Below are 494,696 nucleotides of genomic sequence, written 5' to 3' on the forward strand. Positions count from 1 at the left end.
CTCTGTTCAGTCATAAGATTTTGATTTGCGGTCATTTCTAATAATATTAGAATCTTTACACGGGCCATAAAAGGAAGGACTAAATTCTGCCTTCAGTTTCCTCACTATAAATTCATTAGCTTCAGTCACTGAGTTACTTTAGGAGGGCTTTTGGTAACAGAGCTGGCTTTGGGATCCAGAATGGATAATCTCCAGTTTGGTTTTTTTTTTTCTCCCTAAAGAATAGTAGGTTTCTAGCCTTAAAAATGTAAACTGACACAAACTGTTTGGTAGATTGGAAAGGAACAAACATCTGAATGCCACTACTGCAGCAGGAAGTAGGGAACAGCTAAAGATCTTACACATTTCAACGTACATGCCCATTGTGTTGCAGTTAGGGTTCTACACAAGGTGCCAGCATCCAAAACATATCTTAACCTGGGCAGCTGGACTGTGCTTACTGTATCTGAAATCCAAAAGTAAAACCTTTTATTTATAGTGCACATTGCAAACATAAAGCTTTATGTAAGTGCTAAGTGTTATTTAATTCCACCTGCAGCTGCAACAGAGTTCACATCTTTCCCTAAGCTGCCGTGTAGTGTTGCTGTGCACAGTTAAACAGTTGCCATGTTTCACCCAACGGTGACAGAGTGATACAGCATGAACAGTACCTAAAGCAGAGCTGTGGCACTGCCATGGAGCGTTTCATCCCCATGCCATAGTAAGCATAGCACAATAATTCTGTAGGAAGTTTTAATGGAAGCTATGGTGGCAGAGGACAGTGGTTAGGCAGTTGGCGTGCTATGACCACGGCTTATCATAGTGACCAGTACCCTCCTACTGTTACCTTGTGCTCCCCCATCTGTTTGTTGTATCTACCTGATGTCTCTCATCTTATACTTACATTGCAAGAGTTTTGGAGCAGGGACATTCTGATCTCTGTTTGCACAGCACCTAGCACAATGAGGCCCTGATCCCTACTTGGGGCCAGTAGATGCTATCACAATACAAATGATAAATATTAGAGTATACATACATTTGCAATACCAAATTTCCCAGTATAGGAGTCAGATCCTTGGCTGGTATACAGAAGCTGAGAACATGGCCCATTTACATTAAGTTAATCACTTTTGATACACCTTTAACACTAAAATTTTACATTGTTTTCTTCAGCCAAAATCAAACGCTGGTGCCTGCCCTTGATTCTTCAGTCAGTTTCAAACCTTTTCTCTTTCCAGTTCTGCATTGCTCACGTACACTGCTTCTAACACAAGGTTGACTTTATATAACAATAGAAAAAGGAAAACCACAAATCGTTATTGTCACAATTCAGGGCAACTGCACCTGTATTTCCCTTTGGTGATTCAGCAAGGGCACTTATTCTCAGCTTCCAGCTCCTCAGCCATTCCAGTTCTGGGAGGAGACCCCCATCACAATGAAGAGAGATGTGGATGTTCCCAGGATGCACAGGTTCCTGCCTTCACTGTGTATTTTCCAGCACAAACAGGTTGTCCAAAGACACCTTTGTGCTTTCTCTTGAGAGACAGATTAAGTGTGACAGTCAACAGTTCTGAGTTATCATGCAGCACTTCCTACGCAATCCTACTATTCTTAAGGTAAAAAACAAAAACAAAATAATATTACAGAGAACACATTAAAAACAACAAAAGAATCTCCACACATGCTAATAAGCTTATCAGAATTAACCCCAACCCTAACACGGATTCTGGCAGGCTCAATCTCTCCAACCCTACCCTAAGGACTGGGGACAGGGATCCTACCTGTTTCCTGGTTCAGAAGGAAGGCCATGAGCTAATTTAAAACTAAGCTATTTGTCCAAAAAAACATTTCTTGTATGCTGGTCCCTCAGTTTAAACTAGTATATGCATACCTTTCGGGGAAAGAGAATGGCTTCTGTGGAGGTGTTACAACCTGCTGTTCCCCTATTTATCCTTCCCGTAGAAATACGTACATTTCCACAATAACACACATATAATTGCAAGTTTAGTACAAAAAACTCCAAGTATGTTAAAACTAATTCAATAAGGTTTAACTTAATTCAGCAGAGTTCATTTCGGATATTGCAGGAAATTATCAGTCTTTCATAATCTTCAAAAACCTTCTCTAGAATTTCTCCATCCATCTTTGCATAAGATTGTTCTCTTGTTTTACAGAGGTAATTTGATATATAGTATAGTGTTAAATGTTTAATGACACATTTTGTCTTGAAGGTACTCATTTAAAGGCTGTGATGGATGGGGAATAAATACCGTGATTTGTCTAATGTTTTGACACTAAAACATCCATTAATAATAACACTTCTTGCTTTTTCTAGTCAAAGCATGGTTTATAAACTCCTCTTTTTTTCTATACTATCTACTCTAATCCACCATGACTAGTTAGAGAAATTTAAGGAAATTGTGAAGCCTCTGAAATTGTTTTGCAAATGCCCTTTGTATTTACAAATGAATTCCACTATGTGAAATATTAGTGGCTTAATTTTTTTACATTTTTGATGGGTTTTTAAGCTCCCATTTGTTATATCTCACCTGCTCTGAATTCCAATCGCAGTAGGCACTGTTTGTGTGTTCACCATTTTCTTACCCACAGAAGGATTCTGTTTGATATTGACATTGATCTACAGCCTTTAGCTTACCGTAAATAGCTTTACAGATGATGGGAAGTTCTCTACAAGTTCTTGTTTTCCGCAGATGAGAGATGGGCTTAGTGCTAGATCCGAGTGGTAGATTGTATTGTTACTTTATTTGGGGTAGAGGTGTGTGAATAAAGGATACTTTTGAACCAGAGCAGTGAGGTTCTCAGGTTTTGCTTTCAAAGACAGATCCTGGAAAAACCTTCAGCTGCTATAAATTAGCATAGATCAACTGAAGTTAATGGAGCTATGGCAATTTACACCAGCTGTCATCATCACAACACCTAAGTCCCTTTGTGGATACAGACCAAAGTCTCTACAGAACAGAGCACCACTCCAAGACCCCACAGAATCTTATAAACATACAAGAAGAAGGAAACACTTTTTATCTGATGAATGTCTTCTGAAATGTGAGTTCTTGTATTGGCTTATTTCTGTCTCTGTGGTTAAAATCAAAATATGCTCAGTTTAAAAGGCATGAAAGCAAATGGAAACTTAAGACAATGTTCAGAATGTGGTCACTGTGCTGCAATCTTATTTTACTGAGAAAGAGAATGTGTTGGGGGTGATCATACACCATACTGGATAAGGCAGGGAAGTGGTTAATCCCCTACAAAGAGAGAGAGATAGAGGGCCTGCTGTGCTAGCTAATTAAAGAAAGAGTTTACATCTGGGCTCAGAAAGCAGGTGAGACAGAATTAAACAGCTTTGGCTTTTGCTCGGGGAGGAACATAAATTGTCATGTTCCTTCTCTTTCTAGTTTGGAGAGACAACAGGTGTGAGCAGTTTCCTTTTCTGGGAGGCAACATAAGTCTGAATGCCCTACAGGAGGGTCTACTGCAATCCTAGTGTGGGGGAAGAACTGCTGAATCAAAATATACAGCAAAGTCTGTTGTTTTGCCTTTCCTTTGGTTTAACTGACCTTGGCTAAAAAAACCATGAGGGGAAAAATGAAATGGACATTTCAAGTAAATGGCCACTGCATCTCAGTAGTGCCTTTTGGAAAAGTGGGAACCCTGTAATCAAAGAGCAAAAGACTGTTTATGGATCCAATATGAGAAGATATTTCTATCTGGCCTGTTGTATGCTCTAGAGATTTGTTTCCCTAGAGGATTAAGTCATTCTACCAGCAGAGTCTGTGGACCAGTGAGGGGAAACTGAGGCATGGGTGCCCCTGCCAACAGAAAGGTAGGATGCCCTTTATATAAATAGAAACTATTTCTGTTCATATAGTGAGCTTAAGGTAAGGGTTCAGAAGCAATGACAAAGGTGACACAGGAAAGGGCTGGTGGAGAGAATCCTACTGTGTGACACTATTTTAGATCTAAGTGGTGTGTTCTCCTGGACAAGCTCAGATATGAGAACTCAAGACACTTCTAAATGTATTTTTCTTGAAGACTGATCTTTTTGCCTAACTGAAGATAACACTGATAGAGAGGATTACATGGTTCAAGTAAAAAGAAAAGGAGTACTTGTGGCACCTTAGAGACTAACCAATTTATTTGAGCATAAGCTTTTGTGAGCTACAGCTCATTTCATCGGATGCATACTGTGGAAAATACAGAAGATGTTTTTATACACACAAACCATGAAAAAATGGGTGTTTATCACTACAAAAGGTGATGTAAACTTTACATAAGCTATTACCAGCAGGAGAGTGGGGTGAGGGGAGAGAGAACCTTTTGTAGTATGCATCCGATGAAGTGAGCTGTAGCTCACGAAAGCTTATGCTCAAATAAATTGGTTAGTCTCTCAGGTACCACAAGTACTCCTTTTCTTTTTGCGAATACAGACTAACACGGCTGTTACTCTGAAACCTAATATTATACCTGATAACCAAATCAGAGCTTTGGTGGGCTGCTTTAGGGTACAAGTTCTGTAGATATGGGCCCTAAACTGATTTTGGAAAGTATTCCAGGGACTGGAAACAAGATCGTTTTCACAGGAGTGTATCTCATGTAGCCTGGTATATTATTTAGGACTTTAAAAGCGGCGAAGAGTCCTGTGGCACCTTATAGACTAACAGACGTATTGGAGCATAAACTTTTGTGGGTGAATACCCACTTCGTCAGATGCATGTACTGGAAATTTCCAGAGGCGGGTATAAATATGCAAGCAAGAATCAGGCTAGGGATAATGAGGTTAGCTCAATCAGGGAGGAGGAGGCCCTCTTCTAGCTGTTGAGGTGTGAACACCAAGGGAGGAGAAACTGCTTTTGTAGTTGGCTAGCCATTCACAGTCCTTGTTTAATCCTGAGCTGATGGTGTCAAATTTGCAAATGAACTGAAGCTCAGCAGTTTCTCTTTGAAGTCTGCTCCTGAAGTTTTTTTTTTTTGTTGTTGTTGTTGCAGGATGGCTACCTTTAAATCGGCTATTGTGTGTCCAGGGAGATTGAAGTGTTTTCCTGTAGGTTTTTGTATATTGCCATTCCTAATATCTGATGTGTGTCCATTTATCCTTTGACATAGGGACTGTCCAGTTTGGCCAATGTAAATAGCAGAGGGGCATTGCTGGCACATGATGGCATATATTATATTGATGGACATGCAGGTCAATGAACCGGTGATGGTGTGGCTGATCTGGTTAGGTCCTTTGATGGTGTCACTGGTGTAGATATGTGGGCAGAGTTGGCATCAAGGTTTTTGCGCGGATTGGTTCCTGAGTTAGTTACTATGGTGCAGTGTGTCATTGTTGGTGAGACTATTCTTCAGGTTGGCGGGTTGTCTGTGAATGAGGACAGACCTGCCTCCCAAGGTGTGTGAAAGTGAGGGATCATTGTCCAGGATGGGTTGTAGATCGCTGATGGTGCATTGGAGAGGTTTTAGCTGAGGACTGTATCTGATGGACAGTGGGGTTCTGTTGGTTTTTTTTCTTGGGCTTGTCTTGCAGCAGAAGGCTTCTGGGTACACGTCTGGTTCTGTTGATCTGTTTCCTTATTTTCTTGTGAGGGTACGTAGTTTTGAGAATGCTTGGTGAAGATCTTGTAGGTGTTGGTCTCTGTCTGAGGGGTTGGAACAAATGCGGTTGTACCTCAGCGCTTGGCTGTAGACAATGGATTGTGTGGGGTGCACAGGATGGAAGCTGGAGGCATGAAGGTAGGCATAGTGGTCGGTGGGTTTTCGGTATAGGGTGGTGTTAAAGTGACAATCACTTATTTGCATCGTGGTGTCTAGGACGTGGACCTCCTGTGTAGATTGGTCCAGGCTGAGGTTGATGATGGTGTGGAAGCTGGTGGAATTCTTCCAGGGTTTCCTTCCCATGGGTCCAGATGATGAAGATGTCATCAGTGAAGTGTAGAAAAGGGGAGTGAGTGGACGAGAGCTGAGGAAGCGTTGTTCTAGGTCAGCCCTAAAAATGTTGGCATATTGTGGGGCCATGTGGGTGCTCATAACTGTGCCACTGGTCTGGAGGTATATATTGTCACCAAATGAAATAACTGTGTGTGAGGATAAAGTCCCAGAGCTCAGCAACCAGTTATGCTGTGGCATCATCAGGGATACTGTTCCTGACAGCTTGTATTCAATCTGTGGGGGGGGGGGGATGTTTGTGTAGACAGCCTCTACATCCATGGTGGCTAGGATGGTGTTTTCTGGAAGATCACCAATGCATTGTAGTTTTCTCAGGAAATCAGTGGTGTCATGGGTCTGAGTAAAGAGTTCACATATCCAGACAGTCCTTCAGTGAGAGTGCCACTGCCCGAGATGATGGGGCATCCGGGTTTTCCAGGTTTGTGGATCTTGGGTAGTAGATAGAATAACCCCAGTCGGGGCTCTAAGGGTATGTTGATTTGTTCCTGTGTTAGTGTAGGGAGTGTCCTGAGTAGATGGTGTAGTTTCTTAGTATATTCCTCAGTGGGATCTGAGGAAAGTGGCCTGTAGAATTTGGTATTGGAGAGTTGTCTGGCAGTCTCCTTTTGGTAGTCAAACCTGTTCATGATGACAGCACCTCCTTTATCAGCCTCTTTGATTATAATGTCAGGGTTGTTTCTGAGGCTGTGGATGGCATTGCGTTCTGCACGACTTAGGTTATGAGGCAAAGGATGTTGTTTTTCCACTATTTCAGCCTGGGCACGTCAGCGGAAGCATTCTACGTATAGGTCCAGACTGTCTTTTTGACCCTCAGGAGAAGTCCATGTGGAGTTCTTCTTCTTGTGCTGTTGGTGGGAGGGTATCTGTGTAGCAGTGTGCTGTTCAATGTTATCTTGAAAGTATTCTTTGAGTCTGAGACAGCAAAAGTAGGTTTCCAGATCACTGCAGAACTGTATCATGTTTGTGGGGGTGGTGGGGCAAAAAGCAAGTCCCCAGGATAGGACAGACTCTTCTGCCAGCCTGAGTGTGTAGCTGGATAGATTGGGACTTTAAATAGCTTATAAAAAAGTCAAAATGTTGGTTATGTGGACTCAAACATGTAGCTAATGTGGAACACTGGTGTTATACTGTTACTCATGGTGGTCCATCCCATTCAGGAGATGCAGTCCCAATTGAAACATTGCTGCCAAACTTGCAGCTAAGGTGGGTCATATATATCCGTGCATTTTAATGCTGCTTGTAGAGCCATGTGGTGCCACAAACTGCTTCATGTTGGTTGAGAAGTTTGTGGGCATAATGTGTGAGCCCAGGATGATGATGTCGTCGTTGTCATCTCCTGGCTCTGGTTGGGGTGCATTACAGGTTTCCTTATCCTCTTGTATTATAGGAAACACTATTCCACAACCTCCTTCAACAAATACATGCATGGAACACCCCTTTTTCTTAATGTGAACACACAAGGTGTGTAAATACATTCAAAGTGAACTTGTTTAAAAATTTGAAAGGATATTTACAGAACTATTTTTGGTAGTACTTCCCGAGCTCTGTATGGCCTATTCTTCACTAAAAGTTTGTCAAAATTATACAGCAACTACTTTCTTGCTGTGTAACTTTCACTCTTCCCAGCTCAGATGAATGTGCCAGTTGTATGGCTAGTTCCAGAGCTGGCTCAGACACTAGCTGTGATCTATTTCTGAAAGTTCCTTGTGTAAAAATCTCAACTACTAGAATACCTTTGGAGTTCCTCCTTACATTACCAAAATCCTGATTCTTCACTTGTTTATATAGAACTCTCATAAAGGCTTTCAGAATTTCTCCACGTCTCTGAGTCATGTTAAGATGCTACTTGAAATGAATAAAAGATGACAAAATTGGGTCCATACAAAATGAGAGTGAGAACTTATTAGGAGAGAGGAACATTCTAGTCTGTCTCCCTGTCAGTGTAGTGTTGTCCCCTTCAATATATTTTCCAGTGTTTGGACCATCACATTACTGGATGGCATTTTCACCACTTCTATTGAATAGACCTCTTTTTTGGAAATCTTTTCTGATAGTTATCGGAAACTTTCCTTTGTGTAACTTTATCACATCACTTTTATTTATTCTTCCTTGTACCAATCTGAACAATTCAATACCTTACTTGATCTCTCTCTCTTCTAGGCTGCAGCTGGATGCTCATTCCCTTCAGCAAAAGAAATAAGCTATGTGCTGGTTTATAAACATCATATGTGACATGCTCTTAAGTAGCAAAATGTTTCAAGACTTTTTTACCTTCTCAAGGTTGTGCAATTTGAAAATTGCACGTTGCAATGCTGTTTTCAATGGCAAGAAGATAAATCCTATCAAACAAAGGCACTGAGTATTCCCTGTATGTTCAGTAAGCATACCATCCTATCTAAATTCTTTTCAGGGCAGTTGCCAGACTTGTTTCAATAACTCTAGACACATACTGTTTTCCTATTTCAAGCAACATTTAATAAGTGTTAAAAATTTCCAGCAGCCCTTCTGTGGGATAATGCTGACATCCTCAGACTAATTGATTATTACAGACCTATACACTTTGAAATATCCTTTGTATATTATCAGCAGTGATGCCAGATCTCTTGATCTGGCGAGATCTAAGCCTAAACTTCAAAGTGAGCTCATCAACAAACTTGTTACACTGTGATGGAATGTTGTGGTATCAGGAAAAAAATCATTTTTTACAGCATAATAGCATGTCAGGTAATACCAAATTTATTCAAGGGATTTATAATTTAACAACCAGTGGTCCTCACAAGGAAAATGCTTTACATATGTTGTGGCCAGACATAGTATTCCTCTTAAGGTGGTTTCTCTGTAGTCTATCTGGTTTGTGGGTTTTTGTTTTAAATCTTATCCCAGTCTGGAATGATTCTAATCTTTATCTGTGGTTTAAATCTCTGCATTCAGGTTTTTAATGAGTTTAAATACATTCCCATCCCCTCTCAAAAATGCATTTGAAATGTATCCAGCATGGTTGTTCAACACAGAGCTTTTTGAAATTTAAAATGAAAAGTCACTATAGTGCAACCTGTTGTTAGCTGGGGAAAGCATATGTAAGTGCCTTTTTTGGTAAGTATTTATGAAGCTTTTAGATATCGCCTCAGGTATCTGTAGATTTCAGCACGGAGTATGATATTGTTTGTTCAGAGTACATATTAGTGCTTTTTTTATGCTTCACTACTTTTTAGACATCTGGGAATTCTTTTGTCAAACTGGTTCTCTAAACCTGTTTCATTTTCTCTGCACCTAGGAAAAATTATTCTTTTTAATATAAATTCCCATCTCACTGCAACAAAGTGAAATCGTGCTGATGGCAGCTTCCCTAATTAACCAAGGATTACTCTTTCTGCTATGACAAGGAGGGTTGTATTATAATTCAAAGTTTAATAAGTATATTTGAATAACTGACCTTGCAGTAGAGGTGTCTATGCATCTTTTTTCAGACAGCACATAAGAGAAAATTCTTTGCCTCACCCATCTTGAAATAATAGACCCTGTAAATTCTTCATCAGCACTTACTCCTCCAAGAGCTGAATGTTCATTGCTTTTTAAAATTAGGTTCACAGGTAGCGTACAAATGGTTGAGTAGAGCTGGTTTACTCCCCCACCCCCCCCACCCCCCCAAAAAAATTAAATTTGACAAGAAAACTCTTGGTCAAAAATATTGTTCATTTTGGTTCCAAATAGATTTTTAAAAATGTTCTCTCGTGAAACTATTTGATTATAGTGGCTCTTTACCCCTGGATAGGGATAAAAAAATCAGGATTTGCATCCCATGAGAAATTCTGTTTTCCAGACAGCTCTAAGACTGAGACGCTATAGCTGAAGCAGAGTCCTGGGAGGGGAGTGAGGGAAGCCTCGATGACAGAAAAGACAGAGGAGAACTGGTGCTTGGCATACAGGGAGAGAGAGACTGGTTCATGAGTAGCACTGTCAAAAAATTAAGATCAAGTCCTAAATCACCTGATTTTTAAAACTATAAAGTGACTTAAAAATACATTGAGCCTGATTCTCATTTGCCTAAATACCCTTTTACAAAAGTGCCTTACACTCACATTAAGGCCATGTCTTCATTGCAGAGTTAATTTGATTACCTCTGCTTATGTTACTCCTCTCCAGCTGGTCTAGCTACCCTTTGTTCAACTAACCTAGTTCCCCTTTGTTCTTAATGCTGCAGTAAATGGAGCCATTCTATTAATTCTTTCCCAGTTAATTATAGGAGCTACAATTGTCCTTCCTGGGCACATGGGGAGAATTTGTGAGAAACCACTGGAGGACTAATGGCCTTAGTGTGGTGGCAGCCTACGTCCACTCGGTAGAGAGAAGATAGATTGTGCTCACTGGACTTTGTCTGTACCCCCTGATAGGCCCAGCTAATGTGAATTAAAGGCACCATCACACTTGAGTTTTAGTGCGGTTGCGATGACTAATTTTGCTGTGAAGATAAGCCGTTAATGAGAAGCTGTGCCTCAGTATAGTTCACTTCCCAATTAGCCCTGGACAGAGAGATCCTCTTGTATCAGTCCTTGAGCTGGCAAAATGGGAAAACAATCCATCCCATATGGGGTTTGATAAAGTATTAACTATCATTAATAAAACACATTACTGTCTTTTGAGGATATAAGACTTCAAAATGTTCTTTGGTCTTAATCCGTCAATTTCCTCTTTGTATCTGTATAACTATGATTTGTGCCCTGTTATTTTCAAAAGCCCATGTGTTACATTAATAGATGACCTGATTACCTAACTTAAAAAATATAGTTTAAAAACAAGTGTTAATCTACCAGAAAAATGTTATTCTATTGCACAACCATTTTGTCTCTCACTTGTTGAAATTACATTTCTGTTACTGTCCTGTATATGTTGTGACAGTGAACTGTAATGGTGGAGAGGGGAGGAAAAGACAGCAGACTCCAATTTATCACTCCTCTCAGAGGCAGCTAGGGAGTAGGAGGGGTCTGAGGTCTCTAAGCCAGATCCAGCTCATTCCAAGGGCAGAGAGATGGGAGAGCCAACACCCAAGAAGACTGCAATGATGAAGGAATGTGAAAGGGGGAAACAGTTCAAGAAAAGGGCAGGAAGAGAGAAAATCACCTGGTCAGGGGTGGGGAGGAGTTGGGCAAAGATTGGGACCTACTTATCTAGGAAATTTTGGATTTACCTTAGAGGTAAGAGAGTTTATGGGGCTGAAGACTTTAGGTGTAGATAATGATAATCAAAATATCCTTTTTCTAAGTACTCCTACATTCTTTCTGACATCTTTCCTCCGCAACCCCTGCCACACACAACTTTTGTTGGAGTCAGGTCATCTTGGCCCACCAGGCAATGGTAACATTTGCCATTGTGGAATTTGGGGCTTAGCCAGAAGGTAAAATCACATTGGTCTACCAAAGTCCCTGGGTGAGAATCTACTGGTTCACAAATGTCCTTAACACTTCGCATTTTCAAAATACCATAGAAACGTTACCTTCATTTTGAAGATTAAGAGTAGGTTATCTCCAGGGCCACAGTCCCTGGCACATCCAGAACCAGTTTTCTAGAGTTCTAGAGTCTGGTTCAGATGCTAACTTGCTGCACTAGACCAGTCTGTGCCTCCTAATGTGTAACTAACCATACATGCTAATCTGTGTGTGTGGTTTTTTTTGTTTTGTTTTTAAAGCCAGATACACCAGTACCAAAGTTACCTTTGAACTTGGGAGCTTCTTACACTGAAGCCTCTGTGTGTGATATTGTACTTAACTACAGAAATATATCATTTAGGAGCTATTAGTAAGCATATGGGCTTATGAGGACACAAGTTTTGTGTCAGGCTGCATTGGTTATACATGTGATTAACTTACTTATTGGATCTTTATGAATGTTAATAAGCAGCTCTGGTTTACTTTATGCTATCCACAAGTCTTCCAACCCTCTTGTGAAATGACCATTGACATTTTTCTATTTGTTTCATACAAAGGACACCTGTCACAATCACTTACATACAGCAAGAACTTACCTTTCTTGCTGCAAAAGGAGGTAGACACAACATGACAGGCTATAACATATGGGGATCATCTGACTGAATTGCTTATAAATTATTTGTTAGACTGGGCCTAAAAGCACTTGGCTAATCCCTTTATACATTGATTTTTAGAATCAGATTGTGCCTGGTTTGACATTCTTAAATACAGTGGAAACACTTAATTCTCAGAATAATTCATTTTCTCACAAGGGGCAAGAAAAGGCACAAGGAGACCACCCTCTTGTGTCCCTGTTAAAGGGCCAAACATAAACCCAATCCTTGCCCTCTATGAGCTCAAAGTCCTGGGGAAGAGAGGGAGGGGTGGGGTTATAAATCAGCCTAGAGCACAATTGCTGTGTCTGTGGAGGGGAGGCTAGGAAAGATGAATATTACCCCTTCCCTTTCCTCATCATAGGAGATGAAGTCCTGAAATAATTGTGCCTCTCCTAGACACGCTACCTGTAAGAGCTTCCTAGAGCAGTGCATCTCTCTGCCCAAACCTTTTGGGAGGTGTATGGCTAGCAGTTGCAATTGAGGCCTTAAATATGAAACTTTTTCTCCCACTCCTTAAGTAAGTTTTGCCTCTAAGATATTTTTGGAACAATTACTCTGCTGCTTTAGGAAATGACAGTGCTAGTTAGAGGATACCATGCTACAGTTAGCTCTTGACAAGCCATTAAATATATTTGTCCTATGTGCTTAACTTCAACCATAGATTAAGGGTTGCTGTTGAATGATGGATCACATTTTTCTGAGAACAGCAAAATCTGCAGAGCTGAAAAGCACAGGATGATTTTTATGACAATTATATATACAGTAGTTGGACTTGGGTCAGCCAAATTGATCATCATTGCTGCCGGGGAATGAGTGAGAAGTCATCTCTGGTGCCCCTTGGTTTAATTCTATTTGCTATGCATGGGTGCGATGATATGGGATACACTTTCTCCCCCACCCCCAAATGGAGTAAGATGAATAATATAAACTACTGTGCTTGAAAATGAAGAAGCAAGTCTCTTGAGAGCTGCTGAAATTGCTGATCAGGCTCTTCTAATGCTTGAATTCCTGTGGGGTTAGTTTTATACAGCTTTTCATGATTCCCAATGCTTTACATTAAACAGACATTGCACAGCTAGTGACTATAAAAAAAAGATAGTAATGCTCCAGCAAAGCACACCAGCTCTTAGTATTTTAAAGTTCCCTGTATTACTGTTAGATTAGATGATTCAGGCTCATAATACACATGGCCTTCATCTACCCATGACCATGGCAAAAATACCTGCTGCCAATAACGGGGCCGAACTTCATTGAGGGAAATGGTCAACGATGTCAGATGGTACATTGTTTGGGGGGATTGCGGGGGGGGGGGGGGGGGGAGAGGAGAAGGCATTTTGTCAGCACCCACAATTTGCACCCGGGAACCCTGCCTGTATAATTGCTTTCCGCAACCTGTTTTCCACAACCCACTTTCCTGCTCTTGAAACTCAAATGGTAGGAGTCCAAACCCTTCCTACTTTGGAGCTATGATCAAGTGATCTGATAGTAGTTCTTCAGCTGCTAAAACCCTTCTTTCTCCCTCCAAAACACTCAGTCTTTTGGGATCCTACAAATCTCAGCAGGGATATAACAATATTCAGATGGGCTCTCGGACAAAAATTCAGTATCGACTCCCTCCCTGCAGTCTTGATTGATTTCCCTCCTCCTGCCCTCCCCACCCCCACCAAAGTCCTTGATAGTTCTTTGTATTTCATTTCTCAAAGCTTCTAAGAGATCTACTCCTTTCCTCCTCTTCCCTCCCTTTCTCCACAAGTGTCTGGTATTTCTCTTCACACGCACTGATGTCTGCCCACTCCTGATGGTGATTGACAAAAGGGTCTATTCCTGTGGATAGTTGGGTCCCTTCTCACAAGTGCTGCTGCAGAGACCACTCTCTTGGAGTTTGGGGTCACTGAGCAGACCGATTTAATAATTCCTGTATAATTGCTTCTATATCAAAACAGTTTCATAAAGTACAAAACAGAATAATTATCCATCCTAAGACACACCCTTGAGAAATGAGGCAAAATGCAGTGTTGTCACATCAATGCTGAACAGTGTTTTTAGGGAGAACAACAAATTGCCCATAGAAAGTTTAGGAAAAGACCACCTATGCCAGGAGCAATCAGTGCTCCATTCTGACACTACAAATATTTCCCACTTGTTTGGTACCTCTGAGACTTGGATGATAGTTAGCCAGCTATCAAGGGAAAACAGTTTAAGAAGCAATCTAGAGTTGGTGCCTACATCTAAATTCCAATCCTTTGTGGAAATATGAAAAACTATATTCCTTTTTTTCTGTATAAAAGGAAAATAAGTCATCCAGTACAAAATGGATTTCCATTAACTTATGTAACCCATTATTGATTATAAGTTAGAGCAGTTGCTGACTGGAATTTCCATTAAACTGATTTATGGAGGTTTATTTCATAGCTCTCTTAAATGACATTGGGGCAAAACCTGGTATAGATGCAGTGAACCTAAACACATTGTTATACTGATGTTTGAAATTATCTATACCATTTTTGATCCTAGTGTCAGTGCTCCAAAATGTTTTTACACTTTTTTCTACATTGCTTGCTAAGATACAGGTAAAACCCAGAGGTATAAGTCCCCAGATTTTTGCAGGCCTTCACAAAAGCATCAAAAATGGCTGCCACCTTACTTATGAGTGTGTAATGTTTGTTGCCAGATCTCAAGCTTTGGGAAGACTAAAAAAAAAACTCTGCCCACATATCTACACCAGCAACACCATCAAAGGACCTAACCAGATCAGCCCCACCATCACCAGTTCATTCACCTTCATGTCCACCAATGTAATATATGCCATCATGTGCCAGCAATGCCCCTTTGGCCCACATCAGCCAAACTGGACAGTCCTTACATCAAAGGATAAATGGACACACATCAGATATTAGGAATGGCAATATACAAAAACCTACAGGAAAACACTTCAATCTCCCTGGACACACAATTGCCAATTTAAAGGTAGCCATCCTGCAACAAAAAAAACTTCAGGAGCAGACTTCAAAGAGAAACTGCTGAGCTTCAGTTCATTTGCAAATTTGACACCATCAGCTCAGGATTAAACAAGGACTGTGAATGGCTAGCCAACTACAAAAGCAGTTTCTCCTCCCTTGGTGTTCACACCTCACCAGCTAGAAGAGGGCCTCCTCCTCCCTGATTGAGCTAACCTCATTATCCCTAGCCTGATTCTTGCTTGCATATTTATACCTGCCTCTGGAAATTTCCAGTACATGCATCTGACGAAGTGGGTATTCACCCACAAAAGTTTATGCTCCAATACGTCTGTTAGTCTATAAGGTGCCACAGGACTCTTTCTTGCTTTTGTTAGAGGAAGTGCATTGCAGCATTTATTGTAAGGATTGTCTTCAAGGTGACATACTGAGTGGATAACTGCCAAATGACTGAACACATTCTCACCTGGATTGAACACAGGCAAAGATAATCTTAGTTAAATGAGTCTTAATTAGGGTGCGGTGTTACAGACCCCATACCTGAATTCAACAAGTGGTTTTTACTGTTTTTAAAACAGTAATTTACCATACAATTTAGCTATTGATTAGAATTAGAAAAGGTCCCACATTTGAAGTTATAGGATGGTGTTATATGTGTATGTTGTATGCAAAACTGATTTGTCATACTGTGCCCATTGCTACACCTGGTATAGATGTAGCCACTCTGGAGTTATTGATTTGAAGATAGACCCTTTTCCAGGTTACTATGGGTGACATGGTTACATTCACTAGCTTATAGTTGAGGGTTGCACTTTGACCTCGTAAGTCCCTTCACAATATGTCCCTTTTAGATATATATTGGTTTTTTTAGTGTGTGTGTGTGTATACACACACACACACGACACCAACAATATAGACAGTAAACTTAATATTGTCCATGTTCAGTCTTCCCCAAGTTTAGTATACTGTCCACTGAGAGTGATATTTTATTGACCCAAAGATGATACTAGTGCACAAAAGAGTGTCCTTGCACCAGTACACCAAAGGGCTCCAGACCACAACTACTGCAAAGTTAGAGTTCACCATTTGGAGGTTTATACCAAAGTCTGTTTTCTGAGCTTCTTTCACATGGTACAAACACTGGAACTAGGGATTCTGCATTTAATTAGCCAGGTGTCTCCTCAAAGCAACTGTTAGGACATCACGGCTGCTGCAGGGGAGGAACTATGCTGTCAGCTACCTGGTGCTGTGAGCTGGTTTTGGCTTGGGTCCCTTCTGAGGATTTTGTGGTGGTGCTGAGTACCTCTAAAGACCTGTCCCTTTCCTGGTACAGCATTGTGGGACTTGATGTCATGGTCTTTTACTATCTTTGAATTGATAACTTAATTCCTTAACTATTCCGAATCAAACCTCAGAATGATACAAGTTCTGCAAATTGAAAATCAAATAGTTAACAAGATTTTTTTGTTCCAGTATAGACACATTCACCCCCACTTTGTTAGGGGCATAATGTTGATGACGGCCATCTGAAAAAAATGGATTTATATGCCAGGCAACAATTACTACTAACAGTAGTGATCAGAATCCCTCAGAGCAGGGTGCAAACCTAATATTGCTCATGTTAGTGTCAAACCTCTAAGCCCACATTTTTCAGGTGGTTTGGAACTAAATAAAATGACTTCCCATCTGTAGAATAGTCTCTTGCTTCTATTTGGTATGCTGATGATGCTTGTGAATTGCCCGTTAGGATGCCTATGTCAGTGGCTTCTGCAACATTTCTGGGATTGCTTTAGGGCTGTGTCATTAATTCACTGTGTCTCGTTATCTATCCTCAGCCCACTATACTGATCTGTAAGATCAAATGTGCTTATTCCCACAGGTATAGACAACTTTAAATCTGCACTTTCAGTGCCACAGGGCAAGTGCACTAGTGATTCATTCTGAGGCAATATAAAATACACTTCAAACATGAAACAACTTTAGTGAAATGGACTTAGCATGGTTGTGGTGATTATAGTCCTTTTTTATCCCTTTTTTGGGTAGGGGGTCACAAATCCACTGACTTAAATCTTGCTGATTGAAATGTAAATAACTCATGAAGTGGTTGAAACAATTACAAACTGATGCTGGCAAAATAAAATGACAAGGGGATGGTGAATTGCCAAAATGCAGCAAAATCAGAATAAAATATTTTACAATGCTGTTGTCAGGCTAGCTCAGTTTTGGATTTGCAAAGCACTCGTTGCTGGCCTAATTAAACTACCGTTGAAATCCGGTGGGAACTCCCACTGACTTCAATAGAAGTAGACTTGAGCTGATGCTGAGTGCTTTTGAAAAGCCCACCCTAAGTATTTCTCATGAATCTCTCCACTCGTCCGATAAGAATGTTGCAAATCACTGAAGTTGTGATCAGCTGTTTGGCGCTTTAAATTTCTACAATTAAATCTATAACTAAATTCCAGGTGACCTCACTAGGAGCAGAATGAAGACTTTGAATAATCCTTTTATTGGATGTTGTCATGTTGCTACCTGGAGTTCACTTATAAGGCTTGAATAAAGAGGCTAGGATAGATGTTTCAGGGACATCCTTCAGAGGTTTCTTATCTGAGGGTTTTTTCACCTCTTCTGGCAAACATACCACTAACAGTTTTTATAAGATCTTTGTTGTAGGGGGCAGTTAAGGGAAAATGCCCATTGAACTCTTTCTTATTGTCTCCTTCCCGGATCCCCACACTCTGCTGTTTTTCACCACTGCTTTTTTCTTAGCAAACGGATTTATAACTTTGGGTTAGCCATGTATTGTCTAGCTTCAGTGACTACCAATTTTGAAATGCGCTTTGTCTTTTTATGGACTGCATCAGTTCACAAACAATATATTAGAATCTTTTCTCAACCACACCGGCTCCAAACTCAACATGCTTTTCTATAAGTAATGGTTGGTTGGCTTGTAGTAGTTGGAATATTTTATATGTAAAGTACTGTGAAAAGTCACCCTGCTTGTTTATCCAAGTCCTGGTGGAATATAGGCTGCCTTGCATGTTTTTGCAGTAAGCCTTAGTGAGTATGGAAAATGCTCCTATTTTTGTTGTTTGTTCAGTGCACATTAAGCTACTTGTAATATAGTACGTACATACATGCTATGCAATCATCACAAAGCTACAACTAAACACCAGTCCTTCATAATCAGAACAACCAAGGTACTATTTTGTCCTGCGCTACTGAGATGCAGCACTAGAAGTTGTTAGGGCAAAGCCTTTTCTCCTTAACCTAGGTATTTTTTTTTTTAAGTTTCTATTTTAAAAATATATATATATATATGGTAAGAGAAGAATCTCTTCAGAGTGAAAAGTAATTTAAGAGACTGCCAAGGAGTTGTATTGTCTTATTTATTTTTAAATTACTATCTCTTAGGCAGAGAATAAATTTCCTCCTTTACTGGTTAATGTCTTAAATGTAGATTATTTTCTAGTAATTCTACTGGAAGGTACATATGATGACTGTGTCCTTGAGCACTGTCATAGAGTCCTATACTGTGTCCAAAGTTCTTGCACAGAGACTGTAAACTCTTTTGGGCAGGAACTATGTCCCTGTGTCTTTTTACTGCACAATGTAGCCCCAGTAGTGACTGGAGACTTGGGACTCAGCGCTGCTAACGCTAAGTGTTGGAAATTCACCAGTCGGACCATAAAAAATCACGATTGGCTTAAAAATCAAGTTGTTTTTTTTAATTAATTTTGGTCTTGTCTTTGCACCAAGGAACTCTTCTAATGAAAGCTGAGATTCTCTAGCTGATGGGGCTTTAAGAAAAAAATCCAACATATTTATGGGCTTGTAATGAATAATGAGTTGGCCAAATTGGGGGGGGGAAGAGGAAACCTATCCCTCTGGCTGGTGGAAAAAGCACTATCTTCAGCCCTGAGTGCAAGGTTTTGCAGGGTGGTAACCTTGGGCAACTTTGGAGAATTAATCCATCCCCCACAAGACAGATGCACTGTGATGAGTTGGGGAATGAATCGGCATCAAGAGGTAGTGAGGAGGGTTCCCTGGGAAGAAGGCTGAGGGTGACATTCCTTGACAGGCAAAGTTTAGGGAAGAAAAAGGGGAGATGATATAATCTGTAGCTCACTCCTACTTTAGCTGAGGGAAGCTTTGCTGTACTCAGGTTAGGCCATAGTTTTCTTCGTTGTATAGGAAAATAAATACATTCCACAAAAGTGTTTTAGGCCCCACCTACAGGTCCAAACTTTTTTCTTTTTCCAAACACCTTGTCACATAGACTAATATTCATACCAGGGGATACTGTTTTTGTTTACCTGCTTCTCCACAGCCAACAGGAAAAGCAAAAAACTTCATTTGGTGGGAGAGAAGGTGGGATATATACACCTCTACCCCGATATAACGCGACCCAATAAAACATGAATTCAGATACAACTTGGTGAAGCAGCGCTCCGGGGGGCGGGTCTGTGTGCTCAGGCAGATGAGCATGCCTGGATCCAACACGCTGCTTTGAGCGATGTGTTCAGGGTCCCAGGATGGGGCCGAGGGGTTGGATAAGGGGCAGAGGGTCTCCGGGGGAGGGGGGAGTTGGATAGGGCGTGGGAGTCCCGGGGGGCCTGCCAGCGGGCAGGGGTGTGGATAGGGGTCAGGACAGGGAGTGGCGGGGTGGGTTCCAGGGGATGATTAGGGATGGGGGTCTCTGGAGGGGACAGGGGAGTTCGGAGGGGAGCAGTAGTCACAGAGGCATGGATAGGAGTTGAGCCGGTTAAAGGGCAGGGAATGGGGGTTGAATGGACGCAGGGGTCCGGGGAGGCAGTCAGGAAGGAGAGGAGGGTTGGATGGGGTGGTGGGAGGTGGACAGAGAGCGGGGGGGGGGGGGGTGGGCGGGTGGATGGGGCAGGGGTCCCGGTGGGGGGAAGCCAAGAAGGAGGGAGGGATTAGGGGAGGGGGTCTGGGAGCGGTCAGGGAGAAGGGGTGGTTGGATGGGGCAGTCATCCCAGGGGGGGCAGTCAGGAAGGAGGGGGTGGTTGAATGGGGTGGTTAGGGGCAGTCAGGGGACTGAGAGTAGGGGGGGGTGGAGGAGGCAAGGGTCTCCGGGGGGCCCATCAGGGAACAGGGTGGGTTGGATGGGGCAGGAGTCCCGGGGGGGGGGGGGGGAGAGGGTCGGTTATGGGGCGGGGATGGGCCATGCCTGGCTGTTTGGGGAGGCACAGCCTCCCCTCACCAGCCCTCCATACAATTTCAGAACTCTGATGTGGCCCTCAAGCCAAAAAGTTTGCCCGGCCCTGCTCTAGTCAGTGGCGTGAACCAAAAAGGAGAAGAGTTCAGTAGCCCTCACACCCATTGAATTCAATGTCTAGGTATCTCTTCCTGCTTGGCAAGCCGCTGAGGGCACTCCGCACCTTGCGGGAAATATCCTCAGAGTGTAGTCTTGCATCATTTAAGCTAATGAGAATTAAGACATGTTGCATTCTAGTTTAGTTGAGTCAGTGTATAGTAGACGTGGGGGATCATCTGTCGTGCAGAGGTGGAAATGAGAAAAATCTTCAGTCAGTTATCTTGTGCATAACTAGTTAACAATCCCTCTCCCCTATTCTTCAGATTCACAGGACATTGCCATTCTGTTGCCTTTCTGGCTGTGTTGTTAGCATTCCTCAACAGCAAGACTTGAGAATGAATGTGTGTACATATATTCTACTGAAGTTTTTGGCAAAGGACTAACTTTGTTTGGCTGAGTGAAATTTCAAAGGTTTCAGAGTAGCAGTCGTGTTAGTCTGTATTCACAAAAACAAAAGGAGTACTTGTGGCATGTTTAGAGACTAACACATTTATTTGAGCATAAGCTTTCGTGAGCTACAGCTCACTTCATCGGATGCATTCAGTGGAAAATACAGTGGGGAGATTTATATACACAGAGAACATGAAACAATGGGTGTTATCATACACACTGTAAGGAGAGTGATCACTTAAGATGAGCTAATACCAGCAGGAGAGCGGGGGGGGGGGGGCGGCGAGGGGGGAGAAAACCTTTTGTAGCGATAATCAAGGTGGGCCATTTCCAGCAGTTGACAAGAATGTCTGAGGAACAGTGGCGGGGGGGGGGGGTGAGGGGGGGATGGAATAAACATAGGGAAATAGTTTTACTTTGTGTAATGACCCATCCACTCCCAGTCTCTATTCAAGCCTAAGATAATTGTATCCAGTTTGCAAATTAATTCCAATTCAGCAGTCTCTCGTTGGAGTCTGTTTTTGAAGTCTTTTTGTTGTAATATTGAGACCTTTAGGTCTGAAATCGCGTGACCAGAGAGATTGAAGTGTTCTCCGACTGGTTTTTGAATGTTTCAAAGTTCAAAGAGCCCCCTACAGCATCTCACTGTATGTCCATGGAATCAAGAAAACAGTGGGTTCAGAAGTTCTTCCTTGAGCAAAGTTGAGCCAATAAGTAATTTTTACATTTTGATTCTAATTATTACATCTTTAAGTTGTATATTTAAATTTACTCTTGGTTGGAGCCAGGAAATGTGTTCTTGCGATGCTGAAAGGTGAAATTATCTGAAATCTGCACGCTAGGTTCAACAGCACAACTAAGCAGCGTTTGCTAATGCAGTAGTGCCCTACGCTAGTCAGTTGTTAATTCCTTTAATCACAAAAGCATGTAATGACAACAGATCAAAAGCCAAATGTCTCTATCTCCAGGAAATCAAACATCAGCCACCCAGAACAAATAGCCTATCATTACTGTTCTATTTACCATGGAACAAAATTTTGCTCTTGCTGCTTTAAAAAGGTCCCCTGGAGTAAACGCTTCTACAACATACATAAATCATATCCTCCATCAAGTAACCTAATGATGCTGAGGAGGTGGCATCATTAGGCTTCTAGACAATACTTTGCCTGACAGGGGATGAAAATGCTTCCTAATATAGGAGTTGAGTGACAAGGGTAAGTAAATAACACTAAATGAGGGTCTAATTTATCCTCGTATGGAAAAATGCACTGGTGCTTCCAGAACCTAATCCTGCTGCTATCCAGGTCAACAGGAGCATTGCTATTGATTTCAGTGGGAACACAATCGGGCCCTTATTGAGAAATAAACTCTGTTTTGGGTTTGCCATTCTTTCTGTATGGGACTGGTATTGCTGTTATTAAGGTTGCTCAACATTTTCTATTATAAGGCCCTTTAACTTGGACTAACTGTTCAAGCTGAAATTTTCCACATCCAGTTGGGATGTGTTCTCATAAATTTAGTGTCTAATAATGGGGGAGAATTCTTTTCGTATTTCGTATTTTATTTAGTGACTGTCCATAATTTTCCTCTGTACCTTTGAAAATCTCCCCAAACCTTTTTGTGTTACATTTCTAAATAGTGGTACTTCTTAATAACTCTATAATATAAATAAAAATTGCACCCAGAACACGATGCCTTGTTGGAAAATATTCATTATCAAAATGCTTCTTGGCTCTTACCTAGATTGAGGGGGGAAAAAAACTGCCTATTAGAACAAAGGATTACCAAATGGCATTAGACAGCATTAATATTTTGTGGTGTTAATGTTTCATACTCCCTTAAAATGTAAGAGGGTTTATTAAAGGAGTCAGAAGATGCTAATCTACATAAAATTATATATATATATATTTGAGATTACAAGGTATTCAGTAAACTACAGCATGACTGTACATCTGAGTAATAGAAAGTTCTGCAGCACAGTGGAATCTGTGATTTTTTTTCAGGAAGCCTCATTGAAACAAGAGGCCAAATCTTGTCCTCTGCCTAGCTAACAGGCATGCTGACCTTCCAAATTGATTAGTTTAGCACATGCTACAATGGTAAAGGGAACATTTCCCCTCTCCCATTCCCTTGTGGGAGGGAAGACACATGGATTTGAAGCTACAGTGGCATTTTCCAAGCAGCTCTAGTGCCCTATGAAAACCCTGAGGAAGGGGGATCCCATCTTCACAATGAAGCAAAAAGGGTCACTGCCTCTAACAAAACAACACTACACTGAAAGATGGTTGTAGTTCCAGGTCTTGTTGGAGGGAACATCTAGGATTAATCAATCAGTGGAAAATAGAACTGTCAGAACTGCGATGTTTGGATATTTTCTTTATATTCGCATTATTCCAAATTGAGTTTCATTTTGCCAATACTAGACCATATTTCTAACCCCTTCAAATATCCCTTGTTGACTTTTCTCTGTTCTCTTTGGTATATTACCACTTGTGAATTTAATTAATGTGCTCTCCAGTTCTCTAACAAAGTTTCTGGACCTAACCCCCATGGGTTAGGTCCCAACAGATTGGACATATCCCACCAATTCAATATATTTCTATGGTCCAGTTTCAATCCAGGTAAATAATTTTTAAGTGTGATTAAATGAGTTTCAAGAATGTCCATATATTTACATAGATGTCCCAAACCCATTAACTTTATAATTCTATCAAATTGTGTTTGTCAGGCATGACTTTTTTTTTCTTCAACACATCCTAACTACTTTTCATGATTTGTCGTCTCTAATCCAACAATACTAAAGATTTTTAGGTAATGTCAAGTTATTATAGTATGAAATTATATCTCCTTTTAAACCACATTGTCTTCTGGGTATTTTTATCTGCTTCCCAATAGTGTTTTATTTTTGTTTTTAAGACCTTTGGGTCTTAAAATACACATAATACACATATTAGGAAATTTCAGGACTACTTGAGACAAAATGTCTCTTTATGGTTGCAGTGCTATTCTATATTTCACAAGTATTAACACAACAAAGGTTTCTTATTTTGTCCTCAACCAATGATAGTTTACATCTGACACCTAGAGGACTTCTTCTGGACAAACTCCTTACATTTTTATGGCTCTATTTCTTTCTTTAGCCACTTTGTCAGATTTATTGAGTGAAGGAAAGAGACCTGAAGGAAATCACAAGTGCTCCCTGCTATAGAATACTTTCTTTACTGCCTAACACATTTGCTGAGGTCTCCTGCATGCTTCTGAATCACTGATCCTCCCTCCCTCCCTCCCTCCCAGAAATTAGGAAGGGTGAAGGAAGCAAACTTGAGAAGGGCAAGAGGCAGTAAGGGACCATATTCAGAGGCAATATGTAACTTACACCACTACTTTATTGGTTAAATTTGCAAGTTGGTGTAACTTGCTCTCATTTCGCTTTGCTGTTGTGACCCTGTGTGTAAAATAAAAAAGCAGATTGGTGCCTGCTACAATTTACACCTTGTTATGTTGGTCCCCCATACCTGCCATCTTTATTGGATTTTAGGCTATTTCTCACATTTTGCCTTTTTTCAGGCATTGCTTTTCAGCACCTTTTTGGCACAGGCAAAGATGCTAGGCACATGGGCAAAGAATGTACGTGTATAAAAAATAGGTCGTCATTTCTGCCCTAGGACTACTTAGTTTAACTGTCTTACTGGCTATGTTGTCAGGCTTCTCAGCACTTAATATAACCAGATGCTATTCTGGATTATTACTCAGCATCCAGTAATCAGTGATAGCATGTACAGTAAGTTCAGCACTTTTTTTCCCATTTGTAATAGAAAACTGACAGATATATGACCCATTTAAATGGAAATGGACTTGGGAAAAGAATCTTAAATTTGCAACAGATGTGATTTGTTACACATTAGCCTTAAGCTGTAGAAAGAGAATGAGCCCATAATGGAAGTAAAAGAAAGTTGACCTACTTGGCATCTCATCGTGTTACGAAAGTCCATTTGAGGAGAAAATGCTATGAAATAAATCCATGCTACACACTGAATATTTGTCTACCCTTTGAAAATAGTGAACTCAGGCTTTTCATCTTGAAGCTTTCAGCACTCCTCTCCTTTGAACACATTTATCTATATGTTAGTCTAGAGCAATTGTGGATTTTTTTTTTTAAAGTTAAGGATTGAATGGGCTTTGAAGTGTTGGTACCTCTAAATCTGGCAACAGGAGTGTGGTGTGTTGAAACAGTAAACAGTCACTCTAAGGATACATCTACCCAGCAGGGGGAGTGTGCTTTATAGCGTATGTAGACAGACATGTTAGCTCTGCTCGAACAAGTGGACTAAAATAGCATTGTTTTCTGGGACAGCAAGGGAAGCAACTTGGGGCTAGTCACCTGAGTACAAACCTGCCGAGAACCCCTGGTAATTAGCTCAAGTTGCTGCCTAACCTACCCCTGGCTACACAACTATTTTTATCATACTAGCTTGCACAGAGCTAGCATGTGTTTGTCTACTCGTGGCGGGAAGCATGCTCCCTGCTGCAGGGTAGTTTTAACCTAAATGCTAGGGGAATTTTCCTTGTAGGGAAAAGTGTGATCTGGACCTTGCAGAAGTCCATTACTTGCCAGACAGCCTATAATGAGGTGGGGTAAGTTGTACCTCTCTGTTTTTAGGGAGCAGGTAGGGGTGGGTGTGTGTGGTTTCTTGAATATTATCACTCTGAATTCTAAGCAATAATGTAATGTTACATTGCAGCCTTCCAGCAAGAATACCTTACGGTTTTGTCTAACTTCTCTGTTTGCATGCCATGAAACGTAGCAAGAAGACTGCTATTTTTGGTGACAATACCTGTCTATTGTCCACCAGGGACTAGACTGAAGCCATCCATCGGATTATAATGAATGATTATGCGTTTATTGGTTGCGAAATTGGTTTATTAAATGCTTAAGATTCTATATGTCCTTGCCAATCCCCTGAGCCATTTAGCTTCTCTATGCAAAAGAATTTAGCATGATAATATATCATGTTACTAACATGTGATACCTGTAATGAGACAAGCCATCTTTTACCTTTTTTAACTGACAAGATTCAAAAGCTCAACATCCTTCTTTGAACTTTCAGGTGAAGACAATAAACTTGAAGGGGCCTACTTGTTCAAATATTGGCAGGTAATCTAAATGGAAAACTTCTTGCCTTCTGGAATTTTACGTTTAATTGATTCACATAATTATGCTAATGTTAATACAGCACTTTGAAGATATAAAGCACTGTACAAGTGAATTAAAGCAGGTGTCAGTAACAAATTTTATAGTGAGGCTTTATACATATTAAGGTTGCATAGCAGTTTCCCTGTTCTACAACTCTGAAATTTTCACTATTCAGTCTGCAATCTTCAGTGCTTGTCCAAAGATGAAGGATTATTAATCACACATAGCTTTTCCCATAAGTAGATCTGCAAGTGTTTTACAAAGGAAGTGAGCACTGTTACCCACATTTTACATGTGGGGAAACTGAGGCACAGAAGGGCAGTGATTTGCCCTCTGGTCAAACAGCAGACGGTGGTTGAGCTGAGAATAGGACTTGGGTCTCCTGAGCCACAGTCTAGTGCTGTGTCCACTATGCCATAGGTTTGGGGTGAATTTTAACTTTGAGTTCAGCCATTTTTGAGTGACATGAGTAGCAAAAACTATATTTTCCCCATTACAAGACTATCCTTGCAATATTATTTTCAACATCTCTTCAGCCAAAATACTTAAAATCAAAAATAGAGACCGGAAAAAAGTTCCCAATGAGGAGCAGTGCCTATCCCTGTTCTAGAGAAGTTGGTTTGATTTCATAGTTACCTATATTTGAAAATCCATGAACTGAGCACGTGAAGTAGATAATGGGTTTTTTTTGTTTGTTTTTTTTTTTTAAGGAGGGGTGCTGATTCTGCATTTGACTCCACCTGTGCTCTCTGAGAAAGAACCATTGAATTCAAGGGGTCCTGCTACACAGTCAGTTGCAGGATCAGGACATATATGCTTATAAAGTGGTCTGAATGTATGACATAGCTAAGTGTATCATGGGTAGCTAAATTCCATAGTCCATTTAAATATACCAAACTGGCCAGCGCTGCTTTCCCAAGGCTTCAGGGAAACACAGGGTCTGTTAAAAAGCATCCTCCTGTTTCAGGATTCCCCATCATTTCGAGAGGATGAATGACCTGCTTAGGCAACACTGTAGTGCAATGTGTTAATCCTTGGCCTATAAGCTAGAAGACTGAACTCTTGGCTGTGTCCCTTATTTGTTTTTTGACCTTGGACATGTCCCCTGTCTTCCCATCTGTAAAATGAAGAAGTTAGCACATACCTCTCTTGCCCAGGAGGGCGCTAGGATTTAATTTTCAGTGTTTATACTTGAAAAGATATATAACATTGTGGCAGGGTGCCTTCTTTGCCTCGTTGGCCTCAGCATTTCTAGGCGGGGGGAGCCCTGGAGTTAAACCCTCTGATTAGTCTCATCACTCTGGTTTATTTTTCTCTGTTTACAAGCTGGGCCACAGGGTAGGCCAAAGAAGTTCTCTTAAGCAAAACAAACAAGAAAAAAACAACAAACTTTCAGTGCAAACAAATACTTTTCCCTTCCCCTTCTCTGGGGCATTGCTTTACTATGCTGGCTTCTAGTTGCCAGTCCTTCCCCAAGCAGTTATCAGACTACTTTGGCATAACTTGTGTCTGTGAATAATCCACATCCCTGGGCAATTTAAATTAGCTCCATCCACACCAGTGCATAGGTTGATATATGTCGACAGGACAGCTTCTCCTGCAGACATAGCTACCGCTTCTCATGGAGGCAGGAGTTAAGCCAATGGAAAAGCTCTATCCTGTCAGTTTAGACCAGTGGTGCACACACCCCTTGAAGGTGCGAGACATGCCAGATTTTTTTAGAAGGTAAATCATTGAAAACACAAATTAAGCACAGGCACCTAAGTACAACTACTTTGTTTCATCAAACCTATGTATTTATGCATTTTTTTAACAGTTACTGTAATATACAAACAAAATATATCTAGGTTTAAAGAACTGACCTACTTCAATGATTTTTGATAAGGGGTGCGAGAACATATTTTGGGAACCAAAGGGGTGCAGGCTGCAGTAAAGAACTACTGGTTTAGAGCATCTTCGCCAGAAGCACTACGGTGGAGCAGCTGCAGTGGTGCTGCTCTAGTATAGACAGAGCCTTAGTTCTTTCCGAATAGGAGGGAGAGAGGGCCTTCCACCTAGGGGAAGCCTTTCCTTCCTGCTGCAGCTTGGTCTGTGTCTCTTTTTCTTTCTCTCTCTCTCTCTCTCTCTCACCAGAAGAGTTTTTTAAAAGTCACTGGCAGCCTTTAACTGGCCTCAGATGTCTCTAGTTAACCTGAAAGAACCTATTTTCAACTCATAGTGAACAAGGCCTTCACCAATCTAGAGCTGATATATCTGCCCTCCAGCATACTTTTTATATCTGTCAACAGTGACTTTGTCACTCTGTGTGTGTGTGTGTATAGACTTGCAAGAATTCATCTTTGATATCTGTCAATTATATTTTTATCAGTTTAAATATTCATAGTGATGGGAGATTATCAGGAGGTGGTTAGACAATTATTTAGTCACAGTAGACTTTAAGTTTCAGTAACTTAAAACTTTATAAACTGTGACACAAATTGTCAACATGCTGAAATATACAGAGTAAATATCCTTAAATCAACAAATCATGCCTATTTTTTCTATCTATTTGCTAGCCCATTTGTAACAAGCCTAAATCAATCAATGGACATGGGATCTGACCAAGTTCTCAGGCAGCTTTTGGCTTCCTTTGCCTATCTCTATAAAATAGGATTCATTGATGGAAACAGTTTTTTCATCTGTTCGTGAAGTGAAATAGATGTTTACTGACATTTGCTGCTGATCTAATGTTTCCAAGCCTACATATGAAATACTTCTGTCTGCAACTGGGAGAAGCAAAGAACACTACATAGAACTGTGTGAATTTTAGGCCAATAAATAGTAAAGTTGCCAATTCATTTTTTTAAAGGCACCAAAACTGTTAGATTTTGGAGACTAGTTTTGGTCATAAATATTTCAGAAACATCAAAACATTTCCTTTAACATAAAGGAAATTGTTCAGTTTTCCATTTTGGCAAGAAACTGGAAAAAAAAAATCTGGTTTAGTCCAAATGAAACTTTTTTTTCCCCTTCAGATTTTTTTCAGTTTGCTGGGTCTACAAAACAGGGAATATGTTTATCTTTGACCTGCTGCCTTCTATGGGGATAGGAGATTCTCAAAATGTATGATTAAACAAGGGATTGTTTTGCTGGAGGGGAAGAGAATTGATTTGATGTTGTGAATCAGTTTGACAATTGATATGAGCTTGCCCTCCCACAGAATTTGCCTGTTCCTCAAAATGAGTCCTAGTGGCAAAATGAGTCCTAGTAGCATCTGTTCTACACTGAGTTTAACCCAGCCTGCTTTCATCCAGATCCCTGCATCTGTCAGACACAGGAAGGGACAAGCTAACAGCTTCATTTCTGTCAGATAAAGCAGAAATCTAGAGCTGAGGATCCTCTATGTAAATATAATATATTATATAGTCCATACTGCAAAAAGAAAAGGAGTACTAGTGAGAATAACACGGCTGCTACTCTGAAACCAGTCCATACTGCCTCAGTCTTCCACAACAGGTCTCTCAAATGTTGAACAGGAAAAGGGGTGCAATGTGGGACTCCACAGCTAAAATCCTTTAGGGAGTAAGAATGGTCACATATGGATGACATGTGGGAGAGATCTCTGGGAATGAATAGAGCCACTTGCGCTATGTTTCTCTCGCTGTGGCTACAGCATCTTGTCTCCTATAGGCATCATTAGAACTAGTTTAAGAAACTGCCTGCTGCTTTGGTTATTTGATTACATTATTAGATATCAGGAAAGAAATAGGGACACACAAGCTTGGACAAACCATGATTCTTCCCTATATCCATTACATTGAAAATTCTAAGGAGCCAGTCATGTGTTCCTTACTACATGAATAAAGACTAAGAAATGTAGGACTGGGCCCTAAATGAGAAAATTCCTGTCTCATCCTGGACATCAGTGTGCGCTTTTGGTTTTACTCCCAAAAAAAAAAAAAAAAAAAAAAAAGACAGTGTTCAGCATTTTGCTACAAGATATTTTATTAAGATTCAGAATACCTCTTGATGTGGAAGGATTTCTGATCTGTATGCTTGGAGGCATGAATGCTCAACCATCCCTCTCTTCAGGAATTGCAAAAGGCATAGCGAGAGATTCCTGCTAGTGACAGAAGTTCCCTCTTCAGAGGGAATAATTTCCTCAACACAGTCTCAAAGCAAATGAAGAAACTGTGGTAAAAAGGTCTGGTGTATGTTCTCTACACCCCTAAAAATCCCTGAACTGATGGCACCTCTCTTTAAAGGAGGAAAGATTTTTAGTTTTCAAATGCTATTGAAGAATTTTAATGAGTGACAGGAGGAACAAATTTTAAAGGGCCAACAAATGGCAACCATTCTGCAAACACAATTTAAAAGCAATTAATTATCATATTTGACAAACCGGTCACTCAAGCATCCTCATTTTGCTAATTTTAAACTGGTTTCTGGCAGCTGGCTTATGGCCAATACACTTATTTTATTGTATTGTTTGCTTTTCCTCTAGAAAAATATCTATTCGCCACTAATTGCATACAAAATTCCGAATGGACTTCAGTCATCATTCCTTGTCTCTTTCCAAAGCCACTGCGTGCTTGTTTAAAAAAAAAAGTAAAGTTTTTTAACTTTTTTTTTTTCATTCCACATTGTAACAAAAAACAAAACCCTTCAAATTCTTGCACCACCCACTTCCAAATAGCCAATAGTCTGGTGGTTCGGGCACATATCTGGCATGTGGGACATCCAGATTCAAGTCCCTGCTAGCTTGGTTGTTACTATGTCTAAAAGTCACATCTTGGTGCAGGCGATCAGAGATGAAGAAGTCTATTCTCTAGACTACGTGGCTGCTACTGGCTTATGGCCTGATTTTATGCAGTGATCTGAACCAGGGTCTCCAACATCCCAGGTGAATGCTCTAACCATTGGACTACTGGCTATCCTGAGGTTTGTGCTCTCACCAGAAATTGTATCCTGTACCTGAGAAATCATTTTGCTGCAACTTTTGTCACCTGGTAAATTCCTACAAATGTTTGAATTTTGGCAAATTGGCATTTTATGATCTGGGGGGGGAAACATTCATCAAAAAATTCCCAGACCTCTTGAACTGGTTCCCCTGCAGCTATAAGCCAGGAGCAGCCACGTTGTTCGGAGAGGAAGTAGTCTTATCACTGGGTTCATGAAGAACCTGCCCCAAGATGAGTCATTAGATGCAGTGACAACCAAGCTACGCTAGGTATTCCAGCCACCAGCTGTGCCGTCACATGAGCACGTACTGAATAAGTTCTTGAATTGTGTCCTGAAAAGATGGTACGTTCTATTTGCTTCTTGTCAGTGTTCTAGGGGTCTGGGATGGAGTATCCACCCCACTCAGTGCCTGAAGGGGTTCAGGAGGCTAGGTGGTTGGTCTAACCACCCACGCAGCACCTAGAGGAGGAGCCAGGGAGCAATGAGGATTAATTAAAGAGAAAACTCAGCTGGACAGGAACGGGAGGGGCCCATACAAAGACCAGGAGATGAGTAGAGCACCCTGTGACAGGATCACAGCTGTCTCTGTAGAATATCTGACATGAAGTTTTGTAAAGAGTAAGTTGGGTACCCTGGCAAAAGTGGATCAGTATTTGTTAGCCATGGGGGTGGGAATGGGTGTTGTTTCATTAATCTGCATGGAAATGTTTCTGCTACAAACTGTAACAGAAAATATTTGGTTTAAAATGTTTGTTATATGGGCCAATGGTCCTCATCCACCTTTATAATTTATCACTGAATATGATCCTCTTTTTAGTATGTGTGTTTGCTAATTCAGAGGCAACCAAGCAGAAAATGTAACTTTCTCCACTAGCAGCAAGGGAAAATACTGTTTCTGCAGTTGAGGGAGGCTGCTGCTGCAAGCTTAATCTATATTTAAATGCTACAAATGCAAAATGTATTATAGAGCTGGGTACAATTTTTCAGCTGGAACTCTTTTGCTGAAAAATGCATGTTCGGCAACACTTGTGAATTCATGTCAATTTGAGCAAATTTGCAGTTGCGAGAAATGAAGAAATCAATTGTTTCATTTTGACATTTTCAGAACAAAGCATTTCAGCTTTTTTTATTCTAAATGACTCAATTTTGAGTCATTTTTAATGACTCAATTTTCAATTTTTAAAATGTGTTTTTTGTTTAAAAAAAGAATCTCAGATGAAACAAAACATTTCATTTGGGGTTAAACAAAATGCTTGACCTAAAATGAATCATAAGAGAGAAATCAAACTGCCAGTGAACCAAAAATGTAGCAAGCACATGCTCAAGTGCTTTAAGCACCTACTTAAAATTCTATGCTGAATGGGGACCCAAATTCTGCAGAAGCTGAGCAGCACCAGAATTTTACGGGTGTGTCATACCTCTGAATACTAGCTCAGTTAATCTCCTGATTGTTAACTACTTCTATATATGGCAGGTATAGCTTGCGTATGTCTCTTCTTTAACAGTCATTTGCAACTAGGCCTGTTCAGGATATCCCAAGATTGATGTTGCGCTCCCCAACCTCAAAACCGAGGAAGTCATGATTTTGGTATAATAATCCTGTAATGCCCTCCTACCTGCTTTTATGTCAAAATTATCTGTTTAAATATTATGGTTGCACAATTTATATACAATACTAAGGAAAAAACTTCAAGCTCAAGAAGAGTAAACATTTGCATTTTAACACCATATATAGCACTTAAAACTAACATTTAGAATAGCATTGTCTTACAGAGATGTTCTGCTCTGTTTTTGAAGTCAAGGAAAGCTACTGTAGACCAGCTGTTCTGTGAATTACTAATTGTTAGATTCTCTGGGGTCTCAGAGTAGTAGTATTTTACTCATTGGCATTCCCATGTGAAATTTCATGATGCGTATTGTAGTAATTTACAAAGTAACCAGGGTCATCAGGGAAAATATTGGAACTTAATGTGAGAGAACTAAATTGGTAGTTTAGGACGTTCATTAGGAAAACAAAGACCTTAGCCAAATTCTGTGGTTATGTGAAGTCCTACTGATGTCATTGTGAATGCATGGGATTTACTCTGAGAACTGTAGTAACGCTCGTAATTATATAATAGCAGTGTGTAGTTAATGGAGTTTCCTGTGTTGTAACGGAAAGGGTTGGTGTTTTTCTTGTGTTTTTTTTAATACATGTATACAAATAACCCTTAACATTCAGAAAGGCATTACTGTGTATATTGTGATCTATGATGCAAAAATAGTATACTGCAAAGTTAAGTTCCTATGTAATTCAAAAGTGAATTTGGTGTATGTAGAATATGGGATATTTTTGAACTTGAATCTAAATCTTTAAACAAAGAGTTACTCTGCTTCACATTGACTCATAAATTTTAAAAGTGCCTGTCATCCTGAATCATGTACTTGTGTAGTCAATTTTGCTTATGCTCTAGAGTTGCATAGCACTCAGCTATCTCTTTATAGTATAAAAACTAGTTATAAATTAAATATGACTAAGAGTGAATCAGAACATACAAGGGAAATTGTCACTCTCAGCCCCTCAAGATGAGGGCCAAGTAGTATTTCAGGCTTTATTCCAATTCTGGTTTTAGTCTTAGTTTCCAGGCACTTCTCACTAAAGGCATTTCAGTTCCTGTTTCCAAAGCATGTGATCATTTAGCCTCTTGAATACTTACATTCTGCTTATGTTGCCTAATTGTTGACTGTGATCTGACCTATATCTTTTTCATGCTTCATGTATACCTAGACTGTGGTTTACAAAGGAGTCTAAGGGAGTTAGGTACTCAGCTCCTGTTGCTAGACTATGGAAAATCCGAATGCACACCAGAGCATGTCATTAACAAACAAATAAAAAAACCAAAACACCTCTGTCCTTTTCAGCGACATTAGTTGTTGCTAAATAAATGCTACTCCACTGGTTTTTGGGGCATCTAGTAAAATATCCTTAGAGTTTCTAATTACCATTCATTTTTTTCTGTTTAAATTCCTTCTCCCTGGTGATCTGGTTCAATTGTTCCCGGATTTGTTCCCAACAAGGGCATGTACTATTGGTGTGCACTTCATTCTATTTGCACACAGTAAATAGAATGAAGTCATGATCACTTGCACCTAACCAACCACTAACTTTTGGTTTTTTTTTTTTTTCCTTTTTATCCATCAAGGTGAGGTGTAGGAGAGAATTCTGTGTTGGATACAACACTTCCTGAGTTAAGAAATGTTCAGCTATATTTCTTCAGGAATTCAGAGGATACTGTGCTACTGGTAGCATGAGACCTTCAGTATATGTCACACAGACTAAAGACCCCTCTGATAACAGAGCTTCTTTTCCTACATAATATAGAGAGTAATTCTGTTCCCTAGTGTCCTTTTGGTAGTCTGTTGCAGCGGTAAATAGCAACCCATCTTGTACTTTCACTGTTTGAACAGTGCAAGATCCCTTATTTCCAGGTTGTCAGTGACTCAGAAACGGGTAATGTTTTTTGGTTTTTTTTTTTCTTTTTCTTCCACTGAGTGCCACTCCCCTGAGCATTCCAAGGCTGTAATGCTTAGCCAGCTGCTGAAACTCCAAAGCCAGGTTGCCTCTGTTTCCAGGCCTGTGGTGCGTGGTGCAAGCTTCTGCATGGGGAAAACACAGATCTCACCAAGAGAATGGGAATTCTGTTCACATAATACTCTGGAACATGGAGAATATATTGAGGCTTAGTTTGCAAGAAAGGGCAGTTACACCTTCCAGAACTCTATGGATTTGGGAGACCCAATAGCCTCCAGTATTTGTAATAAGGACAACTTAACCCTTGCTGTGCAAAGACAAACTTCTATTGAGGCTGCTAGACATGAGCTTTGATGGTAAACTACTCACTAGCAGAACGAACAACCAGTTCCTGATTCCCTGATGATATATGCAGACTGATGGGAGGCGAATATTTTCAGAGGCAACTTTATGTTTAAGATAGACCTGCTTCACCACTCTTGATTGGGGCTGAGTGGGTTTGAATATCTGCTATCAGCATGATACAGGGGGAATTTATAACTTTACATGTAATGCTATTACATACACTTCACCATATTATTGACCGGTCAGTTTTTATTTTTCAAATGATACCTCACAAGGCATATTTTTAACAAAGATTATTACAATAGCGTGTACTGTGCATTCAGTCACAGGAATGTATATTCATGAGAAAGCGAGAGAGAGTAACCCAGAATCTATTGGTCAACACCCTGGAACAGATGTAGGCATATTAAAGTCACCCAAGGGTGGCATGTAAGGTTTCTATTAAGAGCCAGTAGCCTACTGGTCATAATCACTATGAAATGTATGTACAGATAATATTTAAGGAGTTACATATGTATACTGGAAACTATGTTCTCAAAGCCTTGGGGCTAAGGCAGGTAACCGAGAAGTGATGTCTTAAACAGGTTCCTTTCAAGCAGTAGATAGCAGATGCTTATCTCTATCTGGTCATGTGTATATTGGGCATTACATGTCTCCAAATGCAGGCCTATTTGCATACTGAGCCTGATAGCAGTTGAAAAATTGCAAAATCTACAAGAGAAAATCTATAGGAAGAAATAAACAACAGGAGTGCCTCCTATTTACAAGTAAAGATTATGGGAGTAATATCTGGATGTGCAGTGGTACCCTCTGGATCTTTCACTTAAGAGACAACCTGGCAGTATGGTTTTCCTAATGGAAAAAGGGATCATGGCCTACAGGGCTGGAAAGCACTGGTGGGCAACGCTTTATTAGACATGAGTATCTAGGTAATGAATTCTGGGCTCTAGAATGTATGTTTTATGTTTTTGTTATATCTAAGCATTTGTTTTCAATACATCTACTTGCTATCAGTCAAATCTTTCTACTTCAGTAAATAAACTTACTTGTTTTCACTATGAACTTATCTAAGTGCTGTGTGTTAAGAGGAGAGGAGATGTGACTGGTTAGCTGGGGTGTATTTTTCATTTGGGAGCAGTGAACCTGTGCACACTGAGGGACCAGTGGTAAAGGGTTTGGATGCTCCAGGAAGAGGCTCCAGGGGTTGGAGTGTGCCTATCACTAACATGTAGAGAGAGTAGGCCTGCTCAGGCCTAAAGAGGAGTGCTTGTTTTGATTGGAGCTAGGGGTGATCGGGGGGCTAACAACTAGCAGGCATAGACAAGACTTCCTCATGTAAGAGTAGGTGGCTGTGAGGTTCCTCAAAACCCTGGATACCCCTGGGAAGCATCATATACAGTGGAGAACTCAGCCTAGGAACTGTCAGGATCTGATATAGCTTCAAGTAATCTCTTTTGCCCTCCCAGTCCTGGCTTTCTCTGGGACCTCTGGCATAATTTAAACGTCTAGGACTTACAGCAGCCTCCCTGGCCTGCCCTGTAAGCCCCAGCACTTGCAGTGTCGTGTGCTGCTGTCTACGCCAAGGAGACCTCTGAAGGCAGCTGTAGGACTGTCTTTGGCAGTGCTACCACCAGGGGAATACTCCCACAGCTGCAACTGGGGTTTTTAAGGTTCTTTCATGCTGCTCTGGCTCTTTTATATGTCATGGGGCTGGAGCAGGGGTGACTATCTCACCCATAGCGTTTAACACAGTGATTAGTTCCTTTAACTCTGTAGTGGCACGTTGTTTTGGAAAATCATCATGGTGATTTTGTGGCATAACATAAAAAGCTTACAATGTTCAGCAGAAACAGATCACGAGAATAAAGGAAAATGCAAAAGATCAATGAGGTATTGCATCTCTTGTTCTTGCCAGTTACTCAAACTATAAGAAACTGCAAATCTTATGAAAAGGCATTTTGTCTGAATAGGAGATCCTTTCTTCCAGCCCTTACCCAATGTACTCTTCACATAGGAACAAAGAACAAATTAATGGACTATAGTCTTAGAAGCACATTTCGGCCTAAAAATAAAACCTTAAAAAAATCACATTACTTAGTGGCAGATCTCTAAGCCTTGGAGAAATATCAACATTAAATCAGAAGTTTTAGGATGTAAACTTTCATTTATGATTCATGTACTAGGAATGCTTTACTTGTACCACTAAAAGAATTGTTTATTACTTTGCATGAAGTATGGTGAACCTTGATGATAGACTAAAACACAAAATGTTTAGTTTAATGACAGGATGCCACATTTCATTTTCCAGGTACTGTGAATTTGAAATCCCAGTACAGCACTTCTAGCTTTTACCCCGTTGTGCCTCAGTATTGAGCCCCATACTGTCCTATGTCAGAGAGTCACAGAATGCTAGGCAATGCTAGAATGATTATATAGTCCTCCTAGACTTATAGCTCTCCAGGGACATAGAAACAAATCTCCAAGATGTATATTTTGTTCTTAGCCAAGGGGTTATTCATACCAAAGAATGGAAATGAGGCCAGGGGGTATGATTCCCTCTGAGGAATGTGTGAATATTTCCCTATATTTCTTCAAAGTAGGCTAGTGTCCTATATGTCAAATGCCTATCTGTAATCGTATGGCCAAATTCCACAGCTTTTCTATCATCAGATTATCCGGTTTTATTTTGGTTTTATCACCTTTTTTATTTACTGTGGCATCCTTTTAAATGAATGTCCAATTATATAAGCAGAATTCTCCCTCATTCGCCGCACCACCTCCTCCCCCCGCAAGATTCACGGAACTTTTTCAGCCTCTACTATATTGAGTTGGAATATTCAGATGTGCAATCTTTTCCCCTCCTCCAATTTCCAAGAAAACGTGGAATGTAACAAGGGGGCAAATCGCACCAGAAGTTTTAAAACAGAAACTGTTTTACTCAAATCACTGATTTCAACTTTTCTCAAGGGGTAGATCTATACCCAGCACTGGAACCTCTTGAAATTATCTCACTTATAACTGATTTTGAAAAATAACTAGTTGCTATCCCCAGAACTGTACTGGGGAACTGCCAATAATGCCAGTGGGAAAGCAAGGTAAATAAGTTACATGTTAATAAATGATTACTGGTTTTAAAAAAGGACAAATTCAGTAGGGGGAGAACCTCTCGTTTTTCAGCTTAAGAACATAAGAACAGCCATACTAGGTCAGACAAGTGGACCATCTAGTCCAGTATCCTGTCTTCCAGCAATGGCTGATGTCAGATGCTTCAAAGGGAATGAACAGAGCAATTTAGCAAATGATCCATCTCCTGTTGTCCAGTCACGGTTTCTGGCAGCCAGAGGTTTAGGGACATCCCAGAGCATGGGTTTTCATCCCTGACCATCTTGGCTAATTGCCATTGAGGGACCTATCTTCCATTTTATACTTTTGGCCTTCACAACGTTCCCTGGCAATGAGTTCCACAGGTTCACTCTGCGTTGGGTGAAGAAGTACTTCTGTAGGTTTACTTTAAATATGCCACCTGTTAATTTCAGTGGGTGACTCCAGTTCTTGTGTTATGTGAAGGAGTAAATAACACTTTCTCCACGCCATTCATGATTTTATAGACCTCTGACATATCTTCCCTACCCTCTACCCTTAGTTGTCTCTCTTCTAAAATGAACAGTTCCAGTGTTGTTAATCTCTCCTGATACGTAAACTGTTCCATACCCCTAGTCATTTTTGTTGCCTATCTCTGTACTTATTCAAATTCTAATATCTTTTTGAGATGTCAGCTAGAACTGCACCCTGTATTCAAGGTGTGGGTGGATTTATAGAGTGGGATTATGTTTTCTTTCTCATTTTCTATTCCTTTCCTAATCATTCCTAACATTGTTAGCTTCTTTGACTGCCACTGCACATTGAGCAGATGTTTTCAGAGAACTATCCATGATGACTCCAAAATCTTTCCTGAGTGGTAATAGCTAATTTAAACCCCATCATTTGCTATGTATAGTTGGGATTATGTTTTCCAATACGCATTACTTTGCATTTATCAACATTGAATTTCATCTGCCACTTTCTTGCTCAGTCATCCAGTTTTGTGAGTTACTTTGTAACTCTTCACAGTCCACTTGAAGTTTGTTACCTTGAGTAGTATTTAGGGCTGTCATTTAATCGCAGTTAACTCATGTGATTAACTAAAAAAAATTAATCACAATTAATTACAGTTTTAATCTCACTGTTAAATAGACTATCAATTGAAATTTATTAAATATTGTGGATGGTTTTTCTACATTTTCCATTACAACACAGAATACAAAGTATACATTGCTCACTTTATATTATTTTATTGCAAATATTTGCACTGTAAAAATACTATTTTTTTCAATTCACCTCATATAAATACTGTAGTGCAATTTCTTTATCATGAAAGTGCAACTTACAAATGTAGTGTTTTTGTTTTTGGAGCTCAGTTATGTAACAATGTAAAACTTTAGCGCCTACAAGTCTACTCAGTCCTACTTCTTGTGCAGCCAATTGCTCAGAGAGTCGTGTTTGTTTATATTTGCAGGAGATAATGCTGCCCACTTCTTGTTCACAATGTTACCTGAAAGTGAGAACAGGCATTTGTATGGCAGTTTTGTAGCTGGCATTGCAAGATATATATGTGCCAGAGGTGCTAAAGATTCATATATCTGTTCATGCTTCAACCACAGTTCCAGAGGACATGGGTCCATGCTGATGATGGGTCCTGCTTGATAACGATCCAAAGCAGTGCAGATCAACACATGTTCATTTTCATCATCTGAGTCAGATGCCACCAGCAGGTTAATTTTCCTTTTTTGGTGGTTTGAGTTCTGTAATTTCTGCATCAGAGTGTTGCTCTTTTAAGACTTCTGAAAGCATGCTCCACACCTCGTCCCCCACAGATTTTTTGAAGGCACTTCAGGTTCTTAAATCTTGGGTCAAGCGTTGTAGCTATCTGTAGAAATCTCACATTAGTACCTTCTTTGCATTTTGTCAAATTTGCAGTGAAAGTGTTTTTAAAATGAACAACGTGAGCTGGGTCATCATCCGAGACTGCTATAACATGAAATATATTGCAGAATGCAGGAAAACAGAGCAGGAGACATACAAGTCTTCCCAAAGAAGTTCAATCACAAATTTAATAAACACATTCTTTTTTTAATGAGCATTCCCATGGAAGCATGTCCTCTGGAATGGTGGCCAAAGCATGAAGGAGCATATGAATCTTTAGTGCATCTGGCACATATATATCTTGCAAGGCTGGCTACAAAAGTGCCATGCAAATGTCTGTTCTCACTTTCAGGTGACATTGTAAATAAAAAGCAGGCAGTATAACCTCCTGTAAATATAAACAAAGTTGTTTGTCTGAGCAATTGGCTGCACAAGAAGTAGGACTGAGTGGACTTGTAGGCTCTAAAGTTTTTCATGTTAGAGGTTGCACTACAGTACTTGTATTAAGTGAATTGAAAAATATTTTTACAGTGCAAATATTTATAATAAATATAAAGTGAGCACTGTACACTTTGTATTCTGTTATAATTGAAATCAATATATTTGAAAATGTGGAAAGCATACAAAAATATTTATATAAATGGTATTCTATTATTGTTTGACAGGGCGATTAATTATGATTGGTTGCTTTTTTTTTTTACTTACTTGACAGCCCTAGTTTTGTATCATCTGAAAACTTTGCCACCTCACTGTTTTATCCCTTTTTCAGATCACTTATGACTCTGTCCTGGGAACAGTCCTTGCAGGACCTTGCTATTTACCTCTCTACACCGTGAAAACTGACCATTTATTCCAACCCTTTGTTTCCTGTGTTTTAACCAGTTATTGAGGCATGAAAGGACCTTCTCTTACCCCATGACTGCCTACTTTGCTTAAGAGCCTTTAGTGAGGGACCTTGTCAAAGGCTTTCTAAAAATCCAAGTACATTTATATCCACTGGATCACCCTTGTGTACATGGTTTTCCCCCCAAGAATTCTAATAGTGGTAAGGCATAAATTCCCTTTACAAAAGCCCAGTTGACTCTTCCCCTCCTCCCCCGCAACAAATCATGTTTACCTGTGTCTAATACTATTCTTTACAATAGTTTCAACTAATTTGCTTTTTACTGAAGTTAGATTAACTGGCTTGTAATTGCCAGAATGGCCTCTGGAGACTCTCCTTAAAAATCGGTGTTATATTAGCTATCCCCTAGTCATCTGGTACAGAGGCTAATTAAAGTGATAGGTTACATACCATAGTTAGAAGTCACCTACTACAGGACAGGCCCAACAAAGAAAATAACAGAACGCCACTAGCCATCACCTTCAGCCCCCAACTAAATCCTCTCCAATGCATCATCAAGGATCTACAACCTATCCTGAAGGACAACCCATCACTCTCTCACAAATCTTGGGAGACAGGCCAGTCCTTGCCCACAGACAGCCCCCCAACCTGAAGCAAATACTCACCAGCAACCACACAACAGAACCACTAACCCAGGAACATTGCAACAAAGCCCGTTGCCAACTGTCCACATATCTATTCAGGGTACATCACATCAGCCACACTATCAGAGGTTCATTCACCTGCACATCTACCAATGCGATATATGCCATCATGTGCCAGCAATGCCCCTCTGCAATGTACATTGGTCAAGCTGGACTGTCTCTACGTAAAAGAATAAATGGACACAAATCAGATGTCAAGAATTATAACATTCATAAACCAGTTAGAGAACACTTCAGTCTCTCTGGTCACTTGATCTCAGACCTAAAGGTTGCAATATTACAACAAAAAGACTTCAAAAACAGACTCCAACGAGAGATTGCTGAATTGGAATTAATTTGCAAACTGGATACAATTAACTTAGGCTTGAATAGAGACTGGGAGTGGATGGGTCATTACACAAAGTAAAACTATTTCCCTATGTTTATTCTCCCCCCCCCCCCCCCCCCCCCCCCCCCCGCCCGCCCGCTGTTCCTCAGACATTCTTGTCAACTGCTGGAAATGGCCCACCTTGATTATCGCTACAAAAGGTTTTCTCCCCCCCGCTCTCCAGCTGGTAATAGCTCATCTTAAGTGATCGCTCCCTTACAGTGTGTATGATAACACCCATTTTTTCATGTTCTGTGTGTATATAAATCTCCTCACTGTATTTTCCACTGAATGCATCCGATCAAGTGAGCTGTAGCTCACTAAAGCTTATGCTCAAATAAATTGGTTAGTCTCTAAGGTGCCACAAGTACTCCTTTTTCTTTTTGTAATTCTGAAGAAACTCAATATGACATTGAACAACTCTTGGTTGAATATCATCTGGTCCTGGTGACTTATTACTCTTCAGACCACCACTACTGAGAACTGAGTTTGGGACAGTTCCTCAGATTTGTCTTTTTGTTGCTAACTGTATCATTTACTCAGCTGAGGCATTGTTGCACTGTTTTGTTGGTTTCTCTTTCTTGGGGGGCAGGGGAGGGTGTGAACATATAATGTGAACCCCTATCGTGGTGTTTTTAAAAAGTTTCCATGCAGCTTGCAGGCATTTAACTCTTGTGAGTGTTTCTTTAAATTTTCCACTTAACTGGCATTGTTGTTTTTTGTTTTAGTTGTATGCTACTACTGTAGGATTCTCTAGTCATTCAGCCACTCTGATCTCAAGAGCCCAGATTCTGTCTGTGAGGGCCGTGAGCTGCCTGCACTGAATGCGCACACATGCCACCTGCCCACCTGGTGAATAATCATATATGCTTCATTCAGTTTAATAAACTGGATAACCCCCATTCCGCTGCTGAACTTCTGCCTGCATTATCTTCATTTTTTTTTTCAGGGTTTTGTGGGGGTGGGGGGCTGTGGCCTTTTTTTGGAGGGGGAGTTGAAAGTGCAGGCCTTTATTGGCTTCAGCTTAGAGAATGTTTGGTCCGTCCGTCTCATGTTCTGTCACAAAATTCCTCTATTCACAAGCTCCTCTAGTCACTTAGGGGCCTTAAAAGACAGCTCCTGTTCTCTTTGTCATGTTCTATTACAACTTACTGATGATATAGTACTGACAATATATTAGATGACTTTTTACAATAATTTGGGATTATAATAATTTGAAAACATTGTAGGTTTATCGTACACAATGGAAACTAGTAAGGAAATTAAACCTATACATTTACTTGACATTGCCCTTTACTTGGAGGTCTAAAGATCAATATCAAATTAGCTCAGTTGTTTTCAGTCACATGAGCATGATAATGATTTACACACAGGGTGAATTAGAATTACAGTAATTACTATGAAATTCAATTGTCTGTTACTCTTTTCTTTCTAAAGATATGATGCTGCACTGTTTTATGTCCATTCCTGTTCCTTTGAGTCCCTCTTTTCTGATACTTACATTTCTAAGAACTTAACAAGGATGAGCTTTTTTTCAGAGTGCATAATAAGTAAACATGCTCTCCTGCCTGTTGTGTGTTTCTGAACTGGAAGATGTTGACAGACAATGAACCTATAGGTACATAATGCTATTTTTAGAGAATGACACTTCTGAGTAGAATTGCACTATTTTGTTCTACTTTTTTCCACGTTACAGGTGAAACTAAGGTACCAGAACAGCTCTACTGGCTTCCCTAATTAAAGCTGCTTGGATTTTTTATATTTTACTGTTAACTTTCACAGGAAAAAATCCAAAGATCTGAAATATTTGCAAGTTGCTAAGACTGGCCTTTTAAATAGCGTGTTGCACTCTTTACTCTTCTATTTTATGGCTTCTACCCTATTGGCCATCCCAATCCTAGCACTGGTGGTTCAGTGTTTATGGCTTTTGCTAGCCACCAAGGGCCTGATTTTCCCCCTCCTGCTCCAACTCTATGGAATCCTAAGGATGTGCACAGGACTACGCATGTGACCAGCTGTTTGTAGGCCTGGCTCCAAATCCACACCTGTCCTGTAGCACCAGGAACACCACTCTGGATTTTGTGGAGACATTAAAAACATCACTTTGTCAGTATCGTTTAGCATGTGTCATTTGTTTTGCAAAATCTAATGCTCAGGGGGAAAGGCATGTATTTCCCTTTTATATTCCCATGATGTTGTATGCCAAGAGCTTCGCCAGCTCATTAGCACAAAATGTTTTCTACACTCTGTTCCCTGAATATAGAAAAGACAAAGAATATCAGTGGATTTGAAAAACTAACCTCTGCAGTTTTATGTAACCTATTAAGTCAGGTGCCTGGCTAGCGACAGCATTTCAAAATGAGAAAAATCAGCCCACCCCTTTCCAAGCTGTCAGCTCATTATTGTTATCTGAAGGTGGTGTCCACAGGCTTCAGTCAGGATAAAAGCCTTATGGAGCTAGGTGTTGTACAAACACTCCTGTTTGGATTAGATCATTACATTCACTTTCAGAAATGTTAGTTCACCATAGATCTGTCTTTCCGCAATTGTGACTCTATTTCTAAAGTAATATAACTTTCCGTGAAAATGTTACTTGACTTTTCCAATCAAGAAAGGGCCACTGTGGAACTGATTAACACTCAGGGAGCCCTTGAAATCAAACCTTGTGTTAATGAAGTCTGCATGCTCTCACAGCAGCAGGAAAATGTACAACAAGATTAAATAAACAAATCTATCTAATGCCTGGTCCAAAGCGCCCTGACATCAACCGGAGTCTTTCCTCAACTGCCTTTGGCTCAGTTTCAGGTGAATTATTTTACTGGCAACTGAAAGCAAATTTATCACCTTTTTAACCTGAGACTATTCCCTGGCAAGAAAGCTGCAATCTGTTTTTGAGGTACTGTTAATACAGGTTTAAAGATCTAGGCCCCAGTCCTTGGGTCTGGCTGAGCTGTGTGTTTTTAAAACACCTTTTATGCTCCTCCAGTCCTAAGGCTGGCTGACTTGGTTGCCTGGAACAACTTCAAGCATCCTTTTGTGGGCTCCACAATTACACTGGATATGTCACTTAGGGATTCCTTAGCACTGGGTGACTCCTCAGCTGGCCAGTTAACCGAGTTTTATGGCACCTTTATACTGGCGTAAAAGCACAAAAGGGACATAGCAGAGTTTGTATTTCACCCCTACAAACTAAATCTGGAACAAAGCCTAACATTTCTGTCAGATGTAGGTTATTAGATTTTACTGACTAAAATAGCTCTAATAAAGGTAGCAATATCATTGGCCAAATTGTCAAACTTGGGTGCCTAAAGATAGATTTAGATGTCTATGTTTAGGCATTGAGATGAGCTTCTTTTCCCCTTCTCCCTCTTTGTGCGCTGCTTCCCCCTCTCCCGAGTCTACCACCCACTTAGGCCTGGATCCAGCAAAGCTCTTAAGCATATGTGTAACTTTAAGCAAATGAGTGTGGAACTACTCACATGCTTAAGGGCTTTGCTAAATGTGGGTCTTAAGTGTCTTTAGCCATACAAATTTGAAAATTTTGGCCATAGTTCTCTGGCTGAACTCTAATTGAAGACAAAGGCCAAAAAAGGCCACAAATTATTTTCTCAGATGCATCTGTCTGATTCTAGAGTAACTCAGTTGCCAGAATGAGATTGATACGTGAAAGCGGAATTTGACCCAAAGACTATGGATTGCAGAAACAGGGCCTCAGTCTTAACCTATAGATATAGAAGTAGTTTAAATTAATCTCTTTAATTCCTAAATGTGTATATAAACAAATTAAGTATTATTTGATATGTACTTACTGACAGCAGGAATGTAATAATTCAAAATGAATTAAATAGATTGACCTAATTAAAACCTGAACAGATGAGTAAAACTCCAAGATAAGTCTTCAAAACTGAAAGGTAGTATCTGACATTCAAAATAACACAAGTCTGTCTCTGAAAGGCAGGGTGGGGGGGAAAAAAGGAAAGGAAAGCATTGAAGCAAGCCCATTTTCATTCTGAAGAAAATGTAATAGTGTATGTAGAAACAGAGTAAATGAGGGGAAAACCACTTGGAAGGAATAACCTATGCAAAACAAATACTTAGCCAACTGCAAAAAACACAAAAGGCTTTGGATATTTTTTCTTTTAATCCATTCTATCTTTGTTCTTATACGTTGCATTGTCCAAAAGAAATGTTGTCAACATAGATTACATGAATATATCTTGATCTGAGAAATGTAAAATTTGAGAAACGGCTTGCTTTTCACAATGTTGACTGTTGCTTGGAATCCGGCAGCCTTGACTCAGGATTCTGTGACTTCTCCATGAACACTTCTGGTATAAACAGACTTTGCAGCTAATATACAGTGAAGTAAGCAAATAATAAAAAATGAAAAAATTACATAAAATAGAAGATAATTTGTTGGAAGCTAGTAAATAGCAATCAAAGTACCTATTTTACTTCTGGGTGCCAAATAAATGCTAATCAGAGCTAATTATGTGTTTACACCTACTTCTGAAAAGTAGGTGTAATCATCAGAACTCATTTCATGCAACACACATACTTAACTGCTTCATAATTTTAAAGAAACACTGTAGACTAGAAGGGGAGAGAGGTTGGAAATTATGAGGTCAATGGGAATTCTACTGTCTTATGTAGAGGCAGTGGGAGATGAGAAACAAATTTCATGCTTCTGAATCAAACAATATAATTGTAAAGTGGGAGCAGGGGAGAAGTGTGTGATAAATTCTAAAGTGAGGGTCATGAGACAGATTCATTTACCAATTGGAGTCATTGAAAGAGGATATTTTTCTGATTTCCAAGGGACTGTTTTGAAGAGGATGTTATGTCTGCTTCAATTAAAAATGAATTTGGTGACAGAGGCTGCAAGAATAGAAGAAAAGTATAGCACAAGGATGATCTAAATATCTTTGGGAAGGCAGTATAGTCTACAAAATAGGAGACTTGGATTATAATCCTGTCTTTGCGAGTGACCTGCTGTTTGACTCTGGGCAGATAATTTCTTCCCCTTTTGCCTTTTTTTCTTTTATCTGTCTTATGTATTTAGGCTATAAGCTCTTTGGGGGCAGGAACTGTCTTACTAGGCATTTTGTACAGCACTGTGGGTCCTCCATCTCAACTGGAGACTTGAGTTGCTTCTGGAATATACATTAGATTAAACACAAAGTCAGAAGGGGAAGGGGGAGCTGAAAATAAGTGTTTCACATACCAGGCTGGATGAAAGTAGGAAAAAATCCTAAAAAGAAAAAGATGTCAAATACTAGAGTTTGAAAGACCTCTACAACTTAATGGGAAAACAATGCATCTAAAATCCTTACCAGGTTAAAATTAACAGAAAATCTTATTTAAAAACCAAGAAGAGTAGGTAGTGTTAATAGATACAGCATATAAGTACTCTGCAATTTTGTAGCACTCAATTTAGAAACCGTATGCTAGATTCTCAGTTGTCTGAAACACTTAACGCCATGGTGAGCTTTTGGTTCTCAAAGAGACATGGAGTGAAGAAATATTTCTTAATCTAAATATGACCTTTGTGTCTTCCTGTGTGACACTAAATAAACACTTCCTTGTTTTCAGACCTGTTATTTAAAAACAAAAATACCCCATGTGTTGCCAGTAGAACTTTTGATTAAATAACATTTTTGTTGGAAAATGCTGATTCAGTGACAACTTTTTTGGGGGGGAGGGAAGTGGATCTGACTTGATCAAACTTTCCTTTGGTCCAAAATGTATGAGGGACTGTCTTCCAACCACAAAATAGCTAACAGCCAAGTGATTAGGACATTCGCCTACAATGTGGGAGACTCAGGTTTAAGTCCCTGCTCTGTCTGAATTGGAATGCCCTAACCACTGGGCTATGGGCTATTCTGAAAAGTGGGGAGGTCTTTTTCTGTCTGTCTTTATATTTATATAGATATGTTACTCACTCACTCACTCACTCTTCTGTTCCAACATGAAAAATAGCAAATGTTGAAACCTTGATTTTTTTTGGTTTTTTTTCTGTCCAGCCTTAGTTACCAGTTATTTGCCTGAATATTGTGTTTTACTGTTTACCAGTATCTGAATATACAGAGGTCATTCAGGATCAGTTTCCATCTAGCAGCAGATATTATCTTAAGCTAAATATAATGAGACCCTTTACAAATCTCCTCACTCAGTTTTTACTATGGCAAAACTCTGATCAACTTCATGAGAGTTTTGTCAGGCTAAAGCTGCATAAGGACTTCAGGGTTTGACTATAGTTAGTTGATCTGAAACTCCAATCTTAGGGTGAGGAAGAATAAACAGTTTGCAAATACTAAATGTGTGATGCATTTTGGAAAAGCTTGTCATGGAAAACATTGACTCTCTCTCCTTGCTAGTCTTAAAGTGACTGATGAACAAGCTAAAGGAAGAACAGCTCCTTGATTCTGGGCTGTCTGGCTCAAGCATCTATTGGAGCAGCTATGGCGATTCCCTTGGCTATGATCAGAACCAGTCTCTCTTCCACCTTTCAGTATAAACTGATGCGGGATACCGATATTTTGATAAAACAATGGAATGTAAGGCAGGGGATGAAAGATAGGAGAAGCAAATGGTAACAGTTTTATTTTTGTCCAGGAAAATTACTTGAGTGACAAAAAAAGAAAAGGAGTACTTGTGGCACCTTAGAGACTAACCAGTTTATTTGAGCATGAGCTTTCATGAGCTACAGCTCACTTCATCGGATGCATAGCATATCGTGGAAACTGCAGAAGACATTATATACACACAGAGACCATGAAACAAAACTTCCTCCCACCCCACTCTCCTGCTGGTAACAGCTTATCTAAAGTGATCATCAAGTAGAGCCATTTCCAGCACAAATCCAGGTTTTCTCACCCTTCCCCCCCCCCCCCCCCCCCCCCCCCCCCCCCCATACAAACTCACTCTCCTGCTGGTAATAGCCCATCCCTCTTTGAAACCTCTCTTTATAATGCGCATGATAATCAAGGTGGGTCATTTCCAGCACTAATCCAGGTTTTCTCACCCCCCCCCTCCAAAAACCACACACACAAACTCACTCTCCTGCTGGCAATAGCTCATCTTACAATGTGCACAGCAATAATCCAAGTTTAACCAGAATGTCTTGGGGGGGGTTTGTAGGAAAAAAACAAGGGGAGATAGGCTACCTTGCATAATGACTTAGCCACTCCCAGTCTCTATTCAAGCCCAAATTAATAGTATCCAATTTGCAAATGAATTCCAATTCAGCAGTTTCTCGCTGGAGTCTGGACTTGAAGTTTTTTTGCTTTAAGATAGCGACCCTCATGTCTGTGATTGCGTGACCAGAGAGATTGAAGTGTTCTCCGACTGGTTTATGAATGTTATAATTCTTGACATCTGATTTGTGTCCATTTATTCTTTTACGTAGAGACTGTCCAGTTTGACCAATGTACATGGCAGAGGGGCATTGCTGGCACATGATGGCATATATCACATTGGTGGATGTGCAGGTGAACGAGCCTCTGATAGTGTGGCTGATGTTGTTAGGCCCTGTGATGGAGTCCCCTGAATAGATATGTGGGCACAGTTGGCAACGGGCTTTGTTGCAAGGATAGGTTCCTGGGTTAGTGGTTCTGTTGTGTGGTATGTGGTTATTGGTGAGTATTCGCTTCAGGTTGGGGGGCTGTCTGTAGGCAAGGACTGGCCTTTCTCCCAAGATTTGTGAGAGTGTTGGGTCATCCTTCAGGATAGGTTGTAGATCCTTAATAATGCGTTGGAGGGGTTTTAGTTGGGGGCTGAAGGTGACGGCTAGTGGCGTTCTGTTATTTTCTTTGTTAGGCCTGTCCTGTAGTAGGTGACTTCTGGGAACTCTTCTGGCTCTATCAATCTGTTTCTTCACTTCCGCAGGTGGGTATTGTAGTTGTAAGAATGCTTGATAGAGATCTTGTAGGTGTTTGTCTCTGTCTGAGGGGTTGGAGCAAATGCGGTTGTATCGCAGAGCTTGGCTGTAGACGATGGATCATGTGGTGTGGTCAGGGTGAAAGCTGGAGGCATGTAGGTAGGAATAGCGGTCAGTAGGTTTCCGGTATAGGGTGGTGTTGATGTGACCATCGTTTATTAGCACTGTAGTGTCCAGGAAGTGGATCTCTTGTGTGGACTGGACCAGGCTGAGGTTGATGGTGGGATGGAAATTGTTGAAATCATGGTGGAATTCCTCAAGGGCTTCTTTTCAATGGGTCCAGATGATGAAGATGTCATCAATATAGCGCAAGTAAAGTAGGGGCGTTAGGGGACGAGAGCTGAGGAAGCGTTGTTCTAAATCAGCCATAAAAATGTTGGCATACTGTGGGGCCATGCGGGTACCCATAGCAGTGCCGCTGATCTGAAGGTATACATTGTCCCCAAATGTAAAATAGTTATGGGTAAGGACAAAGTCACAAAGTTCAGCCACCAGGTTAGCCGTGACATTATCGGGGATAGTGTTCTTGATGGCTTGTAGTCCATCTTTGTGTGGAATGTTGGTGTAGAGGGCTTCTACATCCATTGAGTGACAAAGAGGTATGCGGTCCATTATTCACCTATTATCACTGAAAATGCATGAACAGTTGCTGATGCAGTTGTAGGGGTTTCCTTGGAAATGCAGTGAGAGTCTCTCCTTGTGATATACAAGGCAGACCTGTGCAAAAAGCTGATTTGTTTGTTTGTTTGTTTTTGCTTCACTGGAGAGGGGGGAGGCATTGGCCTGGGGAGGGGGGAGGCATTTCGGGTCAACCTGAAATGAAAAATGTTTGAATTTTTCTTGCAAACTGAAAAGTTAGAGTTTTTTTAATTGTTTAAATTGACCTGATGCAAAACATTGTTTTGTTTTCAAACTTTTAAGGTATTTTTTCTAATAAAATTTAAGTAAATTTCAAAATGAAAAGTCCATTTCAAATTGGGAGGAAAAAAAAACCTAAATCTTTTTTTTGTTTTTGTTTCAAAATTGATAAAGCAAAATGTTTAATTTAAAAAAAAAAACACAATTTTTCAAATTTAACATATATTTGCAAAAATGTTTTAGTTGACTCAGATCTGCATTTTGGGGTAGGGGAGATTAAACTAAATTAAAATTTTGGCTGAAAGATTTGCCCAACTCTAAACTCTATTTTACCACATTATTTTTTGAGACAAGTTTTCCTAGTCAGTATGGATATAAACTATTCAATAGATATGAGGCATAGGGGGAGGGGGGAAGCGAATGAGAGAGAGAGATCCTAATTGTGATAGTAAGAAGCTAGGAACTCATTTCACATCTTGGCAAGGTGCTGGCTTGCTTTGCCGTAGAGTGCTTTTTCTGCTTTATGGATAGAAATCCTGTACATGCTCTACAACTCCTGAAAAGCTCTTTAGTCATTCACATTGGCTGAAGTGATTGCTTGTAGAAGGACAGATTAAGTGCAAGCTGTCCTGCTGCTCTCAGCCAGCAAGGAGTGATTCATGGCTCCAATAGATGTTTCCTTTTTTAGGATTTGGGAGACTATAATTGGGCTTGAAAAATAGATTTGAGTTCCACTTAATTGTATCAATGCTTCATTCTTCGTACAATGAAGCTGGATCTCAAACTCCTCCCTGCCCCCTCCAACCCCCCCCCAACTATACATATTAGAATTTTATAAGGAAGGATTGTGCCTTCTCTCTTTTTCCATCCATTCATCCACATTCTTAGACCATGCCAATCACTGTGGTATCTGATCACCACCGTGAGCTCAGATATCAAACACAAACAGGAAAATGTATTTTCTCTTCTCATGTTGAGTGATAAAAAGAAAACTGCCTGACTAGGCTTGGGAGATTTCTCTAAGAATGTATCTGGATGAAGTTAAGCACTCTATTCTCTTGTTTTGTTTGTGAAGGCATAATTTATAACGTATGGTTTAATACATGAAAGTACTTGAAAGATGTATAAAAATATATACATTAAGAACACTTTCTAAAATATTACCAGATAATTGCATTATCTCAAACCTGAAAGTTAGAATAAAGTACTGTTCTTAAACTCCAAACAACCGTCTGTTCTGTCACATGTATTGTTTAATATTATTTGACTGAAATTTGTTTCTCTTAACCTAATAATAGGGAAGCTCCAGAGGTAAGGGTCAGATCCCACCTTCCCTTAAGGTACTAATACTAAAATTCTCTAACTTCAGCAGGAGCATGATCAAGCCTAGAGCTGTGTGGATAATTAGGTTTGGGTGTTTTTTTTCAGTTCACTGCCAACTTCGAAAAATCAGAAGGAAAAAAAGGTGGTGGTGTGGTTTTGGTTTTTTTGGTGTTTTTTTGTTGGACCCCAAAACAATTGTTGAGATTCTTGGCAAATTGAAAATATTTTAAAAAACATTTTGGGGCAAATGAAATCTTTTGTTTTGAGCATTTAAAAAATGAAATGAAATTACCTTTTTTTAAAATAATTGAAAGTCATTTTGAATTGAAAGTCTCAACATTGCCTTTAAAACATGTAAAAATAATTGACTTTCTCGATTGTAAGTGTCTTGATGAAGACAATTTTCCAGAAATTACACATATTCACAATGTTTTGTTTTTTGCATTTTTCACAGAGGATGTGGGGAAGGGCACAATTGTTCAAAGATTTTCCCAGGTCTAATAAGGTCCCCCTTTCTTCTCTCCGTACTCAAATAGTCCATGCGGTTAATCCTATGGAGTTTTGTATTTATGGAAATGCCTAAAAACCTCAACCAAGATTGAGGGCTGTGGCAGGTGGGGCTGCTTTGTAGGAACCCCTTCAGGGTCATGTGCAGTAGTGTAGGAGCTCCCTGCATTAGTCGGCAAGGTTTGACTGTCTGCTTGGGCCAGGGTGTCCAGTGTTATAAATTTGACATCAGTCTCCAAACAATCAAGTAACAAAATAGAAGCTCAGGATTTGGCTGTCTGTACCTTTAAACAAATAGGGGTGTGTGGGTTGGGCATGACCTTCATATGCAAGTACTAAGGGTAAGTCCCTGACCTGGGCCAGAGTTCTGTGTTAACCCTGAGGATCTCCTCCTAGTGTCACCTATCTCTGCCCCTGAGCAAAAGTGGGCATGCCTTCTTAGCAGGTCTGCTGGTTCTTGATTGGTCAGTATTTTCTCCCGGCTCTCCTAGGCCTCTGGAGGACTGAGTGGATTTTCCTTGGGTGGTGAGTGTCAAGGTGCTGATGCCTATTGTGCTAAGTACTGGGCTATGTTAGTGTTCTGATGGCTTCTGCAGCAGAAGTCTGGAATGCTGCCTAGAGGGTTCCCAAAACAGTTAGATATTACCCAAATCTTATGCACTACAGTCTCCTTTTACAAGCTGGGAATTCAGATATAGATTTCAGCCTTGATCCTGAAAGCTGCTGTATGTATACCTATTGACAGTATGGTGGTGCCTAGAAGCCAGAAACAAGATTAGGGTCCCATTATGCTAGGTGCTGTACATACATACAGTAAGAAGTCTCCCTTGCCTCAGAGACTGCAATTTAAATAGACATGACAGAGAACAGACGCACTGTCTCCAGGTTACAGATGAGAGGGAACTGAGGCACAGGAAGATTACTACCAAAGGTTGCACAGGAAGTAGAGCTGGAAATAGAACGTAGACTTCCACAGTTTCAATCCAGTGTCTTAACCATCCTTTCCCTTGTAAGGAAGATGAGCAGGATTTGACTGGAAGATACTAAGCCCTCTCTTCCTAGTCACATAAGTTTTGGAGGGAAAGGAGGTGTACATATTACCTCTTCACATCTCTGCTCAGGGAATGTTACATTGTAATTGGTGCTGAAGGACGTGGCAAAACTTAAGGTAACAGGACTAGATGTACATTTTTAAAAGGGAGAGGCAGTGCTGTCTGGAACGCAGCGGGGAGAACCATGGACCTAACATAGCCCAGAAATACCCCATCTAGGGCTGCAAGTGCCTAGCACCCGTTGCTTATACTTAAATACTTAAATTTGCATGTCAGATCAGGGCCTTACTCTGTATAATCCTGTGAAAATAAAATGTGGAATTAGTTAAAACTTCGGAGATATTAAAATAAACTAATCTCTTACATTCCATGCAGCTTCAAGCTGTCATCATCAAGCCTTGGAAAGCTGTATTGACAGAGCATGGAAAATCAACTTAATTTTAATCTTTTAACAGTGGCCTGGATTGGTCCTAAATAGCATTGAAATCATGTTGCCAAATGCAGATAGCTTCCAATTTTTCTTTTTTTAACCTCTTTGACTTTGAGGTGGTGATAAATTAGCATAAGTGGTAATAAATATATCTTACTAAAGTACTCTCAGCTTTAATTGGTCTATCTAGAGACCTGGGTTCTCTCAATAAATAAAAGCAGAAAGGCTTTATCTTATAGTCCTTGCTCACAGTAAGAATTCTATTAATTCAGTCCTGGGTTAGGTTCTGAACCAATATACTGAGCATAGTTGGCAATTTAGTGTGCCATATATTTTAGCTAGTGAATCATGGTCTTTCCTTTGTCTGCCTGTTAACTGATTGGCTAATGGTAATCACATGTAGACAAACTAGGTTTTATCCCTCAAGACAGATACAACCTCTTCCTCTTCCCTCCCATCCACACTTTATTCACAAGAAAAGTCAAAATATGTCAGCCTGACTAATTATAGATATGTATCTATGTTCAGTTAACTACACCTTCCAAATACTACTATTTAAATTAACAATGGATTTCTTCACAACTCTATTTTAACAGTTGTGGCTCCTATTAAGTTCCTTTGTTAGAAGAATCAATTACATCTATACTAGTAATGGGTTTCACAGTGAGAAGTCTTTTGTCCAACACCCTGAGGGTGAAGAAAAAAATCTAATGTATCTTCCTAAAACTGCTTGCTGAAAGGAGAAATACAGTGGCTGAGATAATGGGCTTGAGCTGAGGGGTTTGTGTTTCTAAATTAGTTATCAGACACTGTAGAATCAAATACTTAACTAAGACAGAGGGTGTATTTTTCTCAGTGGGAACAAGACTGGAAATATAACCTCTTTTTTAAAATTCTGTTTAGTAGCTGTCCTTTCACTTATTCCTAGGAGCGTGCGTGTGTGTGTGGTGGGTTGGATTTGGGGACGGGGAGAGGAAGGAGGTTAAGGTTCTGAATGATAGCTAAGTATTCTTACACAGCGGAATACATCTCCTCTGGTCTCGTATGGTGAGGCCCACTATTCTCATGATGCGCCCATGCATCTGTGTGTGGTAGTTTATATCAAGGACTTAGAGTAGAGTTAGGTAGACCTACCTCTTTGAAGCATGAGAATTGGCTAGCTAGAAAGGAGGACAGAAAAGGTGAGACTGCACCCTCAGCAAGTTTGTGGATGACACTAAGCTGGGGGGAGAGGTAGATATGCTGGAGGGTAGGGATAGGGTCCAGAGTCACCTAGACAAATCGGAGGATTGGGCCAAAAGAAATCTGATGAGGTTCAACAAGGACAAGTGCACAGTCCTGCACTTGGGATGGAAGAATTCCATGCACTGCTACAAGCTAAGCAGCAATTTCCCAGAAAAGGACCTGGGGATTACAGTGGACGAGAAGCTGGATATGAGTCAAAAGTCTGCACTTGTTGCCAAGAAGGCTAACGGCATATTGGGCTGCATTAATAGGAGCATTGCCAACAGATCGAGGGAAGTGATTATTCCCCTCTATTCAGCACTGGTGAGGCCACATCTGGAGTATGGTATTGTTTTGGGCATCCCACTAGAGAAAGGAAGTGCACAAATTTGGAAAGAGTCCAGTGGAGGGCAATGAAAATGATGAGGGGGCTGGGGCACATGACTTATGAGGAGAGGCTGAGGGAACCGGGTTTATTCAGTCTGCAGAAGAGAAGAGTGAGGGGGATTTGATAGCAGCCTTCAACTACCTGAAGGGGGTTTCCAAAGAGGATGGAGCTAGCTGTTTTCAGTGTGGCAGATGACCGAACAAGGAGCAATGGTCTCAAGTTGCAGTGGGGGAGGTCTAGGTTGGATATTAGGAAAAACTATTTCACTAGTAGGGTGGTGACACACTGGAATGGATTACCTAGAGAAGTGGTGGAATCTCCATCCTTAGAGGTTTTTAAGGCCCAGCTTGACACAGCCTTGGCTGGGATGATTTAGTTGGGGTTGGTCCTGCTTTGAACAGGGGATTGGACTAGATGACCTCCTGAGGTCTCCTCCAACCCTAGGCATCTATGATTCTGTGCTTGTTGCTACATGTAATGCAGATAGCAGTAAAGGAGTGGGGGATACCAAAATAAAACTACTTCTGATTTTTATACATAACAAAGTGTCTGTTCCTCCCTGTGGCCCTGATCCTGCAAATGCATCCATGCTTAACTGTATTACTATGAGTTGTCCTACTGATGTCCATGCAAACCTCAACACAACTTTCACCATGGATTTGCTACAATGTTCCTTTAGAAGGCTGGCTCGTTATTTTTTAATCTGACTCAAGAGGATTGGGGGAATGTATTAAAATCTATAAGTGTGAAACAAAATTCTTCTGAATTACAAATTTTAATTTTTTTGATTTGCTGAAAAGTCATGCTGATCTAGTTTCATAAACTAAATGTTTCATTACAAATTTCAATTTTCATTTGTTTTTTTTAAATGGCATTTTTTTTTGAAAGTTTTCTGTGGGTTTTTTAAACTTTTATCCCCTCTTCCCCCCTGCCTTCTTTGCCACTGGAAAACATGGGAATGGAAGAAATAGCTTTTCATTTTGGGGAATTCATTGAAAATGGACGTTTTGAAAATATGGGAACTTGGCATGAACATTTTATTTTCCAAAAGACATTTTTAGTACGTTCCTTGAAAAATTGCATCCAACTCTAGTCATATGTCTCATCAAATATTTATCCAGTTTTGTCTTCTGTAAATATTGACTGTTAGTCCTAATTTCTAGTTCTAATATCCATTACAATCATACTTTCAAATGTTAATAAACTCCCATAATTTCTTTATAGTGTCTGGCCCCCCGTTACTTGTAGCTTTAAAGATCACAGATAACAGTAGCTGGGACAAGGAACTATGAACAAATGGCACCGAAACCTAGTCAAAAGCTACCATGAAGACACTGCAGGCTTCTATGGTATCCCCAGCCACGTCAAAACAAGGCACTTAGGACTGCATTTTACAAACAAATTCAAAGATTTTCCAGGGACTCCTTGGATCTGCATAGGCTTCATCAGGATATAGTATCAAACCTGCCCCTTCTACTTTCTCGGGGGGGGGGGGAGAGGGGAATGGGGGGATGCAGCAGCATCATTTGGGCCACACCACCATGGGAATTACTGTGATTATTGCTGTAGCATTCCACGGGACCTGTAACACTAGGTTTCAGTCTTGCCCATATGTTTGACTGCTGTCTCGCTGTTTGTAAGCCTTAGTATAGCATCCAGAATAAATTGTAACTTTTGTAAATTGTCACCAACTGTAATAGACCAGCAATATTGTAAACTAGGGAGTCAATGCTGGCTTTCTGCTTAAAAATGAATGCAAGGAGTTCTTGTATTATATTTTTTTTTCTCACTTCGTAGAACAGATGTGTGCCCTAAAGAGAGCCTATTTATTCCATAAGAGTAAAGATTATAGGTGAATATGCTTCATCAGTAGCCAGTTTAAAAACTCTAATGTAATAATGCCAGGGAAGGCAGAAGTTGTATAACAAAACATCTGGAATGTGGCAGAGTTGCAAAATCAAAGATATTGCATGATTGACTTTTAAACAAATGAAATGCACAGATTCAGTCTTATAATCAGGGTTCGTTTTCTTGAAAGTGCAAATCTTGACAGTTGTGGCTGTGGTGATCTTTGTCCAGGATGGACTTTAGAAGGTTCTCCTAGCTAAAGGGCTATTTTTATAACTTTTAAACCCTTAAGCTCAAACTGGTTTTAAATTTAGGACTCTAATCTGCTTTAGTTGGGACCTGTTTACTAAGGACCTGAGCCACTGCAGGAAGTTTTACTATTGACTTCAATGGCACCAGTTTTGAGCCACAAACCCAGACCTCTGAGAAAAGCCCATTTTGTTATTTTATACTCTTTAACTCCAGTCAACTGTAGGATCAAAGAGCTGGGAGATTAACTTATTTCAATTATCATAAAAAGTGGAACTGGGTGCTTGGTGCCCCCCTCCCCCCCCAAAAAAAAAAAAAATTGGCTCAAATGCAGCACTATATAATAACTCACTAGACGGTTACCACCATCTTGGGTCCATGAGCTATTCTTACTGTAGATAGTTCTAGCTTCAAAAGTTGCATCTGAGTATCCAAATCCAGTAGGTACCCACAAAGTTGGTCCCAAACTTGATTCACCCTCTGACACTTAAATCTGAATCTGCAGCCTGAATCCAAACTTGTCTCCACCCACCCACACCCAAAAAGGAAAAAAAAAAAAAATCAAGAATATTCAGGTTAGGTGCTGGAACTAGGGGTGCTGCTCCACCCCCTGGCTTGAAGTAGTAATAACCCAAATACATAGTTTCCATCTTCAGCACCCCCACTATAAAAGTTGTTCTACCACCATAGTATTCAGGGAATATCTGGGAAAGTTCAGGCAACTTTGACAGTTTGAAATGTAAACTAATTTTATAAGCTACATTGTCATTAACTACATCAGTAACCTTACTAGGATCACTATCACTGAATGAATATATTTTGTTCCCACTTGTTTCTAATGAAATTTTAAAACCTTCATTATGTGGCAGTGTGATATTTGCCTCCACCCCTTGTTAGCTTGATGCATCTGTTTACTGCTTATGTGTAAATTGAAGTAAACAGATATTCCTTCATTTAGGATAGACCTGTTTAACAATTCCTTCAACATGTGGTCGACACATTTTAGTTACAAATCCAGCACATATTCATAACTCTTAATACCCATTGTGTGTATATATCACACAAAATATTAATGATTGGGGAGTTATTAGCTTTCAAATGATACCTCATGAGCTATATGTTGTACAAAGATTGTTGCAATAGTGTGTAGGGTATGAGTACGGGGTGCCCATTCATTAAGAATATTACACTTCTTCCTCAGTGTGACTAGCATTTATTATACTCAGCTATTCAAAGAAATGATCCCTCAGAGATTTCGGCAAATGAACATTATTTAAGCTATGCTCCAAAAAATTCCATTTAAAGATCTTAACTAAAGAGTGCCAAAAATATTTTTGTACAACTTATTCTTAACAAATTATACATCAAATGGTACTTAGTGTGATTTTTAAGTAGTTTACAAAATATCCTTAAATCTCCTTTTCCTGAGAGTGCTCTCTTGATCTGCCAGCTATACCCAGCATTTTAGTAAGTATCTGCATTTTCTGAATCTGTCACATGAGGAAAGGTCATCCATTTTTTATTTTATTTTCACCCAGCAGACAACCATATCGTATTCAGACTGGGTATGATACCAAAGCCGCCCCGGTATGTCGACAGCAAACCTCCAGTCTGGGTCAACAGACTTGGGTTAGCACTCTAAAAATAGCTGGGTAGAGTGTGCTGTGAAGTTGCAGCTAGGACTCTGAAGACTAGGGAGAGAATTGGGGTTCAAAGCCCAAGCTCCAGATGAGCTGCAGCTTCAAAGCAGTCTATACTGCTAGAGTTAGAGTGCAAGTGTGAGCTCTGCTAGTCAAGGCTGTTTGAACCAGGCTGGGAGGCTCGATGCCGTGGGCTGTGTAGATATACACCCAGTGTTTTTAAAAAAGAATTCCTGACTGAGGATTTTGCTTAAGTGTTACTGTTTAGGGCAGAAGAATAATATCCATTAGAGGCAGTGGAGGAATATCCATTAGAGGAATGTTGTCTTGCTGGACTGAGTGAAAGCAGATCAGGGCTCTGCTAGTGACTTACTGTGTGACCTAAGGCAAGTCACTTAATCTGCATGCCCCCCGCCCCCCCTCTTTTTGTCTATCTGTTAGACTATAAGCTTGTTAAGGTAGGGGTTGTCTGTCTCTCTCTCTCTCTCTCTCTCTCTCTCTCATGAGGAGAGATTACTGTTGGGGATTCTAGTTGCTACTGTAATATAAATAATTGTGTACATAAGTTCTATCATGTCACAAAAATGGAAATGAGCAGAAATCTGATTCAGAAAAGGGTGCTATCTGTGCCTCATACTACCTCCTGGGAATAGAGTCAGATCACACTGACAGTAATTTTCTATATCTGTTTGTCTATATCTAGCATTCGTTAAAATATCAACAAAAATGGTTTTGATAACAAAAGGTATTTAAAATATCTTGATTTTAATGTAATAGGAAGTCTAAATAAAAGTACAATACTTTTTAGATCAGCAACTGGAGTCCTTACACTCAAGTTTTCAATACTGATCCAGGGTTCGGGATTCCCTTAAGAATTCCACCTATGTTTCCTCAACACTTCTTTGGGATCTCAACCTGCATGATTTTTCTTGCATTCTCCTAGAATTCCTTGTATCCCTGATGTATTTTTGCCCTATTTCTTTCTTCGTTGTGACAGACCACAACTAGATTGGTGATGCTGGTGAACTTAATATAAAGTAGCCTAATCAGCTGAATTAGTTTGTACGTTCTTTCTGGCCTGTTCTCTTCTGTGTAAGCCTGGAGGGCTGATGCTATGCAGATTGGGTTCTGGTGGCCAGGCCTTAGGGCCTACATTGTCCCATGTTCCGGCTGTGTGCATCAGTGGTGCAATTCCCCTATTGGATGTGTGGAGGTAGAATGTGATGGGGATCTCTTGTGTATGCTTTTTGTTTGTACTAGAATCTGTAGTTTACACACTTTCCCACAGTTGTGCACTGCAGTATGGGTGGGGTTCAATGGGTCTTAGGTTCTTTGTAGGCAAAATTATTTTTCTGTACCTCTTTACAGCTTAAAAATGGAATCTCTGTCCATCTGAGAGACTTTATAGTCCCATAGCTCCTTTCACCTCACAGGATCCCAAAGCATCTTACAATATGGGTTAAATGGTGGACTAATGAGCACAGCAAAGGTTTAAGAAGGGGGGCCCTGTGCCAGTTTATCACACTGCAGGTAGCAGTTTGGGAGGAGAGCCATTCATGCAAGTGGATGGCAGAAGGGGCTGAAATAAGACTGAGACTGAGCAGAGCCTTGCTTCCACCTCCTAATGTTCCAGTGAGCTTATACCTTGGCAGGCGCAGACCTGGTGCAATTTACTCCCTCTCCAGAGCAGAAAGGAAACTGGGAAGGAAATTGTGGCATATCTTTATATAAATATATAGTGTTACCCGTTTTTTATTTGAGAGGTTAGCCAAAGTTCGGGGTCCTGTGGGTTGTTTCCATTAGGAGGAGAAATTGTTGATTTGAGGAAATCCTGTTTATTTGCAAGAATGTACAAAGTCCTGCTTCCCTAAACAAATGGGGAATTAAACAAGAGTTTATTTGCTCACTGTTCTGATAGTCTCTTAGCAACTATTCAGCCCAAAGTGCTCTCTTAGCTTTTTCTCAGGGCCATGTTATTGGTGTTTCTGTAGCTGTCTGGTGTTTCCTTGCTCCCTTCTCTCTCAGCTTCTCTGGTCTTTCTGACTCTTTCAAAGACACACAGACCTTCACACAACATTTTCCAGTGAAACCCTTTAGCCTGCATTTCTTTTGGATGGAGCCCTATGCCTGTTTCTTTGGTAGGGGCTGCTTTCGTTCCAGCTATGTGGTTCCAAAAGGAGCTCAATGGCTTCTTACAACTATTTTAAATGAATAGTGGCAGTTACAGACCCCAGGTTCAAAGAGGTTTAATGCAATCTGTAGCGTCTGTGCCTGTGTAATGAATTGCTTAACACACTGCTAAAATGCAGCCATCTATATGGTAAAATGCAGCTACTACTTTAATAACACACAGAAACATTGAACTACAGTTCAGAATGGAAAGGGAAGAAGAAAAAACTTGTATCCTGAAACTGCAGGAGATACGTCGTACAAGGGTTTCACTTGAAAATTTATTCCCAGAAAGACCTCTCTCTAGTACAGTATCTTCGGTAATTATGAATTGTCTATCAGCAGTTTCCATCAGATGGAAGAGGAGGAAAATGTTGCATGTTAAGATCTGCAGACACTAAAGCTTCGTGTATATATGGCTACAAGTCTGAGTACCAACTCTAGTCCTTCATTTAAAAAATTAAACTATTAGACTTTCTAATAATCCTCCATGTGAAACAAGGAATAATGAAACAATGTAGTGTTCCCTCTACAATTTGGTGCAGGCAAATAAAACATACTTAGCACTACGTGGTCTGTGACTATATAGTACAGGGGATTGTAAATTAGAGAAATTGTAGCTACAGTGAGTACAGTAGAGATGTTTTAAATCACCACTTTGATAGGTCCTTCCCAAGAACTGCACAAAATTTTGAAATGAGTTTCCAGAAAAGGGCAGGTGGGGTACCTCCATTGGCACCCATACTGACAGCAATATCATGAGAGGTGGAGCCTCCATGGCTGACCAGCCATGATTCCCAGCCCTGTGCAGTGCTGATCCCAGTGGCATCTGTAGGAAAAGAGGAGAGTGCAGCATCTTACAGAAATGTACCCTAGAACAACACTGAGACCGAGAACACTTAAGCAGACTCAACCACTTTGCAGTTGAAACATGACAGGCCTTTGCTCATTTGTTTACAAATGGGGCTATTATAACTATTGGAGATCTCGCTTTAGCAGAGTTAAAGTTATTCTAGATGAAATTGAGAAAATGGACTCTTTGGCACAAATTTTAGATCCTATCCGTTCCTTGCGTTCTTCAAGTTCCTTGGGGCAGGGACTGTCTAGAAAGTTTGTAACCAATCTCAGCAGCTACCATAAACAAATAATAAATACTGTGTGTATATGTCCCACTGTGATCTGCTAAATATATTAAGTTTTCAGCCATCAAAAATTCCTGCATAAGATATCTTTTTTTTTTAATGGAAAGAAACAAGTGGATCACTCACATGCTTTTCTTTCCCCAACAACACTGAATTCCTCAGGGAGAATCATAGCACTTAAGGAGATAAATACATCTAGGAAATTAGAAGACACCTCAACATCTTTTCCTTTTCTGTGTTGCAAAGGAAAGTTCATACTTGTCATATGTTAATTAAATGTGTACATCATACTTGGGCTCTTTCCTGACTGAGCGGGGAGTTAGACATAAAGATACTGACTGGTAGTTTAATAGACTTCATGAACTGCTGGCACCAAGGTTGACTTTTTCATATTTGTCTGTAATGCAAGTGTGTGCTGTGGGATCTATAGATTCAGCTAGCTAGAACTTCTTCCTCTCTTTTCCCTCATTCAAGTTTAATCATTTAATATATGAGTAGTATATCCATTGCTGGGAACATGTATCACTTATGTATCACTTATCTCCATAAACTTCATAATGATAGTTCTGTCTAGAGATCTAGTGGGTTGTGGTTTTTTGTTTTTATTTTTTACATTTTCGTTTTATGTGCATATTAAAGGCCAGACCCTCAGATGGTGTAAATCAGGGAGCTGTCAATTTATACCAGCTGAGGATTTAGCCCAAGGATATTAATCTTTGTTACATGATCTTTTTAATACATTACAATTAAACCAACCCCACCACACACACAATTAATTTAAAAAAAAAAACACTCCAGATAATTTCTGTAGAGAGCATATTACCTGTACTATCACAAACATACAATAGGTGACAGACAAGCACATAATGGTCTTTGTATTCTGTATTGTTGGTTATGTATTTGTTTTACTATACTGCACATTACTATACTGCAGTGCACTCCAGGCCCAGGACATTTCTAATCTATTACTGTTTCTGCCTGGCTCACTGAAGAACTATACTGACTGCATCTTGTGAGAAGCTTTTGATAATGCATAATGAATTAGCTAGAGAAAGGTGAACTAAACAGTATATATCAGCACATTTTTCCCCATTAAACACTAACTGCATGAATTGCCAAACTAGTTTTTCTTTTAGCGATAAGAATAGATTCATTAGGGTAATACTAAATGTTTTATCACCTTTAATGTACTTGAAAAGACAAGATTTTGCAATACAGCCTCAGACATAATTCCTAAATGAGCTCCTACCTTCATAAAATCACTCACTGATCTGTCTAGAAAAAGATACATGACTGTCAACTCAACATAAGCATCATCAGACCTGTTGTTTTATATGTAATAATATAATACAGTAGCCTGAACTGTGTGGATATAAACATTTAATGACAAAACTTTGGTTTGCTTCAGGAATTATAATTTTATCTTGTTTCATTTGGCAACCACAGGCCTTGAGTGTCCAGGGAGCTGAGTATATTTGTATTGTCACTGAAATCCGTGCCAGCTGAGCGCTCAGCACTCCCTTCCTAGATCACATCCAAAGTTTCTAATAGGACTGAAAAAACCAGGTTTATTTCTGCTCCATTACAGAGGTTGCAATGGATGTCTGTTAAGATCCTTTGAATCTGTGAAACACACTCAGCTCACAACATCAGATATAGCAAATGAGCTGCCCCTTTCACTGCATTTGTAAATGCCACTTGGACAGCAAGTGCTGTCCTGGCAATCAAGGAAAAATTCTCTCCTTACACCACTATGTGACAAACTCTGTGACTCTGTGATCATGTGACAAATCACCACCACTCTGAAGAAAAATAGTATCTTAAGTTTATCAAACCCTACTTAAGAATTACATGCCTAGAAGCGCTAAATATTGTTAGTAGCAGCACTGATAGTGAGATTGTCCTACATTAAAAATGCTTTACTCTTCTTCCAACCGTTAGCTTCCAGAGGACTTAGAGGGAAACTTGGGGGTATGAATCTCCAGTATATATTTGTCTGTTTTGACACTGTGTGTGGTGAATGTGTCCTCAATATTGGCTTGGGGGTAAAATGGAGTTCCTGGAACGTATATATTATGGCTATGTATTTAATTTTTTTTAAATGACAATTTTTACCATTAGTGACTTGCATGAAAATAAAACAGTATGAAAATGAACAGTAATTTATCAAAATAAATTGTTGCACTCATATATCTTAGAGAAATAAAATAACCTATTTTATTGTGGATGTTAACCATTAATATCTCTGATCAACCCTTCAAAGTCCCAAATCTGCCCTTGGAGAGGAAGGTCACACAGGAAATCTGTGACAGAGCAGCAAAATGAATCTGTCTCCCAAGCCCCAAGCTTACTACCCTAACCTTCTCTTACTAATATTTGTACATATTCCTCATTTGAGGCCTGACCAAAAACCCACTGAAGTTGATAGAAACGCTCCCATAAACTGCAGTGGGATTTTTGGGGTTCAGTGGATTTTGGATCATGCCCTTAATGAGTATTGCATACCAAATTTGTCTGATATGAAAAAAAAACAGTTTTAAATACATTGTTTTATTAACTCCAAAAAGAGACAGCCTTCTCCAGGTGTAGTAAAGTTTCTTGCATATATCTTTACATGACAACCTATTAATGGAAGCGCGACTCCTTCCTAAATCTGATTCTTCCTTCAAAATAAAGGGGGAAGAGGGCATGTTAAAAAGTTTGACAGAATATTTTCAAAATGAAAATTATTCATGGAAGATGCATGCTTTCCTTTATTTAAAAAAAAAAAAGGCTGAAAATGGAAAGATGTTTGGATCTCTGATGGGGAAAAAAATAAAGCTTTAATGGGGAAAAAGAAAAATCCACTTTTTGACTAGCTCTAGTGCATAGGACAGATAGGGTCTGAATCTAGTTTACAGTAAGAAGACCCCTTTACAGCACTCTGGGAGTTTAGAGGCCTACAAGTGGATGCAAATGTAACTGAAGACTTCTTTACAGTTCAGGGTGGTAGAAATGAGAATAAGGCCTGGAGTTTTTTGACCAACCAAAATATTAGTTTCAAATGAAGCAGAAAGAAAATCCAGTTTTGTTTTTGTCTGTTACTTATTTCTCTTCAATATTCAGTGCTTGTACTCTTTCTCCATCAACAAAACACCCATACACTTCCCCTATGCTTTCTGTTTGCATTCACCTAACTAACACACTGTTTAATTTGCAGATGTACAGTAGCTTTATTCTCAACCCCCTCAACTGTTGTTTTTACGCCTGTGCTGCTTCTTAACTGGTTGGCAATTTGAATAACAAGAGATTTTTATCTGAGGGAAATGAATTTCTTAGGATTGGATAATATACTGATTTATTAGCCTTTGCTTTTCAAGATGAACATATATTTATTCAAAACAGAGCAAAGAAGGAAAGATACCAGGTTAATAAAAACATTTCTTTACATAACTGGAGGAAAGAATTGTTCAGTTACTTGCTTTGGCATTTCTCTTCTAGGGAGCTCACAAACCAGCTTCTCTAATGTTGGCTGAGATAAAGGAGCACCTCTCAGCAATGCTGCCTTCTCTTCACCATCTCCCTTGTTGATATCAGCTGTGATGCCTGGAAGAGCTTTGAAGCTAGCACAGCATTCAAAAAAACAAACCATGTACCTCGTATGATCCTGCCAAGCCATAAGTGTTGCCAGATAATCATACAGCCCCATCAGTCTTCGGATGCTTGCTAGACATTGTATTACAGCAGAGATACATCTTACCTTCAATCATCTCCTTTAAGAGCTGTCAACCACACACAGACTCAGTAATTGTTGCTGGTGAAAAACTGCATCATGAAGACACAGGCAAAAAGTAACCACCTATTTTGGTGGAGTGGGTTGGGGGTGGGGTGCATCCTGCAGAAAGGACTAAACGATGTATGTCCAGATTATTACTGCTGATGAATACCTATGGTATCACCTGCTCTAAACTTGTTCAATCTTAACAAGAAGTGATGTCTGGAAGTATTAAGCTTTTGTAGGCAGGAGCAGTCCTGATGATGCCAGAGGGCTCTCACCAGTGCTACTTCTGCACCTTTTGAAAGGCTATATCGTGTAGTACTCCCAGCTCTTTCCAGGTTGTAAGGGTGGTAGCAGGACAGCAGATCTCTTGTCATCTCATAGATATTAAGGTCAGAAGAGACCATTATGATCATCTAGTCTGACTCTGGCACAATGCAGGCCACAGAATCTCACCCACCCACTCCTGCAATAAACCTCTCACCTATGTCTGAGCTATTGAAGTCCTCAAATCATAGTTTAAAGACTTCAGGGTGCAGAGAATCCTCCAGCACCATAATCCTCCATCTCCCCACCCACCCAGGTCAATGTTACTGACTGCAGATGGCATCACCTTCCTTGCACTCCATCAGGCTCAAGCAGCCAAATCAGGCTAATTCCTGCATGGGAACACTGGAGAGGAAAGCACTTGTGGAAGCTTTCCTGCCACACCCATGTACCCTCTCATAATTTGCTTCACAGTGTTCTTAATACACGGCAGATCAGATCACTTTAAAAAGACAGTCAAATGTAAACTAAGGGTAAAATGATTGAAAGGGATCAGATGACTCAGAAGCTCAGACAGAATAGAGTGCCCTCAATAGGTGAACGGGCAGTAGCAGTGCAAATGAAAGAGCAACTCCTAACTCTGGAGAATTACTAGGAAGGTCAAACTGGAAAAGCATTGGAAAGATTCTTGGCTGGAGTTAAGCTAAATCATAAAGTGTCTGGACCTTCAATGTCTATTGAGGACCAGGGAGCATTGCATGGGATAATAAGAATTTCCATGTGGAAAAGATAGTCTTCTCTAATCACCCAGGAAGAATTGCTCAGTCATGAGGGTGCTTCTTTGGGACTTGAGAGACAAGGTCACTTTGTGTATCTGCTTCAGTTTCCCGCATTAAAATGCGGACAATAATACTACCCTGTCTCACAGGGACGTAGAGGATAAATATGTAAGTCCAATGTTCAAAAGCTTCAGAGGGAAAGGAGCTCTCTACCTCCTCTATTGGTGAAAAGTACTACCACAGAGAGCTTTGTTTGCCTAGACTACCTACCAACAGGTTTTCCACTTACACCTGGAAAGTCGCCATAACTATACATGAAGTTGGATTTTGGGGGACTAGTGACAGCCCAGAGAGCTACAAAGAAGGAGGAGGCACTCGTTTCCCAGCAACTAGCAGACTGACAAAGGGTGATCCTGGCAGCCCTTCCATGAGGACTTTGTGGCAAGAGGTAATGCAGATGACAGTAGCAGAGCTGAGTGGACTCCACCTACCCAGCACCTTAATAAATCGGAGTCCCTAAACTGGGTTGGTCCTTGGGACTGGAGAAGGATTTGAAAAGAAACAGATGGTCTCACTGGTTCAAATCGTGAGTGGGGTTTGGGATATGTCTGAGTTGATGTGGTCAAGGGACTGTTATCTATGAGAGAGACAAAGTGCATGAGGTAACATCTTCTATTGGACCACCTTCTGCTGGTAAGAGAGACAAGCTTTTGAGCTACACAGAACTGGCTGTTCCCAGATCTGAAGAAGAGCTCTGTGTAACTTGAAAGCTTGTCTCTCTCACCAGCAGAAGTTGGTCCAGTAGAAGATGTTACCTCACACACACATTCTCTTTACCATCCTGGGACTGGCATGGCTACATCAACACTGTATATTACATATGAAACATTCTCATGGGCAGGTGGGAAGAAAGTTAGATGGACTACTGCCAGAATTCCTGGAAAGGGGGTGTTTTTAGTCTTTTGGTATAGATATTATGTTGCATAAATACTCCTTATTTAATACATATTCTCTTTTCGTTTCAGCATTTTATAACAAATCATTTCAATTTTTCACTTTGAGAAGCAATGTTTAATTTATAATGCATAATAAAAAGTCAAAACTGTTTTTGTTTGTGTTTTTTTGTGAAAACATAACATTTCAATTGACCTGAAATGAAATACTGGGTTTTGTTTTGATTCAGACCAAAGCTAAATGATAAAACGTTCTGTTACATGAAAGATATGTCCTCTGCACAGATTTAGATTTTAGAGAGAGGTTAACACACATTCTGGTAATGTCTGGAAGCAATAATAGATGCAAGAGCAGTGGGAGAGGGGAAAAAGTCTGGGACGAAAGATGACTTCATGATATGTGGAATAATGCAATAGATTTTTGCAACATGGCCAAACTCTATCACATTGCCTTTGTGTGTGTTGTGTGTGATAGTGCACTCTAGTGGCTGGCTTAAGGAAAAAATAGCTTCTTCTATCATCAACACAGAAAAATCTCCCGTAGCTAAAGGGGTTGAGGACTTTTTGAGTAGAATGTTAAGTGGTCCTTGTCTCCTCAGTTGTGTTTACTTGTGATCTATTGGATTGTGTCTGTCTGAAGCACCTGTAGCAAAGCACTTAAGCATGTGAGTAGACTCATTGCCTATAATGGGACTATTTGTGCTTACAGTTAAGTGTGCACTTGTATGGTTTGTTGAATCTGGGCCAATGAGAAAAGATGCAATCAGTGTGGATTTATTTAATAGAGAAGAGAGTAGAAAGACTTTAAAGATGCCATGTTGTATGTGGGTCAAAGGAGAATCATGAGATGAAGGGCCATATCCTCATTAGCTTTATGCATGTGCCTTATTCTGAAAGCAGCCCTAATGAAAGTAATTAGGCTAAAGTGCCACTCAATGTGAGTAAGAATCTGGCACTAAGATGCCATCTTAATCTTTCACCTTGTGCTCACTAGGTGTATAAAAAAAAATCTAACTTTGGGATTGGTGGAGAGAATAGGGAATGACAGGTGTCTTGATAGTCTCAGGTTTTATTTTTTATGTTAAAGAAGGAAAGCGTGAATGATTGCACTTTTATAGTGGAGGGAAAGAATGGCTGGAAGGGACAGGTGAACTGTGTCTAACATGAAGATTTTCTTCTCTGCTGTTGCTCTGGGAATGCTATTGTTTATATATTGAAGACATATCAGTATAAATTACTGCAAGAGAGATCCATGGAGGGCCATGAAATAGAAAACTGGACATTTTCATGAAAATATAACATGGTGTTTGTTCTATTTCCTACTCTTCCCACAATGACTGTTGTGAGAATGGATTTATAATTCTTCACTGTCTAGTCTTGTTAAAGTCTTTCACAAAAATGAGGTGGGGCGGGTCTTGGCTGTTAAACTGCACTCAGTATTGTATTCTTTCTCTCTCTTCTGTCCTTCCCTGCTCCCGACCCCTGGATACATTTGAAGAAATTATTCCTACTAATTTCATTGGATTAGGACATCCCTGTTTCTGTCTTCTAGTCTAAGTGTGGCATTGTCAGTCAATTAAAACCCAGGGAATACATATTCTATATACAATTATGTCTAAAGGATTTATAAAAAGTCCATTTTAAATTCAAGCACATCCATATATCTAAATTGAATTCCATTGCTCTGAGGTAGATGGACTTGATTTTGCTCTCACTTGCCCAGTGTAAATCTACAGTAACTCCTCTGAAGTAAGTGAAAAACTAATGTAAATGCAAGCAGAACTGGGACCTATTTTTTTGTCCCAATCCATCCCTGGGGGAATAAATCCTTAATTAACACAGTCCTTTTTCTTGGCCACTTTTGAGGCTTTCCTACTGATTAAAGAAAAGGAAAAAAATGGGAGAATGGATTAATCCATGTTACAACTTCTGTGACTGGATAGCTGAGTGGTTTAGTTCTCTAGTTCCTTTAGTCAATCATTTTGTCTTGAGTATCTCTTGAAGCTGAAGGAGCTTGTCTTGATATATATTTTACTTCTGTCCTATTTTTGAGAACACGGTGGTGATGGTCCTCCCTTCGCCATGGCAGGGCTCACTTTGGGAGTGAATGAGTTCTGTTTCAGTGGCACTCTGAGGTCTTGCCAAGTTAGAACCACAGGAGTGATCTCAGACTCCCCAGGGCAGATGCACCTGCTACAATTCTAAACTCATTTTGCATCCCAGCCTTCCAAATATTTAATGTTCTCTGCATCAGATATTCAGTCCTAGTTGTATTAAAGAAGCACCATGGATTCTGAGCTGCAGCTGAGGAGCACTTGGTGCAGGAAAGGTGAAGGGATGGAAAGGTGGCTTAATGACATCTTTGTGCTCCCTGATCTTGTGACCACCTGGACACTTATCCATGGGCCAGGATAAGGCAGAGCAGCCTGAAATCTTCTGTAAGTCACACCCAAAGGGCCATTCCACCATCAGGGGATAGCTCGAGCTCAAGAGCTCTCCAGCCAGGCCCACTTTTCGTTGGCCATGTTCCCTGCACCAGCAGCTAGGAGGAGGGTGGTACTGGAGCTGCTACAGCAAATTATTCCACCCAGGGGTTCCCTACTGACTGGCTTTAGGGCGGTCTTACATTGATGGAGCAACACAAAGTAGCTCAAATACATTGGACGTATGAAGCCCATTATTGCTTAAAAATAGCAACCAATTACTTTACAGCTAAAAATTAGAACTGGTCAAACTGTTTGATTCATTAATTATTGCATTGTTATTAATACATGTTCAAACTATTCAGTGAATCCTTGTAATATATTATTTACTTTGATTTCACGTGGTATGTAGTTGGTCACCGGAATCATATAGAATTGTTTCAGTAATCCAGACAGGAAGTAGAAACATTTTAAATAGAACAAATAGCTAATAACTGTGTGCCAGTGTGAATTTAAGTAATCATTCATGCTAATGAATGCCACGTTACATGAATTTTAACAATTTAATTCATACTCAGCGGCTTTCTAAATACTTAGATATGTGGAATCACAGTATTCTTTATCGTATAAAGAAATAAACTTGGTATTTTGGATGTAAGCAGAGTCAGGATGAGCTCTACCCTGACATCTGGTGGCGAGTCATGGTGGGTTGTGGAAAAGAACTTCAGGGGCTGATCTCATTTGCATAGGCACACCCACCCTGCCTAGATGGTCACTTTGGCTGTTGTAGGAGCCCCAGTTTCTCTGTTGTTGGGGCAGGAATAAACTGTTGTTATCCTGATTATGTGAATCAAGGACAGTGGAACTGTACTCGGCCTTTTGTTATGATGGAGGGACTCACCATCAACTAATCAGCACTCGCTAGGCAAGGGTCATAGGTTCCAAAACCCAGTGAATGGAGAGGGGCTGGGGACAGGTATTAATACTTGGTGGTGTGGGCCTTCTGGTGAGGGCCTTACATGCTAATTGCACTTCCTCCTCTCTCCACTGTGCAATATCAGAGCTAATTTTGATTCCATTAGGAGTCTAGTTACAGGCTGCTGAGCTGAATTCACTTTGGGCTAACGGTGCACCAGCACTGAGGCTCCCCTACTACAAGCTGAAATCACAAAAGAGCTAAACCTACTAAGAGCTGAAATTACTGAGTGTTGTTAAGTAGTGGGGGAGCCTGAAGATATATTGTGGAGCAGTTTGTGGGACGGCTGGAGCAGCTCATGGGGGTGGCTGGCAGAGCGGAGCCCCATGAAGAGGTGGGGCAATCAGCTTTGGACCACGTAAGGTGCCCCTTAACCCCCCCCCCCCCCCAGCTTCACCCAGGTTGGGAGGTAAAACTCTGCAGATAAACTTTCGAACTCTGGGGCTGCCCTGACCAAGGACAGAGACTTTTGGGTCATTGGACTTTTGGAACTTTGGGTGATTTTGGGTTGCTGGACTCAAGAACCAAAGGGAAAGGACACACCCCAGTTTGCTTGGGGTGGGTTTTTTGCTCATGGGTTGTGTTTTGAATCCTGTTGGTGGTGTTTTCCCCAACATAATGCCACATTGTTTCTCTCTGTTATTAAAAGGCTTTTTGCTACACTCAGACTATGTGCTTGCGAGAGGGGAAGTATTGCCTCTTGGAGGTGCCCAGCGGGGGTGGTATATATTTGTCCCAGGTCACTGGGTGGGGGCTCGAGCTGGTTTTGCATTGTGTTGTTGGAATGGAACCCCTAGATACTGAACCCGGCCCTTGTTGCTGCCAACTCTGACGGGAAGAAGGGTTACATGTATATACAAATTAGTTTTTGTACTAACCAAACTGCTCTGCTATTCAAACTGCTCAGCTTCTAATACAGAAAAAAATATATATGTTGGCACTTTAACAAGAAAGGCACAGAAAAAGATGTGTGAAGATCCCATGTATAATTTACAAAAACACAAAGGAGGAGATCTTCAAAGGAACAAATAGGACCTTGATTCTCAACTCTCACTAACTTTAAACGGGAATTGCATGCCTTGCTATCCTTTGTGTTTTTTGAAAATCTCCTCCCATATCTTTATACAATCTGTGAGGAACTGAAATGAGTTAAAATAAGTGACAAATTCTTTCTCGAAGACACTGAAGGAGAACAGTGATGAGCATCTTTCAGGCATGAATGTTGCTGGAAACAAATTATTGAGAAAGGGAATTGTGAAGCTCTATGTGCCTCAGATACTCAGTCCCAATGGATTATGACAGATCCAGCAAGTACTATTATGACATGCTAGTGTCACCTTTTCAGTGCAGTTGATGCATCTGACAAACACAGATGCCATGGTAGAAAATGCTCCTAGTCCCCAGACACTTAAAGTCTTTCAATTATCTTAATCTGGTATTCTGGGTTTCAGAACAGTTTTGATGAGTCAGAAAAACCAGTGGGATTTCTCATTTCCCTACAAATTGAACTAACAATTGCTATATTTCTTATCTGGTAAGATGACTTAGTGATTTAAACAATTGAGCTTCATTCTAAGTACTTTGGTTTAAGCAAGCTTGTAATATCAAAATAATTCAAATTGCTGACATTAACTCGGTCCTCAGATGACTGTGGTCCACCCCACAGTCATTTGTCAGCTGACAATGTTTCCAGGGAGGTGCAGGATGTGTGTACTAAGGAAACGAAATCAGCTTCATTTCCTTTAAGAAGTCAAAGCTGATAGCATCATTGTAGTAGTTTGGAGAAAGTCTAGACTATAGATTATAACCAGCCCTTATGATTTATTTTAATCACCATAATATCTGAACACCTAAATAGAAAGACATAAATAGCCTATAACTTCTGGGTGCCTCAATATTTGCACTCCAGAATTGAGACTTCTTCAAAGGCAACTGATTTTTAAGGAGTGCTGAGTGCCCATCCTCTAAAACCAGGTTTTCATGTGGGCACCGCACATCACTTGTCATTCTTGAAAATGTGTAGGCCAGGGTCCCTGCCCCAGCATCTTAAAATCAAAATTAAGGCTATACCTTCACTTGTGCACCTCTTGCAGCCACCTGTAGGGTATGTGTAGTTGCATGCTGCAGTGAAAAGCAGGCTGCATCCACACTGCCGTGTGTAGTTATGCTTGTCAATGAAAGGCTCTGGTGAGGGAAGGTTTCAGGGAAAGACTGTGGCTGTGGGAGCTCTTGGATCCTTTTCCTGCAGCTGGAGCCTTTTTCTGTGGTAGGGGAAAGTTCAGGCATTGGGGAAGCAGCTGCGAGACACTACGTTGTTTAAAAATAGGAATGTAGACAGGGGAGTAGAGAGAGTAAGGCATGTACCCAGGTAGGGTTTAGGCATGTCTTTACTCACCTAAGCTGTGTCTCATCATCTACAGTGCTATTTATAGATGTCCTATGTACTCTACGCTGCTCCAAAAAAAGTGTGCAGTATAGATGGAGCCTAAACCAAAAAGATAACAGATCACCTTTAACTGTTGTTGTAGCTATTTTGTACCACATATTTCAGACAAAAGGCAGCTGTAAGTGTTCACTGAAAACTGTCAAAGCCCCTAGGGATTATAATATTGCACAAAGTTTCCAGCAAAGCAGCTGCAGCCATTGTGCTCAGAAAACCACTCACTACATCACTGATGTGTTGCTGCTATTTAAAGAAGCAGCTTAATCTTCTGGTGTAGGATCTGATCTCATTGACTTCAATTGGACTACCAATGGGCTCAATGTGAGGAATGTTAAATGCTTTGCTGGATTGGGGCTTTGCAAGATCAAGACCCATAATGAGCACTTACCGTTGGGGGCGGGGATTGCTATGAATTCTGTTTGAAATCCTCTTGCCATGCCTTACCTAAATGAATTACCCAACCAGGCTCATTAGAAACCCTAACTAATTTATTCTGTATGACTTTATGCAGTAGATCTCAGTGTGAGGGAAAATTAACAGGACATAAAACTCGGGTCAAGGCCCTGACTTTGGTCAAGCTTGACTGCAGGCCATAAACTGAGATCCTGCTTGCTCATGTGTGTCAAGGGGTAGGAGAAGTCACAGTGGAAAGTCCCCAGAATGGAACAATGGTTTTCTGTGCATAACGGGCATGAAGGGGCAGGATGGAAAAGTCCCCAGACAGAACAAATTTGCAATAGTCAAGCTTATGAAATATATAACAACAACAGGTGTGTTAGAAAGGTCACTGACCGCAGAAGAACAGACCGTGAATAACAGGAGGGGCCTAGTGGGGGAGACGCTTGTTTTTGCTTTTGACCAGTGTTAATTTTGCAATGTATTCCAAATAAGGTAATTAATAAGGAAGTATGTGTAATACGGAAGTATGTGTGGTTTTAAGCTTTAAAAAGCTGTGTGTGCTTTGCATTGGGGGTCAGCTACTGAGAGCTGTTAGCCCCCTGCACTTGTAATCAATAAAGGAGCCTCAGGCTTGTTCTGATCCAAACACAACGTGTGGTTAATTTTTCCACGACATACGATACATAAAATCTTTATGAAAACTGATAAGCAGCCCTCTCTGAACCTCACCTCACAGGTGAACTTCAATTCATAACTGTTTGTAAGATGTTCTAGAGATCCTTTGGTGAAAGATGTTACATATATGCAAAGTAATATTATAGAAACTTTAAAACTTAACTAGTTTTTTAGATTACAAAATGTTTTCAAGTATTCTTCCTTATCAACTTTGACAGTGAGATTAATTTTAACAGCTTTTTCCTAATGAGTATTACAGAATAATCATGGGTGAAACCGAACAATCTGTAGAGACTTTGTGATGAATCTCATATGCTAGCTTTCACTGTCAATCTATACTGAATTGAGAAAATGCACATTACATGGACACAGCATTTATAATTCATCTGTATAAACATCAGTTGTTGTATTCCATTGCAGAACTGTGGGTTTGACTTGTAAAAACAGGCAACTCTCTAACTATAAGCTAGGGTTTCAGGAAAAATTTAGTCCTAGGGTACAATAATAGCTCCTGACATTGTAGCTTGCTCTGCATCAGTGCAGGAATCTGTACAAGTTGCTAGATTGGAGCCATGATTAGCAGGAAAAGTTGTGATTTTATTTCCTCCAAGTTTCAGCTGTTTGCAATAGGGTTGTTGCAAAAATATAGATATATGGATAAGTAGGAAATAGAAGACATATTGAGATGTCATTTTTTCCTAAGATGCATGTAGCACTGACCTTCCAAAACTCATGCTAAACTAGGGTAAAAAAATGAACAAAGACTGCAAGTGTTTCAAAGTGACAGTTGGAGTCCACACCTAACTTTGAGCCATAAGACCTGAATGGAGAGGGACCTTTAAGATACTTTTTTTCCCCATAGTTAGAGAAGCTTTTTGAAGAAATGTCTCTTTCTAGAATTCAGATGTGTGTCACAGCCATTAGCAGACTGCCATGAATGCTTCCAAAGTGTTGGCAAGCTTGAGCTTTGAGGCCTTTGGGGTTTGTTTGTTTGTTTTTTGCACCATTGTGTGCTACTCTACATTGGTTAGCATGAGGCTGCTGTTTTCTCACAATCTGAAAAATGACTTTTTTTCTCATCAACAGAATAAAAGTAGTCTTACATAGAAAGGTATGGGGTGTAATCCAGTTCTGAGGTTTGTGTGTGTTGGTGGATAGAAAAGGAAACTGAAAGGGCTCTAGATAAGTAGGGACACTAATTCAGTGGATAGCTTTTAATGGTTTCCTGTGTCCTGTCAAATACCTTAGGCTTCATCATAATACTGTACAACGGTTAAACACAGAGCTGATAAATCTACATTTTCCATGAGAAAAATGTGATTTTTACCTAAACCTTTAGATTTTTCTGTCAGGGGACAAACCTAAACAAAATATTTGGGGTTGGGTCAATTGAAATGTCAGTTTATTGAACCTAATTGACCTATTTCACTTGGGGGTCAATCTGACATTAATCTGTGTCTGTCTGAACTACCACAGTATTCATGAGAGTTGTAGTTCAAATACCTCTTATTCCCATTCTTCTCTGTGGTCCAGGCTGAACTAAAACTTATAAACTGAAAACATTCATCCACCTTGCAGAACCACGTGGATCAGCAGCACGGTTAGGAACTTCAGACGCACTCCACTTGAGCAAACAGAGTAACTGGTAGTACTAGAAGATTGTGAAATTCTATGGGGGCCAGCCACTAAATAGGGATGGAGATGCATTCTGCCAGTGGATTTTGCAGCTGTTTGCTAGACAACTAAGGAATGTTGAGGGTGGGGAATAATGAGTTCATTTCCAGGTTGTGTAGAGGAGTAAGGGCTACTGACTATAGACCCTTCTGCTCCTGTTTCTGATTAAGAAAGAGCTTTAAACTAGGAATCTGGGGGAGATGGTTGGGAGATATCCAGTTAATTTCCACGCTGGATTTTAGCATTGAGGGGGAAGAAAACAAAGTAAGAAAGGATACAGCTGTGGGTAGGAGAATGGACATAAGGAGGAAGGGCAGTGTGGATGCCAGTCTAATAGGTCATACTGGCTGTAGAATGTCCATGCCTAATTGGGTAAAGAATGTGAGTGAGGCCAAACAGCAAAAATTCATATGTTTTGTACACCAGTGCGAGAAGCCTAGGTAACAAAATGGAGGAACTAGAGCTACTGGTGCAGGAAGTGAAACCAGATATTATAGGGATAACAGAAACATGGTGGAATAGTAGTCATGACTGGACTACAGGTATTGAAGCGTATGTGCTGTTTAGGAAAGACAGAAATAAAGGTAAAGGTGGTGGAGTAGCATTGTATATCAATGATGAGGTAGAATGTAGAGAAATAAGAAGCGATGGAATGGATAAGATAGTCCGTCTAGGCAAAAACCACATTGGGGAAGAAAACTACTAGAGCCTCCCCTGTGATAGTGCTTGGGGTATGCTATGGACCGCCGGGATCTAATTTGGATATGGATAGAGCCCTCTTTAATGTTTTTAATGAAGTAAATACTAATGGAAACTGCGTGATCATGGGAGACTTTATCTTCCCAGATACAGACTGGAGGACAAGTGCTAGTAGTAATAATAGGGCTCAGATTTTCCTAGATGTGATAGCTGATGGATTCCTTCAGCAAGTAGTTGCTGAACCGACAAGAGGGGATGCCATTTTAGATTTGGTTTTGGTGAGTAGTGAGGACCTCATAGAAGAAATGGTTGTAGGGGACAATCTTGGCTCAAGTGATCATGAGCTAATTCAGTTCAAACTGAATGGAAGGATTAACAAAAATAAATCTGCGACTAGGGCTTTTGATTTCAAAAGGGCTGACTTTCAAAAAATTAAGGAAATTAGTTAGGAAAGTGGATTGGACTGAAGAAGTTATGGATCTAAAGGCAGAGGAGGCCTGGGATTACTTTAAGTCAAAGCTGCTGAAGCTATTGGAAGCCTGCATCCCAAGAAAGGGGAAAAAACTCATAGGCAGGAGTTGTACACCAAGCTGGATGAGTAAGCATCCCAGAGAGGTGATTAAGAAAAAGCAAAAAGCATACAGGGAGTGAAAGATGGGAGGGATCAGCAAGGAAAGCTACCTTACTGATGTCAGAACATGTAGGGATAAAGTGAGAGAGGCTAAAAGTCAAGTAGAGTTGGACCTTGCAAAGGGAATTAAAACCAATGGTAAAAGTTTCTATAGCCATATAAATAAGAAGAAAACAAAGAAAGAAGAAGTGGTACCGCTAAACACTAAGGATGGAGTGGAGGTTAATGATGATCTAGGCATGGCCCAATATCTAAACAAATACTTTGCTTCAGTCTTAAATGAGCCTAATGAGGATCTCAGGGATAATGGTAGCATGACAAATGGGAATGAGGATATGGAGGCAGATATTAGCATATCTGAGGTAGAAGCAAAACTCAAACAGCTTAATGGGACTAAATCGGGGGGCCCAGATAATCTTCATCCAAGAATATTAAAGGAATTGGCACATGAAATTGCAAGCCCATTAGCAAGAATTTTTAATGAATCTGTAAACTCAGGGGTTGTACGGTATGACTGGAGAATTGCTAACATAGTTCCTATTTTTAAGAAAGGGAAAAAAAGTGATCTGGGTAACTGCAGGCCTGTTAGTTTGACATCTGTAGTAGGCAAGGTCTTGGAAAAAAAAATTGAAGGAGAAAGTAGTTAAGGACATTGAGGTCAATGGTAAATGGGACAAAATACAACATGGTTTTACAAAAGGTAGATCGTGCCAAACCAACCTGATCTCCTTCTTTGAGAAAGTAACAGATTTTTTAGACAAAGGAAATGCAGTGGATCTAATTTACCTAGATTTCAGTAAGGTGTTTGGTACAGTTCCACATCCATGAGAGGATGGAGCATGCTCAGTGCAGATGGACTCTTCAGAGATTTAGATGCCAAGCCCTAACCTCTACTGAGGATATGGGAACTTATAACTCTGACCAGTCTGAGTGGTTTTTTTTCTGTTCTGGGTTGGAGGGGTCCAAGAAGAAGGGGAAGACTCATCCCTGGTGTGCAGAGCTAGCACCGATGAAATTTCCAGACCTCACACCAAACCATAGAGACACCTGAGCTTCTGAACAGAATGGTTAAAACATTGGTCAAAACAATGCATTGCCCCTACTTTATTCTGAGAAATGGCTGAACCATTTAAAATGTTTTAAAAAAACAACTTGCTAGAGGCAGCATTCAGCATAAAAAGTTTCAGCCCTAACGGTTTAAGTGTGCCAAAGTTTTCTAAACAAGTGAAAATAGTTTTCTAAGTGTCAGGCATTCAATGCAGGCATTGCTACCTGTGCTAGCTATGTCTTTTTTTTTTTTTTTTCCCCCATACTTAAAGAGCAACTCGCTAACCTTTCATTCAGAATGGCCTTTATTTTATATTAACAGAACAAGAATAAGGTCTCCATGACGGAGCCTGCAGTCTGTAACTCCTCCATTGCAGGCTGCATCTGAACAAAAACACCACTTGCTGCTACTTCACTTTTCTTTAATGTTATTCCACACGGAAAACAAGTCATGATAGTTATAAGCCACAAACACAGTAAAAGTTCCTTACATCTCCTCATAATCTCCCAGTTAGCTCTGCATTGCAGTCCCACAGAGAGTACAAGTCCCTTTTGCAACTTTTACTGCCACATAAACAGCCGTCCAAGCTTTATGAGTTGGCCAACTGGAAATACATAGCTGCTGAGAATATACGCCAGACTTACTGTACTGTAGCTCTCATACAAAATTATTATAACTGCTAAGCACAGAAAAACATCAATAAAATCTGAATCCTAACTGCTGACCTTAATACCAGATAATTTCTTTACTTTTGATTATGCTGGTAGCTGACTGCAAAGCCTGCTCCAAGCAACAAAGAAAACATCCATCTATAATGCGTGGCTAAGCAGGTCATTTGCAAAAATCACATCACAGGCAACAAGTAGGAAATAGAAAAAGCTTTGCTGGCTCTAGCTTGCAGACTAAATTGCTGCTAAAGCTATGACCTTTGAAGTCCTCAATTAGTTATTGGAACCTGAATTTTTACCTCTGAATTTTTTTACTGAGCTCCCTTAAGAACTCGTATCAATACCTCAGTTAAAGGTCACAGTGTTCTGCCATGTTACCTGGGTTTTCATTATTTCCTCATAAACTATGACATTTCTAAAATGTCAGCGTCTAAGGAAATCAGCACCCTATAGATATGGAGGGAGAATAAAACATGTTTATTCCAATATTTGTCTGAGTGGTGAGTGAAAGAACTAGACAGAATCACAGTGAGCACAGCATGGTCTATGCTAAGAAGTTAGGTCGGCTTAACTACATCGCTCAGGGGTGTGAGAATCCATGCTTTTGAGTAACATAGTTAGATTAGCTTAAGTTCCCATGTAGACCGTGCTAGATCGATGAAAGTATTCTTCCATTGACCTAGCTGCTGCCTTTCATGGATTGCCTATGCTGATGGGGTGTGGGCAGTCTCTATACTGAAGTGCTATGGTGTCACTCTAACGTTTTACATGTAGAGAAGAGCTATGTTTGGTGGTAGTATTTTCAGGTGTTAATGATTATTGGTGTGAATGGGTGTGCACGTAAAGGTGTTTTGGAGTAAAAATTGATATATAACACTTTATCCAGAGTCAGTGAGCCATCTTCAGGAACCACATCATGGTGAGAAATGCTGCTAAAAAGCACAAGGAAGAACTTGTAGAAGAGAGAGTTACTGACAGGAGGGTGCAAGTTTAAGCATGCTTGAGGACAGGCTATGATAACATGCTTTCTTCTGTCAGTTGCTTTTCTTGCTAGAACCCCATGCTTCTGCCCTTTCAGGCCTGCTCCTCCTCTGACCTGCTCCTGGTATACTCACTTACATCCACGTAAAGTGAATATACAATGCTACCTAGTCAGAATGTTTGTGTTTTATATTCATTTTGTACAGACATCAATGACAACAGAAAACAGAAGGCAGTGAAGAATCAGATAGTTGGGGCCAGATCCTCAGCTGCTATAATCAGTGAAGTTCCATTATTTTCAGAGGTTTTACACTGATTATAGCAGCTGAGGATCTGGCAGAATGAAATTTTCTGCAGCTTACTGACAATGTCACTTATATCACAACTTGCATCACCTCTGAGCTTGGTCCAATGAGTTTGTCATGCTTGATATAAAATTAATAAAATCAAAGGATTTACGGTGTGGGCAAAGTTAATCTAATAACTCTATGTTCTCTCCTCCCTCCCCCCCGTTCTTGTTTATAATCTTTCAGTATCTGCAGTATGCCATAGAATCATAGAATATCAGGGTTGGAAGGAACCTCAGGAGGTCATCTAGTCCAACCCCCTGCTCAAAGCAGGACCAATCCCCAATTTTTGCCCCGATCCCTAAGTGGCCCCCTCAAGGATTGAACTCAGAACCCTGGGTTCAGCAGGCCAACGCTCAAGCCACTGAGCTATCCCTCGCCAGTTCCATGGTTGGGAAAAGAAGGTATGTGCTTGCTATAGCAGGGGCCTTAAAGGTGGGTCTCTTGATTTTGATTTTGGATATGTTACTGACTGACTCCTTATGAGGTAACTGCTTCTCTGGTTAGGGCCCATGCCCGGACCTGAGCTAGATGAGTGGAAACTTATGCTGTGGAGGAAATATGGAGATTTCACTGCATTCTCTCTCTTCATTCAAACTTCTTCTGTCTTCCATAACTCTGCTGTAAAAGAGTAAGGCTGTCAGGGGTGCTGGGTGGCAGGGATGGCAGAAGATCCTGAAAGGCAGGGAACTGATGTGTAGGACTCTGACTGAAATCTTGGAGGAGGGTGTCATCATGCCTCAGGGGGTCACTGCTGACACCCACATTCAGGACAAACTGCTGAGAACTAGGGCAGACTCACCCCAAACTGGTGATGATTCTATCATTAGATTATACCAAGACAGTAACAAAAGTAAACTTCTGTCTCACCACACCGGTTAATAAGAGCAAAAATGCAGTCTCCTTAGGAATTCCGATCCTAGTCTCACCACCTAGACACTGGACTCTGATTGGTTACAGAAAAACAATTTAATCAAATATAGGGTCCTTCTAATCCGATGAGATCAGCCACTTAGTCAGGTACTACTCAGTAATCAAGCTGATTACAGTCCTTTAGTAACTAAAACTAAAGGTTTAATAATAAGAAAAAAGAGGAGAGTTAAAATGGTTAATCACGTACATACAAAATAATTAAAAAGTCCTTGTATCAGGTGTGTAGCAGTGATGGAATAAACTGTTGGTTTATAAAGTCTCTGCTGACTTCCAAAAGATTGGAATGTCCTCAGTCCATAGGTCAAAATGATCTTTTTTCGTTGTAAATCCACAGTCCAGAGAGTCAAGGTAGGAAAGAGCCAAAATGGTGACATCTCAGGAGTCTCTTGTATCCTTTGCCAAGTACCTGGAAATTTACTCTTTGTGGAAAGTTACTGGCCTAAAATGGAGTCCGGAGCACATGATCATATCACATGTCTTACATGGGTTGATGACCTCATAGGCGGTAGCCATTGCCAATATTCTTGCTGAGGTTTCCACAGGAAGAGCTATCTGGATGGGATGAGTTTCTTCTCCTTGATGGGCTATCAATATGTAGCTGTCTGGCCTTAATGTAAAGTTTTACCTGGTGGGTATTACCCAGGAATACATTACAGGTGCATGATGCCAATACATAGCCAGCATTCATAACTTCAGATACAAAAATAATATATGCATATAAACAGGATAATCATATTTAACATATAACTTTTCCATTGGCTACTTACATGACATACTTTATATAATTGCAACAAATCTTGTACCACAGTGGCAATATCAATTATATAAACAGTCCTATTCAATCATACAGCATCACAGAGGTGTAAGTATAATAAACTGTTGGAAAGCGAGCTGATGGGGTAGAATGTAGGGATAGGTTAGAGATCAGGAGGCTGAGTGAAGAGGTTATTGGACCAAAAGTTGGAGTGAGACCCGGTGCTTTGGATGAGGAGAAGACTTTTAATGTAGGCTTCACTGGATCCAGCTGGTCTAAGAATGACTATAATAAAGGGCACCATTCAGTAAAATGTAGGAATTATGGGAACTGAGTGGAATTTTAGACAAGTGTTCCATCTAGTCCAGAATCCTGTCTCACAAGAATCAATACCAGAGATTTAAGAAACTTTATAATGGCTGTAGAAAATAACTTGCCCATATGAGAAGTTTGTTCCTGTCACTGGGCATTTAGTGGACGATTTGATCCTGAAGCACAAGGGTTCAGATATCTCATATTTTTACTTGGTCTAACATAACTTATGTTCTTATAATGCATGTAAATAATTAATTCTGAATCTTACTAAGCTCTTTGCCACAATTATACTTTGTAGCAATGAGTTCCACAGGATGATTATTGCATTATTTCAACAATTCTCTTTTAATGGTTTTAATTTTCTACCTTTCATCTGAAATTATTCATTCATTAATAAAAAAGTAGATGAAAATTGTCAAATATTACCAAGGTATAGATAAGATAGACACTTATGGTGGATAAGAAAAGGGAGTGGGGGGATGGAAAGCAGTGGAGACATTTCAGAATTGAGTAGATGGGGGGGGGCGCACTCTGAATTTGTTTTTGATGCCTTTTGAATAGCATCACACCCCTGAAACAATGGGTTGGGACAGATGAGGCATTTGAGAATTAGGAGCAGAATCCACAGCCTCTCTACTGTAAATTTATTTATGGAATTGCATTTGAACATGGTCTGCAAAGCTGAAACACCATATTCTTGGAATTAATTTTATTTAACTTAATCACACCTTAAGTAGTGAACCAAGAACACCTAGGAATGTGGCTTAACAAGGACGGCTTAAGCCTGGTCTACGCACACACACTACGCACAAGTTTAATTAAAGGTGTCTCTTTATTTACACTAGTTCAAACACCTTTGTGGATGCTTACATTTGTTTGAACCTGTCTCTTTTTTTCCATTTAACTTGTCAGTGAATTTACAGGTCCATGCTAAACCAACATAACTGTTTTTAAATTCATTTAGAAGTGTAGGTAATATGCAGGGTTTTAAGTTAATGCAAATTAGAGCAACTTCTGTGTGTAGACAAGGTCTTGAAGTTTTTTCTTTTAAATGTTTCTCCTGTCACTTATCTTTTTTGAGAGATGTTCACCAACTTTTCCTCTGTCGCTCCATATTTTTGTGTACTTTATATAATGTGAAAGGACATTTCTTGTGTGAATAATAATATTCACCAGTCAAGTTTCTCCTTGGTTTTGAAATATGTGAACAAAAGCAACAACCATTCTCTTTTAAAGATGCTTTCCCTGTCACTGCATTTCCCATGGGGTCACTTAGTAGCTATAATTAGATTCTGTTAACGTGAAGGTTCAACATTAAGATGGTCTGATTTCATTTTAAACTTCAGCTAAGTGGAAAACAAGAATATTTTAAAAGGAGATGACTATATTGTGCTAAACGTCCTTCCCATTTTAGTCTGTGAACATACACACGTGTGTGGAGTTGAAGAAAGTTTTTCCTTTAAAGCTAAATAAGGGGGAAAATGTATTTTGAGACTCAATCATAGAATATCAGGGTTGGAAGGGACCTCAAGAGGTCATCTAGTCCAACCCCCTGCTCCCAACCAATCCCCAACTAAATCATCCCAGCCAGGGCTTTGTCAAGCCTGACCTTAAAAAACTTCTAAGGAAGGAGATTCCACCACCTCCCTAGGTAACACATTCCAGTGTTTCACCACCCTCCTAGTGAAATTTTTTCCTAATATCCAACCTAAACCTCCCCCATTGCAACTTGAGACCATTACTCCTTGTTCTGTCATCTGCTACCACTGAGAACAGTCTAGATCCATCCTCTTTGGAACCTCCTTTCAGGTAGTTGAAAGCAGCTATCAAATCCCCCCTCATTCTTCTCTTCCGCAGACTAAACAATCCCAGTTCCCTCAGCCTCTCCTCATAAGTCATGTGTTCCAGTCCCCTAATCATTTTTGTTGCCCTCCGCTGGACGTTTTCCAATTTTTCCACATCCTCCTTATAGCGTGGGGCCCAAAACTGGACACAGCACTCCAGATGAGGCCTCACCAATGTCGAATAGAGGGGAATGATCACGTCCCTCGATCTGCTGACAATGCCCCTACTTATACATCCCAAAATGCCATTGGCCTTCTTGGCAACAAGGGCATACTGTTGACTCATATCCAGCTTCTCATCCACTGTAACTCCTAGGTCCTTTTCTGCAGAACTGCTGCCTAGCCATTTGGTCCCTAGTCTGTAGCGGTGCATGGGATTCTGCCATCCTAAGTGCAGGACTCTGCACTTGTCCTTGTTGAACCTCATCAGATTTTTTTTGGCCCAATCCTCTAATTTGTCAAGGTCCCTTTGTATCCTATCCCTACCCTCCAGCGTATCTACCTCTCCTCCAAGTTTAGTGTCATCTGCAAACTTGCTGAGGGTGCAATCCGCACCATCTTCCAGATCATTAATGAAGATATTGAACAAAACCAGCCCCAGGACTGACCCTTGGGGCACTCCACTTGATACCGGCTGCCAACTAGACATGGAGCCATTGATAACTACCCATTGAGCCCGACAATCTAGCCAACTTTCTATCCACCTTATAGTCCATACATCCAGCCCATACTTCTTTAAGTTGCCGGCAAGAATACTGTGGGAGACCATGTCAAAAGCTTTGCTAAAGTCAAGGAACAACACGTCCACCGCTTTCTTCTCATCCACAGAGCCAGTTCTCTTGTCATAGAAGGCAATTAGATTAGTCAGGCATGACTTGCCCTTGGTGAATCCATGCTGACTGTTCCTGATCACTTTCCTCTCCTCTAAGTGCTTCAGAATTGATTCCTTGAGGACCTGCTCCATGATTTTTCCAGGGACTGAGCTGAGGCTGACTGGCCTGTAGATCCCAGGATCATCCTCCTTCCCTTTTCTAAAGATGGGCACTACATTAGCCGGGACTTCCCCCGCTCGCCATGAGTTTTCAAAGGTAATGGCCAACGGCTCTGCAATCACATCCGCCAACTCCTTTAGCACTCTCAGATGCAGCCGTCCAGCCCCATGGACTTGTGCTCATCCAGCTTTTCTAAATAGTCCCGAACCACTTCTTTCTCCACAGAGGGCTGGCCACCTACTCCCCATGCTGTGTTGCCCAGTGCAGCAGTCTGGGAGCTGACCTTGTTCGTGAAGACAGAGGCAAAAAAGCATTGAGTACATTAGGTTTTTCCACATCCTCTGTCACTAGGTTGCCTTCCTCATTCAGTAGGGGGCCCACACTTTCCTTGACTTTCTTCTTGTTGCTAACATACCTGAAGAAACCCTTCTTGTTACTCTTAACATCTCTTGCTAGCTGCAACTCCAGGTGTGATTTGGCCTTCCTGATTTTACTCCTGCATGCCCGAGCAATATTTTTATACTCTTCCCTGGTCATTTGTCCAATCTTCCACTTCTTGTAAGCTTCTTTTTTGTATTTAAGAGCAGCAAGGATTTCACTGTTAAGTCAAGCTGGTCGCCTGCCATATTTACTATTCTTTCTACACATCGGGTGGTTTGTCCCTGTAACCTCACTAAGGATTCTTTAAAATACAGCCAGCTCTCCTGGACTCCTTTCCCCCTCATTCTCCCAGGGGATCCTGCCCATCAGTTCCCTGAGGGAGTCAAAGTCTGCTTTTCTGAAGTCCTATCCTCTTTGTATTTAAGCACTGGCACTATATAACTGACAGGTATAACTAAGAGCAAGCTCACAAATTAATTAAATGATCACAATGCAAAGCAGACCTTAAACACAATGAAGGAGGGAAATGGGGACAAATAGGCAATCAGCCAGGTTAGGGTTGGAGACTGAAGATGTCTATAATTGAGTATAAAAGAACCACAGAAATACTTTACTGCACTGAGTAACTTTGGACCTAATTTTTGTTTTACTAGCAGTTACTTCACTTGTTGGAATGATACAGTGAGTAGAGCAAGAAAGCAAGAATTCTCTTTCAGAAACCTTGAAATATTTCATGTACCTGGTTTCATTTTGAAGTGGAATGAAACTGAAACCTTTCCAATTTTTTGAGGGCAAAAAAAACCAGACTGAGAGCATATCCCAAGTGGGAACCCTAACCATTGGTTTATTATATATTCTGGGCGCTCTCTCCTCCCCCCTTCCCTGAAATTCCATTCTCAGCAAATCAGCAATTTCAGTTGAAAGCCTATTTTGTCAAAAATTTCCTAACAAGCTCTAAGAGTGAGGTTGTGGTTGCTATCACAATCAGTGGTGGACTAGCATCTACAGCAGAAGTGGGCAAACTATGGCCTGTGAGTCACATCCAGCCCATGGGACCATCCTGCCCGGCCCTTGAGCTCCCGGCCAGGAAGGCTAGCCCCCGGCCCCTCCCCTGCTGTCTGCCCTCCCGCACAGCCTCAGCTCACCATGCCGCCAGCGCTTTGGCCTGCCGCTCCTTCCGGGCAGTGCAGCAGCGTGGCTGGCTCCAGCCAGGCAGCAAGGCTGAGAGCTCCTGCTGCTCTGAGCAGCATGGTAACGGGGTGGGGGTTGGATAAGGGGCAGGGAGTCCTGGGGGGCGGGCAGGGGATGAGGAGCAGGGGTGGTTGGATAGGCATGGGAGTCCCAGAGAGCCTGTCAGGGGACGGGGATGTGGATAGGGGGCGAGACAGTCAGGGGACAGGGAGCAGGGGTGACTCGGATGGGGGGTGGGATCCCAGGGGGCGGTCAGGAGACAAAGAGAAGGGGGGGTTGGATGGGTCAGGAGTTCTGAGGGAGGCAGTCAAGGGGCAGGAAGTGGGAGGGGGCGGATGGGGGCAGGGGCCAGGCTGTTTGGGGAGGCACCACCTTCCCTACCCGGCCCTCCATACAGTTTTGCAACACCGATGTGGCCCTCGGGCCAAAAAGTTTGCCTACCCCTGATCTACAGTCTTCTTCACCACCATCTTTGCTCCCATATAGGATATGGTCTTCTCACCAAACTAAGGGGGTGGGTGGGTGGGTGTGTGTCAGCAGAGGTAGGATCTAAAGGTTAGGAGTGGAAAGTTGCATCAGTGAACCCCTTTTCTTGCTGTGAATCTTATCTGCATGCCTAGTGCTGTCACAGCCAGCCGAATTCTGCTCCCAGAAGAAACTTCAGTGGAAATATGTGTGCACCTGGTACATCATTTGGCCTTTGGAGTCTGAAGAGCTTTTGTGAGAGATTGCTTATGTGGGTGTGAGCAAACATTGAGAGAAATTATTGTAGGGAAGGGAAAAATTGACAAGCATTGGAAAAAATGTCATCTTTGTGCAGAAGGTTTTTTTGCTTCCTTTTTTGTCTCCTAACTGGAAGAGCAATTAATGCCTTTTCCCACTTTATTTTACTTTATTACTGCATTTGAAGGTAGAAGCTGAAGCAGGTTACTGTGGATGAGAATCTGATCAAATTGGAGAAGGCAAAGAGGTCGCATGCAGAGGCATGTGTCCTCAAATGAATACAAAATGCTAGGGTCACTGCCAACTTCCCCAGAATGTTCTCTTTTTACTGGTGCTTCAAATAAAAAGCAAAATCCCTTCTAATCCAAGCAGAAAGTAGCACTAAATTCTGGTATTACTTCAGAGACAGATGTAGCTATTGTACCACCTATACAGGAGGCCAGGGTAGCAAAGGTAGGGATGGGCAGTTTAATTTCTAAAGAAGCTGTAAGGGTGTTGTATATTCTCAGACATAGCTTATGTTTCCCATTCTCCATTACTTGCTAGTTTGCAGCTTTTGTGGTCATCATGTAATACCACTCAAACCCATCATAACTGACCTTTAATTTAGACCTTTCTTACAGAGTGCATGATTCTGATCTTTCTTACGCCAGTGTAAATTGGGAGTAACTAAAGTCAAGAGTGACACCATTTTCACATTGATGTATGGGGAGGTCAGGTTTGGCCCACTAGGAACTGGATCAAACCACTTCTGTAAATCTCAATTCCAGTATCCATGCTATGTAATGCAAAAATGAATAGAGGCTTTGCTGCCATGGTGATGAGCATAATATAAATACTTTAGTTATTACTGAACCATCTTCTGCACCCATATTCTGACAAAAAATCACTGAATTGGGCCCTGAAACAAGGTTGGCACTGGAAGAATATAAATTCAGGATAGGGAGATAACTAAATTATTTTAGAAATTTTCAAATTAACCCTGGAATAGGAGGTGACAAATTTTCTTTAAGGATCTGATGGCATTTTGATCTTTTGTGAGAAATGTGGTAGGAAATATGGTTGATTGTTGCACGAGAGCACCTTAGCATTGTCACACTTACACCTGTGCATAATTTAAAATTGCACTGAAAGCAGTAGGCACAAGCTAAAGTGGAGCATTTCAAATCAATGCTTACCATTCTATTTTCTCCATTCTAACATCTCCGAGGTGGCTGTTTAATTCATCTTTCTTCCTCCATTATTCTTAGTTCTTATTCCCTTCTTTCTTTATTTTTTTTTATTGATTTTTGTTTTGCCCCCCAAAATGAGGGGAACATCGACAACAAGAGGACAAAAAAAAACTACAAAGTAAATGAATGGAAAAAGAAGAAAAGGGGAGGGAGGAAGGAGTGTCCTTTTTCGTTAGGAATTAATCAAAGATTTCTAAAGTCAGACAATTGTTTTATATTTGTCTGAGGTCCAAAATGTTACCTGCTCTTTAGCTGCTAGGTCAGCCAAATTACTGTGCCAAGTTTATTTCCCTGGATGTGATCTTATTCTAATTTTGTTTAAACCTAATTTCCTAGCCTGCTATATAATATTATTGACTGTTTTAATGTCTATTCTCTCCCCACCCCCTTCTCTTCCAACCCATTAGACTAACAGGTTGTACTTTTCTGCTATTTAATTACTAAGTTTGCTGCCTAGCTGAATCCCCTCTGCCTGCATTGTAATTGACTGACTGAATTTTATTCTAAACCTTAAAAGTAAAACATTTTGGTTTAAAGAGATGGACATGTCCGTGTTCCAAGCCTTGTACACCAATATCATCATATGCTCTATTTCTTCCAATTAGTCACATTTTGTCCATTTATTGATAGTGGAACACTGAGTTTAGAGGAAGAAGGTAAAATAAAGAAGTTTTCTTTCTTTCTTTGTGAACTGGAGATTGATATTGGTAGCACTGCACTAGAATGTTCATTTCTGGGAGGAAATAACCAGTTTTCAATGCAGGAATAATCAGAATTAGGAAGTGCTCTTCACAGCAGAACATGTCATTAGTAATACTGGAATATAAATACATATGAACGCAGGTTTTTCTGATTGTGGTTATTGAATCCTTTGTAACCTGATCCAGGTATTCATAGAGTGTTTGTTAATACGTATTCCTTAAATACTTTAGATGAAAAATCTCAAACTATAGCTTGTTTGAAGTGTTGACTTTGTTGTGTAATTAATCAGCTCAGGCATATGGTATTGTTACTGCTTTCTGCCTGGATGATTAAATCTTTTAAAATAGGAAGAGAACATCCCGTGAATTTTCAGAAAAATAAACATTCAAGCTGAACTTCATGGAGGTGTCAGCATTATGAGTGTTTTTGTGATTTCAGAGGAGTCGTCTAAATCCTCTAATGAGTGATATGACTGCATGAATGACAATGAAATGAACTCACTGGGTTAGATTATCAGCAGATGTAGACATAGCTGTTTTGACAGTTTACAGTGGCTGAAATCACCCACTAAAATCCTAAGAAACTCTGTCAAGGGAGTGCTAAAGGCAGGAATACTGACTCTGGAGGGCATTCTCTCCCCATTTTGCAGAGACCTGAAATTGTGACCGGGAAGGGAAGGGCTATGGCTTGTTGAGGTTCTCTATGTATCATCATTCAAACATTTGTATATACGGACAATAGTATGTACTACTGTAATAGCACTGTAATTAATAGTAGATTCAACCCCCCAGTTTAAACCCTGCAGCAGTTCCACACCGGATTTAATGCTGAATATATATCTGACTCTGTATCGACCTTGATTTGCCTCCCGCTTCATGACATGGACCTTCTACCTCTCACTTGAGGTCTCAGAGTATGGTACCAGAATGAATTCATGCTCTCTTGGACTCTCCAATATATGGACCAAAGATGTGATAAGGGAATTCTGAAAGCAACTCAGAGGTACAATGGCTCCACCCACACACATTTTACCAGGATTGTCCCAGTTTGGAGTGACAATGTGGTGTCCTGACTGTTTCTGTCCATGGACTGAACTGGGGGTGGGATAAGAAGGTGGTAGCAGTATTCCTCCAAGCTCTGCCCACAAAATAAGCTCAAACTCTCTTGAGATGCCACTCACAGGATGTTGTAAAAATATTTGCAGTGTGATGAGTACTGAGGGTGGGGAGGGGAAGGGGAAGGGGTAGCATTAATTGAGGGGAATTAGTCTGTGAGAAAAGAGGCAGCATTATGTCTTTTTTTGGGGGGGTGGCTGATATGAGAGAAGAAGGGAGCAGAATCTTTAATCCCCACTATGCAACTGATCCTGGTTTTTCATTGGGGAAATCTAGTCATGTTATTCCCAAAGCCCTAGCCTCCAGTGGATCTCTCAAAATCCATGGGTCTGCAATGTAGGTGTGGGGGTGGGTTCACTCTCTCCAATAGATCCTCAGAAAACTCTACAAGGGGAATGTGGTGGAATTTTATATCCTTGACCTGAGATTTTCCTGCAGAGAGGATGGAGGGGGCAAATATGGGCCTGATCCAAAGCTCATTGAAATCAGTGGAAAGATTCCAATTGCCCTCAGTGTATTTTGGATCAGGGTCTGCTTGCAGTGCTTGGAATCCAGAGAGATAGCTTGTCTTTTTCTTCCTTTTATATTAGAGTTTTTAATTTTAAAAATCATTTTCCTGCAATAAAAGGAAGGCAAACTTTTACATATTAATGATAAATGTTTTCTATTACTTTCCTCTATTTTCCTGGATTCTCCTATTTGTGATCCCATTGCTGCTCTAAGCCAGACAATCTCCCTGCCCCCCCTTTTCTGATTTTTCCCATTTTGCAGATACAATGTTCAAGATTTTCAAGAATGGGTGTCTGTAGTTGGACATCTAAATAAATTTTAACCTGATTTCCCAGAAAAACTGGGAGCTGAGAGTGTTCAGTCTTTTTGAAATTATGCATTTAAGTGTCACATCGCTAGGCACCTCTTTTTGACAGTCTTGGACAATATCTCTAATAACCAATAATAAAGGAAGTTGAAGTTGGCTTAATATGTTTGTTGTGGTAAGACTAGAGACACAAACAATCGAACTGTTGGCATAACTTGGAAAACAGTGATGACAAAATGCTACAAATATATTCTTTCAAGTGGTAAATTGAATTCACTTTGGGTTAATGTCCTGTTTGTGTTCACTTTCTATGAATATTCTAGCAGTTGAGTATATGCAAATACAAATATTCATGGAAAGCATCTTTTGAATTCAATGTCACAATATTTGCCCTGGTAATTTTGATTTTAAGAGTCACGCATTTATCCAAAGAACAAAGTAACCATATGTGCAATTTCACCATCTCAAATTTTGTTTGTAAGCAATTGAATCAAGTATTCAATCTACACATCAAAATTTATTTACAGAAATTATTTTGCAAATATTTTCACTAATATATACATCAGAGAAGATCAGATTTTGCAAAAACGTTGTGAACAGAAAAAAGCAAAAATTATAAAATTATTCATTACAAATTATTTTCCCAATTCGAATAGAGTTCCCCCAAACAGGTACATACTTGCATTGCTTTTGGTATGTAAGAATCTTTAGCTAAGGTTTGTAAGACTCTGCTTTGAAATAATCACTTGCAAATGTTGAACCAGATCTTGGGGGTGTAATTAAATAGATGAGATGCCCTTGACCTGCTTTTCACATGAGCATACCAGTAGTGTATATCTGGTTTGATTTCATTGCATACAGCTGCCATTGTTCTTTTTACCTTTTAATAATCAAGGTTAGCATTTAAATAAACTGGATGTCATTATGAAGTCTGCTAGAAACAAAGGGTTAAAATAAAGTGATAAATGAATTAATCATTTCTGCACCTCCAGCTGTATAGCCCCCTTCATTATGTGGGAAAGAAGTTGGTGTATCTACCATCTGTCAGCACTTTTTCCTGTATGTCCTATTCTTGCTCCTGCTGTTACACCTGTGAGCTGAATACTCATAAGAGTCTTCTAGTGTGACATTGTTATACCCTGCTACTACAGCAAAAGCTTTTTGAAATACATTTGACTATTTTAAATCATGTAACTTTTTTAATGGGCTACCATGAAGAATTCATGACGTCCCACTGAAATATTCCACCTTATTTCAATTTTGTTTGTAGTTGTGGAAGATATCCACTCTGGATAAATCATGGACCTGCAAAGGGCAACAAATTAAATTTAAGTAATAAGGAATAACTATGTTCCGGAGCATAAGTCCTCCATGGGCAGAAAGCTGCACCAAACTCCTTCCATAAGCAAGGAATAAAACTCACAAGGTACCAAAAGGAAAAAAAGCAAATCAATGAGACAAATAGCGTATTTTGAAGGCTGAGGGCAGATTCCTTTTTGTGACCTGACTCAATTAGTGTCAGGCTATTAGCTATTCAGCAGGTCCTATTGTTATGCTTATAAGAAGCACACAGGATCTTTTTCAGGGGAAAAGGCAATACGCCGTGTTTCTTGAAGATACAACAATTAGCATATGCATTCAATCACACACTCTCTCTCTCTCTCCTCCCCCCGCCCCCCCAGTTGATGTTATAGTTCCCAGTCCGGATCAATCTAGTGGCCAGATAGGTTGATCACGGGTAGGGAGGAGCCGGGTTCCGTCGGTCGAGATGATGCTCTGGGGAAGTCTTGGCAGGATGAACCCAAAGTTTCATGGCAAGGTACCCTGTTTATATAGTGATTTTTTGTTCATAGGGACCAATGAGTTTTGCACCGTTATGCTGTAATTAATTGTTTTGTTTTTTAATTTTTTTTTCATTTTTTATTTAGTTTTTTATTACGTTTTTTAGGGAGTTATTCCATGCTGGTTTTGATCAGAGCTATTTTGTCCCCATTGATAGGTGCCTGCCTCATTTTTAGAGTCCTCAATCTGCCCTCCTCTGACATTTCAATAAGGCGTGTTGCAGCCTACTAGCGACCTTGTGTCTGTCTCCGGTTCCTCCCTCGTACGTCTGATTCAGCAATGGCCTTTACATTTTGTCTCTTTACACACACATTCTTCATTCACACACAACAGAAATATTTTACACAGAACATTTTAAACAGGAACATCAAGTTGCAATGCACAAGAAAACAATCATGGCATTTTTTTTACTTATTTTAAAATGCTAAACCTACAATAAAGTAGTGATCTTAAAATGTTTGTTACTGCCTTGAAATCAGCCCAGACACAGATTCTGGCTGATGAATTCCTTTCTGCTATTCAAAAAGGGTGGCTGGTAGGAGATAATTTAATACATGCTATATCATTATCTCCTTTTTCTTTATCCTTCATTCTAAATTATACAAAATACAAACATTAAAATCCTACTACTATATTGTTCTTCAGAAATCATAGAAGCAGGGGAAATTCAGAATCTCTCCATCAAGGAGTTAAAATAAAACTGAAAAAGTAAAATGATTAATTTACATCATTTTAAAATATGGTCTTCTAAATACTTTATACAGTGTCTAAAAAATATAATTACTTGGAAAGAGGCAATTTCTAGAAATAATCTAGTGTAGGTTTCTTTGCGGGAATATTCAAAGCTGACCAGTATGGAAACTTAGAGAGAAAAATAAAGGGAATGAATAGAGGGGAGTGAAAGGATAGTAATCGAGTGAAAGATTACTAAAGCTCTACAGGTTTTTTTAAGTCAGGTGAAGGCCTGGAATTTAAAGGCATATGAAAATGAAGATGTCAGGCTAAACCTTCAGTTCCTTGTTCATCCAAATCTCCCATTGAACCTACCTCCCATGAAGGAATTTTGCTTGTGCGGTGGTGTGGCCTGGTACACAGGGGGTTGCAGCCTCACTCAAGTTTGATCCATCCACCCCAAGGGAGATGTAGAGGTGGATGGGCCAACCCTCAGTGGTACTGCAACTCCTGTATGTGCCAGGTCACAAGGCCCAGAACAGGGACAGAAACCGTCTCTGTGAGGTAAGAGAGGAACTGGCTCAGTCTCCAACCCTGCAGAGGCTAAGCAAGGCACCGATTCAGTGGGTGAGGTGCTGGGACTTCACCCAGCAACTGCAGCGGGGATATCTCCACAGAGTTCTAGGCAGTGGCACCTGGGATCTCCTCAGCTCTCATGGTATATGTGTGTACCATGGGAGAAATTTCTGTAATAAAGGCAGCATGGTTTATAAGTGACTTACAATTTGTTAAAATGTATTTGGTAGCACATGCCAACAAACAGACCACCTTAAATCCTAGTCTAGATGAGGCCTATGTGTATAGGGAAAGTTCCTTATGAAATCTTTTGTGAGTATTAGAGTAGGGACCTGTTTAAGGAAACCTGGACTTGGCAGATATTTGTACATGACTAGTTTCCTAAAGTCCAGGATAATGGGTTGATGTTGCATTGAAGTTTGTGCATAAACTGACACCTGAATGTAATCTGTGAAAAATAACTTTAAAATTACAGGCTTGCAGGGTCAGCTAATGCCCAGGACATCCCAGTAGCTGAAGCATGCACACCCCAGAGCTCCTCACTGCGGGGGGGGGTTACTCTGCTTTCTAGTTTTACCCCTTCATAGATGCAACATACTTGAAGAAAGGACACAGACTTTGGAAAAGGAATTCTAAACCAATCATACTTTTATTCATAGACTGTACAAGAGATATACAGAGAAGCAACAAAACCTGCATGCAACTCCCTGCCTCATTTTCCTCTCCAAGGGTCAAGTGGGGTTTGTTCAGTGTCTGCTCAGGGTATCCAGAATCTTCCTTCCTCCTATTCAGTCTTGACTTTCTTGTTCTCATTGAGAGAGAACGATTCAGTGCAGACTTTGTCCTTTTGTAATTTCCAGATCTCCCCCATCAGCCTCAAACCCCTGCCGTGTATCTGTTTCTTGTTTATAGGCTCACCTGTGAGATCGAGTGTCTCTGGTTGGTAGCCAATAAAGCTGAATGAAGTGTTCCATCCAAAACTTTTTTCAGTGAAAAATGCAGATTTGGGTCAACCAAAACATTTCACAAATTCAGATCCACCTCACCAAACTGTTTTTTTTTATCAAAATATTTTTTCAACATTTTTGAAATAGAATGTTTTGATTTCATTTTGAAATTACTTGGTTTAGATTTTTTTTCCTTTTTATTTTTTAAAAAAGTTAAAGCTCAAAAGTAAGTGGAAAGTTTTTGTAACTTTTCACCAGAAATGTGGAGGAAAAAATTAAGAACATAAGAATGGCCATACTGGGTCAGTCCAAAGGTCGTCTAGCCCATTATCCTGTCTACCGACAGTGGCCAATGCCAGATGCCTCAGAGGGAGTGAACCTAACAGGTAATGATCAAGTGATCTCTCTCCTGCCATCCATCTCCACCCTCTGACAAACAGAGGCTAGGGACACTGTTCCTTACCCACCCTGGCTAATAGCCATTAATGCACTTAACCTCCATGAATTTATCCAGTTCTCTTTATAAACCCTGTTATAGCCCTAGCCTCCTCTTTTCCAAGCTGAAAGGTCCTAGCCTCTTTAATCTCTCCTCATATGGGACCCATTCCAAACCCCTAATCATTTTAATTGCCCTTTTCTGAACCTTTTCTAATGCCAGTATATCTTTTTTGAGATGAGGGGACCACATCTGTACATATTATTCAAGCTGTGAGCGTAGCATGGATTTATATAAGGGCAATAAAATATTCTCAGTCTTATTCCTCGATCCCTTTTTTAATGATTCCTAATATCCTGTTTGCTTTTTAGACTGCCGCTGCACATTGCATGGACGTCTACAGAGAACTATCCACGATGACTCCAAGATCTTTCTGCTGATTAGTTGTAGCTAAATTAGCCCCCATCATATTGTATGGATAGTTGGGGTTATTCTTTCCGATGTTCATTACTTTACATTTATCCACATTAAATTTCATTTGCCATTCTGTTACCCAATCACTTAGTTTTGTGAGATCTTTTTGAAGTTCTTCACAGACTGCTTTGGTCTTAACTATCTTGAGCAGTTTAGTATCATCTGTAGACTTTGCCACCTCACTGTTTACCCCTTTCTCCAGATAATTTATGAATAAGTTGAATAGGATTGGTCCTAGGACTTACCCTTGGGGAACACCACGAGTTTCCCCTCTCCATTCTGAAAATTTACCGTTTATTCCTACCCTTTGTTCCCTGTCTTTTAACCAGTTCTCAATCCATGAAAGGATCTTCCCTCTTATCCCACGACAACTTAATTTACATAAGAGCCTTTGGCGAGGGACCTTGTCAAAGGCTTTCTGGAAATCTAAGTACACTATGTCTACTGGATCCCCTTTGTCCACATGTTTGTTGACCCCGTCAAAGAACTCTATTAGATTAGTAAGACATGATCTCCCTTTACAGAAACCATGTTGACTTTTGCACAACAATTTATGTTCTTCTGTGTGTCTGACAATTTTATTCTATACTATTGTTTCAACTAATTTGCCCGGTACTGATGTTAGACTTACCGGTCTTTAATTGCCAGGATCACCTCTAGAGCCCTTCTTAAATATTGGTGTTACATTAGCTATCTTCCAGTCATTCGGTATGGTAGCTGATTTAAAGGATAGGTTACAAACCATAGTTAATAGTTCTGCAATCTCACATTTGAGTTCTTTCAGAACTCTTGGGTGAATGCCATCTGGTCCCGGTGACTTGTTACAGTTAAGTTTCTCAATTAATTCCAAAACCTCCTCTAGTGACATTTCAGTCTGTGACAATTCCTCAGATTTCTTGTGGGTTTATCAAAAATTATTTATTTACAATGCCAGCAAACTGAAAAATCAGTTATTTGCACATATCAAGCAGACATCTTTGTCTAAGGGTGATTCCACATAAATGTAATGTTTTCCAGGTTTAACAACACTCCCTTGTTAGCCCTCTGCTAGATGCAAGAGTTACTCATGACACACCTTTTATGGAAACTATAGGGCCAAGGTGAAGCACCAGAACAGCTTTAAAATCCCAATGGCTTTCCACAAAACAAAATGGAGGTTGCCAATTGAAATACATAAATGCAGTATATGAATCCAGCATGCATAGCCAATATTTTGAAAGTTTGAAGCCTAAAACTGTACCTAAGTTGTTTTGATAAAGGGGATGATTTTCAAAGTTGCTAAGTACCTATGGCTTGCATGGCTTTCAATAGAAGCTGTGAGTGGTCAGCACCTTTTGAAAATCAGGCCTGGTTTATTTAGGGACCAAAGTATAAATCTAGGTGATTTGCTGTAGGCACTCTAGTTTTTGTGTGTGTGAACTCTCCTCCCCTGTCTCTGTTTTTAGCTCAATGGCTGTTTACACAGAGAGACCTGAACAAAAGTATATCCACCAACCATATAACTTGATAGTAATATGGAAATAAATTAAACTTGCGCATGCTAGTGAAAAATAAGCAAATAAAACATGCCTGTAACAAGAAGGATGTTTATAAATTAGGGTTCAGATGAGAACCACAAGAATGATTTAAGGATTAGAAAACATGATTTATAGTGCTAGGCTCCAGGAGCTCAACCTGTTTAGCTTAATAGACAGAAGGTTAAGGGGCAATTTGATTAGACTATAGATATCTACATGGGGAACAAATATTTAATAATCTTCAATCTAGTGGAGAAAGGCATAACACAATCCAATGGCTGGAATGTGAAGCCAGACAAATAAAACTTACATTTTTAATGGTGAGGGTAATTAACCACTGGAACAGTTTACCAAGGGTTGTGATGGATTCACCATCACTGACCATTTTTAAATCAGGATTGGATGGTTTGTTTTTCCCCCTAAAAGATCTCCTCTAGGAATTATGTTGGAAGTTCTGTGATAGGTGTTCTAAAGGAGGTCAGACTAGATGACAACAATTCCAATCTAGCTTTGGAATCTATAAATATATGAAAACTCTGTGAGCTTCTTCCAGGTGAAGGATATACTCCACAAGTTTGCACTTAATGTTTCCTTTGAATTCTTCCTTCCCGAGTGCCACTGGTTGTGAAAGGGAAACCAGTGCTCTTTTAAAGTTAACTTGCACAGTGAGGAGGTTTGGGAAGTAACCATTTCCATTAGAGAATGGGCACCTTAAATACCCATTCCTGACAACCTCTCCCACTTGCAGCATGAAACTTGATCCTCTCAGAGCTCCGATGGAAGGGTGTATGGGGGGGGGGGGGGGGGGTTAATGAAATGATGCCATGGAGGTGGCTGTTACATATGCACGAATACTACTTTTTACGTACAAATCTTGCAGCAATAGCACTTCCTCTTTCCACTTCTCTCTTTATAGACCCACCTCTTTTTCTCTTTCCTTCTGCCAACAGAAGTGGTTGGAACGATGTGGCTTTTGTAATGAGGTACAGGCTTAATGCAGTGGTTTAAAGGTTTCTATGTTCTGCTGAATCTCTGAGCTAAGACGACCACTGTACCTAATGTTATGCATTTCATGGAAAGGGCAATTTTATTTAATTAGTATAAATGGAACTTTTAATGTTAACTATCATGTAAAATACTGATTGTGCTAATAAACCAAATTGGGGCAAGAGAAAAGGTGTGTGCAGTGATGAGAATAATTGCCACTGACTGCTATTTTAAAAAAAAAATCTGAGTTTGTTGCTTACCGATACAGAAATACCTAGTGTTGCTACAACTTCTCTGCTGCACAGTCCATTTACAACAGCTGACATTTGCCATAGGAACAAACACTTTCTTGCACTGCCAGTGATTGATGGGAAGTCTGCTACACTGAGTTTTGTAAGAGGAAATCTGAAATATCCATGTTAGTAGGTTCTGCATTTGTGACATAATGAAGTACATATAAAAAGAAAAGCCCTAGAGATTCTTTCTTTAATGTTCAGACTTGGGCTTATTGTATAACAGTGCTCTCCAGGACAGTTCCCCATGGAATGCAATTTAACAGAGATAATGCAATAGCAAGCTCAGAATGCCAGAGCGTTCTCCTTAACTACAAGAAAAGTCTGACTAGCTGTAGCTGTACAGTGACTTGCTCTGTTCTCACTTGCCTTTCTATATCCCATCTTTCTAGGAACCAATACAACTTTAGGGGTGCTGGGAACACTAAGTTTTAAATTGAAAATATAATGAATGTGTGAACGAATAAAAGGGATTGGGCAATTTTGGTTCCTCTGTTTTGGGCATTTTTTCTTTTTCTGTGATTTAAGTAGCTGGAGAAAAGCTTTGTATTAAAACTTAAAGCTGTTCCTGTTCCCTGACTTCCAAATATAATATCTTATTTTCTGAAGACAAGATTATGAAGTGCATACTCAGTGTTCATTCAGGCCTTTCTCAGGAAACAACTTCCATTCAATTGAGCAGGAGTCTGAGTAAACTCTGAGTAATGGCCTCAGAAAGTGACCGAGCAAATAATGTGCTTTTTGTATATACCTGATAAGTCTGGGCAATTAAGTTCAGATAAAATAACTCTTAACCATCACCAAAAACATGAACTATACTTTATTATTAGTAATGCCCCCACCTATATATGCCACCAGAGCAGCTAAGTTAGTGTTGAAGGATGGGGTTAGTTACTTGCTTCTTCTCCAGAGCAAGGGAGGACTTGCTACTCAGAAGTATTTCATAGGGCCTCCTGGAGTGCTGCAGCTTACTCATCACCACTCATTCTGGCCTGTGCCTAATGGCATGTTCTTTCCCTGAAAGAACAAACATAAAGTATCCTTGAAGGAGCATGCAGTGTGTGTCTGTTCTGTGCTGTGCCCTGAGAACAAAATGGGGATCTGAAGAGAGTTGCAACTTAAAGAAAACACTTTCTATTTTTTGACCAGCTACGGAGCTGAACTTCATGCAGGGAGGGTGCTCAGCAATTTAAAGATACAGTGCACAGGAAACAGACCTAATGACTGTTTCAAAGGTACTTAACTAGTTTGGTTCAAATAATCATCCAAGTTTGTACAACTAGAGTGGAGTAAATACTGCAGAAACTTCTATGACTACTCTGGTGATTTTTTTAAATGTATCCACTTTATATATATATATAAATGAAATGGAGTAATCTACCAATGGGGATAAAGAAAGAGCCTAACTGGGAGGGGAATTCAAGGGATAATACAAAGGGAAAATCCACATTTTACTAAAATCCTTTACTGAGAACTTTTATAAAATCCCAAAAGATGGGGCAAGAGAAACCACCTGCAAGGATCATACTGCAGAGTTGGTTTCGTTCTTTCTGCTGTCCTATTACAAACAAACCAACCAGAAAACCTTATCTCAAGGGAATATTTGCTTATCAGTTTTCCTCTGTCTGCAGTGGAATCTAGTCACATTTGCTAAAGAACACCTCATTGGATCACAAGAGTGGGCTTGAGTGTGCTTGTAGATTTGCTTAGCAGCACGTAATTTCAGGAATGCAGAGTGGCTGCTTCCCACTGACACGAATGGGACAATTGCAAAGCAGTTTTTTGTGTTAGTTGGCTTTTACGGTCTTTGATTGTCATGGGTGGTAGATTTTGGAGGGCTCTTGGCTCCCCCTACTCAGGACATGAGGTGGCAAACTATATTTTATTAATTAAAATAAAAAGAGCCAAAACCTCCCACATGTAAACTATATGTGATAACCAGCATAGAAAATTAGAAGGGGCTGACTGACTGAAACAAGTTAGGTTAAACTAAGAGAACATAAAGCTGTCTTCCATCACCTAGCCATATCAATTCACACTAAATCTTCATTTAGGTAGATGCTTGGACCAAATTGAGCTCTTTAATAAAAATGGTTCTTCGGCAGGGACAGCAATAATCTAACTGGATGTTATCTGAACACTTATTAGCCAAATTTATTACTTTTATAGATTTTAATTTTAAAAAAATCTCTCTAGTTTTAAAACACAATTATTTGATTTATTTTTGCCTGTCTCCTCTTCAGTGAATGGAATGGGTCCATTACCCAGGATATTTATATTATAACTGTAGCGTGACAGCAGATGTCCATGCAAGTGAGTCACTAGCATGAATGCTTCTAGAAAGCAAATGTCAAGCTTTCATGCTTGCATGCCTGTGGCAAGCAAATTCTAAACTTACTTTTCACAAACATTTGAACCCAAAACCTAATTATAAGCTCATCCAGTCAAGGAAAGGAAAGAATACTAACTGTCTTATGAGGAGTACTTGTGGCACCTTAGAGACTAACCAATTTATTTGGTCATTTATTAACAAATGTATTTGTTAGTCTCTAAGGTGCCACAAGTACTCCTTGTTCTTTTTGGTGATAAAAATCTAACATGGCTGCTACTCTGATAAGTGTCTTATGTGGCCAATTAAAAGCAAGCAATGCAGTTTGAATTTTGGATTCTGAAGAGCAGCAATTTATCTAATTTCAGATCATAAATTTGAGAAAATCAACATCTCTCCACAGACATTTCCCAAAAAGCAGAAAAGGGAAGATTTGTTCAATAAATTATGTATTATTCAACCTGTTTTACTCGGAACTTTATGGAAATTATTTGAACCTCTTGCTTCTGCCAACAGGTTAGGAATGTTATGAGTGCTTCTCTAATGAACTAGATTTGCCATGGGTTCCTGTGCAGTGGTTGTGGGGCAGAATCCTTCCCAGGTGCTCACATCCAGGGTACTCCAATGGAGTCATTCAGTGATCATGACTACAGCCTAAGAATTAAAGCAGTGTTTGCAGCCCTTTTGTTGCTCCTTGGGAGGCATTTTTGGCAGCGGATTCACATAGTCATAGATGCACTGGCCATGTCGCACAACGCTCCTGCATTGTGGTATCAAGAAAGCTATTCTGGAACTTTAGAATTTCCCTGAATATCCCCTCTGTAGCTGGAACTCCATAAAAGTTCTGTTGCCTTTAAATCCCTCCACAGCCTGCTGTGGGATTTGGCCTTGAAAGTGAAAGAAGCTACATATCACTCCCCTCTCTCCACACCTGTAGGATAATGAATTCCTGGGTCTACCCAGAGTTCAAGTTAAGTTGTTTTACAGACCATCATGATCCAACTGTCCTTTATTCAGCAAGAGTTGCCTTTGATATACGGTGTGAATAAAATACTTTTTTCCATTAAGTTGCAATGTTTCTAACTTTCATGCATCGTTTGACAGAGAAAATGAGAATTTGTAGAAGTAATAGCTAATGTAAAGTATATGAGTCTGCAAGGCAGTTCAATGGGTAGGAAACTAAGTTTACATGTTGATGTTACGGAGTGATATGCAGATGATACAGGTGTCTTTTTGTGTGAATTTGTACTAAGAGTTAAATGCATAAATCTCTGGATTGCTTTTCCAAGTCAGGCTGTCTTTCTGTGTTTTATGGTAGAACATGAGCTATAAATGTCAAATGAATATTTGCATGCAGATGGTAGAGTTTAAATTTGGAAGAAGCAAAGTAGAAAGCTTGTAAGCAAAGTCAGTAGAAAATCTCTTACCAAGAGCTTTCTACTATAGAGTAAACTCTTTGGAGAAAAGACTGTGTTTGTACAGTCCCAAGCTCTGATCCCAATTTGGTGCTTTTTAGGCACTGCCTTAATATATAAATAATGTTTTGTTAAAAGTGTGAAATTTTTCAGTGTCATTTCAAGCACTCAGCCAAGCTTACCTTGTCTCCTTGCTGCTGGATTCTACCCTCACAAGAGGTGTTTGTTAATCATACAATTCTAATTAGAAAAAAAAGTTTGGCAAATGTCAAGAAATATATAGGAATTGAAACTTAATTGATGTTTCAATGCTTGAGAAAAGATTGGAAATAGTTTAAACAATTTGTTGCACCGTCAGCTGTGAAAGTGACTTATAGTGACAAAATATGTCACACCCCATTAAAAAATACCCAAGTTTTTGGGCATATCATGAGCAGTGAGGTAATAGATATTACATTTCTGTTGCACTTTAATGCATTTGTAACGTGATGACACTCAAACAATCATCTGAATTGCCTATCAAAGGAACCATTTATTATTATTTTACATAAAAGGACATAACTAACTTGATGTCACCATTTATGTAGTGAAATAAAGTGACTATGGCAACTTATGCAATGGAGCAAAGAATTTGCAATACTTGAAATCCAAACTTCTAACAATTCTGTGCATAATCACTTTGCTACTTGAAAGCCCACTTCGTGCCTCCCATACTTCAGGAAAGTAGTCTGGAGAAATACATGGTCCAAACCTGCAGTCCTTGGCTCAGTGACTTCAGTGTGAGTTTAGCCTACCCTAATTGTAGCAACAGGTCCTAGATACTTATACCTCACACATAAAATAGCAGAGTGTAGAATTAAGAAAGATGCCAGAGGACATCTTCCTTAACCTTCCTAATTTCAATTGATCACTACTGATTACTGTGAATTTAAAAAAGTATATGAATATGTTCTTTCTTCACCTGTTTCTCAGGAGTGACAAATGCTTTTGTCCATATCTTATGATGGCCAACTTCCCCATTCATCAAAAGACAGCTTTTAAGGTGGTGTTTCAATTTGATCTTGATCTTTTCCCCCCTAACTGTTCATACTATGAAATAGTAGACTTCAGAGAGAAATGACAGTTAAGCCTCAAGATGTCTATCATTTTTGCTCATGATACAAGAAAAATCCCTAGGTACTCACTAAGTTCTAGTTAGAGCTTTTTTGCATGTGTTTCTCTCTTTAGAAGTTCTGATAAAATAAGCATAGAAAATGCTAGAGAATTTTCCACCTGAAAACATTTTGTTTATGATAGAAACCCAGCAATAAAGTGCTATTTTAAAATCTATGGTATAAGGTAAAGTCTATACACAGTATTACTGAATCTTGATTTTCAAAACTTTTGACTCTTTTTACTACTACCAAATAAATACTACTACTGTCTTTTTGTGAGTAAAACTGGCATGACAGTTGAATGCTAGTTTATTTAAATGATTAATTTAGTTGAAGTAATATACTGAAGTGTGACACCTGAATTTTAAAGCTAAGAAAGCAACATCTGAATTCTAAAACCAGATAAAAGTGGTATCAGACATTGATGTACAGTAGCAGATGGAAGGTAATAATATGGTACCAGGGGAACTGAGTGAAAAATTACAGGCATGCCTAAGTGCTTTTATATACCCAACTTAAACAGGTGATTCTCCATTTAATAAGTGAAATATAGCTTTTTCAACTACTACATCACTTTTCATAGCTAAAATCTGTAAGAGAAACAGTGAGTCTAAGTGGAAAAGAATGCAAATGACCCAAATGAAAAATATTTTATCGCCTACTTTGTTTACTAATTTTATATAATGATACCAGTTTTGCTTCACTAGTTCAACTACAGACCTCAGCTGCATTGCAATAAGTAATATCTTACCTTACCAAACTGTCTCCTCTTTGCTAAATAATTCTGTAATAGCAATCACAAGATCTTTCTCAAAATAGTTATTAAAATGGAACTCAGTATTAGGGGAAATAGTTTTATCTTGACAAAGAAGTATTTGTTTCTTTGTAATGTTTTCTAATGGGTGAGTGTACCAGAAAAGTTGGCTTTATAATATTGTCTTCAAGACTAAATAGGTTGGGTCTTTTGGATATGACATTGCTACCGGGTTTTTTTTTTAATTGAACAGGTTCTTTCTATTGTGTCTGGCAGTAAACTGCACCTATTTTTCTCTTCAAGATTCTTTGTGACTATTTGATATTTGGTCAACTTCATACCATACAACAAGGATGTATAGTGGATTGCCTAGGACAGTTTGAGTTTTGGGAATATCACATGAAAATGTCAATACTCTGAGTTCTAGATGGAGTTAAAAGGGTTTCCACAACAATGTCATTGTTAGAGCTGAGCAAAGTATGGATTGAATTCCTTTCTTCTGAGTAGTGACTGAATTTGTATAGATTTGTTCACCTAAGTCATACAGCATTGTTTCTGCGCTACAGTTAGAAGATTCCAAAACACAGAAAGTGTGAACAAGATGGCTGTGTGAACATCTCCAGTGAAAACACCAACAAGGAATGCCCTGGAAATGTTGAATAATGTGTATTGCATCCAGTTATGATTGTATTATTCTAGATTCACATTAGTATAACTGAGAGTAGAGTTTAGGTTGTACAGGTAGTGACACCTATAGTTAATGTTGCCCAGCCTGTCCCAGTGTAGAATGTTATAAATCAGACGGACTTAAGCCACTGGAGATCAAGTTTTCCATGTCTGGAGTCAGTCTCAGGTTGATTTATTTTTTTAACGCATCAGCCAAAACAATTCAGCTATTTCTTAGAAATGAGGTTAGGGAAAAATTCATGATTTTGCCCATGTTTAAAAAAAACAAAGCAAAACAAAAAAACCTCCTCTTACAGCCATTTAGTTGAGAACCTCTGGTGTCTTAATGCTTTGGAACATAGTCTTGATTTTTTATTTATTTTTTGACGGTGTGTGTTGCCATGGTGGAAGGGATATGCCTCTTGCCATTCCTGTTTATGCTCACCCAAATTTGGCCAATTTAAGAGCCTCTGAATACTCTGTTGGCACATACTCATTAGAAACTTGCTAGAATTTTGGCAGGTAATTCCAAACATTGCATCTGTACTGATGCTCCACCCTAGGGCTATATGGTCTGAGTAGGACTTTCTTGCAATTGCTCCTGGCATCTGAGGGTCACTGCTGCGTGGGCATCTTTTACTTCTGCACTTTTCTAACTTTTGAATGCTTGGCTTTACCGCCCTAATGTTTTCTTAAGAGTGTTTTTGTATGTAATTTAAATTACACTACAATAATTTGTATATACATTTTCACAGTAGTTCTGAATGTTTTCTGTTCAAGCAGGGGAAGAGCTAAACCACAAAAGGTTGAGAGTTTCGGCTTGAATTAGAAACTATACTCATCAAAACTTGTGGATACTTAGCCAAAACTTATGTCACTAGTGTGTGGGGCTTCCTTGCTACATGTCCCTCCTGACACCAGTAGACCGAAGGTCTCCTTTTAAGTCTCTTGGTGGGGGAAAGACCAGTGGCTTTTTATTCTCTTCTGAGCATATTCAGGGCATGGCTGGGCATTTCATTTCCCTGTCTGGCTTTTCAGAATCCACTAGTCAGGCCCACATATTAGATTCTCTCTCCCAATGTCTTATGACTTGATAAACCACCTCCTTTTGCAAAGGGATCCTAAATAGTCCTTCTACTAGTCTTACAGCTGTAGCACACTTTTACATTAACACACATGCAATCTTGGATGCTCTAGTATAAAATGTAACATGTGACAATCTTCCTTCTCCAGTTAACCAGTTGGAAACCAGCAGGGGAAATTGACACTTCTAATTATCAATGCAAAGTTTTATTGTGGACGTCTCAGTACTTCAGAAACAGTTTAATACTTTTCCAGTTTGGGTTTTGGGCAGCAGCATATTTTACCTGAACTGGGACTCCCATTCCTCGAAATAGGTGGTAGAAACCAAGAAAAGCTGCTGCTTCTTTCATTTTTTGTGGGGGGCGGGGAAGTCTGATACAACTGTGTTGGGAATAGAGCTTGAATTTGTTAGAAAGCTCAATTCTATTATGAACAGCATGTTGCAGCTGTCTGGCCCTGATCCTGTAAACACACATCTGCTTGTCCTTCAAAGTTAATGAGACAACTCACTTACTTAGAGTTAAACAAGTGTGTAACTGTAAGATCAGGGCCTAAAAGTGAAGTGTATTTCACTATATTTTTATAATTACATAAATACCTTCAGAGTGCCAAAATAGGCATGTCCCAATGATTAAAAGAAACCAATGTATTGTAACCAGGGAAAAATCACAACTAAATGAACCCCAATATGCCTCTGTTTCCCTTTTACAGGTATAGGTTCTTGGTCTGGTTATCACCTGAGGAAGCAGCTCCTGTGCCCCACCCTCCCTCACAAGTGTGGTGTGGGAAAGAAGAGGAGAGACGAAAGCGGTGTTGAAACAGGTAAGTATTGCATTAAGGGTTCTTTACATAAAGGCATAAGGAAAAAACCATAAGAAAATGTATGAACTCAGTAAACAGGGAATTGCAACAAAGGAGCTTGAAGCTTAGACCTAATATACCCCTCCCTTGGCAACAAGAACAAAACAAATCCCCAGTAGAGCCTACTGCTGATCAGATGTCATCTATGGTCAGGTCAGATGGTAATGAGCGGTTGGTCCAGGACCTTCTACCCTCGGGCCAAATGCTGGCCTTTGGGGAGGAACGTTGGATTCTGGCTGCTGGATCGTGACAAGCCACTGGAACCGAAGCTGCTGACTGGTGGACCAAAGGACCCTGGAAGGCAGGTAAATTGATGGTTCACAGGATCCTTTACAGTTCTTGATCCGGAGACACGCGCAAACCTGACGGTACATGGCTGCCTACTGAATGGACAGTGCCATGGTGACATGGCACAGTTCCTTATAAGGAGTGAGTGGCGGGAAAGTTCTCAGGGGATGGCAGTTACAAGGCAGTTCCAACTGGTTTGAACCAGCCCTCGCACCACAGCTTTGGCACCTTAATTCTCCCGCCCCTGCTCCATTTTGAATAGTACCAAAGTCCATATTAATAAGGGGAAACCATATAAAAATTTAAAATATAAAAAATATCCTAAACCTTTTAAATTACTTATTATATAAAGTCACCAACAGTATCTAACATTATACGGGTTTGTGTCAAAACCCTGTATGTTTAAGGGCTCTAAAAGCTCTGTACTGCACATTAATAAGGGTAATCTAGGTGTATTAGTCTGGCTTAATGACTAGAAAACTTTTTAAAGTTGTTTGAAACAGCTTTACAAAGTGAGCCTGAAACTTAAACCTCTAAAATCCAGTCGTACCTTGTACATAATCAAAATGCACCAATCACATCACTTCAGTTCAATTAGCATGCTTGTTGTTAGCTATCGTTTGTTATACCAAAGCCATAAATATTTAATTGGCATAACTTATATATAAAATTACTTAGGAACTGATCAGCTTATTTGCTAAATAGGCTAAGCACTGAGGGAAAACACAATCTTTGATATAATAATCTACCCAAAAAAAAGCTTTCCTAATGGATAAAAAACCTGCCTCTGTTACTAGAAAGTACAAAGGTGTCTCCTGGACTTCCAAACAAATTATGAGGAATTCATTGCTTAGCAATAACACAGTGAGATAATGGTTTTAAAATGCCAATTATTCACATTCATTTAATAAAATAGGTTTATAATGCGTAAACGTCAGATACTTCACTCTTTACTAAAATGAACCATTATGGGATGCAAATTACTCTTAACTTGATGCATAGAAATGATAAAACTGTTAATTTTCAGAACCTGTGCAGCAAAGTGTAAAATGTGCTGTGTGTGTTCTTTACAGCTCTAAATCAGGACAGTTTTTAAAGGTGTAATCCATGACATTTACATGCTATATTCCATTCAGTTCTTTCTTATCTATTTTATATCCCATTAAAGGGTACCAATCTCATCATTAAAAAGGCTATATGTCACGGACAAAACTTCAGAATGGATAGAGGACTGAAAGTACAAGAGTGCAGCTCAGTAGCTTTGTGTCTCTTTTCACCTCTTTGCTAATAATATGACCATGAATCTAAATGCAAAGCTCTGTACATCTTGTACTATTACCCATTGCTTTTCACTGCACTGAAACTACATCTATCCCTAGCTGCTTTACAATGACAGAAAACTTACTTTTTTTTTTTTCAAATGAACTACAACGTTCGGCATTTATTAAAAAATAGAGGGCTTTAATGAAAAATTTATGAGCCTTGAGGATAGGACAAGAAGCAATGGGCTTAAATTGCAGCAAGGGAGGTTTAGGTTGGACATTAGGAAAAACTTCGTAACTGTCAGAGTGGTTAAGCACTGAAATAAATTGCCTATGGAGGTTGTGGAATCTCCGTCACTGGAGATTTTTAAGAGCAAGTTAGACAAACACCTGTCAGGGATGGTCTAGATGATACTTAGTCCTGCCATGAGTGCAGGGGACTGGGCTAAATGACCTTTCGAGGTCCCTTCCAGTCCTATGATTCCATGATATGAAGCAGGAACTTCGTTACAAGAGCAGTCCCACTGAGTTCAGTTGAATAGCAGCTTATTCCAGAAGAGGTCCCATTGATTTCAATGAGTTGTCTCATGGAGTAAGATACTATTCAGCATGAGTAAGTGGTATAAGAATCTGTTCCTCAATTCTGACCCTTTCCAGAAGTCCTGCTGAAATCAGTGGGGCACCTTGTGGTGTAAGGTACTACTTAGCAGTAGGGAGTGTGGAGGAATCTGACCTAGTGTGATTAGATGTATAAACTTTCAATGCTATGTAATTTTTCAAAGTGGACTTTGAAAATTTTAAAAGGATAATCTGCTTATTATTTATAAAACAATATTATTTGAAAAGATGAAGGTCAATTTTCATTGAATGCTTAAGTTTTCTCTCCATTCAGAATGCCCTGCCAGCCACAGATTTAAATCTAAGGGACATCAGTCTTCCCAAAGGACTTCAACTATCCTGGTGATTCAGAGAGAGAGATGGGTGCCCAGATAGCCAGGACCCAATCCTGCTGACAAAGCAGAGTCAAACCTTTGGCCTTGTATTCATATGTAGGTGTCATTCAATGGCGTGATTGAGGCTTTATTGTAACAATGTTTACCTAAACTAGCACTAACTAACAGATGGGCAACCATATTCTGTAGCTGATGTAATTTACAAGAAGTCTCCATGTGTGTCACCAATTAGAATGCATTGTAGTAACAGTGTAGAAGTGGTGGCATCCATTACTGTTGAGGCCCACTTCTGAAAGGCCACACGTGTCTACGTGGACACTAATAAAAAGGAGCTTTTGGCTAATGACCTCTGGGATTCAAGAAGCAATCAAGGATCCAGCAACATTGCCAGTTTTGACCGTTTTGTGCTCAGGTTTCACAAGATATGGCAAAAATCTCTCACAACGTACACTCATGGTTTATTTCCCAGCCTGTTGGCATCACCTCTTTCTCCTCCAGCCGATTGGCTACCATTCAGGTACCATTCTTGGCTTCAGTATTCAAAGTATCATCAGTGTTTGAGAGCGCAATACCTTTGGTGCTAACCCTATCAGCATCCAAACCAGCATTCTCCTTCCCTCCCACCTACGCCTGGCACCCCCTCCACCATTTTCCAGCCCAGGAACCTCACCCAGTCCAGCATCCACCAGTAGCCTTACCTCTCCCATCCTGGCCCACTTTCAATAGCTTTGGGCAGGATAGCCCAGTAGTACTCACTTCCATTTCCTCCTTTCCTCCCCCAGGTACTCTGGGGGGGATGAGAGGAGTGAAAATATTTGCTTTCTCCCTACACCCTGAACTTGATCGGACATTTCTCTACTCCAGAATACCTACCTTGTTCCCTTTCTGTATAGTCTTCTACAAAGACAGGTTAATGGACAGCAGCAAGTAGCACAGTCTGGGCTCTGCCATAGCCAGTGCAGATGTAAAGGGACTTAAACCCCATGTATGGTTACTCTGACTTCTGGGGCCAGTAGATGTAAGCGTGTAGCATGTGCTGCTTTTTGCTGCCTATGGCAAGGTGTTGTCTGACCCTACCATCCCCTAAGAAGACTATGTGAGGAAAACACAGACTGACTGATCAGGTAGTGCCAGAAATCTGTGTTTTAAGCAAAACCTTACAGCATGATAAAGGAGCACTAATTTAACAACAATGGTTTTATTCAACATTTTGAACTATTGTTGATTTTTCCATCCCTCAATATTTTATATCTTTGATATTATAGATGGATTTGTAGAATGTACAGCCATGTACTGAATAGACAGGAATAGCTTTAAAACAGGCCATGAGCTGGCCTAAATGGCAATTGCCACAAATGATAAGTTCGTCTTTCTAAAAATTGAAACTTTCGATCATTGATTATTTTTGGTATTCATTTCTTCTCATCATCCCTCTTCAGTGCCTTTCTAGCCTCATGTGTGTGACTTCTTTGAATGTTTTTTTTTTTATTAGCCTACCTACAGGGGAATTTCTGAAACCATATAAACTCAGTCATCTGGAAATATCCTTCTGCTCAAGGCAGTTTGCTCTATTCAAAGGCAAGTTCAACCTGACAAAGAAGCTCAGTAAGAGATAAAAGAAATGTTAATTGTGAAAAGTTGCAGGAACAAGGATGAGGAGGAGAGCTCAGGCAAACTTGAGTTTAGCCCACAAGGCTGTCTCCTATTTCACTTTACAGGTGACCTGCCAGTGAGGGAGGCTTAGCTTACTATGGTTGCTGGTGAATATATGTATATCTATTGATGGAATGGATAAGCAGCCTGTTAAGATACTGTGAAAATTATTGTGTATGAACACCCAGAGCATGGATTGGTGCTTAATTGTTTATACATCTTAATAGATACATTTTAAAAAATGCTTTGTATCTTTTGTGTGTACCAGCAGTTCAGGTTTACGCTATTGAATCACTCATTGGTTTAGGTATGGAAATGTCAGATCAGTCATTCTATGTCTGACAGAAACAGTACGATTGGATACTACATTTAGGACCCAAATGTTTGGATTTGAAATAAATGGGGTTCCACACAGGTGCCACAGTCTTCCCGCGTGGATCACAATACAGGATCATGGTCTAAATTTGCAAATGCCCATGAAAATGTTCACAAGGAATGGTAGTTTTGACTCAGTCTAAATCAGCATGGATCAGTGTTCAATTCGCACTTCCTGTCACTACCTGTCCTGGGATGGGGAAGCTAATGATCCAACCAGTGGACCAAATTTGGTGATGAATCCTGGTCACGTGCCACCTAAGGCACATTGTGCATACACTAAGAAGCACATTTAGATGCCAACACTCTGAAAAACTAAGACTGCAAAAGTATTTTTGTGAAGAAAGACTGAGAGAAAGCTTTGTCATGGCAACAAGAAGAAGCTGGAGATTTAAACTATCTTTTCCTATCAGCGACCTATCCAGTTAGCCTGCTATGTTAGCACCTTCCTGCTATCAGGAAATAAATCTAGTATAGCATTGTCAATGACCGTGAGGGATCCAAAACTGTATTCCTTAACTAAGCATGTTAAATCCCAGCTGTCCATCTGAGGGAATAAACCAATATATTCTTAAAACATGAACAATTATATTAGTCTAGACCTGAAAACTGAAACAGCAGATTTGCAGCACATTTTTACTTCATGTCGAAAAGCACAATTTCTTTTTAATATGTGTAAATGTGTTAAATTGTAATGCACATGAAACAACACACACAATGAGGATTCCCCTCTAATCTGAAAAAAATTGACAGTTTCCCATCAGACAAATGTTCTGTGGGAATGGGTCAATTTTGATAAAACTTTCTAAGAGAAATACTGGAGTTGAAATGTTTCATTTTGACAATATCAACACATTTCATTGTGAGTTTTATAGTCTATCACAATATTAAAAGTAATATATTTAATATTTTACAATATAAAATTCAAATTTGTTTTGATTAATTTTAGATTGACATGTTTCATCTCCATTTTTGAATGTTTGTTTCATGGGAAAGTATGGAATTTGTGTCTTGTTCCAATTCTAAACATTTTTTGAAAAATCGGAATTTCCTATAGAATGGAAATTGCTGTACCCAAAAGCTCTACATGCAACACTTTTGAAACCCATTTTAATCCAACAGAACCATGGAAATTTGTTTTATGTAGCGAACTATTTACTTTAGCAGTCTTTTAAAAATAAATATGGTGCTTCTGGAAGGTGTCAGGTTGAAAGTACAATTTTCTTTTTTTTCCTCAGAAGGTATATGGTAAAGGCAGCATTAGTGAAAATTTTTCAGACTACTTCAGCATTGTGCTTAAACCATGACTTGTGCTGGGATGGAAGTTGAGTTTCCAGGTCAATAAGAATAAAAATTGTGATAGTGGAATCTGTGATGTGGACACTTGTCCATTAACCACTGGACGAATTTCATAGAGGTTGACAGCACACTTGTTTTGTTTTTTGTTTTTGTTCTTTGTGGGGTGTTTTTTGTTTTGTTTTGGGTTTTTTTGATTTTTTGGTGGTTACTACTATTTGGAGCTGAATTTTGTCTGGTAACGTGAGCGTGGAAACTTTCACTCTTCTGAGCCATCAGTAGTAGTAGTAGTATAGTAACATGTAGAGGCTCCAATCACGACCAAGGTCCCATTATGCTAGATACTGCAAATATTATATACATCAGTGCCACAGTCCTTTTATTAACCTGACCTACCACACACACAACCTGAAAACCTGAATCTAACTTTACATATCTAACCACAACTGAACAAAGGTTTATTCTCAGAAGTGAGAGAGGTTTGCAGGTATATACAACATAAACATTGTTGCCCAGTAGGGTTGCCATAATGTAATTCTGAATACATTCTGTTTAATGGATATGCCTAAAGTGCTTTGCTTTTTTTTTATACATGGTGATTAAATTATTACAAACTTCTCTATGCAGAGTGTCTAGAGGATTGCATATTCTCTTAGTTGTGGTTGGAATTGGTGGATGCAATCCCAGTAGTATATATTTTTCACTTCATATATTTGTTGGATTTGATTGTTTAGATTTTAGACTTTTAAATGGAAAATTTTAAGAGATCCTTATCTAAGAGAAAATTTTCCTTTCCCTTTAAATTGCAAACCTTTGAAGAACTAGAGAGTAAGTGACTTCCCTGGCATTTTTTTGAAAACTGGATCCTGAGTTGGGAATTTCTACTAAGGGTGAGTAGAACAGATTACTGGTCGTGATCACAACCGTGTGTGCATCCTAGCACCATGTTCCTTTATGATGTGACCCTTTAAGACTAGAAGTTGCTGGGAATTATCTCCAGACTGGGTGTGCTGGAGGATAGACAACTGACTAAGCATCATGTGACTGCCTGCAGACTATATAAAGGCGTGTTCCTGGTTTAATCTGAGGATCTGGCAGGAGGACTATGTGATAGCCAGGAAGGGCTGCCTCGTGGGGAACTGCATGCCCTCTTCCCCACCTGCGCGGGGAAGTGGGATAGGCCTCAGTTACTCTTTGTTTGTATTATTTTGACTTTTTTCTGCATCTTTTCTTCATAAAACTAGTCCTCAGTTTAAATGGTTTGTGGAGCTTTATTATACTTACTGTACTTCAGTGGACAAACTCAGTGGCTAGGGTAAGCTGCTTGATGTTACTGGCCAAATTACAGGGCTGGCAGCAGTCAGTCCACTTACCCTGATTTTTCTGGCTCCATCCTACATTCACAGTAAAGTGACCTGCATCTCAGTGGAATACACTGAGGAGTTATCTATTAAATTCTGTTGGATGCTTTAAAAACAAAACAAACACTCAAACAAAACACGCCACCACAGGAAGGATATATTATTTTAAATTCTGTAGAAATTTTCCTATAGAATAAAAATAAATGTATCCTGGTCTGAACAATCGTGTGCCCAGATCAAATTGTTTGAAGACCCATATAGTCCTTGGAACATCCCACCCCATTCCTTCCCATTAAGTTATCTCTTTGGCCCCAATCCTCCAATGAACCCTGTGTGGGCAGATGCTTCACTGGTTTCAAAGGGGGTGGGTGCAGGGATTATACCATGTGTTGATCCCAATGCATGACTGGGAACTTTGTGTTCATGCCTCTGGAGAATGGTGAAAACTTTGATATAAATCAAGATATGTGTAGCTGAAATAAATGATGCACATTTATGATGACATTAATAAAAAGGGGAGAGAGAGAGGCAGAATGATCAGTAGCATCTGGAATCCTGCTGCTTTTACAGGAATCCACATAATAAGGCTTTCTGAGAGACTAATTCAAAAGACTAGTTATTTATGAACTACCCACATATCAAGACCTGTAATTACATTTATGTTAATTTTTGTAGCACTTGATCTGAATAACACAGTTTTGGGAGGACTTTTAATTAAAAAATATAAATGAATCAGATATTCTCTAATATAAATTGCAGAACAAAAGACCCCTTTCTTCTTAACAGCTATGAATTAGGTTTTCATTCAAGAATATCAATTAGGGGAAGAATTCATGCAAAAAAAAATCCTTCCTTTTATTTTGAATACTCCAAATGAAGCTGCTGTTACAGAATAAACAATTATTTCATCCTCATAATTACTTGCCTACATTAAAATCAAGAAACAGATATACTTTTGGATATTACTAAGGGATTTCCTGTTCAAAAATAAGGTTTTATAAGCATCATGAATCTTATTATTTGGATTTTCCCTTTTCTTTGTTTTGAATTTCATCAGTTAAAAATGAATGCAGATTTGACTTGTGTAGTCATGATATCATAGACTCCTGGTGTACAGGGAGATTTTGGCAAGCCAGTAAAGTGACTGAAACCACTATTGCGTATTGCTACAAGGAGTCAAGTTAGCAGGCCGTAAATTGGTCATGCAGTGGTCTTAGCATAACCAAGGCAGGAGGGGAGGGGATTTGGGGTGCCATAGACAGGGCAGCTTGACCCCTCGTCCTTCTTGCTAAGAATGTTGAAATTACTGATATATGTATTTTAGAAAAACAGGACGCTTGTCGATAATGTATCCTGAGGAATGTGTTTGTCAGGGTTCCAAGGCGTGGATGCTGTGGGGGAAAAAATATATATATATATGGTTAATTGATGACCATAAGAATACCTCTTGCTTGATCTTTAAAAACTGCTTGCCTAGCAAGTTTTCTTTAAGTGATATGTCATTGTATTACTAATGTATAAATAAGGGGGAAAAGTTTGAGGTAACTGGGGAAAAGTTTGAGGTAACTGGACTTCTCAGAACGGGCTCTTCAGGGACTCTCCCTCTGGATGCATCTTGTGTTCCTCACCAGCAGATGGGCTGCCGTTGTGCCACTCAGGAGCCACACTCAGCTTTGGGAATTATCGAGGGTTAGGGGTGTTTCACTAACCGTTTGCGTTTGTATGTAAGTGCTTGAGATTAAGTAAAGTTTAGCTTTAAGTGAAAGCACTCTTGTGTTGTCCTGTTTGTGCCAGCCATCTATCGGTCGGACGGCCGTGTTTCCCCTGATTATTTCCTGACACTACCTTGCACAGAGTAAAAGTTATCAAGAGCTTTGGGTTGAAAGAACCCCTGTAACAATGTATAGTGTGTGTGATTTTTTTTAAAAAAACCCTTTAAGATCATATGGTAATGATGATTCTCAGCTATTACCTGTGAATAAACTTAAAGCTTAGCACAGCAGAAAAAAACATTACAAACTTGGTCTGCTGTATAAGAAGGAAAACTGAAGTACACCACCTCATGAATTTAATAACTAAACAGTGGGATAATTCAACCTAAACCCTTAAAAGGTAAAGCCATTAAAAATACTGGGAAATAAACGTGGGGAATTAGTTATAATTCTTGATGTCTGATTTGTGTCCATTTATTCTTTTACTGTCCGGTTTGGCCAATGTACATGGCAGAGGGGCATTGCTGGCACATGATGGCATATATTACATTGGTAGATGTGCAGGTGAATGAGCCTCTGATAGTGTGGCTGATGTGATTAGGCCCTATGATGGTGTCCCCTGAATAGATATAGGGCCTAATCACATCAGCCACACTGTCAGAGGCTCGTTCACCTGCACATCTACCAATGTGATATATGCCATCATGTGCCAGCAATGCCCCTCTGCCATGTACATTGGCCAAACTGGACAGTCTCTATGTAAAAGAATAGATGGACACAAATCAGACATTAAGAATTATAACTATTTTCCCATTCTTATTTTCCCCTTCACTGTTCCTCACACGTTTTTGTCAACTGCTGGAAATGGCCCACCTTGATTATCACTACAAAAGGTTGTTTTTTTTCCCCTCTCCTGCTGGTAATAGCTCACCTTACCTGATCACTCTCGTTACAGTGTATATGGTAACACCCATTGTTTCATGTTCTCTGTGTATATAAAATCTCCCCACTGTATTTTCCACAACATGCATCCGATGAAGTGAGCTACAGCTCACGAAAGCTTATGCTCAAAAAATTTGCTAGTCTCTAAGGTGCCACAAGTACTCCTTTTCTTTTTGCCGATACAGACTAACACAGCTGCGACTCTGAAACCTGTCATTATACTTTGTTCTATTGTAAAACCTGTGCCCATTGGAATTAATTTAACTGCTTTACAAACATTGCTTGTACACCCTGATTTACAGAACCAGCTATATACTGCAAAACAGGAAGGGTGCAGAGTCATGATTACCGTGACTTATAACGCCAATGAAATTGAATGGGTTTTTGCAAGAATTGGCCAGGACCTGTCACACCACTGGTGGGAAGTGTTATTGGGATGGTCCCCCACTGGCACAGGCATCCTGAATTTGGCCCTACACCCCATCATAGTAATCTTGGGGTGCCAAATAATAGTTATTGTTACCAGCCTAATGACATGCTGGACATGGCGCAAAATCCGGCAATTGCAAGTCCCAAGACGGATGAGTCAGTGGTTACTGCCACTGGCACTTATACCCCCGGGAGAGGAACATATCAAACTTGTTGCCCTTCCCTTAAATGGGAAAGAAGGATACAATGATCTCTTGTCAATTGCTATGCTGGTGTACTGAGTATGGAATGCCAACAAGAAGATCATTTGCTCGGTCTTGGCTGAAAGCCTTGAACTTTCATTGGATCTCAACTCAAGTGCATCCAGAAAAGGTGTAACACCAATCATGTAAAGGCCCCTTGTGTGAAAGGAGACCTTTAAGGAGGGGAACTGTACAGGGAAATTTTGGCAAACCAGTAAAGTGCCTGAAACCATTATTGCTTATTGCTACATGTAGTCAAGTCAGCAGATCATAAATTGGTCATGCAGTGGCCTTAGCATAACCAAGGCAGGACGGGAAGGGGTTTTGGGTGCCACAGACAGGGCAGCTTGACCCCACAGCCTTCTTGCTAAGAAAGTTGAAATTGCTAATATATGTATTTTAGAAAAACAGGAAGCTTGTCTATAATGTACCCTGAGGAATGTGTCTGTCAGGGTCCCAAGACATGGAGACTCTGGGGGGAAAAAACATATCTGGTTAATTGATGACCATAAAGAAACATCTTGCTTGATCTTTAAAAACTGCTTGCTTAGCAAGTTTTCTTTAAGTGATATGTCATTGTATTACTAATGTATAAATAAGGGTGAAAAGTTTGAGGTAACTGGACTTCTCAGAAGGGGCTCTTCAGGGACTCTCCCTCTGGATGTATCTTGTGTTCCCCACCAGCAGAGGGGCTGCCACTGTGCTATTCGAGAGCCACACTCAGCTTTGGGAATTATCAAGGGCTGGTGTTTTACTAACCTGTTGTGGATGTGTGTAAGTGCTTGAAACTAAGTAAAGTTTAGCTTTAAGTGAAAGCTCTCTCGTGTTGTCCTGTTTGTGCCAGCCATCTATCGGTCTGTGTCTCCCCTGATTTATTTCCTGACGCCACCTCGCACAGAGTAAAAGTTGTCAAGATCTTTGGGTTGAAAGAACCGCTGGTAACACTGGGCTCTCAAGAATGTAACCACCGAGATTAGGAACATCTACACAGAGACCCAGCTCCCTTAGCTCTCCTTTGCCTTATAAGAGCATGGCTTCCTCAAGAGTCCCAGGACTATAACAGCATATGGGGAGTTACCACTGCTGTGATCTGCAGAAACTTGTAGCTGGATTTCCACTGGAAATATTATCGCATCTGGGGCATGCCAGCCACACACTGTTTGTGGCAACACCTCCCATCCCTGAATATTGCCCCATGAAACCCTGACCCGGTGAAAGAAATTCCATGTAGGATAGGGGATCAAAACTGCTCTTCTCCTTTGTCAGTGTCTCCCCACTCCCACCCCACCCGCAATGTTTTTCATGTTAATGGGATTAATATTCTGGAACAGGGATTGGCAATGTTTGGCACGCGGCCCGCCAGGGTAAGCCCCCTGGCGGGCAGGGCCGGTTTGTCTCCTGCTGTTCACCGCTCCAGGCCAATGGGGGCCGCATGCCAAACGTTGCTGATCCCTATTCTGGAATAACACAAGTTTTATAATTTAAAGCAGGGTGTTACTTTCCGTTTGACCACAAGATGGAGCCATTACAAAACTATTAATTTCAGGTGCCTGCAAACCAGAGTGATATTTTTGTATTTACCAGTGTTTGTTATACAGACATCTGCGCAGATTTTATGGTTTTAAGGTGAACATCTCTGCTTTCCCCTAAACTACTATTAAAAGTGATTAATGTCTATTTTATCTTTAAAGGGTGAAATGTTTGTTGAGATACATTCCACAGTATATGTCAGATGGAAATAATCACTTTGGCCTTGCAAGGAAGTTTATTGCTTTGTCTATAGTTGCACTGCCTTCTGCTGAAGCGTGACCATATGTTCTGTTTTGGCCTAGACAGTCCCTTTTTTAAGCCCTCTCCCAGTGGTCCTGACTTTTTTGACAGCCTTGTTGGGGGGCGGGGGGAATGCCAGCCTTGCGTGGGGGGCAGGCAGGCTGAGCTGTGATGCCAGCCCCAGCCTTGCATGGAGGTGTGGGGGTAGGCCGGGTGAGTAGCAACACCAGTCCCAGCCTTGTGTGGAGGTGGGAGACAGGCAGGGTGAGCGGTAAGCCCCACAAGGTGTCCCATTTTCCCTTTGGGAAATATGGTCACCCTTTTTCTGCTGTCATTACTCCACTCTCATGAGCTAAGCAGTGCAGGGCCTGATCAGTATTTTCACTGGAGTCTGCCAAGGAAACTGAGATTGGAAAATATTTTTTGGAGAAAGATGTACAACCAAGGCCATGATCACATATGACCATTAAAGATCCCATGGTGCTTTTCATAATAATAGGTTCATGGGGAAGGCTAAGGAGGAAAGATGATATAAGGTTTTTGTTTGCTTTTTTTTTTTTGCTGTTGGTAAAGTGATACACCATTGTCACTACACTAACTCGGGCAATTAGCAATACACCTCTGGTTCTGATTTTTGTGGGGACACTGCAGTATGCTGTGAATTAGGTTGTATTGTCTGTCTAAATCCACTGGCCTTTACAGGTATACCTATTGTCCCTTCTCTCAGAGGAGAATTCTGTGAGAACAAATGGGTTGGATAGATGTGTATGGTTTTGCACCTCTGCTCCTTTTGATGGGAAGACTGAGTGTTTTGTTCACTTTTTTCCCAGGAAGTGAGCGCGCCAACGAGGAGGTATAGATTGGCTGGAAGGTACCACCCAAGAATCACCTCTGTGATTGGCATTGATTTGTTATGTGTTTCTTTGCAAGCATCAGCCATATACTTTCAGTCTGAATGACCTTTATTATATTAAGGGAAGAAAATAATAAGACAGACGTAAGGTCTTAGACACATGAGGGCACAAAATGGAAGCTTCTTGTTCCCATTTAAGAAGGTAACCGCCCCCGACCCAAAAAAAAAAAAAAAAGTTGTAACACAGACTGGTACCTGATCAGTGTTAATGGATTTTTATCTATCATCTCTGGCTGTTGTGAAAGGAGTAATGGGGTGTTCATTGCTCCTTTCCTGGCAGTGGCTGATTCATGGCAAGGAAATGGAATATGCTGTGTGGGTGTGAATTGTTCCACCCATTTCCTATGGCCTTGGCAAAACCATTCCACTGCAGGAGGTAAGAGCTCTGGGCAAAGGAGTGGGGATTGGTTTTCTCATGGGGTTTGGGGATTGATTTTGTTTACTGTTTCTAGCCTTTGAGAGATGGTTCTTTTGGTCTGGGTGAGTTCTGAAGTGCAGAGAGGATTGCAGGTGGAGGTGGGGGACATGCTGTGGATTGGCTTGGGTGAGTTGTTTCTTTGAAGGTTTGTATTCCAGTTCTTAGTTGTGGTGGTTGGATCATTTCAGTGCTCAATTGTGGATATCTGAGAGGATGGAACAATGCTGTCTGCTGGGACTCATGTTGCTTTGAAGTTTGGTTTTAAGTCTAGGTGTATGACAGAAGCTACACTAGTGATGTCGGTTTGCTCTCCTCCTGGATGAAGATCAAGCTGTCCATCCTAACGCTTTTTGTTTAGACAGAGGTTTAAGATATTAATGACAAGTGCAGGAGAGAGTGATCAGAGGTCATCTATGGACAATACTGTTTTCTTATCGCATAGTGAAGTTTCTAACTCAGAATTACAAGAATGGAACTCTTCCTGTGATTCTTTACAGCTTGCACAGGATAGTATATACTTTCATTAGGCAAGAAGGCTGCATCATTTTTCATTTGGATGCATCCTCACCGTGCTTATCCATGACATTTTGATCTCATGATGCTCTCTCCACAGGGGTATGTATTCACAGCATTTAGAAATCACAGCCAGTTAAGAATACAGCAGTCTGCTTCTTAAGATGACAGCATGTTATTCCTGTGATCTCTATCGGCTGCCAGTTGGTTTCTGGGGCCAAAGTCCTTTCAGGGTGTCATTTATAAAAGGACATAACACTTTCTGGGAGTCTTAAAGGAGCAGCAGCAGAAGAGAGCCGCATAGGTGGAGGAGTCGTAGCAAGAGAGGTCCCCGCTCTGACCTGAACTTCCCACTGGGGATAGCCTATGAGAGGAATGAGGCCCAAACCCAATGGGTTTGTCATTTAGCATGTTTCTAGCTGTTAGACATAGGGCTTGATCCTGAAGAACCACAATATCAGAAATTGCTAACATCATGTCTCTACTGATTGGAAGGGCAGCTGCTTTGTGACTCAGTTTCATAATGTCGGATTCTGCATATATGTGCTGCCAGTGAAAAGTAAATTAATGTGTATTTGTGAAAAACCGATAAAGCATTAGAGTGGTAAACTAGATTTTTTGCCCTCTTCATGCTGAGGCTTGGTAATTACTATTCCACTGTTTTTCAATATTTCTTTCAGGCTTCTGCCTTCTCAATGAATAGCTCAAGCTATAGCTAGGATGACTATGTATGTGATTTTTTCCCCTTGATCTGGAGAACAAATACCCATATAATGATACTTGCTGCTTTTGAAGATTACAGGCACTGGCATGCATATGTGGACAGTAAATCATTATTTATGAGCATCACCCCGTACTCCGATTTTGTTCTTATTTTCCATATCCTTTCAGTAAACATTGCAAAGGGCAGTGTATTCACGTGAGCAATATATGTTGTGTAGTAGGTAGATCTGAGTTTTGTTGTGCTGGATCTTAACATGAGCTCATTCACACCTCTCTAGGTCAGGAGTGACTGCTTGTATGAAAGTAGTGTGAGAAGAGAACTGGCCCCTTTGCATCCTCTATTGTTTATCAGGCTTTCAGGAAAATAAGTTTATAGGTGAATGAGGGCCTTCAAGTGTCGTCATACCTGGACCAAAAGATCAGGCACTGGACTTCCAAGGCATTTGTCTATCAAATGATGAACACTGACGGAAGTGTTGTTTTAAAGACAGGCCCCTTGCCCTATCTTCGTTAACCACATTTAACAGTTACATTTTGATTTCATTAAAATCTAGGGTGGATCCCTCTGGGAGATCAAAAGTAGTATCCTTCTCAAGTCATATAGACTGGAGAATGAAGCACAGAGAAGTCCTGTGGGTGGAGCCTGTGAGCATCTGTACAGATGTAGGGTAGGGAGAGGCTTAGTTTAGTGGTCCTACCCGTCTTCCCTAATCTTGCAGCTCCCAGTCCCAGTAATGCCAGCAGATTGAACTTTAAATTGCAAAGTCTGGACATCTTTCTTTGTTTCTTTTTGTTTTTTTCCCCCTCAAGCTTCTCCCATCCATCTCCCTCACAGCCCCTGGGCTGCTTACCTTACTCTCCGTGATTCTCTCCTTACTTCGTGTCCCCTCCTTTCCTTCCAGTATCCTCCTTATACTTCCACTCTGTTCATGCTATCTTGCTCCTATTATCTCACCCTTTCCTGTTGTTCCCCCTTATCCCATCTCTGACCCATAATAATAAAATATAACGAAGATGACATTGCCCCCAATCGCTTTGCTTGTGTGTTCGCCTCTCCATCTGATTCTTCTTTAGACCAAAAGCTCACTGATGCAGGGTCTGTTAGGAAATCATGTGGTATATTTTGGGCACTGCTGCTATATCAATAACCAATAAAAACACCTAATATTATGGCAGCAAAAGTGTTTTTTCTGGTTCTCAGAAACAAGGAAACAATGAAGTAAATAGGTTATCATAGGCACCAACTCTGTGGGTGCTCTGGGGCTCAAGCTACCACCAAAAAAAAAACCCTGGGGTGTTCAGCACCCACAAGCTACCAGTAAGTGGTAGCAGCATGTACCTAGCACACAGTGATATTGGAAGGAGGAAAGCACCTAGCAGCAAAAACATAAGTCAACACCTGTGCAGACTATGTCGTGTATCTGGCATTGGGTTTGCATACCTACTTATTGTATCATCTCTCTGGAGAAAGAAGTACAAATAAATGAAATCATGGTTTATTAGGCTACACTTAAGAGTCACATCTCCATATTGAAAAGAGCATGTATTAGCAAGTTCCATTAAAATAATGTATCCATTTAAATGGTGCATTGTAATTCATAAAACGCTATGCAGTTGAGGCAGGTTTGAGTCACCCATCCATCAAAGAAATTTTGTGAACTGCTGCTGTTTTCTCATTTATAGTCCTCTTTTATCTACAGTTCCTGGGCTAAACGTTCCTAAGCATGTCCTAGAGAGACCCTGTTTTGCTGGTGCATGAAGGTGTTCTGGCAAAAGCAGCTCTTCAGATTGCTGGGTAATTAGGCTTTTAAAGTTGGTTTAATAGAATAGAAACATGAAAAATCTAACTGTTTTTGATTTTTATTTGCTGCTAAAGTAATTTAAACAATTGGGCCTCATTTTCAGAAAACGCATTGTTAAAATTGTCAGTTGAAGTTGTGGATACTCAGTACTTCTGAAAATCAGGCCCTCTTTTTCCCCTAGGATTTGTACCATTTAACACTTCCTACCCACCCACCTCCCGAACTGCGAATCAGAATAAGTCAAAATTTTGAAATTTCTCACAGAATGAAATTTTTTTTGAAATATTAAAAGACCCTTATCAAAGTGTTTCATTTTGATGAAGTTGAAGTGCTTCATTTCAATTTTTTTGACATTTATATTATGCTATTAATATTTAAAATATTGCACTATATTGTAAAAGTCAGATAATAACTAAAACCTACTAATAAATCAGAAAATGTCTAGAAAGACACAATGAGGTTTATTTCTGTTTATTTTTTATTGGCTTGTGGACTCCTCTGTACTAACCCCAAATGGTTTTTGTTTTGCTTGTAACATTTAGGCTGGACCTCAAGAAGGTTAGTCTTGATGTTTAATTTTTGTAAGTGATATTTTTTTTTTTTATTAAGAACAAAAAGAATACACATCTGGAACTTAGGCTTCTGCTAGATTTAAAAAAAAAAAAGAACACGATTGGAGTGCCCTAAGAGGTTTGTGCATATGTTGTTTAATTAGCTGGGGGCAACAGGTAATTTCCTTTGTTTTCTTTCTCAACTTCCCCAGATGGGGGGGTGAAAGGGCTTGAGGGTACCCCATAGGAAGGAATTCCCAAGTGCACCTTCCTAGGTTCCAGGGGGTTTTGCATTTGGGTGGTGGCAGCATCTATCCATCCAAGGTCAGAGAGAGGCTGTAACCTTGGGAGTTTAATACAAGCCTGGAATGGCCAGAATCCTTAAAGACCGACACCTTCTGCGCTCGAAGTGCCAGTGTAGGGAATCAGCCTTGACAATCCCATTTCTGATTTTCTCATAAGTGTAATAAAAATAAACCTTTATCATCCACAGTTTCTGGTGAGGTTGGTTCAAGTTAAAGATATGAGAGAAATTATGGATATGTATTTTGTCATGATTACAGGACTAACTGCCCCCCTGTTCCCTTTGAGGACTCTGAGTGTACCCCCTTAGCTGTTAGGCCTTGTTCCCTTTCCTGTCTTGGGAAGTAACTTTGAGATTCTTCCACTTTTAGACCAAGATTTGAGTGCATCACCTCATCCATTTCAACAGATTGTTACCATGGAGGTCTGAATGGACACTTGGATGTCTTCCCTTCTGGAGCCTGTGACCAGTAATATAGTGAACAACAACCTTTAAACAAGTAGGGCTAATAGCAAACAGAACAAAGCATCAGAGAAATTAATTCAAAAGAACAAACAGTGTACATGCATATTTAGACTCATCTAATCTTTTGCCTTATTACAAGGTAAGTTAGATGGGGATTCCCTCCTGAGTTACAGGACAAGGGACAGAACTTACATTGTTTTAGGAAGCCCAGGAGCTCTTGAGACCTAATCTGTCTTCTGAAGAATCTCCCAAACTGCTCTCCTGTTTAGAAAAAAAAACTCTTTTCTCAAATTCTTATCTTTCCTGTGCGTGCCTTAGTCTATTTCCCATATTGTTCAACTGACTTCATTACAGAGCCTAGGCATGAAGTCTTCCCTTTTCTCTCAGACTAGTTTTTTCCTAGTCAGTCAGCCAGGCCATCTAAGGGTATGTCTACACTACGAAATTAGGTCGATCTTATAGAAGTCAATTTTTAGAAATAGATTTTATACAGTCGATTGCATATGTCCACACTAAGCACATTAAGTCGGTGGAGTGCATCCACAGTATCATGACTAGCGTCAACTTTTGGAGCGTTGCACTGTGGGTAGCTATCCCACAGTTCCTGCAGTCTCCACTGCCCATTGGGATTTTGGGTTGAGTTCCCAATGCCAGATGGGGCAAAAACATTGTCGCAGGTGGTTTTGTGTACATGTAGTCAGTCACCCCTCCCTCCGTGAAAGCAATGGCAGACAATCATTTCGCACCTTTTTTCCATACAGACACAATACTGCTGTCAACAGACAGTGCAGTAGTCCTCATCCACAACTTCCACTGCAACTCTGATCTGCTGCTCTTGTCCCAGTAGAGAATTTCTCCATGTTGTCTGTTATGTGCTCCCGGGAACTTGTGTTCTTTCTTGGGAAATGTGCACTGTGCTAACCGTCATCCTCCACCGCTTCTGCTGCAACTCTGCTCTCCTGCAGATGCCATACCACGGCAAGCATGGTGCTTGCTCAGTTCACCGTTGCTGTTGTGAGCATTGCAAACACCTCGCGCGTTATCCTGCAGTATGTGCAGAACCTGCAAAAGCAGGCGAGGAGGCAACGACAGCGCAATCACGATAATGATGAAGACTTGGACACAGACTTCTCTCAAAGGATGGGCCCTGGCAATTTGGACATCATGATGGTAATCATGGTTCATGCCGTGGAACGCAGATTCTGGGCCCAGGAAACAAGCACAGACTGGTGGGACCGCACAGCGTTGCAGGTCTGGGATGATTCCCAGTGGCTGTGAAACTTTCACATGCATAAGGGCTTTTTCATGGAACTTTGTGACTTGCTTTCCCCTGCCCTGAAGTGCAAGAATACCAAGATGAGAGCAGCCCTCACAGTTGAGAAGTGAGTGCTGATAGCCCTCTGGAAGCTTGTAATGCCACACAGCTACCGGTCAGTCAGGAATCAATTTGGACTGGGTAAATCTACTGTGGGGGCAGCTGTGATCCAATTAGCCAACACAACCACTGAGCTGCTGCTATCAAGGGTAGTAACTCTGGGAAATGTGCAGGTCATAGTGGATGGCTTTGCTGCAGTGGGGTTCCTTAACTGTGGTGGGGTGATAGATGGAATGCACATCCCTGTCTTGGGACCGGACCACCTTGGCAGCCAGTACATAAACCGCAAGGGGTACTTTTCAATGGTGCTGTAAGCACTGGTGGATCACAAGGGACGTTTCACCAACATCAACATGGGATGGCCGGGAAAGGAGCATGACGCTCGCATCTTCAGGAACTCTGGTCTGTTTGAACAGCTGCAGGAAGGAACTTACTTCCCAGACCAGAAAATTACCACTGGGGATGTTGAAATGCCTATAGTTGTCCTTGGGGACCCAGTCTACCCCTTAATGCTATGGCTCATGAAGCCATCTGCAGGCACGCTGGACGATAGTAAAGAGCAGTTCAACTATAAGCTGAGCAAGTGCAGAACGGTGGTAGAATGTGCATTTGGATGTTTAAAAGCTCGCTGGCACAGTTTACTGACTCAGTTAGACCTCCACGAAATCAATATTCCCATTGTTATTGCTGCTTGCTGTGTGCTCCACAATATCTGTGAGTGTAAAGGGGAGATGTTTATGGTGGGGTGGGAGGTTGAGGCAAATCACCTGGAGGTCGATTATGCTCAGCCAGACACCAGGGCAATTAGAAGAGCAGAGCTGAGTGCCCTGTGCATCAGAGAAGCTTTGAAAACCAGTTTCATGACTGACCAGGCTATGGTATGACAGTTCTGTTTGTTTCTCCTTGATGAAAACCCACCCCCTTGATTGACTCTACTTCCCTGTAAGCCAACCGACCTCCCCTCTTTGATCACTGCTTTCAGAGGCAATAAAATCATTGTTTCAAAAGCATGCATTCTTTATTAATTCATCACACAAATAGGGGGAAAATTTGCAAGGTAGCCCAGGAGGGGTGGGTGAGGAGGGAAGCACCGGGTGGGGTGGTGGATGAGGGGAGGAGGGAAGGACAAGGCCACACTACAGTTCAAAACTTATTGAATGCCAGCCTTCTATTGCTTGGGCAATCCTCTGGGGTTGAGTGGCTAGCTGCCCGTAGCCGCCTCCCCCTCCACCCCCAGTTTTCTTGGGCATCTGGGTGAGGAGGATATGGAACTTGGGGAGGCGGGCTGGTGGTTATACAGGGGCTGCAGCGGCAGTCTGTGCTCCTGCTGCCTTTCCTGTACCTCCACCAGACGCCTGAACAAGTCAGTTTGCTCCCCCATTAGACTCAGCATTGCATCCTGCCTCCGTTCATTGTGCTCCTCCCTCCTCTCATCGCGTTCATTTAACGCTTTCCTGGTCTCTGCCATTGTTTGTCTCCACGCATTCTGCTGAGCTCTTTCAGTGCGGGAGGACTGCATGAGCTCTGAGAACATTTCATCGTGAGTGTGGTTTTTTTCGCCTTCTAATCTGAGCTAGCCTCTGGGATGGAGATGATAGGGGGAGCATAGAAACATTTGCAGATGTGGGAGGGAAAAAAGGGAGAGTAGTATTTTAAAAGATACATTTTAGAGAACAAAGGGAATACTATTTCACACTGAATCAAGCAATTCACATTACATAGCACATGTGCTTTTGGTACAAGGTCGCATTTTGCTTCTTATATTGAGTGCCTGCTGGTTTGGTGTGAGACATCACACACGCTTGGCTGGGCAACAGAATTCAGCTTGCAGGCAGCCATGGTAAGGCAAAGGGTTTCTTCAACCTTCATAACATGTGGGAATGGTTTCAAACAGCAGTGCCCTCCTTTCCCATAGCAAGCAAAGCCCGTTGGGCTGGCCATTTAAAAGGAGGGGCTGCAGTTTTAGGGTGAATGTGCAGGACAACCCAACCCTCCCCCCCCACCCAATTCTCTGCGATGATTGCTTCACCCCACCACCACCACCGCGTGGCTAGTATCAGGGAAGATCCCTGTCAGCCAAGCGCAAACAGCTCAGCATGAACGGGACTCCCGCCACCGCGTGGCTAACAGTGGGGATGATTTCTTTTCAACCAAAGGCAAACAGCCCAGCAGGAACAGGCACCACTGAATGTCCCCTTCAACAAATTTCCCATATTTGAACAAGGTGACCATGAATGATATCACTGTCCTGAGGCTAGCACAAAGAGATAAAGAATGGATGTTGCTTGAATGACACCAATGCCCGGGCCAATTCGCTGCAATGCTTAGTTCTGCAGTGATTTCAGACTATTTGCTACTGGCTTGGCGTGGTAAGTGTCCTACCACGGAGGATGGAATAAGGCTGACCTCCCCAGAAATCTTCTGCAAAGGCTTTTAGAATATCTCCAGGATAGCTTCATGGAGATGGCTCTGGAAGCTTTCCGCTTCATCCCCAGACATGTTAACAGACTTTTCCAGTAGCTATACTGGCCGAGAATGCATCCCAAGTCTTCAGGGCAAATTAATCATCAAACACACTTGCTTTTAAACCCTGTATTATATTTACAAAGGTACACTCACCAGAGGTGCCTTCTTCGGCTTCGTGGTCCGGGAGCCCGCCTTGGGAGGGTTGGGAGGGTATTGGCTCCAAGGTGATAAACAGTTCCTGGCCACAAGGGAGAAGGGATTCTCCACTTGCCTGCTGTGCACTATCCTCAACCACCACCTCCTCATCTTCCTCATCCACAAAATCCTCATCCCTGTGGCGTGAGACTCCCCCCTTGCAGGTGTCCATGGACAGTGGTGGTGTAGTGGTAGGGGCTCTCTCTAGAATTGTGAGCAGCTCATCATAGAAGCGGCATGTATGGGGCTCTGACCTGGAGTGACTGTTTGCATCCTTTGTTTTTTCGGTAGGCTTGCCTCAGCTCCTTAACATTCATACGGCACTGCTGTGTGTCCCTGTTGTAGCCTCTGTCCATCATGCCCTTGGAGATATTGGCATTTCATCTTTTGGAACAGAGTTCTGCCTGCATGGATTCTTCTCCCCATACAGCGATCAGATCCAGTGTCTCCCGTTCGGTCCATGCTGGAGCTCTTTTGCAATTCGGGGGGGACTGCATGGTCACCTCTGCTGATCAGCTCACCACACTGGCCAAACAGGAAATGAAATTCAAAAGTTCCCGGGGCTTTTTCTGTCTACCTGGCCACTGCATCCGAGTTCAGAGTGCTGTGCAGAGCGGTCACAATGGAGCTCTCTCGGATAGCTCCTGGAGGCCAATACCATCAAATTGAGTCCACGCTACCCCAAATTCAACCTAGTGCAGTCAATTTTAGTGCTACTTCCCTCGCCAGGGAGGAGTACAGAAATCGTTAAGAGCCCTTTAAGTTGACAAACCAGGCTTGGTCATGTAGATGGGTGCAGGGTTATATCGACCTAACGCTGCTAAATTCTACCTAAACTCGTAGTGTAGAACAGGGCTAAGAACGTGGCCCTGTGAGAGTTGCTCCGTTGTTTGGCAGTTAGATCCATTCAGCCTTAATGACTTGCAATCACAGGCCTCAGGTCTGCATCTCAGGAATCCAATATATGAAACACAGTTTTGGGTCCAAATCAATATTCATTATCAATCACCACAACTTTCATCACATGTTTATAAGAAGATGATAGTCTCACTAGAATACTTATTGTTCTGTCTTTTTAATTGTGCTCAGATATTGCCATCTGCGTGAGGTATAATGTTGTTCATCTAATTAAGTCCTCTTTACTTCTGCAAAATGGAGTTAGGTTTTTTATGTATGTCTGGGGTAAGTGAGCATTGTTCATGGTATTTAAACAACGTAGAAAAATATAAATAATCCTGTGGAAATGTTGGTTCATCAGAGTGATAGACTGGTGTAACATATAAATACTCAACTGGGGCAAGCCCTATCAGCTGCAGAGAAGTCATGGATCAGAAATGCTGTGGTTCAACTGCATGGGTCAGCCATGCCATAGGGATATCATACAAACAGCCTTCTGCATGCCACAGAGTCCAAGGAATGGATAGGACTGTGACCAGTAGGATCCACTCACCCAGAACCATGCACGTAAGGAGGCATGTGGAGAACCAGGGTAGTAGGCCCTGGCTGCAGCTATGGACAGTGGAAATAGTATTAGTAACAGATATGGGGATGTTATATTTTTTCCCTCCCTCAGCACGCACACTGCTCATCTTGTGCAAAGTTCATTGACTAGATCTTTTCTTAGGAAGTGACAGTGTCACTCTTAGATTATTATTTTTAATTGCATGGTAACAATTGCTTTTCATTCTCCTTTAAAAACTCTTTTCCAGTCAGTGTTGTACTTGTTAAATTACTCGGAGATAGCCATGAAGGCTGAAGTCCTCTGTGTGCTTTGTTTCCATTTAAAAGGAACAGTAGGAAAAGAAATGCACTACAATATTGTGAATGTAAATAAGTAACATTTCATCAGGTTAAACAACTCAGGATAGACCAATTTTAAATGGAAAAAAGAACAAATCCCCAAAGTTTATTAACTATAATACAATTTTTATAACTTTAGAAAATAAATACTTTCAAAGGCTGTTAAATCTATTCCATATTTCCATTAAGTGCTATTAAGTGTAATTAACAAAGTTTTGCAGTGGTATCTTAAAAGTGCTTAATTCCCTTTGCTTATAATAGAGCCATTTGTTATTCAAATTGCTGCAGTCATTATAAGCAAAAGAATGCCAAGTCATTAATGCAAATTATAAACTTAGTCCAAAGTTTTAGAAATAAATTTATGCAAATCTTTCCAACAATATTTACCATAAAATGAAAAATAATCATTATATGTGTTGTGCTAAGATTGTGCAGTATGTGTGCTGCATTACTTTATCAAGGGAATATGAGATTAAACTAATGGCTGTGACTGGAGCATTTGGAGTTAATATTCCAAAGGGCTGAAACAGCATCATGGTGATTGGGATCAAGTGTCCACCTATAGGGGATCTGATCCCTCTCAAAGCCCTATATAGTTCATGGCAAAACAGCCAGACAGACAAAGAATGAGAGGACTGCTATTTCAGAGGGTACTGTAGATGGTTACAGTCTCTGCTATACAAGAAATGTTTGAAGCTGCTCCTTTTGATATTAGCCATTATAGGGGAAGATGGTATACCCTGAAAGACGTGAAATCACAAAAACATCATGGTAATTTCTGCATTTCCTAGGGGGTAACTAATTTCTCTTCTCATCCTATTGCTGTCATGCCATGAGTCCACAGAAATAATAGCATTGTGTTATGTCTAAGGACCTATCCTCCTGGAAACAGGACAAAGCATCAACACTACAGTTGTCAGTTTGAAGGATGTGCTAAAACAAGCAGTTAAATGGGTTTACAAGATTAGGCACCCTAGGAAAAATACACACTCCAGCAACATAAACCTAGAAGACCACCCCAACTGACTGCTGATAATCTGAATCACGGTTTGATTTTCAAACCAGACACGAACCTGCTGATTCCTAAATCTTTCATCCCACATGAGAATTGCCACTAGAGTGAAAAAAAGATTGCTTAGAAGACCCTTCACCCCCAAATTCCTTGTGGAGGGCCAGTTATCCTGTGACAATTTTCACACAAAAATACACCAAATGTATCAAAGTGAATCTGCCCCCAAAATAGATTCTGACTACCAGCATGAGACACTGAGATATCCTTTTAAAAATTGCTGCCAGACCCATAGGCTGTCCTTCAACTGCCTTGTAACTAGAATAAAAATATTGAGGCCTAGGACCCTAGGCCGGTTTCCTGAACCTGACATGGACGTTGGTAATATCTGCTCTGTTAGGGTAGTCTATCACCAGCACGTCAGTATTTCCATTTTAATCAAGGTTGGGGGATTTTCATGCAGCAATAAAGCTCTCTCCATCCCTATCAACAGTAGGCTTGGTGTTCCCTTGACTGAAAAAATCCACAATCCTCAGAGATAAGCACAGCCCATGTGATCTCTTTCAGAACCACCCCTTTTGCAATAGGGAACAATTATGAGGTTATTGGGAGGACTTGGTGAATGGGAAGTGGTGAAAGCTTTCTCAACTGTAACAAAAAGTGATGGGAAGAGACAAATCGCTAGCCCCTGATCCAGGAAAAATGTTTGGCCTCCCCCGCAGAGACAGTTCTCCACTGTCAAGGGAGGAGAGTGTATTAGTGGGGCCTCCTGCAGAGCTGGGAAGTGTCTCACTCCCATTTCCCCTCCTACCTTAAGTGGCAAGTAAAGGGAGCTGCACAAAGGAAACCACCCAATCCAGCACTAGTATTGTGAATGCCTTTTTGACCCTGCCAGGACAGTTACATCTGTCCCTTGGAGTAAAAGAGGTAGGTGACGAGCCCCTGGCAAGCTCTCCACTAACACCATCCTAAGATTGGAACAAGAGGGTTGGGTTAGAAGTCAGCCCCTTTCCCTCTCCTGATAGACCTGCCTCTTTTTAGGTGAGGCAAGGTATTGAAACAAAGGCACTAATAATGAGCAAGTTACTTCCTCCATACTGCAGGTGTCCTGTGTGTGTTTAATCAGTAAGCCTGAAATTTTTGGGTTGAAATATTTTTGGATTAAAAATTACCAAGAAAAAAAATTGGAACAAAAGGAGAGAGCACGGTGTCACTGATGATTGAGGCCTCTGCAATATCAGGGAATTGATTAGCTAAGAGAAAGAGGAAAGTGAAAAACCCTCAAGGTTCCTGCCTATCTGACCTGGAGAAAAATTCCTTCCCAATGCCCATTCTGAGTTTATGAGCAAGATACATCAGCCAGCCATCTAGAAAGGATTCTCTGTACCACCTCAGAGTATTAGTCTCTCTCACCTGGGGTTCCATCTCCAGTCAATCTTGAATGCTTCAGACGAAGATGGAGGTAAGGGGGAACACAGCATACATCTGGCCAATTGTGCATTGGTGGAAAGAAATCCTTCCCGACCTTTCAGGTAACCAGCTGAAGCCTGAACGCATGCAATTGGATTACAGTCTCTATCTTAATGCAGAGCTGCAAATGTTATGAGCATGCTGAGGACAACGCAGAGCTTCCTGTTCTTCCCATAGCCCATGAAGGAAGGAGTTGGGCAGGGGGAACCATTAATTCACAGACTCCCAGACCAGAAGGTACCACCACAACCATCCAGCCTGACTGCCTGTGCATACAGACTGCAGAATTTCTCCCTGACTCCGGATTAAAGAACATCTTTTAAAAATAGATCTAATCTCTTCCTAAAGACACCAAGTGATGGTGAAGCCGCCACCACCTCTCCAGTTTACCCTCCCAGCGAGAAAATAGCATCTTATTTCAAGCCTGAATTTGCCTAACTTCAATTCCTAGCCATTGGAGCTTATTTTTCTTGATAAAGTTGAAAAGTCCCCTACTGTTGGATATCTTTTATTCCATATGTAAGTACCTGTACACAGTGATCAAGTCACTTCTCAACAGTCTCTTTGGTAAGCTGAGTAAGTTGAACTCTTTAAGTCTCACATCCATAAGCCTTGTTTTCCATCTCCTGGATCATTTTTTTTCATAGATATTTAGGTCAGAAGGGACCCTTATGATCATCTAGTCTGACCTCCTGCACAACGCAGGCCACAGAATTTCACCCACCACTCCTGCAAAAAACCTCACACCTATATCTGTGCTATTGAAGTCCTCAAATCGTAGTTTAAAGACTTCAAGGAGCAGAGAATCCTCCAGCAAGTGACCCATGCCCCATGCTACAGAGGAAGGCGAAAAACCTCCAGAGCCTCTTCCAATCTGCCCTGGAGGAAAATTCCTTCCTGATCCCAAATATGGTGATCAGCTAAGCCCTGAGCATATGGGCAAGATTCATAAGCCAGATACTACAGAAAATTCTTTCCTGGGTAACTCGGATCCCACCCCATCTAATATCCCATCACAGACCATTGGGCCTATTTACCATGAATATTTAATTACCAAAACCATGTTATCCCATCATACCATCTCCTCCATAAACTTATCGAGTTTAATCTTAAAGCCAGATAGATCTTTTGCCCCCACTGCTTCCCTTGGAAGGCTATTCCAAAACTTCAGTCCTCTGATGGTTAGAAACCTTCGTCTAATTTCTAGTCTAAATTTCCTGGTGGCCAGTTTATATCCATTTGTTCTTGTGTCCACATTGGTACTGAGTTTAAATAATTCCTCTCCCTCTCCGGTATTTATCCTTCTGATATATTTATAGAGAGTAATTGTATCTCCCCTCAACCTTCTTTTAGTTAGGCTAAACAAGCCAAGCTCCTTGAGTCTCCTTTCATAAGACAAGTTTTCCATTCCTCGGATCATCCTCCCTTCTCTGTACTTGTTCCAGTTTGAATTCATCCTTCTTAAACATGGGAGACCAGAACTGCACACAGTATTCCAGGTGAGGTCTCACCAGTGCCTTGTATAACGGTACTAAAACCTCCTTATCCCTACTGGAAATACCTCTCCTGATGCATCCCAAGGCCGCATTCGCTTTTTTCCCGGCCATATCACATTGGCGGCTCATAGTCATTCTATGATCAACCAATACTCCAAGGTCCTTTTCCTCCTCCGTTACTTCTAATTGATGCGTCCCCATCTTATAACTAAAATTCTTGTTATTAATCCCTAAATGCATGACCTTACAATTCTCACTATTAAATTTCATCCTATTACTATTACTCCAGTTTACAAGATCATCCAGATCTTCCTGTATGATATCCTGGTCCTTCTCTAAATTGGCAATACCTCCCAGCTTTGTATCATCCGCAGACTTTATTAGCCCACTCCCACTTTTTGTGCTGAGGTCAGTAATAAAAAGATTAAATAAGACTGGTCCCAAAATTTGCTGGCCCTCCTTCTCAAATCTTTCCAGTATATGCACAGACATACATAAAACCATGTGTTAAAATCAAGCCAGAGCCACATTTTAGGTAGCCAACATGATTCCAAACCACCTCTAACTCTGAAACTGTGTTTGCAAGCAAACACGGGCAACTTTTTAAACTATTATGATTAGATTCGTAATCAAAGTATGGCATGCAAAATTCATCAAGAGTAAGTTTTTAGATAAGTTCATTCTAATAAATTGTATTAGAAATCAATATACCCAGTGAAATTTCTATTAATATGCAACAGGCAACTAAGTGCAAAGAGAATAAATTGTGATATCTACTATTTTTAAAAATATTTTCCGAGCTTTAATTTGATATATTCTCATTTTAAATGAATGTCCTAAATACCTTCATAGTCACTGTCTGTTACCCTCTTTAAGTTGTTAATTGTATAATACAAATTACTTAACTCCAAAAGCTTGAAAACAATATGCTGCAGTCTTAACAATGTTATGTTCTTTTGAATTAAATTAATTTGTTTTAAGACTTCTGAGATAGCTGGGTTAGACCACGGTTGATTTTAACTTATCTTTGAATGAAATGGATGTCAGGCAGCCTGAATGCTTGTAGTCTGCAACTATACCAATCCCTTGAGCAATTCTGATTGAGTTAGACCAATTTAGCATGGCTTTTATTAACTATTTTCTTTTAAAGTCTGCTTTTCCTAACTGTGAATCGACAATCCATGTAAAATCATAAAGGACAAAGTTAGTCTTCTTTTTTGTGTTTTCTTGGCCCACTGCAATAAGATGGGCTTGGAGAATAGATCAGTACAGTTTTTCTGCATTTCATACTGGTCCAGCTCTATAAATTGCAGAGGCATTAGGATTTATTTTTTAATATCACATACATTTTAAATATTTCATTCTGGGTTCTGCATGTATTTAGATACCTTCTGTGTAATTTTGTAGTATGTAAAAATTTTATTAAAATGTTTAAAAAAAAACGGTACAGAGTTTAAGCATAGAAGTTTCTGGTTATCAGGGAATAACGTACAGATTATCAAAGGGTGCAAAGTTCGGTTTAAGATCGGATGGCGTAAGGAATACATAATCTGCAATATCCCTGATTGGGGGTAAAAGGTTAACAGGTCCAAGTACAGACACTGCTATATGAGGGTATGTTGTTCATATGATGACTATGTTCAGGTATGGAATATGAGTGGATACGATGATGAGGATGGACCAGGAAGGTGTTCAGGGCACTTATCTTCTGCCACAGTGCCAGCAAGGAGGCGTCGATCTTGGCGGCATCCTGCAATATCTCCTGGATGGTGTCCTTGGGCATCTGCCGGACATGGAAACCCATCGACCTGCCAAGGTGCTGGTATGCCTGCCCCTCTGCCAGATGGATGATGACCTCGCCCTGGATCCTGAACCCCATTGCCTGCACCAAGTCCCTTTTGCTGCCATCAGTGTGGAGAGTTGCGCAATTCTTTGCATTGAAGCGGAGCCCCATCTAGTCAGCACCTTGACTGGTGGCATCTAGCATACCTTGGAGGCTTTCTGGGTCGTCCGCAGTCAGGACCAGGTAGTCTGCGTAAGACAGGACACTCGCCCTCTCATGGTGGAGGTAGAAGCCATCTGTGCCTTTGGAGATCACTCGCATCAACGGCTCCATGCTGAGGTTAAAGATGATGGGGCTGAGGGGACAGCTCTGCTTTATTCTGCTCCGGATCGGGATCTAGGCGGTCTTCCCGTCGACTGAGCGGATGGTGGTGCTGCATCCCTCGTACAGCTCTCGGATCACACGAAAGGAAGTTTTCTGGCATCCCAAACTCCTGGAGTATGGCAAAGATGTGGTGGTGGGGCATGGACCCAAAGGCATTAGTCAGGTAGAGCCACGCTACCGCGCACTGCCTCCGCACCCTTCTGGCTGTTTGGATGGTGGTTTGGAGGACGAAGTTCTGTGTGTAGCAGCCTCACAGGACATGAAACCTTTCTGGACGGAGCTGATGGCTCCCCCACTCACCGACCACTCCATGATCCTCGACGCCAGGCAGCTAGCATACAGCTTGTACATCGTGGAGCACAGGGAGATGGGCCTCCAGTTGCTGGGGTCATCCCGCTCACCCATCTTGTTCACCAGCACCGCCATGGCCTTATTCCAGGAGCTGGGAGTCCGGCAGAACCGCTTGCACTGGTTGAAGAGCATGGAGAGGACCAGGCAGCTGGGGTCTCGCTTTTTCAGGAGTCTGTAGGGGATGCCGTCTTTCCCAGGATCTGTGTGTTTTGTTTTTGAGAGTCTGGCCATCACTTCCTTGGGCATAAAGTCAGTAACCAGGACACCTGCATTGTCAACATGGGGCAGGGGGCGGAGGCACTCTGGGCAGTGCGCATTGTTCCAGGCTATGAGGTTGAATACATCATTGAAGTAGCTGTAGAGACACTCAGACGGGATCATGCAGTAGGATGAGGACCCATCTAAGATCTCCCTTATGGCCTTGGAACGGTTCACCTGGTACAGCTTTTGAATCCTGGAAGCCACTGCTGGATCGTAGCTGGCATTTCTACTTCTGGCTCCCTGGTGATGGTGGTGTGGTTCGGAACAGGCATTCTGTGGGCAGGCAGGGCATTCTCCTCCTGGTTCAAACTCCTTCTGGGAGCGATTTCTGCAGACAGCTCTTGGGTAGACAGCCTGTCTACGAGGAGGTTGAAGTACTCAAAGGAAGCTGCTGCTTGTAGCTTCTCAGTCCAGGCGGTCTGCCACGGCGTGGCAGCCCTCACCATTAGCCGCTGGCCCTCAGGGTCCTCTACCTTGTCTGGTGCAGGCTTTGAGTCTGCTGCGTGGTTGGCCTGCCATCTCTCTTGTAGGTCAGGATTCCCTTCGATTGGGTTCTGGGGTGGAATCTCTGGTTGGAGAGACACGGTCTGGTTCGCGGGTTGCTGGGGCGCCGCCTGTCCTTCTACGAGTGGCTGCTGCCTGGGCGGTTGCTGCTGCAGTATGAGTTCTCCCATAGGCAGTGTCCCGCAGGATGGACTTTGGGGCTGTGCTGGTCCGTCTGGCGATGAAGGCCTGGTTCTTTGGTGTGGTGGCGGGGCTGGTTCCTCCAGTGGTGGGGGGGCTGGTTCCTCCAGTGGCTGGAGCTCACAGGGAGGTCTGAGGCATGGCGCTGGGTCCTCTGGCATTTGGAATTTGGAGGGCAGTCTGAGGGGCAGTGTTGGCCCTTCCAGTGGCAGGATCTCGAGCAGCTATGCACGGTGGAGCGCTGATCCTTCTGGAGACAGGGATGTGCTGGACAGGTGGCAAGGCAGCACTGAGTCATCTCAGCATAGAGATCTTCTTGGTGATATGCGAGGGTGAGATGGGCCTCCTGCTGGCGAGGACCTGGGTGATGTTCCCTGATGCAGCAGGCACCTTCCTGATAGCATCATCCCGTTTCACTGGCCTGGTGATGGGGTCAGGCTTCTTGATGGCAGCTTACGAGGTCGGCTTTCTTCGTTGAGGCTCAGGAGCAGTGGGCCGGTGTGCAGCAGGCGTGCTGGTAGGAGACTGTGTTGTTCCCTTGAGGCTTTTCTTGCAAGCAACTTGGTGTGTCTTGCCTTGCTTCTGCATCTTGAAGGCTGCAGAAGGCACAAGTATTTAGATACCTTCTGTGTAATTTTGTAGTATGTAAAAATACTACACTTCATGTACTCTCTTAAAACACACTGTATTCCTTACATAACAGTCCCTGTACTAATCCCCCTCCCTACTGACTCTGATTTTTAGATCTAGGGTATTGTTATTAGCAGATATTGTTACAGCTTTTCCACTTTTTTCCTCTTGTATCCATCCCTATTTCCTATCTTTCACCTCATTAGTAACAAACACATAGCTCATTAAAACTAGACCCCAAACAACTGGTTAACTATAACTTTCTCCTTCCTCTTTGCATGCAAGTAGGGAAGCTTAGAGGCTGTAATAAGGTATATAAAGAGTAATGTGTCTTCCTCTTGGTGGATCAACTTATAAAGGTAGCATATTTATGCACAGTGCGTCAGCAAGGGTTTCATAGCATCCTATCAGGCTTTCTTATCCAGGCTTAATTAAATTCTATATCTCTTCCCTTCTTCCCCACCCCCAGCCTCAGGTTCCCACTTGCCCTCTGCCTATCTATATATTCATTCACTATTTTCCAGCAAATTTCTTTAAACCTAACTATTACCCATGCCCTTAACATTTAAATAACCTGTTTTGGCCAACAACCATTTTGGGGGAAAACAAACAAAAACTAATGTAAAAACAGAAAATATAAAGTAGATAACATTATGGTTATGTCATAGGAATATTGATCAACCCAGATAACTAGCTCTAGCTGCTAGCTTTACCACACTGGTTTAGGCCATAGAGCCACAGTTAAAATGGAGAAGGGGAAAGGTGGGTGGGAATTCCCTGTACTGAAGCCATTGTATCATTAGCCCCGTAGGGCAGATGACCTTCTATCAGTGTTTCAAGGTCAGTTCCTTTTCTTGTAATACTTTGGCTGATAAATCTGTCTTGTCCTGTCATCTTCACTCACAAGGTCTGTCAGTCTCTTTTTCTACCTTTTTCTTTTATTCCAGTAGTTGGTCTATACTGAGACTGGGATCCTAGCCATATTCCTGATGATCTTTGTATAGGCCTGCTTTCTCTGTACTAAAATCAAGTAATAAGTGGGATCTTCTTGGCCCATAGATATAAATTAAGTGAGGAGTTATTTAATGTCCCCTTAAATAGTTAGTGTTTTTTAGCTTTCCTGAAAACTATTACTTATGGAAATAGACCTCACCCAATAAGTCACCTCACTGAAACTATGCACATGAATAAGGATTTCACACATGCACAAGACTACTTTGCAGGAGTATTAGTAATGGATTCAAGGACTGGACACCATGTTGCCATCTGCCAGACCACTTTCATTTACAGCAGGGGTGTTCTGGATTCTTTTAAAAGAAACTGTTCTTCAGAATCTGCTGATTAGACTCAATTGAGAGTCATTGTTTCTGGTAGGTGATTCCTGGAGCTAATGCCACTGCTGACTTGGTCTAGGGACTAACTCTTAAACCTTTTGTGAGGACGGTGTTGCAGTGAAAGACCACAGAAACTACACTGGGCATGAGGTTCTCCACTACCTGCTAAAATCATTAACAACTGGGTTAAGTGATGGAACCTCACAATGTGACTTCACAAAGGGCAGTGAGGAAGTGGTCAGTGGAAGTAGAGTGACAGCAGCAGCTGTGATCCAGTTGCAGAAGCAGCAGCGGCAGAAGCATTGCTCAATGCTGCCCCCAGGGAAATGAACCACTGTGAATGCATCATTAACCTTTGGGTCTTTGCTAACCGAGGACAGCCAACTGTGAGTTGGGTACAGCAGAGAGAGAAGGGAGCAATATGCAAAGTGACGTTTCACATTGCAAGAAACTGAGGCAAAGGACACTGCCCAACACACTGTGGAGTGGTTGTTTGTCTATGGTCACACACTTGTGAACTGTGGTTGTGATGTTCTCCCAAATTAACATTGGGTACCCTTTCCCCCTTTATTAAAAATTCTCTTTTGTTATACACAGACTCAGTAGGAAACTACTGCCACTTAGAGGTGCCCAGGGTAGTGCTAAATGTTCCCAGATTACGAGTGAGGGGCTTGAGCCAGATCTATTTTGTATTGTTAAGGTGAACACCTAGATATTGAATCCAACCCTGGTTGCTGCCAACTGCACCTGGCAGAAGGGTTACATAATCATGCACCCAGTGAAACTAAGAGCAAAACTCTCTTCAATGGAAGTGAGATACAGATCAGCTCCTAAAGCACAGATAGAGACACATAAATAGGATTCATTGAAAATTTTCTGTGAAAACTTTTTTCAGTGAAAAATTGGGTTTTTGTCAAAAGCGTGTGTGTGTGTGTGTGTAAAATGTTTGCTTTCCACAAAATCATCAATTTTTTGGTCAGAAAACTTAAAAATATAGGGTGGTTTTTTGAAGTTTTTAGTTTTTTGATGGAAAATTTAAATTTATTGCTAAAAATTAACTAAAATGAAGAAGAAGAAAAATTGTCATCAATTTTCCACAAAGATTTTTCCCACTACTAAGTCTAGCTACAAACAAGACATAAATTTGCACAGATGTGGCCATTAGGACTTGGGGACTTCACGATAACTTCCAGGCAAGGGCAGGTTGGGAAAGTTTATTGCAAGCACAGGATTCAGTGTGCGAAAGGAACAGAGATGGGTGGTTGATAAGAAAACACAGAGGGCTGTGAGGCGTCAAGTTTGGTGCAATTTACGGAGCAGAAGGGGGTGAAAGAGACAAGGGAAGAACATGCAGGCAAATCTTTTAAAGCATAGGCTGCTGCTGAACATTGTGGTAAGTGAAACTGGGAGTTGTTGAAGCTACCCTGGTTTATACCAGACGAGGAGCTGGACCTTAGTTCTGGTTGTTACACAGTTGGGGAGTTGTGCCTCATGATGGAGTGTTTACTTAGGATAAGCACCCAAAAGTTCAAATGCTGATTCAAGCCTTGTGCTCTGGAGACCTAGAGAGCCAGGAGCTCACTACTGACACCGGTCAGTCTTTGTTTTTTGTACAATGGACTCAACGCTTGTCAGGGGGAGGTATTGCTCTGATAAGGGCATGTGGAGAATAGGGTTCCCAACTTTATATTTAAAAAATAAGGGACAGATTTCCACCCACACCCACCTGAAGAGGTAGTGATTTCAGGCCCCACCCTCAGAGATGGTGACCTTTGCAACTTGATGTGTGGGGAGCCTACTAATAATAATTATATAATTAATAAGCTGTACTCACCTATGTTTGCCGGGAGTATTTCTTGCTGCTTTTTGCGGCAACTCCTGAGCCTGTTGTATGGAGATGAAGAAATCTTTTGAAGATAACTGGAAGTTTATGCAAATTTTGATTTTGCTTTTAATTAAATCTATGCTGCATTAATTAAATCTATGCTATCTGTTCCATTGTCAGATCATTTATTCCACAATAAGAACAAAAATCCTCTCTACAAATGCATTTCATTCTGGTACAGTAAATAGAAAGCACACAGTTTGAAACAAGTTTTTCAGAATTTCATATCCACGCTTCTGAAACACATCCATCCACTTTTCACTGACATACATCAAGAACTGAAATTTTAAGTATCAATGGCATCTCATCTGGTGTACATTCCTCATAGAGGTGATCAATGTTTGATTTCCTTAATTTTGAGTGCTAGTTACATTCTCAAGGTCTGAGAAACTAAGCTTCCCAGAGTCTGATGGGTTTCAGCTTCATCATTATATTGTGAAGAGAAATCAATCCAATTGTCAAAAGCTTAGTCATAAAACTTAATAAAGCCTTGTTTTACCTTCACTTTTTGTTGTGGAAATAGCTTTTCCATCAGTTTGCCTTGGAATTAAAAAATCATCTTTCTGGTTCAGTATGTTCATCTTAAAAAGGTACATCTCTGCTTGCACACAAGTAATTCATAGCTAGGATTCCTCCAACTTCTTCACAAGTTTGTTGAAGAAACTGCATTGTGTTTTTTCCACATGTAAATGTCCACAATGCCAGTATAGATACTATTTCTGGTGCAAATCTTCTTTAAAGTTGCTGGGCAAGACTCCCTTAGTTATTTGAAGTAGGCTCTAATCTCTGGCCACTTTCTCAAAAGTTGGTCAATTGCCATGTACTCACATTTTACTGTACTACTTTCCATTCAGTTTGAACAAACTCAAAAAACCCCTCCACTTCTGACCTGTGTGAACACACACAAATGGTTGTAAATTTTTAACACAATCATTTGTGTCAACTGACAGGTGATCACTTGCATGTTTGTAAGTATTGTGGATTATGTATGTCAGGCAGTTGGCCTTCAGAATGTGGTCATTTTTGGTACATAACAGAAATATTGAATTGTGTTTGCCAATGTTCATATTTGCCTTTGAGTATGAGGTAATACAATTAATGTTATCTGGTGTTTCTCTAGGCAGTTCTTTATAGCATGATGTATGCCACTTGCAGATTCATCATAGTCGTCATAAGTCAAGCAACTAGTACTGGATGCCATCTGATTTGTACATTGATTTGTACATTTGTACACCAAGTACATTGATTTGTAATTGATTTACATTTTTTGAGGCATTAATTGATACAAAGAAATACATGGGTTCTTCTGGTGGTGATGTTACTTAATTCTGTAAACAATCCCTCACAGATTTTGGGGGCAAAACAGTGGTGCCTAATAGCTCTTGCTCTGTTCTTGCACAAGGCAATGTGTTAGCAATGTTTGAATTGTGAACCATTTCACTAACAAGCTTAGCTACAGCAGCATGGAGTGTGCCAATAATGCGGTGGCTAACTATGTGATAAATGGTTGCAATTTCACATGCTGCAATTTTGTCACTTTCAATGTTTGAAGAGACAAAGAACTTGTTAATATTTCAGACCTTTGACCTGTGCTTTTTTTCTTGTATCCATCATTTGCTGCATGCTGCCTTAAGTCAGTTTTGCCTCCATGGCCAAGAATGAATTCCCATTGACCCAAAGTACAAAAGGCTTTACCAGGATCGCCACAAATAGGCATTATCCAGGTGTATTTTTCTTTGACATTTTATATCTACCCAGAATTCTTTTTTCTATTTAGACCCAGAACTTTATGAAGTTCCCACTGTTTCTGGTATTACTAGGCAGATGGGCTGCTGCATGTGGACCCACTGGAGATTTCTCCAGACAGGTGTCTGTGTTCATCCCATTGTCCTGGCCAAATTCCAGTGTGGAGAATTACATTCAGTACTCCTAAATTATCCCTCCCACATACACTCCTCCTATTGGATAACAAAATTCCTGTTCACATCCTGTACTAAATTGCTAAAGTAAAGTGCTGTTACTGCTGATCAGGTGCCACATCTCACCCCAGAGCTGGTTGCATTTCATAGGTGAACAAAGTGCATCCTGGGACAAACCAGAATGCCCCTTTTCAGGAGAAACTTCCATCATGGCCACTGAAAGTACTGGTTGAGTGGAAGACGCAGAAATTGGCTTGGAGTTTGGAAAGAACTTTGGGATCATCTGGAATGACAGGCATACATGGAGCTTATAAAAGAAAAAGCACGGACCAAGACACTTGGGTGTGTAGAGAAGAGATAGGGCTCGGCTGTTGTGAATATAAAGCAGATTCTATATTGGGGCTGCTGGACACAGATAAATTCTATAGTTCCCTCCGCCTATCTAGGTCCCAGGAGCTCTATAGCTCTGGCTCCTAGCCTGTGCCCCCTAATATCCCCTCACTGAGGTTCCTTAAGTTGTGGCCTGTCTGGACTGATCAGTGATTTAAGGGTCTTAGGACTGCAGCTGCCCTGCACTGCGCATGTGTAAGAGCCACCCACATGGTTCCTGGTGTAGGACCTGGCTCTTGTGGTTTTGCTGTGGTGAGGGAGTGACTGTGAGAAGCATTTCCCTGAGCAAATGAGGAGGAGGAAGGATCTCTAGCCTTACCTTAGCTGAAGATGATGACCCAATAGGGAATCTTGGTCTCTAGGTGGGAGCAATTCCAGTGCTGGTCCCGGAACTGGTGCTGGTGTAACACTGGCAGATGGGATCGAACCTGGGGCCTTTGGAGCTTAGTGCATGAGCCTCTATCACATGAGCTAAAAGCCAACTGCCTGTTAGCTAAAGCTGTAGAGCAGACTCATTTTCTCTCTCTCCTTAAGTGTCTCAGTGCCAATAGATGGGACAGAACACCACAGGAGGTGTGTGGGTTACACTGGCACTCATGGATGGTGGTCTGGATGAATTGCATGTTTGATGACATCATTTCAAGTTATGCATGGACACCTCCAGCTACCCAATCACAATGCCTTTCAAATTTGTCTTGGCCATCCCTCAGTCATGCCAGAACAGATATTCAATTCAGCCTGCAGGTCCAACATGTACTGTGGACAGGGTGCTTGGCTCCAGGGAGCAGCACAGGCCAGTACCCAGTTTCCGTGCACCACATATCTAGGTGATAACTGAGTCTGGAGGCCACATTGGGCTCCACATATGATAGTCCTTGTCCACCTGAGCAGTGGAATGTACAAGAGAGGATGATGCACAATGCAATGAGCTCTTGCTAGACCAGGCATGAGGATGGCTGGATTCTCCTTAACTCAGCCATTGACTCACTATAAAACTGGTCAAGTTGCTGCTCGCCTCAGCAAGATGAGGCACCTGTGCAGCAGTGATGCACCCCATCTACAGCAGCTTCATCCACATGAAACAACTTGAAGTACATCACTGCTCTGGCCAAAAAACCTGCTGCTTCCAAAATAGGAAACAGAAAAATACTGCATGAGAGGGAATGACTGACATCTGCAATGAACAGGAGTAGGTACAGTGGGAGAAACTATAAAGCGAGACAGCACTGAAGTGGCCAGGGCTTGGACTGAAGAAAAAATGTGTGTGTGTGTGTGTGTGTGTGTGTGGTGGGGAAGGGGGACAGTTCCTCTTGTTAAAAGGTACAGGTCCCCAAAATATCTCTGCTACCTGCTCGCTATTGCAGTCCTGCTGGACATGGGAAAGGTTAAAGCTGTAGTCACTTTAAAAAGTGAGGAGAAAACCTGCTCCCCATGAAAAACTTCTTGTCTTGTCCCTCCACTCCTTGGGGGAGATTTTGCTGGAACCATAGTCTGTCCTAATTGAAATTCAAAAACTGCTTTTTGAAATCACTTTCAATAGACTTTCATTTCATAGAATTCTGGGGGGGAATCCCAGCAATATTGAAACATCACAGTTTGACATTTTTGTAACAAAAGATTTTGATTTTTTCATTTTGATTTTTTAAAATTTATTATATTATCTGTTATAATGTAATGCAACATTTAAGCAGTCTAAATAGAAGCAAAGCATTTTGATCAGTCGGAAACTTTTTTTTTCCAGAATTTCTCTTCATGGAGAGGTTATAAAATGTCTGCTTTCATGCCTATTCAGAGCAAAGCCAAATTGTGACACTTCAAAATCCTTCACAAAATGGAACTTCCATCCTTTGCACAGCTTTAGGCTTGGGTCATTCCTATTTCTCCCAAACACATTCCTAGCATTCATGCTGTATTGAGTGCTAGAGATAAATACAAAGCAGAGCTGTGGATCTGAATTATGAAGAAATGTGAATTCAGATCTAGATTTAACTTGAGGGTGTCCTCTTATCTAACAAGTTTATGCAGACGAAGTATTGATTTTTTTTCCAATCATCTACAAGTTCCTATGTCTATATTGTAGGTCAAAAGCTAATAATGGAGTAGTTGCCCACAAGTGTAGTGTGGAGAAAAGAATGACTATCCTGAACTTTTAAGAATCTAATTTTAATGGAATCAATCAGAATTTGAATTACTGAACTGATTTGTGTGTGTGGTTGGTTGGCTGGTTGAGTGGTGACTTTACCTAGAAATTGGGTATATTTGTTTTTCATATTTTGTAACATAATTCCATGACTATAGTGTGTTTTGTGTTTTAAAAGCTTTAAATAAAATTAAACTTTTTTGTTATATGATTTAATGCCATATAATTCTATTCATTGTATGTATTTGCAATTCATGCTGTGTTTTTTCATTACATTAGTCACAAATTATCATTTCTGTTTAATGTTTGGATGACCTAGGTACTATAACTAATTGACATTGCATGACCTGCCAATTTTACAACTGACTACACAATTAGAAATCAACTTCTGATGAATATTCAAGCTTAACCTTTACTTTTCATAGTATTTATGCTTGTAAAGATCAAGTACTGTAAGGTCGATGTAAAGCAAATGCCAAAGGGTCACATCTATAATAAAATCAAAATTCTGTATTTGAATTTGCAGAATGCTTTTCTGCTAGTAACTCAGCTCTACTCAAATATTACAGTATCCTCCATTACCCCTGTATTCAGCCATTTTAGTTGTATGATATTCAAAGGAACATAAAAAGGAAATTCAATTCACTTTTCTGGCTTCTAGATCTCACTCCTGATAAAAACTTACCTTAGAAAGGGACAGAAATTGTTCTCCGCAATTCTGAAATCTAGTTGACAACTCTTCAGTATGGCATGTATCCTATATCTGATCTTTCCCACTACATCTTTAATATTCTGTCATCTCATGTATTACACTGTAAGTCTACACTCTGATCCCCAACTGATTGTAATGAACTCAATGGGAGCAGGAGCGTGTCCTTGCGCAGTTTCCTGGGAAAAAACCCACAAAGCAGCTCCTACAATTGTATATTAAAGCCCTAATACAAATAAACAGGAAGCAGTTTCTTAACTACAAGTATGTGAATATTCCCACTGAAGTTAAACATGAATTTAAGTACCCTACTGGATCTTGGGTTCAATTTCTGTTCTAATTTCACTGATTGTTACATTGACATCACAGTGAAAGCAATCTTAAATTTTCCAGCTTCGATTTAAAAAAAAAAAAAAACAACCTGAAAATTTAGCAGTGTGAAAAATTCTAAATTCCACAGAAAACCAGCTCTACAATTTTTTAGTATCAACCATAACAGAACAAAGATAACGTTAAGGAAGTACAGATTCCTTAGATAAGCGAGATTCAACTAAACTTTAACTTCTCTCTTATTTCAGGCATTGAACAAACAAGGAAACAAAGCGTTATCAAAATGGAATATAAGTTTCTTTAACTTGTAGGTCACACCCACTCGTGAAAAAAAATCAACTTTGATAGATTAAAAAAAAAAACACTCCCATATCTCTTTTGCTAGTTTAGATTATCATTAACTAGTGCTCTAAGGAATTGGGAGTTTAAGTCCTCATTCAGAAGAGTAAACTTGCATGAGCTCTAAATCGGCTTAAGCTACCATGTGAATCTACATAAATAAGAAAGTTTCTTGTTTTCAAAATGCATTTTAGTTGTGTTCTTTCTGTGAAGGATTTTAATAGACAGAGCTGGTGCTGAGTCTATCTGCCTGACATGTTAAGAGTCAAAAGTGCAAAGTGTAAAGTACAGTGAATATTTGCAAATATGAATACAGCCTTGCTCAGCAGCATGAATGCTGTATCCAATCATGTAATTATTTATCATACTGTGAAATGTGAATGTTCTAAGCTGCTTTAAGGAATGTGTTCTAGGTATTTGCCATTGCCTCTTCAGTAGGCCCAGGCTTTCATCCAAAAAAGTTAGTGGTATAAAAACAAGGTAAGCAAAAGACAATTATACCGAGCAGGTTCAGCGTGATCAGGAAGAGCACAAAGAAAAAAATATCCATTGTCAACTCACATAACTAAAGCAATTTACTAATAGAAAAATTGCAATCATATTTTGAGGTGATAATTTATATACATATAAGGAGTATAACATGCAGTTTGCTATATGGTTTTGCTGTTATCTTAATATACTTGCATGTAAAAATAGGCAAATAATGATGAAAATTATTCATGAACTGTTTCACAAACTAAGTACCAAGTTTTGGTTCACCATGCTTGTGAACCCTTCATTAATTTTGCTTTTGGACATTCATATGAATTCTTTGTAGGAATATCCACAGACAACAAGAATTTAATCTCAAAAAATCTGAAATGTAGTTACTTAGTACTTTTGTTTTGGCAGAGAAACACAAATTCAGTCATAAATTGTATAGTGCTAGTAAGAAATAAGCAAACATACATACAAACAAAAAAAATAAAATACTGCGAACAAACCAATAGGCTGAAATTCTTCAAACTGGTGGAATTACAAAAATAAAAAATAATAAAAAAAAAATCCTAGCTCTTTTAATACATATCAGAGTTGTTTGGGGGTTTTTTACTTGAAAATTTTCTAATTGAAAAATGGCCAACTTTTGCCAAACTGTTTTGTAACAAACATTTCATCTAGATTTCTTTGCATGCTATTTTCCCTCATACTGTGACCTTTTCTGATCACACAGGAAAATAATATTTGACTGGATCAGTAGTTGGGTGGGAAATCTTTTGGGAGGGCAGAAGGTATGAATCTTCTAATTCCAGAATTCTAACAATGCCCTTAGTTTAGGTGGTACTTTTGCATTTTCTACTTTAATATCAAACTACAGTAAGGTGATGCTTTTTTGTTTTTGTTTTTAATCTCTCATTTGGAGACTTTGTGGTACACCATGTCATGCTCAGATTTGTTGTCTTCTACAATATTAGTGAAACATTTGGAAATACTGGGGGGAAAACATCTTTCCCCGTTTGCTTCCATCATATTGTTCACTCTGTTTGGGTGTAATTACCCATCCCCTCAACCTGTTTTTGTTTTGTCTATTTAGATTCCAAGTTCTTCAGGGCAAGGATTGTTTGTAGAACTGGCCTGAAAATGGAACGTATGTCCTGTGGAAAATGTTGCGGGGGGGGAATTGCCCTGCTTCAAAATGAAAAGTAAAAACCTCAATTATTATTATTTTTGCCAATCAGAAATTCTGAAAAAAACCAGGAGAACCAAAGTGGAATTTCTCAGCATGTCAGGTGTCCTCTTGCAAGCTCTTTATCAATTTCACCTTTTGTACGCAGCCAGGAAGCCACCATTTCATTTTTTCTGACAAAAAATAAAAAAATGTTCTGAAAATTTGAAATTTTCCCACTGAAAATTTCATTTTTTTCAAAAAGGAAAAGGCTTTTTCCATCAGAAATTCATGTAGAGAAAATTCCCTATGAGCCCTGTGCGCTACTCTGTGCATGTATGTTGCCCAACACAATGGATCTGTTTAGATAAGATGATGATAGTAATGTTCTCTGGTGAAGAATATGAGTTACTCTAAGAAGAATACCTGCAAATTGAATTAGTTTTGTTTTCCTCCTGTCATTCAGATATATGGCTCAATGCTTGCTTTTTTCATTAATTTAGTGGGAATAAATTGGCACTTTTGGTATTACAGTTGCTCTGTATTTGTAATTTAATATTTCAGTCAGTCATAATCACCAGTTTTCAGAGGGTCTCACTACACTATATTAAGAAAAGATGCAATATTTTCATCAGGCTCTGTAATGTGTAATAAAGTGGAGGAAGCTATAAGGTAAGTGAAGCATTGGAAGAAACAGGAAAAAGAAAGAACAAAGGGTGTCATATTGGTGTAAAAAATAATTGTTGAAAATGAAACCATCCAGTAAAGCATAAAAGTTAGCTTGCAAAGCTATTATACTAAAAAATGCTTTCAGTACTATCTGTATGATTGGTTTCAGAGTAACAGCTGTGTTAGTCTGTATTCGTAAAAAGAAAAGGAGTACTTGTGGCACCTTAGAGACTAACCAGTTTATTTGAGCATGAGCTTTCGTGAGCTACAGCTCACTTCATCGGATGCATAGCATATCGTGGAAACTGATATGCTATGCATCCGATGAAGTGAGCTGTAGCTCACGAAAGCTCATGCTCAAATAAACTGGTTAGTCTCTAAGGTGCCACAAGTACTCCTTATCTGTATGATTGTTAGCTTGTTTATTATCCTTGGTTATATTTTCTTCTTGCAGTTGCTATCTACACTGTCATACAACAGCTAATGTTAAAGATCCTGCTTCTGGTAGCAATGATCCCCTATACAAATTACATACAGAGATACACTACCAACGAAATCTTCCTAATTTTTAGTTATATTCATCTTCTTTTGTGTTAAAACCAGTGATTTCTTTCAGTTCACTTACAAATACCCAGTCATAGAACATTCAGATTAATACAATTACATGCTAGCTGAATTATTTTAAGTACACATTTCAACACAATGTACATGTGATTAATCTAAAGAAAACATAATGTATGTTTACTGTTCAGAAACTGTTATTTTCCCCTTAATTTGCTCACTAAAGTGCAACAGGCAATTCCAAGAGACATCTCTTCCCACCACCACCCGCAAAAAACAACAAAAAACTCCAATGAAATACAACACTAAAATATAACATACTAACAATCTACATAACTGGCAACCTTTAATTACTTGTCTGTTCCCACTGAGACTTTTAGGAACATGGTGAATGACAAAAGCAAAGCTCAAAAAGTGTTGGTAACCGGTGGAACCCTTGGAATTGTAGCCCTGTGACAGTGTCACCGCTTATTGCTATTTTCCACACAAGATCTGAAAGTCGTCTTGATATCTGACCACTCTCACGCTGCCTGAGTCCTTCTCCATTTTGTGACCTTCCTGCCTTTTGTGTCACAGCCATTTCTTTTTCATGTGCCACCAGCAGTGATGAGTTAACTTCAAAACAAAATATTTGGAGGAACGGATGAAGATTCAAAGCTTTGGGTCAGATTTCAGCCAAATGTCCTCACGTTTGGAGGTTCCCTCATGTTGCCTCATGTTCTTGTTGCTTGCTCCAGCTTCCTATAATTTTGTATCACTCCATTTAGCAGTTCTTGTTAGGTGAAGCATGGCTATAGTCAAGAAACTTTTTTTTTTTTTTGGTTCTGTAACTGGGTGAGAACTGAAATATACATGATATGAGAACTTTTTAAAATTTTGTGCCAGCATTCACAACTTTAAACTTTCATCTTAGAATCCCCTGTTAAACTTGTGCACATAATGATATTTTACCTAGAGATTTCAAATCTGTTCACTTACCTCTGAATCAGCTTCTATTGTAAAACATAAATCAGATGGATAAGGGCAACGTGGATGAATGCATTATGGACACAGCCATTCCTTCATCCCACCAGTTCTATTTATGCTGGGCACGCCTGTGGCTTACAGGCAGTGCTCCTGAGACCATGTATTTTTCAAACATAAGCTGTCTTAAAATATTTCCAGTCTTGTTCACGGCGTGGACATACTGTTTTTTATATTCCAAACAAAAATCCTTGAAATCTGTCCAACCTGCAGTGCTTAGAAGGGCTTGATGTTTGAAATAACACTTGTATGAAAACTGTCAGTGATTCTGTGACTTCAAAACCATTTCTCCACTATGGCATCCTTGCCTGTATAGCAAAATGTATAAAGTTCCATTCTATAGCCAGGTCAATAATGAAACTATAACTATCCATTCTTATGATATTTATTAATAATCACATACTTACACTATTTATGAATTTTTCACAGATTCTTTTACAAAGTGAGCTACACAGAAATTTCTCCCATGGAACACTTCTTTCATTATGAGTTTGGCGTGATTTGTGAATCAAATAGATATATTCAATTATACCTGTATATAAAAACCATACGGTTCCACTAATTATTATAATAGCAGAGCACCAAAAAAATAAATTCAGCTAAATCTTTAAGCCAATAAGGTGGTATTGCATATTTAAAGCACTGAGAAGGAAAAAAGAGAAGAATACAAAATTAATAGAACACCTCAAAAGGCCATGGATCCATTTGAGACCAGTTCAGGAACCCAAGAGCACCCAAAAAATAGGGACCTGGGTTGAGGATTTTATGTCCCATGTTTATGTAACATGTCAGATACAAAACCATATTTCGCCAGTGACCATAACAAGATTAAGACCTGCCTATTACCCAGAGGCGGCATTCCATGTCTCCATGAGCATGCCTATAATTATTAATTATTCATAATCTGTCACATCGTAATAATTCCTATAAGTGACTGCAGTCTAACTGTCTAATTACTGTCTAGTAACAAGATTGCTAAAGCCTCCCCCACAAACACCCTTTTTTTCAGAATTCTGTGTTGTACTGTACCTTTTGCGGTCACTTCTTCTGTGTCTTCTCAGGATGGGAGAGCAGAATTTGACTTGGGCTAATCTTTTTGGGCTTGCAATTTTTAGTCATTGTTGTGCTTTGGGGATTTTTGATTTGGATCATAAATGTTTCTGTAAATGTGAGCACCAGTGTAGTTTATGCACATAAACAACCCTCCGAGAGGACTGTGTGAAATTATTTGGTATAAAAAATAGAAAGACTGGTGGCAAATGAGATGAACTTGATTTTTCAAAAATTAGGAAATCGGGTTGTCAGATAGAAACAACTTAGATGCTTGTACACTGATGTGAGGAGCCTAAACAGCAAAATGGAAGAACTAGAACTACTGGTGAAGAAAGATACTATAGGGATAACCAAACCTTAGTGGAATTGCAATCATGACTGAAACACAGGTACTGAAAGTTATGTGCTTTTCAGGAGACAGAGAAATAAAGATAAAGCTGGTGGGTAGAGTTGTACATCAATAATGCAGTAGACTATAAAGAAATAAATGATGCAAAGGATAAAACAGAACTGGTTTAGGTCAAAATCGTTTTGGAGAAGGATTGTAAAAGGGGTTCTATCTGTCTAGTGACAGAAGCAGGGCCCCTATGCAGCAAGAATAGGGAAGAGATTAACGATGAACTATCTATGGCCCAAAAACTAAATTAATATTATTCCTCAGTTTTCAATAAGGATGACAGTGCAGAACATGGGAGCAAAGGCAGGATGGCTAATGGGAATGATTGTATAGACATGGAAATTATCACATCCCAGGTGGAAGCAAAACTCATAGGGTTTAATATGCTCAAATTAAGAGGACTAGATAATCTCAGTCCCAGAATATCAAAAGATCTGGCACATGAGATTGCAAATCCGGTAGCAAAGGTTTTTAATATATCAATCTACCATATGATCCCCTTCCCATATTCAGCACTGAGAAAAATGGCCTAGTGCATTTTACAAAGGAATTCAACTTCCTCTGAAGTATTAGATATTAACTACTTGCCCAAGATCATACAGCAGGTCAGAGCCAGGAATCGAGTCTAGGTGTCCTTTTTTCCACTTCAGTGGCCTATCAGCTGACCCATGGTGCCTTGTTCCATGGTTCATCATGTTGAAAATGGATCTTGTGTACTTAACTAGATGAGACCACCCATACGTCTATCCAATAATTTCTGCCCTTCAAATTATTTATACAGTAATTTCCTTGGTAGTAAGCACCACTTATTTAAAATATTGAAGGACAGACAAGTGCAACTGTGTATCTATTTAGGTGTGTAATTACTGTCTTTCATATGTACAACACAAGTGTATTTTTTATAAAATAACCGTAAAGCCTTTCAACTCTGGGTGCCTCAATTTAGGCTCCTAAATCCATATTTTGGGCTCTATATAAAAGTGGTCTGACTTTTCAAAGGGTACTGCTGCTGAAAAAGAGAGGGTACATGGTTGAAAATTAGACCATTTGAATTGAAAGTCTTAAATATGGATTTTGGAGCCTAAGTTTAACAGAGTTGTCAACTTTTGCAACTTTACCATGTTAAAATCTAACAATATCTGGTGTGTTCTTCTTAAGTGCCTCAGCCTTGGAATCATGGGAACACAGCAGAATCTCAGCTTCCATTTTTTTAAAATGTTTGTTTATTTTATTATATTTTATTTAAGCAAGTTTCTTCTACCCCTCTTTCCATGGTTGTGGGAAAATGCTGGAAAATGTGAACCCTGAAGGAGCAAAAGTCAGATGTCAAATAAAAAAGAACTCCACAAGTATTATTTTTTTATCTCATGACTATTGGAAACCTAACTCATGCTTTTTGAATATGAGCTTTGTAATATTGCTTCAGGCACCTAGTCTTGGAAACATTGCTCTAAAATTGTATGTTGTTGTTGGGGTTTTTTTATTCTAAAAGAGCTGCTAGGATTCCTTATTTGCTCAGAGGAAACTTAAGTTATTTTATTTAAAAAAATCTCCTTTTAAGCAAATCTCTGACAAGATGCTTTACAATGAATAAATAAGATGGCAAAGTGGAAACTTGATAGGGTTTTGGTAAGAAATCCAAAATGGTGAGAACTGTGTGGATTTTTATTCTGTACTTGTTCTATACTTTAGCCAATAAGAAACAAGCACTATCCTAAAATTTTAACTTCTTCTGTATCATTGATGGCTGACCAGCTGCCAGTTTTTAAATTATTTTTTGGATCTTTATAAAATAAGATGATGTCTGATTTATTTTATTTTTTAAAAGTTTTATTTGGGGTTTTTTTTTGTTTTGTTTTTGCTTTGTTTTTTGTTTTTTCCCCAGGAAAAAATGGTCAACTCTCCAGAAGGATGACTTTTGGCAGAACCTTCATTTGGTATCATTGTTTTTCTTTCTGATGCTCTGGGTTTTGCCATTAGAAAAAGAAGAATTTCATTTTCTGTTTGTTTGTTTTTTTCTGAATAAGGTAAGGGGCAATATAAAATCCATGGTTCCTCTTTGATGGCTTTCAGCGTGAAATGATTTGGTGTTGACAATTCCTAATGAATTAATGTTAAAGCAAATGGTTGGGAGCTGAAGCTGAAACTAGCTTAACCATTGGAACAATTTACATAGGGATATAAATAATTCTCTATCACTTAAAGTTGTAAAATCACAACTGGATATATTGCTGGAAGATGCTTTAGCTCAAATAGAAATTATGGGCTTGATGCAGGAATTATTGGATAAGGTTCTATGGCCTGTTATGCAGGAGATCACACTAGATGCTCATAATAGTCCCTTCTGGACTTAAAAATCTGTGAATGAAGTCATAGCATAAAAAAGCAACCGTCAAAACTGTTAAACTTGATAGAGGTCTCAGCAGAGAGTTAGGATCACATGCTTCTAGAAGGAGAGGCAGAATTCTTTACTATGATGGGAATAATAAAAATACAAAGTACATGCATTCTGAGCTAAAAACAGGGGTAATTTGGTCTATTGTCAATGGGATAGGATTTACCCCCTTACTTCATTCTGGATTATTCTGAACCAGGCTTCCTGATGATTGTGGCACACTAGACTGAGTTCGGCTACTCCTTCTGGCCAGTCCTGGGGGATCCCATTGTAGGGACCCAGTCTGTCTCCTTTACTGAACCTTTGCTGGCACCAGTGCTGACTTTCATTATGCATCTCCTCTCTACATAGCCTGACTTTCTGTGAGGAGAACATACAACCTGAGCACTAATTTATTTCAACAAAATTAATCTCGTGCAGCCCACAGGCTTTCTGCCCTTTCAGTTTGTGAAAGGCAGTTCAATACAGGTAATATGCCTAGCTTTCCCCCATGCCACATCCTTTGCTGTAATAATTTTCCAGTGCACTGCAAACTGTGTATCTACAAAGCTTTTTGATTCTAGAGATATGTTTTTGTATCCTTTGGGGCAGGGGAAGAAACTGGAGTTTGACCCCTACATACTGCAGAATGGACACAGAATTATGCTCAAGCCTTAGAGGCTGTCCATCTGGAATTAAGGCGTAGAGAGGCGATAGAATCTGCACTGCCCATGATCTCCAGGGCCTGTGGATAGAGGACTTCTATCTGACTACCTAAGTCATTTACGTAGCTCTAGTCCTTTCAGTATTTAGCACCTTTCATGATCTCAAAATTCACATAAAAGCAGAACTGAGAGAGTAGCCAATTTTTCAATTTGGTGGCTTGAACCAAAAAAGAAGAGAGAATACTGTTTGGGTCAATACAACACAAAATTATTTTTTTTCATTCTTCCCAACTAAATTAAAGACTTAAAAAAAGTTTCAGGTCAAAGGAAACATTTTGTTCAACCCAAAATGAAATATTTAATTTGTGCTGTTTTTAACCTCCTTTTATATGTGGTTTTTAATACAATTCAGTGAAATTCTGAAAAGAAAAAGCTTACTGAAAAGAACAGTCAAAACATTTTGTTTCAGAAGTGCCAAAGCAAACTTTTTCCAGGTTTTTTATTCATCCAAAACAATTAACCAAAGTAGACCTGACCCTTGTATGACCCAACTTGTTTTGGTGAGCAAATTATTCAAATGCAAAACTTCACCCAGCTTTACTTAAAAATACAACAACATAAAAAAAATATAAACACTTACAAATTATAACTAAAATTGAAGGTACAGTTGTTTTCACCTGCAGGGTGGTGATGAGCTTGAGTACGTATCAGATTGACGTATGATTGATACAGATAGATAAAACATCTGTACGTCAAGATGTTGTTGTTACTGCAAATATGGTTCATTTTAGCATGTTTCATAAACATACATAATTAAAATAGAATGTGCTCTGTATTCTTCATAAATATTTGCTTGTTATGGGTCTCTTCTCTCAGTATAAAAGAATAATTCCATTAATGTTAAAGTCACACTTTTAATGGAAAGACACATAGGATATGGAAAATATTTGGAGTTAAATTTTAGATATAACTGAAATTGCATTGCAGCAATTTGTTTTTCATATTATAAAAGTTGACCAGTTTTGTAAAGTTTGGGATAAATTGCATTGGGCAATAAGTGTTTTGTTTATAATTTTGTATTTGTATTATCCTCATAAAGAAAAGTTGAAAAATGAAGGCATCAGTAAAGTCCAAACATAGGATACCAGTTCTTTTGACAAGAAAATGACCAATCTACATTACATCTGGATGTAAATTAGGGGACATTTTTAATTAAAAGAACCCTAAAGAATCAATATTATGGAAGTGATTTGGTCATCTGACCTTGTCATGGAGGAAACCAATCAGCTGCAAGCAAAACCCTCTTCTTCAGATGTCAGTGTGACTAAAAGCAGTTTGTTCTGCATCAGTTTGAAAACCACCAACATGACCTGCTATGGAAGATATTTTCCCATTTCTTGGAGGTGCTCCAAGATGTGTATTTTCTTGATTTACTCCATCTGTTTTCTAGGGATATATTTGTTTTTCATTCCTATGACTCTTAATTACTTTGCTGTTTTAGCAAAAATCAAAATTAAAGAAAACACTGTCTTGAATTTAATGGAAAGATTTCCATTTCCTGCCAAAGGATATGAGAAACCTGAGACAGCAAAAGAAAACATTTTCCTGAGAACCAATGTTTCCAGCTTCAGACAATTCTTGCTAAACAGGAAGATAGGGGGACTAACTGTAAATGCGGCACCATTTGCTACTGAAATCAATGATACTCAACCCTTTAGGTTTGTTGTTAACGAAAGAGATAAATGTAATGAAAGAACTCCTTTCTTAATACTATTAATAGCAACCAAAGCCGATGAAAAGCAGCACAGGGGACCCATCAGGAAAACCTGGGGAAATGAATCTGTGGTTCCAGGAATAAAAGTTGTTCGCTTATTTATGTTGGGTATTAACGACAAAGAACAAAATGAAGCCGTACTGCGGGAAAGCAGTCAATATCATGACATCATTCAACAAGACTTTCTGGACACAAGGTTACAAGAACCTAACTCTTAAAACCATAATGGGCTTGAAGTGGGTTGCCACCTACTGTGGTGGTGCAAATTGTGTCATTAAAACAGTGATGTTTTTGTTAATACAGAATATTTAATACAAAGTCTCCGAAGACCACTTATGCCTCCTTCACAGTAGTATTTCACTGGCTATCTTATGAGAAATGGTCAGCCTCACCGAAATAAAGAAAGCAAATGGTACATGCCCAAGGAAGTCTACTCAGCTGAGCGCTACCCTGATTTTTGTTCAGGAACTGGATGTGTCTTTTCTGGAACCCTGGCTGCAAAAATTGTCAATGCATCTTTAAAAGTCATGTGTATATATACTTAGAAGATATTTATGTAGCTCTGTGTCTTGAACAAGCAGGAATTAATATGGTGCCCCCACCTAATAACTATTTGTTTAATATATATGTCCCATTTTCTCCTTGTATATACAACAGACTGATTACCTCCCATGCAATTTATCCAAATGAACAGATAATATACTGGGAAACATTGCAAAATAACAAACATGTATGTGGTAAATAAAGCAAATGTATGGCAGAGATTGTCTGGGATTACGATATTGGCTTCTACAGTATTTCAGCCTTACAATTGCTGAATGTTCACCATGAACCTTCTATGGAGGAAGAGACAGACTTGACACAATATCCTTCATTAAGGTTTCAATTAAATTTATTTTTACAAAAAAAATTTATACTGAAGTTGCGTTTTATCCCATAGAACAACTTCAGAATAAGTACTGTTTTGGTATAAATATTATTGAAATTTGTGATGATTTGGGGCTTTTATTCTACTTCATTTCAAAATGAGTTTCAAATAAAGAAATTAAATTAGGGAATTCTCTTTTGTTTCCTAACCACACTATAGTTTAATCATGCACTAGCATCTTGTGCTACCTTCTAGTCCCTTGATAATTACCTGTATTTGATTTTTAAACCAAAAGATGCAACAACAGTGGCTACTTTCCTTTCCTACAGAAATAGAGGGAAATTATCTTGTATGCCCTTGCTTCTGCTGGAGAGAACAGTTTGAGTCCTTCCTTTTACATCTTCTTTTCCAAACTTTGGCTACCTTCTCTGTTTGGGTGCATTCCAGAGCAGGGCAAGTTCAAACAAAATGAATCCAGTGCAGACATTCAATTGGGTTTCAGTCTGCAGGACCTAAGATTCAGTATGATGGTCTCTATTCAACTGCTTCAGACTCCTATATTACACAAACTTTGGGGAACTGAGTTCCACAAGGACTGATGAAGGAAAAGAGTAAGTAATTGATATGTGTGTGTGTGTGTGTGTGTGTGTGTTGTGTGGAATAGTGGATGGTGCGTGTCCGTTTCACTGAGTGAGGGGAAAACCTGCCACCGACCTATGGGTGCTGGAAAGACTGCAAAAGTGGGAGGTCAAATTTGAGCGGCGTTGCAATGCCATAGTGTGACATTGCACTCCATATGTTTTATGGAAATATGCTAATGTCCACATATTAATTCAAGTGACACCATCATAGGATCTAATCACATTAGCCATGCCATCAGGGGCTCATTCACCTGCACATCTACCAATGTGATATATGCCATCATGTGCCAGCAATGCCCCTCTGCCATGTATATTGGCCAAACCGGACAGTCTCTATGCAAAAGAATAAATGAACACAAATCTGACATCAGGAATCATAACATTCAAAAACCGGTAGGAGAACACTTCAACCTCTCTGGCCACTCAGTAAAAGATTTAAGGGTGGCAATTTTGCAACAGAAAAGCTTCAAAAACAGACTCCAAAGAGAAACTACTGAGCTTGAATTAATATGCAAACTAGATACCATTAACTTGGGTTTGAGTAGAGACTGGGTGTGTGTGGGTCATTACACATATTGAATCTATTTCCTTAAGTTAAGTATCCTCTTGTCAACTGTCTAAATGGGCCATCTTGGTTATCACTACAAAGTTTTTTTTTCTCCTGCTGATAATAGCTCATCTTAACTAATTAGCCTCTCACAGTTTGTATGGTAACTTCCAACTTATATATATCTTACTATATGTTCCATTCTATGCATCCGATGGAGTGAGCTGTAGCTCACGAAAGCTTATGCTCTAATACATTTGTTAGTCTCTAAGGTGCCACAAGTAGTCCTGTTCTTTTTGCGGATACAGACTAACACAGCTGCTACTCTGAAACGAGTGAATATGATGTAACTGGGATATGCTTCATGCAAAAGGACTCTTGTAAGGTCTCTTTATAAAGCTTATGATCTACTGAGTGTGTTCATCCTGTTTGTTTGCATGTATTATTTCTATGTCTGCAGTTATCAGAATAAGATATAAACTTGTATTCCTGATGTAAACATTTTAAGTGGAAGCCATTAAGGGTGCTTCAGAATCAATGAACCTGTGAATGGGTTTGTTTACCTGCAAGCCTTCCTGTATATGTGTCTCCCAGCTACTAGGTAATGAAGAAGGCGGTCTTACAGTGACATGTGATCATGTCACCTGAATTGGAATCCATCTTAAACTTGGTGCTTTTTCATTTAGAAGAAGAGGTGGTGACCCAGAGAGACAAAAGATTCCCACCTTGTGCCAAAGCTATAAAAGAGGGTGGAACTGAACAAAGGGGGATGCCAGTCATGAAAATCCCCTAGTTACCACCTGATCTGGAACTAACAAGGACTGTAGCAGGGGAAAGGATTGGGACTAGACTAAGGAGGAGTCTAGTCTGTGAAAGAAGCTTATTGGAACATCTCTGAGGATGAGATTTACCTGTATTCAGTTTCTTAAATGTATTAGCCTTAGACCTGTGTGTTTTGTTTTATTTTGCTTGGTAACTTACTTTGTTCTGTCTGTTATTACCTGAAACCATTTAAATCCTACTTTTTATACTTAATAAAATCATGTTTGTTTATTTAACCCAGAATAAGTGATTAATACCTGGGGGAGCAAACAGCTGTGCATATCTCTCTATCAGTGTTATAGAGGGTGGACAATTTATGAGTTTACCCTGTAGAAGATTTATACAGAGTTAAATGGGTGCCTGGGTGCTGGAGACAGGAGTACTTGCTGAGCTGTTTTCAGTTAAGTCTGCAGCTTTCGGGGCATGGTTCAGATCCTGGGTCTGTGTTGCAGTAGGGTAGTGTGTCTGGCTCAACAAGACAGGGTTCTGGATTTCCAAGCCATCAGAGAAAACAGGATCAGAGGTAGTTTCAGCATATCAAGTGACAGTCCGGAGTGGGTCTCTGTGACCAAACCCGTCACACATGGACCAGGTCACAATGCCACAGTGCAATGCTCCTTGCTCAAATTTGGCCTGCCCACCCCTCCATTATGCCAGCAGCAAAGGGTGTCTGTGCTATTATGCCACATAGCTCTAGCCAGGGGCAAAGAGAGGATCTTAGCCCCCAGCTCAAAAAAAAAGAAGCAACAAGCTACAAGCCAAAACTACCCAGCAAGCAACTCACAAGCCAAGTAAGCCAAAAACAAGCCAAATTTCTGCATTTTTTCCCACAGGTTTGGCATGTCTTGGACTGGGCCTAAGAACTGGTGGGGAGACATCTGACAAGGAGCAAGGGTATAGGGAGAGATCTGGGGCTGGCTGGGCAAAGAGACTGGGATGAGGGGAGAGGAACTGAGTTTGGATGAAGAGCCTGGGGAGGGGGATTGGGACTGGGAACCAGTGGTGATGGGGAATGTGGGTAGGGCAACTGGAAGCAGGATTAGGGAGAGAACCAGATCACAGGAGGATCTGTGACTAGGAAACCCTACTGGCTGGGCAAGGAGACTGGGACTAAGGATCTGTGGGGAAGCAGCTTCTAAATCTGCCCTCTCCTGAGAATGCCCAGCTACTGATATTGGGGAGCACAAGACTGAATTTAGGCTTGTTCAGCTCTAGCTAGCCTGCGGGCTCTCGTGTACACATCTTTCTGATTTCACCTGAACTTCCTCCTATGAAGCTCTTACAGGAATCCGTGTTCATACCTCCCATTTCTGGGTGGTGGTTGTTATCCCTCCTCCAGCTCCCATGTTCCCAAGAATGCCTTTATTATTTAATGTATTTATTTATTATACTGCCCACATATAAGAGCTTTCTTTTAAAATAATTAAAGCAGTCTTCAAGGCTTTGTGTGGAGAACTAATCCTTTCTATGAAGTCTGTTCGAGCATCCCTCATTCCTTAATGCCTTGTTCTGTAAAATAATGGTTCTTTACTTTGTGACTATCCAAATGTCTTAGCATATAATTTTAAAAAAAGATTAAATTTATTTAAGCCTTTGAAAACTGGAAATTAAAAGTACCTTTTTAATGTATATACTTTATTTTTTTTAAATACTTAATTTTTAATAACATTTGTAGAATTTAAATAATAATGCACAGGCTTTACTCAAATTATTTATGGTGAGAGATCAGCTGCTATTGAAATACAGCCACCTCTGGGGTGGAGCACAGGACCAGTATAAGAGCCCAAAGCAATACTGAGTAACAAAGCACAGACTAACAAATAAATAAGATAGTAAATAATCTTATAAAACCTTTTACAAGGTTAATGTTTGCTTTATTTCTAAGTGATTTGGGCCTGAATCTCCACTGTACTGTGAGGTTATTTACACCTGTGGGATGTGGATGCAAAGCCCTCTACACCTACTTTGCAGAGGTATATAAGACTACACAAAGTTCAAGGCAATAGAGAATCAGACAATCTGGTGAGCCTGCTGCAAATTAAGCACCATTTTTCTCGCATCTTATTTTGTTGTCAAATGGTAAAAAAGAAAATGTAAAACATATCAAATCTATACATTACTCAATCATTGCATAATAGCCAGATTCAAGGAAATGTATCCAGCTGGTATTGACTAATGAGAATTAATACCAGGATGTTTCTGCAAATAATACAGATTAATTTGTCAGAAACTTGCTTCTCCAGCCCCCAGAGCAGCCTAAGATTAGAAGGGATCAAAGTTGGTTTAAAGCTGCTTTAGCCCCCGACACTCCACCCTCCCCCGCCCATGTTTTCCTGTCTGCAAGTTCTGTGTGGTGCATTAGAGGTGCCGTGCTGAATCTCACTTTGAAGAACAATCTCAAAAGTGTGCTAATGGTTCAGTATTTGTTATTGACTGAATCAAAAAGTTTTATTTGATATAAAAGATTCCAAATAGTAGCTCCATTTTATGATTATCATATTCAAGCGATTTGTTCTATTGTGCAGGTTTTCCCTCATAATCCAATATCCTAGCTGTGCCTCACACATTCAAAAAGTCTAATGCCTGAAATACCTGAATGAAAGCCTGAAATGTATCCTCTTTAAGCAAGTGATGTTAAGTGAGTGTTTGTTTTGTTTCACTTGCTGAAAAAAAGGAAATTACCAAGTATATCAAAACAAAACCCAGTGTGTCCTTTTTGTGGGTTTTTTAAAAAAACTCTTTTAAATCTACATACCGCAATTCTAGGGTCTGTGAGTGCAAGTATGAAGGAAGAAGTGAGAAGCTAGGAAAATGGCTTCATACTAGTTTTTCAGTTCTCCAACCCCAGGCCACCCTCTGAACCACTCCAAATTCTGCCAGACTGGATATGGAAATTAAGCAGTTCGGTTTTCATTTTTCAGCCTTCTCTTTTCCTTAGTGAAAAATGAACTGTTTTACTACTTATGAATTGCTGCTAATTTATTTAATGTAGCTAGTTGACATAACTAGTTAATTTGTTTTGATTAGTATGTACTAAACCAGTTTTCTATTAATTTTTCAAAGACAATAAGCCTGGCTTTGTTTGGGAATACAGCTGGGTATGAGGATATGCTCAGTCCTTGTACAATTTTCAAAGATTAGTTAAGTCAGCTAGTTACACTGAATAAAGAGGCAGTAAACAAGTTAATTTTTCATTACCAAATAGTGGTCAAAAATAATGCAAATTAAACAAGTATCACTTACATTACTCAGTTGGCAAATCAATGTGAGTGAAGAATCAGACCTACATGGTGTGTTATGCTGGAATATTGCTATGCACTGTTAGAAGCTGAGGAAGAATAAACTATTTTTCAGAAAACTTGACAGTAGGATTTGGCAAATTCATGTTAGTGTACGTGGATGATGATGCTCTCTGCAGCCATGTATATGAAGAACACACCACACACAAGGTAAGAGTACACAAGCAGAACAGGCACACAGCTATTATGCTGGAATTTATCCCTTCAGAGTTATGATAGGGAGTTGCTATTGTGACCCAAGGACTTCTTAATTCCAACTGATCGAGAGCACAGGGTATATACCAGGAGTGGCCAAACTTACTGACCCTCTGAGCCACATATGATAATCTTCAGAAGTTTGAGAGCCTCAAGATATGCATAACCTGCCCCACAGGGTGGTACCTTTTTAGGCGTGGGTCTTGTGTCCCAATGCCCAATGGGGAAGAGGAAAGAAGTGTTGCCAGACCACATGATTTTATTAAGGACCTCATGATTTGGAATGTTTTCCTTGTAGTCTCAGCTGCTGGAGTCGAACTGTTCGAGAATCTCAGCTTTCATTTTAATAGAAAAGGGAAGTTTTGATCCCTCATGATTGCATAAAAAAGCTTGGAAACAAACTGATTACACCCTAAAGGCTCAGGAACCAGAAGGAAAATTAAATAAAACCCTAAAAATTATTATTTTTTAAAAAATTTCATTTCATGATTTATGATTGAATGTTTGGGGTTGACGTTACTGGGAAAGCAATTTGTTTTTGCTATGGGCTCAGTGCTCTGAGTGCAATTTTTAGTTCATATGGCTTTTCAGTGAAGAGTATGCCTGTACTCCATAAACAACTAATACCCTGCTTTCTTTATGAAAAGACAGCCATCCACCAGGTGAGCATTAGTCTTTCAGGTGGGCCAATAACTAGAAAGGGGCAAATTCCAAAATCCTGGATACTTATGCATATTTTTCCAAACCTCGCAGGTCTTGGAATCCAGACTATGAATCAGGCTAGCTAATGAGAGTTCTTATATCTTCAGTTTTCATTCAGATCCAAATGATGAAAACTGGCTGGCAATGGGAATTTCTATTCTGTGGGAAATTCCAGCATTTAAAATCAAATAAATAAATCACATTATTTAGAATGCTTCTGCAAAATCAAAATTTAAAAAAGCTTTTTGATTCAAAATCATCAAAAAGTTTTGGACCCATAACATTGGTTTCATTGATCAAGTTTCAGCTGGTATATTAAAATTTTAAATTTATATATAATATATAATATTTTGTATTATATCAAAATGAAGTGAATCAAAAGAACTCTATCAAAATGAAATGTTTCAACATTGTGGAAATGAAATGTTATGAATGTTTCTTGTTGAAAAATTCCATCTAATTTGACACATTCCCATAAAATGCTTCAATTTTGATAAAACTTCATTTTTGTTTGTTTTTGACCAGCTTTACAAAATACCAGTTAAATAACTCTAAATTTTTTGTACTTCTGAAAAAGAGCAAAAAGCACATTGAAATTAAAAATGATGCTGTGACTTTTAGTTTTAATTTATTTTGGTTTTGATCTTCAAAAGTAGATCAGATTTGGTTTAAGTGTTTAGCAAAGGTTCCAGATCTTATTTTATCAGAATGTGTTTCTCCCATTCCTAGTAATGATCTTATAATGCTTCAATGTGCATTACTGGGCATATAATATGCTATACTGACTTCAAAAATTGCCCTTATGCCATTGATAAACCTAGAAATATCTCATTTTTCCATATTACTTAGCCATATTTATTGCCTAATACAACTATATTTAAGGAACATATGTCTGTGTTATTTTTTCTTTGATTGTTATATTTCCCATTCAACCTTCCCAACATGCCATGACAGTGATTTTCCAAAGTCTTGAGAACCTGCTTGTAAATCACTTAAAAAAAATTCCTTTAAAGAAATATTTTCTCCTACCAATAGATATCCTTTTTTTCCGCCCCCACCCCTTATTTGAAATCTTGCCAAACCTTTTAAGAAAGTGTGTTAGTTACAGAAAGGATTGTGATGATCGGTAAAGGTTACAAATATATATATATATTGGCCTAGCATATTCTTGGGACATCTCAAGGTACATCTCTCTGGGCAAGAAGGAAGAAGTGGAGCTTAGTGTGGCAACTATATTGTATATAAACTAAGAGGAGAGAAATTTGCTTATTTCTAAAAATATACTATAGACCAATGAAGTTAACAAAGCTCCAGATACCCAGAGAAATCACATTATGAAAAGTTGGCAAAAAGTGAATATACCAGTGGGAGGGAATAAGAGGACTCTAGTGTACACATAAAATGCATGATGCATTTTTTTAATATATATATATATATATATATATATATATATATATATATATTATAGTTAAGTGTTATTGAATGGGATAGAGTTATGCAAACACAATTGATTACAAACTCAGGGGGAAATTGTTTTCTATCTGTACTACAGAAGATTTTAAATTACTACATTAAGGTATTTCAGGTTATGTGACTTTGCTAATTCCTTTTGTGGTTGTTTTATATCAAGAAGTAAACTGAAGTTGCTTGCTTGGGAATATTGCCATTGATTTCAGCAGGAAACTTGATACAGTTAATCATGAAAAACTGCTTCTAAAAACTATATAATTACAAGATTGGACAGGTCCAGTCATCATATTTCTAGTAATATCTGTTCAATAAGAAAACATGTTATAAATTTTGTGGCAGCTGCTTTGGGTGAATAATTTTTCACTCCTACAGTCCCTCAGCGGTCAGTTTTTAACACTTGGTTATTTACTGCATGTTTGTTCATTTAAAATTCACCGAGCAGAAATGTCATTGTATTACTTTATTTTTTTTTAAAAGAGAAAAGTGTATATAGAAGAAAAAAGATGAATTTATGGAAGAATATTTAGCAAAATATTGAATATGAAACTAAGGAAAAGGTAAAAGTACTGGGCTATTCAAAAGCTCTCATCAAAATCTAAATCTTTGCACAGAATTATTCGTATCAGGTATGTAAGTAAGGGACAGCTTTCTTTATATTAAATGTCTAATGACTACTCCCTAATATTGACTGCAGAGGAAAATTATTGTTGGTCCTCCATGGCCAAAAATATTTTATTAAAACTTTTTATAGTGCATAGATGAATCCTCATTAAATATAAATTAAAAATTAAGGACTTGGGGTTGTCTACATATTGTGGAAATGTGCATTAGAATGTTGTGAATTAGCACACAAATGTGTTGTGCACTAAATTTGCATGTGGAGCTCCTATTCGCATGCACAAATAAGCACTATGGAACATTTAGTGCATGCCAGTTAATATGCAACATATAGACCCTGCTGGTAAATACTAAATACACTCAAAGGGTGTGAATTCTAAAGTGCACCATGTTGCTTTCAGAAAGGACTGGCCTAGTATGTCATTGATAAAGAGGCATCCGCTGGAATCTTGTATCTGAAGCTGATTTCAAGACAGTAACAGACCTTTAGGGTCACCACTTTGTTATACTTTTAGCATTTTAAGATAAGCCAAAGAATGCAATGATTATTTTCTCCTGCATTGCAATTTGATGTTCCTGTTCAAACGCTTTGTGTAAATCAATCCTGTTTTGTGTGTAAATAAGACATGCGTGGGTTAAAAAATAAGTGTGAAAGCCATCACTGGACCAGATATTCTAGGGAAAAATCAAGGACAGACATAAATGTGCCAGGAGATTGCAACACGCCCCTATTGAGATGTAAGAGGAGGGCAAATTGACAACTCTAAAAATATGGCAGGCACCCATCAATGAGAACAAAATAGCTGTAATCAAAACCAGCATGGGGTAACTCCCTAAAAAACTAATAAAAAAACAAAATAAAAAATAAATAAAACAATTAAACACACACTTGTCAAACAACAATTAATTACAGTATGATGGTGCAAAACTCATTAGTCCCAATAAAGAAAAATTGCTATATAAACAGGGTGCTTTGCCATGAAACTTTGAATTCGTCCTGCCAAGACTTCCCCAGAGCATTGTGCCGCAACCAGCAGAACCCGGCTCCTCTCTACCCATGATCAACCTAGCTGGCCACTGGATTGATCCAGACTCTGGAGTGGTAACTATAACATCTACTGGCAGGACTCTGTGTTTAATTAAATGCCTATGCTAATTGTTATATCTCCAATAAATGTGGTGTATTGCCTTTTCCCCTGTGCTTCTTATAAGCATAACATATAACAGCACAGCTACCATGAAACATGGTACACTTTAGAATTCACACCCTTTGAGTGTGTATTGTTGCACCATGTAGACAAGCCCTTTGTCTTTGCTTATTTGTAAGTGCAATATATACTTCTGAGGCCCATCCAAAGCTGACTGAAGTGAATGGAAAGAGTTTTTCTTTGATTTCAGTGGGTCTGATTGTTGATACATTACTCATGGTTAGAAGTACTTGCTCATGCCTGTAGTTCCATTGCATTTGACAGAAGTACTTATATAAATAAGTACCACTCACCACACATGATACAGACAGCAGAATCGGGGCCGACCTGTCAAGAACAAGGAATCATGCACATTTAGAAAAAATGTTCATACTTTAATTTTGATTTTATTAAACAGAGGTATACCTACCATCAGCAAGTTTGAACAAGCCATTAAAAACTGTTATGAAAGGTACTGAAGCCTTCGATAATTTTCTGGAGCTTATGCTCATGTTGACATGTCTGAGCCATTTCAAAACCTTTTAAAAAATCAAAATGCAATTGAGTAATTAAGAAATGATAAAATATTATCTTACAACAGTCAGCCATTTGTGACTTAGCTGTTAGTATAAATGCACCTAACATTCATTTTTGTTTTAAATTTGTTATGTTTGTTGACACTCTAGGTACTATTTTACAATTAAATCAGTTCCCTAGGTACCGTCCCTTTAAGGCAGGCTAAAGATCCAGGTCAGCCTTATTAGTGTTTCAGCCAATAAGGAGGGTATAGCTGGGGGTTGTAGTTCCAGAGGGATCATGAGAATTGTAGGGCAGAGCAAGGCTTGCTGGGAAAGGAAATGATTATAAATAAGGTCCCTGTCCTTGCAAAAGTTAAGAAGTTAAGGAATGTGTGTGATGCGAGTCCCCGTATTAGGAGATAATTGAAAGGAGCAGAACCTGCTGGTGGGTGTGTTTTATTAATTTTGATGGAATAATTGGAGTCAAATGTCTCACCATGACTCTGTTGCTGTGCAACATTAAGTTTTAAACCAGGTTTGGGGTTCAGAGTACAGAGACTTTGGCCTACTTAGTCCTGTGGCATCATTATTATTTTTTAACCTTCTATTAAAGGTACAGAAAATAAGGGAAAACAGTTAAAGCATTTTTGAAATGCAAAGTAGGAAGGCTTTTATTTTAACAATGTCCCTTATTTCCTTTCTTTCAGCTGTGGGGAGTGCTTAGAACGAAAACACCTTTTTGACAATCTTATTAGATGACATTTAAAGATGGTAATATCTTTTCTCGGGGGGGGAGAAAGGTGGTTGAAAAGGGCTGAAGCTGTTGTTAGAATCTGATCCTTTCCTAGAAGACAAAACAAGACAAATGTACATAAAGAGAGAGAGGAGAGAAAAGAGAAAATTCATCTTTGTCTCTGGTTCTGGCTCTCACTTGCAGCCTCATTGCTGGAGGAACATAGCATAGCACAGTGCCTTATCAGCTACTCTAAGACTCGGCAAATGTTTACCAGCATCAGGCTGGTTAGCGCATTTTTTTGAGCTGCCTCTTTGGTCTCAGCGGTATTGCAAAATACACATTCTTGGCTGGCTACTCAGAATGTTATTAAAAAAAAAAAAAGGAGGGGAAAGACGCAGATGGGGTGGGGCTAACAGCAGGAACGAAATTCCTCCATTTTGGGGGGCACCTAAAAAGGGAGTCATGGGTAGAATAGTCCAGCCCCTCATAATTTCTAACCCATGACTTTTGGTCCACTGATTTCCAATCCCACACTTCTCTTCTTTACCAAACATGAGCTTAATTCAGTCCTTGAGTTATATCAGGAAGCTTTTTGAATGGATTGATTGTTTTTTGACTAACCTGTCTTTTTTTTTTTTCTTTTCACTTGTACTGTTCTTTATAAAAACAAACAAACAAAAGCAATGTGCAAAATTGGAATTTTGTTTCCTTTTCCCATCAACATTTATTGGACTTTTATCCGCTTTTCTCAATGTCAGGTTCTTTGGCTCTACTAGGCCGCAGTTGTTATGACAGGTCCCTCCAGTCCAAGGGCCTAGGAGGGGCTTTTAAAAAAAAGCCAGTGAAAAGGTCTGGGAAAAAGTTCAGTAGAAGGGGTGTTTGGGCTTCACGGTCAAACTGAGAAACAATGCCTGAAAGGGGGGAAATAGGTGACTTTGGCTGAGCAGAGGAAGTGGCCTTGGGGCAATGAGAAGTGGGTAGAGTTAGGGAGCAGACCTCAGGCTGGCCAGAACAACATTTCTGTTTGTTAAAAATGTTGAACTTGATTTGTCTCACTGCAGAATGAAAAGAAGACCTGTTTGGGGAAAAAATTGGAAAAACACGAGACACCCCCCCCCCCCCCGCTAAAATAACCAATAGCCCAATGATTAGTGCACTCATCTGGGACATGAGACACCAAGGTTGAAATACCTGCTGTGGCAGACTGGGTGAATGTTTGGGGCACTTTGGACTCCATTTACCCCAGAAGCAGTGATGTTTTGCTTTAGCCAGAGGACTAACCTACCTAGAAAACAAAGGAAGCTGAGGCAACAGCCACATCATCATGGTGAAAGGTAAGAACCATTACACCTAGTCTGGTGTCACTATAGATTACCCATATATTAAAAATGGCACTGATAGAGCTTTAACTATATCAGAAGATCCAACTGTTGCAAAGTGAAAGTAACTAATCAGTGTATCAAATAGGTAGAAACACTAATATTGCACTCAGGCGATACTAATGCCAGGAAAAGCCAATCAAATCTACTGTTACTTATTAGGACGTATCGACTAATAAAATCTGATATTTCTGCTTGTAGTGGTATCCAAAAGTACATCAGAGGGAAAAATGATCTATAATCTGATTTTATAATTGCTGTCATGGCTGCACACATGTTGTTTAATATTGTCCGCATGCTCTAGTTTCCTCCCTGATCTTTATTTTAGCCATTTCCATAAAATGGAAATTGTTAGAAAAGGCTGTTTGAGGCTGGGTTTTACCTGTTCTAGAACTACCATTTCATTCTTGCAGTGTACAGAAACTGAGGACATCTAGGACACCTCACACACAATACAGTTAATTTTTATGTATGGATTCATCTGAAGTATAAAAAATGACCAATGCAGTTCAATTAAATAAGTCATATCTTGCCTCAGGAATTATATTGATTTGCCCTCATCATAAGGATTGTTTTTCAAACATTTGCATAACTTTTTAAAATACCCAGAGAGAACTCATTATTTTAACTGGTTTCTATGCTGTAAAAATATTCCTCTTCCGTCTAGGCAGATCAATAAATAATTTGAAGTCAGTATGAAAACTGGAATTACTTGAGGCAGAATAATAATTCACGTTCCCACAAACTATCCAAGGGTACAGTGGGAGGTTAGCATGTGTCAGACACACTATCTGAGTATCCCTGAAGGATTAGGTTTTGTTTGATTCTATCTACCTTTATCTTTTTTAATAAAAAAGTTCTTGTAGCCGGTTTATCATGGTGGGCTTCTATGGACTGTATTATGATATGCAACAGCAGAGACCACAGAACTATCTCATCTCCTAATAAATCAGACTTGCACCTAGTTTCTCATGTTTGGGCTTTTTTTAAACATTTCTGTTCTTCCTGGGAGAAGAAGCTAGTACAGACTTGTCATAAATATAAAGAGAAGGGTAACCACCTTTCCGTATAGAGTGCTATAAAATCCCTCCTGGCCAGAGGCAAAATCCTTCAAAGGGTTAAGAAGCTAAGGTAACCTCCACCAGTAAAGGGTTAAGAAGCTAAGGTAACCTCGCTGGCACCTGACCCAAAATGACCAACGAGGAGACAAGATACTTTCAAATCTGGAGGTGGGAAAAAAGGCTTTTGTCTGTCTGTCTGCGTGATAGCTTTGCTGGGAACAGATCAAGGATGCAAGCCTCCAACTCCTGTAAAGTTAGTAAGTAATCTAGCTAGAAAATGCATTAGGTTTTCTTTGTTTTGGCTTGTAAATTCACTGTGCTGGAGGAAATGTGTATTCCTGTTTTTGTGTCTTTTTGTAACTTAAGGTTTTGCCTAGAGGGATTCTCTATGTTTTTAATCTGACTGCCTGTAAGATTATCTTCCATTCTGATCTTACATAGTTGTTCTTATCTTTTTTTGTTCTTCTAATAAAGTTCTGATTTTTAAGAATCTGATTGGATTTTTAAGGCCCAATACACCCAAGGGGTTTGTACTCATCTTGTTTATTCTCAAGCCTCCCCAGGAAAGGGGGCGTAAGGGCTTGGGGGGATATTTTGGGGAAATAGGAACTCCAAGTGGTCCTTTCCCTGTTCTTTGTCTAAAACACTTGGTGGTGCCAGCATTTTACCTAATCCAAGGGCAAAGACTTTGTGCCTTGGGGAAGTTTTAACCTAAGCTGGTAGCAATAAGCTTAGGGGGTCTTTCATGCGGGTCCCCGCATCTGTACCCTAGAGTTCAGAGTGGGGAAGGAACCTTGACAAGACTCCAAATGCTAGTCAGAAAAAGTGCAGCAGCAGATGGCGTCTCTTCAGACTGGCATAAGAACAACAAGTGTAGAGGATGAAAGTGGTGAACCAGCTCTCTTACTTTCTTCTCAGGCACATACATACTATCAACCACAACCAATCCAGTTTCCTTGCTGCTGTGAAATAATCCGATTGGATGGTTTATAATGCTCGACGACTTTAAGCCTGTTTCTTAAAATGAAACAAAACAAAATAAACCCCCCACACCAGCTTGTACAAAACTACTGCACAAAGTGCCTCAGGTATTGTGGTGATGGGCATATTAAAGGTTCCAGGTATATAGCAGGAAGACAGGTAGATACGGGAACATGTTTATAGTAGATAAGGAGGCATGAGATGACAGATAGGGAGGAGGTATGTAGATAATATCATTATCTAGTGGTAAAAATGAAGACTCAATGTCAAAGGGGCTAACTAAGGAAATTCCATGAGGTTACCCTCTCAGGTTGAGTTGCAGTTGTTGGTGGAATGCAGCCTATGAAACCACCCCCTGTAACGATGCTGGTTCTGGTGGGACCCAGCTGAGTGTGTCAATTCAGGACAAATTGCTTAGAGCAGGGCAGTTACAGCCCAAACCTGGAGTTCCTTTACTATTAAGGCAAACCAAACCAGCCAAACAGAGAGGACTGTGGTTTTACCCCACTGGCTAAGCACAAGTCACACAAGCAATTCCCTTAGATACTCCAGTTTCCCAGTATCACCACCAGTGCCACTCATTATGGGGTTGAATGGTTATGAAAACCAATACCCCAGTAAAAGAAAAAAGGTTCTCTTGATCCCAAAGGACCAAGCCCCAGACCCAGATCAATATACAAGTTAGATCTTATCCACAAATCACGCTGTTCCCAGTCCTTTAGAATTTAAAATCTAAAGGTTTATTCACAAAAGGAAAAAGATATAAATGAGAGCTAAAATTGGTTAAATGGAATCAATTACATACAGTAATGGCAAAGTTCTTGGTTCAGGCTTGTAGCAGTGATGAAATAAACTTCAGATTCAAATTAAGTCTCTGGAGTACATCCACAGCTGGGATGGGTCATTCAGTCCTTTGTTTAGAGCTTCAGTTTGTAGTAAAGTCCCTCCAGAGGTATGAAGCAGGATTGAAGACAAGATGGAGTTTTTTATAGTCTGCTGCAGTTTTTTATAGTCTCTTGTCATGTGGCCTTTCTTTCTTTGTTCCAAAGACAAGCATTTGGGTACATGGCAAGAAAAAAACATAGAGTTCTGTCCATAGACATGTCCCTGCATACCTTGCTGAGTCACAAGATGTATCTGCCTTCTTTCAATGGGTCAGTTGTATAGCTGGTAGTCCTTAATGGGCCATCAAGCAGGCTAGGCAGTGCTGATGCCAAATTGTCTGGGGTGTCTCCCAGAAGCATGGCACAAGTATGAAATACAGACTGTATAGAACGAATACTTATAACTTTGCATAAAACAATTATACATGCACCCAGATAGCATAATCATAAACAGCAAACCATAACCTTGTCTTAGACACCCTATTTGACCCCCTTTCTACAAGATTTGGTGCCACTGCAGGACCTTGGCTGCAACAATGGTCTATACGGTCCCAGTTCATATTAATAATGTCACACCCCCTTTCCCAGATCTAGAGATACAGGGGGAAGACATCCTAGTGAGTGTATGCAGAAGCGTCCAAGCACAGGTCTGCCCTTTTGCACAACTTCAGCAGCCCTCACATTCAGCTGTCGTTTGAGTTCTTGTACGGTAGCAAATATGGAAGGGCCCAGCAGGTGAGGTGACCTGTGAAGTTTCCAAAATATTCTCCCATTGAGGAGCTTTTTTGGGCTGCTTTTTTGATGCTTCCCCCAAATCCTATCTCATCCCATGTGGGGTTAGGTCCTCATCCAAAGACCATTAAAGTTAATGGGAGTCTTTCACATAACTCCGGTGCATTTTGGATGAAGCCCTTGGTAAAGAGGGGCTTTTCTGACACTTGCAGTGAGCTAGAAGTCTGCGGCAAAGCTGTCACTGAAACCTTCCACGAGGTTCAATATTCATCCTTAAAGCTTTCTATTTTCCCCAGTTAATGCTACCCCAGTATATGTTGCATTTCCTATATCAAGTATAGAACATTCTGCAAATGCTGAGGTAATGTTATCTCAATAACTCAGCAAAACTGGAAAGCTTTAAAGGCAACCACTGCAGGCCTGATTTTCACCAAGACTTTCCCTTTGTGCCAGGGAGCAGAGATCCCTTACTAAGCAGTATACTGCCAGGAAACTTATTTTGTCCTGAAAATGTGTAGATTGAAATGTAAAAGGAAAAAATGTAACTTATATCACCATGTTACTTTTTAACTATCTGACCTAGGCACTGTAATGTGTGAAATTAAATAAAGTTTAAAAGTGTGTATGAGAGAATAACAACGCTTTTAAAAAAGCATGCTGGTATATTCAGATGGAAAGTATCAAATGAGGACTAGTAGGTATATATTTAGATAATGTATTTGGATAATTCTCAGTTTTCTAATTACTAGTTACTCTGGAGACCGTAATTGTACATTGTTCAACTAAAAATGGTGTGTGAATGGAATCTGAAATTAAAGTAAATTACCAGGAGACCCATCAAGAACTCTAGATTCACTAATTATACCAATTGTTATTTATTTTAACATCTGTTTCAGACTGTTTCTTATTTTAATTTCTTTTCTCACTATCATTCTTTCACTAGGAGCTTATGCAATATTTCTCTTGCTAACAAAAACCCTAACTTTCTATATAAATATGTAAATTAAAAAGACAGAAATTAAAACCTTTCTCAAAATAGCTGACAAACTTGAGGTAGTAAATAGTGAGACCACCAATTTGCAGGCTTTGAACTTTTAAAATGTTATAGTAAATGAAAATGCAGAGGATGAACATGAGCACAAAGGGTCATTGGTTTAACTGTGCTTGTTTGAATGGCTAAAGAATGAAAGTGGCATGTCAATGAAAGAAAGCTATTTACCCATGCAAATATAAGGAAGATCTTCCCAAGCAGTGTCTGAGAACTATTGGAGGAAGATGAATTTAAGCAGCAGCATGATTAAGATGAAAGGACTCTGAAAAAGCTAATCTGCACATTCTACAAAGCTAACATTACCATAAGTAGGGGGAAATAAATATGGTAATGTAATATGGCACATAAAGTGAGCTGAAAGGCAAAGGCAAATCTACTTATTTTCATGATCTTTTCATACAAGAAGAGCTTCAGAAACTACATTTAAAGAATAGCCTGGACTAAATTTTCCTATCTTCAGTTTTCCAGTAAAGCCATTTTTGTTAGGCAATGGAATTTTAGTTTGACAAATGAAGTGTATGTAGATATTAAACAAACAAGCAAATCTAGTCTATTATCCTATCTCCAAGAGTGGTCAATACCAGCTGCTTCAGACGACAGATGTGCAGTAGGCAGATGGCAGATAATCTACCCCTACATAAATCTCATCATGGTCTCTATAGTTGGAGATTTGCATAAACCCTGAAGTGCAGGATTAAATATCTCTTCCAAAATGTTTGCCATCTATTATGATAACTACATGTTCTTGGTATCCATATAAATATCTAATCCCTGTTTTTCAATTTAAATTTTTAGTCTTTTTGACTTCCTGTGGCAATAAATTCTATGTTTTTTTCCATATGTTCCGTGAACGTATTTCCTTTTTTTTTTTGTTTTAAATTTCCCACCTTTTCATTGGGGAGCCCACTGAAAAATATGAAGGCTCAGATCCTATACCTCCTGACTCTTGTTCTGCCCACAAAGGAGACACTTGGGGGGGAGGGAGGGGAGTGAATCTGCCTGTCAAAGGGACACACCTGCCTTGATGGACTTGGAATATATGGCTTTTCTATTCTAGGATTTTGCCCACCTTTCCTTTTGGACCATTTCTGTTATACTCTTAATTTTATTCTAAGTAGGTTCTTATACCACACTCTTCACTGTAATATCTGAGCTCCTTCTGATAGTACATTAAGCAAAGTGACTAACATCTGTAAATCGGGGTTTCTTCTCTGATCCTCTCCCCAGGAAAAGAAGTGTGTGCAATGGTTTGTGTGTGTGTGTGTGTGTGTGTGTGTGTGTAATTATAGACACACAGGTTGCTAAATGTTTGTATTAGAGAAGTCAAGGTCAAAAAATGTCTCTTGCATTTAGAGCAGAGATATGAGGTTTGCGGTGGTCCTTAGTTTCTGTGGGAGTTCATTCCACAGTCTCAGACCAGCCCCCAAGAAATTTCTATCCCTGCTCAGACATAGTTTACCCTTATTGAACACTTCCTTTGTGGCAGAGGTGTGAAGTTGTCGACCATGGTTTTCATTCGGAGTTTTAACTGATCTTTTAAGTACCCTACATACATGCCATTGTGCACCTTGAATGTGAGGGCCAAGACCTTGAAATTTATTTAAAATTCAATGGGAAGGCGGTGTATGGAGTGGGAGAAAGGTTTGATGTGTTTAGAGTAGCCAGTGTTGAGGAGATGCACTGCAGTGTTCTGTATCTGTTAGAATTTACTAAACATTGAAGGGTTCATCCCAAGATGTATTGTATTGTGGTCCAGCTGAGAGATGATGAAGGTGATGAACTCATTTCTTGTAATCCTGCCTTGAACAGTATGCAGAAAGGAACTTTGAATGGGTTCATCTGGATTTGGAAGAGCTGGTTGGGGGAAAATGATTAACCCTCCTGCCCCCCCCCCCCCCCCACAAGAAAATAAAATACAAAGAAAAGTATGTTTATTTTATTTTACTGTAGGGTTTTCATTGAAAAACCAAACCAACTGTTTGACAAGTTTATGGAAAGAAACGAGTAAGAGTAAATAAAATGTTGTCATTTTAATAGTACTTGTGTCATGCCACGTGCATTAAAGCAACCAGCGTGACAAGATAATTGTTTTAAAAAAGGTATGTTACCGTAGTTTGTTTTAAATGTGATCAATTTTACCCTGTAGAACATTTTTCTGTTCTTATGTTGAGTTTTCACTTTTTGAAATGCAAATATTTCTGTTTTACCCCAAAAGAATTGGAGGGGGAGTTCTTACTTTTATAATTGTTAATTTGTGCTGCACCTAGGAGTCCTGCTCGTGAACCAGGACCCCGTTGTGCTAGGTGCGGCAAAAACATAGACTATAAATACAGTCCCTCCCCCAAAGAGGTTACAGTTCAGAAATTCCCTCTGCTGCAAGCACACGTACATTTCTGTGCTCCTCACTCCAGCCCACAGCACAACAAAGTCACCCTCAAGACGCTTGGATTCATTTTACAAAATGCTCATCAACATAGCTTCTTTAATTTACACCATATTGCCTTGTCTCATGGTGGAAGGGACCAAAGGGGGTGGGAGGAGAGAATGTTACATCTTCTGCCACCAGCACAGCATCTACAATATGTGCATTTCAGAAAGGCAACCTCCAGTTACGAAAAGAAAAACTAGCAGCATTTTTCAAATGCATTAGCTGAGAATTGACAAACTCATAGCTGGAAACCAAACTAGCTCAACAATGTGTTAGTTTTGTTCAGCGGTCTAGTAGTCTTCTAAGAATGTATCTAGTGTTAGACTTTTATGAAATGCTTTCAAGTTACTGCATGCATTTATCTCACTTCCATGCCATGAGGAAATATGTAAGATTTGCTTTATGACTTTGAAACTAGAAAAAGAGGACTTATGGCACCTTAGAGACTAACCAATTTATTTGAGCATGAGCTTTCGTGAGCTACAGCTCACTTCATCGGATGCATACTGTGGAAATTGCAGAAGACATTATATACACAGACACCATGAAACAATACCTCCTCCCACCCCACTCTCCTGCTGGTAATAGCTTATCTAAAGTGATCATCAAGTTGGGCCATTTCCAGCACAAATCCAGGTTTTCTCACCCTCCGCCCCCCCACAGACAAACTCACTCTCTTGCTGGTAATAGCCCATCCAAAATCTGTGGGGGGGGCGGAGGGTGAGAAAACCTGGATTTGTGCTGGAAATGGCCCAACTTGATGATCACTTTAGATAAGCTATTACCAGCAGGAGAGTGGGGTGGGAGGAGGTATTGTTTCATGGTGTCTGTGTATATAATGTCTTCTGCAATTTCCACAGTATGCATCCGATGAAGTGAGCTGTAGCTCACGAAAGCTCATGCTCAAATAAATTGGTTAGTCTCTAAGGTGCCACAAGTCCTCCTTTTCTTTTTGCGAATACAGACTAACACGGCTGTTACTCTGAACTTTGAAACTGTTTGCTCTGAACTCGTGAACCCAGGCACAGGAATTGCTCTCCCCTTCCCCCCCCCCCCCCCACTCCCTATGTTTAAATAACATCATAAAACAAAGGATTGGTGAATGGCCCTACCACGCCTTGGAAATGCTACATGCAAGGAAGCTCCTCTCATGAATAGGAAGGCTAAAGGTAAAAGATAAAACATGGTCACAAGAAAATTTGCCATGCCTTTTCTGTTTGAACTCACACAGGGACAGACACACTAAACTAAGATGGGGTAACCAGGGCTTACCCTATGTCCGCCCTGAAAGAGATTTTGAATTGACAGGTGTGATGTTATCTGATTAAAATATGACCATATAGATCATTGTTGCAACCGCTGTTATATATTTGCAGAAAATATTGTACAAAGGTTGTTGAGTGAGGTGTCTATGAAAAGGTTATGATTTTCTGGCTATGATTATGCTATCTGTATGCATGTATCATTTTTGTATTTTGAAGTTGTAAGTACTGGCTCTATACTTGGATTTCAAATGTTTGCTTCTGGGGTAACACCCAAGAAGTAATTAGCCAGCACATCTTGGAGGGACTATTCAAATTGAGTGGCCCATCAAAAGAACATTTAACTGACAATGGACCATGGGAGATGCCCAACTACACTTAATGAAATTTCCTGCTGTGACTAGGCGAAAGGCATGGGCATGTGACTTGCCCATGTGACTCCAAACTCAATCTTGTTGCTGTCCACAGTAAGAACAATGGAATGCCCTCCACATAGCAAAAGCTATAAAAGGCCCTGGAAATACCTCCATTTTGTCTTCAATCCTGCTTCTTACCTCTGGAGGAACTTTGCTACAAACTGAAGCTCTGAACAAAGGACTGAATGACCTTTCCAAGCTGTGGATGTACTCCAGAGACTTGACTTAATCCAGCAGTTTATTCCACCACTGCTACAAACCTGAACCAAGAAATTTGCCATTACTGTATGTAACTGGTTCCTTTAACCAATTTTAACACTCACCTTTCTTTTTTTCTTTTTATAAATAAACCTTTAGATTTTAGATACTAAAGGATTGGCATCAGCGTGATTTTTGGGTAAGATTTAAGTTTTATATATTGACCCGGGTGTGTGGCTAGTCTTTTGGGGGTCAGGAGAACCTATTATTTGATGTAAAGAACCACTCATCTCTGAATCCAATATTTTTGGTTGTTGAAGGGCTCATGTTTAGTCCATCCACCTGGAAACAGTCAGGGCACACCCTGACCGTTGTGTAGGAGCAACACATTGCTCCGTCCAAGGACGAGGACCAGATATGAACCCTGGGAAGTTAATTAAAGGACAGTAATCGTGGGAAGCTTCCTTGGCCTGGCCTCAAGGCCTGAGAATTAGGATTGTAGTAGATAGAGGCTGAAAAATAAGAATATTAATCAAAGTCATGCATTCCTTTGTTGTGTCTCTTTGCGGTGGAAGTAGGTAATGCGCAGGGGGGAGAAATATAATAAAAGGGAAGGTGGAAAGCTGACAGGCAGCAGCCCATCTTCAGCTGACCAGCTTGCTTGCTTGAATAAATCGGTGTTCTGTCTCATCATTGAACCGCCACAGGTTGTGATATAAGAACTGGAATGCCTGAGGAAACTGCCGTTATGTTAGCCAGTGTGGTGAAACAGGAGTTTAATTTTGTGGCTGGTTTGGTATATTTTATAAAAGATTACCCATCAGTTATGGGTTGTATTTGCCCTATTTCTCAGCAGTTCATCCTGAATTTGGCATTCAGTTGTGACCCACTAAGGCATGGTTACAACAGGTCATCACAACTCTGTCATCTTTAGGAGCCACAGATGGTAACTCGTTTGTGTGTATATGCTTGCTTTAACCTGTAAATAACTTTTTTTCATAATTAATAAAGCTTTAGTTTATTACAGGATTGGCTACAAGCATTGTCTTTGGTGTGAAATCTGAGATACAGATTGAGCTGAGGCATGTGGCTGGTCCCTTTGGATTGAAAATAACCTGAACATTTTGTCATTTTTGGTATAGGTGACCAATTGTCACTAAGTCCAGCTTGCTTGGGTGGCAAGGTAGATGGACAGTCTAAGGGGACTGTCTGTGACTTCATGATAAGACTATTATAGTGATCCAGGAGTTCACATTTGTTGCTGGTGAAACCTAATTATAGAACACACCACCAGTTTGGGGTATCTGCCCTGTTTTGACAGTCTGTCCTGAGGAAGGCACTCTCAGTTGTGAGCCACTCCAGAGAGCGTGACTCTGTTAAAGTGCGGTTATTGACAACACTGTCATAAAAATGGTAACTTGGCAATGCATGTTTATTCTCTCCCAGACTTCCATGTAATGTTTGCTCAGTTTTCCAAGTCAGATTTACAGTTTTTCTAACGCCAACACTGCAAACTTAACCTGGGGCAGGTTCTACAAATAAAGCTATGTGCTTTCTGCTTTGTACATAATCAGTCACAGTTATCTACTTAGAGCCGCATAATATACATCTATACAACCAAATAACATCCTAAAGGAGCTTTTTTAGCAAGGAGTATTCCTATACTCTGCATTTGAATTCTTAAGCCTGGCAGGAAAATGAGTGAGGGCCAGCTATATAAACCCCTGTTCAAGCCACTTCCAGACGGGCCAGGAAACTCCACTAAGTCTATCACACAGTCTATTGTGGGGAAAAGTTTGCCCCCTGGAAAATGTACAGGGCTCAGAGAGCATTTCTGCTGAGATCTGTAGAGGCCCTATGCCTCCACAGTGGTCATGTACCTATCTGATCTCTCTGGGTAAATTAGAATGACTTGGTTATTAGCTTGCTTACAGAAGTTCTGAGCTTAAGTAAGAACTTACGTAGTGCATAGGCCTTGAGCTGGCCCTCTTCATGGGATAAACTGCATCAGATGCAATTACTTGTATTCACATACAAATATTGCCTAGTCTTCATTTAAAAAGTTCAATCAGTTAGCGGAAACAAAACCATATTAGCAATCATACATTGTGAATAAAACAATTCTGACCAAAATGTTTGGGGTTTTTTCTTTCAAACTATTTAGCAAAGAGTTACATCCAATGAATCCTTTGGCAGAAATGTGGCTTAGGTCGCATGTAACTTGTAAGTAGAAGAATGTTAGTGAATGAACAAATCCTGCAGTGTTCTCACTAGTCTCATTATATCTGGTGATTATTCTTAAAGCCCTAGCTCATGTAGTCATGTGAACTGATGAGAATCTGAGCTTACTCTTTTTTCTCTTTTTTTTTCTTAGCTGTCATGGTCTTCATACATTTATAGCCTATAAAGCCAGAAGAGGCCATTGTGATAATCTAATTTGACCTCCTGTGTAAACACAGGGCATAGAACTTCCCTGAATTAACTTCTGTTTGAACTACAGCATATCTTTTTTTAGAAAAACATCCAATCTTCATTTCAAGTGATGGAGAATCCACCACAACCTTTAGTAAACCATTCCAATGGTTAATTACTTTCTCGGTTAAAAATGTGGGGCATATTTCTAATCTGAATTTCATAGAATAAAATAAATTTGTCTAGTTTCAACTTCCATCCACTGGATCTTTTTATATCTTTGTCAACTAGCTTGAAGAGCCCTCTATTAAATTTCTGTTCCCCATTTAGGTACTTATAGATTATGATCAAGCCCCTCCCTCCAACCTTCTCTTTGTTAAAATAAACAGATTGAGCTCCTGGACTCTATCACTTTAAGGTATATTTTCCATTCCTCTAATTATTCTTGTGGTTCTTCTCGGAACCCTCTCCAATTAGTCAACATCCTTTTTGAACTGTAGGCACCAGAACTGCACACAGTATTCCACTAGCAGTTGCACCAATGACTAATGAAGAGGTTAAATAATATCTCTTTCATTCTCAAGAGTCATCGGCTTATACATTCAAGCATTAGCCTTTTGGGATTCAAAATCAGACTGTGAGCTCATGTTCACCTGATTATCCAGGTCATTGATAAACATGTTCAATAGCGTAGGGCCAAGAATCGATCATTGAGGGACCCCACAGAAAAGTTTAAAAATATAAACAGTATGTACCCTACAGGTTCAAAAACCAGAAGGCAAATAAAAAGATCCCAATACATTTTCTTACTCACAATTCATGAGATTATCTGATTCATGAGTTTTGAAAAATTGGGCTTGGCAGTACTGATATTATTCACAACAAATAATTTAAGTTTTTTGTTGCAGGTTTTTATCCCATTATTGATCAGATTTTCAGCACATGTAAATGGACATAGCTTCATCAGTCAATAGTTACTTATACCACCTGAGGATCTCTCTCTGTGTATCCGACAGGTGGACTGGGTACACAGAACTGCAACTGCCACTAGTTACTTCTTTGCACAAAGATCATTTAAATCACATTGGATCCATAGTGCTACTCATTTCAAAATGGATTAGTATCTACTCTGTACATAGGAATGGGAATTACCAACTGGATCAGAGACAAGTTCCATGTAGTCCAAAATCATCTCTCTGTCAGTGGTCAGTACTACATGCTTCAGAGAAAGGTATAAAAACCCCACAATAGGCAGATGTAGAATAATCTGCCCCCTGCATGGGCTTCTTCCTGGTTGATAATAGTTTGCTTTAAGCCTTTGAGGATACGCTTTAATATCCCTTCCAAACTATTTGTTGTCATTTAATCATAATGATAGATTAATTCTGCCACCCTTTGATTTAAAAAAAAAATTGACAAATTTGTGCAGAGAAATCTCAAATTTCTCAGCCCCCTCTTTACAACAGCCCGCCAAACTGCCTCCATATGTCTTCTGTGCTTACTTGCATAGATCTCCTGCGCCTAAGGCACAAACAGCAATTCATTAACTGTCAGGAAATGCCTCACCCCATTAGTCACTACTGCTTCAATGCAAATAAATTAAGGACAGGTGAACAGTTCTGTTGAGCTATGTGGAATGATGTGAACGACTGATTATTTTACTGCTTTCCGAGAGTCACTGTTATGCAGTCCACACTCTAATTATAGGCTTAATTCAATAAGATGTACCCTAAACTTCCATTAGTCAATTGGCCCAATCCTGCTCCAGCTGGTGTCCTTGATAAAGGAACTCATGGAAGAACTCAATGGGAACTGTGAGTACTCAGTAGTATCTTCACAATTAGGCCCTATGTAAATGAAGAATGTAATGTATATGTAGTTTATTTTGTAGGAAGGAGTTCAATAAGCTAAATAGTAACAGGTGACATATCACTGCAAGAACTCAAATCCTGTTTGATCTGGATGTATAATATAGTCTTCATTATAACTGTCATTCTTATCAGTAGGAAGTTGGCCAAGATTTCCACTGTTAATTAACAAAATTATATCTAACTGACAAATTTCTACTGATACGCATCAGTGAAACAGATTTTCTTGTTTTCAGTCATGACTGCCATCAGAACTTCTCAACTGCAAGGATTCACTCAAGAGGAACTAATGAGATGATCAGGGCCTAAGAGGGTTCAAAAGAGTATTTATTTATTTATTTATTTATTTATTTTATATTACTTGTATTATGGTAGTGCCTAGAGGTTCCAGCCGAGATCAGGACCCTATGGTGCTGGGCATTGTACAGTTGCATAGTTAGAAAAAGCCCTTACTCCACAGAATTTATGATCTAAATAGACAAAAAGAAGGGGAAACAGATGCATAGAAGTTTGCCCAAGATCAAAGAAAATGAGGGCAAGAGATGGCAATTTGAACTAGGGCTGTTCAAGCAATTAAAAAAATTAATCGTGATTAATTGCGTGATTAATCACACTGTTAATAATAGAATACCATTTATTTAAATATTTTGGATGTTTTCTAAATTTTAAAATATATTTAAATTACAACACAGAATACAAGGTGTGCAGTGTTCACTTTATATTTATTTCTAATTACAAATATTTGCAGTGTAAAAAACAAAATAGTATTTTTCAATTCACCTAATGCAAGTACTGTAATGCAATCTCTTTATCATGAAAGTTGAACTTACAAATGTACAATCATGTAAAAAAAACTGCATTCAAAAATAAAACAATGTAAAATGTTGAGCCTATAAGTCCACTCGGTCCTATTTCTTGTTCAGCCAATCGCTCAGACAAACAAGTTTGTTTACATTTTCAGGAGATAATGTTGCCTGCTTCTTGTTGACAATGTCACATAAAGCGAGAAGAGGCATTCACATGGCACTGGTGTAGCCGGCATTGCAAGATATGCACATGCCAGATGTGCTAAAGATTCATAAGACCATTCATGCTTCAATCACCATTCCAGAGGACATGCGTTCATGCCGACAATGGGTTCTGCTCGATAATGATCCAAAACAGAGTGGACCAACGCAAGTTCGTTTTCATTGTCTGAGTCAGATGCCACCAACAGAAGGTTGATTGTCATTTTGGTGATTCGGCTTCCGTAGTTTCTGCATCGGAGTGTTGCTCTTTTAACACTTCTGAAAGCATGCTCCAAAGCTCATCCCTCTCAAATTTTGGAAGGCACTTCAGATTCCTAAACCTTGAGAAGCTGTAGCTATCTTTAGAAATCTCACATTGGTACCTTCTTTGCATTTTGTCAAACCTGCAGCAAAACTGTTCTTAAAACAAACAACTTGTGCTGAGTCTTCTATAACATGAAATATATGGCAGTATGTGGGTAAAACAGAGCCGGAGACATACAGTTGTCCCCCAAGGAGTTCAGTCACAAATTTTATTAACACATTTTTTTAACAAGCATCATCAGCATGGAAGCATGTCCTCTGGAATGGTGGTTGAAGCATGAAGGGGCATACAAATGTTTAGCATATCTGGCAGATAAATACTTTGCAATTCTGGCTACAAAAGTCCCATGCGAACACGTGTTCTCACTTTCTGGTGACGTAAATAAGAAGTGGGCAGCATTATCTCCTGTAAATTTAAACAAACTTGTTTGTCTTAGCGATTGGCTGAACAAGAAGTAGGACTGAGCGGACTTGCAGTCTCTAAAGTTTTGTACTGCAGTTAAAGTCTTTTAGTGCAGTTATGTAACAAAAAAAATCTACATTTGTAAATTTCACTTTCACGATAAAGAGATTGCACTAAAGTACTTGTAAGAGGGGAATTAAAAAATTTCTTTTGTTCATCATTTTACAGTGCAAATATTTGTAATAAAAATAATATAAAGTGAGCACTGTACACTTTGTATTCTGTGTTGTAATTGAAGTCAATATATTTGAAAATGCAGAAAAACATCCAAAAAGATTTAATAAATTTCAATTGGCATTCTATTGTTTAACAGTGAAGAAGGGCCCCTTTCATTTAATCTTAGTTTGCATTTTATTCTCCGGTATCTTCTAGTTGCATTTTCTTTGCTTTGAATATTTTGCTTCTCACTTATAATAAGCCTTGTGAAAGAGACATTTGTTTTTTATTATTATTTGTGTTAGCATATCTCAGAGAAGATTTTCAATACTTGGAAGAGGTACTTTATTGGTCTTTTTTTCCAGTAAATGCCTTATACCTGTCTGATCCACTATACCTTTCTTTTCCAGTAAATGCCTTATACCTGTCTGATTCACTATACCATTCTTTAATACATTCCTCTAGCAAATGGAAAAAGGAGAATTGTGTCCCTTGTGTGATAAGAGATTTATTACATACTCTGTATTCAAATGTTCCCTGGTAGTTACCTTCAGAGCAGCTATTACATGGTGTGACCTTTAATTCCATGTCAAAGTGAAATGTTCACTTTTGTTTGTTTGTGGATTTAAAACTACAGTCAGATCTTGTTTTTCAAATTGTAACCATCTTATGAATTTGAATTAATAAAATAGGTTATATTCCATCTATTGGTACTAAGCATAGGATTCTTCCTACATGGCAGAGCAAAATAAAAGTGGTTTTGGAAATCCTTCCCCTCTTTCTTCTGTTGCTGTTGTAACAATTATTCACCTAACAGATGAGATTTGTTCCGAAATACTTCCTCTATTGAGTCAGACAATACTTTTATCATACACTGCATGTGAAAAAGTACATACATTAGCAAACAAATATTTTGAAAACCATTTGACTTGCACCAATTCCATGATTATAAACAGCAGTGTAAAAAGTGTTCCATTTGCAGTGTGCACAGAAAAAAATTTAAGTATGAAGCAGCTCCCCTACTCCCTTCAATTATAATGATTTTTTTCTGATAGAAATCATCCTACGGGCATATGTATGCAAGAAACAAAACAAATCAAAAACTGACTCGTTTTGTACTCTAATCAGTGTTATTAAAACTTGTTGGAAAGCCAACAGTGATTTGGATATGTTGAACTGCAGAAAAAAAGGAACTTATATTCTGTTTCCCAGATCATCTTCCTATATTACACTTAAGAAAATAAAGTAAGGATTTCAGTTTTAAGATGTACATACTTTGCTGAATTTAGCTAGTACTATCAGAAAAGAGAATGCTGCTCAAAATATGTTGTGGTATAATAGGAGCTGACATAATATAATGAGTTTATTTAACCAAGAAGTCAATTCATAGAACGTTAAAAAAGAAGAGATTTGGGTGGAAAGGGGAAGCTGGAAAAATGATGGGGATAGTAACTGGCTCCCTGTCACTCAGCAGGTGAATGTGACACTAAAGTTGACAGCATTACATACAGTAAATTACATTCACATCCATGAATGGCTCATTGAGCAATTTTGGCATTTTTATTTTTCAGGACACATACAACCATGTAGCTGCTGTTCCAAATATAGAAAATATAATGTAAACAAGTAGTTAAATGTTCTTGCAGACTATTTAATAACGTCTGTACATGTAGGGTTATCAAGGAGTTCAAAGAACAATCAGCATTGCCACTCAACCATATGGCTAGTCTGAAGAATTCTCTTGTAACCGTTTTATACGGATTATTACAAGTGGGACTTCTTTTGCAAATACCTAGACTGTTTATTGTTCATGCACAATCTTCCCTTTATTAGAGAGGTGGAGGAGCAAGCATGCAATGCTGGAAGACCATATGCAAGACCCTGTGTATTCCATGATAACACAACTTGTGGGGCAAGTACCCTGCATTCTCCGCAGACTGGAGATTATGAAGCAGCTACGGTCAATTGATACAATTTTGAGGGCTTTTCTTGTATTAAATATGAAATGAAACTATGTATTTAGTCCAGTGTCCCATCTGAGTTCATCAGATATTCCATTCTTTTTTATATTGCATTGTCTCAAATGTCTTTAATTTTCAAGCTGCATAATTTTATATTGAAAATTCACAACTGGATCAGAAGTTTTTAAGGGGAAACTGGAGGAGTTGGCAGTTGGATACTAGAGTGGACATTTGGGGCTCTTTCATCTGCATAGATATAGGAGGCATTTAGGGTCTGAGATGTTCATTAGCCAGATACGAAAGTGATATGCCCTTCATTTAATTCTTGATATTTCAAGTTAACAACCCATTGAGATGAACACGGCCATTTGCACCTCAGCTATCGTTCAGATATGTCTGGATAGCCAGGCAGGCAGCATTTACCAGTTGGTACTTCAGCTAGAAGATTTTCTTCACAATCATGAGGGAATAACACTATTCCTGTCTTTAGGGAAGGGTTCTGACACCCATTACTTTTTCAGAACTTCCTCCATTTTGAAGTGTGTGTGTGTGTGTGTGTGTGTGTGTGTGTGTGTGTGAGAGAGAGAGAGAGAGAAGTTCTGTAAACCCAAAACATCCATGTGTACCTGCCAGGCTTTATCCCTTGGAAATCCCTTAGAATAGACCTTGTAGGGTTCGCTTAGTATGCCCTATGCAAACTGATCTCTGTCTGAACTCAGCAGAACTAATAATCAAATACATTCTAAAGGGCCATATTGGGCCTATAAAATTGGTCTGTTCTGATGTAAGTGGGGAAAGAGACAAACTTGAAAATAATTTAATGGACTTTGATTCTGGTACACGATCTTGGTGGGGGCATTTGAGAGCTACCCTAATAGGAATATTTACTACTACTAAAATATGCCTCTGTATGTGTACCAGTGTCTGTGCAGGTGTGTTGTATGTTTTACACATTGATATTCTTTCAAGTTACGGGTCAGAGGCTTAGTGATTCACTCTCTCTTAGATAAACATAACGTTTAGAAGCAGCAATTAAATTCATTCTGATTGGAATTTGTTCCGATTAGATTGTTAAAATGTAATCTAGCTTCTCATAATCACTCCATTAATGTGTGACACGGTTCCATTTCCAAAATTACTGGAATAGGCTACAGAATAGCAATCACTTTCATTAGAGTACATGTTTTCCCAAACTTGAATTCTTGCCCACTTATCAGATAGCATTCTCTCTGGTCCAAGAAGATTTGAACAAAATATAAACATTCCATTTTGATTAGATTTCAAAGCAGTTACTGGACACAATATAAAAATGGTCTCTTATCATTGAGCAGAATAATATATCAAAGTTGTGTTTCTTCCCTGGCGTCTTGCCCAACAGTATTGCAGAAGCTATTTTTTCGGCTGGTTGCGGTATTTGGAACATATGCCAATGGATCGGGTCGGATCAAGTAACTGTAAAAAGAAAAAAGTAGTTATAAAAGCTTGATGTAAATTAGGATAAAGTGCATTTGCACGCTTCCCTAGCATGTTATTGCACAGGTAGTAGTACAGCTTAAAGAGATCTCTTGCACTTGAAAGTCTTACTCAACTGGAAACTTCAGTCTTGTTTCTCATTACTTCATAGAACTGAGATCACAGAGCATATTTGTAATTACCTTTACATGTTTCTTCCACATTCTGTACTGTAGTTTGGAAACTTGTATGTTTTCATAAAGTAATGGAGAAAAATGTTACTATCACTGAAGTTAATGTAACCTTCCTACAATGTTACTTATTGAGTATCATTAAGACCTGATTATATCCCTATAAATTTGGGTCACACAGTAAAATTCTCATTTCATTAATTAAACATACCAGGAAGTGACTTTGTGACTTAAACTTGAGTTCAAAGCACAGAGGGATTTTAATCAGGAATTAAACTTCATCCAGTGAATACACTTGAAGAGGGATGCACAATTTTAGATTTATCATTCCATTAAGGCATATTAATACTAGATTTGGAGGAGATCAAAGGATTCAAATCCATTGTGAGCAAGAGGAAGGTTCAAAATGTGAAATTAATAGGATAAGAAACTGGATCACCAGTTCACAATCAAGATCAGTGGTATCCAAAAAGTAGCGTTTATCTATTTGTTGGCTTTTCAGTGGCCTATAGTATGTAAAGTGAGTTTGTGGTCTCGTAGTGGACAAAAGAAACACCACAATTAAACACCATGCTAAATTATTAGCAACCTCAGCAGGAACCAAGGATTAAGGGACTGATCTCAGTTAAATCCATGGAGAGATTCCAATTGACTTCACTGGCAGATAGACTGGAACTTAATTGTCGGCTGAACTGCTTTCTCTGCTGGGATGAGGCACAGTGAGGCAATGCAGAAAATGTATGTTATCACAGATCACCCTATATCTGTTTGTTTGGTAAATAAACACAGGTGATCAGTCTTCAGGGCTGTCAATCAGTACCTTTCATGAGTCTATAGTCATATGGACAAGCAAATAGATTAGATTAATCTCTAGTGTTTCTAATTCAGCCTAAACACAACATGCTAAATCCCTTCAAGTGAATAAAGATTTGGACCCAAACTTTATATGACTGATGTGATTACAGTTGTAATGTGTGTTTCAGATTAAACAAGACTCCAGTTTTAATACAAGAAGAATAACTTGAATATTAAATAAATGTATGAAGGCAAAAATGTTACATTTGTCCCCCTGTAATGTACCCACTGATGCAATTATGAAGGTTTTTGTTCATGTTATTAACTATTCACAAAAAGAATGCATTAAACAAAAATGTTTTTTTATAGTTTCTCTAAAAGGAAATTAACTCTTAGACTTGCATTTGTGACTTCTGCAGCTACTTTAACAACAAAAATGATGATTTTAGCATACCTTTGTCCATGATATACTTGTAGTCTGAACTGCCTGACACTGTAGACAATTATTTTTTGGCCAAAATTAGGCTCCTAAATATTTAGGTACCTGATTCTTCAAAAGTGAAGAGCACCTGTCAGCTCCCATTGAGTTCCATTTATACTACAGTTTATATCATTCAAATTCTTCTATTAGGGTGGTGAGGGCTGTATCTGAGTATCCAAAAGTACATTAAGTGTGTGGCATATGCTGTTTGTTTGTTCTTTTCCTCTTCCTACGGGGATACTGCTTGGAGACTTTTATTTTTATTATATTCTATCTACACTATGCTATATGTTAGCAAAGCCAAGCTCAAAGAAGTGCACATTACTCTGAGTGAAATCAGTAAGATTTGTGGTGTTTGTTTCTACAGTCCGGTAGAATCAGTTTCCAGGAAAGCTATCTCTTACAGAGGCAAGTTTCATCCTACAAATGGACGGTGCCAGAGGAGTTACCTGGTAACTGTAGTCCTTGTCTCAGAGCCTGGTTTTCCCTATGAGCAGTAGCTTGCGTTTGAGTAGATGTGCCAACATGTTTTGACCTAATTTTTTTGAGGCCGGATGGCTTCATTTCCAGATAGGTAGCAGTGCTGGCCTATTTAGACTATCTGAGCTTTAGGGATTCAGCTTCAGGCATGGCATCTTTTTCTGTATCTCAGATGGTGTGTCATGTTGTATATGTTTAGCAAGTAAGTGATAGCTTATATTTTAAAAAATCAATGTTATGGCCAAAATAAAAAGCCTGTTAGTCAAAATTATAGTTTTGTTGAGATGTTAGCAAATAGTAGGTGTGTGCATTAAAGTTATTACATTTTACCTGAATATCTCTTCAGACACCTGTAGTTACGTGTGTAGTGACTCATGGCCACATACAGATGCAACAGTCGTCGGTGGAACTTGAAGAGCACTCTGACCCTTATCCAGCAAAGCACATGCTTAACTTTAAAGATGTGAGCAGTCCCATTAAAGTAAAGGGCATAGTGGGGCTGGAGTGCTTGGTCTCCAGCCAGATCAAACCCCAACATCACAAGGTTGAATTCTCAAGCTTTCCATCCAGGCTGGAAAAGCTTATGCATTTCTCTTAGCATTACAATGTTCATGCTTTTGGTTCTCTCCAAAATGAGGAAGTACAGACGCAGGCAACAATTAAGTAGCCTGAACCCGTTTGAATGTCAAAATTGTTGACGTGAGTTTGGGGAAAAGGTCCACTTTCATTCTTATAACACTTATCTAAATGATTATGTGACATGTGTTTGGTTCTTGTCAGTTTGTGGCACAATAACCTCTCTCATAATATCTCTCTCTTAACAAAGCAATTTGTGAGAAGGTGAAGACAGGAGTGGATTGTCTAAACAAAAAAATGTTATTTAAATTTAGATACTGAGATATTTTAAAGCTACCATCCAGTGCCATGGTTTTTTTATTATTCTGAAAAGTGTCAAAATGGGCAGGTGCTGGAATGCTGAAATTTTTGATAACCAAGTAAAAATAAAAGTATTTGAAGAGATGCCTAAAAGACTTAGGATCATGTAACTGGTATCTCAATGTATTTAATAGTCACTTCTTCCTTTTAGGGCCTATGCCATAAGCCCATTTACTTCAGTGGGCTTTGGATCAGGCCCTGAAATCATTAAAGAAAATGATCTTTGAAATAATTTACTGTCTTTGAATGTCTTCGAAAGCTTGACTTTACAATGCTTTTTATTGATGCTCGGTGACTAACGAATCATGAGCAAGAAACAAGAGTGAGAATGTAATATAGTATGAAGGTATCTGAGAGCTGTGATTTTTCTTAATTTAATTTTATCTGACACTTCAATTTAGAGGGAAGGAGGAGGTTATTTAAAGAAGAAAAAAACCTTAAAAATAATCTGGTGTAAATTAATGGATGAGTTCATGTATAGTTTTTTTGGATGTGCATGGAAATGATTCCTCATGAGAGGAAAATAATAAAAGCAATAAAGTGCAAAAGATAAAAGAAATGAATTCTAGCATGAAAGTGAAAATGAGACACTTTGTGGATCTTATGATTTATGTCATCAACTTACACAACATCATTCAGCTCTAGTCTTGTATCTGGAGAAGGATTGATCAGAATGTAAGAGACGTTGTTTTGATGATCATTCATTTCATCTAGAGGACAAAAAATATACAGGATTTATTAGATTATTTACAAGGAAATGGTAAGAATTATAGCTTTTGCTAAATCAACCTTAACAAATTATGTTCTGTCCATATAGCTGTCAAAAGGGAACTATCAGGCTTGTTTCACAAAGTGACCCCATATAGAAGTGCAGCAGCTTTTTTAACTGGAAAATCTACTTTCAAATTGCTTTCATTGGAAATATTTGAAGGAAACTCATTTTTTCCTAAGAAATTATCAAAATAAAGTACCAATATCTATTTTTGAGAAGAACTGCAGCAGAATACACTGAAGACTGTTACAGTTAGTGACCTCTGCTACCACAGAAGTAGCCAAGCTATTTGTATGTCCATTATTGTAGCAATTTCAATTTTTAAGAGCAACACAGAAATATTATCATACCACCCAACCACCCACAACCAGGGGATATCACAATCAAACCTGGAAGATTAATCCCCTTACTGCTAACAAATGTAATTCTCTATCATCAATTGCTTTGAAAATGATTTAATTTATCGCTTGTTAGTAAGCTGAATGGGGAAGTCCTTTGAGGGAACATCTATATATGATATCTTCCTCTTGCCAACATGTAATTGGATGTATTATCACGTCACATTGGACAACTAAAACATTTTCTATATTTACATATAAATATACACCGCACTTTGAAGGATCCCAAAGTACAAATGATTTCTATATTGCATGACTGAATTGCAGCCTCCGCTGGCACGCATGCTGGCTACCAACCAGAATTTTGAACAACAGTGTGGGAAGGAATACTTTTTTTCCCCAATAGATATTGCAGTTAATGCTTACACTTTCAAAAAAAAATGTCCTGAGCTCCTTAGCATCCATGCAGAATAAAGGACTTTTGCAGTCTCAAAAGAACCACATAGAATGAAATACATAGCACAGGATGAATGGCTACATGGAGTCTACTAGGATTTGAGCCTGAAATTCTAGATAATTGGTGCTGAGTCCAATAATTCAAGTCCCATTTAGCCTTCAGTAATCAAGCGAACTTCAATGCAAGACCCCCTAGTTATGCTTCTCATGCCACTAAGGATTAGACATCTAATGCCAAGTCACTGAGGACCTCTATCCAGACAAACAGTTAAGTATGTGCCTAAATCCCACTAAGTGTTTTGCTGAATCCAGGGTCTAACTGATTTGCAGCACTGTGTACAAATGAATGCTTGTCAAGAATTAGGACTGGTAGATAGTTTGGGAACAAAGTCAAGCCTTCGAGGACTGTCTCAAATAAGAAATAAACACCTTCTTTAATAATGGCAAGATCAAACTTGAGTAAAACAGATGTGTGCTTTGCTTAGGGCATTAATCCATTGGCTACCAGGGAGGTGCAAAGGCTGGGAGTTACATTCAACTCTCCCCTACACCTGAATAGTGGTGGAAGCTAGAAATGTGGTCTTCTAACTTCAGTTGATGATAAAATTATGCTTGCCCCTCACAATCAAAGATCTGGCCACAGTGCTCCACACATATTACTTTGATGTGGAAACTGAGGCACTAGGATGCCACAGTGGTGAATACTGTATAAACATCTACTATGATCCCACTTAAATAGTTCCACCAAGTTGAAAAAATACAATATTTTCTAATGGAATCATAAAGACAGGAAATATCTCGGGAATTGGTAAAACATTTCAAACCAGTGGAACTTGTTAAGGACGCTCAGTGTTCCTAGAGCTGACAACTAAAGACATAGCACACTCAAAGATACACCATACATCAACTGCTGCTGATTAGGAACACTGCAGCCAATCTCCTAGGTGGAACAGGCACATGACAACTTCTCGCACCATCATTCAGAGAACTGGGTTAGCTCTCCATTACTCGATACAATTCAAGGTCCTGACTAGGGCCAATGTACAAATTAGAAGTTACAGAACCAGCTGAAAATAACTTCCACTTCATTTGCCTCCCAAGTCCTGAGAGCAGGATTCTGTTTCTTCAGAGCTTTAACACTTAAATCAATGACTTAGGTTCCATATAGCAAATTCAGGTGCCTGAACACCACTGTTTGTAACTGCAGACTATCTTACCATCTCTTAAGATTATTTTGATTTGAAATGTATTTATTCTCATTGTAAATGTTGGTAAAAACATATATTCTTTAGCTGGTTTCAGATCTGAAACTTTTTCATATTAAAGTAGGATAAATGGATAAATGAACTTAGCCGGAGATGAGAAATATCTGGATGAGAAATATTGTTTCCCTGAATGTGAAATGTTAGAATGCAGACAGTGGTACAAGCTGATTGCTGGCTGTGGAAATGACCAGTGTTTTAAATGATTTCCCCTCTATTTTCTACATTTGCCACTCTCAAGACAGTTCTTTATACAACATAATTTTCTGTTTAATGAAAGTGTCTTTCTTGTAGCATATGCATATGTTACTTGACAGGAAGCAGGGACATACGCTGCCAATTAGTTAAAAAATAGTTGGCTTGATTGGTGAATGCTAATATAAGTAGGAGTCAGAGGTTTTTTTGCTCATTATTTTTTAGTCATTTCTTATAATACCCCGTCACAAATGATGACTGTGACAGTGGAGCTTGGAACATGTTCTATCCAAAAAGCCCATTCCCCTCCCCCCCCCCCCAACTAATTGTCACACACTGCCCTCTGGTATCTGTTAGATCGCTGTCTCTAGTTTTGTTTGATTTTGGTACCTATCCAAAATAGCATTCCAAATGAAACAAGTTTGTATTTACAAGATACGTAGATAAGGAATGTTTGCTCTGTGCTGAGTTCACTCTTGTTCGTTTTAAGGGGAAAAATTATTTCACATTCTGAAAAGAATACACGTACTTTATGAAATGATGATTATCAGAGACACCCTGGTTCTGGGTAGGTTTTATATTCAGATTCCCAAAGTCGCTGCTAATGTTATATATATAATTGCTAATGTAATATATATATAGTACTCTGTGAGTTGGTTGATTCTCATATGTGTCACTAAATGTGGTGGAAAGAAAAGGAGGACTTGTGGCACCTTAGAGACTAACAAATTTATTTGAGCATAAGCTTTCGTGAGCTACAGCTCACTTCATCGGATGTGGTGGGTAGACCAGCATGATTTCTCTGTGGGTTATCTACACACAGTTTTATACCACTATAACTCTATATATTTGGAAAACAATATAGTTAGTGATACAAACTCCTAGTGTGAATGCAGTTACTAGTATAAAGATGCTGGTGCTTGTATCAGTTGAAATTTAGGGCCTTAATTATCTATACTGTTATTGGAGGATTTACAGTGTTGTTGTAGCCACGTTGGTCCCAGGGTATGAGAGAGGCATGGTGGGTGAGGTAATATCTTTTATAAGACTAACTTCTTGTCGGTGAGAGAGTGAGAAGTTGAAGATGATATCTGTGTAAGTTTGTCTCTTTCACCAACAGAAGTTGGTCCAATAAAATACATTACCTCACCCACCTTGTCTCTCTAATATGGGAGGATGTTGTTTGAGTCCTACTTGTAGATCCTTGTTTCCTGGATTAGTAGAAAATGAATGCTTAAAGAGGCAGCATTCTTGGCTTCCTTGGGCTGTTTGAATGAACAGGGCTACAAAAGGGTTCCTATCCATTTCTTAGTAGGCAGCAAAATGTCTTGTTAGAGGGATAAATCTGGGGTGTGGTGGGGAGAGAGAAAGGATGGATCTTCAGGACTTAAAGGCGGAGGACTTTATGTGGAATTGGAGTGATGAAGCAACAAGTATAGTAAGATTTGGCATTTCAGTTTTGCAGATGGATAAATACATAGAACAGTAATGTTTTGTGCAGCATGAGACCATTAATGGGGTTGCCAAAAGAGAGGTTCTCTTTATAACAAAATACAGACATTTGTCTGAAAAAATATTGTAATGGAAATTTCTAAATTAGAAATGGCTCAAATAGATGTAATTAGCTGAAGAGGAGTGTGCTTACCTATCAAACCTTTTCCATTCTGTAGTTTCGCATATTGTCTTCCTCAATTTGAATATTGAAATGAACATTACTGTTGGCTTTCAACTGCGATTTTAAAGAACACCAATTTCAGAAAAAGAAAATAAAAAAAGTAAAGGCAAGTATCCACCATATGCAGAATTTTCCTTTGGCTTGCGTAAGAATGTGAGTCGAGATTATAGCAATATAATTTTCTGCTTTAACTCCCTGTCATGGATGAAAAGTTGGTGGGTTCTTCCTTTCTTTTTTAAATTCTCAGAAAATATATTTGAGCCTGATTCTTCCCTCAGATAAACTTGTGTGACTCCAATTAAGTCAATGGGAAGTGTGGATAATTATCCAAGGATCAAACTGGGGACATTTATTATTTGTATTACAGCAGCAGTGAAAGACTCAGGCCAAAACTGTGGCCCTATTGGGCTAGGTGCTGTATAAACACATAGTATGAGACAGCCCCTGCCCCAAAGAATTTACAATCTAATTAGATAAGACCAAGAGAGTCAGAGAAAGGAAATATTATTCACATGTTATAGATAGTGAACTGAGGAATGAGATTAAGTGAGAGAGAGGTGTACAGTAACCAACAGCTGTGGAAGTTCTAGTCTGTAGTTCTATGACAGTCTCCAGCCAGCCTGCAGATTATCTCACTTACTTATCTTCAAGGGTAGTTATGCTTTTTTGTTTTTCTCCTATGTTATCAGTATAATCCCTATCAGTTTCTTCCATTTTTGCTCATACTCTTCCTTCTTTTAGGATACTTCCTGACACATTTTGTGGTTAATATTTGTTAAAATATCCATAACATCAGTTTTCACATTTTGTGGTTAAAATTACCAACATATCTATAACAGCAGCTGAAGGTTACTGCTGGGTAAAAGTCCACTCTTTAAGATGGCTTTTTCTTAACTGAAGAGCATTATGAAAGTCTTGCTTAGAATCTTTCTGGGCCTATTTTAAGTGTCAACATTAGTCCCCAGACCCCCTTCATTCCTGCATGCATCTTCTGATACTGTTAATGAGTGACCTTTGTTCATGAACACTAGACACTGTGTAACAGAGTCAACACCCGCTTATGGCAGCCCTGCAAGCAGTTCCCTTCCAAAGTTTCCCCTCTTTTCAGGGCTTTCTCAATCAAAATTTCAAAACAACAATTATCTCGTTCAGCAACATCCATCCTTGGGTCTGAATTTATTAAAATAAAGTCATTCCCAAAATAAAGTGCTTAAATCCTCATCAAGCCCCTAGTCCCAGTCTGTCCCGCTGGAGATCTCCCAGGCCCTCCCTGCCTAAAACCTTTTCCATGAAACCTACTCCAGGTTCCCTCTGGAGCCTACTCACTCCCCACAGCCATTGCTTACCTTGGGAAACTTCTGCTGCAATCTCACTCTACTCTGGTGTGTGTAGGTAGTCAGTTCCCTGAGCTTCCTGAAATCTCACTCTACTCTGGTGTGTATAGGTAGGTAGTTCCCTCAGCTTCCTGCTGCTCTTTATAGGGGAATCAGCTTCTCTGTACAAAGCTGGTTCTACTAATTAAATCCCACACCACATCCCAGATGTGGAAGGCAGGGCTAAATGGATGGGACTGTCCAGCTCCAGGCCTCTGATTCTTAAAGGGGCAGGGCCCTCCATTTAATTTTATTTATTGACAAGAATTAAATCAACTACTCACCTTTCAAAGGATTGGTTTTTTTTAAATGATAAGGAATCTGTTGAAGTTTCCCCTACTAGAAAGAAATCTAACTAGCGAACAAGTGCCAAATCATGCCACCCAGGGGGAAAAGCTGAGGAAGGGTTGTGGGGATTCCACAGGGTCTTAAATTGGGTTCCAGAGCTACCTTGTGCCTGGATTCTGCCCAGAACTGAGAGATTTTAGCACTTGCATTCCAGAGGGACCATATGAGTTACAGGCTGACAATGAATGCTGAGAAGTGTCTTATATGACCTCTCCTACCCAAGAACAGAGTGAGCTTATGGGGGAACAGGTTGTGGATCTAAATTACCTTTGAGAAGGATCCATGTAGAGAGGCAGCTGGAGAGAAAATGGACTCATGAAAAGGGGAGGTTTTTGTTTTTGGTTATGGTGGGGTTTTTTTTAACTGCTGGTGGATCAGATGAGAGAGTGGAACCCCATGAGCAAGTGGAGGACAAACCCTGGACAAGGAGGTAGAGAGGGGCTTAGATAATGGAACCAGGCTCTCACTTCCTTTTCTCAAGGCCCGAGGCTGGGTCTTCCAGCAGCCAGTGGGAAGAAGTGCCTCTCCTTTCTTCTGGATTGAAGGTCCAAAAACATACATATCATTGGGAGAAAGCGGGTGTGATGAAGTGGTCTGGACTCTGACTGGACTCTTGGTTTTGTTTTGAACTTTCATTATGACAGAAGATGAGATGTTTTGGTTTAGTGGAAGGACTAAACCATTTATAGTGAGGGCAAAAATGAGGCAGAGGCCCCATTTGCACAAAGCAAGGTAAGATCTCCATTATAGGGATGAAATCTTGGAAAGGTTCTCCTTGTGAAGTTTCCTCCCAGGGCCTCTGTTGGGTGCCAGGGTTTATTTTGGGAACACACTAGAAGCCAAGAGCCATCTGTACAAAGACCCTGTGCTTCCACAGCAACTGTGCTGTCTATTGAACCTCACGCTGGCTCTAGTAACTCCTTCCATCCATTGCTGCCCCTGGAAACTCTACTGACTTTTTATTAAAGTAACAGAGTGGTTGAAATTATAAAACTTATTTTCTTACCAGTTGGGCTTCCACAGTACACGAGCGCTCTGTGCCAAAGTTAATGCAGTAGAAGTATCACTGATTGTCAGAAGTATTCCTGTCTTTGTAACATGCCAGCCTTCCCCAAAAAGTAGAGCTCCAATTTCTAAAGGCTGCATGCAGTGAAAGGACAAGGGAGAGTGGTGACTCCCCCTACTACTGGGGCAGAGACAGATCTGTATTTGTGGACCTCTTTCTGTGTGCATGTATAGGTGCTCTAAGACTTTAGATTGTCTGTGTTTTGCATGCATGTGCATGCTCATGTGTATGAGTGGGGCTAAAATATAACTGAAGCCTTGCCTAACATTCCAGTCATTTATTTCCCAATCTCCAGAAAAGACTCATTTTCACCATTCTGTTCTTAACTGCAAGGGACAGTACACACACCAGTCATGATCAGGGTCAGAAACCATCAGCATCTGTAGAAGTAGTTTCATTTGGATGACAAGCTGTCATGCTTATACCTTTAGGAACGTCAATCATTCTATATTCTAACAAACAAGATTTGTTATTGTTTAGTAACAATATTCCCAGCTGTCTTGTAATGTTGGCTGTGTACATATTGGAAAGAGGGAGGAAAAATCAAATACATGACAGCAATTTTGATCAAGGCAGACCATGCTTTTCATTTCAGAAACCAGTGTTCAATAGATTTTCTCACAATGTCAAAATGTGTTATCTTCATTGCAACGTATAGAATACTCCCAGCCGTGTGGCTGCTAGATTCTTCTGTTCTGGGAGAAAACTACATACATATCACTTTTAAACCATAGTTTGGTGAAAAAGCTGATTGAAATAGCAAAAGAAACATCATCCTTATTTCTGGTTAGTTCGCCCTTCTCTCCCTTCAGCAATCTGTGTTTGCTGTGTTAGGGAATAAGACAAGTACTTTCTTTTGTCAACATCTCTTTATATTTTTCCGATAGATAGGCCTGAGCCAAAACGCTGGATAAAAACTTTCCTTCTGAAAACAGACTATGTAAAAATGGCACCTTTTCACTCAATAGACCTGTCACTGGCTATATTAGAAGGCATAGCTGTTTTTCCTTACTACAAATAATGTGTATGGTTTTACTCTTATTAGCCCTGCAGAACTAATACAGCTAATGTGAGGTGTGACAGGGTCAGGCCAGACAGCTACAGGAGAGTGCAGGAAGGAAGATATTAGCCTCAGTATAAGCAGGTCCCTCTTCCCCTGGTAACTGAGCAGGGCTTACTCCAGGCTAATAGGGACACCTGGAGCCAATTAAGTACCTGCCAGAATGAGTTAAAAGCCTTCCCCCCCCAACCAGTCAGGGTGGGTGATAGGTGTTGTGAGAGTGAAGGTGAGCTGTTGGAGAGCTGAGTGGTGCGGAAGTTGACAAAGACCAGAGGAAAACCTCACAGGTATAGAGTTTGGGGAGAAACCCTACCCTAAACAGGAGTTAAGGACCCTTTCAGGTCCAAACACCTGAAGAAAAGGGGAGAGACTGAGCCATGTGTTTGGTGTGGTGCTGCCATGCCTGGAAGGGTTACCAGAGATTAGGGGCTCTCCCCCACCCCTGGCAGGAGGGTTGGGAGGAACCCCGCCCAAGCAAAGTGGAGACAATAAGCCAAGGGGTGTGGGAAAGAAACCCGGGGAAGCTGACAGCTTTCCTGGGAACTGACAGCCTGAGGCTGCTACTTGTAGGGTTCCTGGGTTGGGGCCTGGAGTAGAGGGTGGGACTGGGCTCCCCCACCCCTTTTTCCTCTCACTGGATGTCCACCGAGGAAGCCAGAAGCCCTAGTGAAGCAGTCAGGGCCTAGCAGGCCCAGAAACGGGAAGGCTGCTTGGAGACAGAATTTCCTCGCCCACTACAAATGGGGTGTGGAGGGAGGAATTCTGAGAGACAAGATGCTATCCTGACCTACCGTTAGAAGGAAGTGCAGGACCCACCGAGGCAGAGAAGAAGCCCTGCTACAGAGGGTAAGATGGATTCTCTTCTGTCTTGGATACAGTCAGTAGAATTGTTAATTAAGTTCCGATTGCACAATATTTATTGCTGGCAATGGATAAGATAAAAAGAACCCACACTGAGTCTCAGACCCCAGGAAGAGTTTGCAGGCTTGTAGTTTACAAATAAAACATGGTGAACTGATCATATTTGACCTAAAATTATTGAGAAACAATACACAGGGAATCCCCCACAATACCATTTCTATGATAACTTTCCAGCACAGAAGAACACTTTAAGGAAAATTCAAATTAAGATGCAAACTTTGTGAGTTATAACCATCTCTCATTTTTCCCAGGTGTCACAATTAAGTTTCTTCTAATCTTTAAGTACAAATAATATGAAGGGGTATAAACTCCCACTGAAACTAAGGACCATCACAAATATCATCACACACCTCACCAACTTCTGCTCCAGGTACAAGCTTTACAGTGCATATCTTTGATTATGCCTTCTCTTCCATAAATACATAGAAGCATGTACATTTTAAAAAAAAATAACTGCAAACCCTGCAAAAATAAACCACTCCACTTCACACACAATTCCTCCCTGAAGAGAGGATGTGAGATAAAACGAACCACATGTGATAGATGTCAGTCATGTTGCTTCATGCACTATTTGAAGACACTCAGATATTAGTGTGATGAGGGTGAAATAAGAACCTGTTATAAAATTGAATTAAATACAATACCAAAGATGTACCAAAAGGATCCAGGATGGAAATTTTCTTTATGAATGCTGGGTTATATGTGAATCATCTATTAGCTTGTATAGCAAAAGTCTCAACATAATTTGTAAAACCTTGTATTGATCCTCTTATCTTTATTTTGGAAATTGATTAATAGGAATTTGCTGTGGTGTAAATGTAGTTTATTTCACACTTGACCCCTTCAATAAACCTAGATGTTAGGACAGCAGCTGTTCCTGTAACTTTTGCATGCCATCTCTACTCACAAATGGCTTTCTGCTTCTTAAGGCTCCCAAAATGTAATGAGCTAGGTTCCATCCAGCTGGCACTCCCTAAATCCATCTGAACATGAAAGATTGTTTTAATTATCTGAAAAATGACTAGATGTGTTGCAAATTTAGCAACCATGCAATTCAGAAAATCATGTCCCAACTCATCCAGATATTAGGCAAACAATGATATATGAGCTAATGTTCAATCCTGTGTTGTTCTCCCAACACTGGATTCATTATTAATCAAAATAAAATCAGAAAAGGACATGCAGTGGGTTTTTCAGCTTTGATAGGAAGTTGGCTCTGATGTGCTACAAATTGCCACCTGTTTTCCAAAGTTATTGCCAATGGCTAAGAGAGAAGTTTTGAGCTGTGAATCATGGTCTAGTTTTTTAGGCTCATGAATGACTTGATTTCTTGTGCTAAAATCTCTGGACAGATGTCCAATAAACCTCTAAGTGTGCTACAATGCCATATGTATTAATTAAACAGATTTTTTTTCATATGCTTTTAAAAAGCTTGAAAAACAGAGTGGGGGGGGCATGAAAAAAAATTGAAGCATAGACCTAGTGATGCATCACTCATAAATGTGATGTGAGCACATTGGGCCTGTTTCCCATCTTATTTTAAAAATCAAAGGCAAGATGATATATCCTGCAGGAATTAAAAAACAAACAAAACCCTTTAAAGTGTAAGCAAAATTTACAACTCTGTCACCATCTGTTTACATGAATAAAGAGAATGTTATATGTGATCATCTCTATAATGAGCCCCCAATACAGGAGAAAATAGTTTTCATTTCTGATTTCATGTCCTGTAGTAATAGCAGTACCAATTGGTTCAACTGCCTGATGAATATCCCATCTAAAAAGAGATTGAGTTAAACCCAAACCAGAACTAGAGCTGGTTGGAAAAGGCTCAAGATTTTTTCACATATTTTCCCCCTTTTTCGATCAAAACTCTGAGAAATTTGATCAATTATGAATTTCAAAATATTGCACCCAGCTATGTTTGTACTTCACCCATGGCATCCTCTGGTTTTATGAAATAAAATTAGGTTGATCTTAGACAATAATAATAGTCATACCATATCCTGCTGTGGAAAGTCCCAAGTGCTTCATTCTGTTCTTCACAAGTTCAGCAAGTTCCTGTCTTTCAGACCGCTTGTAAAGGCTCATCCGCTGCTGACTTATTTTCTCCGCTGTTTTGCCGGAGTGCTTTGGCACTTTTCTGCTCAGCCGTCGGGCCCACTGCATGCTCTTCCGTCGTAGCAAGGGATGATCTGACTGATCGCTGGATGTGGAGTTACGATGGTTATTGCGGTTGTTTGTTTGTTCTTTTGTGTCTTTGGTGTCTTCCCATTCTTCAACACTAATAGAGATTTGAGACTTCAAAGGGAAAATCACATAAAAAAATTAGGGGATTTAGGAAATTGATTTGTCAAAGAAATCATCGGAGACCTTTCTTTTGTCTCCTCCTTCGGCTCCAATTCAGCAATGCAGTTAAGCACATGCTTAAGTCACACTCAAGTCAATAGAGTTAAGAACACATTAATGTTCAGCATGGCCTGCTGAACGGGCAGTCTTTTTCTTTAAATGCCCTTGGAATAGCGTTATATAGACCATTTGTGGCTTGATATAAATATGATCCTACATTTCCCCAACAGCAAGAGAAGATAAGCATTAGTTAGTGCTTCTTGTCATTCTGTTTCTAAACATGAGGCTTCTATGCCTATTTCTAATAGGAATTCAATGACATTCTATTTCTTAGAATCCAGGAATAAAACTATTTGAACTTCAATAAGTCAATCTATTTAGCTTTCAAAGAGAAGATTAAGAGGTGACTTGATAACTCTATATAAGTATCTACATGGGGAAAATGTTTAATAATGAGCTCTTCAATCTAGCAGACAAAGGTATAACACAATCCAATGACTGGAAGTTGTAGCTAGACAAATTCAGCCTGGAAATAAGGCATAATTTTTAAATCGTGAATGTAATTAACCATTGGAACAATTTACCCAGGGTCCTGGTGGATTCTCCATCACCGACCATTTTAAAATCGAGATTGGATGTTTTTCTAAAAGATCTGCTCTAGGGAATATTTTGGGGTAAGTTCTATGGTCTGTTATGCAGGAGGTCAGACAAGATGATCACAATTGTCCCTTTTGGTCTTGGAATATATGAACGCTAGCTCAATGAACTGAATGGAATGTGTCTTGCCTGTTGAAGAGAGACTTCTGTGCTTCCTCACTGAATGCCTTTTTATATGCTCTTAATTGCTCAAAATGTGCAGGCCTTTAGCAGGGATAATTTGCTGAAGTATGGAAGATTCATATAGACATAACTCTCTGACTGAAAGATTTTAACAAGCATGCTGCTTAATACACCACAGAAAAAAGAAGGATGACAATAGGAAAGCTATGTTTTTCTCATGCACTGTTGTTGTAGTGTCAGTCCCTGGATATTAGAGACGCAAGGTGGCTGAGGCAATATCTTTTAATGGACAACTTCTGTTGGTGAGAGAGACAAGCTTTCGAGTTAATGCTTTTGTGCATAAGTATTAAGTATATTTCAAATACCTATAATTTGACATAATGTTTATGACTTTTATGGAAATGCTTGTTCATTTGCGTAGAAGACTGTTACAATATGTAGTTATAGGAGAGCCTTTGCACATGTTAAGGGAAATGACACTAGTATGAGACCCTGAACTGCTCTAACATTCTAATTTCACACATTGATTCTAAGCTCACTTCGTCCTCTCTCCATAACTGGTCAGGGTTACTTTCACTGGGGTCAACACTGGGGAAAGGGAGACAAATAACAAACACTTACTTGTGAAGCCATTTCTCGTGACTGACAAAGGGAGGAAAAAAGAAAACAAACACAATTTAAACAACATTGGGCAAACAGGAACAAACACGAACCATTGAACAGCAATCACAGATAATAAATATGGGCTGATGCTTGCTTTATTCTGAATGGAATTTTGGATTAAATTAAAGTTCTGTCATTTGAACAGATCACTTAATGACTGTGCATACATTATGCTTTTTAATCTGACTCGCTGGAAATTTATCTGATGAAACTATCAATATATCCTGCATTAAATCATAATAATTTTAATAACATAGAAGTGAAATGAAGTACGGACTGTAATGCAAAAGATTGAAGGGGGAAGTAGTATTCAACTCACTAGTAATGTTCATTTTTCTTGTATTTGCTACTGGCAGTGATCATTACCTCAAGTTTACCAAAAGCTAATGCTCCTATCTCATACAGACTGTATTTGTATAAATATGCGTGTTTAGCTCCTTGCTAGGTAACGTCATTATATCATCACATCCCTTTTCTCTTAAAAAACAAAATGTAGTTCTGGTAGTTCTTTAGGAAAGAACATACTTTTTGCGTGTGAAGAATTTTGTATATAAAACATTTTTGCTGTCTAAGAACAAAAATTTTACTTGGCAAACTGAACAATTTAACAGAAAATCTCTATCATAACACATGATTGTTGTATGGCGGGGATCATAATATCATGTTGGCAAACTGAATGGAGACATTTATCACACAAATGTTTATCAGGCTATTTATCTGATGTTGTTTAATTCTATCTAATTTACAAAGATATTAAACAGCATTGGTCCTTACACAGATTCATTATTGTTTGTTACTAGATTCAGAAGTTATCTTTAATTGTAGTGTAGTGTTGTATAACGATATAGTTTTAGAATTATATTCCTGGTCCACATATTTTTATCCAAGCAGAATTGTTCAATTTTTTTCAATAGATATTGTCATCTGCACATTGAATTTAACAATTACTATTTTGCTAACTTTTCCATCATTTTAACTCTTTCTGGGAAAGCAACAGCAGAAACATGGGGAAGGGGAAAAGGGAAAGACTAGAACAATAATGATAGAATCATAGAATATCAGGGTTGGAAGGGACCTCAGGAGGTCATCTAGTCCAACCGCCTGCTCAAAGCAGGACCGATCCCCAACTAAATCATCCCAGCCAGGGCTTTGTCAAGCCTGACCTTAAAAACTTCTAGGGAAGGAGATTCCACCACCTCCCTAGGTAACGCATTCCAGTGTTTCACCACTCTAATAGTGAAAAAGTTTTTCCTAATATCCAACCTAAATCTCCCCCATTGCAACTTGAGACCATTACTCCTTGTTCTGTCATCTGCTACCACAGAGAACAGTCTAGAGCCGTCCTCTTTGGAACCCCCTTTCAGGTAGTTGAAAGCAGCTATCAAATTCCCCCTCATTCTTCTCTTCTGAAGACTAAACATCCCCAGTTCCCTCAGCATCTCCTCATAAGTCATGTGTTCCAGTCCCCTAATCATTTTTGTTGCCCTCCGCTGGACTCTTTCCAATTTTTCCACATCCTTCTTGTAGTGTGGGGCCCAAAACTGGACACAGTACTCCAGATGAGGCCTCACCTATGTCGAATAGAGGGGAACAATCACGTCCCTCGATCTGCTGGCAATGCCCCTACTTATACATCCCAAAATGCCATTGGCCTTCTTGGCAACAAGGGCACACTGTTGACTCATATCCAACTTCTCATCCACTGTAACCCCTAGGTCCTTTTCTGCAGAACTGCTGCCGAGCCATTCGGTCCCTAGTCTGTAGCGGTGCATGGGATTCTTCTGTCCTAAGTGCAGGACTCTGCAGTTGTCCTTGTTGAACCTCATCAGATTTCTTTTGGCCCAATCCTCCAATTGGTCTAGGTCCCTCTGTATCCTATCCCTACCCTCCAGCGTATCTACCACTCCTCCCAGTTTAGTGTCATCTGCAAACTTGCTGAGGGTGCAATCCACACCATCCTCCAGATCATTTATGAAGATATTGAACAAAACCGGCCCCAGGACCGACCCCTGGGGCACTCCACTTGATACCGGCTGCCAATAGACATGGAGCCATTGATCACTACCCGTTGAGCCCGACAATCTAGCCAGCTTTCTATCCACCTTAGTCCATTCATCCAGCCCATACTTCTTTAACTTGCTGGCAAGAATACTGTGGGAGACAGTGTCAAAAGCTTTGCTAAAGTCAAGGAACAACACGTCCACTGCTTTCCCTTCATCCACAGAGCCAGTTATCTCGTCATAGAAGGCAATTAGATTAGTCAGGAATGACTTGCCTTCGGTGAATCCATGCTGACTGTTCCTGATCACTTTCCTCTCCTCTAAGTGCTTCAGAATTGATTCCTTGAGGACCTGCTCCATGATTTTTCCAGGGACTGAGGTGAGGCTGACTGTCCTGTAGTTCCCAGGATCCTCCTTCTTCCCTTTTTTAAAGATGGGCACTACATTAGCCTTTTTCCAGTCATCTGGGACCTCCTCCGATCGCCATGAGTTTTCAAAGATAATGGCCAATGGATCTGCAATCACATCCGCCAACTCCTTTAGCACTCTCGGATGCAACGCATCCGGCCCCATGGATTTGTGCTCGTCCTGCTTTTCTAAATAGTCCCAAACCACTTCTTTCTCCACAGAGGGCTGGTCACCTTCTCCCCATGCTGTGCTGCCCAGTGCAGTAGTCTGGGAGCTGACCTTGTTCATGAAGACAGAGGCAAAAAAAGCATTGAGTACATTAGCTTTTTCCACATCGTCTGTCACTAGGTTGCCTCCCTCATTCAGTAAGGGGCCCACACTTTCCTTGACTGACTTCTTGTTGCTAACATACCTGAAGAAACCCTTCTTGTTACTCTTAACATCTCTTGCTAGCTGCAACTCCAGGTGTGATTTGGCCTTCCTGATTTCACTCCTGCAAGCCCGAGCAATATTTTTATACTCATCCCTGGTCATTTGTCCAATCTTCCACTTCTTGTAAGCTTCTTTTTTGTATTTAAGAGCAGCAAGGATTTCACTCTTAAGCCAAGCTGGTCGCCTGCCATATTTACTATTCTTTCTACACATCGGGATGGTTTGTCCCTGTAATCTCAATAAGGATTCTTTAAAATACAGCCACCTCTCCTGGACTCCTTTCCCCCTCATGTTGTTCTCCCAGGGGATCTTGCCCATCAGTTCCCTGAGGGAGTCAAAGTCTGCTTTTCTGAAGTCCAGGGTCTGTATTCTGCTGCTCTCCTTTCTTCCTTGTGTTAGGATCCTGAACTCGACCATTTCAAGGTCACTGCCTCCAAGGTTCCCATCCACTTTTGCTTCCCCTACTAATTCTTCCCGGTTTGTGAGCAGCAGATCAAAAAGAGCTCTGCCCCTAGTTGGTTCCTCCAGCACTTGCACCAGGAAATTGTCCCCTACATTTTCCAAAAACTTCCTGGATTGCCTGTGCACCGCTGTATTGCTCTCCCAGCAGATATCAGGGTGATTGAAGTCTCCCATGAGAACCAGGGCCTGCGATCTAGTAACTTCTGTGAGTTCCTGGAAGAAAGCCTCGTCCACCTCATCCCCCTGGTCTGGTAGTCTATAGTAGACTCCCACCACGACATCACCCTTGTTGCTCACACTTCTAAACTTAATCCAGAGACTCTGAGGTTTTTCTGCAGTTTCATACTTGAGCACTGAGCAGTCATACTGCTCTCTTACATACAGTGCAACTCCCCCACCTTTTCTGCCCTTCCTGTCCTTCCTGAACAGCTTATATCCATCTATGACAGTACTCCAGTCATGTGAGTTATCCCACCAAGTCTCTGTTATTCCAATCACATCATAATTCCTTGACATCACCAGGACTTCCAGTTCTCCCTGCTTGTTTCTCAGGCTTCGTGCATTTGTATATAGGCACTTGAGGTAACCTGCTGATCGCCCCTCTTTCTCAGTATGAGGCAGGAGCCCTCCCCTCTCACGCACTCCTGCTCGTGCCTCCTCCCAGTATCCCACTTCCCCACTTACCTCAGGGCTTTGGTCTCCTTCCCCCGGTGAACCTAGTTTAAAGCCCTCCTCACTAGGTTAGCCAGCCTGCTTGCGAAGATGCTCTTCCCTCTCTTTTTGTTAGGTGGAGCCCGTCTCTGCCTAGCACTCCTTCTTGGAACACCATCCCATGGTCAAATAATCCAAAGCCTTCTCTCCGACACCACCTGCGTAGCCATTCGTTGACTTCCACGATTCAATGGTCTCTACCCAGGCCTTTTCCTTCCACGGGGAGGATGGACGAGAACACCACTTGCACCTCAAACTCCTTTATCCTTCTTCCCAGAGCCACGTAGTCCGCAGTGATCCGCTCAAGGTCTATACATCTCTACAATAGGTCTTAATCTCAAATTTATCAAAAGCTATTGCTCCTAAATTCATTTCACAGCTGCCTCTCCTTTACACAGATGCTGCTTCCTAGCTAGATAATAGGAAAGGGTTCAGCCTTTTGTTTGCTGATTTCACATGCACTTTTGAAAGCATATATGTGAGAAGGCTGCTGACGCTGAATTCTTCACAATAGGTTTGGTGCTTAGGCTACAACCATTACTGATCTCAGTAATCAGTCACTATCAGAATTTTACTGTTTTTAATTGACTGCTAAAACTAATGTAACATATGACATACCTTTAGTTGTACATATGTGGAACCATAATACCCTGTGCTCAGTTGTTGTGAGTTCTTCTGTTCTTATGACTTCACTGAACTCTTACAAGCAAAATCATGGTAGGAGTAGGAAAGGATGATGTGTCCTCTGTTTAGCAAAACCTTGACTGGTTTTTCTCATGTCAGCAATAATACTGCCTATGTTTTTCCCCAAGGGATGATTTTGATGGTACCACTGATGCTGAGCTGAGAAGAATACACTACAAATACTGTAGTAGTACAGTTGACTAGTTCAAGTATGGTTGGAAAGTAAAAGGAATCTGGAGAGCTAGTGACAGTCCAAAAGGAGAGGCTGCAGCAAGCTTTATTTTCTGCAGACATCTTTCATGTCATTGAATATTTATTTCATTTCATTTCAGAATGGAAATCCTCAAGCTCCCAAGAAAAATTTCTCACTTCACAGTGCATTAGAAATCTACTTTAAGAGTTTACTTAATGATTTGCATTTTGTGAACATATGTATGTTTTTTCAAGGAGGTGGGTTGGAGATAGAATGAATTGGTTGTGCTGTAGAATCAGGTTGATTGTGTCCTAGAAAGAGCAGTTTTACAGGCAAAGAGAAGCTGACATACTGCATTTTACTTTAAAGCTAAACTCCCATGGAGCTGTCTTTGATCCATTGTTCAAGATATTCAGCCATCAGGGATGAGATTGATATTTACTTAAAATCAAAAGTCTTTTTTAGGGAGGAGTATACTGATCAGTGGAACTGGAGTCAGCTTAACCTGCATCCAGTTTCATTCTTTGTGAATGAAATGTGGTGGCAGCACCAGAGTTGAGCTCTCGGCAGTGGAGCAGCTGGCAGTGTGAGCCATGGAACTCTATCTGAAGCCCCTCAGAACCCTGGATTTTGCAGATACAAAACCTAGCCCAGTGATGGATCTGGTGAAAGGAGGCATTCCAGCTGTACAGAGACCTGGTCACGCAGGAGAACAATGTCAAGGTTCCCTCCCCACTCTGAACTCTAGGGTACAGATGTGGGGACTTGCATAAAAAAACCCCTAAGCTTATTCTTACCAGCTTAGGGTAAAAACTTCCCCAAGATACAAACTTTGCCTTGTCCTTGAACCCTATGCTGCCACCACCAAGCGTGTTAAACAAAGAACAGGGAAAGTGCCCACTTGGAGAGGTCTTCCCCCAAAATATCCCCCCAAGCTCTACACCCCCTTTCCTGGGGAAGGCTTGATAAAAATCCTCACCAATTTGTACTGATGAACACAGACCCTAACCCTTGGATCTTAAGAACAATGAAAAATCAATCAGGTTCTTAAAAGAAGAATTTTAATTAAAGAAAAGATAAAAGAAGCACCTCTGTAAAATTAGGATGGTAAATACCTTACAGGGTAATCAGATTCAAAACATAGAGAATCCCTCTAGACAAAACCTTAAGTTACAAAAAGACACACAAACAGGAATATACATTCCATTCAGCACAGCATATTTTACCAGCCATTAAACAAAAGGAAATCTAACGCATTTCTAGCTAGATTACTTACTAACTTAACAGAGTTTCTGAGACTGCATTCCTGATCTGTTCCCGGCAAAAGCATCACACAGACAGACAAACTCTTTGTTCCCCCCCTCCAGTTTTGAAAGTATTTTGTCTCCTCTTTGGTCATTTTGGTCAAGTGCCAGCGAGGTTATCTTAGCTTCTTAACCCTTTACAGGTGAAAGGGTTCTGCCTCTGGCCAGGAGGAATTTTATAGCACTGTATACAGAAAGGTGGTTACCCTTCCCTTTATTTTTATGACAAAAACCTAGCCCAGTGATGGATCTGGTGAAAGGAGGCATTCCAGCTGTACACAGACCTGGTCACGCACGAGGACAAGAGCAGCAGGAAAGTAAAATGGTTACTCTACTTTACTGGGGAGCAAGACAGAGAGGTCTGCACTATGCTGAAGCTCACCACTGGGTTTAAGTCTCTCAGCAATCCTAGGAGTCCTGTGGAACTATTGCTCCTTGAAGCAGAATGGAATTGTGGAGTGATGCAAATTTTTCACAATCCAAAGGGTAGACCCTGGTATTACTTCCTTACACACTGGCTGCTACACGTGGTGACATTGGCAGGCCAAGTACCAGCTCATGCCTAGGTCCCCATGTCTCAAATGGACATTAACAAATACTTAGGTAGAATCTGTCTGGATCACATGTATTAGAATTATAAGAATGTGCTTAGTGTTTAGATTATCAAATGCTCGTGCAGTAATATTACTTGTAACATTTGTGTTCATAGTGTAATATTTGAGTAGTCATATTCTGAGCCTCGGTGACCGTTTGAATGGCCTTATAGGAGAGGGACATTAATTAGTGTGAAGAGCAGCTCTTCTACAGAAATCGTTACACACCTCCTGAGAGAGGAGACCCAAGGCAGACTGCATGGATTTTTACAGCTGGAAACACCATAAATCTGGGTTGAAGAACCAGCAACAATAGGATTTAAGAGTCTTATTGTTCTGCTCTCCTCCCTCTGAAGATGAGTCATGTAAGTGGACTTTTCCCATCAGCTCAGTATGCAGCTCAGAGCACATGGCAGGAGAAGGATAAAAACTCTGAATCAAAAGAACTAAGTATCTTCATGATGCTTGGACTTGGAGGAGATGGGGAGCAGGAAGGTGTTTCCAGGCATAAACAAGAGATCCCCAGCTGCTTGGCCCCGGTTAGTCCTAAAGGTTAAATAGAACTTGCTGATTATAGAAGCCTATATTATATTTTGAAACTGCAGATTGTAACTCCTTAGGGTGTCTGCTTGCTTACTTTTACCTTGTAAATAAGTCTCTAATTTCCTTTCCCTATCTAATAAATCTTCATCTACAGTAGGATCTCAGAGTTACAAACACCAGAGTTACGATCTGACCAGTCAACCACAAACCTCATTTGGAACTGGAAGTAGGCAATTGGGAAGCAGCAGAGACCCCTCCATGTCCACATAGCCACTGAATAATGGTAAGGTGGAATCAGTTGTGAGAACAGCAAAGACACTGTTACACAAGGCTGCTTCCTCTGGATCAGACCTCTTGTTAGCATTTTTGGCACACAGGAGTACCTCATCACAAGGGTGCCAAAACAGTCCAGTGCAGGCACTGGTGGGACACGCAACCAAAACACTGCTACTGATGAGAGGAGACCTGCTGCAGCTAGAAGGATGGAGATACTGCAGAGAGCAGATGGCCAGCAATCAGGGAAAGGAGGCACAACAGGACTATGACAGGTCAGCCAAGGACCTAATGGCCCTGGTGTCACACACACCTGTGAGAATCCAACCATGCAAGAGACACCAGAAGATGTGGACTAAAGGAGTTGTGAGGGGTAGGGTGGCACTCAGGTTATACAGGGTGACTGCACAAGAGGGACAAGTGATCCGAAGGAACAGGAGGCATGATCCAGCAGACACAACACTCAGAGAGCCTACAGAGAGAGAGTGATCATCACAGAACACAAAGACATGGAACCATCCAGACGCTAACCCCACAGGCAAGGAGGAAACTCCACAGAAAGATAGTTTGGTAGACTCACAGACAGGTGACGGAGACAGAGGGATCATTTCCAGTGTGATTACCTGTTGAGGAGACCAACCTATCCCAAAAGCTAAACAACCAGCTGAGTCTGTGGTAAAATTGAGACTCCAACTTGGCTACATAATAGCAACCTCTAGCCAAAGGGAAATCGGGTGGCGGGGAGGAGAGAGTTTGGGTGTCCATTATTTTGTTTTTAATGTGTATATTAAAGTGCTTGTAAAATAAGGAAGTTGTATCAAGAGGGCCAGCATTACCTGGGAGTGGAGGGATAGCTCAGTGGTTTGAGCATTGGCCTGCTAAACCTAGGGTTCTGAGTTCAATCCTTGAGGGGGCCATTTAGGGATCTGGGTCAAAAATTGGGGATTGGTCCTGTTTGAGCAGGGTGTTGGACTAGATGATCTCCTGAGGTCCTTTCATCCAACCCTGATGCTCTATGATTCGGGGGGGACTGCTATTGACAGGACACCAGTAGAACAGGGCGTGCAGGGAGTCAGGCTGTAAGCAACTCTGCTACGTGGACAGGACAGTGCACTGGGCTTAATTAAGTTTCACTTACTCAACTTAGCCTGTATTCAGCTTCACCTTTTGTGAATTAAACAAGCAGTGAAGCTAGGGCAGCAGCAAAGAAAAGAGAAGTCTTTGTTTAAGATTGCAAAATATCCATCCCACCACACTAATAGATCCAAACTCTTTTAGCCAGCTGTCTTTGGTATATAGTCAGCTTTTCTGGTTTCCCAGTTGGTACTCCTGGGTAGACAGTCAACTGTTTCTCTGTTTTTAAATGAGACAGATATTTTTGATAGCAGTGGAAGAATTAAGATGAATTAATCTTTATATACATGGAAAAACTGAGGTGGAGAGGAAGAAGGTCAGAAACTGCTGTAAAAAAGGTGCTCAGTGGTCAGCTTTGCAGCAATGACTCTTCCCTCCCCGCCCCACCAGAATGTGCATAAAGGTACGAAACCTGGGTGGGGCAAGATTCTCTGTCTACGCAACAAGGAAGTCACCACCCACCCTCCCTCCCCTCGTGGAGGCGAATGGCAGGCTGGGTTAGGACCTGCTGTGGGCATTACGCTAGTCGCCCCTTTTAAAGGGGGGCTGGGAAGGAATTTTTCCCACGTCACCACAATTGGCTTCGGTGGAGTGTGTGTTTTTTCACCTTCCCCACAGCCGGTGTGAGGATGGACCTTTTCTGGTAAATAGAAAAGGTGGTAGGCCATATGTCGCAACTTATTTTGTAAGGTTGGGTGGATGTTCAGTGCAGGTACTCCATAGGGAGGGTAGCCAGTGACCAGATAAATGGCCTGGTAAAGGACTTAAAAGGAGGAATTGGATAAAGGAAAAGAATGGGGAAGGGGGTTCAGGGACTCCTATGATTGGTATAGCAGGGAGCCAACCCCCCCCCCCCCGCCCATTCTCTTGGCCCTCCTTAACCCTCTTACGAGGCTGGTGGATGGTAAGGTCCAAGCCATGGGTCCGCTGGGGGACCTGGATGGAACTGGATGGAAACAAAGTGGGGCTGGTGAAAGCCCCAGATCATTGATTTGAATAAGTATGGATTTGCCTGCACTGTACACTTTATCTGCTGGGTAGTCCCAGACATCTATATAATAAAGTTGCAGCTCGATTAAAACCCATAACTTGTCTCCTATCCTTCTTGCGGTATACCGAGACAATAGGGAGCCACATGATTCTAGGCCAAGGTGTTCATACAACAGTAATGCCCCTGGTAAGCTGAGTGCTATACACAGAAATTAAAGAGCTGTTGTGGTTTCAGATTGGTCCTCTATTGCCTAATGTCTTGTAACTGGAGGTTACTTTGTGGTGCGTATTAGCTTTCAGTTTATTGGATTCTTTCATGATTGATGTAGAAAAGCTATTGACTAGGATTCAATTCTGCAAGGTGCTCAGCAGCCTCAGCTCTCATCACCTCTGAGAGTTGCTCAGCACTTTTCCAGATTAAACTCTTGATGTGCCCAAAGCCACCGGTTTGGACTAAAAAGTGAAAAGGAGAGGAAAAGCTCTTAACATGAAGTGCCACAACACCCTTAATTGTGGAACCACAACAGTACCACAACAACAGATACTGTATACTAAATTGAATGAATAGTTGCAATAAAGCTCAAAGACGTAAATAAACCTGGGAACACTGCATTGAAGTCTTAATATGGCAACACTTCGAGGTCATTACTCTTTCTAGTATAAAACCCTGCTTGTAAAAGTCTACATCTGGGCAACAGAAAATACTGCCGGGGAACGTCTATTATACTAGTGATTCTAGAATTCCTGTAGCAATAGCTGGACTCATGTGGCCAGAATTTTCAAACTTGGAAGACTAATGCTAGATACCCAAATCCATATTTAGACATTTCAATAGATGGCCTAATTTTCCAAAGGTTCTGAGCTCCCACAATTCTCATTGATGTCAATTTGTTTAGCAGCTTTGAAAATCAGGCTACTGTCTTTTATTTATTCATTTGAATGTGAAAAACAAGAGGCACTTGTTAAACATTCTGTTTATCTCTGAGAAACTCTACTGGATTTATTGTGTTTAAGTAGCCATAACTAAGACTGCGAGTTTGTCATGGAGGACATGGATTCCATGACTTTCCATGACCTCAGTGACTTCTGCAGCAGCTGGCCAATGAGAGCTGCAAAGCCAGCGCTCTGGGCAGAGGTAGTGCGCAGAGCTGCCTGGCCACGCTCTACCTAGCAGCTGAACCCCGTCCCTGTCGCGCCTCACCCCATCCTGTGCCCCTACCCCCTCCCACTCCCAAACTTTGCTGCTGCTGCAGGGGAGGCACGGAGCCAGGTAGGGAACCTGCTGGCCCCGGCAAACAGGCCCCCCCCCCAGCACCAGTGGGCGTCCTGGGCCGCGCGTCACTGCCCATTTCCCCCCTGCACCATCTACTGCTACATGAAAAGAATAAATTTACTATTGAGTGGCATGATTGCTTGAAACAGTACAGTAGGTTACACCTGTGGTATTGTATTACATTCCATCTTTAATTAAAAAATATTTAGTAGAGTCAATAATACTGTATGACCTCTGTAACTGTGCATAGTCATTGCACTACCTTAATGTATCTTAATGTATTACTCTGTGGTTTGGGTTATCCGGACTAGAAATTGGTATATTAAAGCAGGCAAACCTCAGATGTTGTAAGCTTTTGGGATTCAGTTCTATAGATTCCAATAGGAATATCTCCTGTTGAAGAACAAAGTTTCTGATATAGTCTGGCATATGTCCTAATCCATAGATCATCTTCTGTGATTTTCATCTGGAAAAATAACAGCAGAAAATAAGGTTCCAATTCTATAATGTTTTGCTCTTTCCTTCCTAAGGGACTTTCCCAAGCAAATGCCTTGGTATTTTGGAAGGGAGTTTCACTCATACAGTTTTAAAATTATTTGAAAATTCTTTTACTGACTGTCTAATATCCATGTTAAGTGTTGGAGTAAAATAAAAGTAAAATGGCTGACAGAACAAATAAGGTGTTATGGAGAGATTGAGGAGCATAAAGAGTAATTTGAGTTGAGAAGAGATATGTGGCATTAGGAGAACTGTACCTATTTTACTTGTCTCAGCAACCAGAATGTTAGAAAGATCAAAGTAGCACTATTAAGCATGAATGTCATGTGAAATGAATTTGAAAATTCTTCCACATCTTCCATGACTACTATGGTAGTCTTACTTAAAAAGTTAGGACATTTGAGATACAACCAATGTGATCCAATTTAAGACACTGTACATCAGCTTGCATCCTGTTATAATGGTTGACTAGCTGGTGGGAAAAAAATGTTAAATATTTAAAATAATAGATGTAACTTTTAAAACAAATTTATTAAAGCACTGTTAAGCCAGGGGATGCCTTTCATTTCCTAGTGCCCAGTCTTGTAAACTCTTTCTTACATGACTAATCCTGTGGAAGCCAGCAGGGACCATTCATGTAAAGAAGGGATTGCAGAACTGGTGCCCGGAAAGCCTGATACAAAGCCCAATGGAGAGATTCTTGTTGACGTCAGTGGTCTTTGGATCATGACCTTATCCTCTGAAATAGGACTATCACACTGCCAATATTGAACTTATTGAGCAATATCGCTGCTCCTGATAGTAAGCTCAGAATCTGCAAGTTCATTGCAGCTTATTCATGTTGAGAAACATCTTTCACGTTTGAGGCTACTGGACTGAATATAATACATTATTTACATGACACCTGTGCCAGTGAATGCCATTTCCTTTTCCTTTTAAAACTATCAGATCCCTTTCTACAAATCTTTCATTGTTGGTTGAGATAACAGCACTCATCCAAGGAAGCTGCTTTGTTACTCATGAATATTGATTCAGGAATGGTTCAAGAATTGATTCAAGTATATAATAACAAATAACTATGATAAAGCCTCTAATTTCCTAGGAGCAGGAAATACAGTATGTGAAACTCAACTAACTTTTGCCTTCTATCTTTATCTGATATTTAGGGCTCAGTTCTGCCCTGATTTTTACCACCAGTGCAAACTCATTTGAAGTGAATGGGGTAGCACAGGATAAAGTCCTAGCCACATTTAGCCTTTACCTAGCTAATAACTTTCATTAATAGGTACTTTCATATTCTTTAAATTCAGTTTAAGGGTTTGTTATTCCATACAAAAGTAATATAGATAACCTATGGAGTTTTTTCAAAAGCTTTATTTAAATTCCAAACACTGGTATAACATCTGCAGTTTTTTTCTGCCTTATTTTTTCTTTACATATCTTTTTAAGTTTCTTTTGTTTTGCAGGTAAGAAAAGTAGTGAAGTTTTCTACCTATTTTACTGAACTCCTACTCTGAAGATAAAGAGAATAACTGCCTTCATAGGACTCTCATGAGAGAAACCACAGTACGAAAAGAGCAGTGGTATTGTGTGGAGGGTACAGAACCTTATATGGCACCATTTAATCATCTTAAAAAAAAACTTACAGAACAAAGAAACCCAGATCCTGGTGTGGTATCTAGTCCCAGCAGAAGTCTTGTGATAGAGATCATATAATCCTTCACAAATGACTGCAAGATTAGAAAAAGAGAGAGAAAAGAAAGTTTAAGTGCACAGATGAGCAGGTGATTACAAGGTCAGCAGCACCATGTGTGAATTCTGAACAAAAATATATGTATTCACAACAGGTCATTCTTTTCTGGTGAAAATATGAGGCATTAAGGGCTCTTTAATCTAGCAGAGAAAGGCATAACAAGAACCAATGGCTGGAATTTAAAAGCAGACCAATTGAAACTAGAAATACGGCATTTTTTTAACTAGGGTGTTGAAACAAACTACCAAAGGAAGTGGTGGATTCTCTGTCTCTTGATGCCTTCATAGCAAAACAGGATGCTTTGCCACACAAGCTACTGGGCTCAGTGCAGAGGTAAATGAATGAAATTCTATAGTCCGTGTTATACAAGAGGTCAGACTAGATGATCTAATGGTCACTTCTGACTTTCAAATGAGTGAATCTAAGCTATCCTTCTCCCCTTAGGCTGGGCTGCAGGAAGGGCAGAGGGTTATCCATGGTCTCCTTCAGTTGTAACAAGTCTGTCCTGTGCCATCTACCTACTTGTGCATTGGGAGGCAGAGCTTAGGGAAAGCTGTCAATCCTCTTCCCTCATGACACTGTACTGGCTTTCAGTGGCTGGCTGTATGTTTGGTTGGTTCAAGACAGAATCAATATATTCTTGTTGGTCAAAGTTGCAGACTTGGATTTATAATTAGCCTTTACGGCAGGTTAAACTTAGGGCTTGTCTACACCCAGAAGTTGTACTGGTTTAATTTAAGGTGTATTTTTAAGCTAGTTTAGCTAAGCTGGTGCAAAAGGCTGTGTGGCTATTCTTTCTTTGATTTAAACCAGGCTTATTTTGGTTTAGTTTGTTTATTAGGACTCACTGAATTGCAGAATCATTGGACTGGAAGAGATCTTGAGAGGTCATCTAGTCCAGTCCCCTGCACTCATGGCAGGACTAAGTATTATCTACACCAGAGGTTCTCAAACTGTGGTCCGCGAGCTCCATTCAGGTGGTCCATGGATAGTTCCCTCTAAGGTGTGCGCCTGGTATGAGAGAATGAAGGTGCAGGCATGGCGCTACTAATTAGGTGCCTGGGCCCTGGAGAAGATGCACATGCAAGGTGAGGTGGTGGCCTTGGGGGGAATAAGGGGTAGGTGGGAGGGGGAAGTGTGGTGAGAATAGGGGGTGGGGGGAATTTGGGATGTGCTGGGCTGCGGCAGCCAGCGAAATGGCAACTTTCCCCAGCTGTAGGGCTGCGGCTGCCGGGGAGAGACAGCCCTCTTTCCCAGCCCCAGCTCGGGGTCTGCCATGGCGAGGGGGAGAGAGGACACATCCACCACATTAGAAAGGTAAGACTACTGATATTAAAATATGAGTGCTGTGCTTTTATTTGTAGGACCAAAAAGCATTAATTATTAAGCTTTTTTTGTATTGCGCTTTTATCCAAAGTGCTTTACAATAGTTAGCTAACAGTACAAACAACATTTGGAAAGATCATTAAGTGGTCCGCTGAGACCCTCAGCAATTTTCAAGTGATCTGAGGAAAAAAAAGTTTGAGAACCACTGATCTACACCATTCCTTTAATTGGTTTAAACTGAACTGCCATACTCTTTTTAAAAAAAAATCCTCTACCTGATTTGGGACAGAGAATGGAACCTAGTCTCCTGCATGATAGAACAAGGAGTAATGGTCTCAAATTGCAGTGTGGGAGGTTTGGGTTGGATATTAGGAGAAGCTTTTTCACTAGGAGGGTGGTGAATCCTGGAATGGGTTACCTAGGGAGGTGGTGGAATCTCCTCCCTTAGAGGCTTTTAAGGTCAGGCTTGACAAAGTGACTTAGTTGGGGATTAGGTCCTGCTTTGAGCAGGGGGTTAGACTAGATGACCTCCTGAGGTCCCTTCCAACCCTGATGTTCTGTGATTCTATGATCCCAAGTGAGTGTCCTCACCACTAGGCTGTTGCTTCTCTCCCCACAGAAATTCCATCCTGGAGCTCAGAAACCTTCCCAATGAAATGTTCATCAAAACAGATACGTTTACATGAAGAACTTGGTTTGGACAAATCAGTTTTTTTCCAATGAAAAATTTTCTGCCAAGAAATTCCAAGCCAGCTCTATTGATTGTAAATTGCCTCACTCCATCCAGTAATGACATTCTGTATACAAAGGGAATTCTGGCTGATCATGTATAACAACAAATATAAAATACTGAAGATGGCAGGAGTTAATAATAACAAAAAACTGTTTCCATAAGAGTGTCCTCATTCATCTATCACTTGTAAAATAACACCAAATTCAGTGTTCATATTCTGGGGCAGGGTTAGAATATGCCTTGCGAGTAAATACATTTATTTCCAAAATGTACAGCAATTGATGAATAGCTGTAAATCTTGGGGTTTTGTTGTTTTTGCAGCTATATACTTACCTACCTCCTATATTGAAAAAAATTGATAGATATACTTAGCCTCAAGAAGTTGCTCTGCATGCTATATCACCATCATGTTGACTTTACTTAGTCCGCTGTGTTAGAGCCAGACTCTGCAATCCCAACTCACACCAAGTGGAAATGTAGAGGTAGGTACTATTTGTTGTAAATAAGTGTGGCACAGTCCAGCACTGTGGGCTTGTTACAGCAAACACATGTGAGTGACATCACTCATGTGAATCATTCTGTTGGTTTCAGTGGGATTACTCAGATGAGTCAAGTCAGTCATTTGCAGGACAAGGATCTGACTTTGTAAAGCAGAACACTACAAGCCCAGAGCTGGCAACTACATGGTAAATGGCATAATCCAGATGAGTGCATGCCTATAGTATCCATTATTAATGTCCCTTGTACTTTGGCTGTGAAGAGCTCCAGGTGCAATCTTTCAGTGTGAAGAGCAGGAACAATTTGCATAGTGCGTTATGATCACTGTTGGGCTAGTGAGTGAACAGACACTAACATCCAGAGCATACTACGTGACCTCTTGGCTCTGTCTTGGCATTCCCTTCTGTAGCCCTGACATGGAGCCTGGTGAAACACCCTTTTTTTCTTGGGGTTTTTTAATTGGATTTTTTTTTTATTGGATTGGAAATATTTCTGAGTGTAGTAAATGAGCCTTTATTTGTTGTTCTTCTGATGAGTTTTCTGGTGCACTCAGTATACAGGGCCAACCAGAACTTGGCCCTATATGGCCTCAGGTCTGCAATTGGTTCTGTGTGGGTGGATTCCTGGACATTCACAGTGTGCCACTGTATGAAGCCCTAGTTGCAGAATCATCTGTCTATTCTCATGAGAGTTACATGCTTAAAATAATGTCTTTAAAATGTTAACATTTTACTAAAAATCAATTCTATAACCGTAATACTGTAAAGAAAATAAAACTTTTCCTTACACTACTTTAAAAATAACTGTTTTTCATATATTAAAGGTAAAGCAATAATAACCCGATACATAAAACATCAGCCAGCATACAACAAAACATTACAAAGTGGCTCATCTAACAATTAAATATAAATCTATGCTGTGATAAAGTGTATGTTAGAGAAAATTAGGTTTTGTCATGTACAGTACCTGGTACAGGAGGGTGTCCAACATACTGATGCTGAAAACCCTTCCAGCAGCAAAAGGCAGTCGAAACATAAATGCCAGATTAGAACCCTTCTCCCGTTCTTTCTGTTCAAAGGTTAGAAATAAAGAAATAAAAATAATTTCAGAGGTTCCTTTTTTCTTTTAAAAAACACAGTATATAATGTCACATTGGTGCTTCCTTGGAACAAACTGTAGCAACCAAAAAGTAAAATTTACTCTCCCTGGGTAGTCATTCATTTGTGTTTACAGATAGAAACAAAAACATAGCAAATGACAGGTGTCAGAATCAATTATTAAAGGCCTGATTGTTAGATATGTTGCCTGGTCTCATCCTGCTAGTGGAGATCCCCGCACCTGTGTGGAGACCGATGGGTCCATGCTAGCAGATCTGCCTGTCTGATCAGACCCTTTGTGAGTAATTCCATCTTTGGGAGAGAGGGAAGGTAGGGGGCTACTCATACTGGACCTGATCCAAAGCCCATTGAAGCCAATGGGAGTCTTTCTGTTGCCATCAATGGGTTTTAGATCAGGCCCACTGTATCTAGTGAGGAGGCACCAAACCCTTTCGGAAGTTCCCTTTTCTGATGTCTGAGGCTTGTACAGGGAGCCACTAAAAAGAAAATAATAGGGTTCTATTTCAGGGGTTGGGAGGTTACTGAACAGGGAAAGAAGAGGAGGTAGAAGCTAGATGGGGCCAGAGGCTGCTGTTTTGATACCTTTGGGGAAGGGAAATAGAAACAGCAAAAGCATAGAAACATTACAGTGATGCTCTCTTCCCTCCCTCCTTCCTCTTTCTTTACAGATAAACTACATTAGATCTTGCTGCTGCTTGTTCCCCCAGCTATCAGAGGGGAGAGCTAACAGGTTTGAGGCATTTTCAAGAAATCAGTGATAAACGAAATGCAGGCTTTCAATCCAACAGATGTCATGCACAGTGGGTCAGTGTGGTAAAGATACTCTGCAAATTTCCAAGTTAAACAGACACATTTGCATGCAGAATGGCAGTCTGCTGGAACCAATGTGTCATTTATATGTACTCATGTTGAATTTCATCATGCTGTCACCCCTGCTGTTTTTCATTGTTTGACATTTTTGTTGTGAATACATGTTGATTTGTATAAACACTGTCAAAAAAGTCAAAGTAGGAAAATTCTTTCCAGTTTAACATGTCTAGTAAAATCACTTAAGATATGACATCAGTGGAATTTATTTTAAAAACTAGGCTCCTTTTGAGCTAAAGCAGACTGACAACATTCTTAAAGATTTCAGAGTTGTAGCCGTGTTAGTCTGTATCAGCAAAAACAATGAGGAGTCCTTGTGGCACCTAAGAGACTAACAAATTTATTTGGGCATAAGCTTTCATGGGCTAGAACCCACTTCATCAGATGCATATCTGGTACTGTATTTACCACTCCATGCATCTGATGAAGTGGATTCTAGCCCATGAAAGCTTATGCCCAAATAAATTTTAGTCTCTAAGGTGCCACAAGGACTCAACATTGTTAAAATTAAACACTTGATGTTTCTTTTTAAAATGAGGAAAATACAGAGTTTTATGCCAAACTTACTATCTTTATTAAATTTAAATTTGACCAGCTCCTAGATGGTTATTAAGCAATGAAGAGTGACAACACAGATAACATCCCCACCTCCAAATGCAACTAATAATCCATTGTTTCCCTAAAATTATAGCAATGCAAAGATGTTACTGTGGTACTAATATATCAGAGAGTGCCAGTTGACTAGTGTTCAAGTGTTCATCTGCTGTATGAATAATGAAATATCAGTGTCACTGTAACTCTTTCTGTCCACCGAGATTTGAGGCAAACAGATAATTTATTGATTGTTCTAGTGATAACTCATGCACATTTTTTGATTATCCAGTTACACTGAGATGTAACCTCAATTTATTACTTGGTTCAAATGAAACGCCCCAGACACTTAAATAATTGGTTGCCAGAGCTTGCAATTTTTTCACATGCAAAACTCACTTTAACTTCTACAGGAGTTCTGTCACCAGTCTACATGCAGAGAATTGTGTGTACTTGAGGCAAAATGCTTCCTTTGCCCACCAGTGTGAAGAAGTGCCAAGCTACACAAACTCTGTGGAGATGTGCACATCTCCTGTTGTGACATGCCGTTGGGAAGCAGTGTTAACAGGTGCTCTACTTTTTCTCTACTTCCTTGGGTGCATAAAGGGAAAGAATGAGCATGTTGGGGGGATGGAGAGGGGGAGATAAAGAGTATAATGGAAAATTGCTGTCTCCCCAGCTGCAGCTGTCAATATTCATTTTTTTTATAGTGGCCATCCCAAACAACCTACAATAGGTCATCGTTAGAGTAGGTCAGGTTCCTCGGTCTTCAACTACTGCTGCTGGTCTTGGTTTCCACTCCACTTGTCCAGTGTTCTCCACAGTACACATACTTGCAAAGGCATCCCTGAACTGGTCCCTATTCCACTGTCAGAATTGGCTGTGTCCATGCTATCTCCCTAGAGACCTCCCCAGCTAATCAATTCACTTGTGCATTTACCTCACTACCACCCCCCACCCCAAAAAAATCTTGTTCCTCTCAGATAAGGTTCAGTACCTCCCATCTCTGCTCACCCCACATGACCAGGGCCAACGATTTATCCATTAATGACAGAGTTATTAGGCTCTATACACAGTTAGTATGCACATTCAAGCACTTCCATAAGGAAGTTGGTCAAAGGGAAATGAACATGCAGATAAAACTCTGCACCCTCCTGTTCCCCTAGTCCTTATGTATACTTGGCCAGAACATTAAGCCTTAAAATAGTAGGTCTAGCCTTATGGGGAAGTGCTATGTAATGGATGAAAACATAAGGGATTTATAGAAGTTACTCTAAAACCCCACTTATTCTAATAGAGCATATCCTTTCTATATGTGTGTTAACCATCACACAAAGATTTTTTCTATTAAAATCTAAAACACGATTAAAAAAATCTCTAAAAGATGTATTTTCATCGAAGGTGGCAAATGCCTTTGAGCAAAGGAAGTATTGGTACTAACATGTATTACATAGCCTAGAGTTCATTCCTATTTTTAAAGACCATAATTATTAGAAACACAGCAGCTATGAAAACCATTTAAAGGGAGATTAGTACCCAGGTATAAATGTTTTTAAGGTAGAATTAGCAGAAGTACTCTAGTGGGGTATATGCCTCATCCTGGTGCTGAAAGAATAAATATGGGTCTGAGAGGCCAATTATGCTACCTGATTGCACCTGGAGTGTATGCCAGGATTAATTAAAGATGAAACCCAGCTGGGGAAGGAGCAGGTGACTCTAAAGAATGGAAGTACAACTTAGAAGGGGATTGCAGAGAGAAAGTCTGCTGTTACCTTCTGTTATAAGTAAGTGGGGAAGACTGTCAGGGTCAAGGAGGATCCCTACAGGGAGTGTTGGCCGTGGAATTTTTTTCTAAGTAGCAAAGTCTGGTAGGAGATTAGGAGTGACACAAAACAGTCATTGAGGTGGAGTAACTTCTGGCAGTGAGCCTTTGTAATGGGGCTGGCTTTGGTGTTCTAGGGAGAGACCCCTGGGAGATGGTCAGAACAGAAAAGACTGAAAGAAGAACAGAAAAGAATGAAAGATCAAACCTGAGGAGGGTAAAACTGGATTATATTTGTACCTGTACTTTGGGAATTTATTGGGAGAATTCCAGAGGGGAGTCCTGGCTATGAGAAAAGGATAAGTTTAGACACTATGAGAGAATCCTGCTGATGGGCTATGGTAGGAAGAAGTCCAGGGAGGTGAAGCAATGAGTCTGATGGTTCAGACCTTGGCTGCTGGCTATAAGCTCCCTGGACTAGAATCCACTATAGCAGGAGGGTCTGGATTACCCTAACAGCTAATGGGGCAGATGGCATAAAGCCCCTGATAAGGAGTGCTGATAGCCTCTGAGAGAAAAATATGAGGATCAGGGGGCCCAGAGTTGTGATCAAATACTTTTTTGTAAGGTCATTGGACTTTGTTACTCCAAAAGAGGTGGGACTAAAGCATAACCTCACAGGAGCACTCAGTTGCAAGTAGAGAATTCACTGTAGGACAAGATGAATCATCGACAGGGGCATTAGAGAGAAAATAAACCTGCTACCCTATACTCAGCCATGAGAAGGTGTTCCAAAGGTAAGCCCATTTTTCTGCACACTTAGCGTTGGCTCCTGAGGGTCCTTTGTAAATTCTGTGATGCCTGATTATGGACAAGAACTTTTATCTTCTGATCAAACAGATTGGTGAGCCTAAAACCCATACTATTAATAATAATAATTATTATTATTAATAGTATTAATTAATTTAAATAAGAATTAAATTGATAAATTAAATTAATATTGTTAGTACATCCTAAATCAGGCTACAGACTGGTGAGCCAGCCAGGAGTATACCCACCTCGCTAGAGTATTCTTTTTCTATTCTATCTCTATTCCTCTTCCTCTTCTATTCTATACTATCTATCTAGTCTGTAGCCTGATGTAGGGTGTATTCATAATTTAATTTATCAATTTAATTTAATCCACAGAATTTATAAAGGACCCTTGGGGGGTATGACAAGAAACTCACACTGAGACAGATATAGCCTTAAAGACTTTTTATTAAAATCAATAATAGTAAGTAAATAGTAAAATACTCAGAGTTACAAAGTTATGCTATTCAAAAGATACATATGATAATATAGGATTATATGCAACAAAGCTTTGGTTAATATACTCACACCCTTCCTTGATAACCTGGTGGTAAGAGACACAGGACCAGCCTTGCAATTCAGGTTTCTCAATTTTTGAGTGAGAGATGCAGTGCTTAGAAGAAACTAATACTAAGAGCTATTAGAACTAACTTAGGGTTTACTTGACTAACTTAAACTTAAAATCAAAACCTAATAAACAAACTAAGAATAAAATTTAGGGAAACCAAGTTTAGCCTAGTTCCCTTGAAACTTAAAGTTTAAGAAGAACAATTATAGCCTACTTATAGTAGTAGTCATAGTAGACAGATAGAATAAAATAAAATAGAAAGAGTGAGTAAAAGTAAGTAAGATAGAGTAAAGTGGAGTACTCTGGCGAGGTGGGTCACCTCTTTTATAGGGCACAAGTGCTGGAAATCCTTCCTCCTATGCCCAAATTTCATTCCTCGCCCACAAAATGTTAGGGTATGCTTACTCCATAGGCTAGTATGTATGTGCATACTGATGACATGTACATACGCACATAAGTTTCCTTGTGGTGTACCTGTTAAGTCTGTGGGTACAAATTGAAAACCCCCTTATGCCATTCTTCCATTGTCTATTGGTCTAGATAAAAGGTCTTAGACATATGTGTGGATACTCATCTATGTAGGTAACAAGATATATGTCAACTTTACTTTTCTGGGTAAAAGGTCTTAATATAGATATGCTAACTTTGCCTTAGCTTAACATACAGGTTTTTGGCCTGTAGGTCTCTTGCATTACAGCCAAACTTACTTTAATATAAATCTATAAACCTATTACAATAAACGAAATACTTAAACAATAAGAAAAAATATATATATGCAAGCAAGCAGGTTAGTCCGAAAGGCTACAAGTCATATAATAAGTTACTATTAAATAACAGGCTTGAACCAAAAACACATTATCTTGAGTACTTCCAGATTTGTGGGAAGCTTGAATCTAGCCTTTGTAGTTAATAAGAATCTTTTTGATATAGTAAATTTGTGACTTGAATCTCAGGATAAAAAGCAAATTAGAAGTAAATAGAGCTTGTGAGCTGAAAATTCCAACACTGAAAAAAGACAGTTACACAATCTTACATACAAAAAATACTTTTGATTTGGCTTGGGTTTTGGCCAGGATTGGAAGCATTTACTGTGTGGTCCTAATCATTACTAAAATTTGCTCTCAGGAACATGTCTATTGGCTCCTTCTGTGATGTATTCATGATAATCGTTTATTTTCAGATACTTCACTTTTTAAAACTAGTAAAGAATTTTTAGTAGCTGCATGTTTCTGATTAAATATACAGGGCCTAATCCTGAAAATTTACGTTACCAGTCCTTCCATTCACAAATAGTATCATTGAGGTAAATGAGACTAGCCCTAAGAATAAGGGCTACTCATGCAATTGTTTTGAGGATCAGGCCCATAGATCTGATCATGCTGCTAAATATTCATCTTTAGTATAGTGGAATAGAGTTGAGGAGATTTCATGTTCATTTTTATGAAATAAATCTTATAGGTGAGTGCTTAAAGTGTAAGATTGTTTTTCATTTACTACTTTGATATAGGTATTTACTCTTCATGAAATTAAATTATATAAACTATATACAACTTTTTAGATTTATGCCAAAAATATTACAAAGAGTATGGGCTCTGGATTCAATGGCCTAGCAGAAAACAAATGGAAGGTATAAATTGTACCCTTCTGTCTGCTCAGTATAATTTGTAGAGGATTCTGTTTTGGTGGCAACAAGGTGGGGTGGGAGGGAAGAGATGCCATGTTTTGGGAATATTTTTTGGCTGATGCTTCAATTTTGAAAAGAGGTAGGAGAGGATCTTTGTTATTCCTGCCCAACTTATTTCAAAACAGGAGCTTGCAAGTGTGGGAGGGGGATTGTAAGTGCATTCCCCCCCCCCCCTCTTTATTTTAAATCCTTCATCTTCCATCTCTACTCTGCTTCTTATTACCAGCTTGCTTTTCTTTACTTTTGCTTAAGAGATTTGTGAGTAATAAAATGCTCACTCAGGCATATCTTGCCTAGGATATGCTTTATCTTCAGGCTCATGGGATTTCCAGAGAATTCTGCTGCTGTACAAGCCACAACGACATCAGACTGTCACCAGCAGTTGCTTCATAATAAGTGTGGTGCTCAGCAGCTTTCCCAATGAGACTTTTGGAATTACTTCATGGGAAAGGGGACAATATAAATATTTATGGAATTGTTCATCTAGGGGCACGAGAAAAGAGCCTGGCATGAGCGTGGCTTGTATAACTACAAACACACACAGATCTGTAAATTGCGTGTTAAAATGCAGAGTTCCTAATGGATCAAGTTCAATGTTCCTTCAGTTGTCTCCTCCACATGAATGTCTCCTGTCAGTGGCTCTGTGCTCCAGGCTAGGAAATTCTGAATCTTTGTTAGATACTCTTTTGTAAGATGAGAAACAGTTCATCACTATATTCTCTCACTCTGAAAATACTTAATATTTTCTCTAGGTATTTTATGTTGTAAACTAGAAAGCTAGGAAGCTTCCCTCACAGTGGGTCATGCCCATCAGCTTTCCCTTACCCTTCAGCAATACTTTCCTCAGAGAAAGTCCATGTTTATTCTTTGACATTTTACTTCTCGGTTTTGTGTTCCTCCTGTGTTTATATTTGGACCAAATCCCTTCCATTTCTTTCTCTCTCTCATGTCATGACATTATCCTTTAAGTGTTGTTTAGTGTGGTGTTAAAGGAGCTGTGCTGACCATTGTGTCAGTGGGTATGTCTACGCTGTAGAGGGAAGGTGTAATTTCCAGTCCTGCATGAGGTCTGGCTGAGTTAGCTCACTAAAAATAGAGGTGTAGCCATGGCAGTGGGAGGGACTAGCTGCCCAAAGTAATAGCCCATCCAAGATTCTAGGTATGTACTCTGGTGGCTGGCTCCTCCTGCCACTTGTGCTGCCATGGCTACATTGCTATTTTTAGAATGCTAGCTCTCTTAGAGCTAGTGCAAGTATGTCTAATCAAGCTGGAAATTGTAGCTTCCATCTCCGGTGCAGACTTACCCAGTGGCATAGAAAGATGTAGGGCTGGATCTGGACTTTGAGGTATGCCCCCTTCTCCAATGTCAATATCTCCATCTGATCAGACCATTTATCCATCTAGCACAGTAACCTGACTCCAACAGTGGCAAGTACCCCATGCTTCTGAGGAAGATGCAAGAACCTGGAAGGGGACACAACTATGGGGCTATACAGGAGTATATAGTATTGACAGAATGACTGGCATATTGAGAGGAACAGTAAAGTGTCCTTTCTGTTTTGACAGCCTTGGTAACTGCTCATGTTGTATTTGAGACTGATCCGGAACCCAGAAAAATAGTAATTAGAATTCTCATTTATAATCTTTGGGGAGTATATATTTGCACTTTACTGAATTCCTGATATTAAAATTTAGAGTTCAACCCTTCATAATGGAGACATAACAGCCTTTAGCATGGGAAAGGTGGGAAAGGAGAAAATGGGAACATTTATTGGTTAAAAATCACAGTGAAGGACAGCAACAACTTGTATTAAGATACAAAGCAATGAAGAGGAAGAGAGAAGTATTCAAAGATGAACTCTTCCACAGAGATGAGCTTAAAATATAGGGTCAGATTCTCAGCAGATGAATATCATTTCAGCTCCATTGAAGATAATGAATTGACACCAAAGTACAGATGCAGCTTTAACCATATTTGGATTTTTTTAAACAGCCCATATGTCACTACTGCAAACTAACTGGCTCATGTTATTTCAGATATAATTATCTGTGTTTATAACTGAAACAGTAGTAAAAAATAATGGAGGAAATATGCCTCATTTCAAATGAGATGGGGGCGGAGGGGAAGTACATCATCTGTATAAAAGTCAGGTCAAATATACAGAGGTCTCCCCTATAGATTTTTAGCCCTCAAAACCCATTTCAATTTGTTTCTTATGGTAAAAGAGAAGAGCTGAGTATCTGCTGGTTACATATGATCTTATAAATTATTTTAAAATAGTATTGGGTCTCTGATTAAAGGAAAACATGCATTGCCTATTATTCAGTAAGTATAATGTACTTTTATACTGTGTAATTTTATAAAGTATAAAATTCTTTAGCAAATAAGTACAGTTTGTTTAATGGGAAATCACTGGAAATTAGGGTGTAAACCTCAATCAAGTCTTTCCTACCATTTGTTTCAAGATTTGTCCTAGTGAGGATTCTGTAAAATGGCCGCTTTGCTTTTTCGTGTTTGAAGACAATCAGATGAGATAGTGTTTGATTCCCGGCATATGGTTTAAACATATTTCATCATCTGTTTTATTTTCTCCCGGCCAAAAGGCTCTTGCCTTGTCTGATGCCATGCCAACTGTGATTGTTTGGTTACTGTGGTTTTTAAAAAAAAAAAGAAACAATGAAAGTTGCAGCTGCAACAGCAGATGGAGTTCTCCTGCGAATCGGATTTCTTGCTTCTGCAGCCCATTAAGCCGTGAAGTCAATTTTGCATGTGTGTATATAAGCATTAGCTGAAGGCAACAACCCAGCCTTTGAAGTCTATCTGAATATGGGGAACGTAGCCCAGGAATAGCAAACAGCTGAGTGTTTGACCACATAAGATCACTTTCACTCAAGTTTTAATTGCATTCCATTTTGCAAAAGGGAGTTCTGAAAAGTCTAATGAACTACAGCACCACCTGTGAAATGCTCCATTGTGACTGTTAAGAGTAAAATGAATGGGAAATAGTATCAACTGTAGGCACCTTCAACCATAAAGCAAGAAATGTTATTTTTATGAGACAATTTATCTACTCATGTGTTATGTTGAAAGAGTTAGGACAGGAAGTTAATTAAATTGCTGTTCAGTATCCAGCCTTTATTCACAACTGTTTGCATGTGCATGTAAGTTAACCAAATGTTTCAGCAGAGTAGCCCTGGATCTTCCAATACTTTTCAGCAACCTGGAGGTTCAATCCTGACTTCAGTTGAGCTAGATTTGTATCCCCACTGAACTACTGCAGAAGCACTTCAAATGTAAACCAAGAGTGGTAATGAGTTTCCTAGTAAGTATCCCTTTTCATCAAGCTATGTGTTGGAGTCTTGGAGTATGCCCAGAGTTTTCTATAGGTTCTAGGGCACCAAGGAACAAAACTATATGGGAATACATCCCTGAGGGATTTCCAGCTATCTACAGACACTCCATGCTCTAATATGGCAATACAGATATACTAGTGGTGCATGATTCTAGCCAATCTTGCTTTACTCTTGCAGAAGCCACTGGGAAAAAGCTAGTCTGAGAGAATCACAGCGCAAACCTCCTTTATAGGTGAGAGAAATGCTCTAAGGAGGCAGCATAACCCAAACTGAAAGGAGAGAAATTGAACAAAATGGGGAGCAAATGAATAAACAAAGCCCACTAATAAAAGAAGGATGAATAGCTAACAGGGACCCAAAGGAAAGGAAATATAGAGTGGAAAAATAAATGGAGCTAGTCTTAACAATTAAACCGTTGCCATAATATGAAACTCAAGAACCTCCCAGCACTGTGAATACCTGCCTCGTGGATCTCAATATATTTGAAGATACCTTTCTGGAATTTTCATCTTGGCACGTACACATCAGTATACCATAGGTTTTCGTACACTGTATCACTTTTGAGCTGTTGAGGTTATCATTCTGTTAATAACTCATGCAGGGGCCAGTGGTCAATAACTCATGAGGGGACTCACCCAAGCATTAGTTTTACTTCTGTTATTACAGCATCCAGCTTGACAATCCCTGACCAGAAGAGCTTATGGTCTCATTCTCAATATGACATAACTGAGGGTGGCAGACTATCTCAATGCTTAATAATCTTAGTTTTTGCAGTTCCCTGTCATGCCCAAGGAGGTGTCTGAGTGAGTGACTGAAGTTTTGATTTGTGCAGATTGCTTGCATATAATAACTATTTCAGTCGTATTAGTTAGTTCTGTTAGTGTTGAAAGAAGCAGCAAAATTTAAGTGAATATTGCAAATATTTAAAGAAAATGAATGTTTCATAGATACTAAGCTCAGAAGGGACCATTATGATCATCTAGTCCAACCTCCTGGACAACACAGGCCACAGAATCTCACCCACCCACTCCTGCGAAAAACCTCTCACCTATGTCTGAGCTATTCAAGTCCTCAAACCGTGGTTTAAAGACTTCAAGGAGCAGAGAATCCTCCAGCAAGTGACCCGTGCCCCATGCTACGGAGGAAGGCGAAAAACCTCCAGGGTCTCTTCCAACCTGCCCTGGAGGAAAATTCCTTCCCGACCCCAAATATGGTGATCAGCTAAACCCTGAGCATATGGGCAAGATTCACCAGCCAGATACTACAGAGAATTCTTTCCTAGGTAACTCAGATCCCACCCCATCTAACATTCTTACAACCAGAAGTTTAATTCTAGATTTATGCTATATGATCAGGGAATAGAAATGATACCAGGTGACCTGTCCAATCAAAACTATCACAGCATGACTAGAATATAAAATATTAAGCGCTTTCAGGTGGGGTCTGTCTGTACAGCACTTGGTACAATATAGTCCTGGTGCATTACTGAGACTCTTAAGTGCTACCACAATACAAAAGATTTTTTTTTTCAGAAATCTGGAGATAAGAATCATTTCCAGAAATTATTTAGTGACTCTTCTTAAATAGCAAATTTGAGAATCTCAAACTGATCACAGATAACTGAACACAAAGAAGCTAAATTAGCCAAATAAATCAGTCAGTATGAATTACACCTCTACCCCGACGTAACGCTGTACTCGGGAGCCAAACAATCATACCGTGTTATAGGTGAAACTGTGTTATATCAAACTTGCTTTGATCCACCGGAGAGTGCAGGCGCCGCCCCCCCCCCCCCCCCCGGAGCGCTGCTTTACCACGTTATATCCGAATTTGTGTTATATCGGGTCACGTTATATCGGGTTAGAGGTGTATTTGCTCAGCTCCACCGAATACTTCCTGTAGACAAAATATTTTCTACAGGACTTGGAAAAGAAGTTGGCGTAGCCACTGATCAAATGCAGTTCTGAGCAAACCAGAATTTCTCTGTCTAACCTCCCTGTTCCCTATGCTCACCAGATATATGCCCTAAACAAAACTGAAGATAAATATTTTAGCTTTATATCAAATAATACCCCTCCATTTTCCCCTGGGAGGGCAACTTTTACAAAAAACAAAGCAAACGCAAAATACAGATACCAAGATTTTGCAATGGGTTATCACAGCGGTTCTCAAATTGTGGGTCAGGACCCCAAAGTGGGTTGTGACTGTATTTTAATGGGGTCTCCGGGGCTGGCATTAGCCTTCCTGAGGCCGAAGCTGAAGCCCAAGCCCCACTGCCGAGGGTCAAAGCCAGAGGGCTTCAGGTTATAGACCCCCTGCCTGGGGCTGAAGCTATTAGAATTTGGCTTTGGCCTCCTCACCTGGGGTGGTGGGGCTTGGGCGGGTTTAGGCTCTCCACCTCCTGGGGTCATGTAGTAATTTTTGTTGTCAGAAGGGGGTTGCGGTACAATCAAGTTTGAGAACCCCTGGGTTATCAGAATATGGAATTATAGTCTTGCTAAATTGACTTGAAGTACAATATATTTTATTATCTTTATACTAGTACATGTATGCATATTAAAGCAAGTGCATATATTTTAAGTGTTTCAAGTCACTTTAAATGTTTTGCACATTAATTGCCTAATAACCTCTTAGAATATTGGATGGTATTTTTTAAACAGGTACAGTTAATGTTTCCTCGAACAGTGTCATCCTATAAATCAAATACGTCTAAAATTAGGTTTTGTAAAGTTGATGAATCTAGATAGAAACCAAATTGAAGATTAAAGTTCAGGTAGACTTCAGAAAAAAAGCTTTCTGGTATGCCTATCCCTACAGCTCCCAGGCTGTTTCAATCTGTTCTGTCTAGTCTACCATAAAACCAGTAAGGGATAAGACAAGTTGATGTAATCTTTAACCCCATTATAAAAAGCGGGTATTCTTACCTTTTCCAGTTTTGATAGCGCAAGAGAGTAGCAGTCTTTGGCTCTGAACTGCATGAATCTCATATTGGCTGGGTGAGTTAGTTCTGTGATTATGCTTAGACTTGAAAACAACCTATATTTTAAGGAAATGTTACAGTTACACCTCCAATGATTGTAATTCACTGTTAAGTTTTGCATTACGCTGTACTTTATCTGTACCTCCACATTTATAATCAAGTGCGAGATAATTCTGGCTTTTGACACAAGAATACTCGTAACTAATAGCAAGGAATGCTGTACAAAAGATTCTCCATAGACTCAGGGGAAGCAAATGTATTTTCAAAAGTGGAGCTTGCAAATATTAACAAAATAAACATTTACTGCAATTGCTAGAGCACTTCAGCTGACACCTTAATCTCCAATATGACACAAGTCTATATGGAAAGAGAGGAAACCCAGGAAACATTTAAAGATGACAACACCTTCACTGGAAGTTGTCCTAGTACGTTAACTACCAGTATATTAAAAATAGGGTTATACTCAATTATTCACCCATGATTTCTCTATTTACTTGTTGTGTAAATGTCTGCAGACCATACAAGCTGTCAATGTACTTATTAATGTAAAGCTGAAATTAACACTTGCTCAGAAAGCAGTGACTAAAATTGCTGAGTAAATCAAATGCTCCCATAGAGTTGGACTTGAGAGAGATATATACATATCTAAAAGGCATGTAAATTGCTATCCATTGAGTTAATGGATGAGATGCTGGATTGGAGCCGCAAGGTGCCAGGCAACTTTAGAATAAAGGAAAAAGAGTATAGAGGGATAGGCCCCTCCTTCGCATGCTCTGCTGCCCATTGGCCAGCCACGGAGACCACAATTATTTATTTTAACCCTGGCCTAGTGTTTCTCAAGCCTCTTGTCCCATTATTTGTTGAATCATCCCTCCCCATAGTTATGTAGTAAAGAAGCTGTGTTTAGGTTGCTGCGGGTTTACCTGCTTAACTGTTTAAGGGGTCAGGATGGATTTTTTTTTCCTCTTGGGGCCAAATTGACACTGGTCTACTGAGTTTTTTGCCTTCCTCATAGAATCAGGCGACAGGAGACACAGGCTAAATAGGCATAGAACTTAGGAATTGCATGAAGTTAGTTTGTCACAACCTGCAGCCAGTGTCCAGTGCATATAAAATAACCAAGGGCCAATGACCAGAAAATAAGAGACATATGGGATTTGGCTGGTGGATCTCAGGCTTACAGACCTAAAGTCCCTTCAGACTGGGGTCCCTCTTTGGTACCTTCTCACCTTCTGTCACTTTGGTACCTTCTCACCATGCTGAGAAGGGGAAAGAAGATTTAGCAGAGCAAGCTGAATGCTAGGGGAAAGCGGTGGAGAGCCTACCTTAAGTTGTGGGCTATATGATGTGTCCTGTAAACCCCACACTTGGTCCACCTAAATGCCTGGTATGAGGAGATGGGCGGATAGTGCTCTTCTCCAATGTGAAACTTAATATTAAGTTGCAGTGGGCTGCTTAACATCATTCCTGTGTTTGTCCTTCACTTGTGTGTCCTGCTCACTGGCGAAGTATATCACATTATCACTAGCCTGAACACATGCTTAAAAACAAAACAAAACTGATAGCTTAACCCTGTGTTGGACGTATCACATAGGTGCTTCTAAGCACCTTGCTACATATGTATTGTCAGTAACAGCTGTCTACCTGAGAAATGTATGGATGCACTCTAAAGCCAAGTGCCAGAGGTGAGGAGGGCAAGGGGCACGGTTTCCCACAATTTCAAAGTGCAGTTTTCAATGGTCTCCAAAATACTAACACGATCTGGTTTCTACTAAGTAGAAAATATGGCTGACATATGAGAAAATTGAAGTGTTCCATTATGTCTCATTCAAGACTTTTTGGCCCATTTTTAGGTACCTAATGTAGAAGTGTTTAACATATAGATAGAAACTGATTGTAAACTGCATTAACCTGGGAGAACTGAACTTCTAGGGGACAGGGGTTATAGGACTGCCTTCTTATTGTTTGTAATAGATTAGCACCTTGAGGCCCCAACTGAGAAGAGGGCTGTACTGTGCCAGGAGCTGCATAATCACATAGAAAGAGACAGCCCAGGCCCCAACGAGATGACAGTGTAAATACAAGACCTCCCAAGAGTGGGAAGAAGGGAATATTATTATTCTCCGTTTTCAGGTGATGAACTGGAAAATGGGAACAAAAGTAACTTCTCCAAGTTAGGTAACACAGGGAGCCTGTGATAATGCTGAGAATAGAATGCAGTTCTCATATTTGTCCATTGCCTTGACCACAAAACTGTCTTTCCTCTCCATTGTGTATTTGTAGATGTGGTTAGGTGTCCAATTCCAGTGAGTTTCAATACATATGTAGCTGAAAATTCAGAATATATTCAAGCATGTACCTGGAGCTGTGACTGGACTTGCACTAAGGCATCCAGGAAGGGATTTAACAAAGGATATTAAATGAGTTAGACATACGCTAGCACTCCTAGGCTCTTTTTGAAAAGTAGAATTTTTAAAAATCCTGTTTGCAGTATAGATCATCCTTATTTAGTAGAGCTTCCAAATTATTTTAAATAGAATTTAGATTAGACTATACTTTTGCAAGATGAATTGGTGGTGGTTTCCTTTTTTCCATATATTAATAGGGAATTGTAACACTAACAACTTTCAAACCTACTATCATCATCCCTGGGGAGTTCAGGTAAACTGGGATCCAGATACGAACTGTACTGGTTTGGGCTTTCCCAAACCCAACTAACAAATAAGCAGCTTCTTACAGGCTTCTGGCCTGATTTGTATAGCATTGCTGAACACCCAAAACTCGCACTGAAGTCAAAGGGAGCTGTGGATACTCAGCTACTTTGAAAATCATTCAACTGGTACTTAGCAACTGACTGGTTTCATAACATCAAGCAAGAATAATGTTCAAAGAGTCTATTGATGCTAGTATCCTTAATTCTAGCCTTTTGATGCCATAAAACTGCTCCTATCATGTCTGACTGCATGCTACAGTGCACATTCTAGGACAAGCAGGCATACTCTCTGGATTGTCGTATTATATGGAAAGAAATATCAGTGTCAGAGAGATTGATCTACCTCTCAAAGCCACCAGATGCTCGATTGCACTCTAGTTGTTGAGGGTCCCATAAAATAGGTGAGGAATGATGCTTTATTCCATCAGTAGCCAGTGATATTTTATAAGGAACGCAGAGTATAGGAACAAAAACTTCAATGAAAATTGGTCTCTTCATGTAATTATGATAGTTTTTAGAGAGGAAATTTCATTGTTGAAGTTGGCACAAAGTCTACAGTGGTGAAAACTGTCATCATCCTAGGCTGGCCTATAGATTTAGGCAATGCTTAAGCCTGTGAGACAAACCTTGAGGGTGGTTCTTGAATACAGCATTTTTTTTTTTATTTCAGGATGCATTTTAAGAGCAATTAATATTCCTTTCTTTGTATCACTTAGTCCCTCTGTCTCAATGGAGGCAACTTCTGTTTCTAAATGTCCTGTTCTTGTGGAATGGTGAGCTATTTGTTAGGCAGATATTATGCAAGTAGTGCACAATAGGAAACTGACATGAAAATTAACCTTGCAAAGAAAAGACATGGTTCAGGAAATACATGTAAAGTGTGTTCAAATCTAAATACTGCATTAGGTACTTTTCTCCATTATCAGCCCAAGAAAACTTAAACAAATAAATTAATTAATTTAAAAAACATGGCCCCAAACATCAGATGTAACCTATTTGCATCTAAGACTGCCAGTTGTGAAGGCAAAATGTTCAATCTGAAGAGGGATTAGCTAAGAAATGAGCAACATTCCTACTGAATGCCAAGGTGAAGGGTCTGTTCACTCTTGTTCTGTTCAGTTGGGCATGTGATATCATTTTAAAAAACTTCATAAACTAGACCAATATGGGGGACACTGTAGACAGTATACATTGCATAAGACCAAGATTTTTGGAAGTGACTCATGATTTTGAGTACCTCCATTTTTTTTGGATGCCCAAGTTGAAATCTTGAAGGCCCGATTTCCCCACTCTTCCTTCCCTTAGGTCAGGTGCTCAGGCCTTTTTTAGGTGTCCCAAATGGAGGCACTCAAAAATCATGAGTCACATTTGAAAATAGCTTTTATTTCCATGTCATCCACTGTTCTTGTTTAAAGTCATATGTTTCTGTGTTCCATGTTTGTATTTACAAGGCTTGAAATGAGTGGGGATGCAAACATGACTACCCAAAAAAAGAAACTTCTGAGGTGGGCTGGAAATTTGCAAAGGGATGTGTTGTCAGGGCCCTAAACTCCCTTGTTATCAACTAATTATTTTTATTGCTGGGCAGTGACCAATCCAGCACTTCAGTTGTTTAAACCCTGCAGTTTAACCCTGCAGTTGTTTAAACCCTGATTTCTCATTTTTCCTCTGATCTTTCCAAAATATTCATGTGTTCCAAAACAAACTCAGACTTCAAAAAATAAAGCATTCTGCCATCTAGGGAAAAATTACTTGGATAAATACACCTGAAGTAATTCTCCTCAAATGTTCTTTTTAAAACAAATCACCAATACAATGCACTACCATTATAGTCATCTGAAGTGTGCATATCTGTCTTTCTTAATTGCCCTCAAATTCAGCCAATTTCAAATGGCAATGGCTGTTTCACTTCCCTTACCCCTTAATGCCAGTGATTCATTAGTATTAAATGTTGTTTTTCCCAAGGTGACTCAGTCATGAAGGCCTTTTGGTTAAAAATTGCCTGGTGAGCACAAACAGCTGTTGTAATTAACAAAAACAAGATTAAGATTAATATATTCTAATGAATGCAAAACTGAACCTGGCCACTTAATAGACAAGGTGGCAAAAAACTCTTCTAGTGACATAAGCATATATTTTCCTCCTGAATTCTTTATTATTTTACCATTTTATTTCACTTCTGAACAAAATAAAATATTTGAAATTTATACTCCTATAAGTTAAGTAGTTTTGCTTTCTTGTTGGAAAGGAGTTGATAACTGAGAAGTTGTTCACTGTAAACAGACCTGTGATGTTACAGGATATACAGCATACTGTAAGTATTTATGATGAAAATAACAAATGCATTGGGGTTCCCTTTCTTGAATTCAGAGAATGCGGTTTTGGGATATGTGTACTCTTTAACTTCAGGAAGTCAAGCAGTCTTTCGAGCAGGAGTTAGTTCTGCGGTGAATCAGGAAATGAATAAGTTAAGGAATAGTACTGTTTTCCTTATGCTAACTTTCTTGTTCAGTTTCGGTAGAAAGCAACTCCTGTGGGTTTTTTTAACCGTTGTCACATGACATAAGGGACGTGGATTGATTAAAATTCTGCTTTCTTGTGTGAATTGAGCTATACAGTCTATGGATTGTTTATAATTACAGGATAACTTTATGGTTATCTGAACATTTAACTCTGAATGGATTATTTCTTAGGTCCTCTGATGAGCTTTAATGTGTTCCTATAGCTGTAAGGTAGTTGACTGTGTTAGGTCTGTCTCATGTACCCTTGCTGAAGTACTTAAGCTGTCCCTGTTGCTCCAATGGTCAGTTCTTTGCAATGAGGAGGTGAAAATACTCCAATACAATATCCAGTTACAGAGGAAAGTATTTAGAAAGTCACCAAACGTTCAGCCTTGCAAGGAGGTTGTCTAGTGCATAACAAATCATATATTGAGGGTTGGATTGTCTAAGCCTCCGTAGCTTAGAAATAAGTCTGTGACATTTATAGGTGGGCTCCTCTCTGGAGGCTGAATCTAAGGAATAGTGTGTGTTTGTCAAATCTGTAAAGCAGCCATGTCTTTGCTGTACATGTCTCCTGTACAGCACAGATTGGAAGCGACCTGCTGTAGCAGATCTGCCACTCTCAGAATGGGCCTTGACATGAATTTCAAGTTTGTGTGTTGCCAGGCTGTAACAGCGATAGATGCAATCAGGCACCCATTTTAGACATGGTTCTCTTGAAACCAGCTGAACTAATGAGTTAGTGTCAAATGGAATAAAAACCTGGATACGTTTTCTGAATGCTTCAGCACAATGTATTCTAGGGGCCTTGTCACGTCAGGTTTGTGGAGAAGGGATTCACTAGAATGGGAAAGCAAGCAAAGGCTAAACATTCAGCAAGATCAATGACTAAGATTTTGTCTAAATAAATGTTTCTTAATGTCCTTTATTGTTGCAGTACCAGTGGAGTAGCTCTGCTGATGCTCGGTGTGATAGGAGCACTAGTGTACACCAGTTGCTGGAGTTTTAACTATCCCATCATTGCAGACCTTTTCTAAGAAATGTTAGATAACCTTGTGGTAAAAATGCTGGTGGATGCAGCCTGTCTGTACGAGAACTGGGCTAGCAGTAGTGCAATCTTTGGAGATATTAAGAATAACTCTAACATAAGCAGTATGGGTTGGAACTTAGTCACCAGGTCTTGGAAGGAAATTTGTGCAAGTCTAGAGCACCAACTAAAACTCTTCAAAAATAGTATAAAATAGATTTGTCATTGGGGGTGGAAGCTTTGTCTCTTTGAAGTCACAATCACCAAGTAAACTACCTCCTAAATGAAAAACCTGAGCTCACAAGCTCTGAATGGGTTCAATACAAAAGAACAGAATAATCAGCTCAGTTAGGACTATATTAAATATCCCACAATGCAGGACACTGTGGAGGGATTAAAATGCATCTATCCCTTTGGGAACCTGCTGATAGGGCTACAGAGAAACTGGTCTTTCTTCAACATGTTTATGAAAGGGTGCTAAATGGACTGGGTAAGGGGAATTGTCTGAATTCAGGATCTGACATGGAAAGGATAATGATCAAACAGTTTTTATGTGGGACACACAATAGGATCCATGTGTGACTTTTCACAACAGGCCACAAAAACTTTTCAACTTGCAACTGTATGTCTTGTTGTTTGTTCCCAGTAGGTAAGAACTTCATACATACTCAGAAACATCTCTCAATTTCCAACCTCAAGAGCCATGTTGATAAGAAGAACTAGATCTTGGGTTAGGATGTAAAGAGGTGCTCTAGTTCTATGTTGCCAGATGAGTCCAGATTCTCAAGGTGATGTGACCACCCAGTGTCATAGCTAAAAAAAATTTTTATTTGTTTCAGCCAGGGTGTTTGTTAGGATCATGGAACCTTTATCTCTTCTGTTCTCAGCCAGAACTTGGGTTCCACAAGTATCAGTAGGAAGACATAGGTGATCTTCCCATTTCAGATCAAGGAGAAAATGCTCATCACAACTGCGTTCTCTTCTCCTTCATTCAAACAATGGTAATTCAGGGCTTGATCAATGGTGCTGTGAATAGATAAACTTCCACTACTTCTGAAATATTTGAACCGCTACCCTTTGATCTCAGAAATATATATCTGGGTCCAATATCATTTGATTTAGTCTGCTATTGTCTTGTCTCTTTCCTATTACGTGGCCATTGGTAATGTTCTGTTGGACACTTACCACTGCTGCACTTGCAGGTTTCCCTAACAAAGGGTTTAGTTTATGTAACATAGGGCCATGTTTGCCTTTGTCTAACTGGGTCAGCTATCGGGTTTGAAGGGTGTTCAGCATCAAACATGAACTACATTCACATCACTGCTCTTAGATTTTCCTGAACATTCTCTAAACCAAAGTTCAACTGAGTCCAATGGGACCTTTGCCTGAGTAAGCACTGCCAAACTTTGGCTAAAATGCTGGTGTACCCTACAAGAGTGAAGAGTTTCCTACAGAAATGAAGTAGGCTTATGGCTATAAGTGGTCAACTTTTAACATTTTCTTCCATTTTTAGTTTGCAATGTATTCTGTATTCTTGAAATGGGAAACATCACTGGAATCACTAATCTCTTTCAGCTTTTTAAATATGATCGTTACAAATGCTCATTTTAAAATGGGGGTGGGAATACACAAATAGATGGAAACCAAGTTATTTGTGAAATTGTGTGTGAGTTTAACACATTTTTACAATAAAATATTTAAATGAAATCGTGCATATTTATTTAAGGATTTTTTTTCAGCATGTTGTTTTAAAGATTGTCTACATTTTATGGCATCTACCAGCTTCAAGTTTTGCCATGTGAATATCTGAATGTTGAGGGTGATGATCATTTAGAGAAAAATGGGGTGGTCAGCTTTGAGAAAAATCTAAAATTTGCTGGGCAATGATAAGTTGTCTAAATTGTACTTTCTTCTGTGGTTGAGAAGGGACAGTGCTTGGATACCGAAAACACACAGGGGATGTTTTATTCAGGATGCTGAGCATACACTGACCGTAGCTCCCTGGTTCTCTGATTCACAGACCGACACATGCAGTGTCTGCCTGCATTACGCAATGGTGGAATTGACTGCTAACTAAATGCTAGCATATGCTAAATAAATCACACTCACCAGCCTAAGAATTAACCTCTACACTTGTGTGTTAGATTGTGTGGAAATATATTAAAGCCAATTTGTTGATGCAATCCTACTATCACGGTAAGTGAGGGAAAGTTGTATAAATCGAGGCAGCTGAAGAGATCCATTTTTTAATTTCCTTTAAAAAAAATCCTCTTTAAACCCTGGCTCCTTATTTCTGCATTAATTCTGGACCATGCAATGCATAATTATCAAAGGATTTGCTGCTAGAGGATTTACTTGTATTAGCTTCTTATATTAGGCAGGTATTTAAATGTGAATATTAGCAATATAATATGTAGAGTCAACTGTAAAGGGAGGATTAACACCTGATATAATGACTGAATATACATAACTGAATGTGAAAGCAAGTTATTGGGTCCCTGGAAGAGCTGGATTTAGACCATCATCAGGTTATGCAAAGTGACTGTTCATAGTGAGTCAATTTCAAAACTATCCTTTGGACTGTAAGGCTGTACAAATTAAGTCTGCCCTCTAGTGGAATTATAGGGAAAGTACTGTGCAGCTATTAATCTGATTAATGTTCAGGTAAAATTTTGTCTTGCTCTAAATGCCTGTGCAGGGAGTAAAGGAGCATAAGGCACCTCCTTAAGCCGGCTATCCAAATTGTGGATCACATCGTAAGGATGAGAACAGTCTCCAGGGAGCCACTATTCCTCATCCCATGCCAGTGAGTGAGGAGTGGGCAGGGACAGGCAGAGCTGAGGTGATGTGGAAGCAGAAATAGTCTGCTAATAGGTTAGACTAGTAGCAGACCCCTTTTCCTCTGGACCAAGGGGGGGACACAAAGGGAGAGATGTAACACAGTCATAATTCCCTCCTTTGTCTGCCCCTGACTCCAGAAAGATTGTTAAATCACAATCAGGCCCTTTAATCACATAGCAACAACCATGTGTAATGCTTTCTATCATATCCGCTTGTCTAGGAGACTCTGTCCCACTCTAGTAGACAAAGACCTGGCCGCAATTATTCATGCATTCATCGCCTCTCATCTGGATCACAGCAACGTGATACACCTGGGCAAGAAGCCTTCAGCACTTCGAAAATTCCAGCTGGTACAAAACGCTGCAGGACATCTCCTCAGCAACATAGGCTACTGTGAGCACATGACACGCGTCCTCTGCTCTCTACACTGGCTTCCCATAGAATTTCCAATTGAGTTCAAGGTCTCTGTCCTTTTCTTCAAAGCTCTCCTTGGCCTAGGCCCAGGATACCCAAAAGGCCATCTAAAGTTCCAGGAAAAGCTGGTTAAAGGACCAGAACAGTGTGGGGTTTGGGGCTGCTATGGTTTGAACTTCAGGGAGCCAACCCCCCTTTCTTATAGCCCACCATACCGTCCTATGAGGGGGGTGACGGTAAGTTCCCAGGGGCAATGGATTTTCTGGAGAGACCTGGATGGAAAAAGAGGGGGAGCTGTTGGAAACCGCCTGGGTAATTACGTAATAAACATGGGGTTACCTGCACTGTACACTTTTATCTCCCGGTAGTCCCAGACATCTAATAATGAAGTTGTGGCCTGATTAAATCCATATCAAGTGTCTCCTGTCCTTTTTTTAGTATAGCCAAACAACTGATAGGCCTTAAAATATATGCTCAGGGTCAGTTAGACTTGCCAGATGAATAAGGGAAGCCCATTCTAGAGTAAAAAAAGCATCCACTGAGGAGGCCCTGCATTTCACCCCGAGACTAACACATCAGTGCGGAATCATTCGATGACTCATTCGATTCAACTGGTACGATGAAACGGGGAAAAGGCCTTTTGGCCAGCCAGCACCTATACGTTGCCCAAAGCCAGTACATTTTATTTATACTTCAAAACTAAGCTAAGCTTGTTCTTTTGCATCCAAAGTATTAAAGATTCATATTACATTCAGTGAGACTGATACATATTTTCTTACTCCCTTTTGAGCTTTAATTGAGTCAAAGTGGTGGTGTGCCAGAGTTTTAATTGGCATGGTGCAATTTCTTGCTTTCAACAAATAAACAAATATGCTATAAACAGCACATTCATCGTCTGAGGAGGAAGGCAACTTTAAACTGAGCAAGATTATTAATCAATGTAAAACACTGAGCAATGTCAGAAAGCTTTCATAAGAATCAACAACCTAGACTCAACAGTATTATTTTACCTTACTGAGGTCAAAGTATTGATTCCATTTAGAGAATGGTCTCTAAATTTTTTTTGAATGATCCCACTCAATGTGACTTAGTTTCTACTGTATATTCACTTTACTCTGTCTTTAAAAGTAAGATTGAATCAAAGATGCAAAGACCATTGTTGTCATGAACTACATATCTTAACAAAATACTTCAATGCTTTAAAATCATTTTATAATGTTGCCATGAAAAATTCGGGTAACAATTTGCTGTTTTTTTTATTACAAAGCAAATCTCAAATGTAGACTCATGTTTACTAGAACCCAATCTGGATTGTTCTCCCTCTCGCATGCTGTTCAAATTATTTATACATAGAACCCTTTTCCCCATCATATTAACCCACTGAAAACTTTTCTGAATATACTTTATTTGGGCATTATTTCTGCTAAAGAATATCACTTTGTGCTTACATGTATTTAATAGCCTGTTCCAACACTAAACGTCTTAGCTATTTTATAGGATAATCTAGATTAGGCAATCTTCACCCACCCCCTCCACCCATAATTATGCCTCTAAATTTGCTATCATCTGCAAATGTAATGACCTTACAATATGTGCTCTAGCTTGGTCTAAAATCATTAATAAAACTGGTAAAGTAATTACCCTAATATTTAGCCCTATGAAACTCCTTACAAAATTCTATGAAGAATATAAACCTCTGATGTATATGCTATGCATTTTCACTCATAAAAAATTGTCTATATATTAATACTTCATCAATATTTGATACATCTTTTTACATCCTTTCTGCTTTAATGTTGGTGCACAAAGTGGAAACTAGTCTCTTCCATTCCTTTGTCATTTGTTTTACAAAATACTACTGGTGAAAGATTGTGAAAGCATTCTGAAAATTGAGTTATGGGTAAATATTTCATTTTAAGACCTATTTTTTCTTTTCTAACTTGGTCAAAAACACAAAGAAAATCTCATTCCTCTTTTGGCCTTCCTGTAATTCTATATTTTTATAATAGTTATGCTTCAGATATGAGCTAATGTTGCCATCTAGTGAAAACATGGTGCAAGCTGTTAACAGACATAGAACAATTGTACATATCTGCTGAGCAAAACTTAATTATGGCTTTTCCTAACTTTTGAGTACTTGACTTTGAAGCCTTAATGTTCTCTGAACATTTTTTGTGTAATTTTCTAGTTTGTTGTTTTTTTTTTTAAAGCATGTGTTGACACCCACATGGCTCGTTAGTGGATCCATCACCCTCACCTCTGGCACTTGAGTTAAGAGACTAAATTCTAGCAGTAGTAGGTTGCCATCCTCTATGTGGACCAGCCCTAGACAGGGATGGGACACTTTGCCAGGGGATTTCACAGATATTCACTGAAACCAGGGGAATTATGAGAATCTGGAATCTTGGGTTCTATTCTAGGGTCTGGAGGGGAGTGTCCTTTGCTGGCCACAGACTCTTCTGCCCTGTTTCTCATTCCTTGTCCCAATCTCCTCCTCCTGTTCTGAAGTGACAGCTGGATTCTAGGAGAAGAATCCTGGCCTAAGAAGTTAGGTTAGTAAGACTGCTGAAAGCGTGTGGTGAGAACTTTTGCTTTGAATTTAACATAGTTTAACTGAGGCACCACTTGTATTTTAACTTTAATTTTCTTGCAACCATTTCTGACTCTTATGCCGCTGTACTTGTACTCACTTAAAATCTATCCTTTGTAGTTACTGAACTTGTTTTATTGTTTTGTCCAACCCAGTGTGTCTAAACTAGAGTATCTGGAAATTCCGTTGGGTGGGTGTCAAGTTCCATTCATATTATTTATTTAAAGAAATAATGGGCTTGATATAACTTGTATTGTTCAGAAGGCTGGGAAGTATAGGACATATATTTCTGGGGGGGAAATCTAAGAGTGAGGGTGTGCTGGGGTCATCCTGAAATATAACCAAGGCTGGTGACCGCCATAGTGTAACCCAGGTGTGACTGGCAGGCTGCAGTTACACACATACACAGAGGGTGTGACTTGCATGGTGGAAGGATGTTTGTGACCAGCGTAGGTGGGAGTTACTTCAAGAAGGCATTGTAAGGCACCCGAGTTTGCAGGGCAATGGTGACACAGCTGCTCATTAGTCTGGATTGTACTCTGGTATGTCACAGATGCCTTGGTCCAGACTTGGCATGGCCCAAAACAGCTCAGAGCTACAATTGCAGGGGAAGTCCTTCTCAGCCCTGGGCTGGAATAGACTCTGTGCAAACTGAATCTCTGTGAATATAGCTACTAAAATGTAAGACGTCTTTGAGCATGTGCAACCTTTATTTTTTCAAGGGTTTATAACTTGGATTCTAGAGGGTTGTCATGTGGTGGCAAAAGGCCTCCCCTCCCACAAAGGCCACTCCCCCCTACATTTGAAGTCCCTGTTCCAAAGAATGGAGTGCTAGACTTGTTCAAGAAAGGTCTCGCCTTGTTTTGCCCTATTAAAAAAAAACAAAAACCAAAAACCTTATTTTTCCCTAGTCTCATTCATAGAAACGGCCTCAATTATTCTGGCTGAAATTTCAAAAGAAAAAACCTTTCACAAAACAAAGACTACTGAAGAATGAAATCCCCCCTCTTTATTTCCTTGTTTCACTGTCAGTTTCATACAATTTCTCACCCGAAATGTTTTGTTTCATCATGAGATGGAGTGCAGCTTCTACAATATTTGCAAATGAAATTTCAACACGCTATGGACTTGTTGAAATGAAGGGCCCCATCCTACAATTTCTACTGTGTCAAAACTCCCTTGGAATTCATTTGAAGGGATACTGAATTCTTATTAAGGTGAAGGACTGAAGGTCTAATTGTTAAACTGTGCTACCCTGGCAAAAATGTGTTTGGAATTAATCATTTCCCCATTTTAGGGCTCTAGGCCATGATTTGGTAAGGCACTTAAATACATACTTATCTTTGAGCATGTGAGTAGTGCTATTGTAGCCAATAGGCTATTCATATCCTTAATGCTAAGTGCCTGGTTAGTTGCCCTGCTGAATCAGGATCTTAAAGAGATGCCATTGAATTCCAACCAGGATCTTAGGCATGAGTGAGTATAAAACCAGACTTTAGTTGAAACCCATTTTATTCTTCATCAGAGCACCATCTCCTCAGTCTCTTTCTACTTTTTCTGACTTTGAGCAATACTTTTTAAAGAGACATTTTTTCTCCTCTTTGTGAGCTGTGTGAGTCTCTTTTCTGGCTAAAGCAAGAAAGGTTTTGTTCTGATTTCTTTTGCATCCTTTGAACAGTCTGCCCTGCTGCTAAAAATCTGTGCTCAGAGAGAGGGTTTAGTGCTTTACTGGGAACTGTACGGATCTACCAAATGAGCTAGGAGGCATTTGTTCTTCTACAAGGGAAAACAATTAGTGGGACCTAATAATCAGTAATGGAAATATTGGCAAGTGTTCTCGTCACAGTTAATCCCGATGGTATAGATGACACTATGACAAAAGGGAAGAGAGCCTGCTGTAGTGGGAACATGTCTGACTACTTCTGTATTAATTTGCTGTAATCATAGATCTTCTACCAGGGGCAGCCCAGATGGAAAAGAACATGAAAATTATCAAGATAGGACTTAGCTATGGTATATTGTTAATTAAAACTTATTAAGAGAACCAATTTCAAGTACTACTTTGAATACTTTAGTCCCTTCCAATTATTAGACATAGAGAAAGACAAAAGTAACTCTTATGACCACATACACACTTGTATCTTCTAGTTTCTTCCCATAGTTATTGCTGGATCGTTTGCAAGCAATGAGTGAATGGTTTATGTAATTCCAACTGTGAAAGAGAACCTGTTGTTTTTCTTCAATATTTGGATTCAGATTTTCCCTCCCTGTCCCCTGGAACTTTGTAACCTGTATCACAGACCGTAATTGGGGGCAGCTACCTCTCAAAAGGGGCAAAATTCTAGTTCGGTTCAAAATGTGAACAACTATCCAAGTTTCTGGACATCAGTCCTTCACTCACCTAATTTGTAGTCCTCTTTCTCTCACAGCACCCACTGTCTGTAATGAGTTTAGGATTATGACCTTATCACAAGATGTTTATTAAGGCAAAGGTCCAGTGAGTTTCCTCTATCTCAAGTCTTCCAGGAGTGGCTGACTGGGCTTCTTTCCCTTCCCACAGACTACTCAGCTGCCTTCAAAAGACTCTGGAGAAGTAGCAAGTGGCCATATTGGAATGTGATGAGTCATATCTGAGAACTGGAGTCTTACCCTTCCACATCCCAAGAGACCTGAGTATATTACCGTGAAGCAGCAATGACTTTTGCTTGATCATGTAAAGTGGTGTTTAAGAAAAAATGGAGTTAAGAGAAATGGTTGAGAAGCCACACTTCCATCTCCCCCTCCACAAAAAGAATTCTAAAATATTTCATGCTTAACATAGCTGTATGGGTTAGTTACAAAATGACTTACCTAAAGAGAGTTTGTACATTTACAATAGTCTTGGCATCTGCCATATAGTCTTCCTCAGCACTCATAGTACTTTCCTTGTCCACAACCACCATGTTGGCAGCGAAGGTCACCCCACATCTTAGCAAATCATCTAGGCTGTTGTAAAGAGGAACAGAATTAAAAACCAATATAAATACATGGCAGGATATGTATTAGTTAGGAAAAACTCAACTGTAACATATCCTGGGAGCTCATCAATCTTATATTTGATTCCTACCACTTGGTGGTGGTCTCTGAATGCACTTTAACTATCAGATTCATGTAAGTGTTTTGGTAGAACAGAGACAATGTGAATAATAATTTTAATGTTCTTTGAAGTAAAATAGAATCCTGCTGGTAGATTGCCGAGGATCGCTTGTCCTTCTCCATTCACTAAAAGAACGTAGGTAAAATTACACTACACTTTGCATGTGTATATGTATCAATTCCCCTTCTCCAACAAGGTCTTCCACAACTCATTACATTGTTATTGCCTGTTTCATATAAGTGTCTTACCTCCTACACAAAAGGACCTTTTCATATATCAAGGGCCTTCACACAGAGGCAGTTGGATATGCTGATTTTCTAGCTTCTCACCTCATAGTCCCTCACTGGCTCCCTATTCTCTCTCATACTGAAGGATCACTTTTGCACAAGAGTAACTTTCCAGAAGTCTCTTGAGCTACTGTTCCTTTAAGGGTAGGGGAGAGAGGAAGTGAGACGCACAGAAGGCCAAGGTTTTAGAATAAGAAGCTGAGATATTATGAGCCTTCTGTACACTAGTGGAGAAGCAGGAGCAGCAGCAATGATAGAGCCTTGCAAAGATGTAGAGCCCAGGAAAGATGACTTACTGGTGGGGAGGCTGCCAAACATTAATTTATTGATGGTGGGGTGCATAAACTGATTTGAGGGGTGCTATCCAGTATTCATTTAGTAGAACAACAGAGGACAGTGAGGGGGGATAGTTGGCCTGGCAAGTAGGGGATAATCCACCTAAGGGGGGACCCCACAAGTGGTAGACTGAGGCCTTCAGTCCAAAGCCATGAAGGGTATTAGATTAGGCTAATACTACAGGGCCTATTTTAAATGCTTTTGCTCCTTTTTGAAGCTCATTAGCTGTAGGCTATAGCCCAAAGATTGAGTTGAGGAGACAGCCTAGAGGATATGTGAGGCTATCTTTCTTTTATATGTTGCAGTGAGGGCAGCAGTCTAAATCTGTTCAAAATATTTCCTTAAACTGGGGAGGATATGGCTTGGGATACCAGTGTATTTCAGCCTGACAAGTATGCTTAATTTGGGGCCAATAGGCATTGGGTCAATTCTGGGAGCCTTGAACTTAACCAGTATTCAGCCTTGAGCGGATTAAATAAATACTTACAAAGAACTACATTTAAAAAATAACTAAAAGAGTTATAAATAAAAATCAGCCATATCATCTTAAATGTTTCTGAATTAATTAGAGTTGGTCAAAAAACATTCTGTGGTGTGTTTTGTTTGTTCCTCCAAATCCCATAGGCAAGACAATAGGTGGCCAACCCACCTCAGTGACTGGATCCCCAGAGACCAAAAGCGACCACTGGGCAGACCAAAAATGCACTGGGCCGATCCCATGACAAAACTCTTTGGCCAGAAATGGAAAGAATGTGCTCGCAATATAACAGACTGGTGTGGCGTCGACTTGCGTTCATGGAGGGATGGACTAGGACAAGCTGGACAAAGGTGAATCCCATACTACAGAAAACTTAACTTTTATGGTCAAAATTCAAATACTGAAATATTTTGGCTGAAAACCAACAGGAATTGTAGCTTGGTTGCCTGCTCCATTCTCTTCTATGGGCTAGGCTGCCTGGTCAGACTAAATCTCCCATGATACCTTATTATCTTTCTTCTTGGAGAGAGAGAAAAGATGGCAAATCAGGGGAAGTCTCTGGCCATGGAGCATCATGGGAGATGTAGTCTAGCCATGAAGCCCAGCCCACATAAGAAAATATTCCAATTTGGGGGTTTGATTAAACTGAATTTTTTAAGAGAAAGCAGACACTTTGTGGAAAACCTAAACAGTTTTGATGGAAAATGTTGACCAGTGATGATATTAAGTAATAAAGAGCTGATTCCTTTTTTCCATCATAGTCTTATTCATGTTCTTACTACCCATGTGACAATACAACTTCCATTTGTGTTTGATGACTGCTCAATACATTTTCTGCAAAACTAGTTTAAATGTAAACATAACTAGCAACCATTCCATAGATTTGATCTTCTGCCTAAAACTAGACTGTGTTTCTGCTCTTTACCCCTTGAATCCCATCCAGTTTCCAGTGAAGCAAATAGTCTTTCAGTTGTCTTTAACAGCAGTTGCATTAAGACCTAAATGCATAAAAATCTACAACTGGGGGTGATTTTGTTTTCCAGTTAAACAGTTTTTATCAGAAAATTCTAATTTGATGAAACCAAAATCATTTGTATGAAAAGCTCAGTTTTGACAAATTTCCCACCTCAATTTTTTTGAAAATGTTTCAAAATTGTTGGAATGCCATGTTTAACACTTTTTGAAATGGAACATCAATTATTTTTGTTTGAAACAACCTACATTGCAAAATAAAATCTTTTTAATACTCCACTATAAATTAATGTCAAAATTGAAACAACTTGAAATTGAAACAAAATGTTTTGATTGATGTGACCGAATTATTTTTTTCAGATTTTCAGTTCACAAAAAATTGAGGCCTTGACTTTTCATCCTAACAGGGATTGGAAATTTTTTTTGAATTTCAAACTTCTCGTTGGACAAGAAAACCATTTCCTACCCAGTCCTATGAAATTTCCAGTCTTGATTTTCACATGTAGTACATAGCTCCATGTTCTATATTAATTGGTTTTGGAGTGATGTATAGTTGTTGATGAAATGTAATGCCATTCTATATTTAGTATTTATTGGTATGCGTTTAACCTGCTCATATATCAAACTCTAATCTTTCTCTTAGCAAACGACATTTCATTCTGCATTCTACCATTGTGCTGACCTTTGAAAATATAGCCCTTGTGACTACCAATAAAAAACTGCACATAACAAAAAAGTTTTATACTCTGACAAGATCTCAATTATTCTACTTTCCAAAGCTGAATAAGTTTAGAATCTTTTAATTAACTTCCTACTATTACACTAAAATAATGTCTAAGCCCTTTTTAAAAATGACAGCAATGGCTATTTGGAATATCTGACTTTCTTCCTAATTATTAAAAACAAAAAATGAGGAATATTCCCTTATCGAAGATATCTATTATCCTAATTATGCCTTTCTTAATCTCGAATGGTTTTCCTACACAACCCTTATCCATAGCCTATATGGCTGTACATATTACACATCACTTACATATGGAAAATTGACAGGTTTCAGAGTAGCAGCCGTGTTAGTCTGTATTCGCAAAAAGAAAAGGAGGACTTGTGGCACCTTAGAGACTAACAAATTTATTTGAGCATAAGCTTTCGTGAGCTACAGCTCACTTCATCGGATGCAAGCTGTAGCTCATGAAAGCTTATGCTCAAATAAATTTGTTAGTCTCTAAGGTACCACAAGTACTCCTTTTCTTTATATGGAAAATTGTAGAACAAATTTCTGCTAATTGAGGCCCTATTTTGATGAAGCTCAGCCAGGCTGTGAATTTTCTTTTGACCATTTCTCTGGATGTCTCTCATGGAAAACCACAGAGTAGTGAATATGAAATTAAAATTAACAGGGAAGATCCTCAGATGGTACAAAATGATCATAGCTCCATTATTGTGATGACAGTTTACCCCAACTGGGTATATGTCCCAATATTTCTCTACCTCTTCAGTCATAACTCTAATACAACTGATCTTTTAGGTGCCTATGCTCATTCACATTTGTTTGTATGGGTACCATTCTTTTTGTCAAATAGCAGAATCTTGCTGTAGGGTGTAGATCATAGAATATAAGGGTTGGAAGGGACCTCAGGAGGTCATCTAGTCCAACCCCTGCTCAAAGCAGGACCAATCCCCAAAAATGCAGAGAAAATGTTAGTTTAAAGGAAATTCTGCTTTAACATTACTGCTTAAACCACTTTCTTCCACTGAGTGTGCACATTTAAATCATGTATTGAGATGAAAAATCCATTTCAGAGGTTTTGGTACAAGTCTAATGTCTTGTCTACACTACACCACTGTTTGGACTATGAGGTGTGAATAGCAGTGTGTACCAAAGTGCTGCATTGTAATTCCCCAGTTGGTTGCTGTGGGTGTGAACTGAAAGGTTCCTTGTTAGCATTAGTATAGTCCTGTTTGAAGAGGACAGTGTAGTTTCAGTCCAGCAAAGCACTAAGCACATGTTTAAATTCAGTGAGACTTTGCACACGCTTAAATCTTTGCAGGATTGGTGTCTAAGGCTAGGCTGGATTGGGGGTCAAGCAGATATCAAAATCAAGCCTTAAATGAGCATTTGTTATGATTTTCCTTTGACCTTTGTGTATTTTTTACATACATGCAGTTTTTTAAAATAGTTTTGAAGATATTTATGCAGGTGAGACCTCTCTAATTTATAAACCATGTACTCTTTAATAGGCCACTTAAATGTCCCATTTAAATTATGATTTCCTGTGGAAAGCTGTAGTGTTCTATGTGTTAACATTTTATAAAATGTATAAATATCAAGGAATAAAGAAGAAGGGTTGGGATAAGGTATTGGGGTATCCACATTTTGTGAACTGTTCTTGGAGTATTGATTTTTTGCTTAACATTTAGTTGGATTTGATTTATGTAAAGTTAATATGATCTTGTACAGTATGTAAAAAAAGAAGTATAATGTACATGCACAACACCAGCAATGACCGCACCACACCTTTAAGTAAGGGAAGCATTGGCCAGGCTTGCTGCTGGAAGGTAGCAGTGCTTTATGTGGGGGGAAGGTCAGAAAGTGCTACAAAAAGGTAGAAAAAGCTTTGTGCTGCTGGAAGGTAGCAGTGCTTTATGTGGGGGGAATGTAAGGGGCGGAAGGCTTTAGCGGTGCAAGGCCTGGCATTGGAAGCTTTTTCTCCATGCAGTAGGGAAGGCAGTACCCACCCTTCCTCTCCTGGAGGTGTGAATATCAGGTTTGGTTAGGACCTGCTGTGGGCATTGCGCTAGTCACTCCTTTTTTAGGGGGGCTGGGAAGGAATTTTTCCCTTACCACCATATTGGCTTCAGTGGAGTGAGGGTCGGGTTTTTCGCCTTCTCCACAGCCAGTGTCAGGGAAGACCTATTATGATGAGCACAAAAGGTGGTAGGCTATATGTCGCAACTTATTGTGTAAGTGTGGGGTGGATGTCCAGTGTAGGTACTCCATAGGGAAGGCATCCAGTGACCATATAAATGGACAGGTAAAGGACTTAAAAGGAGGTGCTGGTTAAAGGAACAGAAAGGGGGCAGTTGGGGCTCCTATGATTGGTACGGAAGGAAGCCAACTCCCCTTTCTTACAGCCTACCTTAACACTCTTATGAGAGGGGGTGGACAGTAAGGTCCAAGCCATGGGTTGGCTGGGGGACCTGGATGGAAAATGAAGGGGGGCTGGTGGAAGCCCCAGGTATCTATTTGAAAAAAAAAATGGAGTAGCCTGTACTGTACACTTTATCTGCCAGGTAGTCCCAGACCTCTAATATAAAGTCGTGGCCTCATTAAATTCATATCAAGTGTCTCCTGTCCTCCTTTTAGTATAGCCAGACAAAATATATGGTGATATATTGTAGTACAACTAGACAGGACCGCTATGGTCATTAAACACATCAAGGAAATGGCCAACGCTTGCACTTAGCCACAAACAGATCAAAGCAAATAATTGACTACTGAACTGCAAACTGTACAGTAAATAGTGAGGGCATTTTTGGAACAGTCAGCAGTGCATGAAAAATGAAGTTAGCATATATTACATTGTGAGTATGAACTAGATTTTATTGATTTTCACTTCAATATGTAACTTATTTGTTTCTAAATGCTTATGTGCAAACCAATCATTTAAAACACTGGACATAATTTATAAACTGACAAGTCAGTTGACAGATTATAGAACATAAATGTATGTCAGTGTTACTTTACACTTCACCTGCAGAGAAATTTGCACTGTCATATAAATGAAACATCTCTACACTACAATTAGTGTAAACTGCAGAATACATCATATTACCACTAGTTTAAATATCTGCAAACTTTTTTTGTATTCAATAAATTCCAAAACTGATGTGAACCTCTCAACAAGGAAGATAATGTGACATTTCTTGCAGGATGTTATAAAGTATTCCTTTCCAAAGTAGTCCCAACAAATAGTAGTAAAGTTTAACTTTTTTTGTGGTTCATAAAACAGTTTGGAAACTCCATGTTTTTAATTACCTGGCTTAATTGTAGCTAAATCAACTATTCAGTTTCTGAGATTATTTTTTATAATTTCTGACTGATTACAAATCAAAGGTGACAAATAAGATGCTACTAAATATAATTACGTGCCCAAGACCTTTCTTTGTTGTTTTTGAAGGCTGGAATGCAATGCATTTTAAGGCTATGTCTACACAGCCACCAGTAGTAAGCCTCCCAGCCTAGGTGGACAGGTTTGGGTTAGCAGGGCTCACACTGGTGCTCTAAAAATAGCTTTGTAGCCATCACTGTGAAGCTGCAGCTCAGGCTAGAACTTAGGCTTTTCTTCTGATGTGAGCTGGGAGGATCTCTACTGTAGGATGTGTAGACGTATCCTAAAAATTATAACTTCTATCAATGTATTATGAATGGCAGTTTGTGTTGTCTGTCACTAAGGTACATTTCTAAGTATATACGTCTCCATTTACAATAGGCTTGATCCTGAGACATGCTGAACAGCTAGAACTGCTTTTGAAATTGATAGGTGAAATTGTGCCAATGTAGTCTATTGCAAATCCCCCCCCCCCCCGACTTCCATAGTACCAGTATTTCACAGAATAAGTATTGTAGATGCCCAGATGTCTCAGGATTGGGCCCTCTATTAGAGCTAATTTTTTGCTTTAGTGATGACTGTTTAGAAACAGGAATATACTGAAAATCTAATGAAAGAGTCTCTTCTAGTCTGAGTTCTAGCCTGACTCTTCAATCAGTGATGCCATTAAATCTAGATACTATTTTATAAATATGTAATAGTAAAGGGCTAGGTAGAAGTAGTAGGTGATATTTTCAAAGCAGTCCAGTGGTTTTAGACGTAAGTTACTATTAGTGTGGTCTAAATCTCATAACAAAGGTTAACGATCCCAGCCAATAAGTAGGAGCAAAAATATGGTGCTTTCATGTAGGGTTAGACTAGAACTCAGTGGGAGCTGTTGGGTGCTCAGCATTTTTGACAATTTGGTAATTTTATTTGTGCCTTAATGGGGATTGGGGGGAGTAACTTTAGGCTCATTCCTGTTTTTAAAAAGCCTAGCCGTAGGGCCCATTTCACCTAGAGAGTCAACACCAAAGAAAGCATTTAAAAAGACTGCCAGATCTGCCAATGTACTATATAAAGCAAAACCAGATAGTGACTCATTTTTGAGTGATTGAGATCCTTTGGCAGAAATCTGAAATTCCAAATTACAGCACCTTGACACAAACCATGCATGCAGGGATATTTTTCAAGTACTATCACCACACTTAAACATGCAGTTACAAAGCACAGCACATGACAAACCACTGAACACTACAATGTTTAAAGTTCTGAGGATTATTTTACCTACTTGTCAATAGAGCCCACCATGTAGTAAACCATTGGGAACCAACAGATTGCATCCAGAAAATGCATATCTGGCCTAAGCAGCAGATGGGTTACAATGAAACACAACATCACAACAGTTGCATCTCCTCTGAAGAAACTGAATAAACTATGTTAGTTTGTTTGGAAGAGAGAGGAGGGGAAAACTAGGAAATGTTAAATAAATATTTTAGTAACATAGGAAACTATATTTCTGGACATCAACATTCAATGCTGTTTGCTTTGATCATGATGAAGCATGATCAAGTTTAAATGTGCTTTACATAAAAGTTGTTAGTCTTCTAAATCGGAAACTTTATGGCACAATCATACAGCAAATGCTTTATTTAAAGAAAAAGTATTGATGACACAAGAGGCCTTACTAAATTATATTCCAATTCATGACCTTAAACATCTTTTTAATGAAAATGCTTAATGATTGGAACCAGATCCTCACCTGGTTTCAACTATGATAGTTCCATTAAATCAATTTTACACTAGCTATGGATCTTGCCTTATCATTTCTCCCTAAAAGTTATGCATTTTTCCCAACCGTCTGCATTTTTTTTCCCTTTCACCTCTTCTGAAACAACAGCTGGTTACTTTTAACATTTTAATTGTTGCTTGACATACTAGGGTGGAAATAAAGTCAAAGGCTAACTTTAATCTCAAATTTCCTTTTAAGAAAGGAAAGGTAAAATAGTTTTCTACTGTACTCTTTCTGTATTGTACTATAAGGCTTACACCTTTTTCTTCTTTCTTAGGTACTGAAAGTACAGTGATAGCAGATGAAATTTTAATCAGCATGAAATAAGGACATGTCTAATCATGCACACTACTGCAAATTGCCTCTGTTAACAAACTGCAAAAAAGATTAAGAGAAACTATTAAATCATAGCAAGGGGTACTAATGCTAATTTACAGTGGGTGAAATCCTAACTCATTTTAAGTCAATGGCAAAACTTCCATTGACTTCAATGAGGCCAGGATTTCACCCTATTGCCTTAAGATGTGAAAAATGTGGTGGACTGATTGCAGTGTCCTTATGGTTACAATATTTCAGCTGAATGTTTTACAGAGAATCTGCTTCAGCTACCTAGGCCACACCTTGCTAAGAGCTTAAGCAGAGACCACAGCTTTCATTTAATGTTGAGATGGCATAATTTTATGCTAACAAAAATGGCATTTTTCAATCTACAGCAAAAAGAAACTAAAATAATAAAAGTAACATATCAGAGCATGTGTAAAAAAAACAAAACCATGAACCCAAAACCAGAGTATAGGAAAACACTAGAGGGCACTGTACACTTTCATGTGTGTTCTTAAAGGCCAGTCTTATTTGAAACTTGCTAACCACAATTTTAAAAGAATAGTTTTTATAGATCTCTTCTGGTGTGGGGGTGTTTATGCTGTTCATTACTGGAATAAAGAGAACTATGATATACTAACACCATTATGTACTGTCCTACAAGAAATCTATATTGAGGGAAGTGGAACCCACTCTGACTAATTTCAGATTCTGTAAAGTGAAACTATTTATACTAGAGATCGGATAATGGCACATACACCCAGAGGAGAGTAGGGCCTGGAATCTGAACCAGGATTCAATTTATGCAGCTGGCTCTTTTTAACATGCAGCCTAAAGGTTCCAAGTTTGTATATGAATTGTTTACCTTGGACTTATTGAAGGTCCAAAGGGGCTGCATCATGCTCACCGTGTTAGGGAATTATTCTCTTCTATAGTACTAATGGGAACCAAGTGGGAAGTGTGCCCTGTTTCTGTAGCTGAATGGAATAATTGGAACAGATCATATATGCTCAGAAAACACTGCAAGAGGAGCAAGTTGGGAGGGATGATGCATACATGAAGCTGCTCATTGAGAATGGAAAGTATATGGCTCTGTAAAGTACATAACTATAAATTTTCAAACCCCCTAAAATGAGCTGTGCTTGAACAGAAAGTGCTGATTAAAGAAAAGGCAAATAGAACCCCCCCCCCCCCCCTTCCCCCGCACACACACACCCATTAAAGGTCAGGAATTTTAAAGAAAACTAAGTGAGCTAGATGAAATAAAGTGCAGTTTATGTGCAGGACTATGCTGAATTTTTAAAAGTGTGTATGTTATGAATTATGAACAGATATAGCAGTCCAGTCTCTCCTCCCAGCTGCCAGCTGATTTCCAGTTTTATACTAGATGTGGGAAAACTGGCTCAGCCCAAATATTAACCAATCTGGACTGGACCCAATCTGTTCATGAGGTTTGAAATGAGTTTAGTTAAACTTTATCTCACTCTACTTTTTCTTCTGCCCTTTCACTCCCATTCCTTGCATTTTGCTGGTGGCATCTCAGCCTCCTGCTGTTCCTTCCTGAGGCTTCTCTTGCATTAGTGCCCCAAAATACATGTACAAATGGGAGGCCCCTTGAAGGTTTTCAGTACGCTGTGAGCTCTGTCTAAATACTACCGTGGAACCCCCAGCATGTGCCGTATGGGCTGAAAAAGCCCAGAACCATGGCCTGCTACTTCTGGGAGAAGAGGAAATGCTTCTTGTGGGAAAGAAGAGCTTTTTCTAGCCAACTTATGAAGACTCTTTCTTGTAAGGAAGGAAAAGAACTCCCAGCTACACCTTCTTGTCACATGTAGCTGGGTGACAGACATGGAGATTCTCTAATTAAACATCTTGCCTTGTGAGGGATCCAGAGCCCATCCTAATAGATTTCCGTGAGTGGCAGTGGTGGCTACAAGCCTCTTTTGGAAAGTATTCCTGCCAGAAGAAAAGACACCTTCTCCCGAACAGAAGCTTGGGGCAGAGACAACTGATGGGGGATCATAGAATGGGGAAACTTCCAAAAGATTAAAAATAAATATCTGGTATTTCAAGTGCTTATTGGAACTGAGTTTCTGGGTGTTTTGGAGTTTTACCACCTGTATACCACTTTATATTTTGTACAATTTACTATATGACTGTGGAATGAAGTCATAGAAAGGAAGTTTGGTTCTTAGTGCACACAATCTGTTTTATGATCCCTTGGTTCCCCTTTTCCTGAAACCTAAATACCACATGTTACGTGTTCCACTGGCCCTTTTGGACCACACTATCTTGATCTGACCTTTTCAGCCTGGAAAATCCTTCCAGATATCAGGTGATTTCTATCAGTCATTGCAGCAGTAGAAGATGAATCATTACTGTGCGAGACAGCAGAAAGGAATGTCAACAGCTGTGGCACAAAAGCAGTGAGTGCACTACTTTGTGATAAGGTAAAGAGATTGTGAAATATCAGTCAGAGCACTGCCAGTCGTTACACTGTGAGAGAGCAGATTGCTTAAGACTTGAAAAAAAGTTACTAGGTTTTGACCTTTATTTCCAACCTAGTATACCAAGCAACAATTACAATGTTAAAAGTAGCCAGGTATTATTTTGGAAGGAAAAGCAGAGTGCAGATGCTTAAATTATGTTATGAAACTGAAAATATGCACTTTATCTGACCTCTTCCCCCCCCCCCCCCCCCGAGTTAATTTGCAAACTCAGAAACTGAAGCACATAAACAATGCAGATAGACCCTTTTTAATGTGACAAGTCAGCGTGCCTGCATGACACACACCATTTTCAGCCATCACTATAAAGGGACAGATTTTGCCTTGCCCTGCCGTGGCATGGAAGTGCATAGACTGAGGTGGAGGACAGTACAAGGAACATTCTGCCCTTCTTGTGTAAGAGCCAAGAACAAATGTAATCTCTTCATGGGGGGAACACAAGAAGGAACTGTTTCCTTCTAGTGTCTCCAAAGGGCATTGGGGAGGAGATGAGGCTATGGAAGGAACAGTTGTTCCCTGTGGTACAATTCCTCCTACAGCTGTTCCTGAGGTGATGAGGATCTACATCATCCTTAAATCAGGACTGTGACTTAATGGCACAACTGAGCCATAAGTTCATTAATGAATGTTTGTTCTTCTGTGGTTTTATATGGCAATCAGTGGACAGACAAATTTCCCAAAGGGCACTTACAGTCTATAGTATTGATCATCTCTGAATTAAGCAGTAATAAAAAATCTGCTTAGATAGTATAGGCTCTGTCTTCTGCATTTAACTGATAGACCAGTCGAATACTACTATAATTACTATTTACTGTGCAAACCATACAACAAACTTGTTCAGAGGCCTGAGTGGGCTTAGATCTGAGGCAGTATCTTGAAAGGACAAACTGGCCCCTAATGTGCAGGTCAGCAGTGTGAATAAAATAGTGCTCCCCTAGGTGCTAAGTGGGCTGGGAAAAGAGGATGCAGACAGGAAAGTGAGCAATTCAATCTACATCTGAAATGTAGAGAAGTTAAGATTACTTTCACATGTTAGATGCAATATTTAAATTGCAATTTATCTCCTAAAATTTTAGAATTGTAAAAGATTTTACAACTTATTTTATAATTAATAGTATTCCAGTTTCTCTGCTTTTCCTTATAAACCTGGTGTTACCATACTGAAAACTGTATTGTCCTTGGTCCTGATCCAACTCCCACTGTAGTCATTAGAAAAGCTCCCATTGACTTCACTGAGAGTTATATTATGTCCTTACTGTAAAACACAAACAAGATATCATCCTTGTCTCCACTCTTGCTTTAAAGGTGTATGTGCCACAATGTTTTTGATTTAAATTGGTCACATGAAATGTGACCATCAACCACAGACAATGCACATATTGGGATTTAAACACTTATTTGTATAGTAAATAATTTTCTTATAAATCCACTTACGGGTTATCCAGAAGTAATACTATAGGGTTGAGTTCTTTCTTTGGTCTGTAATAAGCTCTGAGTGGAACAATAAAGTTGTATAAGCCATTTCCAGCTGTCTCTGCTGCAACTATAATCAATTTATTTTTGAATCCATAGGCTTTGGCATCTTCATAGTAGTTATGTTGGCACCCCTAAAACCAGTATAGAAAACAAAAACTCAGTGGCTTTGGATAGGAGGATGATAATTCAGGGATGATAATATTAGAGGTGGTTTTTCACTTCCCAAGCTAAAATGTTTCAGTTGAAATGATAAAGAACTTAGTCTTGTCTGAGCTTCACAAACACCTGTTAGCAACACTGCATTTCAGCATTGGTTGTAGCTGAACTGGTGCTGAATGCTGCTTATCGGCAAGTGCAGACAAGGACAAAATTGTGTTCAGTCACAACAAACAAACAAGCCTTGTTTAACACGTACGTATATCCATCAACACAAACTCTTTACCTTGTCCAGTCTTAAACAACAAAATGGCACTTTTTCATGCAGCAGATGGCAAAACGTGGGAGAACTTCCAATATAAGGAGAGTAAGGAGGATAACCTTTAGCGTACCTAGAAGAGTAGAGAAACAGTTCTGAATACTGTCAACAATTTAACAACTGTAGACCAAACAGGTCTAAATTTTTATTACTACTATTTGTGGAATAGCAAACAGAGGCAAGTATTAATGTATATAATCATACATAACTAAATATGAAATTAATCAAAATAGATACAACTAGTGTTTGCCATATAAACAATCAAAACAAAACAACCCCTATTTCTAATAAAGATCAAAGGACCATAGCTTATGGCTTACAGGCATATATATAAAATCAGTAAAATTAATAAGTGGTGACATTGTAAGGGGATGATATGGGTTATTTGTTGTTTATTAGGGTGATAAGTTCCTCATCTAAACAACTTTAAGTGTCAGTCCACTTCCTGATGTCTTATAGCACCAGCATGGATTTTCAGCATAGGAAGTAGATGGACGGTGTTCAAGATATTTCTGGCTGCTACATAACACTTAAAAGTTAAACTGATCCTAATGCTGATCAGCTGAAAAATCTAAAACAATTTGTACAATTTGTAATAGCAACCTATATTGCAGCAAAAATGACTGAATCCAAGAGTTTAATCCTTTTCTGAATCCTACTAGAGATTTATATGCATGAGAATATCAACAATTATATATGCAGGAGAATAGATGAACTATAAATCCTTATACTTCAGGGTGTAAACAAACTGAAGTTTAGGAAGAAATTTCTCTTTTTGGCAGTACATTCCATGATTCTCCACTATAGATTTTCTTTCTTTTTTCTTTGAGGCATGTAGTAGTCATTTGAGCCCAGATCCCTGGAAGGTCATGGGAGTTGTCATGCTCCAGTCTTCCACCCAGCAGCTTATAGACAACAGCTGGTACAGATCCAAAAATCTAAATTGAGGAACAAGCCCCACCCCATGTTCTGACTGGAAGAGCTCCAAGGCTCCTGATTGGGATGCTGCCCCTATTTAAGTCAGAGGAGAAAACTGGAAGTTGTCCATACAACTGGACTTCACACTGCCATGGACTCCTGGTTTCATGATTACCTGTTCCTGCCTTCTGATTCTGACCTTTCAGTTTCCTGACTTGGTAACAGACTCTTGATCCCTGTCCTCTGTTTAGTCTCTTGTTTCTGATCTTCTGGCTTTACAGCTTGGCCTGATTCTTGGTAATTGGCTCCTGGATCCTCAGCCCAGGCCTAATGCTAACCCCTAGGCCAGGTCACCCATACCCTGTCCCTGACACAGAGACAGACCACAAACTGGATGAGAAAGACCACTGATTTAATCCAGTATGGCAATTTTTATATTCCCATAAGTAATCCTATTCAGTCAAATTACTCACATGCATAAGTATTTGCAGGATTGAGCCCTCAGTTTATTTCACTAATGCATTTTTAATTTCAGTAACAAACTAATAAACACTTGAATAAAACATTGTGGGTTTTTTTTCTTTACTATTGCTGCTTTTTTGTTGCCAATATTCTTGCATTCACACTTTTACCACACAAGCTATACTATGCTGGAGAGTCTTGTGCAGTGCCCCACAACTGCCCCCTTTAAAGGTTGGAATCTGATCTCTCTCAGATATCAGTGAACCTTCCTCTATTAAAAAGTCATTTCATTCTTCAGACTGAAATATTCAGTTTTGTTTCCTAGTCAGCTGAGTCGTGCCTGAAGTACTCCAAAAACTATGTGCTATAGGGAGACATTGCCAGGTATGTGAATTTGTGTGTGTTTATGAAATAGCTTTAAAATTCCAAACACAACAATGTCTTTGTTATTGAGTGTCACAGATGTCCAGCATGAGTTGGAATGTTTTTCTCATTTCAAAATAGCCTTAAGAAGCTTCGACCAATTCATGAATGCACTTTTGAAGAGGAAATCACTTCGCCCTTGGGCCACGTATCTTATCACTACAGATGATGTGATAGGATCACGCAGAAATTGGATGCACTTTTGTTTCTTATTAAATGGAATATCACTAATCAGAAAAAGAGCTGCAATCCTGTCCCCATTGACTTCAATGGGAGCAGAACTGCACTCTACATTTACCCAGTATTAGCATCTATGAATAGTAATGTCCTGTTTACATTAACTGTACTTACTCTAAACCTGTAGAAATGTCATCATCTGATGGAGTAGTTTCATCCTCTGACTGATCACTTAGAAGATCACATGTTTGAAGTGATGAGGAATCTGCAACCTCCAAAACAGGTGCTATGCTAGATCTTCTGCCATCTTTACTTCCCTCTGAAGGAAGGGTTAGGGTAGGTCCACTGGAAGATCTACATCCTGTATCTTGTAAATCTATAGCCACGGTCCCTGAATCATCATCAGAAACAGCTCTCAATGTGCAAGTCAATTAAGCGTTTAAAAAAGGGTAAATTATGCTTATTATGGATGATCTAAAACAGAACCAAATATTCAAATACTGTCTGTTTTGTCTATGTATAAAAACTACATTAAAATATAATGTTTACGCTACATCCAGTATAGCCTTACAGCACTGAACAATATACAAGGCAGTTTCTCATTAATAAGGTAATACATTATTTTTTTCCAAATACATATCAGTCTATGACATTTAAAAACATGTTCCATGCAATCAGGCTGTGAGAATATGCACAAATAAATTGCAGGTTATATTGAATTTATGAATGTTGTTATATATCCATAATAAGGAATTTGACTTAATAAATCTGAATATTATAACCAGAGAAACATAAGATTTCCAATTGTGTAAATGAGATCAGAATTTGACACCTTGACTTTTAATGCCTTTATTCTTCCTGGTTCTGTTACATAATGTTTTTGGAAACAAAATAGAGTCTGATGAGTTGTTTGATGGACTAAAAGAATGTCTGGAGTTTTACCTCCTAACTTATGCCAGTAAGAGGTACTGCTTCCTAGTACAAGAAATGGGAACAATCCTGATTGGACTGATTAGCGTCTAATATTAGGCCAATTTGTAGTGAATTAGCTTGTGATATTCGTATGAATGTACAAACTATGGGAATTCATCTTTTAACATATGGGATTTCATTGCACGAGATATTTTAGACTGTTGGTACATTTTAGCTAGATTGCCATCAAATGTTTGTCTTTGATTATGACTTATAGTGTTTAGACAGCAAGAGATTGCAGCCTTTTGTGACTAAACACTTTCAGTATTTGCATACAGGCCTGAGTTTTGGACTCTGCCAAGCTACACTCAGTGGAGAAGAAGGGAATCAATGACACAGGTGGTTTTGTGACATTTTTAGGCTCCCATCCTAATCCTGGCACTGGCTAGAGTAATATCCTATCTTAGGCACTAGCTTTTGACCATCTGTCTGTGGCCCTAAAGGGTCACCCCAGGCACATCCCTTTTTCCGCTTGGACATGCCCTTTCAGCTTGCTGTGTGACATGGGAGCTGGTGCAGTTGCTTGATCACCTGGATGTTCTTCCATGCTGGGGGACCTCTTCACTGGCTTGTTAAATGGATATTACAGCTACTTTGCACTACCTGGGATCTGGTCTGAACTTTGTGGATTTTTTAAATAATCTTATGAGTTTCCTTGGCAAGTGGCTTGTTAGATAGTATTCTCATTTGCATAGATTTGTCTGTGATGTTGTATTTCTGTATACAGCAAGAGAATGCCATTTATGTTGAACTTGTTGGAACCCTTTTATTTTTTTTAATTAAATATATACATTTAAACCTAATGAAGGAACATGTTTTCCATCACATCAGGCATTTTCTTTTAAAATCGCTTTACAGTTTTAGAGTAGTACATTTTTGAGCTTTCTTTTCTATAGTTTCAGAATATTTTATAAGGTTTACCTGTACTTACCCATACTGGCAATTACACTGTGCAAGGGTAACCTAGAAGGTCCATGATAGTATGACTTGGATTCATTATTTTTTCTATGCTGTTCTTGCTTTTTAAAAGCTGAATTTTCTTCTTTGGTGATGTTGATATAAAAACATATGTCTGTAGAGCTCATAATATATCGAGGGCCTGGATTCAGCAAAATGTTTTTGTTATCTTCCCTCCTAACACCAATCAGACAGACTCCAAACCTTAATTAAAGAAGGAAAATACATGGTTTATTGAATGTAACTCAACAAAACACAAATTGCAGATTACAATAATGGATCCTTAATTTAGTCTCACTTACATGCTGCAGAGTCAAAATGTGCACATTCTTGGAAAATAAATATTTGAAAATACAGTATTTAACAAAATTATTCCCCAAACTGGCCATCTGTGATCAAGCACAGTTCCTTGGGACTTATGAATCCCAAAGCACTTCAAAAACTTTTTATTCTATAGCAGTATACTTCCGATGTTGAGCCAGTTAATTTCTGATATCAGACATATAGTCCCTTCTGAGAATACAATAGACTTATGGAACTCTGTTAATTCATCACACTAAGCTGTTCCATTATTCACCTGTCAATGGAATTGTTTTCAGATTTCCTCCTCCTCCCCCCATAATTTAGTCTTATTCTTTTTGATCAATAGTAGAAAATAAGGAATTAAAACAACAGCCTCTGTTCTCATTTTATAACGTTGAAAATGAACTCTTATATATACATATGATTGCAGGATAAATTAAATTTGTACATTCATCTTACAATATTTAAAAACTCTAATAATCTATTTATAAACTCTTTATCAATTGATTCATTTGATTAGAAACCACCTTTTTTACCAGAATGAAGGTAATATGCATGAAACTGACATTATTGCAGGCATAATCAGCATAAGCTTGTACAAACTGATGTGTTCAAAATATGTCAGGACACATCTGAGGTTAAGGTGATCTGAAAATATAGCCTAGATTGTCTATAAATGAGGTAAGACTGATGAATCCGACCCTAATTTCTGAGGATGGGACTGTGGAATGTTTGACCATTAATAGATGTTGGGGGGGTGGGGTGGGAGGAATGATTCCTGGATAAAGAAATGGAAAGGCTGAATGTTGATATCTGCAGTGTGCAGGAGACATAATGGAATTTGAATGATGGGAGCAAAACTCTGACTCATAGTGGTCAGATCTTTTGATTGCTGCACTACTGTGATGCATCTGACAAGCACATTGATGTTGCTCTGGTTTTGTCTTTGAAAGTGCAATCTGCCATACTGGCAGACTTGCTCTCCATACCTTGATAGCCACTATTTTCAGTTTAAGGTAGAATGTGCGGTAATAGTGCATATGCTCCAGCTGATGCAAGGCCTGATGTGAAAAAGATGCTTTTTATGCCACATTAAATGACATTGTATGTAGTACATCACTCCAACTTTATATTGTCGTAGTAGGAGATATGAACATGAGAACTGGCCATGATAGAACTGAATTTGAACTGGTACCGGGACCTTACAGTTTATCAGAAGAGAGATCAGATAATGGTGTGTGTCTACTTGAATTTGCTTCCACACATGAACTATTTTCAATGTCTACCTGGTTTCAGCACAATAATTGCCATAAGTATACATTTTGGTATCCATGGGGCAACAATGCAACCATGGGTTTTCAAACCAGAATGAGATCCTTAACTAAACTCATTCAGGATGTATAAGAATTTACAAGTGCTGCTGTTGCTCCGGAATCTGACCATCAAATAGCAACCAGAATGATCTATTAATAAAGTTTGAGAGATGCATATCTAATATATCACGGGTTCTCAAACTGGGGGTTGTGACCCATCAGGGGGCTGCAAGGTTATGATGTGGTGGGTTGTGAGCTGTCACACTGGATGTATGGCCAGAGTTGAGTCAGTGAAAGGAGGAACTGGGCAATAGAGAAAAGTCTTGAGCGAGCAGTCAAGAAGGCCCGTCAGAATGCTCATACTCAATGCTAGAATAGTACAGTGCAGTGTAATGATGAAGCCTCTGAAAGACATGACCAGAAATGTGTATCTGAGATTCTGAAGGCCCTCATTGGATATACATTCTTGCCTCTTCCATCAGTTAAGGACAAAATTGGGAAATACTGCCAGCATATTGATTCACAATTTAAGCATTGGAATGCACATTTTTGTGAATTAGTGAACAGATCACCACCAGCATGTAAACTATAACTTAATCCAAAAATAAATCCATCAGAAAAAAAGGCCGGTGATATTAGAGGAAGTGACGCTTGTGGTCAAACAGTTATGAAATGATAAAACACCTGGTGTTGACTATTACATCAGAACTTCTTATGAGTGGAGGCCTATATTTAGTTCACTGAATTCAAAGAGTTGTCTTAAAAGTTTGGGAAACCAGCCACATTTCAGAAGAAAGCAAAAGGGGCTGCATTATCTCTTTTAAAAAAGAAGTGATCAGCTTGATCAAATTATAGGGTAATAACACTGTTGTCAGTCCCAAAGAAGGTATGTTCGAACCAACTGAAATATTGTCTCAAACCAAAAATGAGAGACAACCATTCTGACTTCCATACAGGTCAATCTACAATCTGCACTATATATATATTATCTCTGGAATGTTACTGAAAAATGACTAGACTGATGAAAGGAAATTAATATTATGCTTATAGAATTTGCAGTGGCTTTTGACTCAGTGCATTGCAGTACTGTGAACACTGCTACATCAGCATGGGGTGCCTAGCAGAGGAACTGTACCATGGTACATCTAGCTGTGTAAGGGTCAATGGGTGTATTAGACAGGTTTTCAACAGAATCATCGATTTGCCAGGAATGCGTTCTCACGTACATTAAATAATGTTCCAATAGACTACCTGATCACAAAGCAGACTGAGGTCAACATAGGAGGTGTGAAATTTAAAAATTCATCTTCAGAGGCTCTCAAGTACGACGATGATATTGCTTTACTAGAAGAGATTATGACCGACTACAGCTAATGCTGGAAGAGTCATAAACTGTAGAATTTATTAGACTTAAGACGTGGGTGAAAAAAACAAAGCAATGCATGTCTCCTATAAAATAAACTACTAACCTGCCAGTGCTGCATGTAGATGGCAATGGCACTGAATGAGTCAATAGTTTTATCTGGGTAATTGGTTTACAGCAGGAGATCCAAGAAGTTCCACATCAGCTTGGTCTTGTGTCAGTGGTATTTCAGCATTTTCAAAGGACTCTGAGTGGTGGGATGTCTGTGTGACAACTAAGATATGAGTGTTCAATGTGGTAGTGATGACAACCCTGTTACATGAAGCAGAAACATGGCATTTAAGAACAACTGAGGAGAGGATACTAAACACTTTTCAGTGTGAAAAGTTATGGCAAATTCTTAACATCCATTGCTTAGCTTTTTTCACAAATGAGAAGATGCTTAAGATCCTGGCAAGTTGCAACCTTGCACCGGTTGAGAACAAGATGACTGCAATGGTAGGGTCATGAAGAAGAAGGTATGCTTTAATAGAAGACTTATCAAGCTGAGGTTGAAGGGAGTAGAGCACAATGCTGACCACAAATAAGGTTGAAAGATGCAATTTTGAGGGATTTAGAAACCTAAATCCTCCCATATTGCCTCTTGACAAAGGAAGAAGATTTGCAAGGGTCCGTTCAAGATGGAAGCCCATTCTGTGCACTGCCACAGCTACACTGTAGCCATGTGAATTTTGCTCATGATTCATCAAATATATACTTAGCCTTTGACACCTGTGAAAGATCCAGTTCCAACAGAGAAGATATTTTAAGCATTCTTTAGATTCTATCCAGGAAAAAAGCATTTAAGTTGTATCAGCTAGGGAAAGGATGTATTGAATGTCTAGTTTTTATAACTCCATATCGAGATGTTGATCTCCTGACTGTGATGTACATTCTTGATATCTGCTTAGATAGAACTAATCTTTTTTTGCCTTAAGGTTAGGCTCATACATATAGACCAAAACCAGGTTTTTTTTGATACTCAAAACTGGCAGGAGAATACAGAAGTCCCATAAATTTACAAGGATCAGCAGCTATTTAAAACCAGAAGCAAAAGCAATACATAAGGTGGCAGTGACAACACAGAACAATGCAGTACAATATTTACTCTATGGATGCAACATACATGAAGATTCATCTGAACATATAATCCTTTAATAATAAACATACTTTTTATGTGCATGGAAAGAAGCATATGTAAAGCTCTTTCCCTCATATTCAGCAAAAAACGTACTGTCCTCCAGATTAATGTGATACACTTCATTACCAGAGTATCTGCCGTACATTTTCTGCCACTGTTCTGGTGATTGTTGACCCTCCCTGAAACACACAGAAAATAAGAATAATTTTAAACTTTGATGTAAAAACATCTAATTAATCATAGCAGTATTTAATGGCAATAGTTTGTACAGATATCTATTAGAAAGGCCCCATGAGCTAAACTGAAAGAAATATTTGCTTAGTAGCAGGGATGAGCAGATATTAATTTACATGAATTAGGAAGCATTCTCTGTTCTAAAGTAATGGGTGTATTAAAAGTATTTCTACACTTTCTTGATAGCGAAGAGCAGAGACAACGTGAATTTAAAGTAATTCAGTCATAGTAAGTACATTAATTGCTATAGATATACTATTTCTATTAATACAAAAGAGCTGATCCTCATTAAAGATTATTAAGAAATTTTCAAAAGAACTAGTGGTGTGAGGTCCAGGTAACAAGGTAACTCACCTCATATACTACTGACTTTTAGCAAATGTGTGTCAATCTGGCTGTGGGCAAATACCCCATTTGGAGTTTTGGTTTTACTATGTTCAGTATTTTTAGCCTAATCCTAGATAGAGCTATTTAGTTACATGTTTATTCCTACCTTGTGCTTTATTCTGACTCCCCAGTTCAGAACAGGCCACTTCTTTACCAATCTAAAGCTCTCCTGACCTTTTACTTCATATCAACCAAGTAGCCTGCTTGTGCTCACATGAAGCCACAATGGACATGTGCTCAGCCATCCATCTATGCAATTGTAGGATTAGGTTCTATGGCTTCAAACTTGCTATGACATCAATGTGGACAGACCCTGTGCCCATGTGGAACTCCACTGACTTAAGACCATATGAAGCTCCACTAATGGTTCCCATTGCATGGACCCTTTTGCAGGATCAGGGTCAAGGGGATCAGGATATAAGTAATTATTTATCTTGTGGAGCTGAGATCAAAATCCAGCCTAAAGCACGTTGCTGGGGACTGAACAATTTCAGTTTACCAAAAAATATGTTTGCCTTTCTTTCTAAAATTTATACTTCCTCCAACACCTAATGCACAAATGTTTTGTTTCTTTTCATGAAGAATTTTGTAATTAATATATATAATTTTGAACCATTTTGAAAAGCAAAACTATAAGATTGATATTTCATACAGATTTGTGAAGACAAAAATAGAGTAAATAAAAACTAAAAAAATAACTGTAAAAAGATATAACCATCTGCATATAACTCAATATTCCAATAAGCTTAGTGAGTCTATCAACAATTTACCTACTTGATGCAGGGACTATGCATTTTTCTATGAATGTCTATTTCACCTTGTTGCAGTGTTTAAAAACATATTAACCATTCCAATTTCTCAGATGAAATATTCATAACATTGTAGTTAAATGCATGTTGTGCAGGCATAGCAATCATAAAAATATTAAGTAATTATTAACCTGCCCAGCAGCACACACTGGATTTTTTTGGATTCTATATGTAAACTGTGAAATTTGGATACATTTTAAAAAGTTAAGGAACAGTATCTGATTGGAGGTGTTCACATACATTTATCTTCTGGTTACATAGTGGAACAAAATTCTTTACCTTCTGTTGCAAAGTTGGTCCTCTAATCAACCTGTATCTCTGATGGACCTTGGTCTACTCTTCCTACTTCCATAGCTTTCTAAGTCCATGTCTACACTTACCGGTAAATCAGCACTGCTGAGATGGATGTAGCGGTGTTGATTTAGCAGATCTGGTGAAGACTCTCTAAGTCGATGGCAGAGTGCTCTCCCGTCGACACAGAATGGTGTAGACACTGCATTAAGTCGACCTAAGCTACGTCGACTTAAGTTACGTTATTCACGTAACTGAAGTAGTGTAACTTAGGTCGATTTTACCACCGTGGTGTAGACAAGACCTAGTTGTTCCTCTAGCCTTCTTTGCCCATCAACCCCCTTTGACTTGACAGTCTCTTGCTCTTCACAATGTCCCTCTAAACTTCTTCAAATAGCCCATCCAACATTCACCAGGCTCTTTCTAAATCTTCCTAACCCCATGGCTTGTTTCCAGATGCAGTATCTCTGAAGCTAAAGAGGTAATGTTATTGTCATTAATATAAAGAGGATTATTTATTGAGGTCACTGGACACAAGCAGAACCTGTAGCATACTCTATCCCTCCCCCCCCCCCCCCCCCCCCATACAGACACCACACAAATTAAATGTACCCTGTGCTGCCTAGCATCACTTCAGCATGTCTCCCTAGTCATGGTCTGAGTTATGGAAGAGAGTATTACACTACATCAGATCCCTGTCTGATATTCACCAAGCCCTCCCTGCTCTAAACTCTTCTTATGACCCTTGCATGCCCTTCTACTCTACCTTTCTCCCCACCTGGAATTTATTCTGGTCTGTACATGGAATTTCCACACTTTGCCTTCTGTTTGCAGTACAGTGACTTTTATATTGCTCTACAGCATTGAAAACACCCTTGATAGTTTTAAAAAACGAAAGGCTGTGCATCCCTCTGTATATGAAATAACCAAGAAGATGAAGACAGTTAAAGTGCAAAGTACTATGTTAGGGATATTACAAATAATTATTCTATTATTCCAATTTTTTGGGGTGTTGCGGAAGAAGCCCTACCATGCCATCACTGGTAGGGCAAAGCCTGCTTCTTTATTTTTCAGCACAATCAACAAACATGCATTTAATAATCAGACTTACAAAATGTAGTACAAAGTTTCATACATAGAACAATTGTTTATCTTTCAAGGTTTAAAATGGACAGGTGAAGTAATGTAAATACAGTGTTATGGGCTTTTTTTTAAAATGGAGGGAAATAGAATTTTTTATGGTTTATCAAATATTTTAAACTTTGAAACGTTTTGGGAGAAGGAAGAGTGATAGGTGATTCAATGGGAGCCATTTGGAGACTACTGACACATATTTTATTTTCATAATAAGAACAGGGTTGTCAGTATTTGCAGTATAGCTGACTTGTTGGTCCCTTTTTTCTCTCTCAGAATTAAGCTACCAGATGGTGGTCTAGGATGCAAGAGATTATGGGCACTACAACTGCTGATTTGATAATACCTCCCTGCTCCCACCAATGATGGTGTACAGGATGCAGGTAGCATGACCAGCTACTGTATATTAACCTCATCCAATGTTCTAACAGTTGGGGATCGGGAATTGAGGGCAAAAAACTGAGCACAGATAAGTTGCTTGAGGCATCTTTTAACACTCAGTGATATCACATACTGAGCATGTAATGTGAAAACAACAAATATGAGGGTAATTAAGACTTAACACATAGTTTGGGAGGTTGCAATTAGAAGTTTTGGATGTTAATCTGAAAACTGTAGCCTCTATGTATAAACTGACCTGTTCCAACTGGGAATAATATCCCAATCCACTTGGATCGAACCACATTCTCATAGGATATGTCTATACTACAACTGTGAGCATGCCTCCCAACCCAGAAAGACAGACTTGTGCTAACTTGAGCTAGCCATGTAGACGTTCCAGCACAGGTGCTGGTTTGGGCGGTCAGGTGATCTTGGATTTGGGCAGCTAGTCTGTGCTGCCCTCTATGCTGCAGTATCCACACTACTATATTTGGTGTGTTAGCTTGAGTAAAGCTACCATAAGTCTGTGTACCAAGTTGGAAGGCTGTCTCTTAGGGTATGTCTTCACTAGCAGGGCTTTAATGTGGCTGCATAATCATGGCACCAGCTCTCTTCCAGCGCTATAAAAAACCCACCCCCACAAGGGGAGTAGCTACCAGCACTGGGAGCGCAGCTACCAGCACTGGTGCATGTTCAAAATTGCCACTTCACAGCGCTGAAACTTGCAGCATTCATAGGGGTGTTTTTTTCACACTCCTGGGCGAGAAAGTTGCAGTGCTGTAAAGTGGCAGTGTAGACAAGGCCTTAGTGATGTGTTTTTGACCATGGTGCTTTTTAAAAATATACCATTACTAGGACCCACATCCCCTGTACAAGAAACCAACTTAGGTAGACAGGAAGGAACAAGAGTCTTTCTGTCAAATGTTAAGGTTATAGTACCATAGGCTACTGTTGTTTCTGCTCAGGTACAACCACCACAAGGCTTTGCCTGCTGTTCTTTGCATGATTGTGACCTTTCCACATTGATACAATCAATTAAAACTTAATCTGATTCATGCTAAATGTTTCTATTACACAGGGGTGAAAGTTAAATGTGTCTCCTACAGGTTCGGAGGGCAGCTTCCCCCCCGCCCCGCCTCAGTGGAAGGGGTGGGCCTGGGGGGATCAGCGTCCCCCAGCCAGCCCACCCGCGCTGCCTGGGGCTCCAGCCGGCCCCAGAGTAGCTGCTCCTTTAAAGCGCTTTAAAGTCAGCGGTACGGACTGGTACAGGCGGCCACTTTTTACTGGTACGCTGTACCAGCCTGTACCACCTTACTTTCACCTCTGCTATTACAGCTAATCAATGAATGTATGCGTTTAGGACAGGAAACAATCATCAGTTTTTATTTCCTGTCTTGCCTTATTTCAAATCTCTTTAGAAAATCCATGTTACTACCAATCTTTTTATTAATTTTTATTTCTGATCCAAAATATTTTTGGTCTTCTTTCCTGCCTTCATACTCTGTGGAGCACAATCTCAAAGACACATAATAATGCATTTATTAAAAGTTGCCGGGGAGGATACAAAATAAGCTTGCTTCAAAAAACTCACATAACATCTGCTATTTTAAATTATTTTCCTCATAGTGGTTATGCCACTAACTACAGCTGGAAAATTTCGGTCTCTCTCTTATTTTGGTGACCAATGACACTCAATATTCTGAGTTGAAATGCATAGTTTCTGAAGATTGTGCCACCCTGACACTAATCTGTGTCAGTGATCCAGTTATTTAAAGGTGAAATGTTCCTTATTCCATTAGCAATCCCTTCCCCTACTGTATACATGATATCTATTCATAGTCAGGTGTTTTTGCATCATAAGTGAGGGGTTATATTCCCAGATGTAAGTTTTGAAAAATTAATGTAATGCTAAACTAGTATAAAACTAGTATAGAAAATAACACCCATTTTTATTGTACTGTTACTGATAGACAAAGTATTGTGAGATAGTAGAATAAGAAAGCTAGAAAAGTAATTCTAATATAAAAAATAGTGCCATATTTTTACTTTTTCCCCCTAAAATAAAATGTTTCACCTGGTTAAAGTCTGCTTGGTTCCAGTTAGATGTCTAAAAGCTTCCCAGGGTGCTGTTCTGCAAAGATCACATGAAGTTCATCAATTCAGAAATGCTATTATCTTTAAACATGTTTGTTCTATAACAAGTTCTAGTAGCAGACTGTATTTATTACTAGGTTAGAAATCGATAAAAATGGTCAGCTTTTTAAATCTGGTACAAAATAAGGCTTCTAGTTAAAAAAACAAAACAAAAAAACAAAAAAAACCAACCCCAAAGCATGCTCAACTTTACTCATTTGAGTAGTCCCAATTAGTACAATGAAGGTTACTCACATGCTTAAATCTAATATACTCATATAGAGGCCCAATGCAATTCACACTGACGTCAATGGAAAGACTCCCATTAACTTCAATGGTAGTTTGATCTGATTCCATATTGTTTAGAAAACTTTACAAAGAAATCAGAAATGAAGATGAGTTTCATTTACATATATGTATGTTTAAAACCTATATTATTTTTCTGTGGAAACATTATTCTTAAGCTAGTGCAATACAACTTATTTTGATGCAGGCAACTAGCTGCAACATGCTTATTTTACTGCATGCAACTAGTTGTATTCATAAGAGGTGTCAAACTATTTAATATTCATAGCAAATTTAATCCTTTTCTTTCTGTTCACAATCCAATTTTGGTATGTACAAGGTTAAAGCTGTTCACCAGATAGTGTCATAGACAGTTTAGACTAACTTGTTTTAGTCTGTGGGTTGCTCATGAACTGTTTGGATTCAGCTGTTCCCTAGGCATTATCCCTGGCTGTGTAAGTGGTCACATGAGTCACCTGGAGTGAAATCCTAGCTCTGAAGTCAATGGGAGTTTTGATATGGAATTCAGTGAAGCCAAGATTTTATCCATGGTATTGTTTCTGCTCCCTGACCTAAATGAATAAGGCTTTTTAACAAATGGAGAATGACCAATAGCAATTCAAAAATACTCTTGTCAATGCATTAATCTTTGTTTGCATGCAAATATGGTACTAAGAAAGAGCAGCCTTACATTGTGACAACAAAGGGAGTCATTTGAATTTGTACATGGGCAAAATGAAAAGCAGAATGTAATTGGAAAGATGTTTAAAAATGATATTTCAGGATTTGACCAGCTCCATTATTTATTGACTCCAAACACAAAATAAATTGCTGTTCATGCTCTTTGTTGATCTTACCTGCAGTACTTCTGCTAAGTCTTCCTTGTATTATGGCTATATTCTGCTTTTTTTCCTTTCCCCTTACCCCCAAGCATTATTGGGTTAACAAAGGGATGAAACTGACCACTTGGACTTTGTATTGGGGCTGTTTGCAGTGTCTGTTAGTGGGTCATCAGAGGGAGGCTGTGCTTCAGCCCAGGTTAAGCAGGTGCAGAGGGCAGCAGTGGGGACAGAACTGAGGAAGGGCACATCTTCACATGGATCAAATGTAAAAGACATATAAGTTTCTTTTTTGGCTACTGCTGTAACACGTAGCTAGTGCCTCACTTCCTCATGCCCCTGCTTCATTCCCAAGCTTCCCACCCCTCCATGTGCACATCTTTCACTTGAACAGTCTTATTATTGGGCTTTATGCAGGTGAAGTTAATTTCAGCAAACTTGTCTAGAATCTAAACTGAAGTTACCAAACTTGTATTATTTGTGATCTGTCAGACATAGGCCTTCTATCAGCCTAATACTGGATTTATTATTCAGGAAAACTTCCTATTGGTTTCAACTGGATGGGCTTCAAAAGTATGACTGCTCAAGCCTATTACATATTGCAGATCATTACATGATATAGCTCTCTATCCATGTCCATAATTCTGGGGATTTAAACTCCAATATAATAAAGTTTATTTTTTGGGCTGTGGTAATAACTCAGAATATTGAAACAGGAACCAGCTGCACAGGAAAAAGCTCATTTGAATATCAACACTCAAACAAAGCTTATCTTTTAAAATGGTTTGGAATGAAAGACAATTTGATAAAGAAAACAGTGCAAATTTTAGAAATCGTAGAAACTCAGCTACGAGAGTATCTTCCCCCCCCCCATTTTTTGTTACATCTATTGATATTTGGCTTAGAGCAAAACATTTTTTTAAGTATTTTATGCAAAAAATATAATTTCCACTGGTTCTTTGTTACTTACACTAATTTGTTCAAATAAAATTAAAGGTTCAACTGAATCACTTCTAGTCTATTTACAATTCAAGATATTGTAATTATTAGCAGTAATTTTTACCATTATCAGATTTAACCAAGCATCCAAAAAGGCAAAATCCTAAGAGTCCACTGAATTCTATGTTAAGCAATTTCATAAAATTTGGCAGTCCAATAGTTACCTCTAGATGGAGCTAAAAAACTACAACCAATTCTTGTAAACAGAGGCTCCCTATTGTAGGGAAGACAATGAAGCACAGTTACTTTACTAATACTAAGGTGCAACACAATGAACATAAGTTTTTAGTAGGGCTGTCAATTAATCGCAGTTAACGCAAGTGATTAACTCAAAAAAAATCACGATTAAAAAAATTAATCGTGATTAATTGCAATATTAATTGCACTGTTAAACAGGAGAATACCAATTAAAATGTATTAATTTTGGATGTTTTTCTACATTTTCATATACATATCTTGTATTCTGTGTTATCACTGAAATCAAAGTGTATATTTTGATTACAAATACTTGCACTATAAAAATGATAAACAGAAGAAATAGTATTTTTCAATTCACCACATACAAGTACTGTAGTGCAATCTCTTTGTCCTGAAAGTGCAATTTACAAATGTAGATTTTTTTTTGTTACGTAACTGCACTCAGAAACAAAAGAATGCAAAACTTCAGAGCCTAAAAGTCCACTCAGTCCAACATGAAGCAGACACCAAGTATGGAAGTTTCAGTCAGAATTGCTACTCCTTTACTTTCTTCCTGTTCCACAGTCTGGCTTTTGTTCCTCTCTATTCAAATTAGATGGCTTCCTCTTTCATGCTGTCTGTGTGCCAGCAGAGGTGTCATGGAAAGCACAAGAGAGAGAGGTTCCCTGCTCTCAGTTCTGGTGGATGGTCCCACCCCAACCCAGAGCATCTGGATGTAGTCATTACTGGAAAAGTCCTTCTGAACTCCTGTAGCCCTGGGCTGCAGCATGCTCAGTTGCTCTCTGAGGATGGTGCATGCATGGATGAGTCACAGGTGGAAGCAATTAGGGAATGAGGCATACTCAGTTGCCCTGTGACAATGGGAATGACACATGCACAGCTTGGTCACCATGAGGGACTGAGAGTGACTGGAACATGCTGAGATGAAGACAGAATTTTCTGAGATTTTAGTTGTTAAACTCTAAGTCTCTACTAAAGATAATGTGCATACTCTCTTTTGAAGTTTATAACTTGGCCAAATTTGGGTGGAGTTTCACAGGGATGGTAAAAGGCATGTCTCTGACACAAAGGCTTTGCCCCAGCCAAATGTTAAGTCCCTGCTCACCTGGGGGTAGGTTTGGTTTTTTTTGGTCGCTCAAGATAATGTAACATGGGTATATATATATAATTTTTTCCCCCCTAGCATGAGTCTTGGAAATAGCTGTACTATTTTGGCTGAAGTTAAAAAATCAACATGAAACAGACACCAAGTATGGAAGTTTCAGTCAGAATGGCTAAAATTTGGCAAAATTATAAAGAATTCAAAACATGGTCTTATGGTGGGAAGTATGAGCCAACCTTACCAGCCCCACCTATATTTATGGGCTTGCAATAGTGAGACTATAGTTCAGGTTTTCAGAACTTTCTGTTTTACAGGGTCTATACCTCAGTGTCTCATATTTTCAGAACTTTTCTTTTAATAAACATGCCATGGAGAATTTAAACCAAATTCAGACACTCATTAACTTGTGTGTGGAATGGTCTCCAATATGGATTTTGTGGTGTCGGTATTTTTAGTAAATTTGGTCCAACTGGAACATTGGGAGGGATTGTTATTTTGTGGGGAGCGGGTTGTGTCTCCCCTCCCCCCCCCAGTGCACATTTGCTGCCACCTGAACAGTAACATTGTGACATCGGAGATAATCAGCCACTCATCACTCCCTCCCTCCTGTTTGTTCACGTTCTTGTGTGGTGGTGGTGGTGGTGGAGGGGCGGGGGGTCACTGTTGTCCTGGCAATGGCTGCCTTTGACAACTGATTTCTTTCAGACCACCATGATGTCATTACAAAAAAGAGTGCAGCTCCTCCTGGGAATGAGAGCAGATCAGTTTTGGATAAATTCCTGCTTTGCTCTAGTGGGTTTCTACTGGATAAATTACACAGATTCTTTTTCAAAAAGGGTTACACGAAAATAAGATACAAGGAGCTGCAGTGTTGTCCTCTCTGTTGTTTATCTGCATCTTACAAAGTGGGGGCTATGGCTTTTGGAATATTTACCTTTTAAAAAAGGTGGGAAATTTATAACCGAGTCCCTGCTCAGTTCTCTGTTACACAGTTAGAAAAATGTCATTTAGAAACTGTAGTAAAACTTTTTGTTTGAATAGTTTATTTTCTTTGTTTTCAATGTATGGGTGCATATGGCACTAACAGTAGCAATAAGATGCATATGTTTTACTCAATGTACAAGTGCTTTATTTATACAGCACATATATAAAAAGTTTCTTTCTATAAAAAAAAAAAAAACCCCGAAGGAAACTCACAAACAGACTACTTCATTTAACATTAGTTAACATTGCTCCCCTCGGTAAGCTAAACCATAACATACAAAGTTAAGGATTAAAAGGTTGCAAAGTAAAGTATGCTCAAAGTTAGGAAATGCAAGAGTGAACCTTGCCTATGCAACCTTAAATCAATCCCCTGGTGCATAAGAACTACAATACAGTTTTTAACAACATGTTCCCAATTTTTTATTTTTGTTTTTTGTACACAGAAAGCTTACCTCATTCAGTGCACAAGATCAATCTATTCTGGGGATGAATCAGTGTTGTGTAGTGAATGGGCCTGTTGTCTATAGGACCCCTTCCTCATTTTGTTGCAGAAGTTGGAAGACTTGTAGCAAATGAGGCAGGGGATGCAGGAAGGGAAAGGAGAGTCTCATAGTTAAGTCATCTGAAAGCTGCCTTGGAGACCTGGCTTCTAATCCTGTATGAGTTCCTGTGAGATGCTGGGTAATTCATTTACACCAAATTTTTCACAGATAACCAATGCTATGTATAGTGAAAGGCTAAATTATAGTTGCATGATCAAAGTTCCTTCTGGCATTTCTTCATTTAAGAGTGCTTGACTTTTGCAACCCTTTAATCCTTTCTAATCCTTAACTTTGTATTTCCTATTTTTTATGCTTTAGTTTATCGATAAGAGCAACTTTTAATCTTAAACAAAGATTATTTTGTTTGTGAATAACAAATCTAATTCAAATCTAATTTTATTACATTAGGCCAGATTCTCAGATGGCATAAATCAGCATATCTTCACTTACTCTATTTTGCTAAACCAATTAACATCAGCTGGTCATCTGGTCCATAATTCTTTTTCTGTTTCATTTAAAACAAGCACATGTTGACACATGATGCTATCCTTATTAAACACATTTCATGTGGCTTTATACTCAGGAGATAGGGGCAAGTCATTTTGTTTAACTAAGACATTCTGTATGGCATGAAGAAAAACTTTTTTTTTAAAATTATAGATGGCGCTGGCAATCTGTCTGGTTATGCATCTTTGCACAGCCACTTATTGTATCATTTTGTCTGTCTTTGTATAACTCACAAATCAATATATAGGATTCAAATGATAAATAAATGTTGTTGTATATAATGTGAAAATTGAACACAGAATACCATGATGTTTCAAACTGTGCCATCATGTTATTCTTGTCATATCCTGACACAAGAGCATTGTGAATTTGAGCCAGTAATTTATATACTTAATTATTCCAAAAATTGCAACAGTATTATAGAATATGAAATATGTACAACGCTTACAGTTATAGCTGCTAATACAGGATAGCCTGTCTCTTGAAGACACTATTTTATTTATTTGTTTTACATGAGATTTAGTTCTTGTTTTCTGTGGAATTAATGTGACCAAATGTGGTATGAAAAAAAGGTAAGATCTTGTACATTTCCCTTTCATTTTCTTCCTTTTGTTTTAATTGCCACAGCACTCTCTTCTTCTGTCCTTCCCAAAATACTGGGGAACTGACATCTAGGTAAATGCATACACTGTAAAAGTTGGGCTATGAATAATTAGAGTTCAAACTGATTGCCACGTTTGGGGTTGGGAAAATTTTTTTCCCCAGGTCAGATTAGCATGGGACCTGAAGGTGATTTTGCCTTCTATAGCATGGAGAGTGGATCTCCTGCTATGATCATGTGGTCATATCTCATAGAATCAATTACAGCCATTGCTTGGGCATTGGTGGCATCTCAGCCTCTCCTGTTCTCTGTCTAGGGCACACAACAATCTAGTCTCCTAAGGATTGAAATGCTTTAGTTTCACCCAAATTATTGGGTGCAATATAGAGGTAACTGGGTAAAGTCAGATTATATGATCTAATGATCCTTTTTGGCTTTAAACTCTGAACTCTATAAAGAACCAAATTAGCCAAGCCCGGTTGGCAGAATAGGTACCAGGAGACTAGCACTTTGTCTAGGTTTAATTCTGTTATTTTTTAAATCCCTTTTTCCATCTGAAGGAGAATAATAAACTGAACTTCTTTTACCCTATTTAGACTGGAGCATTTGTTTTTTTGTTAGAAAGCCAACCCACCCACTTGGTTTCCATAGCAGCTGCATGTCAAAAAGACAACTCATAATGTAAATACTTCTTGGAATGCCATCTCTAAATTCATACCACGGTTAGACCCAAACCAAGAAGGTTGTGGTAACATATAAACCAGGATTAGATTTAGGGTAGAATTCAAATTTAAGGCCTAATTGGGGCTAGGTTTTTTGATTCAGAGGTTCTAAACATCATGGATTCAGAATTAACATATCAGGAGTTCAATTAAAACAAGCTCAGTGTTGTCCAATCAGCCTACTAGCATGGTGGAAGCACTATGAAATCAGCATTTTCTACTAGAATGTGGACACATTTGAATAAGAATGAGAAAGTAGGATCTCATTTTCGAACAGATCCAAAGCCCATTCAGTGAAAAGACTCCCATTGACTTCAGTAGAGTTTGGATCAATTATTAACATTTAACTTTTCTTGTCCTTTACATTTTAAAAAGCAATTTGCAAAATTTCACGGAAGTAATAGTGTATCATATCGCTCATGTGAAATTTTTCTATGGAACAGTTTTGTCAAAATTGAAATGTTCCTCAGGAATGTGTCTATTTTGATGAAATTTGTTTGATGGAAAAGAGGTGAAGTGAATTGTTTTGACTTTCTCATTTCAATAAGGTAAAAACATTTCATTTTGACTTTTTTATAAAATCTTTCCACAGCTAGTTTCTTGTGAGTTTCTGCATGTTTTCTATATTGAGGATGCAAAATGTAACCAGCAATTACTAATGTGAGTAGAAATTTCCTTCTTCCCAGTAATCAGCACTGACAATTTTCAAAGTGAAGAACCAGACCATAAATCAGTTACTTTAACATCCCTTCTTTCACTAGTTAATTCAAGGAGCTAGCCAAAAATAGTAGGAATTCTCACATTCTGTCATATTAACTTTATATCATGGTATAGAAGAAAAATCAATGTAGAAAACATTAGTTTGTATAAATGGAGAACCTGCATGAGTTGGAAATATAATGCTAAAGGCCCTGAAGTGCCACAGGGGGAAAAAAAAAATCTTTCATGTGTTAATTGGCTGGTGAAGAACCTACTGTGCCATCTGTTAAAAATGCTGCTACTTTTTCATGTACATATGACATTGAAGTGTTTTGGGGTTTTTTTGCCTCTGAATTGCTAATGAAGCAAATATATTCTTCACGGTTCTTGGGAGGCATACAAACTATTGCATTGTGTTCTTATTAGCAGATTCTAGCATAGTAGACTCAACTAAAATCTTTACACTTGCTGTTCTCGGAAGTTAAAGTTCTTGCAGTAAATGTGGTATTCCCCAACCTCAGCATAGGAGAATACTCCAAATGCCTTGCTCAAGGTTAAATGCCACTGCATGGTAAATGTCAAGATTTTAGGAGTGTCCATGGCAGCTTCATGAAATATATATTTATTGTAAAATCCTAATTCCTGGTAATACAAGCATGCATCTGTATAGCCATGTACTGGGATTTACTCTCAAAATTGCCTCTCTGTTGGTACTGTTTTCTCAAGAATTCCTTAGTATTTTAAAAATTAACTATGAAAAGAAATCGCACTGGGTGTTCTGTCCTTATTGTGATATGCAAGTCCACTGGCATTTTCAAAGAGCCCAAAGAAGCTCGTGCTGACTCTTACTGGAAATTCAGTGCCTACGTCTTTTCAGCTGTTCTGAAAATTCCAACCACAACCTATAGCATTAATGGGCGCTACCTTCATTTAAACAGTTAGGGCAGATCCTCAGCTGGTTTAAACAGAGGTAGCTCTGTTGAAGTCAATAAAACTAAAATGACTGTACCAGCTAATGCTCTGGTCCTCAGAGCTAGACAGTGTGAAAGCATAATGGTATTTCTCACTTGGTCCTCTGCATTCGGACTGAGCGCAATGGAAGTCCTTAGACTTGGAATCCAGAGACTGCACAAATCCAGTACCAGAACTGGCTCTCACCTGTGCAAAGTGGAAGCAGTACTGCTGTGGCCCCGTTCCTTGCAGTAGCCAGCAGGGAGGCAGAAGGGAGCAGATGCTGTCCAGAATGGGAACAATTTTCCTCATTCTCCAGAATTTTGAGAGGCATTTTGTTGGCTTGAGTCACTGGTTGTAATTTTCAAAAGTAGCCATTGATTTTGGGTGCCTTCATTTATTGGGCCCACTTTTTAGAACAGATTTGATCTGATTTTTTTAGAAGAGCGCCCAGATGTCACATTGACCACAGTTTGAGTTATGGGTATCTTTCACCTCTAAAAATCAGGTACTTGGTGAATAAAGTTGAGCTCAAAGGCCACTTTGGAAAAATCTAGGCCACAAACCCTCTCACAGCTCTCACTGGGCTTCTGTGATTCACTGATGTAATGTAATCCCGCACTAGTTCTAATGTGGGGTTGTGGCTATGTTCCCCAGCCACCCCTTAACTTATAACTCTGTTTCCTTCTGAAAAATATAAGCACTGGGGACTAAATCCTGCAGGATTTATTGTCAAGAAAAGTACAATTGCACTCAATAAGCAGGATTTCAATGTATGTGTATCAAAACTAAAGCTATACTGTGGGGGAAATGTTCACTATTTCCCCACATCTGTAATGTAATATAAATAGAGCCATTGAATTCAGTGAGGTTGAACAGTGGTGTCTTGGGATAGACTCTTCCCTTGTGTTCCAAAGTACCTCTGATACCAGTCTCGGTTTTTTTAAAGGGTTGTGTACTTACTGTCCTCTAGAGGTATGAACCAGCAGGGTGATTAGCGTAGAAGTAGCTGGGCAGATACAGTTTAAAGCTAGCATAGCATATTTGAACTCCTCTTCACATACAACGTGATCTGTATAAAAGAAGACATAACGCAGGATCAGTGCTTTATAAATAGAAAGACTTTATTTTGGGCTGGACTGTCATTTTACAATATGCCCCAAACAAGGGGCAAAATTGAGTTGCTGTGCTCCAGGAATAGCCTGACAAGCAGACTGACACAGAGAGACACCCCCCATCCTATGGCTCTAGGGAGTAAGTAAACTTTGTCAGGCATAGCCCTTGTGCAGCACACGTCATGTACTTGGGGACAGCTAACCTGTCCTGCCACTTGTCTTGCTGAGGCTAAACTTTATTTTTAGTGTACTAGATCAAATAGAGCAAATGGAAGTATGTCTCTTTGAGCTGGGAATCACACCCCCAGCTTGAAGTGTAGACATATCATAGTGGGCTACTGTAGCTAACCTGCCTGGCAACATGTGTGAAATATCACCTCAAAACCGGTAGATGACATCTGGGTTAGAGGTAGATGTTTTCTACAAACCTGTAGTGAATTGGACAAGGGTTTCCCAAGTTACAACAAACTAAAACCAGAGCTCAAAAATTCATACCGCGTTTGACACTCTGGAGTGAAGAAAGAAAAGAAGCGAGGAGGGGATTACAAGTAATTTACTGGATTGACCTATATTCCAAGACTGCAAACGCACGTGCATGTACTTAATGTTAAATATGTGAGTTTTCCCATTTATTTTAGTTTAGATGACAGGTGCTTAAAGTTAGGATTGTGGTTGAGTGCTTTCCAGAATTGGAGGTGCTGTGAAGAGAAAAGAATAAGGAGAGCACTCTTAGATGTCACTTTAACATTTCTACTTTAATACTGAGGGTCTAAGAAAGAATAAGTACTGAAGGCTATTGTGACTTAATTAAGCTCTTTGTAGACTTAGAAGTTTGAAGAGTTTTTGAAAGATAAATACACAAGTAAGGTTTTCAAAGCTCTCTCCAATATAGCACACTATGGTAAAAGAAAAAAAATCTGAGTTATTGTCCTCCTTCTTGGTCAGGAGCCATTGAAGTGCTATATCTGAAAAGTTTGGAAGTGAAGAGAGAGAAGAGTATGTTTTCACATATGAACTGCACGTTAGTTGTGGAATAGTTCTGCTGTTTTCCTTGAGGTATATCTCAGACACAACATCACAAGTTACAAAATTATTTCCTGATAGAAAGCTGAAACCAAAATATCTCTAGTACATATAAGATACTGTAAAATGGTGAAAACTCTCAACTCAGTTACTTAGACACTGTCAGCTTGACTCTTCTGAAACTGATAAATTTAAAATTATTACTGTTTCTGATAGCATAGCTTTTAAATAGTGTGTCCTGATTTTAAAAACTTTAAAAATGAGTAATTTTCCATTCCCCTTTTGACATATATAAGCAAAGGAGACATTGATTAACAAAGGGCAGATTCTGCAGACATTTGGGCACATGGTTGCCTTTATGCATGTGAATAATCCATTGAGCTCAATGAGAGGACTCATATGTGGAAAGGTAAGCATGTGCCTATGTTTTTGCAGAAATCAGCATGGCTGACTATGCAAGGAAAGAGTGAAACTGACAATACGCAAAGTGCTGTCAAATGTAGGAAGAAACTGAAAGAAATTAAAATATTTTCCCAATAACTTCTTCTAGTCATAGAAATCCTGTGTGCTATTTGTAGAGTATAGTGGATATAAAGCTTTCAGAAAGAAATGAGATTTTGTTTTTTCAAGTTGATCCTGTGCTTTTAATGAACCTGAAAAAACTCTACCATTTGGATTCGAAACTAAAGATTTTGCTAAGAGCATGCAGGGCAAGACATGGTCTACAGTTCAGATAGGATATACTGAAGTCCATGAAAATGATTCAGTAACATGACAGAGGGTTATGGAAAGGAATATTGACTTCCTGACACTGAGCAAGTGAATACTAGCTCCTGCATTTTCAGACTTTTATAGGACTTTGCTACACAACTTCCACTGACCTAAATGCTTTGCCAAGCTTCCTATTTATGAAGATGCTATTGCACTGCATCAAACATTTTTTAAAATAAAAAACAAGAAAAAAAAACTACAGAAATACAATGTCAAATAATTTCATACTCTGTGCTTTGAAGCGTGCATGGGGGCAAATGAGCATTGTGATCTGATGTATAAAAGGAAATGAGGATTAGTGGAATACAGACATGAAGTAAATAGTATTCAATCTCAAAGTAGTGCTATATTCTTTAGCATATGTTACGGGGTGGATAAAAAGAGAGAGCTGTCAGTTTTTTGATAGTGTTGTTTGAGAAAATTGAACAAAACAGACTGATGTGAAATAATATCTTCAATCATTCTTGTTCTGAAGTTTTATGTAGGGAATATTCTCCTGTGGTTAAAGTAGGGGACGGGGAGTCATGACTCTCTAGACTATTCACAGCTCTGCCACTGACTAACAGTGACCTTGGATAAGCCACTTAAGCTTTCTGTGCCTCTATGCATTAGTAAAATAGGGATGATAATCTCCTACCTACTTCATAAGAGTGTTTTTGAAGTTTTACAAATTCTTATTTATAAAGTAATTTGATAACATCAGATGAAAGATTATACAGAAGCATAATTAGCACCATTGTTCTCATTCATTGTTCATAATTTCTCATTGCCAAACTACATAATAAAACCTCACTACTCCATTCCTCATCAACTTGATAAAAGAAACTAAAATGTTATGTAAAAACATGCACTTGCACAGAGCAACACTAAACTTTGAACTCCTGAATCTAGGTTCTGAATCTAATATATTCTGACATAAAGCAAAGCCTGAGTCTAAAACAATCCCACATGTAGTTCAGTGGAAATGCTCAGGATTTACACCAGTAGTATGTGTTTTAAAGAGTCTAATGTGGACCTTTTTGCCATTTGCAGTTCATTTATGGAAATGATGCATAGCATGGTGCAGCAGGGTGGACTAGGTCTGGAGGCCTCACTGCCTTGCCTCACCCATGCCCTAGAAGAGAGCAAGAAGAAGTCCTCCAGGCAGCCTAGAGTGGCTACACAGGCGCAGCCAATCAGAGGGGCTGCTGGAGCAACCACTGAAGGGCCAGGTAAAAGGCAAGGAGCAGAGCCTTCGGTTGCTGTGTGGAGCTTGATGAGGGAGGACTGGATGCCTGGCTGGCTAGATGAGCAGCAGAACCATCGAAAGGTCAGTGCGGGCAGGCAGAGCATGGGGGACTGACCACAGAACATGGCCAGACCAGATGAGGGTACCAAGATGGGCCCTGCTGGTCTGGTTGCAGACTGAGCCCTGGGAGGGCTGCTGAAGAGGATGCCAGCTGAGGGTACCGAGATTGGCCCCAGATGGGTGGTTGAAAAAGGGAGTGCCTCTGGGAACAAACCTAAGAGCTACGGCCCCATAGCAGGGCCGTGATAAGAACCCAGAAAGGGTGGACAGTGTATGCAGCTCTGCCGGAGGGCTGAGTTGCTGAAGACCCGCCGAGAGAACCATTGGCTGGGGGGTGCTCGAGAGAGGTGGGTGCCACCACGATGTAAGACCAAAACAACAAAAGCAGGCTCACGCCCAGCCAACAGAAAGGGGCTGCCCGCAAGAGGTGTAAGCTCCCCCTGGAAAAGAACTGCTTGCAGGCATATCTGCCAGAGAAAGGGGGCACTTGTGAGAGGTGGGTACCAACCCTATTACACATGGTATAAAGATGGTTACACTAAACTACTTTCACCTGTTGTGGAGAAATGTGGGAGGAGTTGCGGGAAGATTTAAAGTTTGTATGAAAAATCTGCTGTCTTTAGTAGGAATGGCAGCATTATTTAGACTACCTTCCTTGTGCTCCTCCCTATCCTCTCTCAGTTGAATTGGTGCTTCTTACATTCCTCTATTCAGCTCCCCCTTTTCTGTGCTAAACAATCTGTTTTATATCATCAAAATAACTCTGTTGAATTATGCAAATGCTATTTTCTGTAGCTGTTTGGAACATGAGGATATGGACTATAATTTCAAGCTTGTCTTGGTATTGCACATGGATAAGGGAAAACTGGGTTTAATAATCCATTCACTTTATTAGAGGGACAGACTATTTTTCTCTATGCTTCTGGGCTAGATTATACCTGGCCCATGATGTGACTGTGCTGTGGAGGGGAAGGAAGGAAGGACTCTCCTCCTTTGTGAGGCCTGTGCTAAGGGGTTAGGCAGAATTGCAGGCTCTGTACTCTGGGAAGCACAGGTACCGTAGCCTCCCAGAGTGGGCAGGGAGAAGGAAAGGCCCTGGCACTCCTCACCCTCAGGCAGTGGAGCTGCCTGGCCATGTGAGTTAGGGAGGAATAGCCTGGATGAGGAGCTGAGCCCAACTCTGAACTTTCATCCCACAGGAAATCCTGATAGTTCAACTATTGTTTTCATCCTGAATTGTGATGGCAGATAGACATATATGAAGAATTCATTGAATGAAACGTTCAAAAAAGTTTTAAAAATTGAAACCTCTCATTTTGAGCCATTTCAACATAAAACTGCATTTCCCTATGGCAATACCTGGCTTCCTGGAAGTTGTAGTTCACATTCCTGATGCCTCCATTCTTCTCTGTGGGCCAGGATCCCTAGCTGAACTACTACTGCCATGATGCATCGACAGGTATGCCCCTGACACTTGGTCAGAGTAAAGACTGTATTGTTATGGGGGATGTAGTCCAGCCAAGCAGCCTGGCCCATAGGGAATGGGCATCAAGCATCCAGACTGTAATTCCCATGAGGCAATGTGTCACCACAGAAAAATACAGTTTAATGTTGAACTCACTCAAAACAAAACATTTTATGTTGGTCCAACAAACTAAAATATTTCCGTTCAGTCAAACCAACCTGAAATGAAATCTCTTCTTTTGGCTTTTCTGGCAGAAAATGTAAACATTTTGACAAAAAAAAGAATTTTCCATTCTGCAAAATAATTTGATGTTTCAGAATTTTTCATTCCACATCAGACCAAAAATGAGACCATCTGAATCTTTTTTTGAGAGACTCACTCCAGTGGTTAGGGCACTCACTTGCAAAATGGGAGATCCAGCTTTGTTTTGCCTGATTCTGAGCAGGGACTTGACCCTGGTCCCCCAACATCCCAGGGTGAGTGCCAGGCTACGCAGTCTGTCGCCCAATATTTAATTATTTATACAAGCCGGAAGAGCTCCAAAAGGTGAGTTTGAGAAAGGGTTCCCACATCCCAGGTAAGTTCCCCACCACTAGATTATTGGCTATTTTGGGCTCTCTCTCTGGCTTTGATCATAAATTCTATCCTGGACTAGATAAAACTTTTTGACAAATGACCATTTCCCAAATTGGACAAAAATGTCCCGACAAACTCTGGTGACAACCCGTTGCTGTGAGTTATACCAACTCTAATGTCCTTGAAAGAGAATATGCACTCAAAACACTACTATGTGGTTCTAGTGTCAGGTGTATGAGAATAACGTCCTAGATCTAGCACAACTTCTGAGGAAACTTTTTTGTAAGTTTTGTAAGTGAACGTGACCCATACTGGACCTGCAGTGAAAAAGTGAAAAATTGCCTATCTGCTACAGAGCTTCTGCTGCTCATTTTTATCTTATATTTGATAGATTAATCATCACATGCACTCCATATCAATTTCAGTGAGCTTGGACTATGTTCCTTCCTAATAAGCCTCTGCAGCTTTAACATAAGACTTGGCCAATCCAAGGTAATTCAACATGGCATTTTGTATAGAGAGTGATAAAATGCTTCATTAAGCTGTATCTCTGATAATTGGAATGGTGATTACACATTTCTGAATAGGTAAAGGAGATTCATGTACTGCTAAAAAGTGGATGCAAGATAAACACAAAAGCAGAAATGTTCAATTTACTGCACCCCTGAGCCACAGATATTGATGCTTTTCTGTCATGGATACATCTCACTTTCTTTTCAGATTTGAACTTAAATGAAGGATCAGTTGGGTGCATTAAAGGTAGTGGCCTGATATATCACAGTCTATGTCTGAGGGAGAAAGAAAAATGGATTTTCTAGTTTATTATTGCTGTAGGAGGGGAAGAGGTTCACTTGGGAAATTAGCAAACAGTATTTCAGGAGAGGATACAAAAAGGGTCAAGAGCAATGAAATAGAAAACCTTTCAGTAGCTGCATCTACATATTTTGCTTGCCCATGGATGTTAATAACTCTAATGTTACATGTGCAGCTGTTAGATTCATTGTAAGTATAGGGCTCTGATCCTACAAATTCATATGCCTGGGCAGACCCTTATACTGGACAGGTCTCCTTTGAAGTGTCACAGCCAAAATATGGAGAAGTATTCTACTTCTTTTACCATCAGTAATTAATCATCTAAGCAATAATGGAGAGTGAGTTTTCAGTATTTTTGGAGTTTGCAAAGCAGTTGAAGCAATAACTAATCCTTGGTTTGAAGTATTTTATATAGTACTTTGTTTTCTTTTCTAAAGGTCAGAAACTGATTTATGTAACTTATGTATTCTGTGCTCATACGTAAAATTGTTACTGAAGATTTCTGGCACAGAAAAAATGCATAATATTGGTTCAGGAAACTTCCAAAAAAAGGAGTCATTGTTTAAAGGAAGAAATATGGTACAATACCAGGCCAGATCAAATTTGAAAGAAGGTTTTTGCAATGAGGTAATATTGGAACTGTCCTGTATCAAGGTTAGAAAAGTGTGTAGGAAAAAAAGTTGAATATATTTAGATGGATATTTTTTTTCTAAGGAAGTTCTCTAGAACTGCCTATGGCTCTCCCCACATCTCTCAGAGCTAAGCAGGGTTGGTCTGGGTTAGAGAGTAGAGGCCACTAAGGTATATGTAGTTGTCATTGGAATGAGACGTAAGGCCAAGGGTCTGACCATTTGTTCTAAATAATGATCCCATGGTGATGGGTGGTGATGTCAGGTTGGTGACCTGGCCACATTCAAAGTAATATAATAATTATGTTGTGATTACACTATTGAGCTTAAATTCTCCTTATAAAATGACACTGTATTTTGTATTTCTAAACTGTTGTGCAATGTGGCTATGTGGAATTAGAGTTGCTGTGTTTCACACAAGAGATGAGCATGTGTTGTCAATGGATAAAGTGATCCCTGTGCATAATTCATAAATGTTCCTGAGATAAAAGGCACTGCATAAATTTAAAATCATATAGCACTGCTTTCTGTATGGTAAATATTAGAGGTAGGCTTAAGTGGTTCAGAAAAGATTGTCTCCTTCTGCCCCGTGTAGGGCCTACAAAAAATAACGCATTGCATGTCAGTTTGAATTCAGACATTGGCAGAACAACAGGCATTTGGGTTCTGAGATGATTGTATGGTCCAAATGATCAGTTTGGGGTTTAGCCTAAATAGGAGTTGTGGAGTCTCTGAAGTGTATCTGTTCTGCAAGCTCACCCTTTTGGGTCATGAGTCATAAGTTGCTATGTACACAGCTCATATAGAAAAGCAGAAGTACCCTAGAGGAAATACCATCAGAAACAAGGTACACAATTGAAGTCACAATTAAAAAAAAAAGAATAGATGATAATCCCATTATTTTCTTGTCATCGTGAGTAATCCTTATTACCCGTGTTATACTCTCATAGTTATAGCTTAATCTTACATTTTTATAGTCTTGGAGTGTTGTTTATGACTTTCCCTTCTTTCCAGTATAGAGCAAAATTCAGGACCATTTTTTTTAAACAGAACTTTAACTAGTGCCCTTAAATTGTTTTTTATTGGTTTTTTTCTGCATCTAGAGTTGTGTATTTGATGCAATTTGCTTTTTCATCAGATTTCTAGAATGATGAAATCGAATAATTTTCTCCAATAGCACTTTTGTGCATTTTTCATGAAACAGTAGTCTTTTCAGATCTCAAAATACTGATATTTTCTTAAAGGAAATTGAACTTTCATGTCACCATGGAGAGGGAAGGGGGAGCTTTATCTTTGCTTTAGAAAAATGAAATATTTACACACAAAGTTTTGCAACATAGGCAAATGTTTTTCCTGCACCATAAGGGAACTGTCAACATGATAAAGGTGTCTATATATACGGCTAGAGAAGTAGTTTACAATGCGCATATATATTTATATATTCCTCTGTTTGTCTGTTCTATATATATATATACACACACACACACACTCTCTTAAGGAAACTGGTATTTCCTTAAAGCAATTAAATGGGACAAAATTCACATGAAGTTGGGTAAGATGCATTCATCAGAGTGAAAGTTGTGAAGACTATAGGCAGTACATATATGAATTGGAAAAAATAGCATTTTTCTGTCTCTCACTCAGAACAAGAGCAGCACCCTAGTTTTCTCATGGTGTTTTTATTAATGCTTCAGGTTAATAGTAGGACACTATAGGCAGCATATTAATATGCACCTGGATGCATTTTACATTTAATGTGGGTCCAAGATATTGTTATAAATAAGTCACTTACAGTCCTTTCCTTGTCTTCATGCCATTACATCCTTTTGAATAGATATCACTTATTTTATCAACAATCTAACTGAGAAACATGAAGCATCTCCCTGCCATTGTCAGTCTACCACTTCAATTTTTCACCTAGGTAGGCTTCCATTTACATGGTGGAATCTGGAGGATCTTGTCAATCCTCTCTCCCTTCATTTTTAAATAAATATGAATTTATGAGCTCCCACGTCTCATCTACAATGTTTCTGGCCAAAGAAGCTCCAACAGGACTCTCTTCCAGGGCCATTAATGGCATTTCTCAGTTTGCCCAAAGAGACTTTTAGAAATGTGAGGTTCAACATCATCTGAAAGATAAGATGTTCTATCAGTGCAGAACACTATAATTATGCCACATTAGGTTTTGTTCTCACTGTCAATTTTGATAGAATTTTTCCATTTTCTGAATGGAAAATTCAAAATGAATTTTTTTTAGAATCATTTCAGAATAAAACAAATTCCTTCATTTCAACATTTTGAAACAATTTAATTTCAGCATATTATTTTCAAAGTAAATGAAATTACACTTCTATTTAGAAAAATCCCATGGGAATATCCAATTGTTTTGCAGTCTAAAAACTTTCTGGGAAACTTTTTTCCAACCAGCCCTATTTATAAGTACATCTCTAGAAGGTGTTATAAATGTTTAGGAGCCATGGCTATATGGAATCTTACAATAGACTAACCATTTATTAAAAACATCTTTTAATCATTTATTACTTTTTTATGAAATATTTATGAATAGAGCCTTAATAAAGTGTAACCAATATTTTTCTGTTATGTTTCTGAGCCTGAGGCTTTGTTTCACATGTTTTCTTGACACATGGAGAGTGTATAGACCAACGCGCCTAACAGCTTCAGTGTTACCAGTCCAGTATGTGACATTGAGCCCAGGGCTACATCTCCATGCATGGCAGCGAGGGGGAAGTATATTTCTGTTTGGGATGACTTTGGGTAGGAGCAAGTTGTACAATGTCGTACAATGTTTACAGACAAAACAACCTTCCAGAGAATACGGACAGACTTTTTTTAAAAAAAATCACTGAAATTTGAAGCTTACCTGCAAACTTGATGTGGAATTTATTTTCGGGTTTTAATATTTGAACATATAACGGACATTTTGGAGCAAAGTCTTTAACTGCCCAGGCTCTTAAAATGGTTTGATGATCCTAGAATAAAATAGGAAATACAATGTGATGACAATGGAATTCAAGTAATCCTTTTGTTAAATCAAACGTAAAAAAGCCCTCCTAGCTGCTGACCAATCTGACGACTACGTTTCAGAAAGGTCACTTTAAAATCATAACACACTAGCTGATTGTATACATTTATATATTTTGTAGTTCTATACTGTCATGTACGCTGCCAGGTTGCCATTTAGATTTGTACGAAATCTAATCTATGTAATCATTTATATGGCCCCCATCATTGTAGCATCTGGAAAAAAGCCATTAATGGAGATGACAGCACAGGAAAAATAAATAGATCACTTATAAACATGGATTTTTTTTAAAAAAGTCCACATTTATGCTAAATGCTAATGGTCCTTTATAATATAAGTAAAAGTCCGTGCTCATCTGTTTCCTTATACAGAGCTGAGCCTCTGCCTGTGGACTGAAGTTTTGAAGGGCATGGGAGAGGGCATGCTGTCTCCATGCCAAGTTTTCCCCCCCCTTAACTAAGCCCTATAGAACCTATTCTGTGTTGCTTGTGCAGAGTGGGAAGGGAAGCAGGAAGCAGTCTTACTCCCCCATATTCTCCTTCCTCTTGCACCTGCAAAGCAAGATAGTCTGCGGTCACTTACACAATTTCTCCCTTGCAACCACAAGTTGTTGACTAGCTACTTGTACCTGAGTAATATTGTTCTTTGTTGTTTTATATCTGTGTCCTTCACTTATTCTTACTCCATCATATTTAGCTCAAAGGAGAAGTGTATACAAATAAGTGCCATTAAGTGCCATTGTAAGGAACATGATGATACTAATGATTAAAAAAAAGTTATTTAATATGAAGCCCTAAATTTTAAATACATCCAGAGATCCTAGTAGCACTTGATGGTAAGTTTGCATTTGTGATTTAACCTGGAAATATGTAGATTATTCTTTCCACAGCACACTCAAGCTTAATGTTGCTTCTTACAATTTAGGAAAATATATCGAAAGGTAAAAATCCCCAATTACCCAGGAAATAATGACATTCTATTTCTTATTGGGGGGTCTGTTTCCAGTAATCTCTGAAAATTTTTCAAATTTAACTCATTTTTATCAAAGATGTATGTATTGAAACACAGTTTCCTGTCAGTTCCACATCACAGACAGCTAAGAAATGTGTGTGTGTATGGAAGGAGAGGGTTGGGTTATTGGTTTGGTTTGTGTGAAACAACCCTATTTTAGCAACACAGTTAAGTTAAATGATTTTCACATGCTAACTGAATGATCAAGCATATCATAATACTCCTGTTTGTGAAACCATAGCATTTTATTGAGTCCCAGCATTTGAATGAGATTAAAAGATATGGAGTTAACCGTTTAAATCCCAAGGTTTTTGAGCCACAACATACCTAATTTGTCACTTTTTTGAGAAACTATAAAAATGTGCAGATATAATGGTAGAGTTTAATTATAGACCAATACCAGTAAATTTCCAAGACATCTATTGTATTTTCCATACTTTAAGAATGAGTTGCTTTCAGCAAGAACTCTTTCATTATTGCACATCATGAAATAAGTATATAGATTAATATATTCAATTTCATGAAATATTGTTAAATTCAATTTAGCCTTAGAGGAACATATCAATTTTCATTTATTTCAGAAAAAATAATAACAGAGCAGAGAACAGGAACCAATTCTGTGGCCATGCCTAGTCAAGAGAGAATGAAAAGAATGATTCATTACATATGCAATGTCATCAGTGAGAAAAGCTTCCAGACTGGATCATAAGGGAAAATCTCTGCCTGAAATAGTGTGTAATTGATATCTTCAGACCACTCCACTATAATGTCAATTGAGGCCGTACCACATATTCTTTCTGTGAAGTACTAGAATGACATAACAGACATTTTCAGGGAGGTAAAGCAGATTTGTTCAAAAATTGTGTTTGTGTTGCGTTAACCCTCAGTAAGATGTAAGGAAGACTGAGCTTCAAGAAACTGCATGTGGAGCTCCCTTTAAATGTCTAGCTTTAATGTGGTCACGGAAGTTCCACCTCAGCACTACGCACTAAGCACTATGCTGTAAGCATTCCTTTTAGTTTGCAAAGACATCTAGCAGGCTCAGTTAATTCCTTTACCTATAGTAGGTGACTTTCCATGCCATCTGCTTTCTTACTGTTTTGTCTCATTAATGAAATGATGCTCTAACCCACTGCCACAGTCACAGAAGGCCCTGAAAACAGCAAAATAGATGCTTGGACATGAAAATACTATTTCATACCCCAGCATGTGTGAGAGGTTTGGAGGTAGAGATTGGCCAGGGCTGGAAAATCCACGTAGCTGCAGATCCCCTACCTAATAACTGTAGAGGGATAGAACAACAGTTGCAAGGGATAATGCAGCCTTCAGTCATTGCCTCTTTGATAGGAGGATTTCTTTTTCCACACCTCTTGCACGGCAATATACACACAGCTTGTTTACTTAGGTTGTGTGTAGGGATGAGGCTTTGCCTAAATGAATTTTAAACTGCTATTGATACAGCAGACGCAAATTATTTTCCTTGCCCATGTTTAATATAATTAAATAAATGATGTAGATTAGATTTACTACAAAAAGTATTCCAGTTCTAATGCATCAGTGTTACTCTCATGAGTTAGGTAAAATTTCCCATGATAGATGGAAAGTATACCAGCCAATGTTAACTTTTGTTATACGCAGTAATCATATATATATTTCTTCCAAAGATTATTCCAAATATTTTCTTTGCATTTTTTTTATTTCCTTTGTTTTAATATTATTTCCTCCCAGTAGCTTAAAGCTGTCAGGAGCTATAGTGAGCGGAGTATTTTTGTAGAGAACAAGAATTTTTTTTATTAAAGACAGACATTTTAAATAAAAACCACATTGTCCTAAATGTAAAACACTGATAGATTATTCATATAAAGAAAAGAGGCAAACCTTTAGAAGTTAAAATCCATTTCAATTTTAACATTTGCAGAACATATGTTGCCACACTTGTTATACCACTACATGCTGTAGCTCCTTTTTTAATATTCTCTTTGTGATCCTGACAGTACAGAGGTTCACCTTGAAAAATATTTATAAACTTTACTTGTGCAATACATTCAAGTATTCATTACAAGATCACCTCTGTGCAAATGCATTATTCACTCAACCTGCTCTCATGGCACTCACTGTCACGTTGCTCTTGTTACCCACATGATTTGTGTCATTCAAATTGTTACCAGTGTGGGGAAACTTCCAAATGCAACTTGGGCAGAGTCTAAAGGGGGCTAAGCTGGAGTAACATATGCCCCAAGAAGCCTGCTTTAACTAACACATCTTTAAACCTTCGTGTTATTGCCTTTTAAACCTTCCTGTTACTGCATTTGCTGCACGTCTATTTTTTAATAAATGAGTGACACCTACTAATACACAGTATATCAAAGTCAGAAGTGTTGTGTAAGGAGATACTGTCTGGGTACTGGGTGTAAATCTAAAGTGGTTTAACGTACCTGCTGAGGGAGTTAAAAGAAGGTGTAAATTACACCAACCTGGACTCCTGCAATCTCATCTGTGAACTTCTAAATGCTTTGTACAGCCACATAGTTTTGTACTAATACTTGATTGTAAAGAGATTTGTACAATTTAAAAAATAAATAAATAAAAAGCTCAATTTTTACAGTAGTTCAGAACAAAATTGTTTAGAATAAAGTTTGTTTTTATATGTCATCTTTCATAGTCATGGTATCTAATATAATGAGTTAAGTGCTCATATAATAATTCAGTGACTGTAGGAAACCTGAAGAGTCCATTCAGTGATTACCACAGAGGGGTCTGCACAAGAAGCTGCTGCCACAGGGAAAAGAGTTAGACTCCAAAAGGTGCTCTTCGCCATGTCGCTTCTTGGCCTGAACAAATAGCATCCCTTACCAGACAACAGATAAGATGGCTAATAGGGGGTGTGGAAAGTTGACGAATGCCTGTCCGCACTACAGGAAGCTCCCACTTCTGATAGGGAATAAGGAAAGTGGCTAGTGGCCCCATTGAAGTCACCTGTTGTCTTGCTGCTGTCCTGCTAAACTCTAGTGATAGTCCATGGATCAGGCCCAACATAAATCCTGAGTCTGCAATCCATGGACCTATTGAAGTGGCAGGCAATGGCAGCTTCTTGCCAGCCAACAGCAGTCATAACAAATGAGCAGAATCACTGACTAGTCAGAGCCGACAGGAGCTTTGGGTTGAGGGGAGAGGAACCACTTTGTTCTGAGTTATGATGTGTATTTTGCCCAGGTGGCTGAAACAGGGACACTTAAGTTTTGTAGCGATACCCAGTTTGATTGTGCGCTTAAAATATTTGCATGCCCTTGAATGGATCTTTGACTATTGTGCAGTGGAAATTAGAGGCATAAAAAAGTAGCTAAGCAATGGCACTTCTACCAGTCCAGCGCCCCACTCAAGTGTTGCAGTTTAAAATCAGCTTTGGATATAAGATGTCAGGGTGCACTCTGAAACCAAACCCTTTTGGCTCAGTAGCAAGCTATAACCATCGTAGCCATTCTTAAACATTGAACGTCATGGTGATGCAACAGGGAACTGGCTTTGGTAGGTTGAAGCTTTCTCAAATTCAACCATAAAATATATCCTTTTTTGAGCTTTAAATTCCATTCTGATAGCTGATACTCAGCTGCCTAATTTCTGTTCTCATATCCCCTTCTGCATGATTTATCCCTCACCCTCCCTCTTGTCCATCCTCCAACCAATGTTGGTCTGGTTTCCATAAAGGTAGAAAGGGCAAAAAAGTGTGCCTGGAGGGGTTAGGAGTGGAAAAACTAAATCTTAGTGTTTTTGAGGAGAAAAGAGAGAGATACTTTACGGGCCATGCCCTTCATATAGACATTTACACCCATGCAAAACTGCTGCCAAATCAGAATGGTGGTGACAATTTGCACAGTCACAAACATCTACAAAGGTTGCAGGTCAGTATAGAATCAGGCCCACAGTCTACGATGGAAGAAAAATGTTGCCCTCAATAAGTGAGCATTGGTCAAGAAAACTCTTTCTGATGGAGTGGGAAGAATAAAGGCAAGACTCCTGTTGGGAGAGAGTCATAGTTACTGAGTAGGACAGCCCAGTTTAAGGGCAGGAATTGAACTCAGGAGCAGGGCAATTCTACTGAAGAACTATCTGAGTGTAGGACTAAGCAATACACATAGTGAGTACTCTACCACCAAAATGGGGAAGCGTTGGTATAAGCAGTGCCGCCACGACAAGGCCCTTCCCCTTAGGCACTGGTTATAGGGAAAAAAAGTCTTTATAGTAATATGTAAAAAATTCAAGGTAACAGGACAGGGGAGTACAATCCCTTTGTCAGTGCTCAATGTGAAGGGAGACACTACAACGGCCATTAGCCACCATGTTAGCAGTGGCCCAGCCCACATTCCAACAAGGCATTCAGATCATAGATAGCAAAAGGTAATAGGAACATTTCTTCAATAGTATTTGTATTTTTGAATGCTGGCTGCTCTGAATATATTTGTAAATCAGTGTTGTCAGCTATCTCTTCTGGAAGTGGCATAGCTAGTGCTGTAAGCACAAAATGGAGACTGTAGTAGGGCAGCCCTGACACTAACTTGTTCTGGGGCCTTCAGCATGTTGCTTTACTTCATTGTCTCCTCGTCCGAAACAATTAAGAATAACTTTTCTTACCTACATCAAATAACATTTGTGAGGCTGGATTAGTTGAACTCAACCTCACAAGTTACCAGTTGCATTGATGTTTCCCAGGGCACAGTGTCCCCGGTGGCAGAAAGTCTGCTTGGAGGGGTTCCAACACTCCAAGATGCCTCTGCAGCCCCAAAGTGGCCAATGCTGGCTGGGATGGATGAAGGACTAGATGTCCAGTAGATGTGTTGATTCAGCATGTTCCCCTAAACAGCCTCCTTTGGAGTTCTGAATATCCTTTAAAGCTGTCCTTTCCTGGTAGAAACTTTGAGGAAGATAACACCAAAACTCCTTTTCCTTCATCAAGGTGAATCTCTCCTGGAGAGTAGCTGCCCCGACCATTGCAGAAAGGTGCAAGTTGCAATCTCCTGCACAAGCAGTGGTGAATCAAACCCTGTATTTGCAGAGTTGTTATTCTGGATCAGGTGGTTAAATAATTTAGGTTGTTTTGGTTACTAGTATGTTTTGGATTGCTATCAGTAGAGGGAACCATTAACAATTCAACAAGTATGAATTTACCCGGGTACTTGTAGTAACGATAGCCTCTTCCTGTACTTAGAACAGGAGATGCCACAATACCTCAGTCACTGCAGCATGGCAAATTCTGAGTGCCTGCTCTCCTTGAAGCATGCTATTTAATTGTCCTTCCAGTATCTTTTGCTGCAGTATTCTCAGGATTTTGTAACTTATTATCAAGGTCCTTTTTGGAGGTAGGTATCAAATGTTAGATGATGATATCAGTTTTGGGAATGTCTTGGGAGGCACCTAGGTCCAGATGCTCACATTATCACTGATGTCAATTCAGTCGGGCCCATTTACACCAGCTGAGAGTCTGGCCCTTTGATTTGCTTTGAATTAACATAACTTTTGTGGCATATTCAAACACCTTCTAAGGTGTCTTAATACAAATGAACAATTGCCCCACTAAAATCTGCAGCTAAGGGAGCATATATTCCACTCCAGGGGATCATCTTTTCTTCTTCTGACCTACAGCTTTATTGGTTCCGTTGTCCTGCCTTCTCTGGTGCTGCTGCTCTGTCCCTGATAACACTGCCTGAAAAGTGGCATGTTTAAGGTGGGGAGTAACTGGGATTGGAAGGCTGAGATAATGGTTATGATGATTGGATTATAGACTTATTTATTTATTAAATATACTGTATAGCTTTATGCAGAAGCTTCACATTTTCTGTGTTAAACACGAAGGATGGAAAATTAAGCACCACTTTTTATTGCCTAGAATGAGATCAGTAGCCTGAGAGGTAGATAAAACAATATTACAGTCTGGGTCAAGTCCAGCTAAAATTCTTAGATTTTACATCTCTAGGCATGTTTCTTTGTTTATACATTTCTATATAAAAAGGATATTTTTAAAAAAAGGTGGGGAAGATATAAGTTTAATTGAAATTACTGAAAATTGTAACCATGTGCACTAGCAAATTACAAAAACTGTCTTGATTTCCTCTGGTAATATGTAAGATTCCTAATTTAACTCCACAAATGCTTAAACCTAAGTGAACCATCCTCTGCAGCCTGAGACCCTTTTGAGCAAAAATTACTAACTGTATTTTGAGATGGAGGTGTGTGTGTGGCGGGAAGCCTGTGACCCTCTTGAGCAAAGACTACTAACTGTATTGTACTTTGGGATGGAGGTGTGGGGGAAGTAAGTAAGATTTGATCATAAAACTTACTTCTATTAGTGGAGTTTTCCAGTGGGTCTTTCAAAGCAACAGGGCAGAACGCTACTCCAGTGCACTCTAGCTCTTATGGAAATGTTTTTAATTTTATCAACAGATTTGTGGGAATCTGGATCTGTTTAAATTATCAGTGGTCTCCCTTTATGGATGTGTACTTCCCATTATTAACAATTGTTACCAGACAAATAATAATGAATGATTTATTCAAAGAATCCAGCCTCTCTTATTTGTGAATTGACCACTTTTTGTCAAATTCAATAGTTATTAAAAATTAATCACATAATTTCTATACATAATTCTTAGTCTGTAGCTGTTTGGAAGCAGTTCACAGTGGGCATCTGATTTTTGAGTGGAAGCGTAAGTAACATCATATGTCTGTTTCCTAACTGGATTAATATAACTCTTAGTATTGTGTTTCTAGCCCAAACATTGCAAATAGTCCCATTGTCTTCAATAAGATGTTCTGCATGACTAGAAGCTACTCTTGTGAATATTTATTTATTTTTTTGCTTATATAATTATAAAGAATCAGTATATTTCATATTTTTGTACTTTATATTACCTCTCTGACACAAAATAAAAAAAATCACAACAATATATTTTGCACTGCATGAAAAATGAGTTTTATGTTTACATACCAAGATTTTAAATCTCTCTAATTTTCTTGTATAAATCTGACCTTACCTCTTGTTCGTACAACTTTTCTTACTGTGGAAGCAGTAATTTACAAAAAATTGTATGTGAGATGTACAATTAAATTCTGTTATAAACAAGTGCAGTCCTGTCTCCATTGAAATCTATTGCCATTGACTTTAAAGTGGCCAGGATTTCTATGTCTAAGATGTCTAAGATGTATGTGTAAATTGGACAGTTATAACATTTATCCCTAGTTTTCTTAGACTCTAATCTCTTTGGGGCAGGGGATTCTTTTTGTTCCATGTTTGTGCAGCACCTATTACAGCGAGGTCCTGCTCCCTAACTGGAGCTCCAGTCTGCTATGATAATACAAATAGTAGTTTACAAAGAATAAGGTCCCTACAAGAATAAGCACGCCCCTCATCCCCCTGTCCCCCGCATCTTTCTGTCAGATCCAGAAGGGTGGACGCCTACTTCTGCACAGAGCTCATAATAGTAATAACAGTGTGAACAGCATACACGTGATTTTTAGAAGAATTTCTAAAGAACTTACCGCTGCTGGCCTGTCCACCTCGCACCGGCTACTCAGAATGAAACAGGCCTCAGCATCATCCATCCTAAAAGCAAATGGAGAAAGCAAAAACTATCAAATGTTATATATTTCTATTTAAGCCACGATGTCATCTGTGACAGCAATCCAAGTGTGCACAATTCTTACAGCATAAATTCTTGCTATGAACTTGTATTTCTAACAGTTAATGATAGCTTTATGCCTAGAAGTATATTGAACCAAAGTTTTAAGTCAGCTATTTTCATGTATTTTCTGAATGTCAGCTGTTTCTGAGTTTCGCCACATAGTCGTTCTCAGTAACTATGGCTCTGGTCTTGTGGTACACCTTTTACTAATACCAAGAGGAGTTGTGCCTCAGCAAAAGCTGCAGTATTTGGCCTAAACTCAGTACTTTGTAAAATGCCTTGGGGTATCATGAGTACAAAAGGGGATATGTGGAACCAATGTATTCACTCTAAGAGTACAATAATTCATGTCCCTTTAACCAACCTATGTGATCGGGGACTCTTTACTGAGAAGAATAGACAGGCCTGTAACCAGAGCTGATCCAGAGAATAGAAGGGTATGCTGTTTTCCAGGTGCTAAGATACGGGATGCAGATCTGAGGTTGAAAAGGATCCTAAAGGGAGCGGGAAAGAATCCCCTAATTATCCTTCATGTGGGAACACATGATACGGCTAGATTCTCGCTGGAAAGTATTAAGGGAGACTATGCTAGGCTGGGGAAGATGCTTAAGGAAATTGAGGCTCAGGTGATCTTCAGTGGGATTCTGCCTGTTCCTAGAGAAGGGCAACAAAGGTGTGACAAGATTATGACTATCAACAGATGACTTAGGCAGTGGTGCTATAAGGAGGGCTTTGGGATGTATGGCCACTGGGAGGCATTCATGGACAGACGACAGTTCTCTCGGGATGGACTTCATCTGAGTAGGGAAGGAAATAGACTTCTAGGATGGAGGCTGGCACAACTGATTAAGAGAGCTTTAAACTAGGAATTTGGGGGAGATGGTTGGGAGATGTTCAGATAATCTCCACGCCGGATTTTAGCATTGAGAGGGAAGAAAACGAAGTAAGAAAGGATACAGCCGTGGGTAGGAGAATGGATATAAGGAGGAAGGGCAGTGTGGATACCAGCCTAATAGGTTATACTGGCTGTAGAATGACCATCCCTAATCGGGTACAGAATGTGAGCGAGGCCAAACAGCAAAAATTAAGATGTTTGTACACTAATGCAAGGAGCCTAGGTAACAAAATGGAGGAACTAGAGCTACTGGTGCAGGAAGTGAAACCAGATATTATAGGGATAACAGAAACATGGTGGAATAGTAGTCATGACTGGACTGCGGGTATTGAAGGGTATGTGCTGTTTAGGAAAGACAGAAATAAAGGTAAAGGTGGTGGAGTAGCATTGTATATCAATGATGAGGTAGAATGTAAAGAAATAAGAAGCGATGGAATGGATAAGACAGAGTCCATCTGGGCAAAAATTACACTGGGGAAGAAAACTACTAGAGCCTCCCCTGGGATAGTGCTTGGGGTGTGCTATAGACCACCGGGATCTAATTTGGATATGGATAGAGCCCTCTAATGTTTTTAATGAAGTAAATACTAATGGAAACTGCATGATTTGTTAGTCTCTAAGGTGCCATAAGTCCTCCTTTTCTTTTTGCGGATACAGACTAACAAGGCTACTACACGGAAACCTGCGTAATCATGGGAGACTTTAACTTCCCAGATATAGACTGGAGGACGAGTGCTAGTAATAATAATAGGGCTCAGATTTTGCTAGATATGATAGCTGATGGATTCCTTTATCAAGTAGTTGCTGAACCAACTAGAGGGGATGCCATTTTAGATTTGGTTTTGGTGAGTAGTGAGGACCTCATAGAAGAAATGGTTGTAGGGGACAATCTTGGGTCAAGTGATCATGAGCTAATTCAGTTCAAACTGAATGGAAGGATTAACAAAAATAAATCTGCAACTAGGGTTTTTGATTTCAAAAGGGCTGACTTTCAAAAATTAAGGAAATTAGTTAGGGAAGTGGATTGGACTGAAGAAGTTATGGATCTAAAGGCAGAGGAGGCCTGGGATTACTTTAAGTCAAAGCTGCAGAAGCTATTGGAAGCCTGCATCCCAAGAAAGGGGAAAAAATTCATAGGCAGGAGTTGTAGACCAAGCTGGATGAGCAAGCATCTCAGAGAGGTGATTAAGAAAAAGCGGAAAGCATACAGGGAGTGAAAGATGGGAGGGATCAGCAAGGAAAGCTACCTTATTGAGGTCAGAACATGCAGGGATAAAGTGAGAGAGGCTAAAAGCCAAGTAGGACCTTGCAAAGGGAATTAAAACCAATAGTGAAAGGTTCTATAGCCATATAAATAAGAAGAAAACAAAGAAAGAAGTGGGACTGCTAAACACTGAGGATGGAGTGGAGGTCAAGGATAATCTAGGCATGGCTCAATATCTAAACAAATACTTTGCCTCAGTCTTTAATAAGGCTAATGAGGATCTTAGGGATAATGGTAGCATGACAAATGGGAATGAGGATACGGAGGTAGATATTACCATGTCTGAGGTAGAAGCGAAGCTCGAACAGCTTAATGGGACTAAATCGGGTGGCCCAGATAATCTTCATCCAAGAATATTAAAGGAATTGGCACATGAAATTGCAAGCCCATTAGCAAGAATTTTTAATGAATATGTAAACTCAGGGGTTGTACTGTATGACTGGAGAATTGCTAACATAGTTCCTATTTTTAAGAAAGGAAAAAAAAGTGATCCGGGTAACTACAGGCCTGTTAGTTTGACATCTGTAGTATGCAAGGTCTTGGAAAAAATTTTGAAGGAGAAAGTAGTTAAGGACATTGAGGTCAATGGTAAATGGGACAAAATACAACATGGTTTTACAAAAGGTAGATCGTGCCAAACCAACCTGATCTCCTTCTTTGAGAAAGTAACAGATTTTTTAGACAAAGGAAATGCAGTGGATCTAATTTACCTAGATTTCAGTAAGTCATTTGATACCGTGCCACATGGGGAATTATTAGTTAAATTGGAAAAGATGGGGATCAATATGAAAATTGAAAGGTGGATAAGGAATTGGTTAACAGGGAGACTACAGAGGGTCATAGTGAAAGGTGAACTGTCAGGCTGGAGGGAGGTTACCAGTGGAGTTCCCCAGGGATCAGTTTTGAGACCAATCTTATTTAACCTTTTTATTACTGACTTAGGCACAAAAAGTGGGTGTGTGCTAATAAAGTCTGCGGATGATACAAAGCTGGGAGGTATTGCCAATTTAGAGAGACCGGGATATCATACAGGAAGATTTGGATGACTTTGTAAACTGGAGTAATAGTAATAGGATGAAATTTAATAGTGAGAAGTGTAAGGTTATGCATTTAGGGATTAATAACAATAATTTTAGTTATAAGCTGGGGACGCATCAATTAGAAGTAACGGAGGAGTATTGGATTGATCATAGGATGACTATGAGCCGCCAATGTGATATGGCCGTGAAAAAAGCTAATGCGGTCTTGGGATGCATCAGGGGAGGTATTTCCAGAAGAGATAAGGAGGTTTTAGTACCATTATACAAGACACTGGTGAGACCTCATCTGGAATGCTGTGTGCAGTTCTGGTCTCCCATGTTTAAGAAGGATGAATTCAAACTGGAACAGATACAGAGAAGGGCTACTAGGATGATCCGAGGAATGGAAAACCTGTCTTATGAAAGGAGACTCAAGGAGCTTGGCTTGTTTAGCCTAACAAAAAGAAGGTTGAGATATGATTGCTCTCTATAAATATATCAGAGGGATAAATACTAGGGAGGGAGAGGAATTATTTAAGCTCAGTACCAGTGTGGACACAAGAACAAATGGATATAAACTGGTCATTGGGAAGTTTAGACTTGAAATTAGATGAAGGTTTCTAACCAGCAGAGGAGTGAAGTTTTGGAATACCCTTCCAAGGGAAGCAGTGGGGGCAAAAGACATATCTGGCTTCAAGATTAAACTCGATAAGTTTATGGAGGAGATGGTATGATGGGATAAGATGATTTTGGCAATTAATTGACCTTTAACTATTCATGGTAAATAGGCCCACTGGCCTGTGATGGGATGCTAGATGGGGTGGGATCTGAGTTACTACAGAAAATTCTTTCCTGGGTATCTGGCTGGCGAATCTTGCCCATATGCTCAGGGTTTAGCTAATCGCCATATTTGGGGTCGGGAAGGAGTTTTCCTCCAGGGCAGATTGGAAGAGGCCCTGGAGGTTTTTCACCTTCCTCTGTAGCATGGGGCACGGGTCACTTGCTGGAGGATTCTCTGCTCCTTGAAGTCTTTAAACCACGATTTGAGGACTTCAATAGCTCAGACATAGGTGAGAGGTTTTTTGCAGGAGTGGGTGGGTGAGATTCTGTGGCCTGTGTTGTCCAGGAGGTCGGACTAGATGATCATAATAGTCCCTTCTGACCTTAATATCTATGAATCTATCTATGAATCTAAACACCTTCAGATACATCAGGGTACTTTTCTGTACATAACTCAATTTCCTATCTTAGGTATAATGATATGCACTATGCACTGCCAGTAAGAATGTATGAAAAGTTCATGTTGTACTGATACTTAGTCCTTCTATAGTGCATTTCCTCCACTTACCTCACAGCACTTTAAAGAGGGATGAAATAATATCTCCATTTTAAAGATGGGAAATCTGAGGCACAGAGAGATTAAGTGATTTGCGTATGGTCACACACTGAATCAATTGCAAAGCTGGCAAATTGAATGCAAGTCTCATGACTCGATCCTCTATATGGTATTGAGAGGTTAGAAATTTGGAAAAATGTTCCACCTGACTGCTTTTTGAAGAAATTTCTGATTTTGAGATCAATATGACTCATATTAAAAGAAAAATGTATTTTTTCAGGTGTACAATTTGAAATCAGACTCCCCTTAAATGTACATAGACACATCTATTTTAAAACCAAAGCTAAAACATCATATATCACTGTTTAAATTTAATGAAAAAATCCATTGTAGAGTATATGATAGATACAGATTTGAACACTAAATTATAGGGCAATTTTTGCTTCATATCATGTGTATCCCCATTAATATCCATGGGCTTGACCAAGTGAAATAGAGAAGAATTTGGCATGTGTTCCATTTTAAAAATCTTACTCAGTCAAACCTTGCTGATGTTAATTATATCAATGCAAAGCAAGGTCCCAGTTCCAGAAGCACTTATTCATGTGTTTCAATTTTATTAACACAAGTAGTCTTGTCATTTTCCTGGATTTTATAATAAGATATTACAGGATGCTTTCAATAGCATTACTCAAATACACAAAGTTAAATATATGCGTAAGTGTTTGCTGGTCTGGTCCCAAAAGTCAGAGTTTAAAATCTTGGAACATTCCTAAATATTGTCCGTTTACATATCTGTACAAGTTGGATAAACTTGTTACATTTCTGGGGATGGTAAATAGTGATTCCTCAGAAGAATAATGATGTGGGTGAGAATATATCAAATTAATTGCATTGTATTAGAATCTTTCTGTTTCTCATTGCAATGCAGTTACACAACAGTATTTTTTTTCTAGGGCATTTTAAAATATAATCACATTCTATATCTCATTATTGATGATGAAATGTTAAATAGGAAATACAATTAGATATTGACATTAGATTAACACAAGATTATTGTCCATTAAAGACTGCTGCTCAATGGGCAAAATTCATCCTCGAACCTAGAGCCAGCACAAAACCTATGCCCCACTTCAAATCCTATTTATCTACTTTAAATAGGAGTTCCAGGAGATTTAAATGTTGGCCTTGTGCTGACCCCTTGCAAATTAGCTAATTTCACGAAATGTGATAGAGGACATCTACAAATGTCCTTTATATTTTTTTTTTTAATTGAAACCTGGACACATTGTAGTAAAGGATTGTCTGACAAGGTGCATATATTCATCATGTCCTGTGTAGAACTAACTGAATTATTTGTTATTAACAAATAATCTGACAAATGTATGAAAATAATCTAATATCTGACTGTATTATTTGAATTAACAATTTTCAGCCTATTGGCTGTTTGCAAACAATTGAGTATTTGCTACTGGCTATTCCTGGCATGTGATTGGTCACTTAAGTCACATGGTATTGTTTCTGCTCCATACATGGGTCAATAAAAGTTTGCAGACAGGATAATTATGAATAGCAAAGCTTGCATGAATCAAAGTATTTGCACCTCATTAATGCAGCAATTCCTCAAACATTGTGGTGACTAAAATCACATTTCAATGAATGTTTTTGAATTTTAAAAAAGGCAGCTGTGTAACTGAACAGCAGTGAAAACTATTGAGTGGTTTGTGAGCAGGGTTTCTATAGTATTCAAGATGTTTCACTTCTAAGGTACCTAAGTATTAGATTTCATAGGCCAGTCACACGTTGAATTTCCATGTTGAATACAGAGTTTTTTAGAATCACAGGCAGGACTGGTGGCATTGTGTATTATTATTTTTGTCTCGTACTTTCCATTACAAGACCTCATTTTCAGTTGCTTACAACTTTGTAAAACATTAGCCATTGGGCTGAAATTTTCCATGCTGGGTGCCCACTTCCAGTGCATTCCCTTCCAGAGCCTGTAATAGAACCCAAGATTACTAAATCTCACCAGTTCTCTGCTGTCAGCAAATATCTATGAAACCCACTGGCAAAGTGTGTATCTTTCCCTCTCTAGTGCTGCTCTATATAGAGGGTGACAACTTACTATTGCTATCAATTACTCCATTAGCTCAGATAGCAGAGGACTGTGGGGAGGATCTAAAGGTTCCAACCCCGTTGATGAACCGTGTGTGTGTTAATATGATGGCACATGATGACATTTCTGAATCCTCAGGTGGCCTTTTTTAAAAAACGTAGGAAATTACACACACACACACACACCAATGTTAATAAAACATTTTATTAAAGTTGCAAAGTCAAGCACTCAAAAGTTAGGAGAGGACAGAATTAAAATGGCTTCAAACATAGTCTATTGAGGGCTGTTGTGCCAACCAGAATTACCATGGGTGATGGTGTCGCATGAGGCATCATGTAGTGAAGTTTCCACTTCTGGCTTACTTCTTTGAATACATGAATTTATGGGGCAGCTTCATGGGCACCCCAGGTAAGGTTAGATTAGCTTGTGTACCACTTTGTGCATTGATGGACAGTCTGAGAGCATGGTGTGCTGTGGTGTTTTTGTCCATGCAAGTAACATGGTGGCAGAACATGCAATGCCATTTTTGAATATGCAAACTTAATTCCTTAATGCACCTTAATTCATCCTCCTGTGCCTATGCATTATGGTACAGTAAAAGTACATAATCATATGCTATTTTTCCAGAGGACTCCTGCCTTCCTCAGTGCACAGGATCGACTTGCTCTGGGGATGAATCAGGGTTGTGCAGTGAAGGAGGCTGTCTGTAGGATCCCTGCTTCATTGCTGAAGTTGGAAGTTGTGTACTGAATGAGAGAAGGGATTGCAGAAAAATAAAAAGGAATGTCTCATGGTTAAGACAGTTAAATGCTGCCCTGCAGAATTGGATTTGATACCTGCCTGTGGCACAGAGTTCCCATATGATTCTGCGCAAGTCATTTTAAGCAGAATTTTGGAAGGTGGTCACACTGTGTTCTTGATTTTCTGGGTGCCTAATTTGAGATCCTGGGTCCGGATTTGCAGAAGTTCTGAGCACTCAAAACTGTAACGGTGCCGTGCTTGAATATTTAAAATGCTATATAATTCTAAGAACTCTGAAAAATCAAATTCTAGGCAATTCAAATTGGGCACCCACAATTAGTGACTACTTTTGACCTTCATCTCTTTCTTCCTCAGCTCCCCACTTGTACAATTAAGATACCACCAGCCCCTCACATGACATGCATTTTGTGAAGATAGATTAATGTTTGTGAAGCACTCACATAATATAGTGATGAACACCATAGAAAAGCTCATGAGGAAATAAATAATTCGGTTTTAAGAACAGGGTTTGAATTTTCAATAGATAAGACATGGGGGCACACATACAACAAAATATGGAATAATTGCTCATAATTGGCCACTGTCCATTCTGTGCACTGAATGAAACAGGTGTCCTATGGAAATAATGCTATGTAATCATGTAATTAAAGACTGTATCATCTTGAATACGCAGGAGGAGACTGGATTATGGTTGAAAAGGCAACCTTAATTTTAGAATTACCCTAACATTTGAGTTCTTGACTTTGTAACCTTAATTTCTTTTAACAGTTTTTCTGTAATATGTATATAAATTTTGTTGAGACAACCAGATTTTATTAATAGTAACCAAACTGCCTAATATTTTATTTACTAGAGAAATTTACCAAGCATCTGTTATTTTTCAGTATGTTGTTTTTCATAAAAACCACTGAAATATAGCAACCTCTTAGTTATTGGGTTATATTTCATACTAAATGTTCTATTAAGTTCCCACCATGCTGCTTCCCTTAGGACATGTTAAAAAAAATCTTTGGGTACATTCAATTACATGTTCTGCGGAAAAAAGTGCAAGTCTCCAGTTGACTAACTTCAGGTTATTATAGGCTAAATGCATATGATTATGCTCAGAGAACAGCATTTTGATTCTTTTTCACCTCCTAAGATGTAGAACAAATGCTAACTAAATCCCACTAAAGAATCATAGAATCATAGAATATCAGGGTTGGAAGGGACCTCAGGAGGTCATCTAGTCCAACCCCCTGCTCAAAGCAGGACCAATCCCCAACTAAATCATCCCAGCCAGGGCTTTGTCAAGCCTGACCTTAAAAACTTCTAAGGAAGGAGATTCCACCACCTCCCTAGGTAACGCATTCCAGTGTTTCACCATCCTCCTAGTGAAAAAGTTTTTCCTAATATCCAACCTAAACCTCCCCCACTGCAACTTGAGACCATTATTCCTCGTTCTGTCATCAGCTACCACTGAGAACAGTCTAGATCCATCCTCTTTGGAACCTCCTTTCAGGTAGTTGAAAGCAGCTATCAAATCCCCCCTCATTCTTCTCTTCCGCAGACTAAACAATCCCAGTTCCCTCAGCCTCTCCTCATAAGTCATGTGTTCCAGTCCCCTAATCATTTTTGTTGCCCTCTGCTGGACTCTTTCCAATTTTCCACATCCTTCTTGTAGTGTGGGGCCCAAAACTGGACACAGTACTCCAGATGAGGCCTCATCAATGTTAAATAGAGGGGAATGATCACGTCCGTCGATCTGCTGACAATGCCCCTACTTATACATCCCAAAATGCCATTGGCCTTCTTGGCAACAAGGGCACACTGTTGACTCATATCCAGCTTCTCGTCCACTGTAACCCCTAGGTCCTTCTCTGCAGAACTGCTGCCGAGCCATTCGGTCCCTAGTCTGTAGCGGTGCATGGGATTCTTCCATCCTAAGTGCAGGACTCTGCACTTGTCCTTGTTGAACCTCATCAGATTTCTTTTGGCTCAATCCTCTAATTTGTCTAGGGCCCTCTGTATCCTATCCCTACCCTCCAGCGTATCTACTTCTCCTCCCAGTTTAGTGTCATCTGCAAACTTGCTGAGGGTGCAATCCACACCATCCTCCAGATCATTTATGAAGATATTGAACAAAACCGGCCCCAGGACTGACCCTTGGGGCACTCCACTTGATACCGGCTGCCAACTAGACATGGAGCCATTGATCACGACCCATTGAGCCCGACAATCTAGCCAACTTTCTGTCCACCTTATAGTCCATTCATCCAGCCCATACTTCTTTAACTTGCTGGCAAGAATACTGTGGGAGACCATGTCAAAAGCTTTGCTAAAGTCAAGGAACAACACATCCGCCAGTTATCTCATCATAGAAAGCAATTAGATTAGTCACGCATAACTTGCCCTTGGTGAATCCATGCTGACTGTTCCTGATCACTTTCCTCTCCTCTAAGTGCTTCAGAATTGATTCCTTGAGGACCTGCTCCATGATTTTCCAGAGACTGAGGTGAGGCTGACTGGCCTGTAGTTCCCAGGATCCTCCTCCTTCCCTTTCTTAAAGATGGGCACTACCTTAGCCTTTTTCCAGTCATCCGGGACTTCCCCCGATCACCATGAGTTTTCAAAGATAATGGCCAATGGCTCTGCAATCACATCCGCCAACTCCTTTCGCACTCTCGGATGCAGCGCATCCAGCCCCATGGACTTGTGCTCGTCCAGCTTTTCTAAATAGTCCCGAACCACTTCTTTCTCCACAGGGGGCTGGTCACCTCCTCCCCATGCTGTGCTGCCCAGTGCAGCAGTCTGGGAGCTGACCTTGTTCGTGAAGACAGAGGCAAAAAAAGCACTGAGTACATTAGGTTTTTCCACATCCTCTGTCACTAGGTTGCCTCCCTCATTCAGGAAGGCGCCCACACTTTCCTTGACTTTCTTCTTGTTGCTAACATACCTGAAAAAAACCCTTCTTTTTACTCTTAACATCTCTTCTCTTTTCTCAAGATCAGTGGGAAAGCAAAAAAGGCAATTTTTAATATATTTTTTGGGGAGAAAGGGGGCACAATCATCTCTCAAACATACCTTTTATTTTTCTTCTTCTTTTGAACATCCAGTATTAGCTCTTTATCAGAGATAGAAATTTGAGAAGACATTCCTCTCAAGACTCTGAAGAAATGCGATGTCTGGCCTATCATCATCTATTAAATTCAGATCAAGTTTAAACTTAAAATAAAAAAGAGAAGAGTTGTTTCTAGGGCGGTATTATCAACCAGTTTGCAAATGCCTACATGGGTTAGGTACAATAACAAAGCATGAACATTCTGTAAATAGGAAGAAATGGAGATGGGATGCAATGAATACTAAATAGGCACTGATCTGTACTATGTGTCTTGATGTTTTGTTTGATTTGTGTGTGTGTGTTAACACTTCCTGGATGGGAAGAATAGGTGTACAGATCTTGCTATAGAAGCTTGTTGTAATGAAGGTGTTGAAGGAGGAGGACATGGAGGCATAGCAGATTCATGTAAAAGGGCACACCTTCCACTTCCTATCTTCCTCTGAACATACAGACTACTTGGAGACTCTCTGCTTGTAAACACCACATGTGGTTTATTTAAAATGTTCCCCTGGCACCTTGACATCATTGTGCAGCAACTTATGTATAATAGCAGCTTCTTACACCAAGGACAGGAGAGGAAAGAGATCTCTCCCTCAAAAGTTGCTCTTGGGACTTCTCTTGCCATCTCTACCCTGTGTCACTTCTTTCCTATGCCTTTTCTACTTTCCGGGCTAATGGATTTATTAGCCTTGTAGCTCTCTCCAGATCATCCCCAATCTATCAGTTAGGAACAATCATCATAGTCAGGTTTACTCCTCTGCAACTAACTGGTGATAAAGTGATCAGAGTGCTGGTTCAGCTGCTGTCGCCCAGCACTCTGTCACAACCAGGTAAAGCAAGTTTCTTACAGTGTGGGGATTGCGTTGAATGAGGTTAAAATGAGAATGTGTGCAGGATGTGAAGGGGAATATTTGCTTTTGTTTTCTTTCTTTTTACTTCAGTTGGTCCAGATACCACTGAATCGTATCACTCATGCAAATTCTAAAACCACTTATGAGTTTTCCAGTATCCAGTGTTATATCTTAAAGTATGATAGGGTATACAAACACCACAAGACAAAAAGTGGTTAAAAAGTAGATATAGGCTCAGACAGCCCTGCCTTGCCACAACTGTAAACTATGCCAGGCTTGAGGAGGAGGCTTAAAGGGAGAAGCCCAGACCAGAGGGCTCCATCCCAGGAAGATGGACAGACTTTTCATTTTCAGCTCCCAAACAGGAGCCCAGTCAAGGGCCAAGCTGCTTTAGGTTTCCTGTCAAGATAGAGCAGTAGTTCAGGTGGTTAAAGGACTCTTGAGGGATTGTGCTGCTCTTTATTTCTATTAGTTTAGCTTTATTTCCTTTCTCACGTTAGGAACTGGGATCAGGGGCTTGATCCCACAGTAGATCTCTGCTAAGAATGTAAGTCCCTTGAGGAGATGATGGGCTGACTGAGGAAATAATCCAGGGAAGAAGCAAGAGTTCTGACGATATAAAACTTAACCACATGCTTCAGTGTCCCTGGGCTGAAACTCTAAGTAGGGAGAGGGACTGAATTCTCCTAAAGCCTCACAGATACCAGACACAAGGGGCTAGAAGCATTACTGGGCCTGGACCTGGACCACTGATGCAAGGGCAAGGAACTACTGAGTTAAACTCTGGTTTTTCCCCAAAGGAGTGAGACTAAATGTGTCCTGGCTAGAAGGTCAAGCCCAAGATGAAGGGGACAGCCAGTGGACCTGGACAGCTGGTTGGCAAGACTATGGAGAGAGCACACCCAGCCACAAGTCAGTGCATCAACTGGTAAGTCATTTTGCCATGAAAAGCAATTATTTGATTTATTTCTGAATTGTTTTAATGCTGCTTTTAAAATTGAGACAGAAGAGACAAGTGACGAAAAGCTTGGTCCAGTAAAGTAGAGTTAGATTAAGAAGTGGCTTAAAAAAAAAGTTAGGAACAAAGCTGAATTATGCCAAAGATTTACTCTTGTTACCCTTCTAAAATGCTCAAACTTTTTTTCTAATCTGTCTCATGTTGTTTGTAAACCTTATTTCAGAAGTATGAGTTGAAACAAATAAATGAAAAATATATTAGTTTTTGCCTACTTAGCTCTCAACAGGTCCTGATCTTTCAGTGCTGAGCCTTGCAGATAGATAACTCTTTGAGACCACATTGGAATTTGCAACACCCTTCTCACTTGAGCATCCATCTCAGTAGGACACAAAATAACCACATAATAGTCCTGTCAAAAATATAAAGGAAAATAGAAAAGGCACATAGATTATTTACTTTTACCTTCTGTTGTCACTGGAGTATAGGTTAATAGAGAATCTGGAGGTGAAAAAGTATCTAATAACTTTTAAAATAGTTTCTTGGATAAACTATTTCAACATTGCACATTTCAGATTCTATAATAAAACTAGAGCTTTAAAAATTGTTACAACACTTTTTCATAAACAATTCAGATCCCCATCCAGTTTATAGCTGGTAAATTTATTAGGTTGGCCTTGATGGAAACAAGCAAATATTATGGATGTTTTCCCCAGATTAAGGGTCAAATTCAGTCTCCTTTTCCAATGTGGTTCTGCTGTGAGCAGGTGGTGGAATGAAGAGGAGGAATTCAGGATGTCTTTCCTTCCTCCAATGAAACTGTGCAGGAAGAGTAGTGAATTGGATCCAGCATAGTACAGATCCTTTGCTGCTTTCATAAGAGATCACTTGTTGCATAAGTGTCCTTTGTAGGATACTTCCACCACTGAGATGACGGAACCTCTGGGACTGTGGTGGGAGGATTTTGCTCCCCTTCTCCCCAGGGTATCATCTCAGCACCTGGCCTGTTACTCTAGTTACGTGCTAAAATGTGTGGCTATGTGTATTAAATATACACTGTACACACAATTATGAATTGAATGTGGGTCTCCCATATCCCAGGTGATTGCTCTAATCACTGGGCTAAAAGTTATAAGGGGGGCACCACAACCTTCTTCTGCTGCCACCAGATTTCGAATGGGACCTGATCTTTTAGGCAGCCTCTGAGTGTGCATATCGCAATCTTGCCTCTTCACATGACTTAGGCAGCTGAATGCTTATCTTCCCTGAGGTCATGGATGGCTCTGGAGCTTAACTGGGAGATAGGCACGTAAACTGAGGCAGAAATGTACATGCCCAGAAGCAGGAACTTAGGTGAAGAAGCAACATTTACCCTTAGGTGTCGAGTGAGTTTAGAAAGTATTGTGAATCTCAGTGGAGCCAAAACTGGGTCTTAAGTGCCTAAACCTGGATCTTCAGTGACTATGTCTGGAGCAAATGTTCCTAAGAACATTTGTGGATCTGGGCCTACATGTGAAATACATGTTTGGTTATCATCCTCTGTGTTGTTGAGGAGGATAAAAGTCTCAGAGAAGATCAACCTAGAGCAAAGGGAAATGAACCTATAGTTGGGACCCTCTTTCCAGATGACTTCATGCTATCCTCTTGTTCAGAGAATACATTTCCAGGTGAGGGGACCCCTGTTAGGAAGAGACAAGTAATATTAATGTGGGGTTTGATTATTAGAAGTATAGATAGTTGTGTTTATGATGACTGGGAGAACCACATGGTACATTGCCTGCTGGATACGAAGGTTGAAGACCTCTGCAGACAGGTACACAGACTACCAGCTGTGTGGTGCTGGGGTGGTCATGATCCATGTAGGTACCAATAATATAGGGAAAAGTAGGAGAGAGGTCCTGTAGGCCAATTTAGTCTGCTAGGTAAGAGGTTCAAGTCCAGGACCTCCATGGTGGCATTCTCTAAAAGGCCTCCAGTTCTATGCCCAGGGCCAGTTAAACAGGCAAAACTGCAGGGTCTCAATATATGGATACATGATGGTGAGTGGAGGAGGGAGTTAGGTTTATTAGGAACTGGGGAACCTTTTGGGAAAGGAGGAGCCTATACAGTAAGGATGGGCTCCACCAAAACCAAAACAGAATCAGATTGCTTGTAGGTGACATTAAAAATATCATAGAGGACTTTTTAAACTAAGGGCTGGGGGAAAGCTGACAGGTACAGAGGAGCACACGGTTTGGAGAGACATTCTTTAGGGGAGGATTTTTTTTAACAGGGATACTGTATACCCTAGTAAAAAGGAGAGGCTAGAAGTTGATAAAGTATGGGTAGGAACTGAAGAAACAGTCAAAAAAGAATCCCATTCAATTACATCACATGAAGGCAGACAACTAAATATTGACAAATTCTATAAGTATTTGTATACAAATGCTAGAAGTCTAAATACTAAGATGAGTAAACTTGAGTGGCTGGTGTTAAATGAGCATATAGATATAATAGATATAACAGAAACTTGGTGGAACAATGATAATCGGACACTGAATAGGTCACAATCATGGAGAAGTGACACTGAAAGAAAGAATAGTCATATATGGTAAAAAACAAACAGTACCATAGAATCTCTATGGATAGAAATTCCATGCTTGAATAATAGTATAGCATTAGGAATATATTATTGACCACCGGACCAGGGAGGTGACTGTTAAATGCTTAGGGAGATTAGATAAGCAACAAAGGTGGAAAAAATGATGATAATAGGGGATTTTAACTATCCCCATATCAAATAGGAACATGTCACTTCATGATGGGATGCAGAGATAAAATTTCTCGACACTGTTAATGACTGCTTCTTGGAATAGCTAGTCCTAGAACCCACAAGAGGAGAGGCAATTCTTAATTTAGTCCTAAGTGTCGCACAGGGTCTGGTTCAAGAGGTGAATCTAGCTGAACTTCTCAATAACAGCAACCATAATGTAATTAAAGTTAACGTCTGGGGTGTGGGGGTGGGAGGAATATACCAAAGAAACCCACCACAGTAGCATTTAACTTCAAAAAGGGAAACTAAACAAATATGAGGAAGCTAATTAAACAAAAAAGGAACAGTCACAAAAGGGAAATGCCTGCAAGCTGCATGGAAAATTTTTTAAAACCACCACAATAGAGAAAACTATATGTATACACCAAATTAAAAAAAAAAAAAAAAAAAAGACCAAAAAATACTGCCATGGCTAAACAATACAGTAAAAGAGATGGTTAGAGACAAAAAAATAAATTCTTTAAAAATTGGAAGCCAAATCCTACTAAGGAAAATAGAAAGGAGCATTCACTCTGACAAGCCAAGTGTAAAAGTATAATTAGGCAGGCCCAAAAAAGAATTTGAAGAGCAACTAGCAAAAGACAGAAATGAACAGCAATAATTTTTGGTAGTACATCAAAAACATGAAGCTTGCCAAAAAATCAGGGGGGCCACTGGATGATTCAGGTGCGGAAGGAGCACTTAAGGAAGGCCAAGCCATTGCAGAGAAGCTAAATGAATTATTTGCATTGGTCTTCGCTGCAGAGGATGTGAAGGAGATTTCCACACCTGAGCCATTCTTTTTTGGTAACAAATCTGAGGAACTGCCCCACGCTGAGGTCTCAATACGAAGATTTGGAACAAACTGATAAATTTAATAGTAATAAATCTCCAGGACCAGATAGTATACATCCAAGAATTTTAAAAGAACTCATATATGAAATTTGTAGACCTTTTGACTGTGATATGTAACCTATCACTTAAATCAGCCTCAGATGACTGGTGGACAACTAATGTGAAGCCATTTTTTTAAAAAAGGCTCCAGAGGCGATCCTGGAAATTATAGTATCAGGCAAATAGATTGAAACTATAGTCAAGAACAGAATTATCAGACACCTAGATGAACACAATTTGTTGGAGAAGAGTCAACATGGCTTTTTTAAAGAGAAATTGTGTTTCACCTATTTATTAGAATCCTTTGAGGGGGTCAACAAGCATGTGGTCCGAGGTGATCTAGTAGTGGATATAGTGCACTTTAATTTTCAGAAAGCCTTTGACAAGGTCCCTCACCAAAGGGTCTTAAGCAAAGTAAGCAGTCATGGGATGTGGGAAGGTCCTCTCATGGATCAGTAACTGGTTAAAAGATAGGAAACAAAGGGTAGAAAAAATTATCAGTTTTCATAGTGGAGAGAGGTAAATAGCAAGGTCCCTCAAGGATCTGTATGGGGATCTGTGCTGTTGAACATATGCATAAATGATCTGGAAAAAGGGATAAGCAGTGAGGTGGCTAAGTTGGTAGATGATACAAAATTACTTAAAATAGTTAAGCCCAAACCTGACAATGAAGAGTGACAAAGGGATTTCACAAAACTGGATGTGTGGGCAAGAAATTGGCAGATGAATTTCAGTGTTGATAAGTGCAAAGTAATGCGCATTGGAAAACATAATGCCAACTATACATCACAATTATTTGGTCTTAGTTAGCTGTTAACACTCAAGAAAGTGATCTTGGAATCATTGTGAATAGTTCTCTGAAAACATCTTCTCAATGTGCAGCAGCAGTCAAAAAAGCTAATGTTAGGAAGCATTCAGAAAGGGATAGAAAATGACAATAAATATCATAATGCCACTAAATAAATCTGGTACACCCACACCTTGAATACTGTGTGCAGTTCTGGTTGTCCCATCTAAAAATATATATCAGAATTGAAAATGTAGCAAATGGCAACAAAAATGATTAGGGATATACAACAGTTTCTATACAAGGAGAGATTAAAAAGCTTGGAAAGGAGATGGCTGAGGGGAGATATGATAGAGGTCTATAAAATCATGAATGGTGTGGAGAAAATGAATGTGGTGTTTGCCCCTGCACATAACACACAAAATAGGCATCACCTAATGAAATTAATAGGCAGCAGTATGTCAGGATGATGGGCAAAGGGTTGCTGATTCAGCCCTGTAAACACCAGCTCCCATTTAGGGGAATAAATTAGAGCTGGCTGGAGATAACCTGGTTCTAACTGGGGGAACAGAGACAGTTTTTGCCTAATTAGCCTGGGGCTATATAAAAGCCTCAGGGAATGGAAGAAAGGGAAAAGGTAGGGAGTGGAAGCAGGGAATTAGCTCTTCCCTCCCTCCTGCAGACGGTGAAGGGCCAACTGTACACAGTGAAACAATGGTGGGAACAAGCCTGTGAATAAACTGCACCAGTGGTTACTAACCCCAGGGTCTCAGAGTGACTTTGTGGACCTAGCAGAGGCAGGAGCCAAGGGGGACTCTGCTACACATGGGAGCTTGTCCAAGATCCCGTGCTAGAGCAAGTGTTTGGCAGCCCAGAGATGGAGGAGACCCTGCAATGGTTGGTCAAGCATCAGGAGAAGGTGCAAAAGTCAATGCAGAGTTTTCAGCAAGCCCACCACTGGAGAGACAGGCCTTGCTCACCTGGCAGGCAGAACAACAGAAGAGCCTGCAGGACTTTATTCGGGAGCAGGCTGGCATCCAGCAGTAGCTCCTGCAGAAAGTGGTGAGTCCCACAGGAGGGAATGGCATTCAGGTGCCGGGCTTAGGACTATGTAAAATGGACCAGACAGATGACCCTGATGCTTTCCTAGGCAGCTTTGAGTGGGTAGCTGCGGGGGCTGGATACGACAGGGGAACTTGGGGCCCTGCGACTGGCTCCCTACCTAGCCGGCAAAGCCCAAGAGCCTACATGGCCCTAAGTGAAGAGCAAGCCAGGAATTATGAAGCGGTAAAGACAGCCGTCCTGGATCGGGTAGGGCTTTCCTTGGAGAAGTACCGTCAGAAGTTCCGGTTGGTGAGGTGGATAGGGCAAAAGTTAATGGACTGGGCCACCTGCTGGCTGAGGTCGGACGCCCAGACAGTGAGGGATATTATGGAGGTGCTCGTCCTAGAGCAGTTTTTATAGGGCCTTCCAGACAAAATAAAGGTGTGGGTGCGGAGACACCAACCAAATATAGTTGAGGCGGCTGTAAAGCTTACGGAAGAATATGCGGAGGCGGACAGCCAAGCAAGGAAGTGGAGACTCGGAGAAGGCCCAGAGAACCTCCGCCCGGGAAGGCACCAGAGAACAAACGGGAGGACACACTAGGGGCTCTCACAGGGTTCAGATCAGTTGTCTGCTGGCAGTGCGGATGATTGGGACACAAGAAGGGGGACTGCCCACCCATGGATTGTAGGTGGGCAAAGTTTTGTGGTTGGGCAGGGGCAGAAGCTGTCCACCATTCCAGTAATGGTGGGGAGGAAACCCCAGTGAGGCCTGGTGGACTTTGCTTCAGCCTGCTCTCTGGTACAAAGGAAGCTGGTGCGGCCGCACTGGTGGATTTCAAATGTGAAGATGGACATAGAATGCATCCACAGGGATAGGAGGCAAAATCTTATGGCCCAGGTGCCCCTTGAGGTTCGGGGCAGGTTTAAGTGGCAATGGGTCGGGGTAGTAAAGGGACCGCCTTATCTGGCAGTAGCGGGTACGGACTGAGACCCCTTCCCAGGAGGGAATGTGGGCAGAGGGAGAAAGCCCAAGAAAAGAAAAAAAAAAAAAGGGAGGTTCCCTGAGGATGCGGGTAGATACCCCTGAGTAGAAAACCCCTAGCCAACAGAGCCTGAGAAGGAAGTTATGGGTGAGACATTCACCCCCAGGTCCTCGATTGGAGAGCAAGGCCCGATGGAGGCCTTTATTAGCGGACCCCCCCCTCCCAGAGACCCAGGCCCCGGTAGACGAGCTTGGGGGACCAGAAGCCCTGAGTGTCTGGGAGAGGGCTGGGACTAACCCTGAACCCCTGACAGAAAGGAGTCGGGGGGGGGAAGAGAAAAAGGGAACACCCAGGAGGCTCTGAATGGTACGAGGACCTGTGGGTTTTGGTGGAGCTGTGGGGCCATCCACAGTGTAGTTTCTGTGGTTGCGGAATGAAAGAACCCCACACGGCAAACCCTGGGATTGACTCAAAAGAGGGGGAAAAGACTGCACCGTAGGGTCGTCCCCCCCAACCCGCCGCCCCAGTAGAGAAAGGAGAGGATACATAAGTGCAAATCTGGTGGTTGGAGAAGGGGGGGAGGTGTGTGACAGGGTGCTGGGCAAAGGGTTGCCTATTCAGCCCTCTCACACCAGCTCCCATTTAGGGGAATAACCTGGCCCTAATTGGGGAAGCAGAGACAGCTATCACCTAATTAGCCTGGGGCTGTATAAAAGCTGCAGGGGAAGGAAGCCAAAGGGGGCACAGAAAGAAAGGAAAAAGGCAGGAGTGGAAGCAGGGAGGTAGCCCTTCCTTCCTTCCTTCCTTCCTTCCAATAGTGAGGGACCAACAATACATAGTGAAAAAAGGTGGTGGGAACAAGCCTGTGAATAAACGGCATCAGTGATTATTAACCCCAGGGTCTCAGTGTGACTTTATGGACCTAGCACAGGAAGGAGCCAAGGGGGGCCCTGCTGCACTTTGCTACAAGCAGGTCTAAAACAAACATAAGGAAGTATTTCACAGAATGCACAGTCAACCTGTGGAACTCATTGCCAGGGGATGTTGTGAAGGCCAAAAGTATAACATGGAAGAACAGGTCCATCAGTGGCTATTAGCCAAAATGGTCAGGTATACAATCCATGCTCTGAGTCTTCCCAAACCTCTGACTGCTGGAAGCTCAGACTGAATGACTGGGGATGGATCACTTGATAAATTGATGTTCTCTTTGCTTCTTCTGAAGTATCTGGCATGGGCAACTGTCAGAAGACAGGATATTGGGTTAGACAGACCTTTGGTTTGACCCAGTATGGCCATTTTGTTCTTAATTAGTCTGTGAATTTAGAGCACAGTTTGGATTTTTTTGTTGTTGTTGTTCTGTTATTTTTGAATGGTGCTATCAGGCTTTTAAGTTGAAAAGGTTACATTTTATTTTGCCCATTAATTAATGATGTAGAGTGCCATATGTGCTTTAGCAAAAGGTAGCAATGTATTTTTAGTAAATAGAAGTAGTCCATACTAAAACTCACAAAATATATTTTTAACAATTTGTCATAAGGGAACCAAAATTCTAATACATTTTACCCAGAAATTATTGTGAAGATTTAAAGAGATAAAGTGGGTGAGGCACTTTTTTGGACCAACTTCTGTTGGTGAGAGAGACAAGCTTTCAAGCTTACACAGGGCTCTCCTTCAGATGTAATAAACGTTCACAGAGCAGATTAGGATATAGTCAGCCATATGAAAAAGACATTTATTTGTATTCCCTAATTCTCTTAATGCTTATGTTGAGAAACTCCTCACTTGTGAGCAATGTTGACTTTCAGGCTGTGTCCATTCCACTGTATCCAGTCCTGTCTTAACTGCAGCAATCATAATTGTTAAGTTTAAAAATGCTCTTTGAGTTCAGTGGATGAGGCCCCAGAACAGCAGAAAAACATGAAATGACCAATTTTTCTTTTCTTTTTATACATCATATTGGGTTAATCAAAGGGAATTTTCACCAAATTAGTTGGCTGTAAGATAACTGGTATAAATCAAAGTAATTAGACTCTGTGTGTGACAAGCATATTTCTATCTGTTTGATCCAATTTAGATCCATTTAAAATGAATGCATCCAGTACTTGATCTAAGCTACTTCTTGCAATTATACTTTCTTCAGTCAGTCAGTCACTCTTTAATTCAGACACACAAATTACAGACCATTTCTGAAGATTGGCTGCTTGCAGACAATGTCTAATTGAATTTCTTCTTATTTTACTCTTGTATTGTAAATATACCTGCAGTCTGGGATGAGCATAGAACTCATTTAAGAAATCCATAAGCAAGTCAATCTTCAGGGAGCTGACGCACAGTACCACATGTTTCTCTGTCTGAGCTCTGTGTCGACTGTAGTTACCCCCAGACTTCTGTCTCTCCATCCACAAATAAGCCAGCTGTTCAAACTGCAATATATTGTCAAGAGTGAATAAATACATATAAGCAGCTGTGCAATATAAGCATATGAGTTAATTATATTTTATGCTTTAGTCCATCCACTCAATTAAAGACACACTTAGAACCCCCACCCTTTATCTTTTCTTTTCAAGAGCAGCAATTTACAACCAAGCAGATGGGATGGCACAATAATACATCAATATGGCCACTCTCAAGCATTCAAAAATCATAAAGTTGAGTTAACTCATGAGATTATTTTTAAATGTATTTTTTTCTGGTATTTGAGCCTTTAGGGTTCATCTGTAATTTACATGACTCCAGGAGATGGGAGTGTAAGAAAAACACCAACGTATTACTTCTGTAGATGGAACAATGCCTTGGTTTCTCCCCAGAGATTTTAAAAAATCTAAAGATGGCAACACTTGATACAATGATGTCTGCATATTATCTCTTACTGTCTGATCTGCGCCTTAAATATTGGCATCACTTAAACATATGGCTAATAGAAACATCATGTTCTGTCCCTGCTGCTCCTGGAGAACTACTGGGTATTTTTTGGTATTGACTATGACAGATGTTGAAGTGGACTTCAATAAGTGGCACTTTTCCCTCTACCACCTTAATCAGCATCTCCCGGTTCACAATAAATTCTGCTTTGTGATCCTAATAAAGGGAAATCTAGGGATCAATATGATATGCAATGTATCTGGAATAATTAAGTACATAAAAGCATTAATTCAATGAACTAATGTCCAAATGTTTTATATACAATTAGTACCACTAATACACCTTGCATATGCCATTTCACCTTTTAAGCTCCTTACAAGCTAGCTAATGTTCACAACAACCCAATGAGGCAGGAGTGTTTTCTCATCCACGTTCTACTGAGGCAGGGATGTTAAGTGTTTCAGTCGGAGCCATAAGAGCTTGCCCCCAGTCCTGTGCTCAGACCAGTACATAAAACCCTTCTCTCACTGCATGCCCACTAAAATGTAGCTGATAGTATATTAACTTGGTGTTAAAAAAAAAAAAAGGAAGATTCTAAGGCACCGCATGAGAGCGTAGAGCTCTTCTGTTCAGTCAGCCTGATGTAAGGTGCTTGAACCTTGCATAGATATATAAGGACAAGACGACTTTTTGCCTGAGACACAAATCAAATCTGTCGTGTCCAATTAGCTCTGACCTAGTCGTACAAGAGGGGTTGAGGTGTCACTCTGAAGCAGAAAGAACTAGGGAGAACTGCTAGGAAGAGCTAAGTGTCTGGAGAAAGCTTTGGCTGCTGATTGGTTTTGCTGCTATTATTTAAGTTCACAATAAAGTAAATCCCTGCATGAGGGCAAATTTGGACAACACATGGTGTCTGTATGTTCTTTGGTGTATGATTGGAGCCAGCAGCTTCTACGAGGATTTGAAAACTTGTTAGCCTCTATCATTTTAGCATATATAAACTACATACACATTTATTTTACAAACAGGAAGACAAATAAGAAAGCTCCAACTCTGTGCATAAAATGAAGAAGCATACAAGATGGTGTACTTTTTTTTAATATTATATACACAGTAAGGACAGTTGCAAGATATATTTCAAGATAATATACTCTTTCCCCCAAAACTTTGCCAACTCTTCCAAATGGAAAACAATCAGAGTTTACCTGTATGGGCAACACCACAAGGGCAACACAGATCATAATGACAACCAGCAGTTTTGAAGGCCAGATCTTGGGTGTAACATCCCCAAACCCCACAGTGGAAAATGTCACTATGCAGAAATAAAGGGAGTCAAAGAGAGTCAACTTGTTTCCTGCTCGCTCCAGATGCTGAATTCCGCAAATACTACATAAAAAAGAATGAATAAAGAAATGAAAAATAAAACTAGTACCTGGAATAAATCCAAAGTGTTATGAATTTTACTAGCAAGGAGAATTATTTTCTGCAAATGCATATATTACTGAGCAAAGAAGAGAAAATGTTCAGGTTCAAAGCAAAAGTGAGTTTTTTTAAAAATGTTATTTAAATGTAATTTATTCATAATAAAGTTCTAACTGTCATCTTGGAATAAGGATAAAATGATAGTGCTAGTGGTGTTAAGTTTTGATTAGTGGTTGGCAGCAAAAAGATAGTTGTGTTATAGATAACAGGATGTACTGATAATTTTTCCTTCTCATACCAGACCAAAATAAATAGCCTATAGCTGCACCATTGTAATCTTCAGAGCTTTTTAAAACTATCTTTTTTGTTTTTGCAAAAACAATTTGTGACCAAGAAACTGTATATAATTTTATTACATTTGCCATTCTTTATCTTGGATGATACCACTTTGGGTAGCAAGAGCTACTAATATAAACTAGTGGAAATGTTGAATACTACATTTTTTGTGGGGGGGTGGGGTTAGTTAGCTAATAGGTACAGATCAGGATAGCTTGTGACATTATCTTTTGTAGCCTAACAATATCTCATGCTAATTGGATGCTGCATGGAGAAAACATGGTCTGTTTTTGGTATAAATTGACTCCAAAACATGGGATCTCAGCTCTAACAACTTAGAGGCTGTTCCCTGATTTCTTGGTGAGCAGCTGGCATACTTCAGTTTTCAGTGCTAACTACACCCCCAAATTAAATGCCTTCATGGCAATTGTCAAATCTGTGCTAGGGGCTCAGTTCACCCCTCAGTTAAACAGATACAGCGCCTCCCAGTTACATGGTATTTCAGACATTAAGGACATCCCTAGCGCTTCCATTTAGATGTATGTTGTCTTCCCCTCCCTTGCATGGTGGGGATTGAGATTTTTAATGCCTCCCAACAATGTCATCATTCTGTTGAAATATAGTTTCCTCCTAAACTTTCTGTTCAATACTTAAAACAGTGTTTCAAACTTATCTCCTTGTCTTGGATTCTTCCTCTTTCTCCATTCCTCCTCTTTTCCCTTTCCCTCTGATTGCATTTCCTTATGTTCCCACTAGTTCTGTCCCTTCCCCGTTTTCCAAACCCCTCCTCTTCCCCATTCCATTTCACTTGTTCTTGCCCTCATGGATCCTCCCTCCCTCCTCAGGGATGGAGTTAAAATGCTGGAGTTTTGGCATGTACATCATCTAATCCTATCTTGAATCCTAGTACTAAGCTTTGGGCTTCAATTATGTCTTGGGGCAATGAGTTCTTGGGGCAAAGTTAATTATGCATTGTGTTTTTAAAAAGATCAGTTTTAAATTTGTTGCCTTTCAATTTAATTCAGTATCCCCTTGCTCTTGTATTATAAGAATAAATAACTGGGAGCACATCTTACCTTTATAAAATGTATCTGTAGATACAAAATTTAAAGCCAGATTCTACTTCCCTGACTCATGCTGAACAGTAGCTGACTGAGTGGTCCAACTGAACTCAATAGGGCTACATGTGGAGTAGGGTTCTATTAACTGTAAGTAAGAATGGCAGAACCTGGTCCTTAGGGTTTGTTTGTTTCTCAGTTTACTTTCATATTGATTTGGGTGCCTTTAAAATGTCTGAAAGATTTCTACCGGTTACGATGAGCTTCGCAAGTTCAAGGATAGGGATTATCTGTGAATTTAGCAGAATCCTTTAACCAGTGGAGCTCTTTAACTGCACCTGCTGTACAGTGCATCTCTGAGCTTGCATATTAGTGGTCCCGTCCTCCTAGGAGGCTGTTGACTGTCCTGTTTTAAAGGTAATTTCTAAATAATTCCATATTTCTCAGTCATAATTCTACTGTATATCAAAGATGATTTCTTGACATAGGGTATCTAATTGGCCACAATTGACCATTAAGAACTCCCAGGTTAAAAAAAAACAAACCTTTAATCATTAGGCAGGCCCTGTGTTTATAATAGTGTTAGCAGTTGTTCTTCTTTTCTCCAGAAATAGTTTACTAGTGGGCAGTCGCATTTCCATAACATATGGATGAGATCCCCAGTTTCCTCTTCACTGTTCTAGCATTTGTAGTTTTCACACATCCCAAAATGTTCTGAAGATGATTTTTTGTTGGATAAGTTTCAACCTTCAGTCATTGGCTGAATTTGTATTCCTACACACTTTGTTCCATTTTTTTTCCACTGAGGTGGTAGTTCAGATCTTTCCTCCACACTCTCATTTAAGTTTTAGCAATAGAAAAGAATTCTTGAAGCAGTACTTTTCTGTCTTTGTAATTGGTTCTGAAAAGTTAATAAAGGGGACTGTGGAAATGCCATTCCAGTGAAGATGGATAGTTAACATTCCTACCTTAGATCAATTATAATTTTTAATCCTAGACTCTGTTTTTCAGTCTATTTGGGTCAGGCTCCGTTTTCAGTGTTATTTTTAAATACTGGAGTATGCACAGAGAGATCCATTCACAGAAATATGGGCTATTATAATGTTAAAATCATTGCTCCCTTACTTTCCATATGCCTTGGCATCCGCAGTGTGATGATTTCAAGCTCTTTGCTTTTAGCATTGGCCACTCCAAGGCTTTGCTGCCATTGAATGAAGTTCACCAGGTGCTGAGATCCTACACAATAGCTTGTGCATTTTTTAAGCCTGATAGTGGGGCTTGACCTTGGCCTCAGAGAGTGAAGCATCAGAAGGGCTGTGTGATTAGTACTTATACAGACCTAGTGGCCCAAACCTTACTATGTAGAGGTATACTAGAGCTATAGTTCTACTCCAGCCCATAGGCTGGAATGAATGTTTGTCGATGGGCTGTGTTGCAGCTCCACTGTAGTGAGCTATATATGCCTTTCTGGTTCTGAAAGAGTTAACTGGAATGGGAGGGGCAAATTAACCCTCCTAGTCATCCCGGAGGCTGGGCCAGGGTCAGTTAAGGGTGACACCTAGCTGAGGAGGAGCTGGCTGGTGATGATGATAAAGCCAGGAAACTGGGAGCAGAAGGAGACTGTAAGGAGAAAGGGAAAGAACTCTGCTGTCCCTCTGTTGGCACTAGCAAATGGAGTGACTGGGAGGATCAAGGAGGAAGTCCAGGGGAAAGTAGGCCCTGGTGTCCTCTTCTGAGTAGGGAAGTCTGTCAGGAGAGACAAGGAGAAGCTACTGGGGTAGAACAAACTCTGATGATAAACCCTGATAAAAGAGCAGGATTGGGACTTCTAGGGGGAGAGCCCTGGTAGGTGTTCAGTGGAGAGCAAGCAGGGGAATTTAAGCATCAAAGGTTAATCCTAAAGAGGGTGGAAATTGGTTTCTTTGTACTTTTTGTGTAGGATTTTGTTGGGGGATTTCAAGGGAGAGCTCTGCTGACAGGCTACATTAAGAAGAAATCCAGGGTGGCAGCAGAAAGGGCCACCTTCCTGTGGGTGCATATGATGAAGATGTGGGTGAGTACAAAGTTACAAAGCTCAGCACTCCTACAAAGCTACCAGCTCCTACAAAGCTACCAGCACTTCTCGCTATCTTCGAGATACCACCGACTTCCTGAGGAAACTACAATGCATTGGTGATCTTCCTGAAAACACCATCCTGGCCACCATAGATGTAGAAGCTCTTTACAATATTCCACACAAGGATGGACTACAAGCTATCAGGACAGTATCCCTGATGAGGCCACAGCACAACTGGTGGCTGAACTTTATAACTTTCTCCTCATCCACAACCATTTCAGATTTGGGGACAACTATATCTTCAAGTCAGCAGCACTGCTATGGGTACCCACATGGCCCCACAGTATGCCAACGTTTTTATGGTTGACTTAGAGGAATGCTTCCTCAGCACTCGTCCCCTAACGCCCCTCCTCTACTTGCGCTACATTGATGACATCTTCATTATATGGACCAACGGGAAGCTTCCTCAGCTCTCGTCCCCTAGCGCCCCTCCTCTACTTGCACTACATTGATGACATCTTCATCATATGGACCAACGGGAAGGAGGCCCTTGAAGGATTCCACCTGGATTTCAACAGTTTCCCCCCACCATCAACCTCAGCCTGGACCAGTCCACACAAGAGATCCCCTTCCTGGACTCTACAGTGCAAATAAGTGATGGTCACAAACACCACCCTATACCGGAAACCTACTGACCACTATTCTTACCTACATGCCTCCAGCTTCCATCCAGGAAACATCACACGATCCATTGTCTACAGCCAAGCCCTAAAATACAACCGCATTTGCTCCAATCCCTCAGACAAAGACAAACACCTACAGGATCTTTATCAAGCATTTGTAAAACTACAATACCCACCTGGGGAACTGAGGAAATAGATTGAGAGAGCGAGATGGGTACCCAGAAATCGCCTACTACAGGACAGGCCCAACAAGGAAAATAACAGAACACCACTGGCCATCATGGACAGCCCCCAGTTAAAACCTCTCCAGCACATCATCAACAATCTACAACCTATCCTGAAAAATGATCCCTCACTCTCAGATCTTGGGAGGCAGGCCAGTCCTTGCTTACAGACAGCCGCCCAACCTGAAGCAAATATTCACCAGCAACTGCACACCACACCACAGAAACACTAACCCAGGAACCAATCTCTGTAACAAACCCCATTGCTTTCTCTGTCCCCATATCTACTATAGTGACACCATCAGAGGACCCAACCACATCAACCACACCATTAGGGGGCTCATTCACCTGCACATCTACTAATGTGATATGCCATCATGTGCCAGCAATGCCCCTTTGCCATGTACAAACCGGGGACACTATGTAAAAGAATAAATGGACACAAATCAGACATCAGGAATGGTAACAAAAGCCAATAGGAGAACACTTCAATCTCCCTGGACGTTCAACAGATTTAAAAGTAGCCTTCAACAATGCGGTCATGCTGGAGATTCTTCAGCAGCTGGATCTCACACTCCAGAGAGCTCACTTCCTTGCTTGTTTCAGGACTGTCTGGGTCAAACTGGACCTGTTTAGCTGCAAGCTCTCTGCCAGTGTCCACATCGTAGCACAAGTACACACGACCAAAGGCAAAAGCCTTCAAAGTAGCCTTCAACAAAAAAAAACTTCAAAAACCGACTTCAAAGAGAAACAGCAGAGCTACAATGCATTTGCAAACTTAACATCATCAGTTTGGGCTTTAATAGGGACTGGGAGTGCTGGCTCACTACAAAAGCAATTTTCCCTTGCTTGGTATTGACACCTCTTCATCAATTATTGGGAGTGGATCACATCCACCTTGACTGAATTGGCCTTATCACTGGTTCTGCACTTGTAAAGTAACTCACTCTTCTTCATTTGCCAGTATAACTATGCCTGTATCTGTACTTTTCACTCCTTGCAGCTGAAAAAGTGGTTTACCACCCATGAAAGCTTATGCCCAAATAAATCTGTTAGTACCTTAAAGAGTCCTCATTGTTTTTGTAGATACAGATTAACATGGCTATATCTCTGATACTACTACAGAAAGGTTGCTCACAGCGTAGTACAGCTTACTTTCAATAGATGACTTTGTGGGTATATAACTGCCAACACAATGTATCTATTTCCATACATATTTCTCCACCATGAATATAATCCTTTAGTTTTTCACCTAATACATCTGAATAAATACATCTCATGCCATGTCCTTATCTAGTCAGGTTATTGTGGCTGGCTACACTTCTTGGAGGGCATAGTGGGAGCTAGTGGTTGACTATGATACCGAAATTTATAAGAGGCTTAATTACTCGGCTTTCCAAAAACTTACTTATATACCTTGCTGCTACCTGAGTGCTTTATGCAACTAATATTTCCAAAAAGTGTCCCATTTCTTTTTCTATATAATGTTGTTAAGAATTGTTTAAGATAAAAAGGGATAATTTTCAGCTTGATTATCAGATCTGTGTTCTGCTTCCTTTTATACATTTAAACATAATACATCAAACTACATCTTCATAATGGTTTTTAACTTTTACCACTGAAAAAAATTAAAATGAACAGCAGCATCATAATACTCAGTTTTGTTGGTCCAAGACAAACAATAATGAATAAATCCCTAGCCAGGTCTACTGATCGTAACAGAACAATCGTGAAGCAAAGGATTATTGAAACTCACAATACCTTCCACTGGTTGAGAAAATGAGCAATAGTAGTGGCTGATTAGACAGAAAATTTCCAACTTAAAAATGTGGGACCTGATTCCCCACTTTTGTATAGCAGTTTTATGTTTCTGTAAACTGTTTCAATGGAGTTACCAGTTTAAATTCTATTGAAATAAATAGCATGAAACCAGTTTCACAGAGGAGACTCAAGCTTTTAATTAGAAAACAAAGACAAAAGTCTCAATAAAAGAGATGTATACCAAAGAGAAAAGAAAATGCAAAGATATAAAGAACATAACAAAGTACAGTTTAAACATCTACTATAATTTCAACCAAATAGGAAAAGTTAAAAATCACACCTGAATCTCTAAAGATTAGGAAAGATCAGTCATGTTTAAACACCATTTGAACTTTGGAGAGTTCAATGTCCTCATGTACTGGAACTTTTATCTACTTCCTGGGAACTGTTTGTGCTTATTTTTGTGTGCCACAACCTTGTCAATCTTTTAAAAAGTACACACCTTGGAACTAGTATGAAACCCAATTAAAAAAAGATAAAAGTGGAGAACTGCCTAAAGGTATAAAAGAAAAGAATATAACACACATAGGAGTTGATGTCTAAGACATAAGAACTAATTTACCAGACTACAGCAGAAGAAATGGGAACAAGTTGATTCCGCCACATGACTTTAGTGAATGTGTCTGTGTTGGAATGTGGGTGGAAAAGGGAAGGGAGAGAAGATTGGTTCGGCTAAGGTTCCACCAGTCTTCTGCTTTGAAACAGCTATAGTAGCTCAAATCTTGGACTAGCCCTCTATGCGACGATCACCCCAGTGCAGTGGATCCCACAACGGTGTACAGTGACTTCTACACTATTTATTCTCTTTGCAGACAGCACTGGGAGACTGGTCAAGGAAAAGGGAGGCTGAACAGTGACTGCCATTGGCAGCTGCCATAAATTAGAGTAGCCTTAAGGATGCTGTAGTTTACTGCCTGGGACAGGCTTCATATACCTGTCCAGTAAGAGAGCGCTAAGGTAGCTTAAAGCCGTTTTTACATGCATGCTTTTCCTGAGTTATGCTCTGAACTCCTCTGTGATAGCCTAGGATTTGGGGCCAATGTTTTTAAACCTAGACCCTGTATTTTGAGCTCACTAGCCTAATTCAGAACTACTGTCCTATTGCAACAACTCTGCATTGTTCATATCATTCTGCCGTACATTGTGTACAGGAATAGATTACGTAAATATCTTGTGAAAAATAAAAAGCAGAATGTAGCAGATTTCCATCTAGTTTATCTAATATTCTTACCAAAAGGAATTTTGTAGTTGGTGAAACATCTTTCTGCAGAGCAGTTAAACTGTTCATGTAAAGATACTTAAAAGCTAGAATATGAAAAGTCAAGCTTAGTTTTTTGTCTGACTTCCACTAAAATTTGTGAGCATCCTGGAGATAGGAATCAATAACTGCTGAGGAGTAAAACAGTCCTCAGGGGGAAATCAGATTTAAACCATGCGGTTGCAAAAGCATGGGTGGAAAAGCTAATGACAGCAAGGACAATTTATATTAGACGTTTCAGATGGACTTATGTTGTCATTATTTATAATTAATTATTTTTTACAGTGCCACTTTGAGTGCATAGTCCTTGGCAGACAAAATCATTCAGGGGGCCCTGAATAATATACAGTCTAAATAATGCAGCAAAGGATTACATTAAAAAATTAAGAATGGGGAAGAGGATACTGGAGGCCAAGAGTTACAACAAGAGCTGGTCAAATAATGAAAAAGAAATTGCAAATAAGTCAGCAAAAACTATCATATTTCATCACAAATTATTTGCAGCAAATAATTCAACCAGCTCTACATCAGTAAAAGTCTTACACTTATTGCTCCCATGTGTCTTGCTAATAGCAATGCCACCCAATTTGCATAGATGTGATAACTATATTGTGCATCTTGAATACCTCAGATTCCTCTCCTCACTAACCTTTCTCCTCCCAAGACTTATTTTAACATTCTAAATATGTATCTGGATGTGGGCAGTTGCAAGAATTTCCCAGACAGTGGGACAGACACCCTCCCTCTGCATGTTGTGTGTTACACTAATTACCAGCCCAAAATGCTTAGAAAGGAAACCTTAACATGGAACAGCTAACCAACAAACCCACAGAACTGTGAAGAAGACCCTTTATCATCATATTGTCAGGTATCCATTTAGAAGTAAATAAAACACAAATAATCTCGGCTAACTTGATGATAAACCTTATGCTGCTGCTGAGAACCCACAACTTCTTGGATGCTTAAGGATAGGCATCTATATGTTGGCATTTGTTTTTATAATGATTCCCCACTTTTTCTGTCCCTATAAGAAAAAAGTATATGGATACTCTATTTATTAATAAATAAGTGCATGGCCACTGACTAGACTGAAAATTTGCAAAAGCACTGACTAGCGAGTCTGGGCCATATGCTGTTCTTTTTGAAATAAATGGGAGTTTTTTTAACTGACTTCACTGAGGAGTAGGATCTGACCCTAAATGTAACTACCAGCTTGGGGACAGGGCTTGAAATGGCAATGGGTCAAAGTGGGCTACAGAACTCTTAGTGTGTGGTAGAAGGGTCTGCACAGCCACTTAGTATATGACATGCCAGGGTGTAAATGTATAGCATGGCAACTTACTGTGCACTAAGACTTTGTAGCCTAGCCCTTAGATGCCACAGGATGGATGTATTGGAAATACCTGGGAGAGAATCATTCTGCAGTCCACATTGATGAAAATATCCCATTGAAACCAATGGGAATGTTCCGAGATCAAAGGCTTCAGAGATTAGACTGCCAAAGAGCATTGACATTAGACCAGGTTAATCATTTAATTGCCCAACAAGACCGTGTGTCATGTTTGCATTATTGATTTTAATGTTCCAGTGAAATCTTCATGTATACAAGATAGGTTTTTCTTTCTTTACAGGAACACTAGCAGGAACACTAGCAGACCACCCTCATGTTATGGGGAAAAATATGGGGCATATTCATGGAGTCAATAATGTTTAATACACATATGAATTGCAGTAGATGTTTGGCTAACATTTACCTGGAGCCCAAAGTTGCACCAGAAGCTGAGTCACCTCCCAGGGAATGGAAACTAGGCACCCAAGGAATACTTTGTTTGCAGTGTTGGTATGCTTTAACTGCCAGCTTTAATCAAAGTTTGGAAGAGTTCTGTTCTGAAACACTGCAATTTTCAATTATCTTCCCCCCCCGCCCCCCATTTAATATTATGCCTTAAAGGCTATGGAGCTTCACTGTCAGCTCCAAGAGGCCTGGCAAGTGCAAAGGGAGCACAGCCACTGCACCTCACTTGAACAGTACAGCAGATCTGCTCTGCTGGCCAGAAAGTCTAACGCTGGTGGTGGCCTGTGTAGCAGACGTTTAAGCCTGTGTGGATCACTTTTCAGGATCAGGTCTTTAAACAAGGGATTAACAACATAAAAGGCATCCAATAATAAATTATTTCTCTCTTCTCCAGTCAGTGTTATTTTATGCAATATCTTAAGAAGAAACCCACTAAACTTATACCCTTAACCGTTTTTAGTCAGCAGAAAAGGAAAGGGTTTGCTTCCCATAAGGATCCTGGTGACTGCAGTGTTATGCACTGAAAACTACTAAGGACTCGCTCCACCAACCACAAAAATGCAGGAATTGGTGGTCTCTCTTACTGAAAATTAAGAATCATATGAGTTCCTATTAAGCCTTTCCATCTTTTTTCTGTAACTCTCTGGTGCTGCTTCATCAGAAACTCTGTGTAAAACTCCATATTTTTCAAAGCAGCTTTTCTTTTCACAGACCTCTTTTCTCATTTAAAGACATACAATGGTATTGATTGGGCGGGAGAGGCAGAGGACAATCCAAAGGGCACCTAAGGGAACAGAAAGATTCCCATTGACTTCAATAGGCTTTGGATCAGGCCTTAATAGTTCACTGGGGTTGCATGAGTGTAAAGTGAGGGTCTCAAGGAAGCAGCATTCCTCAAAAAGGCTACTTCCAACAAGTATTTAATAGCATCTCCTTAGGCTAATTTCAGAATTGACAGATGGTGAAATGTTCAGATGCTGATTCAGTCTTTCTGTTTTAACTACAAGGGCTACTCCCTGCTACTTCCAGCAGTCTGGCACCATCATGATTGCTTAATCATGCTATCCTCCATTCCCAGTGTTGTCCTCTTCAAAGGACAACTATCTTATTATTCAGCTGTAATGGGTCTACTAGAGCAGTGGTTTTCAAACTGTGGTCCATGGATCCCTGGGGGTCTGCTGACTATGCCTAAGATTTCAAAGGGGTCCACATCTCCATTCGACATTTTTTAGGAGTCCGCAAATGAAAAAAGATTGAAAACCACTGTACTAGAGTAACAACACATATCACAGATGTATACAACTGTAACATGGAAAGATGTATCAGTTTAGTTATTTTATGGCATTTTGCAGTCAGATTTTGTTAGTCTTGTAAGATTTTTCCATTTCTTATTGAAAACATTCATTCTAATTTCTGGAGAAGACTGGCAAAACTGCACTGGATAAAAGTTAATTATATAATGGCTGTTTTGTGTTTTTTCTCTACATTCTCCAATTTCATTATTAACATTTTCAGACAGCTCTGTTAATAACTAATGTTTATAACAGCTGAACTTGAAAGATCAAGTTCTACTAGTAAATCATGTGACTTCCAGCAATTGCAGATCTATTAAGCAGAGTGGCCATGTGGTGAAATGAACATCCTAAATAAATATTTGCTGAAATTGACTGACCCTTCCTGAACATGCTGAGAAAGTAGAAGTAAAGCCATGGTAAAACAAACTCTGGTTAGTGGCATTGCACAAGTACATTGGGATAAAGTCTGCCCTCAGGTATATCTAAACAAAAGGATCTGTACACACATTAGTGAATAAGCAATATCAATCAAGAAAGTATGTGTAGTTTCACTGAATATGTGGCTTTGTATGTACAGTGAACAATAACTGTCAATTCTGTAGTATTTAGACTCTGGTCCTGCAAATTCCATGCGTGGATCCTGTGTGTTGGGAACCACATGGATTCATAGATTGGCCTATAGTCACATGACAAGTCAGTGGCAATGCAGGAAATAGAAACATGTCTCCTGTGCATCAGCCACTAGACAATACTCTCCATGTACAGAGTGACTAAACAGGTAATGTTACCTTCTCAGAAAGGACATGCATGTATTAGTATATAATCTAATTTTGGCAGTAAAAGCCATGTGGGTTTAAAGCATCCTGGAAGCCATTAGAAGTTCGAATGCAAACTTCAGATTCAGTAAGTAATTCAATACATATTTGATATGCTTAGATTATTCATATTGCCTCTTGCAATGAGTTTTAAAATGCTCTGGAGGGTGTGCCAGTACTTAGACAAGCTACACACATATTCAGTATAGGAGTTAAACAATATAGTTAATTCAGTTAACTGCTGCAATGTTCATTTTCCAAATATTTGCCAAGTGTGTTTGTAAGGAATCAGTCTGATTAATTTACATAGATTCCTGACACAAATCGAGAGGACAGATGCATCATTTGGGACATAATTTGACTTTTCTGGCAACAGAATATTTAGTGCGGAACCAAGCCTTGGTTGTAGAATTGTGCTCAAGATGTAAACTTTGACTGAAAAATACAAACAAACCATGTTTCTAGCCCTTATGGCTGCAAATCGTAAAAGGTGAACTGATTGCAAATTCATACAGTGATATCTGAAGCAATAGTTCGGAGCTGTGTGGTCTGCTCCATTAATGTCAATGAGGTGTCATTTTTGAAATTTTAACTATGACAATGTATGGTGGACTTTTCAAAAGAGGGCCCCAGAGCTCAGGCCGCAGTCTAAGCCCAAATATCTACACCAAAATGCATTGTATAGGGAGACGGGGCACCTAACGTGGGCTGAAGATTCCACTGGGTGTTGTGGATCTAGCCCACAGTTGCTTTTCCACCATCTCCTCAGCAGGGCTGCTCCATTTCACGTAAGGATCTGGCCTGGTAACATTATGGCCCATTTAAGGAGGGGAAAGATTATTTACTCCCTGGTCCCACAAGGGACCTCTACAAAGTTTCTTCTTCTGAGGAAATTACCTTTTCCTTTGCACTAATTCTCAGATGCTGTCTCTCTATTATATGACATCTGTAGGACACCCATCAGTGTAGTGCCTATGATACTGGCCTCATTTAACCTAGGGAGGATGGTTGATAGGTAATCAGAGAATAGTGGTTAGTTTTGTATATATTTTTTTTTTGGGGGGGGTGTATATAGTAATCTGTAGATTATGCTCACATCAGTTATTAACACTTTGAGGACACTATACTAAATGGGGAAAATAGTTATTTAATATGCCAGACTAAAGGAATGACAAATTGCCTAGAAGGCAAGAAATGAAAAGGGAAACAAGGATGAAAACCACAGATGGTTACATGCTAACCAATATTTGGAACTGCCAATTAAAATAAGAACTGAATTGAGCAGACTCCTTTGTTGCATTGACCCACTAATCTAGACTGTGTCGGGTGGTAAAGGGGCAGCAGTGAAATCTATTAACTGTTTTTCCCATTATGAAATCCTCTTTGTACTTTCAGCTTTAGCCAAACTATTTGAGTTCACCGCCACAATGCAAATAGGTGCATTGAGATCTGTCTGTCTCTGTTATTCCTATGTAGTGCTACAAACCTTTGTGATCATAAGAAATGCTTGAGCTAAAAGCCTCCTGATTTGAATGAAGGATGGAACAGTGAGTCTTCAACTTCCCCTGTGCAGCCTGACCCAGTTTCCATTTTTTTGATCTTGCATTCTGCAATGTTGTCTTGTGCACCCAAAATAGTTCAAGTGTATGTGAGGATCTGGCCATTGTGTACTGGACCATTTTTAACTATAAATTCTTTGTACTTAGATTTTTAATTATTCAGATCAGTGTGCAAAGTTATAGGACAGGTGCTTTCAATGAAACAAATAAACACAAATGAAGTAATGTGTATTTAAATCCTGGAAGTGTCTTTGGGACCCATACAAACCACCATATTGCAATTTCTCAGAGCAGTGCATTATGGGAGATCTATAGTGAATCAGGAAATACCAAGAGGTTTTCACACATGGAGGAAAAAAGATATTTTAAAAAGATGTATTTCTGTGCTGAATTCACCCCCAGAAGCTGGTAATTTCAGGGCAGAAATCTGTATTTAACTTAGTTTTTACTTTGCAGTTCAACTTTAAAGGAGAACATTAGCAAACCAAAGAGACTTGGCGGGGAGGGGGAAGGGACTAAGCATACTTAATAAAGGCAAAGTGCCATTGCAAAATTTGACATCACCATTCTCCCAAATGTATCTGTTGCTGTCTATTTGAAATCTGTTTCAAATCTCTTCTGTATAAGATATTTACAGAGAAATGTACTGGCCTTGGGTTATAAAACCTTTCAATTATAAAAGCATTGTTGCTTGATTCTTTTTGATTACAGATACAATACTGAGAGGCCCAAGGCCTACAGAAGATTATATCTGCAGTTAAGAAAACAATAAAAAGATTAATGGCTCAATTTCACTTTGAGAAGAATTATAGGTTGCCTTTTCAAAAAGATTAAAGGCAAAAAAGTTATTGAAACACTGAGGACTGTAATAATGGGTCAGATTCTCAGATGGTGGAAACCAACATCACTCCATTGATTTCAATGGAGAGAGATACATTTCCACCTTGTGAGGAACTTCTCGCAGTGTTAGCTGTAGCCCGCCACTGCCTGGTATAATATGAGGGAGTGCAATATATTCTCACTATTTAAAATTTGTTTAAAAATACCTAACTGAATTAAAATGACTGTTCCAAGCTATCTGACTAAAATTAATTGCAAATATGATTTCCAAAGTATAAATGATGGGGTTTAAAAAATGTTTTTACACTATCTGTTGACTGAAAACTGATTTAAAGGTGGTATCTTAGTACGTCAATCACCTCGTTCTTGGCAAGTTTTAAAACTGTTAAAGCTTGGTTATGAAGAATTTGTTTTTTTGGTTTTTTTTTTAAGAAATTTGCTTGAATCATAAAAGTTTGTCTACTAAAACCTGGTGATTTTTTTTTTAAATAACACACTGAGTATTCTGAGATCCATAATTGCATTATGTCCACTATTAGGAGGACCACTTTTATTTATTTACATCCTTATATTCACCTTTGGGCCATATGGCTTGGCTGCAAAATATTTGACTCATGCAGATCTCTTCAGAGCCTATCCAAAACACTGAAGGCTTCAATTTGAGTGAATTACTAAAGAGTTAATTTAGTTGTTCTTGCCTTGCCAACTACAGCTGGTGTGACCTATTTCTTTTTGGTGAAAAATTCCATTTTTTTTTTAAATAAAACATTTTAAAAAATCAACTTACATTTTTTTTCTTGTGGGAAATGTTCATTGATTTCAAAACAAAACTTTTGCAGAAAATGCACATTCCTGGAAAATTTCAAAACTTTGAATTTCAAAATTTTGTTTCAGATTTTAGTTTATGGGAATTTTAATTTTTATTTATATTTTAATATACTTTCACTACATATTATGCATTACTACTACTGACAGGTCATACTATGACAATAGCTGAAATAGTCTTTTTATTAATTATTATTATTATTAAAATAATTAAGGGCAGTACTTAGTACAGACTAAAAGCTCTTATCTGTGCCAGAATACTTGGACAAAGCAAACACACAAGGTCTTGATTACAACTCGATTATTGATTTTGCAAATGCTCCAAAATCCTTCTTATTGCATTATACAACCAGGTCTAATTAACACAATCTGAAAAGGGGGTGGGGGAGAGAACAAACAATTTTATTTTGACTTTCCATACACAATTATTCACATTTACTTTCTTGTTCTCATTGCAGAATAATGAGTTTGCAAAATATAGGACTTGGTCTAATTTGTTAATATAACCACTTTGTAAACTGCAAAGCAAACTAATTAAAAACCTTCATTCTGTGTCTCTTGTTTTCACACAAATAAACAATCATTGATTAAGGTTCGTATTATATGTGAACCATCCATTCATAATGATAAATGCCTCAGGACTGGGGAAGGTTAATAGAACGTAGTCAATTAAAATGACTTGAAATTATTATGGAGCAAAAGAATTTTGTTTAGCATGGTAAAGTCAAGCAGAACAAGAAAATGTATCCAATTATATGAAATTGATACCTTTAAATATCCATGCCCCTTATATGATTTCCTAACCCTTTTGTAATATCACGGTGATCATACTGATTTACACAGTGGCTTCAAAATGTAATTAGGCATGGTATTCTGTGCCCAGAGGAACTGGCAATTTGATTTCATGCCTGTTAAGTATTTACTGTGCAAAAATCAACCCACATCTTGTACTTAAGTATTTACTGAATGAATACCAATTAGTTTGGTTTTCTTAATTGCTATGACTCAGTCATTTGCACCATTATGTATGTGTATTGTGGCAAATTGCCGGCACTACTATGATGGGTCCCACGCTTTCTCTTCTTGTTGGTGGGGGGGGGGTTCAGGGCACCATTTCTCACCCCTGATCTGGGGTATTAACTGTCCCACTAGTATCACAGAGAAGGGGAGTGGAGAGGGAGGGACCCAGGCCCACCCTCTACTCCAGGTCCTAGCCCAGGGGCCCTAGGGAGAGCAGCAAACCACTTGAACTAGCGATTCCTTCCCCTGGGCTACTTCCCTCTCCAGCCCTTCAGCTTGTGGGGCTTCCTGCCCTCCCTCTGCTTGGGCCAGCTTTCTCCCAACCCCTTGTGTCTGTGGAGTCCCTCTGCTCTGCACAAGTCGGGTTTCCCTTTACTAAGGGTCTTGGTCTTCTGGCCCCCCCGAGCACTTCTCCAAACTCTCCTCTGCTTCCCTTCAAACTGCTCTCTGCTCCAACAGCAAACCACTCTACTTCAACTTCTCCAACTGTCTGATTGGAGCAGGGGGGTTTTATCAGGTGACTGGCTTCAGCTGCTCTAATTAATCTGTAGCAGCCTCTCTTCCCTCTACAGGGAATAAGGCTCTCATCATCCTGGGGCTTACATACACTCAGGTCTATGTCGTCCACCTTCAGGCCCTGCAGAGGCTCCTTTACGGTGCAGGTAGTCCAGCGTGGAGCATACTGGCGCACGCTTTCTTGCGCCGCTTCCGAGGGCTCCGATACGACCGGCAGCTCCTTTATCTCCATCCGAGAGGTCTTCCCCGAGACCTCTCCGGGCTGCCGGTCTTCTACCAGAACCTCCTCCGGACCTGGAAACTGCTTTTAATGACCAGGTCCGTGTCAGCCACCGAGGGGGCAGATCTCCTCGCGGAGTCCCTGCTACACAACCCCCAGCTTTGGGCGCAGGTGGCGGAGTCCCCCTCGTTGTGCCAGAGGTTGGTCCTGGCAGAAGTCACAAGAGTCGGAGACCTCCTGGACTACGACCGGGGAGACTGGCTGGATCCCCTGACGCTTGCTTAGCACATGGGGCTCTCCAAACCTCGTACTCCCCAGCGCGTACTTCAGGAGGTGAAGGCCGCTTTGCCGCCCGCTGCTTGGGTTTACCTCGACTGGGTCCTGCACGAGGGCGCGCCCCGCCCACCCTCTACCCCAGGCCCACCGGACCTTTTAATTGGGCCCCTGCCCCGTGGACCCAAGCGACTCCCTCACCCTTTCACCATGAGCCGGCTGCACGAGATGCAGCCGGTCTGCTTCCAAACTGCGACAAGGAAACATCTATATACTCTCGTAATAAATTCAAGCCTCACTCGATTACAGACCTAAAAGTGGCAATTCATCAACAAAAAACTTCAAAAACAGATTCCAACAAGAGACTGCTGAATTGGAATTAATTTGCAAACTGACAGTTCTTGTCAACTGCTGGAAATGGCCCACCTTGATTATCACTACAAAAGGTTCCCCTCCACCCTGCTCTCCTGTTGGTAATAGCTCACTTTACCTGAACACTCTCGTTACAGTGTGTATGGTAACACCCATTGTTTCATGTTCTCTGTGTATATAAAATCTCCCCACTGTATTTTCCACTGCATGCATCCGATGAAGTGAGCTGTAGCTCACGAAAGCTTATGCTCAAATAAATTTGTTAGTCTCTAAGGTGCCACAAGTACTCCTTTTCTTTTTGTAGCAACATTGAAGGCTATGTGTTCATAACTTTATTCTGTGCTATATAATGGGCTAAATCATCAATTCCACATTTAGAAACTGAGGAAGCATAAAAGTCTACATTTTAAAGGTCAGAGTCAACTCCTCTCTGTGATGGGGCTAACTTCCATCACTTATTAAATGTGGGGTTAAGGCATCTGTGACTGATTACCTTCTGGTGTGAGGGGGAAGAGTTAAGTAAGGGTCATTAGGCACCTGAGCCTTATAAGGAAGCTAAGGGAACTCAGTAGGGGTGAGACTGCAATGGAGGCAGGACTCTGTTGTGGAGAAAAACCTCTCAGAGAGTTGTCCAGCTGAAGAGGGTCAGAAGAGCATAGGTGCTGGAACTAGGGGTGCTGTTGCACCCCCTGGCTTGAAGTGGTTTCCATCAGATACAAGTTCTACAGTTTGGTTCAATAGCTCTCAGCATCCCCACTATACAAATTGTTCCAGCACACCTGCAGAGGAATGGGAGAATGTAGGAAGAAACTAGAGGCCTGAGATTGTTTAAGGGAAACTGTTTAAATACAAGCTGTGGGGAAGCAGTACAAGGGGGTTTGGGGATAGAAGGTGAACCAGGGAAACAGCGTCATGTCTAAGAAGCAGACCTAGTTGCTTAATACAGGCTGCCTGGGCCAGAACCCAAGTAGAGGGTAGGTCTGGTTTCCCTACCAGGCCTAAGGAAGGTGTAGGCAAGCCCAATGGAAGAAACATTGAACTCTCACTTGGGCTGAAGACTGACTCCCGCTCTGCCCCACAAGAATGAGCTGAGGAATAGCCCAAGACAGGGGCTAAACACTCTTTTCTGTTGGGACATTTTGTGAACTTTCAAGTTGGACCTTTTTGTTACCCAGAAGAGGACTGAACTTCACGTGGCTTGGCCACAGGGCTGAGCCATGGAAGACCTAGTCAGAAGCAAATGGTTGCAGTACTGGAGACAAGGGCCCTTGCAGCATAGCACGCTGACACAAGGAGGCGCTTCGGGTGGTAAGTACACTACCTGACACACTGTTAATAAGGGGCTTTTTGTTGACAAAATCCCTGTGTTATACTGTGAGTAATTTATCAGTATGTTATGAATCAGTCAGTGAAATATATTTTTTGATGTTTGCACGCTCATGGCTTTTGGGACAAAGGTGAGTTGTTATGACTTCAAGTCGAATTGAGTTTTAAGTAGTAAAGCAGCATCGGAATTAGTGATTCCCTGGTAAACATGCCACTCTGTCTGTTGGTGTCTAAAATGATATTTTCAGGGACAGCATCTGATATCAGTTCTTTCTATTTGTTTCCAAGAAATAATCAGATGTGAAATTTAATACCTTCATGTAAAGAGTGATATGAAAAACCCAGTAGCACTCACTGCTGTTAAATTGTCCTATGGCTGGTACCTGCAATCAACCCTACCTTCTGTCTGTCCTGGCAAACCAAAAAATTAAACCAAAGATCTTCTACTCATATTTTGGTACAATATTTTGCTATGTACAGTCTTTGATTGCAGTCCAGATCTATTTTTGTTCCCACATCTTATCTCACAGAATGTACGCCTGCCTGTCTCACTTTTGAGTGCAATTAATTTGATTTTCCTTCTGTACCTGAGTAGTGTTCTCCTCTCCCCTATCCCCACCCAGTTGGCTTCTCTTTCCTTCACAGCTTGATGGACTACCAATACTAGATTTTACAAAATGCACCCATATTACATCATATTATATACCATCAGCTTGATTTTCCCCCTTATTTACATCAGTGTAACTAAACTAACTTCAGTAGTTATGCCTAATTTACCTTGTCTAAATTAGAAAGGAATTGAGCCCTGTCAATGGCCTCCAGCCATGTTACCTTGTGCTGTAATCCTATGAGAGCTCATAAAGAAGGAATAGGTCCAGTACTTGGCAGTTCCTTAGAAGCCTTCAATCCACATCCTGAAGGAAGTGGTGTTGATGATTGGTGATCTTACTGCTGAGTCCGTACTAAAACAGCCTTCCCCCCGCAATGTTTTAATACGAATCAGTGGGGTTCTCAATGTGTCAGCTTTTTGATAAGCTTAACACTAAAGTCCTGAATGTCTGTGGTTTTCTGAGTCTGCATAATTTTTTGAGCCAAACCAAATGTCCTGGCCCAATCCCAGTTTGGATAAATACATTCCACCCACCAAAAATTGAAACTTCATTTGGATATAATACTGACTTCCACATGCTTTCCTAAACTACTAGCTGAAATCAGGCATAACAGAAACAGATGTTGCTCAAGATTTGGTTTCTAAATGCCCAAATGGGATGCCATAGATGCTGACTTGAGAAACTGAGAAACATTCATCATCCTTTTCTTTTTAAAAAAAATAAATTAATAGTCTCCCTTCTGAGACTTTGCTCCAAGACACCTTGTTCACCATTCAGCAAATACCCAGACCCTTCTGATAGAGTTTGGATACCTTCCATAATAGATACCTACTCTTATGCTCACCAGTGTGCACTTGCTTGGATTTAAAAAAAGGGGGACCCCTTAGATACTTAGGATGCCAGTCAAAGTCTCCTACTCATACCTCAGAAAGCAAAGTGACTAAAGGCTGGATATCTGCTTACAGTCACAGTCTGTGCTGGAAGGCGGTTTCAAGGCGGGAAAGCCTCTAGGATGAATTCTTGCTGACTCATCTAGGAATTCTCTCAGTGGGGAGGGGAGCGGATCCCCGGAATGCACACAGCATTCTGGAGAGGGCGCAGCATGTGCTCTGACCAGTGGGACATGTGTTGGGACATGTGTAGGGACATGGCTATTTGCCCTACTTCTGCCAGCATCCTTTGAGATATTTAGAACCACTGCTGCTAGCTGTACTCGAACTGCAGTTCTGAGCTACATTATGGAACATATCATAATTTTGGTTCTTAAAGCAGAATACCCTATTGATTTTAAATGAGCAGTTCTGCTTAGAAACTGATGTTTTGAAATAGCCCTGGGTAGAAGCACAGAGACGATTCTTTGTATTGTCTCTCTCTCCCTCACTCATGCACACCTGCACAGGTCCATATTTTATATGCCCATATATATATATATATATATATATATATATATATATATATGTATATACACACACACATACATATTAGGGCTGTCAAGCGATTAATCACATGATTAAACAATAATAGAATACCATTTATTTGAACATTTTGGGATGTTTTTTACATTTTCAAATATATTGATTTCAATTACAACACAATACAAAGTGTACAGTGCTCACTTTATATTTTTGATTACAACGATATTCACTGTAAAAAAACAAAAATAGTATTTTTCAGTTCACTGAATACAAGTACTGTAGTGCAGTCTCTTTATCGTGAAAGTGCAACTTATAAATTCTACATTTGTATTAAGAAATGCAGGTTCTAAAATTTTTCCTTGTTTTATTTTTGAATGCAAGTCCATTCAGTCCTAATTCTTGTTCAGCCAATCGCTCAGACAAACAAGTTTGTTTACATTTGCAGGAGATAATGCTGCCTGCCTCTTGTTTACAGTGTCACCTGAAGTGAGAACAGGCGCTCTCATGGTGCTGTTGTAGCCAGTGTCACAAGATGTTTGTGCCAGATGCACTAAAGCAGTGGTTCTCAAATGTTTGTACTGGTGACCCCTTTCACATAGCAAGCCTCTTAGTGCGGGAACTCCCCCCCCCTTATAAATTAAGAACACTTTTTTTATGTATATATTTAACTCCCTTATGAATGCTGGAGGCAAAGCGGGGCTTCGGGTGGAAGTTGACAGCTCGTGACCCCTCCATGTAATAATCTCGCAACCCCCTGAGGGGTCACGACCCCCAGTTTGAGAACTCCTGCGCTAAAGATTCATATGTCCGTTCATGCTTCAGTTACCATTCCAGGGGACGTGCGTCCATGCTGATGACGGGTTCTGCTTGATAACAATCCAAAGCAGTGTGGACCAACACATGTTCATTTTCATCACCTGAGTCAGATGCCACCAGCAGAAGGTTGATTTTCTTTTTTTTGGTGGTTCGGGTTCTGTTGTTTCTGCGTCGGAGTGTTGCTCTTTTAAGACTTCTGAAAGCATGCTCCACATCTCGTCCCTCTTGGATTTTGGAAGGCACTTCAGATTCTTAAACCTTGGGTCAAGTGCTGTAGCTATCTTTAGAAATCTTACATTGGTACCTTCTTCGTGTTTTGTCAAATTTGCAATGAAAGTGTTCTTAAAATGAACATGTGCTGGGTCATCATCCGAGGCTGTTATAACATGAAATATATGGCAGAATGCAGGTAAAACAGAGCAGGAGACATACAATTCTCCCTTAAGGAGTTCGGTCACAAATTTAATAAATGCATTGTTTTTTTAATGAACGTCATCAGCATGGAAGCATGTTCTCTTGAATGGTGGCCAAAGCATGAAGGGGCATATGAATGTTTAGCATATCTGGCACGTAAATGCCTTGCAGTGACGGTTACAAAAGTGCCATGCAAAAACCTGTTCTCACTTTCTGGTGACATTGTAAATAAGAAGAGGGCAGCATTGTCTCCTGTAAATGTAAACAAATTAGTTTGTCTTAGCGATTGGCTGAACAAGAAGGAGGACTTAGTGGACTTGTAGGCGCTGAAGTTTTACATTTTTCTTTTTGAGTGCAGTTATGTAAAAAAAAAGTACATTTGTAAGTTGCACTTTCATAACAGAGATTGCACTACAGTACTTGTATGAGGTGAATTGAAAAGTATTATTTCTTTTGTTATTTTTACAGTGCAAATATTTGTAATAAAAGTAATTACACTTTTATTTATATACATATATATGAAAATGTAGAAAAACATCCAAAATATTTAATAAAATTCAATTGGTATGCTGTTGTTTAACAGTGCAATTAAAACTGATTGTGATAAACAATTTTAATCACGATTAATTTTTTGAGTTAATCGCGTGAGTTAACTGCAATTAATCGACAGCCCTAATATATATATTAATCTGAGCGCCGTTTTTGTATCACTTGAAGGTCCACTAAGTAGTTCTGTGGTGCCTGATTGAGGATGCTGATTGAGAAGTAGTAGTTGAACTCACTGAATACAAACAGGTTGCCGGACAGGAGCCAGAGACGCTGATACACCTCAGTGACATAGCTGAGATTAATGTGATTGGTTACATCCACTGCTGGACAAAAGGACTTGGTAAATGTTATGTTAAAATTTATTGAAATCTGGTGCTGTCACTTCACTCATTCTGACTGCTGACCCTCTAGTTCCCTCTTATCAGACACAGAGCACAACTTCAATTTAGAATGGGATACAAGGAAACTATTCCACCAAGTAGTGATCACTATACATCTTAACAACAGAAGCTAGGAGTTTCAGAGGCTCTTATGTGCCCAACTCCCATAGAGTCAAACTCCCATCATTCAGAGTTAATCAGAAACAGCAGTACAAAGATCCCACTAGTCTAACAACTATGGATCTGCCATTGTATGTGACTGGAGGAGAAACCATTTAGCTGGCCTTGAAGATTGGGATATATATTGTAGTAAATGCTAGCAAGAAGTTCAATGACAGATGAAATAGAGGGTGCAAGAAGCTAACTTTGGCATTAGTTTTTTATCTAGAAACCAAACCCAGAGAAGAACCACCACCTGATACAGGTCCAACATGACTTTTAAGTGCGAGCATATAAGCTAAATCTTATTTCAGGATTAAAAAAACAATTATACATTTTTTTTACCCTCTGATTCCATTAGTTTTCCTCTTCATTCAGCGGCCCAAATTTTGGGTGTGTATATATATTCCAAATGTATCGGAGTTGTATTTATTCAAGAGAAGTAATAGTTAGATGAGTGGGGGAGGGAGGTATTCAAATTTCTGAATTCCTATTCAAATCTATATTGCCTAGCTGCATTGCCTGAATCAAATTGGATCTGAAATTCAGTTTGGTGCTATTGATTTCCAAACTAGCAGGTGACTTGCTACCTATACTAGAACATCAACAAAGCCTTCATTGTCACTTAGAGATTATGCATAACAGACAGCTCCTATTCAGCTCCCAGCTTGAATCAAAAAGAAACTCCCCTATCAAACTGTCTTAGTTAATTTAATGTTTCTCTAGTTTCAAGAGAGTGGACTCTTGTTTATTGTTAATTTCCTATTGACTCTATAAAGTAAAGAGATGCTGTACTTCAGCATTAGGGTAGACAAAGATGACTGCCACGATATATATTAGTTAGAAAGTACTTTTGATTTATATACTGTAAATCTGTACAAGCCTGAGCCACAACCCACTGAAGTAGTTACCATTGCCTTCATTTGCCTCTGGATACAGCTATGTCAAAAGCAGAAACAAAGAATTCTCCATAGGGGGCATCAAAAAAGATTTTTGACCAGTGTTGTTAGATCTTAGAAATAACCACATGGAAAACTCTAAAGAGAGTAATAAAGGAAATATTATGCACCACCAAATTAATAACTGAAATTACATGAGATCAGCCTACAATTATGTAAGTTTCTATGGAAACCATGTTTGGTAGGTACCCTATCTGATTCGCTTTCCCTACTTTCCGCTTCCTGACTTTACTGCACAATAGAATACATGTTCCCTGAATTACTCTTTAAATGGCTTGAACCAAAAAGACGTATACATATTTAAATGTTTAAAATGTAAAATTATACCACATTATACAAAAGAAAGAAGCATTCAGAACAAAAGGAATGGCATTACACACATTAAAATCTTGCCAGTCTATCAAATTGAAATGGTACAGGGTTAACACAAGAACTAACAGAGTTTCTGTACTAAATTTACAAGCTGCTACATTGTGTAGCTATTGAAGTCATTGGAACTACTGATGTGAGCAAGTTCACATCAAAATTAATAAGTGTTGCACAATCTAGCCCTAAGATTCTAATACACTAATTATGTGCATGTTCCAGCAATTCCTATTAAGACAAAACTCCCATGGAAATCAGTGGGAGTTTTGCCTGCATATAGTCCAGACTGTAAACTCTTTGGGGCAGTGACGGACTTCCTTTGTCTCTGTACAGGTTTTAGTACAAAGGGCCCGCAATCTTCATTGTGTGTTTGAGTGCTATCAGAATAAAATAAATGGTAGGATCACCCAGTATTTTTTCAAGGAGAGATCACAGAGAAGTTAATGAAAGAATGTTGGTATTAGTCCTCGATGAGGTCACAATACAATGGACTATATGTCTACTAAGAAAATATACACCCCATTCTAGTTGTGAACTATATTACTGTTTAGCATTATAGTTTCTCTGGAAACCTCATATTAGCAGTATACATGTTTGTCCGTGAGATATATTAATCTTGCTGAGGTAGATTATGCAATCTAAGTGATTATGAGGAAATGGACGTGCATATTGTGAATGGTTCCATGTTAGGACTGAAAGGGAGTTTATTGTGGAAGTGCATAATTGTTGTTTTTTCTTCACTGCACTAAAAATATACTTAAGCAACCTACACTCTATCCCCCCCCCCCCCTCCCCACAAAAATACCAGTAGATCTAGTCTGCAGGTTCAATGCAATATATGGTCATGGCTTTATATTTTGTTCTTTTTATTTTTTCTACAAAGCAATTTAAGCAAAGAGAAGCAATTTAGGAAATTTCCACATGTTAAATCTCTTTTATTCACAGGGAATGTATAACTTCAAATTATGTAATGAATTTGGCAAACTGACCTGTAACATTTAATAGCAAAATGAATTGTTATCCTAAAATAAAATACATTTGATGCAATATTGTAAATTAAGACCAGATTACACATGATCTGTTTTTTAAATGTAATTCAAATCTTAAAATATATACAGCCAACAAATGTGAAGTTATCCAGTTTGTGGTACAAGCATTAAAGTGCACATTTGCAGGACTTGTGTAAAAGTTTCTGGCTGATAACTTTGTGGGTTCCATCCAGGACCTCAAAATACAAATAAAAACTGGCATCTGGCAGTAAAATGACTGGAAATGTCAGAGCTAAATCATGCCTAACTTTCAAACTGTTCAGCTTTGTTATAAGGGTGTTCATTTTAAGCTGCAACATTCTAAAAATGCAGAATGAGGGGACAGGAGTAGGGGGACTAGAGAAACTAAAGCACAAGGAAAACATCAGGACTCTAATGATACCATTAATCATTATATTAAAATAGCTTGCCTCCAGTCAACAGTACTTATTCTTTCAAGCTGTCCCTTCTTAAGGGGCTCTTCATCTAGTGTCCAGATCAGTAACTTGAGTTCAAGAAACTGTGGCCCTTTACATATTAATAATAATGAAATAGAAGATGCTAACACGCAGAAATGCTAGCTAACTCCTGAACTCTTAGTGAGACCTGCATGAAATTACAATTGACCTAGCTACTAATGTGACCTTGTTATAGTCGAACCCTAAACCACACAATTGACTGAATTTTGTTCAGACGCTATTTCTTTAACAGGATTCTCTAAGCAGAATGTTGATTCATAACCTGTACTCGATTTCTGCATTGATTAAAGGACCAATTTATTATCTCTGGTCCAGTAACAATGTTTAAGTTTAATGACATATGAACAAATGTAGAGACGATAAAATATCTGGGCAAATATCTGACTTCAGGTAGACAGGCTAGATCTTTATCTGGTGTAAACTGGTGTGGCTCTATTGACTTCAGTGGAACTATGCTTAAGCCAGTTGAGGATCTGGCTCACACATTGTTTCCCATAATTTTGCCTAATGAGCAGTAATTCACAGTCCTTTATGGGTAAAATTTTCATTAAATTTCATGTCTCTGCCTGTGAAGGACTCCAGAATTGGCACGATGTAAGACAGTAAAATAGCACATTGATTACAACCAATGAACATGTAAAAATGTACCATTATCAACCTTCCAGGCATGCTGCAAAGGCTCCTCGTTCTCCCTCAGAAGTGACAAAGGAAGCCCCACATCAGAATGCCCCATAGCCCAGTAGGTAGGGCACTCATTTGAGAGATGGCACATCCCTTCTACACCTCAGGTGGAGGGCAGAGTTGAACTGACGGACCCCCACATCACGGGTGAGTTCCCTAACCCCTGGGCTAAAAGTGATTATCAGGCAGCTCCTCCTCCCTTCCCCAAAGTGGATAGGCACCTAACTCCAAGAGGGTTTGCAGCTGAGAATACCAAGCAGAGGGAGGAGCCTGCCTGTACTTAGGCACCAATCTCCTTGAGGGGCTGAGGTTCAGAATACACCCCTCCACTGGGCATCTCCCATTGCTTAGCTTAGGCAGGGAGTTGCCTAGCATGCTAGCATTTGTGAACCCCGTTCTGAGGCACCTATCTCTCCCAATTTATTGTATAGGAAGCCTTGCTACTGAACTCAGGCTTTGTGAATCCCAATAGTTTTTTAGGTCCCTAAAAGCTAGGCTGAGCATCACCATGCCTAAGTTCCTTTGTAAATCTAGTCCTTAGTGTCCAACCCAGTAGTCTCTTTGGATGCAAAACTCTCAAAAGAGTAGGTTGCAGGATTGGGCCCTTAACACTGAGTGCAATATGTGACAAAATAGTAATGTATGGTCAATTATGAGACATCGGATAAGACATGCTTTTTGGCTCTGGATAATCATCTAGGACCAGATCCTCAAAGGCATGTAGACACTGCACTCCCATTTAAATTAACACCGAAATACCTTTAAGAATCTGGGCCTAGATGATTATCCAGAGCCGAAAAGCATGTCTTATCCTATGACTCATAATTGACCATACTTATATCCAGGTGTCACACCACATTTGTCTAGATCTTCAGCTGGGGGTAAACCTGGGTGTCTTTGTCTCCAGTAGAAATACATTGATTTACTCCAGCTAAGAATCTTGCCTAAGGATTTTATTTGCAGTTGTTTTTGTTTTTTGTTGGACCTCTTTTTAAAGAAAAAAAAAAACTACAACACGTCTGGTGTGCTGTATTATGCAGCTCAGTATTTGGAAGCATCCTGATTATCTGATGTTAAGGGACCGGGAATCTTATTGACATTAATGAGCTTTGGGTCAGGCCTGAGTTACTGGACCTTTTCTACGGCAAAGTTTGTGCAAGCTTCTTATACTGCTAAGCATAAAACATTGACTCCTCTGACAGTCTGCTGCCAAAGCAACCTTCTCATTATACGCTCATAGCTCTTGTTATGATTACTTGTGCTGAAAAACAATGAAGTGTTTTATTGATTCAGTGCTGTGGATGGGGGGTGACTCTGACTGTCCATAGAGCTTGTTGAATAAGTCACTGGTGAATATTTCATTTGCTAAATGAGTGCTAGCCTTCAGTGGATAAATGATTCACAACAAACTCTGTAAGTACTATAATTTATGCTATATTCTCTCAATCTATCACAGAACATTCTGTCTGATAAGGACACTGATTTTAGTAAAAATATTTTTTGTTTCACGTAATGCTGTTCTTGGGAGGACAATTCATGTGCCTAAAGAAACTTACTGGAGAGTTTGTACTGCCTTTGAAGTAAGAAAGTCTCTTGAATAAAGAGAAATTCTTAGATGTACTGCCACATACAGAACAAACTACTGGTTAAGCAAATTTGAATGTATCAAGTGTGTATCTGCCAACCACTCCTACCCCACATGCACAGACAGACTGTCAAGGAATGGAATATAGCAGGGGTTCTGTTCCTAATGTAGCTCAGAGTTCTACTGAAATTATATTCAGTGATTGTTTCACCACGACATACACAAGGTACTAGGCATCTTTAGAAATATGTCCCTGACGAAGACATTTATATTACAGAGAGTAGTCTGAAAAGTAGCTCCCTACAAATGCTATTGTGAGGTTCTATGTCTATTCTTATTGACTGTTTGATCAAATATAACCAAAAGATGACTTTTCTAACTACTTGCCCTGCAAGTTCAGCCTGGGATCTGATGCATAACCACAGATATTAACTGATAGTTTTGCTCATGATGAATGAGGCAGAATATGATTCATATAAATTGTCTATAGTCAGTGGTGTGGGAACACTTTGAATAGTGGGGGTGCTGAAAGCCAGCCCCCTTACCCCTGTCTGTTCTCCTCCTCTCCACCAACCCCGCCAACCCCCAGCTGAGACCTGGGGGCTGCTAGCAGTAGTAAAAACTTGATTGTTCCTAAAGTCAGCAGATATGATAGATACACATAGGTAGCAGACTTGAGTAAGAAGGTGCTCTTTTTATATATTTAGTGTTTGATCCTAACTTTGAAGTGTAATTCTACTTTGAAAAAACAACTTTACGGTTGTCATTGTGAGGTTCAGTATTTCTTGCCTCTCAGACTTTGATTTCAGATGTTCTTTTAGGATAGATTGTGCCTTTTGGACACAGTCCAGAGTAAGGATGGTACAGTGCTGTACCATCCCCATGGGAGGTATTGGGACCCGTGAGAAAGAATGCCTCCCCAAAGTCCTTGGCATATAGTGGGAGCAAGCCCACATCTGTGACCTTTAGGAGTGCAGCATGCTCCATTGTGTAGTAGTCCTGCTCCACTCACCAGAGTGGGGAAGGAAGGGCCATGGCCTTACTCCTTCACAGCTCCCTTTGAGGCACTGTGCACCCATGGGGTACTAGGGAATAAGCAGTCTCTGCACTTCCCAGAGTCCCTGATTCAAATAGTGCCTGGCCTTTAGTGGGCTGCATTCAGTGGGTGAGGGGAGGAGTGGTGTGTGTGGCAGGGAAGCTCCTCATGCCTCCCCAGTCACTCACATTGCAGACATGTAAGAGGCAAGAGTATGCCTAGCCCTCTCTATATGAAACTAACTGCAAGCCCTCCACACCTCAAACAAGGTTCTGAAAGTGAAGCTGGCTACCTACTTTACCTCACAGAACAGGCGGTAGTAAGTGCTCTGAAGGAAAATGATACCCTCAGTGATGCTTTGGAAACACTGATTTTTGACAGGTTTGCATTGATAAAACTTTTTGGAACTTAGTAAACAGGTCTTCAATGACTCCAGCTCACTCCTCCTTACATGTGTAGATTCTGCAGAGCTAACAGGAGTAAAACACAGAAAACACTTACTTTTAGAGAATACAAAAATATATATGATTGTTATAGAATCATAGATTTCAAGGCCAGAAGGGACCATCGTGATCATGTAGTCTGACCTCCTGTATCCCCACAGGCCATAGAACTTCCCCAAAATAATTCCTAGAGTTTATCTTTTAGAAAAAATCCAGTCTTGATTTAAAAATTGTCAGTGTTGGAGAATCCACCATCACCCTTAGTAAATTGTCTCAATAGTCAATTACTCTCTGTCATAAATTTACTCTTTATTTCCAGTCTGAATTTATCTAGGTTCAATTTCCAGACGTTGGATCGTGTTTTACCTTTCTCTGCTAGACTGAAGAGCCCATCATTAAATATTTGTTCCCTGCGTAGATACTTATAGACTGTAATCAAGTCATCCCTTAACCTTCTCTCTATTAAAGTAAATAGATTGACCTCTTTGAATCTATCCTATAAGGCATGTTTTCTCCTCCTTTAATCATTTCCTTGGCTCTTCTCTGAACCCTCTTTACTTTATTAACTGTCTTTTTGAATTGTGGACACCAGAATGGGATGTGGTATTCCAGCAGTGGTTGCTCCAGTGCCAAATATAGAGGTAAAATAACCACTCTGTTCTTACTTCAGATTCCCCTGTATGTATCCCAGGATCCTGTTAGTTCTTTTGGCTGCAACATCCCACTGGGAGCTTATGTTACGCTCATTATACACCATGACCTAAAAGTCTTTTTTCAGGGTCACTGCTTCCCAATATCCCAGATTCCCCCATACTGTAAGTATGGCCTACATTCTTGGTTCCTAGATGTACATATTTACATTTAGCTGTATTAAAAGGCCTTGTTTGCTCATGCCCAGTTTATCAAGTGATCCAGATCACTCTGAATCAGTGACTTGTTCCTTCAATAGTCATCACTCCCCCAATTTTTGTATCTTATGCAAACTTTGTCAGTGATGATTTTATGTTTTATTTCAGATCATTGATAAAAATGTTAAATAGCATATGACCAAGAACCTATCCCTGTGGGACCCCACTGGAGAAACGCCCACTCAATGAAAACCCCCAATTTACACTTACATTTTGAGACCTATTAATTAGCCAGTTTTTAATCCATATAATGTGTTTCATGTTAATTGTATATCCTTCTAGTTTTAAAATCAAAATGTCTTGTGGTACCAGTCAAATGCCTTAAAGAAGTCTAAGTGTATATGTCAATACTATTACCTTTATCAACCACATTTGTTACTTTATAAAAAAAAAATCTAGTTTGACAAGATCTATTTTCCAGAAACTCATGCTGATTTGCATTAATTAGATTCTTTTCCTTTAATTCTTTGTATTAATTGAATCCTGTATCAGCTGCTCTATTATTTTGCCTGGGTCTGATGTCAGGCTGACAGGCCAATAAGTACCCAAGACAGTCTGTTTACCCTCTTTTAAGAAATTGGCACAATAGTTGATTTCTTCCTGTCATCTGGAACTTCTCCAGTGCTCCAATGCATATTGAAAATCAATATTAATGGTTTGATGAGCTCGTCAAGATGCATCCAAGAGTTTTGAAAGAGCTGGCTATTTGGACCTGCTGATTTTAAAAAGGTCTAATTTCAGCCTTCACTTCCCCTCTAAAGGAGGTTAGTTTTTTAAACACTATGCCCTTCTTCCTTGATGGTGGGGTGTTCAAAGGAACACATCTGTTAAGAACAAAGGGGTTATTTACACAGTCAGGTCTTTGAATTGATCTGTACTTTGGTTGAAATTCACTTGCGTAAGAGACAAGCACAAGACCTATGTACTCCTTCAGTCCCACTGAAAATCTTAAATGGGAGTTAGGCTGGGCTCTGCCTTTCCAGTGAATCAGCCTGAGAGACAGCATGAGTGGAAACAATCAGCACCCAGTATAGGTCTGAAAGAAGTTGCATCCCTTTGGGAGCAAGGGTGAGATGGGAAGGACTTGTACTTTTCTGAGCTCCAATTATGTCTGGAGGCTCCCCCTTGAATGGTGCAGTCCTGGGAAGGAGTCACTGCATGCCTCCGTTTATTCAGGGCTTTAAGCAAAGGTCTAGACATATGTTGGAAGAGTACTAGGGCAAAACACACAATGTCCAATAAGTAATTGGAATGTGTTGGGCACAACTTCTTGTGTCATTAGGTGGAGGAAGAAACCAGGGGGTAGTAATATTTGACTTGATTCTGACTAACAGGGAGGAATTGGTTGTGAAGCTGAAGGTGGAAGCAGGGCCAGATTAGCTTTTTGTGGGCCCGGTGCCAAACATATTTGTGGGCCCCCATTGGGAAAATAGGGCATGTGATGGGGGGCGGTCTGCAGAGCGAGGGGCTAGTTGTGAGCAATGAGGTGCGGTGCAGTGGGAGTGGCACCACTCAGCCCAGCACAAGGACACTGTTTACAAACCCACAACTGCTAGATGCACAATGGCCTGCGCTGCCAGCGCGCCCCTTCTACACTGTCCCCTGCCCAGTGCCCTGCCCTTATTCACTCACCCAGAGACTTCCCCCACAGATCCCTATGCCCAGTGCCCCCCAGACCCGCGATGCCCAGCACCCATGCACACATGTAAGAGGCAAGAGTATGCCTAGACCCCTATATGTGAAATTAACTGCAGGGGCAATTGGAGTCTGCAGGGGGAACAAAGTGAAAGTGGTTGGAGCTCAGCGCGGGGGGGAGGGGGTGGATTCTTGGTGCAGGGGAGGTGGGGTTCATTTGGGTGGGGATGCAAGTGTAAGTGATTGGGGCTCAGTGGGGAAGGTGTCTGGGGGGGCTCATTGGGGTGGTACAGGTGCAGGGGAGGTGGGGCTTGTCAGGGTGACGGTTTGATGGGCCTGCTTAACAGGGGAGCCCCAGCTGCTGCCAAGGGGATCCACATGCTGGGCCCCTGCTTCCCCATCCCCTTCTTTTCTCCATCCCATGCCCCTTCCCCACCACTCCATCTCCTCCCCATCCCACCCCCTTCCTTCTCCACTGCGTCTTTCCCCCTGCCCCTGCTTCCCCTACCCCCTTCTCTTCCCCATCCCATGCCCCTTCCCCACTGCTCCATCTCCTCCCCAGGCTTGGGGAACAGGGAGAAACCGCCCCCCAGAATGAGCCAGCGGAGCGGACTGGGGCCGGGTTGTTTCACTTCCTGCCCTGGAGTGGAGTGACCTAGCCCCAGCCCACTCCGTTCTGCTCCCCTGGCTCCCAGCCTTGGGACTGGGGAGCAGGGGGGAACCGCCCCCAGCACTCACTGGTGGCGCGGCTGGGAGTCAGAGGCATGGAGCAGGCTGGGGCCGGGTCAGTCCTCCACTTACTGCTGCCCAGTGAGTGCAGGGCGCCTAACCCCTGCTGCAGTCCTCAGGGGAAGGGCTGGAGTGGGGGCAGGGTGGGGGCGGAGCATGGGTGGGAAGAGGCAGGGCTGGAATAGGCAGGAGTGGGGGCAGCTTTCCTTGCTGGCTGAGCCAGCCAGAGGATCGGGCTGGCCAGGGTCCCTTCTGATTGTGGGCCCAGCGCCATGGTAAACCCAGTACTGGGTAGAAGTCAACTTGGGTGAAATAAGAGATTTCATTGTTCTAAGGAAAGGAAGGAGTGAGAGCAGCAGAATAAGGACAATAGACTTAAAAAAAAATAATAATAAAAAGTGCAGACTTCAGCAAACTCAGAAATTGGTAAGTAGTGCCCTGTGGGAGAAAAAATCTAATAGGAAAAAGAATTCAGGAGAGTTGGTAGTTTCTCAGACAATATTTAAAGGCACAAAAGCAAACTCTGCTGATGTGAAGGAAAGAATAGGAAGAGGAAAAGATGGTTGCATAAGGAGCTCTTTAATGACCTGACAATCAAAAAGGAACACTATAAAAAGTTGAAACATGGTCAAATTAATGAGGATGAGTATAAAAGAATAGCTTGGCACGCAGGGATAAAATCAGAAAGGCTAAGGCACAAAAAAGGCAGTAAGGAGAGGTTCTATAAACATATTAGGAACAAAAGAAACATGAAGGAAAGAAGAGGTTCACTACTTATTGGGGAAGGAGAGCTAATACCAGATACCAAGAAGGCTCAAGTGCTTGATGCTTATATTGCTTCAGTCTAATTAAAAAGGTAAATTATGACCAGCTGCTTAACTCAATTAATATTAACAGGGTGGAAGGAACACAAGCGAAAATAGGGAAATAACAGATTAAAGACTATTTAGATGAATTCTATGTATTCAAGTAATCAGGGCCTGATGAAATTCACCATAGGCTTAAGGAACTAATTGAAATTTAGGAATCTTCAAACCATTCGAGTCATGGTTGAGAACTCATGGAAGGTGGGTAAGATCCCAGAGGGCTAGGGAGGAGCAAACATTCTGAGGAACAAAGGACTCGGGGAATTAGATCAGTCAGTCTAACTTCAATACCTGGAAAGATACTGGAACAGTTTTATTAAAAATCAGTCTGTAAGCACCTAGAGGATAATAGGGTTACAAGGAATAGTCAACATTGGGGGGGGACGAGGATATGTTTATAACATTTGCAGATGACGCCACATTGGGTGAAGTTGCAAGCACTTTGGAAGACAGGATTAGAATTCAAAATGAATAAAGACAAGTGCAAAGTACTATAGTTTGGAGGGGAAAATCAAATGCACAACAAAATGGAGAATAAAGGGTTAGACAGTAGTACTGGGAGTTATAGTAGACCACAAATGGCGTATGAACCAGAAATGTGATGCAGTTTTGAAAAAGGCTAATGTCAGTCTGGGGTGTATTAACAGGAGTGCTGTATGCAGGAGGTAATTGTTCTTCTCTATTCAGCACTGGTGAGACCTAGCCTGGCATACTATGTCCAGGTTTTGGTGCCGCATTCAAAGAAAAACATGGAGAAATGAGAGTTCAGCAGAGAGCAACACAAAATGATAAATGTTTGGAAGACATAACCTATGAGGAGGCATGTTTAGTCTCGAGGAAAGACAGAGTGGACCTAACAAGTCTTCAAATATACTAAGAGCTGTTATAAAGAGGATGGTGATGGATTGTTTTACAGGTCTATTGAAGGTAGGCCAAAGAATAATTGGTTTAATCTGCAGCAAAGGAGATTTAGTTTAGATATTGGGAGGAGGTGGGGGGACCTTTCTAACTGTAAGGCTACTTAAGTACTGGAATAGATTACCAAAAAAGATTGTGGAATCCCTGTCATTAGGTTTTTAAGAACAGGATAGACAAATATCTGTCGGGGATGATCTAGGTTTACATAGTCCTGCCTCACTGCAGGGGGCTGAAGTTGGATGACGCCTTGAGGTCCCTTCCGGCCCTATACATAGGTGCTGGAACTCGGGGGGGGGCTGCCACACCCCCTGGTTTGAAGTGGTTTCCATTATATACAGGTTTATAGTTTGGTTCAATGGCTCTCAGCATCCCCACCATAAAAATTGTTCCATCTCCCCTGGCCCTTCATTCCTATGATTTTATGAATTGAACTCATAAATGTATTGAGCATAAAATATGGTTTCAAACTCACATTTTTCTCAACCAGTAAATTAATATATCAATACTTATAAATCAGTTATGAAGCAAAAGTTTGACTTCCCAGAAATTGTAATGGTTATGAGGGTATCAATTGAAGCTATTTTGTTATTTCATCTTCAGAGTAAAGTAAGACACAACCTCAAAACATATTTACCATAAATTACTATATCTTGTTTGGATTTACTTATCCTCCTGCATCTTCTAAATAAGCATGGCTTCTAATACACTGCATTATAAAGACAAGTGGCCTGACTTTCAGAAGTGCTGAACATCCACAATTCCCACTGAAGTAAATGGGAACTACAAGTGTTTAGTACCTATAAATCTTCAGGTATGAAGGGCTGTATTGTAATTAATCCTGTAACTCGTTTAAGGGGGAGCTATTTGGTTCATTCTTCCTGTTTCATCCAAGGGAGCGGTGGGGAGTAATCTGTGCCTGCAGAAGGGTTCTGTGTTGGCTCTGGTATATGGCCCAGTGCATTTGGGGACAGAGCCACTCTTGCCACTGCCTGTTTCTGTGTCGGATGTGAAATGGCAGCCTGGTAGCAGCTTCTCTTTTCTGCCTTTGCACACTCTCCAACAATGGTTTGGCCCACACTGGGGCATTTTTACTCCCCTCTGTTGCTTTGCAGCAGGGCCTCTGTTTAAGCCATAAATAAGAGCAGCTACTAAAGAAAGACACTGACCCTAATTCACCAAGGATATAACATAACTGAAGACCTTACCCTGGAGATGAGTTTGGCATGCTGTCTTTGGTGTGTTCGAATATTTCAGTAGTCATTACAGTGCTGCTCTACACTGTAAGTTCATATATGAATGGCTACCCCCAAATATATAAATCTCAATACTGTATGTTCAAATAAATAATATAAACAATTTCCTGGTCAACACAAGACTCATTTTAGGCAAATGATGTCAACAAATACTACAAGTCACTGCCAAAGTGCTTTATTTAGCAATTGTTATTGGGTGTTTTTTTAATTTTTATTTAGCTTATTTTTCTGTCTGGCAGGGTCAACACTAGGTCAGCATATAATCTATAATGAGTCTGTATCTGAAACTGTTGAAACCAGGCACAATTACTGTAGGTCAACTTGCCATTTTCTACATGTTTTACTGTTGGTACCAAAATGCCTGGACCCGAACACAATGTTCCATTTCAAATGGAGCTCATATACTTGTTCAAGCAGGGACACTGCAAGCTCTCGGGGAAACCGCTTTATTTCCAGAAAGAGCATGCTTCACTGTGAAGTGGATGCATACTTTGTAATTTGTCTAGCACTTTAGTGAAATGTTGGACAGTAACAAATATTAAAGCACAGCTTGCTCCAGAGTCTTTTATATTGTACTTTAACTGTGGCTGAAGATGCAATATGGACTATCCCGGTATTACAGTGACAGCATTAGGTATAGGCCCTACCAAATTCATGGTCCATTCTGGTCAATTTCACGGCCAGAGGGTTTTAAAATTGGTCAGTTTCATGATTTCAGATTTTTATATCTGAAATTTCACAGTGTTGTAACTGGGGAGGGTCTTGATCCAAAATCATAGAGGGGTTGCAATTGAAAAGTTGTTGTGTGGGGAGATCACAAGATTGTCACCCTCGCTTTTGTGCTCTCTGAGCTGCCTTCAGTTTGAGGAGATTCTGGGAGGTGGAGGTGGGTATGATCTCCCCCATGCTACTAGGAGTGCCCCACCCTGGGGCTGCTAGTCCAGGCCAGTGACAGATTAAGACAGGGGCCCCATGCCAATCTGGGGGCCCCCTTGAAAAATGGGTGCCCCAGCCCCAGAAGAAGCCCTAGGGTGGAAGCCCCAACTGGGTCACCCTGAACCCTGGCAGGACCCCTGGGGGAAGAAGCCCCAAGCCCTGGCTGCAGCTGCGGGGCTGAAGCCTCAAGCCCAGACTGCCCTGAGCCTTGGCTGGGGAGGGGAGGGGGATGGAAGCCCCAAGCCGCTCCAGCAGGGGGAGGACGGAAGCCCCAATACCGGGTTGCCCTAGCTGGGGTTGGGGAAGTCCCGTGGCCAGGCTGCCCATGTTGGAGCAGTAGATGGTGCCTTTAGCTCTGGCTGGAGCAACAGGGAGCAGAAGCCCCCAGCTCTGGCTGGAGCGGGGGAGGCCCCGAGTCCAGTCTGCCTCAGGTGCAGCCACTGGGAGCAGAAGCTCCCACCCCAGCAGAAGCTGCTGGGGGAGGAAGGGGAAGCCAGGAGCTCGGCGCCTAGAGCTGCGGCAGGAACTGCGGGGGTGGGGGGAAGGGTCGGATGCCCAGATCCCAGCTCCCAGGCTGCTGCAGTGCACAAGTGAGGGAGTACCACCCTCATTTCTGTGCTGCCTCTGGAGGTGCCTCTGATCTCCTCACCAAGAGCAGTCATCTGGGGGAAGGACCAGCAGCAGGGGAGATCAGATTTCATGGGGAAGGGCTGATTTTTGTTAGGGCCCTAATTATGTACAGTGTGGGTCAAATGGCACAGTCTTTACACAGCCAAAAAAATGCCATGCGAGTTGAATGAGAAGTTTTGGCTTGAATAGGAATTATGGCTGGAAAAGGACTGCAGGATCTGGCCTCATGCAGTTATGTGGCTGTAAGTGAAGGGAGTAAAAATAGAAATATTCCTTGAGCTGCTAGAGAGCACAAATTCTTCTGATTAAAGAACGGACATTAATGGCAGAACTAAAAGAGGCCATGTGTTATTCTATCCTGACCATAAGGGTGAAGTGGCTAGCAGAAGAATTAGGTTGGAGAAATAAAGCAGGAGAAAATCAAATCAGTGTCTCCAGAATGACAGACTGAGCTTTATCAATGCAGTGACACCGCAGGCACTCTGGCTAGCACAGTAAATAATGATAGAAATATAGTTGCTCTGCACAGGGTCCTCCCCATTCACTGCTCCTTCTCTACCGCCTCCTAACAGCCTGAGAAATAAAGGTTTGACAGGGAGCTCTGCTCTTGGAAAGGAGTCAGTATACTTAGGTAGGCCATTGGTTTGTAGTGCTACCTTACTGAAGCTGCTATTCCAACCTATGAGCTGAAATGTTATCACTTTCTCTGCACTCACTTTGATGAGAGTATTAAACCATTTGAGTTGCCAAAGTATTGATACTGTGGACCCTTCCCTGACCTGTCTCACCAGTCTAATGAAGGCTAGAATGGAGAGCATCTTCACAGAGCACAGGGACAAGAAGACCCATTAGGTGCCAGTCCAGCCCCAGCCCCAACCTCTTCCCTTTTATAGCCCCACAGTAGAGCTCAAGTTGTTTGGGGAGCTGTGCAGGGGGCCCAATGTACTTGAGTAACTTTCTCCCTGAGATCAGAAGTAGTGCTCTACATTTTTTTCTACTGATGTGTTTGCACAAGTCTAATTTTCATAAGAATTAGAATAACTCTAGCCCCCTTTTCACCCAACCTCACTACATCAACACTGCCTTGGACCTATCTGTTAATTAAAACCTTGCATGGGAACAACATTATCTCTTAACAAACAATATTCCTACTATATCTGTTTTAATACGATGTGCTTAAATTAGAAAACGTAATGTGTAAGAATAAACATCTGCTACTTACCAGGTGAAGATAAGACACAGCAATGTGGATATTAAAATAAGAACTTGGTTAAACATTGCAGACTGTGTACGTTGAATGGCTCTATGGAGATCATTCTATATTAACAGAAAAAGCAGGTTGGTTATGGTTTTTTAAATAATGCATCTGCTGATCCTATACAATAGTTCCATGATATTTTGATAAGATACAACGGCCCAAATGCACTTAAAATTTGCTGAGCACAGTGGGTGGTGCAAAGTAGTCAGTTGTTGCTCCCTGGTTTCCATGGCTGGGTCACTGACCACCCTGGCATAGTTTAGAGCATCCTGGAGTCTGTGCTAAATTTAATCAGCTGGCCCAGATGGTTCCGTATGCCAGTCAGGAGTAACTGGGGCATAGCAGCTCTTTAGACCCCTGATGCAGAGAATACATGTGAGTGGCATAAGAGTTGGCCGTTCAGGGAACTTCCCTTGTTGGAAGTCAGTGATGTGCCAGTTTCCACCAACTGAGGAACTACTGGAAAATATTTCCAAATTTGATATGAAATGGTGATACAGCAAAATGTAGAAGCATTCCCATGATTGAATTGTGAAAGTGATTAATCCCATGACAAATTTGTCCCCTGACCAGAAAGCAACAGCCTTGCTGAAGACAACAGACTCAGAAAGGGACATTTTTTAAAAAAAAGTTATTCTTGCCTAACTATTTTTGGTCATACTTACAATCATGTTCTCCAAAGCATGTTTGGCAAGCCAGCAATTTAAAAATACTGGAATAAATATGTTTCTTAGTGCAGGCCAGAAAATCTGAGGAGGGGGAAATAAACACAAATACATCTTAACAGCTTTTCTGTCCAAGAAACTACATCCAATTCAGTGTTTATAAAATTGTGTACTCCTGATGTAAAAACTGGTAACTACATTACTCCTTTCTGTATAATATATATGATACCCAAAGGCATGTGACTGAGATAACATTTTACCATGCAAGTTTTCTCTGCTTTTACATCTAACTGGTTTATCTTGCTCATTGCATTGTTGGCTGTGTGACTTTTTTAAATATTTTTTTTCAAGAAGAAAAACATAGTTTGCTAAATTAGCCTCTCCAATAGGGCCTGCTCATCACTCATACAGGTCAACAGAGACTTCAGCAGACCCATAATCCCACCCAGGTATGGACACTGACACTTAATTCAGATACTTACTGTAATGATAAAGGGGACAGCATTGATTATTTCCAGGAGGAAGGGTATTCGCAAAACTTGTTCCCAGAGGTTTCCCTTTTTAAAACAACAGAACATACCAAACTTCAGAAACAGACTTTCACTGAGTTACACAGTAGAGATCATTCATCCCAAACAATGTACAAATATGCAACATTCTGAAAAGACCAAGTGCCTTATCCTGTGGTAGGCAAGGCTCCCATTGATGTCATTGGGAGTCGTGCCTGAGAAAGGACTGCAGGATTTGGCACTAGTGTTCCTACTGGTGAGTAGGTGGAGAGAAAACAATAGATTAGGTAAATGAGAGAACATAACACTTTTCTGTTTATATCTCAGGGAAGTTAAAATAGGGGCCAGTAGCAGGGGAAAACTCCATGAGACTTCCCTCACAGAGCTCTCTCCAGATCACTCTGTCAGGAGTCTGCTATCCCTGTGGAATAGGCAGTGATATTTGGCTCAGTGATTCTTTCAGTACTGAAGTTGTTGAACTGTGGATTAAACACTGGGCCAAAGAGAGCAAGAAAGTGTGTGAGTAACTCTGTAGTCTAGTGGTTTGAGCTCTCACCTGGAGGGCAGGAGACCCAGGATCCAGACCTCCTGCTCCAATGACTTTTTTAAAATGTATTCACAGTGGAACATCTTCAACAGGAGATACTAAGAATATCCCATAGCTCAGTGACTAAGGCCATCACCTGAGAGACAGCAGACTCCAGTTGAAATCTCTTTTCCCTCTCAGGTGGAGAGACAGCTTGGATTTGAGATCTCCCACATCCCAGATGAGAACACTCACTGCTGGGCTAAAGGTTAAGAGGGAGGTCCTCTTCTCCACCCCCTCTTTTGTGTAAGATCACCTAGAGGTGCCAAATCTAGCAGGCGAGGTCTGAACCTGTTTACCAGATTGGGCCCTGCAGGTGAGTTAGGCAGAGGAATACCTATCTTCCCCCGGTTTGTGTCTTGCTTTAGGGCTTGGGTGTCTGGACCCCTAACATGGGACTGTGTTGCATATGCTCAGAGGCAGAAGCAAAGGTTCCTTAGGGAACTTTTATGCCAAAAATGTAGGTGCGGGCGATTTTAAGCACCTACAAGGTTTGGGGGTTGCTGAGCAGTGTTTTGTGAATCCCAGTGGGTCCCGATTCTGGGATTTAGGCACCCAAGTCCTCTTGTGAATCCAGCTCCCAGTGACTCTTCACAAAGGTAAAGTTCATGAAGCTCGTACTAGTTAATGTAATACTGCAGCATGTACACTGTGGAATAGATCTTGTCAATATCTCAAGAATTTGAAGTGTAGTAGGATAAATTAAAAATAGACATAAATGATCTGACATTTATTTCAACAAATTAATTAATCCTCATTATTCTATCATTGGACTCCGTCACTGAATGCTAAATACAAAAAGGAAATTCTCTAATCTCTCCTCCCACCCCTCCACCCCACACACACCTTCATCTCCAGAAGCCACTGCTGCTATAGTGCCAGAAGAATTGTATTTTGACAGATGAATGAGACTATAGTTGGATAGTTTTAAATGTTCTGTGTGGTAACTGTACACAGAAGTGATGGGAGAAGGATGATTAAAGGCTGTGGTTGTATTTAACTGTGGGCACAATAAAAAATAAATGAAATTTGAATTTCAAATTTTTAATTCATTATAAACTCACCCACCATGTGTTCCTACTGAACAAATATCTTCGCTTATTTTCCTGTCTAGGGGACTTCTCTTTATGCTTCCTAACAAAGGATGATCAGCTGCTACAGATTTCACTGTATTGGTAGTGTCCATCACAAGAGAGAAAAAAGGACACAAGTGTATTGAACACAAAGGAAGTTCTTTATTTGGGATTCTGGACATGCAGATCCTGCTGCTACCTGGTTCTCAATCTTGCAGATTGTTGGAACAAAGCTTGTGTCCTATCACACAGGATCTGTCTTGGGTCTGGCAGACAGTGTTATGGGGAGCAGATATGTGTATTATTGTGAGAGACCTGCCCTAAAGTTAATAGATCAGGTAGGACGGTTAGCCTCCATGCAGATCTCTGATATAAAAATAATCACTTCAGGAAATGTATAACTTCTCATTATCTGATCCTATGGGACTGATTCTCCACTGACCTGTACCATGCGGAACTTATTGCCAGGGGATGTTGTGAGAGCCAAACTATTACTAGTTCAAAAAAGAATTTGATAAGTTCATAGAGGATAGATCCATTAATAGCTATTAACCAAGATGGTCAGGGATGCAACCCCATGCTCTGGGTGCCCCTAAGTCTCTGACTGCCAAAAGGTGGGAGTGGACAACAGGATGGATCAGTTGATGATTGCCCTGATCTGTTCATTTCTTCCGAAGCATCTGGCATTGGCTGTTGTTGGAAGAAAAGATACTGGGCCAAATGAAGCGTTGGTCTGACTCAATATGGACATTCTTCAGTATAGTAATTTACTATACTTGTAAAGTGGATATAAATTGCTACCAAAACAGGATGGCAGTTTTATACCCACTTTCCAGGGATATAAAGAACTACTTTAGGGAACTGATTCACCATTGCTTTTGTGTACTCATTTAAAAGCAAAGTGGGCGTAGGGATAAAATGCTAGATAAAATAGTTGTTTATATAAAGTTTGCACAGGTGTAAACTACACAAGTTCAAGGCCCTAGAAAATCTGGCCCAATAACTTTAGAATGAAAAGTGGCATTGCTTTATAAACAGTATGTTGGCACCAGTTGTTTTTCATTGTACTATTTTTTCCACCAAGAGACTTATATTTATAATGGACAATGCCTAATTTATATAAACAGTACTAGCTGCTTTTTATCAGGTATAATTTAGTAGCCAGTTTTAAGATTATTAAAAATGTTACACTCTTTGAAAAACATTTCTGGCAATCATCACTTGATAAGTATAATAAAGTATTACTCTGTGACTCTGATGGATTGACTAGTTATTAAATACCATTGACTCATAGACTTAAAGCACAAAATGCTTTCATTTCACACAATGAGATATTTAAACTTTTAAAATAAAGCCTTTTCTTGTTTTGTTTGGTGACATTTATTTTACTGTTTTATCGAAACAGCTCAAAATGCAGACTTCTTACAATTCACTGTAATAGCACATAATAAAAATTAAAGGGCAAATTATGTGAGGAAATTCTGACCAAAACATTAGAAAAATATAACTAATGAGAACTTGACATTTTAAGGAAAAAAAACAAAGACAAATGTATAACAGTTTGTTCTTGCATTCATCAGCAGATCTCAAAACATTTTGCAAAGATCCCTAGTTTAGAGTTGGAATAGGTGAGGTGCAGACAAATATGGCCCCATATTTTCAAAATTGCCCTCTATTTGTGTGTGCCTCGATTCCTGAGTGCCCAATTTCAGATAACTGAACCTTGATTTTTTAAAAAAAGTTTTCCAGAGATATTGTGCAGCAACAACTTGAACTGATGTCAGAGAGAGTTGAGGGTACTCCACATATTGAAAAATAAGACCATAGAGATATGACTATACCCGCCCCCCCCGCCAAATGACACCTTTGAAAATTGTCCCTAACCAACACAGAGAGGCAGTAGAAGAATTGTAAGTGAAACTCAAGATTTCTGACTTCCAGCCCTCTGCTCTGATTATTATGATACCTAATACATTTGAGAAACAAGAAAGGCTGTTTGAGACAATATGCCATCTTCTATAGATCTGTTAGACTTTCTGCTTTTGCATTATACCATTTAAGCCCAGACACAAAGGTAGGCCTCTCTTGCCTTTACATTTACTTTCTTCAATTGCCTCTTGCAATAATTTTAGTCACAGATTTTCAAAGGTATTTAGGCATTGCTCTGTTCAGCATTGCTAGGCCAAAGGAGCAGATTTTCAAGATGCGTAGATTTAAACAAAGATTTAAACAAAGATGCGTAGTGGGATTTTCAAAAGTACCAAAGGCCCAGATCCACATAGGTATTTAATCTCCTAACTTCTTTGACATAAATGGAAGTTAGGAGCCTAAATACCTTTGTGGATCTAGGGCAAGGTGCCTGTTTACAGCTTTTCATTCCAGAGGCTCCCTGAATACTTTGGATGTACATAAATCATAGACTCATAGGACTGGAAGGGACCTAGAGAGGTCATCTAATCTAGTCCCCTGCACTCGTGGTAGGACTAAGTTTTATCTAGACCATCCCTGACAGTGTTTGTCTAACCTGCTCTTAAAAATCTCCAATGATGGAGATTCCACAGCCTCCCTGGGCAACTTATTCCAGTGCTTAAGCACCCTGACAATTAGGAAATTTTTCCTAATGTCCAACCTAAACTGCCCTTGCTGCAATTTAAGCCCATTGCTTCTTGTCCTATCCTCAGAGGCTATGGAGAACAACTTTTCTCCCTCCTCCTTGTGATAACGTTTATCACTTCACCCACTAATAAAATGCAGCCCCAGCTGGAATGAAAGTTTTATATATATATATATATGTATATATATTTACTGTTAACTGCAAGCCTATCCAGTGGCTTAGGGCAGGAAGTAGAGAAGAATACACTATCCAAATAAAAGGTTGTGAACATTTAAATTAGCAGAGTGCAATTGTCCAAATTAAAATGTAACACCTAACACTCTCATTCTTCTGAAAAGTGCTGTCTGATTTGTAATGAAGTAAAAGCAGTCAAGACCATGGCTTTCATTTTCATGAAAGATAGCCTTTCCAACAGTACAGTGCTCCCTAATGCCAATCCAGCATCAGAAGGAATTGCTGAATCAACACCATTTCCTGAATGACCTTGACACCTGTTGGGAGATGTAGATAACACATCTTCAGAAAAAAGACGACAGTAATTTGCCCCCAAATTGTTGCCCTATTTTGGCAAATCTATATTCATTACAAATCTATACAGTGCTACTTGTCAGGTCCTCAGCTGGTGTAAATTGAACTAGTGCCACTAAATTTGATTTGGGGGGAGGGGGGCGACTTACATTAGCTGAGCATCTGGATGCCTATTTCTTCCTTCACCTTTTTGGTACCATGATATTTCTCAGTCCTCTACAGCTTTTCTTAAGTAAGCATCGGGCTGATTAAAACCTCACTGAAGTCAATGAAAAGACTGCCATTGACTTCATGGGCTTTGATTCAGACCCATCGTAAACTTAATAAATCATGAATGAGTCATGCACTTCAGTGTAATTATAAGTAACATTTTTCTTGACCAATTAGTCACAGGTAATTGAAATATAATCATTTTTATCTTTCAGTCAACCTGTAAGTAGTAAACTGCCTTACAAAGGGATCTTGTCTCTTGTCAACGATCATGTGTAAACTCCCCTTAGCATTAAGAGAAATCTATCAAATGGAGAATTGATTCCAAAGAATAAACCCAATAGGCCTTACCTTGTAGCTCAGATAACCCAGCAGCATTGTTTCAAACAGACTTATCAAAGCCACTGAAACCTAACATAATGATATATAAATATATATGTTAATGCAGAGTTAGTAATGTAATTAAAGCAAAAAGGACCTGAAGAATTAAATTGAAAGTTTAAAGATAAAACTAGCTGATCTATGGTGAAGAACTCTTCTCAACCTATCTTTAAGCACTAAAGCTTAGTTCTAATCTTAAAACCTCTTATCACAGTATGTGCTGAAAAAAGTCCTGTTCCTGATGAATGATCCATTAGTATTTACACCCTGCACTTGTCCTAAGTCCTGTTGTCTGCTAGGCGCTGCCCTCAAAATCTCCTCCATGAATATTGTTTTAGAAGGTCTCCAGAATGGTCTCTCCATGGGTTTTTAGGGAAGGTCAAATAAAAGCAACCTGTCTCTGTACCATGCTGCAACTGGCAGGCTTTTGGCAACTTCCAGGACTTGTCCCATTTTGAGATGACAAAATATAAGGAATGTGTTTAAAAAATAAGACAAATAGTGGGAGGGAGTCATGACCTTTTCCAAACATTACACTGAAATGTTATTTTTCTTAGTGTGTGTGGGTCATAATTATTACCCCCCGTCCCCAAAAGTCTTAAAACACTGCAAAAGAGAGATGATAAATTTCATTGTTTAAATCAGTTTGTGTTGAACTAATGGGCATATGTACAAGGTCAGTGACCTGTCTTAAACTAGTAAATATCTATTTGGTTTACACATTGCATATATACTCCACAATGTCTTTTAAAACTAATCACAAAACCAGCTTAAGCTTGTGCATACATTACATTAAAAATTTTACTATTTATACATTTGTAAAACTTAATCTGGAGTCTGGAATCAAATTAGTCTGTATTCCTAATTTAAAATTAATGCTCACTACTAATGAAAGCTCAACATCCTGTACTACTTGCACTTGAAATTACATTATCAAGATTCAAAATAGATGGTGTGAATTAGAAAATATATTTTAAAAAATCACAAAAACATTTCACTCTTACAGTAGTTAGCATTGCTCCAGCTAAAATGAAGTTTTTTATCTTGCATAAAAGTGGAATTTAGTTTGCTGTTACTATATAACATTTTATATATAATATATGTCTCCTCCTATTTTGCGTTTATATCTATCTTCCTGTGTTCATTGACTAGCATAGGTTTACAGTATAAGAATAAGTTGAAAACCAGCACCATAAACTATTAAGGCTATGTCTCAACAGCTTAAGATAAATATAGAAAGTAATCTAGATGTCTACGTCAAACTTTATTTGCTCAGATCTTGAGTATTTTAAACAAATATTCGAAAGTTATCTCCATCAGAGAAATGTTGCTTTAATAAACAACTGTATTACACAGAGATAGAATTCACCATAACATATTTGTACTGAGCATAGTGCAAAAATATAATACCATAATTATACTAGATGGTTCAGGAATCCTTAATAGAAAAATGAATTATTTAGGGAGAATTCCCACAACTATCTTCAAAGTTTTGCTCTTAACTTAATTCAAAGCAATAGCTTATTAACTTAATGCAAAGCAATAGCTTATTTTCAGAAAGTTTAATAACTATGGGCCTGATTCCAATGTGCTGAGCACCTGAAATCCCATAACTTTTTATTTATTTTAGATTAGAAACCAGAAAGGCACCTACTTAAAAGACAAGCCATATAACAGACAAGAGCCAGCAGCAATCCCACATAATACAACTAAATAAACTATACAATAGTGCCATTCAGATTTGAAAAATGAAAACCTGAAATGACATTTCTTAAACAATATCTCCCTCCTCTTGAAGTGTGCCTAGAAGACTAACAAATCCAGACTATTTTGGACTAGGATGGGGATCATCTGCCAAAGCCAAGAGAGGACCCCTCACAGAGAATATCCTAGTAGCAATCCATTATTCTTTACTGAGGGGAAGGATGATCAAATTTGAGTGCCACCATAGATCTCTCCTGCAGCAGTGAGGAAAGGCAATCTCTCAGATAGGCAGGTCCGATACCACTTAGGACTTTGTGAGTGAAAACCAACAGCTTAAACTGCATTTGGAAACCCACAAGCAGCCAGTGCAGATCACAAAGCACTGGTGTAATGTACTCGTAGCAAGATTCTCCACTTACTGTGTGCACTGCCATATTCTGCACTAGCTTTGGCTTCCTTGTGGATTGAAGGTATAGTCCCAAATAGAACCCATTGCAAGAGCTTAGTCTTCTGGCAAAGAAGTTGAAACTCAGGCTATGTCGACAGTAGAGAGCTTACAGCAGCAGAGCTGTACCAATGCAGCTATGCCGCTGTAAGATCTCTTATGTAGCCACTTGGTGCTGTCAATTCTCCCATCAGCATAATTAAGCCACCCCCAACGAGCGGCAGTAGCTATGTCGGCAGGAGAGCTCCCACCGACATAGCACTGTGCACACTACCACTTATGCTGGTATGATTTCTGTCACTTGAGGTTAGAATATTCACATTCCTGAGTGCCATAAGTTTTGCCAACATAAGTGGTAGTATAGATGTGGCCTTATAACCTCAACCGTGGTCTACACTACCAACTTATGTCAGTATAACTACGTCGCTCGGGTGTGGAAAATCAACACCCCTAAGCAATGCAGTTATACCGACCTAACTCCTGGTGTAGAGAGAACTATGTCGATGAGAGGGCTAGACAAGCTCTTAGTAAAGGCTGCAAGATTGGGTCCAGTTTAGTTCGAAGGAAAACTACGTACAGAATATTAAAACTTCCTTATTCTCTTGACCTACAATACTTTACTATAAATACACATTTTCCAGAGCAGTGGTTCCCATACTTGTTCCGCCGCTTGTGCAGGGAAAGCCACTGGTGGGCTGGGCCAGTTTGTTTACCCGCCGTGTCCGCAGGTTTGCCTGATCACGGCTCCCAGTGGCTGTGGTTTGCTGCTCCAGGCCAATGGGAGCTGCTGGAAGCAGCACGGGCCGAGGGATGTACTGGCTGCCGCTTCCAGCAGCTCCCATTGGCCTGGAGCAGGAAACCGCGGCCACTGGGAGCCATGATCGGCCGAACCTGTGGACGCGGCAGGTAAACAAACTGGCGCGGCCCGCCAGGGGCTTTCCCTGCACAAGCGGCAGAACAAGTTTGGGAACCACTGTTCCAGAGTAGTGTAACACTTAACATCATATAAAGGTTGAAACTGAGTTTGCTTTAAGTCACTTTAATTTGTTTAGATTTATAACCATAGTGGGCTGCCAAGGAAGTAGAATTTTGTTTGCTACCCTTTCTGTATATATATTAGCTTCTCAGAAGTATTAAAAATCGAGGTGGGCTATAAAAATATAATTGCTAAAAATGTCCTAATTATACATTACCTGTAATCCCCATAAAGGCAAGCTTCTGTTCACCCAAATAATAGGAGACCTGTTGAATCACAATGACACAATAAATGTGACACTCATCAAATGGTGCTTATGGGGCTGATCCAAAGCCCAACAAAGTCAACGGATTGATAGCCATTAATTTCAATGGGCTTTGCATCAGCTGCCATTTTTAACATAATTAAATATAAAAGTCAGATGATCAGTATTTGGAGTGGCGTAAAATAGTTAATCACTTCCCCATATTGTTATATGGGTAACTAGTCACTCAGCACTGACATCCCAATTGTCTTTCTAACCTAGAAGCAGTCACTGACTTTTCTGGGGACTAACCTAACAGTCAATGAAATCAATCAAAAGTTAGTGTTGATTTCAGTGAACACTAGTTCAGATCCTTTGATACTAGAGGAAATAATATGATTTATGCATTTGAAAGAGGCAGAGGGAAACTCTCCTTCATTTGAAACTATTAATTTGTGGTAGAAAAAACAAATCTAATCACATTCTTTGCCAGTATTTTCTCTTTTCCTTTCTATTGTGTACAGATGCATAGTTTTATTAACTAGTAGCCACATTAGTGAACATTTATTTGCACTGGTTCTGAAACTGGAAATATTTACTCTTTTCAGTTGCAAAACTCCATTATTTATGATTTTTTTCCTAAGAAACTATGTTTGTATTGGTGAAATTCATCTCCTTCATTAAGTACTTACCATTTCAACAAAACAAAAAGCATTCTTGATACAGTACCAGTGAAAGTAGGCATGTGTTACCGTTTGTCAGTGCTACCATAGACTATGTAATAATCATGTATTTTCTATCTCAGTAAGAAAATAAATGTCTAGAATCCAAATAGTCCTGATCATCTGGAAGTCATGACTTCTGCATCTAACATGGTGGTATTCACTTGTCCAGATATAGGCAATTATTCACAATACTGAACCCGTCTTTGGGTCTCCAAAGACCTGGTATTTGAGATGACTTGTTCCCACTGTTCTGGAGCCTTAAAATCCAACCAATCCTGCAGGAAGGGTGTGTTTCTTTGCCAGGAACTCAGAGTTACTGAGTGAAATTAATTCTGTGGGGTAAGAAATTCTCTGAAGGAATTTTATGGCTTCATCAACATAGTTCAAATGTGTCCAGAAAGGCTGTAGGATTCAGACAGTTTCGCTACTATGGACTGTTTATCCCTCATTGATACACATAACTTTCTTTCTGTATATGCACTAAAGAAATCACATTATATGGGCATTTGTACCCAAAATAGATCACTGTTATGTTTTTTTAAAAAAATAAAAAATCTGGAACTCACCAATCAATCTTTGCCGGTGTGTAGTTTTGACTGGAACAGCCCCTGTTTAATTCCTTGCTGCCAGAAGTCAACAAATCCACACACAAAGCCCATGTCCAGATGTATATGGAAACACAATTTTAAAAAGATTTGGGGCGGGGGGGAAATGGGCAGGAGTTAATTTTTTAGGTAACACTGTTCTATATAATACGTCTAACACCGTGCAGGCTAATTTAGTTGTGACAGGCACTGAGAAAGAGATATTCAAAACAAGCCAAATTTCTTTGACCAACTAATTCAGCGTGTATTTTAGATACATAAATTCCCATCACTAAAGGGCAGACACATTTTTTGTTTTAAGAAGATTTATTTTCAAATGTGATCTAATATAAAAATCTAAAGAGATGAACAAAAAAATGGGGTACTTGCAAAGGAGGAAGCATGAAGGAAGTGCTGAAAATACCAGTAATTCTATCAAGCAGGCCTAGGAAGCACTGGCAAGTACAATTTCCATAATCTCAGGAATAAAGATTGCACCAGACTACAGTTCCAATCTTCTAGTAGGGATATCTTTAATCTCTGGTTATTTCAGTGAGAGATTAGTGACATATGTGTAGAAAAAACATATATAAATATATAAATATTTGTGTTCCTGTCTTGTATTCATAGAGCAAGCCATCCCTTCCAACACAACTACATGCATGGGGGAAAGTAAATATTTCCTTAACTTTTAAACTGGAAAATAGAACTCTCTTCCCCCTTCATGCAGGTTCAGGAAGGTCTGGAGTGATTTGTGGACCAGATATAAGTAGTGGGCATGTTTCTCCATTTGTGAGGGTGAGGAGGATCCTCAGATAAACCCTTGGATTTTATGGCATCCACATGGAAGGCCTATCCACCCTTGTTGCCATTGACTCATTGATCATGCCTTTGTGTTCTTGTTCTGGCTGATGAGGGGTGGGGGGAAGCTGCTGATCAAAAGTAAATTCAGAAATAAGCAGTATTTTTCTCCCATGGGGATTTCTGAAGGAAATGTCATGGATTTGCTGGGTGGCAAGACCACAGAGAGACATTTCCCAGGCTCTGCCATTGGGGGGTGGTAGTTTCATTTGGCTCCATTACCTACCTTCCTTATTTACCAAGCAGTTTTGTCCAGTAACTTTGTTGGTTTGATCCCTTACAAGCCACAAAGTGTGGTGTTTTTTTTTTTAGGGGCTTGTCTAGCACCCCCCCTCCAAAAAAAAAAAAAAACCCCTCTCAAGCTCAGTAGTTGGTTTATTCATTTTAAAAATGCATCCTGAGATCCTAGATCTTACTACCAGGAAGCTGTAGACAATAACAGGCCCAAAATATGTTTTACAATTCAAGGTGCTAGCCATCATAATAGCACATATGGTGGGCCGTTGGTTAGTACTGTGATGTTATGGCCAGATACAATCTCTCCAAAACACAGCACTTCTAAGAATGTGACACAAGCAGTTGGTTAGGCCCTGATTCTGCAGGCATAGGGGTCTGCCTATGTAGAACAGTTGGCAGAATCAGGGCCTTGGTGAGCATACACAAAGTGATTTATCTGTGAAATTCCTAGGAGGAAAGAAGACAGATGGGTGGTAGAGACAAGCAAGTTTAAATAGTGTGTTGAAATATATTTAGCAAAACATAACATAATATTTAATGTAAAATAAAGTAATAGCAATTGTTTTAAAGTACATCAGAAGCAGGAAGCCTGCTAAACCAGTGGAGCCACTGGGCAATCGAGATGCTAAAGGAGCACTCCAGGATGATAAGGCCATTGCGGAGAAACTAAATCAATTTTTTGCATGGCTGAGGATGTGAGGGAGATTCCCAAACCTGAGCCATTCTTTTTAGGTGACAAATCCAAGGAACTGTCCCAGATTGAGGTGTCATTAGAGGAGGTTTTGGAACAAATTGATAAACTAAACAGTAATAAGTCAGCAGGACCAGATGATATTCAGGAACTCAAATGTGAAATTGTAGAACTACTAACTGTAGTCTGTAACCTATCATTTAAATCAGCTTCTGTGCCAAATGACTGGAAGATAGCTAATGTGATGCCATATTTAAAAAAAGGGCTCCAGAGATGATCCTGGCAATTACAGGCCTGTAAGCCTGACTTCAGTACCGAGCAAACTGGTTGAAACTGTAGTGAAGAACAAAATTGTCAGACCCATAGATGAACATAATTTTGGGGGGGAAAGAGTCAACATGGTTTTTGTAAAGGGAAATCATGCCTCACCAATCTACTAGGGGATCAACAAGCATGTGGGCAAGGGGGATCCTGTGGATATAGTGTATTTAAATTTTCAGAAAGCCTTTGGCGAGGTCCCTCAGCAAAAGCTCTCAAGTAAAGTAAGCTGTCATGGGATAAGAGGGAAGGTCCTCCCATGGATTGGTAACTGGTTGTGAAGAGCTACAAAAGGATCTCTCAAAACTGGATGACTGGGCAACAAAATGGCAGATGAAATTCAATGTTGATAAATGCAAAGTAATGCACATTGGAAAACATAATCCCAACTATACATATGAAATAATGGAGTCTAAATTAGCTGTTACCCCTCAAGAAAGAGATCTTGGAGTCATTGTGGATAGGTCTCTGAAAACATCCACTCAATGTGCAGTAGCAGTCAAAAAAGCAAACAGAATGTTGGGAATCATGAAGAAAGGGACAGATAATAATAAGACAGAAAATATCATATTGCCTCTATATAAATCCATGGTATGCCCATATCTTGAACACTGCATGGAGATCTGGTCGCTCCATCTCAAAAAAGATATACTGGAATTGGAAAAGGTTCAGAAAAGGGCAACAAAAATGATTGGTGGTATAGAACACCTTCCGAACGAGGAAAGGTTAATAAGACTGGGACTTTTCACCTTGGAAAAGAGATGACTAGGGGGAGATATGATAGAGGTCTATAAAATCATGACTGGTGTGGAGAAAGTAAATAAGGAAGTGCTATTTATTCCTTCTCATAACACAAGAACTAGGGGTCACCAAATGAAATTAATAGGTAGCAGGTTTAAAACAAACAAAAGGAAGTAATTTTTTCACACTACGCACAGTCAACTCCTGGAACACTTTTGCCAGAGGTTCTTGTGAAGGCCAAGACTATAACAGGCTTCAAAAAAGAACTAGATAAATTAATCGATGGTTATTAGCCAGGATGTGCAGGGATGGTGTCCCTAGTCTTTGATTGCCAGAAGCCGGGAATGGGCGACAGGGAATGGATCACTTGATGATTACCTGTTCTGATCATTCTCTCTGGGGCACCTGGCATTGGCCACTGTCAGAAGACAGGATACTGGGCTTAGATGGACCTTTGATCTGACCCAGAGTGGCTGTTCTTATGTTCTAATGTGACAACAAAGTGAAGGGACATGCATTCCCCGGCTGGTTAATTATTAGATATTTAGAATCAAAGAACAAGTAGTTTAGGCAAGGCCTGGAGAATTACCATAGCTTGCAACATACAAATATATCGCTGTATGTGAATACAGAGGTATCTAAGGTACCTTCAAGCAATGAGCATTGGGGTGATTACTGCCTACCTCATCTTTTAAAATATAGCACATATTCAGAAGTAAGAAACTTACACGTGCTTTACAGTACACTCCTTTAGCATCACAAACTCATTATATTTCATACAAAAATATCAGCAGCTTCATCACGCCAGAAGCTATCAGTAATTTTTAAAATATCTGTTCCTTGCTCTTGCTTTTGTTTCCCTTTTACTAGAAAATTGAATTAATGTAAACTGGACTCTGGTCTAGAAAGCAGAAATGTTTCAGCTTCATGTTATACCATATTGTTGTAAGAATGGACACCAGATAGAAAAATTATTCAAATACAGTTATAGGATCTTTCTTTTACTTTTAAAAAGGCACCTGGTGCTGCTTTTCTAACTACATTCATTTGTATTTTTTAACTTATTGGAAAGGGCATACATTGTTTTCCAACAGTAATATGCCTAATGCATGTATGTAAATAAAACGTTTGATTTATAACTTGAGACAGATTTAGAAATTATTGTTTCCCCATCCATATTTCTCATTTTCATGCATCTCTCTGTTCTCACATTACACATTTGTTCTCAACTCCTAAACGTGTGCTGTTCCCCATTGAGGAATGGGATTTAAGAGAATAACTCAACTATAAAAAAAAAAAATAGTTGCACTCTAATTAGGTTTTAGGAAGTTTTGTACTCAAACTACTCAAATTTAACAGCTTGAAGGATCTTGTAGAAAGTGCTCTTTTGGGGCACAATCCATGTTTGAGAACACACATAATAAATTTACCAAAATTTCTCACATTATGAAATAAACTGCATGTATTCTTAAATGACAGAGTGAAATACACAGTATGTTTCTATGTTGTTCCAGATTGGGCATGCTGGAGCGAGAAAAATCAGTAGGGAGCTCATGATACAGATTGTTGCCCCCCACCCACCCTAGGAAATCACCAGGATCTTTGGAGCCTTTCACTGATATGTCCCCATCTCATTGACTGTTTTTTATTACTCTGACAGCCTATATCTCTGCAATAGAGATGGGCAGGGTAGAAGAGGGGCACACTCATCCCTTATCTCTGGATAGCAACAAGGAAGTAAGAAAGGCTAGATCTCCTGGACAGTCAGGAAAAGAAAGGATTGAAGGGGGATTGTTTCTATTACAACAATAATACATTTATTGCCAGTAAAAAATAGGCAATAGTTAAAACAATCGGTCTGTAAAGAGTGAAAACCAAATAACAATATAGTCATTACCGGAACTAAAAGAGCATTAACCATGACTAGTTAGAGTGGGAGTTGGAGACTCTTGGCTCTCATGAAGCAAACACTTACATTTGTAAGTAACTTGACTTATGGTAGTGGTCAATGGTACTACACACATTCATGTATCGGGGGTAGCTGTGTTAGTCTGTATCCACAAAAACAACAAGGAGTCCAGTGGCACCTTAAAGACTAACAGATTTATTTGGGCATAACCTTTCATGGGTAAAAAAACACTTCTTCAGATGTATGGAATGAAAACATACAAAAGCCAATAGGAGAACACTTCAGTCTTCCTGGACATTCTATAACAGATTTAAAAGTGGCTATACTTGAACAAAAAAACTTCAGAAACAGACTTCAAAGAGAAACTGCAGAACTAAAATTCATTTGCAAATTTAACACCATTAAGTTGGGCATCAATAGGGACTGGGAGTGGCTTCTCATTACAAAAGCAGCTTTGCCTCTCCTGGAATTGACACCTCTTCATCAATTATTGGGAGTGGACTACATCCACCCTGATCGAATTGGCCCTGTCAACACTGCTTCTCCACTTGTGAGGTAACTCCCTTCTCTTCATCTGTCATTATATAATGCCTGCAGCTGTAATTTTCACTCCATGCATCTGAAGAAGTGGTTTTTTACCCACAAAAGCTTATGTCCAAATAAATCTGTTAGTCTTTAAGGTGCTACCGGACTCCTTGGTGTACACACATTCATGTAGCTAAACACATTCTTGAATCTTTGCAGGACTGTGACCTTAGACTGTGGTGTAACTTGCAATTTTCTAAGGGAATGTCAGCGCTACATCGGTGCAGTTGTGCCACTGTAGCACGTCTGGTGAAGATGCGTTATGTCGGCAGGACAGCCTCTCCCGCTGACATAGCGCCAGTGTGGACAGCACTTAAATTGCTGTAACTTGTGTCACTCTGGCGGGGTGTGGTGTTTTTTTTTCACACCTCTGAGCGATCTGTGGTACATTGATTTAAGCAGTAACGTAGACCGGCCCTAAGTTTCTGCATAAATTGCAAGTGTTGTAGTTAACAAAGAATAGTGATGTTTGAATTGTAATTAAGATCATGTTGATTCTAATGTGACCCATAGCTATGCTCACACATTAACTCTATTAGATCTGGACTTGTCAGATACAGATTCTAGTTTATATCTCATTATTTCTTTCTGCTTCTTTAATTTTTCCAATATTTTCTGCTTTTCTTTTTATAAAACATTCCAGTATCAGAACTTCTAAAAATGTTCACTGTTGACCTAATAGGGATCAATTCTACTGCCATTAAGTGAATAATAAAACTGACTTCATTTACAGTGGCATATGGCCTATAGGCTACAGTTCACAAATTTTCTGCTTAGCATTTAGTCTGATGAATGAGCGGGAAAGTCGTGGAAACTGGATTAGGAAGTGTGGAAGGATTGAGCAGCAGTTTTTCCCTCTGAGGATCCTGTTCGGTGGGGGATTCATGTGATGGGAATGTAGCTAGGGAAAGCTTGTAGCTCACGAAAGCTTATGCTCAAATAAATTGGTTAGTCTCTAAGGTGCCACAAGTACTCCTTTTCTTTTTGCGAATACAGACTAACACGGCTGTTACTCTGAAACCTACGAAACACAGTATGTTGTTCTTGCCCCACCCCTAACCTGTCAGGTTTCAGTGTAAATCCATGTAGGAGTCGATGCCAGTGCTGAATGCCTGTTCCCAGCTCTCTGCACCATGGCTGCAGTGATTGGGGCACCAGTACTAGGTGCAGGGCTGATCAAAAACGTCTATCAACTTTTTTTAAAAGGAAAACTGGATTTTCAGCTAACTGCACACTTTCTGCAAAAGTGTCCGCTTTTCTAAGATATTCATCGGGAAACTGAAATTCAAGAATGTGGCCAAAATATTTGTATGGTGTTTTTCAGCAAAAAGTCAGTTTTCTACAGGGAAAAATCCCAATTTCCACCAGCTCTAACTGGGAGGTAGGGAAGAAAGCTAGGAACGTCAGGGCTACTGGGGAACTGTGCTAGTAGGGTGAAGAGTCCAGAGAGCTGGTTCTCTGTGCTATTGCTCTAGAATCCATGGGTGTTTTCTCCATAGAAGACATCTTCTCATCAATTATTGGGAGTGCACTACATCCACCCTGATTGAATTGGCCCTGTCAACACTCGTTCTCCACTTGTAAGGTAACTCCCTTCTCTTCATGTGTCAGTATATTTATGCCTGCATCTGTAATTTTCACTCCATGCATCTGAAGAAGTGGGTTTTTTACCCACGAAAGCTTTTGCCCAAATAAATGTGTTAGTCTTTAAGGTGCCATCGGACACCTCATTGTTTTTGTGGATAAAGACGAGCATGGCTAACCCTCTGATACTTGATGCCCTAAGTTGTGCAGCAACATCAGAGTGCTGCTGTAGTGTGCATGCAATCATTCAGCCATCGCTGTGGTTCATAAACTGGAGAAGGGGAGCCAAGCAGAGAAAGAAACAACTGAAACACTGTTTTACATGCAGTAGGAGGACGTTGCCAGGAGTGGGGCTTCACACCTCAATATCTTTAAAGCTCTGCTACTGGGTCAGGCTCCAGCGACAAATAGCTCCACAGCACCACTCTATTACTGCACAGCTTAGAATGTCTGCATGGTGGATACCTCATCTTGCAAGTCTCTCCCTGCTCTCTCCAAGGCAGGGTCTTCAGGTTCTTCTGCACATCTTCCCAGTGCATGGTCCCTGCTTCCTCTCCTGCTAATCACCCTCCCCCTGTGCCTCTAAAATGATGGCTATGTGTTAGAGATGACAATTTCCTGCAATGTCCTAGACAAACCTTACTGTATAAAGTTAAACCAAGATGTACTGAATTAAGTTTAAATATTTTAGGAATTCATTCTATTAAAAATGCAAATGTTTACATATTATTGTGGGATTGTACGTAATATCTCCGGAGGGAGACATAGCTAGCGTAAACCCTGGGAAGTGTTCTGACCTTCAAAAGACTATTTGAAACTGTGTGCCAGGCAAGAATGAACACTTAAAGTTGAGTGAGTTTCCCATGAAGCCTCTAGGGATGGCGTATGCAAATATACTCCCTCCACTTATGCAAGAACTCAGCCTTTTTAACCTTCGCCTTGAGAAGGGGACTTCTGTCTGCTGATCACCTGTTACAAGAGGACAACACCAGAGTCTCAAATTGTATAAGAGTGACTCCTAGATTCATAGTGTTCCTTGTCCTAAGCCAAGGCTATTATGAACTTGTAATCACAGGAAAAATGCCTGTGTAGGGTTTGAAGGACTGACTCCTACCAGAGCCCTTGCTGGAGTTAGGGTGATCTCTGGTAAGCTTACTAGCATGTATGAGTTCTTTTATTGTTTTAATGTTTTCTTTGTTATGCTTTCTCATTAAAAATAAGAAGCAGCTTAGCAAAAGCTGTGTGGTAACTTATAATTGTGGGCAACTATGTTGTTTAAAACCTTTGAAGAGAAAGCAAAGCAGGTCTACTTAGATGGTCTGACATGCTGAGAAACTCACAGTGTAGGCAGGAAATTGTGCAGCCTGAAGAAACCCTGGTCAGGAGGGGGAGAGATGCACATCTCCATCCAAGAAAGGTGCAGGCTGAGGAGCCAGAAGTCTGAGAGTGGGTACTCTTGGTGGACTATAAAAAGGGAATAGAGGTGCAGTTGCCCTGACCTGTGGCAGGATGTACAAGCAGAGGAGCTGGAATATGGCAATGATTTATTCATTGATTTATAAGGTATATGACACAATCTGAAATGTTATTCAGTAACTTGTCAAAAAGATACGGGCAGTGGCACAACTACATCATTCCACAGAGACTATTACACAATATGAACAAATATACAGTAAGCACCTTCAGTAATAAGGAGCAAAATGCTTTTGATTGAAAGAAAATCATATTACATTTTCATTGGATACTTATTCACTCAGAAAGACTGGATTAGATTTGCAATTCATGCTGCACCACAACCATCCATAAATTCTAAAACTAAATCCCTGCTGGAAGAACATCAAATATTTATAAGCATCAAGTATGATTGATCTGTTTCCTACAATATAAGAAGTACTTTGAGAGGCTAAATAGAAAAGAAAATCTTACCATCCATGCCCTTGTGTAGGATCATCCAGGAGCACTCGAATTATATATAACAAACAGCTTAATAACTTGAGAGAAAAATTGAACAATCGTATTCTGAGACCTGTTTGATAAAAGGAAAGAAAATACAAATTCAGTTTCTTTAGATTTTAATTCATGTTTTTAATGTAAAACTACTTAAACGGAACAGGATATGCCTTCAACTCAAGTCAGAGAACTTGTGATTACAAGTATTCAAATATGAATATTTGGAAGTTTTTATGGAATAGCTTTGTGTAGAGAATGTATTATTATTGCCCAAGTGTATAAAATATTAAACTATATTAACATTTTGATATAAGCTCAGGCCCCAATTAGGTGGTAATTTCCATGTGAGCAGATGCCCACACCTGTGCAAAGCCTCTTTGAACTCAAAGGGGACCGACATAAGCACAGTGTTTGCTGCTCTGAGGGTCCAACTGAAGCCCAATGGAACCACTGACTTAATGGTCATTGAATCAGACTCTGAGTTCATTGCAGCATCAGGACCAAAGATATGCATGTGATCTTGTAATTAAAGATAGTATAGCCTTAATTGCAAAAGTGTAATTTTTTTTTGCATTTAATACTTACATTAAAAAAAAAAAAGTTACCAGTAATTATACTAATAGACACTGTTGGCAAAAACCAATGAGTAGAAAGCAACATCATTAGCAACCATTAGTAAATTGTACACTTGTAGACCGAGGCTCCAATCCTGAATTTGGATCCCCACAGTTGTGCCCATTCAGAGTTCTATTGACTGATGTGAGCTCACACCGATCTGATTGCAGGAGCAGGATATTAGTAAGCACCAGTCAACCATAGGATAACTAGTGTCTGTCATTGTAAGCTAAGCCACCAATTCTTCTAGCACTTATGCATGTGAATAGGCCCATTGTACTGAATAGAACCAGTTGTATGTTTGCCATGTTAGGGCCCAATTATGCTTTTCCATACCTATATGTGACCTTGTGTGTATACATACTTCTAAGAGCAGAGTGTAAAATCTATTTATTGAGCATAACTCCCTCTCTCCCCTAGCCCAGTGCTGGAGCCCCCATGCATTTCACCAACTTGTGTTTTTGGGGGGAAGTTGCATCCAAACTGAACATAAAGTTAACATTTCTGAAAATCATTCCCCACTTCCCACCTTCAACAAGTAGTACACTTAATTACAGAAAAATTCAGAACAATGTCTACTTTAACTACATCTTAGAATCTGTGTATGAGAGAGACAGAGAAAATAAGGCTTTATAATGGAGCATTGTTTGCTATTTTCACAGTGGAGATACCTTCATAATATGAAGGTTAGATTAACCCCTTTTGGAGCCTGGCATTGGTAAACTGGGGGTTAAAACCCCATCCTAGGTTCCCAAGCAGTGAGAAGTCCTACAGCTGTGACCAGCAATTAGACTTGTCAACATTTATCTAGAGACTCCTGCTGTCTTATCAAATCTAATTAACAGCAGACTCTTGATTTCCCCAGAGCAGGGAGAAGAGATAGAAAAGGAAAGAGGATATGACCAGAGGGTGAGAGGGCTGGGGCATGTGCGTATGCATTGCTGTGTTGTAAGCTTTACTTTTTTTTCTTTTTGAACTGTTGCTGAAGGAAGAACTTCTTAACTGAATTAACCCTTTTGGGGAAATCTGCTTAAGTAGGACTAGCTGCTATGCCAGCTGGGCTATTATAAGTAGGCAATTAGGTGAGGTGAGAGAATAAAGGTCATTTTTGTATTGGCCTCATCTGTCTATCCCTTCTGTTAATGAAATGCAAAGGTCTACAATCTGCAGTTTTGTGCTTTTATTTTAGCTCTGTAAATGTTCATCTGTGTATGGAACACATCCTGATTTCCCTACTGATAATACAGCAACTTTTAATCATTATATGAAGTCATATTTTGATTATAAAATGTAACTAGAGTGCCTGACGTTATCTGGGAGCACATGGACAATAGCAATGTAAACTTCCCCCATGTTGCTCTGCAATGCACCTCAAATGCGACCTAGAACAACCCCCAGAGAGAGTTCAGTCCCCATGCAAAGTAAGTCCTTGACTTCTCTGCAGACTACAGACATTCAGGTGCAATGTAGACATGTTCATCAAGTGAGACCATCCTGTCACCAAATAGGCCATCCAACCCTAATCAAATAATAATGCATTTCTGTTCTGCTAACCAGCGCTGAATTTGAACTAGTGGTTTAAGCACCAAGACTGCAAACACTTCAGCATATCCTTAACTTTGAGCACATAAGGAGTACTTGCATGCTTAAAGATCAGCTCAGGCATGTTTGCAGAAGCTGGGCCTTTGAGTTCACAGTCTTATCCCCCTATCTAAGCCTCCTATAAACCAATTTAGAAAATAAACGCTAACTGGGACATTTGGTCATTGGTCTGTACTGAGACCTTGGAGGTTTATTACAGAAAAATCTGTTCTTTAATAAGGTTTTGATACTCCTTCTCATACACAAATTAGGGAAATACAACCTAAATGGATGGTTTCAGAGTAGCAGCCGTGTTAGTCTGTATCCACAAAAAGAAAAGGAGGACTTGTGGCACCTTAGAGACTAACAAATGTATTTGAGCATAAGCTTTCATGAGCTACAGCTCACTTCATCTTATGCATTCAGTGGAAAATACAGTTGGGAGATTTATATACACAGAGAACATGAAACAATGGGTGTTACCATACACACTGTAACGAGAGTAATCAGGTAAGGTGAGCTATTACCAGCAGGAGAGTGGGCGGGGGGGGAACCTCTTGTAGTGATAATCAAGGTGGGTCATTTCCAGCAGTTGACAAGAACTTCTGAGGAACAGCGGGGGGAGGGGAATAAACATAGGGAAATAGTTTTACTTTGTGTAATGACCTATCCACTCCCAGTCTCTATTCAAGCCTAAGTTAATTGTATCCAGTTTGCAAATTAATTCCAATTCAGCACTCTCTCGTTGGAGTCTGTTTTTGAAGTTTTTTTGTTGAAGAATTGCCACTTTTAGGTCTGTAATCGAGTGACCAGAGAGATTGAAGTGTTCTCCGACTGGTTTATGAATGTTATAATTCTTGACATCTGATTTGTGTCCATTTATTCTTTTACGTAGAGACAGTCCAGTTTGGCCAATGTACATGGCAGAGAGGCATTGCGGACACATGATGGCATATATCACATTGGTAGATGTGCAGGTGAACGAGCCTCTGATAGTGTGACTGATGTGATTAGGCCCTATGATGGTGTCCCCTGAATAGATATATGGACACAGTTGGCAACGGGCTTTGTTGCAAGGATAGGATCCTGGGTTAGTGGTTCTGTTGTGTGGTGTGTGGTTGCTGGAGAGTATTTGCTTCAGGTTGCGGGGCTGTCTGTAAGCAAGGACTGGCCTGTCTCCCAAGATCTGTGAGAGTGATGGGTCGTCCTTCAGGATAGGTTGTAGATCCTTGATGATGCGTTGGAGAGGTTTTAGTTGGGGGCTGATGGTTATGGCTAGTGGTGTTATTTTCTTTGTTGGGCCTGTCCTGTAGTAGGTGACTTCTGGGTACTCTTCTGGCTCTGTCAGTCTGTTTCTTCACTTCAGCAGGTGGGTATTGTAGTTGTAAGAATGCTTGATAGAGATGTTGTAGGTGTTTGCCTCTGTCTGAGGGGTTGGAGCAAATGCGGTTGTATCGTAGAGCTTGGCTGTAGACATGGATCATGTGGTGTGATCTGGGTGAAAGCTGGAGGCATGTAGGTAGGCATAGCGGTCAGTAGGTTTCCGGTATAGGGTGGTGTTTATGTGACCATTGCTTATTAGCACCGTACTGTCCAGGAAGTGGATCTCTTATGTGGACTGGTCCAGGCTGAGGTTGATGGTGGGATGGAAATTGTTGAAATCATGGTGGAATTCCTCAAGGGCTTCTTTTCCATGGGTCCAGATGATGAAGATGTCATCAGTATAGCACAAGTAGAGTAGGGGCATTAGGGGACGAGAGCTGAGGAAGCGTTGTTCTAAGTCATCCATAAAAATGTTGGCATACTGTGGGGCCATGTGGGTACCCATAGCAGTGCCGCTGATTTGAAGGTATACATTGTTCCCAGATGTGAAATAGTTATGGGTAAGGACAAGGAGGGTGCATAACTGGTTGGAAAACCACTCCCGGAAAGTAATTACCAGTGTTTCACAGTAAAGCTGGAAGGGCATATTGAGTGGGGTCCGCAGGGATCAGTTCTGGGTCAGGTTCTGTTCAATATTTTTATTAATGATTTAGATAATGGTATAGAAAGTACACTTATGAAGTTTGCAGATGATATCAAGCTGGGGGAGGTTACAAGTGCTTTGGTGGATAGGATTAAAATTCAAAATGATCTGAACAAACTGGAGAAATGGTCAGAAGTAAATAGGATGAAATTCAATAAGGACAAATGCAAAGTACTCCACTTAGGAAGGAACAATCAGTTATACACAAATGAAATGGGAAATGACTGCCTAGGAAGTAGTATTGCAGAAAGGGATCTGGGGGTCATAGTGGATCGCAAGCTAAATATGAGCGAGCAGTGTAACACTGTTGCAAAAAAAGCAAACATAAGTCTGGGATGTATTAGCAGGAGTGTTGTAAGCAAGACACAAGAAATAATTCTTCTGCTGTACTCTGCTCTGATTAGGCCTCAGGTGGAATATTGTGTCCAGTTCTGGGCACCACATTTCAGGAAGGATGTGGGCAAATTGGAGAAAGTCCAGAGAATAGCAACAAAAATGATTAAAGGTCTAGAAAATATGACCTATGAGAGCACATTGAAAAAAAATGGGTTTGTTTAGTCTGGAAAAGAGATGACTGAGAGGGGACATAAGTTTTCAAGTACATAAAAGCTTGTTACAAGGAGGAGGGAGAAAAATTGTTCTTTTTAACCTCTGAGGATAGGACAAGAAGAAATGGGCTTAAATAGCAGTAGGACAGTTTAGGTTGGACATTAGGAAAGACTTCCTAACTGTCAGAGTGGTTAAGCTTTGGAATAAATTGCCTAAGGATTTAAGAGCAGGTTAGACAAACACCTGTCAGGGATGGTTTTAGATAATATTTAGTCCTGCCTTGAGTGTAGGGGATGTTGGGATATGTAAGGGTTAAGTAGAGACCTGGAAAACTACTGGTGTGCAGACATGGTATTAGGGAGTAGAGGCACAGGCAGGCACCATTTCTGCGCTTAACAGATAAAGTGCTACCCCTCTCCCTTCCTTTCTGCTTGTTAAGGATTGATAAGCATTGCAGCTGCCTAAGGAATGTGGGGATCTAAAGGATACTCTTTGTGTAAAAAAGTGTTCTCTCCCCCTCCCTTCCTTTCCCAGCTACCTAAACGAGCTCAGGGTTGTGGCCCCTTCCTTCCCTGCAAACTGCTGATTAAGGGAATTTGTAGCTGCAATTATTGCAAAGAAATGTATCTTCAAAGTAAAAAATGTCTGTAGAATATGCTTAATGCTGTAAACAGTAAACAGGGGTGGGAATAATTATATTCATTGTATGGGCATTCGTATTACTCAATAAGGGGTTTGGGGTGTCACAGTAAATGTAGGTATTTACGTATTAACTTAGATAAAAGAGTGTGCTGTAACTAATTCAGTGCTTACTCGACAATTGGGTCGAGGGGAACAAGTACCGCAATAAAGAAGTCCGTCTACTCAATCTGCCTCTGGGTCAGCCTGCTCATTCTCTAACAGGAGACTTGACTACAAGACCTCTGGAGGTCCTTTCCAGTCCTCTGATTCTATGACTTTCAGACTGGGTGTGGGGGAGAAAACATAGCAGGCCATATTAGCAAGACAAGAATACAAATCAAAAGAGAGAAATTTTGCTGTATAAAACGTGTTAGATTCCATTACGGCAATTATTTTAAGCAATATCCTTCATACTGCAACTAAGATGTTTTTCCCCTCAAAAGTGTAGTATACCACACAGAAGATTCCAGTAGGTGTCATAAATCTAAATGACAGGGAATGGTTTGGAGAATTGGACTTCTTCTCATTGGAAAAGACAAGGCTTTGAGATGACCCCAATAGAAGCTTTAAATATTGCAAAAGCGACTTAATAGTGATAACATGGCAATTGAGACCATACAAGGAAATGAGCACTAGCAAAGGAAAAGCACCCTAGAATCCTGAGGGCACTGAATCTGAGTAGTGATGCTGCTATATTCTTTCTAAATGTAGTTCATTACAAAATTAATGCATGAAAAAAAAAACCCTACAAAACAAATGCATGCAAAAAAAATAAATCACTCATAACGTCTGCACGTCATGAAAAGCTGCTTTCCCTTGATGTATTGAATTTATTTGTGACAAACAATGACTTGAAAAAGTAGTCTTGCTATACAAATCATTTGGGATGCTAACCAGATTCCCATTGCTTCTTGGTTGTTATCAGAAGCATCTCCCTATTCTGCTTCTGTTTAAATCCTGTACTTCCAGAAATTTTCATTTGATCAGAACTGAGACCCTTTGGTGGGTTCTGCTAAGGAAGGACTCAGAGTCCAAAAAAATAAGAAGCTTATTTTAGATGAACTCTATTCTTGGTAGAAAACAGCAAGACTTTGAGCTGCTGAAATGTGGGAGTTTACATGGACTTGTTTGTCTGCAGCACTCAAATTCTGGCAAGAGATCTGTATGGACAGAGTGAAAATGTGTCAGTGGGAAGACATGAAATCATTACACAGAGCTGTCAGCTCCACTGTCTCTGGAACAATGCAGGCCGCAGGGCTCACGGGCCTGCAAAGTGGAGGAAGCACACAAGGGCACAAACCCTTTGACATCCTCCACTCTACTAAGGAGCCTGGAGTTGGCTATTGCAACGAAGGATAGGACACGGCTAAGACTCTCAGAAATATGCTGATTTAAATTGTATCTCTTATGCAGCCTTTCCCTGCAGGGTTTCTATGGAGTCTTGGGTGGAACTTATTCTCTTATGGCAATCCCACAAGGGATAACAATGCCACTTGTACTACTCCTGGAAGTGAATCTTCTCCCTGGCATGCAACTGACCACAGAGGCAGGGGCTGTTCTTTACTAGCACCTGAGCTGGTGACTCTACTTGCTTCTCCATCCCAAGATGTAAAATGTGTGTTATTTCTCTCACCTCTGTCCTTTTCTAGTAGTCATTAACAATAGTTTAATCTAACTGTTTCCTTGTGTATTTTGGCGTGACACAGTGTTTGAATACCCACTCTAAAACTACTATTTTTGGAATTCTTCATATATAAATTTAACTGGTTCCTTGTCTGACTTTCTCTTTCAATAGATCAGGTTTTGTGAGAGTGTTGTATGTGTGACCAGTAAGTATTGCTTCCAGTACTTGGAAGTTTATCTATTTCAAGACACTTGAGTGATAGTCTATAATTTGGTAAATATTCCCTAGATAAGCCTATCCCAGAGTTCATTTGGTATAGTTAGGCATTTGAGTCTCCACTCTTGTTGATGCTATTGACTTCTGTCATAGTTAAACAGAGGGCCTGGTTCTCCAATGCTTTGCACTTTGAATAGTCAAGCACATTGTTATTATTTTTATGATCAAAGCATGACCTCTAGTCATGGACCAGGATCCCATTTTGCTAGGTGCTGTACAAACACACAACAAAAAGATGGCCATCTGTTTAAAGTGGGTGTGAAACACTACTCTTCTAATTGAGTACAGTTTTACACTCTTTGCACATCTCTAAATGGTTAGCCAATGTTTAAGGCAGTAAAGGATCAGGCCCAGATTTGTTTCAATATGTCCAGGAGTTTCTAGTTAAAACATATTTTTCTAGTCCTAAATGCCTTAATTGAATTATTTTTAATCTCTTTTCTCTATATGTGAAATGGGTTACTAGTTTTCATTCTTTCTGTTCCTTCAAACTTCACTGTAAATCCACTATTCTTAATTTCTCTTTGCTGGTTAACTTTTTTTTTATTTCTATTTTAAATCCTGTCAGTACCTCAGTATGATTTGTCTGACTGGATTTCAGTTTTTTTCCCCATTCCTAAACTGATTGTCAAGTAGCACGTGTTTGCACAAAATGTCTTTATCTATGCTATTTTGACACTGGTGTCTGACATTTATATTCAGTAACATCAATCATCCACTGTTTTATCCAGTTATTCATTGTTTTGAGGTGATGTGATTATGATTTCATTGTCTCTGTAACCATGGTATCACTGTTTGGTTTAAAACAAACAAAAAATTTGATAACTTGGTCCACAATCTGTTTATTTCATTAAACAACATAAATGAATAAAATATTGTTGTCATCTAAGAAAGGCACAAGTAAATGTGTGTTGAGATTGAGAACTGTTTGTGTATAGAATACCACATTGTCCTGTGTTGGTATTGCTTGTGACCCAAGTTTGGAAGGATCAAATGATAACTTGACAGAATTTGTAATACTCCACAGACATTTTGGAGACCAGAGGCCAGATTCTAAATGGGGTAAAATAACTTAAATGGTGTTATACCAATTTATAGCATCTGAGGATCAGGCCTTATTCTTTTAGCACTGTCTTTAAGTATTCCTTTAAATATTTCATTTGTATCTGCATAATTTTTCTATCCCAATTGCATGCATTGGGGTAAGGGGTTAATTAGTATGGAGTATGGCTGTTGTGATAGGTTTGGTATGAGCTTTCCCATAACTCTCTAACCCTTTTCTGTTTTAAGTGGAGCCATTTCCAGAGCAGGTGGCTTCAGGTCTTATTTCAAAACATAGCATTAATAAGCTTTCTGGATGTGTGTGTTTCACCTTTCCCTACCTCCACTGACTTGAAGCTTCATCTTTTTTTTTCTCTCTGAGACTTGTTTTAGGGTGTGATCTTATACCGATTCATCTTGCCAGGTACAAGCAAGTCACAGCAACGTGTCATCACTTCTCTGTCATTATGTAGCTGGCTGGCACTCTATGCCATATTTATTGTAAACCTCGCATGCATTTTCTATGTGGAAATATCGATAACTAAATTCTGGAGCTGTGTGAAATATTATGATTTTATTGTTGTCAATTTATAGAAATATTTGACAAATTGGAGCAACTCTGAAATTGTTGACACATCATGCCATGTGTACTGTATATCATTTGGATTTGGGTAACCAAGTATTGTGTAGAGATGCTTAAAATTTAGAGCTGTATTTGTTGATCACATAAAATCCACAAAATTAATCAGGGAACCAGAACTAGCTAAACCTACTCCATGAAGTCTTAAAGGTTAGTAGCAACTACTCAGAGGGAAAAGATGTATTTTGTGTGCTCTCTCTCTCTGAGCCGTTCAGAAAACAGCATCTGTGATGACCCTTGCTGTAGTGTATGACAGGAGTGTTCTGTGTTCCCACTGAAATCCACCCAAAATTCCTGGGGGTGGGGGCAGTAGCCATCCTTGGCAGCTCCCTGAAACACAAAAAGGGACAGCAATCGTGCCACCAGAACCGTTAGAATGAGTAGCAGGATACTGGTCTTCCCCACCAAAAGACATCAATACAAGTGATTGGGGTTTGCTGGGTGTCTGCCACAGGGTTGTTTCGTTGGGGAGGGTTTGGATAACAGACCCCCACATGGCTTGGTAAGACAATTTAGCTAAGCATATTAACTCTTGCACTTTTTGTGGTTTCCATATCACTGGACTGATAACTTTGTTGTGAGGAGACCTGTTTCCTGGGTGTGTTTACAGAAAGCTTTTAATATGGAAATTACTTGACACTGTAACTCATGATTTTTTTAAAATGTATCAGGGGTAGCCGTGTTAGTCTGTATCCACAAAAACAAGGAGGAGTCGAGTGGCACCTTAAAGACTAACAGATTTATTTGAGCATAAGCTTTCGTGGGTAAAGACCTCATTTCTTCAGATGCATGGAGTGAAAGTTACAGATGCAGACATAAATATACTGACACATGAAGAGAAGGGAGTTACCTCACAAGTGGAGAACTAGTGTTGACAGGGCCAATTTGATCAGGGTGGATGTAGTCCACTCCCAACAATAGATGAGGAGGTGTCAATTCCAGGAGAGGCAAAGCTGCTTCTGTAATGAGCCAGCCACTCCCAGTCCCTATTCAAGCCCAAATTAATGGTTTTAAATTTGCAAATGAATTTGAGTTCTGCTGTTTCTCTTTGAAGTCTGTTTCTGAAGTTTTTTTGTTCAAGTATAGCTATTTTTAAATCTGTTATAGAATGTCCAGGAAGACTGAAGTGTTCTCCCACTGGCTTTTGTGTGTTACCATTCCTGATGTCCAATTTGTGTCCATTTATTCTTTTACATAGGGACTGTCCGGTTTGGCCAATGTACATGGCAGAGGAGCATTGCTGGCACATGATGGCATATATAACATTTGTAGACATGCAGGTGAATGAGCCTCTGATGGTGTGGCTGATGTGGTTGGGTCCTCTGATGGTGTCACTAGAGTAGATATGGGGACAGAGTAGGCAACGAGGTTTGCTACAGGGATTGGTTCCTGGGTTAGTGTTTCTGTGGTGTGGTGTGTAGTTGCTGGTGAATATTTGCTTTAGGTTGGGGGGCCGTCTGTAAGCAAGGACTGGCCTGTCTCCCAAGGTCTGTGAGAGTGAGGGATCGTTTTCCAGGATAAGTTGTAGATCGCTGATGATGTGCTGGAGAGGTTTTAGTTGGGGGCTGTACGTGATGGCCAGTGGTGTTCTGTTGTTTTCCTTGTGGGGCCTGTCCTGTAGTAAGTGATTTCTGGGTACCCATCTCGCTCTGTCAATCGGTTTCCTCACTTCCCCAGGTGGGTATTGTAGTTTTAGAATGCTTGATAAAGATCTTGTAGGTGTTTGCCTCTGTCTGAGGGATTGGAGCAAATGTGGTTGTATTGTAGAGCTTGGCTGTAGACAATGGATCGTGTGATGTGTCCTGGATGGAAGCTGGAGGCATGTAGGTAAGTATAGCGGTCAGTAGGTTTCCAGTATAGGGTGGTGTTTATGTGACCATCACTTATTTGCACTGTAGGGTCCAGGAAGTGGATCTCTTGTGTGGACTGGTCCAGGCTGAGGTTGATGGTGGGGTGGAAATTGTTGAAATCCAGGTGGAATTCTTCAAGGGCTTCCTTCCCATAGGTCCATATGATGTCATCAATATAGTGCAAGTAGAGGAGGGGTGCTAGGGGACGAGAGCTAAGGAAGCGTTGTTCTAAATCAGCCATAAAGATGTTGGCATACTGTGGGGCAATGTGGGTACCCATAGCAGTGCTACTGACTTGAAGGTATAAGTTGTCCCCAAATCTGAAATGGTTGTGGGTGAGGACAAAGTCACAAAGCTCAGCCACCAGATGTGCCGTGGCCTCATCAGGGATACTGTTCTTGACAGCTTATAGTCCATCCTCATGTGGAATATTGATATAAAGAGCTTTTACATCCATGGTGGCCAGGATGGTGTGTTCAGGAAGATCACCAATGCATTGTAGTTTCCTCAGAAAGTCGGTGGTGTCTCGAAGATAGCTAGGAGTGCTGGTAGTGCAGGGTCTGAGGAGAGAGTCCAAATAGCCAGATAATCCTGCCGTAAGAGTGCAGATACCTGAGAAGATGGGGCGTCCAAGGTTTCCAGGTTTCTGGATCTTGGGTGGCAGATGGAATACCCCTGGTCGGGGCTCTGGGGGTGTGTCCGTGTAGATTTGTTCCCGTGCTGTAGCAGGGAGTTTCTTGAGCAGATGGTGTAGTTTCTTTTGGCATTCCTCAGTGGGGTCAGAGGATAGTGGCCTGTAGAATGAGGTGTTGGAGAGTTGCCTGGCTGCCTCCTGTTGATAATCCGACCCGTACATTATGACTACAGCACCTCCTTGGTCAGCCCCTTTATTATGTTCAGAGTTGTCTTAGGCTGTGGATGGCGTTGTGTTCTGTACGGCTGAGGTTATGGGGCAAGTGATGCTGTTTGTTCACAATTTCAGCCTGTGCATGTCTGCGGAAGCACTCTATGTAGAAGTCCAGTATGTCATTTCGACCGTCTGGAGGAGTCCACGCAGAGTTATAATGTACAGGTCGTAAGAACAAGTAATGCTTTGAATATGCTATGGGATCTTGAATAGGATTGCTTATCACGTTCCACACCATAAATACATAACCATTATGTTCTCAGCCTCAGACTGGCTTCCCTGATACCAGCTACTTAAACTTAGTTTAAAGACCACATCATTTTAACTAGTTCCCTTTGTGGAAGCCTGCAAATCTGTGGACTTTAGGGGACGAAGAGGAAGAGATCCATGACTAGGACTCCTACGTGCTATGGTAATACAAATAAAGTGCTGCCACTCCTCCCCTTTATATTCATTAGAGTGGTATTTAGGGCACTCACCTGGCCAGATCTGAATCCCTGCTCTAGAGCAGAAACTTGAACACAGATCTTTTCTCACACCCTGCCAGGTGAATGTCCTAACTACCAGCATACTGGGTACTCTGGGGTGGGTCTGTGTCTCTCTCCTGTTGAAGGTGTTCCATGCTGTATGAAATTACTTGAAAAGTCATTGGTGCAGGGACTGGAATCCAGGTGTCCCCTGCCCTCTCCCCATTGAGTGCTCTAACTACTGGGCTGTAGAGTCACTCATTCTCTAGTCCAATGGATAGTTAAGTATCTTATACAAAGGGGAACAGTTTCAACAGGACTAGTGCCTACCCTGGAATATAGCCCAACGGTTAGGACACTCACCTGGGGCGGGGGGGGGAGGGAGACCTGCAGTGAAGTCCCTGCTCCAGAGCGGCTATTCAAACCCATGTCTCCCACCTCCACACAGAGTGGCCTAACCACTGCTCCTTAGTTTTGTGAATTATGTCTGAATCCCCTGGTCAATGTAAAAAGTTTTCATTTTTTCGGCTGTTTTGATAATGTCAAAATGAACCAATTCAACATTTCCAAAATTATTTTTGTTTCAACCAAAACAACTTGCCAAAATCAACAGGAATTAACAAAATGTTTCAGTCAATCCAAATGTGTTTATTTTTGCTGAAATATATATTTGACTGAAATTCCTTCCTGCTCTAGTGAGTCGGAAAATAAATGACTAAGGGAGAAAGTAAAGAGCCAGGTTCATAGGTGATTAACAATATTAAGTGGAAATATAGTGAGGCATTAACATGAGAATTGACATCAACAGTGTAATCAAACATGCAAGCAAGAGCTTGCGAGCAGGACAACTGAAACAAAACAATGGGGGGGCCGGGAGTGGAATAGAGAATTAATATAATCAAATAAATCCCCCTATCAATGACACTTTAAATATGGCAATCTATCATCACAATAGTGTATGGGCAAACTGATTCCTTCTTTACAACATGCCCAGAGACTAGTTAACATACAATCAAGGGAGTATAGGAGATGGGGTTATATGTAACCCCTTTTTATATAAAAAGGACTAAATGGAACAAAGAAACATTCTCTATTGCCCTAAGTGAGCACAGTTTTTGGATCCGTAATCTTAGTGTAGTCCAAAAAGGGCTATTACATTTCAAAAATGCAAGTTTCCCTCTCAACATGTCTATTTTTTTCATAACTATATTTCCAATTTTCGGGAACCAGATGCTTAATTTAACTGGTATGTAGACTTCCAATTAGCTGCCAGAAACAGAAATGTGGTAAGTGTCAGGACAATGCAAACTATATCTTGATCTATGAACTGAATTCCAAATAGGTTCATTTGCCCATACTCAAAAGGCTATGTATATGGTAAGTATGGCATGTCCACGAAATATGTAGGAATGTTTCTGCAGTATTGCTACACAAGCAAAAAAACAGATAGTTTTGACATGAGCTGTGTGCATTCGAGAAGATACTGACTTCATTGTGTACACTGAGAAGATTTTACAGATTTAAAAGCAACACTGAAGATTGATTGAAATGTGGATGTTGAAATCACTGCTTCAAGGCTGTAGGTTCAGAATATATTTCTGCTATACAGAAATCTCCACTGTTTTGATTACTCTGAGTGCAAATATAGTCTTATATATTCAATACAATTTTTATTCATTGATTCAAGGTATACAGAAGAGTTACTGCCTATTTTGCATGGTAACAGGATTGTTCTGAAGTACTTTAAGAATTTTTCATATAATACTTCTTGTTGGGATGTTTGTACTTTGACCTAACTATGGGACTTACTCATGTTGAATAGTACTTTACACCATGAGTATTCCTACTTTATTCAAGTAGAGCTCTATTGAGTGTGAGTAAGAGTATCAAAGCATGTTACCAAGTATTCGCAATATCATTTAGATATTTTAATTTGTACATTCAAGTGTGCAAAGCTCAACAGAACTTGTAGTATTCATGATCTGGTTTCTCTCTCTGTCTCTCATTCTCATGCATATCTTTAAGAATACATATTTAAGTAATTCCTAAATCACACTCGTCATCTGATTACTTACTGGATATAGCAATGCATTTTATGCAGTTTCCTATGAGATCTTACTTGTAAAATGAAACAAAATGTGCTTGTCTGTCAAAGGAATAACTTTTAATGGTGGTGAATTGAGTTTGGGGTTCACTTGAATGTGCAATTACTAAATTGGGAATAGTTGCAAACAGCATAAGGCCAAAAATAAAGGGCACTAAAGAGTTTAGAAATATGTATGGGTGGGTGTGAGCAAAACAGTGGTGTGCGGTGCTTGGGGGTGGGGGATAAAATCAAGCCAGTTCTATTTAGTTGCTCAGAGAGAGATTTAGACATCCAAGTCTTTAGGTCTCTTTTTTTGCTTGTTCTACTTCAGAGCGGCACTGATCACAACAGGATTCCTAAGATGGAATCAGAGTTCACACTTGCTGAATTCGCTCCATTTACTGATAATTTTCAGTTTTGATTTCAATGGAATTAGGTTCCTACTCACTCTTGAAAATCCCAGTAGGTGCTTATCTGCATCTCTACATGCCTAAATACCTTTTAAAAATCTGTTTAGTGGTGTTTGCAGTGGTGGTGTAACAGGGTTGGTCCCAGGATATTAGAGAGATAAAGTGAATGAGTTAATATCTTTTTATTGGACCAACTTCTGTTGGTGAAAGAGACAAGCTTTTGAGCTACATTGAGCTCTTCTCCAGGTCTGGGAAAGGTATTCAGTGTCACAGCTAAATATAAAGTGGAACAGATTGTTTAGCATAACGGACACATTTAAAATGAAGTGGTCCCTTAGAATATGTGTTAATGTCCTCACGCTAAACAATCTGTTCTACCTTGTATTTTGCTGTGACTCTGAGCTCTTCAAGTCTGGGAAAATCACTCCGTGCAGCTTGAACACTTGTCTCTTTCACCAACAGAAGTTGGTCCCATAAAAAATTACCTCAACCACCTTGTCTCTCTCTTTAAAAATCTGTCCACTTACCCTTTCTCCGTATAATGCAAGGGAGAAAATAATCTTTTATCTGCACCAAGCCCTGCACCCACCTGAGCTGTACTTAAGTAATTAGGGTAAAATCCATTCCCCCACCTGCATAAAGGCACTATAATCTGGCGCTAATATGTTTAGAAGGCAAAAGGTAGTGAAATCAACAATGCTAACACATGGGGCCAGGGTGTGCAGTTACCTTCCTCACACACAGTTAACGTATACACATAAGGTTTTATTTCATTCAGGCTGTTGCTTGGGGTTTGGGAATGACTGGATGAATGTAAAGGTAAATGTCATAGTCCCTGCCCATTATGGCTTTCTGTGATGGCCTAAGCAGGTCTGGTTTGGAGACTATTGCCACAACATGTATGGACTGCATCTTATATAGCCCTTCTGGCCACAGTTTCCTCCTGCAATTAGGGTGACCAGATAGCAAGTGTGAAAAATCAGAGTGGGGGGTAATAGGTGCCTATTTAAGAAAAAGCCCTGAATATCGGGACTGCCCCAATAAAATCAGGACATGTGGTCACCCTACCTGCAATCACCTTAGGTAGTGGGGGAAATCTTGCACTGGCCCTCCATCCCCTGGTTGAATTTGAGCTTTCATACAGGCCCTAAGTTAGTTATGGATACAGCATGATGGAAGCTCTTCACATGGGGTGAATTTCTCCCCTGTGCACATTTGGTGTTAGTTAATTTTAAAAGGTGGGAAAAGAACATTGTTAGTTTTAAATGTGGCAATTTGAGTGAAAAATCATCTAGGCCCCATTCAGGAAAGCAGTTAATGTGCTTTGGTGAATGTGGATAGACTGCTGAATCAGGGTTGGAGGAAAACTATATATAGGGGAACTAAAATTTATTTGTTTTTGAAATATCATGTTTCGAAACGCCTTAGAAGCCGGGATGCCCTTTCAGCTGGTCACCTTTCTAAATTATTTTTGCAACCTAGATAATTTAAGAGGAATTTGATTAAAAAAAAACAGGTTGGAAGCCCAGATGCCTCTGGAACTTTTCTTCTCCTTCAGAAAGCTATCCAAATACACTGACATGTCAGATCCATGGAAACTTGTCCATCTGAAGACATTGCAAAAATAAAACCCAGTCAATAAATAGTTGTCCCCAACAAAACGAAAAAGAAAAAAAAACACTAGATTGCTAACGTGTGTTGAGAATTCATCATGGACATTCTGTTAAAAACAGACTCCGCTAATCTCCTGTGGATGAAATCTTGGCCCCATTGAAGTGGAGCTCCTGATATTGACTCTAATGGGGCCAAGATTTCAGCCCCTATATTTAACAAATGTGTGCAACTGAAATTAATCAAAACTGCTTACTTGATCTTTGGTTTTTGATGAAAAATAGCTTCAGTCTCTCTTTAAATGTATTTTCATTCATATAAAATTCAACTTGTACCCTGAAACAGAAAATAGAGTATTAGAATTAAACAGTCAATCTATAAATGATTATATAGATACAATTGCACCACAAAATATCAGCATTTTCATGTGATTCCTCTTAACATTTTTTTTAGCATAAATTTAGAGGGACATATTAAGAATGAAGTAAAATGCACGTTTAAGCACTTGGAACATACTGATTAGAATAATTAGAAGTTAAATGCTAAAAAGACCTTATGTCATCTCATCTATCCTCTGGAAATGCAAGATTTGTTCCCTACGCTACTTAGCATAGTGTTTGGCCTGTAATAGCTTTCAAAATCATAAGCACTAGAGTTTAATACTTCCCTTGAACGACTGTTCTGCAGTCTGAAAGATCTCTGTCAGGAAGTCTTCTCTAATATTTAATATAAACTTCTCTTTTTCTTAGTTTAATTCCATGACTGTTGTTTAATATGATTGCTTTCAATAATTCCTCTCATTTCTTTCTCAATGTTTACATCTTTCAATCATCTTATGGTGGGTACCTCATCCCCACCCTGTCTCCTTGAAACCATGATTTGAGCTGCTTACAGAGTCCTTCCCCTGTTCGTGGCACTCAAGGGATTTTTTTAAAAGGCCCTTTTTCCTCTCCTTCCCCTGGGAGAGGGAGAATCAGAGTAAAAGAAAAAGGCAAAGGTGGTCAGTCTCTTAGGCAGTCTTTTGGTCTCTCCTTTGGGTTTTGGCTAATCTGCAGGTATACTGTCTTTAATCAGGAGTAGGGTCTGCCTCCAACTCTTCCTTTTGGTCACCCCTGCTTTATACCTGGTCCATACAGTCTCAGGGGCTGCAAGTTCTGCAGTTGTCTTCCTCTTGCTGGTCTGTCCACGTAGCCAGTGGTCTCTCAGGTATAGCAATTTTCTCCCTAGTCACCACCTCTTCCTGTGGAAGGCTTTCCCTTTTTAATCTTCCTCCCTCCAGGCAGATCAAGTCCCACAGATAGATCTCATTAGTGCTGGCTTAGCCCAGAAGGGCTCATTAGCTGCCGCCTCTATGAGACTGAGGAAATTACCCCTCACAACCTCATCCCTGCAGTCCTGGGACAGGTAATCTCCATCTCTGATTTTCTGTGAAAAGAAACTGGCATTAACACAGTCCTTTCCCATGTGGTGTTGCACTCTGAAACTATGGGTTTGTAGCACCAGGTACCATTGACTTATACATGGATTCACATCTTTTATGGTTTGGAGCCAGTAGAGGGGAGCATGGTCTGTGATCAAGGAGAAGGGGCTACCTGGCAGGTAATACCTGAGAGAATCCATGGCCCATTCAATCACCAGTGCCTCCTTTTCAGTAATTGAGTAGGCCTTTTCTCTAGGGAATACCTTCTTAGTCAAGTATGCAATTGGGTGTTCTTCTTCAGTGTCTTCTGAGAGCATGGCTCTTAGGCAGACATGCGAGGCATCTATGTGCAGTATGAATTCACAAGAAAAATCAGGGCTGAAGAGCACTGGTGCCCAGCATAACTGCACTTTCAGTTCATTAAAAGCTTCCTCCCTGTTCCAATCCCACCAGATCTTCTTTGGGTGGTGTACCTTTAATTAGGTCTGGAAGGTAGGCTGAGATTGAGGTAAAACTGAGCATAAACCTCCAGTAATAAATTGCAAGGCTGAGAAAATACCTCATTTGCCTCTTCTTCCAGGGAATTGGGTATGCTATTAGGGCCAGTGCCTTGTCAATCACTAGTTTCATGAGGCTGCACCCTATGTGGTACTCCAGACTGGGTACCTCAGTCATGGCTAGTTACATGTTGTGGGGCTGGCCCTAAGACTTGCATCTTGAAGGGTCTTTAACTCTGCCTTTCAGTATTGCAAGTGGTCTCCCCAGTGTGACAAAGTTCCTCCTCTGCCTTGGTGGGTCCTATGCTTATTGGTGGATTTGCTCACCTCAGATTCACAGCAGCCGTCAGTTTGGCCATTTTTTGCTAGTGGCTCAAACCTGCCATTCTCTCAGCTAACCTCATCACTGGCCAGCATGGGGAAAGGGAGGAGAACAGTCTCCGCAGTCTCTGCTGACCCACCTAGTGGGTTGGGGGATAGGCCAGGGACCATCCCCTCTGGTGGGACCCACAGTCCAAGTCACTTCCTCTTGTCTCAAACAGGGAGTTGAGGGGGATGGGGAGAACCCAGGCCTGCCCTCTACTCTGGGTTCCAGCCCAGGGCCCTGTGGATTTTAACTGTCTACAGTGTCTCTTGTAACAGCTGTGTGACTGCTAAAAGCTCCCTGGGCTACTTCCCCATGGCCTCCTCCCAACACCTTCTTTATCCTCACCACAAGACCTTCCTCCTGACATCTGGTAATGCTTGTACTTCGCAGTCCTCCAGCAGTAAGCCTACTCACACTCAGCTTCTTGCACCTCTTGCTCCCAGCTCCTCACATGCGCCACACTAACTAAACTAACTTTTTAAAACCAGGTGCCCTGATTAGTCTGCCTGTCCTAATTGAGTCTGGTAGCTTCTTAATTGGCTCCAGGTGTCCTAAATAGCCTGCCATAATTGGTTCCAGCAACTTCCTGATTCTTCTGGAAGAGCCCATTATCTTATTCAGGGAAAAGTGACCTGTTTAATCTGGGGCTAATATATCTACCTTCTATCACTCTCCTGTATTTATTACGCTTTTGGCTACACTTTTCCCCTCACCTTTTTATTTACACACTTCCCATCCGTGGCCCCACAAAATCGCGAGATCTCCTGGTTAACCTCCTCCTAGCCTTAGCTAAAACAGCCATTTATAAAACCAGAGAGGGGAGGTTGGCCAATGAAGCGTCCTGCGACTGTAGGGCTGTTTTCCGATCCTCAGTACATTCACGTATCCGGGCGGAGTTCCTCTGGGCGGCGTCCACCGACTCCCTTGACGCCTTCGAGGAGCGGTGGGCGCTGTCCGAGGTTCTCTGCTCGGTGACCCCGTCCAGTTCCCTCCGTCTGACCCTTTGATTGAGGGGAAGAGCGAGAGACCCCAGCCGTTGCCGCTGTGGATACCATCATTACTGTCACCTAGGAGGGGCCCTATCACACGTGGGTGTACGTCTGCCCCACCCCCAAACCGCCCACCCCGCAGCCGTGCCCATCTTGTCAGGCACTCTCAGGAGAGGAATAATCGGCGACACTGGGCGTGGCACTAGGTAACTCGAGGGGGTGGAAGACCATGAGTGTCGAGGAAGCCCCCCCGCTCTAGGCCACCAGGTAACTCAGGAGGGTGGAAGACCACGAGTGTCGAGGAAGCCCCCCCGCTCTGGGCCCAGGCTAGCCTGAACACTTCTCCCTCCTGAAGGCTGCTGTGTTATACCTTGTGTTTGCTTTTGTTTTGTTGCATAGTTTTGCTTTATCCTTTTTGGTGATTCTTTGTAAGTGTTACACAAATAAAATTCTTTCTGCTTCAAAAAAAAAATCACTCTCCTGTAGCCATCTGGCCTGACCCTGTCACACCACGTAGGACTATGAATGACAGTGTTTTCTGTGTAGGCCTCAGCATTTTGGTGGTGCCACCTTTTTAGTAACCCAGGGAAAAGCATGCCAATTGCTTAGTTTGGGGGCTAGGGGAAGATTACATTGCTCTTTAATAACAAAGTGCTTATCTTCATTACTGCTGTTACATTTTTAACAGGAGACATTTATTACTTGGTTGCTGTTATGCAAAATATACAATCTTTATCTTCAGTGAGTTTTTTTCAGGTAAGTAAATAAAGCAACATAAACTATTAGATGAGGGACTTCCATTTAAAAAGGAACACTGTGTTACTGATCTCTTGACATGGTTTAAATTAATCTCACATCTTTTTGGAAAGAAAATTGCAGTAGTCACTTACCATGAAACAATACATGCTAAAAGTAAGCAGTGATATAATAATGAGGAAAGAGAATGTGGGGGCGAATCACTTTCCTATCAACTGACATTGAGTCTCCCTGATAGCCTGCCAGCAGCTGTCTACTTCTCCTTCCCTTTCCTTAGCAACCACTGCTTACAAGCAGATTGGGATTCCACAGTGTGGTGGTTTCCATGGCAAAATGGATTACAAATGCAGCTCACTTGTAAATTCAACTCCCTCTTTTTTTAACTGAAGTGAAAACTATAAGTGGGTTCTACATTTGCAGAAGCTGTAGTTAAATGTGATAGCTAGATAGAGATATTATACATATACAGTGCATCTAATATCCTATGTTAACTTTGACTTAAGCCTACAGCAGAAAGAACAATAGCACAGACTTCCAGAGAGATAGCCTTTGGTCTGGCATTAACTAGATTATATACAATAATTAAGACAGAATGAATGGTTTGGGGAGAAGCCCATTTGTGTCAGTTAGGGCAGAAACATCTGGGTGGAATTTCATCCTTAGCTTGCATCCGATGAAGTGAGCTGTAGCTCACGAAAGCTTATGCTCAAATAAATTTGTTAGTCTCTAAGGTGCCATAAGTCCTCCTTTTCTTTTTGTAGATACAGACTAACATGGCTGCTACTTCTGCATTTCTTGTCTCTTCAGAATTTGAGGAGAGAACTGTCTGCTTAAATTTGTGTGGCATTCTTCTTGTCTCATATTAAGATATACCAATATCACATGTTAGTGCTTAATATATCACTTTAACTCTGAGAAGTACAACTGGGGAATGAATTGTTGGAGGTAAGAAATGTGAGCAAACATCTACAATATTGAAATGCTTCATATTAGAGAGAGCACCTAACAGCTTTAGTCCATGCCCATTACAATCACTTCAGTCTCTCCTGCGTTTACTCTTTCTTGCCTGGTATTATCTGCTTTAGTTAACATAGATCAGATGGTAAATACCTGCCATAAGAAATATATACTCTTCCAGAAGAGCACATCAAAAAGCAAGAATGACCCAGTCTTGCAATTCATGCTAGCATATTGCTTCTACACTATCAAAAAAAAAGAGTATAGCATGTTCTCAATCACCAACAGAACCTTTTTAGCATCTTTTCCCTAGAAATCTTCCATTCAAGCACTGATCAGACTGAACCTGCTTAGCATAAGAAGCCTGATTATTACAGGAGTCATTGCTATTCATTTTATGGCTGTTTGTCTCTTTAAAATGAGAATCAAATCGCTTAGTTAATATTTTTTTTCTTTGACATAGTACATAATGGAGTTTATTGTAGATGTTAATAGGCTCAGATTATTAAGTATTAGTTGCTAAGGGAGTTTTAAATGAATGAGTGAGGCTCATATGGTGATTTTTTTGTAAATCCTCTGCATTTACATAGCAGTAGTACATTTTTCTAGGATTTGGTTGTGCCTGGTGGTGTCACTTTATCAAAAATGAATGTATTCAGACCAAACGGTGATAACATAATATGTACACACAATTTGTAAACCTACTGACCTCTGGAATGTATCTTTTCTGTTCTATACTCCCAAGTAAATAATACCAGCAAATCTTTAATCTCTCACTTTTTTCTGTTCTTGATAGAAAGTGAGAAGGAAATTATAGTTCTTTGTTCTCCTTATCAGAAAGTAATCTAAGGAGATGGTCGAGTGCTATTTCTTTTGGTTAGAGATGGATTAATTCCAAGGCCAGAAGGGACAACTGAGATCATCCAGTCTAACCTCCTGTATAACACAGGCAGCAGGACATTCCCAAAGCATATCTTTTTTAGAAAAACATCCAATCTTGATTTTAAAAATTATCCTAGTCTGAATCTGTCTGTCTTTAGCTTCCAGCCATTGGCTCGTTTTATACCTTTTGCTGCTAGATTGAAGAGCCCATTATCAAATATTTGTTCCATATAAAGGTACTTACAGACCATTCAAGCTAGTCCTTAACCTTCTATTTATTAAGCTAAATAGATAGAATCAAGGAGCTCAATAATTAAAAGGCATGTTTTCTAATCGTTCTCATGGCTCTTCTCTGAACCCTCTCTAATATTTCAGCCTCCTCCTTGGGTTGTGGACATCAGAACTGGACACAGTATTCTAGCAGCAATTGCACCTGTGCTAAATAAAGAGATAAATTAACCTCTGTACTCCTACTCAAGATTCCCCTGTTTACGCATGCAAGGATCTCATTTGCCCTTTTCGTCATGGCATCACACTAGGAACTCATGCTTAGCTGATTATCCACCCCAAACCCTAAATCTGTTTTACAGTCATGTAAAGTATGTAAAATAAGAGCAAATTAAGATGCCATTGAGTTATTTTCTTGTATTGCTATCTATGTCACAGATTTCAAATACTCCATGGAAACCCTGGCTTTGTAAACTCAAGAACAGATTTTATTTAGTATGACTTTTGATCCAATCTCCTATTTACCCAGATAGGTGCTTATAGAATCCTAGACTCATAGGACTGGAAGGGACCTCGAGAAGTCATCTAGTCCAGTCCCGTGCACTCATGGAAGGACTAAGTATTATCTAGACCATGCCTGACAGTGTTTGTCTAACCTGCTCTTAAAAATCTCCACTGATGGAGATTCTACAACCTCCGTAGTCACTCTGATTGACGCTGTTCCCAAATAAATGATTTAAGTTCTTGCCTTTCTCAGGACACCACACAATGTGTTTTCAAAGTTTCTTCCATTTAATAATAACTAATTTCCAGCGATATTCCTCATGCTAAGCCTATCTAATAGCTCTCCTGTCAGTACAATCTTTCAAAAGAGAAGAAGCTTTTTAAGTGCAACTGAAGTACCAGTATACATTGCAATCTACTTACTGATTCAGAATATAATTCAAGCCGCCCATTTAACATGAGGCAAAGAAAAGTAGAGAGGAAAAGCACCCACTTAAACGTACTCTGTACTTCACTCTGAGAAGACAAGTGTAAGCGGTTCCTAGAACTGACTATAAATCTGTAGTGCCAGTCTGTCTGCAGTAGAAATTCCAGCTGTGCAACTGTAGTCACCTGAAATCTGCTAATGAAAATGTCTATAAACCACCTGCCCATAACTCTTTAGAATGGTATTCTGCTGGTACAATCACACTTTACCTTGCTAGAACAGGAAATATATAAATTCTCTCTCCTCTGTTTAAAGCAACAGCTTTGGGTTAAAGTGATCCCTTCATAATTAATAATATCAGCAATAATTCTCTAAACATGCACAGTGAGAGTTTGAATGTCAACAGCTGTAGCCCAATTACCATTTCCTGACCTTGGGATCAATTCTCCAGTAGAAGTGAGGCTGGGGATCTATTATATTCTTTTAAATTTTACTTCAGCTGCACATATGAGAGGAGAGCCCACACACCTTATTGTATGCACATATGAGAGTAGCCTCCCCTGTTCAGGAGATCTGGACAAAATACTGCTCCTGTTTTTAATCATTTAACCTTTTAAAAAAAAATATGAAGCTTATTTCAATTTGGAGCCTTTTGTAAACTGTTAAGTGTTTTTGCTTGACATTTTCTTTACTGTTAGGATTGCAAAAATGTTATGACTAATATTTAAAATGTCATAAGAATGGCAATACTGGGTCAGACCAAAGGTCCGTCTAGCCTAGTATCCTGTCTTCCGACTGGCCAAAAACAGGTGCTTCATAGGGAATGAACGAAACAGGTAATCATCAAGTGATCCAGCTCCTGTCACCCATTTCCAGCTTCTAGCAAACATAGGCTAGGGACACCATCCCTGCTCATCCTGGCTAATAGCCTATCCATGAACTTATCTAGTTCTTTTTTGCACCCTGTTATAGTCTTAGCCTTCACAACATAATCTGGTGAAGAGTTCCACAGTTTGACTGTGCATTATATGAAGTCCTTTTGTTTGTTTTAAACCTGCTGCCTATTAATTTAATTTGGTGACCCCTAATTCCTGTATTACGAGAAGGAGTAAATAACACTTCCTTATTTCCTTTCTCCACACTATTCAGGATTTTATAGACCTCTATCATATCCCCCTTAGTCATCTCTTTTCCTAGTTGAAAAGTCCCAGTCTTATTTATTTTTCCTCAAAGGGAAGCTGTTCCATACCCCTAATGATTTTTGTTGCCCTTTTCTGTACCTTTTTCAATTCCAATATATCTTTTTAGAGATGAGGTGTACCATGGATTTAGGCTAAAGGCAATATATTTTCAGTCTTGTTATCTATCCCTTTCCTAATGATTCCCAACATTCTGTTCGCTTTTTTTTGATTGCCGCCGCACACTGAGTGGATGTTTTCAGAGAACTCTCCACAATGACTCCCAAGATCTCTTTCTTGAGTGGTAACAGCTAATTTAGAACCCATCATTTTATATGTATAGTTGGGATTATGTTTTCCAATGTGCATTACTTCGCATTTATCAACATTGAATTTCATCTGCCATTTTGTTGCTCAGTCACCCAGTTTAGTGAGATCCCTTTGTGACTTTTCACAGTCTGCTTTGGACTTAACTACCTTGAGTAGTTTTGTATCATCTGCAAATTTTGCCACCTCATTGTTTACACCTTTCCCCAGATCATTTTATGAATATGTTGAACAGTACTGGTCCCAGTAGAAATCTCTGGGGGACACCACTATCTACAGTAACTCCTCACTTAACGTTGTAGTTAGGTTCCTGAAAAATGTGACTTTAAGTGAAACAATATTAAGTGAATCCAATTTCCCCATAAGAATGAATGTAAATGGGGCAGTTAGGTTCCAGGGAAATTTTTATTTGCTGTACTGTACAGTACAGTACTATAGTTGGGAGGTGCCCCTGCCTTACCCCACACAGGCAGAGCCCACTGGCACTGGAGACAATGAGGCAGGCAAGGAGGCTGAAGGTGCTGTAAGCTAGGAGAAGCACATTGCGCAGCAGCAGCGGAAGCTTCCCCTACTCTGCAAGCACCAGGGGCGGGGGGCTCAACCCTCCGTCTGCCCACTCCACCCCTTCCCCCAAGACCCCACCCTTAATGCACCTCTTCTTCCTCCTCCCCCTTTACTCCGCACGCCACATCCTCACTCCTCCCCCTCCCTCTCCTGCCCACGGCAATCAGCTGGCTTGCGGTGTTCAGGAGGCAGGGGAAGGAGGGGGAGCCTGCACATCGTGTCCTTGCTCCTTCCCCCACCTCCTGAATGCCGCAAGCCAGCTGATTCTCATGGTCAGGAGACAGGGGGAGGATGGGGAAGGCGCAACTGCACAACTTTAAATGGAGCATGTTCTGTAATTGAGCAGGGACGTAAGATTGAAACAACTTTAAGCAAGAGGACATTAAGTGGGGAGTTATTGTACCTCTCTCCATTCTGAAAACTGATAATTTATTCATACCCTTTGTTTCCTATCCTTGAACTAGTTACTGATCCACGAGCAACCCTTCCTTCTTATCTCATGACAATTTACTTTGCTTAAGAGTCTTTGGTGAGGGATGTTGGCAAAGACTTTCTGAAAATATAAGTATGCTATAACCACTGAATCACCCTTTTCCACATGCTTGTTGACCCTCTCAAAGAATTCTAATAGATTGATGAGGCATGACATCCCTTTACAAAAGCCATGTTGACTCATCCCCAACAAATCATATTATGTATGTGTCTGAATTTTGTTCTTTACTATAGTTTCAACCAGTTTTAGGCTTACTGGCCTGTAATTGCCGGGATCGCCTCTGGAACCTTTTTAAAAAATTGGTGTCATATTAGCTATCCTCAAGTCATCAGGTACAGAAGCTGATTTAATGATAGGTTACATAGCACAGTTAGTAGTTCTACAGTTTCACATTTGAGTTCCTTCAGAACTCTTGGGTGAATATCATCTGGTCCTGGTGACTTATTACTGTTTAGTTTATCAATTTGTTCCAAAACCTCCTCTAATGACACCTCAATCTGGGACAGTCCCTCAGATTTGTCACCTAAAAAGAATGGCTTAGGTTTGGGCATCTCCCTCACATCCTCAATCATAAAGACTGATGCAAAGAATTCATTTAGTTTCGCTGCAATGGCCCTGTCATCCTTGAGTGCTCTTTTTTTTTTTTTTTTTTTTTTACATTTGCCAGAGTTTATGTTCCTTTCTATTTTCCTCAATAGGATTTAACTTCCACTTTTTAAAGGATATCTTTTTGCATCTCATTGCTTCTTTTACTTGTCAGTCTAGTTGGGTTGCATGATATAGTTTTCTTGTCCTCTGGTTGAGCCTGTTTTGTGGTGACAAAGGGAAAGGAGAATCTATTTTATGTGCTTTCTCAACCAATCAAAAAGCTGCTGTCATCAGGAGCAGGGAGTAACCCTGTGTGCGTGTGTGTGTGTGTGTGTGTGTGTGTAGGATTGCTTACCAACCCGTCCTAAATATCCTCCAGCTTCTTGTGGGGAGTGGCCAGACCTGGCAGTTCTCCAAAGACACTGGAGGGGAGGAAGCACATAGATAGATATATTTATATGTAAAGAGAGGCATTCTAAACTATGAGGCCATATGGTCCCCTTGTCCAGACATATCCTACCCCCTTGCCCAAACTGTTCTTGTGTTGAAGGAAAGGAAAATGTGTGGACACCGAGGGTCAGTGGCCGCGCAGGAGCCTGAGTAGTTTTGCATAGCATTAATAAAGCAAATGCAGAGAATTCTGATGGTCCCTATTTCTAGCTTTTTATATGTAGTTTTATTACAGTGCATCTGTTTTACACATAATGTAGCTATTTTAATGGCTGGATTTGCATGTTTTTTCCTTTGTCTCCCTTTGTCCCCCTTTCTCATGGGGCACAAGGCATAAAAATGGAACCTGGTAGGAAACATTCTGGCCTTCTGCTAGCACAGCATAATAACGTTAGGTCCACAGCTTCAAACTTTCTTCATTTGCTTCAGCTGCCCAAAATTCTGGTGTGAAACTTCAAACCTTGACTAGCTGACCTCTTGGGAGCCCACCACATCTCCATATGTTCTAGGGAGAGATAGGGAAGAGGAAAACACAATGACAAGACCAATAGTTGCCTACTACTGACATTGCAGTACAAGAAATGCCCGCATCAGCTGCTTCCACTCCCTCAGCAGGACATTGCTGGACTCTGACTGCACAGAACTTAGGCCTCCTACAGAACAGCCAGAGTTCCTGGTCCTCCTACTTCCTGGTCATGCTGAGCGAGAGCAGCCCCAAAACAATGGGAGAGTGCTCAGATCAGGGCTGCCCAGAGGATTCAGGGAGCCTGGGGTCTTCAGCGGTGGGGGTTCTTCTGCTCCGGGTCTTCAGGGCACTTCGCCGAAGACATGGAGCGGAAGGATCCCCGCTGACAAATTGCCGCCAAAAACTCTCGTGGGGGCCCCTGTGGGTCCAGGGGTCTAGGGCAAATTGCTCCACTGTCCCCCTCCTCCCCCGGGCGGCCCTGGCTCAGATCTGGGCCTGCCTGCATGCATTAATTGGAAAGATGAAATGCTGCTGCCCTCCTTGTGGCTGCCAACTCCTCAGCTTAGTCATCCAACTTTGCAGCCTGAGGAAGGGGAACTTCAGAGCACAGGCTCTACTACAGATCCTCTGGCAGCTTTTGGAGGTGGTCTGTATCAAAATATTAACCATTTCTTGCATCTGTCAGCTACCCAATATGCCATCAAACTAAACAACTTGTTTAAAATAGGACCTCATGCTTTACCAAATTTAACCTCCACTAAATGCAGCTGAACTAAAACTAATATAGGACTAGACGGATCTTTTTACACAAAAACAACAAGGAGTCTGGTGGCACCTTAAAGACTAACAGATTTATTTGAGCATAAGCTTTTGTGTGTAAAAACCCCACTTGAGATGCATGGAGTGAAAATTGCAGATGCAGACATAAATATACTGACACATGAAGAGAAGGGAGTTATCTGACAGGTGGAGAACCAGTGCTGACAGGGCCAATTCGATCAGGGTGGATGTAGTCCACTCCCAACAATAGATGAGGAGGTGCCACTTCCAGGAGAGGCAAAGCTGCTTTTGTGTTCTAGGGAGTGTAATGAGCCAGCCACTCCCAGTTGTTTTTGTGGATACAGACTAACACGGCTACCCCCGATACTTTTGTACACAGGGATTTTTATTGGTTTTCTTTTAATAAACCAAAAAGTCAAAGTAAAATATTCTCAAGAGCCCTGCAGAATTGTGGGTGATCTGAATATTATACAGCACCTGGGTTACCTGTATCTGCATGTTTGGCTGCCAAGACTGTAGGACATTGTGTATTAAGTATGCTATGTAAAAATATGTTGTTCTGTAGAATAGCATGAGTAGAAATTAAACAGATTTTAAATTAAGATCTAACATTTACTTTTGCTTTATTGTCCTTAATATTTCCTCTCATTATAGAAGGAAACATTTTGTTGAAATGGTGACTCAAAGTTATTTTCTTATGTCGTCTGTGGATTATAAGGAAGATGTTACACAGCTGCTCCTGAATGACCTAGCTATATTGCATATACTGTACTGACCTTACTGCTATAATTCTCCTTTGAAATGTTTCATGCACTGTAAAACCATATAAGTAGTATGAATTGCTTGCTATGGCTAACAAGCCAATAAGCAGTATTACCCATTATCCCTTCTAATTTCTTCTAAATTACAAAATTACTACTACAGCTTAACAAGTTTGACATTCTAATTTGGATTAAATTTATCCAAGTTTGGAGTTTGGGGTTGTTGGTTTGGTTTTGTTTTTGTTTTGTTTTTGTTTTTTTAATTTTGGCTTAAAAATTAGTTGATCTGCATTAGCAATGTTAAGTTCCATCCACCCCACACCTGAGCACATCCATTCTAATTTCACTGGCATTTTGGATACACAGGATCCAGGGCCTTTGTTTACATTTTAAACGATTAACCTTTTGCTGGTGTGTGTACAGAGGGGCTGACTACAATGGGTGACACCAAAAGAAATCCTGGCTGATTCCACACTGCCATTGTAGAAGACAGTGAAACATTTGTTCCCTTCCTTGCTTGGCCATTTCCACTGAAATGAGCTGTCAGCCAATGACAGAATAATGGCCAATTAGCCATGAATAACCCTTGTGCATGGAAACTCCATTAATGTGTCCCAGCACATGTGTCGTCCAGAGAGAATAAGGCTCCCCAATATTTCTTCCTTAGTGGAAGAAACCCAAATGGCAGCAATAAAAATTCTGAGCAGGTCTTAGCAGATTGCACAAAATAAAATTTTGCATCTGCTACATTGAGAAAATGCTGGCCCCGTTTGTCCTATAAAAAGGTCAGCTCTCTCCCTTCCTAATTAAATGTGCAAGTGCCAGGTTGATAAAACCATGGCAGCCTTTACTAGCTTATAAAACTAGTTGTTTTTTTTTTTTGTTTGGGGATTTTATACACTTCAGAGATGTTACAACAAATGATTAGTGCGACAGGGTCATAAATCTTCCTGCAACTAACTGAGCTTAGTTAGTTATATAAAACTGCCTTTAAGAACCATACACAGATACAGGATAGCGCTGTATTAAAATGACATGGTGAGATATGAAATATTAATTATCTTCCAATATTTCTGTGCAGAAAAGAATTCTCTCCATTTTCCCATGCACTTTAAAAGCTGGTTTAATTTCTTCTGTGAGGCAGAATGTTCTCAAGTAATCATGCATTTTTTCCAATTAAATAATAATGCTGGTTTCAATTCCATAATATCTAGGGTACATACTCAGAATCCTTCATGCTCTGGTTAAAAAAAAAAAAGTCCTATGGTCTTGATTGATTCTGTGCCTGTTGAACGAGTAAATGCTAAACCTCTCGTTAGTTCAATAGTGCAGGAACAGGCCCTATGGTCTGTAAATTATGTTCCCAGCACTTTTTAAGAAAATAATTCAAACTGAAATCATCAACTGAATATGAGTCAATAATGTGTAGCTGCAAAAAAAGGCTGACATTCTGGCATGTATTAAAAGGAGTGTCATATGTAAGACACTGGAGGTAACTGCCTCGTTGTACTTAGTGAAGCCTCAGCTGGAAGTACTGTGTCCAATTGTGGGCACCACACTTGAGGAAGAATGTGGATAAATTAGAGGAAGCTCAGAGGAGAGCAACACCAATGATAAAAGGTTTAGAAAACCTAACCTATGGAGAAACGTTAAAAAAAAAACTGGGCATGCTTAGTCTTAAGAAAAGAAGACTGAGGGGGGGACCTGTTAAGTCTTCAAGTATGTTAAGGGCTGTTATAAAGAGGAAGGGAATCAGTCATTCTTCACGTCCACTGAAAGAACGATAAGAAATAATGGACTTAATCTGCAGCACGAGAGATATTAGGGAAAGCTTTCTAACTATAAGAGCAGCTAAGCACTTGAATAGGCTTCTAAAGGGGGTTGTGGAATCCCTATCATTGATGGCTCCAACTTCTCAATCACTTCACTGCTTTCACTCATTTTCCTGCTTTTCTGTTCCTACTTCCCTTTCCCGAACTAAGCAAACAGAAAATTACAAAACTGTGATCTCCTCCTGGCTGTTCTTAGCCACTGCACTTAAGACTCACTTAAAATCACAAATATCAGTGCTTAAAGTGTGAACTCCACTTGGAGTAACAAGCTGTACATACACGCTGATCACTGCACCACTGTGACATTCCCCTGTTGTTAACTGGACCGGTGATCTGCTAGGTCACTCCAATCCTCGACTCTGGAAGCCATCCTTACCCTGCTCTGCTGTAAGAATCCCCACTCCTGGGATGTTCACGCACAGACTCTGGCATGTAAGCTGCTTGGATTGTGCAACCGAATGACACTAGCCAATATCTCCAGTCCCAGACACAACCCTAGGAACCTCCATCTTACAGTGTCCACTTATGCCTCCTGGACGCTGCAAGATTATATGTGTTTGTCAATTTAACAAAGAAATTGATATGTACCAGGCTTGTTATCCCAAGTGGAGTCTTTGACACACTTCAAACCAAATGCCCTGCTTCAGGTAGAATAAACAAATGCATTTATTAACTATAAAAGATAGATTTTAAGTGATATAAGTCAAAGCACAACAAGTCAGATTTGGTCAAATGAAATAAAAGCAAAACACATTCTAAGCTGATCTTAACACTTTCAGTGCCCTTACAAACTTAGATGCTTCTCACTACAGGCTGGCTGATTGCTTCAGCCAGGCTCTCCCCTTTGATCAGCGCTTCAGTCGCTTGGTGGTGATGTCTGTAGATGGAGGTGGAAGAGAGAGGAAGAGCTTGGCAAATGTCTCTCCCTTTTATCATGTTCTTTCTTCCCTCTTGGCTTTGCCCCCCCACATTGGGGTCAGGTGAGCATTATCTCATTGCAGTCCGTGACTCACCAAGGGAAGGGGGGTGACTCACTCAAGAGTCCAACAGATCCTTTGTTGCTGCCTAGGCCAGTGTCCTTTGTTCCTGTGAGGCTGGGCTGGGTTTGTCCCATACATGCCCTGAAGAGGTGTGAACTGCCCCTCTGCTCCTTGAGAGTTTTGCCTGGGCTTGTTTTAAGCCACGAGGACACATTGTCAGCCTCATAACTATACACATGAAATTACAACCTATAACATGAGCATAACATTATTATAACAACAATGCTCAGTGCATCATGAGCCTTCTGAAGACACCCAACATGACAAACTTTGCATTGGATACCACACAATCATATTATAAGGATGAGCATGGGGGTGCAGGGTTCCCTCGAGATACAGAGTGTCACAGTGTCATCTACAGATTTTATCACTGATGACTCTTCTCCCCCCAAAGCTATGATAAAAATGTCAAATAGCGAGGGTCAAGAACTGATCCCTGAAGAATCCTACTGAAATAACACATGCTTAATGAGTCTATCTTCTTTTAAATTACATTTTTGGACCTGTCAGTCAGTTTTTAATTCATGTAATGTGTTCTATATTGCCTTTTTATCATTCTAGTTTATTAATCAAGATATCACATTGTACCAAGTCAAATGCCTTACAGAAGACTATTATATCAAGACTACTTATATTTATTAATCAAATGTATAACTCTACTGGCTATAGATTTCTTCTTGTGTCCTTTTGCTTTCCTTCCCAATTTTCCAAATTAGAGGTAGTGGTCTCCCCCCACTTTCAAGGCTCTACACAACCCTTCAGCCACCTATAAATCTTCTTACATTTCTTCCTGCTCCCTGTGTTCCACTAACCTTGTCTCTGGATTGGTCTCTCTGACTCTTACAGCCACTCTTGACTTTGTGCCTGTGTTTTCACCACCCCTTACAATTGGGTCAATCTTGTGGTCAATGTTCAACTTCTTTTCCTTCAAAGTATTCCTAACGACCTGCCTCTTCTGTGAGGCTACTGTGAAATGGCCACACCTTACTCTTTGTCTTGTGTTGGTCTATATTGTGCTGACTTAAGCTTTTAGCTGTAAACTCTTCAGGGTATAGATGTTTTTTTCAGCTCATTTGCAGAGCTCTAGTCACAGTAATTTTAAAATCACTAATAAGCACAGTATACTGAGAAGTAGTAAATAAAATGTGTACATGTAGGCTGTGTTGTTACACTCTCCTTTAAAGAGATATATATTCCTCAGTAGGGTGGGAAACTGACTTGAGAGAATATGCCATAATGTTCACTGTGTGCGCTGCAGTAATGAGATGGATGATGATATAGCTATGTATCTTTGGTGTGCTTTAGTCTCAAATTTACCATTATTTCACAGTAGGTTTTTGAGTTTAATAATCAGTTCAGTTTCAGTTCATCTGCTTTCAACTTCACACTTTTCAGAGTGAACTTCTTCCCCTTTTCTAGTTCCTACCTTTATTCCAGCTGCCTCAGAAAATCAACAATTCAGCAGTACAAAAAACATTGTGATGAAGACTGTCCAGAGAAAGGAGAATGCAGGTGTTCATATAGATAGAAAAACCGCCTAACTATTTATATGAAATAAATGGAAATGAGTGCTTAGCAGGCTGCAGATAATTCTAAAACCTATCAGCACCATTAGCTTTATATATATTTTAATGACAGATATGCCAAACTTTTTGACTCTACTGTTTTTTTCCAGAAAGGACTTCATTAAAGCTTTCTTGATCATCAGTTACATCTGTACATACTGTACTTTAGTATTGTATATTTTAGGAAGAGACTTTATTGTTGCAAATGTCCAGCATAAAAAAAAGACCTTAACGGAGTCTGTCTATCTTCTTCTGTGTGCTTATAATACAGTATTTTTCCTGGCTCATAACCAATATTTTCTGTAATAGAAGCTTGTTAGCATTACTTCTCTTTCATTAGATGGAATTATTCCATTGACTGGTGACATCAATGAGGTGGTTAGAACCCATCTGTGCTGCAGTCGTAATCTAAAGGCTTCAGAAAGAAAAGAACTGCTGCTGTGACACGAAGATCATCTCTGTTCACTGGTAAAGCAACCTCTTTCACAATGGATTCAATGACTTCAATGCACTTAATTTATGAAAGTATAAAATTGTGAAGTGATTTAAAAATATGCAGGGAATTGACATTATAATGTTTTATAAACAGGAGGGGTATAAATATTTAAGAACAAACAACATATCAGATTAGGGACTCCATTAAATAAAGGATAGTATGAGGCAGTATAGCATAAAGATGATACAATTGATTTAGGATTCACCCAGGGAACTTTTGCAACTTATTATATTTAATACAGAGCCTGGAATTTTCAAAATAATATAAGGGAGTTTGGCACCCAACTCCCACTGGATTTCAATGGGAATTAGGCACCTAATTCCCTTTGGCTCTTTCGAAAATCCCAGCCTACATTTACAAATAAAGTGCTTTCACAGAAACTTACAGGACAGCTAACACTGCAAAAGCAATGGTTTTATCCCTGAGAAATAATAGCTTTATTAAATATTCAGTCATCACTAAGATAGAAGTGTTTTATCAAGAACTAAACATTCAAAAAAATTGTCAATCCTCAACTGAAGCTTTATTAAGACATTAACTCTGTTTTTCTACCTGACATGAAAGGGTACCCAACAGTCACTCTCAAACAAGGAGTAAAACATAAGCTTATAGTTTTAATCATGCTAATTAATTTTTAAGAAAAACTATCTCAGCGCTTTTGTCTGTCAGTTATAAACTCTTGTTACAATTTACCTCTGTCTTGCGTCATATGCTGAAGGTTCAAGTCCCGGAAAAGGTACAAATGTGGATCCGCAGGGAACTAGCTTTGGGGACATACTGGTTGTCTTCTCAGTGTTCTGCTGAAGTGACTCCAGCTTGTTCCTTTAATTCAAATGTATGCCCAAAGTGTGAGAGTGCAGCAGTCTTGTCCATTATTTTTAGGAATGTTTTACCATGTAAGCCATTCAGTGGTTGATTTTTTGAGTCTACTTTCTCTGTTACTGGTACCTTTTGGCTCAAGGCTGCTTGACAGACTATTAGGGAAATTTTGATGAGGCAGGAAGACCAGTGTTCTGGTTAACATGATTATTTTACAGAGCCCTTCACAATTACCAAATAAATTGTCACATCATCTTTCTCTTCCTGTGTTCCCTTCTCTGTCTACTCTGTTTGAGACTGTTTGCTTTGTGAACTGAGCTTTGCCTGGCTTTTATTTTATTTTGAAGCACCAGACTGTAGTTGTGGTACACCTTGTCATTGATTCACCAGTTTCATGATTTGGCTGCCATAAATTAAACACAATAGTTGTACAGAGGCTGCTAAATCAAAAATGTGTCCATGGGTGGCATTTGTCACTATGACCCATTGAGGAAGCTGTCTTTTTTTCTCTGAGTTTATGAAATACAATGGATTTTTGTCATGTTTGGTTTATAGATTTACATTTCATTTGTAATTCTTGAATTAAACAGAACTGTATGAAGAGTGGGGGGAGGGATAGCTCAGGGTTGTGAGTTCAATCCTTGAGGGAGTCAGTTAGGGATCCAGGGCAAAAATTGGGGATTGGTCCTGCTTTAAGCAGGTGGTTGGACTAGATGACCTCCTGAGGCCCCTTTCAACCCTGATATTCTATAACTGCCATTTAATTCAGTACCATTTCCTGAATTACTACATGCTGGCCATTTTGGCCCTTTAAATTATGTGTGTAGAGTCAATAGGAGGAAGAACTTGCTCTTCGGCAAGTCCCTCCTCTTCTTCTGCTCCCTCCATCTTCAGCAACACATCTTTTTGTTTCTATCCTGTGGAGATTACCATGTGCTTGCAAAAAGCTGACATCAGAATGGACAGTTTTAAACAAGATAAGATTTGCTGATGCAAAGCAATCTTTTGCACTTGTTTAGCGCCTTTTATGTAGGGAACTATAGCTATGTCACAAAAGTGAGGTAGGCCTCAGAGTAGTCTCATGAAGTAGGCAAGTATTACTAAGCCAATAGGGCTTATCCTGGGGTAAACTTAACTATGGTCCTCTGCAAAATGGCTCAGTTGTCCCCATTTTATAGAAGGGAAGCCTGAAGCACAGAGCAATTGTCTTGACCCAGGTGACATTCAGAGTCCATAGAAGAGCCAAAAGTGGATTCTAGGAATCTTGACCCAGTTTCCAACCCTAAGCACTCTCCCTGCTCTTGCATCAGATCCTGGGAAATACTCAGTACAACATGCTGCACGTCTGATGCTAGAACTTGGTCAAACACAAAACCTACAGTTACTTAAAAAGTACCTGAAGGTGTCTTTCCTTTTTTACATCTGATCTATAATGTTTGTGCAGGGAAGGTGAAATTGTTTAACTTTTGTTTCAATGAAGAGTTAGGAATTTAAACCCAGAGGGTGTTGGTTGTTTTTACGTTTTTGTTTTTTAAGAGCTATCACTGTCTTCCTTTGCAAATATCTAATACATTCTGAAGAAATTTAGGCCTTTAGGGTTTTACTATGAACGAAAGAAGTAGAGAAGGAGATGTGTGGTTTTTCTTGATCAGGCTCCCACTTCTACATAGGCTTGGTGGCACCTGAGATGCTGAAGCCCAAGGGGTGGCTTAGCTGAATACAGCTAGTAAATACAGAAAGCCTGTGTGTTTCTGGCAAAAAAATGTATTTTATCTGGAAAATGCAAAATTTTAGACTATAGTGTAAAAAGAGGTTAGTACTGAAGGGTGTCCCCTTCAGCTGTTGTTTGCTGTTTAGTGTATATTGTTGAAAATGGCTGTAATGTAACTTAAGGAACTTTAAAAGGAAGAGGGGAGGGTATTGGTCTGTGTGACTCTTGAAAGGAATAACTGAAGAGGTGGTTACTCTTAGGAGTATTTGGGTTTTTCCATTGCTTGTAAAACATTGTGGCATGTGGTTCTTAAAACATTGTTGCATCTGAATACTGTACTAGGAATCCCTGTTCCTCCCTCACCTCTCTCACAAGTAGAAGTGGGAGCCAGAGGATGCTGAGCAGAGAAAAGACTTTCTCATCAGTCAAGACTGGGGCTTTTAGTGCTCTGAATATTTGATGTCACAATGTAGTTCAATCCCTGCTTATGACAGTTCTGCTCCCCTCTGCTAGTGTTGCTCTTCCCAATGTATCCACTTACCCATTGCTTGTTTTGAAATCCTCGGACAGACTCTTTCTAGTCTTTGTTTGAGAGTTTTAATAGTCTCTGATGATTCCCTCCTCCCTTCTCATCTTGGATATTACTAAGAAAACCACCAACACAGCTGAGTGACAAAGAAGAAAGCAAAAGAAATATGCATTACAAGGGTTTTAGCTGTAAGAGGAGAATCAGGTGATGGAACAGGAGACATGAGGAGAATTGAGCAAAAGAATTGAACCAAGACAGGAGTGAAAAAGGAGAAAGGACAATGCCGCCTTTGGACACTACTGCAGACCAGATGGGGAAGGACATTAGGGCAGCAGACATAGCAAAGAGCAATGGATAGGAAAGCTGGTGATGCAAGTGTGACCAAATAATAAAAAATTCAAGGCCAAAATAAATAAATTCCCTGAATTTCCCCAAAAATATAAAAATAACAAATGTTCTGAAAAAACCTCTTCAAAACAAGTACAGCATCGCTACAAGAACAAAATGGGAGCCTCAAAAAAGAGCGCACACAGAATCTGGTTGCAAAACTAAATTATTCAAGCACTCACATTTAGTATTTGGCAGTTGAGTGCCTGAATAATTTAGTTTTGTACCCAGATTGTGTGCCTATGTTTTCTCACTTACCCTTTCAGCTCCTAGTCTGAAACCTTGGAACCTGTTCTGAAAATGCAATATTTTTTTTTTTTACACATTGATTTATTTAATTTACCTATTTTTATTTGACTACTGGTAAGCAATAATTAGAGTTGGATATAAACAACTGAAGGACTTTTTTTTATTGTGCTTTCATATTGTGAATTTGGAAATAAGTTTAGAGGACCGAGGTGTTAGGATAGCTGCATACAGATGTTTTGGGTTTTTTAAATAATAAAACCCAAACCAGTAAATTATAATAAAATAGAATAAATTTGTCATGACGGATGACCTGATCCAACTTCCATTGAAGTTGATGTGCTTAAGGGGGCAAACCAATCAAGCAGGCCTGTCAGTCTGACATTGATCCCAGGGAAGATAGCTGAGCGGCTGATACAGGACTTGATTACTAAAGAATTAAAAGGAAGGTAATATAATTAATGCCAGTCAACATGGGTTTATCAGAAATAGATCCTGTCCAACCAACTTGACTTTTTTATGAGATTACAAGTTTAGCTGATAAAGCTTAGTGTTTATGTAAGATGCTTAAACTTCTGAAAGACATTTGACTTGGTACCGCATATCAACTTGATTACAAAACTAGAATTCTATAAAATTAACATAGCATACATTAAATGGATTAAAATCTGGATAACTGACCGGCCCCAACATGTAACTGTAAACAGGAAATCATCACTGAAAGGTGAATTTCTAGTGGGGTCCCACGGGGATCTTTTCTTAGTGCTATGCAATTTAATATTTTATCAATGAATGGGAAGAAAACCTAAAATAGTCACTGATAAAGTTTGCAGATGACCCAAAAAATTGGACAAATGGTAAATAATTAAAAGGACAGGTCACTAATATAGACCAATCTGGATCGCTTGGTCAGCTTGGCACAAGCAAACAATGTGCCTTTTTATATGGCTAAATGTCAATGTATAGGAACAAAGAATGTAGGCCACACTTACAGGATTGGGAACTCTGTTCCGGGAATCAGTGACTCTGAAAAAGATTTGATGGTTGTGGTGGACAATCAGTAGAACGTGAGATTGCAGTGCCATGCTGTGACTAAAAGAACTAATTTGATCTTTGGATGCATGAACAGAGGAATCTCAAGTAAGAGTAGGGAGGTTATTTTATCTCTGTATTTGACACTGGTGTGACTGATGCTGGAATATTGTGTCCAGTTCTGGTGTCCAAAATTCAAGAAGGTTTTTGGAAACATGGGGGGTTCAGAGAAGAGCCACAAGAATGATTAAAGGATTAGAAAATCTGATTATAGAGAGAGAATCAAGGAGCTCAATCCATGTAGTTTAACAAAGAGAAGTAAAGGGGTGACCTGATTATAGTCTGTAAGTATCTACATGGGGAACAAATATTTAATAATGGGCTCTTTATTTTAGCAGAGAAAGCTGTAAAACAATCCAATTGCTAGAAGTTGAAGCTAGACAAATTCAGATTGGAAATAAGGCGTAAATTTTTCAGAGTGTGTAATTTACCATTGGAGCAATTTACCAAGGATCCTTCCATCATGGACAATTTTTAAATCAAGATGGGATGTTTATGTAAGAGATGCTCTAGGAGTTAATTTGGGGAAGTTCTATGGCCTGTGTTATACAGGTGGTCAGACTAGATGATCACCATGGTTTCTCTTGGCCTTGGAATCTATGAATCTGTGAGAGTTTGCTTGTATATACCAGCAGTCTTTGCAGTCCATCAGTCATGACTAGCATAAAGATTGCATTTGTGTGCTTGCTAGCTACCATGGTAATGGCAAAATCTATGTACTGGTGACATCAAGAAAGACTTTTATCTCTGTTTGGTGACAGGCACCAGACTTGAGATGCAGAAGGAGGCCTGTCACAGGGTGGGCTGGCCTTTTAAGGGAGTTAGGCTAAGCCACACCTGTAACTTGTCAGCTTCCTTCCTATGTGATGGGGATTGAAGCACACAAAGGGGAGTCTGCTCAGCATACTTCAGGGAAGAGAAGAAGGAAATTAGAAGGTTCTCACAAGAGATGGGGGAGAGACTCTCCATGACAGCTGTATGGAAAGGTCTGGCTGGAGCTAGCTGGCTGTGCTGAAATACAGGGACAGAACCCTTAAGACGAGGAGGTTTGAGTAAACACTAGGCAGCAGGACTTTGGGCTTGGCAAAGAACTGTCGAGCTCAACAAGGGACTGAAAAACTGGAGTGGGGGAAACACTTGTTTTGGTTTAAGTAGATACTTGAATTGCATTGTCTTAATAAAACCAGACCCAAGAAGATTTACAAGAGTCTGGGTATGATTTTTGGGAATGCTAAGAAGGTGAAACTAAGACAGTTGCAGGGTCTGATCCTGGATCAGGTAATAACCTGTTATTCTTTAAAGAGAGCAAGTGGTATTGTGGTTGGTGGATTAGGTGTTAGCTTGCAGAGATCAAGGAAGTACAGGGCACTGGGCAACTGCATAAGGTAGCTATAATTTGTTCTACCACCACCTCTACCTGGGATAAAGAAATGCTATGAATATAATGCAGTTGTGTATCTCAGGCTCCTCCCACCAGAGATTCTTACTACAAATAATTTGGAAAGTTTTAAGAAAGGAATACTTGGCTCCAAGAAGCATAATATGATCTGGAACAGCCTTCACTTGTGCAGTGGTCACCTTTACAAACTTGCCAATCTTGCCAGAGAAATGGATATGGTTATTTCACTGTGATGATCACTATAAATCCCCATTTTTGTTGCCCTATCTTATATCTTGGAGATGCATTTTCCAAATACATTAATTTAAAACTTGGACTTTAAAAATAAAATAAATAAATAGCTTTAAAAAGTGATATACAAATCTCTGGGCATTTAGGCACTGATTCAGCAAGATACTTCATCACATTCCTGAATATAGGGAAAAAATAATTTCATTTACTTCAGTGGAGCTACTCATGTTTATAGTTAGGCACAGACTTAAACACTTCCTATGAATCAGTGTCCGGCTGTAAACTGCCTATTCCTCTTTCTAAAGTACTTTGCAATCTATGAAATATAAGTTTGATATAAATTCTAAGTCTTCTTTTGTTATAAACCACAAAAAAATAATGTTGACCTTGTTAACCAAAATAGCTTGTCAAAGACCTTAGTCGGAAAGAAAACATAACTAATAGAAAAAATACCTACTGAACAGTCAAATCTGTGAAAGACATATTAAATACTGTATTAGCCTGAAATTTTCCAATTAGATTTTATCATTCCTAGAAGACTTGAAATATACCAGTCTTCAAAGACTTAATTGTCCTTTCAGCATGTGGGTATTAATAAAACATAATTTCCATTAGTATTAATGTCGTGTAAGCAAGAAAACCCCATATGGATGAGACTATGCCTCCAAAGGATCTTTCTCCTGCACTTTATCATGTCAGCTGTTTACTGATTTTACTATTATTCTGATGGGCCAAGACTTTTAACGCTCGTTCTGTTACTGCCCTGCTATAGCTCTTCCCCCTCAAGGTTGCACCTCTTCAAAAGCAGCTAAAAGTAGGACCAGGCTGAGAGCTTCTGATGAAGCTACAGTACCTCATACGAGAGGCATGAGTTTCCTTTATTTTCACTGAAAAAATAAGACTTTAGGATTTCAGTCTTTCTTGGAAATTAATTAATTTATTAAGTAGAGCTGTAGAGTAAAAAGAGCAGATGGATCAAATACTTCAGCAAAGGTAGATATCTAAAATCTTGTGGATGAATCCAATTCTAAGTGGACTAGTGGTATTTATACGCATCATATGACCAATACCACAACACACATTTTAATCTGTGAGGCATGCAGGTGTTACTTTGACCATCAGAGCAGTCTTTCTAAGGGGCCTAATGCAGTACAGAAGTCAATGGAAAGACTCCTTTTCACTTTGATGGGGACTCTGTTTGGCACAGAATGAATAGAGGGGGGAAATATTCACATCAAACTTTTTGTTACCACTCGAAATGCTTCACTGTCTTTCTCCAGAAATAAAAGTAACTTTTTTTTAATACTGAATTTTAAAATGTTTTATCCATAACAAACAGCTCAGTGTTGTATTTTTAGAATAGCCGAATAAGAGTCAATTGTTTATGATTTTGTAATATACATTCACAGCTTCTCCATTTTTAAAATCTTGCTCTACTATTATTATTTGTTTGCCTATGCCCCTGCTTTTAGTGTGTGTTGTAGTAAAATGAATTATGTAAAGGCAATTTAGGATTCTTTTTGGTAAAATGTATGAAATTATACTGTATTGTCATGGAAAAGTGCAGGGTACAATGATTTGTGCCGTGATGCTATCAAGTCAAAGGACAATTTTTTTAAGACCTCTCTAGAAATAAGATGTTTGGTTCCAATGAGAATAGCTATGTTTTGATCTAAGACTTGAAGAGTTACCTACCAAAAGAAGGGAAACAATTCATAAGCTTATTAGGACAAAGTTGTCATATAAGGAAGTACTCAATGGAAAAAAAAATTGATGTTGACATGGTGATGTAATTACCAATTAAGATTTTAGTACGGAGTTAAAAAATTCAGAAACAGTCTCTGGGATGAAAGAAAAACATGTTTTATTGCAAAGTATACAGTTGATGATGTTTTCATGCTCCATTATTTTTATTGTATAAATTATTTTAGCACCGACATTCGGTGGTTACTGTCAGGAATGAAAGAGAGATTGATACAATGTGTGCATGTGTCTTTGTGGCGGGTTTTAATACCTTTTGAGAGTAATGTCCATTTGTTTCACAGCGGCTTGAGGCTGGGAAGAAAACTGGAGTGCCTAAAATGTGAATTTAACCTGAAATTTCATTTTTTAAAAAATGAGGATAATCCTGTTCTCAGGTTGCAACCAAATTAAGTGAAGTATTTACAGCAAGTTCCATAATAAATACCTTGTAGTGGTACACCCTGGGGCTTGATAAAACTACCAGTGAGCTAGGCACTAGAGGACTAAACCTTCTAGCCTACAGAGGCTGACACAAAAGATAAAGGGAGACAGTACTTTATGGAGGTAATGCCCTGATGAGACGCCTACCTCCTAAACCCAACCTGCTTGGAAGAAAGGAGGTGCTTTTATTTCTGAGGGCACTGATTCAAGGTGCTATGCCACCTTTTGTATCACATTGGCTAATTGTGGGTTGATATATTCCAAGTCCTCCTCCCGGCAACTGGAAAGAGCTATCTGTCTTTCCCTTCTCCTGTTTCACCTGAAACCAGGCCTTCTGGCTGCTTGGAAGGCATTAGTCTAATACTCTCACACTCCTGGCTACTGCTGTGCTACTGCACTCTAAACAACCCAATCTACCGCAGCCTTCACCACCATCCTTCATTGTGAGTAGCTCTTGCGCCTGGCTTTAGAAAGCTATGAGATGTCACAGAGCCTTTGAACTAAGCTTCAGATTCAGGAAGACAACACTACATTTGTTTAGCTGTAGATTATTATCTTAACAGCCATAGAGACTAGACACCCATCCCCTTATTTTTTTTTTTAAATTTGGATATTTAAATTTAGGCACTTAAATCTATAATTAGGCACCCAGTGCAGAGTTTCTAAGCAAACTGACTTTCCAGCTCTCATTAAGTGACCAATTTTTTCATGACTCTGTATAGTTCTAATAAAGTTTATCCCATTTCCTTTGTTACTCAAAATGAACGTGTTACTGTGCAGATGTTACGCAGGAGAAATTATGCCTATAATTTAGCTTATAGCTCCAAAACCATTATAAACCTGATGTGAAGATAATTATCCCATCTGTCCAGGAGTAATAACCTTGAGGTATTAACACTGGAACATATTGTAATTGCAAACAATCTAAAAATCAAAGATTCAAAATTAATCCCAATGAAATAACTCTATATTTCCCATGGGAGCACTAAGTAATGTGAAGCCTCTGAACCCTGTTCTCAAAATGCCTAAGGAAATAGCTCTCATCTTGCTCAACAACAAATCAGAGTCAACTGCTGAAATCAATGGGGCCAGGATTTCACCCTACATTTGTTTAAATCTATAAAGACATAACCTAAGACCCTTGTAACCCTGTTTCTATTATTGTTTTACAGCACAATTAATCATGATTAACTTTTTTCAAACACTTAACAGCTCTAATAACTGCACAATACCATTTATTTGGTATATATCACATACCATAGGCTTTTGGGGAACCTATTATAAGAACATTTTGGAATTTTTAAGAAAAGGTTTGCAACTGTTCTTGTATCACTCTGCCATTTACACCAGGGAGCCTTAGTTTCCACAAATTCAAAAATGTAGGGTTCAAACTGAAAGGAGAAAATAATACCAACAATAGATAGAACACCTGCAAAAATGAATAATTTTTACCCCTAAACTTAAAAAGCAACAATTTTAAAATCTGCTATCTCAGGCCCTCCTAAAAAGTAGAAATAAGTGCTAAGCCCTACTGGGAAGTTGCATTAACTTCTTTCAAATGAAATAAAATGGTCCTTTCTAACCCGGCAGCAACACAACATATGGGTCTTCAAAGCAGTGAGGTTTTTTTCCCTTCTGCAGATTTTCTCCATACATGAAAGTCCTCGTTTGTTGGGGGAGAAAGAGGGAACATTTCCTTAGCAGGGAGGGTTTTTGTTTGTTTGTTTTTTAAAGTATAATGTATGTTTGGAGCTGCTGAGGGATTGGCACATTAATAAGAAATGGATCTGTGGGCAGATGATGAAGACGATTACCTGTTACGTCGCACAGGCAAATTCTAAATAAATGTATCATAATCCCGTGCCATTTATGACAAAACTCTAATCGATCACGTGGCTATCACTTCTATGTCATGCACCTCTGATCAGCTCACCTTTATCCTGCCTACCAATCCACCTCTCATTATACTTAGCATCTAACATTTCAAAGTGCTAAACACATTCAAATGGCTGCCTTTTTTATTTTTAAAATCAACCTGCCAATAGAAAAAATCCTTCTACCAGGATGTGCTGTTTTCTGCACAAGATGAGCAACAGTCAAACCCATTCCAGGTCCAGGACTAAGGTCTAATATCTTATGACCTGAAAGGCTAAAAATGTGGCCTTTTGCCACTGGAAAAAAGGAGAGCTCAGTTTTCCAGTGGAACACAAAACATTTGCTTCCAGCCCTAGAAGTTCTTAGAAACATCGATCTTCACAATTGTGACATGTTTATGTTTCAAGAAGAACTATAGATGGGCTTTAGTATATATTAGTTGTTTTCCCCCACTTTCTGATGTCTGTACAGTTCAACACATGATACTAGGGGAGTTTGGAACTTACTGGTAGAGAATGAAAAAAAGTCTATAAATTTTCAAATGTTTCTAAAATAGCTTTCCCATTAAATAGGAGTCATACATAAAATATATGATGGTGGTGGTACAAAGTTAGGTTTTACCATCAATCTTTTGGGATAACTTGTCTACCTTATTCATGGTATCATCACTCATAAGCAATATGGCCATCCTAACTTTTGAATAAAACATTTATGCCTTATTCATACGCCTTCCTTTTGTGCATAGTGTGACTCTTCAGTTGAACTGTGAAAGCAGAGAATAGTATAAGCCGTATCTTTATTCAGCATTTTTCCTGAGATGGAGTAGCTGGATGAATTCTATTTTGGGAGGAGTAGGTTTTTAATTAACAATATTTGAATTGTGCTCTCTAGATATTCTTTCAACAATTCAATTCCAGGACAAACTGAGATGAATGTGAGGTATCTGGGCCATCTCACTTCAGTTATATGCATGTGCACACAAATACAAAGGAGTAAAAGTAATGGAAGGGGGGAAAGGGGTTATAATTAATAAAAATTCTAATCTATAACTACAAACACAATGTGTACATTCTCGTAGATATGAATGTAAATAAGATCATATGGTTGCTTAGGTTTATGATGTTATCCTTACCCAACTTTTTCCTAACATCCACACTTGGCTATTTTTATTACTAATTAAGTTTAAAGCTAAACTTCAGGCCTGATTCTTCAGCTAGAACCATGCATAATGATAACTGCTGTGAGTAGTCAATGGGACTACTCACAGCAGTAAGCACTACAGTTGTTTGCAGGATTGGTCCTTTAGACAGTGCATTTTTGGGGGCAGGGGCTACACTGTTCATTTATTCTGTAAAGCAGCTAGTGCCTGTATACTGTTGCAGGAAATAAATAGTCCATTTATGTGAAGTATTTTATTATTGTACATGCATTCAGAGACCCTAGGATGGGCAAATTTTATATATTTGAAATTCATGAAATGAATGCATTCAGTAAATGGTTTGCCATTATTTTATTTTATCAACTTATCAATTCTCTGATACTCTTCAAACATATAGGGCAAGATTCTATCAGCAGACATACACAGAATTAGTTGTAAGCGTATTAAGGGAAGCCTTTTATGAACCAAAATTCTTGAAAGATCTGGTTTCAGAGTAGCAGCCGTGTTAGTCTGTATTCGCAAAAAGAAAAGGAGTACTTGTGGCACCTTAGTCTCTAAGGTGCCACAAGTACTCCTTTTCTTTTTTTTTAAATTTTTAAATTTACATTTTTAAATATTCCCCAAGTAGGTAACTACCAATCCATGCATCCCCCGGGCCCTCCACTATTTAGATGTCAGAACTCCTAAAAGCACAGCACACCACTGACTCAATTTACATCATGTTAATAAACTTTAATTTGAAATTGATTTTGGAAGCACAAGTTACTCCAGTCCTAGATAGCATAAGTCTTCATCTGCAGTATTCTCTGCAGTGGAGTCAATAGGGACCTGGCTGATGATTTATGCTTTTATGAATATTGGCTAATGTAAAAGTTCCAATGCAAACTTTAATAACTAAGGATGTTGCCATCAGGAGGATTTTTTTTAATGGAACCAAAAAAGTTTGCAGCTTCTCACAGTGATAATTGTAGTGGCAGTCTCTTGTGCAGGCACACATCTGACACTATAGTGACAGCGAAGACAAAATTGTGGGGAGAAATTGGGAAGATACAGGAAGGCAGAGATGGGTGTTTGATCCAGGGAGATCTGGGATGAAAGAGATGGAAAAGAGACATAGATGGATGCAGGCACCTGGGTATGGAAGATGGGTATTTATGTAGAGAGCTTACACTCCATTATATATAGTGGCAAAATATACCATGGTTATAATTTTCAGCTGTTTTAATCTACCCATCCACATTGCCCCCTTAGTTTACCCTGTCAGCAAATTAAATAAACTAAATGGGGGTTATTATGTTCCAGTTGCCCCTGTGACCATAGTTTATAAAAATATCCTTATATAAATGTGTGCTTAAAAAAATTGATCATAGTTGTTTACAAACTTCAAGACAGGCGTACAGAGGACTGTGTCTGATAGGACTAAGTGCAAGGTCTGCAACTACAGTATTCTCATGGAGAAGAGAACACTGTTGTGGTTGTTTAACATTATTTGTATTTTGTAGCTAAACTGTTTATCTTGTTCTCCCACTTCGTTATATCTGTATCTATATACGCACACACACAAAGGAAACACTAATTTTGCCTGACAATAGGTCCTTTTCAGGGTTTAGGAGTTTACTTAGTTGTCTGTTTTTCCCACTTTCATTCTTGCACTTTCTTCCATGCTGCCCTCTATGCATACAGGACTTTCCCCAAACTAATCTATAAGGCTGTTACCCTTGGAATGTCCTTCCCTCTTAAAATCTCTCCCCAGGATCCATTTTTTTCCCATGATGCCAAGAAGAAAGGCTAAGTTTTGTGGCAATTGGGTATAGATGAGATGTGTTTTTGATTCATTATTTTGCTATGATCAAATGTGGAATTTTTTTAATCCCTTTCTCGCACCCTTGTCTTACTTTGTATGTTGCTTGACTTGCATTGTATGTCTCTCTTGGGACAGGAATAATGTCAGTACAGTGTCTAGCCTAATGTGACCCTGATCTTGAATTAGGGCCTCTGGGTCGTATCCTAATACTAACTGTAGTACAAATAAAAGTGGAGCAGAGATACGAGAATTCAAAGAGAGAAGTTTGAAGTCCTCTCAATAGTCTTTTGTTCCTTCAATTTTGCCAATTTTCCCCTCAAACATTGGTTTTAAAGCTCCAGATACGTTCTTTAGCAACAGCCTCTAGGCCCTAATCCTGTTTCTACTTAAGTCAATGAGAATTCTTGTCCTTTAATTGATAGGATCAGTCCCTTAGCAAGGTATGCCTTCAACTTGTTTGGTGGTCTACATGCAGCATCATACAAACGCAAATGTATGCATATATTTGCTATTTGGATGATAACAGCAGGCATGAGGACTGCAGTCTCATGCATATTGTATTGCATGTTCTAGACCATGCAACATAATTGTGCCTAGTTATATAGATATATAATATGTGTGTGTGTGGCTTTGTGTATCCTTTGTGTACCCTTTTAGTTCCAACATTGCTAAAAAGAATCTAAGGCTTAGAGTTTACATAGAGATGAAAGGCATCAAATTTGTGTATTCCATAACTACTGCATTAAAAATACTCAATCCAGATTTTAGAAGTATGTCTAAATATTTGGATGCATTTAATGCTGTCAATGACTGTCCACAAACAGAGGATAAATGACACCAAATTAACAATAATTCTTGCATTGAGTACTTCAGGTTAATAAGAGGAAAATAGGCTGTTAGAAGGTTAACCAGAGATGGAACATAATTCACACTATAGCAAGACCTACAAAATGGATTTAGCATGGGAATAAGTTAGGAAGGAAGCAAAGGATAGAAAGCCTATGAGTTGTAGCACTCTAGTCCATTATGAGATAATTGGAAAAAAGATAAAGGGATGCTCTGAAGTGAACATCATTTACTTAAATATTTATAAGGCACTTGACAATACTCACTGGAGATTTATACTGAAGTTACAGAATCAAATGCATTTAATAAGTAGAAAAAGTAAATAAACAGGGCAGATATCATTGAAAGCAAGGTTTCTGTACTTAGAGCCACTAGGTTTAGAAGAAACATAGTATGTAATAATGGAATTATGTATAAAAAGATTGCATTTTGCACCTCATTGTCTACAGATTTCTATATAAAAAAGGAAATTAGCATAAAAATCAGAGGAAAAAAATGATAATGAATGGGAAGGTGATCAACATGAAGAGAAGTGGGGGGAGGGAGACTTTTCTCTCACCTGGAATCCATTGTTATCTAAGTGATCTATTCTCTTATCAATGTGCATACAATTTATTAAAGATATCCTTATCTTATATACACACTTCTAATCTTAAGTGAAATTATTGATTGTGAAAAGTGTCTACCAGAGAACCCCAGACTGAAATGTTCCATGTGTTCATAGGCCAGTTAAAGCGTAGGCATAATCCGTGCAAGATTCTCCCGTACTGTTTCGCCAGTGTGCCTCAACTCCGTTATGGATTAATCACATTTTGGCAGTGAACGTGCATAATCTGCCCCTCTTCAATCCCTGTCCATGGTGCTAAGATTGCCAACAAAGGGGCCAGTTGTAGCAGTGATTTTTATAATGGATACAAGGCTAATACTTGTTTCAGTCCAGTTTCTAACTTATTACATGTTAACTTTGAGGTAACAATGATTTTTCACTTGTGCTGAATTTCAACTGCTGAACGAGAAGGTCTGAAAAGCTCCATATCAGATTATCCATCTTCTGAGCCATCTCAACCCCTAATATGCATTTTTCAAGTTTGGGGGTGGGAAGCTGTTGCTGCTGTTACTGAGTCTGCTCCCAGGGCCACCCATTGCCCTGAAACCTGAGTGATGTCAGGGAGTCAGGCTAAATATTCCCACCTTTGAAGCATCTATTGCTGATGGTACTGTCTGGAGTCTGCTCTTAGACTTGTTTGTATATTACTTGATTGCGAGGGGATGGGAGAGGGAGGATTCGTTTTCCTCAATCCAAACTTTAATACTCTATTAGTTAGCACTCACCTATAAATCAGAAATGTTCTTCCTGTACCAAAACAGTCTGAACTCTGACTCAATAATATCACAAGTCTTAAATCTTCCCTTCCTTGTCACTTTTACATTCTGCCAAATATTATTCATCTGTGTCCAATCTTCTTCTTCCTCCCTCTCTTCCTCTCCCCCATAGGGATCTCCCTTCAGTCTCCACTTCTGCCCACCTTTTTCACTTCTCTCTCTTTCAGTCTCCATCCTCTTTCCCTCCGTCCCCTCGGTTCACCTGTCATTCCCAGGTCTCGAAGAACTGTAGGCTTCTAAGATCATGGAGACTAATAGCAGACAGGACACTTACTGTACCAATAAAATTAAACTAGCACGTCTATCCTGTTCTCTTGCTTCTCTTTATGACTCAGATCCATAGGATTATGATCTCAAAGTAGGTATGTCCTACAAAATAGCCTAGAAAACAAGAATTCTCTGTGCTAAGTGTATGAAAGTCATCTCTGAATTCTGAAAAATGCCACTAAGAACAAGGAGGCCCAAAATCCAAAAGAGACGGAAGAAAAATATAACACATTTGGGGGGTTTTACATATAAAATAAGTATCTTTAGTCTGGCACTGTCCAAATACTCTGGAAAAAAATATATATCTTACGCTTGGTTTTAAGCGTTCCTGTTCTGCAAAAGAGTCTTTTATTCCATCTAAAAATTGGGGGAGGAGGAAGGTAAAAAACAGGACTTAAAGCTGAAGCCTAGAATCAACCTAAACTACAGAGTCTACCAAACACCTCTTTAATTCTAGGTGTTCCCATTCTGAAAATTGAGCCCTGTTCATTAAAATTGTTAGTGATTAGCCCTTAATAGTGTTTTTAATTTCGCTGGCTTTAGATAATACACAAACTGCTATACAAATAAAACAGCTCCATAAACAACACTAGGCTACAGCTATAATGTGCATGGTAAAAAAAAAAAAGAAAGAAAGAAAGAAAAGTACTATGCATGCCCATGGGTGGATGTATTAAACACATTTTGAATTTACAAACCCCAAGAGAGAAGGGGGGGCGGGGAGAGCAAGCAAACTGCCAGATAAGCACCCACTACAATTAAACAGCGGGAAAAAAAACAGGTGTTCAGTTTATCCCAGTGAAAGTCTTAAGGCCCCAGCCCTGCAAACATGTTCTCACTGGATTAACATTGTGCATTTGAACAGCTTCACTAACTTCAGTGGCTCTGCTATTATGCATAAAGCTAAGCCTTTAAAGTGTGCAGGTATAAATATTCAACTTGCTACTTCATTTAAAAGGATTGTTCACGTATCAACATCTAGGATGAAATCTTGGCCCCACTAAAGTCAATGAGAGTTTTGCCATGGACTTCAAAGAGGCCAGGATTTCAACTCTAATGTGTAATAAGGATATGATTTATAGATTGATGATTGTGATTTTGTGTGTTTGGATTCACCTTATTTTTCCTATTAGCAGAAAGAAAGTAGCCTGATCATATCATTTTGGTGATTTCTTATCCACACCTTCCTTCTACTCCCAGTCCATTTATAGATTTCTCTGTTCTGTTTGGAACAAATCAGTGTTACATCAATTTTGTTTACTTATTTTTTTTAATGGGGGGGAGATCCCCAAATTGACATGAATTCATATAATGGTGGGCCTCAAAGCCGATTTTCTTTTTTTATGGCCACTTTCAGGGTTACGGCATCTATATCTGTTGCTACTGAAAGTTCTCTGAATGCCTGGGGGCCTGAGAAATTGTTCAGATGACACTAGGAAAAGTAGGACTCCTGATTCATCACTGTTGCAGTAGTGGTGGTGGTGATGTGGAGGGAGGTGTTTTTACCACCACATTGTCTCAACTTGCTGTAGTTGCATACCGTAACTACTGTAACAGTTAAGTAGCTAGGATGGTACAGTGTTTAGGGTCCTAGCCTGAGAATCTGCTTTGCTCCATCCTTTGCTCCAACACAGACTTCCTGTTTGACCTTAGGCAACTTGTATAGTCTCTGTGCCTCCATAACCTCCATCTGTAAAATGAGGTTAACAGTATTTTGCCATAGAGATGTCATGTTAAGTACATTGAAAACTGTAAGGCAATCAGATGGTATAGTGACGGAGGCTATTTAAATTACTTAGATACGGTGTTAAAAAAAAACAAAACCTGAGCACTCTATTCATTACAGGTTGAACAGTTGCTACATCAGGGGAACCGCAACCATAACAAATTAGCTAGGGTAACTGCAGCTTGAGTTTTGTACTGAAAGCCTGAAATTAAGGGTGTGTGTTTTAAGAATCACTTTTTCTGTAATTCATCGAGGTTACAAAGAGGATTAATACTATCAAGATGCAGAATAGCTTTACTAAACTCACTACCAAATGATATCTCCATTCTTTTCAAAGCTGCATCCCAAATGCAAACTATTCATAGTGTTCCTGAGGCACATGTGTGCACTTGCCCATGCCACTCCTTTAGCATTTACCCACCTATAAACTCATACAATCTCTTCCAAAGGCTACGAAGGAGACTTTCAAAGGCACAAAGGAGATTAGGCACCTGATCTCCACTGACCGTCTCCCCTTTGTGCCTTTGGACGTCAATTCCTCTGTGAATTAGTTTGTACTGAATAACCCTAGAGTATATAGCACTATAATATTTCTGTACATTGCTGACAATGGTGTCCGTGTCAGCTTGAGAGAGTAATTTCTATTATCTGTTCCCAAAATAATTTAAAACCCAGATCTGAATCAGACATCTTCGTGTAAGAATGTGTCGTCTTGATACAGTTTTCAAGGTATGTGCTAATCTGTTTAAAAAAAAAAAATCTTGAAGCACCACTGGTGGAGAACAAATCTTTCAAACAACAATCATACAATATTCTACTTTTTAAATGTTAATATTTCGATATCCATATCTGTGATGCCAGAAGGTTGCATTCTGATTGAGAGATCTAAGAAAACTTTTTGATCTCTTCTATATTGGATCATGATCTCCAAGATATGGGGTGTTTGCTAATACAAAGGATTAAACCAAGGAGAAAGCTGTAAATATCAGAAAGAATACAATAGCAGGAACCAGAGGCCCTTAGAGGAGTCTATTCTGCGTAAGAGGAAACGCATTCTTTTGATGCTCGAGATGGAGAGAGAATGTTCAGAGAGGGCGCTGGGTCGCTTGAATTAATTTCTAATTACTGTGACCCAGGCATTATTACAGAGTCCAGCTGCAATCTTTATATTTGCATCATTTTTCTTCATGTGAGTGATCGCCTTAGCTTTCAGAAGAATTATGCTGAACCAGAATATTTTTAAATTGCTTAAACACATCATGAAGCTGATTGGAGTTTTCACAAGTATTGGCTACTGAAACCTCCCCTGAAATGGAAAAAGTTTATATATTCATATTTTGGTACACTTTAGAAAGTAAAAAAGGGCCAAATTCTCTGCTAGGGTAAGTTGGCATAGCTCCATTTACAATCAATTTACACTGCCAGAGTATTTAGCCCCTAATACTGAACTGAGATTTTGATATGAAATGTAGTCGTAGACATATTGGTCCCAAAATATTACAGAGAGAAGGTGGGTGAGGTAATATCTTCTACTGGACCAACTTCTGTTGGTGAGAGAGACAAGCTTTGGAGCCACACAGAGCCCTCCTTCGCACTCAAAAATTTGTGTCTCTTGCCAACAGTTGGTCCAATGAAAGATATTACCTCATCCACCATGTCTCTCCTAAAATTCTGATGACAGACATCCATGCTAATATTTTTGGTAACATTTTAATTTATCAAATTGAGGCCTAGCAGCAGAGTCTTCTAGTATCTCATTTTTAACCATGAGAAAATCACTATCTGTATTCACAGAACATTCCTCAGGACTAATTGCATTTTTTTTTCTGTTTACCTATTTTCATTCTAGTGACAATTGAAATGAAGTGAATTGTGACTATCCATTTGTTTGTTAGGACTGATCTTAATGTGTGGGCATGTGGGATTATTTGTAATGCTTTAGCAAAATCTAGGTCAAGGTTTTTGGTAAAGCTTGGTATTGATAATAATTTGGATTGTATTTAAGACACTAGGGGGCAGATTCAGATCCTGCTCCTCACATCAAGTGGCTTCTTACTCCACAGCTAGTCTCATTGAAGTCACTGATTATCCCAGCATGGGTGAGACGATGTTGGTTTTCCAACCTCCCATATCCTTTCCTCTTCATCCCAACCTCCTGACCCAGCAGCATGGTCAGGTTTTGCATCCAGCACTCAGCTCCCTGCATCTCACAGCATGGATGTTGCATGGTTAGATGAAGGTGGAACAATGTTTGGAGGCAGTCCAACAAGTCCTGCTCAATAGTAGGAAACCCTGCACCAGAGTGGCCTTTTCAGCCAAGTAGAAGCTGTTCTCAATATAGTTATTGGAGCAGAGAGTTCAACCTAATTGTATCCAGGATATCTCGGAGTACCTGTTTTCTTCAGTCTTCTGGTCTTTCACTAAGTTCATTGAGAGTGCACCTGGCTGCAATTTTGGTGTTTCAACCACAAACCCTGGGGAAGTCAGTGTTCTTGATTGCCACGTTAGTGAGATTCTTGAAAGAAGTCACTTGTCTCTACCTGCCAGTGAACGAACCAGTTCCTCTGTGGGACCTTAACCTTGTCCTAGCAGGTCTTATGGGGCCTCCATTTGAGCCTCTGGCAACTTTCTCTCCTTCTGTGTCAGAAAATTGACTTCCTGGTAACAATAACATCTGCAAAGATAGTATGTGAATTGCAGGCCTGGATGGCAGAGCCTCCTTACACAGTTTTCCAGAGACAAAGTGTTCCTGTGGCCACACCCTAAGTTTCTGCCTAAAGTGGTTTCTCAATTTCACTTGAACCAAGTCATGTTTTGCCTAAGCTTCATTTAACCCCAGAGGAGCAGCATTTTCACACACTGGATTTCAGGTATTATCTAGCTTTCTATCTGGATAGGACTAAACTCTTTTGTTCCTCACCCCATCTGTTTTGTCATATTCAGTCTGAATGAAGTCTGAAGTAGTCTCTTCCTAGGTAATCTCCAGGCAGATAACTTCCTGCATCATGACAGCATATGAAGTAGCTCAGACTGTGTCCCCCCACAGGGTGTGAGCTCATTCTATAAGAGCCCAAGCAACATCAGTTGCATTTTAAAGTGGTGTTCTCATTTTGAACATTTGCAAGGCAGCCACTAGATCCTCTGTACACATGTTTACGAACCAGTATGCCATTACTACTGCATCCTACTCAGATCCAAACTTTGTGAAGGCAGCTCTGCAGTCCTTGTTTAAATAGACTACAAGCCCCACCTCCTATGGGTGCTGCTTGTGAGTCACTTACACAGTTGCATCTGCTTGAAGAAAACAAGGTTACTTACAGAAACTGTTATTCAAGATGTGATGCAGACATATGTTCCACAACCCACCCTCCATCCCCTCTACACTGGAGTGTCTGCTTCTGACATTCAGTGCAAAGGAACTGACAGGAGTCAGGGCAGCCACCCTTATATGGCCAGAGGGGGGGCTAAGGTCATGAGAAGTGAGCACTGCCCCTACAGATATTGCTAGGCAGAGTTCTCCAGCTCTGATGTGCTGGACACACCTACATGGAATATACATCTGCATCACATCTTGAAGGACAACAGTTACAAAAAGCAACCATATTTTATTGGTAATCCCTGCTTAAAAAAAGGGTTCAGGACTAAAACAGCAGGAATACTGCAAATCTGAAAGGAAGTTCATTGGCACAGCTGTACAGGGAAAATTGCACAAGACTGAAAGTCTCCAGCTACTCTTGATAGTCCCTCACCTTCATAAGGCCTAAATTTACAAACTTTTTAATAGTAGTATGACTACCCTGTGCTTTTCACAGCTTCTTACTGCCTCCATTCATATACACAGCCAACAGCATTATTCCCACAGAAGGAATAATAGTACTGGGTTTAACTTTATTTGCTAAAATTTTAAAATATCCTGTTACTGTTTTCTTCTATAAACATGAACTTCAGTCCAGAAATATGTGCTGAATATTGCCACTAACCAGGCTGACAGGGATACTAAGCACATGAATAATCTTGAAAAAGCCCTTTTAAACTTTTTTTAATGTAAAGTGTTCTTGGTTCTTCTGTCAGTAATATGACCTAAATCCAACAGAAAATCGACGGAGAAGGTCACTGAAATCTGTTGTTAGGGAGACAGTGTGAAAGCTGGAACCCTTTACAAGATAATTTTTCTTCTTATCTTGGAAAGCTCAGCCCTAGGACAGCAAAAGCTTCCTGCTCCATTTAACCACTGTGACTGGGTATAGGATGACAGGCAGTCTCATCCTGTAACTGGATCTAGTTTCATCCAGGGCTTTAAAAAGTAATCCCCAACATTGGAAATAGTAACAACATAAGATCCAAAGCTGTCTTCACTGCCAAAAGAATGGTTTTTTGCAAGATTATTTACATGGGTTAGCTGTCTCGCTGTAAAATCCCAATGGAGACAAGATCCAAATAGGTTTGATCCTAGTGTAGCTAGGTGAGGCCAACCATGGAGTGAGGGGAGGGGAGTAGGGTTAACCTTGCCTAACTCTATCACAGTAAATATTTCCTGCACCTTGTCTTTTCTAGGATTGTAAAGTGTGATAGCTAACCACCATTTATCTCACTGTAAGAGCACACCTTTTTTGGCAGTGAAGCCATAGCCCAGGAGAGTGAAAGTTGAGCTATTAAGATTGGAAAGGATTTTTAGTGTTAGTTTAAAAGTCCTTGGATTTTGTTTATTTATATTGATACCTATTTAACGTCACTGACTAACTGTTTTGGTTGATGGAAGGTTTTTTGCTCCTTTCCCCAGAATTCAGTACTCTCACCTTTCCAATTAAGCTACCCAAGCTCACAATAAACATGTCTGGGATTTCCCAACGATCCTCCAGAAAAACCAGGGAAGATCTGACTTGAAATTGCTAATGTGAAAAACCAAGTATAAATCCTTCTAGGCCTTCTTATACATCACAAAGGTAGAGGTGTGTGTGTGTGTGTGTGTTTAAAGGTGACAGATATTTCAATCCCATGCAATACCTTTGGGGACTGTACTGTATTAAGTTTATGTACCACTTTGGGCCACAGACTGCATACAACTCCGGGTGGGGAGGGTTACCACAGCTCCTCCAGGAACCAAAACAATGGAGGGTAACTAAGCGGAATCACTTAGGTTGTAAACACCTCTAGAGAGGTACCATCCCTTGGGTAGGGTTGCCAACTTTCTAATTGCACAAAATCAAACACCCTAGACCTGCTCCTTCCTCGAGGCCCTGCCCCCCCACTCACTACATTTCCCCCTCCCTTGGTGGCTCACTCTCCCCCACCCTCACTCATTTTCACTGGACTGGGGCAGAGGGTTGAGATGTGGGAGGGGTGATGGCTCTAAATGGGGGTGCAGACTCTGGGGTGGGGCCAGAAATGAGTGGATGGAGCTCTGGACTGGGGCAGGGAGATGGGGTGCAGGAGGGGGCTGGGGATGAGGGGTTTGGGGTGCAGGAGGGGGTTTCCAGGCTGGGAATGGGGCCAAGGGATTTGAAATGTGGGAGGGGGCTGTGGGTTGAGGCAGGTGGTTGGAATATGGGAGGGGTGAGGGCTCTGGGTGTTGGCTCTGGGGTGAGGCCAGGGATGAAGGGTTTGGGTGCAGGAGGGGGCTCCAGGCTGAGGGGTGCGGCCGAGGGATTTGGCGTGCAGGGGGGGCTGTGGTTTGAGGCAGGGGGTTGTGGTGCAGGAGGGGGTGGGGCCAGGGATGAGCAGTTCAGGGGGTGGGAGGGGGCTCTGAGCTGGGGCGGGGTGGTTGGGTGCAAAGGGGGTGAGGGCTCTGGGCTGTGGGTGCCGACTCTGGCTTTGGGGGGGCTTAGGGCTGGGGCAGGGTGTTGGGCCATGGGCTTACCTCGGGTGGCTCCTGGTCAGCAGCACAGCGGAGCTAAAGCAGGATCCCTGCCTGTCCTGGCTCCGTGCTGTGTCCCAGAAGTGGCCAGCAGGTCCAGCTCCTATTTGGGGGTGGGGGGGTTAGGAGGTTCCACAGTGTGTGCTGCTCTCAGCTGCAGGCACCGCCCCCCCAGCTCCCATTGGCCAGGAACCGGTGCTCGGGCAGTGCACAGAGCCCCGTGGTTCCCCTGCCTGGGAACTGGACCTGCTGGCCCCATCTGGGGCTCAGCGCAGTGCCCCAGGACAGGGTTATCATACCCTCGGGGCGGCTTGCATAAACTTGTTAAATTGCTTTTTTCAGAGACCAACAGACACAGAAAGGGTTTTTGTCATAAAAAGATTGCATTTAAACTGACTCGAGACCTTCATTCTGATCCAGCAAATGGACTGGACCTTCTGTCCAAAATAAGGCCCAACCTTTTCAGAAGGGTTGGAAAGACTTTGGTCTTCTAGGGCCCCATAAAATTGATGGGTGACTCCTAGTGTGTTTGGTGTGGTGTTTGTATCTGTTTGTTGTTTTTATTATGTTTTCTCTGTAATACTTTTACCTTAAAAATACACGTCTGCTTAGAAAGAGCTGTGTGGTAACTTGTAACTGCTGTCAATACACCATTTATAGCCCTCAGAGAGAAAGCAAAGCACTGACCCTGGCCTTCAGGCAGATGGGCTTGCTCAGGATCTCGCAGTGTAAGGCAGTGTACAGCCTTAAGACTCCCTGGTCTAGACTCTAGAGGAAATAGGACACGGGTTCCTGCCCAGAGACGGGTGATGGCTAGAGACTGGAGTTTTGATTGGGCACTCCTAGAGTGCACGTTGGGGAGGAGGGGAAGTTACAGGTGCAGATAGTCTGAAACTGCACACCCATGCCATACTTTGAATAAACTCTGAATCCTCATTTAGCGTTTCCCAAAACTGATTCCTCCAGACAGAGGTGCTGGAACAATTTTTATAATGGGGGTGCTGAGAGCCATTGAACCAAACTGTAAACCCTGTATATGATGGAAACCATTGCAAGCCAGGGGGTGCAGCAGCACCCCTACTTCTAGCACCTATGCCTCCAGAGAAGTTAAAATCCTATGAATGGTCTTAATTGCATTATGCTATAGAACCACAGACAAATAGAATTTAATTCTTAATACTTTTCATTTCAAATGCAACAGGTTTGTCTTGAGCTTACAGAAACTTTGACCTTTTCCTAATTTACATTAAAGACCTTTCCATCAGCTACATTTAAACAAGTGTTTTACACTTCATTTTCCTACTCTGTTTTTGGGCCTATATTAGCCATTATGGATCGTCATTTTTTTGTTACATACTCAAGGACGCTGGACTTGCCATCTTGAATCATATAACACGCTGAAGTTTCCATTTAAATGTCAGCAGTGTCAAGCAGTCATGACAGAGGAACAGCATATGAGATACCACAGTTTTTCCCCTGAAGTTAGTGGCTGCTGTGGGAGCTCAGCACCTTGCAGAATTAGGCTTCTGCTGTTTCAAGAGTCATACAATTGACAGACAATTATTTACCAAATAGATATAAATAAGGCAGGAGAGATAAGAGAAAGTAAACCTAATAGAACACTGCATAAAAACGAAAGGCCAACAACAAATACATTTGTCATGCCTGAAGCTTCAACAGAAGGAAGTGTGACAAGGGAGTGAAAGGACTTAATTCACTCTTCAATGTCAACAGGAGCTGGACATGCTCAGCACAGCAGCATCAGTCCCTAAATCGCATGTATCTGTCTGGGAAGGTCTACACTTAAAATGCTGCAATGATGTAGCGCTCTAATGAAGATGCTCTAAGCTGAAAGAAGAGAGCTCTCCCGCCAACATAACTTTGTCTACACCGGCATATAGATCGTTAAAAGTACATTGCTCAGGAGCTGTGGATTATTATACCAAAGTAATTGTGTAGCGTAGACCAGGGCTTAGTCTTGTTTCTCTGGTATCACATGGAGTAGGATCCTTTTCCTCAGCGTGACAGTGCTGTTGGAGAACAGAATGCCTGGCAATTGTAAGGTAAGACTGGTTGCATAAAATAGGCAATCGCTGTATTATATCTGACCGTGGAATAGAATTACTTTCTTCCCATCAAACACAGCTTGTTATTTGCATTATGTGTGGCTGTTGTTTTACATTATTTTTCAATAAACATTTAAAAAATGCCCCATTAGCGAGCCTGTAGGGAGTACTGAACGCAAAATAAGGAAACCATTATTTTTTTCTTTCCCAGGACTTCATCTGAATTTTCTGTCAGTACCAGAGAAATTAATTATTATGGGATTTTGTATGGTATTGTACTGAGCTAGCTCTTAGAGCCTAAGGTTAAGCCATTCCTTTTCACCTAAGCCTCCTAAGACATAGTTTTAAAAGCTCTCTTTATTATTTTAAGAAAGTACAAAAGTATATATCTTTTTAAAATAAAATATTAAGAGACAAATTTGACCCACTCGTAGTTTGTGAGTAGCATTTTACTGTGTGTATTGCCTTTGATTACTTAGGGAACAAAATACTGCTCAGCATGAGTAAGGGGAATAGAATCAGGTCCCCAACATCTTAGTTTTCAAAGTACATCTTATTAGTTTAAAATACTAAAAAGAAACTCTGAAAATTGTACCATGTCTTTAAAAAATTACTTACCAGGTGCCCTGGGGGTTTACTCAGTGTAATCACTGAATTTTCCCACTAACTGGGGCTCCCAAAAGAATGCATTCTGAGGCACTCACAGCAAAATTGGAAGTGGCCTGCAAACTCTGAGGAGTCATCAGGAAATTACTTTTTTAAAAGTCTGTTTAGTTTTTTGATTCGTGCTGAATGTCCCCACAGGCTGATTACTGAGCTATTCAAACCATATCTGCATAGATAAAGTGCACATTTGATTTGAAGTTTCTTTTAATAATGTCTTCATGCTCTGTAAGGGTTTTTTTGTTTTGTTTTTACGTTCCTGGTGCAATTAAAAACACCAGTGACTGCAGTAGCTTTAGCTACAGCTCTGGTGGAAACTGCAGTTGTTGAAGTGGAACAATGTTCCACCACTGGTGATGGAGAAGTAGGTCTTTCATTTGTGTAAAGAAATGGTCATGCTACCCCATTTTCTTTCCTTCCCTTAGTTCATAGAATCTTAGAATCACAGACTTTAAGGTCAGAAGGGACCATTATGATCATCTAGTCTGACCTCCTGCACAACGCAGGCCACGGAATCTCACCCACCAACTCCTGTAACAAACCCCAAACTTATGTCTGAGCTATTGAAGTCCTCAAATCGTGGTTTAAAGACTTCAAGGTGCAGAGAATCCTCCAGCAAGTGACCCATGCCCCACGGTGCAGAGGAAGGCGAAAAACCCTCAGGGCCTCTGCCAGTCTGCCCTGGGGGAAAATTCCTTCCCGACCCCAAATATGGCGATCAGCTAAACCCTGAGCATGTGGGCAAGACTCACCAGCCAAACACCCTGGAAAGAATTCTCTGTAGTAACTCAGATCCCACCCCATCTAACATCCCATCACAGGCCATTGGGCATATCTACCGCTAGTAGTCGAAGATCAATTAATTGCCAAAATTAGGCTATCCCATCATATCATCCCCTCCATAAACTTATCAAGCTTTCTCTTGAAGCCAGATATGTCTTTTGCCCCCACTGCTTCTCTTGGAAAGCTGTTCCAGAACTTCACTCCTCTGATGGTTAGAAACCTTCGTCTAATTTCAAGTCTAAACTTCCTGATGGCCAGTTTAGATCCATTTGTTCTTGTGTCCACACTGGTACTGAGTTTAAATAATTCTTCTCCCTCCATGGTATTTATCTCTCTGATATATTTATAGATAGCAATCATATCTCCTCTCAGCCTTCTTTTAGTTGGCTAAACAAGCCAAGCTCCTTGAGTCTCCTTTCATAAGACAGGTTTTCCATTCCTCAGATCATCCTAGTAGTCCTTCTCTATACCTGTTCCAGTTTGAATTCATCCTTCTTAAACATGGGAGACCAGAACTGCACTCAAAATTCCAGATGAGGTCTCACCAGTGCCTTGTACAACGGTACTACCACCTCCTTATCTCAACTGGAAATACCTCGCCTGATGCATTCCAAGACCACATTAGCTTTTTTGACAGCCATATCACATTGGCGGCTCATAGTTATCCTGTGATCGACCAATACTCTGAGGTCCTTCTCCTCCTCTGTTACTTCCAAGTAATACGTCCCCAGTTTATAACAAAAATTCTTGTTGTTAATCCCTAAATGCATGACCTTTAATCCTATTTAATTTAATCCTATTACTATTACTCCAGTTTACAAGGTCATCCAGATCTTCCTGTATGATATCCCAGTCCTTCTCTGTATTGGCAATATCTCCCAGCTTTGTTCATCCGCAAACTTTATTAGCACATTCCCACTTTTTGTGCCTAGGTCAGTAATAAAAAGATTAAATAAGATTGGTCCCAAAACCGATCCCTGAGGAACTCCACTAGTAACCTCCTTCCAGTCTGACAATTCACCTTTTAGTGTGACCCGCTGTAGTCTCCCCTTTAACCAGTTCCTTATCAACCTTTCAATTTTCATATTGATCCCCATCTTTTCCAATTTAGCTAATAATTGTAGATGTGGAACTGTATCAAATGCCTTACTGAAATCGAGGTAAATTAGATCTACTGTGTTCCCTTTGTCTAAAAAATCTGTTACCTTCTCAAAGAAGGTGATCAGGTTGGTTTGACACGATCTACCTTTTGTAAAGCCATGTTGTATTTTGTCCCAGTTACCATTGACCTCAATGTCCTTAACCACTTTCTCCTTCAAATTTTTTTCCAAGACCTTGCATACTACAGATGTCAAACTAACAGGCCTGTAGTTACCCGGATTGCTTGTTTTCCCTTTCTTAAAAATAGGAACTGGTTTAGGTGACTCAGCTTCCCCTATAACTCCTGCCATTTTTTGGTCACCTGAATCAATATTTTCCAGTGATATTCTTTCTTGTATGTGATCGACAAGAGCGCTTCTCACATACCAATCCCTTTGCCAGTCTTTCCTGCTCTCTCCTATATGTGCTAGTAGAAAACACATAGTGCTAGATGACCGATGTGGTTAGCACTTCCAGACTTTTAATATTAATACCTAACATTTGATATTTAATGTTACTAATGCTTATTAGTCTCACTCAACGCCAGTTCCTGCTTCTATTTGAGTGAGCCTATTCATGTCTTTAGTACCAAATCAGACCCTTAGGTTATGTCTATACTGCAATAAAAAAACTCAAGGCAGCAAGTCTCAGACCCATGTCCTTGGTTAGTCCCAGACCCTTCTGCCTCGCATGGTCTCAGAGCCTGGGCTCCAGCCTGAGCCTACATGTCTACATGGCTATTTTTAGCTCTGCAGCCTCAGCCCCACAAGCTGCAGTCAGCTAACCCAGGACAGCCTCTACCATGCCACGGGTCTTTCCTGATAGTCTAGACATACCCTTAGAGATCTTTACCTCTACACATAGTAACTAAACATGTGCACTTTTTTTGTTTGCTTGTTTTTTTGCTGTGGGGGAGCGGGATCAGCAGAATAGATTCCTTTGCATCACTTACAGAAGAGGATCTACCTCATTGCTGCCCACCCTGTTTGGGGGTACATGGTTTCCATGATGGGGAGGAAGTCTGAATTCAGATTTCAGCTCATGTGGGTGGGTGGGGGAGGAATCTACTAGGTCTAGTACCCCAGGTGTCTGGGGATGCAAAGGAACATACTCTTCACCTCTGGCCCCAGCTTTGTCTCTCTCTCTTCCCTGCTGCTGCAGAGTGGCACTGCCTTTTGGGGGGAACCTGAGGTCTTAAGAATCTCTGACCCTCATTTCACCCTGGCCCAAGGTCTATGAGGTACCAAACCCCTGGCAGCATCCCCACTGCCCCACAGTGCACTTCTACCACCTCTTCCTTGCTCCTCCTCCAACAAGATAAATACCCTGCTCAAGCGACAATGAAGACCCTGTTCTTAAGAGGGCTTAACAACCAATTGTGTTGGTTAGGAAGATGAACAAATCACCTGAGTTCTAGTAATCAGTAACTGACACAATTCACTGATTCAAATGTAATTATAAATCCAACACAGATTCAGATTACTGTGTCTGCTCTCTGCACTTCGAGCAATGAACTGCCACACTCTAATACAAAGAGTTCCATAAATAATTTACTGAAACTAATTTACCCTTTGAAATGAATTTAACACTTTTTTGATTGAGGTTTGGATCATTTCGGATGGCTTTTGCTAATTATTTCATAACTTTTACCTGCAAACTTTTGTCAGTTTCAGTAACCGTCACACAAAGCAAATAATTGCCATGTTAAAAATGGATTTTAGGTTCAATGTTTTAATTACATTTTGTAAATTCTTCAGTGTAAATCAGAGATCTTTCCAATGAACTAACCGTGGGTGATTAGCTTCAGACTCAAGACCTTGTGGGGCTGGAATATCTATATAAAGCTCTTTCTGTTCTCTATGTAAAAACTTGCTGATTTATCAGTTTTTGCATTTCTGCACAGCATGGAATATTTTGTTCTATTTTCAATTGTCTTGGTCAACTGACTACAAAGAGCACAAAATAGCAATATAAATCTGGAAAACATCTGCAAAAAAGATGCCTATATTTAAACATTTTATTTCCAATTTGAAAAAATGTATCTTTTGATGGTTTGTGTGTTTTTCCATAAGAGTTATATAGCAGATAAATACAATAGCTCTAGAAGGTCATATTCTAGGTTTCTGTTATAGGTATGTATGAGCTTGATAGTGCATGTTGCTGAACGCTCCTGGGAGGCACTGAACCTCATGAGCTCCTGTTGAATTCAGAAAAAGAAAAGGAGTACTAGTGGCACCTTAGAGACTAACCAATTTATTTGAGCATAAGCTTTCGTGAGCTACAGTTCGCTGCATCCGACGAAGTGAGCTGTAGTTCACAAAAGCTTATGCTCAAATAAATTGGTTAGTCTCTAGGGTGCCACTAGTACTCCTTCTCTTTTTGCGAATACAGACTAACACAGCTGCTACTCTGAAACCTGTTGAATTCAGTGGGAGTTAAGGTGCTGAGCACCTTGCAGGATCAGGCAGCGTGGTATTTTTTTATTCTCCAGGGAATGGAGAATAAAAAAACAATATGGGCAGAGTTAAAAAATGTTGGTCTTTTTTCTGTTTGCAACTCAGCTTGATGCTTTTTCCCACTTATATTTCCGTAAGACTTGGTTTGGTGAGGTTGTATATGTATACTTTGCTGCAGTTCACTGTAATCACAGGGGATAGGTGGGATACATGGGGAGGGAACCACATAACATTTTAGATTATTGACTGGAGCATGAGAAAGTGACATAATTTTTAAAAGGTGTTTACATGGTAAATATTTAAACAACCACTGTACCATAGGTGCCAACTCCGGGGCTGGAGCACGCACAGGAAAAAAAAAATCTGGATGCTCAGCACCCACTGGCAGCCTCCCGAATCAGCTCTTCCCCCTCCCACCCCCACCCCCAGCACCTCCCTCCCAACAGTGATCAGCTGTTCAGCAGCAAGCAGGAGGCACAGGAGGAGGGAGGGTAGGAATGGGGCAGGAAGAGATGGAGAAGGGACAGAGCGGGGGCAGGAAGGTGGGTGGGGGCTTAGGGTGGAGTGGGGGCAGGGTCTGGGGCAGAGCAGGTGTCGAGTACCCCCCAGCAACTCAGAAAGACGGAGCCTCTGTACTTTAGAGGGAACTTCAGTGTTTCTAATGTCAGTTACTTGAAAAGAAAATAGAAGTGTAATCAAAATAGCAAAGGGCCAAATCCTTTCCCCTACACAGAGAGCAAACAAACAGGTTTGGCACAGTGCGGAGAATCCTCCCAGAGAGCACCTAGCAAAGCTGCTCCAAGCTCACTATTGCTGCTCTAAAACTGTAGTTGCCTTTATTGTCAGCTGCACCACTCCCTTATGCTATGGAGTTGGCCAGTAGATATGCATTGTAATTGTTGACTCTTTTTGACTCAAGTGTCTCATCAGAGTTTAGGGCTCTGAGGATGTTCCAGCTGGGGGTAGAAATTGACTATTGAGTCTGGAATTTTCTTTTGATGCAATCTTGTTTAATTACAAGATTGTATCAATTTGTACAATTGTTTGTACAATTAATGTACAAACTTCTGCTTCTCCAAATGCAGGAGGAACCAAAACAAAAGCATAGTTTCTTTGAAAGTAGCCTCAAGCCTCTTTATACAACACCAGACCCAAAAACTCACTAGAGTCATACACTGGCTTATAGGCTGCTGCTTGGCTTTCTTGCTTTTTGCCTCTGTGTCTCTGTCTCCACACCCAACTTGTCGTCTCTATCTCTATCTCACACACACCGACACACCCCTGGTCACAATACCCATTGGAACACCTTGTGTACATGGTGCTAATTTCTGGGTAGACTATATGGTGTGTGGGAGCAGGCCTCCCAGCTCAGGTAGACAGACACACACTAACGCTGTTTGAGCTAGCATGCTAAAAGTAGCAGTGTAGATGTGGTGGCATGTGTAGCAGTATGGGCTAGCTGCCAGAGTATATTGTAGGGTTGCCAACTTTGTAATATTTAAAAACCAGGCACTCCGCTAGAAGTGCCAGAACCTCCCTTGCCCCTAGCACGCCCCAACCCTTCCCCTATTGCTTGCTGTTTTATCCTCTCCCCCATTCCCCTTTACCTGGGTTGGGAGGGAGTCTCCTGCAGAGCCAGGACTGGGAGCTGCAACTGCCCAACACAGGTAGGAGGCAGCCCTGGCTGAGCAGGGGCTGGTGTGGGTGATGACCCGGAACCTCCCCGCCTCCCTCACCTGCAGTAACTGGACTTTGGGTGTCCAGTCAGATGTGACCGGACAATCAGGACCCCTTTTCAACTGGATTTCCGGTCGAAAACCAGGCACCTTGCCATCCTAAGTACATGCCCGCCCGACCTCCTAGAGCCGTAGAGTGGCTGGCCCGTGCTGGCACCCATGCTGCATTCTCTACAATGCTATTTTTAGCATGTTAGCTCAAGCAGAACTATCCTGTCTGTCTACCCATGCTGGGACGCAAATACTCCCAGCTGCAGTTTAGATATATCCTATTAGGCCTTGTTTTAGGTGTGGCACCTTAAGTGTTTCTTACAACTATCTTAAGTGAAGGGTGCATTCACACATTAGTTTTACCGAGGTTTTAACTCAACCTGCAACGAGGTTTCACCCAGCTCACAATATTATTGATCTACCACCATGCCATGTATTAAACCACCTCTCTATACTTGTGCAAATAGAGTCACGGTACAGGGATTATGGGGTACAAGCTCTCATGCATGAACTCCTTACCACCTGCCCCCATCTCCACTGTGAAACTGTAGTAGTTCCTCTAAAATATCCCCAGAGGAGGAGGCAGGATTTGTCCCTCAGGAAACATTTACTGGAAAATAATACAAAATCACTGTTTTTTGTATCTCCATAAATATAAATGGTACTTTTCTCTTAATGACTGTTTCCATTTTACTGCAACTTCCCACCAGGGAGTTATGTGCTAAACATAATCAGCGGATGATTGCATGAGGGAGGCTGAAGTCTTTCTCAGCTGTTTTAAAGTATTCTGTATTGAATCTTCTGTACAATAGAATTTGTGGTACTTGGGTTGTGCTCTTCTTAAAGAATATCCAGGCTATCAGACCATGGTGTTTAGGCCTCGGGGTAGGGCTTTACTTGTTCATGTATATAGGGTTAGGGAATCACTTTTTAACCATTTAATGGATCAACACAAGATTTTTATGTCCAGTGTACACATCACAGAATTCATCCACAAAAGGTAGCCTTTACTTTTGGACAATACATAGAAACTGGATGCATGTCTGACAAATGGTTGGTAGGACTGTCTCATAATAGTCTTATTTTGATGCTTCTGATGTAGTAACTTCTGATACTCAAGGGATGATATTGATCTCCTTTGTTATAGCGTTTAAGGGGGCAAGGATATCACACGTTGATTAAACACTATCAGTGGTTTCATGGCTGTGGAATAGCCCAAAAGTCATCCCAAAAGTATGGATAGAGAGAGATTCCCTGCATTATAGAAACAAAGTTCACTGATATAAATTAATAATCATTGGAAGAAATAGAAGCCATCTGAGAAACTGTTTGAGAGGGAATTGTACAATTCCCCTATATAGCAGCATAATTCATTCCAAATTTCATGTAACATGCATAAAAATTTATAAACATATTTTGCACATTTGTATATATAAAATGTTTTACATGGCATCTTTTCACTTTGAAAGACAACAAACCCTTTAATAAATAATGGACCAAGTCCTCCTCATTGCTGAATGGAGATGGACCCAAAATTCACAAGGCTTGACCAGAGCCACTGAGGCCTAGTCCACACTAGAAAAAATTTGCCAGTAAAGCTATACTGGCAAAACCCTCTTCGTATAGCTGCAGTTATACCAGAAGAGAAAAAAAAAAAAAGGGGGGGGGGAGGGGGGTAGTGTTCTTGCCAGCATAGCTTATACTGGTTTGGCAAGCAAAATACATGAATGCTATATTGTCTGGGCTCTATGGTATCAGTCCCCAGCAATCAACAGGAGTAAATATATTCAGCGCCAACTTCTATTCTATTTACAATAAGCAACCAATAGCAATGTAATTCCAGGGGGAACTCAGGCATGAGGATTTCCCTGGAGATCTTTGGACATTAATTGGCAATGATGGCTAAGTCCCCTAAGGATAACTCTTTCTCAAAGCCCAAGGACTCCTTCCTCCCCCACCCAGGTAGGCGTGATGGTAATGAGTGAGATATGAGAGAGAGAGAGAGAGAGTACCCTGTAATGCAACTACCTCAGTTTTCAGGGCTGCACAAGGATGGACACTGCAAAACAACAGTACGGCAAAGGGGAAATTCTGCCCAAGTACAGATGTAGAGTAACACTTTCAAAAACACAGTAGTCCCACTTTCAACAATTATTTACAAATTTAGGAGCCTAAGTCTTATTTTGAAAGTCAATTTTGAAAATGGAATTTAGGGTCCTAGGTTATTTAATTGCTTTTGAAAATTGTACCTGCAGTGACAAATCAAAAGCTATCCAGTATTTGCTTAAAGTCCTTAAATACTTTAGCATAGAATGGATAGAAGTTAATATATCGTTTTCTGAAATTAGGAAGACAAATTGACTTATGTGTTTCTTTAATATGCCTTTTCTTTTGAGGAAACCATAAATTTTCATGAAGTTGAATCTAACCACTTGATTCAGAAACATGTTGGTTTCCCCTCCTCCCCCTCCTAGTTTAACAATCACAAGGTGCTTTCCTATTGAAATGGCAAAACAGAGCCTCACTCAATAATTCACAGGATGGCAGATCAAATGACTGTGAAAGTGAGTACTGAGATTTACATAAGGGAATTGCTCAGCAAAAGCCATCAATCACTATGACAGCCAGCAGTGCAATTGTCCAGCTAATGTGCGGAGGTGTTGTAAATGATCTGAATCTCTTTCATTTGCAGATAGGTGGTAACTCTTTCTTTTATTTGAGTAGTAAGCACATCAGAAGGGTAACCTGATTTTTCTTTAATCCCTTAAGTGTCTTTTTCTAAGACCAGTACTTACAGTTGCTGATATTTAGCTCAGAAATTCTGGCCTGAAAATATGCACTGTATAAAAATGACCCAGACTGTTTTTCCTGACATAGAAACAATTCTTGAAATGCACTAATGGAATCTACCTACACATGTTATTAACTGTGGTTTTACAAAAAGGAGAGGAAAAATGGTATTGGGAAATACCAGTTTCTGTTCTAGTGTTAAAGAAAATACAAAATATTTGTTATTGGAATAACAAATGGAAGAATTCCAAAATGTTGTGTTTATTAATAGTATTTCAAATCTGTTTGGAGTTCAATAATTTTTAGTCTGCATTATAGAAATAACACACTAAACTTGAAAGCTTCTGAAATCATATCCGCTTTGTATACTGTCCAACATTAAATCTGGTGAGTCAATAGGATAAAATGTCAGTGCAAACTGAAATGACTGCTACATAGTATGGTGACTTGCTCAAACATCAGACAGTATACTAGGTTAGCAATTTTGCAGAATAATGTGTGCTTCATAATCTTAATCAGTAGTATCAGAAATGTTCACTGCAGGTGAAATTCATCCCAGTATGGAGGCCTACTAAAGATTCTATGCATTTTTTTAATGTTTCTTAAGTGTAAAAGTGATTAAGGACTTAAATGATGCATAGTCTTTTTTGGGTTCTCTGCCCTGGGATAAATTTCACCCTGTTAGTAAAAAATGCAGAGTTTCAAAAATCATCTATGTATTTTGCTCTTAAAAAAACTAAGAAAAAGTTGTTCCACTGAACTACTCATTTTTCTTCAATTAGGGGCATCTTCTTTGTGAAGTAATTAAGGCCTGGGATATTAAATTTGGCCTGTATCATTAGCCATCATTGGTGAAGACTTCATAGAACAGCTCAAGAAGGAAATTCCAAGCTTGTATTTGTTCTTTTGATCTTGGGCTGGACCTTCATTTAACTCAAGGCAGTATATAGGAATAATCTGCATGTTGGACTGTGGAGGGATTTGGGGGGAGAGGCAGGGGATATGGGATTGCTAGCAAGAATGAGCAGGAGAAAAAGGCGGAGTTTTTGTAATGCTAATGTGCACTAGTTTGGAGGTTCTTTCCATAGTACAACACAATTTGGCCCAGTATGTCTCTTCACAGATTCCTGTGCACATTGCATTAAGGCTCCTATTCAACAAAGTACTTAAATAAATTCTTACCTTTTTAAATACATGCTTAAATTGAACATATTTAAGCAAGTGCTTAAAGTTAAGCACATGTGTAAATGCTTTGCTGAATTAGAGTTAAATTCTACCCTATATTGCACTCATGGAACTGAATTTTTACCTTTTGACTTTACTGGAAAATTCAGTGGAATCCATTGCTCGATTTTTTTTTTTAAATAAAATTCCTGTCTTTGAAATTCTAGTATTATCTGATCTGATCATTCTGTGACCTGTATATAGACTCCAGATACAAAATTCTCATTAATAGACTCATCACCGTATCCATGAGCTAACAAGGGCAGCAAAAATAAAGACTTTTTTTCCTCAAGTTAAATGATCTCTCCAGGTTGTTAAGCATCTTTATGCCTTCAGTAAATTGGATATTTTCAGTTCTTGAGCATGTTGTTTTTCAACCTAATTAAAGGTACTAAGAACTGATGTTTACCAGACTTTATGAAAGCAGGAACATTTTATTGGCTAATGTACAGGTACATTCAGTGAATCTTTGAAGCTCGTGGGTGTGACAACTACACTTCATGTAGGATAAATGTAAAAAGCAATTAAGCTACTTTATGGAATAAGATAACTGAAACAGGAGTCACCACCCAAAAGACAGGTCATGTGCAAGTTCACTCAGGATTCTGAGCTATCTAAGCAGTAGGGGTTCACTGGTGCTGAATGCAAACAAAGGAGCCAGGTACTGTTTGATGGAGCTGTGTGTGAGAGAGACAGAAGCAGCAGAAACTCCACAGAAGTGGACAGAAAGCTGTAGGAAGTCCCGTCAGTTTCTCCCTCCTAATGGAAACAACCTACAAGCTTCTGAATATTGGCTAACCATTCAGGTCAAATGGATAACAGTATGTTAGACAGAAAGGAGGATGAGACTGAGATGTCTAGTTAATCGCACTGAGATTTATTATTTTACATTTACCTAAGACTTTTGGGCTAAACTGTGCTGTTTAGACACAGACGTGAGTATGGGGCATCATTGGAGAGAGTAACAGAAGCATTGCCCTTCTCAGCTCTAGCTTCTTCCCATCCCTTTGGGAACACACACCCAAGTTACATTAGTTTGTGTATCTAACCTTTGACATCAGGTTTTTTTCTTTTACATAACACTCTTTCCCATGTTTATCACATGGAGCTTAAAAAAAAATCAGCATAGCATGGACACAAAGAAATAGTTTTTGTATTTTAAAAAAAGTGTCCCATATTAGTTTATATTATGAAACAAAATACAACAGGAGAATAATTCTCCATCTCCACTCCCTACAGTAAGAGTCCATGCTACTGTCTGGCATTAATAACCTTCCCTAATAGGCTTGGATTTAAAAAAAAAATAAATAAAAAAAAATCTGCAGGCATAGGCAATGTATATGCAAGGACTTAAGACCTCCACGCAGATTTTCAACAAATGTTGCTATCTTCTCCAGAATCTAAGCTTCCACTCCAAAATGGGCCAGATTCTCAGTTGTAATTCAAAATAGCTTTATTGACGTCAACAGAGACATGCCAATTTACACAAGTTGAGGAAATGGCCCATGGTAGTGAAAATCGCCATGTCACGAAAAACCAATTCATTATTGTCTTTTTCAGTCTGCTGATGGACAGAATAAAACTGTGATACATGGTCATATTTTACCCTGTGTGTTTGAGCCAAACTTCCATTATCATAAATGGAACAGTAGATCCATGCACAAAACAAAGATGGAATGTGTTTCTAAGAAGAACCCCATTTATCTCAATTTAATTTTGAAGCCTATTTCTGGTCACCCGTGCCAGCATTATTAAAGGAAAATAACAAGTTTTAAATATGAAAATAGCAGAACCATATATTGAATACTTTTTCTATCAGTTGCAAGACTGACCACACTTCTGACTAACCAAAGAACAGTGATGTTTACACTGTCTTTAGTTGCAAAGCAAGAAACTGAGTGCCTTGTAGGAATTTATGGATTTTAAGTAAGCAAATATTTGTGATTCTTATCTAGGATTTACCTATGATTTAATAATACCTATTAAAATATAGAAAATTAGAGTACACTAGAAAACAAAAATAAATATCCCAAAAGAAATTCCAGAAATAGCAACATCTGTTGGCTTCATAGCAGTGCCCAACATGCCCTCCAGCTTCCCAGAGAGAAGGGCATAAAAGGGGGGCAGTCTTCAGTTCCTTCACTCTAGTTCTTTTGCTAAGACAGAATGTCAATTGCTAAGGACTTGGCAGTCGTAGGGAAGAAGGGCAGGTTGTGGAATACATGTTCACACATCTGAAAGAACCACAGTTACTGCAGGAAAACTGATGTTCTTTGAGCGATTGTCTACATGTATTCCGTTTCTGGTGACTCACTCACAAGCAGATTTGTATTCTGGAGGTGGTGCTCAGAGTCTATTGAGATTATGACTGCAGGACAGCTCTGCCAAACTGGTTTTTGGATCTGGAGGCCTCCAGCAAGGAGGTAGATGCTCAGTCTACTGCAATGATGACTGTGGGACAGATCTGCCAAAGTGGACATGGGATTTAGAGCCCTCCAGCAATCAGTAGTGCTGGGAGAAGGTGTGAACTGAACTTCAGGTAGTTGCTCTACAAATCAATGAGATTGGGACACCCCACAGGGAATCAGCAGAGGCTGCCTGAGCTCTGGTGGAATGGGTCTTAATCTGTCCATGTGTGTCTGTCTAAGTGGCCCACCGTGAAGCATATTTTAACACAGTTTTGAGATCCATTTTGACATCCTTTGGGTGAACATAGGTTGACCCTTCATTATGTCAGCAAATGTAAGGAATAGTCTAGGAGAGTTCTTAAATGGCTTTGTTCTGTGTATATAGTAAGAAACAGACCTGACAGCATCCAAGGGGTGGAGTTTAGCCTCTCTCCATTTGGTATGAAGCTTGGGGAAGAAGACAGGTATGTGGATCATCTGGTTAAGATGAAAGTCAGACACCATTTTAGATAAAAACCTTGAGTAAGGTCTTAGTCACTGTGCCATTTTGGAATACTGTAGAAGGTGGTCCTGCCATGAAGGCCTGACTTTCTCCCATACTACTGGCTGAGGTTTTGTCCTCGGATTCACAAGGTCAGTGTACCAAAAATGTCTGGGCCATGCTGGGCTATCATTATCATTAGTGATGCATCTGGCTTGACATTCAGGGGAATTTGGAGGGTGGGTATACATAAGCCCCATTGAGCCTGGGATCAGAAAAGCATCTAATAAAGAAGTGAAGGAAGTTCTGGATGACTCTGTGGCAGAGGAATGGTATTTCCTTAATGCTATATGGGCTCTGGAGCCTGGAGTGGACTAGCAGGTTATTGGGGTACTGCGGGAGGTGGTCTGGACGGATGAACAGTCTTCTCACTTTCCAGTGCCAACAAATCACATTCAGAGCTCTACAAAAGGAAGAACTTAAGTTGCAACTCCCTGGATTTCTGGCTTCTTTACAAAAAGGAACAGCATATAGAGCATTTTCATGCTGTATGTGCTTTTCCCAGAAACAAGACAAGTATTTTAGAATTCAAGTATTCCATTAATAGTTGATATACATGAATATTGGCTTTAGTATATAAAATGGGACTTGAACTCGTGTCCTTTGAAAAGATGGTGGTGTGAATGATAAATAGTTTGAGAACCACTAACCTAAATAATACATCATGATTGACACTCACACATAAGTTACATTTTAGGCCTGGTGAGTTACAGATATAAATATTAAAAGACTTTACATTTACTCCTGCTATCTGAATTTAGGTGAACAAATTAGGATGCACAAGAATGTCAGGAAAGAGGGATTTAAACAAAAATTAATATTGTACGCTGTTTGCAGCAGAAAAATAGAACTATGGTCTGTCAAAAACAAATTCATGTTTATGTAGCACACCAATAAAACAGATGACATTCACAAATAAGTATGCAATATTAGTGTAGCATCAATTTCATGACTACTCAATAATAGCTAATAACAGCTAAACAGTAACCAGCATTCCTAGAGACCACATTATGTAATCTCCCTTCATTAAATATTTCCAGAAACTAAGTGCTGAAAGTATTTGTAATATTCCCAAAATGTCCGCAGAATGAGAGTCTTTATGCAAAACCATACATCAATCATTCATAAGTGATAATGTCACAGTAAAAACACTATAGGATTGGTTTAGACTTTTGCAAAAGAAGTGCAATCCACATTCTGTCAGATTTAATATTGTAGTAAACAAGATTCTTTCATGTTTTAATATAGTACCCAATGCTGATAAATAATTTAAAGTAACAATTTGCTTTGCACTAATCCATGGGTATGAGTTTATAGTAAAAGTGCTGTCTGTTTAAAAATAACCAATAATCATGAAAAATATTAACAGCAGTTCTAGTGTGATACAAAGTACCTGTAGCAATATTTACATTGTTTTCTTTTTATTATTCATACTTCAAACAGGAAATTCTACAGCTCAATGGATGCTTGCAGTTTGTTCAGTTGCAAATGAAGGTCTCATGCACTACATCTTTTGGGGGGCCAGATCCCATTACCTAGAAGTCAATTTGGATTCATCATTGACTAACATGCAAGCAAGACTGACACTTGACTATCAATAGTTTGTATTAGAATAAAAAAAGAATCTCAGTGGTTTCATGCGATTTTTTTTTTCCAATTGACATTGCTACTACATGTCCCTGCGTGACAGGATTATGTACAGGTATATTAGCAGCTATGATTTACTACTTCTGCAGTAAAGATGTTGTCCAATGAAAAATGACTTACCAATAGATAGATGTCCTCTGGAGGAATTAATTTAGCATGTTCTAATGAAGAGCTTGCTGATGATGATGCACGGTAGTTTAAATAATAAAAATAGCATTTTTTAAAAAAAAATGTTTTATTACTTTAATTTTGGGGGGGAACACTTTCCAGTATTTGATTTACTTGACATACATACACACACACACACACATAACCTTTTTGTGATTTAGAATTAAACCTGAATGTTGTCCTTGAAACAATACAAATGAGAGTACTGTATTGGTCCTCAGATCTAGGTCTACCATCCTGATTGAAGAAAAAAAGTGCACCTACAAAACCATGTAAGTTGGATGGCAAAATATGTGGAATTATCACCAGCAAACACTTAGTGCTACCTTAGTGATTCTCAACTATTTCCATAATATGACACCATGTTCCCACAGAGGAAAAATAGTTTGGGGCCTTCTTATCTCGCAAAAATTAAAGGTGGTGTGGGTGGGAGGTGATTACAACTTTCCCATAAGTCCTGACCCTCAGGTTGAAAATCCCTGGACTACATGATATCCATGTATTAACATAGAGGAATGGTCTGTTGTGTTACCATAGTTGCATGTATAAACCAAACGACTGGCCTGTCACAATATAGATATGCTCTAAGTCAGAGGTTCTCAACCTTTTTCTCTTGGAGGCCCCTCCCCCCCTCCCCCACACACATACTATAAAAACTCCACAGCCCACCTCCATCACAACAACTGTTTTTCTGCATTGTTAGGGGGTAGAAAGCAGGGCAATTGCCTGGGCCCCATGCCACATGAAGCCCTTCAGAGCTAAGTTGCTCAGGCTTCAGCTTCAGCCCTGAGTGGCAGGGCTCAGGGCACTGGGCTTCAGCCCCTTGCCATGGGGCTTCAGCTTTCTGCCCTGGACCCCAGCAAATCTAACGCTGGCCCTTTTTGGCAGCCCCCCAGAAACCTGCTCGTGGCCCCCTAGGGGGACCCGGACCCCTGGTTGAGAACCACTGCCCTAAGTTACCATATGTCAGAGCTAGACTGAAGATTTCACTGGGGGTACATGAGCCCCATGTAGCTCTGTAACGAATGTATATGATCAGTATAGCCTCTCACAAGGAAAGTTTTAATAATGTCTGAAGTTTCAAATGCAGAATGTGACTGTGACTTAGATGAGATTTTTTTTAATTTAAATACCTTACAGAAAAATTTGATAGTCACATTGAGTTTAGTCTTGTAACTTTCTCATACACTTAAAGAAGTCAAATACGCAGTGCACCGATATACAGCAATGTTTAATTGCCTCTCACATCCCACGCTCAGCACGGTGTGCAATAATTCTTATCTGTTGTACACCAGGAAGAATTCAGGCGCACAATACAATTGCAGTGCACAATAAATGTCAGTGCTGTTTCTCTCTTTAGGTCACTAAAAGTTACTACTCCGCAACTTGTGTTTTCATCTTCAGTGGAGAACTGCAATACAGCAGCATCAATGTCTACTAGCAAGGGCGCTGGGCATTCATAAATCAGTGCAGCTCTGACTGCTAGAGAAGCAGAACAAGAGATGGACCCCATTGCCAATTTTCCTGGTCTGAGGGTGAGCACTTCAACCAGTCAAGTCAGCCTCCTTCACTGTTTGGAAGATACAAAGCAGCTTGACTGTCCTCTGAAGGAATCAAGGTAGTTTCTCTCCTTTTTGGATGAGTGTCTCTCTCTCTCTCTCTATATATATATACACACTGGCACTCACATATTGGCTGTGTGTGTGTGTGAGAGAGAGAGGGTTTTATACATGGGCTCAGCGTTCTCTGTTCTATTTACATAACTCGATAAATAGTAACAGGTTCAACGTTTCTAGGAATTTCCCTGTAGAAAATGGAAGAAGAGGGAATTGTTGTTAGCATATCCCTGCTTCCCACCCCTCTTTTATCGCCCTCTGCCGTGTTTGCAGAGCAGAGCTGACCCCCAGACTCACCTGTCGTCGTTTTGCCATCCTTGGTCTCCCAGCAGCAAATCTCGAAACCTATACCTGGGAGGAAGAGGAGGCACCTCACTCTCCAGATCCACCATCCTACCCTGGCAGCCAAAGCCTCTCCCTCGCGGCTCAGATAGCAACAATCCGACAAGGAAGCAGGGAACCGAACGGGTTGCCCCAAGCCAGTGCCGGCGTTGAACACACAAAGGCAGAGAGCAGTCTCGAGTCCTGTGCTGGGAAGGGGACGCTCCACAGCATCGGAACCCGTCCCAGGGTCCCTTGCAGAAGAGAGACCCGGGGTCGAAAGTTATTTTCTTGCAGCCGCCGCTGTTCGCAGCCTTTCCCTAAGAAGCAGGTGCGGTGGACAGGCAGGGGCCAGGGCTGCATTAGATGCACACACAGCTCGCAGGCTCTGGGTTGACAACAAAGAGACGCCTGCCATACGCAGCCATGCAAATGATATTTGGAGCTGCCGCTGGCGGGCCAGCCAATGCGATTAACTCTCATTAGCATAGCCCAGAGAAGGTGAGGGGAAATCTCTCATCGCCAACCAATGGGATTAAATATATTAGCATAATGTGGCTGTGGGATTTTCTCAATTCCAGACACAGGGCTGGAGCAGCTGCAGAGCCCTGCGGATGCAGGTATAGCCTCAGGGATGTCCAGAAGTCTCCTTCAGAGAGAGGCATTGCACCAGATATGGATATACAGGGCATGTGTAACCCTGTCCATCCCTACCCCAGGCATACCCCTGGTTTAGGGGACCTCTGCACTCAGGCTGGCGCAGGGAAGGGGCAGAAGCTGGGTGTGGCCAGGCTGGAAGAGAGAGACGAAGCACCTGGACGGATCTGTGTCCTTCAATACCAACTCCCTTAAGGGACTAGTTAAATTGAACTATGGGGTTTCCTAAATTTCCACCCACAATTCCCAGAAGGGACAGACATTTTCTTCCACAATACCAGCAAAAGCCTTACAACGGCAGCACAGTTCCTGGGGGATCTAGGAACCATGGGATGCACTTCAAAATCTTTCTCTCCCACTAATAGGTCTAGTGTCAGTGTGGATGCAGGGTGCTTAGATATTGCGTGGGACTGGATTGTTCTTCTGCAGTGTGGTTGCACGCTCCCAGGTCAAATGACTGACTCAATCCTGGTAAATCTGTAGTGAAGACACACTCATAGGGGTTGCTGCACAGGTTAATCCCTGAAGGGAGGAGGCACAAACTGCCTCCCTTTGATTCTGTATGCCTGAATCTGTCCCGCAGTGTACTTGTGGCACAGAGCACTAGGAGAGGCAGGATATCCAAGGGAAGTGTACATTGTCTATTTTAACAGAACAGTTTGGCTTTTGTTTCTTTAAAGGGGCACCACAGCTTGAACAACACATTTCCAGCTGACAGCGCTTAACTAGTTGTTGTTTTTTTTTAAAACTACATCTAAGATCACTGTAACTGCATATGACCAAAGAAACAAATTCTCTATTTTGTCATTGTGTTTCCTTTGCATCTTGTATTCCCAGTATATGTGTAGTCATTTCTTGGATTTCGCTGGTGGTGTATGCTTCTCCCCTGACTCTGTAACAGGGTGTTTAATACTAACAGTAGTAGCAACAAAGAGAGAGGGAGGAGCCATAGTAAAGATAGCTGAACCTCTGATGCCATATGGAATATTAATCCCCCACATTTGATTCCCTTCACAATCTACTTTATTCTACTAAATGCAGCCCTTCTTGTCACTTCAGCAGCAAAAAATGAAGCATAATTGTCTTATTTGCTTTTCTTTCTAGCAGCATTCAAGATCTTTATTTATCATTACATTTTAATAGTTTTTAAATAATGGGTCTTATTCATTCCAGTTTTACACTGGTGTAACTCCACTGAAATATTGCCACTACAAGTGTTATAAAATAATCAGGCTACAAAAAAGTCATAGCATTTTTTTTTAAAATCATGAGATGAAAAGAAATAATAATTTGTAGGAATTTATTTGGCAGCTGATTATTAGCATTTAGAGTTCGTTCCAATTTGCATGTTTCCAAGTTTGCTTCTATAACCATGAGGACTAGAAACATGCATACACACACACACACCCCCACCCCGCCGAAAGCTGACATTCTTACTTAATCGTATCCCTCTAGGAGCTGGGGCTTTAAGGGAAAAAAAGCAACAAATATTGGAAGATTTATGAGGAAATCATGAGAGTTGGCAACACTGCTTTAAAGTGAAATAACCCAGGTGAATCAGGCTCAGTGGGCCTGGCTTTGTCACTTTTCCTCCTTTTTCAAACTGATGAACTCCGTGAGCCCTTTTTGTACTATATGAGGAGCTGAAGCCTCAATTCGTGTGTGTCAGGGAGGAACTTCTAAAGAAAACAATAGTTGATATCAAGCTGGAAGGGGTTGCAAGTGCTTTGGGGGACAGGATTAAAATTCAAAATGATCTGGACAAACTGGAGAAGTGGTCTGAAGTAAACAGGATGAATTCAATAAGGACAAAAGCAAAGTACTTCACTTAGGAAGGAACAATCAGTTGCACACATACAAAATGGGAAATTACTGCCTAGGAAGTAGTACTGCAAAAAGGAATCTGGGGATCATAGTGGATCACAAGCTAAATAGGAGTCAACAGTGTAACACTGTTGAAAAAAAAAAAAAAAAAAAAAAAAAAGCAAACATCATTCTGGGTTATATTAGCAGGAGTGTTGTAAGCAAAATACAAGAAGTAATTCTTCCATTCTACTCCACACTGATTAGGCCTCACCTGGAGTATTGGGTCCAGTTCTGGGCCCCACATTTCAGGAAAGATGTGGACAAATTGAAGAATGTCCAGAGAAGAGCAACAAAAATGATTAAAAGTCTAGAAAACATGACCTATGAGGGAAGATTGAAAAAACTGGGTTTGTTTAGTCTGGAGAAGAAAAGACTGAGGGGGGCCATGATAGCAGTTTTCAAGTACATAAAAGGTTATTATAAGGAGGCTGGAAAAAAAATGTTCTCCTTAACCTCTCAGGATAAGACAAGAAACAGTCTGCTTTATTTGCAGCAAGGGCAATCTAGGTTGGACATTAGAAAAAAGTTCCTGTCAGGGTGATTAAGGACTGGAATAAATTGCCTAGGGAGGTTGTACAATCTCTCATTGGAGATTTTTAAGAGCAAGTTATAGTAAGATGGTAATAAGATGAGGCCCTGAAACATAAACCCTTGTATCAGAGGCCCGGTATGAGGCCTAAGGCCTGAACTAAAGTAATGGTCAAGACTTTGTTAACATAAATCAAAGTTAAACTGTGAGCCAGAGGCAGGCCCTGCTCACAGAAGCTGGCGAAGAAAGGCTGATGTTGCAAAAATACACATACCTAAAAGGTACTGGACACTAGAGATATAAACATATGCCAGGATGATACCAGAACACTCTGATACTTGCACATTACACACAGATAACAAAGAACAGGTGGACCCATCCTAAAGACAGGGGCAAAAGGGTAATATGATGGATAGAGTTGTTTTGTTCGAATCAACATGTGAAGGGTAAGAGGTGGCACCTTACTTCACAGAGGGGTTATACCTCAATACGTCAGGAATGATGTGTAACTTGTTTGTACCTGTGTATAAGAATGCATCCCTGAGGAGTTGTCTTTGTCGGGCCTAGGGGGCAGTGGTGAGTCCCGCCACTGACTGAGCTGGGAACATATTGTCAGGGAACACATATGTACTAGCAGAACTGTAGACATCTGATCCGGGGAGCTAGAGACTGTGTTTCGTTTGGCAATAAACCTGGCCGGGTCCCTTCATACCTTATCAGAGTCTGTGGTCATTGGGGTTTCTCTCGGGGTCTGCTGTGCCAGCTCTCTGCGTAGAGCCAGGGCAGCACGCAGAGGGAACACACTCACGCAGCCGACTATTATCAACATTGGATAGAGCAGAGTACCACACTGGTGAAATCTGATGACATTGGTGACCCCGAGCTGGTGAGTAAGCGAGCTGTCTGCTGTAGGAATCGCGATCTAACATGACAGAAAACCATGAGCTGAGGAACCCCCTTATCCCCTCCCTGCAAATCCCACAGAGTTTGATAACTCATGGACCCACTGGATTGCCAGTAAAGGGCGTCCATATGAATTTTAAAAAGAAAGTGAGGAAACATGGACTGGCATATGTAAAGCAATGGTAGAAACAGAAGCTCTAAAAAAATAATAACAAAAGTAAAAAAGCTAGAATTTTGCAATTAATATCCATGGCAGTAAGATGACTTAAACAACACACTGACATACTGGCCAGGCAAGTAATGGAGAAAACCAGAGAAGTAGAAGAGATAACTAAAGCCTTGGAGGAAGCAACCCAGGCAGTCGAGTACTGGAAAGCCCAAGCTCTTTTAACAGGGCAACAGGTGGTCCATTCTCATGATATGCTCGAACAGATAAAGCAGGAAAACAAAAAATTGGAGAGCCATGGAAAACTAGCAGAAAAAAAATGTGCCGTCACCTGTTATAAATATTTGTGGTCAACAGTAGGCTTCAGGTAGCTACCCTGTGCCTGAAGAACAGGAACAGAAATGGAAAAAGGTGGCCCTAGCAAAATTAAAAGATGAAACAGTGTCCACTGCATTGAAATCTGATGACACAGGTTAGACAAACACCTGTCAGGAATGGTCTAGATAATACTTAGTCCTGCCTTGAGTGCAGGGGACTGGACTAGATGACCTCTCGAGATCCCTTCCAGTCCTATGATTCTGTGAAAACCAATTACATTTGTCCCTTTGAGAATTTTAGTGAGTCCTTTTATACACAGAGGTGGTATTTTCCAGGCACTCCTGCTTCTCTTTATATATGTCCATTCTGCTTTTCAGTCTGGCACTGTCATACTTAAGCTCACTAGTTTCCAACAGCAGTTTTTTTGTTAATTCATTATATAGCAGATGAGATTTAATACTGGTGACATTTTTAGAAAGGCCAGAAATATCTTCTAAAACTGTATCCAGTGTCCATATCAGCTATAGTTCTGTGCTGTTTTTTTTACCACTATCTGTACTGGTGCTGTTGTTTTGTCATTCAGTGATGTTAAAGTGAGTCAGTTGACCACACTTGGGCCTCTTGTTACTTTTCCCACCACTGGGCTCAATTTTTAATTGCTCAACCGTTGTCCTGGTAGTTAATTTGAGCATTTGTAACTGATATATTTGTGCCTCATCCTGCAAATATTTAGGCACATGTCCTGTTATATCAACACAGCTACTCATGTGCTTAAAGTTCACCATGTGCCTAGTGTATGCCCAAGAAATGATATTTTCTGATGAATAGAAGTGCAGTAGGCAGAAATAAGTATCTTTCAAGGTACGGTGTGAACCTCAAACCTCTTAAAATTCTTTTGAAGGGAGGGATTTTTTTAACATAAATTATCATAGAATCATAGAACTGGAAGGGACCTCGAGAGATAATCTAGTCTAGTCCCCTGCACTCGTGGCAGGACTAAGTATTATCTAGACCATCCCTGACAGGTGTTTGCTCAACCTGCTCTTAAAAATCCCCAGTGATGGAGATTCCACAACCTCCCTAGGCAATTTATTCCAGTGCTTAACCACTCTGACAGTTAGGAAGTTTTTCCTAATGTCCAACCTAAATTGCCCTGCTGCAATTTAAGCCCATTGCTTCTTGTCCTATCCTCAGGGGTTAAAAACAACACTTTTTCTCCCTCCTCCTTATAACAACCTTTTATGTACTTGAAAACTGTTATCATGTCCCCTCTCAGTCTTCTCTTCTCCAGACTAAACAAACCCAATTTTTCCAATCTTCCCTCATAGGTCGTGTTTTCTAGACTTTTAATCATTTTTGTTGCTCTTCTCTGGACTTTCTCCAATTTGTCCACATCTTTCCTGAAATGTGGCGCCTAGAACTGGACACAAACTCCAGTTGAGTAGAGCACAGAGTAGAGCAGAAGAATTACTTCTCGTGTCTTGCTTACAATACTCCTGCTAATACATCCCAGAATGATATTTGCTTTTTTTTGCAACAGTGTTACACTGTTGACTCATATTTCGCTTGTGATCCACTATGACCCCCAGATCCCTTTCTGCAATACTCCTACCTAGGCAGTCATTTCCCATTTTGTATGTGTGCAACTGATTGTTCCTTCCTAAGTGGAGTACTTTGCATTTGTCCTTATTGAATTTCATCCTATTTACTTCTGACCATTTCTCTAGTTTGTCCAGATCATTTTGAATTTTAATCCTATCCTCCAAAGCACTTGCTACCCCACCCAGCATGGTATCATTCGCAAACTTTATAAGTGTACTCTCTATGCCATTATCTAAATCATTGATGAAGATATTGAACAGAACCGGACCCATATCCGATCCCTGTGGGACCCCACTTGTTATGCCCTTCCAGCATGACTGTGAACCACTCATAACTACTCTCTGGGAACGATTTTCCAACCAGTTATGCACCCACCTTATAGTAGCTCCATCTAGGCTGTATTTCCCTAGTTTGTTTATATACTATTTAAAAGGTATTCAATCAAAAATGTGGTTTTTAGATTAGTCCATTTAAAAAAAGTGACAGTACCCCTTTACATAATTCATTCTGAGTAAATTTTTCAAAAGCATCTAAATTCTACTGAAAGTCAATGGACTTAGGCACATTTGAAAAATTTACCTAAAATCCTCTTTCCAAAAGAGTCTGAATGATAAAAGAATCTGCGCGTAACATTTTCAAAAATGATGTTATCATTTAGGAGCTGGCATCCTATTGACTTTCAGCAAGACTTAAGCTTATAAATTCTCAAAGTTTCTTGTCAAAATAGGACATAGGCTCTTAAATCACTTAGCTGCCTTTAATTTTTTTCCTTTAATTGGAGAATCTCAAAGCACTTTAAAAAACAAAGAAATCCTTAGAGCACCACTTTGAGATAGGCATTATTATCCACAATTTACTGATGGGGAAATGGAGAAGTTACAGTAAGTTATTATTTATATTACCTTGTAGTCTAATTACATGCCAAAGATCACACTGCAAGTTGGTGGCAAAACCAGGGATGGAACCCACAACTTCTGATGCCTAGTGGTATGAGAAAACCAGTAAACTATGCTTCCTCTCTGCAGAGAACTATATTAGACACTTAATACAAGTTAAGAGAGAAAATCACTAGATTGGAACATGAATATAAGAAAACATATCAGAGAGAGGTTAATATTATTATCCAAGTTAGAATAATTATATGTCTGGATGGCATCTTAATATTTTATTTAAATTTTATATTAGAGTATAACCTCACTAATTTATACTGGGTGACCTATTGTGAATTACTGAAACCTCACTAATTTATACTGGGTGACCTATTGTGAATTACTGAATTTTGCAAATTAGTATATAAGTAAACCCACACAATGAATGCATGGATAATGTATCAGATGTGTACTTTGCACATGCATTTGACAAATATAGTTTAGTTTTAAATGTTTATAAAATACTTTTTAGTATATAAGGAAATATGATGCATATTTTTAAAAATAAATGAAGTCTAAATATGAGACCTTGCTATACAAGGCTATTCAATCTTGAAGTGGAGAGAATCACTGGTTTTGTGTTTTTTCTGAGGGAGGAGGGGGTGTGGGGTGAGAGAAAAAGTTATGGGGTGTATTGATATAGTTTGAATTGCTGAGATTTTACTGCGAGGAGTTAATAAAGCTTTAATTTGTTTGGTTTATTATTCTTGTAGTTTAACTATTTTTTCATCCTATTCAAATTGTTCTTAAGGATAAGGTGGGTTAGGTTCAGACAGTAGAAAGAAAATAAGAGAGAATAGTGGGGAGAGAAGAAAATTTGTGACTGCATTGTCATGGGGAAGATTAGTGAAAGGAAAATACTACCCTATAACCTTACTGAGTATGAAATTGTTTGCAGTGTTGTTGTAGTCGAGTTGGTCCCAGGATATTAGAGATACAAGATGAGTGAGGTAATATATTTTTAATACACCAATTTCTGTTGATGAAAAAGCTCTTCTGACTTGAAGAAGAGCTCTGTGTAAACTTGCAAGCTTGTCTCTTTCACCAACAGACGGTGGTCCAATAAAAGATATTACTTCATCCACCTTGTCTCTCTGAGTATAAAATTATCATTAAAGGTATGTGTACTGAAGCTCATTAGTATGTTATGTTTGGCAGTCACGTTATGCGGTAATCATAAATATTTTGAGTGGAAAGTGTCAACTTTTCCATAACGATAATGTTCCAAGTTTCTTTAAATCATTATTGTAGAATGGGGCAAAGCTTTTCTTCCTGCAGTCTATCAAATTCTTAGCTGTCAATATTAGGTTGCTGATAACGGTTCTATATAAATGTGTCAGAGAGAGCATTGTTGGGACGCTTACTAGTAGGTAGATCTTTGAAAGGGGCAACAAAAGGCCACTTATTTATATAATCGTAGGACTGGAAGGGACCTCGAGAGATCATCTAGTCCAATCCCCTGCACTCGTGGCAGGACTAAGTATTATCTAGACCATCCCTGACAGGTGTTTGCCCAACCTGCTCTTAAAAATCCCCAATGATGGAGATTCCACAACCTCCCTAGGCAATTTATTCCAGTGCTTAACCACTCTGACAGTTAGGAAGTTTTTCCTAATGTCCAACCTAAATTGCCCTGCTGCAATTTAAGCCCATTGCTTCTTGTCCTATCCTCAGAGGTTAAAAACAACACTTTTTCTCCTTCCTCCTTATAACAACCTTTTATGTACTTGAAAACTGTTATCATGGCCCCTCTCTGTCTTTATTTTCCAGACTAAACAAACCCAATTTTTTCAATCTTCCCATATAGGTCATGTGTTCTAGACCTTTAATAATTTTTGTTGCTCTTCCCTGGACGTTGCAGAATTTGTCCACATCTTTCCTGAAATGTGGTGCCCAGAACTGGACACAATACTCCAGTTGAGGCCTAATCAGTGCGGAGTACAGCGAAGAATTACTTCTTGTGTCTTGCTTACAACACTCCTGCTAATACATCCCAGAATGATGTTTGCTTTTTTTGCAACAGTGTCACACTGTTGACTCATATTTAGCTTCTGGTCTACTATGACCCCCCACATCCTTTTCTGCAGTACTCCTTCCTAGGCAGTCATTATGGCCTATGACTATTCCTGCTTCTGCTGTGACCTTGACGATCTTACAAACTAAGTAGATTTGGGTCACCAGTTGAGTGGGAGTCCTCCAAGCAAAACTTTAGGTGCTGTAGGAATTGATGCTAGTGATTCAGTACATGATAGTGCTAGCTGGGGACTAGGATTTCTGTTCCTCGGGCATTGGCGGGGGGAGCAGCTCAGAATCAGGAGAAAAAAGCAAAAATTCTGAAATTTCTTGTGAAATAAATGTTCTGAAATATTTAAATGTGGGCCCATCAAAATATATTGCATTATATTAAAATATTAAATAAAATATTCACATATTACGTGTTATATATAATCAAATTAATTTTAATATAATATGAAAGTGTAAATGAATTATAATGACATTGCTAGGATGAAATATTTCAACCACCATCAAAATGAAACATTGCAACATTTTCAAAACAAAATGTTTAGACTTTTCCCTGTCAAAAATTTTTCAGTGAAATTGATACATTTCCACAAAAGTTAGATTTAATTGAAACTTCATTTTTTCAATTGATAACTGTTTTCTCAGATTTTCTTTTTACCAGCTCTAGTAGGTGGCGTTCTGCTTCTGCATCAGTACTGAATAAGTGTCCTAGCACAGTACTGGGGCACACTATTCTTGGAAACTTGCCTTCTTTCAGATGCATAAAATCAATCTCCTGACCAGGTGCAGTCATTAAAGCTCCTACTGTCATTTTTCCAACAGTTGGAATATTAACCTTGTTGTTTGACCAAACCCAACTCAAGTTCATTCACAGATCTTTAAGATCAAGAGGGACCATTATGATCATCTAGGCTTAATCCTTTATAATCTCTACAATTTGAAATGGATGAGGTATTCTCCATTTTCTGTCTTAAATTAGTGGAAAATGGCTCCGAATTTGCACTGTAGGTGTACAGTAAAAGAGTAATGGCTCTGTACATGTCTGTGCAACTAGTTAGGAGCTCAATTTGGCATTCTGGTTAGAAGACTTCCAGAGATTTTTAGCATTCTTGTCCCCTCAAAGTGCAGTTTCAAATATGCTGATAAAAGCTAGAAAACTGCTGCCCTTCTCAGCACACAATCTGTGTTTAATATTTTTAGGATTATACTATACTAGTGTTAGGGTTCCTGGGGGTATGGCACCATCACATTCCCCTCACCAAGATAGCAATTCCCTAAATTACTGTGCCCTCCAATCTCTGTCAGGCTCTGAACTGCCTCTTCCAATCTGTTTCAGTGAGGCCTCTATTTTGCTCCCATGACACAGATCCCTGATTAATAAATGTGGTTGCTATGCTCCCACTTCTTAGTACTATCATTAATAGTAGACAGGATAGATGGCAAACTCAGAGAGGGATGCTGCTCTTTAAAAATGTGGCGCAATATGTACTCTTCAGTAAATTCATGATCAAAACAATTGTCCCAGAATTAACCATTTCTTACCGTACTTCTGTACAGAGAGGGCTCTGTGGTCACAACAAGCTGAAACTCTGTCGTTTTGTCCCCTCTACCCTCCCAATAGCCTCAGATGTTAATGGGCTTTGTCTGGGCTATCGGGGGGGGAAAAATGCCCCCTTGAAGGGGTGTACTCCCTTTCTTGTGGGAAACTCAGCCGCAAATCTGAGTACTCTTTTCCAACCAGTTGTGCACCTACCTAATAGCAGGTTCATCAAGGCCAGTAGTTCTTAAACTTTTGTACTGGTGACCCCTTTCACATAGCAAGCCTCTGAGTGCGACCAACCCCCCCCCCCTTTATAAATTAAAAACACTTTTTAATATATTTAACACCATTATAAATGCTGGAAGCAAAATGGGGTTTGGGGTGGAGGCTGATAGCTTCCGACCCCCCATGTAATAACCTCGCAACCCCTGAGGGGTCCCGACCCCCATTTTGAGAACCCCTGATCTAGGCTATATTTCTTCAGTATGTTTATAAGAAGGTCATGTGAAATAGTATCAGAAGCCATACTGAAGTCAAGATAGATCACATCTACTGCTTGCCCCTATCCACAGAGCTTGTTAACCTGTTAAAGAAGGAGATTAGGTTTGTTTGGCATTATTTGTTCTTGACAATCCATGTTAACTGTTACTTATCAGGTTGTTTTCTTCTAGGTGCTTTTGATTATTTGCTCCCTTATCTTTCCACTTACCAAAGTTAAGATGACTGGTCTATAATTCCCTGTGTTGTCCTTTTCCACCATTTTATAGATAGGTATTATATTTGCCTTTTTCCAATCCTCTGGGATCTCTCTTGTACTCCACAAGTGCTCAAAGATAATCGCTAATGACTCAGAGATCTCTTCAGCCAGTTCCTTAAGTATTCTAGAATGTATTTCATCAGGCCCTGCTCACTTGCAGACATCTAAGTTGTCTAAAGAAAACGAGTACTTGTGGCACCTTACAGACTAACAAATTTATTTGAGCATAAGCTTTCGTGAGCTACAGCTCACTTCATCAGAATGCATCCGATGAAGTGAGCTGTGGCTCACGAAAGCTTATGCTCAAATAAATTTGTTAGTCGCTACGGTGCCACAAGTACTCGTTTTCTTTTTGCGGATACAGACTAACACGGCTGCTACTCTGTAACTTGTCTAAGTAATTCTTAACTTATTCTTTTCCAGCTTTAGCCCTCAGATCCTACCCCATTTACACAAATGTTCACTATGTTAGTCATCCAATCACTTCTAACTTTTTTGGTGAAAACTGAAATGAAAGTCACTTAATAGTTCGGCCATTGCTATGTTTTCTTTATTGTCTTTCCCTCATCATTGTAATGGGACTACCCTGTCCTCTGTCTTTCTCTTGCTTCTAATGTATTTGTAAAATGCTTTCTTGTTACTCTTTATGTCTCTAGCCGGTTTTATTTCTTTTTGTGCCTTGGCTTTTCTAATTTTGTCCCTCTATGCTTCTGGGTTTTTTTGGCGGGGAGAGGGGTTATAGTCATCCTTCAAAAATTGACCTACTTTAATTTTTTGTATGACCTTTTTTTTTTTTTTTTTTTTTTTAGTTTCAGGTTTTTGAAGATCTCCTGGTTAAGCTAGAGTGATCTATTACCATACTTCATATCTTTCCTAGGCACTGTGGTTGTTTGTCCTTATGCCCTTAATGTGTCTCTAAAAAACTGCCAACTCTCCTGAACTCTATTTCCCTTTTCCCGCTTGCTTCCCATGGCATCTTACCTACCAATTCTCTTGGATTCATTCTCATCAATCAAATTAGTATCTTGACGCATCATTTTACTTTCTCTTGAAGATTCACTCCCATGATTATGGGAGTCTTCATGTACCTACCTAGCATCCAAGGCCCCAGTCCTGATAAAAATGTACACAAATACAATGTGTGGAGCCCCAGTAACTTCAGAAGGATTACTCAAAGTGTATGAAGTTAGGCCAGGTCTACATGGGAAACTTTTGCCAGCATAACAAAATTGGTTAGGTGTTTTGAGGTTTTTTTTGTTTGTTTTTGTAATGACAATTCTGTGCCAGCAAAAGCATTAGTACAGGTGCAGAAATAGTGGCCAAAAAATAAAAAAAAAAGATTTTGATACTTATTTTGCTTGCTGACCCTGTATAAGCTATACAGACAAAAGTATGTTGTCCATACTCAGAAGTATTTGCCTGTTCAGGTATACTGGAAAAAAATAAGGCTTTAGTCTTTGTAGGACCAGGGGCTTAGTGATGAATGAAAAGTAATTTTTAAAATGTCACAATATAGAGATGTATAACTATACAATCGCATCTATAAAGAACCTTATGCAAACATAAACATCCCAAGATGCAGCTTTTGTGCACACTGTTCACACACACGCAGAGAGAGAGAATTCCTTTTTTTTTTTTGTTTAGAAAATGAAAGTTCAGTATCCCAAATAGCAAAAGTGAAAGGAGCTGATCAGCTACAATGTGTAACCTACCAATAGATGGTGCAGGGATATTCTCTTTGTGCTCTAACACTGTGCCTCTATGCAGCACAGTATCTCCTTGAGTTCCCCCTGAAGTGGTGCAGATCTATACCACTCTTAGCATGGAGTACCTTAATGACATGATCTAGCCCTAAATACCTTTGTTAACATCCCAGAAATAAGTGTCCTAATTTCAAATGAAGGTATGGTACTAACTTGTTCTGCACCAGAATTTCCAAAAAGTGACACTACTAAGAATTGTATTTAAAGAGGGATCTATCTTGCAAACCTACACTTTCCTAATGAGAGAATTCATAAGAAACTCTGAGTTGAAACTTGTGGTGTTTTTAACTTCTCATTATTAATGTTATCACTAAACATATGGAAGAGTGGTATCTCAGTTTTGACTTCAGTGGGAGTTCTCAGCAAAAGCAGAGTAGGCCTGCAGGATTTGGCACAGTGGGTCTCTTAGATAAAAACTCCTCATGTGCAGAAGGATTTGCAAGATTAGGCACTAGTAATTTACAAAGCAATTATCCAATGACTGATTATTTGATTTTTAAGAGTATTAATGTATTTTACATTTTTAATTAATATTTTTGCTGCTTTTTACAGTTTCTTTTTCAGTCTTTGGAAATTTGAAACTGAAATATGTTTCCTTACCAAAAATAGTTTTCCTCTTTTGTGTTCTCATAAAGAATTCTTACTGTACAAGTCTCCAATCCAGGAAAATATCCTTTTTTCAGGAAGGGTGCTTAAGCACATGCATAACTTTAAACATGTGATAAAGTCATACTGATGTACATGGGACTTCAGAATGTATTTAATTGCCTTCCTGAATCAAGGCTTAAGGGTTCAATTTAATCAAGGAAATCTTTTTAAAAAGAGCATTTAAGCATTTTCAGGCTGCCCCTCCCACTACTTGTGTGAATGATGTTTGTATGACTGGGCCCACTTGGGAGGATTGGGGGGAACTAAAAAACAAAATAATGATGATTTATTACCATCAAGATTAAATAAGGTGTCAAGCTAAAAACTGAGTGAATAAGTCATAGCTTGAGATGAAAGCTTGCTTAGTGCTATGCCTACTGAATCTCTAGCCTAATTTCTTTTCTACTTCAATTGACCATTTCAACATTTGTTGTTCATCATAATGGAGGACATGAGTTCACATGGTTGTAATGTAAGCTACTTCATGTTTTTCCCACAGAAATATATTTCAAAATGACTCAGGTATGCTGTGAGCCTGGGCAATTGTTGGGCAGCGGTGTACATGAGGCAAATCCTGACACTGTTAGTATTGGCCCCAATTCTGCAAGCACTTATGTTCAATCTTAACTTTACTCCTGTGAGTAGTATCACTGACATTAAACTGTTCAACTTGTGTAAAGGTAACTCTGTGATTGTTTAAAGAACTGGGGCCTGATTGGAACAGGAAAAAATTATTTTACTGACATGAACAAAAATGTCTTTTGACTTTGTTTTCTGTTAGGTTAGTCAAATCATTAATGGAGCAGAGGCAAAACTTGGGCTACCACAATGTAAATTACTTTTGGACTATTCAAAAAAGCCTGTAATATTAATGTATAGAAGGAATTATTTATTAAAGTTGTGTGTCTGTTATTTAAAACTCTGCTGCCCACTGCTAAATTTTTGCATATAAATTGACTTGACTTAAATTACAATATGCTATTCCGGACTATTAACAAAAGCCATGAAGACAATCTGCTTAGTTCTCACTTGAAAAATAAATGTTATTTTTTCCCACCGATTTTAAACTTTTTTTTTATTTAGCTCAATAATTGTAAATTACTGGAACGAAAATTATCATAGTGCTGGATAATTCAGCAGCATGAGGTTCATTCAAACCAGGCATGGCACTGAAATACATTTTTGAAATGCTACTTTGATTCAGATGTAGTTAACATCTTGTTTCTATATTACATTGGGACTTACCAAAAGTCACATGTCATATCAATAAAAAAAATTGATAGTAATACACAACAATGTCTATTATAAACAGTTAAACTGGAAATGTTTGTAACTATTTTCTTTTATACCTTTAGTGCAGCTAGCAAATTAAATCTTTTATTATTTCCCAGTATGTGAGGGGACACACCCTCACTCTGGTAGAGAGGAGGCTAGCGAGCTCTTACAGGCTCAGCCAGCGCTAACCAGTATGGCTTGCTTTGCTTGGAGGGAGGAAGCTTAAAAAGAGAGAGCCTTTCCATAGGAAGGAGCCATAACTACAGAGAAGACTGCTGTACTTTGAACACTGTGACTACAGGGACAGATCAGCAAAGAGAAAGACAGTCACGGACTCTGCCACCCCTAAAACTATCGACTAGGTATAGTGTGGGGGTTACCAAAAGGAGAGGCTTAAAGGCAGGCACTAACCCTGATCAAGGACACTAGAACCTGCAGATAAGCTCAACACCAAAGGGGTGACCAAGAGTCTGCCCATCTTTTGTCTTTTTTTCTTTTATTCTGATTCTCTCTCTTGCAAGAGAGGAAGAGGGAAAAGAACCTTTTTGTTCTTGATTGGAAAATTCCTTGTGTGCTACAAATGGGGGAAGGACTCTGTAAGCAGCCCATATCAGGTCTATTGGCGATTTGGGGGGCCCCTACCCAGCGCACAGTGCCATCTGATTCCTCGCCACAGCACAATTTCTCACCAGTATGAGTCATTCCGGGAACGCTTCTGTCTACTTCTGACAAGCAAAACATTGAAATATTTGTTAAATATTTTTTGTCATTTATTTTAAAAATGTCAAAGGTCACAGGAATACTGTTAAAACAAACATTTCCATTTCCGCAGTTAATAGTGGGTTTATTGTGTCCAGCCCTACACTTTTGTGTGGAGAAGGGTATACATAGTCTTCACCTACCCTATTGTATTACAGAAGCCTTTGAACATAGATAGCAGAAGAACTACAGGAATCTAGAGCTCTTGATGTGCCAGAATCCCCAGAAGGGGTGAGACTGTAGCCATGACCCACACGCCACCAGCCCCCTACGTCAGCCAGCAGAGCTGGCACTGTGTGGGCAGGGAAGCATGTGCTGTGCCCTGCCAAAGGGTAATACAGGGCCTGTGTTCCCCCTGCACTTTTGGAGGCATTGTTTTTGTGAGATGCATCACTTTTAGAAGTGCTTGGTGGGATGGTGTTCCTTACAGACACAATTTAACCCTTTCTAAAAAATATATAAATATCATTAAAGTACAGTCTACCAATAACTAGAGACTAGAGTTTGCCATCTTTCTTCACAATGGACAATTATCTCCACTGGTAGCAAATCTAGTAGTTGAAATAAAAACATTTTATTTAGCGTTAGCAAATTAACTGCTGGCTCCCAGATATTGATCTCTCTGCTATTGAGTGCCTTGGTGAATCAAATAGACTGGCTTGTTCATCAGGAGAAGCTTTGAGGTAAGGCGTCCCACCTTCTACCTCCATCACCTGGCTACCATTGTTTCCAGTGCTATACAATGCTCTAGAAAGGTAAGAAGCTTGACTACCCTAGCTAATCACCTCATTTCCCTTTACCATTTATTTACCCTACACCGGATTATGCTCTTGTAATAAAGAACACTGACAAAGATTATATTGTCCTTCTGGAGAATATGAAGTAATGTTGTAAATTAAAGCTATTTATGTACAGGTTTGCAAGGGAAGTGAAACCTGGGATTGGACATGACAATTATGTCATATCTGCGGACTCTGTAAAGGGCCTTTTGGTTGCTGGGAGCAACCACGGAATGTTTATTCGAATTCTGGCAGTTGGGCAAGGACGATTGGGAAGGAGGGTTGAGTCTGACAGGCTAGAGGTCAGGTGTCCGGGGCCTGGCTGAAGGTGCCAGAAAGGGACTCAAAATGAGTTATTTCATGGGTTTACTTGTAGTTAATACAAGAACAGTTTGTAAATGAAGACTGGAGTGATTGGGCTTTCCTGCAATGGCCTTCAAAAAGCACCTACCGTAGGTACCAGCAAGCCCCCCACCCCTGGGGACAGTGTCCTTGCACAAAGGAGCAGAGTGAGGGGTGACATGAAATAAAATCGCCAAATGTGAAGCTCGGTGGTAGCAGCAATTACTACAGTATGGGGCCTAGGAAACCTGGTGTCATGACAGTTCTTAAAAAATTAAAAACAAAACAGAAGAGAACCAGGGGGAGTAAGCACTAAGCGCAAAGTTCTTCCAATAGCTGTATAACTTGAACAACTTCTACTTGGTTTCTTATCCAAACAAGACTGTTTTATCTCATCCGGATTGGATTCAGCTAACTCACAAATCATGCTGTCATCAAATGTGCAGGAGCAAACTCAGTGGGCTCTTGAAACTGCAGTGAAAAATAGCAATTAGAACTGCATTCTTTGCAAAGTTTACATCCATTACTGCTATTTTGCTCTTGATGTTTTAAGAGGATTAGGCAGACTGGAAACCTGCAGGGAAGAATCCAAAAAGATCAAGCTTAGTTTTCAGGGTCCCTCCCCCCGGCACTCATATTTTGGATTGCTTTTGTTCCCCAAGATTAATTATTTGAATGGTTTATCCAGCTACCAAGCTTTTGGGGCTCGTGTTGCTTACATTCCAACAAGTTTGAAAGAGTCTCACTTGGTCACATTCCTGTGGTTATATGGTCAAATCTGGAAATGGGGATTACAGATCTGGCACCCATTGGAAGCACACTGTGAGTCAGTCTTAAAGCTACATCAGCCAGGTGGTGTTTAATTGTCTGGTGGTGTGATAAATGAACGGGGAGGGGCTAGCTCCTTTTTATGGATACCCAGCCAGCTAGTTAGCTATAAAATCCCTGTTAGTAGCTGTTCTCTACTTGCTTTACCTGTAAACGGTTAAAAAGTCCATAGGTAAAAGGAAGGGAGTGGGCACCTGACCAAAAGAGCCAATGGAAAGGCTAGAACTTTTTAAAATTGGGAAAAAGCTTCCCTTTGTCTGTTGTGGTTCTCCGGAGAGGGGGGACAGAGCAGCAATGCTGTAAAAAGCTTTGGGCCAGAATTATCAGATCATACCTAGAAACCACTCATTTGCAACCACAGTTATGTAAATAGATCAGAAAATGTCCAGGAAGACGTGATTAGGTTTATCTCTTTTATTTCTTTATGTCTTGTGGACTCATCTGTGCTAATCCCAGGTGCTTTTTGTTTTGCTTATAACCCTTAAACTGGACCTCAAGAACATATCTTGATGCTTAATCCTTATAATTGTTTTTTTCTAACTAGCAAAAAGCCTAAGTTCCAGATTGATTTATTTCTTTTTGTTTTTAATAAAATTTACCTTTTCTTTAAAAAAACAGGATTGGATTTTTGAGTCCCTAAGAGGTTTGTGCATATGTTATTTGATTAGCTGGTGGCAACAGCTGATTTCCTTTGTTTTCTTTCTCCACTCTCCCCCAGAGGGGAGGTGAAAGGGCTTGAGGAATTCCCACAGGAAGAAATTCCCAAGTGCGCCTTCCTGGGTTCACAAAGGGGTTTTTTTTGCACTTGGGAGGTGGCAGCATCTACCCATCCAAGATCAGAAAAAAGCTGTAACCTTGGAAGTGTAATGCAAGCCTGGAGTGGCCAATATTAATTTGTAGAATCCTTGTGGGCCTCCACCTTCTGCACTCAAAGTGCCAGAGTGGGGAATCAGCCTTGACAGGAAGACTTAGTGATCTGTGGATTTACTGAGTTAGCAGAGCATTCAGTCAATGGCTGTGATCTATAGGATAGATTTTATGCCTTTGAGCAGGTTTGGCCTAGTACAGCTTGCAAGGCTACTTCAGAAGTATCTAGGAAATGTGTAGTCCTTAGCAGAACGTATCATAATGACATCAGCTGTTAAATGTGCCCTGATATACTTCTAAAATGAATTTGATGTGAAATTTTGTTTCCTCACAATATGGCCTTTCTGTACTGCACAAGGTAAACATCTCAAACAGAGAATAGTTTTCTTGATTTGTTTCTGGCAATCCATTACTGCTAATATATTTTTCAGCAAAAATGAAAGGAAAAGAGAACCTTACAAAATATAGCTAGCATATATAGCTATCTTCTATCCTCATGCTGTAATTTGCATTCTTGTGGCTATATATGTTAATTAAGTTGATTAATCTATTGTGTTATACATGTCTGTATTTTGGGTTAGCACCAAAGCAGGTCATCACGATCAGGGCTCTATTGTGCAAGATGCTATATAAACACACAGGACAGTGTGGCCCCTTATCTGAATTGTAGTTTGTAGCACCTAGAGGATCTAGATGAGACCAAGACTCCATTGTGCTAGGCGCTATACAAATATATAATTGTACTCCCTGATCTGAAGATCTTGCAATTCAAAGAGGCAAAACAGACAAAGGGTGAGAGAAGGGAAGTATTATTGTCCTCATTGTATCAATGTGGAACTGAGGCAAGGAGAGCTGGTGGGACTGTAAGAAAGTCACTAAATCTGTCAGTTCCAGGAATTAACCCAAGATCTCTTGTGTCCCTATCTAAAGATTTAAACACAAAACCATCCTTCCATTGTAAATTGTTTCCAGATAATTTGAAACCAAATGCAACAACTGAGTGTAACAAGCAATAAAAAGGAAGGGTGAGGGAAGATGAAGGCAAGAATAAGATTACACAGTTACTCAGACTAGCTGTGTCTACAACCTGATGGTTATGAATCATTCAAAAATATGTATTTATTTTATTTAAAATAACTGCTATCCCCAACCTCTGCTCAACCTAGCCATCGTTAATTGTCTTCTTTTTTTACTGGAGGTGTCATACCAGAATTGGAGGGATTTGAAGGAGGAGAAGGATAATGGTTTTGTGGATTCATTAAGGAAAAGCTTTCCAGGCTTAATAAACAGTGAAGAAAGTGTGGAGATATTCATGGGAAAAATAAACATATAGGGATGTAAGACAGGAAGGGATCTCCTGGGTCACTGAATCTAGTCCCATGCTGTCACAATCAATTCTGTCATGCAATCCTGCTCATAAATTTACCAAGTCCAATTTTATAACTAGTTAAGTTGTTTGCCCCCACTAGTCCTATTGAAAATCTCTGGAATTTTACTCCTCTGATGGGTAGAAACATTCTTCTACTTTCACCCTAAATTTATTTGTGACCAGTTTATATACATTTGTGTTTGTCCTTTATCTTTCTCCCTGGTTTTTACCCTCCTGAGATATGGGTATATATATATACATACAGAGAGAGAGAGAGAGAGAGAGAAATCATATCCCCTCTCAAGCCTTTGTTTTTTGCTAGACTAAACAAGCCAAGCTCTGTTAGTTTCATTGTGTGAAATAGGCTCTTTGTTGCCTGGCTCGTCCTGTGCTGGTCCCAGTTTGAATTATTTTTTCTTAAACATGGGTGGCCAGAATCGTATACAGTTTTCCAGAAGAGGGCTTCCCAGTGTCTTGCACAATGGCATGAATACTTCCCTATTTCTACTGGAAATACTTCATCAGATACATACTAGAATCGCATTTGCTTTTTCATGGCCACATCATGTTGGTGGCTAATGGTCACCCAGTGATTGACTAACTGATCAGTCCTTGCTTTACAGCAGAAATTCTTATTAGTCCTGAAGTACATGATCTTCCACTCTGAAGAGTATTATTATGTTTCATCCTATGTCTATTACTGCAGTCCAGAAGGTTATCTAATTCTTCCTGTAAAATATTCAAATCCTCCTTTGTATTGACAATGCATGCCAACTTTGTGTTATCAGCAAATTTCATTAGCACAACTCCTACTTTTGTGCCAAGTTCATTAATTACAATATTAAGTAAGTCTTAGGATTGACCTTTGAGTAACGCCATTTGTACCTTCCTTCTAGTCCAACAGTTCTCTTTTTAGCACAGTCTGTCATCATCTCCTTTTTAAACAGCTCCTTACTCACCGTACAATTCTTGTATTAATCCATATCTTCTCCATTTTAACCAAAGTTTCCCACATAATTTCACATCAAATGCTTTACCAAAGTTCAGATATATATCTACCATACTTCTCTTTTCTAAAAAATCAGTTATTTTGTCAAAGAAGTAGATCAGGTTAGTCTGGCACAATCTACCTTGAATAAACCCATGTTGCATTTCATCCCATGTCTTTAAATATTGTTTCCTTCAAAATTTGTTCTAAAGCCTGGCATGCTAGTGAGGTCAGGCTAACAGGTCTGTAGTTGTCCAGATCATTTGTTTCCCTTTCTTAAATACAGATACTATACTATGTTTGTTTGCTATTCTACTATCGTACAGTACCACCCTGGATTTGATACATTTTAAAAAAATTCTTGCCACAGGACTTGCAATTTTGTGAGCCAGTTATTTCAGTATTCTGGAATGAAGATTGTGGTCTCCCCTCCCACGCCCAGTCTGAACACATTAAATTCAGTTAGTTTTGTTTCCAAACTTGGATGTGGTATTTTTCATTTCTATATATTCATTTTCATTAGCCCTTCTCCTTTTCCCCTCATGTTCTGCATTATCATCCCAGTAGATAACTGAGGAAACATATTTATTTAGTTTTGGGCCCATACCTAGGTTATCCTAAATCTCTACTCCAGCCTCACTGTGTAGCAGCCTCATTTCTTTTCATATTTTCTTCTTGTATTTATATTGCTAAAGAACATTTTATTATTTGTTTTGATTTCCTTTTCAAAGTCTAACTCAACTTGGATTTTGGCACTTCTCACTTTATCTCTGCACTTTGTGACTGCCAAAATGTACCTCCCCCCTCTCTGCCTGATCATTGCCTTCTTCCATTTCTAATATCCTTTTTGAGGTGCTTGTTCATTCATGTAGGTCTGGAGTCTTTCCCTACAAGGTTTTCTGCCTTGCTTGGGATGCAAATTCCAGATAGTTTTTGCATCTTTGACTTAAAGAAATCCCAAACTGCCTCCATTTTCTAGGCCTTGGGCTCTTCAGTCCAGTTGACTTTACTAACTAGCTCCCTTAATTTCTCTAATCTGCCTTCCTGAAAAAAAATCTTTGTTACTGGCCCGGTTTTGAATATCCTTCCATTTAATGTAAAGTGGATCAACTCATCGCTGGCGCCAAAGTTATTTTGTATGACCATGTCCTCACTATTTACCACAACTAAGTCTAAAATAGCATCACTTTTTGTTGGTTAAGTGACTATTTGGTGAAGAAATCTGTCTGATATTACATCCAGGAATAACTGGGTGTTCCCATTAGTAATAGCATTTGTTCCCTAAATAAATGGGTACCAGAAGCAGTGAAATGGTGCTGTGAAAAATATGGCAGTTTCCTGAAAAATCCTTGGGAGATCTTATTAAATTAAGTTTAAGTAGCTTTGGAATCCATTGTATCAAATGCAAAGGTTGTGGGCCAGGATGATCAAAGGACTATATTGAACAAATTTGTTTTTTAAACAATATGCATGAAGGGGATTTCCTTTGAAATACCTAGTAGGAGGGGAATACAAAAGCTGTTATGAACTTGTAACCAAAGAAAACCCCTTAGTGTGGTTTTAGACATTGAGTCCTACCAGAGCCCTTGTTAGAGCTGGAAGGTAATCTTTGGTAAACTTGTTAGCCTGTGTGTAGATTCCTTTATTGTTTTTGTTATATTTTTTTCTGTAATGCTTTCACCTTAAGAATAAATTGCTTGTTTAGAAAGGGCTGTGTGGTAATTTATCTGCAGGCAATTATACTGTTTATAGACTTCAGAGAGAAGTGTGAACTCTGGACTTTTAGATGGTCAGACTTGATGGAGATTACAGTGTAGGCGGGGAATGTGCACCTTGAAACACCCTAGTCAGGAAGAAGAGAGACTCGGGTTTCTACACAAGAGAGGTGACTTCTAAGAAGCTGATAGCCTAGTGTAACACACTGTAACTCAAAGTGGTACCCTGTAACCTCCATGTCCATCATTCACATATGATTGTGATATTTCATACAAAGCATGCCATGTATTGTGTGTTCTCTCTCTCTCTCTCTCTCTAAATTAGTGTATATGAAGTCATCAGATTTTGCTCTATTGTTGTTGTTGAAATATGTTGTGAGTTTGGGAGTCACCCACCTACTAGTTCTCCAGTGACAACAAAGGAGGTGACCTGTACCCAGTTGGGCATTAAACAACCATTAATCAGCAGGGGAGTTGTAAACAAGGGATTTACAATTATGTAGGAGAGTTACACAAGCCTCACAAAATGGGGATTGCTCGACTCTGTGACTCAGAAAGGCCCACCAGGACATGTCTGGGCTGGTATTTTCCAGGCACATGAAATGGTGGTATAAAATAAGGGACAGTGGCATCATGACTTTACATCTCTCCTCCCCCACCTATGATGAAAGCAACAAGAATGCCAGAAAAACAAAGATTTGAACTGAGGAGACTTGTCCCAGGCTGAGAAGGGAAGTCAGCCTATGTATGAAGAACTGTAACTTGCCTACAGCATCCAGTGGAGTGAGAAAAATTGCTTGATCCAAATACTGCTTAGTCTAAGATGGTTTAGGATTTAGACTACATGCTTACTTTTTTTTTTTTTTTGTAACTATCTCTAATCTTTATGCCTACCACTTATAATCACTTAAAATTAGGGCTGTCAAGCAATTAAAATAATAATTGTAATTAATCATGCAATTAAAAAATTAGCATGATTAATTGTGCAATTAATCACACCATTAAACAATAATAGAATGCCCTTTATTTAAATATTTGTGGATGTTTTCTACATTTTGAAATATATTGATTTCAATTATAACACACAATACAAAGTGTAGAGTGCTCACTTTATATTTTTTATTACAAATATTTGCGCTGTAAAAAACAAAAGAAATAGTATTTTTCAATTCACCTACTACAAGTACTGTAGTTCAATCTCTTTACCATGAAAGTTGAACTTAAAAATTTACAAATATGTAAAAAAAAAAAAACAATGTAAAACTTTAGCATCTACAAGTCCACTCAGTCCTAATTTTTGTTCAGCCAATCACTCATCCAAACAAATTTGTTTATGTTTTCAGGAGATAATGCTGCCCGCTTCTTGTTCACAGTGCCACCAGTTCACAATGAAAGTGAGAATGAAAGTGAGAACAAGTGTTCTCATGGCACTGTTGTAGCCGGCGTTGCAAGATACTTACATGCCACATGTGCTAAAGATTCATATGTCCTTTCATGCTTCAACCACCATTCCAGAGTACATGCGCAATAACGATCCAAAGCAACGTGGACCGACACATGTTCATTTTCATCATCTGAGTCAGATGCCACCAGCAGAAGATTGATTTTTTTTTTTTTTTTGCTGGTTCGGGTTCTGTAGTTTCCGCATTGGAATGTTGCTCTTTTAAGACTTCTGAAGGCATGTTCCACTCCTCATCCCTCTCAGGTTTTGGAAGGCACTTCAGATTCTTAAACTGGGTCGAGTGTATTGGGTCGAGTGCTGTAGCTATCTTTAGAAATCTGATATTGGTACCTTCTTTGCGTTTTGTTACATCTGCAGCAAAAGTGTTCTTAAAATGAACAACATGTGCTAAGTCGTCATCCCAGACTACTATAACGTGAAATATATGGCAGAATGTGGGCAAAATAGAGCCAGAGACACACAATTCTCCCAAAGGAGTTCAGTCACAAATTTAATTAATGAATTATTTTTTTTAACGAGCATCATCAGCATGGAAGCATGTCCTCTGGAATGGTGGCTGAAGCATGAAGGGACATCCAAATATTTAACGTATCTGGCATATAAATACGTTGCAATGCTGGCTACAAAAGTCCAATGTGAACACCTGTTCTCACTTTCTGGTGACATTGTAAATAAGAAGTGGGTAGCATTATCTTCCATAAATGTAAACAAACTTGTTTGTCTTAGCAATTGGCTGAACAAGAAGTAGTACTGGGTGGATTTGTAGGCGCTAATGTTTTGCATTGTTTTGTTTTTGAGTGCAGTTATGTAACAAAAAAATCTACATTTGTAAGTTGCACTTTCATGCTAAAGAGATTGCACTACAGTACTTGTATGAGGTGAATTGAAAAATACTGTTTTTTATCATTTTTACAGTGCAAATATTTTTAATCAATAATAATAATATAAAGTGCACAGTGTACACTTGATATTCTGTGTTGTAACTGAAATCAATATATTTGAAAATGTAAAAAAACATCAAAAATATTTAATAAATTTCAATTGGTATTCTATTGTTTTACAATGCAGTTAAAACTGCGCTAAATTGTGATTTTTTTTAATCACGATTACTTTTTTGAGTTAATCGTGTGTATTAACTCTGATTGATTAGTCGACAGCCCTACTTAAAATCTATCTTTCTGTAGTTAATAAACTTACTTTAATGTTTTACCAGTGAGTTTGTCTAAAGTGCTTGGGAAATCTGCTGAGGTCACAAAGGCTGGAGCATGTCCACTTTCCTTTGATGAAGTAGTAAACTAATTTATAAGTTTACACTGTTCAGGAGAAGATCTTGAGCAGTGGAAGATGGTATATTTCTGGGGTGCAAGGCTGAAGGCTTGAGAGATTTTCTGGTGTTTCCCTCTGTATGGTTCATGAGTGGCTTAGGGAACATTCATGCAACTTAGCTGGGTATGCCTCTGCATGCTGATGGCTGAGTGATAACAGCCCCTGGAGGGTTTTGCTGCTTGTCCCTGGCCAAGCAGGCCTGGCAAAAAGAGCCAGTCCAGGCTGCAGAGTTAAGGAGGCACAGCAGTCCCACAGCTGCAGGTTGTACCCCTGTCATACCTAGCATGGGTGCTGTGGAGGGAACACCGAGGAGGGAATACTGGTGCAGTTGCCCTGAACTACATACGATAATAGACACATTTTTTATTTTAATCATGAATGTAACAAGTTTTCACTAAGGGCTTTCTCATCTTATCCGAAGAACAAACACAGTTGTGTACAGACAGCAACAGCAGTACAAGTTTCCGCAAACTGCATTACAAATATGCCTTATCCTGTGTGACTAACTCCTGTTCAGGAAGCACCAGTACTTGGGGTGATAGGATAGATCAGCCTTCAGACAGGTGGAAGCCTAAGTCTCTCAGCCAAGTCTGACAAGGAATGCCAATGTATAACACCTGTTCAGTAGTTGGACTGAGACTACCAGGAAAAAACATATTGTCACTGGAATAGTTATCTAAAGAATAGCTGAATAAAATAATGCTTCCTGACTGCACTGTTGTACTTTTAAAACATACATCTATTATCATATCACTATATTAATAGTATTCAGTAGAACTACTCATTGATCAGTAACAATTTGTAGACTTTAAAAATTCATTAACTTTCTTACTGAAAGAAATTCTCATTGCAGCACCCAGCCAGGGTAGCTGGGTTGTATGCTGGATAGATGACATGGAACAGCTGCCAATGGTTTAAGACCCACTTCAGAAATTTGCCACCAGTAGAGTGTATGGGTGGGGGGAATGTTGCTGCTACTACATGAATAATTTTATTCATGAAGCATTGCCAAAAAACTTCATAGCTCCCTGTCTGCAGCAGCTCAAACCCCTGCATTCTCTACCATCCTTAACACCAAACTTCATACAAATGTTATTTTTTTAAGGTACATTGATGAGAGAGACAATTTTATATATGTACATTTTATATATATTTATATATATAAATAAGATAAATCGTATTTATTTTTTGTATTTATACTACTTGTTTACTATGTATATCTGTCCATTTCAGTGTCTCATATTCCTGCACAAATACAGTGCTGCAATGTTTGGGATGCAAACATTGCTGAGGGATATGTTTGTTTTAAACTTCAGATTAAAAAAAAAAACTTCCTTGGCATCTGTTCCAGGGTTCAGCGTGCAATCCAGACCAGGGAGGGGTTGTGTCACCATATGCCCTGCAAACCTGGGCGCATTACAATGTTTTGCTGCTGTAGCTCCCAGCTGAGGACATTCTCACAACCAGCCTGTAAGCATGTGGGTCAAACCATACGTGTGCTAGACAGCCATAGTTCAGCAGCTCCAACCTCAGCTGCCTATATGCAACCCCACAGCCCCACTCTGACTTCTTTCAGACTTAGTTACAACCAGCAGGGTGACCTCCCTATCCCCAACACACTCCCAGTCTCAAATTTTCCCAACCATGTGCTCTGCAATGTCCAGTACAGTCTTGAACAGTTCAGAGAAATAATGTTTCTTCCTCTAAAGACACAAAAACACATCACTGCCTATTAACTGAGGTAAAAACACCCATTTAACACAGCATCAAGTTGGTTTATCGTAAACATAAAACAAATTTTAAGGTTGAAATTTGTTTATTGTAAACAAACAAACAAGAGCTGGTTGGGAATTTTTTGACAAACCATGTTTATATTGAAATGAAAACGTCTGTTTCAAAAATCTCGTCCACATTAGGATTAATCGGCTAATAACCTTGATGTGCTACGGGAGCCAAATGGAATTGTCCCATTATTCTCCACACTGAGGGGCTAAAATCCTTATTTATCTGGAGAGACAGAGTTTTTGATGAGATTACAAATTTGGTTGAAAAAGGTAGTTGACTTCTGTAAGTTGTTTGACCTGATACCTCACAACATTCTGTATAAAACCTAGAACAGTATAAAATCCACGTGGCACACAGTAAATGGATTAAATGTTGACTAACTATCAGTTCTCAGAATGTAACTGTAAATGGGGAATCATCATCAAACTGTTTCTAGTGGGGATTGGCTCTTGTCCCTACGCTATTTAATATTTTTATCAGTGACTTGGAAGAAAACACAAATTCATCACTGATAAAATTGCAGACAACACAAAGACTGGGGGAGTGGTAAATAATGAAGAGGACAAGACACTGACACAGAGCAATCAGGATTGCCTGGTAAACTGGGTGCAAGCAAACACTACGCATATTAATAAGGCTAACTATTAATGTATACGTTGAGGAACAAAGAATGTCGGCCAAACTTACAGAATGGGGAATTTTATCCTGGGTAGCAGAGACTCTGAAAAAGATATAGAGGTGTAGCCCATGAGGCCAATTTGCTAGCTTGCTATATTGCATAATATGTTTGCTTTTGGTTTGATTCATATTATTTTGATATCATATCGTATTATTAGTGAATCATAGTATTTTCTTGGGTTTTGTTTATGTGGAATTCCAGTTTATGGAATTCATAAGCATTATTCATGGTTATTCATAATAGCTGGCTATAATGCAAGTAAACTACAGGCCTGTATCCTGTATGATTAGCTAGAGCAAGTTAGTGTAAGTGTTTGTAACTTTGCCATAGATAAATGGCCAACTGGTCGCCCCCCTTAACTTTGGGGAACCGAATGGGGACCTGAACAAAGAACTGAATCAATTTACCTTAAGTCTGGAGCAGACCGGTAACCGCAGGGAACACCGCAGAACATGGAAGTCATGAGTTAGGTCACAGGTAACGGTTTCAGGAATGAGATAATCAATACTAATACATATGAGTATATGTATTAATATGTTAACCTATAGAGTAAGTGTACCCAAAGATAGATTTGGGCATGGTAGGTTGGGCCTAGATTCTGGCAGTGGGCTGTATCGGGACCCTATAAGAGGGCAAACAACCATGCAAAGTGTTTGCTTTTTCCTATCTTCTATCAAGCTGTCAGCTCATCTTTGCAACACAGCTTAGCTACCCAACACTCAAACCTATCACTACCAACTTGGGAAGCCTGGACCATCAGGTCCTCAGGCATGCCAGAAATGAGGCTGGTCTTCTGTTTCCTACTACCAGGTCTTCAGGGAAGGGTGGGAGTATGCTCGCTTAAGTAGTCTTTTAGAATAGAAATGTTACCACTAGGGGTCATAGAATTGTATTATTTCTTTGTGAGAGGCTAGAATCCTTATTTACCCGGAGAGACAGAATTTTTGATTATTATTATTTTGGTTATTTCAATATTTCATGCTTTTCTAAATGATCTGCTCTAGGCATTATTTGGGGGAAATTCTATATCCTGTGTTATACAGGAAATCAGACTAGATGGTCACAATGGTCCCTTTTGGCTTTGGAATCTATGACTTCCACTTTTGTGTTACACCTTGGTGGTGAAAGCTTACATCTGGAGTGGCGTAATATGTCTGATATAATCAAAGGACATAACATTCTGGTGTTCAGAACAAACTCAAGATCTAATTTTGAATGTTTTCTTTTTTCATGACTTCTGGAACTTTGACTCTGGATCCTTAGTAGTGTGTTAACTACCTCAGATGGGTGCATAGCAAATCCCTAATATGTTCCACTGAGCTGAGGGGGTTGCATGGTCCATAAAAATCATGCAGTAATCTCAGACCCTTGCAATGGGACGAGCCAACTGCTTCAATGCTGCTGAACTTTCTAGGGATATCCCACCTCCAGGGATGTGTTTCATTCCCAAGGGGGCGGGGGAGGGATAGCTCAGTGGTTTGAGCATTGGCCTGCTAAACCCAGGGTTGTGAGTTCAATCCTTGAGGGGGCCATTTGGGATCTGGGGCAAAATTTGGGGATGGGTCCTGCTTTGAGCAGGGGGTTGGACTAGATGACCTCCTGAGGTCCCTTCCAACCCTGATAGTCTATGATTCTATGTTTATATTGAAATCAAAACTGTTCACAAAACAGGATCAGTTTCCATGAATATTGAAGAATTATTGGAAAGCAAAGTTTCAAAACTGTTGAAAAGCCCCATTTTGACATATTCAAAATAAAAATGTTCGGTTTTTCAAGTTGAAATGACTTTACTGCTGTCTAGCTAAAGTAAGGTTTTAAAAAACAAGAAAAGTCAAAATTGAAATGAAATGTTTTGATTGACTCAAACCATTTCTTTCCTTCTTTTTGAGAAACTTTTTGTCTTGATAGGGCATAGGATTTTTTTTTATATACTTTGAAAATTTTCATATGATGGGAAACCTGTTTCCCTCCCAGCTCTATTCTGTGTAGTGAAAAATATATTACTAGTTCAGAGGTTTCCAAACTCTTGTCTGTGAATTGGTAGTGGTCTTCAGAGACGTATCTGGTCACATGCTATGGGCTATACTCCTTGTTTGCTTTGCTTAAACTGCATTAAAAGAAGCTTAAAAATACACTAATTGTATTACTGATATTATTTTTTCCACATAAGCCATCGTTGTAGATTCCACATATTGCGTAAAGTGATTGTGAATGGGAGAACAAATTGTCGTGCAGTTGTCAATTGGAGAGGAGGTGTTCTATGAAATAATCTTTATTAAGAGATGGCCCACCCTGTGAAAATTTTGAGAATCCTTGGTCTGGGCAGTAGAGTCCAGAATTGTCATGGTCTGCTGCAAGCATGAAGAACAAAAGGCAAGAGTGGCAGACTACCAGCAAATACAGGTACAGATGTGATCACATGCAGGCAAAGTTAGTCAATTCCACTTGCTGTAAACTCTCCTTTGGACAACTGGAATTGCATGCCATCCTGGCTGCACACCTGTTTAATTTACTCTGCCTTTTGTCACTGGATGTGGAGTCGTAGCACAA

The 494,696-nt window shown here is 39.9% G+C and overlaps 1 protein-coding gene and 1 pseudogene across 4 annotated transcripts; one reads left to right on the forward strand and one right to left on the reverse strand.

Annotated features, from left to right (window-relative positions):
• Positions 1 to 2,889: 2,889 nt before the first annotated feature.
• Positions 2,890 to 159,875, forward strand: LOC102934337 (annotated as a pseudogene).
• A 28,820-nt stretch (positions 159,876 to 188,695) lies between these two features.
• Positions 188,696 to 464,737, reverse strand: KCNT2 (potassium sodium-activated channel subfamily T member 2). 4 transcript variants are annotated; one of them, XM_043552978.1, is made up of 31 exons: positions 464,249 to 464,737; positions 403,900 to 403,979; positions 387,256 to 387,355; positions 378,386 to 378,442; positions 377,068 to 377,116; positions 373,696 to 373,755; positions 368,307 to 368,381; positions 367,825 to 367,908; positions 367,124 to 367,218; positions 328,597 to 328,777; positions 326,788 to 326,952; positions 318,304 to 318,440; positions 305,588 to 305,651; positions 296,888 to 296,996; positions 287,290 to 287,398; positions 277,839 to 277,895; positions 272,558 to 272,707; positions 268,344 to 268,573; positions 266,615 to 266,831; positions 264,428 to 264,533; positions 263,944 to 264,116; positions 259,181 to 259,252; positions 251,443 to 251,577; positions 236,451 to 236,562; positions 223,697 to 223,798; positions 220,067 to 220,150; positions 218,260 to 218,388; positions 206,881 to 206,901; positions 205,131 to 205,431; positions 194,290 to 194,374; positions 188,696 to 190,781 (listed from the first exon to the last, which is right to left on the reverse strand). In XM_043552978.1, the coding sequence occupies exons 1-31, from the start codon at positions 464,341 to 464,343 to the stop codon at positions 190,670 to 190,672; spliced, it is 3,546 nt and encodes a 1,181-aa protein (XP_043408913.1). In that variant the 5' UTR covers positions 464,344 to 464,737; the 3' UTR covers positions 188,696 to 190,669. The 4 variants fall into 4 exon arrangements, with proteins under 4 accessions (XP_043408913.1, XP_043408914.1, XP_037763540.1 ...); XM_043552979.1 differs by lacking the exon at positions 206,881 to 206,901 and having other exon boundaries at positions 464,249 to 464,735; XM_037907612.2 differs by lacking the exons at positions 206,881 to 206,901; positions 277,839 to 277,895 and having other exon boundaries at positions 464,249 to 464,735.
• Between the last annotated feature and the right edge of the window lie 29,959 nt (positions 464,738 to 494,696).

Source organism: Chelonia mydas, chromosome 8, assembly GCF_015237465.2.
Source record: "Chelonia mydas isolate rCheMyd1 chromosome 8, rCheMyd1.pri.v2, whole genome shotgun sequence".
NCBI classification, from domain to species: Eukaryota; Metazoa; Chordata; order Testudines; family Cheloniidae; genus Chelonia; species Chelonia mydas.

Coding starts and splice junctions, on each gene's coding strand:
- KCNT2 (XM_043552978.1), bottom strand. CDS start 464,343: ATGGTGGATCTGGAGAGTGAGGTGCCTCCTCTTCCTCCCAGGTATAGG. Junction 377,117..378,385: donor ACACCGGCAAAGATTGATTG/GTGAGTTCCAGA, acceptor GTGATTCAACAG/GTCTCCTATTATTTGGGTGA. Junction 220,151..223,696: donor TGGACACCCTCCTGTACCAG/GTACTGTACATG, acceptor CTAATCTTGCAG/TCATTTGTGAAGGATTATAT.